Raw genomic sequence first — 565,026 nt, 5'->3', positions numbered from 1 at the left:
CTATCCGCCAACAACTTCTCATGTCTCCTCCTGGCTCTTCTGAGCTCTCTCTTTAGGTCTTTCCGGGCTACCTCGTAGCCCTCAAGTGCCCTAACTGAGCCTTCGCATCTCATCCTAATATAAGCCTTCTTCTTCCTCTTGACCAGAGATTCCACGTCCTTCGTAAACCATGGCTCCCGCACTCTACAGCTTCCTCCCTGCCTGACAGGTACATATTTATCTAGGACACACGGGAGCTTTTCCTTGAATAAGCTCCACATTTCTAATGTGCCCATCCCCTGCAGTTTCCTTCCCCATCCTATGCTCCCTAAATCTTGCCTAATCTCATTGTAATTGCCTTTCCCCCAGCTATAACTCTTGCCCAGTGGTATACACCTATCCCTTTCCATCACTAAAGTAAACATAACAGAATTGTGATCACTATCACCAAAGTGCTCACCTACTTCCAAATCTAACACCTGGCTGGGCTCAGTACCCAGTACCAAATCTAATGTGGCTTCGCCCCTTGTTGGCCTATCTACATACTGTGTCAGGAAGCCCTCCTGCACACTCTGGACAAAAACTGACCCATCTATAGTACTGGAACTATAGTGTTCCCAGTCAATATCTGGAAAGTTGAAGTCCCCCATGACAACTACCCCATCTCTCTCACGCCTATCGAGAATCATCTTTGCTATCCTTTCCTCTATATCTCTGGAACTATTCGGAGGCCTATAGAAAACTCCCAACAGGGTGACCTCTCCTTTCCTGTTTCTAATCTCAGCCCATACTACCTCAGTTGACAAGTCCCCAAACATCCTTTCTGCAACTGTAATACAGTCCTTGACCAACAATGCCACACCTCTGCCCCTTTTACCATCTTCTCTGTTCTTACTGAAACATCTAAATCCCGGAACCTGCAACAACCATTCCTGTCCCTGCTCTATCCATGTCTCTGAAATGGCCACAACATTGAAGTCCCAGGTACTAATCCATGCTGCAAGTTCACCCACCTTATTCCGGATACTCCTGGCATTGAAGTAGACACACTTCAAACCAACTTCTTGCTTGCCGGTGCCATCTTGCTTCCCTGAATCTTTATTTCAGACCACCCTACTCTCAACCTTTTCTACAGTCGAACTACAATTTTGGTGCCCATCCCCCTACTGAATTAGTTTAAACCCACCGGAACAGCCTTAGCAAATTTCCCCCCCCCCCCAGGATATCGGTACTCCTCTGGTTCAGGTGAAGACCATCTTCCTTGTAGAGGTCCCACCTACCCCAGAAAGAGTCCCAATTATCCAAGAATCCAAAACCCTCCCTCCTGCACCATCCCTGTAGCTACGTGTTCAACCCCTCTCTCTCCCCTATTCCTCGCCTCACTAGCACGTGGCTCGGGCAACAAACCAGAGACAACAACTCTGTTCATCCTAGCTCTCAGCTTCCATCCTAGCTCCCTGAATTTCTGCCTTAAATCTCCGTCTCTCTTCCTACCTATGTCGTTGGTGCCAATGTGGACCACGACTTGGGGCTGCTCCCCCTCCCCCTTAGGGATCCCAAAAACACGATCAGAGACATCACGCACCCTGGCACCTGGGAGGCAACACACCAACTGTGAGTCTCTCTCGACCCCACAGAACCTCCTATCTTTGCCCCTAACTATGGAGTCCCCAATGACTAATGCTCTGCTCCTCTTCCCCCTTCCCTGCTGAGCAGCAGGGACAGACTCTGTGCCAGAGACCTGTGCCCCACTGCTTTCCCCTGGAAAGTCATCCCCCCCAACAGTATCCAAAATGGTATACTTATTGTTGAGGGGAATGGCCACAGGGGATCCCTGGCCTGCCTGCCGGTTCCCTTTCCGTCCCCTGACCATAACCCATCTGCCTTTTTCCTGTACGAGGAGTGACTACCTCCCTGTAACTCCTCTCAATAACCCCCTCTGCCTCCCGAATGATCCGAAGCTCATCCAGCTCCAGCTCCAGTTCCCTAACGCGGTTTTCAAGGAGCTGGAGTTGGGTGCACTTCCTGCAGATGTAGTCAGCAGGGACACTAGTGGTGACCCTTACCTCCCACATTCTGCAGGAGGAACATTCAACTGCCCTGACCTCCGTTCCCATTATTCTAAATTCCCAAGGCTTAAGAAATAAAGAATAAAAAATAAACTTGTTACCTTACCAATCAGGCACTTTTGATGTTATCCTAAGTCATTGGCCAGAAAGCTGCTACTGATGAACCAATGTGGTGATCTAAAAGGACGCTATTACTGTCTTCCTTCCAGCATTTACTGAAAGTTGTTGAAAAACCTCACGCGAGTTGAATCACAATTCTCTCTTTGGATGTCTCCAGTCAAGTTCTCTTCCCAGCATTCCCAGCCAAAAATCATGGACCAGGGTCATGGCTCTATCTCCTGCTTTGGGTGTGGCCACTGTCTTCACTTTCCCTGGTTTCCAGGTGTGAAAATAAAGTGAGGTCGCCAACTGTCTGATCACTGTCCAGGGCATTTTTGTGAACTGCAAGTTCTTTTGTGATGCCCCACGTGGTCAAAGAGTCCAGGGCTCAAATAAGGAGAACTGGCTATTTCAGCAAGTTCATTGAGGGTGGCAACATGATCATTCCTAAAGCCAGGCACCAGTAGCGGTCAGGCAGGAAAAAAAAAACTGAGCTGGATGATTAGCAATGGTCATACCAAATGGCAGAACCAACCAAAAGGACCAAATGGTCTCCTACTTCTACTTTCAATATTTCAATCAAAGTACTTGTCTTTCTGATTTAATGGCTCCTAATAATGCAGAATTAGATAATAAAAGAAAACAAAACACTCAGCAATTTTGTTTCAGAAATAGTAGGAACTACAGATGCTGGAGAATCCAAGATAACAAGGTGTGGAGCTGGATGAACACAGCAGGAAAGCTGACGTTTTGGGCCTAGACCCTTCTTCAGAAATGGGGGAGGGGAAGGGGGTTCTGAAATAAATCAGGAGAGAGGGGGAGGTGGATCCACTGAGGTTATTAGCATCTGCAGTTCCTACTATCTCTGAAACAATTTTAACCCCACTACGAAGCCTCTAAGACTACCTACCCTGAAGAAGTTACCCTCTTCCCTCCAGAAAAACCTCAGTGGATCCACTGCCCCCTCGCTCCCTATTTATTTCAGAACCCCCTTCCCCTCCCCCATTTCTGAAGAAGGGTCGAGACCCAAAACATCAGCTTTCCTGCTCCTCTGATATTGCTTGGCCTGCTGTGTTCATCCAGCTCTACACCTTGTTATCAATCAATTTTGTGTTCTATTCCTCAATTACCATGTAGTCACCAAATTAACTAACTCATTTCACCTTATCTGATTGTTATATTGTCAATTGAGTCTTGTTACCTTTAGTGGTGCCTCCACACTGAGGATTTGGGATGCTTTGACTAGGGTTTTACCTGAGCTATAAAACAATACATTCAGCAGCTTCTCAAATTCCAGCTTGCAGACTAACGCATTCCAGTTTGGTCTAACCTACTATCTAATCCTCTAACCACAAAATAAATTTACTTTTCTCTATCCACATTGTCAGCAAGGTCCTAGTTAAATTTATCACAGTGATTGACTGATTACACTAAACCCAATCTGATGGGATTTGAGTGGCCCAGTTCTAACTAAAATACCCCAACGGTTTAACAGAGTCTAACACACTGTTTTTACTTTGCACTTCACATTTCCTGAACATGCCACCTCTTTCTATGAGGACAGTACCAACTGTCCAATGATTCTTTACCAGAGTTCCCATTATTGCCACAAAAACAGAGGTTGCTGGAAAAGCTCAGCAGGTCTGGCAGCATCTATGAAGAGTTTCGGGTCTAAAGAATGTTCCTCAGAACTCGTTTTGCCATCTCACTAGGTGATCTGATCAAAATAGGTGTCACAATTTGAGCTAAATTCCCCCTTTGTTAAAACAGGTACATCTTCATGCAAAGGTCATTAGTTCTCAATGGAGTGTGTGAACTCTGAATAATTTTGTTCTCTTCCTTGGATAGGTCAGCAAATTATAAAACTGATGCAGCTCAACATCAGCCGCTATTGTTCACTGAGGCAATATGCTTCAAATACTGTTGATTTCACTTTGCAACTGTAACCTTGTACACCACACTCTGTCTAAGCACCCTAATGTTGCCTGTCCTTGTTTGCTGTGATCTGCTTGTGCTGCTCACAAAACAATGTTTTTCTCTGTACTTGGGTACATGGGACAACAATAACTCTAATCAAAAGTACCTCCACGTGCCTGTTGTAGTTTTGGAGATATGGACAGTGATGGTAGACACTGCGATTATTCTTTTCATCTCATAACCTACGCAGAAATTTCTCCCACTCTGAGCTGTATACTGTTGGTATATGTTGATTAATTTGAAGGTTGATAATCAAGCTGTCTGGTTATTTTATAAATGCACTTCCCTTAGCCATCAAGTTCTGGAGTAGGACTTGAACTCGAGGCAGTGGCACAACCTATTACACCACGAGGAGATAGTAGGAACTGCAGATGCTGGAGTCTGAGATAACAAGGTGTACAGCTGGATGAACACAACAGGCCAGGCAGCATCAGAGGAGCAGGAAGTTGACATTTCAGGTCGGGACCCTTCTTCTGAAATGGGGGAGGGGAAGGGGTCTCTGAAATAAATAGAGGGGGAGGCGATGATGGAAGGTGGATCGAGGAGCAGATAGGTGGAGAAAAGACAGTCAGGCCAAGGAGGCAGGGGCAGAGCTAGGAAAGGTGAGTGTAGGTAGGGAGTTGGGATGGGGGTTGGTCAGTGAGGAGGGAGGGCTGGGTAGGTGGGAGGGAAGATGGACAAGTCAAGGAGGCGGGGATGAGGCTAATAGTTTGTCATGAACAGAGTGTAGGTGCTTCACAAAGCGGTCTCTGAGCCTCTGCTTGGTTTCTATTACACAACAAGACCTTTAGCAACATTAATCAAAGCCTTCAATATACGCAGACCTCACGGAAGCATCATCACAAATCTGGAGTGTCGGCCAAACATTTCTTTTTGTGGGCATTTAAAAAAGGAATGATAGATGAGAGACAAAGGGCTTTGCTTAAAATATTCAGAATGCAAGTGTAGCTGGCATTTACAGCCCATTCCTGGTTCCTCTTGAGATTATGATGGTGGCCTGCCTTTGTGTACTGTTGCAGCTAGTAATAAGTGTGAATTTAACTTTGCTTTTTAGGTAGGGGAGCTTCAGGATATTGATCCAATAATCGTGAATGAATGATACTTAAGAAGTACTAGTCAGGATGGATTATGACTTGAAGGGGCCCTTGGAGGTAGAAATGTTCCCATATACCCATTACCCTTGATGAAAGTCATGGTGATTTGCTTTGAGTGCATCTTCTCGATAATGCATACTGCAGCAATACTGCACTGTCATTGGGACAGACCAATTTTTCAGGCAGTGAATGGATTGCTGATCATGTGGAATGCTTTATCCTGAATGGGATGGAGAGGGAATTCTCGCCTGGGTGGTTGTAAACTCATTTATTACTCAAGACATTAGCAGGAAGGAAGGTCGGCTCACTTGGCTTGTTGTCCCACAAATTAGGGATGCAAAACTAGTTCTTGAAAGAAGCACATGTATGAGAACTTCAGCTCGGGATGAAGCCAGGATTCTTTGCTGACAGCCAGGGCTAATTGCTGTGTAGATAAAGGAATTATGGAGAAGCACCCCAGTGCCATTTACTCTCCTAGAGGGAATAGATAAAGACAAAAATCAAATGCACACGCAAAAAAACTAAATGTGCTTGTGTTGGTATTTTGAAGTGATCATAGTTTTTTTGACATGCCACAGAATACAGTTTTAAGCTGTTTGTCTGGATCAAAGTACCAGGGGGTGCAGGAGACACAATTATCTATGTAAACACTTTAATGTGCTTATTACTTACACATTAGGCCTGATTGCTGAGGTCTATACTTCACTGGATGCGACTTTAGAGTAATCACAATAGCAAGCTTTGATGAGAATTGAACTGAATGACTAATCATGAATGAAATATGTGAGCCTCCCTCCCCCTCCTGTGTATTGGTAAACTATTTCTGATAAGCACAAATAAATAATTAATAGTGACTGGCATCTGGAGCCAAATTACAAGTCAGTAAGTCGCTATCCTGTACACACTAACACTCTGCTACAGTTCTTATATCTGTAAACGTTCCATACATAGTCACTGGACGTTCTGCATGCAACTCTTAAATTGTCTTTGAAAATGTGTGGCTTCCGCGTTGCTTCGAATAGCAGTGTCTTAATTTGTAAAGTACATTGACAAGTCCAGTTGCTGGATGGTTTGTGATGCAGTGATCATATACTAGTGCAGGCTCAATTCCCTCACTGCCTGACGGACCAAACATGGAGGTCTTCATGTGACCATAAAAGCCCTGACTTCCCAACTTTGCCTCTCACCGGAGGCATAGTGACCCTCAGGTTAAACTCACCACCAGCCATCGCTCGAATGAGGGAACGGTCCTCTGGGACTTTGAGTCAGGCGCAATTCCAGTTCTTTGCAAGTAATGGGACAAGAGCTGAAAATTCCATCATTTGTAAGATTGAGGAGCTAAATCTTGGGCCATTTCATTAGCTTCCATATGGGAAACTACTGAGGAGTTTAGACATGGTAACAACTGGGCAGCTAATAGGAATGTACCTCAGCCACTGAAATTAAATATGTCCAGTCAATAAGCACAAAGGTTCTAGAGAAATATTTCAGGACTCTCAGTTGAATATTACAAAACAAAGGATATTTGACTGCCTGAAAATTATTATGTATTGCAAGAATCCTTCATACTCTTCCACAAAGTCCAGGAAACCTCCAACCCTCATTATTTAGTTTACCTCAGAAAAGGGCTGTGGCAATCAGATGTTGATAGGTAGACAGACTGTTGATGCCTGGTTACATTTAGTGTGAATGTGATAAACGTCACCAAGATCAAGACATTTGATGGAAACCATTGAGCCCATCTAGTTTATCCTTCCTTCAAACATGTAATACCTAACTGCTTTTTGATAAATTCAGTAACAAATATAAAGGAGGTTGGAGAAACTCAGCAGGCCTGGCAGCAGCTGAAAGAGAGACAAACAGAGTTAGCATTTTGAGTCCAGTGTGACTTTAGATTAGATTAGATTTCCTACACTGGAAACAGGCCCTTCAGCCCAACAAGTCCACACTGCCCCTTGAAGCATCCCACCCAGACCCATCCCCCTATAACCCACACACCCCTGAACACTACGGGCAATTTAGCATGGCTGATCCACCTAGCCTGCACATCTTTGGACTGTGGGTGGAAACCGGAGCACCCGGAGGGAAACCCACGCAGACACAGGGAGAATGTGCAAACTCCGCACAGACAGTCGCCAGAGGCTGGAATTGAACTTGGGTCCCTGGCACTGTGAGGCTGCAGTGCTAACCACTAAGCCACCGTGCCACCCCTTTAGTGTAATATAATTTTTTTTTAACCAGTTGTACATGTGTTCTTATCCTGTTAACTAGCTGAAAAAAGTCTTGCCAATATTCACCTCCTTTTACCAAACTCTTGAATTCATCACAAAGTGCCACAGGGTTGTTAAGGAAACAGATACTCTCACTTGTTGTACAGTCTGTTGGTATTTAACAGCATTCTGCACAACGGACATAGTACTTGAGGGGCAGCCAAAAGCTATCACAAAGCAAAGTATCATTTAACTATCACGAGCACAAGAAGTGACATCATGGGAATGATTCGCAACAAATGAACAAATGCTTTCACTACTGGCACTGAACAAATCCCCTTTGTAAAACTATACTGCACCTTCTATCATTCTAATTGGTTATTCCTAGCTTTCCTTCTCCAGTCTCTTACATCCTGAGCAGGTCAATTGGGAAATGGCTAAGGGATGTCCCACTCCCTTGATGAATTCTGTAATGTCACTGGAAGGAAAGTGACATGAATTGGGCTTCGTCTTCTAATTTTTCTTTCCTTCCTGCTTTGCATCTCACTCTGCATTTCTCTCTGGTTACGAGGTCTAGAGTGTGTCATCATTCCTCACCAATGTTTTCCTATCATTTTCAAAAGGCTTTTAACTTCTTGCTGGGCACATTTACACGGCACTGCCACTGTCTAATATCTTGCCTAGCAGGCCATTTGTTAACTGTGAACTTTGACATTGAATACTGGTGCCAACTATGAGAGATTTCACAACTGAGCCTGATCTTGTCTTTAATTGACATTCAGCCAAGATTTATCCAATAGAAATCAGGAACAGAAGTATGAGTGATATTCGCTTCCTGGAATGATATTCCAGTATGAATAATGGCCCTCCATCACAGTCAATTTTCACATATTCACAGACAATGCTGGAAACCAGTTAGGCAGTAACCTTTAAGTGGCTGTATTAATCAAAGTGTTGATTTGGTGAATCAGGTAGTGAATTTCTCACCTCGGTCTTCAGCAGTGAAGTGGTACTGCTGAATAGCAGCCCTTCAATGCTGCTTAACCATGTGTCTCAGTGGGTAGCACTCCTGCCTCTGAGTTGGAAAGTTATGGGTTCAATCCTTGCATGAGAGGTTTTGGGTGCCTACTGTGCACACTGTGTTGGACGTCCTGAGACCCATTCTGACTCCTCAGATGTGTGTAAATGATTCTAAAGCACAATTTTGAAGAAATACTGGGGAGTGCACCTCAGCATCTTGGACAAGGTTTTATTCCTTAATAAACATCTGCAATTAAATTATTTGCACATTATCTGTGCTGTTTGTGGGGACTTGCTCGGCACATATTTCCTACATGGCATCACTGAAAGCACTTTGAAAGTAATTCCTTGGCTATAACACACTTTGGAACAGCCTGAGATTGTGAAAGGAGCATAGCGATGTAAGATAGTCTTTCTATGTGCACTAAACAGATAAAGCTCATTTGGCTTGCCACTTGTTCAATTCAATTGCAGGGGAAGACCATCCTTTTTTTTAAGGCTATGATGTTGCCAACACAAACATGATGGCTGTTGCAGAGATAACACTTCTTACAATTCCAATGCCACAAGTATCCAAGTAAAAGCAACTGCAGAGGCATATGGAGTGCCTGTCAAGTGCTGCTTCATATACATTCATAGACACAAATAAACCTGTAAACTGCCCCAAACCCTCAAGGGACAGCAGTGTAAAACAGTGAATTTCTCACATCAATTGGCTAAATCTCAAGTTAAGAGCCTGGGGCTTGACGAAACCAAAATATTACGCAACGACAGCTAGAGAAAAGAGAAACCACAAAATTGCTGGCAACGTGGAGTCAAATGCAAACAGCAGTAAATGTGGAACAGGGCCTTTAGCACTCAGAAAAAAATGTGGATCATTCTCTTGCTCGCTCTCTCTCTATCTATCTCTCTCTGGCCAGGCCTTTATCTCTCAAGCAACGTTGCTTAAATAGATTCTACAAACATCCAAATTAAGAGCAGGGGATAGTATTTGGCTCCTCACGCCTGGTCCACCATGCAGTAAGACCTGATTGTGGCCAGACTGATGACCTGTGACCTCCGTGTTAGTCAAATTATCTATCATTATCATATTACTGCTTATGGGAGTTTGTTGTACACAAATTGGCTGACTAGTTTCCTATGTTATAACAGTAACTGTATTTTCAAAGTACTTCACTGACTCTAAAATTTCGTTTGTAAATGCTCCAGTCATGTATCATATCTGATCTTTCAAGTGCTTTTCAGAGACTGAATGATTGGCAGTATGACTCCAGCAGTATATTTCTGGATGCAGATTAACAGGAGACAAATTATACAGGGGCAACTGTTTAGTTTGTTAACCTGTCACAAAGATTTATCCAAAAAAAATACAATCCTGCACAGGAACAGATCTTTCAGCCCACCAAGCCTGCACCGATTCCTCATCCTTATTCAGACCTGCTACTTATTGCCCAGAGATAGTAGGAACTGCAGATGCTGGAGAATCTGAGATAACAAGGTGTAGAGCTGGATGAACACAGCAGGCCAAGCAGCATCAGAGGGGTAGGAAAGCTGATGTTTCGGGCCTAGACCCTTCTGAAGAAGGTTGTTTATCTCCTTGTTATCTCACTTATTGCCCATACACTGTTTCTACCCCTCTGTTCATCTTACATTCATGTGTCTATCAAGATGCGCCTTAAATGTTGCTAATGTACCAGATTCCACTACCTCCACTAGCAGTGCATCCCAGGCACACACCCCTCTCTGTCCGTGAAAAATTTTCCCTGCACTTCTCCGCTAAACTTTTCCCCCTCTCACCTTGAACCTGTCCCCTCCTGTAGTTTTCCTGCATATGTTAGGAGAAAGAGGGTAACAAGGGAAAGAATAGGCCCACTCAAGGATGAAGGAGGGAAGTTATATATAGAACCACAGGAAGTGGGGACGATCCTGAATGATTACTTTGTATCAGTTTTCACTAAGGAGAAGGACATGACTGATGTTGAGGTTAGGAATGAGTGTGTGACAATTCTAGAGAATGTCGACATATTGAAAGAGGAAGTTTTGGGTATCCTACATTGCATTAAGATGGACAAGTTCCCAGGACCAGATGGGATTTACCCCAGGTTGCTCTGAGAAGCAAGGGAGGAAATAGCTGAGGCGTTGGCAGATATCTTCACATCCTTGTTGACCACAGGTAAAGTTCCAATGGACTAGATATTAGCAAATGTTATTCCCTTGTTTAAGTAAGGATGCAGGGATAATCCAGGAAACTATAGGCCGGTGAACTTAAGGCTTACATAGAACATAGAACCTTACAGCACAGTACAGGCCCTTCGGCCCTCAATGTTGTGCCGACCTGTCATACCGATCTGAAGCCCATCTAACCTACACTATTCCATGTACGTCCATATGCTTGTCCAATGATGACTGAAATGTACTTAAAGTTGGCGAATCTACTACCGTTGCAGGCAAAGTGTTCCATTCCCTTACTACTCTGAGTAAAGAAACTACCTCTGACATCTGTCCTGTATCTTTCACACCTCAATTTAAAGCTATGCCCCCTCGTGCTTGCTGTCACCATCCTAGGAAAAAGGCTCTCCCTATCCAACCTATCTAACCCTCTGATATTTTATATGTCTCAATTAAGTCACTTCTCAACCTTCTTCTCTCTAAGGAAAAATAGCCTCAAGTCCCTCAGCCTTTCTTCGTAAGGCCTTCCCTCCATACCAAGCATCATCCTAGTAAGTCTCCTCTGCACCCTTTCCAAATCTTCCACATCCATTTGTGGTGGGGAAGTTCTTGGAGAAGATACTGAGGGACAAGATATATGTGCTTTTGGAAGAAAGTAGACTAGATATAGTGACATGTTTTGTCCAGGGAAGGTCATGTCTCACCAACATGATTGAAGTTTTTGAAGAGGTGACAAGGCTAATCGATGAGGGAAGCCTACACTCACCTCTACTAGCTTCATCCCTGTCTCTTTGACCTGTCTGTCTCTCTCCACCCATCTTCTCTAGCAAGCTTTTATCAGCCTCCCCCTCTCTCCCTATTTATTTCAGAACCCCCTTCCCCTCTCCCATTTCTGAAGAAGGGTCTAGGCCTGAAATGTCAACCTTCCTGCTCCTCTGATGCTGCTTAGCCTGCTGTGTTCATCCAGCAGACACAATATCCTTAATTAAGGCCAGCTATTGTCATCCATTGAAACATGTAAAGCATTTTTAACCCATGATTGCATAAGTAAATTAGCTTGTGCTGGTCTCCATAATCTTCTGCATCCATGTACATTTTGTTACGCTTCCGGCAGAGACTGATAACATTTTAAAAAGTGATCCCAGCCACTGGCTTAAAGGAATCACAGAGTCACACAGCTCAGAAACAGACTCTTTCATCCAACTTGTCCATGTTGGCCAGTTATCCCACTCTAGTCCCATTTGGGAGCATTTGGCCCATATCCCTCCAAACCCTTTCTGTTCATTAACCCATCCAGATGCCTTTTAAATATTGTAATTGTACCAGCCTTCACCATTTCCTCTGGCAACTTATTCTACACATGCACCACAAGATTTCAAGTTTCTAGACTTTTACCGTTGCAAACTAAAATCAACATTGACTAAATATTTCTTTGAAGGAAACTACTACACCAAACTTAGATTCTTAATGAGCTGGATGTGAGTTTGTTCACTGAGCCGGAAGGTCAGTTTTCAGACATTTTGTCACCATTCTAGGTAACATCAACAGTGAGCCTCCAACGAAACGCTGGTGTTATGTCCCACTTTCTATTTATCTGTTTAGGTTTCCTTGGGTTGCTGATGTCATTTCCTGCATTGGTGATGTCATTTCCTGTTCTTTTTCTCAGGGGATGGTAGATTGGCTCCAAATCAATGTGTTTGTTGATGGAGTTCCGGTTGGAATGCCATGCTTCTAGGAATTCTCGTGCGTGTCTCTGTTTGGCTTGTCCTAGGATGGATGTGTTGTCCCAATCACAGTCGTGTCCTTCCTCACCTGTATGTAAGGATACGAGTGATAGTGGGTCATGTCGTTTTGTGGCTAGTTGATGTTCATAGCCACAAAACGGCATGACCTACTATCACTCGTATCGTTACATACAGATGAGGAAGGACACCACTTTGATTGGGACAACACATCCATTCTCGGACAAGCCAAACAGAGACACGCACGAGAATTCCTAGAAGCATGGCATTCCAACCGGAACTCCATCAACAAACACATTGATTTGGAGCCAATCTACCATCCCCTGAGAAAAAGAACAGGAAATGACATCACCAATGCAGGAAATGACATCAGCAACCCAAGGAAACCTAAACAGATAAATAGAAAGCGGGACATAACACCAGCGTTTCGTTGGAGGCTCACTGTTGATGTTACCTAGAATGGTGACAAAACATCTGGGAACAAACTGTCCAGCTCAGTGAACTAGCTTACATCTGGAACAAAATAAAGACCCACTCTCTTGTGGACCGAGAGGAGGAGGGTGCTGTCTTGGAGGTGAAAGGAAGACGTCGGGTTGGCTGTGCACCCTTGCAACCAGTGGATCTTAATGCTGGCTTCGGCCTAATGCTGCTTCAGGGGAGCAGCCAACCTGCAACGATGGCTGCGGCAAGTGCGCGTGCCCCAGGTCAGGGGGTCTGGAACACCATCCGTGTTTCTGTAAAGAAGGTGGATGAAGGTGCACCTGTGGACCGCACCTTCTTCGTGAAGAGGGTCCTGTTGGACTGTTGTGGGTTTACTGCTGCGGACATTTACTGCCTGCAGGATTTCCCAGGAGGAGGTTTTTACGACGTGACCTTCAGGAGTGCCACGCTTTGCGAGTGCTTCCTGGAGGTTTTCAAGGAGAAAGGAGGTGAGGGCCCCCTCTCTGTACTGACTGCTGTCCCACTGTTTGTGATGCCAGCGCAGAGGAGCCGTATGGTGACTGTACACATGTACAACCCGCATGTGCCAGCAGTTGATGTCCTGACCTTCCTGGGAAGGTACGTGAAGGTGGAAGGGGACCTAACAGACATCGTGGACCCCTTTGGCATCTGGACCAGTCAGAGGCAGGTCAAGGTGACGCTGAGGATGGGTGCGGACGGGAACATTGTACACCCACCGTCCAGCTTTGCGATCGGTGGGAGCAAGGGCTACCTGACCTACGCAGGGCAACCTAAAGTCTGCCATGCCTGTGGTAGGTCAGGTCACGTGGCGGCCGACTGCAAAGCCACCATCTGCAGGAACTGCAGGGAGGAGGGACACCTTGCAAAGGATTGCCCACAAGAAAAAAGCTGCAACCTTTGCGGGGAAGCAGGCCACCTCTATAGGGCGTGCCCGTGGCGGGGGACCAACTACGCCCAAGTTGCCGGCAGGGGCAATGCGGGGCCAGCCCCCCCGGAGGAGAGGCAGGGCCCTGGTGCCTTCAAGGACCCCACTAATGTGCAGGAGGGCCAGGTCGTGCAGAAGGGCCCAGCCCTGCAGGATGGGCCCGAGACCAGGAAAGCGCCCCTCCAGGCTCTGCTCCCCCCTGACAACCCGGAGTCGATGGAGACGGTGACAGGTGACCCAGGGGAGTGGACGACGGTCCGGAAAGAGAGGAGGAAGGCACATCGGCGGGCCCAGGAACCGCAACCATCAGGCGGGAAGAGGCAGCTACAGGGGGGCTATAAGAGCTCCTCTGACAAGGGAGATTCAGAGAGGGCCCGCCCAAAGCAGAAGCTAAAGATCTCAAGGGAGAAGGAAAGCAGCACCCCACTTCCAGGTGACGGGAGGCATCCTGAGGCTCCCTCCGACACCCAGTCATGTGCCGCTGGGGCCCTGGAGGGCCACCCGGAACTTCCAGGCGGGAAGGCGGAGACAGTGCGTCCCCAGCCTGACCTAGAGCCGGACTCTCCTGCCTCCGTACCCCCGACAGGGGGATGCCACCCGGATGGCAGCACGGATGGTTTCCTGAGCCCAGAGAGCGTCCAGCAGTTAGCCCGGACAATGGGCATGAAGGGACAGATGGAGGGGCTGGACCTTGGACTTGGGGAGGGTACTGCGGTCACTGCCCACAATGGGGGTACGAGTTGCGAGCATTAATGTGCGCAGTGTCAAGTCCACCGCAAGATGTGTGTCCACGTTGGCCTACCTGACCAACGTCAAGGCGGATCTCCTGTTTCCGCAGGAGTGCGGGATACCGCACCTCAGCAGGTATGGGAAATGTTCCGGTGCCTGGACCTGTGGGCCTTCCATCTGGTCGGGGGGTAATGACTGTCGCTCCTCGGGCCTGGCTATTCTGCTGCGGGGGCGCAACTTCACCATCTCTCAAGTTCAGGAGGTGGTGGGGGGGCGCCTCCTAGTGGCTGATGTCACCTACAGGAATGCTTCCCTGTGGCTGATCAACGTGTACACCCCAGCGGTACGGAGTGAGCAGTTGGCCATCCTGCAGCGGCTTCCACCCCTGCTGGCTACGTCCAGGCCAGTCATCCTAGGCATAGACTTCAACTGCATCATTGATGCAGATGGAAGATCCGGCGTGGGGACAGCGGGTGGGGGGAGTCAACTGGACGTCACGTCCAGATTCCTGATGGGCACGGTGAAGGACGCCAAGCTGCTCGATGTCTTCAGCACCCCTGCAGACGGTGCGCAGCGGAGATGCACCTGGTCGCGGCCAGACGGGTCTGTTCGCTTAAGGACAGACTTCCTGTTTGTGTCACGGGCGTTCTCGGTCAGGTTCACCAGCATTGAGCCGGTGTTCTTCTTTGACCACTGCCTCCTGCTGGCCGACTGTCACTTACAGGACGACCAGCCGGCCGGCAAGGGGACGTGGAAGCTCAACACAACTCTGTTGACCCCAGAGAACGTCGAGGAGCTTAAGAGGGAGTACTCCGGTTGGAGAACCGTGAAACCCCTCTTTGAGTCTCCGGGCGACTGGTGGGAGACGGTGAAGGAGAACATCAAGAGGTTCTTTGTCCTCAAGGGTGTTCGGAAGGCGAGAGAGAGGTGGGGAAAGCTGTCGCGACTCCAGAAAAGGGTGCAGAACCTGCTCCTTCTGCAGTTGATGAGGGTCAATGTCATGGAGGACCTCCACAAGGTGAGGGGCCAGCAAGCCTTGCTCTTCGCCGCGGAGGCCTCCAGGATAATCTTCTGGTCCAGGGTCCGCTCCGTGGAGCAGGACAAGACGTGCTCGCGTTTCTTCTTTCAGAAGGTGCACAAAGAGAGCTCTGTGCTTAGCCGGCTGAAGGAGGACGACGGCTCGGCGACGCCGTCTTGGCCCGACATTTTGAGGATCAGCAGATCCTTCTATGCTGGACTGTATGACACGAAGGCCCACGGACAGCACGGCCTCCGAGACGTTCCTGTCGTCTATCACGGAGGTCTTAGACAACGGGACAAGGGAGTGGCTGGACTGGCCGATATCCCTGGATGAGCTGACCAGAGCCCTCAAGTCCTTGGAGAGGAATAAGACTCCCAGGAGTGACGGCTTACCGGTCGAGCTGTATTCTGCTCTGTGGGACCTGGGCGGCCAGGACCTGCTGGAGGTGTACGCTAGTGCGCTTCGGGCAGGGGAAATGTGCAAGTCCATGAGGAAGGGCATCATCACCCTCATTTACAAGAGGAAGGGGGAGAGGGAAGAAATTAAGAATTGGCGTCCCATTTCACTATTGAACGTGGACTACAAAATCCTGGCCAAGGTCATAGCCAACCAGATCAGGTCTGTCCTGGAGTCGGTGATTCACCCTGACCAAACCTGTGCAGTGCCGGGCAGGAAGATCGCTGAGAGCCTCGTGCTCATCAGGGATACAATCGCCTCCGTGCAAGACAGGCGGGTGGACACCTGCCTCGTCAGCCTGGACCAGGAGAAGGCCTTTGACAGGGTCTCTCATGCTTACATGAGAGACGTCCTCTCCAAATTGGGGTTTGGGGAGGGCATCCGCAATTGGATCCGGCTGCTCTACACCAACATCGTTAGTGCAGTCTCGATCAACAGGTGGGAATCGGACAGTTTTCCTGTTAGATCTGGAGTCAGGCATGGCTGCCCGCTCTCTCCTACCTAGTTCGTGTGCTGTGTGGAGCCCTTCGCCGCATCCATCAGGAAGGACGTGAGCCTGGAGGACATGACTATCCCAGGCAGTGGAGGCCTTCAGATCAAGACCTCCCTGTACATGGACGATGTCGCCGTCTTCTGCACCGATCGTCGGTCGGTGAGTAGGCTGTTGGACATCTGCGGCCAGTTTGAACTGGCCTCGGGTGCCAAAGTCAATAGGGGTAAGAGCGAGGTCATGTTCTTCGGGAACTGGGATGACCGCTCCTTCATCCCCTTCACCTGAAGGTGCTGGGTGTTTGGTTCGGTGGAGCTGGGGCATGCACTAAGACACTTGGGAGGAGCGTATCACCAAACTGAAGCAGAGGCTGGGCAGGTGGACGCTCCGGTCCCCCTCCATCGCAGGTAAGAACCTGGTTGTCAGGTGCGAGGGGCTTTCGGTACTGTTGTATGTGGCGCAGGCCTGGCCTATTCCCTGGACCTGCGCTGCTGCGGTCACCCAGGCCATCTTCCACTTCATTTGGGGGTCGAGGATGGACCGGGTCCACAGGGACACCATGTACAAAGACCTGGAAAATGGGGGAAAGGACATACCGAACGCCACCCTCACACTGACGGCTACCTTTGTGTGCGGCTGCATCAAGCTGCGCGTAGATCCTCAGTACGCAAACACCAAGTGTCACTACTTACTGAGGTTCTACCTGTCCCCGGTGTTGCGAAGGATGGGCCTGGCCTCGTTGCCGCGGAACGCTCCGAGTAGTTGGACCATCCCGTACCACCTGTCCTTCGTGGAGAAATTTTTGAAGGGAAACACCTTTGACCACAAGGCCGTCAGGCAGTGGTCAGCATGTAGTATCCTCGAGACCCTTTGGGAAAAGGAGAGGGTGGATCCCGTCGTGTGGTTCCCCACGCAGACTGCCAAAGTCATTTGGCAGAATGCCTCATCGCCAGAACTTTCAAACAAGCACAAGGACATTGCTTGGCTGGTGGTGAGTGGGGCTCTGCCAGTGAGATCCTTTATGCATGCCTGAGGCGGCTGTGGGGGGCGATGAGACTGTCGATCACCTCCTTCTGGAGTGTGCCTATGCGCAGGAGGTCTGGAGGGGGATGCAGTGGTATTTGTCGAGGTTTGCCCCGAGCAGCTCCGTGACGCGGGACTCCGTGCTGTATGGGCTGTTTCCCGGGACGCACACCGAGACCAACATCAACTGTGCCTGGAGGACCATCAATGCGGTGAAGGACGCTCTTTGGTCTGCCAGCTGAAAGAACTGACCCTGACCGAGTGTTGCAGACTGGCGCACTCCAAGGTCCAGGACTATGTGCTGAGGGACGCGCTAAAGCTTGGGGCAGCCGCCGCCAAGGCGCGGTGGGGAAAGACCACGGTATGAAACCCCTCGTCCAGAATAGAAAAAAGGGCTCTATCTGATAACTGGACCCAGCTGGCGCCTTCCCCAACTGGTCAGGGGGCCAACTGGGACTGTGCGGGGAGACGACTTTCGGGGTATTTTCTTTGCTTTGTTTTTTTTTCTTCTTTGTTTTTTTTCCCTTTAGTTGGTGTACATACCCCCTGGGTAACCCGGAGCGGCTTGCATGACTGGGTAGGTGTATAAATGTTTTATTTTTTGTACATCTTCTGAATAAAGTATATTTTTTCAAATAAAAAAAAGGTGACGAAATGTCTGAAAACTAACCTTCCAGCTCAGCGAGCAAACTCACATCCAGAACCTCAACCTGAGCTACAAATCTTCTCAAAACTTGCTCTTCTTAATGAGCATTAACACACTGAAAAAGCCCCATACCACATTTATATGTTATAACTTGCTCTCACAGTCTACAGGAATCAATCCAGAGTTATTTGCAGCTTCCGATCGGCTCACTTCTCTCTGTTCTGCCGAGTTGTAACTTCTAGTAACCATAGAAGGTCCTTCCCTCAATCTTCAGAAAATCCCCATCTTCACAAAATCCCTGTGTCATCTTGCAGGAACAAAGCTAATTCTGGTGATTAGCTGCTTGGCCTGCTGTGTTCATTCAGCCCCACACTTTGTTATCTCGTATTCTCCAGCATCTGCAGGTCCCATTATCTCTGAAAGAAAACAGCCTTTTTCATTTTGCTGACTGCAGCAGCTGCTGCACTGTCATTTTTTTACTAGAACTCACTCTTTGTCTATGCATCTCTGCCGTAGATCTTGGAGATGGGCTGTCAGTTCAGAGCTGGGCCAGTTTTTCTGCCTTTGTGCTCAAGTGTGAAAGTGAACACTTGGCTTTCAACAGAACTTGAACTCGGCCACCAGCCTCTCTGGTGACCGGCTCATTTTGACTTATCTTCAGGCAGAACTGGCAGGAGGTCATATGCATTTTCTTAAAATGAAAAAAAAACACACTTTTTTAAAATCACATCTGCCTTTCCTTTATACAGAGGATCCCAAGAATGCCATCTCTAGGTGGCACAAAGAACAAAAGGACAGCTGACAGTATTCTGAAGTGACGAGAAGCAGGCACCTATCTAAAGATGGTGCTGCAGGATATAAAGTGAAATAGCATGAGCAACAAAATAAAAGGAGCTTAGTTTAGTTTGAGCCAAAACACAAATTGCTGGAAAAGCTCAGTAGGTCTGGCAGCATCTGCAAACAGAAATCAGGGTTACTTTTTTCATGTTCAGTGACCCTTCAGGGCGACACAGTGGCTCAGTAGTTAGCCCTGCTGCCTCACAGCTCCAGGGACCTGGGTTTGATTCCACTTTTGGGCAACTGTCTGTGTGGAGTTTGCACATTCTCCCTGTGTCTGCATGGGTTTCCTCCGGGTGCTCCAGTTTCCGCCCACAGCTAGGTGAGTTGGCCATACTAAATTACCCATACTGTCCAGGGATGTGTAAGTTAAGTGGATTAGTTGTGGGAAGTGCAGGGTTACAGGGGCAGGATGAGATGCTCTTTGGCAAGTTGGTGTGGACTTGTTGGGCTGAATGGCCTGTTTCCCCACTATAGGGATTCTATGATTCTTCAGAACTGATGGTAGCTAGAAAGATGTCAGTTTATATGCAGAGAATTGGGGAGGGGGGTTGCAGAAGGGTGTAAGATGTAAAAGATAGGTGGAGATAGAACCCAAAGAGAGAGAAGAACAATTGGACAGACAAAGGAGTAAATAACACTAAGCCTAAGAAAATGAGTGGCTGCTAATGGGGACTATTAGTGGGGAACAATGTGTTGAGTGTAATAGCAGATTTTGTGATAACAATGTCTAATGTGTGCGGGTGGGGGTAATGACATGGGAGAAGGTGCCTCAAGCCTTAAAATTGTTGAACTTGATATTGTATCCAGAAGGCAGTAGAGTTCCCAAGTGGATAGTGAGATGCTGTTCTTCTAGCTTGTGCTGAGATTCATTGGAGCACTGCAGCAAGTCCGGGGCAGAGATGTTAGCCAAAAGCATGGCAGTGTGTTGAAGTGGTGGGAAATGGGAAGCTCAGGGTCTTTTTTTTTTGCAGACAAAACATCGGTGTTCTGCGGAGCAGCCTCCAAGTCTGTGTTTCATTTCCCCAAAGTAGAGGGGACCACACTGTGAGCAATGAATGCACTAGACTGGATAGAGTGGAGTGTAGATGAAGCGCTGCTTCACCTGGAAGGTGTGTTTGGGCCCTTGGGCAGTGAGGAGGACTGCCACTTCAATACACTACCTTGTGACTGGCCTTGTCATGGTCTGCTGCTATCGTAGGCAGTGCCTGTGCATGTGTTGTTGCCATTTTGGCGTTGGAGATCATCTCTCCATTTTTTTTCTACTGTGGATATGGTTGCTGTGATAACTCCTCTCCTTCCCCTCTACCCCCACTGCCCAGAAGGACAAACCAGTAAAACTAGCGAATGACCCACGCCAAGCTGATGTATTTTGCATACTTCAGAACAGTGCTCCACGATAACCAACATGTTCACTTTCAAGTATTAATGTTTTGTGACTGACTTTTCTATAGGAGGTTGGCTTTTCCAGGAGTGGGAATTACAGCCAAAATGATAAAACCAATTTCCAGAGCAATTGGACAATATAAATTCAATGAAAATTCATTAAATCTTTGCCTGTTTGGCATGGCATCAATGTAATGGAGCACAGTCAGGTCCCAATATTACCACATCAGATTACAGGGAAACAATCTTGGAAAGAAGAAAGGCAGTGTGAACAGCTTCTACAGCACCTCAAAACCTGTATTCCTGATGCTCTTTTCTTAACTATCAGGGACAGTATTTATGTGGGCATTCTGAATAGTTACAGATAACAAGAAGACAAAATAGTCTTGTCTTCTCTTCAGTTGACTTTACAGTTACTGTGGTAAACAAGGAACAAAATAACAAAAGCTTTTAATGTTTGTCGAGGTGTTTCTCTCTGCGCGCAACCCCCACCCCCCAACCCCACCCCCATCCCCAACATCCTGTTCTCCACAATGCTGCTGACATTGCTGTAGGTTACAGCCTGCAATAATTTCCCAAGTTTCAGTTCTCACAAACCCATCTCTAAAATGACAAGACTCTCCAAACCTTTACAAATTCTCAACATTTCAGTTATGGAAGATGTATAACAGTGCCTCCAAAAACTTGTTCAAAGTCATGTTTCGAACTCAGATTAAACTATATTGCTGTCATCATTTAATACAGAATTACACAGCTGGCCAAAGAATAATAGACTTAAGTCAGAGAATCATTAGTTGAGATGTTTAACATAGAATGATAGATTGTTTACATCCCGTGCTCAACGAGAGTAAGGAATGCAGTTTACTTCAGGCATTAAAGCCCTGGGGTCTATCTCCCTGGTGTCTATCCATGATGCACAAAAGAGACACATTCAGACTAAAACAATGAAAATACTGAAGCAGTTTTGAAAATTTGGACATTGCTTTTAAAGATGATAAACATGCAAGAAGACCAGTCAGTTAATATATTTAGGCTGCACCCACATGTGCAGCTTTGGTTTTAGCTAAAGCTTCGGCTAATTTCCTTGCATTCTGACAGTACTCTCCCTTACTGTTCAAATTTCCCAATCTTTTATTCTGTACCTTTCTGTCTGCTTGGATCACCCACACCTGGTACTGGTGTCAGATTTTGTTTGGCAATGATTCTGTGAAGCACTTTGCAATGATTTTCCACATTAAAGGACATATTTTAAAAAGACTAGTTGTTGGATGACCTGGAATTTTACTTTAGCTCAACGTTGATCACCAAAGCTATTGGCTTGACTGAAACATTTGGTGCTGATTTCCTCAGGTGCTCACTCTCACTGAACCTGTACCTTATTCTTTGGCAGCCTCCCATCCTGGGAGCTGGTTTGCTGCACACTGGTCAACTACCTGGGTCAATGAACTGGGTCTGGGGTCATAGCAGATTTTGTTTAATAAAGGATATCAAGTGAATCACAAATGATGATAATTTCATTGTTACCATCATGAAGACTACATTTGTATGCCAGCTGGAAAATGGGATTAAAATGAATGGATGTTTAATGACCAAGACATAAATGACAGGCCAAAGGACCTCTTTCTGTGTTGATTAAAAGCTCTATGATTCTAACTTTCTGGTTATTTTTAATATTTTCAGTGCCTGAGATTCTGTACATTGATCTTTAATTTTCCTTTATTTTTCCTCTTATCCTCCCAAGATATGCTATGGATATGTGCATATCATAGTGTGATAAGGAACTAAAAAAGTGGAGAAAGTAGAACAGCATTCTTCACCCAGAGAGTTGTGAGCGCATGGAATAGTTTACCAGTGGTAGCCATGGAAGCGGAGTCATTAGTGACATTTAAGCGACTGCTGGACATGTACATGGACAGCAGTGAATTGAGGGGAATGTAGGTTTGGTTATTTTATTTTTGGATTTGGATTATTCCACGGCACACCATCGTGGGCCGAAGGGCCTGCACTGGGCTGTAGTTTTCTATGTTCTATGTTCTATAAAAACATATCTTGCCAATTGAGCCATCCTAAATGTTCCATTGTATACACTGAATGCTGATCATAGGCCCACATCTGATCAGGCTGACCAGCCAGCAAGACATGGGAGCATCTGGTATTTGTTACTGGACAGAGATCAGAACAGGACCCCTAGCTTATCTCCTTTCCTTCTCTAACTGGGAGCCAAAGAACACCCCTCAAACCCAGGCTAAACTACTAGTATCTTAGTATGATGTCAAGTGGGATGCTTATGCAATAAGCAGCTAGATGAGCTCTCAGGTCAGAATCATTTAGAAAGTTTTTGTGATCACTCCTGCACCATGATAATTCCAATGGAAACAATCACAGTCAGGTAACACGTTTAATGTGGCAAACCTTCCTGAGGTACTTCACAGGAACATAAGATCAGGAGTAGTCCCTTTGGCCCTCCAAGCCTGCGCTAATTGAGATCCTCTGTCTAAGCCTATCATCTATTTTCTAAGGGTCTGTATCCTTTTGCTCCCCGCCCATCCATGTACCTGTCCAGATACATCTTAAAAGGCGCTAACGTGTCTGCGTCTACCACCTCTGCTGGCAACCCGTTCCAGGCGCCCACCACACTCTGTGTAAAGAACTTTCCACGCATATCTCCCTTAAACTTTCCTCCTCTCACTTTGAACTCATGACCCCTAGTAATTGAGTCCCCCACTCTGGGGGAAAAAGCTTTTTACTATCCACCCTGTCTATACCCCTCATGATTTTGTAGACCTCAATCAGGTCCCCCCTCAATCTCCATCTTTCTAATGAAAATAATCCTAATCTATTCAACCTTTCTTCATAGCTAGCACCCTCCATACCAGGCAACATCCTGGTGAACTTCCTCTGCACACTCTGCACCCATATGGAGATCATGGCTTATCTCCATATATACCTACCTTTGGCCCATACTTCTTAATACCTTTGCTTAACAAAACTTTATCTATCTCAGATTAAAATTAATAACTGATCCAGGTTCCACTGTCATTTATGGAAGAGAGTTCCAAACATCTACATCTTTAATGTGTAGAAGTGCTTTCAAAGGAATAAGGACAAACTTGGTGACAGTTGTATTCAAGAGATAACAAGGTGTAGAGCTGGATGCACACAGCAGGCCAAGTAGCATCAGAGGAGCAGGAAGGCTGACATTTCAGGCCTAGACCCTTCTTCAGAAAATCAGTTGTAATTAAACCTATTTTTCTAGCCCTTATATAGGCTCTCAACTGATAACAACTCTATGCATCTCGCATTCAAAATGATATTTGTTTTTATTTGACATGGTAGGATTCACTTCCAGGTGAGATGCAGTGGCAGTGATCCTACTTATTTTTTATTATTCATTTTAGAGAACGAGGTCATCTCTGGCTAGACGGCATATGTTACCCACACCTAATTGCCCAGAGGGCAGGTAAGAGTCAACAACATTGCTTTTGGTCTGGAGTGACACATAGGCCAGACCAGGTAAGGATGGAAGATAACAAAGTGTGAAGCTGGATGAACACAACAGGCCAAGCAGCATCTCAGGAGCACAAAAGCTGACATTTCGGACGTTTCCTTTTGTAAAGGACACTAATGAATCGCATGGTTTTTTTTCCTGACAGTGGATTCATGGCCATCATTAGACTCTTAATTCCAGGACTGAATTCAAATTCCACTATCTGCCATGATGCCACGTCCCCGAAAATTACCAGAGTCTCTGGATTAATGGTCCTGCATTCGTACCATGAGGCCGTTACCTCCTCTGAGCTGGGAGGCCCAGGTTCAAGTCCTACCTGCTTCAAAGACGTGTCTCAATATGAACAAGTTTAATTAAAATAGCAAAATCTCTGGCTGGCCAGGACTTGAACCCTGATCTTCCAGCTCTAAGGTAAGGGACATGTACCTCAAGCCCCTTTGGATTTTAGCTTGCAGTCAATTGCACAATGCTGAATCAGATTCTTGAACCGCCAGCAGATGTAAAACGCTACCTTTATACACACTTGTATACAAAAGCAGTGAGGTTAAATAGAAGCGAAAACTCAGAGTAGGGGAGGTACGGATCTCCATTCAATAAGAGGCACTTTGGGAATGTTCAGGGAAAGCTGACAGATGATAACAGGTACAACTAAAATAAATAAATGAAGTGGTTTTCAAAAAATCTTCGACTGATGGCTAGGTTGAGATAACTATGTATGTCATGACTCCCAGCAGAACGTGCCAGAAAGATTTTGTACTCTTTTAGTTGTTCTCAACTACTGGAACCATGCAATGTAGAGTCATAGAGTCATAAAGCACGGAAACAGATCCTTCGGTCCAACTCATCCATGCTGACTAACTTTTCCAAACTAAACTAGTCCCATTTGCCTGCATTTGACCCATATCCCTTTAAATCTTTTGTATCATGTACCTGTCCAAGTGTCTTTTAGATACTGTAACTGGATCTGCATCTACCACTTCCTCTGGCAGGTCATTCCAGATACAAACCACCCTGTGTGCAAAAAGGCTACCCCACAGGTCCCTTTTAAATCTTTCTCCTCTCATTTTAAGAATATACCCCCTTTGTCTTGATATCCCTCACCCGAGGGAATATACACCTGACATTCACATGTTCCATACCCCTCATCATTTTACAAACCTCTATAAGGTCAATCCTCAACCTCCTACGCTCCAGTGAAAGAAGTTCCAGCCTATCCAGCCTCTCCTTATAATGCAAACCCTCCAGTCCCAGCAACATCCTGGTAAACCTGCTTTGAGCACTCTCCAATTTAATAATATCCTTCCTATACAACAGTGACCAGAACTCCACACGGTCTTCCAAAAGTGGCCTCACAAATGTCCTGTACAACCTCAATATGATGTCCTAACTCCTCTGAGGGTGGCACGGTGGCTCAGTGGTTAGCACTGCTGCCTCACAGCACCAGGGATCCATGTTCGATTCCAACTTCAGGTGACCGTGTGTGTAGAGCTTGCACATTCTTCCCTTGTCTGTGTAGGTTTCCTCCAGGTGCTCCAGTTTCCTCCCACAGTCCAAAGATGTGTGGGCTAAGTGGATTGGCCATGCTAAATTGCCCGTAGTGTCCAGGGGTGTGTGGGTTAGGTGCATTAGCCACAGAAAATGCACTGTTACAGGGATAGGGTTGGCGAATGGGCCTGGATGGGATGCCCTTCAGAGGGTCGTTGTGGAGTGAGAGATAATGGGAACTGCAGATGCTGGAGAATACCAAGATAATAAAATGTGAGGCTGGATGAACACAGCAGGCCAAGCAGCATCTCAGGAGCACAAAAGCTGACGTTTCGGGCCGAGACCCTTCATCAGAGAGGGGGATGGGGAGAGGGAACTGGAATAAATAGGGAGAGAGGGGGAGGCGGGCCGAAGATGGAGAGTAAAGAAGATAGGTGGAGAGAGTATAGGTGGGGAGGTAGGGAGGGGATAGGTCAGTCCAGGGAAGACGGGCAGGTCAAGGAGGTGGGATGAGGTTAGTAGGTAGCTGGGGGTGCGGCTTGGGGTGGGAGGAAGGGATGGGTGAGAGGAAGAACCGGTTAGGGAGGCAGAGACAGGTTGGACTGGTTTTGGGATGCAGTGGGTGGGGGGGAACAGCTGGGCTGATTGTGTGGTGCAGTGGGGGGAGGGGACAAACTAGGCTGGTTTAGGGATGCAGTGGGGGAAGGGGAGATTTTGAAACTGGTGAAGTCCACATTGATACCATATGGCTGCAGGGTTCCCAGGCGGAATATGAGTTGCTGTTCCTGCAACCTTCGGGTGGCATCATTGTGGCAGTGCAGGAGGCCCATGATGGACATGTCATCTAGAGAATGGGAGGGGGAGTGGAAATGGTTTGCAACTGGGAGGTGCAGTTGTTTGTTGCGAACTGAGCGGAGGTGTTCTGCAAAGCGGTCCCCAAGCCTCCGCTTGGTTTCCCCAATGTGGAGGAAGCCGCACCGGGTACAGTGGATGCAGTATACCACATTGGCAGATGTACAGGTGAACCTCTGCTTAATGTGGAATGTCATCTTGGGGCCTGGGATAGGGGTGAGGGAGGAGGTGTGGGGACAAGTGTAGCATTTCCTGCGGTTGCAGGGGAAGGTGCCGGGTGTGGTGGGGTTGGAGGGCAGTGTGGAGCGAACAAGGGAGTCACGGAGAGAGTGGTCTCTCCGGAAAGCAGACAGGGGAGGGGATGGAAAAATGTCTTGGGTGGTGGGGTGGGATTGTAAATGGCGGAGGTGTCGGAGGATGAAACTTCTCTTTTGACTCCTCCCACTTCCTACAGACTAAGGGGGTGGCCATGGGCACCCGCATGGGCCCCAGCTATGCCTGCCTCTTTGTAGGTTACGTGGAACAGTCCCTCTTCCGCACCTACACAGGCCCCAAACCCCACCTCTTCCTCCGGTACATTGATGACTGTATCGGCGCCGCCTCTTGCTCCCCAGAGGAGCTCGAACAGTTCATCCACTTCACCAACACCTTCCACCCCAACCTTCAGTTCACCTGGGCCATCTCCAGCACATCCCTCACCTTCCTGGACCTCTCAGTCTCCATCTCAGGCAACCAGCTTGTAACTGATGTCCATTTCAAGCCCACCGACTCCCACAGCTACCCAGAATACACCTCCTCCCACCCATCCTCCTGCAAAAATTCCATCCCCTATTCCCAATTCCTCCGCCTCCGCCGCATCTGCTCCCACGATCAGACATTCCACTCCCGCACATCCCAGATGTCCAAGTTCTTTAAGGACCGCAACTTTCCCCCCACAGTGATCGAGAACGCCCTTGACCGCATCTCCCGTATTTCCCGCAACACATCCCTCACACCCCGCCCCCGCCACAACCGCCCTAAGAGGATCCCCCTCGTTCTCACACACCACGCCACCAACCTCTGGATACAACGCATCATCCTCCGACACTTCCGCCATTTACAATCCGACCCCACCACCCAAGACATTTTTCCATCCCCTCCCCTGTCTGCTTTCCGGAGAGACCACTCTCTCCGTGACTCCCTTGTTCGCTCCACACTGCCCTCCAACCCCACCACACCCGGCACCTTCCCCTGCAACCGCAGGAAATGCTACACTTGTCTCCACACCTCCTCCCTCACCCCTATCCCAGGCCCCAAGATGACATTCCACATTAAGCAGAGGTTCACCTGCACATCTGCCAATGTGGTATACTGCATCCATTGTACCCGGTGTGACTCACTCTACATTGGGGAAACCAAGCGGAGGCTTGGAGACTGCTTTGCAGAACACCTCCGCTCAGTTCGCAACAAACAACTGCACCTCCCAGTGGCAAACCATTTCCACTCCCCCTCCCATTCTCTAGATGACATGTCCATCATGGGCCTCCTGCACTGCCACAATGATGCCACCCGAAGGTTGCAGGAACAGCAACTCATATTCCGCCTGGGAACCCTGCAGCCATATGGTATCAATGTGGACTTCACCAGTTTCAAAATCTCCCCTTCCCCTACTGCATCCCTAAACCAGCCTAGTTCGTCCCCTCCCCCCACTGCACCACACAACCAGCCCAGCTCTTTCCCCCCACCCACTGCATCCCAAAACCAGTCCAACCTGTCTCTGCCTCCCTAACCGGCTCTTCCTCTCACCCATCCCTTCCTCCCACCCCAAGCCGCACCCCCAGCTACCTACTAACCTCATCCCACCTCCTTGACCTGCCCGTCTTCCCTGGACTGACCTATCCCCTCCCTACCTCCCCACCTATACTCTCTCCACCTATCTTCTTTCCTCTCCATCTTCGGTCCGCCTCCCCCTCTCTCCCTATTTATTCCAGTTCCCTCTCCCCATCCCCCTCTCTGATGAAGGGTCTAGGCCCGAAACGTCAGCTTTTGTGCTCCTGAGATGCTGCTTGGCCTGCTGTGTTCATCCAGCCTCACATTTTATTATCGTTGTGGAGTTGTTGTTCTGAATGTTTCCGCACTATGGGGATCCCACAATACTCAACGGTCTCAGCAGTGAAGACAAGCATGCCAAACTTCTCCTTAACCACCCTGTCTACCTGTGACATAACTGCTACTCTCAGGAAGGTGCTGTCACTTGGAGGGGAAGGTGTTGAAAAGAAATCAGCCTGGGATCCTGCTACTGATTATTTTTGATTCACTTACAAACATGAGTGTTGCTGACTAGGCCAGTGTTGTTGAGGATAGAGGTCCAGGCCTTTTAAACCCAAGATGTCATCAAGATAAGGCTCAGACAAAAATGTTCTCTGTGTTTGAATTACTGACACTCAATGTCCAAGTTCACACTTCTAAAATGGCAAATTTGGTGATATGTCAGTGAATGCTCAGTGCTTTCCGTGGACTGTTGGAGTAGAATGCAAATTAATAATGCAACAACTGAATGTTTTCGCAGTTTTGCTTCCACAACCATTTGCAACTCCATTCATATCTGGAGAATTAACACTTGCAAATCTTTGCAATACCAGGCAGGTAGAATTCACACCATTTTTCCTCAAATTAATGCAAATTTTGTGCCAGCTGATCAGCAATATCCATTAGGAGAGCAATTCTGACCACATCTGCCAGATATCAGGATGCAGACATGACAGTGCGCCAATTAGTATTTTTCCCAATTATGTTGAATATGCAGGACAACACTTGATGCAGGGATTTACTGATGATGTTGTACTACTTTCAAATTACATAAAAAAATACACTTTTATAACAAGTCAACTTTCAATTGTTTGCTCTCCTCAATGAAGAGAGCAATTTTAGACTTTTTTTAAAACTGTTTTTGATAAGCTCTCTTTATCAAAGAACTCAGAGATGTCTGTTCAAAGCCTTGATGTTTATTCGAGGGAATTGAGCAAGATATGACAATTGGTTGCACTTTGATATCGCACCCAAGAAGCCAGTGTTAGCCTTGGCAATGAACACTGGCAAACTCTCTGTCCAATGCCTTTGCATTATTTTGCTTTGACCTGACATCCACTCAGATGAATATTCAGCAGTTGGTCTCTGAATGAAATTTTCCTCCTTTTAACATCAGGCACTGAAGCAGTTGTAAATTCTCCAGTGCCACAGTGGCAGGTTGAACACAGAACCAGCAGTGAAAACAACATTTTTCCAGCTCAGATTATTTTCTCCCAAAAAACCTAATTTTCTCTCCAATCGTTTTCAGCCTGAGGGTGGAAAATCTGTGGAATTCATTGCCATAGAGGTTTGTGGAAGCCAAGTCACTTTGTCTTGAACATGCTCAGATAGATTGGTTCTTGAATGGATTGGTAAAGGAATTATAGGTTACAAGGAGATGGCAGGAGAATGGGGTTGAGAAAATATTAGCTATGGTGGAATGGTAGAGGAGACTCAATGGGTTGAATGGCCTAATTCTGCTCCTATATTTTATGGTCTACTTTCCCACATTACCTGATCTCCCTGAAGACATCAACTGGTCTCCAACTGCCGTCGAGACATTAACCGCCTCAACCTCTCCACCCCTCTCACCCACTCCAACCTCTCCCCCGCAGAACGGGCAGCCCTCCGCTCCCTCCGCTCCAACCCCAACCTCACCATCAAACCCGCAGACAAGGGTGGCGCAGTGGTAGTATGGCGCACTGACCTCTACATCGCCGAGGCCAGACGCCAACTCTCCGACACCACCTCCTACCGCCTCCTCGATCATGACCCCACACCCGAGCACCAAACCATCATCTCCAACACCATTCACGACCTCATTACCTCAGGGGACCTCCCACCCACAGCCTCCAACCTCATTGTTCCCCAACCCCGCACGGCCCGTTTCTATCTCCTTCCCAAAATCCACAAACCTGCCTGCCCTGGTCGACCCATCGTCTCAGCCTGCTCCTGCCCCACCGAACTCATCTCCACCTATCTGGACTCCATTTTCTCCACTTTGGTCCAGGAACTCCCCACCTATGTCCGTGACACCACCCACGCCCTCCACCTCCTCCAGGACTTCCAATTCCCTGGCCCCCAACACCTCATATTCACCATGGACGTCCAGTCCCTGTACACCTGCATTCCGCATGGAGATGGCCTCAAGGCCCTCCGCTTCTTCCTGTCCCGCAGGCCCGACCAGGCCCCCTCCACCGACACTCTCATCCGCCTAGCTGAACTCGTCCTCACACTCAACAACTTCTCTTTTGACTCCTCCCACTTCCTACAGACTAAGGGGGTGGCCATGGGCACCCGCATGGGCCCCAGCTATGCCTGCCTCTTTGTAGGTTACGTGGAACAGTCCCTCTTCCGCACCTACACAGGCCCCAAACCCCACCTCTTCCTCCGGTACATTGATGACTGTATCGGCGCCGCCTCTTGCTCCCCAGAGGAGCTCGAACAGTTCATCCACTTCACCAACACCTTCCACCCCAACCTTCAGTTCACCTGGGCCATCTCCAGCACATCCCTCACCTTCCTGGACCTCTCAGTCTCCATCTCAGGCAACCAGCTTGTAACTGATGTCCATTTCAAGCCCACCGACTCCCACAGCTACCTAGAATACACCTCCTCCCACCCACCCTCCTGCAAAAATTCCATCCCCTATTCCCAATTCCTCCGCCTCCGCCGCATCTGCTCCCACGATAAGACATTCCACTCCCGCACATCCCAGATGTCCAAGTTCTTCAAGGACCGCAACTTTCCCCCCACGGTGATCGAGAACGCCCTTGACCGCGTCTCCCGCATTTCCCGCGACACATCCCTCACACCCCGCCCCCGCCACAACCGCCCCAAGAGGATCCCCCTCGTTCTCACACACCACCCTACCAACCTCCGGATACAACACATTATCCTCCGACACTTCCGCCATTTACAATCCGACCCCACCACCCAAGACATTTTTCCATCCCCTCCCCTGTCTGCTTTCCGGAGAGACCACTCTCTCCGTGACTCCCTTGTTCGCTCCACACTGCCCTCCAACCCCACCACACCCGGCACCTTCACCTGCAACCGCAGGAAATGCTACACTTGTCCACACACCTCCTCCCTCACCCCCATCCCAGGCCCCAAGATGACATTCCACATTAAGCAGAGGTTCACCTGCACATCTGCCAATGTGGTATACTGCATCCACTGTACCCGGTGCGGCTTCCTCTACATTGGGGAAACCAAGCGGAGGCTTGGGGACCGCTTTGCAGAACACCTCCGCTCAGTTCGCAACAAACAACTGCACCTCCCAGTCGCAAACCATTTCCACGCCCCCTCCCATTCTCTTGATGACATGTCCATCATGGGCCTCCTGCACTGCCACAATGATGCCACCCGAAGGTTGCAGGAACAGCAACTCATATTCCGCCTGGGAACCCTGCAGCCATATGGTATCAATGTGGACTTCACCAGTTTCAAAATCTCCCCTTCCCCTACTGCATCCCTAAACCAGCCCAGTTCATCCCCTCCCCCCACTGCACCACACAACCAGCCCAGCTCTTCCCCCCCACCCACTGCATCCCAAAACCAGTCCAACCTGTCTCTGCCTCCCTAACCGGTTCTTCCTCTCACCCATCCTTCCTCCCACCCCAAGCCGCACCCCCATCTACCTACTAACCTCATCCCACCTCCTTGACCTGTCCGTCTTCCCTGGACTGACCTATCCCCTCCCTACCTCCCCACCTACACTCTCTCCACCTATCGTCTTCACTCTCCATCTTCGGTCCGCCTCCCCCTCTCTCCCTATTTATTCCAGTTCCCTCCCCCCATCCCCCTCTCTGATGAAGGGTCTCGGCCCGAAACGTCAGCTTTTGTGCTCCTGAGATGCTGCTTGGCCTGCTGTGTTCATCCAGCCTCACATTTTATTATCTTGGAATTCTCCAGCATCTGCAGTTCCCATTATCTCTTGGAGGTGATGGTTTGACAGCAAAAGCAATTTCTCTTATAGGCCTTGATGGACAGATTCAATTGGTTTGAACTTAGAAACTGGAAGTAACTGGTTACACTTAATCCTTTCCAAATCTCTCCCCACTTGGTATAGCAATGCTTTAGAACAGGAACACAGAAATCACCTTATGTCATTTGCTACTGCATTGTAAATGACACATTTCAAATGTGCACTCCAATTTGAACAGATCTATCAAACACCCAATATCACAATGGGGAAGTTCTGAATTTGATTATGGCAGGAGCAGATATCCATAATACACAAGAGCAGACACAGGCCATCAAGTCAGCTCTGCTATTCAATCAGAATAGCTGGATAAACTTTTTAACCCAAATTTATCCATTACCCACTCCCCCCAATCCACTTGCACTCAAGTTCAAGTAATAAAGTTACTCAGTCCACCCATTCTCTAATATTCCTCCATATTTACCACAAGTTGAGCAGACATCCCATCTGGGATCAGTTCTTAATTCTAATGCATTGCCCTTTTTCCAATGTTAAACATCAAGGAAATACTGTGCATGCATCAAAAATCAAAAGGAACTACACACCAACGCTCTTAATTCATGTCTCAGAACATGTCTGCCTTTCGTTCACTTTCAGGTAGAGATATGTATCTTCTGAGTGACAGGTTTTCCTTTCATTGTGCTGTGCTCTGCCAGTCCCAAGTGGAAAGCCAATGGACAAAAGACAACATCTTTCATATCTCTGATATAACAAAGTGTGGAGCTGGATGAACACAGCTGGCCAAGCAGCATCTCAGGAGCACAAAAGTTTTGGGATGCAGTTGGGGGAGGGGACGAGCTGGTCTGGTTTTGTGATGCAGTGGGGGGAGGAGGGGAAGAACTGGGCTAGTTTTGGGATGCAGTGGGGGAAGGGTAGATTTTGAAGCTTGTGAAGTCCACATTGATGCCATTGGGCTGCAGGGTTCCCAAGCGGAATATGAGTTGCTGTTCCTGCAACCTTCGGGTGGCATCATTGTGGCAGTGCAGGAGGCCCATGATGGACATGTCTTCTAAAGAATGGGAGGGGGAGTTGAAATGGTTCGTGACTGGGAGGTGCAGTTGTTTGTTGCGAACCGAGCGGAGGTGTTCTGCAAAGCGGTCCCCAAGCCTCCGCTTGGTTTCCCCAATGTAGAGGAGCCACGCCAGGTACAATAGATACAATATACCACATTGGCAGATGTGCAGGTGAACATCTGCTTGATATGGAAGGTCATCTTGGGGCCTGGGATAGGGGTGAGGGAGGAGGTGTGGGGGCAAGTGTAGCACTTCCTGCGGTTGCAGGGGAAGATGCCGGGTGTGGTGGGGTTGGAGGGGAGTGTGGAGCAGACAAGGGAGTTGCGGAGAGAGTGGTCTCTCCGGAAGGCAGACAAGGGTGGGGATGGAAAAATAGCTTGGGTGGTGGGGTCGGATTGTAGATGGCGGAAGTGTCAGAGGATGATACGTTGTATCCGGAGGTTGGTAGGGTGGTGTGTGAGAATGAGGGGGATCCTCTGGGGGCGGTTGTGGCGGGGGCAGAGTGTGAGGGATGTGTTGCGGGAAATGCAGGAGACGCAGTCAAGGGCGTTCTCGGCCACTGCGGGGGGAAAGTTGTGGTCCTTGAAGAACATGGACATCTGGGATGTGCGGGAGTGGAATGTCTTATCGTGGGAGCAGATGCAGCGGAGGCGGAGGAATTGGGTATAGGGGATGGAATTTTTGCAGGAGGGTGGTGGGAAGAGGTGTATTCTAGGTAGCTGTGGGAGTCAGTGGGCTTGAAATGGACATCAGTTTCTAGCTGGCTACCTGAGATGGAGACTGAGAGGTCCAGGAAGGTGAGGGATGTGCTGGAGATGGCCCAGGTGAACTTGAGGTTGGGGTGGAAGGTGTTGGTGAAGTGGATGAACTGTTCGAGCTCCTCTGGCGAGCAAGAGGCGGCGCCAATGCAGTCATCAATGTAACAGAGCAAGAGGTGGGGTTTGGTGCCTGTGTAGGTGCGGAAGAGAGACTGTTCCACGTAACCTACAAAGAGGCAGGCATAGCTGGGGCCCATGCGGGTGCCCATGGACACCCCCTTAGACTGTAGGAAGTGGGAGGAATCGAAAGAGAAGTTGTTGAGGATGAGGACGAGTTCGGCTAGGCGGATGAGGGTGTCGGTGGAGGGGGATTGGTCGGGCCTGCGGGACAGGAAGAAGCGGAGGGCCTTGAGGCCATCTGCACCTTCAGTTCACCTGGGCCATCTACAATCCGACCCCACCACCCAAGCTATTTTTCCATCTCCACCCTTGTCTGCCTTCCGGAGAGACCACTCTCTCCGCAACTCCCTTGTCCGCTCCACGCTCCCCTCCAACCCCACCACGCCCGGCACCTTCCCCTGCAACCGCAGGAAGTGCTACACTTCCCCCCACACCTCTTCCCTCACCCCCATCCCAGGCCCCAAGATGACCTTCCATATCAAGCAGATGTTCACCTGCACATCTGCCAATGTGGTATATTGTATCCATTGCACCTGGTGTGGCTTCCTCTACATTGGGGAAACCAAGCGGAGGCTTGGGGATCGCTTTGCAGAACACCTCCGCTTGGTTCACAATAAACAACTGCACCTCCCAGTCGTGAACCATTTCAACTCCCCCTCCCATTTCTCAGACGACATGTCCATCATGGGCCTCCTGCAGTGCCACAATGATGCCACCCGAAGGTTGCAGGAACAGCAACTCATATTCCGCTTGGGAACCCTGCAGCCCAATGGCATCAAAGTGGACTTCACAAGCTTCAAAATCTCCTCTTCCCCCACTGCATCACAAAACCAGCCCAGTTCGTCCCCTCCCCCCACTGCATCCCAAAACCAGCCCAGCCTGTCTCTGCCTCCCTAACCTTTTCTTCCTCTCACCCATCCCTTCCTCCCACCTCAAGCCGCACCTCCATTTCCTACCTACTACCTCATCCCACCTCCTTGACCTGTCCATCTTCCTGGACTGACCTATCCCCTCCCTACCTCCTCACCTATACTCTCCTCTCTACCTGTCTTGTTTTCGCTCTATCTTCGGTCTGCCTCTCCCTCTCTCCCTATTTATTCCAGTTCCCTCTCCCCATGCCCCTGTCTGATGAAGGGTCTAGGCCCAAAACGTCAGCTTTTGTGCTCCTGAGATGCTGCTTGGCCTGCTGTGTTCATCCAGCCCCACACTTTGTTATCTTGGATTCTCCAGCATCTGCAGTCCCCATTATCTCATCTTTCATATCTCTACCTGCTATCAATGTTGCTGGCTCTTCTTAATGGAATCAAAATTAGATCCTCTCTTTGAAAAGAGCTGACTGAGCACCAATGTTCTTATATTTTATTTCTTCCTGTTTATAGTTAGAAAAGGATGAAAGATGTTGCCACCTTCCAATGTATGTGAGGTGTTGACTGATCGCTGCTGAGACATGTTAACAAATTAGTTATCACTTACTGTCTGTGAGAAATAACTTCTGTTATCGACAATCTGTCATCTCAGTGACATTTTTCCTAGCTTGTGAGAATACTTAGCTGAAAAAAATTAAAGTCACTGTTCTACAAAATCGTTCCAAGCACAAGTGCAGAAAAATGTTGGTGCACTGTTTTATTAACAGATCACCAGAGTATAGATCTGACCTGCAGCCCAGTTGCTGCAGTGAATGGAATTGTTGTATATTAAATTCGGGTGGGAGCTGTCGGCTGGAAGTCAGCTGGTCCCTTAAGAGCAATACAACGCCAACTTCAACCTAGTAAAACATTTACAAATTTCTTCATAGGAGTGATTATAAAAAGAAATTTCATACCAAGCCACATAAGGAGGTATTCGGGATGGCAGTCAAATGTTTCGGCAAAGACATAAATTATAAACACCATCTTAAAGGAAGCAAATGAAGTCGAAATTGGAAGAGATTTAGGGTGGGAATTCAAGCATTTAGAGAATTGACATTCAAGGCTGAGACAGACAAATTTTTAATCAGTAAGAGATTTAAAGGTTATGGGAAAGGAGGAAAGTAGAATTAAGGATTACCAGATCAGCCATGAATAGCAGAGCAGGCCTGATGGGCTGAATGGCCTATATTTGCTTCTGTGTCTTATGATTATCTGAAAGTTAGGCCTATCAACAAAGGAGTAATTAAGATCAGGGCAAGATTTGGAAGTGTGCAGAAACTTTTGAATAGTGTAAGATTGAAGGAGAGTATAGAATCAAGGCCAAGACACAGTCAACGCTAGAGGGAAAACATAACCCCACAGCAAAATGTATGTTCAATTTCATTTTTTCAGCTCATGGACCTCCAGGAAAACAGTGAGTTGCCAAAGCCCAAGGCAACAATTCAACAATATGGATGTAAGTAGAACCAGCACAAGTGACCAGGATTTATCTCATTGTGACTCAGTGGGACAGTCCAACATCCCAAACAAGATCTGTGTGTCCAAATCTGCCCAAACTTTGAACTCCTGACACTGTCCCAATCCTCATTAGGCAAAACAATGCCCCCACCCCTAATAGTAGCTCTGTACTCAGCAACGGGCTCACAGTTTCAATCCAACGCTCACGACAAGCATTTTGAGGAAAAGGTTTGAACTGTAGTCAGAACTGCATTAGCAGATATCTTAAATTTCCCGCTATTTCTCTGGGAGATATGGTGACCGATATTCCCTCACAGTACAGCGGGTGTGAAATCCCACAGCTCTACTGTGTACACTCAAGTCTGGCACTGCCTGAGATTTTCCTGCTCTTCCCACAGCAAAGGATATGTGTCATCTGGAGCTTGATCAGGCTTTGGAAGAGCCTTGGCGTATTTATGAGCTTCCCGCGCGCTCTCATTGTTCGGAGGACCATATGATACTTAAGTAGCATGTTCATACTTTCTCACTTACCATCACCAAACAAATGGATTCTCTCCCTGCTTCCCTCTCATCAACCTTTCTTTATTCGCCCACCCATTCATCCTTGGTCGGTCACAACGAGATAAGTTTAAAAGGGATCCATTCCCTTTGTGGATAACTTACTCCCAGATCCAGATGAACTTATGTTTTAAAAGGAACCAGTGCAACCAGGCTTTCTTGGATGAACAAATAGAGTGAGTTTATTAATTACTACAAGTAAGAAATACCAATGTGACATACTTGCGCCTGGACCAGAAGTAAGAAGTGAGTCCAAAGCAGTCAAAGTTAACAAAGTTATAAAAATCTATCCATGAAATGTTGGCAAAGAGTGGATGGTGGAACATTGCAGTAGTGTTGCTATGGTCATTGAAGTTAGTTTCTCTATCCTTAGACTGGCAGATTGGTTGAGATTTTGGATTACTGATCCCTTTCAACAATAACTGAATTTCGGCATTCTGGATGAGAGAGACTTTTTTGTTAACCTGTTTCCTTTTGTCTGATTTGCAGCAGTTGGAGTGATATAGATTTGTTACCTACAGCACGGGGATAACCAGGGGCTAGTTCTTTGACTGTGGGCTTTACAGTATGCTAACATTTGAACCCAGGCAGGTACACACATGAGTTTACAGTCCCACTAGTCCACTCCAGTACAGTTGAAACTGGCTTTTTAACCCCTATTTTTGTGTATTCTTCAACAGGAAAAGAAATGTAAAATGTGTCTGAAGTTTGGGACATAATCCAAAGGGGAATGGTTTGCTGTTGAACTGGAGGTCATCAGCTCCCCACTTTCTTTCTAATCACAAGAGTTCACAGTGCAGTCTATTTGAAGTTTTGTGACCCCCTTTATATTCAGACCCTATCAGTCCCACACTGAATCTAGTTTATACCTGCAAGGGTTATTTTGGCTGTGTAGCAGCCCTCTTTTAAAAACCACATTATGGAATCTGAGCTAAAAATACCTGTAGTATTTTAGGATTCTGACCCATCATTGTAACATTTAGAACCTAAGATAGTTTTTCCATAAACTAATGTGCCAGACATACATAAATACACAATACATGTCAGATAATGTAGTGTGGAATAGATGAATGGTAGTATAATATTGCAACAATTACAGAAATGTGGCTTAAAAATATTGAGGACTGTCTGACCATGAGACTATAAAATATGGGAGCGAATTAGTCCATTTGGCCCATTGAGACTGCTCATGGCTGATATGTTTTGCAAATTCATTCCTCTGCCTGATCTCCATAAACCTTGATCCCCTTACTAATCACAAAACTGTCTATCTCTGTCATTAATACACTCAATGACTTGTCCTCCATGACCTTTTGCAGCAATGAGTTTCATAGATTAACTACCTTCTGGCTGAAGAAATTCCTCCTCATCTCAGTTCTAAAGAGTCATGCCTTCACCCTGAGGTTGTGCCTTTGGGTCCTAGTCTCTCCTACTAGTTCTCCAGGTCCATTCTTTCCAGGCCTCTCAGTATTCTAGAACATAGAACATAGAACATAGAACAGTACTGCACAGAACAGGCCCTTCAGCCCACGATATTGTGCCGACCATTGATCCTCATGTATGCACCCTCAAATTTCTGTGACCATATGCATGTCCAGCAGTCTCTTAAATGACCCCAATGACCTTGCTTCCACAACTGCTGCTGGCAACGCATTCCATGCTCTCACAACTCTGTGTAAAGAACCCGCCTCTGACATCCCCTCTATACTTTCCTCCAACCAGCTTAAAACTATGACCCCTCGTGTTAGCCATTTCTGCCCTGGGAAATAGTCTCTGGCTATCAACTCTATCTATGCCTCTCATTATCTTGTATACCTCAAATAGGTCCCCTCTCCTCCTCCTTTTCTCCAATGAAAAAAGTCTGAGCTCAGTCAACCTCTCTTCATAAGATAAGCCCTCCAGTTCAGGCAGCATCCTGGTAAACCTCCACTGAACCCTCTCCAAAGCATCCACATCTTTCCTATAATAGGGCGACCAGAACTGGACGCAGTATTTCAAGTGCGGTCTAACCAAAGTTTTATAGAGCTGCAACAAGATCTCACGACTCTTAAACTCAATCCCCCTGTTAATGAAAGCCAAAACACCATATGCTTTCTTAACAACCCTGTCCACTTGGGTGGCCATTTTAAGGGATCTATGTATCTGCACACCAAGATCCCTCCGTTCCTCCACACTGCCAAGAATCCTATCCTTAATCCTGTACTCAGCTTTCAAATTCGACCTTCCAAAATGCATCACCTCACATTTATCCAGGTTGAACTCCATCTGCCACCTCTCAGCCCATCTCTGCATCCTGTCAATGTCCCGCTGCAGCCTACAACAGCCCTCTATACTATCAATGACACCTCCGACCTTCGTGTCGTCTGCAAACTTGCTGACCCATCCTTCAATCCCCTCATCCAAGTCATTAATAAAAATTACAAACAGTAGAGGCCCAAGGTCAGAGCCCTGTGGAACCCCACTCACCACTGACTTGCAGGCAGAATATTTTCCTTCTACTACCACTCGCTGCCTTCTGTTGGCCAGCCAATTCTGTATCCAGACAGCTAAGTTCCCCTGTATCCCATTCCTCCTGACCTTCTGAATGAGCCTACCATGGGGAACCTTATCAAATGCCTTACTGAAGTCCATATACACCACATCCACAGCTTGACCCTCATCAACTTTTCTAGTCACATCCTCAAAGAATGGTATGTTTCAATGAGATATCTCTTTGTCCTTCAAAACTTCGCCCACATCATTAAGGTATAATGTGAGTAGTTATGGTCCCAACACAGACCCTTGTGGAATTCCTATAGTCAATGGCTGCCATTCTCAAAAAGGCCCCTTTATCTCCACTCTCTGCCTTGTGTCAGTCAGCAAATCCTCTATCCAGGCCAGTACCTTGCCCCTAACACCATGAGCTCCTACCTTATTTAGCAGCCACCTGTATGGCACCTTGTCAAAGGCCTTCTGGAAATCCAGATAGATCATGACCACTGGCAGTCCTTTAGTCTAACTTGCTCATTACTTCCTCAAAGAACTCTAACAGATTTGTCAGACATGAACTTAACAAAGCCATGCTGACTCAACTCTATTTTACTGTGCATTTCCAAGTACTCTGCAATCTCATCCTTAATAATGGACTCTTAATTGAACCTGCAATTAAATTAAGTCCTATAGGCGTGAAAGAGAAAGGAATTTTGTGTGAGTACTGTAAAGGAGTACGTTTGGGATGAAAGGGGCTGTGTTTATTGGGTGTTCCTCAATCTTTAAACTTGTGATATATGTTGAGGTTGGATGGCTTGCCGAGCTGTTTTGTTGTTCTGCAGATGTTTCACTACCTTGCTGGGTAACATCTTCAGTGCAGCCTCTGAAGAAGTGTCAGTGTGTTTTTCCTGCCTGGTTTTTAAACTCTGGAGTCCATTGCGCTGGATTGCCTCACTTCTGGTTTTCCTTTGTAGTGGAGTGAATGTGGGGTCAGGTTCTATGTGTTTATTGATGGCTTTCTTCGTGGAGTACCAGGCTTCTAGGAATTCCTGTGCCTGTCTCTGCTTAGCTTGTCCCAGGATTTTGGTGTTGTCCCAGTCGAATTGGTGGTTCTCCTTATCCATGTGGATAGAGATGAGAGAGAGTATTGGTTGTGTCTTTGTGATATATGTAAATTGCTTGATTTATTCTATTTCATTCCATTTCTTTTGCATATTACACTTCTGTTTCATTTCTAAAACTAAATCTGCAGCATTGCTGTTTGTAGTTCACTGAAGATCACCCTGCTAAAACCAAAAACAAAGAAACATGATCTAATAAGCCAGATTTCAGTCTGGGTTCCGGCTTGTACAGTAGTAACTTCAGCTGGATCATTATATAAATTGTATTCCTTTCGTGGGATGCGGGCTTCACTGGCAAGACTGTCTTTTGTTGGACATCCCTGGTGATCCTCAAACTGTCTGGCTTACTAGCTCATTAGTGGCTGGAGGACCAAGGGTAATGGACGAACTGAAGGGTATTTATATTAGGCAGGAAATGGTGTTGGATAGACTGCTAGGTCTGAAGGCTGATAAGTCCCTGGGACCTGATGGTCTGCATCCCAGGGTACTTAAGGAGGTGGCTGTAGAAATTGTGGATGCATTGGTAATTATTTTCCAAGATTCTATAGACTCAGGATCAGTTCCTGCGGATTGGAGGGTGGCAAATGTTGTCCCACTTTTCAAGAAAGGAGGGAGAGAGAAAACAGGAAATTACAGACCGGTTAGCCTGACGTCAGTGGTGGGAAAGATGCTGGAGTCAATTATAAAAGATGAAATTACGACTCATTAGGATAGCAGTAACAGAATAGGTCAGAGCCAGCATGGATTTATGAAGGGGAAATCGTGCTTGACTAATCTTCTGGAATTTTTTGAGGATGTACCTATGAAGATGGATAAGGGAGAGCCAGCGGATGTAGTGTACCTGGACTTTCAGAAAGCCTTTGATAAAGTCCCGCCTAGGAGATTGGTGAACAAAATTAGGGCACATGGTATTGGGGGCAAAATACTGAGATGGATTGAAAATTGGCTGGTTGACAGGAAGCAAAGAGTAGTGATAAACGGGTCCCTTTCGGAATGGCAGGCAGTGACCAGTAGGATACCAGAAGGTTTGGTGCTGGGACCGCAGCTGTTTACAATATATATTAATGATATAGACAAAGGCATTAGAACTAATATTAGCAAATTTGCTGATGAGACAAAGTTGGGTGGCAGTGTGAAAAGTGAGGAGGATGTTATTAGAATACAGGGTGACTTGGACAAGCTAGGTGAGTGGACGGATGCATGGCAGATGCAATTTAATGTGGATAAATGTCTGGTTATTCACTTTGGTGGCAAGAACAGGAAGGCAGATTACTATCTCAATGGAGTCAAGTTAGGTAAAGGGGAAGCACAACGAGATCTAGGTGTTCTTGTACATTAGTCAATGAAAGCAAGCATGCAGGTACGGCAGGTAGTGAAGAAAGCCAATAGCATGCTGGCCTTCATCACAAGAGGAATTGAGTATAGGAGCAAAGAGGTCCTTCTGCAGCTGTACAGGGCCCTGGTGAGACCACACCTGGAGTATTGTGTGCAGTTTTGGTCTCCCAATTTGAGGAAGGATATTCTTGCTATTGAGGGAGTGCAGCGTAGGTTCACAAGGTCAATTCCCGGAATGGCGGGACTATCATATGTTGAAAGATTGGAGCGACTGGGCTTGTATACTCTTGAGTTTAGAAGGATGAGAGGGGATCTGATTGAGACGTTTAAGATTATTAAGGGATTGGACACTGTGGAGGCAGGAAGCAAGTTTCCGCTGATGGGTGAGTCCAGGACCAGAGGACACAGTTTAAAAATAAGGGGTAGGCCATTTAGAACAGAGTTGAGGAGAAACCTCTTCAGCCAGAGAGTGGTGGATATATGGAATGCTCTGCCCCAGAAGGCAGTGGAGGCCAACTCTCTGGATGCTTTTAAGAAAGAGATAGACAGAGCTCTTAAAGATAGTGGAATCAAGGGTTGTGGGGATAAGGCAGGAACAGGATACTGATTGTGGATGATCAGCCATGATCATAATGAATGGTGGTGCTGGCTCGAAGGGCTGAATGGCCTACTCCAGCACCTATTGTCTATTGTCTATTTCAAAGGCCTGCATTGCTGTGGCCTGGAGTCACATGTAAGCCAAGCCAGGTGAGGTTAACAGATTTCCTTCTCTGAAGGACAATGGTGACCCACTTGGGTCTACAACAATCAACGAATTGTCACGGTCACCATTACTGAGTCAAGCTCTTCGCTCCACAATGATTAATTTCATTTGAATTCCACCAGATGAGTGAGCTGGGAATCAAACCCATATCCTTGGAGTATTAATCTGGGCTGCTGGTGAATCAATACAGTGAGAACCGCTGTCATCACCATCTCCCCTTCTTGACATTCTATCTGTGAGATCTTGCTGTCTGCAGTAACTACATTGGTATTTCATTCACTTTTAAGCGCTTAAAGGCTTTCTGAGGATGTGAAAGACGCTAAAGAAATGCACATTCTTTACTTCTTTGTGCCTTCAATGCCACACAGCTGAACACCTAGTGAACAGAGTCACCAGCTGACCACCAAGAGTGGAAAGCCTCGTCCTTCATGAACCCTCAGGAGCATGTCACATTGGTGCCCTACCACAGTCCCAAGCTCAAGTCAGGGGTACGCGCATGGGCAACTGACCTGGATCTCCTGGGCAAGCCACTGTCAGAAGGACTGTCTTTACATTTTCCAAAGAGCCTCTGCACCATCCACACCAAAGCCTAAAAGGCAATTTCGCTGCTCAAAACCATTCTGCCCCCTGAAAGTCTAACAGCTACTCAATCTAACCAAAGCAGGCAGTCTGCTCACCATCCGCTACCCACACAGAACTACGGCGCATTCAGTAAAAGGGGTAGCAATTCTGTGAAAAGGTTTTCACTCTGAACTCATCACACTGTAAAAGAGAACTCAAGCTCTACAATAGCTTTGTAAAAGCACCTTAACTCACACGGCATCATTCCATTCCACCACATTTAAAGGAGAACTCATAAACAATGCACTAATCATTGACATTCCTGCAGACTTACCAGTATGCAGCTGTGTAGTATTGCAGGTAGCAGGAAAATGGGCACTTGCAGTTTAACATCCGTTTCCTTCAGTCCTGGCCTGAACACACTGAGACCTGGCGAACTGCAGTTACATTCTCATGTTGTTGTACAGACTGGTACATCGGAGAGAAAGCATCCTCAACCCCTACGGCTCTACAGACAAGGCACACCTTGAAGCTGCCTTATCATGGCAACATCTCACCAGCAGCTGATTCATTGCAATCATTCCTCTAACCCAGGTGATTTTATCAAAACTTCCAAGACTTTTCAGAGGAATATTGCAAGCTGTTCCAGAGTAGGGCTTTGCATTCCTTTCGTACTAACTGAGGAAAACATTGCCATGCAGCTGGACGGAGTGCTGCAGCCAGCAAAGAGTGAGTTACAAATTGTAAACAACACCACTGCCATCTCCTGAGGCCATCAGTATGTGAGCCTTCCTGGCATTATCAACACACCATTCAATCCAATACACTCGAGAAATAATACAACCATCTGTCTTGTAATTGCAGCTCCCTATATCCAAATCTAGACTCTTCCCTCAATATCCTCTTATGTTTATTCATTCATGGATGTGGGTGTTGCTGGCCATGCCAGTAATTTATTGCCCACTTTTATTTGCCGTGGATATGGTACAACTGAGTGTCTTGCTGGGCCGTTTCAAAGGGCAGTTAAGAGCCAACAAATTGCTGTGGATCTCAAGTCACATAGGGGCTAGACGAGAGAAAGATGACAGATTTCCTTCCCTAAACGACATTTGTGAAGCAGATGGGTTTTAACAGCAATCAGCAATGGTTACATGGCCACCATTTTAATTCTAGACTTCACTGAATTCAAACTCCACTATTTGCCAGAGTGGGATTGGAATCCACGTTCCCAAAACATGAACTTGGGATCAGGATTTATAGTCCAGTGACTTGACTAGCACATTACACCATCATACCACCTCAGACTCCTCCCTCAACAGTAGTCTGCCCACAACATCTTCAACTTGCACTTATATCACATTTATCACACGGCAAAATTTTTCAAGCTGCTTTGCAACACCATATACTAAGCTATGAATTCAGAGAGGCTTCAAGCAGCATCTGAAAGGTGGAAAGTGGGATAAGCTGCTGAATAGTTTAAGGAAGTAGAATTAGTGAATTCCAGAATGTGGGACCCAGGAGACTGAGGGCACGGCAGCCTGTGGTAGAATGATTAAAATTGTGGGTCACATTTGAAAGAGTGGAGAGATTGTGAAAGAGTAGAGGGTTGGATTTGAAAAAGATATTAGAGTTTAAAATTATGTCTTATTGGCCTGGGAGCCAACCTAACCTCAATTCAGGCTGATACACCGATGCTCGTTTATCCCCTCCCACTACAGGCTCCTCCACCAATCCTCATTGAGAATTTTCTATTCCTTCAGTGTCCTCACCACATCTGCTCATGTTGGAGCATTGACTCATCACTACAAACTGGTGCCTTGACCATAAACCATCCCAACGCTCTTTGTGACTGTCCTCCTTCCCACCAAAACATATCAGCTCACACTTTCCTCTGCATTGAATTTCGTCTGCCACCTATCCACCCTCTCCACCAATTTGTCTATGTCCTTTTGACATTCCACACACCATTCCCACTGTTCACAATGCTTCCAAGCTTTAGAACACAGAACATAGAACAGTACATCACAGTACAGGCCCTTCAGCCCACAATGTTGTGGCGAACTTTTACCCTAATCCTAAGATCTATCTAACCTCCACCCCTACCTTATACTATCATCCATATGCCTATCTAATAACCGCTTAAATGCCCCAATGAGGCTGACTCCACTACCTTCTCCAGCAATGCATTCCACACCCCGATCACAGTCTTAGTAAAAATATGCATCATTGTATCATTTGTGAACTTTGGAACTGCCCCTTGCACACCAAGATCTCAGACCATCAATAGATATCATGATAAGCTAGAAACCCAATATCAACCCCTATGGAACTCCCCCACAAATCTTCCTCCAGCTTGAAAGTATTTATTGCTTCCTGTATCCTCTCATTCAGCCAATTTTGTATCCATTTTGCTACTATCCCTTTTATTCCATGAACTATAACTTTTCTCACAAGCATATTATGTGACGCTATACCTGAGCAAGTCCAGGTAAACTACATCAACAGCATTACCTTCATCAACTCCTTCAGTTACCTATTCAAACAACTCCAAGTTCATTAAACACAATTTCCCCTTCCAAAATTCAGCTGGCTGATCCTAGTCAGCCCACTTTTTTTCCATTTGCTACTCCAAATAAGTGTTTCTAGAAGCTCCCCACCACTGAAGTTGCACTGACTGGTCTATAATTATCATTGCAACCACTTTTTGAATAAGTGCATGGTATTTGAAATTCTCCAGTCTTCTGGCACTTGTCAAGACTGCATTTTTAAATTTTCTTGACTGTTTTAAAAACCAAAGATTGTTGAAGGGTTTGCTGTAATTTGTCAGCACTTATTGTTGTACTGTTTAACTGTTGCTTGCATACGGAGTGGGGGCACGCTTGCTGCAGCCAGGCTGGCATCAAGGGTTATGTATGAAGAGAGATTCAGCCAACAACAAATAATTGATTGTTTTACGAAGTTATGGCTAGCTGTCCATGACAAATGTCTTCTGTTTGCCAACAACATAATGGCTGGTTTCCAAGTAGCTGAACAGCTTATGGGTGGGAATGATGTGGCCAGAAGCCTCTGGAATTCAGTAAAAAAAACCAAAAGCCTGAAGAAAGTCAGATTACTCCCCTTCACAAGTTGCGACAAACTGTAGCGTTGGATCAGCAGGTAAGAGACTTTACAATTTTTGAACCAATTGCTCTGTGCCACCTGCAAAGAATTGAAAAGTACTGGTGAGGACAGATCAATGAACAGCAAATCCTAACAAGCAAAAGGATCATCTCAGTAAATTTTGTGGATAGGGGGCTATTGAACTGCCTATCCAGTTTTCCCTTCTAACCATAGCACTAATTTCTTTTTTTTTTCTGTAAGTGTGTGCAGAGGTTTAGAGTGTAAATGCATAGAATTATATGTCAACAGCACATACCTACAAGTAGATTCTCTTTACTCCTAATAAATAGCAACTCTTGTTTAGCACAGAAACCTGGTGTCATTTTTTTGTTTTCTCTTCTGTTTCTGGTTTTCTGTTATTCTGGGTGTAAATGGGTAAATTGGGGTATTTTGCCTATTTTGATAAAATCTTTAACTTCTGTGATGGCTCCAAAATAGGGTGTTTTATTTCCAGTGCAAGATCAGCCAGTGCTCCTATAATTTTTACCTGATTTTATTCAGTATCCTCAGATGAGTCTCCTTTAGTCCTAGTACATTGTCAATGTTAAGTACCAACATTCGATAAAACTTTTCCTCCACATCCATTGTAGGTACTTATAGTGACTGAGTTTACTCCTCTATCGCCATGGCCTCGGGAGCACCTCGTTCTTTGGTAAAGACAGGTACAATGTATTAATTCAATACCTCAGCCAAGCCCTTGCCTCTGTGTGTAAATCACATTTTTGGTCCCTAACCAATGAATCTCTCTCACTATTGCTCTTCATTTCTTTTTCCTTCCCTCCTGTACAGCAAACTGCTTGTGACATCAGAAATGTGCCTCTGACCACACTCCCTCAAGGAACTAGTGCCGTTGCCAGCTTCGAAAGCAACTCACTTCTGCTGCACAAAAGGCAGCTGCATAAGATAAAGGTGCACAGCGTTACAGGTAATGTATTTGCATGGATAGAAGATTGGTTAACTAATAGAAAGCAAAGAATGGGAATAAATGGGTATTTTTCGGGTTGGCAATAAGAAGCTAGTGGTGTGCCTCAGGGATCGGTGTTGGGACTGCAATTGTTTACAATTTGCATAGATTATTTGGAGTTGGGAACCAAGTGTAGTGTGTCAAAATTCATAGATGACACTAAGATGAGTGGTAGATCAAAGTGTGCAGAGGACGCTGAAAGTCTACAGAGGGATAAAGATAGGTGAAGAGAGTGGGCAAAGTATGACAGATGGAGTGCAATGTTGGTAAATGTGAGGTCACCCATTATGGTCGGAGTAACAGCAAAAAGGACTGTTATTTAAAAGGTGAAAAATTGCAGCATATTGTTGTGTAGAGAGACCTAGGTGTCCTTGTGCATGAATCACAAAAAGTTGATTTGTAGGTGTGCAGGTAATTAAGAAGGCAAATGGAATGTTGTCTTTCATTATTAGAGGGATGGAGTTTAAAAACAGGGAGGTTATGCTGCAGCCGAATAGGGTGTTGGTGAGGCCACACCCAGAGTACTCTGTACAGTTTTGGTCTCCTTGCTAGAGAAAGGATGTACTGGCACTGGAGGGGGTGCACAGGAGGTTTACTAGGTTGATTCAAGAGTTGACCAGTTTGGCTTATAAAGAGAGATTGAAAAGACTGGGACCATATTTATTGGAATTTAGAAGATTAAGGGCGGATCTTGTAGAAACATAAAAAATTATGAATAATACATATGATTGAACAGGGAAGTTATTTCCACGGACAGGTGAAACTAGAACTGGGGCGCACAGCCTCTAGATAAGGGGGAGCAGATTCAGGACTGATTTTGGGAAGAACTTCTTCACCCAAAGAGTTCTGAATTTGTGGATTTCCCTGCCCAATGAAGCAGTTGAGGCTACCTCATTGAAGTTTTCAAGCATAGATAGATAGATTTGTGGGCAGTAAAGGCCGTGAGGGTTATGGTGGATGGACGTTTAAATGGAGCTGAGTCCATGAAAAGATCAGCCATGATCTTATAGAATGGTGGAGCAGGCTTGATGGGCCAAATGGCCGACTCCTGCTCCTATTTCTTATATTGTCACATTTTTCTTATTTAAAGGGTAAGTCTAGGGTGTTGCATTGTAAATGCAATACAATACAATTAGTCAAACTACCAGTTTTGAAGCAAAACACACTTTATTCATACACTATAATTAAAATATAATAAAAGAAAGAATTGGAATAATAACTCTATTGGAAAACTTAACAGAATAATAGATTAGTTAACTGCTGAACAGTACTGTTCCAACATAGTGCCATCCCATAAACACACCCTTGGCAAAGGCAAATTCAGTAAAGTGGATTGTCTGATATGTAATTCTAACAGTAGGAAGAGAACTTCATCTTTTAGCTGTAACACAGAGGAAAAACAGCTTCCATGCTTCAGTAGCTCAGCAACAACTGCTACTGAAAGCTAAGACTAAAAATCCTGGTTAGGAGCTTGACTCCACCCATTCAGGCTGCTTTTGTTGTTCCAACTTTTTGAAAAAAAACCAAAGGCCTCACAAGCTGTTTGTTTTATTGGCTTTGGAGCAGACCACACACTACCTCTCTCTTAACTTTTCTTTGTGAAAAACCGGGACAAAATACATTTCTTAAAGCCATAGAGTTGTCATACCCCAGCACAACCAGTTTGTTTCTCTTTGGCTGCCTAGGCCCAGAATTTGTGCTCCTGATTGATATTCTGCCAGCACATCAGAGTGCATGCTGGTAGGAAAGGCAGAATCATTTTCAGCTTTGATCCCCTTTTTAAGCAGAATGCTGAGGTAGTAAAATTGGAATAATTTCAGGTGGAAGAAGATCTTTGATCCATTTAGCCCACTGCACTCCATTTCGTATACCCTTTTGTTGACTCCCAATTCTCTACTGAGATCTTCAGGTTTTCGTGGCTGATAATCTGTCCTTTCAGTATTAAATAGCATTTAAAGAGGCTGTTTGGACCACTGTGTATACCGGTAGGGCCACCCAGTTAGCCCCACTCCCTTGTTTTCTCCCCATTGCCCTGTAAAGTATTGAAGTTCTGAAGAAGGGTCACTGAACCCAAAATGTTAACTCTGATTTCTCTCCACAGATGCTGCCAGACCTGATGAGCTTTTCCAGCACACTGTGTTTGTTCCTGCAAAGTATTTCCCTTTATGCATTTTTGCAACTCCCTTTTTGAAAGTTAAGTATTGCACTGGTTTCTAGACACTGTTAAGCAGAAGAATTGGGATTCAGACAAATTTCTACCTAAAAGGTGTTTCCCCATGTCTCGTTTTAGTTTGTTTACTAATTACCTTAAATTCATGTATCTGTTTAAACATCACCCTACTACTGAAAATAGTTTCTCCTTAATTATTCTACCAAAATTGTTGAAAGATGTTGAAAACTGCAATTAAATCTCTTCTCATTCCTTCCCTTCTCCTTAAGAAGTTCAACATGTTTACTGTAAGTAAAATTACCATAAGGCTGCCTCATTTATTAAGGAGAGATGATGGTTTAACCTCAGGGTCACCATGTCTCAAAGGGAGAGATTGAGAAGGAGATTGCTTCAGGGTAATCTCAGCCAACCTGGGGATTGAACCCACAAAGTTGGCATCATTCTGCATCACAAACCAGCCATCCGCACTAACTTCTTTCTGAAGAAGAGTCGCATTCGGCTCAAAGTATTAACTTCCTTTCTCTTCCTGTTGATGCTGCAGACCTGCTGAGTTTCTCCAGCACTTTCTGTTTTTACCCCACTTAGTTACCACTCTTTTCGTAAAAATATTTTTCCTGTATTTTCAATTTTCATTTGATCTTCTTAATTGTAAATAAAGTGTTGTCCTTGGTTTAGTGATAGCACTTGCACCTCTAATTTAGAAGGTTGTGGAGTAAGGCCCCCATTCCTTAAACATCAAATCTAGGCTTGACCCCTCAGTTACAGTACAATAATGATGGAATTCTGAAGGTGCTGTCTTTCAAAAGAGATGTTAACCTGGGGCCCCAGTTGCTCTCTCATGTACAAAGCTACACGAAAAAGAGAAGGGAGTTAACCCACACACACAGTCACTGGAAAAGCTCAGCAGGTCTGGCAGCATCTGTGAAGCAAAAAGCAGAGTTAACATTTCAGGACCGGCGACAGAACATGCCCTGTGGAAGGGTCACTGGACCGGAAATGTTAACTCTGCTGTTTGCTTCACAGATGCTGCCAGACTTGCTGAGCTTTTCCAGCAATTTCTGTTTTTGTTCCTGATTTACAGCATCCGCAGTTCTTTTGGTTTTTACTAAGGGAGTTAACTGATGTTTGCTCCATGTTTATCTCTTGATCTACATAACCGACTACCTGTCGCTTGTGAGACATGGCTGTGTGCAAATTGCAGCATTCGTCATTATTAGAAGTGGTTACACTTCAAAACTGCTGCATTATTTTTATACTGGTTTGTGACAGCGTGTGCTTAAGAAAAATGCAAGTTCTTTCTTGTTAATATGACTCTTCAGCTTGAATCCTGTTCAGAGCAGAAACATGCATTTGGGTCCAATTTATCTTCTTAAATGCAAACAGAATTGCTGATGTTTATTCAAGGCTTCCAAATGAATAAAGAACGCTGTGTAAGTACAACCTTGAGGGAATCCACAGTTTCACAAGAGGAAGGAGGGAAATTTAAGCAAAGTGTGAGCACCAGCACAGTCTTGCTGGACTTAATGGTTTATTCCAGGGTTGTATCTTATGGCTGTTTGGACGAAGCTTGTTGTGTGCATATTGCCTACAGTGCTTCATATATATTATAAATATGACTAATGTCTAAAAATAAGTCATTAGTTATAAAATGTTTTGGAATGTCCTGAAGTTGTAACAAACAAAATAGAATTGCAAGTCCTTGATTTTCTAAGGATCCTGTGTTGAATATGCAACATTTGTGCATGTACTTTTTGACTCTAAATGTCACAAAGACATTGAATCATTCGTGTCACAGCCCATCAAGTTCCATATCGGCTTTCCAATGGAGCAAGACACTCATCCCCATTCCGCTGCTCTATTCCTGCAGCCCTGCAAGTTTATCTTCTTTAAGCCTCCATCCAATTTCCTTTTGAAATCACTGACCATCTCTGCTTCTACCACCTTCGTGAGATCATTATCGCTTGCTGCATATAAATGTTCTTCCTGACATTTCTCAGCCAGGACCTTAAATCTAGGCCCCCTCATCCTCACACCATTAAAAATGAGAACACCTCTTCCACGTCCAACTCTGCCAATCCTGCCATAACTTTGTACACCTCTAACAAACCCTCCCCTCGATTTCCTTAGCCCCAAGGACAGCAGACCCTATTTCTCCAATTTAACCTCACAGCAAAAATCTTTCGTCCTGGAAAACTGTTCCGGGAATAAAATCGTACAGTATAAAAGAGGCCCTTCTGCTCATCCAGGGTAGATCTCCTCTGCATCCTCTCAAAAATCATCAGCTCCTTCCCCAGGTGGGGTGCCCAGATCTGGATACAATATTTTAGCTGTGACCTAACAGAGCATCCTAAAGGCTCAGTATAACTTTCGCATTCTGTACTCAGTGCCTTTGATTTATTGAAGCTCAAAATGCTTTAGTAACTATGTTTGTCTCTGTGTGTGTGTGTGCGTGTGTGTGTGGTGGGGGTGCGGGGTAGGGGAACATGGGGAAGGGAAAGTCTTATCAACAGAGAAAATTTTCCAGAGCCTTCCTCTCATTTTGCTGCTATCTTCAGTGACCTCAGCCATCTGGGTATCGTGTCCATTGCCCTACTTACCAGTGAGGTAGACACACAAAACTATGCTGTGCACAATTGCCATCAGCACAATTCTGACAGATCTTAATACCTTCCCAAGAGCAGCTCCTTTCCTGACACCGTCTAACTGAGGTTTAGCCGTCTGCCCCAGTTTCACAGCCCTGCTAGTTCCCCAGGCAAGCCTCAGTGAGGAGGGAATATGCACAGTTTCAGCAGAAACTGCGAGTTTGTCACAGTCTAAGCAAACACCCTCTCATTTACATTGCATTACTTCCATCCTGTATGTAGTGCTTCCAATTCTGGGATGCAAAAGTACGGCAACAATTGCATTTATGTAGCGCCTTTGAGAAAGGCATGCGATAAGAAACTGAAACTTCTGCTCTGTAACTGGAATTGATGGCTACCTGGTTCCAGTTTGCATTTTGGTGACTTCACCCGCTGTGAGGGGATAGACTCGGTGCCCCGGAGAAGAATGGCACTGCTGCTATGCTCCTGCAGGTCAGGTGTTTTGTTTTTGTCTGTTTTGTATCCTGTTCACACTCTGACTCCTGCTCCAACTGTTTCTCTGCTACTGTTTGCTCGTTGCTGTCCTGTTTTTTACGTTAGACTGGAATAATCACACATCCCATATTATTACAACTGGCAGGCATTAGGCGGATTGCGTTTGTTGGGAGGGTTGCTAAACAAATATTTTTGTTTTGGCTTGCCTTTCATTTTTTATTTTGTTAGCCTGTGGCTTTGTGCAAGTGCTGTTTCCCTGCAGATAGCTCACGGGGTTTTGGTGGTAGGGTTCGCCATTCCTCTGATAGTATCCTTCAGGGCCTTGATAATGAAATGTGAGGCTGGATGAATACAGCAGGCCCAGCAGCATCTCAGGAGCACAGAAACTGACGTTTCAGGCCTAGACCCTTCATCAGAGAGGGGGATGGGGTGAGGGTTCTGGAATAAATAGGGAGAGAGGGGGAGGTGGACCGAAGATGGAGAGAAAAGAAGATAGGTGGAGAGCGAATAGGTGGGGAGGTAGGGAGGGGATAGGTCAGTCCAGGGAAGACGGACAGGTCAAGGAGGTGGGATGAGGTTAGTAGGTAGGAGATGGAGGTGCGGCTTGGGGTGGGAGGAAGGGATGGGTGAGAGGAAGAACAGGTTAGGGAGGCAGAGACAGGTTGGACTGGTTTGGGAATGCAGTGGGTGGAGGGGAAGAGCTGGGCTGGTTGTGTGGTGCAGTGGGGGGAGGGGACGAACTGGGCTGGTTTAGGGATGCAGTAGGGGAAGGGGAGATTTTGAAACTGGTGAAGTCCACATTGATACAATTAGGCTGCAGGGTTCCCAGGCGGAATATGAGTTGCTGTTCCTGCAACCTTCGGGTGGCATCATTGTGGCACTGCAGGAGGCCCATGATGGACATGTCATCTAAAGAATGGGAGGGGGAGTGGAAATGGTTTGCGACTGGGAGGTGCAGTTGTTTGTTGCGAACTGAGCGGAGGTGTTCTGCAAAGCGGTCCCCAAGCCTCCGCTTGGTTTCCCCAATGTAGAGTGAGCCACACCGGGTACAGTGGATGCAGTATACCACATTGGCAGATGTGCAGGTGAACCTCTGCTTAATGTGGAATGTGTCATCTTGGGGCCTGAGATAGGGGTGAGAGAGGAGGAGTGGGGGCAAGTGTAGCATTTCCTGCGGTTGCAGGGGAAGGTGCCGGGTGTGGTGGGGTTGGAGGGGAGTGTGGAGCAAACAAGGGAGTCACGGAGAGAGTGGTCTCTCTGGAAAGCAGACAGGGGTGGGGATGGAAAAATGTCTTGGGTGGTGGGGTCGGATTGTAGATGGCGGAAGTGTCGGAGGATGATGCGTTGTATCCGGAGGTTGGTGGGGTGGTGTGTGAGAACAAGGGGGAACCTCTTTGGGCGGTTGTGGCAGGGGCAGGGTGTGAGGGATGTGTTGCGGGAAATACGGGAGACGCGGTCAAGGGCGTTCTCGATCACTGTGGGGGGAATGTTGCGGTTCTTGAAGAACTTGGACATCTGGGATGTGCGGGAGTGGAATGTCTTATCGTGAGAGCAGATGCGGCGGAGGCAGAGGAATTGGGAATAGGGGATGGAATTTTTGCAGGAGGGTGGGTGGGAGGAGGTGCATTCTAGGTAGCTGTGGGAGTCGGTGGGCTTGAAATGGACATCAGTTACAAGCTGGTTGCCTGAGATGGAGACTGAGAGGTCCAGGAAGGTGAGGGATGTGCTGGAGATGGCCCAGGTGAACTGATGGTTGGGGTGGAAGGTGTTGGTGAAGTGGATGAACTGTTCGAGCTCCTCTGGGGAGCAAGAGGCGGTGCCGTTACAGTCATCAATGTACCGGAGGAAGAGGTGGGGTTTGGGGCCTGTGTAGGTGCGGAAGAGGGACTGTTCCACGTAACCTACAAAGAGGCAGGCATAGCTGGGGCCCATGCGGGTGCCCAAGGCCACCCCCTTAGACTGTAGGAAGTGGGAGGAGTCAAAAGAGAAGTTGTTGAGGGTGAGGACGAGTTCGGCTAGGCGGAGGAGGGTGTCAGTGGAAGGGGACTGGTCGGGCCTGCGGGACAGGAAGAGGCGGAGGGCCTTGAGGCCATCTGCATGCGGAATGCAGGCGTATAGGGACTGGACGTCCATGGTGAAGATGAGGTGTTGGGGGCCAGGGAATTGGAAGTCCTGGAGGAGGTGGAGGGCGTGGGTGGTGTCACGGACGTAGGTAGGGAGTTCCTGGACCAAAGGGGAGAAAATGGAGTCCAGATAGGTGGAGATGAGTTCGGTGGGGCAGGAGCAGGCTGTGACGATGGGTCGACCAGGGCAGGCAGGTTTGTGGATTTTGGGAAGGAGATAGAAACGGGCCGTGTGGGGTTGGGGAACAATGAGGTTGGAGGCTGTGGGTGGGAGGTCCCCTGAGGTGATGAGGTCATGAATGGTGTTGGAGATGATGGTTTGGTGCTCGGGTGTGGGGTCATGATCGAGGGGGCGGTAGGAGGTGGTGTCGGAGAGTTGGCGTCTGGCCTCGGCGATGTAGAGGTCAGTGCACCATACTACCACTGCGCCACCCTTGTCTGCGGGTTTGATGATGAGGTTGGGGTTGGAGCGGAGGGCTGCCCGTTCTGCAGGGGAGAGGTTGGAGTGGGTGAGAGGGGTGGAGAGGTTGAGGCGGTTAATGTCTTGACGGCAGTTGGAGATGAAGAGGTCGAGGGATGGTAGGAGGCCTGGGGGTGGTGTCCAGGAGGAGGACTTGTGTTGGAAGCGGGTGAAGGGGTCAGTGGAGGGAGGGTTAGGCTCCCGGTTGAAGAAGTAGGCATGGAGGCGAAGAGGGCGGAAAAACTGCTCTATGTACAATCGTGACTGGTATTCGTTGATGTGTGGTTGTAGGGGTACAAAGGTGAGCCCCTTACTAAGGACTGACCGTTCGTCCTCAGTTAGTGGGAGGTCTGGGGGGATGGTGAAGATGCGGCAGGGTTCAGTGTGACTGTCTCCTCTGGGGTTGCTGGCTGTGGAGGTTGTGGGCGGAGCAATGAGGTCGTCGGCAGTGGGCGGGGTTCCGTCGGCAGTTGGAGGATGCATCCCAAAATCAGTCCAGCCTGTCTCTGCCTCCCTAACCTGTTCTTCCTCTCACCCATCCCCTCCTCCCACCCCAAGCCGCACCTCCATCTCCTACCTACTAACCTCATCCCACCTCCTTGACCTGTCTGGACTGACCTATCCCCTCCCTACCTCCCCACCTATACTCTCCTCTCCACCTATCTTCTTTTCTCTCCATCTTCGGTCCGCCTCCCCCTCTCTCCCTATTTATTCCAGAACCCTCACACCATCCCCCTCTCTGATGAAGGGTCTAGGCCCTTTTGTGCTCCTGAGATGCTGCTGGGCCTGCTGTGTTCATCCAGCCTCACGTTTTATTATCTTGGATTCTCCAGCATCTGCAGTTCCCATTATCACTCCTTCAGGGCCTTGCCTGGTTTTCAACCACAGGGCATTGCCAAGCTCTCGACAGTCAAGGAAATACTTCTGAAGTGCAGAAAATACTGTGCCCAAAGTGACAGCAAGATCCCACATAGGGCAGCGCAACAATATTTTCAAAATCTGACCCTTTTTCATTGATGTCGGTTCTGTTAAATATTGACAACAATTCAGACAACTCTTAGAATTAGATTCAGATTTATAGTCACATGTCGCTTACAGCACCATCGAGGATCTTAGGAATCAATTCGAAAAATAATGAAATAAAGAAGTTCAGCATTACAGTCCTTCAAGCAGATTGTGCCCTCCTTGGGCCCTCACCTACAAGCCACACCATGTCTCATATTTAAACCGCACTGAACTTCTCTCTGAGATCTTACCAGCCCTGACTTCTGGACTGCACAGGGCCGTGACCTCCAGGACGCTCAGGGCCCTGACCTCCTGGTTGCACAGGGCTCTCGTCTCCAGGCCGCTCAGGGCCCTGACCTCCAGGTTACACAGGGCTCTCGTCTCCAGGCCGCTCAGGGCCCTGACCTCCAGGTTACACAGGGCTCTCGTCTCCAGGCCGCTCAGGGCCCTGACCTCCAGGTTACACAGGGCTCTCGTCTCCAGACCGCACAGGGCCCTCACATGTTGGGCCTACTTCCCCATGATAGTTTGACTCCACCACACCGGGCGCACTGTCCTTCACACCATACAAACCCGCTCTGCACAGAAAATAGGTAGATTAAAGTAAGAAAATAAAACAGTGAAAGAAGTCAAAACTGGAAAAAGCGGACCAAGCAGATGAGCTCCAAGTGGGAGCCCACGTAGTGCACTGCTACTCTGCTGCCATCTTGGATCTAATACACGTGCTGTTCACAGACATTTTATGCACAACTTGAAAACACAGAAGAGGACATGGTCTTTTTTGTCTCATTTGAGAGGCTGGCCACTTGCAGTGTAGGTGGGAAAGGAATGGCACTCCTCAGAGTTTAGACTCAAACTCGACCCTCACACCATCTATATCCATTTGTTGGCAAAATCTCCACATTGTTCCAAAGGTTTCTCAAAGTGCATTAAACAACAATTGGGGGACACTGGGGAGTGTTGGTAGAGGGGGTGGCTGTGAGTGGGGTATCTCAGGCGGTGGTGGGGGGCTGTGAGGGGAATGCGAGTGCAGCAATGAGGGCAGAGTTAATACTCAACAGTGCAACCCAAGTTTAACGACATTAGGCTGTCATGAAAGTGTGTTGCAGCAAGATGTGGCTTAGAATGGATTGTAAGTGGAATGTCTAAAAATTGGCAACGAGCCATGCTAATTTGGAAGAGCATTTTGAGATTGAGTGATAGGAATTTTCACTAAGCACAGCAGCTGACTGATGTTCCCCACTGAGTACTCCAGAACAACTAATGTGATGTTTTTGTTTCTCCTGTATGACCTCAGTTTGGTCGGCCCGATACGTCAGCTTTTGTGCTCCTGAGATGCTGCTTGGCCTGCTGTGTTCATCCAGCTCCACACTTTATTATCTTGACCTCAGTTTGTTAAAGGGCACAGCCAGCAATGCAGAGACATCGTCAGAGGCACAGGAGAGTCGACATTTCGGTCCCTAGATCCTTCATCAGGATGGGAGAGGGGGAAGGGAGCTGGGAAATACATAGAGAGAGAGGAAGGGTGGGCCTCTGGGAAGGCAGGTGGGGTGGTAATAGGTAGATGCAGGTAGGGAGCGGTGGGGATTGGTCAGTGGGAAGGATGGGGTGGATAGGCGGGGACGAAGATGGACAGGTCATGTCAGGTCAAGGAGGCGAGAGTGAGGAGGGGTGGGGTTGTGGAAAGGTAGGTGGGATGGGACCAAACCCCATCCCTCCCTACCTGCATCCAACTATTACCACCCCACCTTCCTTCCCCAGTCCCACCACTCTTCCCTCTATTTATTCCGCAGCTCCCGTCCCCCTGCCGAGTCCTGATGAAGGATCCCAACGCGAAATGTTGAATTGCCTACCCCTCCGATGCTGCCTAGCCTGCTGTGTTCCTCCAGCTCCACGCTGTGTTGACTCCGACTCCAGCATCTGCAATTCTTGCTATCTCTCTCGGAAATATCGTCTCAATGCCAGGAGAAACAGGATGCCACCTCTCAGATTGCCGTTGCCTCTGATTATAATCAGCAATCCACTTGGACCCAGTGAAATGTCAGTGAAACCACATTCCCTGTGATTTCTTGGAGTTTACTTTTAGCTGCGTACACAGAACAGGAAGCAGGAAACTAGCGAAACTTTGCAGGAGTCCCAGCCTGTCTTTGTAGCTTGTATTTGTAATAACTCTCTGAATCAAGGTGGGACAGGGACTCTCATAGTGGGTGAGTCACAACTGACCACTGCTCAAAACCTGGACATCAGAGATAGCAAGAACTGCCGATGCTGGAGTCAGAGATAACACAGTGTGGAGCTGGAGGAGCCCAGCAGGCCAGGCAGCATCAGAGGAGCAGGAAAGCTAATGTCTCAGGTTGGAAACCGTCTTCATGTCCTTACACTCCCCTTTCTTCAATCCAGTGAGAGGACTTGCAGATCCCAGTTATCACTGTCTTCCAAATAGTAGTTCTCCAAATCCTGGGCTCAAACAGTCATTTCTGGGAGGTAATTCTGCCATGGAGTGTATAATCAAGCTGCTTTAAAGTGTGCAAAATATTAAGTCGGTAGATGCAAATGAACTATTTTCTCTAGTGGAGGAATCCAAAGGAAAGGGATATAGTGTTTGAATTAGGGCTAGGACCCTGGGACTAAAATTAGCACACACATTTTCACACAAAGGGCAGTGGAAATCTACGATTCTGTCCTGCAAAAAGTATAGATTCCAGATCAATTGGAGTTCTCAAGGCAGGAAGCTTTCTCTTAGTGAGGACATGAATGTGGGGAGTGGATTTGATTGGCAGATCAGCTATGATTTTTGGAGCTTGCTCAAAGTGCGAAATGGCTTTACTCCTGTTTTTACTTTCAATTGTTACCAAAAACCACACACTTTCTGAAAATTGGAGAGGATTCAGAAGTGGAAAATCTGACTGATTTTCCTTCATAGGACTCCTATAGTGTGGAAGCTGGCCATTCAGTCCATCACGTTCACATTAGCCCTCCGAAGAGCATTTCACCCAGACCCATCCCCTTTCCCTATCCCTGCGTTTCCCATGGCTAATCCACCCAGCCCGGACACTATGGGTCAATTTAGCATGGTTAATCGACCTAACCTGCACATCTTTGGACTGTGGGAGGAATCTGGAGCACCCGGAGGAAACCCGCGCAGACACGGGGAGAATGTGCAAACTTCACACAGACAGTCACCTGAGGGTGGAATCGAACCCAGGTCCCTAGCGCAGTGAGGCATAACCACTGAGCAACCATACTGCCCCAAAAACCCTTGTGCTGTTAAAACCAACCACCTGCTGAGACCAAGCAAACTTAACATAAGGACAAAAACAAAGTTGCTGGAAAAACCCAGCAGGTCTGGCAGCAGCTGTGAAGGAGAGAGCAGAGTTAATGTTTAGGGTCCGGTGACCCTTTCTCAGAACACAAGTCAGGAGATACATAAGGGACTTTCTGGCCTTGCGTGGCTCAACTTCACACCAGGCTTTGTGTCACCAAAGAATTTATGGAATTGTCAAAGGCTTTCTTGTTAATTGAAAGTTAGACTCACTTCACACATAAACATACAGGTCAGCAATGTGTGTATTGCAAAAAATAACGTGACATCCAACCACAGAACTTAAGGAGGCAGCTGACGCCATTATGTTGGCAGCTGCAAGTAATTTATGTGCCAAAGTATTCCACAACAACAACCTGTGTATAGGGTATCTCAGAGCCTGGGTTCTTCTAACGCATGGATGTGCTGTTGATTGTCATCTCTCAATAGTGAACAGAACTGAATGCAAATGAACAACCGGAATAAGGAGAGATCAGAGACAATGGGAACTGCAGATGCTGGAGAATCCGAGATAACAAAGTGTGAGGCTGGATGAACACAGCAGGCCAAGCAGCATCTCAGGAGCACAAAAGCTGATGTTTCGGGCCTAGACCCTTCATCAGAAATGGAGAGGGGGAGAGGGTTCTGGAATAAATAGGGAGCGAGGGGGTGGCGGATCGAAGATGGATAGAGGAGAAGATAGGTGGAGAAGAGAGTATAAGTGGGGGGGGGGGGGGGGTTTAGGGAGGGGATAGGCCAGTCCGGGGAGGACGGACAGGACAAGGGGGCGGGATGAGGTACCCTGCAGCCCAATGGTATCAATGTAGATTTCACAAGCTTCAAAATCTCCCCACCCTCCACTGCATCCCAAAACCAGCCCAGCTCGTCCCTGTCTCCCTAACCTGTTCTTCCTCTCACCTATCCCCTCCCGCACCTCCATTTCCTACCTACGAACCTCATCCCTCTCCCTTGACCTGTCCGTCCTCCCCGGACTGACCTATCCCCTCCCTACCTCCCCACCTATACTCTCCTCTCCACCTATCTTCTCCTCTATCTATCTTTGATCCGCTTCCCCCTCTCTCCCTATTTATTTCAGAACCCTCTCCCCATTCCCCTTTTCTGATGAAGGGTCTAGGCCCAAAACGTCAGCTTTTGAGCTCCTAAGATGCTGCTTGGCCTGCTGTGTTCATCTGGCCCCACACTTTGTTAACTGGAATAAGGAACTGGGGTTCGAGAATGGCTGGAAGAGAATTAAACTTAATGGCTTGAGGCACAAAAGGTGCACAGTATGGAGTAACATGTTAGAGAATTGAGGGCAAAAAGGTTAATTCCCAAGCCACCAGGTGACAACATAAAGACTAAGGTAATAAATCATTCCAACTGTAAACTAGTGATCGTAAATTCTTGAAATTAGATTCCAGTAGAAGTTAAGTGAAATAGACTGAGGCACATAGAGAAATGAGCATAAAATGAATTTTCTTTATGTATCACCCGCAAATAGAGACCTACAATTTAGTAATAACATTGTCTAGCACTAACCCATTGTCACACGTGGCCACCTCCAGCAGAAACTGGTCTATGACAGCCCTTGCCAGTCACACTAAGTTACTAAATACCGTAATTAATGTGATTACTCATGGCCTGTCTCCAGGTATTTTCTAATCAACCAGTTCAGTGATGTTCTTACATGTCTCTGGTTCAGGTGGGACTTCAACTCAGGCTTCTTGGCTCAGCAAAGGGGACACTGCCACTAAGCCACAAAGGCCGTTTAGCTCCTTACTATAACTTCATTGCCACGTCTCCCAGTTGATAACTTGAAATACGTTTGATAATAATGGGTAGTTACTCAGATCAAACTGAACTTGGGCAATTGTTCTGAAAAGGTGCGCCTGACATAAAGCTTGGGCTACTAACCCCTCTAGGATGACTCTGGAGTCTCCAGAAATTGAAGATTAATCCACTGAATAGTGGTGCAAGCAACCCATAAAAAACACCATTGAGACATTAAAAGCATTCTGTGCTTCTTATTCTAATTTTCTTCAAACATTTTCATATTATTGCATCAATGCTGCAGATGGGGAAATGATGTTCTAACTGATCCAGCTGTTTGAAGGCTCAAGTTCATGTGATAAAACTTGCAACTACAGTTTTCAACTCTACTTGAGGCAACAATGAAACTCATGCGTACACAGTTGCTTTGCACTTTTATTAATATAGGCAGTGCAAAGCATACAATACCCATTCATATGAATGGGCTGAGAGGTCGGAAGCAGGAGGCATGCCCAAATTGAATACAGGTATATATGTGGAGCAGAACTTTCCCAGGCCCTAATTGACAAAAGCAATTCTAAGACAGTTTGAAAAATACAATGAGAATGGAAGGCTTGGATTCTCAGTGTCAAGAAAGACACCAGAAATGATGTGCAAGAATGAAAGCAACTGTGTGGAAGTGCCTGTCAATGTTTTATATGGTTAGCTTTCCAAGTGTAGTAGCCCGACAGCCATCAAACCAGAAACATAATGGGAAGCTTATGCATCTGCATTAAAAAAAACCCCTGATTACGGTTTTACAAAACTTGTGCTTACACTTAAGGTCACAGGGTGAGATTAAAATCCTCGGTCCAAGTAACATGAGAAATAGTGAAAATGAAATGACACAGCGTTGTCTGTAAGGTTCATTGTTGCCATGTCAGATGCACAGAAATCTCAGTAAATGCACTGTGTCAAAACACTTCACCATACCTTATCATTATGCTAATTTTCAAGGATGAATTTTGTAGTAACTACTTGTCTGGGGGAAAGGTGGAGAATTCCTCTGACTGCAATGTATAAATTTGTTTGTGAACATTTTATTTTCTGTGTGGTGCCTGGAATAGTAAATTTATTATTCAGCAAATGTATCCAAGGCTTTCGATGACATCATAAATGAAATTGTGTGCTATGGAGAGGGAACTGTGGGTGTACAGCTTAAACCCATGGCCCCATTAATATGTGCTTACTCCAATTTGTTAATACAAATGGACCTCTGCATTTGACTTTAGCATTAACAAACCAATCAGGCAATAAACTGCTACTTTTTCCGATCCCTGCGTCCAAGGAGTTCAAACAAGACAAAACTATGTGTTAGAAATGCAAGCACAAATAAGATCCCTATTGTCTGCAGCAGCTTAGGTCAGAATGCCAGGGCTTGTGAGTGACACTTGACCTCCAGATTGCAGTTTAGAGCAAATTAACAATTTTATTAGAATCACAGAGCAGAAGAAAGCTGCACAAAATACATTCACAGTAACAAAGGAATTCCCACCCTCTGCTGGCGGCCTTTGTCATTCAGCCCACATCATTAGGAACGATTCCAGATAGAACTGACCATTGATAGAACACTTTGGAAACACTAGGAATAAATTAACCACCTTCTATCAAAAAGTGAAGTCAGACACTGTGTGGTTTTTAAGATTAAGATTTTAGGTTTCATGTTTACCTCCCTGAGAAAAATGATAAAATAATCCATAAGTGGGAAAACTTTGGTGGTCAAAACTAAATCTCCCTATACTCAGGCATTTATATCACACTCAATTTTCAAGGAGTGCATTTTCTGCAGTGATCTCTGAGGAGAAGCCTTTTAGCGAAGAGTTATGCATTTTTTATTCAATCATGGAATGACGGTGTCGCTGAGCGTTTATTGCTTTTGTGCTCCTGAGACGCTGCTTGGCCTGCTGTGTTCATCCAGCTCCACACTTTGTTATCTCGGATTCTCCAGCATCTGCAGTTCCCATCATCGCTAGCATTTATTGCTGATTTCTAATTGCCCAGAGAGCAGTTCAGTCACTTGCAGGCCAGACCAGGTAAGGATGGCAGTTTCCTTCCCTAAAGGACATCGGTGAACCAGATGGGGTTTTCCCCAACAATTGACAACAATTGTCATTAGACTCTTAATTTTTTATTTTTATTGGATTCAAATTCCAACAGCTACCATGGCAGGATTCAAACCTAGGTCCCAGAACATTAAATAAAAACAAAAAGAACTGCAGATGCTGTAAGCCTGAAACAAAAACAGAAATTGTCCGGAAAGTTCAACGGGTCTGGCAGCATGGTGGAGAGAAATCAGAGTTAATGCTTCAGGTCGAGCGACTCCTTAGACATTCTCAGTTCTGAGGAAGGGTCACTCAACCTGAAATGCTAACTCTGATTTCTGTCCACCGATGCTGCCAGACCTGCTGAGTTTTTCTGGTAATTTCTGTTTTTGTCTCCAGAGCATTACCTGTGTCTCTGGAATAACAGTCCAGTGATAATACCACAGCACAATCTCTCCCTTTCATGAAATGCCCAGCAAGGTCTTTGACTCTCTGATGTAGCTCAAGGATAGATTTCTCATTTCAGAAACAGATTAAGGCATTAATCTATTCCTTTGTTTCCAGGCACTACTATCTCTATTGTCTTCTCCAGCCCACAACTCTTTGAGATATCTCTTTCTGATTCCTTAAGGATCCCTGGCCATTTTTTTGCAGAAATATGCTTGGTTCATAAGATATCTACAAATGCATTCCAAAGATTTGCAAATCGGACACTAAGGAAAATGAGATCAAATACAATTTTTCTTCAGTTAGCGTGTTGCTCTCTTAGGTGCCTCAATCCAATTGCAATACATTAGACCTTTACTGTGTGAATTCAGTGATTCAGTGTATACAGTCTGAAGCATCCTATAAGTCACCAAATCCCTTAATAAAGTGTAACTAAAAGACATTAGACAATGATATTTCCTACTGCATTCCCAATTTTATTTTTCTTTTCAAAGATATACTTCATTCATAAAATTTGTAAAATAAATTGCAAAGATATTTCAACTTTCGCCTTAATTGAATTTGCAATAACGATCAACTTGCCCTCTCTTGGGCTGCGCCCCTTATGAAGAATGTACAGTGTAAAACAGGAATATCGAAAACATATTTTGAGGTAAATCAGAGTGTAGCATGGTGTAATCTAATGTCTAACTTGAATTGTGTTCACCCACAGGCTGTGTACTAGACGTGGAATGCAATTCGTAAATTTTAGTATTTCTGATTTAAATCACTCCCAACTATTGGTAGGTGTGCCCATAGCTACAAAGACATTTAGTCCTGGATTTCCCTCCCAGGCCCACTCTCTTTGCTCCCCCAAGATGTTCCTTGAAACGTTCCTCTTTGATCTAGCTTTTGGCTCTCTGCTCTAATATCTTCCTATTTAGGCTACAACCACTCTAGCACCTACCCTATCAAGTCTCCTAAGAACCTTTATGTTTCAATAAGACTCATTTGTCTCATTTTTCTATATTTCAGTGAGCATAGGCACAATCCAGTGATATTACCACTCACGCCATCAGTGGAGTCCTGTACGGGACAATATTCAGATCAGAAAGACCGAATTAACCTTCTTAGCATCCATTGTAGAGAGAGTAGGCTTAATTTTAACTTGTTGATACCAATGTCCTTCTCCCTCTTGGGCAGTCCGTCAGGATCAAGGATGGTGACTTACCTCCGATCCGAACCGATCCGATGGGTTGGCTGCTAAGGACAATACATGACCCACAGTCGCTGCAACATGTAGAGCAGATGGTGCTTGAAATGTTGAGTAGATAGGTTGTTTGGAGTTTTGTTCCCTCCCTCTGAGGCCTCGACTTTGCCTCTGTATATTCCTGATAAAGTCCCTCGAGGTGCTTGGTACCTTTGCAAGAGAATGTTCTCCATTGCAATTGGCCGCATAAAAGGGTCTCCTGGGTGGCATCAAAATGGAACGCACAGACCTATGGCACCATTAGCACCTCATCAATCTTGGGCCAGCCTCGACTTGCCAAGCTGCCTTAGGATGCATGTGCTATCACACGTAGAATGTTGTGGCATGGAAGGAGGCTTGTCAGCCCATCAAATCCATTCTGGCTCTCTGCATGAATGTCTTTACTGGACCCTTTCCTGCCTTTTCTCTGTGGCCTTAGTGACCTCACTCGGCTCATAAACTCAATGATGCATGTGCAGGAAGGATAGGTGGACAGAGATAATGGGAACTGCAGATGCTGGAGAATCCAAGATAATAAAGTGTGAAGCTGGATGAACACAGCAGGCCCAGCAGCATCTCAGGAGCACAAAAGCTGACGTTTCGGGCCTAGACCCTTCATCAGAGGTACACCCAGCCTTGCAATGAGCTTCTTCATTCCCAGAATGAATTCACTGCTGATTGTCGCCATCAGTCAGTGGCCTGACAGTTACAGTTCGCTGCAGGAACTCTGCATTGCATGCGTTACGTCACAACCTTGGTTGTGCACAGGTTTTTTTTTACATTATGTTGTGGGATCATGCCTCAGTCTCCTAGGTTAAACATTAATCAAGTGCTTCTGGCTTCCTAAATTTACTTTGCATTTTCTCTCTCTCATTGGATATCCTTCCTTTTATACATGTGCACACATACACACATACTCTTTCTCTGGACAATAAGTGGGCAAGCCCGCTTCTGAGGCTAAAAAGCAAAGTGAAAGTCCACTCTCTCTCAACCTGACAGTCACCCTGCCTCAGGCAAGGTTAAGAAGGCAGAGCCTTCAGACTAGCCTCATCCAGATTAGGAACAGAACCTACACTATTAGTATTACATACCAGCCATCCAGCTAACTGAGCTATCCAAGTCAGTACAGTGAGGGATAGCAAGAACTACAAATGCAGGAGTTGAAGTCAATACATTATGGAGCTGGAGGAACACAGCAGGTCAGGCAGCTTCACAGGAGCAGGAAAATTGATGTTTCAGGTCAGGACTGTTCTTCACAAAATTTTCTGATGAGAGGTCTCGACCTGAAACGTCAACTTTCCTGCTCCTCTGATGCTGCCTGACCTGCTGTGTTCCTCCAGCTTCATGCTATATATTCTCTGACTCCAGCATCTGCAGTTCTTGCTATCCCCTAACTGAGCTAACCAACAAGGCGCTATGTTAGCAGCAAAATAAAAATAAAGAATTACAGATGTGGCGAATCTGAGCCATCACGGCAAGTGTTGGAGAAGCTCAGCAGGTCTGGCAGCATCTGTGGAAAGAGAAACACAGGTAATGTTTCAAGTCCAATGTGACTCTTCTCTGGAATTAACTGATTCACTTTCCATTACAGGAAGCAACAGGATTTGACGCACTATGTGAGGCAATCATTCACCTGTGCCACTGTGGGGAGACTCCAGGCATTTCATACCGGGATGAAGCCAATGAGGAGATTCTAACCTGGTCTATTTGCCTCCCAGCAGTATGAAGGAATATTAGAGTGAGGGCAGCTGCGGGCCTGACCACTTTTTCTTCCTCACTCCTCTCCCAATTTGTGAGACATTGTGCCTGGCAGATGGGATAGCAAATAAAGGTTTATTTAAACAAATAAATCCGTCACTTTGCTGGGAAACACTGGCAATGATTTTTTTTCATTATTCATTGGACAGGGATGTATTTATTGCCCATTAAGTAGTTGAGAGTCAACAACGTTGCTGTGGGTCTGGGTTCACATGATGGTAGATTTCCTCCAGTGAATTAGTTTTACCCCTAACAGAATCATTGCAGTCATTAGACATTAGACTTTTATTGAATGTCCACTCTCTGCTTTGGATGGTTTAGAACCTGGCACCCAGAACATTACCTGGGTCTCTGGATTAATAGTCTAGTGATATTACCAATAAACCATCACCTCCCCTGAGAAATTACTGCTGAGACATGCAAATCTGGTGCAACAATAGTGTTTCCTCCAATGGGACGTATACTTACCATGTGGAGATCAACAAAACACATTTGTTTAACCAATGGGGGCCTTTGCCTTGCTTTTATTGTGCCGCTGTCCCTTCATTCAAATGGTTAGCAGTATTCTTACATCCAATCATTGGGAAGAGACTTCCAGCTGCCTCAGTATTTTACGCAGAGTGCTAAGGCCAGTGTATTATTGTAGTTTTCCAGGACTAGCCTGCAGGTCTGGTTTGTGGATGGATAGAGGAGAAGATAGCTGGAGAAGAGACCACAAGAGAGTTGCAGTGGGAGAGAGATCCCCTAAGGTTGGTCCAGAGGGAGGAGGGTGACTTCTTCAGGTCAGGCATCCTGTTCCCATTATCTCTGATCACAATTTTAACCTCACTGCGAAGCCTCTTCCAGAATGCCTAACCTGAAGAAGTTACCCTCCTCCTTCTGGACCAATATCAGGGAATCTACTCTCCCACTGCAACTCTCTTGTGGTCTCTTCTCCACCTATCTTCTCCTCCATCCATCTTCAGTCCATCTCCCCCCTCTCCCTATCTATTTCAGAATCCTCTCCCCATCCCTCTTTTCTGATGAAGGGTCTGGGCCCAAAACGTCATCTTTTGTGCTCCTAAGACGCTGCTTGGCCTTCTGTGTTCATCCAGCCCCACACTTTGTTATCTGTTTTGTGGAACATTTCCAGGTTAATACCTGCCGAGGACAGGATGGTGACTATGGTGTGGGGGAGGGCAGTTAACATTGCATTGATGAGGAATGTTTCACAAGCCTTTTCATCATGAGATCGCTATCATTTGGACTTATTAAACTTCGCATTCAGTAGTGGGAAATTCCTGGAAAGACCGTCATCAAGAGCAAGGCTGAGTAAATCTAACTGCTTCCAACTCACTCCACAAAAATGTTCAGAGCCACATTTCTCAAAAATCTCCAGTCAAACTCTTCAGTTTGAAATACTGAATGGGCAGGACTGGAATGTTTACGCCTCATTTGGCTAACCCAGATTCAAATAGCACAAGGCAAACTTAAATATCGGTTTTATTGTGAAGACGGTGAGGAGGACGCTTGTGACTCGCTGGTAATGTCTGTACCTCTGAGCCAGGAGGCCTGGGTCTAACCACACACCCCACGGGCTCCAGAGTTATGTAATAACATCTCCGAACAGATCGATGAGGAAATGTATAAAGAGAGCAAGTGTGGTGTGCAGATACTGAGATCATCCCAAAAGCCAAGTATATGCTTCATCCATGGAGATTTGGCTTTGGATATTCTTTGTGTTACTGCTATCAGCGTTTAGTCAGAGTTTTGAGTGGGCTGTGAACGGTGTATAAATAAATGCCAAAATGTTTCGAAAGTGTCATTAAAAGCTTCTCTTGCTTTTTCCACCTGAACCAATGGCAAGGTAAGCTGGTCTCATTTTTCAAATAAAAACCAAAAGAACTCCAGATGCAGTAAATCAAGAACAAGACCAGAAATTGCTGGAAAAGCTCAGCAGGTCTGGCAGCATTTGTGAAGGAAAAAAAATCAGAGTTAACGTTTCGGGTCCGCTGACCCTACCTCAGAATTTGACCCGCCTGAAACGTTAACTCTGATTACTTCTCTTCACAGATGCTGCCAAGCCTGTTGAGTTTTTCCAGCAACTTCTGGATCCGAAACGTAGGCCTTCCTGCTCCTCCGACGCTGCCTAGCCTGCTGTGTTCATCCAGCTTTACATCTTGTTATCTCAGAAGATAAAGGAAGGGTCCAGGCCCAAAACGTCAGCTTTCGTGCTCCTCTGATGCTGCTTGGCCTGCTGTGTTCATCCAGCTCTACACCTAGTTATCTCAGATTCTCCAGCATCTGCTGTTCCTACTATCTCTACACCAGGTTTGAACCTGTGGTTCTGAATGCAGACCACCCAGAAAATCATTTGCTACATTAAAATGAATTACATTCAAAATACTCAGAATATGAAGCACCAACATTTACTTGATATACTCATCAATCAAACCCTCTGAATGCAGTAACACAAACATTCTGAATACTTTGTAATTACCCATACACTCCTCCTTCTACAGAATAGTTCATTGTCCTCTAAAATAAAGCGTTGTGGTGCTTTAAGCCACTAAAATCGCTCTCACACTAATAAACTCGGCAATAATCTGGGATTTACGAGTCACATAAATGCATTTGCTGCGAAATGATTACAATACAATTTGATACCAAATTTACAACCAAGAACCTCATCATCTCCTGACACTTAGAAATACCAAATGCATTTTGAACTATCAGTAAAAATTGAGAGCTAGAGATTCCCATTCTTCCGAGAGATTGAAGTGATATTTCAACTGCAAGGCTCTTTGGAGGGCAGAGGGGTGGAGTGAATAGTGCCATCAACACTTACTATTCCCCCCCATACCGACCCCAGATTAAGAAAAGAAATTCAAATGAGTATGGAGTCAGGTGCAGGCTGGATCAGGTAAGGGCATCAGATTTCCTTCCTGAAGGCTATTTGTGAACCAGATGGGTTTTCACAAAAACTGTCAATGGTTACATTTGGTAGAATCTTAGAACGGCCTGAATGGTGAGAGCTATAGCACTATTTTTGGCAGAATTAGGTGAGACGTCGGGCAGGCATATCTCAATACCAGGGCCATCTTATAGCTCTTATTGATTTGCCAAGCAGCGAGGTGAGTTTCTCACCAGGCAGCAGAAAGTTTCATTGAAAAGCTGCTGCAGGAGCATTTTGCACAGAGGTACAGGGACCCAACTCTCAGATTGGACTGGGCTACATCTCAGGGCTAACTCACTGGCTCTCTGAGCACTCACTCACCTGCATCCTCATGGCATCCTCCCTAGTCTTGTCGTGACATGCTAATTAGTGCAGTCACATGACCAGGCAGCTTACCTTGCTGATCAGCAGTCCTTGGTCAATGGAGCATACACTTTGCTGTATGGCAGTGTGTTATGCCAATCTCCACGCTTCTTAGAGTCCTACAGCAACAGAGATATACAGATCGCAAAAAAACCCTTCATTCCAAATCGTCCATGCCGACCAGATAGACTAAATAAATTTAGTCCCATTTGCCAGAAATTGGCTCAATCCCTCTAAACCCTTCCTATTCATATACCCATCCAGATGCCTTTTAAATGTTGTCATTGTACCAGCCTCCACCACTTCCTCTGGCAGCTCATTCCATACACACACCTTGCTCTCTGTGAAAAAGTTGCCCCTTAGGTCCCTTTTAGATCTTTTCCCTCTCACCTTAAACCCATGCTCTTTAGTTTCGGACTTGCCCATCCCCAAGGGAAAGACCTGTCTATTCACCCTATCCATGCTCCTCATGATTTTATAAACCTCTATAAGGTCAACACTCAGTCTCCAGTGCTCCAGGGAAAGTAGCCCCAGCTTCAGCCTTCAGCCTCTCCCTACATCTCAAAACCTCCAACCATGGCAACATCCTTGTAAATCTTTTCTGGTCCTTTTTAAGTTTCACAACATCTTTTCTAAAGCAGGGACACAAGAATTGCATGTAGTATTCCAAAAGTGGCCTGACCAGTATCCTGTACAGCCGCAACCTAACTCCGATACACGATGCACTGACATGTAAAGGCAAGCATACCAAAAGCTGCCTTCACTATCCTGTCTACCTGTGACTCCACTTTCATGGAGCTATGAACCTGCACCCCAAGGTCTCTTTGTTCAGCCACACCTGCCATTAAGTGTATAAATACTGCCCTGATTTGCCTTTCCAAAATGCAGTAGCACACATTTATCTAAATTAAACTCCATCTGCCACTCCTCAGCCCATTGGCCCATCTCATCGAGGTCCTGTTATACTCTGAAGTAACCTTCTTCGCTGTCTACTATATATCCAATTTTAATGTCATCTGCAAGTATTGGCCATATCTCCTGTGTTCACATCCAAATCACTAATGCAAGTGACGAAACGCAGTGGATCCAGCAGCAATCCTTGTGGCACACCACTGGTTACAGGCTTCCAGTCTGAAAACTAACCCTCTACCACTGCCCTCTGTCTTCTACCTTCGAGCTAATTCTGTATCCAAATAGCTAGTTCTCTCTTTTATACAGCAAACACACTGCGCATGCAGCAAGCCAGCAGCGATGTATCAAAGTTCTCAGCGAAGCCCAGGGAAGTTGTTGTAAATAATGGGGTTCTGGTGCAGTAAGTCAAAGGCAGCCTCCCATACCAGAGCATTGGCCACAGTCAGTCATCAGGTAGGGTCATTTCAGTCACGGGGGTCTGCATCAGTGTAGTTAGAGGAGTGAGTCACAGACAGACCTCTGACTCTATAGAAGGTGGCTTGGGCTAATACCGCTGGGGAGATATACAGCCGTCAGTCAGAGGTCTGGGCAATTCTCAGTGAACTGTCCAGTTAGGTTGCTCAAGGGGGTGGATATTGTTTGTTGGGTTTGTCCATTGAAACAAAGAGGAAGCGGGGTTAGGCATGGGCAGGGGGGAAGTGGTGGGAAAGAGGGCCACTGTTCCAATAAACCATCTCATGAACCTATTCAGAGATAGTAGGAACTGCAGATGCTGGAGAATCCAAGAAAACAAGGCATAGAGCTGGATGAACACAGCAGACCAAGGAGCAGCAGAGGAGCAGGAAGGCTGACGTTTCAGGCCTCAACCCTTCTTCAGAAATGGGGGAGAGGAAGGGGGATCCGAAATAAAAAGGGAGAGAGGGGGAGGCAGGTAGAAGATGGATAGAGGAGAAGATAGGTGGAGAGAAGACAGATAAGTCAAAGAGGCGGGGATGGAGCCAGTAAAGGTGAGTGTAGGTGGGGAGTTAGGGAGGAGATAGGTCAGTCCAGGAAGGACAGACAGGTCAAGGGGGCAAGATGAGGTTAGTAGGTGGGGGATGGGAGTGGGGCTTGAGGTTGGGAGGAGGGGATAGGTGGGAGGATAGACAGGTTAGGGAGGCGGGGACGAGCTGGGCTTGTTTTGGGATGTGGAAGGGGGATAGGGTTAGGGTTAGGGTTAGGGTTCGTCCCCACCTCCCTAACCTGTCCTTCCTCCCACCTATCCCCTCCTCCCACCTCAGGCCCCACCCCCACCTCCTACCTACTAAACTCATCTCGCCCCCTTGACCTGTCCGTCCTCCCAGGACTGACCTATCCCTTCCCTACCTACACTCACCTTTACTGGCTCCATCCCTGCTTCTTCGACCGGTCTGTGTCCTCTCCACCTGTCTTCTCCTCTATCCATCTTCTAGCCACCTTCCCCCTCACCCTATTTATTTCAGATCCCTCTTCCCCTCCCCCATTTCTGAAGAATGGTTGATGCCCAAAACATCAGCCTTACTGCTCCTCTGATGTTGCTTGGCCTGCTGTGTTCATCCAGCTCTACACCTTGTTATCTCAAGCGCCTATTCTTTGGAGACTGCAGGCATGGGGGTTGACAATTGTGAAGGTGGTGTTAGTATCTGTAAGTATAGATGGGATGAGAAATCATGTAGGAGCGGGGTTTGTCCACTGTCAGGAGTACCCTGGTTTTAAGCAGGATGACAGTGTATCAGCAAACCTGCCATTGTCTCCCTGTGCCAGGCACTGGACTGGCATGGGGAAGATATGCAGGCTCATGTAGACAGGTTGTATGGGGACCTGGGGAGCTGCGAGGTCAGTGGGGTATATGGGGAGGACTCTCAGGAAAGCAATCTGGTTGGTCTGGCTCTCAGTGACATGCAGAGTGGAGGCTGGACGTTACTGGCTGAAGGGGGCAATATCATTGTCGCCATCCATCTTGGTGGAAATCGAAAGCACGGAATGGGAAGGAAAATCATCAATCAACAATTCATCGAATCCCTACAGTGTGGAAACAGGCCCTGCAGCCCAACAAGTCCACACCAAACCTGAGAAAATCCCACTCAGACCCATCCCCCCTATAACCCACCCAATCTACATGCCCCTGAATACTACAGGCATTTAGCACGGCCAATCCACCTAACCTGCTCATCTTTGGACTGTGGGAGGAAACCGGAGCACCTGGAGGAAACGCACGCAGACACGGGGAGAACGTGCAAACTCCACACAGGCAGTCACCTGAGGGTGGAATCAAACCTGGGTCCCTGGCACTGTGTGGCAGCAGAGCAAACCTCTGAGGCACTGTGCTACCACCCAGAGGGCGCAGGGTAAGGGTCTCAACCTCTGAGGGATGGGGCTTCCAGATCCACCAATGTGAGACCCTTTACAGGGAAACAGCATCACACTGAGACCCACGCACTGGACAGGACATAGACAAGCAGACTCCCTGATCTCTGACTAACCTAAAGCCTTGGCCAGCTGCACAGTTGTCACAGTAAGGTGCTCACCAGAAGGTGCTCCCAGACGTTGTATAGTGAGTGTTCCCACTGGTGTGCCAGTATCTGGCCTCGGAGGGAGGGAGTTAGGATGCCTGTGTCAGCCTTGCTTCTGCTTCACCTGTAGTACTCATGTCCTCAGAGATCAAGAATGTAGCTCTGATATAGCAGGTCATTGCATCATAGTACAGGGGCGGCACGGTGGCTCAGTGGTTAGCACTGCAGCCTCACAGTGCCAGGCACCCAGGTTCGATTCCAGCCTCGGGTAACTGTCTGTGTGGAGTTTGCACATTCTCCCCATGTCTGTGCAGGTTTCCTCCAGGTGCTCCAGTTTCCTTCCACAGTCCAAAGATGTGCAGGCTAGGTGCATCGGCCATGCTAAATTGCCTGTAGTGTTCAGGGGTGTGTGGGTTATAGGGGGATGGGTGTGGGTGGGACGGTCCAAGGGGCAGTGTGGACTTGTTGGGCCAAAGGGCCTGTTTCCACACTGTCGGGAATCTAATCTCATGCAAGTCTAAAAAGACAGGAGATATCATGGCCAGTAATTAGAAATGGTGCACGATGAATAGCATTGGCAGATGGTTACTGTGAGAGTTGCATTGCGGTATTAACTCAATTGGTGAGACATGCCTGCAGGAGACTGGAATAGTGTGGGAGCTACTGACTTAAGTCCCTACCTCAATAGGGAACCCCTGGTGCAACAGTTTTCCTTTCCACACCGAGCCACTATAGTACAGTGATCTCTACTTGCTAGGAATTAGGAATTAGAGCAAAACTACTGAAACCTCTTTCCCATTTGGCAGCTTTATATTTACATAAGGGCCAGAAGAGAGGAGCCCTTGACTGAGCACTGAGGACGTAATGAATGAAATCCATTAGAATGCTGAATGCTTTAAGGGACAGGTTAGCACCTTGGGATATGAAAAATCTTGCCGATATCGATAACAACATTATGATTTAGTTTGCTATTGTTTATTTGACTTATTGGAATCCAATTGGAGTAATCTAGGCCTTTTGGCCTGGTAAAAACATGTCCATGGAGTGATATTATATTCATATATCTGCAGTGCTTGAGAAAGGAGCATTTGTCTTATTGATTCATGAGATGTGGGCAACATTGGTAGGGCTATCATTGATTGCCCATCCTTCTTGCTCTGGAGAAGTTGGTGGTGAGTTGCCTTCTTGAACCATTACACCATTCACATAGAGACACCCACACTGATAATGAAGAAATGGTGATGTAGTTCCAAGTCAGCATGGTGTGTGACTCAGATAGTGGCGTTCCTGTGAATCTACTGCCCCGTTGTTCAACTTTGTAAAAGTCATGGATTGAAGGTCCTTCTGAAGGGAGCCTGTTGAGGACGGCAGTACATCCTGTTGGAGGTTCACATTGCTGATGCTGCTGTACCTCAGTTGTGAAAGGAGTGAATATCCAGGGATGTGGTTGCCAATCAACCAGACTGTTTTGTCTTGGATGGCAGTCACTGTCTTTAATATTGTAGGAGCTGCACTCATCCGGGCAGTCTTGTGACTTTGAAACAATAAAATTATTGGTCCATCTAAATTGCTCAGGAGTGTAGTGTTCAAATATTGTTCTGCTGTTCATAAGAAATCAAAGCTGTATTTATCTTCCTTCTTGTCTCCATTCAAATTAAACTCCATTGCGTATATAAACTCATTCCCTCTGAATATCTTGTTCAGGTGTTTTATGACACACCACTACAGCACGTGGGACTTGCGGGTCAGAGGTAGGGACACTACCACTACGCCACAAGCGATCTTAATATCTGCTTGGATGCCCACTGAAACTGCTGAAATGTGATAACAATCCACTTTTGTCATGATCCATTAAGGCATAACTTTTATTACCTTTTGGGTGCGCACACCAACACACGATGTCCTCTCTTTGGTTCAATTACTCTCATTCCTCCACTAATTTCAAACTCTGATGGGTAAAAAATAGAAATACTCACATTTTTACAACACCTTTCTGAAACTCAGCACTTCCCAAAGCTCTCTGCAGGTAGTGAAGCATTTTTGAAAGATAGTCACTGTTGTAATGTGGTAGGCAATTTTGTAGACAGAAAGTTTCTACAAACAGCAATATGAAAATGGCCAAGACATCTTTTTCTTTGTGGTGTTGATTGAGGGATGAATATTAGCCAGGGCTTAGAGATGAAATCGTATCTTGGGATTTATTGTATCCAACTCAAATGATCTGGGTTTAACATTTCAGTTGAAAGGTGCGAGTTACAACAATGGAGCATTTTCATTATTGCAATGGAGTGTTAGCCTAGATTGTTGTTCACAACTGGGGTCTTAAACTCACAACTGTCTGACTCAGAGGTGGAGATGCTACCAACTGAGCCACTGCTTCCTAATTGTATATTAATTGTCTTTCATTGTATGGAAATTGCAGGCACTGACTGGAGATTCACTTTATGTTCTCATAAATAGATACGGTCTGAAACTGCGCTTACTGGTGAGAAGGTTTATTTCTGTAATATCTATTTAAATGCTTACAACTGTGTAAAGATCAGCTGCAGGTCTATCCATCATACTTTGGCTTTCTGAAGCACAATGCAGGTTGGCACTTAAGTTTAACTAAATAAACAATGATTGTTCTAAGACATAAATTGTAAAGCAATCCTTCCATTACAAACTTGTCAGTAATCTTGAAAAATGGCAACCTGCAATAAATCAAATCCTTCTATTTAGTCTATCAAGTATACAGTTAAGTGTCTTATTTTCCACTCTGTAGCCCTGAAAATCTGAGGTAAGTTGGACTGTCTCTGTGCTGTGGTGTTTAGCTGTGTGATGCATGCATGGAAGAGTGCTCTGTTACAGGTCGAAAGTACCATCTTTGCCTCTAGATCAGGGCGGTAAGATGAACCCAGCCTAGGCCCTAGGCATGGTCATCATCAAAGAATGCTTTCTGATGTGAAAGTATCAATTCTTCTTTGGTCACATATTTCAGCAGTTATCAGGTTTACAGATCCCACCTATAGTGACTTCATCTTACAATGTTACAGTCAGCTAAAGAAGCATTTCTGATAAATGATGTCTCCTCACATTCTATAGCCTGCTCCAAATGGGAGGAATGACCTCAGAAGGACCGGTTTATATTTCAGTAATTACAATCGGTATTCATTCACACAGTGAAGTTTTTCTTCGATACTAACATCAAACTAGTTTGAGACAAATTGAAAGGTTTGCCTCAACTTGTTTCTATATCCAATATGCTCTTTCATAACAAAATGAACTATTAGCTTGCATGAAGATTGTGCCTGAATTTAGATGAAGTGCTTGAATACTGAGGAAAGAAAGGAGATGGTGCTTTCGACCTGTAACAGAGCACTCTTCCATGCATGCATTACACAGCTAAACACCACAGCACAGAGACAGTCCAACTTACCTCAGATTTTCAGGGCTACAGAGTGGAAAATAAGACACTTAACTGTATACTTGATAGACTAAATAGAAGGATTTGATTTATTGCAGGTTGCCATTTTTCAAGATTACTGACAAGTTTGTAATGGAAGGATTGCTTTACAATTTATGTCTTAAAACAATCATAGTTTATTTAGTTAAACTTAAGTGCCAACCTGCATTGTGCTTCAGAAAGCCAAACTGTGCTGGATAGACTCGCAGCTAATCCTTACACAGTTGTAAGCATTTAAATAGATATTACAGAAATAAACCTTCTCACCAATAAGCGCAGTTCCAGACCGTATCTATTTATGAGAACATAAAGTGAATCTCCAGTTAGTGCCTGCAATTTCCATACAATGAAAGACAATTAATATACAATTAGGAAGCAGTGGCTCAGTTGGTAGCATCTCCACCTCTGAGTCAGACAGTTGTGAGTTTAAGACCCCAGTTGTGAACAACAATCTAGGCTAACACTCCATTGCAATAATGAAAATGCTCCATTGTTGTAACTCGCACCTTTCAACTGAAATGTTAAACCCAGATCATTTGAGTTGGATACAATAAATCCCAAGATACGATTTCATCTCTAAGCCCTGGCTAATATTCATCCCTCAATCAACACCACAAAGAAAAAGATGTCTTGGCCATTTTCATATTGCTGTTTGTAGAAACTTTCTGTCTACAAAATTGCCTACCACATTACAACAGTGACTATATTTCAAAAATGCTTCACTACCTGCAGAGAGCCTCGGGAAGACCAAAAAAGAACTGATACTTTCACATCAGAAAGCATTCTTCGATGATGACCATGCCTAGGGGCAAGGCTGGGTTCATCTAAAAGCCCTGATCTAGAGGCAAAGTAATCGTGTTGTTACAACCAAAATATTTGTTTCCTTTCCAATTCAGCTCCAAGTTAGCTTCACATAAATACTTACAATTCCCTGCCACTTGCAAACATGTTGAAATAATCCTAATGTATTTGAATCTCATACTTGTTATAAATCCAGTGATTGTAAACATTTGAATGTATGTGAATTTCTTAGGATTAATAAATAAAATAAATGTCATACAAGTTAAATTGTTTCAAGAACATTTCTTGGTAGATATATTTCATTCTTGTAAATACAGTTAATCCACTTATATATTATATATACAGGTATGAACATTCCACTTCCTCTTAGCATACACACATGTATACATGTACAAAGCATATCTGCATATACATATTGGCAAACCAGTGTATAGATGGGCTGATTAATGTGATTCTTTTGTCAGTTGTGGCTCAGTTTGTAGTACTGCAGTCTCCGAGACTTGTGGGTAAAATTCTCACACCAGAACTGAGTGTCAAAATCCAAGCTGACATCACTGTGGATGTACAACTATACAATCTTTCGGACAAGGTGTTAAAGTGTTAAATCTTGGCCACCCTCTAAGATAAGTGCAAATATTCTCATGGTATGTATTATCCTCTATGCAATTCTTTAGAATTATAGAATCCTTACAGTGTGGAGACAGGCCCTTTGACACAACAAGTCCACACCAACCTTCAGAGCATTCCACCCAGACCCGTTCCCCTATTCTACACATCCCTGATTCCTATGGACAATTTGACATGGCCAATCCAACTTGCCTACACATCTTTGGACTGTGTAAGGAAACCTGTGTAGACATGGGGAGAATGTGCAAACTCCACACAGTCGCCTGAGGGTGGAATCGAACCCAAGACTCCTGGTGCTGTGAGGCAGCAGTGCTAGCCACTGTGCCATCCCTATGTATTACAGCTGAGATTGCACTTCATTGTTTGAGGCATCATGAGATTGTGAAAGGCATCATATAAATGCAAGTCTCTCTTGAGATTGCACGGCATTATCAAAATGGGTGCAGCTTAATGCATTTTTCAATGCTAACTCTTTTAGAACCACTACCATATACAATGGTTTTCATTAGTACAGTTAATTACAGCGGGTTCTCGATTTACAAACATTCGATTTACAACTGTTCATTGTCACAGATGCCACCCCGCATGGGGTGAAACTTTAAAGACCCAACTTACAAACAGCTGCTTTACGTTATTCCTGCATTGTGCTGTGAATTGTGTACAATTCAACTTACAAATGGACTCCAGAATGGAACAGCTGCCCGTATTGAGAAAAACAAGCAATCTCCTGTTGAAAAGGAGTTCATCCTTTTAAGAATAGGCGAATGGAATCAAAAGCAAACAAGAATTAATGTTCACACCAAATTCACTTAAAATAAATTGTGTAATTCCCTACTAACATATTGAAACATTTGTATGTTAACAGTGCAATTTTGTCCCATAAATTCTATTTGGTCAATTCAGCAGCTATTACTAAAGGCAAGTGAATCTGTATTACAGCACAAGTTATATGCAGAATATTACCAAGCAGTAGCGATCACTGTGTGATGGATGGATTGATATCAATTCAATATATCAGTCAAAGGAGACATATTGCCATCTACTGCTGGTTTCCCAACATAACTCATTTAAGTCTGTTAAAGTGCAGGGAACAGACGCTTACACTTAAAAGGATGTGTATCTTTAGTTTCAGACTCATTTTCAATAAACGCTCCAACAGAATTGAAAGATGGCTTGGATAGCTGACACAGGAATAGCACACCGCCTTGCATCTGACAATGTTATATCAATCCAGGCTGTCCCAGCCCTATTCACTGCTCAGTGTGAGTTCACTGATTTGAGCCTGGGCTGCTGTTTGCCTTTGTACCTGCCGTCTGTGGAACAGAAATGCATGAACAAGGAATGCCACCGGGGATACTGTCCAGTGAACCCTGCTGAAAAATACATGTCTGGGGAAGCTAGATCCACAAGGACCCTGTTCACAGCTGAATGGCCTGTCAACACCTACTGCTGGATTTTACAGATGAAATGGTGTCACTTGGATGACCCTTGGGCTACTGTGTCCCAATAGGCAGAACCTCTCGGAAAAAAATTCCAATGGCATTAGAAAAAAAACTTCTGAAGGGAGAGGCTGGGAAAGTTAAGTTTGTTTTCCTTGGAACAGAAGTGCTGAAATAATGTCTTTCAAGATGATAAGAGGCTTTAATTTAGTTTTCTGTGATTCCAGAATAAAAAGGATTAATGGTCATTACGGAACAAATTAAGTGGCAGACTTTATACATAATTTTATTTCTCCCCTCTTGAAAGCACTGCCTCATAAAAGAGAGATCTATGGTTTCCAGTAACACTCTTTGTGAAACCTGGAGAGTGAAGTTTATTGATGAGCTGACCATGAGAACTTTGCTTAGACAATGTTCTGCTCGCATTTCACCCGGCATGGAAACCATTGTCAGGAACCATCTCCATCACCTCTGAGAACTTGTCACACAAGGGCTGGCAGCAAAGTGCAGTCAAAGAAACTCGGGCAAATACACAGCTCGAGACAATCCCCTCAAAGCTCCAGGGAAGGATCGAGTTGAAAAGTTCATTGTTGCCTTTTCAGACATGGATCATATTTAATGGTGAAACATTTCTTTGCTACCTTAGAGATGGCGTCTCAGAATTAGTGTAAGATCCATCACTGTCTTATATACTGTCTATCCATCTCAGCTGAAGGACGCACTGGAAGGTCAGTCCCCAGATCCCAAGGGAGATCCATACAAGCTGATAAAAAGCTGGAATTCAAATAAAGCACTATTTAATATTGTCAACAAATTCTTTACCACATAGAAACTATTGTACTGTGCTTACTCCTTTGTGTGCCTTTAAAGCATGGTAAGGTCAACCCATTGTCTATTCTGTTGTTTTGCAGGGACTGTACACACTGAAATACCAGCACTGATTGTTATATTTAAGAGAAAAGATAATTAAACCCTATCGAATTTTCTGAACGCCTATTTCCAATGCTGCTTCACATCAATCACATTCTTTCCCTGAGCTTTAACCCCTCTCTATCCTCTGAAGGTATTAATTCCTTGTCTTAGTCAGGGAGATGAGGGCATTCCTACTAAGACTTGCAGCATTTTAATCCAGCAACGATAAAGGAATGATCACGTATACCCGCTTTGGGATACTATGTGACTTAGAAGGGTGCTTGGCATTGTTTCTTAAGCAAAAAGGGGTGAAAGAAATCGGAGGAATACACCATAAAGCTTCTTGAGGCTGCTCTGGAACTCAGTATGATCATAGATGATCCTGGGTCTCAGCTCCACTTTCCTGCCCAATTCCCATATCACTCAATTCCGTGAGAGACCACGAATCTGCCTGTCTCAGCCATAAATATACGCAATGATGGAGCACTCACAACCCTTTGGGGTTGAGAATTCCAAAAACTTGACAAGTCTCTGAAAGAAGAGGTCTTTCACATCTTAGTCATGATCAATACTTAACCTGAGACCAAGTTCTCATGTTCAAGATTCCCCAGCCAGGAGGAAATAGTGAGTCCAGTCAGCTGAATTATATTGAGCACCATGATCACCACGTCCCCTGCTAAAAAGTTTGAAAGGGAACCTGTCCAGGGGAAGAATGCCAAACAGTTTTTGTCCCCTTATCCAAGGAAAGATATATTGGCATTTCAGGTAATCCAGCGAAGATTTATTGGGTAAGCAGGGACTGTCTGATGAGGAGAGCTTGAGTAGATCGGGTGTGGGTCCACTGAGGTTTTGAAGGATGAGAGGTGACCTTATTGAAACATACAAGATTTTTAGGGAACTTGACAGGGTAGGTGCAGAAAGGCTGGTTCTTCTTGTGGAAGGGTCTAGGCTCAGAGGACACAATCACCCAGTCAGGACAGGGGTAATTTGGGATTTCTTCTCTCAGAGGGTAGCCAATCTGTGAAAATCTTTACCACAGAGAACTCTGAGGAAGGGTATTATGTGTACTCAAGACTGAGATAGACAGAATTATAATCAATAAGGGAATCAAGAGTTATGGGGAAAAGGCAGGAAAATGGAGTTAAGAATTATCAGATCAGCTATGCTGACACTGAATGGCAGATAAAAATCAATGGGCTAAACGACCTACAGCTACTCCTATATCTTGTGGTCTTATGGTCTACTAATCATTCTCCATGAAATTTATGGGGTATCCCCATTCATTCCCATGTTCAAGATTAATTCAACATCACACTTATGTCATGTGAGTCCTACATCCCACTTTATGATCGTGGCACTATAAGGCTGAGAGGGCAAACTTTGTCTGGATGATTTGATTGTGGAATTCAGGAAGTCCATCATGTATAAGGCACAAATCATCTGATGAAGGGTCCAGGCCTGAAATGCCAGCTTTCCTGCTCCCTGATGCTATTTGGCCTGCTGTATTCATCCAGCTCTACACCTTATCATCTCAGATTCTCCAGCATCTGCAGTTCCTATTATCTCAGGACAAAGCAGCCCGTTTGATTGGCACAGCATCTGCAAACATCCATTCCTTCCACTGGTGACAGTCATCAGCAGCAGTGTGTGTTATCTACAAGATATGGGCTTCAGATCGGTATGACAGGTCGGCACAACATCGAGGGCCGAAGGGCCTGTACTGTGCTGTAATGTTCTATATTCTATGTTCTACAAGATGCAGAAATTCACCAAAGATCCTCAGACAGCACCTTCCAAACCCATAACCACTTTCATCTAGAAGGACAAGGGCAGCAGATACATCGAAACCCCATCAACTACTAGTGTCTCATCAAACCAATCACCATTCTGATGTGGAAATATGTTCCCATTCCTTCACTGTTGTTGGGTAAAAATCCAGGAATTCCTTCCCTGAGGACATTGTGGATCAACCTACAGTAGGTGGACTGCAGCAGTTCAAGAAGGCAGCTCACCACCACCTTCTCAAAGGGCAACTACAGGCAAGCAATAAACACTGCCCAGGCAGTAACACCCGCGTTCCAAAGCAAATAATAATAAAAAATGTACTCAATGAAGCTCAATAGTTTCTGTTTATCTTTTTTTTAAACTATCCAGCTCTAATCTCCATAACAACTTGGCCAGAAAGTCATAGCCAGGAAATCAAATTACTTCCCCTTCTAGTAAATGATACAAAACCAGCAATTTTTTCATTTAAAGGCAGAACACCAGGGAATACTGGAAGTCTGAAACAAACACAGAGTATAACAAAGTGTGAAGCTGGACGAACACAGCAGGCCAAACAACATCTTAGGGGCACAAAAGCTGACGTTTCGGGCCTAGACCCTTTATCAGAAATGTCTCGGCCTGAAACATCAGCTTTTGTGACCCTAAGATGCTGCTTGGCCTGCTGTGTTCATCCAGCTCCACACTTTGTTATCTCGGATTCTCCAGCATCTGCAGTTCCTACTATCTCTCAAACACAGTGTATGTTGGAGAAATTCGGCAGGTCTGGCAGCATCTGTGGAGAGATAAACAGTCAAAGTTTCAAGTCTGGTATAATTCTTCAAAGCGCCAAAAAAATTATTCATTCATCCGTTTCATTTTGGTTGAAAGTGTTGACTCACAAATATTAGGTTCATCACAACATATAGACCGACAGGGATGTCTCAGTGCTACAGTCGCTGTTGTTGTGTCTGTTTTACAACCAGAACACGGGTACAATAATGTTAAACTTCTATCCTAGACTGTGCAAGAAGTAAACTATGTAACTGAGCGTTCACATAGGCAGATTGTGCAGCATGTAAAAGTAGATGATGTTTAGTTAAAGGGATTTCATTAACTTGATTTAGAATAAAAGTCACTCAATTAGCAGCAATGAAGACATGGACAGAAAGGTTTGCAGCATTGATTCAAATTCACTGTTTAGGTAGCAAACATCAGCCCTTCTTCAAAAACCCTGCCTTGACCTCAGGCCTCGAATCAGCTCAGCACCACTCTCTCACATTCCCTTCCTATCCCTCAATTATCTTGCTAGCCTCTTCAAAAGAAAACCCTCAAAACCACTCTTTTAGAGCCAGCCTTTAGTAACTTCAAACCTCACCCTTCCTGATTCCACAACTATCTTTTTTGTGGATATTGGTGCTTTGGGGTGTTCTCGACCTGAAAGGTGCTCTGAAAATGCAAGTTATCGTTGAGTCTGGAAATTATGGTTAAAGAAAGAATTTCTATAATGTTGGACCCTTCCAAACACTATAAGGAGTAGTTTTAGTAACTACTTGGTGGTGCAGGCCAAGATTATCTTCTGCTGTTTTGGCATATTGCAAATTCAGTGTGGCAGAAATCTATTCAGCTGTCCATGAGAATCAAGGGGTTCAGAGATAACGGGAACTGCAGATGCTGGAGAATCCGAGATAACAAAGTGTGGAGCTAGATGAACACAGCAGGCCAAGCTGCACCTTACGAGATCAAAAGCTGACATTTCGGGCCTAGACCCTTCATGGGCACCCGCATGGGCCCAAGCTATGCCTGCCTTTTTACAGGATACGTGGAACAGTCCCTTTTCCACTGTTACACTAGCACTATCCCCCACCTCTTCCTCTGCTACATCAATTACTGCATCAGCGCTGCCTCGGGCTCCCATGAGGAGCTTGAACATTTGATCAACATCACTAACACCTTTCACCCCCAACCTCAAGTTCACCTGGACCATCTCCGATACCTCTCTCTCCTTCTGGACCTCTCTGTCTCCTTCTCTGGTAACCACCTCAAAACGTCTATTTCAAGCCCACCGACTCCCACAGCTACCTGGACTACACCTACTCTCACCCACCTTCCTGCAAGAATGTAACCCCCTGCTCCCAATTCCTCCACCTCCGTCGCATCTGCTCCCAAAATGAGGCATTTCACTTTCAGACATCCTAGATGTCGTCATTTTTCAAGGACTGAAATGCCTTTGACCACATCTCTCGCGTTTTCTGCAACTCATCCCTCACGCCCTCTCCCCGCAATAACAACCAAAACAGAATCCCCCTCGTCCTCACGTACCACCCCACCAATCTCCAGATCCAATACATCATCCTGCGACACTTCCGCCATCTGCAATCCGACCCCACCACCAAAGATATTTTTCCATCCCCACCCTTGTCTGCTTTCTGGAGAGACCACTCTCTCCGTGACTCCCTTGTCCACTCCACACTCCCCACCAGCCCACCATGCCCGGCACTTTCCCCTGCAACCGCAGGAAGTGCTACACCTGCCCCCACACCTCCTCCCTCACCCCTATCCCAGGCCCAAGAAGACTTTCAACATGCAGATGTTCACCTGCACATCTGCTAATGTGGTATACTGCATCCATTGTACCCAATGTGGCCTCCTCTATACCGGGGAAGCCATTTGTAGATCACTTTGTACAGCACCTGCGCTCAGTTCGTGACAAACGACAGCACCTCCCAGCCGCGAACCACTTCAACTCCCCCTCCCTCTCCTCAGATGACATGTCCATCCTGGGCCTCCTGCAGTGCCACAACCATGCTACCCGAAGGTTGCAGGAACAGCAACTCATATTCCGCTTGGGAACCCTGCAGCCCAATGGTATCAATGTGGACTTCACAAGCTTCAAAATCTCCCCTTCCCCCACTGCATCCCCAAACCAGCCCAGCTCGTCCCCTCCCCCCACTGCATCACACAACCAGCCCAGCTCATCCCCTCCCCCCACTGCATCCCAAACCAGCCCAGCTTGTCTCCACCTTCCAACCTGATGCCCTTTCTCCCACCTATCCCCTCCTCCCACCTCAACACTCACCCCCACCTCCTACCTATCAGCCTCTTCCCCACCTCCTTGACCTGTCTGTCTTCCCTGGACTGACCTATCCCCACCCACACTCACCTTTACTGGCTCTATCCCCGCCTCTTTGACCTGTCCGTCTCCTCTCCACCTATCTACTCCTTTATCCATCTTTCATCCGCCTCCCCCCCCTCTCTCTATTCATTTCAGAATCCCCTTCCCCTCCCCTACTTCTGAAGAAGGGTCCAGATTCAAATGTCAGCTTTTCTGCTCCTCTAATGCTGCTTGGCCTGCTGTGTTCCTCCAGCTCCACACTTTGTTATCGCAGATTGTCTAGCATTGGCTACTATCGCTTCCATGTTTGTGAACCCTGATATGTACTCCATCTGATGGGAATGAAAAGGTGTAACATGAATCTACTCTGTAGACAGATTATCAGTGGCACTATACTCGTACATATTACAGGGATTTATGCCTTTCTGTCTGTCTTGTTCGGAGATCTTGGTATGTCTGTGGTTTACTTAGTGAGGGGATAATCTCATTCTTGTCAGTTGTCTAATTATTAATCGGAACATATACCACTATCCCCAAGGGTGGAAGGACATTAAATAAGTTATCTTATTTGGATTGATGTGATATGTGTGATAATGGAAACCCAGATGTAAATTCCATTCAGAGACAGAAGTAGCAACTGGATATCAGAGCCAGATAAATCTGCAGAAATCCCTCACACTGTAAAAGACTGACTGGGCTACCACTTGAACTAGGAGTTTTTTGTACTTTGCTCCAGGTAACTCTACAAATCTTTGGAATAATATGTTCGTGTTAGACAAACTACAGAGCACTGTGTTGGCAAGCATTTTGGCTCGAACATTTCACACCTGTAGGGGCTTTTAGACCTTCACATTTGTGGTCTACATCTTTCTACACTGAGCTGTGGTAATTAGACTGCCCTTCTATGGGGAGACAGCACAGATGGTTTCCCTGCCAAAAGTAGACTTTCATTATAATTGTAAATAGTACTTTACAATACATTTCAACTTGAATATTACAAAATTTGCAAAAGTTCAGCTATAGAGATTGGAACAAGGGCCGGCTGGATCTGATTGGTGCAGGTTAACAATCCCAATCAGTCAATCAGGGAACCCTGGCTGACAGACATAAACAGGAGATTTACAGAGCCTCATTCTAGGGACTGGCTCTGAACTGGGTGGTCAGAGCCCATGTGCTGTGCTCATGCAAACTCAGGGATGATGATTGTGAAGCTGTGAGCATTGTTCACAATACATGGACTCCTGGAAGTATTGGTCACGGACAATGGGACATCATTTCCCATTAGGGATTTTGAGTATTTCCTAAAGTCGAATGGCATTCGGCATGTTCAGACAGCTCCATACCATCCATCGTCCAATGGTGTAGGGGAAAGAGCCGTCCAAACATTGCAGGCAGGCTTAAAGAAGCAGCCTACAGCTTCAATCGATAGCAAACTGACCTGGTTCCTGTTTGATTATAGGACCATCCCTCAGGGGACAACAGGGATGGCTCCAGCAAAGTTGCTGATGAGGAGAAGTATGTAGTTTTATTAAGGCTCACACCCTGAGGTTTGCAATTCCTGGGAGTACTGTGGCTGAAAGGCCTTAGTCAGCAACTGTGGCCACTTCCCTCAGCACATCCTCCTGTACCTTGAAATGTACTGGACTGCATTACTCAATTGAGAACAACTCCTTGTGTTTTGGGCAAACCAAGAAGCAACTTTCACTGAGTGGATGGCCTTCCAGAAACTTTCTGATCAAATTTGGAGTTGGGTAGGACTGCTCTCCCTCTCCAGAGAGAGTGTACACATATCAATTCAAAAGGAACTCTATCTGTGTGGATTTCTCAGTTGCTTGATTCAGAGAAAGTCAAACTCTTACTTGCCAGAAACTTCTTAAAGCCTACTTATTAGGTCTAGGGCTGATCATGTGTCCTGTAGAGATTCATCTCTAATTTATGTTTCATAACACTACTGTGAAGTGCCTTGGGCTGTTGTACCACATTAAAGGTGATTTTTAAATGCAAGTTCTTGTTGATAACCACGATGATGGCTATAATGATCATCAGCCACTCTGCCCACATACAACTAACATTGGAGTCAGTGCTTATTTTGTGAGCTGAATCGAGCTAGCATCAGCACGAGAATTGGTTCATTTGTAAAGATATATTCAAACAGTTCACACTGTGCTGTGATTAGATAGTAGTGCCTGGAACATGACCTCTGCAGCAGTGATTGTCAATTTTATTTAGTTGATATTAATCCTTCTCAAATGCTTTAATAAACATGGACTCCTGAACTAAATCAGGATACTATATAATACTCATCACACGAATGTGCTGCACTTAAAGAATGGTTTCATAACACATTTGAGGAAACAGGAATGGTTACAAATATCAGTGAGATGGGGCTTGTTGCTTAGAATCCCTATAGTGCGGAAGCAGGCCATTCAACCCATACCAATCCTCCAAAGAGCATCCCAACCAGATCCACCCCATCCCTGTAATCCCAAATATACCATGGTCAATCCACCTAATCTGTATCAGAGATAATGGGAACTGCAGATGCTGGAGAATCCAAGAGAACAAAGTGTGGAGCTGGATGAACACAGCAGGCCCAGCAGCATCTTAGGAGCACAAAAGCTGACGTTTCGGGCGTAGACCCTTCTTTGAACTGTTAGAGAAAACTCACACAGACACAGGGAGAGCATGCAAACTCCACACAGACAGTCACCTAAGGGTGGATTCAAACCCAGGCCCCTGGTACTGTGAGGTAGCAGTGCTAACCACTGAGCTACCACACCATCCAGCTTGCTACTTGCGACTGTCAGTCTCTCCCTGGACACCATCCCCCCCTTCTTTGGTGAGGAACCCAGTCCCTTCTACACCCTGCTCCCAGCTCCAAGTTCACATTTCCTATTTCTTTGCAGACCCTTTGAAAAATGTGTAAGAAGGCCAGGGAGCTGCAGATCCAAGTTTTAGAAGTACTTGTGGGAATGTCATTTGCTGATTTCATTGAATCAATTTTACAGCTTGCGACTGGAAATGCTGAAGCAATTTTCAATCCATCTTTTTTGTAAGTGTGTTGTGTTGTTGCTGAACTGGCACACAATCCCAAACTAGTAAGTGGTACCCACAGATCTGAAAGGACACTTTGGAATGTGTTACACTTTCTACCTCCTATTCATGGTGTTGTGATGAATATTCTGAGAGGAACTCTAACCTGTCTAGGGCAGATTGTGCCAGGGTCCAGGGGGGCTTAAAACATCAAAAAAATGCCAGTGTGGCAGGGAGCCCCCAACCACGACATTTAACTGGGGCAAACTCAAAACAGGCTGGAGAAACTTCAGCAGATGTGCCTGCATTTGTGGAGAGAGGAAAACAGTTAACGGTTCCAGTCCAGTACAATCCTTCCTCAGAGCTGAAGAACTGTTCTTTTGGACTCAAAACATTAACTCTGTTTCACCCTCCACAAACGCTGCCAGACCTACTGAGTTCCTCCAGCCTTCTCTCTGTTTCACATTTCCAGCACCTGCAGTATTTTGCTTTTACTTAGTTATTTCTAAACACGTGATAAACCGCTGTGCGATAAGTAATTTAAATCTCCAAAAACAATCCCAAACGATTCACGATTTTAATCCTGCGGTTAATCTAGCCAACCTGTTCAGGCGTGTTCCAAAACACTGCACACGCCAGGCGGGATTTGACCCCAGACTGGCTAGCCTTGTGGGCGGGACACTGCCGCCGTATGTAACCCTGCACTTCGGCTTTAAGTGGCGTTTTGCAGGTCTCCTGGAAGTCTGAAACTTGCCAGACTCAACAAGGCGAGAGTACGGTGGCAGAGCTGTAAAGCTGAATCCTTTAAATACTGAACTATAGCATTTGCTTCTTTTTCCTGGATGAAGCGTTGTTAGCTCACAATGTTTGGTCTGCCGATGTGCTTTCACTGCTCTAGAGGTGATTTCTAAAACTTTGGGTGGTCCATTTGTCTGTTCACCTTGAGCGTTTTGTGGTCGCTTTGATGCTGCTGTCAGCCTTCCCAGCGCCAAGGAGACCAATTTTACCCCGGACCTCTAGCGAAGAACATGATTGACATCATTCAGCTATCTGAAGGGACACACCTCAATCACTTGCCGCTCTAAAGGACAGAGGGAGAGCGAGTAATGCCCCAGCTCACAAAGTGCCCCGCAGAGGAGGTTTAGCAGCTCGTTGCTGCCATCTGCAGCCTTGTGGGGTGAAATGCAGTGAGGATAAAACATGGACAGTCAACCCATTGTCTCTGCCTGCTCCTGCCCCACTGAGTTCTTCTCCTCCTACTTCAACTCCATTCTTTCCCACTTTGGTCCAGAAACTCCCCATCTATGTTCAGAATACAACCCACATCCTCCACCTTTTCCAAAGCTTTCCATTCCCCAATTTCATCTTCACCATGGGCATTCAGTCCCTATATACCTGTATCCGTCACAAGGATATCCTAAAAACCATCTGCTTCTTCCTCTCCCATAAGCCCACCCAGTCCCCTTCCACTGACACTCTCATTCATTTGGCAGAGCTGGTATTCACCCTCAACAATTTTTCCTTTGATTCTTCCCACTTTCTACAAACCAAAGGGGAGGCTACAGTTACCCACGTGGCCCCAAGCTATGCCTGCCTCTTTGTAGGATTTATAGAACAGTCCCTCTTCTACAAATACACCGGACCACCCCTCATCTTTTTCTCTGCTACATTGGTGACTGCATCGGTGCTGCGTCGTGCCCCCGCAAGGAGCTCAAACTATTCATCAAATTCGCCAACACCTTCCACCCCACCTTCAAATTCACCTGGACCATTTCCAACATCTCCATCCCCTTCCTGGACTTCTCAATCTCCATCTCTGGTAACGGACATCCACTGACTCCTGCAATTATCTTGACTACCCATCCTCTCACCCACCATCCTGTGAAAATTCCCATACAATTCCTCTGCCTCCGCTGCATCCAATCCCAGGATGAGGCATTCTGTTCCCAGGACTTCCCACTTTAGAGACCGTAGTTTTCCCTCCTCTGTTAGTAAGGATTCCCTCAACCGTATCTCCCCCATTTGCCGTGCTTCTTCCCTCAAGTCCTTTCCCCACAACAACAATAAGGATAAGAGTTCTCATACCACTCCATCAACATCCAATACAATGCATCATCCTCTGACATTTCCACCTCCTACAATGAAATCCTTTACTCCAGATGCAGTCTCCTGTATATTGGGGAGACCAAATGTAGACTCGGGGACCAGTTTGCAGAGGGTCTACGCTGTGCACACACCAACCAACCCAACCTTACGGTTACCATCCACTTTAACTCGCCCTCCTGCTCCCCTGGCAACATGTCCACCCTTGGCCTCCTCCACTGTCAGAGTGAGGCCAAACGTAAACTGGAGGAACAACACCTGATATTTCACCTTGGGAGCTTACAGCCCAATGGTCTGAATATTAACTTTACCAGCTTCAAAATCTCTCCTCCCCAACCTGTCCATCTTCTTATTCATTTATCTGCTCCACCCTTCCCACTGACCAACCACAATTACCCCCTCCCTGCATCCACCTACTTCCATCTCGCCTCCCCTCCCCCAGCCCCACCTCACTCCTATTTATTTCTGGGCTCCCCTTCCCCTCCCCAGTCCTGACGAAGGGTTTCAACTTGTAATATTGTCTTTCCTGCTCCTTGGATGCCGTCTGACCTGCTGTGCTTTTTTAGCTTCACATTTATTGACTCAAAACATGACCATGTTTTCTGGCCGACATCTCTGTCTCAGGCTTGCTGCGGTGTTCCAGTGAAGCTCAGTGCAAGCTGGAAGAACAGGAACTCATTTTCCGCTGGGGAACTCTACAGCCTTTTGAACTCAATTTTGAATTCAACAATTTCAGGGCTTCAGCACCTTTCCCCATGCTTTCTCTACCCTCTTGCTTACCTTTTGGCTATGCTAAATCTTTTAATTCTGCCTTTTGTAACCAAGTGGACACCAGTGAAGGGTCTAGGCCCGAAACGTCAGCTTTTGTGCTCCTGAGATGCTGCTTGGCCTGCTGTGTTCATCCAGCTCCACACTTTGTTATCTCGGACACCAGTGAACAGTCACTTTGTGCACTTTTCACTGTACTTATCTATTCTTATACTTAGTACATGTAACGAATAAATAAATCTAAAAATCCAAGTCTTTACCCATCAATTACTCCATTTTGTGTCATTTTGTTGTTAAGAGCGCAATATTATCGTACATTTTTATAGTTATATTGCTTTTTCTCTCTCACATGCTTACTAAATTCCTTTAAAGATTCATTACTTTGATCCCTGAGATCGTATAATGAAGAGAGGTTAAGTAGCTTGGGCCTATAAGTCATGAAAATAACAAGAATGAGAAGTGATTTTATTGAAACTTATATAAAGCTTTCACTGAGGATGTTTCCCTTGCAGGTCAATCTAGGGGAAACAATTTCACAATAAGGTGTTTCCCATACAAGACCAAGGTGAGGAGAGATTGCTTACCTCAAGCAGTCATTAGTCTTTGGAAATTTCTTCAACATTGAGCAGTGGATTCTGGAGGCTGGGACACAAATATTGAGAGCTGAGTCAGATAGATTTGATTTATTGAGAGGCGAAGCAGACTCAATGGATCAAATTCATTTTTAAAAATTCTTTCATGGAGATGTGAGTGTTTCAGACAAGGCCAGCATTTGTCACCCAGCCATAACTGCAGGCCTGGAGTCATATGTGGCCAGACCATGTGAAAATGGTAGATTTCCTTCCCTAAAAGGTCATTAGTGAACTATATAGGCTTTTAACAACAATCAATTAATTGTAGTTTATTACAAATGGTAATCAGTATTTTAAATTCCCAACTCTAACTCAGTGATATTACCACTACCTGTGCTCTTACGTCTCATGGCCAGCATCATTTAATAGTAAAACAAACTATTTTTCTCATCAAATCCATTTAATTTGTGCAATCCTGTAATTTGTGGTATTTTACTGACTCCACCTCTGTAAGTAAAACTAAAATAGTAAATCAAATATCAACTTTACGTGCCAAATTGCATGAACAGCACTTCTATTTTTGAATGAGGTGGTAATGAGTTCATGTCCTACTTTGGGAGGTGTGAGTACAAAACATAAGCTGATACAGGTAAGGGGTTGTGCTGTGCACTGCTGGAGGTGCTGTCCTTTGGTGGAGATGTGAAACTGATGTGCTGCCTGCCATCCCAGGTGCATGTAAAATATTCCATGGCTTAATTTTGAAAATAAATAGCAGGGGAGAGCTCCCTGATATTTTAGCTACTGTCCCTGACCCAACATCACTCAAGACAATGTCAAATGTTGACTTCCCTGCTCCTCAGATGCTGTCTGACCCACTGTGCTTTTCCAGCTCCACATTTATTGACTCTAGCTTGCAGCATCTGCAGTCCTTACTGTCTCCAAATTACCCAAGACAGATTACCTGGTCACCGCTATTTCTGGAGCTTGGACAACAAAATGTGAGGCTGGATGAACACAGCAGGCCAAGCAGCATCTCAGGAGCACAAAAGCTGACGTTTCGGGCCTAGACCCTTCATCAGAGAGGGGGATGGGGTGAGGGTTCTGGAATAAATAGGGAGAGAGGGGGAGGTGGACCGAAGATGGAGAGAAAAGAAGATAGGTGGAGAGAGTATAGGTGGGGAGGTGGGGAGGGGATAGGTCAGTCCAGGGAAGACGGACAGGTCAAGGAGGTGGGATGAGGTTAGTAGGTAGATGGGGGTGTGGCTTGGGGTGGGAGGAAGGGATGGGTGAGAGGAAGAACAGGTTAGGGAGGCAGAGACAGGTTGGATTGGTTTTGGGATGCAGTGGGTGGAGGGGAAGAGCTGGGCTGGTTGTGTGGTGCAGTGGGGGGAGGGGACGAACTGGGCTGGTTTAGGGATGCAGTAGGGGAAGGGGAGATTTTGAAACTGGTGAAGTCCACATTGATACCATTAGGCTGCAGGGTTCCCAGGCGGAATATGAGTTGCTGTTCCTGCAACCTTCGGGTGGCATCATTGTGGCACTGCAGGAGGCCCATGATGGACATGTCATCTAAAGAATGGGAGGGGGAGTGGAAATGGTTTGCGACTAGGAGGTGCAGTAGTTTGTTGCGAACTGAGCAGAGGTGTTCTGCAAAGCGGTCTCCAAGCCTCTGCTTGGTTTCCCCAATGTAGAGTGAGTCACACCGGGTACAATGGATGCAGTATACCACATTGGCAGATGTGCAGGTGAACCTCTGCTTAATGTGGAATGCCATCTTGGGGCCTGGGATAGGGGTGAGGGGGGAGGTGTGGGGGCACGTGTAGCATTTCCTGCGGTTGCAGGGGAAGGTGCCGGGTGTGGTGGGGTTGGAGGGCAGTGTGGAGCGAACAAGGGAGTCACGGAGAGAGTGGTCTCTCTGGAAAGCAGACAGGGGTGGGGATGGAAAAATGTCTTGGGTGGTGGGGTCGGATTGTAAATGGCGGAAGTGTCGGAGGATGATGCGTTGTATCCAGAGGTTGGTGGGGTGGTGTGTGAGAACGAGGGGGATCCTCTTAGGGCGGTTGTGGCGGGGGCGGGGTGTGAGGGACGTGTTGCGGGAAATTCGGGAGACGCGGTCGAGGGCGTTCTCGATCACTGTGGGGGGAAAGTTGCGGTCCTTGAAGAACTTGGACATCTGGGATGTGCGGGAGTGGAATGTCTTGTCGTGGGAGCAGATGCGGCGGAGGCGGAGGAATTGGGAATAGGGGATGGAATTTTTGCAGGAGGGTGGGTGGGAGGAGGTGTATTCTAGGTAGCTGTGGGAGTCGGTGGGCTTGAAATGGACATCAGTTACAAGCTGGTTGCCTGAGATGGAGACTGAGAGGTCCAGGAAGGTGAGGGATGTGCTGGAGATGGCCCAGGTGAACTGAAGGTTGGGGTGGAAGGTGTTGGTGAAGTGGATGAACTGTTCGAGCTCCTCTGGGGAGCAAGAGGCGGCGCCGATACAGTCATCAATGTACCGGAGGAAGAGGTGGGGTTTGGGGCCTGTATAGGTGCGGAAGAGGGACTGTTCCACGTAACCTACAAAGAGGCAGGCATAGCTGGGGCCCATTTCTGGAGCTTGTTGTGTGTAATTTGGCCAATGTGTTCCCATCTACAACAATGACAACTTGTCAACAAGTACTTGAGATTGTCTATAAAATGTTTTGGGATGTTATGAAAGGCATTATGTAAATGGAAATCTTAAAATTAATTATTTTCTCTATTTCCTAATGAATGTTATCTTTTATATCCTTCGCAACTCCTCTTGCTAGTGAATTGTTTGAACATATTAAGATGCTGGCCCCATCTTAGTCCGAGAAATACTCACTGTTACCAGGAGTCTTTTTATTTGTTTGAAATGGAAGAAAGACCCCCTTAGATTTAAGATAATAAAATGTGAGGCTGGATGAACACAGCAGGCCAAGCAGCATCTCAGGAGTCAACAGAAGATAAAGGACAGCAGGATATTTATGGTGACAAGAGACTTCAGAAATTTTCTCCCTCCAGATCCTGAGAGGGGTGACTGAATACAGAATGAAGAAGTATTATAGTAAGAAGGTAAACAAAAGCAGATTTGTTAGTACAGAACATAAACATTGCTAAACATACACATAAAGAAAGAGAGTAGGCCACTTGGCCTTTTGAGCCTGTCACACCCTTCAATAAGATCATGGCTGATTTGGTTTTAACATCAACTCTACATTCCTGCTTATTCCTTCCATAGAATCCCTACAGTATGGAAACAGGCCATTCAGCCCAAAAAGTCCACTCTGACCCTCCAAACAGTCATAGAGTAATACAATGTGGAAACAAGCCCTTCAGCCCAAACTGGTCCATGTTGACTATGGTGCCCACTCAGCTAGTTCCAATTGCCTCCATTTAGTCCATATTCCTCTAAACCCTTCTCATTCATGTACCTAACCACTCACTGCCTCACCCACTTTCTCTGACAGCCCATTTCATATATGCACCACTCTCTTCTTGAAGAAGTTGCCCCTCAGATCATTCTTAATACTTTCCCCTATCACCTTAAACCTAGGGTCTCTAGTTTAAAACTCTGCATCCCTGGAAAAAAGACTATATGCATTCATCCTATCCATGCTCCTCATGATTTTATACATTTCAATAAGGTCACCCCTCATTCTCCTACATTCTAAGGAATAAAGTCCTATCCTGGCCAATGTCTCCCTACAACTCAGGCCTTCTAGTCCTGGTAACATCCTTGCAAATCTTCTTTGCACACTTTCCTGCTTAACTATGTCTTTCCTATATTCCTCAGATCCTATAACAGGGTTACCAAAACTATACACAATACTCAAAGTGCAGCCTCACCAATGGCTTATATAACTGTTACATAACATCCCAAATCCTATACTGAATGCCTCAACCGATGAAGGCCATCATGCTAAATGACTTCTTAACCACCCTGTCTACCTGTGACACCACTTTCACAAACTAGGTACCTGTACTCCTAGCTCCCTCAGTTCCACAATACTCCCCATGACCTTACAATTATTGTATCAGTCATACCTTGGATTGACTTTCCAAAATCCAACACCTCACACTTATCTGTATTGAATTGCATTTGCTGATCCTCAGCCCACTTCCCCAATCTGATCAAAATCCCTCTGTAATTTTTGATAACCTTCTACACTATCAAAGATACCTCCTAATTTTGTATCATTCACAAATTTACTAATCATGCCTTGTACATTCACATCCAGATCATTTATGTAAATAACAAATAGCAAAGGTCCCAGTACCGAACCCTGTGGCACACCACTAGTCACAGGCCTCCAGTCCAAGAAACAACCTTCAACCATCACTCTCTGCTTCCTAGCATTGAGCCGATTTTGAATCCAATTAGCTCGCTCTCCGTGGATGCCATGCGACCTAACCTTCATGACTAGACTGCTATGCGCGACCTTGTCAAAGGCCTTACTAAAGTCCATATAGACAATGTCCACTGATCTATCCTCCTCTTGATTATCTCTTTGAGAAACTGTAGAAGATTTGTCAGACATGACTTCCTCCCAGCCCCACCCACCCACACTCTATCCCTGTATTTCCTACGGCTAATGCACCCAACCCTCACCTCCCTGAACACTGTGGGTAATATAGTGTCCAATCCACCCAGCTTGCACATCATCGGACTGTGGGAGGAAACCAGAGCACCTGGCAGAAACGCACACAAGCAGTTGCCCAAGAGTGGAATCAAACGCTGTTCCTGTGAGGCAGCAGTGCTCACCACTAAACAACCCCGATGATCTTTTCCTAACAACAATCAATCTACCCCTGCCTTAAAATAAATTAATAAGTTCCAGAGGATACAGGCCTAGATCGTCTAGCCTTTCCTCATAAGGCAATCTGATCATTCCAAGTATTAATCCAGTAAAATCCAGTCTGGTCTAGACTAATCCAGTTCTGAAGAAGAGTCACCAGACTCAAACTGCTAACTTTGCTTTCTCCCTACTGATGTTGCCAGACCTGCTGAATTTTTCCAGCAATTTCTGTTTTTGGATTAGTAAACCTTGTCAGAACTGCTTCCAATGCTTTAACATCTTTCCATAAATACAGTAACCACTACAGTACACAGTACAGTATGCAGTCTCACCAGTGTTCTGTGTCACTGACCCATTACCTTCTTCCTCTTGCATTTAATTCTGTTTGCAATAAACCATATAATTACGTCAGCTTTCCTGATTTGTGCTTCAAGGTTTGATTTGTAATAACACAGAGTGGAGCTGGATGAACACAGCAGGCCAGGCAGCATCAGAGGAGCATGAAAGCTGATGTTTCAGTTTGGGACCCTTCTTCAGAAATTGATTTGTAATACTCTCTTCTAACCTCTTCTGTCAGGCAGACAAACACACCAATAGGTTGAAGAGCAGCTTCAGAAATTACTGGAAAAGTTCTGTAGATCCAGCAGCACCTGTGAAGAGAAATCAGAGTTAACGTTTCAGAACTGGTGATCTTCCTCAGTTCTGCTTTTGCAGCAACTTTCTGTTTTTGTTTCTGATTTACAGCATCTACGGTTCTTTTAGTTTTCAACAGCTTCTTCCCTGTTGTTATTAGACTACGGAATAGACCTCTAATTTCAATCTAATGTTGACCCTACTTCTGCGCATGTGCTGTGCAGTTGTAATCTTGTTTACCCTGGTCTGTCTCAGCACCCTTTGTCCCTTGTTTGTTACATCTCCCTCTACTGCTCGCAAAACAGAACTTTTCACTGTATTTAGGTAAGTGTGACAACAATAAATCAAATCAGATCAAAATCTTGATTCAAGGGGTAGTTCTCTAATGCAGACTATCAGTGTGATTGCAATTCCAACCAGCCTTTTGCTTCTCTTTCCCCTAACTTTCTGAGCTAAAGCTGTAGAGAGAGAAAGGGACTTAAATGAAATGCAACTCCTGGCGTCACTGACTGTACCACGTTGCAAAGTAAATCGAACAGTGATACAGTCAGAATGTTACAACGTATCGTGGTATCACATTGAAACTGTAGAGAACGAAACTTCGCTGCAGTTTGGTGGCACATTGAGCTTCGGGACCAATCCAACAGGCGGCTCCGTGGCGCAATGGATAGCGCATTGGACTTCTAGTTTAAAAAGCTTGTGAGGCATTCAAAGGTTCCGGGTTCGAGTCCCGGCGGAGTCGTCCCTTCAGTTTTAAAACCGCCGGGGGAGAAAAAAACTTTGCTTCCACTTACACTAGAAACCGAGAGTCGCTTTGGTATTCCCTGAAAGTTATTGCTTGGTACGGATCCGAAGGCAAACGGCAGCCCGAAAGTTGGATCGTGTGAAAAAGACGTGCGAAGAAACAGGAACAAAATAAAACAGCCCTTCGCCCCGTTTAAAATGAGGGGAGTGAGCGGAATCTTCGTTGCCCTTCCTTTTGGAGACGCTAACCGTTTTCAGTCGTCACTAAGCGGATCCTAAACTTGCTACTTTGCCTTGTGACTTTGTAAAACAAAAAAAACCTCTTTTACAAGTTTTACTCTCGCCAGTATTGCAATAAATCTGTACAATGTGGATATTTCACGTGTTTGCACTGCACGTTGTAAATCTTGCTTCGCTGCGGATCCATCACCTACTTTGATGCACATGCCCTTCGTAAACAAATAATGATTTCTCTCCAGAGCCAGAAATTGGACTGTATCCAAATTCCACTTCCGGGACTGGTGACCCAGTTTATTCCGCTCATCTCATCCCATGAAGTGAATCTCCATTAAATATCCTATTGCTTCTCGGAGAAGGAACACTTCAGCTGCAAGTCTTGCGAACACTGTGTATTGGACAGGTCGGTTTGTTGAAATTACACTGACGCACCACATTGGAACATGGTGGAAACAGTGAAGTTTTATTTCCCTTGCACTTTCAGTAATTTCCAATTTGAACTGTTTCGCCCTCAGGGTGTATTCCTTAACTGGATAGATTCATAGATTCATATGGCGCAGAAACAGGCCTTTTGGCCCAGAGTCTACTCCCACATAACTGCTTCTAGATGTGCGCTAATCGCCAATTTTGTGCACTTGTCTCATATCCTTGAATGTTAGGATATTTCAAGTGTTCATCCAAATTTTTTTTTAAAGTTTCCAGCCTCCGCTGAGGTTGCGTTCCCAAATCTCCTCTAAATCTGCTGCCCCTTACCCTAAAACTATGCCCACTTGTGATTGAACCCTCAACCAAGGGAAATAGCTGCTCTCGATCCAACCTGTCCACACCTTTCATAATCTTATTCACCTCAATCATGTATTCCCCTCGGTCTTCTTTGCTCTAAAGAAAACAATCCAAAACTTCCTAAGTCACTCCTTAAAGTTCAATTTCTCTATCCCAGACACATCCTGGTGAACTGCCTCTGTACCCCCACATCCTTCCTGTAGTGAGGGGACTAGAACTGCACACAGCACTCCACTTGGTCACAGCCTGATAAACTGTATAACTCCAACATTACCTCGTTGCTCTTATACTCTATGAAAGCAAGTGTCCCATATGCCTTCTAAACCATCCTATTCATGTGCACTGCTGACTTCAGGAATCTGTGAATAATTACCCCAAGATCTCTCTGTTTCTCTAAGCTACCCAATGTCCTGTCATTCAGTAAATACCCCCTCATCTTGTTTCTTCTTCCAAAGTGCATCACCTCACACTTATCAAGGATAAATACCATCTGCCACTGGTCTGCCCATATGACCAACCCATCTATATCTTACAGTATTCCATAACCATTTTATTCACTATTAATGGCCCTAATAATCTTGGTTTCATCTGCAAATTTGCTTAACATTGCCCTCCACATTTTCATCTGTATCATTTATGTATATAACAAACAATAAAGGTCCCAGTACTGATCCCTGTGGCACACCATTGGACACTGGACTCCAGGCACTCAATCAGCCTTCTACCACTACGCTTTGTGTCCTATTCCTAAACCTGTTTCTGATCCATCTCACCAAATTTCCATCAATTCCACTGTCTCAATCACTTTTCCATGTGGGACCTTGTCAAAAGCTTTGCTAAAGTCCATATGAACTATATCAACTGAACTTCCCTCATTCACACACTTGATCACATTTTTGAAAATTTCTAACAAATTTGCCATAACCTCCCTCTGATAAAGCCATGCTGACTATCCCTAATTAACCCATACCTTTCAAAGTGGGTATAAATACTCGCCTTCAGAATTTTCTCCAATAGTTTCCCACCACTTACTGTTTTTTATATTGAAGCACATAGGATTCTGTAAGGAGACAAGTTTAATTTTATTGTACATTCTGTAAATTTCAAGTGGAAATGTTTTGTACTGGACTTTTAAAATACATATGAATAAAGTATTTTTTTGGAGAGAATTCGCTCTATTATTGTCAATGCCATGACTTTTCCTGGAAGTTAATTTTGTTTTAAAGAAGGATTTATTTATATTAATTTGAAATGTACTCTTCATCAGCTTGGCTGTGTGTTTTCTTGTCCTACCCTTACAGTTTAAGTAATATTCACCCAACCCATCTCTTAACCATGTTGTAAATTGCGTCTCAGATGTCTCCATTCTGAGCCAAAAAACCAAAGTTTATCCCATCTTCCCTCAAAGCTTAGACAGCAGAAATCATCCTTATGATACGTGTCTGCAACACTTCCAGTGTTTAAATAACTCCCACAAGCCAGCCTGAACTAATAGGGGACACAAGATTCAGTTATATATTCTTCCAGTTTTTTTTGTCTGAGGCCTGATCAATTTAATGTGCTTTCCTTTTAAATAAGGTGCCAAACATGCAGGCTATCTTAACTACTTATTTTATTGTATTAGGTTATCTTGCCTGAATCAAGATAACTGGCCAGTGGCTGACACAACCTGGCTCTACTATGTTCCTCCCTTCTACTAGCTTACATGACTAAAATTTCTGTTAATGGATGTGAGTTTGCTCGCTGAGCTGGAAGGTTAGTTTTCAGACGTTTCGTCACCATTCTAGGTAACATCATCAGTGAGCCTGTACATCACCAACCCAAGGAAACCTAACCAGATAAATAGAAAGCGGGACATAACACCAGTGCTTCGTCGGAGGCTCACTGATGATGTTACCTAGAATGGTGACGAAACGTCTGAAAACTAACCTTCCAGCTCAGCAAGCAAACTCACATCCAGAACCTCAACCTGAGCTACAAATCTTCTCAAAACTCACTATTTCCGTTAATACTCCCCTCACCCCACCCTAGCTCACATCTTTCTTTAGTTTTGATTCTATCACCTCTCATAGCCACATTGAGTTCAACTTGCTTATGAAATTCCCCTCCTGTTACCTTGTTCCTGTTCCCACTGAACTGCTAATTACCCAATTTCCCTTCCTGACTCCCATGTTATATTGTGAATGGTTTTCTCCCTTCAGGGTTGTCCCTAATGACCCTCTTTCCTTTAAATCACTTCCATCAGTTGTCACTTCACAAAGCAACCATTGACCTGCACGTCCATGCAAACCACCATCCCATAACCCTGTGGGCCGAAGGGCCTGTTTCTATGCTGCATGGGTCAAACAGACCCTTTGGTCCAACCAGTCCATGCTGAACATAATCCCAAACTAAACTAGTCCCATCTACATGCTCCTGGTCCATATGCCTCAAAACCTTTACTATTCATGTAGTTACCCAAATGTCTTTTAAATGTTGTAATTGTACACACATCCACCACTTCTCACGATGTGAAGAAAATCAAAGTTAGTGGTTTGGGTTCAGTGACCCTTCCTCAGAAACATTAACTCTGATTTTTCTCCACAGATGCTGCCAGACCTGCTGAGCTTTTCCAGGAACTTCTGCTTTTGTTCCTGATTTACAGCATCCGCAGTTCTTTCGGTTTTTCCTTGCAAATAATGTGTTGGGCTCTTCCGTTATTGAGGAAGGAGACATTTGTGCAGCATAAAATGATGAAGTTTAAGCTGAGAACAACTGAATGACAAGTGATTGCAGTGCAAGCTGTGTGTCACACTCTCAATATTTGCCTGATGAAATACCTACCTGCTGTATTCAGCTATCTGCCAACATCGACTCAGAAACCGCAACTAGCAGGAAGGGGTAACTGTAACACAACAACATGTTAAGATGGCAAGCAAGAGACTGTTTTTAATTCTGTAAACAAGATTTCAAACCATTGATAAACTGGACCATAAAGGAAAACTGCATACCACAATCTCCTCAGCAAAGAGCACTATGACAAACTTTGAGTTGACTGAGATAATCAACTCTGCTACTTGTGGAGGAAGTGCTGAAACTGAAAGCAGATTTTTCCTTGCCTTACTGCAGCCTCCCTCTCTCTAGCAGTGCATCAGGTAATCCATATCCCTGACCAGCACATTAATTCTTTGCTTCAAATCTTGGTATAGTTAGTTCCTATTGCTGAAGATTGAGTGTGAGAAAGTGTATTTATATTTAAAAAAAACTTCAGGTTTGGTATTCTCCAAACACAGTTATTTACATGGTGTCTAAAATACGTGTTGTGATTTGCTTTAAACATGTTGGATGGTCTGCGGAAAGTGATAGTCAAGGGGAGTCTGTTAGGAATATGACACATGAATGTGATGAGAGGAATGGGATCTTCAAAAATAACAAGAAACTAATACAGTCAAACCTCGATACAAGCATGTTCGAGTCTGGGACTGCCTGAGAAAACCTCTGGTGACAAGGACAGGAAAGGCATAGAAGCATTCTTACAGTGGATATGTTCAAAAAGGCGATTGCAGCCGTGTGAAATAGTTGGAATTTAGAAATTAGACTAGCTAAAAGGATAGAAACAGCACAAACATTATAAATCAATTTATACTGGTTTTTTTGAAATAGCAGAATAAAATTATCAACTTAAATAGGTAATGTCTGCGATTTCTAATGTAGCAAATCACAACCCTGCTACAATGAATAACCTGATAAATCAATTTATACTCCTGATCCTAGGAGGTCCATAATGGTGAGGTGCAACTGTAGAGTCATACAGAATAGAAACAGACCTTTTGGCCCACCATGTCTATAACAACCAAAATCAAACTAATCTAATCCCATTTGCATGCACTTAGTCAATAGCCTACTTTGCCTTGGCATTCTAAGTACTCACTCAGAGGCTTTTTGAATGTTGCTTGAGTACTTGCCTCTACCAACCTCTCAGGCAGCACCTTCCATATATTTACCATCTGGGTGATTTTTTGCTCAGATCTCCTCTAAACCACTTACTCCTCACCTTAAACTAATGCTCTCTGGTCTTGGGGAAGTGATTCGCACGATCTACTGTCTCTACCTCTCATAATTTTGTAAACCTCAATCAGTATCCTCTGCTCCAAGGAAAACAAAGCCAGCCTGTTCCGGTCTCTCCTCCTAACTGAGACTTTTCATCCCAGGCAATATCCTGGTGAATCCCCTCTGCAATGGTAGTCAGAATTGCAACAGTATTCCATCTGTGCCCTAACCAATATTTTATGAAGTTGTAACAAGATTTTCTTGCTCCTATATTCTACGGTCTGGTCAATGAAGGCAGTGGAGGCAAAAGGCATCTTCACCACCCTATCGACCTGTGTTATCACCTTGAGAGCATGAAGTGGGCATCTGTGGACTGGTACGCTAAGGTCCCTTAGGTCCTCATTATTCCCCCAGGACCTACCAATCATTGTGTATATCCTTCCCTTATTAGAACTCCCAAAATGCATAGTCTTGCACTTAACAGGATTAAACTCCATCTGCCATTGCCCTACCCAATTTATTAACTGATCAATATCAGACTGTAACGTGAGACCATTCTCCTCACTATCAACAACACCATCAATTTTTGTGTCAGCTGCAAACTTAACAATCAAACCTACATTCACGTCCTCATCATTAATGTACATATGAAAAAGCAAGGGTCACAACATCGATCCCTGCAGTGCACCATTGGTCACAGGCTTCCAATTACACAAACAACCCTCCACCATCACTGTTTTGTTTCCTATTTGTAGGCCAATTTTAGATCCACTTTTCAAAGTTGGACTTGGCTCCCACGTGCTCTTACCTTCTGGATCACTCTTCCATGTGGGACGTTGACAAAGGCCTTACCGATGCCCAGGAAAACTGCACTACCTTCAATACATTTAGTCACCTTTTCAAGAAACTCAATTAGACATATGAGATATCCCTTTTACAAATCCATGCTGACTATCCCTGCCTTTCCAAGCATTGATCTGTCATCTCCAAACTTTGTTTCCAATAATTTCCCTAACCACTGACGTCAGACTAATTGGCCTGTAATTACATGGTCTATCCCTGCTGCCTTGCTTCAATAAGGGAACCACATCTTCCATCTCCAGTCATCTGGCACTTCACCTGTGGCCAGTGAAGTATTAAATATATCTCCGCCAGGACTCTAACAATCTCCTCCCCTCATTTCATAGCAGCCTGGGGTACACCTCATCAGGCCCTGGGGATTTATGCAACTGTATGCTTGTTAAAACAGTTTATATCTCCTCTTTAAGAGCTAACAAGGAGTGGAGCTGGATGAACACAGCAGGCCAAGCAGCACCTTAGGAGCAGGGAAGCTGACGTTTCGGGCCTAGACCCATTTCTGATGAAGGGTCTAGGCCTGAAACATCAGCTTTCCTGCTCAGCATACTGTGTTCATCCAGCTCCACACCTTGTTATCTTGCAACCTCCACCATCTGCAGTTCCTATTATCTCTATATCTCCTCTTTACTAATTTAGCTTATTCTAGAACCTCACCATGCCAGCTGACATCCCTGGCTACAGTGTCTTTCTCTTTTGTGAATATAGATGAGAAGTATTCACTTATTCTCACCCACATCCACTGCCTCCAAGCACAGATTCCCTCTACTGTCTTTAATAGGTCCCACTCTTTCCCTAATAATCCTCTTACCCTTAATATATTTATAAAAAGCCTTGGAGTTTTCCTTGATCCCACTCTTCAAAGAAATTTTGTGGCCTCTCTTTACCCTCCTAATTTTCTTTGTTAGCAACTTTTGAAGGGCCTCCCATTTTTAATGCACTGCACCTGACATATATTTCCTTCTTTTTCTTTACCAAACTCTCAATATCCCTTTGCATCCAGGGTTCCTATGACTTTCTGCCCTTGCCCTTCATCCTTTAGAGGAAAACGCTGGCCCTGAATTCTCACTATTCTACTTTTTAAAAAAGACTCCCACTTACCAAACGTAGACTTGCCTGTAAGTAGCTGCTACCAGGATTGCTTGCCAGATCCTGACTAATGATATGGAAAATTGGCCTTGCCCCAGTTTTTATACTCAACTTCTGTGCTATCCTTATCCCTTTCCATATGATTTTGCAACTTGTAGAGTTATGGTTTACTATCCCCAAAATGGTTACCTACTTGAAACTTTGACCACTTAACTAGCTTCGATCTAGGATTAGGTTTCGTGCTGCCCCATCATGGTACATATTGATACCAAAAAACATGGGTTAAAAAACATCTCAACTTTGCTTGGAGATTGTTAGAGTCCTGGCGGAGATATATTTAACACTTCACTGGCCACAGGTGAAGTGCCAGATGACTGGAGATGGCAGATGTGGTTCCCTTGTTGAAGAAAGGCAGCAGAGATAGACCATGTAATTTCATCTCTATTCACAAAACAGAAAGGCACTGTAGCCAGGGATGTCAACTGGCATGGTGAGGTTCTAGAATAAGCTAAATTAGTAAAGAGGAGATATAGCGGGACTATGTGCCGGCACAAAAAAAAACTCACCTGGATGCATTTCAAAAATTCGACCCCATCTAATCCTTTCACACTAAGATGATCCCAGTTAATATTAGCAAAGTTGAAATCTCCGACAAATATAACCATTTCTCACACCTTTCTATGATTTGCCAACTTATCTGCTCCTCTATCTGCCTGACTGTGGCATAATCCTGACAAGATAATCTCCCCATTGTTATTTCTAAGTGCTACTAAGAATGCCTCATTTGAAGACTCTTCTAGGATGTCCTCCCTCTGCAGTGATGATTTCCTTTATCATTAATGCAGAGCCCCCACCTACCCCAACGATTGTGCCCAAAACTTCTATACCTTATATTGAGGAGCCGGTCCTATCCTTGCTTCAACCTTGATCGCGATTGCAACAATATCATATTCCCACATGCCGATCATTGCTATAAATTTATCTGCCTTGCCACAAATTCCTTGCATTAAAATAGGTACAATTTAGCTTTTTAGGCCTCTTATCCTGCCCATGTTTTCTCTGTCTACTTGTCTGACATTCCTGATATATCTGATTGGAGCTTGCTCTCGACTTAACATTCTACTATCTGCCCCAACCCCCTGCCAGATCAGTTTAATACCTCCCCAGTAGCATGAACCCATCCCAGCAAGGATATTGGACCTATTCTGGTTCAGGTGCTGGTACATGTCACATCTCCCCAGAAACCGTTCCAATGTGAACTGTGGCAGCACGGTGGTACAGTGGTTAGCACTGCAGCCTCATGGCACCAGGGACCCAGATTCAATTTCAGCCTTGGGCAACTGTCTGTGTGCAGTTTGCACATTCTCCCTGTGCCTGCGTGGGTTTCCTCCGGGTGCTCCGGTTTCCTAACACAGTCCAAAGATGTGCAGGCTAGGTGGATTGACCATGCTAAATTGCCTGTAGTGTTCAGGGGTGTGTGGGTTATAGTGGGATGGGTCTGGGTGGGATGCTGCAAGGGGCGGTGTGGACTTGTTGAGCCAAAGGGCCTGTTTCCACACTGTAGGGATTCTAATCTAATCTAATGATCCAAGCATCCAAAGCCCTCCTTCCTGCACCATTCCTTTGGTCACACATTCATCTGACCTATCTTCCTAGACAGATATTCAGTTGCGTGTGGCACTGAAAGTAATCTGGAGATTACAAATATAGTAGTCTTTTCACTTTAGGGAATCATAGGGATTCTGTGATTTTAATCAACTACCCAACTCTCTAAATTCCTGTTGTAGGACCTCATTTCGTTTTTTTAACTGATGTTTTTTGGCATCAATATGTACCATGAATGCTGGCTGCTCACTCTCCCTTTAAGATTTCCTTGCAGCTGCTCTGGGACATCCTTGACTCTGGCACTGGGGAGGCAACATAACATTCAAGACTCTCGCTTGCTGTCATAGAACTGCCTGATAGTTCCCCTTACAAATGGAGTTCTCTATTAGTAAAGCTTTCCCAGTCTTTTTCCTCCACTGCTGTGCAGTAGAGCCACCACGATGCCACAAACACGGTTATTGCTGCTTTTCCGTGAGGCCAACCCCGCCCACCGACCCATAACACTATCCAAAATGGTACATCTGTTCGAGGGGATTGGCCACAAGAGATCCCTGTAGTTTGAAGCCTTTAAAAAGAACGTATTTTCTGAAATACAATGCTCCTCTGTGACAAAGGAATGTTTGCAAAATCAAGTATTCCTATTCAGTCTAACTTTATTGATGTCACTATTTTCATGTCTGTACCATAAACATCTTTGTGTTTTTCAAAATGGATTTTCACTGCTAGAAAGTGGATAAATCTGACCACAGAAAGGAATGGGTCATCAAATTTCATTTGTATATATCAAGCTTATGATATTGTACTGAAAAAAAAACTTACAAAACATTTTTTAAAATCCCTAATGTTCTATATTCTTAAACAAATCTGGTTTACTCTAGTGAACTTGATAGATTATGCTCAAAAAGAATGAAATAATCCAGTAGGATGAATGAAGTAATGTTAATAAATCAAAAGACTAATTAAACAAGAAATTACAAGTCTATAACTTTGAATTGAGTAAATTGAAGACAACATGAATTTTCATTTCTCAAAGACTGCAACTTGATAGTATTCTGACATTTTTATTTTGCTTGTATAACACAAGTACAAGAGAAAGAAATCAAAACCTTTTTGCATGAATGATCAGAGAAATTGAGAGCCCACTTCATGAAACTTGTTGGTACATTATTTCTTCTAGTCGGTGAATTCTCAATTAGTTAAAACTAGACATAATTCAATACATAAAATTAGGAAGTATTTTCCATTATAACCCTAGAACATCACATTTAACCTTTATGAATTTTAGAGGGTGCATCATATAATAAATAACTTTCAATTCAAGCCCAATTCTGTAAGAAATTCCTTCTAGGCAAAAAAACCGCAATTGCCTGTCACACAGACAAAGCCCAGGGTAAGTCTGTAAATATTGCAAAGAATCCTATTCTTGCTTTCAGTACCTATTGAACACAAACGTACGTTTGTTACTTTTATGAACTTATAAATAACTGATTTGATTTTAAAAAACTGCTTAAATACACTGGCTTATTGAAGATGAAATATCTTTCATAGTACTTATCTCAGCACAGCTGAACAGTTCTTTTATCTCCGAAACTGAATTTAGCTGAATAAGCTAGCTTGCATCTATGAATCTGGGTGGATAAGGAAGTTGGTAACACTTCTATCACTTCTTAAATACATTAGCTGTGACTCTGGGGAACGACTTAAGGAGATGGACAAGAGAAGCAGGAAAGACATGAAAAAGAATTATTTTAAGCAGAGAGTATTTCTGACTGAGAACTCTATGCTTATGGGTTGTGGAAGTACAGATTAAGAATGATTTCAATGGGAAATGGGCAGGCTGAAGGAAATAGATTTTCTTCACCATGAGAATAAACCAGGAGCTGACTGGATTGCTCAAAGTATTGCCTCAATGACTTCTTCTGTGGTGTAACAATTTGAGACTGGAAGATTATCCAGTACAAGGCATTTGTTCAGTCTTGCTTCAGAATTTAGTTCTTAAACTTTTTCTTCTTGCGATTCTTTTTGCCTGCTGCAAGAGCTGCTTTTTCTGCAATGATCTGCTGATACTTTTTCTTGTTATACCTGAAATAAGACAAGCACACAATTTGCAAACATTTTTACTGATAATATATTTGATTAAAATTCATGATAACACATTTGTAAGTAAGCCGGGTCTCCAGCTATGTAAAACTTATTAAAGCATTATAAATACAAATAGTAATATAATGTTGTATATTTTATAAAGTATGCTAATTTGACAGTTTAGATAATATAAAGCATATACCAATTGCAGCTGGGAGTTGCACGACAATTCAAAAATAAGACTGGCATTTATCTCAATAGCAACCAAAACATTTTAAATTTGACTCCTCTTTGGACAACATAATGGGTATTTAAAGTGACATCTATACTTTAAACACAAATGCAGGACACTGGAAGAAACACCAACATGGATTAACAGCATAATTAACCGTGTCTTATAGCTAATTTATCAGAAGTTTAACATAGTAGCCATTTCAAATTTAATCAGTACACTGCTGTAAAACCCCAATTTACAACCAGAATTGCCTAGGAATGACTCCGAGAAGCAACTACTACAAACAGAATTCTCAGCTCAAGGGAAAGGCTTGCAGTAGCAAACAACCTAGGAGCCCAGAACTGAAAGAGTCCAAACAATCTACAAGTACCACTAGCTGGGACTATGGCCAGGAAGCATGTCTCCCAATCACAACTTGCCAGTAAGAACACGCCCTGATCCTGAGTCACCGGGTAGCACGACCCCTGAACTGTTTCTCGCCCGAAAACGTGATCAGATTTTTAATTCTTTGGGAAATACAATCAGGATTGAGACACTCAGACAACTAGTTTCAGACAAATGACAACAAATGAGAATGAGACAAACAGTCTGTACAGGAAAACAGGTAGGTGAATGGGCAGGAACTTGGCAGGTGGAATATGATGTGGCATATGAGGTTATTCATTCTGGTTAGAAGAATAGAGGAGTTGAATCTAACTGAAATGGAGAAAGATTGCAGAAAGCTACAGAACAGTGGGATTTTGGAGTCCTCGTGTCTAAATCAAACAAAGTTGGCATGCAAGATCAGCGGGTAATAGGGAAGGTAAATGGATGGTTGGCCTTTATTTCAAATTGAACAGAATAGAAAAGTAGGGACGCTTTGCTAAAATTATACAAGGCACCAGTCAGACCACAACTGGAATACCGTGAACGATTTTGGGAAAAATATTTCAGCATTGCAGGCAGGCCAGAAAAAGGTTTACTAGACTGATACCACGCATACAGGAACAGTCTTATGAGAAGAGGTTGTGTCTTTACTCATTGGAGGTTAGAAGAATCTGAGACAACCTCATTAAAATATTCAAGATCATTAGGGACTTGACAGGGTAGATGCTGGGAGGTTGTTTCCCTTGTGGTAGAGTCCAAAAATGGAGGGTATAATTTCATAATAACCTTCACCTAGTAAGACCAAATGAGGAGGAATTTCCTCTCTCAGATGGCAGCAAACCTGTGAAATTCTTTACTATAGAGGGCTGTTGAGGCTAGGTCATTAATCATATTCAAGCAGAGATAGACAGAGTTTTAATCAGCAAAAGCACCAAGGACTTATGGGAAAAAGGCAAGGAAGTAGAGTTGAGGGTCAAAATTATTGTCAAAACTGGCTAACACCTCACTAACCTAGTCAATTTACCTCAAATGTCACTAACATGCTAAGGATTTACCTATATTTAGAAAAACAGAAATTGCTGGAAAAGCTCAGCACATCTGCCAGCATCTAAGGAGAGAAATCAGAGATAACATTTCAGGTCCAGTGACTCTTCCTCAGAACTCTTCTGGAAGAGGATAACTGGACCTAAAACATTAACTCTGCTTTCTCTCCACAGATGCTGCCTGACTTGCTTTGCTTTTCCAGCAATTTCTCTTTTCATTTCTGATTTCCAGCATCCACAGTTTTCATCTACATGTAGATGCTGTCCATACAAACTTCCTGAAGGCAGTTGATTAGGTTCCACATAAAAAAAATTTGTAAAAATGGGAGTGAGAGTAACCTTGTGATACGGATTTGTAATTCGTTGGAAGCTCAGAGACAGCAAGAAAAGCTCTCCAATAAGTGGGGTGTTACAAATGTTGATCCCCAGGGATCTGTAAAAGCACGGCCGAGTAGAGGCTCGTATGTCCAATCTTGCCAATGACTCTGATTTAGGAGGCACTTTAAATATGTACATATTGGAACAGAAACTTAGAAAGGAACATAATTCTGTCCACTCATTTAGTACTGTGTCATGGAATTCAATGTGGGGAAGGATGATGTCATGAGCTATGGATCGAAAAAGCTACATTTTGGTAAAAGGAAATTGGTATATTTTCTTTACAATTAATATTATTGGTATAATAATCCTAATAATTTGGTGAAGCAGAGGGATTGAAATGTCCACACAAGGAAACACAAAGGCTAGTAAGTAATGAAGGTTTATTGAATGTTGGCCTTTTATCACAAGGGGATTTGAATTTGAAAGTGAGGAAGTACCACATTCTGATGAAAGGTCATCAACATGACACATTAACCCTGTTCCTACAGCCAACAATGCCGCTTGACTTGGTTAGTATTCTCGCATTTTTGGTCTTTATACCAGAATTCCTAACATTACTCAAGGAAGATGGCAGAGAAACCAGATCATTTGTCTCAAGTCATTAATGCTGGTGTTTATCTTTCCTTATTTAAACTTATCTTTATAACCCTTTATTCCCATCTCATTCATAAGCTTGTCTAGCTTCCCTCTAAATTACTCATTTTAACCATATCCTCTTACAGCAACTTCCACATTCTCACCACCACAGTCTGAGTAAAGAGCTTATTTCTGGATTCCCTATTGTGACAGTTTGATGGCTATCTTGGGTCATATTAATATTAATCATGCTTTTACCATAAGAAATATTCTCTCCATATCCACTCCATCAGAACCATACTCAATTTCAAAGACTTCTACTGGGCACTTTTTTTCCCAAGACAGAAGACCGAATGACCGCTGGTCCTGTGTAAACAAAAAAAAGCATACCGTCGGAATTCAGCATCTGCCAGAAGCTCCTCCACCATTGTTCGTTTTCTTTCTTTCTTCGGAATACGAGAATGATAGAAGTCTACTGGATTGTCCAGAACTGTACCAACCTGCAAAAGAAAGATGGATGAGAGTAATAATACACTGGAAACTATGTTTAAAAAATTTACTCTGTTGGAGCAAAAATGAATCCTGCATGAATTAACAGCATCTAGAAATATGCTTGAACTCTTTAATGAAAATATCAACACCAGATTGCATGTATTCATGTTACATTTTTTCTAAATTAAAATTTGTTTTGATTGAACTCAGCAACTTCTATCATTTGAGAAGGGGGGGGGGCGCAGGGAATAAAGGAATCATCTCTGATATTGCTGTCCACAAGTAGCAGCACAGGTAGAAACTGGACAGAAACAACAGGTTAATTTGCATCGTTTTGTGTTAATTTGTTACTTTCTGAAGAAGGGTCCTGACCCAAAACATCAGCTTTCCTGTTCCTGATGCTGCCTGGCCTGTTGTGTTCTTCCAGCTCCACACTGTGTTGGCTGTGACATCTGCAGTTCTTGCTATCTCAGGTTAATTTGTGTGTTGGTCACATTGAGGATTTGATCAGGGAAACTACTACCTCTAGTTCAGGAGCCTTCCATTTAAAATGGGGAGGATACAGTAAGTTCTAGAAAATCTCTTCTTACAGATATTTTTGGAGTTTGAAATGCTTTGTCACAGAAGAAGCTTGAGACAGAGATCACCGAAAAGCCAGATAAAAACTATGAAAGTATTCCTACCAATTCTGGCATATCTACATATCCATGTAAACTTTTTCAGGATAGTCACTGGCTAATTACCAGACACAGGAACCATGACTAACTTGCCCCTCCCCTCTAGCCCAGGAATTCTGATGGCAAATATAATGTTGACACTGTGCTAAAATTAGACCTTTTTACCTAATAAGGATCCTTGCTCACATGTGCCTGGTGTCTATGGCTCAGCTCCAGTATCTGGAGGTGACTTTACCCCAAGGCAGCACGATATCAAATTTGAAACCTTGATTTTAATTTCCTATATTATAGCTAATATTGTAATTGCAGCCCTTATTTTCAGCATAATCAATTGCTTCTCAACTGTGTGGAACACTTCAGTGCTCAGCATTAATGTCTACATTGTGGTGCACCATAGGTAATCTTAGGCTCAATGTCCAACATCATGGTACACACTGTTCCTCTCTGTATTCCACACTTATAGATAGTTCAGCATTGAAGAGATCACTTATCCACAACTAATTTTGCCTATACCAGTGTAGTGTCTTGTCAAACTGAGTCAGTGGGTAGAATGATAATAATGTGTAGCTGTAGAGCTTCCACATAGACTTCTAAACCAATTGGCAAACTACTTTGACATACTGTGCAAAAGCAACTTTAATTATTGCCACATATTACAACCTGGCTATATTGATAAAGCCAGAAGTACCAAATGAATCGCACTATATAGCTGTGCTTATCTGCTAATACATACCTGGAAATATTTAGGGAAGCCTTCACGATCATTTTTCTTGTAGAAACGCTTGGGGTTGATTGCAGCCCTCATTTTTAGTGCCTTCAGGTCATTCTTCAACTCATCAGTTAGGTCAGGTGCTTTCATGTTGTACCAGCCATCGCCCGCGGTCTGCGCACGCTCTTTCTAAATGAGCAAAATAAAGATGGAAATAAAGGCAGGCTATTAAAGGCATAACATGGGGAGGTGATGGCCGAATGCTAATATCATTGAAGACACAGATAACATTTTGAGGACACAGGGTCAAATCCTGCCACAGCTGACGGTGAAATTTGAACTCAATAAAATATTGGGAATTAGTAATTTAAGGATGACCATGAATCCATTGTCGATTGTCAGAAAAACCCATCTGGTTCACTAATGTCCTTTAGGGAAGGACACTGCCATCCTTACGTAGTCTGGCCAAAGTGTGACTCCAGACCCACAGCAATGTGGTTGACTCTGAACTACTCTCTAGGCAATAAATGCTGGCCTAGCCACCAATACCCTCATCCCTTGTACGAATTTTTTTAAAAAATCTACAGAGGACATGTTTGCATTAATTTGAGATTTGGATTTTTATTCTCATCACCCTGGTCAGAGATGCCACTGCACACTGCTGGTAGTGTGCACATAGGACTTGAACCTGGACCTCCTGGTTGAGATAGGAACATTATCACATCACCACAACAGCTCTTTAGATGTTTAAGCTTGTTCCTAAATGCAATATTATCAGAGAGAGACAGAATGAACAAATGATGGCTACATATTAATCACTAATGCAACAGTTGCCTTACTTACCCTGCGTTTTTTCTTCAGATGACGAATAGACTCTTTTAAAGGTGGAACACGATCCAGTTTTTCAAATTCTGGTGTCAGGATGGTATTTGCCAACAGCTAAGGAAGAGAAACATCAATTTATTAAACTATTCATCCAGAAAATGCTATTATTTATTTGACCATCAAACACAAAATGGCATTATTTAGCTCTAATTGCTACTCCAGCCAAAAGCTGGTATGATCCCTAGTTCATACCTTAATGTCCAGTTTAGACAGATACAGAGCATTAAAAAGAAAAGTAACAGGTTTTGTCTTTAACCAACTTAGCCGTGTTGCCACATCTTCAGAAATCGTTGTGTCTCAGACACCTTTCCTCCTCTATCAAACCTGCCAACATCACTCTCCACTTTAAAATGTCCAACCTTGGTCACCTGATCCACAGCAACAACTGATCTACTTTGAACTTTTGTTCCCTTAGGTGCTGTAAAATATAGGCCAAAAACCCTAAATGTGTTCCCTAGTCTTTGTACCATATTACATAAATATTTAAGAAGAAGCAAATTGAACACACAGAAGGGAAGAGAACAAGTTGTGTTGGTACAATGAGTTAAATAGGGTGGGAAGATGCTCGAAGAGTAAAAACATTAGCATAGGCTTATTCGGCAGAATGGTCTGTTTCTATGCGAGATGCTTAATTGTAATTTTCAAGGATTTGGACTTCTGACCTCAAATTCTGCACCCACCCCTCTCCCTGCTTGAAAATCTTTTACCTTACATTCACAAACGGAAAATAAGATGCATTTCAACCAACATGTTTACATCCAACAGATGTTCTTCCAGTGTAATTACCTAAATCGCCAGTTCATATTGCTCTAAGCAGTGACAAGACTGGAAACCATCAAAATACTTCTTAACTGTGTTTCACAGGCCAAAGGGCTCTCTCTGGACACAGATCTTGATCAAAAAGAGAGCGTATGCAAAAATACATTGCCCCTCCTTGCCTAGTTTGACACAGCAAAAATGAAAAAAAAAATTTGACTTGCTGTCGCTGCACTGCCAACAGTAAGTTAATATTAAACCGAAGATTGGATACAGCTCTAAAAGTATCCAGCATCTTACCTCATCACTTTCCTTTTGCTCCTTTAATTTTTTAAAGGCTTTTGAATTAGGGCCTTGTTTGTCAGGATCGAAGCTTATGTACAGGCCACCTAGTTCTGTCAGATTAAGTCCCGGATCAATTTTGCTTGATAATTTGATTCTGGAATATAAAAGAAATCATATCAATTAACCAAGTTATCCATTAGAAGTTCAGCTGTGAAAATTAAATCATTCCAACACAGTTTTTAGCCATTAATGCTGAATATAGTGGATTAATATTAAAGAATAAGGTAAGCTATCGCCTGAAGAAGGAGCAACACTTCAAAAGCTTGTGATTTCAGATAAACCTATTGGACAATAACCTAGTGTCGTGTGAGTTCTGACTTTGTCCACCCCAGTCCAACAACAACACCTCCACATCTTGAATATACTTAACCAACACAGGACTATACCCATTTGCAGTAAAGGATTCCACAGATTCGCAAACTTCAGAAGAAATTCCTCCACTTCTGATTTAGATGGATGACTGCTTGATCTGAGATTATAACCTCTGGTCCTGGACTCACCCGCAAGTCTAAACCATGACAGCTAACAGCAGCAGTAGGCCATTTGGCTGACTGAGTTGGCTCTGCCATTCAATAAGGTCATGGCTGATCTGATAATCCTCAGCCATTAATCAAGAGACCCGGATAATGTTCTGGGAACCTGCTTTCAAATCCCACCATGGCAGATTTGAATTCAATAAGAATCTAGAAATAGGAGTCTAATTGTGATACTGATGTTGATTATTCAGAAAAATAAAATCACCATCTGCTTCACTACTGTCCTTTAGGAAGGAAACTGCTGTGCTTACTTTGTCTAGCCTACATGACTCTAGAACTACAACAATGTGATTAACACTTAACTGTCCCCGGGCATTTACAGATGGGCATTAAATGCTAGCTTAACCAGTGACACACATTTTGTGAATGAATTTTTAAAAATCACCATGATCTTTGATCTCCTTACTGTATATTCAAGGCAGAGGTTTTTATTCAAAATCTCAGCATTTAATCTGCCAAGCTTCCTAAGAATCTAATGTTTCAATAAAGCTACTTCTCATTCGGGATGCATTCAGGACTGTGATGGAATTCTTTACTCTTACCTAGATGAGTGGATACACAGATATTGAAGCAGCTTTACACCATTTAGGGAAAAGCAACCTGTTTGATAGGCAGCTTGGACATTTACTTCCTCCAGCACCAACACATCTGTACCTCCAGAAGGACCAGGGCAGCAGAGGCATTGCAGCACCATCAGCTGCAGGCTCTCCTCCGAGTCACTCACCATCCTCACGTGGAATTATAATGCTGTTCCTTCAATACTGTACAACCAAAATTCCAGAACTCCCAAAAGAACTGTGAAGGTACTCTGTGCCAGGGAGACATCAGTGATTCAAGATGGCAGCTAATCATCAGCACCTCTCGGGTAATTTGAGATGGACTACACATGTTGCAGCAGTGCTCATATCCCATGAAAGAACTTTCAAAAATGTTAAAGAATGTAGAGGTGGTGCTCCTTCAATACCACTGAGCATTTAGTATCAATCACTCATATTTTCTCTGGCTACGGCACCTACGTCACCTTTTCCCCTTACAGTCAATTGTTTTGTCATGTAACAAAAGCAGAAATTGCTGGAAAAACTCAGCAGGTCTGGCAGCATCGGAGGAGAGAAATCAGGTCCAGTTCTGAAGAGACATCACTGGACCTGAAACATTAACTCTGCTTTCTCTCCACAGATGTTGCCAGACCTGCTGAATTTTTCCAGCCATTTTGCTTTTTTGCCCCAATTTCCAACATCCACAATTCTTCCAAGTGTTTTTCTCAGCATGTGATGTGTTTCCTTCATATCTGCCAGTAAATTGACCAGAGGAAATAACATCCAAAGAAACATGAATAGTTTCTTGTCATTGACTAGGGTATTGAAGGGAAAACTGCATTCACGTTATGAATGTCACCTTTGTGTTCAAAGCCAGAACTTTCAGGCCTTGATAGATGTGTTTGCAGAAACTAAAGAGTACTTGGTTTGAAAAAATACTAAACAATTGTGTTGTTTTCCAAATTGTCAGCAGGAACACTACAAGTAACCAGCTGGTTATGCAGAAGGCAAACAGAGTTCATATTTCTCATCCCATAAATGGACAAAGAATGAGGATAGGATTCAGTGTGGCTGTGTTTACTTCCACCCTCTCTCAAAGACCATTGTCTAGTGCACTCAGAGGCATGTAACTGGTATTTGGTTGTCAGTGCCTGACCCACTATAACCCATGCTGGTGGGTAAAATCACCAAGTTCACTCTCAGCCTGAAGAAAATTGTTGAAAAGAGAGGAAAATAATGGACGAAATAGCTCTACAACCTCAATGGGGAGGTGTGAGTAACTATTGACATTGAGGCCACATTTGACCAAAGTGCAGCATTAAGTGGCCCCAGTAACTGCGAAGTCAATGCGAATAAGGGAAAAACTCTCTGCCGCTTAGGGTCATATTCAGTACAAAAGAAGATGGCTGTGATCGCTGGAATTCAGTCATCTCAGCCCCAGGACATATCTGCAGGAGTTCTCAGGGTGGTGTCGTAGGACCAAATATTTTCAGCTCTCTTATCAGTGACCTTCTTTCTATCACTGGGTCATAAGTGGGAATGTTCGCTGAAGACTTGGGATGTTTACTGATAACTGTGCAATGTTGAGCATCATTTGAGACACCTTAGATACTGAAGCAGTCCAGGTCCAAATGCAGCAAGACCTGAACATCAGTGATAATGGGAACTGCAGATGCTGGAGAATCCAAGATAATAAAATGTGAGGCTGAATGAACACAGCAGGCCCAGCAGCATCTCAAGTGCACAAAAGCTGGCGTTTCGGGCCTAGACCCTTCCCGAAACATCAGCTTTTGTGCTCCTGAGATGCTGCTGAGCCTGCTGTGTTCATCCAGCCTCACATTTTATTATCTATAGACCTGAACATCATCCCAGTTTGGGCTGCCAAATGGCAAGTAAGGTTCACTTCACTGAAATGTCAATCAATATTTATCTCTAACAGAAGAGAATCTCAGCATCACCCCATGATATTCAATGGAATCAACACAAATGAATCACCTGTTGTCAATGTATTAGGGTTACCATTAACAAGAAACTGAAATGGACTAACCAAACAAATACTGAGGTTACAAGAACGGGTAAAAGTCTAGGACTCCTGCAGCAGAGTCTGTCCACTATCTGCAAGGTGCAAGTCAGGAGTTTGATGGAATTTTGCCTGGATGTCCGCAGCTCCAACAACACTCGAGAAGCTTGACATCATTCAGGACAAAGAAGAGTGCTTGCTGGTACCAACATTCTCTCCAAGCTGTGTGGCTTAATGCACAGCACTTTGACATTCAGCACATGGAAATCAGTGTGCCAATGTGGATTACAGCACTGACTTCAGGTTCCTGTAGTCACTGCTGAGCATGGACCAGAAAGGTCCCGGGAGAGAACAAAAAAAGAGAATTGCTGATTGATACCACAACCACAAACAAACATTCATTCCCTCCATAACCAACGCACTGCAACATAGTTTGTACCATCTACAAGATGTGCTGCGGAAATCAATCAAGGTTCCTCAAACAGCACCTTCCATACAAATGACCACCATCAACTTGAAGGACAAAAGCAGCAGTTATGTTGAAACACTGCTCCCTGCAAATTCCCCTTGAAGTCACTCACCATCAACTTGGAAATGTGTTGTCTTTCCAGTCACTCTTGTTGGGTCAAAATTCTGGAACTCCCTCCTTCCCTCCCTAACGGTGTGGTAGATGTTCCTATTACCAAATTGACTGCAGCTGTTGAAGAGAGAAACTCAGCACCACCTTCTCAATTTCAACTAAGGATGGGCAATAATTGTTGGTCCAGTCACTGAAGCCTACATCCTCTGGGAGAATAAAAGAAAACTGAACTATTGACTTATCTCCCCAGACGGTAACTGATCTGCTGAGTATGTCCAGCATGGATTGTTTTCAAAACATACTCTATAAACGAGTTTGCAAAACCACTGCTTTACTTACAAATTAGGTTTCTTCTTCAAAGCATCGCCGTGTTCATCTTCATCAAAAAAGTCATCGTCGTCTTCCTCTGACTTTTCGTCTCTCTCACCAGCATCATCTCCACTTTCACCACTCTCCTCCTTTTCTTCTTCACTTTTATCACTCTCCTCCTTTTCACTCAAGTCTAAATAATATTGTTTATCCTGATCTGCTCCTGGTCGTTTGTCAATCACAAACAGGTTGTTACCCTTTGCCAAAGGGCTTCCTGCTGTGTCACAAGTAATGGCAGAGGTTTCAGAGAAAAGAATAGGTCTGTATGTAACATTTATACTGGATTTTTCCAAAAATGTGTCACTGCCACCATCCTCCAAGACATCCTTGTCTTCATCACTGCTAAGCTGCAAACTGATAATGGGTGGAGTTGCACTTTGGGTTTTATTATTTAAATTTTTCTCCCTATCCTCTTGTTCCTCAACGCTCGTCTCTTCATCAGCTATTGCAATCAGATTAATGTCTGTTCTGCTTAGCTTTTCCTCTTCTGTTTCAGCAGTATTTTCTCCAACAGCCCTTTCTGAACATTGGTCATTTACATCCAACTTATCACACTGTTCTATTGGCTGCTCTGGACAAGGCTGCAATGTAGTTTCGATGATCTGTTTCGCTCCAACATTTTCTGGTCCTTCAGGTTGAGATTCTGTAACCTCTTGCAGAGGTTCAACTCTGCTGCTCCTTGTCTTTCTTTGACTAACTGGTGTTCTTAGTCCAGGTTCTGCCTCCTAAATAAAAAAAAAACAGGCATAAGTGTGTTTATTGACTTTTACAGTAAAGCTGAAAGTTGATTTATTATAAACATGCTTCAGTAATAATTTTCATGTGCACTATTTCTGGAACTTTTCTTCATTATAAACATTTTTGTATCTTGCCAGAGACACCATTTTCATGTGATTGAGTGAATAATGAGTCTTGCTTTTAAAGCTGAAAGTGTAACTGCTGAAACTGTTACTGTTAGGTTGAGTGAGCCAGATCATCGATCAGAAAACTGAATAGCAACGAACGAAACCAACAAAATGATTACTCCTTTCAGAATGAAATGACCAAAAAGCTGTTTTCAGAACAAGAATATCACGCCATTCACATCAAGGATTGGTGCCTTTGCGGCAGTGAGTCAATGAGCACTTGGGGAAAACAAACAAGGCAGGGGAAAACATTAAAAAATAATGGGACAATGAGAAGTGTAGATACAGGGCAACTTGGCTTGCTTCCACATATCCCTGAAGGAAGCAGGTCAGGTAGAAAACCGGATTAAAGAGGCGTAATGGGATACCTGCATTTATTAACCACAACATGGAATATAAGAGTGGGAACAATAAACTAGATTGCATAAAATATTAATTAACATGCTGCTAGAATACAGTTCTGATCACATTATAGGAAGGATGTAATCACGCAGAATGACACATTGGAGGTTTACAAGAATGCTGCCAGGATTGGAAAGTCTTTAGCAAAGAGGGAAAACCAGTTGTTTTCTTGGGAATACAGGAGGTTGAGGGAAAATTTGATTGAGTTGTATAAAATTAGGAGGAGGAGACCGAACAGACTAAACAGGAAGAAACAAAAACAAAGTTGTTGGAAAAGCTCAGCAGGTCTGGCAGCATCTGTGAAGGAGAAAATACAGTTAATATTTCGGGTCCGGCGACCCTTCCCCAGAACCCAGTTAGTTTTCTCCTTCACAGATGCTGCCAGATGTGTTGAGCTTTTCCAGCAGAGATAGTAGGAAAAAGGGTCTAGACCTGAAACAACAGCTTTCCTGCTCCTCTCATGCTGCTTGGTCTGCTATGTTCATCCAGCTCTACACCTTGTTATCTCAGATTCTCCAGCACCTTTGTTTTTGTTCATGATCTACAGCATCTGCAGTTCTTTTGGTTTTTATTCTGAATAGGAACGATCTGTGTTCCAGAAAGGTCAACAATCAGGGCGTATTAGTTTAAAGTGGCCAGTGTCTTCCCTCACTAAAGAAAGAAATTAATTATCAAAAGTGTAACTCTTCTTCAATTCATGATCCTTGCTTTGAGCAGCAATTGATTTAATGTTTGTTGGGGTTGTTACCGTACAAGGTTATACACCTGTGAATTGACCATTGGGTAGTCAGATTCTGAAACAATTATTGCAACATTAGGTACAGAGTGTAAATGTTCTTCATCTGCTGTTTAAGGAAAAGATACAGGTGTGCAATAGTGAGGGTTTCGTTAAAAGGAGCTGTGGAAAAATATGGGTAAGTAAAATCAAGGAAGACCGGAGGTGTTTTTTTAAAATATAAATACATAAACAGTAAATGTTAACTGGAGGAAGAGTCCAACCTATTGCAGACCCAAAGGGTGATTAGATGGAAAGAACTGAGTGGGTTCTTAAAGAATACCTTGCATCACTTTTCACAAAGAAGTGTGAAATATTAGGCAGAGTTGACTTAGTGAGAAACGAAGTAATAAAGGATTTAAAAATCTGAAAATGAATAGACACCTATGCCCAGACAACACGCTGCCTGGATTAAGGCCATAAGGAGTTGGAAAGGAGTAGGCGATTTAGCCTCTCGAGGTTGTTAAGGGAATTAAAAGAAATAAAAGAAACTGTCCATCATTTTCCAGCCCTTCTCTGGCTCCAGGTGCCAAAACACTAAGTTGACAGATGTCCATCTGTTGTTTAAAGAGTGATAGACTAAGTATAAGTTAGTTAGCCTAACCATTTTGGGAAAATTACTGGAAAAGATTGAGGGATAAGATTAATCCATGTATTTCTAAACGGAGATTAGTTAGTCAGCTGTCATTTGCAAATGGGAAAGTCATGATTAACAAGCATGCCTGAACTTTTCAAGGAGATAACAAGGAGTGTCAATGAATTAATGAATTTGATGTAGTCTATATGAATTTTGACAAAGCTTTTAGGTCTGACATGACAGGTCAGTTCTGAAAGTAAAAGCCCACGGAATGTGAAACAAAGCAGCAAGTTGAATCTAAAATTGGCTCCGACACTGGAATCAAACAGTAATGGTCGACAGATGTTTATGAGTCAAAAGGTGTTTGCAGTGGTGTTCTGCAGGACTCTTAGGACCAGGTTCCTTGCATTTTGTGGTATATGCCAACAACTTGGACTTGAATGAAGGAATTATGATTAACAAGTTTGTGAATGATACAGATTGACCATGTGGTTGATAAGAAGAAGAAAGATGTAGACTGCTGGAAGTTTTCAATCGATTCAGTTCCTTCCTTCTTAGACAGTCCTTCAGGAAAGAGGGTTTTTTCCATCCACTCAGGTGGAGAGATGCCTCAGGTCACTAAACAATCCAATGCTGGATCTTCCCATCCTGCCACTAATGAGGCAGGTGGTATACAAAGCGGTGTGGGAGTGGATGGAATGCTTAGATTTTCTCAAACTCCTACTGTTTGTGGTTGACCTCCAGCTGGGCTTGTGAAAGAAAGCCAAAATGGTTGGTTCCTTAACAGATGTTTCTTCTGTAACTGGGCAGTTTTGGGGTAAATGATTCCCATGAGTTGGCAGGATAATTACTTTTTAAAAAAGCGAGTCTTTGAGTATATCCTTACAGTTTTCTCCTACCTTACTTGTACCTGCTTGCCACTGCGAAGTTCAGATTAGATAGCATGTTTTTGGTAGTCCTGTGTTAGTCATCTAGATAATATTGCCAGCCCAACTCAGTAACCAGTGCCTCGATACTGGAGTTGTTGGCCTGAGATAGGTCACTAACATTGCAGTTTCTATCCTGCCAGTGAGTTTGCAGCATTCTGCAGATATATTGCTGGTAATATTTCTCAAGGAATTTGACACGTCTGCTGTACTTGCCTATCTCTGATGCATAAAGGAGGCCTGGTAACTCTACTGCTCTGTAGACCATGAGTTTCTCATCAGCTTGTCACCAAACACTCAAGTTACTCAGATGGTCAAAAGTTACATACAGGAGACAATCTGAAATTTCAACAGTTTCTGTCCTCACTGAGAGAAGGATCCAAAGGTCTGAGAATTAATACATATTGTCTAGTGGTCTGGCTAGATCTTGTTAGCTGTGGAGCAGTGTTGCATCGTGGAAACACGTTGGTAGAAGACTTTTGTCTTCAGGATATTTAATCTAAGGCCCTTTTCTCACGTGTCTGAGACTGGCTGTTTGATGGTTTGGAGTTTGATCTGTGTGCACACACCTGCAAGTGCTGCCTGCACACCACAGCTTGACATCAGCACGTTCTTGGTTCTGGACTCCTGTGACACAGGCTGAACAGTATCTTGTTTGCCCTGCAGATTAGCCGCACACCAATGGGAAGCTTCAGGAATATACAGTAGTGTTGTGGCAACAAATGTAGAAAACGGCCTTGCCTGATCCCAGTTACTGGACATGGCTATGAGCAGGATAGAGGCAAATGGAGTTCAATCTGAACAAAGTATGACATGATAATAAAGAGAATAGACAGTGAATAACTGGGTACTAAGGAGAAATCAGAAACAGAGGGATCTTGGAGTGTATATTCAGAAAGTGGATGGGCAGGAAGAATAAAGGTGATAAAGAAAGTGTATGCCATACTTGCCTTTATTAGCAAAAGTACAGAATAAGAGCTGGGAGGTTTTATTAGAACTGAATAAACTATTGTTTAGACCACAACTGGAGCAGTGCCTGCACTTATAATCACTGGATTAGAGGAAAACGACTGTACAGAATTCACAAACATATTGCCTGAACTACAGTTTTATTTACAAGGAAAGACTAGATAAACGCAGGTTGATTCCTTAGAAACAGAGATGACAACAGAATATGTCACGGAGGTGTACTATACTGGAGACCCTGGAGAGTTATAAAAGTAATCAGAGATAATGGGAACTGCAGATGTTGGAGAATCCGAGATAACAAAGTGTGGAGCTGGATGAACACAGCAGGCCAAGCAGCATCTCAGGAGCACAAAAGCTGACGTTTCGGGCCTAGACTCTTCATCAGAAAAGATGAAGGGTCTAGGCCCGAAACGTCAGCTTTTGTGCTCCTAAGATGCCGCTTGGCCTGCTGTGTTCATCCAGCTCCACACTTTGTTATCTCAAGTTATAAGTGTAGTTGTGAATGAGATGGAGGTGTGCACCAGCAGAAAAGTTAAGATAGGTAGGAAAGTGTGTAGCGAAGAAGATACAAGGAGATTGAGGATACATACAGCAGATTGAGTGAGTGGACAAAAATCTGGGACATGCAACATAATGTTAAAAAATATGAAGTTGGTCATTTTGGCAGGAAGAATAACAGAGCAATGTATTACTTAAACAGAGAACAACGGCAAAATTATAAGGTGTTGAGGGTTACAGGTATTCTAATGCACAAGACACAAAATGTTATTATACAAATACAGCAAGATATACAAGATTCTCAACAGTGCTGACAAGGTGGACGTGAAGGGCTGTTACCTCTTTTGGATGAGTCCAAAACTAAAGGACATTGTTTAAATATTAGGGGGTGTCCTTTCAGAACAGAGACCAGGAGATTTTTTTTCCTCTCTCACTGGATTATATGACTTTGAAGCAAACAAAAGGCAGGGTCATTAAGTGTTTTTAAGGCAGAGCTAGATGGGATCTTGTTAGACAAGGGATCAAAGGTTGTAGACAGAAAGGTGGTAGTCAGAAATGCGGAAATCAAAACACAAATAAAATCAACGAGAGATAATGGGAACTGCAGATGCTGGAGAATCCAAGTTAATAAAGTGTGAAGCTGGATGAACACAGCAGGACAAGCAGCATCTCAGGAGCACAAAAGCTGACGTTTCGGGCCTAGACCCTTCATCAGAGAGGGGGATGGGGAGAGGGTTCTGGAATAAATAGGGAGAGGGGGGGAGGGGGACCGAAGATGGAGAGAAAAGAAGATAGGTGGAGAGGAGAGTATAGGTGGGGAGGTAGGGAGGGGATAGGTCAGTCCAGGGAAGACGGACAGGTCAAGGAGGTGGGATGAGGTTCGTAGGTAGGAAATGGAGGTGCGGCTTGGGGTGGGAGGAAGGGATGGGTGAGAGGAAGAACAGGTTAGAGAGGCAGAGACAGGCTGGGCTGGTTTTGGGATGCAGTGGGGGGAGATGAGCTGGGCTGGTTGTGTGATGCAGTGGGGGGAGGGGACGAACTGGGCTGGTTTTGGGATGCAGTGAGGGAAGCGGAGATTTTGAAGCTGGTGAAGTCCACATTGATACCATTGGGCTGCAGGGTTCCCAAGCGGAATATGAGTTGCTGTTCCTGCAACCTTCAGGTGGCATCATTGTGGCACTGCAGGAGGCCCATGATGGACATGTCATCTAAAGAATGGGAGGGGGATTGAAATTTGTTCGCGACTGAGAGGTGCAGTTGTTTATTGCGAACAGAGCGGATGTGTTCTGTAAAGCGCTCCCCAAGCCTCCGCTTGGTTTCCCCAACGTAGTGGAAGCCACACTGGGTACGATGGATACAGTATACCACATTGGTAGATGTGTAGGTGAACCTCTGCTTAACAGAGGAAGAGGTGGGGTTTGAGGCCTGTGTAGGTGCGGAAGAGGGACTGTTCCACGTAACCTACAAAGAGGCAGGCATGTTTGTACCCAGTGTGGCTTCCTCTACATTGGGGAAACCAAGCGGAGGCTTGGGGACCGCTTTGCAGAACACCTCTGCTCGGTTCGCAATAAACAACTGCACCTCCCAGTCGCGCACAAATTTCCACTCCCCCTCCCATTCTTTAGATGACATGTCCATCATGGGCCTCCTGCAGTGCCACAATGATGCCACCCAAAGGTTGCAGGAACAGCAACATATATTCCGCTTGGGAACCCTGCAGCCCAATGGTATCAATGTCGACTTCACCAGCTTCAAAATCTCCCCTTCCCCCACCGCATCCCAAAACCAGCCCAGCTCGTCCCCTCCCCCCACTGCATCCCAAAACCAGCCCAGCCTGTCTCTGCCTCCCTGACCTGTTCTTCCTCTCATCCATCCCTTCCTCCCACGCCAAGCCGCACCTCCATCTCCTACCTACTAACCTCATCCCACCTCCTTGACCTGTCCGTCTTCCCTGGACTGACCTATCCCCTCCCTACCTCCTCACCTATGCTCTCCTCTCCACCTATCTTCTTTTCTCTCCATCTTCGGTCCGCCTCCCCCTCTCTCCCTATTTATTCCAGAACCCTCACCCCATCCCCCTCTCTGATGAAGGGTCTAGGCCCGAAACGTCAGCTTTTGTGCTCCTGAGATGCTGCTTGTCCTGCTGTGTTCATCCAGCTTCACATTTTATTATCACAAATAAAATCAACCATTGTTTAACTGAACAGCACACTAGGTCAAATGGCCAACTACTGCTCCTAATTCATATGTTCATGCCAGCTCTGGCTCTCCTCTCCACTGGGTCACATATCTCTCGATGTGTCCTACTCCTCTCGTCCTGATGGTTTCCCCTTGCTTCCATCCCTCTCAGCCCCTTCCTTTAAAATTCTCTGACAAAGCGTTCCGCCCTTTTCCTCCTTTAGCCTCTGCATCGCACAACTTATCCCATAGTGATTTCAATCTGTGTTTCCCATTCCCCTGAACTCTCTCATCATTACTCTGCCCCTCAGCCCCAGAGTGAGGGCCTCTCGCCTCAGTCACTGACCAGATTCTCTCCCCCCGAGCTTCTCCACGTGTCCCAGGAAAGAGGCGCTTTAACACCTGCGCCCCCGCCCCAGACCCGTATCCATCGTCCCCCTCCTTTTCCTCTCCCCTCGTCAGACACTCCTTGCCCGCTGGCCTCTCCCCGCCCCGCCCCGGGGATGTTATACCTTCTCGGTATGGGTCCGCCGTCCGCTCCTGGTCTGCACCATCCCGCCGGCCCGGCACGCACCACTTCCGCCTGGTGCTCCACCGAGACTTCCCGCCAGACACTTCCGCCCGGTGTTGCCTCGAACCTGCCCACACCACCTTCGCATCGTGTCCGCTTCGTACCGAGTTCAAACAGTCCGCAGTGCCTCAGCAGAGCAGCCCCCGGGAAGGATGAGTAGCGTTCACAGCTGTAAATTATACATAATCTTGACGTTGGTCACTCGGGTTAATAAACGTGCTTCAAACCCTTCCACTTAATATTGCAGCATTCTCCAGGCCACACTGCGGCTCTCTGTATGGATATTGACTTCATCCTCTGCAAAGAGGTGGCACAAAGGTAGACTGGCGCTTCTCTTCTGCAGGCGGATTGGTTTGACACAGTCTCCTTCCTATTTTTGTTCTTGGATCAGATTTGTAACAATTTGATTTTTAATTAGCAAAAAAAATGTAACAGTAATAATCTGGGTGACGTTTCAGAACGGAGAATTAACGGGTCGGTCAAGTTTAGGTCTGCTGATTAAATCTACCTTTGTTGCACATGGACTAGACATTCATTAGGTGGGGTTATGTAAAGAAATGGCACAGGAGTTAATATTTTGCATCGGTTTTTTAAAAACCGTGAACAACCCATTAATATTAGAAGTACCAATGACCATCATTAAAAGTAGTATGAGAAAAACGAACGAGGCTAAAAGGGGGCAGCTACAGAGATTGTAGATCCATTGGTTGTAATTTGCCAAACATCCTTTGATTACAAAACTATTATGACACACCTAAAGATAGGCACTTATAGTTTACCTATTCATTGCCTAACGTCTATTGTTGGAACAGTATTGGAATCGATTTTCAAAGTAGTAATAGCAGAACATTTGGCAGCTCAACTTACTCAAGTAGTGGCAGCATGCCTCATGAAAGAGAAATAACATCTGACATTGAGTTTTTTGAAGAAGTCTCAACCAAAGCAAATAGAGGGGAACCAGTTAATGTGTTGTATTTGGACTTCTGGTAGCTGTTCAAACATACCTCACAAAATGAGATAACACTGAAGCTGGATGAACACACCAGGCCAAGCAGCAGAGGAGCAGGAAAGTTTGACATTTTGGGTCATTTTCTGAAGAAGGGTCTTGATCCGAAACGTCAAACTTTCCTGCTCCTCTGCTGCTTGGCCTGGTGTGTTCATCCAGCTTCACACTATGTTATCTCAGATTCTCCAGCATTGGCAGTTCCTACTATCCCTGTAACAATTTAGACTTCAAAATTTCATAAGGTATGACCCGCCCCCACCCCCACAATGTTTGAGCTACGTTATTGGCAGCTCATGGGCAGGAAACAGCAAGTAGAGAATAAGGGGTTTGTTTTCAGGTTGGCAACCTGTAATCAGTGGGGTTCCACAGGGATCAGTGCTGGAACCACAATTATTTACAATATATGTTGATGACTTGGAGGAAGTGAACTTACTCTAGCCAAAATTGCAGAGGACAGTGAAAGAGGTGGAAAGGCAGTTTGCAAGAGGGATACAAACAATTGAAAGAGATATTGATAGATTAATTAAGTTGGCAAAACATTGGTAAATGAAATATATAATGTAGGAAAGGGAGAAAGTACAAATAGATTATTTAAAATGGAGAAAGACTGCAGAAAGCTGCAGGACAATGGGACTTGGGGGTACTTGTGCATGAAACAAATCTAGCACACAGGTACAGCAGGTAATCAGGAAGGAATAAATGTTAGCCCTTATTTCAAGAGGTTTGGAATATAAGCACAGTTCTTTCTGACATCTTCACAAAACTTTTTTGACAATTTTAATCCTTTGTGAAGAATCTTGGGCATACTTTGAAGTTCTGTATTTATTTGTTTCTATCAGGTCACATCTTGGTGGATTTACTGACCCAAAGATGTGCATTTAGATTTCAAACATGAATCTTTACTAGTTCTAACTCCTGTTGCTTTTAATTGCAAGTGCTGTGTATTACGGTTATCAGAATACCCAAATTTCAATTTGCCATCATACCTATAACTGTATAGAACTTTGCCTATGAACAAATGGGGAAAAGCAATTTATGTTTTAAATCCCATCAAGATACCTTATGCCACGTGACAGACTGCCATTTTGTCTCTGCAATATATTTTGTAAAGTTCAGGTGGCTAAAGTACTGATGATTAAGTATATCTAATTGTAAAGCCTGTTCCACAATCTCCAGATCAGATAAGTGAAAACCCCACTTGTTGTTAATCAGTCACATGAAAAACATGGTAAAATCCTTAACATCAGCAGCTCGCATACTAAGGTTCCTTTAAAAACGTCAGCTTCTGAACATAACGCAAAACATAGAATCAGAGGCATTTAGTTCACACTTTTAATGTGCAAATCACCTCAAATCCATTACACAGCCAAGTAAACAAAATATAACATTTTATCATAAATTCACTATTTCCAGATGTGTAATTTCATTAGAACTACTATACATTCAAGCTTATACAGTACTTCAGCCTAAACATGTTAAGCACAAAGTTGATACTTAAAAAACAATAAGTTATAGCCAAAAGGGGCTCCAAGTTACAATTTCAAATCAACATTTGCAAAGGATGATGGTCCAGAGTGGCAACCCCATGATTTATGGTCAAGACTTCTTTCAAAAACAGCCAGCAGATGAAGATGTATGTTGAATGTTATTTCGTGGTTGAATTGAATGATTTTCTTCAAAGCTCCTGCTCCCCAAATCACATTCTCTCATGCATACAGAATGACAACACATTATACTGTCACCATCCCACCAAAAACAAGTGGACAGCAATGCTGCACTTAACCTAAAAAGGAGCCTTTAGTGGATCCCCTGCTGTAACTGTTCTATCCTACTTAGTATATCATTTGATAACCAACTTTGTACTTTTCTACACTGCTTCATTCTGTTCACCTCAACCAGCCTAGAAAATGCACTCAGCAACTATCAAATGACTGCTACATGGCAGGGAATGTTTTAGGATGGCATGTTCCCACATATTATACAAATACAATGTCTTATCTACAAATTAAATAACATTAGTAATCCAGTGACATATTAAATACACAGAGTTGATGATTTGCCAAAAACCAAAAAGACTGTGCTGCTGTTATTCTGTGGGCTTATTTCACCTGAGTCCATTTGTCTATTCTTTACAAGCCACTGAAATTCAACATTCAAACACATTCTACATAGCTGTTCTGAGGAGAGTGGAAAATGACAGGTTGGTGGGAGAGTTGGAAATGTTTCAGTCCATCACAAATACCAGTAAACTGTACATCAAGTTTTTTTTTTGATACACAGCAGCAAATTTTCAAAAAAACTTTCTTAAATGTTACTATAACCTTAAATTTCATAATGTTAGACACCATAGCATGGTGTCAGTAGTTGGGAGAATTACTTCAATGAAAACTACTTGCTAACGGAAAAGGTTTAGCTGCATAAGAAATGACTGACATTTGCTAAGTGCATGTAACTTAACAAGGATTCAGCCAAAGGCTTGTCCAGGTAAGTTATGGACCACAAACATGCACCCATCTAGGGTTATTATTTGTTAGTGTCTTTTGAACAAGTATGCATATCTTGTTCCCCCCCACCGAAAAAAAACTACAAAAAAAGTGAATGCAAATCTTCAATATATATATTTTTAAACCAAAAATACTTAAAAAGAAAAGAAAAGGAATTTAACAACTGCCAGTTAAATCAACAGGTGGAAACAGTGCAGTACACAAAACACAATCTGGTTTTACAATGCAAACTTTTCAAATCAGAACTTATTCCTTTCTGAAATTCATCTTGGACCCAGTAATAAATCATCAAAAAGGATCAAAAGGCATTTGGTCAATAGTGCAGCTTCTAAGATTTCTTTCTTTTGCATATCATACATAAATTGTGTAATAAAAGTGCATTTCCAATCAGCTGGTCTCTCAAAGATGATCCTAATAACGAATTCTTTTAGCATATACCAGGTAGCCTTTGGACTTAATAATTCCTCTGCTTTTAACAATTACTGAATAGCGCAGAACCCATTTCGTTATCCATTCATATGCCAGATTGTCTTGAATGCTGGCTATCACAGCTTCTTGGAAACTTAACATGGGTATCAGTTCTTGAAGAAGACAGAAATGGGACATTTAGTACAAAATTTTTAAAAAATTAAAAACAATGCAAGCTGCTTGATTTACAAATAATTAAATCACTACATTTCAGAGTAACATGGTGGCTGTTGCTGTTAACAGGACTAGCACTCATGTAACAATCACCCTTGAAAAGAGGTGGTGAGCCTGTTATTGTGCACAGCAGTATTCCATCAACAGGATGCAGTAAATGATGTCGAAATGCGAGGCTGGACGAACACAGCAGGCCCAGCAGCATCTCAGGAGCACAAAAGCTGATGTTTCGGGCCTAGACCCTTCATCAGAGAGATGAAGGGTCTAGGCCCGAAACGTCAGCTTTTGTGCTCCTGAGATGCTGCTGGGCCTGCTGTGTTCATCCAGCCTCACATTTCGTTATCTTGGATTCTCCAGCATCTGCAGTTCCCATTATCACTGCAGTAAATGATGTGTTTGTTTTTGTGGCTTTCGCTGGGACATCAGGAAAACTGAATTCTTTCTTTGCAGCATGCATTTTAAAATGCACCTGAAGCATGAGAATGTGCAGTCCAACACACAGAATATTCTGACAGGATTCCTGCTTTATACATTTCAGTGCCTGCTACAAAAAGGTCTGGGCTCAGCTGTGATGCTCCTGATACTCAGTGCTCCATTGAGACAATACAATGCTCACACATGATCATTTAGCCAAGTCTAGAGGATACCAGAAGAAATACATCCCTCTAGTATTAACAATCTCAGAACAGAAGAAACAGCAGTGAAGACAGAAACTATCCAGCAGAACTCCACACCTCAAGGTTAAGCTACAGCCAGTCCCCATTTCTCACACAATTTAAAACAAAGATTCTTGTATGCCATCTCACCTTTAGGATCACTGTGAGTCAGTAACTGGATGTCATATTCTTTAGCGAAGGCAGTAAGCTCTGGTGGCATCACACAACAAGAAGCTAAATTTACCTGGTTGCTGCTAGGTTTCACCTATACATGGAGGAAAACAAGATGAACACTAAACACACAAAGTTACATTTCAGTGCACTAAACTGTTCTCCATTGAGTTGCACTGGCTATAATTATAATCAAAATACAGCAATAAAGATCAGAAAACAAGAGTATAAGTACAACATTCATAAAAAACACAAACAGGTAGCATTTTTGTACATCAATCTCTACTCTCCCCTTTCTGAAAGGTGAAACAATTCCAAACCATTTCTTGTTAGGAACTGTCATTCTCTTTCATTGGGCTCATGCTGGAGAAGTTTTCCATTTGGACAAATCATGAACATGTTTGATCTTATCCATGAAGACATTTTCCAGCACAAAGGACTGCATGGCTATCCTGAGCAGGAACGAATCTTGACCACTTTTTCCTCCTGTTGTATGGAGTTGGGACACTGAGGTCAGTGGCAGCTCATTCACCAGTACCCCAATTGAAATCAATATGCCCACTTAGATTAAGGCTTAAATCTGGGAGAATTGAGACAAGCTGATTCTATCATTGATCAGGATTTATGTGGATACTTCCAGCAGGGATCACTGGACAGGAAACAAGAATGATGAAACATGACCAGTTTCCCTAATTCAATACAGTGTATTCACTTTGTACAATTTTAATGTCAAGCACAGTCATAAAAGCAGGAAGAACATAGCCAGAGGGTTGTTTCTAAAAATAAAAAGCAATACAATTTAAAAAACCAGCAGATTTATTAGCTTTCATACATGCATATATATGAATGAAGATAGGCCATTCAGGCCCTTGAACCAGCTCAATCATTTGATATTCTGTCATTCACATCTGTACACAGAACCAATATTCACTCCAATTTTTCCTTGTTGTGCACGGCCTGTTTATTGCACAGTGCAGCACATTCCACATTACTGTATGGCTACACATCCAATCAGTGTAAAGGAAACACTGGATAGAACTTTATCTGAGAATATCTCAACCTATTACCTGAGCCCACTGATAGAGTTGCTCTAAAAGTACTTTATCCAAATCAGATGTACCAATTGCTACAATGCTCTGACTTTGAACAAGAGTTTCCAGCTCCTCCCAATATGGCTGCAGGTGCGAGAGAGAAAGGCTAGCGCCATCTTCAAGTGGAGGTGGAGCAATAATCACAGAGTCCAGCTGTGACACTGCAAGTGCTGAACAAGCTGCATTAAATACAAAATTCAGGTTATTTCTTGGGCATGATTTAAATCTTTGATGTTAATTAGTACTTTTTGTCCTACTCAAAAGCTGATCACTTCACTTAAAAAAAAGTAACATTTGAGAAATCTTTTCAGTAGAATAAACTTGCGAGAAAGTGTGCTTTATTTATAAGTAAATTTACATTAGCACTGATCTCTGCAGATGGAATAAGATCCCCAGGTAAAGATGCTGGAAGTATTGACTATGAACAGAAGTTAACTGGGGGCTAACTTCAAAACAAGAAAGGAGTGCAAACCCCTAGAAACCAAGAAAATCGCAGTCAAGCCGTTCAAAAAAAGATAGCTATGACAAGTAAATATTACAGGAACAAGCAAATAAACCATTTATAAATACACAGAAATTGATAAGTACTAGAACTTGATTGCCTTGTCCTTGTAATCTGCTGAAATTATACATTAGGAATCAATATTGTTTCCTGAAGGTGGCAACTTAGGTCAATAGGGTGGTCAAGTAGGCATGCTTTCCTTCATCGGACGGGGTATTGAGTACAAGAGTTGGCAGGTCATGTTGCAGTTGGAGAGGACTTTGGTTCGGCCCCATTTGGAGTACTGTGTACAGTTCTGGTTGCCACATTACCAAAAGGATGTGAATGCTTTGGAGAGGGTGCTGAAGAGGTTCACCAGGATGTTGCCTGGTATGGAGGGTGCTAACTATGAAGAAAGGTTGAGTAGATTAGGATTATTTTCATTAGAAAGACGGATGTTGGAGGGAGGACCTGATTGAGGTCTACAAAATCATGAGGGATAATGACAAGGTGGATAGCAAGAAGCTTCCCCCCCCCGCCCAGAGTGGGGGACTCAAATACTAGGGGTCATTAGTTCAGAGTGAGAGGAGGCAAGTTTAAGGGAGATGTGTATGGTAAGTTCTTTACGCAGAGGATGGTGGGTGCCTGGAACGCATTGCCAGCGGAGGTGGTAGATGCAGACACGTTAGTGTCTTTTAAGATGTATCTGGACAGGTACATGGATGGGCGGGGAGCAAAGGGATACAGACCCTTAGAAAATAGATGATAGGCTTAGACAGAGGATCTCGATCGGCGCAGGCTTGGAGGGTTGAAGGGCCTGTTCCTGTGCTGTAATTTTCTTTGTTCTTAATATCTGTTATAATGTTAGCTAGTAGCAGTGTCTCTCTCCTAAAAGAATTGTGTCCTTCAGTATAAATGTTTTCAAAAGATCCTGTATTTGAGATAACTCCTCAATTACATAAATGGTTTATATTTACCCCCAGTTATACTACGAAATTGTTATTTACAGAAAACGGTCTCAGAGTGGGCAGTGATTGTGACAAGATCAACCAGGTGGACCTCAAAATACGAGTTCCCAGACCAGATGAACAGCTCAAGTCAGGGACCCCGGCTAACTGATATAAATAGAAATGTCAGAGGTTCTGTTCCCTCAGAGCTGGTTCTGCAGAAGCCAGACCAGTGTCAAGTACTATGTACAAGTAAATAAAGGGTGACTTGGTGTTAGAATACCAGCCTCTGTGGACTTATTTCAGACTATATTAATTTAATAATTTAAGGAAACCAGAAAACATCATTTGGAATGACCTCAGCATCAACACAACCATTTGGGAATTGAATATTCCTGTGCTAGATTTAGTGGCTGTGTCAAACACAAACATCTGTATTTGCAATAGGTAACTGTACAGCGTTAGTACAGAATAATACTACAGACCACAATTTAAAAGCTGAATATACAAAATGTATATACTGATGAACCCAGAAAAGAACAAATACTACAAGTGCTGGAAATCTGAAATAAAACTGAAAATGCTGGAAATACTCAGCAGATCTGCCAACATCTCTACTTCTCTTTCTAATACCAATGTATCATCAATGTTTACTTCATTCAACTTCTTCCTTCCACCCTGTCAGGTTTCAATAAACAAGCAAATTCACTTAAATTACACATAGTCCATGAGAAATCAAAATTGGCATGTAAAATCCCACCCTGAGATTAAAATCTGTGCGGAGGCTGGCTGTTACTGCAATCTTGGGGGCGGGACGGTGGCTCAGTGGTTAGTACTGTAGCCTCACATTACCAAGGACCTGGGTTCAATTCCAGCCTCGGGCACCTGTCTGTGTGGAGTTTGCACATTCTCCCTGTGTCTGCGTGGGTTTCCTCCGGGTGCTCCGGTTTCCTTCCACAGTCCTAAGATGTGCAGGTTAGGTGGATTGGCCGTGCTAAAATTGCCCGTAGTGTTCAGGGGTGTGTGGGTTATAGGGGGATGGGTCTGGGTGGGATGCTTCAAGGGGCAGTGTGGACTTGTTGGGTCGAAGGGCCTGTTTCCACACTGTAGGGAATCTAATCTCAAATCGCATCTCTTATGCTCACTTCTCCACTGACTCCACCTCCAGAGACAGAATCTATGAATAGGGGAATAGTAAGGTCAGGAGGGAGAGAACCTATAATTGGAAATCAAAGGGCAGCTATTCTGGCTGGTGCCATGCAGGTCACTTTCAGTTGCACTGTCATCAATTTCTGGGATGGCGAGAGTCGCCGCTGGGAACACAGTAACAAGTATGTTTTCATGGTTTCACATGTATCTCCATGCATGTTTTTCTACTTTGAAAACTACCTTTGTTCTAGTATCCCAGGATACTATGTGAGGCTGGATGAACACAGCAGCCAAGCAGCATCTCAGGAGCACAAAAGCTGACGTTTCGGGCCTAGACCCTTCATCAGAGAGGGGGATGGGGTGAGGGTTCTGGAATAAATAGGGAGAGAGGGGGAGGCGGACTGAAGATGGAGAGAAAAGAAGATAGGTGGAGAGAGTATAGGTGGGGAGGTAGGGAGGGGATAGGTCAGTCCAGGGAAGACGGACAGGTCAAGGAGGTGGGATGAGGTTAGTAGGTAGATGGGGGTGCGAGGAAGGGATGGGTGGGAGGAAGAACAGGTTAGGGAGGCAGAGACAGGTTGGACTGGTTTTGGGATGCAGTGGGTGGAGGGGAGGAGCTGGGCTGGTTGTGTGGTGCAGTGGGGGGAGGGGACGAACTGGGCTGGTTTAGGGATGCAGTTGGGGAAGGGAAGATTTTGAAACTGGTGAAGTCCACATTGATACCATTAGGCTACAGGGTTCCCAGGCGGAATATGAGTTGCTGTTCCTGCAACCTTCGGGTGGCATCAATGTGGCACTGCAGGAGGCCCACGATGGACATGTCATCTAAAGAATGGGAGGGGGAGTGGAAATGGTTTGCGACTGGGAGGTGCAGTTGTTTGTTGCGAACTGAGCGGAGGTGTTCTGCAAAGCAGTTTCCAAGCCTCCGCTTGGTTTCCCCAATGTAGAGGAAGCCACACCGGGTACAGTGGATGCAGTATACCACATTGACAGATGTGCAGTAAACCTCTGCTTAATGTGGAATGTCATCTTGGGGCCTGGGATGGGGGTGAGGGAGGAGGTGTGGGGGCAAGTGTAGCATTTCCTGCGGTTACAGGGGAAGGTGCCGGGTGTGGTGGGGTTGGAGGGCAGTGTGGAGCGAACAAGGGAGTCACGGAGAGAGTGGTCTCTCCGGAAAGCAGACAGGGGTGGGGATGGAAAAATGTCTTGGGTGGTGGGGTCGGATTGTAGATGGCGAAAGTGTCGGAGGATGATGCGTTGTATCCGGAGGTTGGTGGGGTGGTGTGTGAGAACGAGGGGGATCCTCTTAGGGCGGTCGTGGCGGGGGCGGGGTGTGAGGGATGTGTTGTGGGAAATACGGGAGACACGGTCAAGGGCGTTCTCGATCACTGTGGGGGGAATGTTGCGGTCCTTGAAGAACTTGGACATCTGGGATGTGCGGGAGTGGAATGTCTTATCGTGGAAGCAGATGCGGCGGAGGCGGAGGAATTGGGACTAGAGGATGGAATTTTTGCAGGAGGGTCGGTGGGAGGAGGTGTATTCTAGGTAGCTGTGGGAGTCGGTGGGCTTGAAATGGACATCAGTTACAAGCTGGTTGCCCGAGATGGAAGCTGAGAGGTCCAGGAAGGTGAGGGATGTGCTGGAGATGGCCCAGGTGAACTGAAGGTTGGGGTGGAAGGTGTTGGTGAAGTGGATGAACTGTTCGAGCTCCTCTGGGGAGCAAGAGGTGGCGCCGATACAGTCATCAATGTACCGGAGGAAGAGGTGGGGTTTGGGGCCTGTGTAGGTGCGGAAGAGGGACTGTTCCACGTAACCTACAAAGAGGCAGGCATAGCTGGGGCCCATGCGGGTGCCCATGGCCACCCCCTTAGTCTGTAGGAAGTGGGAGTCAAAAGAGAAGTTGTTGAGGGTGAGGACGAGTTCAGCTAGGCGGATGAGGGTGTCGGTGGAGGGGGATTGGTCTGGCCTGCGGGACAGGAAGAAGCGGAGGGCCTTGAGGCCATCTGCATGCGGAATGCAGGTGTATAGGGACTGGACGTCCATGGTGAAGATGAGGTGTTGGGGGCCAAGGAATTGGAAGTCCTGGAGGAGGTGGAGGGCGTGGGTGGTGTCACGGACGTAGGTGGGGAGTTCCTGGACCAAAAGGGAGAAAATGGAGTCCAGATAGGTGGAGATGAGTTCGGTGGGGCAGGAGCAGGCTGAGACGATGGGTCGACCAGGGCAGGCAGGTTTGTGGATCGAGAACGCCCTTGACCGCGTCTCCTGTATTTCCCGCAACACATCCCTCACACCCCGCCCCCGCCACGACCGCCCAAAGAGGATCCCCTTCGTTCTCACACACCACCCCACCAACCTCCGGATACAACGCATCATCCTCCGACACTTCCGCCATCTACAATCCGACCCCACCACCCAAGACATTTTTCCATCCCCACCACTGTCTGCTTTCCGGAGAGACCACTGTCTCCATGACTCCCTTGTTCGCTCCACATTGCCCTCCAACCCCACCACACCTGGCACCTTCCCCTGCAACCGCAGGAAATGCTACACTTGCCCCCACACCTCCTCCCTCACCCCTATCCAGGCCCCAAGATGACATTCCACATTAAGCAGAGGTTCACCTGCACATCTGCCAATGTAGTATACTGCATCCACTGCACCCGGTGTGGCTTCCTCTACATTGGGGAAACCAAGCGGAGGCTTGGAGACCGCTTTGCGGAACACCTCCGCTCAGTTTGCAACAAACAACTGCACCTCCCAGTCGCAAAGCATTTCCACTCCCCCTCCCATTCTTTAGATGACATGTCCATCATGGGCCTCCTGCACTGCCACAATGATGCCACCCAAAGGTTGCAGGAACAGCAACTCATATTCCGCCTGGGAACCCTGCAGCCTAATGGTATCAATGTGGACTTCACCAGTTTCAAAATCTCCCCTTCCCCAACTGCATCCCTAAACCAGCCCATTTCGTCCCCTCCCCCCACTGCACCACACAACCAGCCCAGCTCCTCCCCTCCACCCACTGCATCCCAAAGCCAGTCCAACCTGCCTCTGCCTCCCTAACCTGTTCTTCCTCTCACTCATCCCTTCCTCCCACCCCAAGCCGCACCCCCATCTACCTACTAACCTCATCCCACCTCCTTGACTGTCCGTCTTCCCTGGACTGACCTATCCCCTCCCTACTTCCCCACCTATCTTCTTTTCTCTCCATCTTCGGTCCGCCTCCCCCTCTCTCCCTATTTATTCCAGAACCCTCACCCCATCCCTCTCTCTGATGAAGGGTCTAGGCCCGAAACGTCAGCTTTTGTGCTCCTGAGACGCTGCTTGGCCTGCTGTGTTCATCCAACCTCACATTTTATTATCCTGGAATTCTCCAGCATCTGCAGTTCCCACTATCTTTGTTCTAGTATCTCCAATTTTGATGGAAAGCAGTCAATGTGTTAAATTGTACACAGGTTATCAAGGCCAAGTGCAGCATACTTTGACATGAGAGAATCAGTGAAAATGAAATTTTATTGCCTCATTGCTGGGGCAGAAACTAAATGTTGGGGGAAGCTGGAACTGGCAGCTTTAGCCTTCAAATTTTATTTTTTGCGGGAAGGGGTTGCTGTATTGTTGCGTCATGTATTCAAAAGGGCTGTGTCCGATGGCATAGGATTAAATTCTCTTCTCACTGCTAGTTGAATAACTCCCTCAACAGCAGCAGCTTTGATCTTTGGAAGCTGGAGGACAGAGGCAAACGTTAAATGAAGAAAGTCTTAAGCTCCTGGGAAGCTATGCAGCGAAGATGCTGCAGGTTGTCTTAGATGTTACAACACAGGTGTTGCCAGAGATGTTACTTCAATTACTTCTGAAATACTCATTTCACTTTCACAGCATTTTTCTGATACTTAGTTGAATAGGCACTAAAAAACAGTTCTGCATGTTGTTAATGCTTTCAACGGCCATAGAAACCTTGTGCAAGGTTAAAGAAGAATTACACGAAGAGGAAACAAATGTTATTTTTGCTGATTTGGGGACGCACTATTCCGAATAAAATGACTAACAATTGACACATCATGACCCTTCCATTTTGTGCAGCTGTCAAACCGAGGTTGACGATCTGCAGATATGCTTGTACATCTGATGTGCCCCTAGCTCAATGAGAAGTGGGTTTAAGGCTATCAAAATATTGTTGAATGTAGTGGTGTTCCAGCTAATGGAGTATGGAAGAAAAAAGGTGTCCCTTATCAAACTCATCCTACATTTATGCCTAGTCTCAGCTGAAAGCGCAGTGGCATGATCAAACACCAGCAAATCTATTCCCCCTTCATTTCTGTTGGGGGTGCAACATCACAAAAATAGAATATCTGGCCAATTTCAGTTCATTGAAAAGCTCCTATCATAAATTGGCAAACAGAAAATGGAGCTCCTGAAAACCATAAAGCTGCACTCAAAAATAAAAAGATTCAGGCTAAGCAGCTTTTTTTAAAAAATCCCTCCCAAGAGCACTTATAAAATTACTCAGCTCAAAAATACATCTTCTCTTGTTCTTTTCCTCATCTTTCACTTATTACGCATTCGCTTAAACCCTACTACATCTCTAAATTTTCCCAGTCCTATTTGAAAGGTTGTATTCTGGAAAGATTTTTTCTCCCCACAGACGCTGTCATGCCTGCTAAGTAGTTACAGCATTTTTTTTCAAATTCACAGAGGGAAGAGGCTGAATTAAAAATGTACAACAAATGAAGAGGCACATTTGAATGAGAAATTCCATTTATATAAGCACCTTTAAAGTCACTGTTGATGCACCATAATTAACGCACGTACTGATGATCCACTTTGTGGAATATTACTGAATGATTACACAGGAAATTACTCTCAAGTGACTTGCACATTATTTTAACCTCTCCCATAACAATAATTCTAATTTTAAAAAATTACCAATACATGGTTAACACCATTTTTAGAAAATATTGGTGTAGGTGCTCCCCGGACTTCCTTCCAACATCAAACTCAAACAAACAACGAATGGAGCAAACCACAACACAAGTGACAAAGTTTCTCCAACATCTCTTTTAATTTGGTTCACTTATCATTCAGTGCTTAAAATTTAAAAAGCATATCACTATGCAAACTGATGGTAGGCCAAATGGCCATTCAGAAGTTTGTACGTTATTCAAAAAGATATTCCTTCACGGCAATAAACTTAGGGCACAGAATACGCTTGCATTGTGTAATTAATTGTTTACATTGAAATCGCCATGGTAAGTTTTCAAATTTCTTTGTAAGTGAAATTCAATCTGGATATTAGCCAATAGAACAGGGAAAGCTGCTCTCAGCTCACACGCACATGAGCAGTCCCATCTACAGCAAAGAGCCCACAAATATTGCCTAAAAACATAACTAATAGCATCGACCATGGTATTTGAATAAATACTCAGTAATATTGTAGCTCATTAGATTGTTTCTGAATTACTGAATATAAGTTTAAAATGAATGCAAATATAAAGGATGCTGAAGAGCAAAACAAAAAAATCTGTTTTAGCATTTACCTTTCTTCACAGCATCCTTGATACCCGAGGAGTCAGGGTCACTGAGAAAAAGCTTTGCTGTATACAAAAAATATTGAGAGAGATTGACTGATGTGACAAATAAGTTTTCTGATAGACTTAAACAAGTTATAAAAGGTTGGAGATAACAAAAGTACTAAAGATACTTAGAATGAACACATCAGCAACAAAACTGTAAAGAACTGGATTTAAAATACGTAATTGCAAAAAGATATAGGCTACAGCTTTGCAAAGCATCTGCTGAACATGTAATACTTAGTTTTTCATGTTCTATTTCTGTATTAGGTGAAACAGTCTGTGTTTATTTTACTATGTGGGACAGTGGAAGTCAGAATCTATTATTAATTGCAACTTGGGACAAGCAAACTACATTTTCAATGCAAGGGTATCAGAATGTTAAATTTTATTGAAGATCACAATCAATGCAAATATACCCATGGTATTAAAAACCTAAACGAAATGAACACAAATTCAAGGATGTAGATGCTACTGAAAGCTGTAAATCATGAAATAGAAAAGAGTACTGAATCAGAGATATTGAGTTTTAAAGCAATGATGAATCCATTGGTTTATTGGGTTGGGCACTGTAGTAATCAGTTCATAGAAACAGATTCACTAGATAAACAAAATATAGACACATAATGATGCTTGAAAAAATACTAGAACTGCATTACTTGGCTGAGGGAAGACGAGGGGAAATCAAAATCAAGAGTTAAAAAAAATTACTACAAGGCTTGAGAGTAAATTTTCAAATGAAAAGTTGCTACCAGTCAGCAAATTAGTAATGAGGAACGTAAGTTTAGGATTAACACTGGAAGGGTAATATGTGTTTCTGCCTCTCAGCCAGATGTTCCCACCTCACAGCTCATTTGGCACCAAAGAACCCAGTGAATGACGTAGACAAGCCTGAATGTATCTATGCCAGTCCCCAGCCTGTACATTAAATGGGAAGGGTTAGGAAGAGGTAGGGCAGTCAGCTGTAAAATCATCCCACCAAAGCCAGAAAAAAAAAGTTGATATGAAGGATGACCAACCAGACTTGCAGTGACCACAAGTAACATAAGGAAAGCCAGGCAGTGAAAGAAAGCTCTGAGACGTAAGTATCATGTATTTCTTTCAAATTGCACAGATCATACCATTCTATTCAGCAGCAATGTGTTCGTGTTTATGTTCCACACACGTCTCATTCCACCACATCTGTCAGTACCTCTTACTGTTCATTTCACCCTCATGTGAAAATCTAGCTTCCCTTCTAATGCATTGAATAGTATCAGAATAGGAATAGATCACAGTTGGAATAAATACAGTCACTGCTGAAGTTCTTACCTCAATAACTACTTATGTTATTTAAGGAATCTGGCAGGCTCATCTGTGCCTTTTTTTTTAAGATGGAACAGTCTATTGAAAGAAAATAGAGAGAACCAAGGAAGGTAGAGAGACGGGGTGAGAAAAAGAGCATGCGAGAAACACACAAGGCAAGGAGGGAATGAAATAGAATTAATTGGTAAAGAAAATGATGCAACCTGACCCATCCTATCACGAACATGCTCAATTCCAGTTTAACCGCAATGGCTCTGAGTAACTTGTTCTGGACAGGTGTTGTAATTTTAATATGCAAATAAGGCTACAATTCTTTCATCAATATAGAAATCAAATCTATTGACAATGGATTTAATTTCCCAGGACCCAAGATATCTAAAGGCAGAATGCAGCTGCCAGAACAAGTAAATAAAGGCTTTCTCAGAAATGATCAGAATTCATGAGGACTGTTCGCCCACCCTCCAGACTCCCAAAAAAGTGCACCATTTCCCAACACTCCTACAATCTCTCCTTCAGTACAAGCACGGCCCACTGATTCTCATTCTTCTTGTGCTGGGGTTTGTTGTTGTTGTTGATTTATATTGCAGACTTGACCACCTGGCAGCCTCTTAATCTGGTTGGCTGTGACAAAGGAAACGGAATTTTTAAAAATTCACACGTTGAATTCAGCAGGATCTCGGCATTCTGAGCCACTGATCTGTGCTTCTCAAACCTCCCTTATATATTAGGCTCCACTTCATTACCTGACACTTTTAATTCCTCTCTCTCCTCGGGGCTTATGGAGTCCACGTCCTGAGTTATGGTACATTCCAGAGTAGCAGGCGGTTCCTGCAACAAACCAAGAAGAGAGGAATTGAAATTGCGAAATTAAACACACCCAGGAATTAATATTATTGCTGATATAGACATGACCACTAAAGATGATAAACTGATTAAAGTCCTTGCAATCTTTTCTTCCTGGAACAGGTAAAGGACATACATTGCAGCTACTTACACAACGACATAGATATCTATATAAATATGCACATTTTCATCTCCATACTGCAATTCCTACAAAGTCAAGGGGAGCCATAGAATTCCAGGTAAGGTGTTAGAGAAGGGGTTATTCTGCACCATACTCTCACCATCTAAGCAACTCAGCAGACCCATCTCAGGTTCACAGTTCATCCTTGGATCAAAGATTCTGTTTTTTTAATGTAAACTGACAGGTCCTTCAGCACATAACAGATTTTTCTTTTTAAATTTTCACCTCAAAATGATGCAGCTAAACCAAGAAATTCAACTTAATTTAAGAAGCTGCATGCAGCAAGCAATACGCATTAAATTTTGCACAAACTGCCCACACTTTTTGAAAAATGAATAGAATGTATATATATAAACATGAAATCAATGCAGCGGTATTCTGCAATTGAATATATTCAATCTCAACTAGAGCAGTGGAATGAATGCCCAATACAAACTGGAGTTTCAAATTGAAACCTTGTCAGGTTCCATGATATGTATTTATGTGGGTGTGTCTGTTATACTTCTGTAGAATTTTCATTTCCTTGTAATATTTCCCGAGATCTGTTTTTTTTTACAAAAGCGCAACACTAAGGGGATTAAGATAGTGCCACAACCAGACACCTGGAAAAACATATATGCATTGGTACTTCAGTCTGAGCCACACTGACTCAACAAAGCTTGAAACAAATCCTGTTTCACACAGTCATTCGGTACATTACATCTCTGCAGAACTGTACAAAACAAAGAACACAATACTTTTGGCACTGCATCAAACACTGATTCACCACAGCAAAATGCATGTGCATGACAATATGCACCACAAAAGCTCACCAAGGATTATCCAAAAACATTTACTGACTAGAATGAGAGCAACAGGCACATGGGAACAGCACCATCAAAACATTCCCCTCCAATTTGCGCGTTGATGTGAACTGGAAATTTTTAGTATTGCTAGTATTTTGCCTTTTAGAAATATGAAGTAAGAACAGAAAATGCTATAAATGCTCTACAAACCTGGTAGTGTCTACATAGAGAAAAATCACAGTTAATGTTTCAGGTACGTGATCTTTCATCAGAAAAGTTCTATGGTCCATTTCTCTCTCCACATGTGCTAATAGCCTTATTTTTATTAGAATTTTATTCATGTTCTTTCATACTCATTGGGTCAAAACCCTGGAACATTTCCCCCACAGTACTCTGGATGGCTGTACATTCATCGCACAGACTGCAGTGGTTGAAGAACTTGTATTGGACAATTAAGGACTGACAATGAGTACTGGCCTTTCCAGCATACTAAAGAAATTCCTACAGCAAGTTGTCTTACTGGATATAAACTATATTCTCCCAGCTATATCATGCACATTTATAACTTCAAATCCATTTTGGCAACACAACAAATTTTACAAAGAATGTATCATTCACATCGAGTATGACCAGCGAAAGTAAAAAAGGAGAAAAAAAAGACAAAAGTGCTGAAAAAATACAACTGGTTTTAATGAGATTATAACTCACTTAACATCATTTCTCCAGCCAATTCACAAATATAGATGCCAAAACATGCAAGGCAATGGAAAATAATCCACAACTATTGCAATATTTGGAAATAAACACCAGTGATTAATTATTCATCGTACTGGTGTCCAAATTGGGATACAGCAGAACACACCAATCAGATGCTACTACATTCAGAATTAGCTAATTTCAGGCAGCTTGAGGCTGTGAATAAAAGGGGCTGCAGGGCCATACTAGAGGGGAAATAAAAAAAACAAAAAAAAAAATCAGGTTTCCTTTGCCAATCACTATTTGGTTTAAAAATCTGAATGGAATGAGAAAGATTAGGCTCTTTTGCAACAAGTGAACAGTTCCAAGACTTGTTTTTCAGGTTGCAACAAGCAGAGGATCCAGACAATTTGTTCAAATTTACAAACCTACCTCTCCTGCCGCCTGAATGTCACAGACAAGAATTTGAAAGTAATGGCACCTCACAGGGGAGATTAACTGTACATCAGAACACTAAGACTTCAAAAAGCTTTTAACTTGACATCACTTCCAACTTTCTCAGTACCATACTAGAACGTCAGCCTTGATTTGGAGTGAAACTTTTGAGAACCTTCTGACAGAAGCAGGTGCTACCAACCTAGTCACAGCTGACAATTCAGGAACCACATCTTCGGCTAGTTTACTAAAGCCACAGTCTCCAACACAATTATTATGATTGACTGGTTGATTGCAGGCAGCTGATCTCACTGTATGCCTGTCTTTCCATCCAATGCACATATCAATCACCACACTGCTGCATAACTTCCACTCCCAGAAGCCCCAAAGCTCTTGTCAGACTTTAAATCATTGGTTCAGATGGACTATCACTGCAGAATAAAGTAAGTTTTGCTGTGGCACTAAAAACAAACAAATATGAAATATTCTACAAACTCATGTACAAAACCAGTATATTACAGATTAGACACACAAGCGACTATTCAACCTATTGCATCCACGTGGACTTGCTGCAAAAACATGTCAGCAAGTCCATTCCACTCTAGATTTTTAGGTTGTTCTCTTCAGTTGCTAATCTAATAGGTCCACACAGGACAAGGAAAAGTTACAGGTAATGCTGCTGAGCTCCACATCCAATATCTGAGTAAAGAAAGCCAAAACAACCTGGGAAACAAATTGTGACAGCAGAGTGACCTCCCTTGCCTCCACAATTGAGAGCAGCCAGCAACATTCTGGATGTTCCAGAGGCATGGGTCCAGACTGATGCTGCAACAATCATGTTTGGCACATTAGCAGGTTTTGGTGAACTGGTCCTGAATTTCCCTCTTTTGTCAATTACCACAGCATAATTTTTCAGCTTGCATTAGTGAGTGAATTTTTGGATCTCTCATGTAATCTCTCATTTAAGACGGTAAACTTGATTCAGGCCAGAGCCCTTCAGCACTCTATTTAAATCCTCAATAAACAGTGAATTAACCTCACATCAATACAGCGAATCAAGTCAAGAGAAGATCCTGCAAAGATTGTTAAATCTGATGCCTAAAATTATCACTGTTCTTAAAATATGGAATGAAGTTAAGTGAGCTGACAGACAATGTTGCTCAACTTTGGATTTCTTACATCAAAAATGAATGAACTGAACTGTAAACAACAGAGAAAGGATCAACTGAGCACATATGCTCAGTACTAACTGAAATTGTGTGGTCCTCCAAATCAAACTAAGCAAATACTCCAACTTTGAGTCTGTGGAGAGTACTGATTTTTTGTTTCTAGACAATAGAATGGCTCTATCCAGAAAACAGCCGCGCATGCCTGAGCAAGTTTACTGGGGAATTAGATGTGATGAAACAAATAGTCATGTTTGCCTCATATCTATTCCTTCAAGTAGATATTAGTTGGTTGGCTGGCTGCAAAATTTATTTAGCAATTGATCTATAAAGTAGTGGAGTTGGTAAGGACGAGATAATTAGTATGCAAAATTACATTGAACCAAAAGTCAGATTGTGGCATACTCAAACAGAAAAATATCTATTCCTATACTGTGCTTTTAAAGAAAGCTTACTTTGACTTCAAGTTCCTCTTGAAACAATATTCTCTCAGATGAAGTCAACAAAGATGACACATAACACCTGTCTCTTGGATACCCATTTGATGAACTACACATGTCTCAAACTTTAAAGAACAGGCAGATAATGTGCAGTCACAGGTGTCACTCAACTTTGTTGAGTTGAGGACAAAATGAATAACTCTATATGCTTGGTTTTAGATTTATATAAGCTATATAAAAGTATACACTTTGTTTTATGTCTTCTTTGCTGTGATTTTGAGTTGCACTTAAATTCAAAAAGTAATCGTGTTTAAGAGAGGTTGGAAACCACTGACCTGACGAATCCCAAGTGTAACCTCTTCGAAATAGGTACGTACACCTGAGTTAAATGACCATGAGTGGATCTAACTGGATTGTCCTTTCAAAAGGACAATCAACAAGATACAACGCGAAGCTGGAGGAACATAGCAGGTCAGGCAGCATCAGAGGAGCAGGAAAGTCGACGTTGTGTCAGGACCCTTCATCTACAAGAGGATACAATAGCTTCCTTTCGTGCTGGATCACGTTCTACAAGGAGCTATTTCAGTGACCACCTCTTTTCAGAAGCAGGTCAGAACATTTAGTATAGGCATTGGGACATCATGTTGCAGCTGTACAGGACATTAGTGAGGCCACTTTTGGAATATTGCACACAGTTCTGGTTATCCTTCTATAGGTTAGATATTAAACTTGAGAGGGAGCAGAAAAAACCTACAAAGATGTTGCTGGTACTGGAGGATTTGAACTATAGGGAGATGCTGATTAGGCTGGGACGTCTTTCCCTGAAAGATCAGAGGCTGAGGGGTGGCCTTACAGAGATAGGTTTATGGATGATAGTACAAGGTAGCAGTAATGGTTAGATATACCTTAGATTTTGGGTAAACGTTTGGCACAACATCATGGACCAAAGGGCCTGTGCTGTGCTATACTGTTCTATGAAAACACGAGGGATATGAATAGGATAAAGAGACAAGGTCTTTTCCCCAGAGTTTGGGGGGGGGGGGGGGGGAGTCGAAAACTAGAGGGTGCAGGTTTAAGGAGTGAGGCAAGATTTAAAAAGGACCTAAAAGGTGCAACTTTTTACTGTAGAGGGTGATGCATGTATGGAATGAGCAGCCAGAGGAACTGGAGGAGTCTAGTACAACTACATTTAAAAGGCATCTGGATAGGAACCTGAATAGGAAAGGTTTAGAGGGATTTAGGCTAAATACTGGTCGGTGGGGACGAATTGGATCTAAGGGTCCGTTTGCGTGCTGTATGATTCGGTACTGGCTATTATAAACTCTAGGCTCACTCACCTTCAGTAGCTCGGGGCTGACTTGAGAGCACCATTTCTCCAGAGTCTCCCGAATACAATCCTGTAACTGCAAATGACAGAGACAGTGAGTGCTAGGAACAAAAACGGAGGCTGCTGGAAGAGCTCAGCAGGTCTGGGAGCAGCTGTGAAGAGAATAAATCATGTTTTACGTTTCAGGTCTAGTGGCTCTTCCTCCGAGCGAGTGCCAGGTTAAAGTTCGGGCCAGGGCCTGCGAGGAGCTGACAGCAGCATAGACCAGACTAGACCAGACAGGCATACCCCCCCGTGATCTAAGGTACCTCACCTCCTCGCTCGGCGATGTTGGGCATTTCTTCTTTAGCCGGCTCCAGTTGACGATATTCCCGGTGTGAATGGAGACAGCTGAAGCCTGAGCGAATAGCTGCTTGCCGCCCTCCATCTGCATTCCACAGTCCGACATGGCTGACACGACGCTCACGACCGGCACGAACCGCCTCAACAGACCAGAGCCACGCCCCTCCCCAAACGTCACACAACTCTAGATACACCCCCTTCTCCAACGTCACACCACCTGGGTCCGCCGACGTCACACGCCCCTGAGCCGAGCTTTGCCCAATTTCGCCCCCTTCCTAAAGTTGTCTTCCTGGATCGCCACACCTTCCCACAAAGTTACCCTCCGGGTCCGCCCCCGTTCCTGGAAACGCCCCCTCCCTTAGAGACACCCGACGTGCGTCCAGCCCTTTCCCCAATGTCACACCCCGGGTCCGCCCCCTCCCGCAAAACCTTTCCTTTGGTCCGCCAACTCTCCCCTAACGTCAACCATTGGCTCCGCCTCCTTCCCTAACGTCTGAATCCCCAGACTGACGGCAATCCGAAGGATAGCCCCGGGAGACGCCCCCTTCCCGAGCCCCACCCCTTTCCTCAGCCCCGCCCCTGTAAGTGGCTGCTCATCAGAGGTGACCCTGACAACACAGCACGGAGCTGGAGGAACATGGCGGGCCAGATGGTGTCAGAGGAGGCGTTTCGGGTCGGAGCCCTTCTTCAGAAATGGGGGTGAAGGAAAGGGATTTGGGAAATAAATAGGAGGGGTGGGGCTGGGGAAAGGTAGGTGAGTGCAGGTAGGCAGTGGGACTTTCCATCTTGGAAGCAGGGGAGCTCGTTTGGGCAGAAAGGTGGGCGAGAGGTGGTGTAGTCTAGATAGCTATGGGAGTCAGTGGGCTTCAAAAAGACAGTGGTTTTGAGTCAGTCACGGGAGATGGAAGGGTCCAGGAAGGAGAGGGAGGTATCAAAGATCATCCAGATGAATTTGAGATCGGATTGAAAGGTGTTAATAAAACTGATGAACTGTGCAAGCTCCTCGTGGGAGCGCGAGGCAGTGTGGATACAGTCATTGGTGTAGTTGAGGAAGAAGTGGGGGATAATGCCTGTCTAATAGTAGAAAAGGGACTGTTCCATGTATCCTTCGAAGTGGCAGGCATAGCATAGACCCAGAGATAATGAGAACTGCAGATGCTGGAGAATCCAAAATAACAAAGTGTGAAGCTGGATGAACACAGCAGGTAAAGCAGCATCTCAGGAGCACAAAAGCTGATGTTTTGGGCCTAGACCCTTCATCAGAAAAGGGGATGGGGAGAGGAATCTGCCCATGTGGGTGCCTGTGGCCACCCTCATATAATCTGTGGAAAGTAGGAGGAGTTAAAAGAGTTGTTCAGGGTAATGAGATGAGAGTGTCGGTGAAGGGGGACTGGTTGGGCTTGCAGGAGAGGAAGAAGCGGAGGGCTTTTAGGCTTCTGCATGGGAGATACAAGTGCACAGGAATTGAATGTCCATAGTGAAAATGAAATGTCAGGGAATTGGAAGTCTTGGAGGAGATGGAGGGTGTGAGTGGTGTGCTGGACGTAGAGGGGGAGTTCCTGGACTGGGGAAGGAACAACAGAGTCAAGGTAAGCAGAAATGAGTTCCATGGGGCGAGAGCAGGGTTGGCTAGGGCAGTCAGGCTTGTGGATTTTGGGAAGGAGATAGAAATGTGGGGTTGGAGAACAATGAGGTTGGAGGCTGTGGGTGAGAGGCAACCTGAGGTGCAAAGTTATGAATGATCTGAAAGATGATGGTTTGGTGGTCAGGAGTGGGGTCATAATCTCTCCTACTTGTCTGCCCTTCCCATTCCCATTGACCTGCCTACACACACTTATCCCATCATACCTATCTTCCCCAGCCCCACCCATATTCTCTCTATTTACTTCCCGGTTCCCTTGGCCCTCCCCATTTCTAAAGAAAGGGTTCCGACTCGAAACATCAACTTTTTTGCACCTTTGATGCTGCCTGGCCTGCTGTTTTCCTCCAGCTCCACACTGTTGTCTCTGACTCTAGCATGTTCAATTCTTATGATCTCTCATTACTGTGACCCTGGCCCAAGCATGATCTTTCAGTTTTTGTTATTTCCACCTTACTTGCCACAACACCTCACCCCCTATTCATGAAGCTTTCTACTGGTCTGTAGGTTTGCACCACTTTGAGTCCAGAACCAAGGCCCCCTACTGAACCTCAGTCCATTTAGCGACAATATTTTGAAGACACTTGCATGTGCACATACTCAGAGGCCCAGCTCCAAACCATTGTTGATGCATTCACAAAGGCATATAAGAGAATATGCACCTTATACTAAATATCCAGAAGACCCTAGCATTTATGCAAACATTTAAGGGGAGCCAACGGCCTGGTGGTATTATCACTAACTGACCTAATGTTCTGGGTTCAAATCCTGCCAAGACAAATGGTGGATAACAAAGTGTGGAGCTGGATGAACACAGCAGGCCAAGCAGCATCTCAGGAGCACAAAAGCTGACGTTTCGGGCCTAGACCCTTCATCAGAGGACCCTCTGATGAAGGGTCTCGGCCTGAAACGTCAGCTTTTGTGCTCCTGAGATGCTGCTTGGCCTGCTGTGTTCATCCAGCCCCACACTTTGTTATCTTGGATTCTCCAGCATCTGCAGTTCCCATTATCACTAAGACAATTGGTGGAATCTGAATTCAACAAAAAAGAATATCTGGGATTAAAAATCTACTGTTGATTGTCAGGACAAACCTATCTGGCTCACTAATGTCATTTAAGGAAGGAAATTGTCATCTTTACCTGGTCTGGCTTACATGTGACTCCAGACCCTCAGCAATGTGGTTGACTCTCAATTGCCCACTGGGCAGTTAGGGATGGGCAATGAATGCTGGCCCAGCCAGCAACACCCTCCTCCTGTGAATGAATAAGAAAAACACTGAAGACTCACTAACCCTAAGTCCCTCTAATCAGCCTGCTCCAAAACATACTTCAGGAGCTTTCTGTCAATGAAGGTAGACATCAACAATAAAATTTAATTGCGCCTTCAGTGTGCCAGGAAAAAAAACAACTGAGAGACAAACCTAACACCAAACTCATGGTCTACAAGTCAGCAGTGTTACCAGCCCCCTCGGGGACATGGCCAATGTGCAGCAAACAGTGGTAGGAACTTGAAAGCACCCAAGAAGCAACAAACTCACCTGTTGCATCGAACATCATCTGCCCCATCTGTAGCAAGGTGTGTTGAACCAGCATTAGAATGCTCTGTCAACCTCTGGTTGCACAACTCCAGAATGAACGTACATCATGCTTGATCTCAGAGACTGGTACGTTAGTGTCGAGCTGATCCTTCATTAACACAGCTAATTTCCTACCCTAGTGACAGTTTAATATCCCTGTTTCTGGTTTTGGAGAACACTTCATGTGATCTGCAGCATTTGTAGTCACCTTCCAAAAGCATCCTGGCAGATTGTTAGGTCATTAAAGAGCAGCTTAAACGTAACATAAGATTTCACAGAATTCTTGGACATGTTGGTAGAAATAGCAGAGCAGGGGTTGCTCCAAAATACTGATAGAATAACTTCTCTGTGCAGATTAATCTACTGTGCCATAAATCATGCTGTCAGCTTGATGACATTTACATGGTTATGTTTCATGATATCGTGCAACACAACTGAAGGCAGCTTATGTCCAACTTGGTAACTAACCTTGGCTCTGTTCATGCTAAATGACTTTGAAGTGACCTGAAACATTAACACTCAAATGAAATCCAAAATATCCAGGGACGAAACAATCCAACAAATTACGAAGAATTGTTTCATTATTTGTTTTTGTGGTGTAAGGAGATGAGTGCTAAAGAGAAAGAGGTTGGAAGACCTCTGAATTTGGCCCTTTTTATGGTCTTGTTAAAACTTGAAAGAAGATAAACATCTGTTGTTTTACAGCCAAATATTCATCTTTTATGATGTGTAAATACATCATATTTTACAAAACAACTACATATTTTACTGCTGCAATCATATTCATTCAAGTCACAAATGAGAATCTGTGTAGCCTATTTTCTCTTTTGTGCCGGTGACACACTCTACCTTCCTCCAGGTGCTAGTTGCTGCTGCAGAAACCCGTAACCATGACTTTGTTACCTCTGGACTGGGCTATTCCAATGCATTTCTGGCAGGATCCCACATTTTTCCCTTCATGTGTTTAATACCATGCAAACTCCACTATCATCCAAATACGCACAATGTCCTGTTCACCCATAACCTATTCTTGATCCTCTATTCATTAACAGGATGAGAGTGTCACTGGCTAGGCAGCATTTATTGCCCATCCTTAATTGCCCAGAGGGCAGTTCAGAGTCAACCACATTGCTGTGGGTCTGGAGTCATATGTAGGCCAGACCAGGTAAGGTGGCAGTTTTCTCTTCTAAAAGACATTAGTGAACCAAATGGGTTTTTCCGACAATTGACAATGGTTTCATGGACATAGATTCTTAACTCCAGCTATTTTATTGAATTAAATTCCACCATCTGCTGTGGCAGGATTTGAACCCTGGTCCCCAGAATGTTTTCTGTGTCTCTGGATTAACAGTCCACCGATAATACCACTAGGTCATCACCTCCCTTGAATGACTTACTGGGAATCCTACTTAATTAAAATATTGATTTTAAAATTCTCATGCTTTTTTTCAATCCCTTGATGGCCCCATTCTTCCCTAGTTCTGTATTCCCCAAACAACCTCAATCCACCATGATATCTGGACTTCTCCAATTCGGATTTCTTCATTCTTAATTCTAATCCTTCTACCACTACATTCTGTGCCAACAGTTGCCAAATCCCTAGTTTCTGGAATTCCCTCCCCAAATATCTTCACTTCTCTACCTCATTTCCTCCTTTTATCGTCTCTTTAGAACTTGCATCTTCAACCACCTTGAGGCCATCTATCCTATTATAACTTCATGTAGTTTGGTGTCGAGGAACACCATCACCTTCAAGTTCCCCTCCAAGCCACTCACCGTTCTGACTTGGAAATATATCGCTGTTCCTTCACTGTCACTGGGTCAAAATCCTGGAATTCCCTCCCTAATAGCATTGTGGTTTAACCCACAGCAGGAGGACTGCAGCTGTTCAAGAAGGCAGCTCACCACCATCTTGTCAAGGGCAACTAGGTATGCTGGCCGGCCAGTGATGCCCACATCTCACGAATGAATAGAAAAAAATCTTTTGTTTGACAACTCTATTGTGAAATCCCTTGGGGTGTCTCACCTTCTTAAAGATGCATTTTGAATACAATAAGTTATTATCATTTGTTGATTACACAACTACAGCCCCGATTCAATTCTAATGTTATAAAGTAAACTCGCACTTGAGAAGTAGGTCAATTATCGGCATTACTGACATTAATATAAGCTGACATTTGCATGTTCTCATTAGAGAATTTCCTATACATCATCATTTGAATGGACCCTTGAGGAAGAATGTTTAGTTATTATTTTGTGTTTGTAATATATGGCGTGATCTAAATATATCACTCAGGATAACACCTTTTTTTACAGTCTTCTATACTTTTAAAAGGAGGTCCATAAGACCATAACATATGGCAGATGTAGGCCATGCTGCCCAACAAGTCATCTCCACCATTTAATGAAATCATTGCTGATTCTCAATTCCACTTTCTTGCATTATCCTCAATACACTTGATTCCCTTAATGATTAGAAATCTGTCTCTCTCAGCCTTGAAATACATCAGAACCCAGCCATATGGTGCCGTGGCCTTGCCTTGGAATAGAAGTTCAAGTCCCATCCCACAGTTTGATTGCCAAGAAAGGCGTGTTCATAGCATAACCAATTGATATAAAATTGCAAATCCTTCCAACTCACAACAGTAGCAGGCAATGAAAGTGGGTGCGATTGATGGACAACTATGAGTTGGAGTGAAAATCGGAGGCAACCATCACTGTTGTAGCTCCACACTATAATCTGCATGTTGCCACAGTAACTTAGACTCTGTGAGTTATTTATTACACACCATCACAGTTTTAAAAATATAATAATGTAATTGTATTATTTGAAAATAATTCAGTTTATTTCATTTGATAAACAAATGCTCAAATGAAATTATGCAAAATACCGCAATAAAATTTAATAAATCTGTATGTTGCAGTTTCATGAAAATTAATTGTTGTGCTGTCATAACTTGGTTAGTTACTTCCTTTCGCACATTGGATCAGTTTCTATTTGTTGTCATGCGTGGAGCAGAGGATGTGTGCAGGTGCAGAGGGAAGTGATGACCTAGTGGTATTATTACTGGACTGTTAACCCAGAGACCTAGATGATGTTCTGGGGACGTGGGTTTGAATCCTGATATGGCAGATGGTAGAATTTGAATTCAATAAATATCTGGAATTAAGAATCTAATGATGACCATGAATCCATTATCAATTGTTGAGGAAAAACCCATCTGGGTCACGAATGTCCTTTGGCGGAGGAAACTGCCATCCTTACCTGGTCTGGCTTTCATGTGACTCCAGATCCACAGAAATGTGGTTGACTCTGAACTGCCCTCTTGGGCAATGAGGGATCAGCAATAAATACTGCCTGGCCAGCAATGCCCACATCCCATAAATGAATTTTAAAAAAATTCCAGACGCTTCCAAAGTTATTCACAATTAAAATTATTGGATGGAATAAGGAAGCATCAACTGTAAACATTCAACCTGTCATGATTAACTCACACAAATGTACAATGATTTCAATACAACAAAGCGTCAGGGGAGACGGTGGGGGGGTTAAATCCTTTTAACAACAGATTTATTAAATTTTATTGCAGTATTTTGCATAATTTCATTTAAGCATTTGTCTGTTTATCAAATGGAATAAACTGAATTATCTTCAAATAATACAATTACATTATTATATTTTTAAACTGTGATGCTGTGTAATAAATAACTCAGAGTTCTAAGTTACTGTGGCAACATGCAGATTGTAGTGTGGAGCTACAACAGTGATGGTTGCCTCCAATTTTCTCTCCATCGGGTGTGGTGGTAATGTCATTGGATGGGATCCATGAAATATCAGGCTAGTGTTCCAACCCACAGCATATGTACTGTCGGGGTTCAAGAAGCAGTTCATCACCACCTTCCCAAGGGCAACAAAGACAGGCAATTAAATCTGCCCAGCCAGCGATACCCATGTCCCATGAGTGAATAAAATAAACATTAATATTGGAACCATTGTTAATGTAAAGATCAGTCTCAAAGTAGGAGTATGAGCTAACTACTGTCCCATATTTATATCCCTATTGTGCAGATACATTGTAAAGTGGCTGCATTGTAAAAGGAAGAGGAACGGGAACTATTCCACTTCTCCACAGTTCAATAGTGACCTTTTATATATGGCACATGTTTGGGCTGATAATTTCATGAATGTGCATAATACTGTCACTGTTGTTAAAATAGTATCAGAGATAATGGGAACTGCAGATGCTGGAGAATTCCAAGATAATAAAATGTGAGGCTGGATGAACACAGCAGGCCAAGCAGCATCTCAGGAGCACAAAAGCTTTTGTGCTCCTGAGATGCTGCTTGGCCTGCTGTGTTCATCCAGCCTCACATTTTATTATACTGTCACTGTAGTAGTTTAAACACATGATGATATTAACAAATGGCACCTGGCAGCACATTTACCAACCACATGAAGACCCAGTTAAAAACATATATTTTTCTGTCTCCCTAAACAAACAGCAGTCTGATTTTAATGTGTATTGTATCGCCTGCAGCTGAAAAGGGAGACAAAGGAAAAAAGGATGAAAGAAAGAGAGAAATAAAGGAGAAAAAGAAAGAGAGAAAAACAGCAAGAGAGGGAGAAAGAAGGAAAGAAAGACTTATAATTGTGATCAGAGATAATGGGAACTGCAGATGCTGGAGAATCCAAGATAACAAAGTGTGGAGCTGGATGAACACTGCAGGCCAAGCAGCATCTTAGGAGCACAAAAGCTGTGTTCATCCAGCTACACACTTTGTTATCTAAGAAAGACTTATAAAGTGTTTTTCATGAGCATCATATACCTTTTAGTGTATTAAGCCAAATGAGTCTTTAAAAGTATTGCTGAAACAAACAATTTGTTAAAGCTTTTGGTCTTACCCTCATTGGGATAATTCACAAGAAACCCCAAAGTAAAGGAAAAATAACGTTGATCTTGACTGTGAACAATGAACAAGAGAATGGTCATCACTTATTTTGTAATTGAAACAGGTGGTAGTGTTCACTTCTCAAAGCAATGCCATGGTTGATCAGAAGCATTGATCTCCCTCTCTTGTTGTTCTTCTCTCTTTCTTTTACTCCTTCTTTATCTCCTTTATTTCTCTCTTTCTTTCATCCTTTTTTCCTTTGTCTCCCTTTTCAGCTGCAGGCGATACAATACACATTAAAATCAGACTGCTGTTTGTTCAGGGAGACAGAAGAATATATGTTTTTAACTGGGTCTTCGTGTGGTCGGTAAATGTGCTGCCAGGTGCCATTTGCTAATATCATCATGTGTTTAAACTACTACAGTGACAGTATTATGCACATTCATGAATTTATCAGCCCAAACATGTGCCATATATAAAAGGTCACTATTGAACTGTGGAGAAGTGGAATAGTTTCCGTTCCTCTTCCTTTTACAGTGCAGCCACTTTACAATGTATCTGCCTTATTTAAAATTTAAACAAAGCTTGACAGTTTTCTGCCAGTCATCATTAACTGGTGCATTTTCCATGGTAACACCTGAATGAATCAGAGTCCATCTGCCAACCAATCAGCACTCTCCTCTTGGCAGTATGAATGTCATTTTCCCTTTACTTTGGTATTTGCAATGAATTGTAATGATGATTGTAATGAAAATATTTTCAGTAGTACTCAAGTTCTTTACTATCAAAAGATTAGTTTTGAAGTGAAGTAATTATTGTAATGCAGGAAGTACGCCAGCTCATATCTAAGGAGGTGATGGCCTTGTGAGATTAGTACTGGAGTGTTAATCTAGAGACACAGCTAATGTTCTGGGATCTGGGTTCAAATCTTGCCATGGTAAATGATGGAATTTAAATTAAATTTTAAAAAATGTGAAATTATGAGTCTAATGATGACTGTGAATCTATTGCTGATTGTCAGGAAAAACCTATTTAGTTTATTAACGTTCTTCAGGGAAGGAAATTTGTTGCCCTTATCTGGCCTGGCCAACTTGTGGCTCCACATCCACAGCAATGTGCTTGATGCTTAACTGCCCTCTGGGCAATTAGGGATGGCACTAAATGCTGGCCTAGCTAGTGATGCCCACGTCCCATGAATGAATAAAAAAATGCATGCAGCAAAGACCCATAAGCTTCAATGTGATAATGACCAAATAATCTGTTTTTGCAATGTTGCTTGAGGGTCAAAGTTAGTCTGGAGACTGGGAACAACTGAGATCACAAGATGTAGAGCTGGATGAACACAGCAGGCCAAGCAGCATCTTAAGAACAGGAAGGCTGACATTTCGGGCCTAGACCCTTCATCAGAAATGGAGGAGGGGGAGAGGGTTCTGAAATAAATAGGGAGAGAGGGGGAGGCGGATTGAAGATGGATAGAGGAGAAGATAGGTGGAGAGGAGACAGACAAGTTAAAGAAGTGGGGATGGAGACAGTAGAGGTGAGTAGAGGTGGGGAGGGGCTAGGTCAGTCCGGGGAGGACAGACAGGTCAAGGGGGTGGGATTAGGTTAGTAGGTAGGAAATGGGGGTGGGGCTTGAGGTGGGAGGAGGGGATAGGTAAGAGGAAGAACATGTTAGGGAGGTGGGGACGAGCTGGGATGGTTTTGGGATGCAGTAGGGGGAGGGGAGATTTTGAAGCTTGTGAAATCTACATTGGTACCATTGGGCTGCAGGATTCCTAAGCGGAATATGAGTTGCTGTTTCTGCAACCTTCGGGTGGCATCATTGTGGCACTGCAGGAGGCCCATGATGGACAGCATTTGCAGTTCCTATTATCACTGGGAACAACTGCTCTGCTCAACTTAAAAATATTGCCATGGGTTCTTTGACATCTACCTGAGCTAGCAGAAAGGAATATCCTTCAATATCTCACCTAAAATGATGACATCTTCACCAAAGCAGCATTCCTTCAGTACTGCACAGGAGTGTCACCCTTGATCTTTGTGCTCGAGCACTTTTACATTCAGAAACTTTCATAAGAACTGAGGTTTGAAGCCAGTAAAAGGAGTATGAATAGCATAAGAGCAAATGGGAGGGTCCAGTTATGGTGGGTGATAGGACAGATTAAATGACAAAGGAGCTGGTGGTGCAAGACCAAGCCTTGTTTTAATTTTCTGGATGGCAGTTGTTCACCTGCTGCTAGTCACACCTCCTGTAGACCAATGTTGACAAACAGACTCACCATTCATTGCATTGCCAGTTGGCTACAGACATGTGATGAATTGATGCTGTTCATTTTTTTGAGCAGCGATAAAGTTACAGAAGTGGTTGAGAGTATGGGCGCGCCTAGTTAGAAGGATATTTCCCATCTGACTTCAATTGAGCAAGGAGGAATTAACCATCTTGCTGTTAGTACTACGAAAGTACTGTCTCCAACAACATAACAATGTAACCATTGCACCTTGACACTCAAGGACGTTACCGTCACTCAATCCACCCAGTGGTGTTACCGTAAATCAGTATCCACTGTGATGGAACATTCCTTACTTGCCTGTATGACTGTGGCTCCAATGATACTCTAGAAGCTTAACAAGACTAGGACAAAGTGGCTTGCCTGATTGGGTGTGGATGTGGTGCCATTCACTTACTTTACCCAGATGCTCAGTAGCAGCAGAGTGTACCACCCACGAGATGTACTGCAGAATTCCACAAAGGCTCCCTAGACAGCACCTTCCAAGCCGATGACCATTTCCACCCAGAAGGACAAGGGCAGCAAATGTATGGGAACGCCACCACCTGCAAGACACTTACCATCCTGACTTGGAAATACATTGTCATTCCTTCAATGTTCCTCAGGCAAAATCCTGAAACTCCGTCCCCAGTGGTATTGAGGGTGAACATATCCTAAATGGAGTGCAGCAGCCCAAGAAGGCAGCTCACCACCACCTTCTCAAGAGCAACTAGAAATGGGAAACAAATTTGGCCTAGCTGGCGATGCCCACATCCCATGAATATATAAAAAGACACGATTAAATCATAAATCAGTTCCACTGCAATTGTTATACCATAGTTTAGTTATTGGTTTCTAGTGACTGAAACCCTTTGAGGTGCCATTTGCTCAGTAAAACAAGAAAATGTTTGTTTTAGTTGAATAAAAATCTTGCTGTTTGTGATCTTCTGTGTTTCTATGTTCCTTGGGTGTCGCTAAATAATGGTATCAATGGGGAACTAGCCGCTGTGAGCTCACACAATTTTGGGAAATCCAGAACAATGAGGAATTTAGCTGCTCAACTTAAAAATATTGCCATGGGCGTGGATTACAAACCCTCATGAAAGCTGATCTCTCCTGGCTCTGGCAGTGGGTGTGTTGGGGGCTTGGTTAGCTCAGTTAGTTGATCTGTGACTCAAGTAATACCAACAGTGTGGGTTCAATTCCTGCATCAGTTGAAGTAGCCATAAAGGACTTCCTTTCCGCTCTATCCCCTCACCTGAGGCATGGCAACCCTCAGGTTAAACAACAGCCAGTCATGACTCTGTAATGAGAGAGCGAGCCTAGTCCTCGCACTGATGTGAGAACTAGGGCCACGGCAATTTTAACTGTATTGAGTGTAGAAGATTGAAAACATCAAAACTAATGTTAAAATATTTCACATTGATTTCTCTAATCTTGCCTTTCTGTCTCAGATGGTGAATACCACACCAGTTATAATCTCTTCCAACCTGTTCTGCCAAGTGGAAGCTACAAAAGCTGAAACACACTTACCAACCACCAGGTTCAAGAACAGCTTCTCCCTCACGGTTATTAAACACCTGAACAGACCTCTCAAATTTCAAATCTAAAGTTGATCTTGTTTAATGTGCACTTTCTTTGCAGACATAACTATGCATTCCTCCTCTGATTGCGTATTGTCTTTGTATGGTTCGGTCTGCCTATACTGTGTGCAAAACAAAACTTTTCACTGTCCCTAGGTACATGTGACAATAATAAGTCAAATTAGAATCAAAAAGGTGACTGAATCTTCAGAAATTTAGAAAGCATTGGTCAATATCGCCACTGCAGACTTATCAGCTGTCTCTTACACAATTCCAGTTGGCATAATAGTACCAACCTTTTGTCATTTATTCTCTCGGGATCACAAGAACTTCCCTTTGGCTCTTCAACCTCTCAATCTCCCACTTTTCACTTCAAGCTTGTTACAAACTCTAACCTTAACCATGTTCTGAGGAAGAGTCCCAAACCAGGCACATGGTTTCTCCGTGATAACAAAATGTGAGGCTGGATGAACACAGCAGGCCAAGCAGCATCTCAGGAGCACAAAAGCTGACGTTTCGGGCCTAGACCCTTCATCAGAGAGAGGGGGATGGGGGGAGGGAACTGGAATAAATAGGGAGAGAGGGGGAGGCGGACCGAAGATGGAGAGTAAAGAAGATAGGTGGAGAGGGTGTAAGTGGGGAGGTAGGGAGGGGATAGGTCAGTCCAGGGAAGACGGACAGGTCAAGGAGTTTCTCCGTCCAGTGATGCTGCCAGACCTGCTGAGTATCTGCAGTACGTTCAGCTCCTTTGCTCTAGTTGCAGAACACGGCGGTTTGAGAACGAAGGTTCCCCCTGGGAGAAAAACGACGAGGTGAATTTTGAACTTTCAACACGATCCTGTGAAATGTCACTCGAATACAATCGAGTGGTGACCGCTCGGATCCCAGTAAGGGATAAGTTTCCCGTGCAAACGCCACTATCCAGAGACAGGACGGGTTGGAATGGAGAGCAAATCGACCCCTTGGAGCTACACAGCTGCTGTTCGAACTCACCAGTGGCAACAACCGTGCGAATCGCTTGTCCCTGGGTGTGGAGCAATGGGAATCGAAGACCGGCGCTAAATTCCCGTGGAGTCATTGAGACCGTGGTGTGTGTGTATGTGGGATGGGGGGAGGTGCTCCCATTCTTGGTCACATTTCATTCTTAGCTCCACCCTTGGATAGAGTTTCCCAGAGCCCAAAGGGGAGATGGCTGAGCGTCCGTTTCGCTGCCAAACAGGTCTAGCTTTGCTGATCCTCTGAGCTGCTCCTGAGATCTGCACAGCGTGCACTCGGAGGGGAGTCCGGGTGTTTACCCTCGGTATGAGTCCTGCAGCCATGAGCCGGGCCACTTTCTTCGAGGTAACAGGGTTAACCGCTAAGGTAGTAAGAGACCTGCACCAGAGAATCTTTGCTTAGAACCATTTAAACATCTATTGCTGAGGAATCGGTCTTCACTGTGTAGTTGAAAGTAATGTACGTCTTGGTGCTCAACCAGACCCAAGTTAGAATTGTTTGCTGCTATATTGAATGACAAAGGCGTGCGAAAAGTCAAAATAAAGTGAGCCACAGCATTTTATATCTGTTTGGAGCGTGCTCAATGTTGTGCTCATTCAGAAAGTGCAATTGCTCGTGTTATTAATTGGTGTCAATATTTGTGTAAGTGTGGATGCAGTAATTCTGGTTCTTCCGCAGTTACCCATCGTGAATTGCACTGAAAACTGTTGTGATGTGAAAGGGGCTGTTACTTCGGACGGTGGGTTTTAGGTTGTGTTGTTAACTGGAGTGATGCACTCGTGGCCGATGTGCAGACATACTCGCTCACGCCAAGGGCATTCATTGGTTTTTCTTTGCACCATGAGATTCCCAGAAAATTGGATTTGGGGCGAGGGAAGCAGCATTACAGCGAAAGAATTGGGAGCAGGAGATAGGCATTCGCCCCCCCCCCGCCTCTTCGTCATTCAATAAGATCATGGTTCGACTAATTATAACCTCAAATCCCCTTTCCTGCCATTCTCCAAGAATCATGGTTCGACTAATTATAACCTCAAATCCCCTTTCCTGCCATTCTCCAAGAATCATGGTTCGACTAATTATAACCTCAAATCCCCTTTCCTGCCATTCTCCAAGGCCTTCCACTCCCCTGTAGCTCCAAAGTCTGCTAACTTATCCTTAAATATATTCATTGAATGGGTTTCATATTCAGCAACTTCCATTGCTTTTTAGGGGTAGAGAATTCCAAAATATCATCACCTTCTGAGTGAAATCTGAAGTAGATGTACCCCTATTTTCTGCAAGTTCCTCAATTTTCCCTTGGTCCTAGATTCCCCATGAGGGGTAATATCCCCTTAACATATATTCTGTCAAACCCCATCAGAACCTTCTTTGGTCCTGTTGAATTGAATCATAAAACGGTTTCAGCAGAGTAGGAGGCCATTTGACTCATCACATGTGTCATCACTCTGGAAGTGCAATTCACCCATTGCACCTCCTTCATGGCACTGTACATTCCTTCACTTTGAATAACAATCCACATTGGCAGGTAGTGCATCCCAAATCCTAATCACTTGCTGCTTAAGGTACTTAGAATCGTAGTCGTAGAAGTCTACAACACAGAGAAAGTCCCATTGTGTCCGTACCTGTCTAAAACAACCACCTAATTATTCTAATCTTGGCCCATAAACTCATATATTCCTTGGTATTGCACATCTCGGTACTTCTGAAATGTTATGGAGATTTCTGCCTTGACTGCCCTTGTAGGCAGCGAGTTCGAGATTCCCACCACTGTCTGGATGAAAACGTTTTCCCTAGCATCCCGTCTAAACGTTCTGCTCCTCTTGTTCCTCAAGTTGCCTTTGGTTCTTTTGCCATTCGCTCTAAATTGGTTCATGACCCTTCTATGAGGAAGAAGTTTCTCCCCATCAGCTCTGTCCAGACCCCACATGATTTTGAAATTCTCCAGCAAATTTTCTCTGCTCCAATTTCTTTAGGAGGACAACAACCCAAACTTCCCAATCCATCTTGTAGCTGAGGTTCCTCATTCCTGGAGCCATCTCCTGGATCTTTTTTGTATCTATTGACTGCTTTCACATCTTTCCATGTCAAAGTGTGATGCTTAGAACTGGTCACAATACATAAGTTCAGGCTGACCCAGGATTTTAAACAGGCTTATCACTCTTCTTTATTTTTGGACTCTAAACCATTATTTGTGCAGCCCAGGATTCTGTTTATTTCATCAACTGACTTATGCACATATCATCACAGGGGTCTCTGCCCAACACCTCCTTTAGAATTGTATCTTCTATCAAAATGAATCATTTCAGCTATCACTACTCATTTTTCTAAATTCCATTGATTATAGGCCCAACTTCTTCAATTTTAACTCAAGACAATCCATTCATTCCACGAATCTGTGAAAGTTCTATGAACTGCCACCAATGCAAATGAAACCCCCCCTTTAAAGAAGGAGACCAAAATTGTACTCAGGATTGCATTTTAACTGTCAGCAAAACATTCAAGATTGAATTACAGTGTATGACTCTCATTTGGACTTTAGACAAAATATAAAATTAATTCCAATTGCTATCTCGCATATCCTAATTTTACAAGTTAAATTTGTATGTTTTTGTAAAATATACTGATGGGTGTGCATTTTTGGGAGTTACATAAGTTGGGAGGGGATGGCTCAGTGGCATTATCACTAAACCTATTAATCCAGAGACCCAGAAAATGTTCTGGATGCCTGGGTTCAAATCTTGCCCTGGAAGATAGTGGAATTTAAACTCAACTAAAATCTGGATGATCACGAAAATGATTGATTAAATATGGGGTAAAATCCTGTCATCAGTTCACTAATGTCCTTTTAGGGAAGGAAACTGTCATTCCTACCTCGCCTGGCCTATATGAGACACAAGAATCTCTGGGCAATGAATGCTGGCCTTACCAGCAATACCCACACCCTGTGAATACACTTTAAAAAAGACATTTAATGACACTGGTGGATTGTAGAATTGATAGCTTATAAGTTTATAATAATTCACTTGGTGAACAAATCTAAAACTGTCTCAAGTTGGATTTTGAGTCTTTTTCTTCACAACATGTAAAATGTTTAACACCTTTGTCCTAAAACAAACAATTTGTCATAGATAAGTGAAAACAAAAAAAATTGAAAATCATAGCATGTCAGGCAGTACCCGTGGAGAGACAGCAAACTAACTTTTCAAATCCAGATGACTCTTCATTAGATCAATTAGATAATCTATATTCTTCCATAATTTATGAAAACATCAATGAAATCACTCCTTAACCTACCAAGCAAGCAGACCAGGAATATAAATGTTTCTTCTTGTACTTTAACATTACAAAATGAATCCAAGAATCATTCTTTTCTTTTTAGGCCAAAGCAGGTGAACTGACATTTTCCTAAATTAAAATTCACAATATAGAGATATTTTCTTTTTTATTTCATGGGATTTGGACATCACTGACATAGACCCTATTTACTGCCCAATCCTAAGTTCCCTTGAACTGGTGACTTGCTAGGCTATTTCAGTGGGCAGTTAAGAATCAATGATATTCCTGTGGATCTGGAGTCACATGTAGGCCAGAATAGATGAGATGGCAGTTTTCCTTCCCTGAAGGGATTGCAGTAATGATGACTGTGAAACTAGCTTTCAATTCCAGATTTTATCCATTAATGTAAACCCCAAAAGTTGGCGTGGTGGAATTTGAACCCATGTCTTCAGAACTTTAACCCAGGCCTCTGGATTATTAGTCCAGTAAAATTTCTATCAGGCCATTATCTTCCCTACTGAGCTGTCTCTATATTGCCTTCTAAAGTAGGCACAGCATCTGCCCCATCCCTGGTCTCCATTCTGGCTGCTCCAATGATGGAGAGAACTGTCTCCTGTATTGGTGTGAGGACATACAACCATGCCTGGCCCTTCAGGTGTTGCTGCCTCCGGTTTTATAGGACATTTTTCTGTTTGAGTGAGGCAGAGAAAAGTCTGCCAATCAGTTTGCAATGTGCTTGGATGATGTATCTAACATAAAGGAATATATATCACTGTGGACAAACTAAAACACGTGAGTTGCAGCTGTACTGAGTGCATGAGGATGACGTGATGCTGCAACTGAGAGGTGTGAGTTATGCTTGATAGAGAACGTCAGTAAATGAGTGAAGGGGGTATTCTGAATGGAACATTGCATGAGGATAATAATTCATTCACTAACCTTAACCACTCATGAGTCATTAAACTTTTTCCTGTGGTGTGCTCAGGTTCTTGGCACCAGAATACTGGCATTGAATGCAACAGCAAGCCGCTCTCACTGTCTTCTCAGTGTCTGTCAGGACAGTTTTCCTTGTTCCTTGAGGAAGAGGGCCTCGCCTGTGCAAAAGTCTCTATGACTGTGTTGCAAAACCTTGGAGCATGGTTTCCACTGTGTTCCCCCATTTAGAACATTGAACAAAAGAGCCCTTCAGCCCACTATGTCTGTGCTGATCATGATATCATTCTATGCTAATCCCATCTTCCTGCACGTGGTCCACATCGCCCTACTCTCTGCCTGTGTCTGTCTAAATGCCTCTTAAATGTTGCTAACGTATCTGCTTCTATCACCTCCCCAGCAACACATTCTAGGCAGCTACCACTCTGTGTGTAAAAATGTTTTCCTTGCACATCTCCTGTAAATGTCTCCCCTCTTCCTGGTATTTGACATTTCCACTCTAGGAAAAAGACCTTGACTATCCTCGTTATCCATGCCTCTCATGATTTTACGTACTTCTGTCAAGTTACTCCTCAGCCTCCAATGTGGTAGCCAAAACAATCCAAGTCTGTCCGACCTCTCTTTATAGCTAATACATTCCAACTAAAGCTCCACCTTTCTCTCGAGAGGACTGGTGTATGAACAGCCATAGGACGTTGGTGAGACCCCATCTGGATGATATAAGAACACATGCACAGAGGTGCGCCATTCAGTCTATTGAGTGTTTTCCCCATTCAATACAATCATAGCTGAATATAAGCACCTGTTACCCACAAAATCCTCATAACCCTTACATTATTGATGATCACAAATTTATCAACCTTGACCATAAATGTATTCTTGAGTTTTAACAGCCCTCTGAAGTAGACTATTCCAAATGAGTCACCTTCTCAGTAAAATCAGTAATTCTCCTCATTTTGGCTCTAAATGGCTTCCCTATTATTTTGAAATTGTGGTCCCTGGTTCTAAAAGACTCCCCAAACAGGGGAATATCTTAATTGCATTTGCCCTGTTTTTCCCTTTGATTATTTTATAGGTTTCAATGAGATCACCTCTCATTCTTCAAAACTCTAGAGAACCAGACTCCGATTAGCCAATCTCTCCTCTGAGGACAATAGCACCACCCTGAGAACCAGCCTGGCGAATGTGCATTTCACTCTCCATGGCAATAATGAGCCAGCTTTTCCAGGCAGTCCTTACTCCAACAGAGATGAAAATTCTGCACGAAGACCCTGCAGAATCCTCATTGTAGCACACTCTGAAGGAAAGTGTGGGAAATTCCTGGGCAATTCCTCAATGCCTGGAACCCTCTTAAAAAAATCTCCCTAAAAGTCAGAAACTTTGAAAGGTTCAGATGAAATGAAGTAAAATAGTTACTCAGAAACAATAAGCTTGTTAATTACAAAACTAGAGCGTATAATTTTAAGGTGAGAGGATACAGATTTAAACAGGAACTAAGGGGCAGCTTTTTCACACAATTGGTTGTTCGAATGTGGAATGAACTGCCAGAGGAAGTGGGAAATGCTGATGCAGTTACAACATTGAAAAGATATTTGAACAGGTACCTGACTAAGTAAGGTTTATAAGGATGTGGGCCAAATGCAGGCAAATGGGCCTAGTTTAGTTTGGGAAACTTGGCTGGCATGGATGAGTTGGACTGAAGAGTCAGTTCTGTTCTGTGTGACTCCATGGCTCTACGTAGCTTAACTGCTGATGACCTATTTAAGAGACTCCATACTTATCTCACACCCCTCCCTAGACCCTTAACACATCCCCCCACTCCTAACCCTAACCCAAATTGGATCCTGACACCTGTATTCCCCAGCAACAAACTCAGGGACCTTAACAACCCCTGCCCTCCCCCACTCCATCACCAAAATCAGGGAACCCAATAAACTCATGTGGACCCTGATAACCCCACCAACCCTGGATCCAACACTTGCCACTTCAGGACCTGATGCCTCTCCCCAGTTCCCAACACAGTTCCTCTCCCCACTCCTTTACTAGACTCCACTTTCCCCAACCCCTGCCACTGTGGTTCGAGCTGACCTTGCGTCAACCCTCTCCCCACCTGGCACCACATCCACTTGGCACTACACCCTGCCAGCACCCTAACATCACCATGACATTGCGGCTGACAGGACCTTTAAATTTCAGACTGTGGCTGTTGACTGCTGAGAAAAGGAGATGTGGTTTACTACCCCTGTGCTACAAAAAGAATCGTCACAAAGGAAAGATTCTTCCACATTTCTGGAATCTCCTCTCGGAAATGCAGGACTCCCTTTTCTCATTTAAATAAGGGCAGAGTGTTGTCACTCTCCAAAAATCTGGCCTAAGTATATCAAATGATTTGTTTATTTTGGTCATGTTGGATAGGATTTGGGATGGAGAGAAGGGATGAAAGGATATAGAGGCTAGGGCTGGGAATGGCCTTCAGTGGCAGCACCCTTGACCCTGAAGGTCCCCAGATTGGAACAAATGAAGCTCTCTCCACAACCCAGTGGTTGAGTTGAGCCAGTTTTCCAGGTGGGTGACCAGTCACTTGCCTCACCTGTCAGGAAGATAGATTACTGGCCAGACAGTGAGTGGATCCCATCAAAATGGCTGTAAATTGAGCATTTTTGGGCCATAATTGGTAGCAATTTAAGAGGGTCTCCATGGACTTCTCATCCAGAACTTAATTATTGAGGAAGCAAGAAGGGGTCAAGTTTCTCCCTGAGGCCAACTCCCTTAAATTATTTCCTCTTCTCACCAGCATGCTCACTAACTCCAAGAGTGGAGTGCAGATTTACAAGAATGATTCTGTTGCTTAAAAAGTGTTAAATTTTGCAAACTATTAATACAAGTTTGTATTCCTTTGAGTGTGTCAGACTAAACGATGACTCACTGAAGGATTAGTGATGAATGGATTTATAGAGTAGATGAGGAGAAGCTACTTTCTTTGGGTAGGACAGTCAAGAACAAGGAGGCATAAGCTTCACATTAGACCCCCACTGTTCAGGGGTGGTGTCAGAAAGCACTTCTTGATCCAAAATGTGATGGAAATGGTCAGGAATCTAATTTAAGGCACAGCAGATATAGGGGCAACTATGAGAAGGAGGCAGTCAATATAGGACTGTGGGTGTTGTACTTAAATGAACACAATATAGGAAACAAGGTAAGTGAGCTTGTAGACCACATTGAAATTGGCAGAAACAATGTTGTGGGTATCACAGAGACATGGCTGCATGGGGATCAGGGCTAGGAACTAAGTATCCAAGGATACACAGGCAGATGGGCAGAGGGGTGGTGTTACCTTGTTAGGAAGAAATGAAATCACATCTCTAGAAAGAAGTGGCATGGAGTTAGAAGGTGTAGAATCTGTGTGGATAGAGTTGAGGGAACCACAAATAAAGAAAGACCTGATGAGAGTTGTGTACAGGCCTCCTAGCAGCAGTCAAGATGTGGGGAAGAAATAAATCAGGAGACAGAAAACACACTATTACAGACTTCAATGTGCAGGTGGATTGGGTAAATTGGGTTGGTAGTGGATGTCAAGAAAAAGAATTTGTGTAAAGTCTATGACGTTTGGTTTTGGAGCATCTTCTGGAAGAGCTCACTAAGGAGCAGCAATTCTAGATTTGGTGATGTGTAATGAAGCAGACATGATTAGGGTACTTAAGGTGAAGGAACTCATGGGGATAGTGACCATAATATGGTAGAATTCACCCTGCAGTTTGAGAAGGAGAAGTTTGAATCAGATATAACAGTACTACAATTGGGTAAAGGTAATTGTATAGACCTGACAAAGGAGCTGGTCAGAGTTGCCTGGAAGGGGAGCCTAGCAGGAAAGATGGTGGAACAGCAATGACAGGAATTTCTGGGGCTAATTTGGGTAGCACAGCAGAAATTCACCTTAAGGAGAAAGAAACTTACTAAGGGGAAATGAGACAACTGTGGCTGTCAAGGGAAGTCAGGGATAGCATCAAAGCAAAACAATAGCATACAATAAAACCAAAGGACAACCAAATAAAGCAATGAGAGGGAGAAGATAAAATTTGAAAGTAAGCCAACTAATAATATAGAACAACAGTACAAGAGTTTTTTTTAGTTATAGAAAAGGATGAGAGGGAGGCAAGAGTGAACATTAGACTACTGGGAAATGAGGTTGGAGGAATAGTAATGGGGAAACAATGAAATGGCAGAGGAACTGAATATGCACATTGCATTGGTTTTCACCGTAGAAGACTCCAGCAGCATACCAGAACTTCAAAAAAGTCAGAGGACAGAGTAAGTGTAATGGTCGTCATTAAGGGGACAGTTCTGGGAAGCTGAAAGCTCTGAAGGCTGATAAATTACCTGGACCAGATGGGTTATACAGCAGAGTTCTGAAGGAGACCACTGCGGGGATTGTGGAGGCATTGGTGGTAATCTTTCAGGAATCACTGGATTCAGGGAGGGTGCCAGGGAACTGGAAAATGGCTAATGGAACACCCTTGTTTAAGAAGGGAGGGAGGCAGAGGACAGTAAACTGTAGGCCAGTTAGCCTGACCTTGGTTATTGGTAAGATTTTAGAGACCATTATTAAGGATGAGGACTTGGGAGTGCATGATAAAATAGGGCTGAGACAGCATGGCTTTGTCAAGGAGTGGTCGTGCCTGACAGATGTGTTAGAATTCTTTACGTAATTAATGCACAAGTTTGACAAAGGACGGTTAGTGGACATGAACGATTTGGATTTTGAAGGCTTTTGACAAGGTGCTGCACAGGAGTCTGTTAAATAACATAGGACCCGTGGTGTTAATGGCAAAATATTGGCCTGGATAGAGGATTGGCTGACTGGCAGAAAGCAGAATAGACATAAAGGGGTCTTTTTCAGAAATGCAGCTGGTGACTAGTGGAGTTCTATTCATGTTTTACATTAACAATGCAAACAAAGGAAATTAGGGGATTGGTGTTGAGTTTGTAGATGATGCAAAGATAGGTGGAGGGGCAGGAAGCGTTGAGGAAGTGGGGTGGTTGCAGAAGGACTTGGACAGGGTAGGAGAGTGGGCAAAGAAGTGACAGATGGAATAAAATGTGGGAAAGTTTGAGATTATGCATTTTGTTAGGAAAAATAGAAGCGTAGACATTTTTATAAATGGGGAAAGACTTTGGAAATCTGAAGCACAAATGGACGTGGGAATCCTACTTCAGGATTCTCTTAAGGTTAACATATGCGTTCAGTTCATAGATAGGAAGGCAAGAGCAATGTTAGCATTCATTTCAAGAGGGCTAGAATACAAGAACAAAAATGTACTGCTGAGGCTGTATTAGGCTCTGGTCAGACCGCACCTGAAATATAGTGAGCAGTTTTGGGCCCTGTATCAAAGAAAAGGCATGCTGGTGTTGGAAGGGTCCAGAGGAGGTTTATATGAATGGGGATGAAACGAAGACTTCTCATATGAGGAGCAGTTGAAGACTCTGGGTCTGCACTGGATGAAGTTTTGAAGGATGGGGTGTCAATCTGATTGAAACTTGCACAATACTGAGAGGCTTGGATAGAACGGACTTGGAGAAGATGTTTGCCATAGTTGGAGAGACCTAGGATGCAATGGCACAGCCTCAGTGAAGGGATGACCATTTAGAGGTGAGATGAGGAGAAATTTCCTCAGCCAAACGGTATTGAGTCTGTGGAAATCATTGCCGCAGAAGGTTCTGGAGGCAAAGTCATTTGAGTGTATTTAAGACAGAGATGGGTAGTTTCTGATTAGTAAGAGGATCAAGGGTTACTGGAGAGGGCAGGAGATTGGAGTTGAGAAACACATCAGTTATGATCGAATGACAAAGCAGTCTGGATTGGCTGAATGGCCTAATACTGCTGCTATATCTACTGTCTAAATTTGGAAGTCTGTGTCAAAATGCTGTTGAATCTGGGAATCAATACCAATGACTGATAACAATAGTGTTTATCAGGCCACTGATGTGAATGTGCACCTTTTATACACTGATTTTAGTAACAACTGTGGCTCAGTGGATAGCAATCTCTCCTTCCAAGCTGGGGAGTAACAGGGTCATGTCCTATTTCGGAGACTTGGGGCTGATATCTATCTCTTTACCTATTTAGTGCCTAGGTTAAAAATATTTAACAAATAACATATGCTCAACAAACGCACTTCCAAATGTTAGATCATCTGTTACAATTGAAAAAGTTGACAAATTGTTCTGCACCAGAGCAAAAGACCTTTTCATGGAGAAGATATAACGAGCAAAGATATATAAAATGCGATTAGTGCAAAGAATACCGTATGCAATAGAATAAGGAAATTCAAAATCAAAGTGATTTTTAATAGAGATAACAAGGTGTAGAGCTGGATGAACACAGCAGGTGAAGGAGCATCAGAGGAGCAGGAAGGCTGTCGTTTGGGGCCTAGACCCTTATAGACTTGCTGACCCATGTTTCAGCCGAATATTCTTCCATACCATTAACTACTTCAAAGAACCAGTACTTGTATGGCTGGTGTGCATTGGGTATATGGTTTTATGGTTGGTCACACGACCACAGTAGTTTGAGTTTAATTGAGAGCTGTGTCAATATATAAACCATTGATAAGACACAGCAACTAATAAAGCTTGGAGAGCTTCAAAAAGCTGACATAGTCCTCAAAGACCTGATAACTCCATGAAATGACATACAACTGAAAAAAAATGCCCACGAACAAAGGCTGTAACCAAGGCCACCAATTCAAGGTAACACAGTAAGTGCCATTAAATTTTATTAAATCAGGCTTCAAGCTGTTTGTATTAGTGTTTTGGGATCATAGACTTGTTTTGTTGGGCCGAAGGGCCTGTTTCCACACTGTAGGGATTCTATGATCTATGCTGTACAATTCAGCCTGTTTCCCTATGACACCCATTGGCCCTGAGAATGGCCTATGAAAAATATTGTGGTTGTGACCTTGACACACATGGAACTGTAGCTGTTCCCGTTATTCCATCTGTCACACCGCAGTGAAAAAACAGAGGTAAGTGTTGCAGTAAATTGAGACTTGCATTGTATGAGAATTAAGGAATGAGATTCCGCACAAATATATTTTCTGGAGGGCCTTGTGTGGAGGTAAAGTATGTTCTCTGTGGTTTCATTTTGCTTTCTTTTTACCATTTTCACAACTCATTTCTACTTTGTTTGCTCTGCTGTTGAAATTCAGCCCAATGCTGTCTTGCAGCCATGTGTCATACAGCTATTTGTCTCACTGCATTGTTTAGATCACCAGTAATACCATAGGACTTGAATGAGTTAAATTAGAAAATGTAACATAAGCTGAAAGGAGTGTGATTGAAATCAAACAAATCAACACAGGAGATATGATGTACTGCAAGATATTTAGAAGGACGATACCATTAAACAAACACCTAGTCATTGTCAATTTGAGTTTGACTTAGCTTGAAATTATAACACAGGAGAGTTATACAGAATGATGGAGATCACCTTCACCGAATATTTATTGATTCTCAACTTTGTGGATGAAAAAATGTTGCCATTAGTTTACATTGACCGTAGTGTTTAGGTGGAGGTGAAAAATAGAGACAGGACAAAGTTACAATTGGAATGTGTCACTTAAAAGTAACAGCTCTCACTGAAGACTAATTCAAGGAGATAAGCTCTTTTATGCGTATGAAGGCAATCATAATGGGAATCTTATTACTCTTTTCTGTTCATTGCTGACTAAAGTAAGACAGCTCTAAGTAAAATAAAACTGCTTTTATTCATTCATGGGAATTTAACTTTGCTGGCTGGGGCTGGTGGGGGCTGAGGGGGCAGGGGAGAGGTTAACCAGGGAAGGTGGGGTGTGGGAGGGGTGTAGGGAGGGTGGGATCAAGGAGGGGTGAGGGTGAGGCAGAGTGGGGAGGCTGAGGTGAGGGAGTCAGGTAGGCTTCTTTATCCATTCACAGGATGAGGGCATTGCTGGCTAGCAGCATTTATTGTCCATCCCTAATTGCCCCAGAGGGCATTCAAGAGTCAACCACATTGCCGTGGGTCTGGAGCCACACGTAGGCCAGACCATGTAAGGATGGCAGTTTCCTTCCCGAAAGGGCATTAGTGAAACAGATGGGTTTTTCTTCAACACTTGACAATGGATTCATGGTTGTCGTTAGATTCTTACTTCCAGATATTTATTGAATTCAAATTCCACTGTCTGCTGTGGCAGGTTTCGAACCCAGGTCCCCAGAACATTGTCTGGGACTCTGGGTTAAGAACCCAGTGATATTACCACTAGGCCACCTTTGACAGGTGGGGGAGTGGGAAGGGGGTTTGGTGATGTTCATGGTGAGTTTAGACTGGGGGAAGCGGAGTTTGCTTTTCCAGGGTGACCACTTCTCTACCACTTCGCTGCCCAGCTATCACTGGCAATGGTGGAGGGCAGTGCGCTGGCACAATGCGAGTGCTGGTAATTTGATGGACAATGGCTTGCTTGTCAGATTGGAGTTGGGATGCCATGTTGAAACTGTACAGAACATTGAGGCTGCTTTTAGAGTACGACATGCAATTCTGGTCGCCCTTCTTTAGGAAGGATGTCATTAAACGTGAGAGAGTGCTGAAAAGATTTACAAGGATGTTATTGGGACTGGAAGGTTTGAGCTATAGGGAGAGGCTGAATAGGCTCAGCTTTTCTCCCGGGATCATTGGAGGCTGAGGGGTGACTTTATAGAGGTTTATAAAATCATGAGGGGCATAGGTAGGGTAAATAGACAAGGCCTTTTCCTTGGGGTGGGGAAGTGCAAAACTAGAGGGCACAGTTTAAGGTGAGAGGAGAAATTTTTTTTAAAAATGACCTAAGGGGCAACTTTTTCATGCAGAGGTTGGTGCATGTATGGAATAAACTGCCAGAGGAGGTGGTGGAGGTGGGTACAGTTAAAACATTTAAAGGGACTTGGATGGTTTTATGAATAGGAAGTGTTTAGAGGGATGTGGGTGAAATGCTGGCAAATGGAACTAGATCATATTGGGATGCCTGACTGGCGTGGATGGGTTGGACCGAAGGGTCTGTTTCAGTGCTATATGACTGTATCCACTGTGATCTAGTTGGAGGGACAGAGGGAGGAGTTGTTCCAGGTGGCCCTGGAAACACAGACCCAGATGCAGGCTTTGGACAATAACCTTAACCTTAAACTGAAAACACAGATGAGGTTCCTGGGAGCTGCTGTTTTATCGCTTTGCAGTGGTGGGGCATTGCAACCCTGTGTTTCTGCTCATGATTCAACACTGCACCACAAAGTGGTGGCAATCCCAGTAAATGCAGCCCATTATAAATGCATTTTTTTTTGTTTCTTAGACAAATCCTGCCTTATTACTCTTTTGTGCAGGATGATGTATTTAATTCTGACAAAGGCTTACATTAATATGTCTATGATTTGCAAATACAAATTGAGTATTTGCAGCAGGTTCTGTTCTTTTTCATGGAATCAAAACTTGACTCAGTGATGGCCAAATTTTGGCACTCTTGTCTCTGACATGATGTCTTTGTTGGATGATTATACTGGTGCAGAATGCACAAGGCACCATTTGGTAAAGGCCAAACAGAAGTATCCTGTACACCTGATAACAACGTGTGGAGCTGGATGAACACAGCAGGCCAAGCAGCATCTTAGGAGCACAAAAGCTGATGTTTTGGGCCTGGACCTTTCTCTAGGCCCGAAACGTCAGCTTTTGTGCTCCTGAGATGCTGCTTGGCCTGCTGCGTTCATCCAGCTCCACACTTTGTTATCTCGGATTCTCCAGCATCTGCAGTTCCCATTATCCTGTATCCCTGTCTGAAGCAGACAGTAGGCATTTAATATGTCTAGTTTTTCTCCCTATAACTTTGGCTCATGCCTGAGGTAAACTGTGTGAACACTATTGTTATCCCAAATACCAATACTAAGCAGCATGGGGTGAAAAGCAAGTCAGCATGTATTTAATCATCATTGATCCTGATTTTGAGGTCTTGGACCTCACTCGTAACACTGACCTGCAGGCAACTCCTGTGCAAACTCACCTCAGGCTGGTCCCAACCTGTAACCTGCTCCTGCCCCATCTAATCAAACTCAGAGATTGTCTCCCCAGCCCCTATAACATTGCAGCCACCCATGATGTTATTTCCCTAGCTCCTAGCAACAATCCAGGCTCCTCACCACTAATTTTACTCTGAAATGTAGCCTTTCCTCCTCCCCAGCCCCATGATTTGACTGAATCCCTTGCTTGGTGATCGTTATGAGGAAGACACAGTGACAGGAACAGGTTTGTGCACAACGCAGTCCAAGGACCAAAGTCCCATGCTCCTTTGATCTCCCCATTGAAATGGAGACTGCTGACACTCTTTGGGTGAGATACTCATGAGTACAGCTAAATTTCTAGCCACACAAAACAGAATTCATGGTTTGATTATTTTATTCAGGAAATACATTAATTTGACCCTGACTTTTACCTTGTGCTCATCACCTTTCATTGGTTGTTATCATGTACAAACTAATGAACACCCAGAAGAGAGACAATTTTCTTTGTTTGCTATTTATAGCAAAAGGAATAACCTTTTCCTTATATACACATCAATGGTGTTTCTATAACGAGCACACAAAAAGAAATCTTAGCCCTTTGTCATTATAGAACTTAATCCAATCATTCCTTACCAAGAAAAAGATTTGCGGTTTTAATATATTACATGGCTTAAAAATGATCAAAGTATCGAAAGATTACATAAACAGAGGAGCCAAGCTTGCACTTTGTGGAAACCATTTGAAACCAGAGATTGAATTACAGGTTGTAGCCGACTCCAACTCAACCGATACTCTATCATAATTAATGGCTGGATTATTTCTGTAGATGTAAATGGATGGTGTGCTTTGATTCTGTGTTGATTATAGAGTTAGTCGCTTGCTGTAACAATCTCTGATCACTTTACTCTGAAGCCTTTTTGTTAGGATGTACGATTACAGCAGAATGTCTGATGAAAGTTAAGGCTCTGGAATGTTGCAGTCACTGCATATTAATATATTTTAAAAATGTACCATAATGAAGCTACCTGAGATTTAGCTTTCCTTTCACTGTATTTAGTATAAAGGCTTTGAAAACCGATTTCGCTGAGAAAATTGCTCCACGGTATTCATTTGCAATAATTACTTGTTTCTCCAAAAAACGCCAGTGTTTGGCAGAGAGAAAAAACACTTCATTTTTCCTCTCAGGATAGCAGCTTAAATCTACCTGGTAGCTGTAAAGTATCTATCAGTCAGATTTTTGGCTCACAGAGCCTTCAAAGGAACTTGTTATCTGTCAGAAAGCTTGAGGGAAGAGCATTAGTCAAGGTTTGTGCTGCTGGTGGGTGAAGGAGAAAGCCACTGTCTGAAAATTAATGACAAGAAATGTAAATAATTCATTGATTCCATACAAACAAACTTGTCAAACTTAATCTCTGTAAACATGCCTATTGTGTGCTTCTTGTGTTTGCTTGCATTATCACTGTAAAATAAATTTGTTTATCTGTTAAAACTTAAAGCAAGTTATTCTTGCGCCTGTGAAAGACAAGAATCAAAGCTGATGACATAGGTGGGAAAAAAAACAAAAGTTGGGATAAAATTTCTCAGGCATGTTGGTATAAACATTGACTGAGATCTGTAATGTTAGCTAGAGCCTCCATTGCGAGCAAACACAGACAATAAGGAAAATGAATTCCAAATACATTATAGCTTCGACTTCAGTTTCAGCTGTTTCTCACCATCTCAAATAAAAGTATAGGCCCAGATTTTGCAGCGGTTATGATGGCAAAACTCGTAATTATAGGATGTGAGTTTGTTTGAATTGAATTAGCTTTGTTGTCGCAAACCCAAATGAATAATGTGGGATAATAAAATGTGAGGCTGGATGAACACAGCAGGCCAAGCAGCATCTCAGGAGCACAAAAGCTGACGTTTCGGGCCTAGACCCTTCATCAGAGAGGGGGATGGGGAGAGGGAACTGGAATAAATAGGGAGAGAGGGGGAGGCGGACCGAAGATGGAGAGTAAAGAAGATAGGTGGAGAGAGTATAGGTGGGGAGGTAGGGAGGGGATAGGTCAGTCCAGGGAAGACGGACAGGTCAAGGAGGTGGGATGAGGTTAGTAGGTAGATGGGGGTGCGGCTTGGGGTGGGAGGAAGGGATGGGTGAGAGGAAGAACCGGTTAGGGAGGCAGAGACAGGTTGGACTGGTTTTGGGATGCAGTGGGTGGAGGGGAAGAGCTGGGCTGGTTGTGTGGTGCAGTGGGGGGAGGGGACGAACTGGGCTGGTTTAGGGATGCAGTAGGGGAAGGGGAGATTTTGAAACTGGTGAAGTCCACATTGATACCATTAGGCTGCAGGGTTCCCAGGCGGAATATGAGTTGCTGTTCCTGCAACCTTTGGGTGGCATCATTGTGGCACTGCAGGAGGCCCATGATGGACATGTCATCTAAAGAATGGGAGGGGGAGTGAAATGGTTTGCAACTGGGAGGTGCAGTTGTTTGTTGCGAACTGAGCGGCGGTGTTCTGCAAAGCGGTCTCCAAGCCTCCACTTGGTTTCCCCAATGCAGAGGAAGCCACACCGGGTACAGTGGATGCAGTATACCACATTGGCAGATGTGCAGGTGAACCTCTGCTTAATGTGGAATGTCATCTTGGGGCCTGGGATAGGGGTGAGGGAGGAGGTGTGGGGGCAAGTGTAGCACTTCCTGCGGTTGCAGGGGAAGGTGCCGGGTGTGGTGGGGTTGGAGGGCAGTGTGGAGCGAACAAGGGAGTCACGGAGAAAGTGGTCTCTCCGGAAAGCAGACAGGGGTGGGGATGGAAAAATGTCTTGGGTGGTGGGGTCGGATTGTAAATGGCGGAAGTGTCGGAGGATGATGCGTTGTATCCGGAGGTTGGTAGGGTGGTGTGTGAGAACGAGGGGGATCCTCTTAGGGCGGTTGTTGCGGGGGCGGGGTGTGAGGGATGTGTTGCGGGAAATGCGAGAGACGCGGTCAAGGGCGTTCTCGATCACTGTGGGGGGAAAGTTGCGGTCCTTGAAGAACTTGGACATCTGGGATGTGCGGGAGTGGAATGTCTTAACGTGGGAGCAGATGCGGCGGAGGCGGAGGAATTGGGAATAGGGGATGGAAATTTTGCAGGAGGGTGGGTGGGAGGAGGTGTATTCTAGGTAGCTGTGGGAGTCGGTGGGCTTGAAATGGACATCAGTTACAAGCTGGTTGCCTGAGATGGAGACTGAGAGGTCCAGGAAGGTGAGGGATGTGCTGGAGATGGCCCAGGTGAACTGAAGGTTGGGGTGGAAGGTGTTGGTGAAGTGGATGAACTGTTCGAGCTCCTCTGGGGAGCAAGAGGCGGCGCCGATACAGTCATCAATGTACCGGAGGAAGAGGTGGGGTTTGGGGCCTGTGTAGGTGCTGAAGAGGGACTGTTCCACGTAACCTACAAAGAGGCAGGCATAGCTGGGGCCCATGCGGGTGCCCATGGCCACCCCCTTAGTCTGTAGGAAGTGGGAGGAGTCAAAAGAGAAGTTGTTGAGGGTGAAGACGAGTTCAGCTAGGCGGATGAGGGTGTCGGTGGAGGGGGACTGGTCGGGCCTGCGGGACTATAACCACACGTCAACGAATACCAGTCACGATTGGACATAGAGCAGTTTTTCCGCCGTCTTCGCCTCCATGCCTACTTCTTCAACTGGGAGCCCAACCCTCCCTCCACTGACCCCTTCACCCGCTTCCAACACAAGTCCTCCTCCTGGACACCACTCCCAGGCATCCTACCCTCCCTCGACCTCTTCATCTCCAACTGCCGTCGAGACATTAACCGCCTCAACCTCTCCACCCCTCTCACCCACTCCAACCTCTCCCCTGCAGAACGGGCAGCCCTCCGCTCCCTCCGCTCCAACCCCAACCTCACCATCAAACCCGCAGACAAGGGTGGCGCAGTGGTAGTATGGCGCACTGACCTCTACATCGCCGAGGCCAGACGCCAACTCTCCGACACCACCTCCTACCGCCCCCTCGATCATGACCCCACACCCGAGCACCAAACCATCATCTCCAACACCATTCATGACCTCATCACCTCAGGGGACCTCCCACCCACAGCCTCCAACCTCATTGTTCCCCAACCCCGCACGGTCCGTTTCTATCTCCTTCCCAAAATCCACAAACCAGCCTGCCCTGGTCGACCCATCGTCTCAGCCTGCTCCTGCCCCACCGAACTCATCTCCACCTATCTGGACTCTATTTTCCCCCCTTTGGTCCAGGAACTCCCCACCTACGTCCGTGACACCACCCACGCCCTCCACCTCCTCCAGGATTTCCAATTCCCTGGCCCCCAACACCTCATCATCACCATGGACGTCCAGTCCCTATACACCTGCATTCTGCATGCAGATGGCCTCAAGGCCCTCTGCTTCTTCCTGTCCCGCAGGCCCGACCAGTCCCCCTCCACCGACACCCTCATCTGCCTAGCTGAACTCGTCCTCACCCTCAACAACTTCTCTTTTGACTCCTCCCACTTCCTACAGACTAAGGGGGTGGCCATGGGCACCCACATGGGCCCCAGCTATGCCTGCCTCTTTGTAGGTTACCTGGAACCTTCCCTCTTCCGCACCTACACAGGCCCCAAACCCCACCTCTTCCTCCGGTACTTTGATGACTGTATCGGCGCCGCCTCTTGCTCCCCAGAGGAGCTCGAACAGTTCATCCACTTCACCAACACCTTCCACCCCAACCTTCAGTTCACCTGGGCCATCTCCAGCACATCCCTCAACTTCCTGGACCTCTCAGTCTCCATCTCAGGCAACCAGCTTGTAACTGATGTCCATTTCAAGCCCACCGACTCCCACAGCTACCTAGAATACACCTCCTCCCACCCACCCTCCTGCAAAAATTCCATCCCCTATTCCCAATTCCTCCGCCTCCGCCGCATCTGCTCCCACGATAAGACATTCCACTCCCGCACATCCCAGATGTCCAAGTTCTTCAAGGACCGCAACTTTCCCCCCACAGTGATCGAGAACGCCCTTGACCGCGTCTCCCGTATTTCCCGCAACACATCCCTCACACCCCGCCCCCGCAACAACCGCCCAAAGAGGATCCCCGTCGTTCTCACACACCACCCTACCAACCTCCGGATACAACGCATCATCCTCCGACACTTCCGCCATTTACAATCCGACCCCACCACCCAAGACATTTTTCCATCCCCACCCCTGTCTGCTTTCCGGAGAGACCACTTTCTCCGTGACTCCCTTGTTCGCTCCACACTGCCCTCCAACCCCACCACACCCGGCACCTTCCCCTGCAACCGCAGGAAATGCTACACTTGACCCACACCCCCTCCCTCACCCCTATCCCAGGCCCCAAGATGACATTCCACATTAAGCAGAGGCTCACCTGCACATCTGCCAATGTGGTATACTGCATCCACTGTACCCGGCGTGGCTTCCTCTACATTGGGGAAACCAAGCGGAGGCTTGGAGACCGCTTTGCAGAACACCTCCGCTCAGTTCGCAACAAACAACTGCACCTCCCAGTCGCAAACCATTTCCACTCCCCCTCCCATTCTCTTGATGACATGTCCATCATGGGCCTCCTGCAGTGCCACATTGATGCCACCCAAAGGTTGCAGGAACAGCAACTCATATTCCGCCTGGGAACCCTGCAGCCTAATGGTATCAATGTGGACTTCACCAGTTTCAAAATCTCCCCTTCCCCAACTGCATCCCTAAACCAGCCCAGTTTGTCCCCTCCCCCCACTGCACCACACAACCAGCCCAGCTCTTCCCCCCCACCCACTGCATCCCAAAACCAGTCCAACCTGTCACTGCCTCCCTAACCGGTTCTTCCTCTCACCCATCCCTTCCTCCCACCCCAAGCCGCACCCCCATCTACCTACTAACCTCATCCCACCTCCTTGACCTGTCCGTCTTCCCTGGACTGACCTATCCCCTCCCTACCTCCCCACCTATACTCTCTCCACCTATCTTCCCCTCTATCCATCTTCGGTCTGCCTCCCCCTCTCTCCCTATTTATTCCAGTTCCCTCTCCCCATCCCCCTCTCTGATGAAGGGTCTAGGCCTGAAACGTCAGCTTTTGTGCTCCTGAGATGCTGCTTGGCCTGCTGTGTGTTCATCCAGCCTCACATTTTATTATCGTTGATTTGCTGTAATGTAGTGTATGAGAAGTACACTATATAAAACACATGACACTATCCACTATTCACACTATAAACAAGTATGGGACAAGAAAACACTAATAGTGCTTAGAGCAACGGAATTAGTATACATATATATATATGTGTATATCAATTCCGTTGCTCTAAGCACTATTAGTGTTTTCTTGTCCCATCACCCTATAATCACTAACCTGCATTGGCACCAAGTTCAGAAACACCTCAACTTAAAATTCTATAAATTCTTCTCTTTCTATCCAACTCTTGCCTCGCTCTTTCTTCATTGGAAAATTTCCCTGGCCCTACAGTCCTCCAAGAACTCTGCACCTTCCAATTCCGGCCTCTTACACATCCACAATATTTTCCATATCATCACTGCTTCAGCTGCCTTGGCACTATCAGCAGAACTATAACATCTTTACGTGGCTCATGTCAAATTTTATTTGAAAACAGGGGAGTTGAGGGTTATGGAGGGCAGACAGGAAAATGGAGTATTGAGGCTAGTATTGGCCATGATTTTGTTCAATAATGGAACGTACTCACAGAGCTAAATTGCCTTTTCCTGCTTCTAATTCTTGAGTTCACATGGCGCTCCTGTAAAAGTACATTGGAACTTTTTCTATATTAAAAGTGCTATACCAATGGAGGATGCTGTTGCTAGTGCCTAGGCCCTATACTAAGGTGTTAACATCTCCATCACCTTACTTTATCCTCACATAAGCTGCTCCTTTCACCACAATCTTAGTCGCCTGTACTAACATCTCCTTGGGTGGTTTGGTGGCAAATGTTATTTGGTAATGCTCTTGTGAGATGCTTTGCCAAGTTGCACGGTGTCACCAGCTACAATACACTGTCGCTTACTGGTCAGTGCTAGCTTTAGAATCTGCGGGCTGAACTTCCCAACCCTTGAGCCGCATGAGCTTTGGTGAGTCAGTGAGATAATAGGGTGAGACGGGGAGAAATGAAATTCTCAATTTCGAGGAAAGAAAAACCCTGACTCTGCAACCAGGTGTTCTTTGGCAAAACAAGAATCTCACGAATATGTGAAGGGAAGCCTAAACATTAGTACTCCATTATTACAGAATATAGCCTCTTCATAGGAAGATTTCCATTCTCCCTGCTGCCAGACGGAAGATGCACAGTGACAATTTCCAACATGAAAGTCCGAGCTGGTGTACCTGTTTTTTTTTCCTTTATTCATTCACAGGATGAGGGTGTCACTGGCCAGGCAATATTTGTTTCACATCTGTAATTGCCTAGAGGACAGTTGTGAATCAATCACATTGCTTTTGATCTGGAGTCACATGTAGGCCAAACCAGGTAAGGATGACAGTTTCCTTCCCTAAATGACATTAGTGAACCAGTTGGAGGAACACAGAAGGCCAGGCAGCATCAGAGGAGCAGGAAAGTTGACATTTTAGAAGGGTCCTGACCTGAGCACAGCTCTATGCTGTGTTACCTCTGACTCCAGCATCTGCATTTCTTGCTGTCTCTGAGTGAACCAGCTGGGTTTTTCTAGCAATTGGTTTATGGTCATTATTAGATTCTTCATTCCAGATATTTTATTGAATTCAAATCTCACCACCTGCTGTGACAGGATTTGAACCCAGGTCCCCAGAATATTGTCTGGGTCACTGGATTAACAGTCCAGCGATAATACCACTAGGCCATTGACTCCCCGTGATGGCAGCTTATTGCTTGCTCTTTTGAATCTACATCTTGGACAGCAATCACCCGTATCTCAGGGCACCCTCCATGCTCAGCAACTGCCCACATACCCTATAAATTGATATTGGCATCTCACAGTAGTAGCCTCACTTCTGCATAGAATCCCTACAGATTGAAAGGAAGCCGTTCAGCTCATCACATCCACACCGACCCTCCAAAGAGCATCACCGCCCCCCCCCCCCCCCCCCCCCCCCGATCCATTCCCCTACCCTGTCCCTGTAACCTTACATTTCCTGTGGTCAATCCACCTCACCTGCACATCTTTGGACTGTGGGAGGAAAGCAGAGCACCCGGAGGGAACCCACACAGACGTGGGGAGAACACGCAACTCCACATAATCATCCAAGGCTGGAATTGAACCCAGGACACTGGCACTGTGAGGCAACAGTGCCAGCCACTGTACACCACATCTCCATCCGCATATCTCCAATCCACTCTGGAGTACTCTGGCACATTTCCTTGCAGTGCTGCTGCCAGGATACTCTTGTAAGCAGCAGCAGGCACTCATCTCACAGACTGGGCTTCTCAATTGCTCTCTTAGTCCTCACTCACTTTGTGCCTACCTGGATGCGCACAGCATTTCAGCCTTTCCTTGCTTTTGTTTTGCACTATGTCTCCTCACCCCTTAAAACAAAGATTGCAGTTGAATACAGCAAGCAGAGAGGGTAAGGTATTCCATGTCTTTATTTTCAGCTTACAATATTTTAAATGCATTTTCTCTAAAAATCTCTAGAAATGGAAGACTTTAATTTTTACAGCATTTCAAAGCACTTTTCAGCCATCAGAGCTGGAGCTGCAATGTGGGAAATATGGGAGTCAGTTAGCAAATAGCAATGTCCCTCAGTCAACAATGTGCTAATGAACAGGCAGTCTGTCTTAATGATTGAAATTGAGCTGACAATTATGAGCAAGTCAGGAAGCATCTGTAGAGAGCAAAATGGTTAATGACCTCTCATCTGTGTTAGTGATGAAGGATAAATATTGGCCAGGCCACTGGGAGATCTTCTCTCTCCTTCAAAATAGTCCAGCACTAAATTACTGCATAGGCTGAACTCACTACATTACCTTCATATTCAAAAGTGATAACATTACAGTTAAATTGATGACATAAGGAATGGCTAGAGAATAAAAAGGAACAATATTGAATTATGCGGTGAACAGGTGTGAAAAATTGTGTTTTAAATGTTTAATCCTTGAATTAGTTTGACCCTATATTTGTTGCTGTTTTCAGTGATTGTGTGTAAGCTGAAAAATGAGTCATCCCAGGAGATGGGAATTTCCTCAAACCTTCTAACAGAGCATCGAAGAGTTAACGAACTTGTGAAAATGAAACATACCATATGAGGAAGGCTGGGATATAGCTTTACCAAATGTAAACAACATGAGCAGCTGGGATGGGGGAGGGGCAGTAGCACAGAATACCTCCGCAGTTGATTTTAAAAAGGTCATCATTGATGATTCAAGGGGCCAGTGTACTCACTTACTGTACTTATGCAACTGTGGCACTGAGAGTGTGTGTGGTTGGCTCCTTCAGTCTGTATTGGATCTGTTCGATGGAAACCTGTAGTTTATTTTGTTACACTCAGCAAAAGTGCTTGTTCGCTGTCTAATCGGTGAAGCTATGTATGTTTTGTTTTCAGCAGGTTTCAGACACGAGTGCAGCATTTCTGCAGACACCAGCAAAGTTCAGCTCTGTAGTACCGATGCTTTTGGTGCCATGGGAAACCAGTCAAATGGAAAAGAAATGGTAGGAGTGCGGTACTTCATCATAGCCACTGTTGTGTGTTCCTTCACCAATAGGAGCATAAGGGACCACCCCTTAACCAGCACAATCTAAAAGCGTCACCATGTGAAGTGCCTTTGCCTATCTGCTTGCTGTTGCAGAGTTAGCTGAAGTACTACGTTGTTGGTGTTGAGGGATGTTGTTTCAATCCAGAGAGAGTGGGCTTGGATGTTCAGATGGAGCGTTGTGCTTCCGAAAAGCCCCAGAAAACAACACTTGCTCCAGGTCATGGGAGCATTAGTAGCTGTTCGCTGTGGGTTGCAGCTTTAATGGGAGATGGAGTGGGTGTAGCAGAGGAGAGGACCTGCTTGTAGAAAGGGGAACAGGAAGAGAGAAAGGGTCCTCAAAGCACTTAAGACTCGTAGACATTTACAGCACAGGAAGAGGCTATTTGATCCATTGTGTCAGTCTGACCAACAAAGATCTGACCACGCCAATCCTATTCTCTGGCTTTTGGCCCATACTCCTAGAAAGTATGGCAATGCAAGTGAACATCAAATGCTGCTTAAATTTACAAAAGTTTCTGACTAAAGTACTCTTTCAAGCATTAGGTTCCAAACTCCAATCACACTCTGAATGGAAATAAATCTCAACTCTTCGCTTAGTCTTCTACCTCTTCCCTTAAATCTACGGTCCTTTTGGTTATTGACATCTCTGCTAATGGATAAAAATGCCTTTCCATCCATCATATTGCTGCCTCTCATAATTGATATTTCTTTGAACACAACCCTTAAGGCAGCACCAGTGTGCGTAGCATCTACATTTTACCGGCAACCTGTGTCACTGATTGGAGCTGTATTTACAGAGCTGGGCAAAGATGGCATGACCAGTGGCTGGAAAGATGGTCCTGGCCCACCATTTCCATGTCAGCTGGTACAGTGGCTTTGCCAACAGGGTGTGGTTTGCCTTGCATTTAGATTTGGGAGTTATGGAGTTGGGGGTATCGCAGGAGCAGGAACTTCATTGTCTTTCTAAACAGAGATACAAGAGGACCCTGCATTTTGCTTCAACACCAGGTTTCCAAATGATGCAGGAAGCCATCAAATGCACGCACACAGGGCTTCATGAGTGCAACATCTCAATTGGAAAATATACTGGAACCACAAGGGGCTCACTCAACATGCAGCTGGTGCATACTGTCTCCCAGAACATGCTGTACACCACCTTCTTATTCTGGGCAGCTATATTAATGCAACAGCCTGTTAATTCCTGGTGTCTTTGAGCCACCATGTCAAACGAGTGGGTGGATGCTTAATTACATGTTTATCCACTGTCCATCTAGTTACTGGACCTGCACCACACGAGGCTGGTAGTCATACAAGGACAGCCGTATAGCAATCAGGAATGCTGGTGAGCCATTCTGAAGCAGTGGTTCTGCTTCCTAGATCATTAGGAGCAGCTCTCTGGTTCTCACTGGAGTTTGTATCCAAGGTGGATTAGCCATGCTAAATTGCCCATTGTGTTCAGGGATCTGCAGGATAGGAGGGTTAGCCATGGGAAATGCAGGGTTACAAGGATAGGGTGGGATGGTGGGTTGCTCTTTGGAGGGTTGGTGTGGACTTAATGGGCTGAATGGCCTGCTTCCACACTGTAGGGATTCTGTAGAAAGGAACCTGGTAATGTGTTGTGTTTTGTCATCAGGGGAGTACAGGACTAGGTACAGGATTAAGCTGGCAACTCAGGAGGAGGAAACGGCCGGCACATTCACAAGCTGCAGATAAATCAGATTCCGATTCTCCTGAATGTTCCTATTGCTTCAAATTCCTTGCTTTAAACATCCTTTTGTTACAGACCGTCATTGTTTCTTCTTGAAAATCCTGAAATAAAGGCAATAATTCCAAACCAACATCTTCCACAACAGTCGATAAAAACAGAACTCACAATCTATTCTCATGCATCGCCATCATGCCATTGGTTGTCTCAGTGCTCCTGTGCAGTGCTATTTCTGTGAATGTAGCATTATTCGGAGATGGCTGCAGACTTTCAATGTCAGGGACTGTTGGTGGTCTTGGACGAAGCCTATCCAGCACATGTTAGTCTTGAAGAGACAAACTTTGGATGCCAACAACTTGATTGGTGTGAGGAAAGGGGAGAGTTCAGGGGAAAAGTGACAAATTCTCCAGTTGTGGGGGTGTGCACCATTTCCCGTGTGAGAATCTTGTCGGTTCCCTGCTGTTTTGCTGTTGCCACCAACTATTAATGGGCCACCTCATTCTGAAAAAGGGCAGCAAGTATGTCCGTGACTTCCGTAGTACCTGTTGGATTGGAATAGCTGGCAGTATTTACGAGCTGTGATATACAGGTGTGAGGTTTACAGCAGTGGTAAATGTAACTGTGTGAGGGGTGGATGAAATCTGTGAATGTTTGGCATGAGTCCTAATTGCTAGAAGTTGCTCAGAGACCGTCCAGATTGGTGATGCAATTGTTAGAGTATGGTACCTAAAAGTGTATTTGCTTATCTTGAACACCCGTGTAAACATATTGAAGTGTTTTCTGGTGTTATATCTAGTCAATGGGGCCACATAGACTTCCATGCTCCAATTTTCATGGCTGTGCCTGTCTAGTGGCCATCTTGAAGAGAGCTCTGTTCCATTCCCCTTTCAACCTCCAGTGCTAAGCTCTCCACTGCTGCATCACAGAACCTAAGTTCTCTCTCTCTCTTTCTCTCTCTCTCTTTCTTTCTCTCACTGTCTCTCTCTCTCTCTCTGCTGCACTGAGGGTTATTCCTGCTCATTCGTTTTCCAGGCTGTAGAATGAGCCAGAATGTATCTCCCCTTTTACAAGGGCTAGGCTGGCTTCAAGAAGCAGAGTGCAGATATGTTTTAATTGGTGTTGTCCTAGGTGACCCTTATTTACCAAAACCAAAAGCAAAAACAGAAATTGCTGGAAAAGCTCAGCAGGTCTGGCAGCATTTGTGGAGAGAAATCAGAATCCAGTGACCCTTCCTCAGAACTGACGGTAACTAGGAAAATATTGACTTTTATGCAGAATTAGGATGAGGGGAAGGGGAAAAGGAGTCAACGATAGGTAGAGAAAGAGCCCAAAGAGAGAGGAGGACAGTTGGACAGACAAAGGAGTGGATAACAGTCTGGCTACGAGGATGGATAGCTATTAATGCGGACTATTAGCAGCTAACAATGGGTTGTATGTAATAGTGGGCTATGTGCTAACAAAACCTGGAGTGTGGGGATTAGGGTAAGGACACAGGAGAAGCTCAAGCCCTGAAGTTTTTGAACTTGAGCTTGATATTGAGTCCAGAAGGCTGTCTAATTTCAGTTTTTCCAAAAATCAAAACTGGAGCAGATAGAAAAGCCATGAGAAGGCAGGGCTGTCTGATGTTTAACATTTTGGATGAACAATGGCAGGAACCTTGGGGAGGAGCAGATGGAGTGGTGAAGTCATGCAGTGACATTTTTTGGTCAAATAGAAAGGGTGAAATCCGGAATATTTGTTGGAAAAGTATGGCCATCTCAGGAGAGCTGTAACATATGACCTGTGGACCCCTCCTGAAAGCCCAGCTGGGCTGTACACCAAACTGCACAACAAGATGAGCAGGAAATGAGCCAGCAGCAGGAAATCTGAGTGCTGCCTGCATTCGTTTCAAATGTGCATTACAATTACTCTGTCCGTTATTATGCCTTTGTGAATTTTTAGCTCTGTGGCTTCAACAAAGTGGCATGAAGAAATTGTTGATCAGCAACTGGGAGACATGCAATAAAACTTGTTCAGACTTTTGCTAAGTGCAGCAAAAAGCCTTTACTAAGCATTTTCAGCGCTGGCGAGAGGCAGGCTCAAATCATTGAGACTAGTCTCAGTCCCAAGCTGGAGCGTAGATTCAGCATTGTGTGTCAGCCAAATGGTTCAATGATCCAACGTTAATCATTTCAACACGCTGACAAAGAGTGTTAGGCTATTGTACAAACACAGACTGCACTCTTCTCAAATTTCTCTTCCTCCAGCTGAGGAGTTGCCTGGCTATTTTAAACAGATTACTGTCAATTCTAACAACAGAGAGAAGTCGCCTCCCAGGAAATCAAAATACTGCACAGTGAAACCAGCAACGGTGATTTCTCCTCTTGTATATTCATGCAAAGTGTCTTCTGCGCAATAAAAATTGCACCCTGAGTGTGTTGTGATGTGGTGGAAGTGTCCCTGTCTCTGGGCCAGAATGTCCAGGCTCAAGTCCTATCGAACACAGAGGTGTGCATCACAACGTGTCTGATTTTAGAATAAATAAGAGCTGAGTTCTTTCCAAGTGGGGTTTTGGATTCTGGATGCAAAAGAATTTGGGGTAAAATGTGGAAACTTACGTTTGTACTTAAAAAAAAGTTGCAATTTCTGACTCCTTTGTAACATGTTTCAGATTGCCATGCAGTTTCTTTTCTTTATCTTCAAGATAACATGACTCCTCTATATTCAACACATTGCATCAGAACTATCAAGAGGGTGAATTTCCTCTGTGGTTTCTCTCATCCATAACATCAGCAAGAGAGCCACAGGAAAAGGGGGAGAAACAGGGGGAATATGTTTAAATTGCTGGATTTCTGCTGTTTGTTGGCTGAATTGGCAGCACCGTTCTGAACACCTGCGTAGATTTTCTGTGTTACTAAATCTTCAGTTCGACTTTCAGCCCAACTTTGAATCAGAGCAAAATTCTAATTTCTTTGGCACATGGTTCTTAAAAGATAAAGTGGTCATAGTCTTACCAGGCCATTGGGCTGCGCGTCAGTATTAGAGAGAGAGAGACTACTGGTGATGGTTTAACCTGAGTGCCACATGCCTCAGACATGGGGAGAGGTTGAGAAGGAGAGTCCTTCATGAAACTTCAGCCAGTGCGGAAATTGAACTGTGTTTCTTTGCAGTGCAAAGCAGCCATGCAGCTAACTGACATCCATACATGGCTCTTACATCTTTTATTGAACCTTTTCGACCCCTGGGGGAGGTGATGTTACTTTGTTAATTGCTGAGGTGTGGAATGTGTTGAGCAGTGAGATAGAGCCTCTCAGTCCGCTGGCCTTATGGTGAGATTAATCACTAATTCACTCTGGGCACTTCCCTTCCCCCAGTCCAATTGAAGACCAGCGAGGTTCTTTAACAAGATGCACATCCCTGCACTGCATTTGAGAGAGAAAATCAATGAAATGTAATTAAACCTAGTGATCAGTCATGCAGCAGTTGATTCATTTTAATCGATTTCCAAAGAAATTGGCTCTCAACTGCTGGAGGTTAGCAATTTTAAAAAAAATTTAGCCAATATGCTTGTCTCAGCATTGTTTCAGCACTATCTATAGGTATGTGAACTCTCCAGGTCAATGTTTCTCAGAATGTCTTCTCTATGTGCTGAAAGCAACAAATGCTGGGAATCACAGTGGGTCAGGCAACATCTGTGTAGAGACAGCAATCTAGATTTGAGTCGATTTGTGTCCTCATCAGAACCATCTACTTCCATCATAAATATTACATTCATCCCACAAAGCAAGACTGACAGGAAATATAGAGAATAACTTGTATTTTTATATCATGTTGTTCAGAGACTTGGGATACTGCAAATCACTTTAAAGGGAGGCCCCTCAACATTGAGTGAATATATTTACTGATAACAGCAACTAGGGCCCATAGTTATAGACACGCTTATACAGTTGAGAAATTCATTCAGGACATGTGGTCAGAATAATAAATCTCATGAACCTTTGCTTGTATGCCTGTGTGCATGTGTGTGTGTGCCTGTGTTTGTATATGCGTGCATGTGTGTACCCGGAAATGTGTGCATGTGTGTGTGCCTGGAAATGTGTGCATGTGTGTGTGCCTGGAAGTGTGTGCGTGTGTCTGTGCGTATGTGTCTTTGTGCTTGAGCGTCTGTTGGTCAGTATGTCTGTCAGAGCAATGAATTTTCCCGGCTGTAAGGGGAAGCAATGTTTTGGAAGCAGTGGGACCAAGGAAATAGTGACAAATCTGTCGGTACGTATTCCTGGACACTGTCTCATCTCCGAGCTACTGCCCAGTAGTGGTCCATCTCAGGAATTGTCAGAGGTAGGTGAGCAATGAAGTAAATTAAGCCCTCACTTATTTAGACTCACTCATTTTTAGACTCAAAGGACATTTTCCAGGCATTGGAAGACCCAGCTGAGTCTGGTGGCCAACAGATACTAGGTGCCAGCCAGTACCAGGTCCAGAAAGCCCTCGGAGATGGATCGGGGGAGCTATTGACACTCCTTGCCTGGCCCTGGGAATACCCTTCAAACATTCACCAGTCACAGCCTGGCTGAAGCCATCCCTGTTGAGGAACTTTCTCTTCCACAGTGATGGCTTTAACATTTTATTTTTAAAATTTCAGTTGGTCTGATAATCTTCAACTCAATCCTGAATGGCAGAGGCATCAGTCAAAGACAGGTGAGTAATTTTGGGAGAAGCTAGGGCTTGGGAGAAAACAGGATGAGCAATCTGCGTTATAGGATGGACTGAGGGTCTATGGAACACTAATTTAGATAATGTGATAGAAAGCATATACCCCAATATGCTGATGAAACGATGATAGCTGCCATGAAAAAGCAATGTGGATGTCAGCATAAAGTTAAAAAGAATTATTAATGAATTAATTGAAAATGCAAATCTCTGCCAAATGAGTTGTCAAAGGTAAGGCTCGTATCTTAAAAAGGGCAGACCAGATTCTAGCTAGAAAGAGCAGAGGTACAAAGAGACTTGGGGGTCCAGATACAGAAATGTCTTTGTCAAGTACAGAAAAAGGCTGCCCTTGATATCTTGAGGAATCAAGTATAATCCAAATCCCTGGTTAATCTAGATCTGTGGTTCAGTTCTGGGCATCACACCTTGAAAAGAGAGTAGTGTAGATACTAGATCGAAACAGGCTCTCAAGGGAAGTGATTACCCAAACTCCGGTTGTATTGTGTACAATTTAGAAGGTTAAGGGATGATTTGATTCATATTTTCAGACGAACAGATAAGGTAGATTGTTTGTAAATCTAGGACAAGGGCACCTCGTCTAAAAATTAGAGTCAAACCTTTCAAGAATGATATTTACAAAATAAGTGTATTTACAAAATAAATTGGATTCTGGAGATCTGAAATAAAAACAGTATGTGCTGGAGAAATTTAGTAGGTCTGGCAGCATCTGTGAAGAGAGAAATGTTTCAGGTCGCTTTAAGGTCTTCTTCAAAACAGGAAAGTACATATGATATTTAGATACACTTAAGGGATAAGGATCAAAGGTGAGGGCATGGAGTTAGTTTGTAGATCAGCTATGATCTTACTGAATGCTGAATCAGGGTCCAGGGTTAAAAAGGGAACTGTAAGACCATAAGATGCAGGAATGGAAGTAGGCCATTCAGCCCATTGAGACTGCTAGTCACGTAAATTAAGTTGTGACGACTGCTCACGCCTAAGTCATCAGAATTCATCACAAGAGCCATGGAAGTGGTTGGAGGTGGGGGGAGAATATAAAACTGATAAGGTGGATCAGATGGAGTCAAGTCAAGAACAAATTAGTACAGAGGCTAGGAGAAGGTTAATAAAATCTTTTTGACAAGACTGTCCTGTTTGTGTCACTGAATTTAGTCAGAACATGTCCCTAGTTTTTGACTTCATCATTCCCAGGTAAAGAGTGTTGCCCAGGGAATATGTGCATTTGGGGAACAGTGTGTTTGGAGAAAAAGTGCAGAAAGAAAAGCGCAGCATCATATCTAGCTTGAACTTTTAATGACCTGCCTGTCTGGGAACTGAAGCCATTGCGATAACAAAAGGAAAATTGTATAAAATCAAAAAGTGTGAAAGGGGCTGGCATTAGGAAAATCCCGAGAAGGGTGACATTGGGAGAGAAATTCAGTGAAAACATTCACAAGAAAATATATCCAAATAGGAAAAGAATTAAACAGCAAAGTTGAAAAGGAGAAAGTTAGAGGGCTGCGGAGATTGGGCTGGAGAGTGGGTCTAGCTGTGTAGCTCCTTCAGAAGCCGGTACTGCCACGATGGATCGAATGGCCTCCTCCTGTCCTGTAAAATTCTATGGCTCTATGAGACACACTTGCCTGACCAATTTTGTACAATTCAATGTAGACTCCAGTCTGACCAGTACATTCATTTCCAAGCATTATTCATTCTTCCCCCTGGGAATGGATGCTGCCATTGAAGGTTTGTTTGAATTTCATTGTCTTGCCGTTTTAACATTAAAAATGTTTCAGGGGTATCAGCTATGCTGCAGGGTCATGTGGAACGGTTATGGTGTTGATTTAGTGGAGTGTGATTAAGAGTGGTGGCATATGATGGAAGGGGGCTGATTACATGAACTACACGGAGAGGCAGTCAGAAGAGTATTCAATATCACAAAGGTACCGACCTTCATTGCTGTCTCTGAGAAGATAAAGGGGAAAATGCTAACTGGAATCCGTTGGCGTGAGTCACTGTTGGAAGCAGGTGCAGGGGAAAAGAGATACAGCTGTAGAAGGTCTCGGCAAAAACACAAGAGATAAACAAAAAGGCAAAAAGCTAACAAAGATGTTGAGCACAGCAACAGAGAATAAAGGATAATATTGATGGTGAGCAGAGGTATAGAGCTCAACTGCATCAGAGCTACACTTGTCCACAACTGAAAATAGATAGCTGGAACTTGGTGGAAAAAGAGAAAATGATGAAAATTTGCAGCAGGACTGTGAAGGAAAAGGTCAGCTATAACCTTATAGGGTGTGGGTTAGAAGATTAAAAAGATAGCAAGCATTGCTGTTCTGATTCACACTGATCCTTCAATAAGCCTGACATTCTTGAATATCAAAGAATATTTTTTGCTTTTGTGCCCGCTGTTTCTGTGTTCACATTATCTAGGTTTCTGTCCTCTGAGCCCAGCCCCTGCCTAGGCCCAATGTTGCAGATCGAATCTAAAATTTGTTTTGAGTAAAATAATGCCGGAACTGGGATAATTTCACACATCTGTTACACAAGTTCTTCATGAATTTCTGATTTGACGTATTTTGTCTGGTGGCACTCCCATGAAGTTTCCTGCAGATACTTTAACGCACCGTAGGATTTTTAAAAATGAGATGTGAGCGTCACAAGCAAGGCCAGCATTTATGGGAGACGATGGTGGTGAACTGCCTTCTTGAAACATTGCCGTCACTGTGGTGAATTGGCACACGAACAGTGTTGTTAAGAAGGGAGTTCCAGCATTCTGACACAACCACAAAGAAGGAATAATCTTATTGTTCAAAATCAGGACGGTGTGAGGCTTGGAGGGGTATGAGCAGAAGGCAGTATCCAATGCATATGCAGCCTTTGTCCTCCATGATGATTTTGGGTGGGCATTTGGAAGACGCAGTCGAAGTAACCTTGGCAAATTTGCAGTAGGATGTTTTGTAAATGGTACGGTATTAGATGGCTGTAATACAACATAGTTTATAACTATAGATAACAAGGTGTAGACCTGGATGAACACAGCAGGCCAAGCAGCATCAGAGGAGCAGGAAAGCTGACGTTTTGGGTTGAGCCCCTTCAACATTTCTCAGGTTCTCTAGCATCGGCAGTTCCTACTATCTCTAACAATTTTAACCCCGTGGCAAAGCCTCTTCTAAGGATGCCTAGCATTTCTGAAGAAGGGTCTCGACCTGAAACATCAGCTTTCCTGCTCCTCTGATGCTGCTTGGCCTGCTGTGTTCATCCAGCTCTACACCTTGTCATCTCAGATTCTCCAGCATCGGCAGTTCCTACTGTCATTGTAATAGTTTATATCTATGTTCTGAGGAAGGATCACTCGACCTGAGAGGGTAACTCTGATTCCTGTCCACAGATGCTCCTGGACCTGCTGAGCTTTTCCAGCAATCTCTATTTTTGTATGCCATTTCAAATTGTGACTGTGGTAGCGGTAGCAGAGGGAGTATATGTTTTTAAGGTGTTGTATAGGATACCAGTCAAATAGGCTACGTTATCCTGGATGGTATTTTGCTAGTTAAGTGTCATTGGAATTGCGCTCATCCAAGAAGTGACGAATATTCTAGCACACTCCTGATGAATGCCTTCTAGGTAGTCCTGTATAAATGCAGATTGTTGTTGTTGACATGTAAAGGAAGTGGTAATACAAGAAACTGCCATGATAGGTAGAAAATCCATTACAGTGGCTCAGTACACTAGGAATGAATGAATTATTAATTCACTATTATTTGAACCTGATTTTTTCAGTACCATGGGCCTCAACACCAAATATTGCCAATGGTATGACTATAAATAATATTACAGCAATATTACAGCATTAAATTGTCACAATTTAAGAGCATTGCACAATAAATACAATGCTATTGCCCCACTGCAAGGTTATAAATTCAGTAACAAATTAAGCACAATTTAGTCATTTATTCCCCCAAATATAGTTACAATACAGTTACCTAGTTATAGTACAATTTTGAAGTCCTGTGTGTTGAACGTTTGTGTGAAAGGATAAATTTTTAAATGACAACCTCTCCAGCTGTGCACAGACCTGATGCACATAGACACTGAAACCAAGCCACAATCTGAAGTAACAAGTGCTAAGACTACCATTTAATACTGTAATGTAATCATACAAGAAGAGAGCAGTACAACAATACGTTGCCTTAGGTGCCTGATTTAACAGATATCAGCGGACTCTGAGCTTCAATTTTTATTCCTTTTTAATCTCTCAAGGGACTGAGACAATTTATTGTCCTTGAACAGAATGATTGGCTTGCTGTATTAAGGGACTGGTAAGAATGAGTCATATTAGCCCAGATCTGGAGTCAGAAACTAACGGCAGATTCCCTTCTCTAAAAGCCGTTAATGAACCAGACAGGTTTTAGAATCCTTACAATGTGGAAGCAGGCCATTCAACCCATCAAATCCATACTGAGCTTCTGAAGAGCATCTGACCCAGACCTATTCCCCTGCCCTGTACCTGTAACCCTGCTTATCCTATGCCTAATTCACCTAACCTACATATCCCTGGACACTATGGCAATTTATCAGGGCCAATCCACCTAACCTGCAAACCTGTGGACTGTGGGAGGAAACCAGAGCACCGGGAAGGGACCCACATAGACACAGGGAGAATGGGCAAACTCTACACAGACAATTACCCGAGGGTGGAATTGAATCTAAGTCCCTGCACTGTGAGGCAGCAGTGCTAATCACTGAGCCACTCCATGTATCCCATGGCCTGGTGGGAAAGATGGATGTGATTAATGGTTTCTTCTATTGTGGTTATGTATGGTCCTTATCTGACAACACATAGAAGATGTCAGAACTGATTTAGTAGATCTTGGCCACCATACTGAAGCTGGAGCTCTAGTTTTACATTTAGTAGTGCCTAGGTGTCCTCAATTGCTTTACAATGATCGACAGTGATCTCATTGTACCATGACTGAGATTAGCTTTATATTCCAGATTTATTCATTGAATTCAAATTCTATCAGAAGTCGTGATGCAATTTGAACCCATAACAAGAAACAAAGACAGAAAGAATAGAATCCTTACAGTGTGGAAACAGGCCCTTCAGCCCAACAAGTCAACACTGACCCTTGTGTCATGTCCTCTAGCAAGACCCATCAAATACTTCCACAGTCATGGTGAGCCTTCCCTGGGGTTGAAGGTATGGCAAGGGGGGCTGAAATGCCACACTGTGAGAACTGTCGGCCATTCAGCGTCCAGCGGCTGTCTTGCTCACTAGCGCCATGAGGTGGTAGCTATGGGCATGACCATGATGGGAGGCTCCAGATCGAAAGTAAAGTCATGGTTGGAGAGGTTTCACAGGGTGGGGGTCACAGTAAGGGACTTGGAGGGGAGATGCGTTGGTCCCAGCAGGCCCCTCCCATCCTTCTTGATGCCCTGTCACTTGATTGGACACTGGCTGCCTTGAACGAGGGATCCTGATTCTCCAGAGAGAGCCTAATAGTCCCATCCACCTCTGCAGCTGGGTCGACAATCTGAGTAGTGAGACAAATCTGTTAATTATCATTATTTAGCTGGTTGGGAAGCCTGACCATGGGTCTTCCTGTCTGCACATAACCTTCGAGGAGATGGGGAGTTGATGAACTGCTCACATGCCAGCCTAATGCCTGATTAAACAGCCTGCCTGCTTCCAAATATTTTATACAGACCAGAAAATAACCCCCTCAATGTTTCAGGTCACCTTTACCTGAGGAATGGCACCTTACCTTTCAGCTCAACTCTTCCCATCTATCTACTCAACACTGAGCTCAACAACGTTAGATTCCGACTCCAGTCTTGTTCTGTGTTTTCATTTCCTTAAAAAAATATTTTGCTGGGTCAGTCTCCATTTTGTTTCTTTTCTTTACATTTTTAGGTTATATCCAAATGGTTTTGTGTAGCCATTTGCGTCTCATTTTGACATAACCCTGCTTTGTTTATTCTAGCTGTTACCGCTCTCTTTGGCTATAATATCATAAAATCTTTTATTATTTAATTTCTCCTTCCCCCGACCCTTTCTTTGTGTTCTTTCTGGTCTCCGCCAACTAATTTATACAGTCTTAAAATACACTTATTTTTAAAATTTTTCTTCAGTTATGATGAGAAGGCCACTCAACCTGAAAGGGTAACCCTGCTTCTGTTTTCAGAGCCCTAGTTTTTGCATCATTTGTTTTGCTTTTCATTAGCATGTTTATGACTGTGGTGCCAATGTGTATATGGGTGCATATTATAGTCTGGTTTGTGGCGGAATTGCAATCAAAACTGGGCTGTAAATAATGCTGCAGTTAGAATTGTGTTGACAGTTGTTTAGCAACATTTTTGTGTGCAGTCAGTTTTCTCGTTGTTTGCTACTTGTGTGTTTATGTGGGCTTGGTATTTAATATGGAACAAAGCCTGTGCAGTACATTCCAAGCTGCACATGCAATGTATTTTGTTCAGAACATTATTGCTACGATATGTTATTATCATTTGCAGTTGTTTAGGCTACAGTTAGGCTGTGTTTTGTACAAATTTATCGCCATAATGATTAACCATCAAATTGAAGAGAAGCTATAGAGGTAAGGAGGCCATTCACCCTGGCCTGTTCATTCTGGCTATATTGTAGAGGTAATTCAGCTCATCCTGCTCCCCTGCCATTTCCCTGTGGTCCTGCAAACAGCTTCTGTTCAGATAATTATCTGATTTCCTTTCGAAAGTAACTAACCTCCACCACACACTCGGGCAGTGCAATGCCTTACCATTCACCGTGAGGAGCAGATATTCCCCATGCCACCTCTGGTTCACTCACCAATCAATTAAATCCTTAAATCGGTGCTGTTTGGCTGTTGATCCTTCCACCAATGGAACTGTTTCTCCTCATCTACTCCACACTCCTTATGATTTAGACACCTCTAACAATATGCATTTCAATGCATATAAAGAGAGCAGGCCCCCATTTCTTCAATTCTGAAGAAGGGTCACTGCACCCAGAAGGTTAACTCTGGTTCCTCTCCACAGATGTGGTCAGACCTGCTTGAGTACCTCCAGCAATTTCTGTTTTTGTTTCAGATTTCCATCATTTGCAGTTATTTGGTTCTTCTCTTATCTTCTCATGTAGTTTGGTATCATATTTTGCATGTTAATGCTTCTGTGAAGTGATGCGGTACTTTTTACTGCTCTCAAGGTGCTATTGAAATCCAAGTTGTTTGTGCTAAATATATCACTGTTGTAAAACAGGATTGACACTGGGCCTGTTTCTTACACTGGACGAGGGTGCATTCCTTCTACACATATTTCACATTCATGTTTCTGTGGATCACAGCAGGATCCCTTCAGAAAATGGCTTTCAAAAAATGACGAGCATAAGAATTAGCTATTTCCCTTCCAGGGGTACAGGTAATTTTTTTAAAAAAATGCTTACAAATATAATATTCCTTTATTTTAATAGATGTCAATTCACCCTCAATCCCAGATTCTTTACAACCTAACTCATGATCATTTTGTGAAGGGACAATTCACAAACCTGACCTGGTTTGTTTGTGCGATGCACTGAAAAATGTGTTGCTATGTCCGTACAATGTGCATCCAGGCACACACTCGCCCACAATGTGGGATATTTTGAAATGAATGGTATGCTGGTCCTGTTACACAGCTTTGCTTCCTCATGTGGCACTTTGAACTCACACTTATTTGACATTCAAAACTGTTTGTCAGATCACTTTTTTTTCGTTGGTGTCCTAATTTTTAAAAAATACCTATTGCAAGCTATTAGATCGAAGGATCGGTTTTCAGGCAGTGAAACAGCTGGATTAAAATATTGGGAGCTGCTGCATTATATCTGACTCTTGATAAGAGTATTCTTCCTGGCGTATCCAGTTACAAGCCCCTTTCCATCAGTTGGGTTGTTCTATCATACTGCTGTCACAATGCCCCTTCGCACTGCTACTGTGCGGAAATGTCAGGGACATATGTGCTTGCCACTTCTCATTTGTACTGATAGGTGCCTGCTGAATTCTCTGTGCAACAAGCAATGGCACCAATGCAGACGATAGACTTAACAACTATATTTACTGCAACCAGTTTAAAAAAGAAAGCGGTAACGACTACCATCACACAACAAGCGCGAGAATCCACAACCACAACTAAAAAAGCAAAATCATTTGTTTTCTTTGAGGTGGAAATCCTTGATGCCAAGACCAAGGAGCAGCTCTGCTTCCTCGACAAGGTGAGAATGTAAACCTTATTCCCAGCATGTATTAATTATAGCATTGGTTCTGTGACTGTAAATATTTAATGTAGTTTGCTTTTGATCTATGGGTTCTTTCACAGAACTCACTGAATACAAAGGTATCCCAGCCTTTGTACTGAGTAGGAAGGTGCTCCAACCTTCTGTCTACTCTTACACCATATATATTGATTAATTAATTTGGAGGGCAGTGTTGAAGTGACTTTGTGAGCTAATTAAATGTGTACCAACAAAGACTGAAGACTAGATTGAAGGCTTTTGGAGAAAGAAAAATCTGTCTTTGTTGCAGGGCAGTGGAATTTATTCCAACCACCACCTGTCTCCCTTAGCATCTGAATGTCACAGTAATGAATGGCGGTGTCCTTGGTTCAGCATATTTTAAGACTTTTTTATTGTCTTGAAATCTGCATTTCAATGTATGAGACTCCCTTTCTGCTTCAAGTTGAAGGGTACTACTGACCGCATTTTATCATCTTATTTAGGTGGAGCCAAATGCCACAGTTGGAGAAATTAAATCTATGTTCCATAAGTCATGTAAGTAAAAACATCTGAGCAAACTTTGTAGAATCCCAGTGACAGCATCCTTGTCATGTTTTTGAATTCATTTGTCTATTTTTGTTTTCAGTTTGTCCATTCCTTTACTTTCTTTCTCCCTTCCTTCTGTCAAAATTCAGTCGATGTCACTATTTTTAGTCCAGAAATTTCAATCCTCTGCTGCGTGGAGTTGAAGTGGTTTGTAGAGCAAAATCCCATTGAGGTTATAAATCATTAGCTACAAATCCTTTTGGACGGGTTGTCGATTCCTGGATTTTAGTCTATTTATTCCTCTCTCCACCAGCTGCCCATGGGGATAAATTTAATAATAGTTAATATGAGGAAGAAATTTGATAGCTAGAAAGCAGAAAGAAACAAATAGACTTAAGGCAGTATGGGAGAAATAGCAGCTTTTTTCGGGAGGTAGATTGGACGCAGACTTGATGTGTTTTTACGTGGTGGGGTGGGGAAGAAGGATATCCGTAGTTAGAGCTCTCTTACATAGAAACTAGGAACAGGAATACACCATTAGCCCTTTGAGCCTGCTTCACCATTCAGTGTAATTGTGGCTGATCCTCCATCTCAAGGCCATAATCCCATTTGCTCCCCACACCCCTTGATGCCTTTAAAATATAAAAATCTAACTATCTCTTTCTTGGATACATTCAGTGATCTGGCCTCCACATCCTTCTTTGACTGGGAATTCCATAGTTTCATTACCCTTTGAGTGAAAAAAAGTTTCCTCATCTCATTCCTAAAAAAAAAATCCAAAATCATTCCTACTCTACATCTGACACTCTGTCCGCTTGTTCTAGAGTCCCCAGTCAGGGAAAACATCTCCCTGCATCTGCCTAGCCCCATTGGAATTTTATACATTTCAATCAGATCACTTTTTGCTCTTGTTATGGACCAGACCAAACCCCCTCAAAATATATTAAGAAGATAGCCTGGACCTTAACATTTTCTTATTTTAGAGGAAAGGCAAGCGAAAGGCTTTGCATTCCAGATGCAAATTGATTGGTCAAACTACCAGATTTGAAGCAAAGCAGACTTTATTGAAACACTGTAGGTAAAATACAACAAAAGAAAAATAAAAGAATTGGCTTAGCTGTAGCTCTACTGAAATGTTTGACAAAAATAATAGATACAGTAACTATTACTAATTTACCTGAGCTAATATAGCAACATCATATAACCGCACCCTTGACAAAGGCAAATAAAAAAAAGTTTGTCTCACATACAACTCCAGAAAAGGAAGAGAACCCCAGCTTTTAGTTGTAACTTAGAGAAGGAGAATAAACTATAGCTTCCACCTCTTCAGGACCCAAGCAGCGACTGCTACTGAAAAACTAAAAATTCTGATTCTGTGAGATCTTGACCACACCCATTCAGCCTGCTTCTATTGTTACAACTTTGAAAAAAATACCTAAGGCTTCACAAACTGTTTACTGTAGTGGCTGTGTGTCGACTGCTTTGTACTTCTGCCTTAAAACCTTTTTTCAAAGGAAAATACAAAATACACCTCTTAAAGCGATATTCTTCTTGAACACAGGCCCAGTTGAATTAATCTAGCCTCACAGGACAGTCCTACCATCCCACTATCAGCCTAGTTAGTCTCTGCTCACTCCCTCTGTGCCAACAATATCCTTCCTTAAGTAGGGAGACCAAGACTGGCCCCATGCTCCGGGTGTGATTTCATCAATCCCCTGTGTAACTGAAGGAAGACATCCTTTGGGGTTTCAGGAAAGCCCTATTTAACTCCTGGAAGAATCCCAATATTCCTGGTTTACTCAAAAGACAAATGGGAGCCTCTTTCCATATTTGATTGGATTTTGCAAATGTTCCTGGCCCTGGAAAATCAGAAATGAGTGTGGACAGGCAGATGTCAGATTGTACCACAGTTTTGATAAGATTTGTGTTCCAACTGGAAATCTGGATTTCTTGTAATGATTTTTGCAGCTCCTTGCGCAGGCTTTTGAGGGAGGGGCCTCAAAAATTTAGTGGGTTGCCAATGCCCACCTTCCGCTCACCTCTGACCTGTCCCCAAGAGACAGCCAGTCTGCTTGCCTTAAGCCCATTGAGGTCCTTAAGTAGGCAATTAGCAGCTACTGAAAGCCCTCATGCCCCATCCTGTGTCATTTTTCTGTCTGTAGGGGAAGACAGAAGGACAGCTCAGCAACTTTCACTGCAGGGCATGCTGGTGAAGGAATGCATCCTCCTGAGGGTCCTCACCCTGACCCCCCTCCTCTCCAACCTGACACTCAGCAGCCCCCTTTCACCCCCTGAGGTTAACCAGCCACATCCACCCAAACTCCCTGGAACCCTGGTCCCCACCCTATTTTCTGGAGGACAGCCTGCAGGTCTAGCAGAATCAAAAAATCCTTGCAGTGCACAGAGAGACCATTGAATCTGTTGTGCTTACACTGGCTCTTCAAATGAGCATCGTGTACTAGTGCCAACCCCCCAATTTATCCCCATAACTCTGACAACTATTTCTGTTCGAACAATTGCCCAATGCCCTCTCGAATGCCATCGTTGAGCCAGTCTCCACCTAATTTCTCGGCAGTGCGTTCCATACCCTAACTACTCGTTGAGTGAAAAGATTTCTTTCCTTGCCTCACCCCTGCTTACGCAAGTCACTTTAAACCTATTCCCTATAATTTCTTCTTTCTCTTACATCCTCCCCATCTACTGTATCCAGATCACTCCTGACTTTGAAAATCACGATGAAATCTTCTTTCAGCTCCCTTCTCCCTAATCAGGGCAGTCCCAACTTCCTCAATCCATCTGTATCACTGAACTTTCTCATTCCTTTCCATAAATCACATCTAAAATTGTATACAATACTTCAGCTGACATCTGACAAGTATCTTGTACAAGTTTAACAGAATCTGTTTGCTTTTGTACTCTATGTCCGTATTAATGAAGCTGGGAAATATTGTACGCTTTATTAACTATGCTCTCCACTTGCCCTGCAACCTTTAATGATCTGTGTACATATACACTGAGGCCCTTCTGCTCCTGCACCCTGTTTAGAATTATACCCCCTACTTTCTATTGTCATTCATTGTTCTTTCTATCAAAGTTCATGCCCGTCCCTTCTCTGTGTTAAATTTTAACTGTCACCAATCCACCTGCTCCACTAATTTGTCAATTTCTTTTGGATTTCCACACTGTCCTCTTCATAGTTTACAATTATTCCAAATTCTTCTTCTTCTGCAGAATTGTTCCCTGCATACCAAGATCCAGGTCATTAATATACATCAGGAAAGCCCAGGATCTCAATACTGACTCCTGGGCGACGAAATGTTCTACTAAATGACAAATGCCATTCACCGTTACTCTCTGTTGTCCATCATTAAGCCAATTTTATATCCACATTGACACTGTCTCTTTTATGCCAAACCTTTAACAAGTCTTTTGTGTGGCACTACATTAAACACCTTCTGTGTGACTACCAATTCCATCATTTTCTGTATAGAAAAATAAAGATATAAGCAAAGAAACAGACCTTTTGATCCAACTTGTCCGTGTCAACCAGATATCCGATATAAATCAGGTCCCATTTGCCAGCATTTGGCCCATATCCCTCTAAAGCCTTCCTATTCATATACCCATTTAGATACCTTTTAAATATTGCAATGAAATATACCAGCATCCACCAATTCCTTTGGGAGCCCATTCCATGTATGCTCCACCCTCTGCCACACTGTGAAAAAGTTGTCCCATAGGTCCCTTTTATATTTCTGCTCTTACCTTAAACCTATGCCTTCTAGTTTTGGACTCCCTCACCCTGGGGAAAAGACCTTGTCTATTTACCCCATCCACGCCCCTCATGATTTTATAAACTTCTATAAGGTTACCCCCTTAGATTCCGATGCTCCAGGGTAAGTGACCCCAGACTGTTCAGCCTCTCTCTGTAGCTCACATCTTTCAACCCTGGCAATATCCTTGTCATTCTTTTTTGAACGCTTTCAAGTTTCACAACATTCTTCCTATAGCAGGGACACCAGAATTGCACACAGTTTTCCAAAAGTGATGTAACTAATATCCTGTACAGTTGCAACATGACCTCCCAACTCCTATACTCAATGCACTGACCAATGATGGTAAGCATACCAAATACCTCCTTCACTATCCCGTCTACCTGCAATTCCACTTTCAAGGAACTATGAACCTACATCCCAAGGTCTCTTTGTTCAGCCACACTCCTCAGGACCTTACCATTAAGTGGATAAGCCCTGCCCTGATTTGCCTTTCCAAATTGTAGCACCTCATATTTATCTAAATTAAACTCCATCTGCCATTCCTTGCCCATTGGCCCATCTGGTCGAGATCCTATTGTACTCCGAGGTAACCTTCTTCACCATCCACTACACCTTCAATTTCAGTGTCATCTACAAACTTCCTAACCGTACCTCCTAAGTTCATATCCAAACCATTTATATGAATGACAAAAAGCAGGAAATCCACCACCATTCCTTGTGGTACACCGCTGGTTACAGGCCTCCAGTCTGAATAAACAATCCTCCACCACCATCCTCTATCTTCTACCTTTGAGCCAGTTCTGTATCCAAATAACTAGTACTCCCTGTATTAGTGTGATCTAACCTTGCTAACCAGCCTACCATGAGGAACCTTGCCAAATGCCTTACTGAGGTCCATATAGATCACATCCACCACTCTGCCCTCAATAATCTTCTTTGTTACTTCAAAAAACTCAATCAAGTTAGTGAGACACAATTTCCCTAATTAGTACTTGCTTTTCCAAATACCTGTAAATCCTGTCACTCAGGGTTCCCTCCAACAACTTGCCCACCACCGATGTCAGGCTCACTGGTCTATAGTTCCTTGGCTTTTCCTCACCACCTTTCTTAAATAGTGCTACCATGTTGGCCAATCTACCGTCTTCTGGCACCTTACCTGCGGCTATCAGTGGTACAAATATCTCAGCCAGGGGCCCATCAATCACTTCCCTAGCTTCCCATGGAGTTCTAGGATGCACCTGATCAGGTCCTGGGGATTTAACCACGTTTATGCATTCTAAGACGTTCAGCACCCCCTCTTCTGTAATGTGAACATTTTTCAAGATGTCGCTATCTGTTTCCCAAAGTTCTGTATCTTCCATATTCCTTTAGTATCTCCTCTATCTCCTGTAGTTCTACACATAGGTGGCCTTGATGATCTTTAAGGGGCCCTATTTTCTCAAAGGACATTAAGGATAAAAGGGCAACTAGGGCAGAAATAGGGCAGAAAAACCTGTCTAAGCCTCTGACTAGGCAGTCCCCTATCACAATCGATTGCTTGGAACCTTGCATACCCCTTATTAGAGCCAGTCTTGGTACCAGAAACCTGTCTATCAGTGTTATATTCACCTGAGAGTCCATCACCCCTCTACATGTTACAAAACAGCATACTTGCTTGACATGGGGATAGCCACAGGAGACTTCTGCATTCCCTGCCTATCCCTCCTACCTTTCCTGGAGGTCACCCTGACTGTATCTGCAGTTTATCTCCCTGTAACTGCCAACCATCACACACCCTGGTTGCTGTAAATTTCTTGTTTTCTTTAACTTCCACTCCATACGATCCATGCAATCTGATAGGATTTGCAACTAAACAGACTTCCTGCAGACATAATCATCAGTAAACATGGAAACTCTCTCCCTAATCTTCCACTTCTGACAGGAAGAGCATATCACTCTACTAAAGGCCTTCTTTGTATGTTAACGATCCACAGACCCAGACATAGCCCATGTTACTGCTGTAAGAGCACTGCTCCAGCCTAACTTAATGCCTATGTTTCATATTTTTAAAGTTTAATTAAGAGACAGATCTCAATAAAACATATAATCAAAAAGAACTCATATACTCACTATTACAGATTTACGAAAAAAACTAGCCAATTAGCTGCTGAACTACTCTGATCTCCCCACACAGGTTTCTCCAAGGTAAGCTGCGAATTTCGCTGTTTGTTTATTTTTCTTAGGTGAACTCCATGTCCAGAGGTACTTGAAATTAAACAGCAGAGGCAGTAGCTGTGAAGGTTCACTGCTGGGTCACACAGCAGTGTAAGTTTCTCTCTTCATTGATTCACTTCCCACCATGTGGTCACTGCCTTTGTCTCCCTTCCTCCTTTTTTTAAAAAAGTGCCGCTGTTTTGATCTCTTTTCCCAAAGTTCCAAAACAATGCTACAGCTTATAAAACTGCAATTACTGCTCTTGGAATTTGAGGAAATCAGCTGCAACACTGAAAATCCCTCAAAAAAAGGAGCAGCTCTTACAGATTCAAATATTTCCGGTCCTCCATCTTGGTTTGCCCTGACCCAAATAATTAATTCTACAACTTTCCCGCCGCTGAGAGTTACCAATTAACGATGGATATTTAGCTCGGGAGCAGGATCCATACCTTTTTTTAATCAGCCCCTTGGTTTAGAATTATTCTACTCCCAAAACCATTACATTTGTGATAAGAGAGAAATCTTAATTTTTGCGTTTCTTTTTCAGACCCTCAGTGGTATCCAGCGAGACAGTCCATCAGATTAGACCCCAGTAAGTATGGTTTTGCTCTGTACAAACTTAGGTAACTTTTTTTTACAAGATTTGCAATGTTAAATTAGAAATAGATAATAAACTAACAAAAAGGCACGTAAACAAAAGCATTAATAAGAGTTATTCACTCTAAACAAAGTGACATGCTGACCGTTTGAACAGAGAAACATCATTAAAATTCAAATTAAATTTCAAAAAAACAAATTTCCTCAACACTTTTCCTTTATTTTTGCCCATCATTTGGGCTGTTTCATGTAAATTGCACAGAATGTTTGTTTGTTTTTTCACAGTGCCTTGACTGATTTCATATAAACTTGAGGCAAGAGAATGACAGGCCTGGATTCATATAACAACCTCCATTTCCCCTGCTGATAGAGTCACCGAGATGTACACCCTTCGGCATGTCAGGAACTGTACATCCAATCCAGGTTCTTTTGCTTTGGGTGCCCAAAGCATCTGTGACAACCAATTTGCAAACAGCAAGGTCCCTCAGGTAGCTAATGACTGGAGATTCCATATTCTTTTATATTCATGTTCTTTTACAACAAAACTCTCCAAAGGAGATTTGCTTCACGGGACTCAGGAAAGGCTTGGAATGAGAGTTCACATTGAAGGGATATAAGCACTCAGCCAGTGAACCTTTCACTTCACTATGCATTGGTCTAAGACTAGAACTGTTACTTGTGCTCTCCAGCTATTTACTCCATTCGAGTTTAGTAGAATGTTCAACAGTAACTTTCAAAAAGGGACTAGAATATCTGGCTGAAAAAGGGGAAGAAAATATCACGGCTATGGGGAGAGTGCAGGAACATAGAATACAGAGCATAGAACATAGAACAGTACAGCACAGAACAGGCCCTTCAGGCCACGATGTTGTGCCGACTATTGATCCTCATGTATGCACCCTCAAATTTCTGTGACCATATGCATGTCCAGCAGTCTCTTAAATGTCCCCAATGACCTTGCTTCCACAACTGCTGCTGGCAATGCATTCCATGCTCTCACAACTCTCTGTGTAAAGAACCCGCCTCTGACATCCCCTCTATACTTTCCTCCAACCAGCTTAAAACTATGACCCCTCGTGTTAGCCATTTCTGCCCTGGGAAATAGTCTCTGGCTATCAACTCTATCTATGCCTCTCATTATCTTGTATACTTCAATTAGGTCCCCTCTCCTCCTCCTTTTCTCCAATGAAAAGAGTCCTAGCTCAGTCAACCTCTCTTCATAAGATAAGCCCTCCAGTCCAGGCAGCATCCTGGTAAACCTCCTCTGAGCCCTCTCCAAAGCATCCACATCTTTCCTATAATAGGGCGACCAGAACTGGACGCAGTATTCCAAGTGCGGTCTAACCAAAGTTTTATAGAGTTGCAACAAGATCTCACGACTCTTAAACTCAATCCCCCTGTTAATGAAAGCCAAAACACCATATGCTTTCTTAACAACCCTGTCCACTTGGGTGGCCATTTTAAGGGATCTATGTATCTGCACACCAAGATCCCTCTGTTCCTCCACACTGCCAAGAATCCTATCCTTAATCCTGTACTCAGCTTTCAAATTCGACCTTCCAAAATGCATCACCTCGCATTTATCCAGGTTGAACTCCATCTGCCACCTCTCAGCCCATCTGTGCATCCTGTCAACATCCCGCTGCAGCCTACAACAGCCCTCTATACTGTCAACGACACCTCCAACCTTCGTGTTGTCTGCAAACTTGCTGACCCATCCTTCAATTCCCTCATCCAAGTCATTAATAAAAATTACAAACAGTAGAGGCCCAAGGACAGATCCCTGTGGAACACCACTCTCCACTGACTTCCAGGCAGAATATTTTCCTTCTACTACCACTCGCTGTCTTCTGTTGGCCAGCCAATTCTGTATCCAAGCAGCTAAGTTCCCCTGTATCCCATTCCTCCTGACCTTCTGAATGAGCCTACCATGGGGAACCTTATCAAATGCCTTGCTGAAGTCCATATGCACCACATCCACAGCTCGACCCTCGTCAACTTTTCTAGTCACATCCTCAAAGAACTCGATAAGGTTTGTGAGGCATGACCTGCCCCTCTCAAAGCCGTGTTGACTGCATTTAATCAAGCCATGCTCTTCCAGATGGTCATAAGTCCTATCCCTCAGAATCCTTTCTAACACCTTGCAGACGACAGACGTGAGACTTATTGGTCTGTAATTGCCAGGGATTTCCCTATTTCCTTTCTTGAAGAGAGGAATTACATTTGCCTCTCTCCAGTCCTCAGGTACGACTCCAGTGGAGAGCGAGGATGCAAAGATCCTCGCAAGTGGCGAAGCAATTGCATTTCTCGCTTCCCAAAGCAGCCGAGGACAAGTCTGGTCCGGGCCTGGCGACTTGTCGATCTTAATGTTTGACAAAATTTTCAGCACATCAGCTTCCTCTATCTCTATCCATTCCAGCATGCACACCTGCTCTTCAAAGGTTTCATTCACTACAAAGTTCGTTTCTTTTGTAAAGACAGAAGCAAAGAACTCATTTAGGGCTTCCCCTACCCCCTCAGACTCCACACACAAGTTTCCTATGCTATCCCTGATCGGCCCTACTCTTTCTTTGACCATTCTCTTATTCCTCACGTAAGTGTAAAATGCCTTTGTGTTCTCCCTAATCCGTTCTGCCAAGCTTTTCTCGTGCCTCCTCCTGGCTCGCCTCAGACCATTTTTGATCTCCTTCCTTGCCTGCCTGTAATCCTCTCTAGCTGAACTTGACCCTAGCTTCCTCCACCTTATGTAAGCTACCTTCTTCCTTTTGACGAGAAGCTCCACCGCTCTCATCATCCAAGGTTCCTTTATCTTAACCCTTCTTGCCTGTCTCAGAGGGACATATTTATTCATAACTCGCAACAACTGTTCCTTAAACAGTCTCCACATGTCTACAGTGCCTTTACCATGGAACAATTGCTCCCAGTCCATGCTTCCTAACTCATGTCTAATCGCATCATAGTTTCCTCTTCCCCAATTAAATATCCTCCCATTTTGCCTAATCCTCTCCTTCTCCATAGCTATGTAGAATGTGAGGCAGTTATGGTCACTATCACCAAAATGCTCTCCTACCACAAGATCTGATACCTGCCCTGGCTTGTTTCCGAGCACCAAGTCTAGAATGGCCTCTCCCCTCGTCGGGCTGTCAACGTACTGCGTTAGGAAACCCTCCTGAACACACCTTACAAAAACAGCTCCATTCAAATCTTCTGCTCGAAGGAGGTTCCAATCAATATTAGGAAAGTTAAAGTCACCCATTACAACAACCCTACTACGTCCACACTTTTCCAAAATCTGCCGACCTATGCTTTCTTCAATCTCCCTGCTGCTATTGGGGGGCCTGTAGTAAACCCCTAACGAGGTGACTACTCCCTTGCTGTTCCTAATTTCCACCCATACTGACTCAGTAGGCAGATCTTCCTCGACAAAGGAAGCTTCTGTAGCTGTGATACCCTCTCTGATTAGTAGTGCTACACCCCCTCCTCTTTTTCCCCCCTCCCTATTCTTTTTAAATGTTCTAAACCCTGGAACATGCAGCAACCATTCCTGCCCATGAGAAACCCATGTCTCTGTTATGGCCACAACATCATAGCACCAGGTACTGATCCATGCTCTAAGTTCATCACTTTTATTCCTGATACTCCTTGCGTTAAAGCAAACACACTTTAACTGATCCCTTGGTTCCTTCCCAGGAAAATCCTTCCCACTAGCTGGTCTACGTCTTGCTACTGCCTCACCTGCATCAACTCTCACCTCCGGTATACAGCTCAGGTTCCCACCCCCCTGCCATACTAGTTTAAACCCTCTCGAACTACTCGAGCAAACCTTCCACCCAGGACATTGGCCCCCTTCCAGTTCAGATGCAACCCGTCCTTCTTGTACAGGTCCCACCTTCCACAGAAGGCATCCCAATTGTCTACATATCTGAAGCCCTCCCTCCTACACCAGCTGCGCAGACACGTGTTAAGCTGCGCCCGCTCCCTGTTCCTCGCCTCGCTATCTCGTGGCACCGGTAGTAAACTAGAGAACACTACTCTGTTCGTCCTGCTTTGCAGCTTCCGTCCTAACTCCCCGAAATCACTTTTTATATCCTCAATCCTTTTTCTGGCTATATCATTAGTGCCAATATGTAACACGTGGGGCTTTTTTTTACGAAGTGCTGATAGAACACAATGGACTGGATGGTCTGTTCCTGCACTGTGTAATTGTACATGCATCACCCTTAATGATACCGATTGCAGGAGACTTTGGCTTCGGTTCCATCTCTAAAGGGTTAATTTAGTCAATGTACAAACATGAAACATACAAACACTTATCAAGAGCAGGAGTAGGTTATTTAGCATCTTAAGACCGCTCTCCCATTGAATAAGATCAGGGCTGTTCTGATTGTAACTTCAAATCCACATTAGTATAGTTCTAAATGTACAATCCCCTGATTTTTAAACAGTGACTCTTAGTTCTCGATTTTTCCATAAGAGAAAACATCCTTTAATACTTCTACTCTATCAAGACCTTTAGAGCAGCACGGTGGCACAGTGGTTAGCAGTACTGCCTCACAGTCTCAGGGGCCCAGGTTCGATCCCAGCCTTGGGTGACTGTCTGTGTGGAGTTTGCACGTTCTCCCCGTGTCTGCATGAGCCTTCCCTGGTTTCTTCCCACAGCCCAAAGATGTGCAGGTTAGGTGGAATGGCTATGCTAAAGTGCCCAGGGATGTTTAGGGTAGGTGGGTTAGACATGGGGAAATCAGGGGTTGGGGAATGGGCCTGGGTGAGATGCTCTTCAGAGGGGTGGTGTGGACTTGTTGAGCCAAATGGCCTGCTCCCACACTGTAGGGATTCTATGATTGAAGATATCTCAGGATTTTGTACATTTCCAACAGGTTTCCTCTTTCTTTTGTAAACATCAATGGATATAAGCCTGTCTAACCTTTCCATATAAAACAATCAATTTATTCCAGCTCTTGTTCTGTAAAGAATAATCAAAATTGCTGGAGAAACTCAGCAGGTCTGGCAACATCTATTGAGAGAAAAATAGTTCCTGTTGCAGGTCCGGCAACATCTATTGAGAGAAAAATAGTTCCTGTTGCAGGTCCAGGGACCCTTTTTCAGAATCTTTTTCTTTTTTCTTAGTATTAGTTTGTAAATATTCCCTGAACTGCCTGCGATGTATTTACACATCTTTCCCTAAGTAAACTGACCAATCCTGTACGCAATACCCTGGCTGTATTCTCGCAAGTGCCGTATGTATAATTGAAACATGACCTCTTACTTTTGTTTCAATTCCCCTCCCCTCCCAATAAATAATAACGATACAGTATATAATACAATACAGTACAGCACAGGAAGAGGCCCTTTGGCCCACCAAGCCTGCACTGATTCCTAGTCCTTATTTAGGCCCGCTTCTTATTGCCTATGCGTGGTTTCTGTCCCTCTGTTTGCCTACCATTTATGTGTCCAACAGTCTTCCTAATTATTTGCAGTACCTTCACACAAACCTTTTACATTGTTATTAGTATTTTATATGGGGACTTAAGAAATGGAAGCAGGAAGTAGGCCATTCAGCCCCGACTATGCTCCGTTTGTCATTAATATCGTGGCTGGTCTGATTGTAGCCCTGACCCTATTTTCCTGCCTGACCCCCAAAAGCTCGTGACCACCAACCCCTCGTAGATCAAAAATCGATCAATCTGTTTCTTGCAGGAGCAGCTTCAGTGGGCTGCAGAATTGTACAGATTAATGACCCTCTGAATGAGACCCTCCACGTTTGAATTGTTGCAGTTACAGACACAACTTGAACAAAGAGATCTTTACGTAACTCACCTCTTGCATTAATGATTAAATTTTCTTTTAACAATTCGCAGAGCGTGAAGGGATTGAATGCAGCCCTCTACTGACTCACAAATACCACACACTGTTTATCTACCTTAATAGTCTTGGAATTTCTGGAATGCTTCCTGCTGAAAGATTCCACTGGCAGCGGCACGTGAGGTGCCTGGTGAATGTGACACTGAGGTCCTGGTCACTGTCCTGAAATGAATACGAATTCAGTTGCACCACAATTGACCACCTACTTTGATCAAACTGTGTGCATCACAGATACCACAGCAGTGAAATACTAGCCCCGCAAACTCTGCAGGGCTCAGGCTGGAGCCTGCAGATCACTGGCGCTCCTCATGCCCTCTCCTGGAAGAGCATGTTTAAATGCCTGTTCATGTGCATGTCTTAACATAGAACGGTAAAGCACAGTACAGGCCCTTCAGCCCACGATGTTGTGAGTGACAGCAGCATATTTGGCTAAAGGAACGTCGTAGTTGTCCTCACGTAAAAGTAGTGTTATGTGTATAACACATGCATGTGTGCATAAATATAAATGTACTTGCGTTATGCTTCCACCAGGAGGCATTGGTCTAGCGGTTTTATCGCTAGACTATTCATTCAGGAACTCCAGTAATATTGTGGGGGCTTGGGTTCAAATCCCAGGTCGTGAAGTTGAATTCAGGAAAAATTCTGGAATTTAAGAGTCTAATGATGACTGTGAAGTTATTGTTGATTGTTAAGAAAAACTCATCTGGACTTCAGCAAGGCATTTGATAAGGTTCTCCATGGCAGGCTCATTCATAAAGTCAGGAGGTATGGGATACAGGGTGATTTGGCCGTCTGGATTCAGAATTGGTTGGCAGAGTGTGGTTGTATTCTGCCTGGAGGTCAGTGCTGAGCGGTGTCCCGCAGGGCTCTGTTCTTGAGCCTCTGCTCTTTGTAGTTTTTATAAATGACTTGGATGAGGAGGTTGAGGGGTGGGTTAGTATGTTTGCTGATGACACAAAGGTTGGAGGTGCCGTTGATAGTATCGAGGGCTATTGCAGGCTTCAGCGAGACATTGACAGAATGCAGAGCTGGGCTGAGAAATGGCAGATGGAGTGCAACCTGGATAAATGTGAAGTGATGCATTTTGGAAGGTCAAACTTAAATGCTGAATATAGGATTAAAGGCAGGATTCTCGGCAGTGTGGAGGAACAGCAGGATCTTGGTGTTCAAGTGCATAGCTCCCTCAAAGTTGCCACCCAAGTGGATAAGGTTGTTAAGAAAGCATATGGCGTTTTGGCTTTCATTAACATGGGGATCGAGTTTAAGAGCCGTGAGGTTTTGCTGCAGCTCTACAAAGCCCTGGTGAGACCACACTTGGAATAATGTGCCCAGTTCTGGTCGCCCTATTATAGGAAAAATGTGGAGGCTTTGGAGAGGGTGCAAAGGAGGTTTACCAGGATGCTGCCTGGGCTGGAGGGCTTGTCTTACCAGGAGAGGTTGACTGAGCTCAGACTTTTCTCTCTGGAGAGAAGGAGGAAGAGAGGTGACCTGATCGAGGTGTACAAGGTAATGAGACGCATGGATAGAGTCGATAGCCAGAGACTTTTCCCCAGGGCAGGATTGACTGCCACAAGGGGTCGTAGTTTTAAGGTGTTAGGAGGAAGGTATAGAGGAGACGCCAGAGAGTTGTGAGCGCATGGAATAGTTTACCAGTGGTAGTGGTGGAAGCGGAGTCATTAGTGACATTTAAGCGACTGCTGGACATGCACATGGACAGCAGTGAATTGAGGGGAATGTAGGCTAGGTTATTTTATTTTTGGATTAGGAATATTCCACGGCACACCATCGTGGGCCGAAGGGCCTGTACTGTGCTGTACTTTTCTATGTTCTATGTTCTATGTTCACTAAAGTCCTCAGGAAAGGAAACTGATGTCCTTACCTGGCCTGGCCTGCATGTGACTCCAGGCACACAGTAATGTAGTTGACTCTCAAGTGCCCTCAGGGTAATTAGGGATGGGCAATAAATGCTGGCCTGGTCGGTGACTCCCATATGGCCGTGAGTGAATATAAAAAGAAATTTGCTCCTCATGACTCAGGGACTCTGATCCCAATTGTAATGTTCTGACTACAGGGATGCAGGTCAGGAATTGGAGCCTGTGCTGTCCTTGTTCTGAATGGCTGAGTGGGACACAGAGACATCAGGATGACTGAGTGAATTTGGTTAGTTGTTGCTGCCTCATATTGTTTTGGAAAGGAACCGTCTGGTTCGAGAGCAGCCGAGGAGGAATCTCAGCTCATTGAGGGCAGGCCAAATCCCTGAAAGAAATGTAGAATGTAAGAATCGTATCTATCTTGTGCGTTTTTCACACTGACTCAAAGTGCTTTGCAGCCAATGATTTATTTCTAGTCCTTTAACAATATAGGAAAGGCAGCTGGTATTGTGGACAGCACGATCCCACAAATGGCAAGGTAGTGATGATCAGATAAATTGTCTGATGTTTGTGGAGAGACAAATATTGACTGAAACAATGGAGAGAGTGAGATTTTAATATCCACTGCATCAGGGACCACAGTTTAATTTTTCATCAGCATAAGGAACACTTGTGACAGTGCAGACTCGTTACCAGACTGGATTATACACTTGGCCACGCAAGTAGATGTGGTAAAGAAGGCAAATGGTATGCTTGCCTTTATTGGTCAGGGAATTGCATACAGGAGTCAGGATGCAGTGTTGCAGCTTTCTAAGACTTTGGTTAGACAACAGTTCTGGTCACCACATTACTGGAGGGATGTGGAGGCTTTGGAGAGGGTGCAGGAGAGATTTACCAGGATGCTGCCTGGATTAGAGGGTAGGAGCAGAGGCTGAGAGGAGACTTAATATAAGTTTATAAAATTTTTGTGCTGCATTGAAAAGGTTCAGGGTCAGAATCGTTTTCCCAGAGTTGAAATGCCGAATACTAGGGGACAGGATTTTTATGCAGAGAGTGGTAGGAGCTTCGAGTGCACAGCCATGGGTGATGGTGGAGGCAGGTATGACAGGGACATTTAAGGGACTTTTAGATAAGCACACGAATATACAAGGAGTGGAGGGATATTGACCAAGGGCAGGCAGAAGGGATTATTTTCATTTGGTGTCATTTTTGGCACAATGTCATGGGCCAAGGAGCCCATTCCTGTGCTGTACAGTTCTACATCCGATGTTCCATTAGGCCTCTGAGCAGCTTATGTGATTATACCTTTAAGATAATGTCATCACCATATCATGACCTGATCTAATGGTGTGGAACTCTCTGTCTCCACCTTACTGAGTCCATTTGTACATGGCACATTGAAGGAAATATACTACAGTACATCTGGATTGCTTAACTTCAGCTCGGACCCACTCATGCCTGTGATCATAGTCTCCTCATGTACAGATACCATGAACATAAGCATTCATTGAATTCCGCAGTATTAACATGACCCACATCTTATTCACAAAATCTTAATAGGTAACATAGGTTTCTCAACATATTATTTGAAGATCATCAGCTATCACATCAATACAGAAGTACTTGGGCTTGAAACTGCAGCTTTCTGACTGGGAGGCAAGGGAGCCCATATCCGAGCCATTGCTGACGCAACAGCCACACAGTATACATTTAATACCACATTCTCCTGGCTCATTTCCAAATGCTTTTTGTTGCTTTCCTCTTTTTTTTTCAAATATTTATTCACTAGCCACTTAAAAGTCTCTCTGCCTGTATCACACTCTTTGTATCACTTCTTGTGCTGTGCTGATCTTCAGAAGAAATGTGGGTGCCTCACAAAATCTGGGTCAGCTGGCTTCGAGAGTGGTTGAATGGGTTAACACCAGACACCATTGTTTGGTATAGCCCAGAAGACACAGGGTTTACAACTCACCTCAAGTGGGTTTCTGTGGCTTGGCTGAGTAAGGCTTAGGAAGGAGGAAGGTTTGAAGGCTTTGGTCAGTTGGTCATGTTGGGTGGCCCATTTCCTATTGAGTGCCACGGGTGGTCCAAAAGAGAAATGCACTCCCTTTTAAATCAGACTGTCTTTCCTTCCCCATGAATTGTGTTTTTGTCATGTTGCTGCTGTGTGAAGATTGGGAGTTCAGCCTTGGTATGCTGCAGTGTTCTGACAAGCTGGATTGGGGCCTAATGGCTACTTTAAGTATGAGCTTTTACAGTGATTGCTGACAGCCAAGCCCACCATGAGGAGGAAATTGATCCTGTCTTTGACCAAAGTCCAAATGCACAGCTCCTGATAAATTGTGAGCCTGAGTGGGAATGATAGGCCTTTCCTTAACCTGAGCATTGAGATCGGAGAACTTTACACAGACCAGACCTAGCCCCCCAGCTCCTGTGACACTGTTCATCAGGGGATAAACTTAGGGTGGAGCTCAAAGACATTTTAAATTTCTTTACTGATCAGTGGTCCCAAGTGTACATTAAATTTTACCCTCCTGTACTGCCTAGTAGTGTCGCAGAGTCATACAGTGCAGAAACAGACCCTTCAATCCAACCAGCCCATTGCCAACCCTGTTCCCAAACTAAATGTAGCACAAATATCAGCTCAGCCAGTCTTATTTTGATGTTCAGACAAAGCAGGACCAACACAGTGAAGTGAGTTTGAACACCACACTGTAGAACATGGGCTCAGATCCAGCCAGCTTGGTGCAGGTGACCATTCAGAATGGCTTCAGGTTGAGGATTTATCCCCACACAAAGACTGAACAACTCTTCCTGATATCATTTCATTCCCCAGAGGGAAAGTGTGTACGCGATGAAGAAATTCTACAGATGCTCCCTGTAGGCACTACTGCTACCTTTTACTTCAAAGATTTGGGCCCACAAGTAGGATGGACCACAGTGAGTATTCCTATCGGTTGATGCGACAGGCGTGGGGTGGGAGGGGGTAGGGAGCAGGACAATGGGAAAGGTAGTGATATCAGGGAGTGGGGATGGGAGCGACTGACAGAGGCAGGCAGGAGCAGCAACGAGAAGTACACAATGCCACAGATGACCATCTGGCTGAGATCAACAAGTTAAGTGGCAGGAGTAGACAGTGTGCGTGATAAGAAAGGCGGTCTTGCTAAAACTATGCAGGGCAGTAGTCAGTTCTGAGGAAGGGTCACCAGACCCGAAATGTTAACGTCTGTTTTCTCCTCCACAGATGCTGCCAGACCTGCTGAGCTTTTCCAGCAACTTTGTTTTTGTAGTCAGACCGCAGCTGGAATACAGATTTGGGCTCCTTAATCTGAGGAAAGATATCCTGACATTGGAGTTAGCCTCGAGAAGGCTCACTGAGCTAAAACAAGGTACAGAGGGAGTGTCTTTTGAGGAGAGTGTAAATAGATTGGACCTGTAATTGGTGGGACTTGGAAGAATGGGAGGTAAAATTACTGAAACACATAGGATTTTTCTGGGTTTGTCAGGGTGGAGAGGTTGTTTGTGACAGAGACCTGGACCAGAGCACATAATCTCAGAATGGGGGAGTTGCATATTTAAGACAGAGATGGGGAGGTATTTCTCCTCTCAGAGGGTAATGAATCTATGAAATGCATTACCGCACTGCGCTGTCAAGGCTGTGTTATTAAGTATTTTCAGGGTTGAGATGGACAGGATTTTATGCAGTAAGATAACCAAGGGTAGTAGGGAAAAGGCAGGAAAGTGGTTTTGAGGGTGATCAGATCATCCATGATATAAGTAGAGCAGACTCGATGGGCTGAATGGCCTGTTGTCATCTTAAAAGCTTCGGTTCCTAACCAACAGGGACTGGAGCAGTATCTTTCCCCACCGACAAGAATCATGGATTTGGAGAAAATAAAAAAAGTCTTTGGCTTAAGCTCCAGAAAAGGTGCAAGATGGTTCTATAAACCATTTTAAAAAGGCTGTGTGCATGGGCAATGCCACCACCAGGTGGAGCATCACAGCTCTGAGTGTGAAAGGTGAGCGACTGAGGAGACAGTGGAAATGCCGCGAGGCTAATAATCCCTCCCATCGACCAACTAGGAAGTACCTACCACCAGTGTCCACCTATCTCCACATTCTACCTCCACCCCTCCCCCTGCCACTTTTATCTGCAGCTCCCCCTACCCCCACATCCAGCCCTAAAGAATGGCTATATCTGAAATGTTGACAGCTCCTTGACTCCAGCTGCTGCCTGGCCTGCTGTTTTCTTCCAACCTCCTGTTTATCTACCTAATAATCCTGAACCTCAGGCTAATGTTCTGAGAACAAATGTTTGAATTCCGACGTGGAAGGCAAATTTAAATTTAAATTTGAAATCAATAATAAGCTAGTCTAATGATGACGGATAGACTAACTTATTATTGAGTTATTATTGAACAACAATTGTTCATTAATAAGGAAGTACATTTGTCCTTACCTGGTCTGATCTATATGTGACTCCAGACCCGTAGCAACGTGTTTAACTCGAACTCTGAACTGCGCTCTAGGCAATCAGGGATGGGCAACTAATGCTGGCCCAGCACACATCTTGTAAATGCAAAGGTTGTACCTGGTTGAATCTGGCAAAAATGGCCGTGTTGAAATACATTCCAATTGGGGAAAATATCTTTTTTATATTAACTTTTAAACCGGTTGTGATATCCGGGAAAATACAGCAACATTTCTACAATTCTTTGCATTTGGTGCTGCTAGTGACCGTTAACTAGCCTGGTCTCCATACAAGTGCAGTGCCTGACAATTAATTTGAACTGCCCTTTAAGCAATTAGGGATGGACAATGAATGCTGATCCAGCCAGCAATACCCATTGTCCTATGAATGAGTTTCAAAAAAAGTCCTCTATTCATTGAAACCATTGAAATTCCAGCCAATAAAATCTACAGACTGATTATAATGGCTTCTGTGCTTTCCTGCCTTATATGAGTTTAACATTTAGTGCCAGACTAGACAATAGACAATAGGTGTAGGAGTAGGCCATTCGGCCCTTCGAGCCAGCACCAATATTCATTGTGATCATGGCTGATCATCCACACCTCAGGAAGGACATACTAGCCCTGGAGTGTGTCCAGCGGAGATTCACATGGATGATCCCTCGAATGGTAGGTTTAACGTATGATGAACAGCTAAGGATCCTGGGATTGTACTCATTAGAGTTTGGAAGGTTGAGGGGAGATCTAATAGAAACTTATAAGATAATGTACGGTTTAGAAGGGGTGGACGCTAGGAAGTTGTTTCTGTTAGGCGGGGAGACTAGGACCCGTGGGCACAGCTTTAAAATTAGAGGGGGTAAACTTAAAACTGAAATGAGACGACATTTCTTCAGCCAGAGAGTGGTGGGCTTGTGGAATTCATTGCCGCAGAGTGCAGGGGAGGCTGGGACATTGGATGCCTTCAAGGCAGAGATCGACAAATTCTCGATCTCAAAAGGAATCAAGGGCTATGGGGAAGAGTGCAGGGAAGTGGTGTTGAAATGCCCATCAGCCATGATTTAAATGCTGGAGTGGACTTGATGGGCCGAATGGCCTTACTTCCACTCCTATGTCTTATGGTCTTATGGTCTAATTAGTATCCCGTTCCTGCCTTATCCCCATAACCCTTGATTCCACTAGTGTGATGTCACGGGGACAATGCTGGTGGATCGTAGCAGCCATCTTTTTAGAACCGACACTCTCTTGTGGAGGAGGGAGTCAGTTAAGTCGCAGGGAATGATGGACCTGCAAAATCATGAACAGAAAGGGGGCTAGAGGAGGGGAGGGGAAAAGATATGGAAAAGGACTGAATTGCAGAAGAAGATAGAAAGTGGTGTGAAGGGAGAAAGGGGAGAGAAAGAAGTGGTGAACAGGGGAAGAAAAGGATGCAAAGTGGGGAAGGATGAAGGGGTAGAGGGAGGAAGGGAGAGGTGAATAGTGGGCTGGAAAAGCTTCCTGTCATGAGAATTCTCAGTGTCTCAGTAGCAGGAATAATGGGATTATTTCTTCTTTTAAAAGTCTTGTCATTGGAGCTGAAATGCACTACTTGAGCGTGATGTAGCTCTGAATTAAAGTAATGCTGCATCACATGAAATGCTAATAAAATAATAATCTTGAATACAAATGTGGGGCAAGCCAGACAACTGGGAAAATGGCTGAAAATAAATGTTGGAGATGAAATGCACTGGTGAGTGAAATGACAAAAGTTTAGGTTTACATTAACATGTTACAGTCTAAATATTAGGAGTTAAGCACTTTTTAATGCTAACAATTATGAAAAAAATCTAATATGGTGGAGTGAGAGCTGCGACGAGCAACATTGTGGTCTGGAGTTCCACCCAGTGGCCAGACTCGACAATGACGAACAAACCCCCGATTGTTCCTAAAATATTGCCTTTGTTCCCAGAGTGTTCCACTAGACCACACTGATTACAATGTTTGTTTCTGTAAGGGGTTAAGTACTTGAAGACTTTTCAAACATCGTATTAATGTTTAATTCCTTCAAGTACTAAATGCAAATAAGGCCAATGACAGCTAGATACATAGGTGCCATAGAGATCCTCACTATGATCTTGACAATCCCAGAAGCAGTCAAGATCCACTAATTTTGTAAAGCAGTCAGCCTGAGGGCTATCAACATTCAGCTCAAGAAATTGCATATGCAGATTTTTGCGTTTGAAACATAGAGCCAAACATTTCTTACAAAACATAAAGTACACAAGATTTACCCAGAGAGTGGTGATGGTCTAGAATGCACGGCCTGGGAGAGCGGTAGAGGCATATTGCCTCACATACTTGTAAAAGGTACCTGGCTAAGGCTCTTGGCATTGTCATAACATTCAAGGCTATGGGCCAAGTGCCGGTAAATGGGATTAGCTTGAAGGTCAGAGTTTTTTCTAATGTCAGCACAGACTTAATAGGCTGGAATGCCTCTTCTGCACTATATGATTTCATGATTTAAATACCTTAACAGTTTGATGATTCAGTATTATCTGCTCCAGCTTTCGTGAGCATTTATGTTTCCACCGCAAAGTTAGAGAACTCACACTGCTGGCGAAGGCTATTCCTGGAGTAAGAATCAGATCTACCTTATAGAATCACAGGAATGGTACATTCACCCAATCGTGTCTGTCTCCAAATGAGCACTATTACCTAGTATCATTCTCTCGCTTTTTGCCCATATCCTCACATGTTGTATCTATTTACATAATTATCCAGTACCCTCTTGAATTCTTCAACTGAATCAGCCTCCACTTCCAGACAGTGCATTCCAGCTCCAAACCACTCAATGTGTGAAAAGAGTTTTTTCTCACTTTGGTTTTCCGACTTGGCAAATCACTTTAATTCTATGCCCTCTTGCTCTTGATCCTTGTACAAATGGGAACAGCTCCCCCCGACCAAATCTATGCAGTTCCTCATGAATTTGAAAACTTATATCCGAGCTCAGCTTGGTCTATGTCTGTCCAAAGGAAAAAGTCTAAACTCTTCAATCGATCCTCACCACTGAGGTTTATCATCCCTCAAACTATTTTGTAAAACCTCTTTTACATTCTTGCCAATGCTCTCCTATCCTTCCCGTAAAGTAACTCCAGAACTGTACACAATACTCCACCTGAGGTCTAACAAGTGCCTTATACAAGGCAGTATCTCCTTGTTCTTGTACATTAATATTAATAAAGCCCAGGATACTCCATGCTTTATTACGGCTCTGTCTACCTGTCCTACCACCTTCAATAATCTGTGCACGCATACGCCAGGACCCTCTGCTCCTGCAACCCCTTCAGAACTATACATCTTATTTTCTGCTCACTGCCCATATTCTTTCTACCAGAATACATCACTTCACACTTTTCTGTGTGAATTTTGTCTGCCACCAGCCCACCTACTAAACCGAGTCCACACCTTTTTTGAAGTTCCGCACTGTGTCCTCACTTATTCTGTGCTCTGAGCTTATAAATGGCCCACCTAAGGGACAGGTTGCCTTCAGTTTTGCTTTGTGCCCCATCGCCGAAATGGAAACTGCCAGAAAAGTGTTGGGACTTCCAGTTCCAAGTTCTGCCTGCTGTTTGTAAATGTGCTCAGAGTGTCACCAACTCCAGGTATATCCAGCCCTAAGTCAGCGATTAGCCATGATGCATTGAATGACAGGAAGGAGGCAAGTAGGGAACCTGGGATCCTGAAATGTGGAGGGAGGTGGGGAATGGGACCAGGATTGTGAATGTATTGGAGGTAAGTGGGAGGAGCAGGAAATGAACTGAGTATTTGGGGGAGATGGTTTGAGAGAGGTGTATGGAGTTTGTTGAGAATATTGAGAGCTCAGAGTCACCCAGTCTCGAATTAGTATCCAATGAAATGAGGGGTCCGTCAGTTTGGGAGGATTCTGACTTCACTCAGTCTCTGATCCTTGGTCTGTGAGAGGAAGATTCATCACCAAGAGGAATGGTAGTAGTTGAGGTGCAGATATTCAGTAAAGGTTACAGTAACAGGCTGCAGTAGGCCCGAAACGTCAGCTTTCCTGCTCCTCTGATGCTGCTTGGCCTGCTGTGTTCATCCAGCTCAACATCTTGTTACCTGCAGTCCATGTTGACTGGATTATCCAAAGCCTTTCTCACATGTATTTATTTCTGTTCTTCATATGGCCTAACCCAGGGCACTGCCTCAGTGCTATCTGACCAAGATCTTAAAACACAGAAGCAGAAGTGGGCCATTCAGCCCATCAAGCCTGCTCTGCTGAGGAAAGGGGGATAATATTCTCTGAGATTACACTCCTGATGTTTAGAGTGGTTAGGATTGGCTGCTGTATTGCCAACAGGTTGGATAACGCCCTCAAACTGGTTTCTCTCTTTATCAAGAATAGCACAAGGCAAGTATCAGAGGATTAAAAAGGTGCATTTACTTTGTGTTTAATTTGATGGTCATGTTAAGCTGCCACATGTAAGTGTTTGTGCATTGATCTTTGACTGTAGGTGTTCCTGACAGAGTATGCAGGCCCACTGTTTATCTACCTGCTCTTCTATTCTCGCCTGCCTTTTATTTATGAAGAAGAGGATGAATTTACCACTAGCCCGCACACTGTGGTGCAGTAAGTAAGCACGCGTTGGATGCTTGGTGGTAACTTAATTCTGGCTTCGTGGAGGTTGACAATCTGAGTTGGTCTTTGGCTTTAATAGAGGATGCATGCTGACCTTGCACCACCACAGAGAAGACTGTGCCTTCGGTTGCTTAGGCCCCTAAGCTCTAGAATTCCCTCCCTAACCTTCTCCATCACTCTTTCCATCCTGAAGACATTCCTGAAAATAAATGTCTTTGCCTGGGTTTTTGTCTTTAATCTACCTCTTTCTTGTTCAACGTCTGTTGTTGCCTGTTGATGCTCTTGCAAGGTGTCCTGGGATGTTTTACCACAGGTAAAGAGCAATATCATTGCACATTCTTGTGTGGTATGGAGTGATACATACTCCAGTTGTTGTCATTCAGGACTGAATGTGGTAGGTTGAGACCCAGACCATATATTAAGCTCATAATCTAAACTGGCATTCCAGTAACAATACCCTGAGCGTGCCCCTTTGCTTAAGATGCTAATCTTCGGATGTAATGGTGAACTGCAATCCTTTCTATTTGTTCTGCTGCTTCAGGACTTTAAAGATCCTGAACGGTAGATTCAAAGAACAGTACATTCTCCCCATGTCCTAGCCAACTCCGTTAGCTTTAGTCAACTCCACAGCAACAGTAATTCTATGCACTCTACCTGTGTAAATGATTTAGTTGTAAATTAGAGGGGTAATTGTGTAAATTTGTTCCTGAAACCTTTGCATCACTGGCTAGGCCAGCATTATTGCCCATCCCTAAATGACCTAATTGCCTCCTGGGAGCAGATTGGTTACCTGGCAGTGGAGGATTTTTAAAATGTTAACAGCCCTCGCCCAAAACCCACCATGTTTTTGGGGAGTTAAAATTTCCCCGTAGTTTATTTTGTCAGAGCCGATAATAGGTCATTCTCTCGTACACCTATTTGAAGGAACCGACTGTGAGTGTGGGATTTTTCAGTCAGCTGCTATTCAGCTTTTCTGTTTTACCTTTTCTCCAGCCTGGCAGGATTTTGTCACTCTTTCCATTATGTCAAAAGGCTGATTGAAACGCTGTTTGTGCATCGGTTTTCTCATGGTACAATGCCTCTTCGTAACACTGTTAAGGTAAGTGCCTCCAGCTGTTGTCCTGAGCTGACCTGTTATCACAATGCAAACTCAGACCATTGTTCTGTGAATCTATTTTTAATTCTGTTATAAGTTTATTTCTTGGGACTGAAGGAACCAAAGGGTATGGGAAGAAAGCAGTAGTAGGGTACTTGATTGGATGATCAGCTCAATTTGTATTGAAGGCAGAACAGGCTTGATGGCCGAATGGCCTATTCCTGTTCCTAATTTCTGTGGTTCTACATATACATGCATTTAGAAATATGACATACTGAAATTGAATTGGATGGGAACAATATTTTAAAGAATTAGAGTATTGTGCATAAATACATTTGATTTAAGGGATACAAGATGTGAATTCTGATTACATGCAAGCTGACCACCAAGTAAGTTTGAACTTTGGTTCTGGTGGGCAATGTTAGGAATACAGGATGCACACAACAGTCTGTGAGAACCTGGTCTGTTCTGCATCCCACCTGGTCACATGGAGGCTTGTCAGAATCAGGAAAGAATCTCACCCGCTGAGAGACAGATTCTGTTTCTCTAGGGCTGGATCTGCTACTGGAACTGTAGTTGACCCAGGTTCTCGGAGACTGTTATGTGTGTCCTATCTTCCTAATGTTGACTGCTGTTACCAAAGTTCAAACTTACTTGGTGACCAGCCTAACTGCGCACTGTTGTTGGGCTCCTGGCAGTGAGCTATTGGACCCTCCCAACACCTCCAGTATCTATAAATATATCTCTTGTATAAGTAAGAAATGCCTTGGGTTGGTTTGTTCTGCATATGTAAAGACTGCCCAGAATTGAACTGCTCTAGTGATTATGTATAGAAAGATTTTTAAGAATAAAGTTATGTTGTTGAAATTAAAAAAAAATTAAGCATAATAACCTCCCCCAATGAAGCTGGAGAGTGGAATGGGCTGACTCAGGATTTCCAGCCGGCATTGGGCCCACGATCCCAGAGCCCATCACAACTGTAGTGGTGGTCTAGGGATAACTGGAGGATGAAAGGCCATCTAGCTAAATTGGTTGGGTTTGCCAGTGGTCTCCAGGATGCATCCCTCACGCACAGGCACTCCAAATCAAACTGAGGGACCTAGCATCAGGCAGGGGTCTGGCTGCTGGCACCACTTACCCCCCCAATCACTTTCTCCCACAATCTTCAACCATCCCACCTTCACTCACTTGTGCCCTGGGGTTTCTATGTGGATCCAGGGCTTTGAAAGAATGCAGTTCCTCTAGCTACCACCATCCCCACTTGTGGCAGCACTGAGCTGCTGGCCTCTGATTGGACAACAGCTCTCAGCAGGTGAGCCCTCCTTGACTGGGAGTCTTGATGGTGGAGAATACTGAGTGTTGGCTGCAATAACTCCACAAAGGCTGGTATCCAGTCACCAAGTCACTCTTTATTTACATGTACCGTATGTGACATTATTTTTGTGCTTGAAGCACACTCTACTCTTTTAAACTGAAAGTAAAACTCCCTCTAATCCTTTTTAAACTGAAAATAAAGCTCTCTCCAAACTGTCCTTATTAAATTCTCCCAGGACAGTTACAGGACAGTGTTAAATACTAGGAAGTTCCCTCTAGTCATTTAAACTAAAAGAAAACTTGAATTGCGGACTCTGAGGGGAAACCTGATAGATGTTTACAAAATTCAGAGGCATAGATAGACTGGATCATCAGAGTCTTTCTCACAGTGTAGGAATGTCAATTACTAGGGCATTGATTTTAGGTAGAAGGATAAATCTAAAGGAGATGTCAAAGGCAAGTTTTTTTTTGAAAAGAGGGTGGATAAGTGCCTGGGATAACAGTGTGGAGCTGGATGAACACAGCAGGCCAAGCAGCATCTTAGGAGCACAAAAGCTGACGTTTCGGGCTTAGACCCTTCATCAGAAAAGGGGGAGGGGGAGAGTGTTCTCCACTACTTCAGGTTAGGCATCCCCTCACTCTGAAACCTCTTCCAGGGATGCCTAACCTGAACAAGTTCAGAACCCTCTTCCCCTCCCCCTTTTCTGATGAAGGGTCTAAGCCTGAAACATCTGCTTTTGTGCTCCTCTGATGCTGCATGGCCTGCTGTGTTCATCCAGCTCCACACCTTGTTATCTCAGATTCTCCAGCATCTGCTGTTCCCATTATGTCTGGATAAGTGCCTCGATTGTGTTGTCAGAGGAGTTGCTGGAAGTGGATACAATAGCAACATTCAAGAGGCATCTGAACAGATACCTGAACACAGAGGGCATAGAGGGAAATGGACCTTGTAGAAGAAAAAGGTGCTAGCGAGTTTTGAGAAGATTTGTAGCTCAGGTTGAGGTTCTGGATGTGAGTTTGCTCGCTGAGGTGGAAGGTTAGAGTCCAGACGTTTCGTCACTTTTTTTTTATTTGAAAAAATATACTTTATTCATAAGATGTACAAAAAACAAAACATATTTATACACCTACCCAGTCATGCAAGCCGCTCCGGGTTACCCAGGGGGTACGTACACCAACTAAAGGCAAAAAGACAAACAAAGAAGAAAAAAAAAGCAAAGCAAAGAAAACGCCCCGGCAGTCGTCACCCCGCACAGTCCCCGCTGGCCCCCTGACCAGTTGGGGAAGGCGCCAGCTGGGTCCAGTTACCAGATAGAGCCCGTTTTTCTATTCTGGACGAGGGGTTTCATACCGTGGTCTTTCCCCACCGCGCCTTGGCGGCGGCTGTCCCAAGCTTTAGCGCGTCCCTCAGCACGTAGTCCTGGACCTTGGAGTGCGCCACTCTGCAACACTCAGTCGGGGTCAGTTCTTTCAGCTGGCAGACCAGCAAGTTGCGGGCAGACCAAAGAGCGTCTTTCACCGCATTGATGGTCCTCCAGGCGCAGTTGATGTTGGTCTCGGTGTCCGTCCCGGGAAACAGCCCGTAGAGCACGGAGTCCCACATCACGGAGCTGCTCGGGACGAACCTCGACAAATACCACTGCATCCCCCTCCAGACCTCCTACGCATAGGCACACTCCAGAAGGAGGTGATCGACAGTCTCGTCCCCCCCCGCAGCCGCCTTGAGGGCAGTGTGCGGTGGCGCAGAGATTCCGGGCATGCATAAAGGATCTCACTGGCAGAGCCCCTCTCACCGCCAGCCAAGCAATGTCCTTGTGCTTGTTTGAAAGTTCTGGCGATGAAGCATTCTGCCAAACAACTTTGGCAGTCTGCGTGGGGAACCACACAACGGGATCCACCCTCTCCTTTTCCCGAAGGGTGGAGGATACTACGTGCTGACCACTGCCTGACGGCCTTGCGGTCAAAGGTGTTTCCTTTCAAAAATTTCTCCACGAAGGACAGGTGGTACGGGACAGTCCAACTACTCGGAGCGTTCTGCGGCAACGAGGCCAGGCCCGTCCTTCGCAACACCGGGGGCAGGTAGAACCTCAGTAAGTAGTGACACTTGGTGTTTGCGTACTGAGGATCTACGCACAGCTTGATGCAGCCGCACACAAAGGTAGCCATCAGGGCGAGGGTGGCGTTCGGTACGCCCTTTCTCCCATTTTCCAGGTCTTTGTACATGGTGTCCCTGCGGACCCGGTCCATCCTCGACCCCCAAATGAAGTGGAAGATGGCCCGGGTGACCGCAGCGGCACGGGTCCAGGGAATAGGCCAGGCCTGCGCCACATACAACAGTACCGAAAGCCCCTCGCACCTGACAACCAGGTTCTTACCCGCGATGGAGAGGGACTGGAGCATCCACCTGCCCAGCTTCTGCTTCAGTTTGGTGATACGCTCATCCCAAGTCTTAGTGCACGCCCCAGCTCCACCAAACCAAACACCCAGCACTTTCAGGTAGTCTGTCCTGACGGTGAAGGGGATGAAGGAGCAGGCGTCCCAGTTCCCAAAGAACATGACCTCGCTCTTACCCCTAAAGACTTTGGCACCCGAGGCCAGTTCAAACTGGCCGCAGATGTCCAACAGTCTACTCACCGACCGAAGATCGGTGCAGAAGACGGCGACATCGTCCATGTACAGGCAGGTCTTGACCTGAAGGCCTCCGCTGCCTGGGATAGTCACGCCCTTCAGGCTCACGTCCTTCCTGATGGATGCGGCAAAGGGCTCCCCACAGCACACGAACAAGGCAGGAGAGAGCGGGCAGCCCTGCCTGACTCCAGATCTAACAGGAAAACTGTCCGATTCCCACCCGTTGATCGAGACTGCACTAATGATGTTGGTGCAGAGCAGCCGGATCCAATTGCGGATGCCCTCCCCGAACCCCAATTTGGAGAGGACGTCCCTCATGTAAGCATGAGAGACCCTGTCGAAGGCCTTCTCCTGGTCCAGGCTGACGAGGCAGGCGTCCACCCTCCTGTCCTGTACGTAGGCAATCATATCCCTGATGAGCACGAGGCTCTCAGTGATCTTCCTGCCCGGCACTGCACAGGTTTGGTCAGGGTGAATCACCGACTCCAGGACAGACCTGACCCGGTTGGCTATGACCTTGGCCAGGATTTTGTAGTCTACGTTCAATAGTGAAATGGGACGCCAATTCTTAATTTCTTCCCTCTCCCCCTTCCTCTTGTAAATGAGGGTGATATTGCCCTTCCTCATGGACTTGCACATTTCCCCTGCCCGAAGCGCACTGTTGTACACCTCCAGCAGGTCCTGGCCGACCGGGTCCCACAGAGCGGAATACAGCTCGACCGGTAAGCCGTCGCTCCCGGGAGTCTTATTCCTCTCCAAGGACTTGAGGGCTCTGGTCAGCTCGTCCAGGGATATCGGCCGGTCCAGCCACTCCCTCGTGCCGTCGTCTAAGACCTCCGTGATAGACAACAGGAACGAGTTGGAGGCCGTGCTGTCCTTGGGCTTCGTGTCGTACAGTCCGGCATAGAAGGATCTGCTGATCCTCAAAATGTCGGGCCGAGACGATGTCACCGAGCCGTTGTCCTCCTTCAGCCGGCTAAGCACAGAGCTCTCTTTGTGCACCTTCTGAAAGAAGAAACGCGAGCACGTCTTGTCCTGCTCCACAGAGCGGACCCTGGACCGGAAGATCATCCTGGAGGCTTCTGCGGCGAAGAGCGAGGCTTGCTGGCCCCTCACCTCACGGAGGTCCTCCGTGACATCGACCCCCATCAACTGCAGAAGGAGAAGGTTCTGCACCCTTTCCTGGAGTCGCGACAGCTTTCCCCGCCTCTCTCTTGCCTTCCGAACACCCTTGAGGACAAAGAACCTCTTGATGTTCTCCTTCACCGTCTCCCACCAGTCGCCTGGAGACTCAAAGAGGGGTTTCCCGGTTCTCCAACCGGCGTACTCCCTCCTAAGCTCCTCGACGTTCTCTGGGGTCAACAGAGTCGAGTTGAGCTTCCACGTCCCCTTGATGGCCAGCTGGTCGTCCTGTATGTGACAGTTGGCCAGCAGGAGGCAGTGGTCAGAGAAGAACACCGGCTTGACGCCGGTGGACCTGACCGAGAACGCCCATGACACAAACAGGAAGTCTGTCCTTGAGCGAATAGACCCGTCTGGCCGCGACCAGGTGTATCTCCGCTGCACTCCGTCTGCAGGTGCTGAAGGCGTCGAGCAGCTTGACATCCCTCACCGTGCCCATCAGGAATCTGTACGTGACATCCAGTTGACTCCCCACACCCGCTGTCCCCACGCCGGATCTTCCATCTGTATCGATGATGCAGTTGAAGTCTACGCCTAGGATGACCGGCCTGGACGTAGCCAGCAGGGGTGGAAGCCGCTGCAGGACGGCCAACCGCTCACTCCGTACCGCTGGGGCGTACACGTTGATCAGCCTCAGGGGAGCATTCCTGTAGGTGATGTCAGCCACTAGGAGGGGCCCCCCCCACCACCTCCTGAACTTGAGAGATGGTGAAGTTGCGCCCCCGCAGCAGAATAGTCAGGCTCGAGGAGCGACAGTCGTTACCTGCCGACCAGATCGAAGGCCCACAGGTCCAGGCGCTGGACCATTTCCCATACCTGCTGAGGTGCAGTATCCCGCACTCCTGCAGAAACAGGAGGTCCGCCTTGACGGTGGTCAGGTAGGCCAACGTAGACACACATCTTGCGGTGGACTTGACACTGCGCACATTAATGCTCGCAACTCGTACCCCCATTGTGGGCAGTGACCGCAGTACCCTCCCCAAGTCCAAGGTCCAGCCCCTCTATCTGTCCCTTCATGCCCATTGCCCGGGCTAACTGCTGGACGCTCTCCGGGCTCAGGAAACCGTCTGTGCTGCCTCCCGGGTGGCATACCTCCGTTCGGGGTATGGAGGCAGGAGAGTCCGGCTCTGGGTCAGGCTGGGGACGAACTGTTTCCTCCTTCCCACCTGGAAGTTCCGGGGGGCCCTCCAGTGCCCCAGCGGCACGTGACTGGGTGTCGGAGGGAGCCTCAGGATGCCTCCCGTCACCTGGAAGCATGGTGCTGCTTTCCTTCTCCCTTGAGATCTTTAACTTCTGCTTCGGGCGGGCCCTCTCCAAATCCCCCTCATCAGAGGAGCTCTTATAGCCCCCCTGTAGGTGCCTCTCCCCGCTTGATGGTTGTGGTTCCTGGGCCCGCCGACGCACCTTCCTCCTCGCTTTCTGGAACGTCGTTCACTCCCCTGGGTTGCCTGTCGCTGCCTCCATCAACTCTGGGTTGTCGGGGCGGGGGGGGAGCGGAGACTGCAGGGGTGCTTTGCTGGCTTCGGGCCCATCCTGCGGGGCTGGGCCCTCCTGCATGACCTGGCCCTCCTGCACATTAGTGGGGTCCTTGCTGGGCCCTGGTGCCTTCCTCTCCTCCGGGGGGGCTGGCCCCGCATTGCCCCTGCCGGCGACCTGGGTGTAGTTGGTCCCCCGCTGCGGGCATGCTCTATAGAAGTGGCCCGCTTCCCCGCAAAGGTTGCAGCTTTTCTCTTGTGGGCAATCCTTTGCAAGGTGTCCCTCCTCCCTGCAGTTCCTGCAGATGGTGGCTTTGCAGTCGGCCGCCACGTGACCTGTCCTACCACAGGCATGGCAGACTTTAGGTTGCCCTGCTTAGGTCAGGTAGCTCTTGCTCCTGCCGATCGCGAAGCTGGACGGTGGGTGTACGACATTCCCGTCCACGCCCATCCTCAGCGTCACCTTGACCTGCCTCTTACTGGTCCAGATGCCAAAGGGGTCCATGATGTCTGTTAGGTCCCCTTCCACCTTCACGTACCTTCCGAGGAAGGTCAGGACATCAACTGCTGGCACATGCGGGTTGTACATGTGTACAGTCACCATACGGCTCCTCTGCGCTGGCATCACAAACAGCGGGACAGCGGTCAATACAGAGAGGGGGCCCTCACCTCCTTTCTCCTTGAAAACCTCCAGGAAGTGCTCGCAAAGCTTGGCACTCCTGAAGGTCACGTCGTAAAAACCTCCTCCGGGGAAATCCTGCAGGCAGTAAATGTCCGCAGCAGCGAACCCGCAACAGTCCAACAGGACCCTCTTCACGAAGAAGGTGCGGTCCACAGGTGCACCTTCATCCACCTTCTTTACGGCAGCACGGATGGTGTTCCGGACCCCCGACCCGGGGCACGAGCACTCGCCGCAGCCATCGTTGCAGGTTGGCTGCTCCCCTGAAGCAGCGTTAGGCCGAAGCCAGCATTAAGATCCACCGGTTGCAAGGGTGCAGAGCCAACCCGACTCTTCCTTCCACCTCCAACACGGCATTCTCCTCCTCTCGGTCCGCAGAAGAGTGGGACTTTATTTTGTTCCAGATGTAAGCTGGTTCACTGAGCTGGAAGGTTTGTTCCCAGATGTTTCACCACCATTCTAGGTAATATCATCAGTGAGCCTCCGACAAAGCACTGGTGTTATGTCGCGCTCTCTATTTATCTGGTTAGGTTTCCTTGGGTTGGTGATGTCATTTCCTGCTTTGGTGGTGTCATTTCCTGTTCTTTTTCTCAGGGAATGGCAGATTGATTTGGAGCCAATGTGTTTGTTGATGGAGTTCTGGTTGGAATGCCATGCTTCTAGGAAAACAGAGACACACTGTTACAGACAACAAGTTACAGACAACAAGCAAAACAAACGTCGTCTACAAAATACCTTGCAAGAACTGTGACAAACACTACATTGGACAAACAGGCAGAAAGCTAGCTACCAGGATACGTGAACATCAACTAGCCACAAAACGACATGACCCACTATCACTCGTATCCTTACATACAGATGAGGAAGGACACCACTTTGATTGGGACAACACATCCATCCTAGGACAAGCCAAACAAAGACACGCACGAGAATTCCTAGAAGCATGGCATTCCAACCGGAACTCCATCAACAAACACATTGATTTGGAGCCAATCTACCATCCTCTGAGAAAAAGAACAGGAAATGACATCACCAACACAGGAAATGACATCACCAACCCAAGGAAACCTAACCAGATAAATAGAAAGCAGGACCTAACACCAGCGCTTTGTCGGAGGCTCACTAATGATGTTGCCTAGAATGGTGACGAAACATCTGGGAACAAACCTTCAAGCTCAGTGAACCAGCTTACATCTGGAACAAAATAAAGACCCACTCTCTTGTGGACCGAGAGGAGGAGAATGCTGTCTTGGAGGTGAAAGGAGGACGTCGGGTTGGCTGTGCACCCTTGCAACCAGTGGATCTTAATGCTGGCTTCGGCCTAATGCTGCTTCAGGGGAGCAGCCAACCTGCAACAATGGCTGCGGCAAGTGCTTGTGCCCCAGGTCAGGGGGTCCGGAACACTATCCGTGTTTCTGTAAAGAAGGTGGATGAAGGTGCACCTGTGGACCGCACCTTCATCGTGAAGAGGGTCCTGTTGGACTGTTGTGGGTTCGCTGCTGCGGACATTTACTGCCTGCAGGATTTCCCCGGAGGAGGTTTTTACGACGTGACCTTCAGGAGTGCCACGCTTTGCGAGCGCTTCCTGGAGGTTTTCAAGGAGAAAGGAGGTGAGGGCCCCCTCTCTGTATTGACCGCTGTCCCGCTGTTCGTGATGCCAGCGCAGAGGAGCCGTATGGTGACTCTGCACATGTACAACCCGCATGTGCCAGCAGTTGATGTCCTCACCTTCCTGGGAAGGTACGTGAAGGTGGAAGGGGACCTAACAGACATCATGGACCCCTTTGGCATCTGGATCAGTAAGAGGCAGGTCAAGGTGACGCTGAGGATGGGCGTGGACGGGAACATCGTACACCCACCGTCCAGCTTTGCGATCGGCGGGAGCAAGGGCTACCTGACCTACACAGGGCAACCTAAAGTCTGCCATGCCTGTGGTAGGACAGGTCACGTGGCGGCCGACTGCAAAGCCACCATCTGCAGGGAGGAGGGACACCTTGCAAAGGATTGCCCACAAGAGAAAAGCTGCAACCTTTGTGGGGAAGCGGGCCACCTCTATAGGGCATGCCCGCGGCGGGGGACCACCTACGCCCTGGTCGCCGGCAGGTGCAATGTGGGGACAGTCCCCCCGGAGGAGAGGAAGGCACCAGGGCCCTGCAAGGACCCCACTAATGTGCAGGAGGGCCAGGTCGTGCAGGAGGGCCCAGCCCTGCAGGATGGGCCTGAGGCCAGCGAAGCGCCCCTCCAGGCTCCGCTTCCCGCCGACAACCCGGAGTCGATGGAGGCGGCGACAGGCGACCCAGGGGAGTGGATGACGTTCCGGAAAGCGAGGAGGAAGGCGCGTCAGCAGGCCCAGGAACCGCAACCATCAGGTGGGAAGAGGCAGCTACACGGGGGCTATAAGAGCTCCTCTGACGAGGGAGATTCGGAGAGGGCCTGCCCAAAGCAGAAGCTAAAGATCTCAAGGGAGAAGGAAAGCAGCACCCCGCTTCCAGGTGATGGGAGGCGTCCTGAGGCTCCCTCCGACACCCAGTCACGTGCCGCTGGGGCACTGGAGGGCCCCTGCAACTTTCAGGCAGGAAGGAGGAAGCAGCGTGTCCCCAGACTGACCCAGAGCCGGACTCTCCTGCCTCAGTACCCCCGATGGGGGGATGCCACCCAGAAGGCAGCACAGACGGTTTCCTGAGCCCGGAGAGTGTCCACCAGTTAGCCCAGGCAATGGGCATGAAGGGACAGATGGAGGGGCTGGACCTTGGACTCGGGGAGGGTACTGCGGTCACTGCCCACAATGGGGGTACGAGTTGTGAGCATTAATGTGCGCAGTGTCAAGTCCACCGCAAGATGTGTGTCCACGTTGGCCTACCTGACCACCGTCAAGGCGGACCTCCTGTTTCCGCAGGAGTGCGGGATACCGCACCTCAGCAGGTATGGGAAATGGTCCGGCGCCTGGGCCTGTGGGCCTTCGATCTGGTCGGCGGGTAACAACTGTCGCTCCTCAGGCCAGGCTATTCTGCTGCGTGGGCGCAACTTCACCATCTCTCAAGTTCAGGAGGTAGTGGGTGGGGCGCCTCCTAGTGGCTGACATCACCTACAGGAACGCTCCCCTGAGGCTGATCAACGTGTACGCTCCAGCGGTACGGAGTGAGCGGTTGGCCGTCCTGCAGCGGCTTCCACCCCTGCTGGCTACGTCCAGGCCGGTCATCCTAGGCATAGACTTCAACTGCATCATCGATGCAGATGGAAGCTCCGGCGTGGGGACAGCGGGTGGGGGGAGTCAACTGGACGTCACGTCCAGATTCCTGATGGGCACGGTGAAGGACGCCAAGCTGCTCACGCCTTCAGCACCCTTGCAGACGGAGTGCAGCGGAGGTACACCTGGTCGCGGCCAGACGGGTCTATTCGCTCAAGGATAGACTTCCTGTTTGTGTCACGGGCGTTCTCGGTCAGGTCCACCGGCGTCGAGCCGGTGTTCTTCTCTGACCACCGCCTCCTGCTGGCCGACTGTCACGTACAGGACAACCAGCCGGCCGGCAAGGGGACGTGGAAGCTCAACACGACTCTGTTGACCCCAGAGAACGTCGAGGAGCTTAAGAAGGAGTACGCCGGTTGGAGAACCGTGAAACCCCTCTTTGTGTCTCCGGGCGACTGGTGGGAGACGGTGAAGGAGAACATCAAGAGGTTCTTTGTCCTCACGGGTGTTCGGAAGGTGAGGGAGAGGCGGGGAAAGCTGTCGCGACTCCAGGAAAGGGTGCAGAACCTGCTCCTTCTGCAGTTGATGGCGGTCGATGTCACGGAGGACCTCCGCGATGTGAGGGGCCAGCAAGCCTCGTTCTTCGCCGCGGAGGCCTCCAGGATAACCTTCCGTTCCAGGGTCCGCTCCGTGGAGCAGGACGAGACGTGCTCACGTTTCTTCTTTCAGAAGGTGCACAAAGAGAGCTCTGTGCTTAGCCGGCTGAAGGAGGACAACGGCTCGGTGACGTCGTCTCGGCCCGACATTTTGAGGATCAGCAGATCCTTCTACGCCGGACTGTACGACACGAAGCCCAAGGACAGCACGGCCTCCGAATTGTTCCTGTCGTCTATCACGGAGGTCTTAGATGACAGCACGAGGGAGTAGCTGGACCGGCCGATATCCCTGGACGAGCTGACCAGAGCCCTCAAGTCCTTGGAGAGGAATAAGACTCCCGGGAGCGACGGCTTACCGGTCGAGCTGTATTCCGCTCTGTGGGACCTGGTCGGCCAGGACCTGCTGGAGGTGTACAATAGTGCACTTCGGGCAGGGGAAATGTGCAAGTCCATGAGGAAGGGCAACATCACCCTCATTTACAAGAGGAAGGGGGAGAGGGAAGAAATTAAGAATTGGCGTCCCATTTCACTATTGAACGTGGACTACAAAATCCTGGCCAAGGTCATTGCCAACCGGGTCAGGTCTGTCCTGGAGTCGGTGATTCACCCTGACCAAACCTGTGCTGTGCCGGGCAGGAAGATCGCTGAGAGCCTCGCGCTCATCAGGGATACGATCGCCTACATACAGGACAGGCGGGTGGACGCCTGCCTCGTCAGCCTGGACCAGTAAAAGTCCTACCACAGGGTCTCTCATGCTTACATGAGGGACGTCCTCTCCAAATTGGGGTTCGGGGAGGGCATCCGCAATTGGATCCGGCTGCTCTACGCCAACATCGTTAGCGCAGTCTCGATCAACGGGTGGGAATCAGACAGTTTTCCTGTTAGATCTGGAGTCAGGCAGGGCTGCCAGCTCTCTCCTGCCTTGTTCGTGTGCTGTGTGGAGCCCTTTGCCGCATCCATCAGGAAGGACGTGAGCCTGAAGGGCGTGACTATCCCAGGCAGCGGAGGCCTTCAGGTCAAGACCTGCCTGTACATGGACGATGTCACCGTCTTCTGCACTGATCATCGGTCGGTGAGTAGACTGTTGGACATCTGCGGCCAGTTTGAACTGGCCTTGGGTGCCAAAGTCAATAGGGGTAAGAGCGAGGTCATGTTCTTCGAGAACTGGGACGACCGCTCCTTCATCCCCTTCACCGTCAGGACAGACTACCTGAAGGTGCTGGGTGTTTGGTTCGGTGGAGCTGGGGCGTGCACTAAGACTTGGGAGGAGCGTATCACCAAACTGAAGCAGAAGCTGGGCAGGTGGACGCTCTGGTCCCTCTCCATCGCGGGTAAGGACCTGGTTGTCAGGTGCGAGGGGCTTTCGGTACTGTTGTATGTGGTGCAGGCCTGGCCTATTCCCTGGACCTGTGCCGCTGCGGTCACCTGGGCCATCTTCCACTTCATTTGGGGGTCGAGGATGGACCGGGTCCGCAGGGACACCATGTACAAAGACCTGGGAAATGGGGGAAAGGGCGTACCGAACGCCACCCTCGCCCTGACGGCTACCTTTGTGTGCGGCTGCATCAAGCTGTGCGTAGATCCTCAGTACACAAACACCAAGTGTCACTACTTACTGAGGTTCTACCTGCCCCCGGCGTTGCGAAGGATGGGCCTGGCCTCGTTGCCGCGGAACGCTCTGAGTAGTTGGACCGTTCCGTACCACCTGTCCTTCGTGGAGAAATTTTTGAAGGGAAACACCTTTGACCACAAGGCAGTCAGGATGTAGTATCCTCGAGGCCCTTCGGGAAAAGGAGAGGGTGGATCTCGTCGTGCGGTTCCCCACGCAGACTGCCAAAGTTGTTTGGCAGAATGCCTCATCGCCAGATCTTTCAAACAAGCACAAGGACATTGCTTGGCTGGCGGTGAGAGGGGCTCTGCCAGTGAGATCCTTTTATGCATGCCCGGAATCTCTGCGCCACCGCACGCTGCCCTCGAGGCGGCTGCGGGGGGGACGAGACCGTCGATCACCTCCTTCTGGAGTGTGCCTATGCGCAGGAGGTCTGGAGGGGGATGCAGTGGTATTTGTCGAGGTTCGTCCCGAGCAGCTCCGTGATGGGGGACTCCGTGCACTACGGGCTGTTTCCCAGGACGCACACCGAGACCAACATCAACTGCGCCTGGAGGACCATCATTGCAGTGAAAGACACTCTTTGGTCTGCCCACAACTTGCTGGTCTGCCAGCTGAAAGAACTGACCCCGACCGAGTGTTGCAGACTGGCGCACTCCAAGGTCCAGGACTACGTGCTGAGGGATGCGCTAAAGCTTGGGGCATCTGCCACCAAGGCGCGGTGGGGAAAGACCACGGTATGAAACCCCTTGTCCAGAATAGAAAAAAGGGCCCTATCTGGTAACTGGGCCCAACTGGTCAGGGGGCCAACTGGGACAGTGCGGGGTGACGACTGCCGCGGTATTTTCTTTGCTCTGTTTTTTTTTCTTCTTTGTATTTTTTTCCTTTAGTTGGTGTATGTACCCCCTGGGTAGCCCGGAGCGGCTTGCATGACTGGGTAGGTGTATAAATATGTTTTATTTTTTGTACATCTTCTGAATAAAGTATATTTTTTCAAATTTAAAAAAAAAGTGACGAAATGTCTGAAAACTAACCTTCCAGCTCAGCGAGCAAACTCACATCCAAGCGAAAGGTCTTTAGTTTAGAAAGGCTTCATGTGTTGGTACAGGCTTGGTGGGCCAAAGGGCCTGTTCCTGTGCTGTTCTGTTCTTCTTTTTTAAAGCTGCATCTATACTGTTCCCATCAAACACACTCAGGACAGTTACAGCCTAGGGACAGGAAAAGAGTACAGTTTCCTTTAATCTTTTCAAATTAAAGATCCCTCAACACTGTCTGCATCAAACAGCCAGAGGACAGGGACAGCACAGGATTAGACAAAGAATAAAACTTCCTCTACTCCTTTTAAACCAAGTACAATGCTCCCTGAACAGCTTTGATTGTAGCTGAAGCACATTCTGTGATTTACAAATTTACACAATTTACCAAATTTACCTTTTCCTTTCTTAAAAAGAATTGAACCTTTAACGCTGCTTTCTCTCCACAGGTGCTGGCAGACCTGCTGACCTTCTCCAGCATGTTCACTTTTACTTCAGATTTCCAGCTTCCGCAGTATTTTGCTTTTATAAAAATCCCAGTCTTCACTCAGTGAATGAAATTGAAACCGGGCTTTCTGACATAGTTAAGATGATTAAAGGAATTGATTTGCGATATAAAGAGAAGTATTTACCCTGTTGGTGGAATCATCACAGGGTGTGGGAATCGGGGGGAGCATCGTCATAAAATTAAAAGCCAGACTATTGAGAGGTGAGGTCAACCAAATCCTCCTCTCACAACTGGTGTTGAAAATCTGAAATAATCACCCTCCCAGAAGTGTGGAGGGTGGGGTGTGTGGCGGGGGTGCGGGGCAGGAGTAGTTGCTACAGTCAAGTGAAAAATGTCAAAGCTGTTATTGATGGCATGTTATTACATGAGTTTATGAACGGCAGTGGGACTGAAATAGATGGATAGACTTGAGATACAGATTGGCTAAAATTGAATGGAATGCTGGAATAGGCTCAAAAGGGTGAATGACCTCTTCCTGCTCTCAAGTGATTCGAAACAAAGTTACAGCTGAATATTTGAGTGGATCAACAATTCCAGGCCATTCAGTTATGACATAATTAGTTATGTTTAACAAAATATAATGTGGATTATGTCGCACTTTTCACAACTGCCGCCTCCTCAGTTTGTTTTACATCCAATGGTGAACCTCTGGAAGTGTGGTCACTGCTATAATGCTGTTATATAACTGCTATAATTTGTGATCAGCAAGCTACCTTGTTATCGTGACATTGTTTGAGGGGTAACTATTAACCCAGACATGGCAGATAACTTTTCTACTGTCCTGGGATCAGGCAGGACCTCAATTTAAAACCCTGCGTAGCCCAATGCAACGCTATCACCTTGAACTGCAACCACTTACATCTTAGGTAAAGCAAGACAAAGACGATTGGAAACAGACTAATTCTGTTCACGTTTGAATAATAGACTGGAATAACTGCTATAATAAGTGACAGTCAAAACACAAATCCACATTCATGTTCATAGTCTTACCTTCTCAGAGCTGACTAAAGGGACTGTGTGGCCACTTCAAATAGAGCACAGCAAAGTCTGTACAGAAATAATAATTTTTGCTGGTTGTTCTTAACTAAGGATTAAACCTCACTGTCCAAGAGCCTAAACAATCTTCACCCGTACCCCGTCCAATCTTGTGTATTATATTTGCTGCACCCAGTGTGGCCCACTCTGCATTGGAGAAACCGAACACAGACTGGGTGACCGCTTTACAGAACAGTTCCAGTCTGTGCGCAAGCATGGCCCTGACCTTGCTGTAGCCGGTGACTTTAACACCGCGCCCTGCTCTCATGTCCGGTTTTCTGTCCTTAGCATACTGCAATGCTCCAGCAAATCACAGCGCAAACTGAAGGAACAACTTCTCATCTTCAGACTAGGCGCTTTGCAGCCTTCTGGTCTTAATATTGAGTTCAGTGCTTTCAGATTATGAACCCACTTACATTCCTTCTCTTAGTTTTCCTCGTTGCATTCTCTGTCACCATGTCTTCTCTCTCCCCTCCCCCCTACTCCAATGGGACTGACTGTGCTTTCCAGTCTGGCTGTTAGACACACCATTGCCCTGCTAGTCTCACACTCCAATCACTTAATCTGCACCATCAACATCCTTTCTCCCCCAGCACTCCAATTCCCTACGATTACATAAGTGCTACTCCCTCCACACTTCAGCTCAGGCCTGATGAAGAGGCACGTAGACTTAAAACATCACCAAAAGGATGTGGACGCTTTGGAGAGGGTGCAGGGGAGGTTCACCAGGATGTTGCCTGGTATGGAGGGTGCTAGCTATGAAGAGAGGTTGAGTAGATTAGGATTATTTTCATTAGAAAGACGGAGGTTAGGGGGGGACCTGACTGAGGTCCACAAAACCATGAGAGGTATAGACAGGGTGGATAGCAAGAAGGTTTTTCCCAGAGTGGGGGACTCAATTACTAGGGATCACGATTTCAGGGTGAGAGGGGAAAAATTTAAGGGAGATGTGTGTGGAAAGTTCTTTATGCAGAGGGTGGTGGGCGCCTGGGATGCGTTGCCAGTGGAGGTGGCAGAGGTGGGCATGATAGTGTCATTTAAGATGTATCTAGACAGATACACAAATGGGCAGGGAGCAGAGGGATTCAGATCCTTGGAAAATAGGCGACAGGGTTAGATAGAGGATCTGGATCGGTGCAGGCTTGGAGGGCCGAAGGGCCTGTTCCTGTGCTGCAATTTTCTTTGTTCTTTTAGCTTGCTTTTTGTCCATGGATACTGCCTGACCTGCTTTGATTGCCAGCATTTCTTGTTTTCATTACAGATTCCAGCATCTGCAGCAATTTTCTCTGTTATTAGTACTTAGCAAGGTTATTTGAGATCTTTCCAATGACAGTTTTTCACACGTTAAGTGAAGTTACTTCTTTTCCCCCTTTTATTCCTTAACGGGATGAGGGTGTCGCTGACTAGGCCAGCATTGATTACCTATCGAGCAGGTCAGAGTCAACCACATTGCCGTGGGTCTGGAGTCACATGTATGCCAGACCAGGTAAGATGGCAGTTTCCTTCCCTAAAGGACATTGTCAGGGGGAATGCCCATCTAATCGACATCATTAGATTCTTAATTCCAGATATTTTTTATTGAATTCAGGATTGGAACCTGGGTCTCCAGAACGTTATCTGGATGTCTGGATTAACAGTCCAGCAATAATACCACGAGGCCATCACTTCCCCCCTTAATTTTGATTCAGTTCAACTGAGAGTAAAAACACTCTCAGACGCTCAGCAACTGCAACCTGAATGACATTGTAATCGAGTTGATCTTAATGAGAAGGATGATCTCTAATGTTTACCATTGCCTTCACAGAACTGCTTCTATTACTGGGGTTTTACTGCGTGGCTGGCTTATTTCATCAACCATCCACTTTACACACCTCCCTGTAAGTGACATGTTATTCTTGCTGCATTTCAACTCATGAGCTGACTGTAATCCATTTTGATTATTGCCTTGTAATTGTCTTATTGTGATTTTGTTTTCTCGCTTTTACAGTATATGGCGACCAACAGGTCCATCTGGCTCTTTATACCTTCCTGGTAGGTTATAGCATCAAAATTTTACCCTGTCCACATCCTCATATGTTTCATTTCAGATGTATCATACTAACAATAAAACTGAACAATCCGTATCTTAATGAGATCTTACGATCTACTGTTTACTATCTATTTTAAGCACAACGGAGACCAGTGTTAATTATATTGATGCAGATCAACTAATGATATTAAAACAGACACATTAGATCTTCACCCAGTGGGTATAAAAATGTAGAAGAAGGTATCTGTTTCTCAGTATGAGGCATGTTTTCTTCACACTCCGTTTTACTGTACTAATGGAAATCTTCCCCATTGTGAGCAGTGATCAAATTTAGGATTTGCTTTCCTCTTGCCATTACTTGTTGGAGAGTGGGATACCCGAGGGATTTTTTGCACTTTCTGCTGGTGTTTTTTGACACTCACTCAGTCTTTATCTTCATATTTTTAAAATACAGGTGACCACATCTATAAACATGTGGCCCACAAAGCTCTTAACCTCACTGATGCACTACAGCGAGACCAACTGCTTTCCTCAAGCTTAATTTTTCCTACTCAACCGTTCAGGGATGTTAACACACACCTCTGGCGCAGATGGAACTTGAACCCAGGGTTACTCTGCCCAGGGGCAGGGGACATTAATACTGCACCACAAAGGGTGCTCTGCTGCAGCGAATATCAGTTCCTACACATATGGTTATCCAGGACATGAGGAGCATCTGGGAGTTCCCACGTGGAACAGGGTCCACAGTTCATGGGTCTCAGCTGCACTGCCATGCCAGTATTTATCAGATGAATTAAATTGCTACTTAAAGACACACTTATTATATGTGGAGCTTCATTATACCTGAAGTAGAGAAAACGTCTATGTAGTCTATTATATGTATGACTGTTGTTTCAGGGAAATGTGCGCCTGTTTTGCTTTGAACAATGAGCTGCAGAATGAAAAGTTCACTTGCACTTGCTGATGTACACTTGACAGCTGACTGCAGATGTCTGCCAGGTACAAGCCATTAGATTAGCCAGGATGTTAAAAGCCAGGCTTGAAGAAGTGTTATGTCAGACTCGAAACATGAACTCTGCTTCTCTCTTTATGGATGTGCCGGACCTGCTAAGTTTCTCCAACCCTTTCTGTTTTTATTGTGTGACAGCTAATTTGATTTACAAGTGGTCAGAACATCAATAGCTATATGAAACCTGGTTAAAAAAAAAGTGAATGGCATTCCATTGGATTATTCTGGACAATTAATGGATCAACAGGCCTGATTGACAATTTCCTTTACAGAGATGTGTTGATTTGTGGACTAGGTATAGCAACAAGGAATCAATAGGGAATCTACCTCTCAAACATCAGCCAGATCATTATACTGTGTAGGAAATACGTTATAAAGAAGATATTTGAATCGTTATGGATCCAGTGTTATTTATAACCATTGGCACTCTTAGTGTCTTGCTGTAGTTTTGAGCTTTTTGTGTAATCATATTTTTAATGAATTGGACAAGTAGTTTTAGCCTGAATGCAATGCCCTGACAGTATTTATCAAATTTAGAAATTTTAAAAGAGTTCAAATTCCAGACTAGACTGTGAAGCTGTCACTCTAGGTATGGTTAGTGTGCTGCTATAGAATCTTAAAGTGTATATTCTGGGGACTATGAACAGTTGATAACTATATTGTGGTGATTTATGTAGGTATGTGAAATTGGAAATTTCTCAATCCATATAGCCCTGAGGAACCTGCGCTCTGAAGGTAAGCACCATTCTACTCTCCTGTTGGTGATCTCTATCCAACAATGTGTTTCTGTCAGGAGATTAACTTAGAAAACGTCACTGTTTGAAACTGACTTGAATCCACTCCACCTCACTCTACAAGTAACTTGTCTTCATAATATTATTCTTCTGTTAGGAATTGGTTGGTGGTTTCAATGCTGGAAGAATGGGAACAGAAAAGTAACAGAATGATTAGGATGAACTGATGTTAATGCTTGCAGTGCCTTTCGATTCCTCAGAATCTTCCATTGTGTTTAACATTAATCACTGCTATAAATACCAAGATTTTGGTAATATTCACGCAGTAACAGGCCACACATGGTAATGTGAAATGAGATAAATCATCAGTTTCTGGTGGTGGTTGAAGAACAAATGTTGGTCAGGATATTCAGCCAACTTCCTTAGCTTTTTTGGAATACCACTTGCTCAACCCCTTTGGTTTACCGAAACAGGCAGATGTGGCCCTGGTTTATCACTCACTCAAAATGGAACTCTGATGAGCTCAAAGCTCATGTGCTCTGAACCTAATTTTTGGACCATGCCCCCTGGTTGTAGAATCCCCAACCAGTAGAAATGGTTTATCTTTATCTAAACTGTCTTCTGCTATTGATATCTTGAAGACATTGATGATATCTCCCCCTAACCTTCTAAGTTCTGGAGGAAACAAGTATACTTTGTGTAATGTTTCCTCATAACTCCTACAGTGCAGGCACCATTCTCGGAAGGTGACATTATACTGTCCCTGAGGTCAGTATATCCTTCCTAAGGTGTGGTGCCCAGATTTGCTCACAATACTCCAAGTGGAGTCTGAGCAGGGTTTTGTATAACTGCAGCATAACTTTCACATCCTTCTACTCCGGTCCTTTACATTTAAAGGCCAGCATTTCATTAGCCTTCTGTCTCTTAATTGAGCCTGATGTCAGATTCAAATTCAAAGGGAATTGTCGCATCTAGAACTGTACTTTTCTGTACCCCCTATTTAATGTGTTTCTTACAATATCAACAGCAGAGAGACCATATAAACCAACCTCCATTGTGCACCTTCCTCAGAAAGTCATTCAGTGAGTACTTTACATTTTATAACAGAATGTTGTAAGAATCAACTGGCAAGTATAGAACGATCCCAGAAATAAAACCTCACCTCTGTAAGCTGCTGTTAACTTGTCGTGTTGCCTTCTTTCTGGCTCTGTTAGCTCTTTTGCCTGTTCTTAAATTTTTTTACAGTCAACCTATTAGGACACACCTCCTGAGCAAGTAAGCCTCAAGCCTAGGTCTTCTGCATTAGAGATTGCACCAAAAGCAACCCACCCCCCAACCCCATTCTGTGTTTTTTTTAGCTTCAGACAATCTCTATCTCCTTTCTGCTGTAAATCTCACTGCAGGGTAATAGGCAGCTTATCATCTTAAGCCTACATCATGCAGGAAGCTAGTTCAACCTCTCTGTCAGAAGACAACCTTTATTCCACGTGGAAATGAGGGTACAGCAGGCATTTATTGCCCACATTACTGTGGGTCTGGAGTCACATGTAGACCAGGATGGGATGGGATGGGACTTTCCCTCCCCCCCTGACAATTGGAAATGATTCACAGTTATCAGTAGACTCTTAGCTTTAGATTTTTATTGAATTCAAATTCTACCATACCCCATGGCAGGATTTGAACACAGGTCCCCAGAACGTTAGCTGGGTTGCTGGATTAACACTATTCAGTGATAACACCACTAGGCCATTGCCTCCCCTTCAATTGCTTATGTTATTGTTCATTTATGATGACTAATGCTTATTATTTCTCCCCCACAGGATCCAAGACACGTAAGATTCCTTACCCAACAAAGAACCCTTTCACTTGGCTCTTTTTTTTTGTGTCCTGCCCCAATTACACCTACGAGGTATGTTGACAGTGGGGAGTGCTCACCCATTCATCACCAGTGCAGAAGTTGTGTCAAACCAAAAGGCATCTCACTGAGAAAGTAGAAGGTTCTGCATTAGATTGCATTGCTGCAGTGTTTGGAGACATTGCCTAATGTCAAACTCAACCAGAGACAGAGCAGAGCACGAACACTGCCACAGATGATGTCAGAAACTGTGCTTGTTTCTACTAACATCGCACCTTTCAACCTGCCTTTGGAAAGTGGCAAACAAAGAAACCTCAAAGCTGTAGTTTTGTTTTAAAATGCCTTGATGCCAAGGGCTTGTTTCAGATATAAAGCAGGTGAACGTTGCATGGCTTTGGAAGAGTGTGGTTGAGAAACTAGGGTTGGGGATATTTGGGGTGCTGAACACCCCAGACTCCTATTGGAACAGGCTTCCTTTGGGGTTTTGACAGGGTGCCCCTGAATTGCTATTGAGACAGGCTTTCTATCTGATTTACAGAGTTCAGACAGGGTGGGTGGAGGGTCAGCCTGAAGACCTGCAGCTTCAACGGCTGTAGTAGAGGTGAGATGGTGGGCTCTCAAACCCGTGGTTTAATTAAAAACATACAACGGTGAAGAAATTCGCTTGACAGGCTTGCTTTAGGTATAGGCCCAGGCATGTCGAGACATACTGTCATGATGTGACCTGTCTAGGTAGTTGTACAATCTACTCCCATCACCCTTCAACCCCATCACATTGGGGAACAGGAGAAGCCCACCCACTTTTCATTTTCATTATCAGAGTCAGCCAAATTAATCTAATTGTCTGCTGTCCTGTTGGACCTCCAGTAATGTGGCCTGTACTGGGAGCAGATAGAATCACAGAAATGTACAGCATGGAAACAGACCTTTCAGTCCAACTCATCCATGACGACCTGATATTCTAAATTAATCCAGTCCCATTTGCCAGCATTAGGCCCATATCCCTCTAAACCCTTCCCGTTCATGTACCCATCCAGATGCCATTTAAATGTTGTAATTGTACTAGCCTCTTCCACCGGCAATTCATTCCATACATTCGCTACCCTCTGTATGAAAAGGCCATCCCTTAGTTTCCTTCTAAATTTTTTCCCTCTCACCTTAAACCTATGCCCTCTTAGTTTTGGACTCCCCTACCTTGGCGAAAGGACTTTGACTATTCACCCTATCCATGCCCCTCATAATTTTACAAACTTCTATAAGGTCACCACCCATCCTCTGACACTCCAGAGAAAATAGCCCATCCTATTCAGCCTCTCTCTATAGCCCAAATCCTGGTAACATCCTTGTAAGTCTTTTCTGAGCCCTTTCAAGTTTCACAACATCCTTCCTAAAGCAGGGTGACCACAACTGCGCACAGTATTCCAAAAGTGGCCCAAACAATATCCAGTGCAATATGACCTCCCAACTCCTATATTCAATGCACACACTCAGATAGTACTGTCTGCTTCTGTTTCTGATCGTGACTGTGTTCGAAAATCCTGCTGCCAAACCTGGTTAGCTTCTCTGATATCCATATATCTTACTGAGACTAAATGTGGTGAACAGGGGTGCAACATTATATTTGTAAAGTACATTTCAAACTGTGCAACATGCTACATTTCACTTAAAAACAGGGGCCTACACTGGCCAGTAGCCTTGAGTCAAACCATCTCATCTGTTTGCTTGTTGATCTGTAGGTAGGATCCTGGATTGGTTTTACTATAATGACGCAGTGTCTTCCAGGTAGGAAAATATATTGCAGTGTCTTAGATTTCCTATTTAAAACACTTCAATGCAAGCGTAGAAAAACATGTTTCCAATTGTCATTTAACCTTTTTCTTCATTTTGCTTTTCAGTCGGTCTCTTTACCCTGATTGGTTTCTTCCAAATGACTGTTTGGGCGAAGGGCAAGCATCATATGTATCTGAAGGAGTTTAAAGATTATCCCACCCTCCGCATGCCGATTATTCCTTTCCTGTTGTAATGTAGCACAGTTCTGAGGCACCAAAAAGGTCAAAGCCTCCTTGGGAGAAATCCTCACCCTTTTCCACACCCTGACAATTAAACCAGGGCCTTCAGTGCATGTCAACCTTCAGCATGGGACTGCCAACTTGAAATGCTCATATCTGTATAACTGACTCAGATCACTGCATTTGCCCAACTCATTGTAGGTTGATTTATTTTATTATTCCTCATGGTTTACATTAGAAACCATATCAGTCCTTCCTCAGCGCCTTACATTAACTTTGCCTTAATGCAAAGCTTGAATGTTTAATCACTTCTCAAACTACACAACCACAGCCATTAATACTGTACTGTCTGCTAAGCATGCTTGCTGTTGGTTTAAGTGTATTGGGGAGTGATCCACTGTTTTCAAGGCTTTGTTTTGAAATATTTAGATGCTGACAACAAAGAGTGGCCCGCGTGTGTTATTTTGCAGATCCTTTGCTTGTACTGTCTGTTGCCAAATAAAAATAATTTAGTTGAAATGCTTTCTTTTCAAAGAAAATAAATACTAAATAAAGGGTGAAATGAGTGATGTTCTAGGGGAAGCTCCTCTTGGGTGATGGCCCGTGTCACTGACAGAATTTACATGTTCTCGTACAGCCAGTATGATCGGTATGGTTTGTGATGAAAGAGGTGTGCTTTTTCTTACCGTGGATATTTATTCCCCAAATAAAATCCAGCAGCAAGCTTTTGTGAGTTTGTAAATAAAGCTTTTATTCTCTCACACGCTCTTGACATGTATACTCATGCACACAAAACCTAGCCACAGTCAAAGGTCGTACACTGATAAATTATGGTTAACTCATTCTTTAGCTGATCATCTTTGTTTATCTTGTGGCAGTTTTCTCAGACAGTTTCAATGCTTTAAAATTGAGGTAAGTCTTGTTAAAGTGGATGATTTCAATAGACCATAAGGCTCCCTGTAGTTTAATTTCTAAGAGATTTCAATCTGATGATAATACTGTTTGAATAGTTTTCAGGAAAGGGCACTGATTCACACCATTCTGGAATGTTACTTTTGTTCTTCCGTGAGATTGAGGAGTGCTGTCAATCTACAAAAGAAATCAGCTGTCTGAGAATGACCATCTGTCCAGTATTAAAATGTATCAGTAATGTCTGATGAAGGGTCTAGGCCTGAAACGTCAGCCTTCCTGCCCCTAAGGTGCTGCTTGGCCTTCTGTGTTCATCCAGCTCCACACCTTGTTATCTATGACTGAAAGTCTGTTGCATACAGGGACATGACACCTGGTAATATACAGAAGCAGAAGTTGCTGGAAAAGCTCAGCAGGTCTGAAGGCAAATCAGAGTTAACATTTTGGGTTCGGTGACCCTTCCTCAGAACAGGTCCCAGACCTGAAATGTTAACTCTGATTTGCCTTCACAGATGCTGCCCGACTTGCTGAGCTTTTCCAGCAACTTCTGTTTTAGTTCCAAGTTTCCAGCATCTGCAATTCATATGTTTTTTATACCAGGTAATGTAAGTGTTGTAAATGCCACCCAGATAAACAGATATAAAAATGAATTGCATTTAAGTAGTGCCTGTAAGAACTACTTGACTTTACAACTACAGTCAACTACTCGGCAATGCAATCACTATCGCAGTGAAGGAAATCTAACAGTCAACTTTGAGACATAAAATTCTCAGCAACAGCGATTTGCTAACAGCCATATACCTGCTTATGTGTGAGTGATAATGGGAACTGCAGATGCTGGAGAATCCAAGATAATAAAATGTGAGGCTGGATGAACACAGCAGAGATACCTGCTTAGACTTGGTTTTGGAAAAGGCTTTGTGTAAGAGGCAGAGAGCTTCAGATCTTGCTCAAAACCATTCATCTGAGAGGGCAGGCACTGCCTTGGTAAACTATCTCAAAGGTTGGCCATTGATAATGTTTCACTGTTGGACTGAGTGTGCTAATTCTAAGTAATTTGGAATTTGTGACCTGAAACATTGTGCACATCATGTTTTTCTGGTCTGAAGGCCAGAAAACAGGCTAGTTGAGTGATTTATTTTATTAAAGATAAAAAGGTTCCCTTATAGGGCGACCCCAGTGATTAATGTTATTTGTCCATTGAAGAAACTTTGTTGGAGCGGAGCAAGAGAGGTACTTAACTCTATGATACATGAGGCGTGTTTTGCAGCTATTTGCAAAGGGACGTATTGAATGTTGAGATTGAACCCTAGAAATTTCACTCAAGACCATATGACCCTATTAAGAAATAAGAATGGGAGTAGGCCCTTTGGCTCCTCAGGCCTTCTCTGCCATTCAGTGGGATCATGGCTGACCTGACTTTCGTCACATCCACTTTCCTGCCCTTTCTTAATAATTCTTGATCCCCTGACTGATCAAGAATCTATCTATCTCAGCTGTAAACATGCACAATGACATTGCCCCTCAGCTATCTGTGGCAAGGAGCTCCAAAGATCTCTGCCCTTTGAGAGAAGAAATTCCTCATCTCATTCTTAAATTGATGCCCCTTAATCCTGAGATTACGCCCTCTGGTTTCCTCTGAGGGGAAACATTCTTGCAGCACTTACCCTGACAAGTCTGTGTATGTTTCAACGAGACCACCTCACATTTTTCTGAACTCCAGCAAGTGGGGTCCCAACCAATTTTAACCCTTTTCTGACATGACACTCCCACTGTACTGGTGACTGGGAGTAATGCAAACCTTCCACGTCAACCACCTTTTGGATTTGGGAGGTGGTTTCTCTTACTTTTTACTCTCTGCATTTATCTGGCTTGGGACTGGCTCTGATACACACCACACATTAACCAGTGTGTATCAGATGATGTCAGCAACTGTGCATGCGTTGTGACCAGTTCAGATATGGCAAAACCACAAACTGTTCAATGTATATAGTGGGAGTATATAGTGCAGACTGTAGAGGATACATAATGCTATTTTTTAAGGAGTATTCGGTACAGATGCTGGCGAGTGTGCAGTGCAGACTGGAGAGCAGATAGTGCAGTTGGTGGGGACTGTACAGTGCAGACTTTGGGAGTGTATGGTGCAGGTGCATTGAAAAGACATTTCGATAGGTACATGAATAGGAAAGGTGGGGAGAGTGCAGTGCAGTGGAAGAGTATACAGTGCAGATGGTGAGGGATATATGCTGCCAAACTCCCTGATGTATACAGAGCAGATGGCAAGGGATATATGCTGACAAACTCCCTGATGTATACAGTGCAGACTGTCAAGTGCATATAGTGCATACTTCTAGGTGTATATTGCTGACTGTGCAATGTAGACAGGCCAGATTGTTAAGTGTTTATAATAAAGACCGTTGGGTGTATACAGTATATCTTGCACTATAAACCTTCCGCAATCTGTGAAAGCCATGCAGTGCATTTGTAGTATGTACTTTGGACTATGGGGAGGATAAAATGCAGACTGTCAGGTGAATGTACTCCACATTGTGAAGAATTTATGATGAAGACTGTCAGGTGCATACAGTACAGATTGTGGGAAGTTTATAATGCAGACTAATGTGTATTGTGCAGACTGTCAGGTGCATGTTGCACAGGCCTGAATACCATTCATCTAAAGGAATATTCCCAGGCAGTGAGGACCCTTTGGGCATTTAGCACAGAAACAGACCATTGGATCCAACTTGATCATGCTGACCACTTGCCTGTGTTCGGCCCATTTCCTAACAAACATTTTCTGTTCATGTACTTATCCAAATGCCTTTTTATTGTTGTAACTGTATCTGCATCTACCATTTCCTCTGGCAGTTCAATCCACATACAAACCATTCTCTGTATAAAAACATTTCCCCTCGGGTCCATTTTAAATTTTTCTCCACTCGTCTTAAGAGTACGCCCCCTAGTTTTGAATTCCCACCCTAGAGAAAAGACATTTGGTGTTCACATTATCTATGCCTGTTATGATTTTATAAACCTATATAAGGTGACCCGTCAATCTCCTACTCTCAGTCCCAGCCTGTCCTTAATCACTCTCATTCTGTACCCAGCAATTACGTGGTAAATCTTTTCTGAGCCTTGTCCAATTTAATAATATTTGTTGAGGAATCGTCATTCAGAAATTATAGTCATTCAAGCTTTTAGTTGTGAGCACTAATGGTATAAAGTAAAAGAAACAATACGCTGATGTAAACTACTTGTTGAGATAATTGTATTTACCTTCATGTAGTGGTTAATAAAAGGATTAGATCAGCTGGTATTTTCCCTGCCAGTGCTGGAACTGTATCCGCTGAAAATAGCAGTTCAGTCACAGTCTGGTTTCATATCACACAGCCCTGTCAATAGAAAACTGCAGTCTGCACAGTGTGGTCAGCATTTTATGATGAGTTTATGAACTGAATGCATATGAACTTTTTCACTGGGGTTTAAACATGCTGAACGTCAAGCCATATTTGTCATCATAATAAACAGTCAATTTTGCTGATTGTGATGGAAATTTCTGATCACGTCAGCATTTCTTGGCTGGCAATGATAAAAGCTCCAAATTCACAATTTCAGATGCTCGGGTATGTAATAACTCTGATAATTTATTCTTTGCTGTTCTCTTTTGCCAAAGGCATATCATCGACAGTTATCAACTTGATGGTTGGGTGTGTCACAGAGTGCATGCAGTCTATACAACATTTCTCCAGATTTCTCCGCTTTTATTGTTTCATGAGTCCTGATAAGTCTTTCAAAGTGAAAAATGTTGTATTGAGAGCTGAACCTTCAAAAAAATAAAAATGTGTTTGGGTGTGTTTCTGTTGGAGAGAGAAAGGAAGGTTTGAAACAGGAGCAGAGGTCTTTGTAGCTGACAGTCTGGTGATCATTATTAAATGTGACTGGATGTAAAGCTTCAGTTATTTTGTTGTTTTAAAACTAATGTTTTGACGCATTCCAAGCATTTGACATTCTAAATGCATTTTAAAATGCATTTCTTTCTAATGGGTGATGAGGATCATGCTGGTGCTCCTATATCTCAGGCCACTATTAGTTAGAATCTTATCATAATGTGAAGTTCAGAACACTGGCTAAACATTATGTGCAGGAGACACTGTTTGCTTTTACATCCATTCACAATGTGTGGGAGTGAGCTTTTCACACCTATTTCATGAGAACTTGTATCAAAACAGAATTGTTGGGTACAATTTCGCCTGTCTTAGCTGTAGTAACATTAGAAACCTCTTATTTATGAAAGTAAACAGCCCATGGCAGAAATCCTTCCCCTTGTTTCTTTATTTAAGTCTAGAAAATGTCATACTGTCATTACAGGTTTCCAGCTGCATTTTACTTTAAATTCATACAGAAACCCACATTTGAAGATGTTGTATAACAATGAATGGAGGAAACAGGGATTTGGTACATAAACGTTTGATTTCTATATATACAAACATATGTGTGCATGCTGCAGTTTAGGGGGAATGTGCAACATTAATATGAATTTCTCTGCAGGCTTCTAAGTTACAACTGAGAGATGGTCTCAGCCATGCTCAACTTATAGCTACTCGATGACAATGGATTTTCCTTTAGAGTTAGATGTGCGATCTCAGCCGGGATTAGGGCTGCTCCATAATCAGCATGTCTCAAATTGATCTTGCAGTTTGCTGTAATTGTAGCGACATTGTTACACATTGACTTGTCCGACATATGGGGGTCAGTGTTATTGTAACCACCGTGAGGAGAGGTGTCACAGTCAGAACATTTGTGATTTGTCCATGTAGTGCAGTCTGTTTATTGTTGGCACTTCCTCAGGATTTCTTCTCATTATTTAACTCAGTTTTGGAAGTGCTGGTAGCGTTCGGTTGAATGGGTTCCACTTTGGCTGGGGATACCTTTACTTCCCTCCTGGCCCCAGCAGCACGTGGGTGGAGAGCAAGATTGTCATCTTCAGCTGTCTGTTGTTTGGCAAAGTTCACAAATACCTACACAAAGGTAAGCTGAGCATTAACTCTGGTAACTTGACAACAGCATCAAGCCAACCGCATATAAACATTGAGATAACAAGGTGCAGAGCTGGATGAACACAGCCGGCCAAGCAGCATCAGAGGAGCAGGAAGGCTGACGTTTTGGGCCTAGACCCTTCCACAGAAAATTTTTTTTCTGAAGAAGGGTCGAGGCCCGAAATGTCAGCTTCCCTGCTCCTTTGATGCTGCTTGGCCGGCTGTGTTCATCCAGCTCTGCACCTTGTTATCTCAAATTCTCCAGCATCTGCAGTTCCTGCTACCTCTGCATATAACATTTGAGTCTATGGTTAAGTGGTACAACTCAATTGGTTAACCTTTGTTTTTTTTATTAACTTAATGTTTATTAACATAGAGTATCTTTAATGCAGAAAAAAATGACCCATGGTACATCATGGAGCATGCGGGAAATGTAAATCATGCCCTGGAGTGAGAGATTAAAGTGGCAATTTGGGGTGTATTTGTGATAGTGAGGAATGGGACTGGAAATTCAGCTCCAGACAAAAAGAATGTTGAGAATGTACAAAATCTGGTTCAGCCTGTAACAATGTCTGATGGTGGGCACAGAGTTGTGGTGAGAGGCTGTAGTTCGTGTTGAGGGTTGTTGGTGTCAGATTTGCTCATCCTAATGTTGACTGACAGAATTTAGAGATTATCCAGGGCTGAATATCAGGCAAATAATGTTAGAGGTTAGAGGAAGCAAAGAGATGGGGAAATATAGTGGAGGATAACAGCTGGAGGTTGCTGTAGTGCATGCTCCTGGATAGTGGCAGCAAGATGCAGGTTTGGAACACAGCAAAAGAGAAGTCAAGGATGGATCTTTAGGGAACTCTGGAATACCAAAATTGTATTACACTAATTTAACACCTTTGACAACCAAAGGTATCTTAATGAGCTTCACAGCCAATGAAATATATTTGAAGTGCAGCCATTGCTGTAATTTCAGAAACATAGCTATCAGGTTAAATATGGCAAACTCTCATCAGTTTCAACGTGATAGTGATCAGGTAATGTGTTTTACTGTGAGTGATTGAAGGATAAATATTGTCCAGTCAGAAAGGAGAATGGTAAAAGATGTGTAGTCTTCGAATATTGTGAATATTTGCTGATACACAAATAATTGGGCATCAATTTATCTCTAATCAGTGAATTAGCATGTGGTTGGCTATGAGAACAATTTACATGAGTTACTGACTTACAGTAAGATTGGCATCCCATGCGGATAGCCAAAATGGGAGAGAATGAGAAGTCCAATCAAAGAAACCACAAAAGAATTGCAGCTGAATTGCAGACCCGAGGGTTCTATGTGCACCACTTCCAGTGCAGACCTGAGGGTTCTATGTGCACCACTTCCAGTGCAGACCCGAGGGCTCTACGTGCACCACTTCCAGTGCAGACCCGAGGGCTCTACGTGCACCACTTCCAGTGCAGACCCAAGGGCTCTACGTGCACCACTTCCAGTGCAGATCCGAGGGTTCTACGTGCACCACTTCCAGTGCAGACCCGAGGGTTCTACGTGCACCACTTCCAGTGCAGACCCGAGGGCTCTACGTGAACCACTTCCAGTGCAGACCTGAGGGTTCTACGTGCACCACTTCCAGTGTGCTTCATAGTGCAACAAACGCAGATTCAAGAACTGACAGTATCACGAATCAATGCCAATACAAGACAACAATCCTGTTGTTGGGATATGGGAATTAGTTTTAATTGTGGGCACATGGGTTGCCAGTTATATGTTTGATCTGTGTTGACTTAAACAAATTCCCTTTGCTCTGTTCATTTACGTAAAAGGGAAACACAAAGTAACTATGGAAACTGTCCTCCTGTTCCAGTCAGCAGTGTATGTATGTATATGTACAGCTTTCCCAAAACAGAATGTAGTGCTTAATGGAAGCAACTTTTCTGGTATTTCCTGCGATAACAAGGAATTCTTGGATGTTGGTAATGAATTGGGAACTTTCCACTTGATCTCCTTAAAAGGAAGGTAGCTCAATCAGAAATATCACGACAGTGAAAGCTTGAAAGAACACAAAGACATTGTGTTTTGATGGGGTTATATGCAACACTTGATGTATTCTTTCCGTTACCTGGTCTAAAGTTGTTTGTGAGACTGAGTATTCATCTATCTTTAACTGCTCTTTGTTGGAGATGAGTAACTGGAAGATTTTGGATAATGATGATGAAGACAGCTGATACTGTATCATGTTGTGATGTTTCTCGATTTGCAAACTGTCAGGGAAGTTGCTTTTGAAGAATTCCTCAGCTGGATTCAGGTCAGGTGAAGCTCCAGGCTGAGTGCCTTTAATCTTCAAAGTCACCACATAGCCATCACCAAACCTAATGAACAAGAGATGAATCAACAGTTGAGAAAGCGCTTTCCTACAATATGATATTCATTAAATCAATGAGTGACATGCAACTCAGAAAGGAAAACAAACAAAAACAAAGTTGCTGGAAAAGCTGGTCTAGGAGCATCTGTGAAGAAAAAAAGCAGAGTTAACGTTTTGGGTCCGGTGAACCTTCCTCAGAACTTAGACTCGAAACGTTAACTCTGTTATTTCCTTCACAGCTGCTGCCAGTCCGACTGAGCTTTTCCAGCAATTTTGTTTTGTTCCTGATTTACAGCATCTGCAGTTCTTTTCGTGTTCATTAAAGGAAAAGACCTGGTCTAAGAATTTATAACGAGCTAATCGTCCCAACTCAAAATTAATGCAGAGGAGTTAGGAAGGACAGAATGACCTTCCTCAATTGTACTTATCTGGCAGTGTTTTGAAACAGAACAAGTGTGCATTAGATTATAATGGCATTACTGTAACATTATTCACTCTCTTCTAAAAATAATTACAAGAACTGAAGCACATGCACAGATTGCTTTCTGGTAGCTGCCAAAAATACAGATTTGAAAAACATTCATTGCTTAAAGTCATGGGTGGGTTTCCCTCCCTAGGGCTAGGATTAAAGGGTTCGCCAATGTCCATTTCACAGGCACAAGCTGCATGTGATTTTCTACCCATTAAAATAAACAGAAGGAAAATTGGAGATAATGGGAACTGCAGCTGCTGGAGAATTCCAAGATAATAAAATGTGAGGCTGGATGAACACAGCAGGCCAAGCAGCATCTCAGGAGCACAAAAGCTGACGTTTCGGGCCTAGACCCTTCATCAGAGAGGGGGATGGGGAGAGGGAACTGGAATAAATAGGGAGAGAGGGGGAGGCGGACCGAAGATGGAGAGTAAAGAAGGTAGGTGGAGAGAGTATAGGTGGGGAGGTAGGGAGGGGATAGGTCAGTCCAGGGAAGACGGACAGGTCAAGGAGGTGGGATGAGGTTAGTAGGTACATGGGGGTGCGGCTTGGGGTGGGAGGAAGGGATGGGTGAGAGGAAGAACCGGTTAGGGAGGCAGAGATAGGTTGGACTGGTTTTGGGATGCAGTGGGTGGGGGGCAAGAGCTGGGCTGGTTGTGTGGTGCAGTGGGGGGAGGGGATGAACTGGGCTGGTTTAGGGATGCAGTAGGGGAAGGGGAGATTTTGAAACTGGTGAAGTCCACATTGATACCATATGGCTGCAGGGTTCCCAGGCAGAATATGAGTTGCTGTTCCTGCAACCTTCGGGTGGCATCATTGTGGCAGTGCAGGAGGCCCATGATGGACATGTCATCTAGAGAATGAGAGGGGGAGTGGAAATGGTTTGCGACTGGGAGGTGCAGTTGTTTGTTGCGAACCGAGCGGAGGTGTTCTGCAAAGCGGTCTCCAAGCCTCCGCTTGGTTTCCCCAATGTAGAGGAAGCCACACCGGGTACAGTGGATGCAGTATACCACATTGGCAGATGTGCAGGTGAACCTCTGCTTAATGTGGAATGTCATCTTGGGGCCTGGGATAGGGGTGAGGGAGGAGGTGTGGGGGCAAGTGTAGCACTTCCTGTGGTTGCAGGGGAAGGTGCCGGGTGTGGTGGGGTTGGAGGGCAGTGTGGAGCGAACAAGGGAGTCATGGAGAGAGTGGTCTCTCCGGAAAGCAGACAGGGGTGGGGATGGAAAAATGTCTTGGGTGGTGGGGTCGGATTGTAAATGGCGGAAGTGTCGGAAGATGATGCGTTGTATCTGGAGGTTGGTAGGGTGGTGTGTGAGAACGAGGGGGATCCTCTTGGGGCGGTTGTGGCGGGGGCGGGGTGTGAGGGATGTGTTGCGGGAAATACGGGAGATGCGGTCAAGGGCGTTCTTGATCACTGTGGGGGGAAAGTTGCGGTCCTTGAAGATCACTGTGGGGGGAAAGTTGCGGTCCTTGAAGGAAAATTGGAAGCAGTTTCAGCGCAAGTTTTTCCTGGAACTTAAAGCTTGTTGAAACCCATCCTTTTAACATGTATACTCTGAGAGGTGGCAGCACAGCTGGGAAATGCTGGCAATAAACTTGAACCTACTTGTACTTGAGGTGCTGTATGGTACCCAGGCACTTGAACTGTCCATTCACCATGATGGCCAGTCTTGTGCAGAGAGCTTCACATTCTTCCATGCTGTAAAGTGAGCAGAAGAAAATGGTTACTTCTGGACACCTAGTGCAAGCAATTTATTTAAGTTTAAAAAGAGACTGTAAAACTGTTCACTCACCTGTGTGAGGTCAACACGACAGCTCTTCCTTCTCGGATAACACTGAGGAGACAGTTCCAGAGGAACCGGCGAGATTTTGGATCCATGCCTGTGGTTGGTTCATCCTAAAGAACATATTAAACACCTTAGAAACATTACTATTAACCATGCTACGCTAATGGCTCATAATTCAAATGTCATCTGATAAGCTTTCCCCGTACCGATTATGCTCTGTATAAAACTTTCCTCCCATATCTCTTTTAACTTATTCCCCCTTTCCTTAAACCTATGCTAGTGTTTGACAGTTCCATCCTGGGAAAAAAGACTCCAACTATCCATGCTTCTCATAATTTTATATACTTAGTTTGCCCTTCGGCCTCCCAGGCTTTCATGAAAGCAATCTAAGTTTGTCCAACCTCTCCTTATAGCTAATACACGCCAATCCAGGTAACATCCTAGTAAATCTCTTTGGCATCTTCTCCAAAGCCTCCATACCATTCCTGTTGTGTGGTGACTGGGTGTCCAGGCTGCAGTTTTATACAACTGCAACATGGCTTATCAACTTTTATAATCAATGCTCTAACTGATGAAGGCAAGCATGCTGTACACTTTTTTTTATTACTTTATTCATTTTCGTTGCCACTTTCAGGGAGCTATGGACTTGCACCCTAAGATTAGGCCCAATCAAGGATAGTAGTGGTAAGTTGTGTGTGGAGTCAGATGCGATAGGGGAAGCACTAAATGAATATTGTTCAACAGTATTCACTCTAGAAAACGACAATGTTGTCGAGGAGAATACTGAGATACAGGCTACTAGACTAGGTGGGATTGAGGTTCACAAGGAAGAGGTATTAGAAATCCTACAGAGGGTGAAGATAGATAAGTCTTCTGGGCCGGATGGGATTTATCCTCGGATCCTCTGGGAAGCCAGGGAGGAGATTGCCGAGCCTTTGGCATTGATCTTTAACTCGTCATTATCTACAGGAATAGTGCCAGATGACTGGAGGATAGCAAATGTGGTTCCCCTGTTCAAGAAGGGGAGTAGAGACAACCCTGGTAATTATAGACCAGTCAGCCCTACCTCAGTTGTTGGTAAAGTGTTGGAAAAGGTTATAAGGGATAGGATTTATAATCATCTAGGAAAGAATAAATTGATTAGGGATAGTCAGCATAGTTTTGTGAAGGGAAGGTCGTGCCTCACAAACCTCATTGAGTTCTTTGAGAAGGTGACCAAACAGGTAAATGAGAGTAAACCGGTTGATGTGGTGTATATGGATTTCAGCAAGGCGTTCGATAAAGTTCCCCACAATAGGCTATTGTACAAAATGCAGAGGAATGGAATTGTGGGAGATATAGCAGTTTGGATCGGAAATTGGCTTGCTGAAAGAAGACAGAGGGTGGTAGTTGATGGGAAATGTTCATCCTCGAGAGCAGTTACTAGTGGTGTACTGCAAGGGTCGGTGTTGGGTCCACTGCTGTTTGTCATTTTTATAAATGACCTGGGTGAGGGCGTAGAAGGATGTGTTAGTAAATTTGCAGATGACACTAAGGTCGGTGGAGTTGTGGATAGTGACGAAGGATGCTGTAGGTTGCAGAGAGACATAGATAAGCTGTAGAGCTGGGCTGAGAGGTGGCAAATGGAGTTTAATGCAGACAAGTGTGAGGTGATGCACTTTGGTAGGAGTAACCGGAAGGCAAAGTACAGGGCTAATGGTAAGATTCTTAGCAGTGTAGATGAGCAGAGAGATCTCGGTGTCCATGTACACAGATCCTTGAAAGTTGCCACCCAGGTTGACAGGGCTGTTAAGAAGGCATACAGTGTTTTAGCTTTTATTAATAGAGGGATCGAGTTCCGGAACCAAGAGGTTATGGTGAAGCTGTACAAAACTCTGGTGCGGCCGCACTTGGAGTATTGTGTACAGTTCTGGTCACCGCATTATAAGAAGGATGTGGAAGCTTTGGAAAGGGTGCAGAGGAGATTTACTAGAATGTTGCCTGGTATGGAGGGAAGGTCTTACGAGGAAAGGCTGAGGGACTTGAGGCTGTTTTCATTAGAGAGAAGAAGGTTGAGAGGTGACTTAATTGAAACATATGAAATAATCAGAGGGTTAGACAGGGTGGATAGGGAGAGCCTTTTTCCTAGGATGGTGACGGCGAGCACGAGGGGGCATAGCTTTAAATTGAGGGGTGAAAGATATAGGACAGATGTCAGAGGTAGTTTCTTTACTCAGAGAGTAGTAAGGGAATGGAAGGCTTTGCCTGCAACGGTAGTAGATTCGCCAACTTTAGGTACATTTAAGTCGTCATTGGATAAGCATATGGATGTACATGGAATAGTGTAGGTTAGATGGGCTTGAGATCGGTATGAAAGGTCGGCACAACATCGAGGGCCGAAGGGCCTGTACTGTGCTGTAATGTTCTATGTTCTAAATCCCTATGTATATCAACGCTCCTAAGGGTTGTACCATTTACTGTATACTTTCCTCTTGCATTTGACCTCCCATAATGCATCACATCAACATGTCCACATTGAACTCCATCTGCCATTTCTTTGTGCAATGTTCCAACTGATCTATATCCTCATGTGGATCCTTTGACAACCTTCCTCACTATTCACAACTCCACCAATGTTTGTGTCATCTGCACTGATCCTCATGATATACTACTGGTCACAGACTTCCAGTTAGAAAAAAAACCCTTAACAGCTATCCAATATGATCAAGATAATTTTTTTTCTAACTAACCAACCTATGGTGGATCCCATGTGACTCAATGTTCTGGACGAGCTGATCATGAAGGAATTTGTAAAATGCTTTAGTAAAGTCCAGGATCTGCTGGGTTTTATCAAATGTCGAGTGTGGGCTTGGCCATCAATGTGGTGGTCCAGAATTTCAAAGGATATTGTAAAAATGATTTCTAATTGCCAAATGTATGCAGTATGTTGACCATTTCCTTTTGAAAACTAAAGCTGAATCTGGTGTGACCACTTTCTCAGTAAACATATCTCAGATCACAAGAAGACTCTGAATAAAAATTCTCTTCTTCTCCCTTCTGGCTCCTTTGCTAATCATGTGAAGTCTAGCTCCTGTTAATGGAAAACAGCTTCTCCCCATATAATCTCCCAAATCCCTCACATCAGTTAGTGAACTGGTGCTATGCGATTTCATTTCTTTGACATGGGCATCCTGACATCATGCAATAGTTTATTATTCCTCCTGAACATTCAGGCACGGTGACATTCTTGAGGCAGTTCAGATATGCTGCTGGGACAGGATTCGAGGAGGATGAGGAAATCTACCAGCAAGACCACAGGAGGGCAGCCGACGAGGGCGATGGCTGTGGAGAGTTTACGCTTGTTCCCTCCGCTGTACGTGCCAGCTGTCTGATCAGCATACTCTGCCAGATCCAGCTTTTCAATGCCCCAGTTGGCAACCTGCAAATGGGAATTAAAAGAAATTTAGCACCAAAGTACCAGCTACTTATTTCTGGAGAACACCATTTGAGTCACAGACATCAATATTTTGTGATGGGAAGGTCACATTCAATTTGTGTTCTGGGCAGTGAATGCTTGGGCTTCCCTGATCCAACTCTTGTTCCAGGTGAAGCAGCGAATTATCCATACTTTCCTGCAATTTACTCAAGTATATTCACTGCCCAGAATATGGTCTCCTCTACACTGGGATGACCAAATGTAGCATGGGTGACCACTTTACAGAATGCCTCCATTCAGAGTGCTAGCATGACCTGAAGTTTCTGGTTTCACTTCAACTCTCGATGTTATTCTCATGTTGACAGCTCTGTCCTCGGTCTGCTGCAGTAATCAGTGAAACGTAATGCAAGCAGAGGAACAGAACCTCATTCTTTGACTGGACTATTTACTGGACTCAGTATAAGGTCTCTCCAGCAATTTCTGTTTGTGTGATTAAAAAAATTAAAAGACTGGAAATATTCAGCCAGTTAAGTAGCATCTGTGAAGAGAGAGAAATAGTTAACATTCAGCTGTGTGACCTCTCATCAGAACTGGGAAAATTATTTTGTTTTTGGCAGTGGTGTTACAATAAGGCCTGAAAAAGAATGCAAGACTGATGTCCATTAATTCTCCAATGCTGAGCATATGGAATAAAGCTTTGGAAGTATCTAAAGAACCAGAGCTGTGAAATCCTCTTTTACGTAATTCTCAAAAACGCACACATTTTACAAAATATTTTGCTTGTAGCCGTTACTTTGACACATCCTTTGTTTAAAGATTATACTAGGAACAAGGTGGTTTATGAATTAAGGCAGCTTTTGTATAGTTGGTTCCTGGCAACTAATGAGGCATTGAGACTTCAAATGTGGCCCTACTAATGTCTTTTACAGGTGTAACATCTCCCAACTCCTGTACTCAGTACACTGACTGATGAAGGCAAGTGTGCCAAATACCTTCTTCCGTACCCTGTCTACATATGATGGCACCTTTAAGGAGGCTGAGGGGTGACCTTATAGACGTTTATAAAACATCGTGAGGACCATACATAAGTTGAATAGCCAAGGTCTTTTCTCCAGGGTAGGGGAGTCCAAAACTAGAGGGCATAAGTTTAAGGTGAGAAGGGAAAGATTTAAAAGGGACTGGAGGGTCAAGTTTTCCACACAAGAAGTGGTGCATATATGGAATGAGCTGCCAGAGAAAAAGTACAAATACAACATTTGGACACACACATGGGTAGATAAGGTTTACAGGGATAAGGGAAAAATGCAGGCAAATGGGATTAGTTCAATTTAGGATAACTAGTCAGCGTGGACAAGTTGGGCTGAAGGGTCTATTTCTGCACTTGTATGAGTCTGAGTCTATGACTGAGGGAGTGTGGGGGAGAGGAAGAGCATGCAGACAGGAAGTGATGTCCCAAATGATAAAGCTGAATATCCTACAGTGAAGAAATAATTTCTGCAGTCCTTAGACTTAAAGTAATTTTCAATTTAAGGTCCCAAGGAAGAATTTTGAACATTGTAAAATTTAGTAAAGGCAAAATTCTGCAGATGCTGGAAATCTGTAAAAATCACAAAAAGTGCTGGAGAAACTCAGCAGGTCTAGCAGCATCTTTGGAGAGGGAGACAGAGTTAATATTTTGAATCTGGTAGAACTCTTTTTCAGAACTGAAGGGATTAGAAAATGGTCTTTTTTAAACTTTTGACAGAAGTCGAGGACGAGCAAAGGGGACAGATGTGCAGCTCAATGTAAAAGAGGTTACTGATTGATGTGAAGGAGAACTAGTGATGTAAATGTGTGTAAATTAAGGTGTGTAACAGTGAAAAATGGCCCTTAGTTTGAATACAGTGAATTTCTACATAAAACCCTTGCAGTTTAACAGCTTAGAATCAATGCTAGGACTGAAATCTAAGACGAGAGATGATGGGAACTGCAGATGCTGAAATCTAAGATTTGCTTTGTCTTTATTTTGTGCTGTATTTGTTCAGTTCACACCATACTCTGTTAGCACAGGTGATTTGAAAGAATTTTGAAGTTCTTCACAATTAATTTAACGTGAAACTGCTGGATTTGATCAAAATCATTTAAGCAGCATTTTGTTTGCTTAATGGCATTTAACCCTGAGAAGCGTGAGGTGATTCATTTTGGAAGGACAGATTTGAAAGCAGAATACAGGGTTAGTGGAAAGACTCTTGGCTGTGTGGAGAAGCAGAGGGATCGTGGGGTTCATGTCGACAGATCCCTGAAAGCTGCCACGCAGGTGGATAGAGTTGTTAAGAAGGCGGATGGTGTGTTAACTTTCACTAATAGAGGGATTGAGTTCAAGAACCGAGAAGTTATGCTCCAGCTGTACAAATGCCTGGTTCGGCCACATCTGGAGTATTGCATCCAGTTCTGGTCGCTTCATTACAGGAAATATGTGGAAGCACTGGAAAAGGTGCAGAGGAGATTTACCAGGATGTTGCCTGGAATGGAGAGAAGGTCTTACAAGGAAAGGATCAGAGAGCTAGGGCTTTTCTCTTTAGAATGACGAAGGATGAGAGGTGACTTGATAGAGGTGCACAAAATAATCAGAGGTATAGGTAGAGTAGACACCCAGAGACTTTTTCCTAGGGTAGAGGTAGCTATTATGAGGGGGCATAGTTTTAAAGTGAGTGGAGGTAGATATCAGGGAGAAGTCAGATAGGTTCTTTACTCAGAGAGTGGTTGGGGCGTGGAATGCATTGCCAGAGAGGGCAGTGGAGTCGGCCTCATTAGGGCATTTAAGCCGCTATTATATAGGCATATGGGTGATAGCGTAAGGTAAGGGTGGCGATTAGATAGACCTTAGGTTTAGGGTAAAAGTTTGGCACAACATCGTGGGCCTAAGGGCCTGTACTGTGCTGTACAGTTCTATGTTCTATGTTTATATTACCTCATTTAAAACTTGATCCAGCACTTCAAGTCTCTTCACTGTGCTGCAAATACTCCTCCCTGTGACCTCCTGCTGCCCCACAACTGAAGGAAATATCGGCACTGCCTCATACCTGAACTCTGGAAAGCCCTCTGTCTGAACTCTCTGCTTCTTTGCTTCTTTCTTTCCTTTTAAAACTCTCCTTAAAATATGTCTCTGACTAAGTTTTGGTTATCTGTCCAGACAACCCTCCTTACGTGTCCCTGTATCAGTTTTGTGAGATAATATTCCAGCAGAGCACTTTGATATGCTTTATTATGGTAAAAGCATTCTTTGAAGAATGTATCCCCGTCTTTATATAAATGAATGAATACTAAAGAGGCAGTCAATAAATTATATTTGTGTCATCCAATAAAGTGCTTGACTGCTTCCGTACTTTATATTGTTTCTGTCTGGCAGTCTTTTCAGCACAACATGGAACATTTACCTGAGATCTTTATTTGTCTTCAGTAGTTAGCAATTGAGGATTTTTAATTCACTGAAACATTATTGCAAACCCTCTCTTCTCGATGTGCTGCTTTCAATTCTAGCTGTGACACAAGTTGCGGAAGGTAACTCATTGGCTGACCTACCTGCTCAATCTCATCCTCTGGAACACCGCGCAGCCTTGCGTACAGTAAAAGGTGTTCACGGCCTGTCAGCAAATCATCGATAGCATCAAACTGAGGGCAGTATCCCATGTTCTGGTGGACATCGTCAATATGGGTGAAAATGCTGGGAAGATTCACAAAACAAAACAGCTGAGTTTTAAGAGAAAGCTGCATTATCAAAGACGGTGCAAAGATTCTAAAAAGGGGCCTTTTGTTTTTGCTGAAATTTATTAAGAAATATCAAAATTGACTTTATAATGGTGCCAGTGAGTGTGTGGCTTAGCTAACACTGCAGTATACCTGTAGCCTGCTACTGAAGCTTCACCTGAGGTCGGATCTATATCACCTGTCAGCATTTTGAATGTAGTTGTCTTTCCAGCACCATTGACACCCAACAGCCCAAAGCACTAAAGTACAGAAGAAAAATACAGGTTTAGGCTTTGTTCTCCTGTTTAATGAACTGAGAAAGCCAATGTAGATCTATGGCTGCTAACAAATGTCTTTGAAGAATAAAGCATACCTCTCCTGGGCGCACACCAACACTGATTCTATCCACAGCTGGCCTGTTCCTCCCTGAATAATACTGTAGGAACAAAATTCTGCATGAGTTCAAACTGTTGACCTGTCTCACCGAAATCTGCATTAATAGGCTGCCTGGATTCCACTCACTTTGGTCAGTTCCTTTATTTTCAGAATGTCGTGCTTGCCTGTACCCCGAATTCTTTCACGTTCCTTAGCTACATCATCATCCTCTTCAATGGCAGGTAAGTTGCTGAGGATTGGTGGCCTGTAACAAGTAGGAAGATATTCAGCATAGGTGCTGCTACATTGTTTAAGAGACTGATTAAAAGCGTTGAATGGACCCGATTACTGTTATGTGTGACTGACAGGTGAAACATGGGTTATCAGTGTGTAATAGCAAGATGAGCCGCATTGTTTGAAGTTTCCATTAAATGCTGGATGCATTTGTCAGTGAAAAAATAGTAGAAGATATCAACTTTTCAACAGAATATTAGCTGTCAAGTTAGTGAAGTTACACAGATATTGAAAAACTACAATTAAAATTAAATCATGCACTAAGGGACTGATTGTAAAAACAACAGATTTATGGTTAATTGACAACAACTTTGCAATGTACCAGAAACTGAAGCCTGTTGATGTTGCAGGTATAGGCCAATTTTACCCTAAAAGCTTCCAGATCTAATCCTGCACCATTTTCACCCATCCATTACTCCTATCTTTGCCGAACTGTTGTCGCTTTCTTCCCCTGCAACTCCAATGTAAATATTTTTAGCTCTTATAATTAAATCCCTCCATGGCCTATTCTCTCCTTATTTCTATAACGTCCTCTAAACTACAACTATCCAGTTCATCCTGCTGTAGTCTCTCAGGCATCCTTCAATTTTTTTCACTCCATCATCGGTGTACGTGACTTCAACTACCTCAGTTCTAGGATTTCTATCCTTATCACAACTGCTTTTCACTTCCTCCTCCTCCTCCTTTATGAGTGTTCTTAAAAATTGCCCCTCCCAATCTTACCTCACTCAGTTCAGTGCTCATTTTCTTTCTGATTCTGTTGATGTAGAACTCTAAGAGGTTGTTTCATGCACATTTGTAATGTTAAAGGATTACAACGTTCCCCCCTGCTTTGGTGCTGGTGCAGTGCAGTTCACTCAGGGAGTCCAGGGTACTGTGGGACACTTTTACAAGTCTGTACTCACAGGCAGCGACAATAAAGGGCTCAATTTATGGCTGATCAAGAATTAGTCTCACACTTACTGTTGCCATTAGCAAATGTCAGAAGGATTTGCAAGTCAATGATCCATCTGTCTGGTTGCATTATGATTGCACCTTCCCTGGCCATAGGTTTCTGGTGTAGAATTTGATCTGGACCGAGATTCTGGCTTAGAGGCAGGGGCTTTACACTCTGTGTCACAAGTCCTTCCCTGTACTGCTTTAAAACCGCCGAATTAATATCCTCCAGTTTCCATAACCTCAAAGCAGCACTTAAAATACACAAGGAAATCCATTCCTGAAAGCCCCTAGAATACTCAGAAAAATTAACTCGTTGGGGAGGTGATGGCCTAGTAGCATTATCACTAGAGTATTAATCCAGAGACCCCGATGACATTCTGGCCCCAAATTCAAACCCCGCAATGGCAGATGGTGGAATGTGAATTCAATAAAATATCTGGAATTAAAAATCCAAAGATGACCATGAATCCTTGTCAACTGTCAGAAAAACCCATCTGGTTTACTGAAGTCAGCGATAATGGGAACTGCAGATGCTGGAGAATCCGGGATAACAAAGTGTGAAGCTGGATGAACACAGCAGGCCAAGCAGCATCTTAGGAGCACAAAAGCCAGGGAAGGTGCAATCATAATGCAACCAGACAGATGGATCATTGACTTGCAAATCCTTCTGACATATGCTTTGAGGCCTAGACCCTTCTTTAGGCAAGGGAAGTGCCATCCTCTTATCTGGTCTGGCCTACATGTAACTCCAGACCCACAGCAATGTGGTTGACTCTCAAGTGCAACTGAGTGCAATTGCCCAAATGAAACTGCTCTCTGTGCAATTAGCGATAGGCAATAAATGCTGCTTAGCCAGCGATGCTCTCATCCCATTAATGAATAAAGACCAATCAAAGCAAAGTTGTCTCTATACATAGAAATATCAGCTGGACCAGTCTGTACATTTGCAGGTACCACATTACAGAAGAGATGTGAATGCATTGGTGCAAGTGCAGAAGTGATTTACCAGAATGATTCCGGGTTTGAGAAACTTCGTTTGTGAAGACAGGTTGGAGAATTTGGACTGCTGGCCCTGGGCAGAAAAGGCAAAGATTGAGGTTTTCAAATAGGGCTGAGTAGAGTAGATGGGGAGAAGCTGTGCCCCCTCATAAAAGAAATAAGAATGAGAGGGCATAGATTTAAAGTGGTGTACAAACAAAGCAAGGGTGATGTGAGAAAAAATCTGTTTCATACTACCATTGTTTAGGGTCTGGCATGTACTACTGGAAAAGTGCTGGAAGCAGGTACAATTGAAGCATTCAAGACAGCACTGGATTTTTTTGTATAGTAATGGTGCAGGGATTTGGACTAAAAGCAGGAGATTGGTACTAGTTTATAGAGCTGGACTAGACAATAGACAAGGTGCAGGCAAGATGGGCTGAAGGGTCTCCTTCTGGTCCATAACTCCTTCTGTGATTCTGTGAGGAGCAGTTCTTCCACTCACAGGCTGGTTCCCAGTTCTCTGCTGAGAAACTGATAGTGAGCATTGATGTGCACACAACCATTTGCTGAGGGGGTGAAAAGGAAGCACCCAAATAGGTGGGGTGTGGTAGAGTGCTCAAAGAAAGGTGCAAGAAAGGGGGCTATAAGAGGGGAGCCAGACGAGAGCGTTGCTTCAAGTGGGGATGGAGAAGGAGGCTGCAAAGAAGACAAAACAGTTTTATATCTCTCAACAAAACAACATTCAGCTAACTAGGTGCCAGGGATACTTTAAAAATCAGAGCTAATTAAATCCTTGCAAATTAACGTGGAATTTCTGGTTTATTGTTGCAATATGGGGAAAGAATGTAATAGATGCTATTGTACTGAATGCTGTCAGTTGTTAAAGTTAAATTTAAGATTGAGATTCATAATGAAGTGAAAAGGGTGATAATTGGTTAAAATCCTCTGGCTTTGTGCATATGCTGGACCTCACCAGTTTGTGTAAAGTAAGTTTAGGGTGATTTTTGTTTTTGTGCAGACATTTGTCAATTACTTTGAGAAAACATTTTATTGCTAACCTATATCCATTGACTAGTGCCAATATAGATACTTTAATGACTGAAAATTAACGTTTTCCTTGTGTTATGACTTTAAGTTTAATCGATGGGCAATAATCATTAACCATCTTTTGTGTAAAACCAACTAGCGTTGTGGGTCACCTCAGAGCTGGTGGACTGTAACGGTTTAAGGAGGCAGTTCACTACCACTTACTCAAGGGCACCTAGGGACAGGCAATAAATGCTGGCCGGCCAGTAACACCCACATCCCACAAGTAAATATAAGAAAAAAACAGCCAATATGTCAATGCGAATAAAGATAATGTTATCAAATGACTCCATCACCTAGCATAAATGTGATAATGAGAAAGGGACCCCTGAAAATCACAATATAGTTCTCAAGAAAACTTCAAGATGGCTGCTTGAAAAAAGTGTTCATTTTGATGTATAAGCCCTGGCAGGAAGGATTTAGACAAGTTGTAAAGCTACAGCATTAGTTGTTTGGAATGCCTGATGAATGAGTTGTTCGAATAATGACACAGGCCTTGCAAAATTAAAATTTTTCACATTAGTGTTGTGAAATTTAGGGAGTGATGTGGGAGACATTTTTATCATGATAAATCATTCTGGTTAAGTACAGGAAGATGGCAAAAGGGGCACAAATCGAAGACAATTACAAATGTTTTCTGGAGAGTGATTAGAATGTGAGATCTACAACTCCAAATTGTTGCTGGAAGAGTCATAGAGATTTACAGTATGGAAACATACCCTTTGGTCCAACTTGTCCATGATATTCTAAATTAATCTTGTCCCATTTGTTCGTAAGATATAAGGGTAGAATTAGGCCACTCTGCCATTCGATCATGGTGCATGTTCCTCAACTCAATTTTCCTGCCTTCTCCCCATAACCCTTCAACCCACTACCAACTAAAAATCTGTCTAAATCCTCCTTAAATTCATTCACTGTCCCAGTATTCACCGGATTTTGGAGTAGTGAATCCACAGATTCACCACCCTTGGAGAAAAGTAATTTCTCCTCAACTCTGTTTTAAATTTGCTATTCCCCTATCCTAAGACTATAAGCTCTCATCCTAGAATGCCCCACAACAGGAAACATTTGCTCCACGTTTATTTTATCTGTCCCTTTTATCATCTTTAATGTCTCAATTTGATCTCCCCTCATTCTTCTACATTCCAGAAAATATAGGCCTGAACTGTTCAATCTCTCTTCATATGACAAGCCCCCCATCTCTGGGATCAATCTAGAGAACCTCCTCTGAACTGCCTCCAATGTCACTACATCTTTCCCCAAATAGGGGGACCAAATCTGTGCACAATTCTCCGGGTGCGATCTCACTATACCTTGTATAGTTGCAACAATACTCCCTTACATTTATACTCTATTCCTTTAGCTATAAAAGCCAACATTCCATTCCCTTTCTTTATTAACTGCTGTACCTGCATGCTAGTCTTCTGTGACTCATGAATGAGTACATCCTAATCCCTCTACACCACAGCACCCCAGATTCTCTCCCCATTTAGATATTTTTCCAACTAAAATGCATGACCTTGCACTTATCCACATTAAACTCCATCTGCTACATTTTGGCCCACTCTCCTAACCTACCTATACCCATTTGTAAGGTTCTTATTTCCTCATTGCAATTTACTGTAATGCCTATTTTTGGGTTGTTCACAAATTTGGCTACAGAGCCTCCTATCCCTGTATTCACGTCATTAATGCAGATGGTAAATGGCTGGGGTCCAAGATGGAACCCTGTGGCAGCCATCTAGTTACTTCTTGCCATCCAGAAAAAAACCATTTATCCCGATCTTCTGTCTTCGGACCATCAGCCAGTCACTTATTCAAGATCATAAATGACCCCTAATCCCACATGGTCCAAACTTGTGAATTAACCCATTGTGCGGCACCTAATGCAACTCCACATATATTACATCTATAGCATCCCTGTTATCTACTTTGCTTGTTACATCTTTGAAGAACTCTAGCAAATTAGTCAAACCTGATTTGCCCTTCATAAAACCATGCTGTCTCAAGTGGATAGCGTTTTGACTTTCGCAATGTCCTGATATTTGCTTCCTTGATCATTCATCCTAATACTTTGCCAACAACAGATGTTAAACTAACTGGGTTGTGACGTCTCACATGTTGCCTCCCTCTCTTTTTGAATAAGGGCGTCATATTAGCATTTTTCCAATCCAATGGAACCTTTCCCATGTCCGGGGAATTTTGGAATATTGTAACCCTCCACTGCCACTTCCTTTAATACCCTAGGATGCAGGCCATTAGGCCTGGGAGACTTGTCTGCCCTCAATCCTTAGTTTGCTGAGTACCTTTACCCTGTCAATGTTGATTGTTCTAAATTTTACCCTTTCAATTGCCTCTGACTTGCCTGTTCTAATAGGAATGGTGCTAATGTCCTCCACTGTGAAAGCTGAGGCAAAATATTGTTGATTTAGCATCTCTGCCATTTCAGTGTTCCCATCTATTAACTCTCCAGTTTAATCTTCCAAGGGACCAACATTTACCTTAGTGACTCTCTTCCCTTTTATATTCCTATCGAAGCCTTTGCTCTCCTTTTTGATATTTTGTGCTAGTTTTCCTTTGTAATTTACCTTGGCTGTTTTTGTTAATTTTTTTAGAATCCCTTTGTTTATGTTTGAAACTTTCTCAATCCTCCAGCCTCCCACTGGCCTTTGTAAATGATATATCTTACTTTTTGACTTTATTTTGTCCTTGACCTCCTTGTTTAGCCATGAATGCTTTTTACCCCCAACCCCCTTACCACCTTGCTTCCTATTCATATACCCATCCAGATGCCTTTTAAATGTTGTGATTATACCAGCCTCCACCACTTCTTCTGGCAGCTCATTCCATACACGCACCACCCTCTGTGTGAAAAGTTGTCCCTTAGGTCCCTTTTAAATCTGTCCCCTTTCACCTTAAACCTATGCCCCTCTAGTTTTGGACTCCCCTGTCTTGGAGAAAAGACATTGATTCACTCTATCCATGCCCGTCATGATTTTATAAACCTCTATAAGGTGTAAAAACCTCAGCCTCTGATGGTCCTGGGAAAATAGCCCCAGTCTATTCAGCCTCTCCCTGTAACTCAAAGCCTCCAAACCTGGCAACATCACTGAATCTTTCCAGAGCAAATATGCTGCTTGAAAAGCAGGAAAAGCAAAAGATATGGAGAGTGAGCCTGGGTAAAAATACAACAAAAATAAATGTTGGCCATAATAAGACACAGCGAAAGGATGCATTAAAAGCTGGAGAAAAGTGTGTACATACATGTTGGTGAGGAAGAAGCGGTGTTGGATAATGAGATTTAAAACAAAGTAGACGACTCCCTCCACTGCCATGGCTGTCAGGTTCTTGCCAACAAATTCCCAATGGAATGGACTAAAATAAAAGTCTTCACCTGCAAAGCAATATTCAGCACATTATCAATAAGCGCACATGTGTTTAACTGATGAGAGCAATTCTGACTTCCTATCAGGATCAGAACTGCATATGCTCTTAAAACATAAATGCCTTAACTTCCCTCCCAGACTCTGTCTGCATGTACGTGGTGAACAAAGTACACACCACTATTTTCAATCCAGTACAGAGGGCATTCTAACCATTTGAAGTGTGGTCCTTACCCATATCCCTGCTATTCTTCTCCCCTTCAATAACTTATCTAATTCCCTTTAGAAGGTTGCTATTGAATATATAGGCATGATGGGCTGAGTTTCCCTTTACATCATGCCCCTAATGTGCACAAAAGTCAGACGATAAAGGGGTAAATGTCACAGACTAAGTTTCCCCAACTTTTCATTTTGCAACAATGTCCTGGGTCAGGTAGTCATGTAGTGGCAATGCTACTGGACTAGTAATCCAGAAACTCAGGCTAATGTTTTGGGAATGTGGGTTCAAATCCCACTGTAGCAAGATGGTGAAATCATCTTTTTTTAATTCATTCACGGAATGACGGCATCGCTGGCCAGGCAGCATTTTTTGCCCATCCCTAATTACCCAGAGGGCAGTTAAGAGCCAAGCACATTGATGTGGGTCTGGAGTCACATCTAGCCCAGAGAAGGTAAGGATGGTGGTTTCCTTCCCTAAAGGACATTAGTGAATCAAATGGGTTTTCCCCTGATAATCAACAATGGATTCATGGTTATCATTAGACCCTTTAATTCCGGATATTTATTGAATTCAAATTCCACCATCTGCCATTTGAATCTGGTGCACCAGAATGTTATCTGGGTCTCTGGATTAACAGTCCAGCCATAATACCACTAGGCCAATGCCTCTCCCCATGAATCTGAATTCAGTAAAACACTGAACCAAAAAGCTAGCTGATCTGTGACCATGTGACCACTGATGATAATTACTAAAAATCCATCTGATTCACTAACATCCTTTGGGGATGGAAATCTGCCATCCTTACCTGGTCTGACTTGTAGGTGACTCCAAGCCTACAGAAACATTGTTGATGGACAATAAATGTTGCCCCAACCAGTGATGCTCACATTCCAGGAATGAATCGTAATAAAACAAATTGCTGGGGGTATCCTTCAAATGTCATGGGTCCTGTCTACAAATTCGTAGAATCCCTACAGTACAGAAGCAGGCCATTTGGCCCATCAAGTCCACAGTAACCCTCTGAAGAGCATCCCACCCAGCCCACCTCTCTACCCTATCCCTGTAACACTGCATTCCTTATGGCTAACATGTACATCCCTGGGAACATTAGCATGGCCAAATCACCTAACCTGCACATCTTTGGACTATGGGAGGAACTAGAGTACTCAGAGAAAACACACACAGGCAGGGGAGAATGTGCAAATTCCACATACAGTTGCCTCAGGGTGGGATTGAACCCAGGTCCCCCGACACTGTAAGGTAGTAGTGCTAACCACTGAGCCACTATGCCAACCTATATTTGATGGCATAATTGTGGAACATTGGATGTGGGCTCTCTGACTCTCAGCACAGCCAAAATCACCACTGAGGAAGTATAAAAATACGGATGTCCCTTCCTCCAATCTGATAGAGGCAATGATTACTGACTGATCAAGATAATAACATCAGTAGAACTCAACAAACAGAAAGGATTCGTCATGTTGGGTGTTCAGAAAGTAGAGATGCTGAAGCGGTGGGGGCGGGGGGGAGGAGGAGGAATTTTTAGTTATTTCTGATAGTTTTGTCTTCAGAGCGTGGTCAGTTCAGAAAGTGGTCACATTGTGGAGTGGGTGAGACAAAACAAAACATTGATGCATTTGAGACAAATTTGAATGAGCACATGAGAGAGAAAGGAGTGGAAGGGTATACTGTTAACGTTGCAGGCCATAAACACCATCCAGAGTACTGAGGGTGAAAGGACTGTTTCAATACTTTATGGTCACTGTAACAAGGGCAATGTAACATTCACGGACAAACCCTGGTTGGTCCAAGCTGGCAGTGGTGAGTCTTCTTCAGTTTCTTCAAGCCTTTGGGGTCATGTCACTCCCAAAATAATAAATTGAACCCAGCTCTATTTCTATCTAAGGATAATCTTAAGTAGGAAGTATATTGTCTGGTCTTGCAGGATGAGAAACCAGCTTCCTGGTTTGGACATGAAATGGGGAGTGAAGCCTCCAATATGGTGTGTGGTGACCACGGGCTCTGTCTGTGTCAATAGGACAATGCATGCTATGGTGGTTAACGTCTCGAGGAACATGCTGTCTGCAGTATACTACAGTTGCCCATAGCAGGCAAACTGTTGGCTTATAACTAACAGCTGGAGGCTGCCAATAAGCAAAGCAAAGGACAACATTTTATAATTAACCTGTCCAACAAACTAGGATGACCACATGGTCCCAATTGTTTCATCCATCTCATGACTTATCTACTGCCCAGAGCAGACAGGACTAAGCGGTCCACTTGAATGGCACCACATCCCCAAACACTCACTCCCTCCACTACCAATGCTCAGTAGTAGCAGTGTGTACAAGATGCACTGCAGAAATTCACCCAAAGCTCCACAGGCAGTCAGTGACACCCACATCTAATGAACATACAAGAAAAAGTTCAAACCACATTAGAACTTGGACATCAAAATACTCTTCATCTGTACACTGAAGACTTACCAAACCTAGCATATACATCAGTCACGGCTTGATTCATGGCCATATCGATCAAACCTCTTCCCAGACAAAAGTGTGGAAATATGATTAGAATATTTTTCAACATTTTATTAAACATTTGCAATGCCTGAAACAGAGTAGAAACATGGCTGTTAGCAATAGACACAGGTTACAGACCAAACACTACTGAAAAAAAAAATACAAGGCTACTGAGTATTACTGTGTCATTTATTGCTGTGTATCTGTGCCAACTATCCATTAACCGGTATCACTGCCAACTATTCAACATATTACATGACTGCCAATCACATTACTCATACTGATCACTACCAGCATCCATTACGTTGTACTTCTGTCAGCCACTAAACACCATTTACCAGTAAGCATCTCTTGCACTTTATCATTGCGATCCATCTGTTCAGTTGTCCCCCTGCCAATGGCCTATTGGCCAATGTTGCAGCAGCTCATCTATTATCCACAGTTGTCTATCTATGGCCCTGTTTCACTTTCGAACTTTGACAGAACAACAGAATTGTAATTGGCTTTAAAAATTGTTTAAGAGTGAGACATTTTCAAGGATTTGTTAATTGACCCAGTAAAGTGTTCACATTCGATGGAACTAGTGCACATTTAAATACGATTGGCAAAATATCTACAAATGAAATGCAGCGAGTGGCTAGGATCTGGAATGCACTGCCTGAGAGTGTGCTGGAGGCAGATTCAATTATAGATTTCCGATAGGAATTGGATGGTTATTGGGAGATAAAAGGTTTACAGGGCTTTGTGGGTGACGGAGGCGTGGGATTCTGGAGGACTAACTCAGTTGTCCTTGTGATTGGACAGTGATTTGATTTTTGATTTGATTTATTGTTGTCACATGTACTGAAGTACAGTGAAAAGTTGGTTTTGCGAGCAGTGCGGGCAAATCATAAATACAAAGACAGACAGACCATAGGGTGTCCCACAGAGCAAAGCATTTAAGCTTATGGCTGCAGAGGAGGTGCAGTAAAGGAAGATCAATATTAGATTTGAAATTAGGGAGGACCATTCAGCAGTCACCTGGGTTGAATGGTCTTCACTACTGCACCCACGCTATGGTTTCATGGTAAGACCCTATTCAGCATTTACTTCTTTGTCAGATCAACAAATATCTTCACCAGATAGATCATCAAAGCTCTTCCTTGTTTTGGTGAAAATTGCAAAACTAGTGCATGATTCAGAGACAAATGAAAACCAAAGAGAACCCACCCTATTGTTTTCAAACAGCTCAAGAATGAAAGTGGCTGCACTGCCATTGATACCAATGAAGAGATTGATGCAGGACAGAGCCACGTAGGCTGTGCTAGGAACACTGAAGACAAAAGATGCTGGGTACATCATGGGAGTCACCGCCCATCTGGTTAAAAAGAGAGAGACAGGAGTCACACTGCTGGCCTCAACATTGAAAGACAAAAACTGAGAAAGCAAAAGTAGCAGAAACAAATGAGGCAGGCTGCTGAGAATGGTCTTACCCATAGAACAGCAACAAAGCAATGAATGCAGGCAGGTTTTGAGGGGAAGTGTAAGCTTTCTTATTGAAGCCAATAAAGATCAAGACTACCATCACTGTGGTTACTGAATAGTTACACTGAGAAACAAAAAGACATTCAGGTTTCAGTTTCAAGACAGTGTTGCAAATGCTGCCAGATAACATAACTCACAAAAACATTTGCGTTCATAGTCCTCTCACTTTGAGATCCGTTGTTCTACCTTAGTATTCTGAGCAAAGTTCAGTGTCTCCAGAAGGATTGAAAGAATGACATATAACACACACCTACTTTGCAATCCTTTTGTTACCATTTCTTCTAAATCTGTCAGAATGTACCTTCAAATGCCACAGCATATCATTGCTCCTGTGCACTAGCATCGGAACTGAGAGAAGCATCAAATTCAAACTGGGCATGCCAGAGCAAATAAATTGGCAGAGAATGTTAGCGCTCCAATTATTTAATCAATTTTTGTTTATTTGTCCACAGGATGTGAGCATCGCTGGCTGGGCCAGCCTTTAATACCCATCCCCAAGTGGGCAGTTAATAGTCGACCACATTGCTGTGGATCTTGAGTGACATTGAGGCCAAGCTAGATAAGGACAGTAGATTTCTTTCCCTTAAGGGAGCTGGATGGGTTTTTATGACAATCAACTGCAGTCACTGTAGACTAGCTTTTCATTGAATTAAAATTTCACCATCTGCCATAGTGAGATTGGAACCCATGTTTTCTGGGCATTAACCTGGGAGCCTGGACTGCTTGCTTAGTGACATTACCAATATACCACTCCCCCACTCACATCAAATGGGCTACTTCACAGGGTCAGCATTCTGTTCCTAACTTACTTTATAATCCATCCAGAATTCAAAAGATATTCACAGTCTATTTAGTTCACTGACCCAGTGTGTGGCAATTTATTATTTTGCAGGCAAACAAATTTCACAAAAGTTGGTTGAAAAGGATTTTCACTCAGTAGTTTAGAGATTTAGAGCTTGAATATTGCTGAAAAGAGAGTCAGGTGCTGAAATCTTTCAGCCTGCTCCAATCAGGACAAATGCAAGAATTCTAAATTTCAAACAATCACGCCAATTCATGTGGGTTGGTTGACAAGTCGACTCTGAGTGTCCAAGGCATTTTCAGGAAGGAAGCAACAGGGATAGATGTTCCACACTCCCTGTTGCATAAGTTGTTGAGACGATTCAAAATTTTGTATTCTTGCATTTGTTCTGATGAATCCACGATGAAAACTTCAGCAATGCCTTTTTTCCCATAAATATTGATCATTATATGCTCTTTTCCTCAGGATTATAGGGTCATTGGACACTATAAGCTCATCTAAAAATTATAAACTTTTGTATAAATGTTTGGACCTCATAGATTTCCAATTGTGTCGTGTTAATGAATTGTGTTACAATTTTAGACTAAAACTATAATACTGAACATCTCAAGATGGATAACATGTTATCAGTTATTGTTAACAACATTTATTGTCTGCAAATTCTGGTTAACTACAAATTCAGTTGGAAGTCAAGTTGTAACATACCATATCCCAGAGAAAATTAGACACCCAGTAAGTAGTAGGGCTCATTCCGCTGACAAATTGAAGATGCTTAGCATTTGAAACTCTCTCCTGAATGAGGTAAAGCACAAAGCTGGCTGGGACAAACGACATGGCGAAGACAACACTGATTGAAATCACTGCATCCACCGAGGTAGTAAGACTGAAAGGTAGAAACATCCGTAAATAGGACAAAACTCTAATGAGAGAGGCTAATATGTAACTAATATAATTGTCACAGCATACTGTCAGAGATTACTTTCCTAAGATTGCAAATAATAAAACGTGTCACAATTATTTGTAGATTTGAATGGAGCTGTTTTTGTAAGGTGTGTTCAGGAGGGTTTCCTAACGCAGTACGTTGACAGGCCGACGAGGGGAGAGGCCATTCTAGACTTGGTGCTCAGAAACGAGCCGGGGCAGGTATCAGATCTTGTGGTGGGAGAGCATTTTGGTGATAGTGACCATAACTGGCTCACATTCTACATAGCTATGGAGAAGGAGAGGATTAGGCAAAATGGGAGGATATTTAATTGGGGAAGAGGAAACTATGATGCGATTAGACATGAGTTAGGAAGCATGGACTGGGAGCAGTTGTTCCATGGTAAAGGCACTGTAGACATGTGGAGACTGTTTAAGGAACAGTTGTTGGGAGTGATGAGTAAATATGTCCCTCTGAGACAGGCAAGAAGGGGTAAGATAAAGGAACCTTGGATGACGAGAGCGGTGGAGCTTCTTGTGAAAAGGAAGAAGGTAGCTTACATAAGGTGGAGGAAGCTAGGGTCAAGTTCAGCTAGAGAGGATTACATGCAGGCAAGGAAGGAGCTCAAAAATGGTCTGAGGAGAGCCAGGAGGGGGCACGAGAAAGGCTTGGCAGAAGGAATCCGGGAAAACACAAAGGCATTTTACACTTATGTGAGGAATAAGAGAATGGTCAAAGAAAGAGTAGGGCCGATCAGGGATAGCATAGGGAACTTGTGTGTGGAGCCTGAGGAGGTAGGGGAAGCCCTAAATAAGTTTTTTGCTTCTGTCTTTACGAAAGAAACCAACTTTGTAGTGAATGAAACCTTTGAAGAGCAGGTGTGCATGCTGGAATGGATAGAAATAGAGGAAGCTGATGTGCTGAAAATTTTGTCAAACATTAAGATTGACAAGTCGCCAGACCCGGACCAGATTTGTCCTCGGCTGCTTTGGGAAGCGAGAAATGCAATTGCTTCGCCACTTGCGAAGATCTTTGCATCCTCGCTCTCCACTGGAGTCGTACCTGAGGACTGGAGAGAGGCAAATGTAATTCCTCTCTTCAAGAAAGGAAATGGGGAAATCCCCGGCAATTATAGACCGGTAAGTCTCACGTCTGTCGTCTGCAAGGTGTTAGAAAGGATTCTGAGGGATAAGATTTATGACCATCTGGAAGAGCATGGCTTGATCAAATACAGTCAACACGGCTTTGTGAGGGGTAGGTCATGCCTTACAAACCTTATCGAGTTTTTTGAGGATGTGACTAGAAAAGTTGATGAGGGTCGAGCTGTGGATGTGGTGTATATGGACTTCAGTAAGGCATTTGATAAGGTTCCCCATGGTAGGCTCATTCAGAAGGTCAGGAGGAATGGGATACAGGGGAACTTAGCTGCTTGGATACAGAATTGGCTGGCCAACAGAAGACAGCGAGTGGTAGTAGAAGGAAAATATTCTGCCTGGAAGTCAGTGGTGAGTGGGGTTCCACAGGGATCTGTCCTTGGGCCTCTACTGTTTGTAATTTTTATTAATGACTTGGATGAGGGGATTGAAGGATGGGTCAGCAAGTTTGCAGACGACACAAAGGTCGGAGGTGTCGTTGACAGTGTAGAGGGCTGTTGTAGGCTGCAGCGGGACATTGACAGGATGCAGAGATGGGCTGAGAGGTGGCAGATGGAGTTCAACCTGGATAAATGCGAGGTGATGCATTTTGGAAGGTCGAATTTGAAAGCTGAGTACAGGATTAAGGATAGGATTCTTGGCAGCGTGGAGGAACAGAGGGATCTTGGTGTGCAGATACATAGATCCCTTAAAATGGCCGCCCAAGTGGACAGGGTTGTTAAGAAAGCATATGGTGTTTTGGCTTTCATTTCATACCTAATTGAGGTATACAAGATAATGAGAGGCATAGATAGAGTGGATAGCCAGAGACTATTTCCCAGGGCAGAAATGGCTAGCACGAGGGGTCATAGTTTTAAGCTGGTTGGTGGAAAGTATAGAGGGGATGTCAGAGGCAGGTTTTTTACGCAGAGAGTAGTGAGAGCATGGAATGCGTTGCCAGCAGCAGTTGTGGAAGCAAGGTCATTGGGGTCATTTAAGAGACTGCTGGACATGTATATGGTCACAGAAATTTGAGGGTGCATACATGAGGATCAATGGTCGGCACAACATTGTGGGCTGAAGGGCCTGTTCTGTGCTGTACTGTTCTATGTTCTATGTTCTATGTTCTAATTATAAACTGCCAATTGTTAAATGTGCCAAAAGCTCTGATGAACTTACACAGTAACTTCTGAAAGCTGCTCCTTTGTGAGGTTGAGTGGATGGTTTATAACAGTTATGCCGTAGTCTTCTGCGTAATGATGTTCGGGTAGGTTTGCTCGCAGAATTGCATTGTTGGCAACATTCATAAATGCCACTATGGCATGCCAGCCTTTGTTGTTGAACCACACCTGGAACAATGCATTACAATGAAACATTGAGAGAGATGGGGGATCCTTCGATACAAATCTGGCACCAGATCCTATGGTTCGAGAGTTTGAGAACAAGATGGCTTTTGAGACCACATTTACACATTAGTTCATCATCGACCCAGCTGACATCATATCCTGATTCATTAAAGCAGATTTAAAAAGTACAGCATAAGTTGGTGTGCCACAGTAAGGGCCACAAGTCATAGTTTAACTTCTCCACTCCATTGGGCTGTATGTTCAATCTTGATTCATCAAGATGAATGCGATGTAAAGAATAGCTGCTTCCAAACACTGTAACCACAGGAGCACTTAAAGACCAAAGTGGCACATTTCCTAGCAATGGGCCACAGAGTAATGCTGGCAAGCTGATTTAAAAATCCCATATGATAATATCCCAGAAGTCTTTGACATACTCTGTGAAGAAGGGGCCTCCCTCTGTCTAAATACCATACCCTTTTATTTTAGTCAAATTTCACTTGGGGTAAATGTTGCTGTATAATGAATCAGCTCAATCAGAGCTGATGTGACAGAAAAGGAAGCCATCGTCTTCCCTAGTCCATGCCAGTTCAGTTGTCTCAAATTAATGTACTGCACCATTCAAGTCATTTCTTGGCTTAAATAATTTAGTTATTCATTTATTTTGAAAAGAATTAAATTGCAGTGGCCTGAGTTTTGAATTCACAGAGATGAAGAACATTAATATTGGGGAATATAACATTATTTCTAAATTTGTCAAGCAATTAAATGATTTTTTAATGGATTATACTAGTGGCAGGTACTATATCCAGGGTGTCTGTTAAAAATTCTATTCAGTGCTGATCATAGCTCATCTCTTCATCATCAGCCAACTGCAGGGCATTGGTGAGACCACATCTGGACAGAACTGGTGACCTTATTTTAGAAAGGATGGAAATCTGTTGAAGGCAGTCACTAAATTATGAAGGATTACATTTTTGAAGCCTCAAGGATTCTGGGTGATGACCTCCCCCTGGAACTATATGTGCACAAAGAGCAGGAGTAGGCCATTCAGCCCTTTGAGCCTGCTTCACCACTTAATAAGATCTGACTGTAACCTCAACCCCACATTCCTGCAAACCCCTGATAATCTTTCAACCATTTGCTTAACAAGAATCTATCCACCTCTGCGTTAAAAAATTCAAAGACTCTCCTTCGTCTGCCTTTCCAAGAAGAGAGTTCCAAAGATCATGATCTTCTGTGAGATTAAAACCCACCACATCTCTGTTTTAAATGGGCGACCCCTGATATTTAGGCAGTGACCCCTAGTTCTAGATTCACCCAGAAGAAGAAGTATCCTCTGGACGTTTACCCTGTCCAGGAAATCTCCAGAATTGTGGTTCACTTAAGTCAGCTCTTATTATTGTAAGCTTCAGTGGATACAAGCTTTCCTCATAAGACATTCCTGCCCTTGGTCTGATGATTAATAAGTGAAAAAATAATTACCACATGTAAAAAAAAAGTCCAAGTACACACATATATATGTATTAAAACTCCATCTAAGAAATTTAAATACTCCTGAAATAACAATGTTAGATGTTACATCTGGTGTCTTCATGTGCTCTGGCTTTAAGGCTCAGTTAAATCTTTTCAATAATTTATCTTTCCTGGAGGATGTCCGACTGCAGAAACTGACCTTGACATTATCTTCAGTCTCCAAATGCTTCAGGAAAACATTCAGACTTCTAAACGTCATCTGTGTATTGTTGCCCTATTATGCAAAATAAACAAGTTAAACATACAGACAGTCACTGGGAATAGTGTGTCGGGAATGTTGTAAAAGTAATGTACAGGTAATGAAAGGAGTTTTCTGCCACTAGAGGGAGCCGTGAACATAGCCTGCCAATTTGATATGGTACCTTTACAATCTGCTCATGTGTATTTAGAAGTTTAACACTGAATTAGTCATAAAGACATAAAAATGTACAACACAGAAACAGACCCTTCCATCCAACTTGCTGATGTCATATCGGCCAGATATCCTAAATAAATGTAGTCCCATTTGCCAGCATTTGGCCCATATCCCTCTAAACCCTCCCTGTTCATATATCCATCCAGATGCCTTTTAAATGTTGTAATTACACCAGCCTCCACCACTTCCACTGGCAGCTCATTCCACACACGCACCAACCGCTGCACAAAAAGTTGTATCTGAGGTTGCTTTTAAACCTTTCCTTTCTTACCTTAAACCTATGGTGTGGAGGTGCTGGTGTTGGGCTTGGGTGGACAAAGTCAAAAATCACATGACACCAGGTTATAGCCCAACAGATTTTGGGCTGTTGGGTCATAACCTGGTGTCATGTGATATTAGACCTACGCCCTCTAATTTTGGATTTCCCCACCCCAGGGAAAAGACCGTGTCTAATTACCCTATCCATGCCCCTCATGATTTTATTAACCTCTATAAGGTCACCTCTCAGCTTCCGACGCTCCAGTGAAATTAGCCCCAGCCTATTCAGCCTCTCCCTATACCCGCCAAGCTGGTAACATTCTTCTTGAGGTGGGAGGAAGTGATAGGTGAGAGGAAGAACAGGTTAGGGAGGCGGGGACAAGCTGGGCTGGTTTTGGGGATGCAATGGGGCAGGGGACAACCCCACCACCCCCAGCACTATTTCCTGCAACCGCAGGCAGTGCTACACCTCCTCCCTCACCCCCATCTCAGGCCCCAAGAAGACTTTCCACATCAAGAAGATGTTCACCTGCACATCTGCCAATGTGGTATACTGCATCCGCTGTACCCGGTGTGGCTTCCTCTACATTGGGGAAACCAAGCGGAGGCTTGGGGCCCGCTTTGCAGAACACCTCCGCTCGGTTTGCAACAAACAACTGCACCTCCCAGTCGCAAACCATTTCCACTCCCCCTCCCATTCTTTAGATGACATGTCCATCATGGGCCTCCTGCAGTGCCACAATGATGCCATCCGAAGGTTGCAGGAACAGCAACTCCTATTCTGCTTGGGAACCTTGCAGCCCAATGGTATAAATGTGGATTTCACCAGCTTCAAAATTTCCCCTTGCCCCACTGCATCCCAAAACCAGCCCAGTTCGTCCCCGCCTTCCTAATCTGTTCTTCCTCTCACCTATCCCATCCTCTCACCTCAAGCCACACCTCCATTTCCTACCTACGAGCCTCATCCTGCACCCTTGACCAGTCCATCCTCCCTAGACTGGTCTATCTCCTCCCTTCATCCCACCTACATTCACCTTCACTGGCTCCATCCCCACCTCTTTCACTTGTCTGTCTCCTCTCCACCTATCTTCTCCTCTATCCATCTTCGATCTGCCTTCCCCTCCCTCCCTATTTATTTCAGAACCCTCTCCCCCTCCCCCATTTCTGATGAAGGATCTAGACTTGAAACATCAGCTTTCCTGCTCCTCTGATGCTAGTTGGCCTGCTGTGTTTATCCAGCTCCACACATTGTTATCTCGGATTCTCCAGCATCTGCAGTTCCTACTGTCTCTGATACAACATCCGTCCCTAATCAACTTTTGAAAGATCTTGCCTGTCACCGTAAAAATTGTACTTCCTCCAGTTTAGACCTTTAACTTTTAGATCCAGTCTATCCTTTTCCATGACAACAAAATGTGGGGCTGGATGAACACAGCAGGCCAAGCAGCATCCCAGGAGAATTATGGTCATTGGCCCCAAAGTGCTCCCCCACTGACACCTCAGTCACCTGGCCTGCCTTATTTCCCGAGAGTAGGTCAAACTTTGCACCTTCTCCAGTAGGTACATCCGCAAACTGAATCTGAAAATTTTCTTGTGCACACTTAACAAATTCCTCTCCATTCAAGCCCTTAACACTATGGCAATGCAAGGCTATGTATGGAAATTTAAAGTCCCCTACCATTACTACCCTATTATTCTTATAGATAACTGAGATCTCCTTGCAAAATTGTTTCTCAATGTCCTTCTGATTATTGGGAGGGTCTATAACACAATAAGGTGATCATCCCTTTCTTATTTCTCAGTTCTACCCAAATAAATTCCCTGGATGTATTCCTCAGTACAGCAATAATGTTATCCCTAATCAAAAACACCACTTCCCGTACTCTCTTGTTCCCTTTTCTATCCTTCCTGTAGTATCTATACCCTGGAACATAAAGCTGCCAGTCCTGTCCATACCTGAGAGACGTCTCTGTAAATGCTATGATATCCCATTCCCATGTTCCCAACCATGCCCTGAGTTCATCTGCCTTACCTGTCAGGCCTCTTGCATTGAAATAAATGCTGTTTAATTTATCAGTTCTACCTCGTTCGCCCCTGCCCTGACTGTTTGACTTACTCCTTTTCCCAACTATACCTGCCTTAGACTGATCTCTTCCCTCACTGTCTCCCTGGGTCCCACCCCCTTACTAGTTTAAATCCTCCCGAGCAGCTCTAGCAAATCTCTCCGCCAATACGTTATTCCCCTTTCGATTCATGTGCAATCCATGCTTCTCATACAAGTCACTTCTACCCCAGAAGAGATCCCACTGATCAAAAAATGTGAATCCTTTCCCCCTGTATCAGCTCCTCAGCCACGCATTCATCTGCTCTATTCCCCTATTCCTACCCTCACTATCTCGTGGCACGGGGAGTATCTAGATGTTGCCATCCTTGAAGACCTCCTTTATGAATTCTTGCCTAACTTCCTACATTCTCTCCTCAGAATCTCATCCTTTTCTCCTCCGATGTCATTAGTTCCAATGTGTATAACAACCTCCGGCTGGTCCCTCTCCCCCTTTGAGAATATTCTGCAGCCCCTCTGAGATATCCTTGATCCTGGCACCAGGAAGGCATCACATCATTCTGATGTCTCATTTCTGGCTGCAGAAAGGTCTGTCTGTGCCTCTGACTAGAAAGGCCACTATCACAATTGGTCGTTTGGAACCTAACATACCCTTCATTATATTAGAGCCAGTCTCAGAACCTGAAACATAGAAGCCCTCCATAGAACAGGCCCTTTGCCCCAGCAAGACCATACCCACTCTCTGAAGAGCATCCCACCACTATCCCATCCCTGCATTTCCCATGGCTAATCCGCCTAATTTTACATATCTCCGGACACTCTGGGCAATTTAGCATGGCCAATCCACCTAACCTGCCCATCTTTGGACTGTGGGGTGAAGCCAGAGTACCCAGAGGAAACTCATGCAGACATGGGGAGAATATACCAACTCCACACAGACAGCCACCCGCGGCTGGAATTGAGCCCAGGTCCCTGGCACTGTGAGGCAGCAGCACTAACCACCAAAACCTGGCTGTTAATGCTACAGTCCCCTGAGAGTCCATTACCCCCTACATTTTCAAAAACAGCATACTTATTTGAGATGGGATTAGCCACAGGAGACTCCTGCATTGCCTGCCTATCCCTCCTACCTTTCCTGGAGATAGCCTGATCTTCCTCCCTACAACTGTAATCCATCACACACCCTAGCTCCTGTAAATTCGTCATTGATTCTAACTGCTGCTCTAAACAATCCATTCAGTCCAATAGGATTCACAACTAAACAGACCTCCTGCAGACATAATCAACAGTAAACATGGAAACTCTCCCTAATCTTCCACATCTGACAGAAGAGCACATCACTCTACCAAAGGCCATCCTTACACCTTAACAATCTATAGACCCTGAAAATAACACAGCGTTGCTGCTCTAAAAAACTCTCCTCTGGGCTAATTTATTATATTATTATTTCTTTTATATTTTTAATGTTTAATCAAGAGACGGATCTCAATAAAAGTTGTCAGTGTTTTGCCTGTTCTTTTTTATATAATCGACACTGACAAATATTTATATTGCTTGTATTTAAGAATGCTATTTCTCTGCCTGACAGAAGAAATTTCAACAGATTTTGAAGTTAAAAATACCACAGACTCATTTCTTATTAGGGAGAGACAAGTCAGATGGTAGCTTAACCTGACGGTCACCATGTCTCAGGTGAAAGGAGGTGGATAATTTTCCTGGTAACCTTAGCTGGGTGTGAGAAATGAACTCATGCTGTTAGCATCACTCAGCATTGCAGACCAGACATCCAGCCAACTGAGCTAACTTAGGGAAGGGAACTGCCACCCTCACCTGATCTGGGCTACATGTGACTCTAGGCCCACAGCAATGTGACCGACTCTTAACTGCCCTCTGGGTATCTTGGGATGAACAACAAATGTTGGCCTGGCCAGCTTGTGAATGAATGAAAAAAACCCTATCCCTCCTTCCAACCCCGATGCTCAGTGGCAGCAGCATGTGCCACCTACAAGATACACTGCAATGACTAACCAAGCGTCATTAGACAGCACCTTCAAACCCCATAACCTCAACCATCTCGAAGGACAAGGGCAGCACATACTTGACAGCACCACAACCTGCAACTTCCCTTCCAAGCAACACACTGTTCCGACTTGGAATTATATTGCTGTTCCTTCCTGGAACTCCCTTCCAACAGCATTGTTAATGTGGATCACCATTACCTTTTCCAGGGCAGTTAGGGCTGGGCATTAAATGCTGGCCTAACAAGTGATGCCCAAATAATGTGAATGAATAAAACAAAGTCAAAAGAGAGACAGCCGACACAGGGACTAGAGAACACATACTGCATGGGAACTGACTACTACCAGCACAAAGCACAAGGGAACAGAGGAGGAGTAGGACCAGCTCTGCCCCAATCATTCTGAGGGCTGAGATTGCACAAGATTGAAGAGTCATGTCGGTAAGCCCCAGGATCACTGGCAAAATGCTGACGCACACTTTAACATAGAACATAGAACATTACAGCACAGTACAGGCCCTTCAGCCCTCGATGTTGTGCCGACCTGTCATACCGATCTGAAGCCCATCTAACCTACACTATTCCATGTACGTCCATTTGCTTGTCCAATGATGACTTAAATGTACCTAAAGTTGGTGAATCTACTACCGTTGCAGGCAAAGCGTTCCATTCCCTTACTGCGGCCGCACCAGAGTTTTGTACAGCTTCACCATAACCTTTTGGTTCCGGAACTCGATCCCTCTATTAATAAAAGCTAAAACACTGTATGCCTCCTTAACAGCCCTGTCAACCTGGGTGGCAACTTTCAAGGATCTGTGTACATGGACACCGAGATCTCTCTGCTCATGTACACTGCTAAGAATCTTACCATTAGCCCTGTACTTTGCCTTCCGGTTACTCCTACCAAAGTGCATCACCTCACACTTGTCTGCATTAAACTCCATTTGCCACCTCTCAGCCCAGCTCTGCAGCTTATCTATGTCTCTCTGCAACCTACAGCATTCTTCGTCACTATCCACGACTCCACCGACCTTAGTGTCATCTGCAAATTTACTAACCCATCCTTCTACGCCCTCATCCAGGTCATTTATAAAAACGACAAACAGCAGTGGACCCAACACCGACCCTTGCGGTACACCACTAGTAACTGCTCTCCAGGATGAACATTTCCCATCAACTACCACCCTCTGTCTTCTTTCATCAAGCCAATTTCCGATCCAAACTGCTATATCTCCCACAATTCCATTCCTCTGCATTTTGTACAATAGCCTATTGTGGGGAACTTTATCGAACGCCTTGCTGAAATCCATATACACCACATCAACCGGTTTACTCTCATAACATGGTTGATGGGCTTACCATTTAAAACTGTTGACTTGTCAGCTGCACAGAAGTTGCAACTTAGACCCCTTTTAAATCTTTCCTCTCTCACCTTAAATCTACAACATGGAGGTGCTGGCGTTGGGCTCAGGTGGACAAAGTCAAAAATCACATGACACCAGGTTATAGCCCAACAGGGTTATTTGAATTTTTGGCTGTTCACTGTACTTACATACACGTGACAGTAAATGAAATCAGTCTGCTTTTTACTAGTTTTGAAGAAAGTATGTGGAGTGTAGAAGGAAGGAAGGGAGGGAAGAGGATAGAATTCTCGAACTAATTCAAAATGGCTCTGGTAAATGAGCCAGCAAACATGATGGGCCAAATGGTGTCATTCTATGCCATTCACTATTAGTAACAGCTTCTTTGTTTCAGTAAATGCCACCAAGTGAAATAAGACGCAATAAAATAATCACAGCAGCCTAAAAGGAAATGTAGTTGGCAATGGTCGAAATAAGTGCATATGTGACCTACCCCAGTGACATTGAACATACGACCCAAACTGGTAAAAAAGACATCGATCTGTTTATGGTCAATGTGTAAAACTGGAAGCTTTCCCCCGATTGAAATCCCACCGTACCTAGAATGTTAAAACAACACAACATCGAGATCGCAATTCGTGTCCCTCATTCTCTAAAATATCAGCAATTACACAAAATGTTTTCAAACCATTTCTGTCTCTGTACCAAAACATAAACTCTCTTATTATTGGAATCCAATAACAGAACAGGACAATGTCCTTTGCTAATTGTGAGACCACCTCTGCCATTCAATTTGGGATGGTGAGGTCAATGGTTGGATTCCTGAGGCCCAGTCAGAGTTCCCAAAGATCAAGACAGAGGTGGACATTGCTGAAGCAGGTTGGTTAGAGCGAGGGCACCTTGAACCGGAGGCACTCCCTGCAACATTCTGGAACTTTAACATGATGGGCAGGAGGTAAGAGCTCTAGCTGCAACTCACTGCAGTGGGTCTAGGCTGCAGGAGTCAAGAGGAGATATTGGTGGCCCTTGGTCTACCACCAGGATGCATGCTCCAGTTACCTGTTGAACTTCAGTCTCAAATGGGTTCCCATTCGACGAGCAATGTCATCAACTTTCCCCCAGTGGCCCCTTAATGGACGCAGTTGGCTAACTGTCACTGTCATGTTGGCACCACTTCTGGCAAGATGGCTCTAATGTGGGAACATATTGGGTGCCAAGACATTATTTTCCAATAAAAGCTAAAAAATACTATGGATGCTGTAAATCAGGTAAAAAAAAACAGAAGTTGCTGGAAACGCTCAGTAGTTCTGGCAGCATCTGTGAAGAGAAATCAGAATTCATGTTTCAGGTCCAGTGACCCTTTCTCAGTTCTGAATTTTCTCCATATTACTTTCTAGGTTTATTCCTGCTCCACCTCAACGCCTATCTCTGAAGGCCTGGGAGTATTTCATCCTGTGTTGTAATATGTAATACCAGAAGACGCAATGCAACAAATTGCCAAGGCTTCCCTGGCAACACTATCCTACCTCAGAGCAGAAGGAACGCTAAAGAAACTACAAGTTAGCCTCGATGTCACACACCAGGCAGAGGTGGAAATGATTCTTCATCTTGTACTGAGTAAATGCCCTGGAATTTTCTCTCTAAGTGCGCCATGGAAGGACTTTGACCACCTTGGTTCAAGAGGCGGGTCACCAGCACATTATTAAGTACAACTAGACCAGACAACAAATGAGTTTAAAAATGCCCAAGTGCTTCGTATCTCTCCACTTTAACAACTCAAGGCACATGGCTCGATTGACCCATGACATTCGGGGTCATTTCTATAAGCGTCAATGGGAATGGGGGGACAGTGAGGTTATGACAAGGAGATAGAGGGTTAGGCACAATCAAGTTGAATAGTAGAGCAGTGTTGATGGGCTGAATGGCCTGCTGCTGTGCCTGTTTTCTATGTTTCTAACTGATTACGAATATATTTATCACAAATCCAGAAATTGCTGGATGCACTCTAGAATGCGATACAATGTGTGGACAGCACCAATTGTTTGATGCTTTGGATGTAGATTAGTGTTTCCTCAATTGTTTCTCATTGTGTATTCATTTCGGTGCTTGAAGGTTACTGAGACTCAAGGACTATGAGATCAGAAAGGAGGTGAGTGAGACAGAGGGTCGGGGCGTACTGAGGGATGGTGTGTTTAATCCAATATTATTTAAGTATTTAAGTAAAAAGCACCTCGTTCCTCATTAGGTTTTTAAGGACAGATATTCAGGCCTACAAAATCAGGCAGCCAGGCTATCTCTACTATTATATATGTATGATTTAAAGGCGCCTCACAGCTATTAGCACTTGGTTGGAGCTCTACAACAGACACTGCTACACCAGAGCCCATACTCCAAATTTTGAACTGGCGACCCCAGTGGACATCATATCTCACAGTTTGGGTCTAGCTGCATTGTTAACTCCTGTGTCCATCTGCAGGTGATTACTGCTGAGGGTCTTCAGCATTTTCTGTTTTTGTCTCGTGCTTCCAGGTTCTGCTGTGCTTTTATTTAGCTTTCTGAATTCACCACTGACTGCTTTACAGATGTAATTTGGAAGCTATGCACGGAAACTATGCTGAACGATAAAAATAAGTAGATGAATAACTATTAAAATAGCAAATAAATTTGATCTGAACATTTTAAATGTTCAGATGTTATCGCACAGTGTAACTTTCAGGCTGTAGTCATGAAGCTTCAAACAGGTAACCCATATAGTGTGTAATATATTCACACTGAGGTCCACTTCTACCCATTTAAGTCAAGAATCAATCTGACAGCTGTGATTTACAAATTGCGAAGAAAACAATTCTATACCTTTGTTCATTGACCCAGTACTTGCTCTTCATGCTGAAATTATAGAAGAAAGTGAGAAAGGTTAATCTTCACAAACTTTTAGAGCCTTTTCCAAAGTCAATTGTAAGATGACGACCAGGTAATTTCATTCTAATGGCCCAGGGGGTTTGGTATTTATATTGACTGCTCAGCTGCCAGAGTTCACAGCTATGAAAATGGGAGGAGCCTCAGGTGCCTGTCAATCTGGGTTTGCAGGCAGAAATCCCAGAGAATGTCCTCCACATGACACACTGGTAAGTCCCAGCAGATGGCAATTTTAAGAAATCAGGTGAACCTTTCCTTTTAGGCTACCATATTTCGCAAAGAAAAACAGATCCTGGAAAATTATCCCTTGCTGAATTGAAGCGAAACTGGGATTGTAATGGCAACAGTGTCATAACTATTTATAAGCAATCTCTCTAGCCCTGACAATCCACTTTGCACAACGTCTAATTTCCATGTTATGATAGAACAACTACATTTCTAGTGTAGCAGTTTTTGTTAAGTTTATTTATGCCTTAGCTTCTACTTTATTCCTTTGTATTGGTCTCAAACTTCTTCCCACTATCTTTAAAATTTATGACCGTGTGAATGATAATCATTTTAATTCCGGAGTCGCTGTCCTGAGAATCTTTCAATGTGATTAACTGCTTAGCCTGCTTGATGACATCACTGATTTGGATGTCCGACTTGGCAAAACCCATAAGGCAATGATTGTTAATTCCAAGGTTAGTGGCAGACATGACCACTGATCACAAACTTCTGTCTCCCTCCATTAAGTTGCTGAGATGCAAAAATTTCTGTTTGTGAATTTTAGCGACGGAATGATTTGGAGACATGTACAGAATGGCTCATACCTGTTTTTTATTAGTTTCGGGTATGTTTTGACCAGGAAGTCTGATATATTTCTTTGGGTGAGATTTTGCAGGATGTCAGTTGTATGCTGGACTCTCTGTAATGGAGAAAGCAACTCATTTAGTGACAAGAGGTACAATTGGTTTTAGGTTTTATACATTAAACTGCATTTAATAGAGAAAAGAGAAACAAAACAAAGTGCTGGAAATGCTACAAAAACAGAAGTTGCTGGAAAAGCTCAGCAGGTCCTGGCAGCATCTGTGAAGAAAAAAAAATCAGAATTAATGTTTCGGGTCCTGTGACCTTTCCTCGGATGTACTGGCAGTGTTTCTGCGGAAAGTGAAACAGAGTTAAACTTTTAAGTTTTCTGATTAGAATGGACGTTAGATCTGATGCAAGGTTATCTTGAATATTAACACTCTTTCATTCCTCACAGATGCTACCTGTCCTGCGGCGTATTTCCACCACAGTTTTGGCTTTTTATTTCAGATTCTCGGCAACTACAGTATTTTGCATTTAAATTGTGCAATACAAAGTTGGACTTGCGCAAAATTCTCTTCTTTCATTTTCTTTAGTAGCCGAGATAATATTGAACAGTATTTCACCAAGATGTTGTGATGCTACTGCCCTTATCATCTCTCTCTCTGCAAAAACACACAACACACACACACACACACACACACACACACACACACACACACACACACACACACACACACACAGGAATACCTGTGCTGGAGGAAGACCACCAGCTGCTGCAGGGCACTCTGGGAGCATAATCAATCGATTTCCTGTGCTGCACTGGCAGGATGGTGAAGGGTTGCTGTTGGAATAGAATGGGGACTGCAGCATGTTGACAATCGTGGGGTCACTTCTTGGAATCTTCCAATCAGAGGATTGATTACTGCAGGGATAACCTCTGTATGAAAACATATACAAAGCAATAGTGTGAGATGCATGCAGGATCTTGAAGCTGGGTTTCTTACATTAAAATATACTTAGCTTGCTCTTAAGAACAGCATATGGGCTAGAATTTTCCAGGTCTTTTGGCAATCAGCTGGCATATAGGAAAGTTGGCACATTTTGGCCGCCCATGAGATTGCTGATTGAGCCACTGAATTGACCACAAGAGGCCATGTTCCTTGTCATTTTGACCATGCCATGGAAATCTCGCAGCTATGTGGAGAAATCAGCCTCTGAAACCTGGGGGCTTCCAAGCAGTTTCAGGAGGGAACACCTTTCTGTATGGGCACTTCTATTGCCCAGGGAGAGATAGCCTGTTGGCAAGGTCTGTCCCTATGGAAACAGCATTACTGATGTTAGATCATAAGACATAGGAGTGGAAGTAAGGCCATTTGGCCCATCAAGTCCACTCCAGCATTTAAATCATGGCTGATGGGCATTTCACCTCCACCTCCCTGCACTCTCCCTGTAGCCCTTGATTCCTTCTGAGGTCAAGAATTTGTTGATCTCTGCCTTGAAGGCATCCACTGTCCCGGCCTCCACTGCACTCTGTGGCAATGAATTCCACAAGCCCACCACTCCCTGGCTGGAGAAATGTCTCCTCATTTCCGTTTTAAATTTACCCCCTCTAATTCTAAGGCTGTGCCCACGGGTCTTAGTCTCCCCGCCTAATCGAAACAACTTCCTAGTGTCCACCCCTTCTAAACCAGACATTAACGTGTAAGTTTCTATTAGATCTCCCCTCAACCTTCTAAATTCCAATGAATACAATCCCAGGATCCTTAGCCGTTCATCATACATTAAACCTACCATTCCAGGGTTCATCCGTGTGAATCTCCGCTGGACACGCTCCAGGGCTAGTGTGTCCTTCCTGAGGTGTGGGGCCCAAAATTGGACACAGTATTCTAAATGGGGCCTAACTAGAGCTTTATAAAGCCTCAGATGCACATCGCTGCTTTTATATTCCAACCCTCTTGAGATAAATGACAACATTACATTCGCTTTCTTAATCATGGACTCTACCTGCAAGTTAACCTTTAGAGAATCCTGGACCGACACTCCCAGATCCCTTTGTACTTCTGCTTTACGAATTTTCTCACCATTTAGAAAATAGTCCATGCCTGTATTCTTTTTTCCAAAGTGTAAAACCTCACATTTACTCACATTGAATTTCATCAGCCATTTCTTGGACCACTCTCCTAAACTGTCTAAATCTTTCTGCAGCCTCCCCACCTCCTCAGTACAGCCTGCCTGTCCACCTATCTTCGTATCATCGGCAAACTTCACCAGAATGCCCCCGGTCCCTTCATCCAGATCATTAACATACAAGGTGAACAGCTGCGGCCCCAACACTGAACCCTGTGGGACACCACTTGTCACTGGTTGCCATTCTGAAAAAGAGCTTTTTATCCCAACTCTCTGCCTTCTGTCAGACAGCCAATCCTCAATCCAAGCCAGTAGCTCACCTCGAACACCAGGGGCCCTCACCTTGCTCAGCAGCCTCCCGTGAGGCACTGTTTCAAAGGCCTTTTGGAAGTCTAGATAGATAACATCTACTGGGTTTCCCTGGTCTAAGATACTTGTTACCTCTTCAAAGAATTCTAACGGATTTGTCAGGCATGACCTCCCCTTACTAAGTCCATGCTGACTTGTTCTAATCTGACCCTGCAGTTCCAGGAATTTAGAAATCTCATCCTTGACAATGGATTCAAGAATTTTACCAACTACCGAGGTTAGGCTAATCGGCCTATAATTTTCCATCTTTTGCCTTGATCCTTTCTTAAACAAGGGGGTTACAACAGCAATTTTCCAATCATCTGGGACTTTCCCTGACTCCAGTGACTTTTGAAAAATCACGACCAAAGCCTCCGCTATTTCCTCAGCCTCCTCCCTCTGAAATCTAGGATGTCGCCCATCGGGGCCAGGAGATTTATCAATTTTTAGACCTTTTTGCTTTTCTAGCACCTTCTCCTTTCTAATGCCTACCGTACTCAACTCTGCCCCCTGACTCCCCCTAATTGTTGGCATACTACTCGTGTCTTCCACTGTGAAGACTGACGCAAAATACTTATTAAGTTCTTCAGCTATTTTCTTATCTCCCATCACTAGCCTTCCAGCATTAATTAGGAGTGGCCCAATATCTACTTTTGCCTCTCGTTTGTTTCTTATGTATTGAAAGAAGCTTTTACTCTCATTTCTAATATTACTAGCTAGCGTACCTTCATATTTGATCCTCTCCTTCCTTATTGCTCTCTTTGTTATCCACTGTTTGTTTTTGTAGCCTTCCCAATCTTCTGATTTCCCAGTGCTCTTGGCCACTTTATAGGCTGTTTCTTTTTCTTTGATATTTCCTGACTTCCTTTGTCAGCCATGGCTGTCTAATCCCACCCCGGATAATCTTTCTTTTCTTTGGGATGAACCTTTGTATTGTGTCCTCAGTTACACCCAGAAACTCCTGCCATTGCTGGTCTACTGTCTTGCCCGCTAGGCTCTGCTTCCAGTCGATTTTTGTCAATTCCTCTCTCATGCCCCTGTAATTACCTTTATTTAACTGTAACACCATCACATCCGATTTTGCCTTCTCTCTTTCAAACTGCAGACTGAACTCTACCATATTATGATCGCTGCCTCCTAAGTATTCTCTTACTGTAAGACCTTTTATAAAGTCCGGCTCATTACAAAACACTAAGTCCAGAATAACCTGCTCCCTTGTGGGCTCCATCACAAGCTGTTCCAAAAAGCCATCCTGCAAACATTCCATGAATTCTCTTTCTTTGGATCCACCGGCAACATTATTCACCCAAACCACCTGCATATTGAAGTCCCCCATGATCACCGTGACCTTGCCTTTCTGACATGCCCGATCTATTTCTCGGTGCATCTTGCGTCCCTGGTCCTGATCACTGTTAGGAGGTCTGTACATAACTCCCATTATAGTTTTTTTGCCTTAGAGGTTCTGCAACTCCACCCACACAGACTCCCATCCTCTGAGCCTATGTCATTCAGATTTAATTTCATTCTTAACAACAAGGCAACCCCACCTCCTCTGCCCACCTCCCTGTCTTTTCGATATGTTGTGAATCCTTGGATGTGTAACTGCCAGTCCTGATCTCCCTTCAACCATGTCTCTGTGATGCCTACCACATCATGGTCATTCAAGAGGATTTGTGCTGTTAATTCATCTACTTTGTTGCGAATACTATGAGCATTTAGATAAAGTGCCTTAATGCTAACTTTCTTATCATTATTAGAGAGATTGGAAATCCTAAGATATCTTAAGCTATCCTTCCTTTTTGCTGTATTGCTAGTTTGCCTCGAGCTTAAACCCACCTGTACACATGTTATCCTGTTGATTATCTTTCCATTTAACTCCATACTCCCTGTCTCTTTCACTTTCCCTTCCCCCCGACTCAGAAGTTTAAAGTCCTACTGACCACCCTATTTATCCTTTTCGCTAGAACACTGGTTCCAGATCAGTTCAGGTGGAGACCGTCTCAATGGTACAGATCCCCCCCGGTTGCAAAACTGATGCCAATGCCCCATGAAATGGAATCCCTCTTTCCCACATCAATCCCTTAGCCACGTGTTTAATTCCCTAACTTTCTTTTCCCTATGCCAATTGGCACGTGGCTCAGGCAGTAATCCGGAGCTTATGACCCTTGAGGACCTGTACTTCAATTTCTTTCCTAGTGCTTCATAATCCCTGAACAGGTCCTCTACCCTCGCTTTGCCCATGTTGTTAGTCCCAATGTGGACCACAACAACCGGATCTTCCCCCTCCTGCTCCAATATCCTTTCAACCCGGTCGGAGATGTCCCGCACCCTGGCACCAGACAGGCAACACACCATGCAGGACTCCTGATCCAGCTTGCATAGGATACTATCTGTCCCTCTAATTATAGAATCCCCTATAACAACTACCTGTCTTTTTGCTCCCCCCTCTTGAATGGCCTTCTGCACCATGGTGCCGTGGTCAGCTGGCTCATCCTGTCCACAGTCCTTTTCCTCATCATGTTCCTTAACATCAAACCATATCTGAATCCCAGGGCCTGGGTACCAGGTACTAGTTTCCTCAATTCTACCCTAACTCTATTCAAGTAGCTTCTCTATCAAAGCTGCATTCTGATGAATAATGAATTATTAATTTAATGTCACATATATTTTGAAGTTACAGTGAAAAGTATTTTGCCACCAGAATCTGGCACTTTATTGTGGTACAATAAGGATAAAAAGAAATGACTTAAATAAAAGTTCATCTTCTGTCCAAAGTGCGGTCTCAAACATGACTTCAGGGCTTCAAGAGGTCCTGCCCTGGAACTTCAATGATGACACTGACCCCCTAGCTCTGCTGCAACAGCCTCCAGGAGCCCAGGCTCCGGGCATACCACCTCTGGAGGTCCAGGCTCCAGTCCTACTACCGCTGTGGGTTCAGGCTCCAGGCCTACCACTGCTGGGAGTCCAGGCTCCAGTCTTACTACCGCTATGGGTCCAGGCTCTAGGCTTACCACCGCTGGGAGAGCAGGCTCCGGGCCTACTACTGCTGGGAGTCCAGGCTCCGGGCTTTCTTCCCTAGGAGTCCAGGCTCCAGGCCTACTACTGCTGGGGCTCCAGGCTCCAGGCCTACTACCCTTAGGAGTGCAGGCTCTGGGCCTACCACACCAGGAATCCCCATCCAGGCCGTAGTCACTGCCCAGCTGACAGCACTCAGCCTCTTACAAAGGATGTCAGTAATCTCAGCAACAGCCAGCACTAGGAGTGGAACAATTGAAGCACAGCCCTTTTGATGAACTGGAATGCCTTGGTTATAGATTGCCATCTTTAACTGGATGCCAGCCCCTCAGATTTGGCTGCCACAAGAAATTTGCTGCTCCAGGTTGCCTCCTACTGCCAAAGCCCAGGTTGTGGAATGTCACACCCCTCATGAACATTTAATCCATGATTTTAGAAAAGGAAGTGACAACATGAATATAAAACAGTATCAACTGTCTTACACAATGGGATTCTCCCTCATGCATCGAGTCCCAAATCCAGGCTTATTCACCAGCGCCTCTGTCAACTGATCCATCTTCTTATTCCATGGACGTTCGTTGCTAAGAAAAAAAGGAGAACAAACATATTATAGAACAAATGCACGCAATGAAAATTAAGACTAACAGGTTTCTCCTTGACCATTTTTCCAAAGTCAAATGATTTAAAGTAACATAGCCTTGTTTGACATAGATCTAAGGCTTAAGTGAGGGGGTATCCCCATTAGTGTACACAGTTTGTACTTATTTCTTAGGTGTTAGATTGTCTGTCTGAATTTTCTGGGGCTCGTACCTTATAAAGCATGCTGTCAAATAAACACTAAAGCCGATCACCACGCTATACTGATGTGAACAATCTGAGATAAATGCACCAGTGGGAATATGATTTAAATTTTATATGCTCCCTCCGTTTAAATTTAAACAGCCCACAAAAACAAAAATCTTTACATTGCTGCAAATTACACATAATGCTGTACCTGCATCATTTTCAAAAGCAATAAAAATAATTACCACAAATGTGTACAAATATGAATTTAAACATCACATGTTAATGATGAAAAGTGTTAATTTTTTCAATTCTTACTTTTTTTAATGTTTCATATTTAAATGATGTGAAATTGCATTAATACAACTGACAGTTTCAAATGATGCTAAAAATGGTTTAAAATCAGAGTGCACTGAAGGACTTTGGATGCTGTAAGTCAAAGATCTGCATTCATAAGTCACGGCCTCAAGAAACTGGAAAGTGCTTTGCAGTCAATGAATGGCAGCTGGTGTTGTTCCTGTGTGCTACAGTCATTGTGTGCAGGCAGCAAGGGGGTGAATGACCAGTTAATTTGCTTCAGAGACAGGGATGAGTGGTGGCTGGGAGACTTTAAAAGGGTTACCCTGATTTCCTTTGAAAAAGAATGCCATGGGGTCTTTAATCCCCATTTGTAAAAACCGAAGCAACGTATTGCCCTTTCTGAAAGACAGCACATTTGACAATACAACTCATCTTCAAGTTTCTCAAACCTCTATCTAATGCAAGAGCATTGAATGTTTGAACTTAAATTATGCTTTCACATCAGAAATTTCTGACTTGGCTAGGGGATGCTCCCACTCAACCAAGACGTTACGGATGTGATATTTAGTATAATTTTCTTGTCTACAAATTAAGTTGTTCTAAGATGAGAGTGGAGAGATACAAAAGGGTTCAGACGGGCAATTTCTTCACACAGCGGGTGGTGGGTGTCTGGAATTGGGCTGCCAAAGATAGTGTGGAAGTGAGTACAATTTTGTTATTTAAGAAGCATTTGAACAGGTACGTGGACGGGGATATGGACCAAATGCAGACAAATGCGACAAGATTAATTGTGAAAACTGGACAAGCTAGGCCAAAGGGCCTTTTTCCATGCTGTAGACATATATGGCTCTATGACTTAATCTTAAAACACTTGAAATTGTTGGAAAGAGTTTGAATAATCCTACCTGAAGAAAGTGTACTGTTTGCCATACATCCACGGGTGAATGGTTAAACTTTGATACTCCCCAAATGGTGGGATTATGAGTGAGAAGATCAAAGCTAACAGCACAAAGTTCGCTGGCAGGAGAAACTGTGGAAAGAAGAAATTTAAGTTCAACTTGGTGCTGAATCAATTACAAATCTGTACAGTCAGTAAAACACAGTAAATGTTTCACAACAGCAAATGTGGCTGTCTTCACCTTACAGAATTATAGCTGGTTGTACCCACTACGATACGTAATATAAAACATATATACTTGGAAAGCTTTCAGAGTAAAACAAAACACTTCACAGCTAATGAGTGTAATAATGACAAAAGCCTGCATTTATATAATGCCTTCAACATAGTTAAACATCCCAAGTTTCTTCACTGTAAGGTTATCAAACAACAGTTGACATTGAGCCACAGGAAAGTTTAGCTATGCAAGAGGCAAATGGCATTCAATGATGAAAAGTGTGAGATGATGCATTTTTTATCTCAGAGAAATAATATAAAACAAGAGGCACAATGCTCAAGGGGATGTAGGAGCAGAGGGACCTGGGTGTATATATGCATATATTTCACTGAGGGTGGCAGAACAGTTAGGGATAGCAGTTAATAATGCATGCAATATCTTGGGCTTTTTTTAACAGGGGCATAGAGTACAACAGCAAGGAGGTTATGCTGAATTCATACAAGACATTTATTAGGCCTGAGCCTGATGATTATACACAGTTTAGGACACCAACACCAGAGGAAAGATGTGACTGCATTGGAGAGAGTGCTAAAGAGGTTTACGAGAATACTTCCGGGGAGTAAGTACTTCATTGTGAAGATAGATTGGAGAGTTTGGAATTGTTCTCCTTGGAGCGAAGGCAGCTAATGGGAGATCTGATAAAAGATTTCAAAATCGTCAGAGTCTGGATAGAGAAGATAACCTGTTCTCACTTGCAAAAGGATCAAGATTAAGAGGGAATGATTAAAAATGATTTGCAAATGTTGCAGATGTGATGAGAGAAAACCTTTTCCATATGATGTGTGGTTCGGGTTTGGAAGTGTGGTGGAGGCATTGAAGAGGAAACTGGATGATCCTGTGAATAAAAGCAAAGTGAAAGGGTGAGTGGAGGAGAATGGCATCAAGTTGGGCAGATGTTAGAGATCTGATGGGCCAAATGTCCTCCCTCTACTCTGTAATTATCCTGTGATGTACTGTCCCTGGAGGGACACTGAAAGGTTGCATGGATTATATAAAGGGGCGGGAGGATAGAAGGTGGACAACATGTCACCTTCCCAACTGTCCCCAATTACACCCAGGGAGGCAAGGGTCAAGGATGGCTTCCCAGCCAGAGGCTAGTGTATCAGTGATCCTGAAGTGATGACAGCTATCACTCCTTGTCATGCTGATGATACTGGAGAGCTCCCAATGTTTAATTCTTTGGGACATACTATCCGAAGATACCAAACACCCCGTTGTCAACCAGGTAAGTGTGTGAATGCCATTAAAGAAGGTCCCAAGGCCTGGAACAGGCCCATTCATGCATCCATTAAATCCTATCTAGAGTGTTTTGAATTGTCTATAACCTTTAAAAAATATTTGGATGGACACTTGAAATGTCGTAATATTCAAAGCTATGGGCCTACTGTGGGAAAACAGGACTAGTGTAAGTAGTGGTGGCACAGACTTGATGGGCCAAAGGGCCTCTTCTGTCCTGTGTGATTCAATGGGAATTCCAGAGTTCGAGGCCTAAGCAACCACAGGCAATAGTGCCAATGGTGGAGTGACTACCCAAGAGTCCAGGGCTGAAAGGTTACATGGTGGCATATCAGCTCCAGTGAGTGCTTTCAGGAGGGGAAGGGCCCTGTGGTGCACTGAGGGCACAAATGGCTGGCAGAAAAAATGGATTAAATGTATTTAAGTAACAGTTTGTGTATTTGGAAGCTACTACAGTTTCCAGTTGTCCAATTGAAAAGCAATTGCAGCTGAAGTCAAAGCACATGTTGGGCACAGCTCAGATGAGTAAGGCCTGATACTGTAGATTGTACCTGGGCCAAGAAATCCTTCTGACTGCGAATAGCGTGGTTGAATCTCTTGATAAACAATGCTTTGAATTGCTGGATGACCAGGTCTGAACCTTGGATCTGCCTGGAGCCTTTGCCATCATATCCACCTGGTTGGGGGTTGGTGGTAGTGGGGGCAGGAGACCCTGCAGTAGCTGGATCTGTACCTTCTGTCACCGCATCCCCGTTTGGTTTCACCTCAGAGGCTGATGCTTTTCTTTCAACACTTTGGCCTTTCTCTGTTGCCTGTCCATTCTGAGAAGCCTCTTTAGATGCTAAATAGATTTAAAATGGTCCCAATTATTACAATTTTCAACAACATATTGCCTTTACTTATGAAACTTCATCTTATTATTTGATAAATTAAACAATATAAATTTGGAATGAATATGGAATGCAGAAGATCTGTCTCCTGTCCTGCACTACGTTACACATTTTCCCAAAACACTACAATTTGCATTGGCTCCTCCTTGCTCAGTTCATTGATTTCAAACCTTGGTTCCAATCCATAAATTATTTCAGAGATAATGGGAACTGCAGATGCTGGAGAATCCAAGATAATAAAGTGTGAAGCTGGATGAACACAGCAGGCCAAGCAGCATCTCAGGAGCACAAAAGCTGACATTTCGGGCCTAGACCCTTCATCAGAGAGGGGGATGGGGTGAGGGTTCTGGAATAAATAGGGAGAGAGGGGGAGGCGGACCGAAGATGGAGAGAAAAGAAGATAGGTGGAGAGGAGAGTATAGGTGGGAAGGTGGGGAGGGGATAGGTCAGTCCAGGGAAGACGAACAAGTCAAGGAGGTGGGATGAGGTTAGTAGGTAGGAGATGGAGGTGCGGCTTGGAGTGGGAGGAAGGGATGGGTGAGAGGAAGAACAGGTTAGAGAGGCAGAGACAGGCTGGACTGGTTTTGGGATGCAGTGGAAGGAGGGGAAGAGCTGGGCTGGTTGTGTGATGCAGTGGGGGGAGGGGACGAACTGGGCTGGTTTTGGGATGTGGTGGGGGAAGGGGAGATTTTGAAGCTGGTGAAGTCCACATTGATACCATTGGGCTGCAGGGTTCCCAAGCGGAATATGAGTTGCTGTTCCTGCAACCTTCGGGTGGAATCATTGTGGCACTGCAGGAGGCCCATGATGGACATGTCATCTAAAGAATGGGAGGGGGATTGGAAATGGTTTGCGACTGGGAGGTGCAGTTGATTATTGCGAACCGAGCAGAGGTGTTCTGCAAAGCGACCCCCAAGCCTCCGCTTGGTATCCCCAATGTAGAGGAAGCCACACCGGGTACAATGGATGCAGTATACCACATTGGCAGATGTGCAGGTGAACATCTGCTTAATATGGAAAGTCATCTTGGGGCCTGGGATGGGTTGAGGGAGGAGGTGTGGGGGCAAGTCTAGCATTTCCTGCGATTGCAGGGGAAGGTACTGGGTGTGGTGGGGTCGGAGGGCAGTGTGGAGCGAACAAGGGAGTCACGGAGAGAGTGGTATCTCCGGAAAGCAGACAAGGGTGGGGATGGATAAATGCCTTGGGTGGTGGGGTTGGATTCTAGATGGCAGAAGTGTTGGAGGATGATGCGTTGTATCCGGAGGTTGGTGGGGTGGTGTGTGAGAACGAGGGGGATCCTCTTTGGGCAGTTGTGGTGGGGGTGGGGTGTGAGGGATGTGTTGCGGAAAATGCGGGAGACGCGGTCAAGGGCGTTCTCGACAACTGTGGGGGGCAAGTTGCGGTCCTTGAAGAACTTGGACATCTGGGATGTGTGGGAGTGGAATGCCTCATCGTGGGAGCCGATGTGGCGGAGGCGGAGGAATTGGGAATAGGGGATGGAATTTTTGCAGGAGGGTGGGTGGGAGGTATACTGCATCCATTGTAGCCGGCTTCCTCTACATTGGGGATACCAAGCGGAGGCTTGGGGTGGGTGGGAGGTATACTGCATCCATTGTACCCGGCTTCCTCTACATTGGGGATACCAAGCGGAGGCTTGGGGACTGCTTTGCAGAACACCTCCACTCGGTTTGCAATAAACAACTGCACCTCCCAGTCGCAAACCATTTCCACTCCCCCTCCTATTCTTTAGATGACATGTCCATCATGGGCCTCCTGCAGTGCCACAATGATGTCACCCGAAGGTTGCAGGAACAGCAACTCATATTCTGCTTGGGAACTCTGAAGCCCAATGGTATCAATGTGGACTTCACCAGCTTCAAAATCTCCCCTTCCCCCACCGCATCCCAAAACCAGCTCAGTTCGTCCCCTCCCCCCACTGCATCACACAACCAGCCCAGCTCTTCCCCTCCTTCCACTGCATCCCAAAACCAGTCCAGCCTGTCTCTGCCTCCCTAACCTGTTCTTCCTCTCACCCATCCCTTCCTCCCACCCCAAGCCGCACCTCCATCTCCTACCTACGAACCTCATCCCACCTCCTTGACCTGTCCGTCTTCCCTGGACTGACCTATCCCCTCCCCACCTCCCCACCTATACTCTCCTCTCCACCTATCTTCTTTTCTCTCCATCTTCGCTCCGCCTCCCCCCCTCTCCCTATTTATTCCAGAACCCTCTCCCCATCCCCCTCTCTGATGAAGGGTCTAGGCCCGAAATGTCAGCTTTTGTGCTCCTGAGATGCTGCTTGGTCTGCTGTGTTCATCCAGCTTCACACTTTATTATCATAAATTATTTCAATTCTTTTCACAGCCTCTTCCATTGTTCTGCACTTCCCTGAGTCCTTCACTCCTTCAATCCTGGGCCCCCATGCACCCCTCACTCCTGCTCTCCCATTCATCTCCTGGTAGCCAACATTTTCACTATTTTACCCCAATGCATTGGAAACCCTCCCCTCTTATCCTTTACTTCATTTCCTCTCTTCTCTCCGATTGAACAGATTGTGAAAACATATTCTCCTGGCTCGAAACCAGATTTTCCAGATATCCCCCTCGATAGATTCTCTTGGAATAACAAAGTATTTGACAGATCCTAGTAATCCTTTTTGATTGTAGGTGAGGACATTTCAACAACTCACATTTATATACCGTTCTCTAAAGTGATGGAACAACTTGGGGCACTTCGTAGCTGCATAGGCCACAAAACATGACACTGAGCTATCTCAACTGTTGGTTTGTAACAGGACAGGCCATCAAGAATCTACGTATGAGTTAGGAATGAGAGTACCCTCAAGTATCAAGCCTGCTCTGTCAAAGAGGTTTGTTCAAAAGCTGACTCTTAAAGTTGGAAAGAGACCGAGAAATGTAGGGATGTCATTCAAGGGCCCAATTACCTGATGGCTCAGGGAAAGAAATTGAGAATATCCAGAAGTGTAGCAATGTAGAATTAGAATTAACTTTATTATCACAAGTGCTCCCATGGGTACAGTGAAAAGTGTTCAAAATTGCTGCTTATGGCGTCACCTTAAGTACAAAGGTATCTTGGATCAGACCCTTAGGATTAAGTTAGACAATTAAAGAAATAAAAAGTCCACCATTGGTGGAGATTGCAATATAAAAATGGAGAAGCTTAGGCTGAGATTTTTGGCTTCCTAAGTATTCTGTTTTTTGTCTACCTTTAGGAGAATATAGTGAGGGCCAAATAAATCTCACAGACAATGATATCCTTGATTGGGGTTGTTAACCTGGGCCAATCAAGGAGCGGTGGCTGACAGATCTAAACAGGAGATTCAGAGACCCTTTTCATTCTAGAGACTGGCTCTGATCTGGCTGGTCAGAGCCCATTGTCTGTCGGGATGTAAATAAAGGGTGAATTGGAGATGTGATACCTGCCTCATTGGAGTTATTTCAGACAGGTTGTGTGCAACCAGAATGCTCACTGAATGAGGACATCAGATGATAACTTATTTAGGGTCTTGCTAGGACATGATAGCTCAGTGGACTGTGTATAGCACTACCTGCTATGAACAACCCTAGGAAACACTTAAAGCCTACATTACCTAAAATGTGTTGAAATGAATCCATACAAAATGCTCACTTAAAGCCATAAGAATTAACGCTAAAACCTAGAAATGAATGGGAATTTATTTGAAAGCAAATGTTACTATTTCAGGGAAGTTGCTTTTAATTCAAATTAAAAACATGGGATGCAGAACCTCAGTGGAAAGTGGTGAAGTATCCAGAAGAAATAGTAAATAGAAGGGTGAAAACAATATTCACTGAGATATGAAGAAAATCTGGAAAATGTTGTCTTTGAAACTGTGGTGTCTGAAATGTACGTTAGATGGCAAATAAAAGACTGAGAACTGAATCTTATGTTTTTGACTAAATCCGAATCGCACTGAAATTTTTTGGAGCATATTTTGCTGTGAGGCCCTATCAAGTTCTATTTTTGCAAATTTGCCTCATTAATTGCCTGCCCGTGTGGCCTCTCTTATGTTCAAATTCTGACCCATCTTGCCACATGCTGATCCTGGAACAACACAGCACTCAGTGGATATCCAGCAAAACACTCACAGCAGTAGGTAGCACGGTGGCTCTGTGGTTAGCACTGCTGCCTCACAGCATCAGGGACCCAGGTTCGATTCCACCCTTGGGTGACTGTCTGTGTGGAGTTTGCATATTCTTTCTGTGTGGATTTCCTCTGAGTGCTCCAGTTTCTTCTGTCAGTCCAAAGATGTGCAAGCTAGGTGCATCGGTCATGATAAAATTGCCCGTATTGTTCAGGGATGTGCAGTTTAGGTGGGTTATTTGAGGCGGGTTTGGGTGGGATGCTGTTAGGGTTGGTGTGGACTTGTTGGGCTGAAGGGCCTGTTTCCACACTTTAGGGATTCTAAGATCCTAAGCACTTGCATCCAAACCACTTTAAAAGCCTGGGTGGATACTGGTACTCTGAATACCCTGCTTGTTCAAGGAAAGAGTCTGAAGAGAATATGGTGCCACAAATCTCTGATAGTTCCATGGCCAACTAAATTGTATCTTTACCCAGAGCCTGTAGTCCAAGTCCTGAAAGCTAAAGGACTGAGTCTCAGCGCCACTGCAGTGGTCAAAATCTGACCTCCCATTCATTATGCCCTTAGTTTCTGAGAATGGGCTCATTGTCTGTGGTGCATCCCCTTGACTGACATGACTGGTTAGCCCAGGAGAAGACATGCCCAACCCACTGACTGCTCCCCGACTGCAACAGCCCTACCCCTGGGCTGGCCGTTACAGCATCAATGGAGTCCTAACTGAGAAACCACGTTCCTCACAACAGGACACCTGACTGTAGCCAATCTCTTGGTCTGGTATTGGAGGCTGCCCCTGACTTACTCCACCAGGATCTTCTGATTGATGGGCACCGCCATGATTTGCACTGAGAACTACTGTTTGCTTGCCTCATGTGCACTGTGTTGGCCATGCAAGTTGCTAGCAGACGATGGAGGAGTGAGATTGAACAGCAGGTGCTACATCTACAAGATGTGCAGGCTCTGGACTGAGGGCTGATCAGCAGCAAAGCAAGCTGCCTTCTGGTGTGACTGCACTAAGTGTCGAGGGAGGCAAGGCAGGGCAGAGAAGCTGTGCGCATGCAGGTTGGTGAGCAAGTGCTATGAGAGAAAGTGATCTAGCCTGAGCTACAACCAGGTCCAATCTGAGAGCCTGTCCACTTCCACAAAGTGTCATCACTATAGATATTCAATTTTAGTCACTGTCACACACTGTGATGCAAGTCTGTGCTCCCACTGCATGCTACCCATGAATGAACAGTCAAAGTGCAAGGATAGTTGTGATGGGTTGGCAGATGCCACATGTATGGATGAGGGGTGAGTGCACCTGATGTCTATGATTGTGCCCTGCACTGTAGTTTAGCCACAGGTATCATGGAAATTGATTGGAGCAAGCCACCATCTGAGTCTGCACACTCTGGTACCACTTGGGATGGCACAGTGGCTCAGTGGTTAGCACTGCAGCCTCACAGCACTAGGGACTCAGGTTCGATTCCAGCCTCGGGTGACTGTCTGTGTGGAGTTTGCACATTCTCTTTGCGTCTGCATGGGTGACTTCCAGGTGCTCTGGTTCACTCCCACAGTCCAAAGATGTGCAGGTTAGGTGGTTGGCCATGGGAAATGCAGGGTTACAGGTATGGGGTAGATCTGGGTGGGATGCTGTTCGGAGGGTCAGTGTGAACTTGATGGGCTGAATGGCCTGCTTTCAAACTGTAAGGATTCTGTGGTTTCTTTGTCAAATTTTCCCATCACTGAGCTTGTTTGGTGAATTGTGGGGGCAGGAAGATGAGTTGGGAGGCTGGATATTAATAAGGTGAGCTGAGCTGTATACAAGCTTTAATCTCCATCTCCCCATCAACTGGCATCTCACTGGGCAATAGTGAGAATCTCGCCACACTGCTTGTGAAAAGTAGAAAAGATGGAACAACATGATCTCCACTTTGAGATGGGCCCCACTCGTCAAAATCTACCATGTATCTCGCCACCGATCACACCACTCTGAGCCCAACACAATTCCACCCAGAAGTTATGAGAGGAAAGTTCAATTGGAAAAGGGTTAATTGGAGATTAACACCAGAATTGAGAGGGTGGTGAGACTGAACATGATGGAAACATTCAGATACTGTAATGGGGGAGACAGTACTTTCTAGCTGTTTGAGCTAATAGCCTTCTTGATCCATATTTGCTCGTGAATTAATAACAGCATTGGAGCAGGCCACGTGATAAAGGTCATCAATAACAGAATGAAGTTGACAGCGGATGTTACTGAATCAAGGTACGTATTGTCAAGGTCTTTCATCCTGCAGTTACCAGGAAAAACACAAGAATGCCACATCTCGAACAGGCACAGTCATTCATACAACAGGGAAGAAGGATGCCAATTGATTATACTTTAACAGCATGGCATCTTTTCAGCAATATTTAATTTCTGCACTACCGAGTGAAAGTAGACAATTTAGCATTAAGTGGTAAAATGTTTTGTACCAAAAGAATTCCTTCCCCTCTAACTAGCAGATTAAAGTTGTGAACTTACATTTCAATGTAATTACATTTGCAGGCTACCAAAAATGCTATTTTGTGATTCCATGAAAGTACGCATCTGGCAGCCTAATAATTAAATGCAAATATAATTATGCAACTTCACATCAATGAGACATCACAGTTCCACAACCCTTTTGTTCTTCTGTTTAACTTGACTATAATTTAAAAGCATCTTCTGCACCAGACATTTTAAAATGAATGTTTTCTGGATGATGATGATGAGAGGGTATTCTTGTTGTGGTATCGAGTTGTGGATAGTGATTAAAGAGCAGTCACCCCCGCCTAGCGGCTCAGCAGGTTTATTCAGGGAGAAACTGAGGCAAAAACACTAGCAAAGGATGATGCCCACACTGCGCTGAAGTAGGTCATCTGATCGAAAGTGGCAATACCCTCAACACCACAAGAGATTTTGGATTACGGAGGAGAAAAATAAAAAGCAGCCCTCAGCATTATTGAATTAACCCCTGCTAGAAGTGCCCAAGCCTGGTCAATAGTCTGATGAGCCTTGATCAAATATTCACTGCAAAGAATCAAAACATGAATATTGTCCTCTTGGGCAAAACTATTGGATTCCTGGGCCTTAGTGAAGCTAGGATGCATTACAAGTTTCAGTAGAAGAGCAGTTGGAACCCTTTACTGTAGTTATAGACCAGAAGGAACACTGGCATCGTGGTATTACCTCTTCAGCTACAGAGTTCATGTTGGGGCTCATACTGTGGATTGAATTTTCTCATGGGTTCTGGAGTTCTGTTGTCAGAATTCAGTGGGGGCTCTGAGACCCACAAACAGGTAGTGCACTCTTCCTAATTGGCGACCTCCATGTTTGCCAGCTCCCATCACAAGGCTCAATTGACGGCAGCTCTGCAATTTCAACAGCTATAGCTAAGACAGGTACTACTGAGGTGCAGACATAAATAGAAAAACAATCAGGACAGAAACTGCCGGGATCTTTGAGAGTAGAGGTGAAATTCTCTGAGGAAGGTAATGGGGGCCGTGAGTGGGGCCTTTCTGTCAATGGGGCATGGAGTCTCAACCTCTGTCAGATCACCTCCAACTGGCAGGAAGAATACAGGAGCTGAATATTATTTAAATGGAGAAAGACTGCAGAAAGCTATGGAACAGAAGGGTTTGGGAGTATTTGTGCATGAATCAGAAAAAGCCAGGATTCAAGTTCAGGCAGGTAATAGCGAAGTGGAATGTTGGCCTTTATTTCAAAGGGATTAGAGAGTAAAAGCAGAGAGGCTAAGTAAAACAATGCAAGCCCGTTAGACAGACAACAGTTGGAATACTGTGAACAGTTGTGAGCACCTCATCTAAGAATTAGAGGCATTAGAGGCAGTGAACAGAAGGTTCAGTAGATTTTTCCTGGGCATTAAGAGTCTGTCTGTCTTATTAGGAGACCTTTAGTCGATTGAACCTGTATTTGGTAGAATTTAGAAGAATGAAAAGTGACCTTATTGAAACAGACAAGATTCTTAGGGAACTTGACAGGGCAGATGCAGAAAGATTGTTTCCCCAGTTCTGTCTATCTCTTTCTTGAAAGCATCCAGAGAGTTGGCCTCCACTGCCTTCTGGGGCAGAGCATTCCATATATCCACCACTCTCTGGGTGAAGAGGTTTCTCCTCAACTCTGTTCTAAATGGCCTACCCCTTATTTTAAAACTGTGTCCTCTGGTCCTGGACTCACCCATCAGTGGAAACATGCTTCCTGCCTCCACAGTGTCTAATCCCTTAATAATCTTATACATCTCAATCAGATCCCCTCTCATCCTTCTAAACTCAAGAGTATACAAGCCCAGTCGCTCCAATCTTTCAACATAGGATAGTCCCGCCATTCTGGGAATTGACCTTGTGAACCTACGCTGCACTCCCTCGAAAGCAAGAATGTCCTTCCTCAAATTGGGAGACCAAAACTGCACACAATACTCCAGGTGCGGTCTCACCAGGGCCCTGTACAGCTGCAGAAGGACCTCTTTGCTCCTATACTCAATTGGTCTTGTGATGAAGGCCAGCATGCTATTAGCTTTCTTCACTACCTGCTGTACCTGCATGCTTGCTTTCAGAATATGGGGCTGCACATGTAAGACATTTAAGATATGGGGAGGAAATTCTTCTCTAAGAGGGTTGTGAATCTGTGGAATTCTTTACCACAAGGGTTATGGAGGTTGGTTCATTATGTATATTCAAGCCTGAGACAGACAGACTTTTAATCAGAAAAGGAATCAAGGGTTATGAGGAAAAGGCAGGAACGTGGAGTTGAGGGCTATCAGCTTGGTCATGATCTCAGTGAGTGAAGGAGCAGGCATGATGGGCTGAATGGCCTACTGCTCTGTTATGCCTTATCAGGTGGCTTTGTCGATGTGGCTGCAAGGTGACTGGAATTGGATCTGAACCATGTGAATCGGCTGCCGGCTTCCACCGAGCCGGTGTTACTGGGAAACATCCTGGTGTTGGAAATGAGTTAGAACGCTGGCCTGATGTGGTGCCCCACTCCAAGCCTACTGCCACAAAGCCCGGAAAATGTAGACCCGTGTATTTACAGAACAGTGGCCGCTGTATCAGACAGGGTGGGAGGGCAGCGCGCAGCAACACAACTGCACATACAACCAGTTATTAAGTAGGAGAAGACTTGTTTACCTAGTGATTTTGTAAGTTTTTAGAACTCATGCTATTGATGTTTGAATTAGTATCTTTTACCACTTAGATAATTGTGCCTTTCCTTTACAATACTGATGTACTGAAAGTCATGTATAAAGACTGCAACAAATGGTCCGCCTTTAGGTATTTTGTCCTTTGAAGTAGACTTTGAGGGTTTTCTTTTAAGCTTTCAGACCAAACTCCAATGAAGTAGAGATTAGCTGTCGCATTATAAATGTGGAAGTTATTAAAGTTAATGCCCCTTAATTATTCTTTTAAAATTTGGTCAGCAGTTTCAAAGAACCTTTACTGTAGTGGTGAAATGGAAGGGGGAGGTGGAAAAATCACATTCTTAATGGGTTTCATTACGAAGAGATTGGTTTATTTTGTCGTCGGGCCAGAGATATGGGAACGGCAGGGTTTGTATACATGTTGCAATGACTTTTGAACTGGCGCCCTGGTTTCTGTCAGAGATAGTGTCAGGAATTCAGTTCAAAGGGCGAAAGCAGATACGTCAACAACTAAAATGGGAACTTAAAAAAAAAGTCAATCTGCGTGTTGAATCAGGAATGCGATTTCTTATTTATGGTTTGTTTGCAAAATGGTAATTGAGTATGCAATTACTGTAGCTATATAAACAACTGTGGGTGGGAATAATTTGATCAGACCCACGAAAAGTGGTATCTTATGACAGATGAATGCTCAATTAAATAAATAAACCAGAAAAAAAATCAATGTTTGCAAAGTACAGAAATAGACTATAAAAGGACAAAGGATGTTAATATATAGATTTGTATCATGGAATGATTGCAGTGCAGAAAGTGGCCATTCAGCCCATTGTAAGCCCATTGTTAAATTAGAAATGAAGTAAGATTATTGCTCAGAACTCATCTTTCCTGAACATCTACAGACGTTTGCAGTCTGCAATTAAAATTGGATATTGAAAGAAGGGATCATTCAAGATAAATATTTTTGGACAATGTTAGTGTTATGTTCTCACCAAACCATGGGTGTGGAATCGTATGTCCTATTGTAGAATTAAGAGATTGAATGATTAGAATGTTCTTTTATGCTCACTGTTGTTAGGGTCAATGCTGACAACTGTTGCCTTGTGTTCATCATTAAGGCCTGCTTCTGACTTTCTTAGCAGCACACAGCCTTTGCAAACAGCATGATTAACAAAGAAAAGAACAGTGACATATGAAGTTACTGGTCACTTGAACGAACCTTGAATTATGGTCAAGTTTATGCATTAGGGCAGCTGGAGAAACTATCTTGTGAAATCCCCATAGTTGGACATATTAAGTCAGTTTAAAATCAGTGTAAACCACTGGGCATAGTGACAAGGGAAATGGGGCATCAGAATCTGGATGTATTTTCTTCTTCAATGACATTGAAGGATTAATAAAACGATGGTAGTTACCGTAGTCCCAGAGGACCATAGGGCTGCTCTATCATTAGAGCGGCAGCTAGTGTTGATATTAACCTGAGGGCTACCATGGCTCAGATGAGTTTGAGAAGTCAGGACCTTCATAGTAACCTCAACCAGTGTGGGAAATGAACCCGTGCTGTTGAAGTCACTCTGAATTGCAAACCAGCCATCCAGCCAACTGACCTCCATGTACAGAAATAACTTAGAAGCAGAACTGCTTAGATACACACTAAATTCAAGGAAGCAAGGAAGAGATCAAAAGAAGGATTGAACTAAAAAAAGGGAAAGCAACAAGCAATTGATTTTTAATGCTCCATTTCCAAGTTTTGTAATTTGTCTTAATTAAGGAGACTCCATAAGTTGTTTTTTCCAAGTTCTGAGGCAAAGAAGTTGCTTGGCACTGCAGTAACTATTACCATGTCACTAAAAAGTACCTACGCTGCCAATTAGCAGAGTTAACTTGCTGGGATGAGCTCAATGAGTAATTAACGTGCAAAACCAGAAAATTGCTGAAAGAAACAGTGAGGCTAAGGGTGGGATGTTATTTGTGCAAAGCAAACAGACCGCCCATATAAATCAATCAGCAAGCTTCTCTTAACCTTCCCAATTTAATGGTTGATTTGTACCCTAAAAGTGCTCTGTTATAAGTTCAGCTTGTTGTGAATAATATCCAGAACTATTGATGGTTAGAACTGATTCAAAGACATGTATTAAACTGTAGATTTCAGTTATGTTTACTATCCTGTAATCACCTGGGAAACAATTAACGTCATAGAACATTATCAAAAGGAAAACCATAGCGTGTTCCTAACTATTTCCTGTGCAAAACATAAATAGTGTCCAAATAGCTTTGGGATCATGCAGAGCCTTTATTTCATTAATTAGAGCCTAATTAACAGTGAAAAAGAATGCCTATTTTCTACCTGTGTGAAATTGTAAGATTGCCTCACTAGGACTTGACCATATTGAATAAGTCGAAGATCTTGTGGCACAGTGGGTTATGTCTCTGCCAGAAACTCTGGATTCAACTCTCCAGGATTGGTGGCCAAATTGGGTATGTCATAACACAGCCAAAGAGGCTGGGTTTCAACTTGTCAATCCTTCCAACATAAGCACAGGAGATCAACCATGTCCTGGAAATAAATTACAGGCTCTACCATCATTAGCTCCAGGCTACAATGGTCAAATAAAAGTGCATGTTTCCACATCGATTCAGAGTCCTTTGGGTGAGTGTTGGTTGGCTCCATTGGCTCAGACTGGTGCCAACAGCACAGGGTTTGATCCCCATTTCAGCTGCAGTGGATTCAGGACCCTGTGATGGAGATTGTAGTGTCTTGGGTTGGACCTGCCTTCAGGCAAAGAACTCAAGAGTACTGAATATATCTGTAAGTTTGAGCCTCACTGTCAAAGGAGAATATACAATCAGCATACGGTTATTATAATCACAGCAAGGTATTGGACCTGACCCACTCTCACACTGAAGATAAAGGTAAAGGGTTCAAGTCGCATTCCAGGGGCTTGAGCACATTTTTTGCAGAAACTTTGATACAATGCTGAAGGAGTACTGCATTGTCAGAGGTACCTTATTTCAGGTTAAACATTAAATCCAAACTGCTTGCTCTCTCGTGTGGACAAAAGTGACTTCATGATTCTGTTTGAAGAAGAGCATGGAATGGGCTGGCTGGCATTTACTTAACGCATTTCCCTGATAATTGCTTGGTCTTTTTGTTTTGCTTTTCCAATTTTGCAACAATGAATACTCTTCAAAAGTGCATAACTGTGAAGCACTTAGGAGGCCCTTAGCAGTGTTATCTCTGATAACCCTTAAAGGTTTGCATGTGATTTTTTTTTGAAAGTGTATGGACCCATTTACATTTTCTTTGCATCGGCTTGCATGCAGCCTGCAAGGGAACATTAGAGTTTCTGCACAGTCACACCTTTAGAAGGAATATTGGTCCTGAGGTTGTGAAAACTGCTCTGTAAATGCAAGTTTGTTCATTATTTATCAGCACGTCAATTTTACCAAAAGCACATGCCCTACCCCAAAATGTTTCATATGACCCACAGGTTTCCGAGTTTTCAGATTTGCTTGTTTACCTGTTCCAGGCACGGGATCTTCAGTTGCCTTTAGAAATATCTAGAAATGAGCAAAGGACAGAATTGAGTTACAAGCGGCTGACGCCCCTCAGACTTTTCACCCAGGAAAATTTTTTGCTGATACTAGATTAAAGGAAGACGCTCATCAGCAATGTCACAGCAAGGAATGCAGGCAGGTATCCAGTACATTTGGACATTCAGTTTCTAGTTATTGTGGATTCTTACCTTTAAGGTCATTGCAGAATATGCCATTACATGCTTGCTGCACACTACTGATCATGCCGATACAGAATTCCCTTCTCCACTGTACTCACAGAGACAATAATCAGTTTACTGTTAACAAAGTAACCTCCTTGTTAAAACCACACAGAATGGGGTTTACACAGATGTGTGATATGTTTGTGGGCCATACACTGACTGGAATTCTACAAACCCAACCGAGGTAGGTTGGCACATGAGGGGTAGGGGAAGGTGGTGTAAAATAGGATGCCAAGACAGCTGTGCCTATGTAGCCTACCTGCTGCCACAGTCAACTTACCCTTGTGCCATTGGAGACCCCTAATTGGCCAACTAATGGCCCAAAAGCATGCAGTCTTGTGGCCAGGATGGTTGGAGGTGTTTGGTTCAGGTACCCCTGTACTCCCTCGATCCCGAAACCCCAGCATTTCTACCAAAGCCCTGACGAATCTGGCACCATCCCCCTTGGCCCCCCAGCCCCTTTGCTGATGCCTGTCAGCCTGATGCTGGCTAAAGCCTGGGACTTGCCTTCAAGCCCAGGTCCATGGCTTCTCTTCTTTGAGAACTGAAACCCTGCAATTCCAGCCATGGCCAGCACTCCTGGTGGGACTGCTGATCAGTCAAATAGAAGTCCCACCTCAAACTAATTAATGCTGACCATTGTAAGTGGAGAAGTGGTCAAGGGGAGGCTGGCTCGGAACCACAGCCTTCATGTAAAGTTCTGGCAATGTGGTGTGGAGTCTCTATGTAAATAACATACTTAACAAGTGACCATATTTCTTGACTGTAAAATGTGAGGCTGGATGAACACAGCAGGCCAAGCAGCATCTCAGGAGCACAAAAGCTGACGTTTCGGGCCTAGACCCTTCATCAGAGAGCTCTCTGATGAAGGGTCTAGGCCCGAAACGTCAGCTTTTGTGCTCCTGAGATGCTGCTTGGCCTGCTGTGTTCATCCAGCCTCACATTTTATTATCTTGGAATTCTCCAGCATCTGCAGTTCCCATTATCTCTGATATTTCTTGACTGTCATATTTTGTTACTTCTAATGAAAAATTCCAAGGAATTGATAAAAAGGGCAGTCCTTATTATAAGTAATTGTCAGTCTTACCTCCTCCAGTGAAGTGTCAGACACCCCAAAGCTGCTGAGGCCTAAATCTTGCAGAGTCTCCTCGATTTCCCGGAACAAGCTAGCGTAGGCCCTATGTTTGAAATCTTTACTGGGCAGCAGATAGTAAAGCTCTTGACCAACATTTTCCATCAACTTGGCATCAGGAACATGATGTTTGATGAGATTTGTCAAAGTATCTACATCACCTGCATGAGAGAGGATCACAAAGACCCCTGTGAAAGGCCATTCTTTACAAGTTTACTACAATCTTTATACAAACAGGGCAATCCATTCTCATGATCAATTCAGATTGAAAGCACATCAGTATCTCATATAGTCATGGGTATGGCATATAATGCTTTCAGCAAGAATCATAATATATATGCAACAATAATATACAAATGGTTTCAGCTATGGCTCAGTAAGCCATCTCAGTCCTGAGTCAGAAAGATCAGAGTTCTAGTCCCACTCCAGTGCTTTAGCACAAAAATCCAGTTTGACACTCCAATACGGTACTGGGAGAGTTCCGCACTGTCAGAGGAGCTGCCTTCGGGATGAGATGTAAAACTGTCAACCCTTCTGCTACCATTTGAATAAATCCTTCCAAACCCACAGTCATTTCCACATGGAAGGACAAGGGCATCAGATACATGGGAACACTGCCCCCTGAAAGTTCCTCTCCAAGTCACTCACCATCTTGACTTGGAAATATACAGCTGTTCCTTCAGTGTCACTGTGTCAAAATTCTGGAATTCCTTTCCTAATAGCACAGTGGAGGTGTCTTCACAGTGCATGGTCTGCAGCGGTTCAAGAAAGCAGCTTACCACCATCTTCTCAAGGTCAAGTAAGGATGGGTAATGAATCCTCATCCAGCCAATGACACCCACATCCCATGAGTGAGTAACCAAATAAAGAAGGCTGAGGAGTGAGTTTTGCAAAAGTTCTTATTCTTACAAAATGATAAACATGCTCAAATAAGATTTCATAAAGATTACAATTTTAGCACAAGTGTTTATCCTTTTCTCATGAATGAGTTAAAATAGCAGACAACAAACAACATAGGCATCCAATTCGTATTAAGCTTTTGGAAGTAATATTGAAAAGATGTATTTCTGGACTATCCTTGTTATAATAGAATCAACAACAAAAAACGGGAGCTGATGTTCAGTAAACAACACTTTAGTAATGTGAACTCCCACTGAGTCAGAACTTCATTGAAACTGTTGAGCTGCATTTGCTAACCCAAGCATGCTTCCTGCTGGCTGACTCTGTGGATCTAACCTTTTGAACGTTGTTAAACAGCTTTTCTTCCTGTCAACACAGAAGAGAAAGCCTGTAATGAGGGTTAGGAAATAACAAGGATGAAGGTAGGAAAGATTAGAACAAGTGACGTAACAGAAATGCCATTACATGCTTGCTGCATGCCATAATTACTTGACCAGTGCCATTTCTTGGGAGTCGAGGCAATAGAAATACTTCAGAACGTTTTCGTGTTAGCCAGCAGTTCGGATTTATCCAGTTTTAGATTGAGAGCAGCTGAGACGAGTTGAGATGCTGAGCAATGAGGCTCAAAATGAGCCCAAAGTTCAGCTGTAATACAAGCAGGGAGGAAAGATTGGACCAAAGTTCTTATGGTTGAACAGTACTCGAGCAACACTGATAAAAGCGAGGCAGAAAATGCAAACCTCACCGTCTATTTCCTCTTCTGGTAGGGTTTCATCAATAGGAGAACAGTTGGAGCAGGAACAGCAACACCCTGTTCCACAGGTGCATGTTGGCTGTGGTAGATTTGTGAGTAAAAGAAAAACAGAGATCAGATGAAATGCTAGCCACCACAAACAGCAAATAAAAAGCTTTCTAACTACACGAGCAGATCTAGAAGATGGGTTTAATTTGCACAGAAGAGACCTTTGATCTTTTTTTAAAAATTCTGCTTCCCTAAGCTGTATTGTTTCTGCAGAAATGCTTCCTCTGAGTACGCTTTTTGTGTAATTTCCTGCTTCATTCGTGCAATGCTGTTTAAAGCAACACTGTTCATGCAACAAGTCGGCAGTGGGTGATGATATTATAGTCCATGCAGTCAGTTCTAGCTGCTGCGACAACGTGTACTTATATATAAAGTTATATTCTGGGCTATGGACTCTTGCCAAAATGTGGCTGACTAGGATACTTCTCTCACTCTTACTAACTACAATTTGCATGTGGCTCAAGCTAGTACTTAACCTGCTGGGCACATCATTAACACACCTTCTCAGGCTTGCTCATCGGCTCCTGGAGTGGGCCTTGAACCCAGGATGATATTCACCATTCCACAACAGTTCATGGATAGTGTATGCCTTGCTTATACTTACTAGCCAAGGAAACTGAATTCCGCGGCAAGTACATCAAAGATGAAGGCAGATTTTCAACAATTTGTTCACAAATAAAGCCTTTGATCTGATTTTACAGCCGAAGAATCTGTCAGGTGGCTTCTACGCAAACACAGAGCACCTGGTCCCTCCTGTCCGTGCACAGTAAGATGCAGATGCATTAACCTTACCATAGCACCTTGTTTCCTTCGCTGTGCCTTCTTCATCCTGCGAACCAGGGTCAGATAGAAACCAGAACCAAAACAATTCTTCAGGAACAAAGAGGAGCCACAACACTGCAGCTTTCCCTGAGAAATGATTGCGATCCGGTCACCAAGAAGATCTGCTTCATCCATGTGGTGAGTGGAGAGAATGATGGTTCTTCCTAAGTGTGAGAACATAGACGTTTATCTTAGTCTATCATTAATCAATACTGTCCACTAGAGGGAGCCTTCAGCCAATGTTTCATCGAACGAGAATCAATTTTGATAACGTTTTGCCTGTAACACCACATTAGTTCATGCTTGGAATGAATTACATGTTTCGTTTGATCGTCTCAAAGCCAAAATAAATGCCTGTAACACGATGCTTGAGACCGTGTCAAGCTAAGGAAGATTTGAGAGAAGTATAATCTCTATCAGACTGGATGTGCAACACATTTGCTGGACTCAGGCCTTCTAAAGCTTTGGGCTGTCATTATCCTGTATGATGAAAAGTGTTTAATTACTCTTTGTTTACTGGTGTAGGTATGTGCACATGTTGCCAAAAGTAAAGGTGGGTTGGAAGGTCTCGTATCAGCATGTTCTGCCCTGAGGTTCTTTTGGTGGTGATTTGGTTCCAAGTGTCCTTACACATTAAGTTACGAATCACTGCAGAGAAATCTGTGTTATAGAACATAGAACATAGAACAGTACAGCACAGAACAGGCCCTTCAGCCCACAATGTTGTGCCGACCATTGATCCTCATGGATGCACCCTCAAATTTCTGTGACCATATGCATGTCCAGCAGTCTCTTAAATGACCCCAATGACCTTGCTTCCACAACTGCTGCTGGCAACGCATTCCATGCTCTCACAACTCTCTGCGTAAAGAACCTGCCTCTGACATCCCCTCTATACTTTCCACCAACCAGCTTAAAACTATGACCCCTCGTGCTAGCCATTTCTGCCCTGGGAAATAGTCTCTGGCTATCGACTCTATCTATGCCTCTCATTATCTTGTATACCTCAATTAGGTCCCCTCTCCTCCTCCTTTTCTCCAATGAAAAGAGACCGAGCTCAGTCAACCTCTCTTCATAAGATAAGCCCTCCAGTCCAGGCAGCATCCTGGTAAACCTCCTCTGAACCCTCTCCAAAGCATCCACATCTTTCCTATAATAGGGCGCCCAGAACTGGACGCAGTATTCCAAGTGCGGTCTAACCAAAGTTTTATAGAGCTGCAACAAGATCTCACGACTCTTAAACTCAATCCCCCTGTTAATGAAAGCCAAAACACCATATGCTTTCTTAACAACCCTGTCCACTTGGGTGGCCATTTTAAGGGATCTATGTATCTGCACACCAAGATCCCTCTGTTCCTCCACGCTGCCAAGAATCCTATCCTTAATCCTGTACTCAGCTTTCAAATTCGACCTTCCAAAATGCATCACCTCGCATTTATCCAGGTTGAACTCCATCTGCCACCTCTCAGCCCATCTCTGCATCCTGTCAATGTCCCGCTGCAGCCTACAACAGCCCTCTACACTGTCAACGACACCTCCGACCTTTGTGTCGTCTGCAAACTTGCTGACCCATCCTTCAATTCCCTCGTCCAAGTCATTAATAAAAATTACAAACAGTAGAGGCCCAAGGACAGAGCCCTGTGGAACCCCACTCACCACTGACTTCCAGGCAGAATATTTTCCTTCTACTACCACTCGCTGTCTTCTGTTGGCCAGCCAATTCTGTATCCAAGCAGCTAAGTTCCCCTGTATCCCATTCCTCCTGACCTTCTGAATGAGCCTTCCATGGGGAACCTTATCAAATGCCTTACTGAAGTCCATATACACCACATCCACAGCTTGACCCTCATCAACATGGCTGAGAGGTTACATGGTCCCTGAGTCTGCATGCACATTTTAGCCCAAGACTGGTATGCAAAGCAGCAGCAAGCTGTGGAAGAAACACCCTCAGGATTCCTCTCAATTTGTAAGATATAATGTTGGCAATACAAGCATCTCCTCTCTGGAAGGCAGCATTTTTTTTCACAGACCTTTCTAGCAGGGATCGCAACAAAAAATTCCTCCGCACTCCTACCAACCTTGCCCCACCCCTAGTCAAGGCTTCCTTACTAAGAGCAAACCTCAGCCAATCTAGCATATGCATAAAGACTTTAGGTCAAACCTAACTGGCTCACACAGGTTTTAACTATCAGCAGCATTACTGCATTCTTAGCTCTGTGCGATGTGAACATTAACCTGGAACTTTCCTTGGATCACATCACAGTACAGTTCAATGAGTGAGGTGACACTATTGAAACATTATGTTCCAGCTCTTGTTTTATTCATTTACTGAGTCTCATTACTGCATATGCTCAGAACTACAGGAGGACACAACTTCTCTTTGTTATTTCTTACATTCCTGGACTGCAAGAGACTGACAGTCTGCTGGTAACTAGCATACAGTGAAATTGAAAACCATTTGCTGGAATATTGAGGTTCTTAAAAAAAAATCATCAAAAATTGCTGCCATACTCAATGAGAGCTACTGACCGAAGCTGGGTTTCAACTTCAGAATCAAGATTTTGAAATGCCTCCCAGGATGGCTTTTAAAAAACAAAAATCCGCAATTAAATGTTGCACCAGATCAACATCTGCACTTGCCAGTGCAATAAAACTCTAACCTAAAACAATGAAACCGCAGCACAACAGTTTACGTTATTACTGGTGTGTTGCCCAACTTCCTCCAGAGCCAACAGGCAGCAGAATCTGAGAGGAGGCTTTAACCAGAAAGAACATGGTTAAAATTCTTTGGCCAGCCAATAGTCTGTCTTAAAAGGGATAGGTTCCATTGAGAACCCGCAAAAGCAGCAACTGTTTATGATTCATTGAAACCTCAAATATAAGATGGAGAAAATACCTTTTCAAGCCTAACTGGTAGGAATGATTTTATACAAATTTACATATTAGAAACAGGAATTCAAACCCCTTGCAACTGATTCATTTTAATGGAAGTTAAATCATGCTGGCAATGTGAACAGTACTTTGTTGTTTTTTTCCATGTGTGTGCTGTGGAGGTGTGAAGTTACCTATCTCAAGGGTAAGCTGGTAGAATTCCATCTTCAGATGTTTGTAGCATGTCCCCAGTTTTCACAGCTTCGCTGCTGGTAATTGTATTTTCAATTGCCTTGGTGCTAAACTCTGGAATGTCAATCTCAAACATCCGTGCATCTGTCTGTCTCTGTCTTTTCCAAACTCAACCCTCTTTGATTTAGATTTTTGACACCTGTTTCACCATTTCACTTTCCGGCTGGGTATCAAGTTTCATTTGCTATTGCACCTATGAAATTTCCTGGCAAATTTTAGTATGTTAGAAGCGGTGTATGAATGCATGCTGTAGCAGAATCCAAGAGTTCAGATGCAGTCTTTTTAACCACAGTCTGACTGGTTTCCCAGATCGCTGTAACCTCACAAGTAAGAGGAAGTTAAGAATGGTTGAATCCATGAGATATGTGTTTTCATAGCATTGCTTGTGGCCAAGGACAAGGAATGTTTCCTTCAGGCTTATTAATAAATACATCACACCACTGTGATGTGTCTGCTCCCTGACCCACTTCCTTCAGTATGATAGGGTTTCCCTGACTGACATCTATCCCCCTCTGCCCCAATCACCATTTCTGCCCACATTACCACTGGGCTCAGACTACTATCTCAAACCCTCCCACAACAGATCCATTCCAATCAGCCCATCTGGTCTATCGCAGTGCCTCCATCATCTCCCTTGCTGTATCTACCTGCTGGCATTGACTGTGGCCAGGTACTACAGGTGGCTGCACCCAGGAGGTAGCTAAACCTATCACTCACAGTGGCTGTAGATGTGAAATGGACCGGATGAAGTTCAGCCACCGGCTCTGGTCTTGAATACTGCTCAACACCTACACAGAGATGAGCTAAGATGATAACATAGAACATTACAGCACAGTACAGGCCCTTTGGCCCTCGATGTTGTGCCGACCTGTCATACCGATCTCAAGCCCGTCTAACCTACACTATTCCATGTACGTCCATATGCTTATCCAATGACGACTTAAATGTGCCTAAAGTTGGTGAATCTACTACCGTTGCAGGCAAAGCGTTCCATTCCCTTACTACTCTCTGAGTAAAGAAACTACCTCTGACATCTGTCCTATATCTTTCACCCCTCAATTTAAAGCTATGCCCCCTCGTGCTCGCCGTCACCATCCTAGGAAAAAGGCTCTCTCTATCCACCCTATCTAACCCTCTGATTATTTTATATGTTTCAATTAAGTCACCTCTCAACCTTCTTCTCTCTAATGAAAACAGCTTCAAGTCCCTCAGCCTTTCCTCGTAAGACCTTCTCTCCATACCAGGCAACATTCTAGTAAATCTCCTCTGCACCCTTTCCAAAGCTTCCACATCCTTCTTACAATGCGGTGACCAGAACTGTACACAATACTCCAAGTGCGGCCGCACCAGAGTTTTGTACAGCTTCACCATAACCTCTTGGTTCCAGAACTCGATCCCTCTATTTATAAAAGCTAAAACACTGTATGCCTTCTTAACAGCCCTGTCAACCTGGGTGGCAACTTTCAAGGATCTGTGTACATAGACATCGAGATCTCTCTGCTCATCTACACTACCAAGAATCTTACCATTAGCCCAGTACTTTGCCTTCCGGTTACTCCTACCAAAGTGCATCACCTCACACTTGTCTGTATTAAACTCCATTTGCCACCTCTCAGCCCACCTCTGCAGCTTAGCTATAATCTCTCTGCAACCTACAGCATCCTTCGTCACTATCCACAACTCCACCGACCTTAGTCGTCTGCAAATTTACTAACCCATCCTTCTACACCCTCATCCAGGTCATTTATAAAAATGACAAACAGCAGTGGACCCAACACCGACCCTTGCGGTACACCACTAGTAACTGGTCTCCAGGATGAACATTTCCCATCAACTACCGCCCTCTGTCTTCTTTCAGCAAGCCAATTTCCGATCCAAACTGCTATATCTCCCACAATTCCATTCCTCCACATTTTGTACAATAGCCTATTGTGGGGAACCTTATCGAACGCCTTGCTGAAATCCATATACACCACATCAACCGGTTTACTCTCATCTACCTGTTTGGTCACCTTCTCAAAGAACTCAATGAGGTTTGTGAGGCATGACCTTCCCTTCACAAAACCGTGCTGACTATCCCTAATCAATTTATACTTTTCTAGGTGATTATAAATCCTATCCCTTATAACATTTTCCAACACTTTACCAACAACTGAGGTAAGGCTCACTGGTCTATAATTACCAGGGTTGTCTCTACTCCCTTTCTTGAATAGGAGAACCACATTTGCTATCCTCCAGTCATCTGGCACTATTCCTGTAGATAATGACGAGTTAAAGATCAATGCCAAAGGCTCGGCAATCTCCTCCCTGGCTTCCCAGAGGATCCGAGGATAAATCCCATCCGGCCCAGGGGACTTATCTATCTTCACCCTCTGAAGGATTTCTAATACCTCTTCCTTGTGAACCTCAATCCCACCTAGTCTAGTAGCCTGTATCTCAGTAATAATATATGGCGGCCATTCCTGACTCTATGGATGTATCTGTACCAGAACGACCTGACCTTACTGTATAATTGAGATTAGCTCAATAACATAATTCAAGGATATTCCCAATGCAGAAAGCCCAGTGAGGCTGCTGTCTGATTTGAATCGGTCTTTTATTGTCATTGTGCTGTGTTGACTTATTCAGAAGGATAGCACTCCCTCAGTTTCCTTTGTTTGATGGCCACCATCACTTGGGGGGCTTCTCACATTAGCAACGAAAGCTAATCCAGGACAATCTCTTACTTCGGTACTGAGCAAGTACTGCTTATTGCAGGGGTGATGCTGACAGAGTGATAGGGGATGGTGAATGGTGCAGGCACTGAGAGATGGGACTGCTGCCTGCTTGAAGCCTTGGGCCTCAGTGAAATGAATGTGTGGCTCCTGAGCACAGCTGATGTGAACAAACAGCACTGGCCGATTACTGTGCAAACAACACAGGGTAACATGGGAAGTTAAACACCAATGCATTGGGCACTATCTTAGTAACTCTCCTATCTATGTCTGGTTCAGTAAAATCCCAGATAAACCCCTGCAGTTTCTCATTCAAAACCTAGACAACAATGCCACATTTTGGACTCCATTAAAACAAAATTGCTCTGAATTCTGGAAATCTAAAATAAAAGCTGTAATTGACCTGAAACATTTTAATTCTGTTTCTCTTTCCACAGATGCTGCCTGATCTGCTAACTGTTTCTGAGCTTTTGTTGTTTAATTTCTGAACCCCACTGCACAATGTTCCTCAGTGTTCTCCTGTTGGTAAAATGATATTATGGCTGTGATCACAGCCACATCTGAATAAGCAGCAAGATCAGACTCACTGGATTAGTATGAGAAATGATAACTTGGCACAGCTGCTTCAGCTCCAGATTTCAATCATTCATCGAGTCCCAATCTCCAGAAACATAATGTGAGTGGGAGTCAGATTGTGTCAGATTTTCAGTTGTCAGTGACGAGCACCTTCACTCTGTTTAAGCATCCTTGTAGCTGCCAGCTATGAACTGATCATATAAATTCATGCATTGTGAAACAGTCAGGGCAGTAGCCTGACACTCAGCTTGTGAGCATTGCCATCAACAGGCTATCAGACCCAACATTAACGTCAAATCTGGTTAACAGTCTATTTCAAAAAGATGTAATTCTAATACAGTTATGTCTTTAGCCAGTATTATCAATCTTTCCTTCCAAGTTCCTTCTGTCTTTTGTATTTCTGAAGGTGATAATTTTGTGCTGTGTAGTGTCTGTATGGCATCCAGAACTTTATCTAAACCATTCAAGTGAATATTTCGCTGCGGGGAATGTCATGTCAAGTCTGATTCTGTCTAACTCCTGATGCCAATGCAGCATTGTGCATTTTTCTGCTGTTGATTAGCAGCTGAGTTTTTACCTTCCCAGTTCTGAGGTCTTATGGCTAATGTAATCTGAAATCACCCACCTCAACACAGATTTAAGATAATTTGAGACTTTCCTACAAGGGGCTGGTGCATTTGCTTGATTGATAGATCAATTTATTGTTGTCATATACACCGAGATACAGTGAAAATGTCTTGCATGCTATACAGGCAGATCGTACCATACAAAGTGCATCAGGGTAGCAGAACAGAGTGCAGAAGACAGTGTTACAGTGCAGAGAGTGGGAGATCAGAATTAACATTTGAGACGTTCATTCAGTCGTCTGATAAAAGCAGGGAAGAAGCTGTTCTCGAATCTATTCCTACGTGTTTTCAAACTTTTATATCTTCTGCCAGTTTTCTTATTGGTTCAGTTAGTCCTGTTATGTCAAATTCATTTCAAATATCACTTGCCTTACATGCACAAATGCACTGGAATTTGATAAACACAGCAGGAGTTGAGACTATTGGTTGCTCATGTGATTATAGAATGTCTTACTTTAATACATTTGTTGGCTGCCAACTTTTAGAAAGATTAATTCTCATACTTCAGGATACAGAGTGGACAGACATTACTAGTAATTTAGTCACATGCATTAGACTTTTATTATTGGAATGAATCTGGGAAGCACAGTATACCTGCACGGTACTTCAGTAAGAGATCCCAGATGGATCGTCTGGAATAGGGATCTACTCCAGATGTTGGCTCATCCAGAACGATTACTTTAGCTGCTCCGATGAATGCTAAGGCTACTGATAGTTTGCGCTGCATCCCACCTGTTCAGGAACAGAGAGAAATCATTTAACATGTCAACAACTTCATGTTTTTATAATATTAATACCTTGAGTAACACATGCAAAGAGTACACGTAGAGTCATTGATTCATTATAAAGTTATTATCACAGAATGGTTGCAACATCAAAAGTGCCATGCATCCTGTCAAGGATGCATTGGCTCTCTGCAAGAACAGTGCAGCTAATCTAATTACCCTGCCCTTTCCCTATAGCCCTGAAATATTTCCCCTTCAGATGCTTGTCTAGTTAGAATCATAGAATCCCTACAGTGTGGAAACAGGCCATTTGGCCCATGAAGTCCACACCACTCCTCTGAAGATCATCCCACCCAAACCTATTCCGCTACCCCTGCATTTCTAACCTAAGACACCCCTGGGCACTATGGACAATTTAGAATGGCCAATGCATCTACCCTGCACACCTTTGGACTGTGGAAGGAAACCAGAGCACCCGGAAGAAACCCACACACAAGCAGGGAGAATGTGCAAACTCCATGCAGATGGTTGCCCAAGGCTGGAGTTGAACCCAGGTCCCTGGTGCTCTGAGGCAACGAGCCACCATGCCACCCCAGATCACCTTTTGAAATAATCTGTTGCTGTAACTATTGCAGGCAGCGTAATGTGGAGTTTGTTTACTCGCTGTAAACATAGTTTTATTAATGATAATATTCTCAATGTAGCATGTAATGCAATCAAACACCTCAAAGATGTCGATGCACATAATGCCACCATTATACACTTGCATCATGACATGTCAGGATTTGCTCAGATTTTTGAATGTGACTGAAATACATTGAAAAGAACATTTTGGAACAAAGTCAGGAATCACTTTTTCTTGGAAAAAATCTTTGGAAATTTGGAACTCTTGTCCTTAAAAATGTGCTTGTTGGAGAAAATTATGTTTTCAAGACAAAACTCAGCAAAAGGTATCAAGGGACATAGAGCAACAATGGGTAATTAAAGTCAGCATAGATTAGCCATGATCTAAAAGGAAAGACTTGCATTTCAACAGCACCTCAGTGTCCTGCAGCACTTTACACGAATGAAGAACTTTTTGAAATGAAATCATTGTTGTAATTAAGGATATATCTCAGTTAATTTTACATACAGTAGGACTGAGATAATGAGCAGATAGTCTGTTTGTGATTGAATTAAATGGCAGAACGGGGCTAAATGGGATACTCCATCTTCTGAAATGGTTCCTGTCTACTTGAGCATGCTTTTGATCATTCTTGAAATTACCGGATAAATTTTGAGCCAGCTCATCTCTCTTGTGAGGAAGTCCAATCTCATCCAACATTACTTCTGTCTGCTTTGCTGCCTCTTCCACTGTATGGCCTTTCAGTTGAGTGTAGAATAAAATATGCTCCGCCACCGTTAGGCTACAGCAAAGATAAAGATAAGATCCGATTACTCTGCTCACAGTTCCCTTCAAACATTACACTGAAGATCAATGTTCCAAACTTATTCGGGAAAGACACAACCTTCCCCAGGTCAGCATTCCAGGGATTCCCCGATCAGTTCACAGGCTCACACTGACGGTCAACCAGATTCTCAGGCTGATACAATGAGCTTATCTTGATATAAGCTGAAACTCTGGCTCAGGCAGAATCCTTCTCCAGAATCATCCTACAGGCCCTGGGCAGTGTAGCAGACCTTGTAGGCAGCAACAACATTAACTACATCCCTGGACAGATACCAGGCCTGTAGAAAGCCCTTGCATTCCACAAAGTACCACTTGTTTTTTTTTCCCTCTGGCACGCTAATCGAGGTTTACCTTATGGAGAAGGACCAATATCTACCTCCCAGAAATAAAAGCACGTTGTGGCCTAATCCAAACACATTGGTCAATTTCACTTGGCTTTGTCTAATGATCCTTAGCCCCAGTGTCAGCTGTAACATGTCACTTTACAAAGGAAAAAATCCTTTCACACCGATCAAAGTGTTTAATAAAGGTGCAACATGCTGTTTATCAACATCTACTCAGTGAAGCATTTTACTTACACTCATTCATTGCCTAGCTCTATTTGTAACCGAATACTCATCAGAGTTGGAAGTGAACTGCAGCTAGTTTATGTACATCATTTTTATCATTTGTATCAACACACAAAGCAGAAAACATTAGAGGAAATGTTGGCACAGTTTGTTCAGAATAATGCAAACTTAGGAATTTTGTTTAGTTTTTAGGAATAGTAGGGCCATGCCACGTGGATCCAAAATACTAACATGTTTTGTTTGATCATAACCAACCATCTCATCACTTGCATCAATTCCCTCTTTTCTCAGACACTTAAGTAATCTCCTCTATTGTTTATTGCCAGAATCATCAGAAGGGATGCTTAAAAATGAGGAACATTGGAACATAAGAATGGGAATAGGCCACGTAGCCCGACAAGCCTGTTCCACCATTCAGTGATGAAAACAGAAATTGCTAGAAAAACTCAGCAGATCTGGCAGCATCTGAGGAGACAAAGCAGAGTTGGCATTTCGTGCCCAAAGACCCTTCTTCAGAACTGATAGTAGCTGGGAATAGGTTGGTATTTGTGGGGGAGTGGGGGGAGTAAATGATAAGTGGAGATGAAGCCCAGAAAGAGAGAAAAACAGTCATATAGATGACGGAATGAGTAAAGGTCAACCTGGGAGAATCAGTAGCTGCTAATGGGGACCATTATTGGCTGGCAATGGATTGTTTGTGGTAGCAGCCCATGTGATGACAAGGCCTCGGGGCTGCGTGGGAGCTGGAGCAAAGACATGGGAGTAATAATGAAAGCCCTAAAATTGTTGAACTCAACATTGAGTCCAGAAGGTTGCAGGGTCCCCAGAAGGAAAATGAGGTGCTGCTCTTCTAGCTTGCGATGAGCTTTGTTGCAGCACTGCAGCATGTCTGAGACATTGGCCAGGGAACAGGGTGATGTGTTGAAGTGGCAGGCAACTGGAAGTTCAGGGTCTTTTTAGCTGACAGAACGTAGATGTTCTGCAAAATGGTCACACAGTCTATGCTTTGTTTCCCCAGTGTGGAGGAGACCACATTGTGAGCAGCGTGTACAGTAGACTAGATTGAGTGAAGTGCAGTTAAAATGCTGCTTCACTGGGAAGCTACATTTGGCCCCTTGGATAGTGAGGAGGGAGGAAGTAAATGTTACACCTTCTGAAATTGCAGAGGAAGGCGCTTTGGGGCCATGGTAGGCTGTTGGGAGTGAAGGGCAAGTGGACCAGGGTGTCCCAGAGGGAACTGTCCTTGCAGAAGGCTGACAAAGGAGGGGAGAGGAATATGTGTCCTGCTGGAGGTAGTGCAAATGGCAAGCGAATGATCCTATGGATATAGATGCTGGTGAGATGGCAGGTGAGAACAAGGGGGCACCCAATGCTGTTGTGAGAGGGAAGAGGAGGGGTGAGTGCTGAAGTACATGAGGTGGGTCAGACCTCTCTGAGGGCTCTGTCAACCACAGTGCTGAGAAATCCTCAGTTGATGAAGAAGGTGGACATTTCAGAGACCACCTTTAGATATTTGTGACATTTCACAGGCCCACCATTCAATGAGATCATAGTTAATCATTGCCTAACTCCACATACCTCCATTTGGCCCATATTCCTTAATATCTTTGCTTAACAAACATTTATCTACCTCAGATTTAAAATTAGCAACTGATCCAGCATACATTGCCATTTGTGGAAGAGAGTTCCAAACATCTGCCACTATTTCAATATAGAAATGCTTCCTTACTTCTGAAAGGTCTGGTCCCAATTCTTAGACTATACCCCCTGGTTCTAGAATCCCCAACCAGTGGAAGTAGCTCATCATTATTTACCCTATCTTTTCCTGTTAATATCTTAAAGACTTTGATCAGATGGATCATACTTACTTGTTGAATAAAATATTGTGCTGGGGGCATACACCAATTTCCTGTCGAATTGCATCAATATCTGTGCGGATATCTTTGCCGTTAATGACTGCAGTCCCTGATGTAGGTGGAAATAAGCCTATCAGCATTGACCTATTGGATACAAAGGGAAGACCAGTGAGAGTAAACACTGGAGATTGCACATGACCTACAAACTCAGGTTAGTATTTGAACATTGAAAACTCTTGCACATCTTTAAGAGAAGATAATTACACAGTTTTGATCAAAATCATTTGTTATCAAAGGGAACCTAAATCTTACAGCAGATGATTATATCCTGATGGATGACTTACTAACACAGTCAGCTAACAGGTAAGCAAAGCTTCTTGCTTCTTTGTGCGGGAATTAAGTTTGCAGCATTATTATTCAAAATATTTTCTTATCTCCTGAGTGTGCTGACTCCTTACACTAGCAGTGAGTCTTCTGTATGAACTCCTCCTGTCCCTACGTTTCTGGACATTAGTGCAAAGTTTAATAGTTACTTTAATATGATTTTAAGGAAAATCGTGCATTTATCTTTCCATGTAACTGTTTTTCTGCTAGTCTCCCTGTCTCTGATTCTTTCTGTCTCCCTGTCTCTTTCTTTTTATTTATGCAGCACCATTGTTCAGTGGTTAATGTTGCTGCCTCATAGCAGCAGAGACCCAGGTTCAAATCCAACTTTGGGCGACTGTATGGAGTTTGCACATTCTCCCTGTGTCTGCGTGGGTTTTCAACAGGTGCTCCAGTTTCCTCCCAGGGCTTGTTAGGTGGATCGGCCATAGGAAACTCTGGGTTACAGGGATGGGGTGAGTCTGGGCAGGATGCCATTTGGAGGGTGTGTGTAGACTTGACAGGCTGAAAGGTCTGCTTCCACACGGTAGTGATTCTATGATTCTTACCCAGTGAACAATCACGCACTCTTACTGGGCGTTTATGATGTTACAACTGCGCTTACACTACAAGTATTTCAGTGGCTCCAAATTGCTTTGGGATGTTTGGAGGTTGTGAAAGGCATTATATAAATGCAAAGTCTTAATTTCTGCTTGCTTTACTTATGGCAATGTATGTTTCTGTGTATTTGTTGGGATTTGGAGCTGACCTATTCCTGTGAAGAATCTATTTGTTATAACACTGAAGGTTACTTCAATGATCGCAAGGTCAAAGATGTACCAAGTGCAGCACAGAATTCTAGTTAATATTTATCTCATTATAGTCTTTCACCCAGGTTTATTGGAAAAAAGGAAATACTTCACAATGGACAATCCGCAGCTTGTGATCGTATCTCAACTTTCTCAAGTTTGCTTTCTTTGTTATCTTTTGATACAGAGTCCAATCTGGCATATGTGCTGGTAAGAAATTGAGGAAATTGCGAATTTTCTGCTGCTGGTTTCTGAGGAAGAAAGCGTTTGCTTCCGGACTGAACAGTTTCACATTGATTGGAGTTGGTGCTGGTTTTTGATGTTTGTTGGGTTTATAAAAGCGAGAATGGCCAGCAACAGCAACACTGTGTGTTTCCAAGGATCTGCACTATGGTCTGATTAACAGCAGCTATTATTCTCGTTCAGTGAACTTCCACGTGTGTAATGCTTAACTTTCCGCAGTTCACATAACAATCATGTGATTCTGGATGTGAGTTTGCTCGCTGAGCTGAAAGGTTAGTTTTCAAACGTTTCGTCACCATTCTAGGTAACATCATCAGTGAGCCTCCGACGAAGCGCTGGTGTTATGTCCCGCTTTCTATTTATCTGGTTAGGTTTCCTTGGGTTGGTGATGTCATTTCCTGTTCTTTTTCTCAGGGGATGGTAGATTGGCTCCAAGTCAATGTGTTTGTTGATGGAGTTCCGGTTGGAATGCCATGCTTCTAGGAATTCTCGTGCATGTCTCTGCTTGGCTTGTCCTAGGATGGATGTGTTGTCCCAATCAAAGTGGTGTCCTTCCTTATCTGTATGTAAGGATACGATACAAATACTGAACTACAGGAGCAACCATCCCAACACCCACAACCGAAGCTGCATTAGAACATTATTCCAACAAGCCACCACACACTGCAGCACAGAGGAACTACGCAGAGCAGAGGAAAATCACCTATACAGCGTATTCAAAAAGAACGGGTACCCTATGAACACAGTCCGCTGATTTCTCAGCAACAAACCCAAACAAACAGACAAAACGGGCTCAGAAACCGTAACCATGCTCCCCTACATCAAAGACATTTCCGAAATGACTGCCAGACTACTTGGACCCCTTGGCATCGGGGTAGCCCACAAACCCACCAACACACTAAAACAGCAGCTAATGAACTTAAAAGACCCTATACAGACAACAAATAAAACAAACGTCATCTACAAAATACCTTGCAAGAACTGTGACAAACACTACATTGGACAAACTGGCAGGAAGCTAGCCACCAGGATACATGAACATCAACTAGCCACAAAACGACATGACCCACTATCACTTGTATCCTTACATACAGATAAGGAAGGACACCACTTTGATTGGGACAACACATCCATCCTAGGACAAGCCAAGCAGAGACATGCACGAGAATTCCTAGAAGCATGGCATTCCAACCGGAACTCCATCAACCAACACATTGATTAGGAGCCAATCTACCATCCCCTGAGAAAAAGAACAGGAAATGACTTCACCAACCCAAGGAAACCTAAACAGATAAATAGAAAGCAGGACATAACACCAGCGCTTCGTCGGAGGCTCACTGATGATGTTACCTAGAATGGTGACGAAACGTCTGAAAACTAACCTTCCAGCTCAGCGAGCAAACTCACATCCAGAACCTCAGCCTGAGCTACAAATCTTCTCAAAATCATGTGATTATGGTTACGTAACAAATAGATGCATGAAGTCTTCAGCAGAGGGTGCTGACAACTGAGGCACTTGGTACAAATGAACAAAATAAAATCCCTTCCAATAAGCCACAAAATAAACATTCACCTCCAACAGCAAAAATTAACTTTCTTTCACTTTTCTTTATGCATTTCATCTGACTTGCTCTCTTACTCCTCTGTTTATAATCATAAGAAACAGGAATAGAAGAGTAGGCCATCCAGCCTCTCAAGCTTGCTCCACCATTCAATAGGATCACGGCTGACCCAACATTGCTCATGTCCATTTTCCTGTCCTTTCCCTGTAACCCTTGATGCCCTGACTGATCAGGAAATCTATCTCAGCCTTAAATACACACAAGGTCTTTGCCACCATAGCTCTCTGTGGCAAGAAATTCCAAAGACTCAATTTACCTTTCTGTTCCCTATCTCCCTTTATTTTAGTTTGCAGTGATTTGGATGAAACATACATATGGTCACCAGGAAACTGTACTCTAAGCCGAGAAACCTGTTAATTATTTCCAAAATACAGGTAGCCACCATCCATGTTGTTCTTGCCACCTTCAACATGGGAAGGAGCCGAAAAGAACTTCATGAATGTAGCTTGTTCTTACGGCTGACAATTATTTTGTGGTAGCAAAGGAACGTCATCTCTTACATTGTTGTTGTCTTTCCAGCTCCATTGTGACCCAAAAAGGAAGTGATCTGGCCTTCAAAGAAGTTAATGTTCAGTCCATCCACAGCTGGCTTCTGCCCCTCTGTGAAAACCTTCACTAGGTTCTGAATAGAGACTCCCAGAGACAGATTTGATGGCTCCTTCTCATAAAAGGGATTTCCTGCCATTGCTGCTGTCACTGCCAATAGATAACAAGAAATGGACATAGCATTTGCTTCAGTATCTGGAAAAGAGAATTAGGAATGAGGAAAACATGAGTCCAACTGAAGATGTTACTTTTAAGATCGAAACATTACCCGGGTTGAGCTTTTCGCTTTCTTGTTTCTCTTTCTCTTTCTTTTCTTTCTCCTGTTTTTCCTTCTCCAACCTCTCCTTTTCTTGTTTCTCTTTCTCCAGCCTCTCCTTTTCTTGTTTCTCTTTCTCCAGCCTCTCTTTTTTCTGTTTCTCTTTCTCCAGCCTCTCCTTCTCTTGCATTTCCTTCTCCTTCAGTTTACACATTTTTTTGTTGTCCTTTGGTTTGTCATCAGCTATCGGCTGTTTTACTGATTTCTCCGCATCTTCTTCTGTTGGTTTGCTTGCTTGTTCTCCTGGTTGTTCTGCTGCTTTCTCTTTTGGTTTGTCTCCTGTTTCCTCACTAGATTTGTCTGCTTTCTCCTCCTTCATTTTCTCATCTTTTGCACTGTCTTTGACTTCCTTTTTGTCTTATCAATAAAAAAAAGAGTAAAACATGATTAATGCTTATTTTGGATCTTGAGTATGAGAAGATGGCATACAATCAAAGGGCTTATATCCCTTATTTAGCAGCAGTTAAAAAGAGCATTCTTCATTTAATATATGTCCATGGACAATTATTTCACACTGAATGGATGGAGAATGTTGATCACATAGTCAAATTTATGTAGGTTTTTCCCAATTTCTCCCGACCTAGTTTGAATACATGGTAGCACACATTGAATGGTTGATCATTTAACAACACAAAGCATTTATCATTATCAACACAGGACCACTGGATTACTAAGGGGACTAGGAATCTGTAGGTTTTTTTGTACTTTGTATCCTTGGTCGGATAATTCAAACATGACTATAATCAAGAGAACAAAAACAATTTAGCTGGAGGTGTGTAATGGCAGGCTATATGATAACAAGGCCTGGTGTGTGGGGTAGGGGGCTAGGACATGCGAGAGTTTAGGCCCTGAAATTATGGAACTCACTATTGAGTCAGTAGGTCTGTAGGGTCCCCAAGCGGAAAATAAGGTGTTGTTCCTCCAGCTTGCTTTGCTAGAACATTGCAGCAAGCCAGAGACAGAGATGTTGGCCAGGGAGCGAAAACATGACTATAATCAAGAGAAACTTTGGTTGCGTACATGCTCTCTCATGTACCAATTAATCCATATCCTTGATAATAGTTAATTACAATGTTTTGGAATGCCTTCACCCAAAGTGCACTATTATATAACCATCCATCAGGATTTGGCAGTTTGCCATTGAAGAGAAATCGTCTGAAAGATGATCTTATAGCATTAAAGCTGTACATTGCTTGCAGTATGAATGTAATCAGTGGTCAGACAACTTTCAGCACTTCAGACTAAATTTATCATGAATCGAGACAGTTTGCCTCACCTTCTTTAAGTCTCTAATAGTCATGGGAAAAAGCTGACTACCTCGTTACTGTTAAACAGACACTGCTGGGGCAGCATTTAAGTGCTGAAGTCTGCTTTCACCAGCTCAGCGGTGAAGTGAGCTGGCAGTATAATCGCTGGTTTCCAATTCTGAGTGTACAGAGACGCTCCTGTAAACTGTGCCAGCTTAATTAGAGCACACTGGAATCAGTAAGGCAGGGAAGCTCGACAATATCAAAATCTGATTCTGTTCGCTTAGTTCCCTGGTTTAGAAATGAACTCACCGTCTGTGGCAGGTTGCGATTTTTCAGCGCCAAACCAGGACAAGGACTGCAGTGGAAAATACCATGGAGATGGTATTCCGTGTTGGCCTATATAAATGCGAAAGAACAACACAATAAACTACAGTTAGTGGGGTGACGAAGCTTCACCAGCAAATAGCCTGACACCTACAATCTAGACTGGCGCCTGCTATTTTAAATTCATCCATGGGATGAGTGTGTTGCTGGCGAGGCCAACATTTATTGCCCATCCCTAATTGCTCAGAGGGCAATTATGAGTGAGCCACACTGTTGTGAGGTCATATGTACGACGCACCAAGTAAGAATGGCGGTTTCCTTCCCTGAAAAGGACATCAGTGAACATAGAACAATACAGCACAGTATAGGCCCTTCGTCCGTCTACGTTACGCCGACATGTGAAACGGATCTGAAGCCCATCTAACCTACACTATTCCATTATCATCCATATGTTTATTCAATGACCATTTAAATGCCCTTAAATTTGGAAAGTCTACTACTGTTGCAGACAGGGGATTCCACGCTCTGACTACTCTCGGAGTAAAGAATCTACCTCTGACATCTGTCCAATATCTATCACCCCTCAATTTAAAGCTATGTCCCCTCGTGCTAGCCATCACCATCCCAGGAAAAAGGCTCTCACTGTCCACCCTATCTAATCTTCTGATCATCTTGTATATTTCTAATAAGCCGCCTCTTAACCTTCTTCTCTCTACAGAAAACAGTCTCAAGTCCCTCAGCCTTTCCTCATAAGACCTTCCCTCCAAAACAGGTAACATCCTGGTAAATCTCCTCTGCTCCCTTTCCAATGCTTCCACATCCTTTCTGTAATAGAACATAGAACATAGAACAGTACAGCACAGAACAGGCCCTTCAGCCCACAATGTTGTGCCGACCATTGATCCTCATGTATGCACCCTCAAATTTCTGTGACCATATACATGTCCAGCAGTCTCTTAAATGACCCCAATGACCTTGCTTCCACAACTGCTGCTGGCAACGCATTCCATGCTCTCACAACTCTCTGCGTAAAGAACCTGCCTCTGACATCCCCTCTATACTTTCCACCAACCAGCTTAAAACTATGACCCCTCGTGCTAGCTATTTCTGCCCTGGGAAATAGTCTCTGGCTATCAACTCTATCTATGCCTCTCATTATCTTGTATACCTCAATTAGGTCCCCTCTCCTCCTCCTTTTCTCCAATGAAAAGAGACCGAGCTCAGTCAACCTCTCTTCATAAGATAAGCCCTCCAGTCCAGGCAGCATCCTGGTAAACCTCCTCTGAACCCTCTCCAAAGCATCCACATCTTTCCTATAATAGGGCGCCCAGAACTGGACGCAGTATTCCAAGTGCGGTCTAACCAAAGTTTTATAGAGCTGCAACAAGATCTCACGACTCTTAAACTCAATCCCCCTGTTAATGAAAGCCAAAACACCATATGCTTTCTTAACAACCCTGTCCACTTGGGTGGCCATTTTAAGGGATCTATGTATCTGCACACCAAGATCCCTCTGTTCCTCCACGCTGCCAAGAATCCTATCCTTAATCCTGTACTCAGCTTTCAAATTCGACCTTCCAAAATGCATCACCTCGCATTTATCCAGGTTGAACTCCATCTGCCACCTCTCAGCCCATCTCTGCATCCTGTCAATGTCCCGCTGCAGCCTACAACAGCCCTCTACACTGTCAACGACACCTCCGACCTTTGTGTCGTCTGCAAACTTGCTGACCCATCCTTCAATTCCCTCGTCCAAGTCATTAATAAAAATTACAAACAGTAGAGGCCCAAGGACAGAGCCCTGTGGAACTCCACTCACCACTGACTTCCAGGCAGAATATTTTCCTTCTACTACCACTCGCTGTCTTCTGTTGGCCAGCCAATTCTGTATCCAAGCAGCTAAGTTCCCCTGTATCCCATTCCTCCTGACCTTCTGAATGAGCCTACCATGGGGAACCTTATCAAATGCCTTACTGAAGTCCATATACACCACATCCACAGCTCGACCCTCATCAACCTTTCTAGTCACATCCTCAAAAAACTCGATAAGGTTTGTAAGGCATGACCTACCCCTCACAAAGCCGTGTTGACTGTATTTGATCAAGCCATGCTCTTCCAGATGGTCATAAATCTTATCCCTCAGAATCCTTTCTAACACCTTGCAGACGACAGACGTGAGACTTACCGGTCTATAATTGCCGGGGATTTCCCTATTTCCTTTCTTGAAGAGAGGAATTACATTTGCCTCTCTCCAGTCCTCAGGTACGACTCCAGTGGAGAGCGAGGATGCAAAGATCTTCGCAAGTGGCGAAGCAATTGCATTTCTCGCTTCCCAAAGCAGCCGAGGACAAATCTGGTCCGGGCCTGGCGACTTGTCAATCTTAATGTTTGACAAAATTTTCAGCACATCGGCTTCGTCTATCTCTATCCATTCCAGCATGCACACCTGCTCTTCAAAGGTTTCATTCACTACAAAGTTGGTTTCTTTCGTAAAGACAGAAGCAAAAAACTCATTTAGGGCTTCCCCTACCTCCTCAGGCTCCACACACAAGTTCCCTATGCTATCCCTGATCGGCCCTACTCTTTTTTTGACCATTCTCTTATTCCTCACGTAAGTGTAAAATGCCTTTGTGTTTTCCCGGATTCCTTCTGCCAAGCCTTTCTCGTGCCCCCTCCTGGCTCTCCTCAGATGCGGTGACCAGAAGTGTACACAATACTCCAAGTGCGGCCGCACCAGAGTTTTGTACAGCTGCAACGTGACCTCATGGCTCCGAAACTCAATCCCTCTGCCAATAAAACCTAACATACCGTACGCCTTCTTAACAACCCTATCAACCTGGGTGGTAACTTTCAGGGATCTATGCACATGGACACCGAGACCCCTCTGCTCGTCCACTCTACCAAGAATCTTACCAATAGCCCAGTACTCTGTATTCCTGTTACTCCTTCCAAAGTAAATCACCTCACATTTTTCCGCATTAGACTCCATTTGCCACCTCTCATCGCAGCTCTGCAGCTTATCTATGTCCCTCTGTAACCTACAACATTCTTCCGCACTATCCACAACTCCACCAACTCTAGTGTCAACCACAAATTTACTAACCCATCCTTCTACACCCTAATCCAGATCATTTATAAAAATGATGAACAGCCGTGGCCCTAAAACAGATCCCTGCAGTACACCACTAGTAACTGAACTCCAGGATGAACATTTCCCGTCAACCACCACCCTCTGTCTTCCTACAGCTATCCAATTTCTGATCCAAACTGCTAAATCACCCTCAATCCCATACCTCTGTATTTTCTGCAATACCCTACTGTGGGGAAACTTATCAAACACTTTACTGAAATCCATATATACCACATCAACTGCTTTACCTTCATCCACCTGTTTGGTCACCTTCTCAAAGAACTCAATAATGTTTGTGAGGCACAACCTGCCCTTCACAAAACCATGTTGACTATCCCTAATCAAATTATTCCTTTCTAGATGATTATAAATCCTATCTCTTATAATCCTGTCCAACACTTTACCCACAACCGAAGTAAGATTCACTGGTCTATAATTACCAGGGTTGTCTCTACTCCCCTTCTTGAACAAAGGGACAACATTTGCTGTCCTCCAATCTTCTGGCACTATTTGTCTATTCCTGTAGAGGATGATGACATAAAGATCAAAGCAAAAGGCTCTGCAATCTCCTCCCCAGCATCCCAGAGAATCCTAGGATAAATCCCATCCAGCCCAGGGGACTTATCTATTTTCACACTCTCTAGAATTGCTAACACCTCCTCCTTATGAACCTCAATCCCATCTAATCTAATAGACTGTATCTCAGTATTCTACTCAAAAACATTGTCTTTTTCCTATGTGATTACTGACGAAAACGATTCATTTAGTGGCTCTCCTATCTCTACGGACTCCACGCACAACTTCCTACTACTGTCCTTTATTGGCCCTAATCTTACTCTCATCATTCTTTTATTCCTGACATACCTATAGAAAGCTTTAGGGTTTTCCTTGATTCTATCTGCCAAAGACTTCTCATGTCCCCTTCTGGCTCTTCTTAGCTCTCTCTTTAGATCCTTCCTAGCTAACTTGTAACTCTCAAGTACCCTAAGTGAGCCTTCACGCCTCATCTTTACATAAGCCTCCTTCTTCCTCTTGACAAGAGATTCAACTTCTTTAGTAAACCACTGTTCCCTCGCTCGACCACTTCCTCCCTGCCTGACAGGTACATACTTATCAAGGACACGCAGTAGCTGTTCCTTGAACAAGCTCCACATTTCAATTGTGCCCAGCCTCTGCAGTTTCCTTCCCCATGCTATGCATCCTAAGTCTTGCCTAATCGCCTCATTATTGCCTTTCCTCCAGCTATAACTCTTGCCCTGCAGTACATACCTATCCCTTTCCATTGCTGAAGTAAATGTAACCGAATTGTGGTCACTATCACCAAAGTGTTCACCAACTTCCAAATCTAACACCTGGCCTGGTTCATTACCCAGTACCAAATCCAATGTGGCCTCGCCTCTTGTTGGCCTATCGACATACTGTATCAGGAAACCCTCCTGCACACAGTGGACAAAAACTAATCCATCTAAAGCACTCGAACTATAGCATTTCCAGTCAATATTTGGAAAGTTAAAGTCCCCCATAACAACTACCCTGTTACTTTTGCTCCTATCCAGAATCATCCTAGCAATCCTTTCCTCCACATCTCTGGAATTTTTTGGAGGCCTATAGAAAACTCCCAACAAGGTGACCTCTCCTTTCCTGTTTCTAACCTCAGCCCATACCACCTCAGTAAACGAGTCCTCATCAAACATCCTTTCTGCCACTGTAATACTGTCCTTGACTAACAATGCCACACCATCTCACCCCCATTCCCACCTTCCCTGATCTTATTGAAACATCTAAACCCCGGAACCTGCAACAACCATTCCTGCCCCTGCTCTATCCATGTCTCCGAAATGGCCACAACATTGAAGTCCCAGGTACCAACCCAAGCTGCAAGTTCTCCCACCTTATTCTGGATGCTCCTGGCGTTGAAGTAGACACACTTCAAACCACCTTCCTGCTGCTGGTACACTCCTGTGACCTTGAAACCTTAATCATGACCTCACTACTCTCAACCTCCTGTACACTGGAGCTACAATTCAGGTTCCCGTCCCCGTGCTGAATTAGTTTAAACCCTCCTGAAGAGCATTAGCAAATTTCCACAACCCCACCCCCCAGGATATTGGTACCCCTCTGGTTCAGGTGTAGACCATCCCATTTGTAGAGGTCCCACCTACCCCAGAACGAGCCCCAATTATCCAGGTATCTGAATCGCTCCCTCCTGCACCATCCCTGTAGCCACGTGGTCAACTGCTCTCTCTCCCTATTTCTCACCTCGCTAGCACGTGGCGTGGGTAACAAACCAGAGATAACAACTGTTTGTTCTAGCTCTAAGCTTCTACCCTAACTCCTTGAATTTCTTCCTTCCTACTGGTGTCGTTGGTGCCTGTGTGGACCACGACTTAGGGCTGCTACCCCTCCCCCTTAAGGATCCCGAAAACACAATCCAAGACATCACAGACCCTGGCACCTGGGAGGCACCGCACCATCCGCGAGTCTCTCTCATTCCCACAGAATCTCCTATCTGTCCCCCTAACTATGGAGTCCCCAGTAACTAATGCTCTCCTCCTCTCCCCCTTCCCTTCTGAACAACAGGGACAGACTCTGTACCAGAGACCTGTACCCCATGACTTACCCCTCATAAGTCGTCCGCCTCAAAAGTATCCAAAGCGGTATACTTGTTACTGAGGGGAATGGCCACAGGGAATCCCTGGTCTATCTGCCTGTTCCCCTTCCGTCCGCTGACTGTAACCCACCTACCTTTTTCCTGTACCTGAGGTGTGACTACCTCCCTGTAACTCCTCTCAATTACCCCCTCAGCCTCCTGAATGTTCCGAAGTTCATCCAAAGTTCATCCAGCTCCAGCTCCAGCTCCCTAACGCGGTTTCCGAGGAGCTGGAGTTGGGTGCACTTCTCGCAGATGAAGTCAGTGGGGACACTAATGGTGATCCTTACCTCCCACATTCTACAGAAGGAGCATGCAACTGCCCTAACACCCATTCCCACTATTCTGAATTCCCAAGCAGATAATTGAAAAAAACTAGTAACCTTACCAAATCGGCTCTCGGAACCCTTTTTTTTGGTTAGAGGAGGAGGATGGATGGGAGATACTACCTAAGTAGTTTTTCGGGTAAAACAACCTGTATTCCCCATGCAGATGGCCTAAAGGCTCTCCGCTTCTTCCTGTCCCAAATACGCGACCAGTCCCCCTCCACCGACACCCTCATCCGCCTAGCCAAACTCGTCCTCACCCTCAACAACTTCTCTTTCGATTCCTTCCACTTCCTACAGACTAAGGGGTGGCCATGGGTACCCGCATGGGCCCAAGCTATGCCTGCCTCTTTGTAGGTTACGTGGAACAGTCCCTCTTCTGCACCTACACAGGCCCTAAACCCCACCTCTTCCTCCATTACATTGATGACTATATCGGCACCGCCTCATGCTCCCAAGAGGAGTTTGAACAGTTTATCCATTTCACCATCACCTTCCACCCCAACCTTAAGTTCACCTGGACCATCTCCAACACATTGCTCACCTTCCTGGACCTCTCTGTCTCCATCTCAGGCAACCACCTACAAACCGATATCCATTTCAAGCCCACCAACTCCCACAGCTACCTGGAATACACCTGCTCCCACCCACCTTCCTGCAAAAATTCCATCCCCTTTTCCTAATTCTTTCGCCTCTGCCGCATGGGAAAGAGTGACTTCTAAAGGTTCTTAAAATTGAAGGTGTTTTTCTGCTTGTGAAGTCTGAGGAGCCCTAAATGAGTTTTTTGCTTCTGTCTTTACGAAAGAATCGAACTGTGTAGTGAATGAAACCTTTGAAGAGCAGGTGTGCATGCTGGAATGGATAGAGATAGAGGAAGGCATTTGATAAGGTTCCCCATGGAAGGCTCATTCAGAAGGTCAGGAGGAATGGGATACAGGGGAACTTAGCTGCTTGGATACAGAATTGGCTGGCCAACAGAAGACAGCGTGTGGTAGTAGAAGGAAAATATTCTGCCTGGAAGTCAGTGGTGAGTGGGGTTCCACAGGGCTCTGTCCTTGGGCCTCTACTGTTTGTAATTTTTATTAATGACTTGGACGAGGGAATTGAAGGATGGGTCAGCAAGTTTGCAGACGACACAAAGGTCGGAGGTGTCGTTGACAGTGTAGAGGGCTGTTGTAGGCTGCAGCGGGACATTGACAGGATGCAGAGATGGGCTGAGAGGTGGCAGATGGAGTTCAACCTGGATAAATGCGAGGTGATGCATTTTGGAAGGTCGAATTTGAAAGCTGAGTACAGGATTAAGGATAGGATTCTTGGCAGCGTGGAGGAACAGAGGGATCTTGGTGTGCAGATACATAGATCCCTTAAAATGGCCACCCAAGTGGACAGGGTTGTTAAGAAAGCATATGGTGTTTTGGCTTTCATTAACAGGGGGATTGAGTTTAAGAGTCGTGAGATCTTGTTGCAGCTCTATAAAACTTTGGTTAGACCGCACTTGGAATACTGCGTCCAGTTCTGGGCGCCCTATTATAGGAAAGATGTGGATGCTTTGGAGAGGGTTCAGAGGAGGTTTACCAGGATGCTGCCTGGACTGGAGGGCTTATCTTATGAAGAGAGGTTGACTGAGCTCGGTCTCTTTTCATTGGAGAAAAGGAGGAGGAGAGGGGACCTAATTGAGGTATACAAGATAATGAGAGGCATAGATAGAGTCGATAGCCAGAGACTATTTCCCAGGGCAGAAATGGCTAGCACGAGGGGTCATAGTTTTAAGCTGGTTGGTGGAAAGTATAGAGGGGATGTCAGAGGCAGGTTCTTTACGCAGAGAGTTGTGAGAGCATGGAATGCGTTGCCAGCAGCAGTTGTGGAAGCAAGGTCATTGGGGTCATTTAAGAGACTGCTGGACATGCATATGGTCACAGAAATTTGAGGGTGCATCCATGAGGATCAATGGTCGGCACAACATTGTGGGCTGAAGGGCCTGTTCTGTGCTGTACTGTTCTATGTTCTATGTTCTATGTTCTATGTTCTGTTAGAACTCTAATGTCCCTAACGTAGTGACCCTGAGGAAATCTTCATCCTTGGGCTGCCAATCCTCAGAGCATGAAGATTGAAGGAAGAAAATGTTCATCTTTCGCAATTTACTTCGCCATTGACTTTAATCAGCCCATTTAATCTCTCAGTAAACAGTTCCACACTTTCTTCCCCTGCAGAGGTAAGTGAAACTCTAATTATAAATCCAGTCTTCCATTTTTTATGATACTTCTTTCACTGATTTCCCTGTTTACCATGTGTGGCTCAAAAACCATCATGTTCCACAGAGTGAGATAATGGGAACTGCAGATGCTGGAGAACCCAAGGTAACAAAGCGTGAAGCTGGATGAACACAGCAGGCCAAGCAGCACCACAGGAGCTCAAAAGCTGATGTTTTGGGCCTAGACCCCTCTCTGATGAAGGGTTTAGGCCCAAAACGTCAGCTTTTGTGCTCCTGAGATGCTGCTTGGCCTGCTGTGTTCATCCAGCTTCACACTTTGTTATCTATGTTCCACAGACTGATAGATCAATTCCATCTGCAATTATCCTAACAAGTGTCAATCCCATTCTGAACAAAACTTTCATCTGGGTTATTTTCTACATGTCAATTAACATGGGATTACCTTCTTTGTAGAAGGAATCTACTCCACAAATCCTTTTGATTGTCAAGGGAAAGAGTGACTTCTAAAGGTTCTTAAAATTGAAGGTGTTTTTCTGCTTGTGAAGTCTGAACACACAATTTTCCTTCTGAGGGCTAAATGCCATCCATAAATGAGCTGAAGCATTGTGCATCCATTATATCATTGATCCAGATCTATAAATGTTGCATTGGATCAAGGAAACCAATTTCTGTAAAGCCACTGCAGGGAGTTAGTGCCCCATGGTGTATAAGGTGTAAGAGTGTGAAATGGTTAACATTGATGACTGCACTAAATCAGTATGATGCCATTAAATGGATTCAGGCAGGAGGACATCTTTGGGTCTTGAAGGACCATGACTTAACATTGAAGTAACCCTCACAATCTTAGTAACGATGCCTATCACATAGATGTAACATGTATCTTCTGGCTAACATGCAATAAACTCCTAAAAATAAAACAATGGTGGCTACCAGATGCACCTTACAGCATGATGAGCTGTGGTGTGGATTCATCTTACAACACCCGGGTAATATGCATGGGTGGCACAGTGGTTAACACTGCCTTTTCACAGCTTCAGGGACCTGGTTTAATTCCAAACTTGAGTGACTGTCAGGGTGGAGTTTGTACGTTCCCCCTGTGTCTGCATGGGCTTCCTCCAGGTGGCCTGGTTTCTTCCCACAGTCCAAAGATGTGTAGCTTAGGTGGATTGGCCGTGCTAAATTGCCCATAGTGTGCAGGGATGTGGACGCAGGTGATTAGTCACAGGAATTGCATGATTACAGGGGCAGGATAGGGGATGGGTCTGGGTGGGATGCTCTTTGGAGGGTCAGTATGGACTCAATGGGTCGAGTGGCCTATTTCCACATTGTAGGGATTCTATGATCGGCGTGGGCTTGTTCTTTATGATTCTAAAAGAGATCATTTCTTGGTTCAAAGTGTTAAAAAGTCGATGGGTCAATTCATCTAAAACAGAATCTTGAAAAATAAGAATTAGGAGCTGGAGTAGGTCACTTAGCTCTCAATCTTTGTCCTTAATGCCACTTCCTGAACTATTCCCATTTCCATTCATTCTCTTATTGCCTAAAAATCAATCCACCTCTGTTTTGATTTTTTTCCATTCATTCATAAGACATGGACATCACTTGCTAAGCCAACATTTACTGTCCCTCAACCACAATGCTGTTGTCTGGAGTCAGATGAAGGTGAGGCCATGTCAGGATGGCAGATTTCCTTCCCTAAAGGACTTCAGTAAACCAGATGGGTCTTTACAACAGATCAACAGTTACCTTTATACATGGTTCCTATTAGACTAGCTTTTGTTTAATTCCAGATATATTCATTAAAACCCAGTGGTGAACAGTAGAAACACTGATCAATACTGGAGGCATATTCTCCAAGGAAGTGAATAAAGTAACTTTGGGTCAATAAACATTCCCCATCAATGTAATCAAGCTGCTGTGAATGTCATTCCATGTGTGATCTAAATTTTCTTATGTTTTGCTGAGAAAGTTGCAAAGTCCATTGGGTAATTTTTGTTCTAGACCTTCACTGTAACAAAAATTTAAGGTTTATAGGAAAGGAAATCTCCTTCTAAGGATACTTTCCATAGTTAATTCATTGTCAGCATACCTGGAAACACAGCATCAAGATACCAGGCAAGAACTCCATACAAAATGGCATCAAACAGCATCATCTTGATCGATAGCAGAAGATTGTACTCATCTCCTTCAACAGGGCTGGCACGGATATTATCCCACTGAAGTCCACGACCCTGCTCCTCATAACGGGATAGGTACTCTGTGCCAAAGCCAAATGCCACTGGAGATAACAAACTCTGAAATTTTAAAAAGGAACTGGATGATTCAGTATTGGTCCCAACACAATTCACATGAATATTCAATAAAGTTACAAACTGGACGGGGAGAAGGCCTTTATTATTCTGTTTCCTGTCTGATAAATCAATGGTACAGAATGGTTTTTAAGTGCAATTGCTCGTTCCTCTGATTATCCAGCAGTGAGGAAAGTTTCAAGCTGCTACCAGTGGCACATTTTCAGATCCTCACACCAACATTATCTGAATGCCAAAAGCTGTGGCTATCCTCAGTGAGAAAGTAAATGGATTTATGTTAGACCTTAGATGACTTCTGGATGTCCCAAAGCATTTCACAGTCAATAAATTACATCTGGATTGTAGTTCCTGTCATAACAGTAAGGTCCCATATCTATAAATGTGCTAATATCCAAATCCCCCATTTCTTTGGCTTGTTGATAGATAAATGTTGGCCAGGCCTTTGAAATAGTGCCATGCAAACCTATACATCCAGCTGCAAGTGACAGGGATATTGGTTTCATGTTTCAGAAGAGATTGCACTTCCAACAGAGCACTCTGTTAGCCCTGTATTAGAGCGTTAGCGTGGGCTTTATCCTCTGGAGTATGACTTGAGCCCATAACCTTTTGTCTTGGAAACTGCCATTGCCGCAGGAACAAACTGCACTTATCATAGCACCTTTAATACAGTAAAATATCCCAACTGACATTGCACAAATAGACAAATATTTGACACCAATTCACAAAGGAGATATTGGGAGAGGTGACCAAAAGCTTGGACAAGGAGGTATACATAAAGAATTGTCTTCTTCAGAAGTAAAACGAAATAGAGAGTGATTGTCAGAAGGGATTCCAGAGCTCAAGGGCTTGGCAGGTGAAGACATGTCTGCCAATGGCAGAGCAATTGGAAATGGACTCAAGGCCGGAAAGGAAGTGTGCAGAGATCTGGATGCCTTGAACAATTTAAGGAGGCTACAGAGATAGTAGGGGGCAAGGTCTTGCTGGGAATTGAAGATACAGATGAGAATTTTAAAACCAAGACATTGCTAGATCAGAAGCCAATGTTGGTCACCAGGAGTGATGGATAAATGGGACATGGTGTCGGTTTGAACATCAGCAGTAGAGTTTTAGGTGACCTTGGAGGTATCTAATGGAAATGATAGGAGGTTGGCTAGACATGTGTTTGAGTGGTAAGGTCCAGAGATAACAAAGACATGGATAAAGGTTACAGCAGCAGATTCAGCTGCATTACAAGTGGAGTGAGGTAATATAATTGAGATAGAAGTAGGTAATTTTGGTAATAGGGTGGATGTGTGTTCAGAATTTTATCACGGAATTAAGTAACACTAAAATTGTGAACCATCTGGTTTCGCCCCAGATAGTTGTCATGGAGAGGGTTGGAGTCAGTAGCTATGGGTAGAGTCAGTTGTGTTGACTGAAGATAATGGTTTCAATCTTTCCAATATTTAGCTGTAGGAAATTTCTGTTCATCCATGACCAGGTGTCGATGCAGAGTGTGACAAATTAAAGTTGGTTGAGGGGCTGAATGGGGTGGCATCGGTGGTGAGGAGGATCTGGGGGTCATCGCCATACAAAGGAAGGCTGACTTGTTAATGAGGATGTCACCCAAGGGACAATATGTAGATGAGAAATAGGATGGAGTGAAGACTAGATCATTGGGGACAGTAGAGGTAACAATGTGAGATCAGAAACAGAATCCTTGCAAGTGATTCTCTGCACACCACTGTAGGGCGAAGGATACTAGCAAGTAGAAACATCTTATAATCATAACATACTTTATTTAGTAATGGTAGTGCTGGGATTAGTTAGGACAGCACCTCTGGGTTATTTTCCAGATGTATAACACACCTTCACCACCTCAGTTGGTTTAAAATTGTGCTCTCCGGAACATCTTCCATGGTAGGTGGCCAATATCTTCATAACAATGGAAGACACCTTCACGAGGGCGAAAATGGCAGAAGTGGCTAGAAATCAGAAAATGCTGTTTTCTATTTCTTTCAGAGATAATGGGAACTGCAGATGCTGGAGAATCCAAGATAACAAAGTGTGAAGCTGGATGAACACAGCTGGCCAAGCAGCATCTTAGAAGCAGGAAAGCTGATGTTTTGGGCCTGGACCCTTCCAAAACATCAGCTTTTGTGGTCCTAAGATGCTGCTTGGCCTGCTGTGTTCATCCAGCTTCATACTTTGTTTTCTATTTCTTTGTGGGCCGGGAATGGCATTAGATTAAGGGCATGTCTAAAATCTGTAGATCAATTTAGATAGGTAGTATGCAGCTTTAAAGAGGTGGGTACAGCCCTTGGACATCTTGGGGTGTGGGTGTGGTCATGTATCTTTTGGGGGATTCAACTACCCTTGAGGGAGGCCTGCACCTTTGTCACTTTTAAAAAAGTATAGATGAATTTGACCTAAAAGTGTACTAAACCCATTTGAACTTTCAAGCTGTCAAACACCTGTTAAAGCTTTCAAAGACCTGTCCAACTTTCTGGGCCAGCTCTACTCAGGTTGGATTTGCAGAGCTCCAAAATGTCCCATCTCTGCACTCCCCTCAAAATTGGAGCCATTCCTTGAAAATTTCTGTTTGTGGGCCAATGAAATGTTCAAAGGGTTAATCATTTGAATCCATTAAACTTACCGCTGCCAATTTCATATTTTTGGTCATACGGTCCTGCCAAGCATAGCAGAGAAGGTGAGGCAGATAGAGGGTGAAGTAAATGATCCCACTGCAAGCAGCTGCTAAATTGGCCTTGGAGAAGAAAACACTCATCAGAAAGCACTGCATAATTGTAGCCACGGTGAACACCAGGAGAAACACAAAAAGAAGGAAAGAATTGCTGTAGTAAAGCACGTTTCCTCTCTGTAATAGAGAAAAGACAAATTCCTATCAGGTTATAATTGTAATCATCATAAAATTTACATAAAGTTTCCATCAGTAAACATTCAGAAGTTGGCCAATGCCAAGTACCCTGATAATAGTACATATTACATAGCCTGATTTTCAGACACTTTAGAAAAGTACACAAAGGATAAATGATGAAATAAAGTTGAGATTAATGAAGATCATTAAAATCAGGAGGAACAATACACTTTTAATTGTAGGGTTGAGGTTAGTTTAATTGGCTAGATGACTAGGTTGTAATGTGGAGTGACATCAACTGTGCAGGTTCGATTCCTACAACAGCCAAGTTTATCAAGAAAGACTCTCCTCTTCTATGTCTCCACTGACCTGAAATGTGATGACCGTCAGGTTAAACCACCATCTGTTGTCACTCTCTAATGGGAGAGCAGTCATATGGCCTGCTTAGACAATAGTGACTTCAACTTTTAATAAGAAGCTAATCAATTTCTGTAGTCAATAATACGATGGCAATTTTCTAACTTATTAATTTAGGGGTTGACAACAGAAGCTATAATGATATGCCTATCATTTTATTCAGCTGTCACCTATTATATCTATTACCAAAGGGTCCTTATTGTCGATGAACCCAGGTTTTCAGAGGCGAAGGACAATGAAATACTTGAATATTTAAACTTTCCTATGCCATGCAGTCCCATGAAATGCTCCAACCAGGGTTCATGACGGCAGCACTTTAACTCAGCAAGTTATCTCTGCCCTCAGTTACCGCCTCTGTTCAATGTTCACTCTGCCCTTGAGTGTCTGAGGATTTTTTTTATTCATTAACGGGATGAGAACGTTGCTGACGAGGCAGCATTAATTGCCCATCCCTAATTGCCCAGAGGCAGCTCAGAGTCAACCACATTGCTGTAGGTCTGGTGTCACATGTAGGCGAGACCAGGTAAGGAACATTAATGAAACATTTCCCTAAAGAACATGAGTGAAATAGATTGGTTTTTCCTGACAATCGACAATGGGTTCATGGTCATCATTAGATTCTTAACTTTAGATACTTAATTGGATTCAAATTCCACCATCTACTGTGGCGGGATTTGAACCCAGGTCCCCAGAATGTTAGAGATAACAAGGTGTACAGCTGGATGAACACAGCAGGCCAAACAGCATCAGAGGAGCAGGAAAACTGACGTTTTGGGCCTCGAAGGGTCTAGGCCCAAAACGTCAGCTTTCCTGCTCCTCTGACACTGCTTGGCCTGCTGTGTTCATCCAGCTGTACACCTTGTTATCTCAGATTCTCCAGCATCTGCAGTTCCTACTATCTCTGAAACAATTTTAACCTCAGAATTTTATCTGGGTCTCTGGATTAACAATCCAGCGATAATACCACTCGGCCATTACCTCCCCATTGATGAATGCTAAGTGTTTGGATTGTGTGTAGCTCTGGATTCTTACCATAATCACTATGGTTGCCAGCACTGTACTGGCTGCCATCATGGCGAAGCTGTCGATGAACCATGCGACCCAATGCACCCAGTTACTGACTCCCATGATTTTCAGGGTTTCTTTCAACCTCAGCTCCTTCTCAAGCACAATACTTTTCACAATCATGGAGACGGAATAGATCCAGGAGAGCACCATAAAAATTGGGAAGCAGCGGGTTAACGCTAGCATGAACCTAGGATGAGAATTAGCAGGCATGTTGAGGCAATGGGAAGGACAGGTGCAACAGGAAAAATTGCAGCAGGAAAACATATTTAGTGAAAAATATTTCAAAAAAGAAAATAATATTTAGTATTTAATGGCAGCATCTAGGTTTTCTACGTTGTTCATTTCCATGTTTTCTTTGCCCTCTTCTTTTGAAATCCTCATACATCACGTCAGGAATTAATTTCTTAGATGCTGTTCTTATCAGCTTTCACACAATTTGCTGAATTCAGATTCCATTATCCCTCACTATAAGGGCCATGAGACCCAGCTTTGTAGATTTATTCTGCCCTAGTTCATTTTACTTCCATTTTATTGAACAACGACATATATTTTTATGATAAATTCAAATTAAATTGCTTGTGAATTTGTTTTCAGACAACACTACACATTCTGAAACAGAAACAAAAATTGCTCGAAATGCTAAGCAGTTTGAGAGTATCTGTGGAGGCAGAAACTGTGTGATTGAATTGTAGAATCATAAAATCCCTACAGCGTAGGTAAGAGGCCATTTGGCCCAGCAAGTCTGCATTGATCGTCCGAGAGCATCCTTCCCTGACCCAATGCCCCACCCTATCTCTGTAGCCTCTCATTTCCCATGGCTAACCCACCTAGCTTGCACATCCCTTGACACTACAAGGTAATTTAGCATGGCCAATCCATCCAACCTGCACATCTTTAGACTTAATATTCCTAATGTGGAACGCAACCTCTGGTCAGGAATGGGAAGCCCATGCTGCTTCAGTCGGGAATATCCCAATAATAGTCATTTCCTAGAAGGCTGGGCGAGGCAATCTCAGCCCCAGGAGCTGTCAGCCAATCCGAGGCAGCACCTGGTGGCTGGTGCCTGTGCTACACTGAGGCCTTCAATGAAGATCATAGTGGGAGTGAGGGATGTGGAGTGGGTGGGGTGTGGGGGGGGGGGTGGTCACTGGTGGGTGTGGCAGAGGGGTATTAGGCAAAAGGAGTACTCTCATCTGGTAATCATTCCCCCCAGCACCCCCATCCCTACTTCCTGTTGCTGGATCCCTCCAGTGGCACAAAATGCTTTTGAAAGAGGGCCCCAAAGGAATAGCCTTCAGGAGAAACCCATGTGGCTTTGGGAGAATTCGGATGCCACAGCTAAATCTAGATGCATTCAGGGATAATGAATGTTCAGTGACTCAATATAAATCTGTCCAGCCAGGGAGCACATTCCCCACAATGACCCACCCCTGCCACTGATTTATTGCAGTCAGTTTATCCAACATGAGTGGGACTGTAATATTTGATCTCTTCTACGATCTTAGGGGCCTACACACCAATATAGTTCACTCTGGTGAGCCGCATTAAATCCTCACCAATGTTACAGATGAATGATCTTTTACCAAAATGCAGAGGTCACAGACTTGAAGCATTAACTCCGTTCTTCTCTTCACAGATGCTGCCAGATCGGCTGAGTATTTCCAGCAATTTTTCTTTTTAATTTCAGACTTCCGCTATCAGCGTTTGATTTAATACAACATTTACTAAGCTGTAAGAACAGGCTAGATTGTGCCCAAACTGTGAAGTAGCAGCATGAAGGGCAGATCACGGTGTGTTGCAGAACACGGATGACCTAACATAGCCACCGTACAGAACATGTAGCATCGACATTTAATCTCTAATCCTACTTACAACAGACCAACTTCATTTAGAGCAGTATGTACAGACTAACTTCCTGCTTTAGCTCTTCCAGGGTGAGCCACCAGTTGAAGACTCAGGCCAGAAAATGTCACCTGGATCCCCAGGATATGTTGTCACTGGATGAGGCTTGTAGCCTTTCAAAGTTTTGAAGTTACGGCAATTTTCAAAAACAATGAGGAAACCTTTACTGAATACACCAAATATGACGTGACTCACATGTCATCCACAAAGCAGGGATACGGCATCTGTTGGACATAAATTCCCGATGGCATGTCAATGTTGGTGTGAGTCCTGATAATTCCGTGTTCAATCATGTCTTGTAAATAAGCAAAACCGCCCCAGATGTAGCGCATATCCTCTATTGGGTCAGCTCGGGGACCTGGGTCCCAATACCTGAGGCACAAACATTGATTGAAACTACATGACACATAGATTAATTGGTGGGGCAGTCTGTAGTCCCACCAATGGCCATTGTATCAGAGTGGCACTGCTGAGACTACAGATCAGCCAGTCATCTGGTTAGCTAGCAACTCTCAGGGGTGAATTTTCTTCTCAGAAAGTGTTGGCAGTCCTTTCTTAAAGTAATTGACACATCTGTCTGTGTTGACCGGAGGGATCCAAATTATACTTGGATTGTACTAGAGCTTCATTTGGTGGAATGGAAGAGGGAGCAGACTAGTATGTGTCAGTACACGTTTTGCTGGCTTTTCCTCCTGAGAAATTGCTGAAGGGCAGCTCTTATGACTGTGGGTGGACCTGCCCTGACCACTCCCTGACCCTGCGCCCTGCCCAGTGGAGATGATCCATAAAGTTCAGGCCTGTATCACTGTCTGCTGCCTGTCCACTCTCACCAACATTCACTTGTCTTTATAGAGGGTCTTCAAATGGAAAAGAAGTGACAGCTGCTGAGCTACTGTGAGCAAGGAGTCCAACACCTGACAAGCTTTTCCTAGATAGGTGGATCTTAAAAACACTTTGAAAGATAAGGTGAGTACGAGAGGGATATGTGGATTTACTGAGAATCAAAGATTGTTTGTTTGAGATGCCTAAAGATGCTGCCACGAGTGGGAAGAACAGAAAGAAAGGGCCACAGGACCAGACAGCATGGGAAAATACATGAATGGTGAAATTTTCAGAAGTGGAGTGAACGAAGTTGTGGTCAGAGATAATGGGAACTGTAGAAGCTGGAGAATCCAAAATAACAAAGAGTGGAGCTGGATGAACACAGCAGGCCAAGCAGCATCTCAAGAGCACAAAAGCTGATGTTTCGGGCCTAGACCCTCTGAAGAAGGGTTGGGTCATGTCTTGTAAATAAGCAAAACCGCTCCAGATGTAGCGCATATCCTCTATTGGGTCAGCTCGGGGACCTGGGTTGGGTTTTTGGGATGGATACAAAAGGTGGGCTTAACAAGGCTATCCATGGAAAAGGAGGAAGATAAAATGGCCAATCAGGCCAGTTTATGGGAAAGCTGGTGACATGATGGTAATGTCACTGTACTGGCCATCCAAATGTTCAGGCTAACCTGGGGGTTAAAGTTCCACTGTGGCAGCTGGAATTGAGAGCTAGTCTCAGTGAAGATGGCCATGAAACGGTCATTGCTGTAGTTAAAAAAACCATCTCGTTCACTAATTTCCTTGAGAAAAGGAAATCCGATCTAGTCTATGTGACTCCAGATCCATGGCAATGTGATTGGTCATTAACTCCCTTCTATGATGGCGTAACAAAGACACGCTGTTCCAGGACAGGAAGGGATGGCTAACAAATATTGCCCTTGTCAGTGCCACCAACATTATAACAAAAGGATAGGGCACACATGAAGGGTGTTGACAACATTTTCTCCTCCAAATGGAGCGTGTCAGTCTATTGCCATCAGTATTTCACCAGATTCTGCACACCTGGGCCCAAACATTACTGTCAAATTAAATGGCTGCAGGGATAATGCACCTTAGTCAATTCCAGCCTACGCCAACCACATTTCCTGAAAGAAGTCAGTGGACTGTAATTGGAGTGGGTATCACTGGTATTTTTTCCGTCTCCATCTCTGAAAATGCAGAGTGATCGCACTATTCAGCTGTTTCAGGTAACTGTACAGACTAGGCATCAAGCTTGAAGAACTTCCTGATTTGTATGGCCCAAGTCCTCACCATTAAACTATCACAACAACTGCAAATGAGGCTTTTCGTCCAAGCTGGTGTTCTGATTTATCCGCAGTGGCTCATAATAATAGCAGAAATCCCACTTTTGGCACTAATGCATTCTCACGCTAGTGAAAAGATCAGATTACACAGTCCAACTTTGTTTTGTATTACTGTTTATTTGAGAGAGCAAGCCATGCTGTATTCTGTTCCCTATACAGCCAGCAGTGCGACTGGGGCTAGAGACTCCAGGAATGGAGACTATACTGGGGACTGAGGTGTGAGTGAGTGGTATGCTTCATTATAAGAGAAAATGGAACACTGGGAGGTAGATTTATTCAATGAAATGCAATGAAAATCACATTAGTTCTTTAAAACAGTGGGTGATCCACACTACCAGAATACTGCCCAGTTGTTAGAGATAAAAATATTTTGTGTTTAGCCATGTACAACCCTGAACTAGGGTTTGGTGGGGATAAAGAAATACAAAATGTCATGAAACAAAGAAGAATGATGGAGAAAGCTGCACCAAACCTCAATGGACTCAGCAGCCATGGGGATCATTCAAAAGATTGTACTTTGATTCATTGTATGAAACAACCATCCATTGTATAAGAGTTACAATTCAAGGAGGGAATATGTTTGCTTCAAGAATTTTGTTTCAATGCCTCGGATTCTAACAATGGCACCTCTTGGCTCTGCCAATGGACATGACAGTTATTGTATTGTTTAACCCATCATAAACACCAGTACAGCAAAGGCTTTGATTTCTTCTAAACGAGTTAGTACTTAAAAATATTGCACAGGATAGGATGAGTGAAGCAGAGCCAGAGAAGCTATTAAATTTTTTTTGTTCCCCGTCTTTAGTTTAAGGGGCGTTTACTTGTTACTCTCCTCGATGTTTACTGTTGGAAGAGCCCAATAATGTTATGGGCCAAAAATTCCAAATATTTTCAAAACTTTGGATTAGCTCCATCCAATCTTTGCAGCCTTCTATTGGATCTTATATCCTATCACTCACTCATAGCATTCCCGTTGCAAGTCACCTCCAACACACATTCCCTGTTCCTCACTCCTGATTTCTGATGAAAGGTAACTGACATAAGAGATTCGAGATAGTGGGAAGTGCAGATGCTGGAGAATCCAAGATAACAAAGTGTGGAGCTGGATGAACACAGCAGGCCAAGCAGCATCTTAGGAGCACAAAAGCTGACGTTTCAGGCCTAGACCCACTCTGATGAAGGGTCTAGGCCCAAAACGTCAGCTTTTGTGCTTCTGAGATGCTGCTTGGCCGGCTGTGTTCATCCAGCTTCACACTTTGTTATCTGACATAAGAGATTCTTTCTCTTCAGAGGCTGCCAGGCTTGCTAAGGACTGTCAGCATTGTCTGTGCTTTAGGTTTAGGCTCCTGGAATGGAGACTATATCGGGGACTGAGGTGTGAGTGAGTGGTATGCTTCATTATAAGAGAAAATGGAACACTGGGAGGTGTAACATTTTGCAACTACGTACAGTACAGACAGAGATGGGCAGGGATTAAGCAGATCACTCAACCTGCCCTGTCAATACCCTACACTTCTCTGGGAAATTTGCAGGCAGCGTTGAGGGTTAAATTGACCCTATGACATTGGAAATAACACTCATACTTTGCTTCTTCTTCAATCATTGATCACATTCTAAACTAATGTGTTGTCCAAATCCAGGGAAGGCTAGAGAGAAGCAGGTTATTGCAGTCAGTGTGTCAGATGAACAGGGCTTGCAGGTGGTGCAGTGCCTGCAGATTACATCTCTGTCTCCAGAATGAGACTTTTCCATATGGCATTTTATGAATTTGTTGATGGTTTGTAGTTGTTAGTGCATTTCAATGACTGGAATTCTGTACACACACAAAAATGAAACGAACCTGTCTTTTATTTTGTTTGTTCGTTCCACTGCGTCAATGTCCATTCGGATTTTGTACTTCACATGAGTTGGAAGCTTGTTCGACCAGGGGTATAAGTCCGTAAACACAATCCCAGCCCAAAACCTGTTTTCCTCCAACAAGTAAAGTGCCCGGTGGGTGAGCTGCCCTTCGTCAGGAAGGCCTTCAAATTTATCCAGGTTTAAACACTGCAAATAACAAAAGAGGTTATGACCTTAAATGCACAGTCTAGCAAATGACAGAGTGAGAAGATAACAGCTAATGGTGCCTCTAACTATTTGCTTAAAATGTAAACCAGTAATTAACCTACGTGACCCCTTCAGTGTCTCTAAACTATCAGACTTTTTGACTTTTGCATTTATGTTGCACTTTTAATGTAATAAAGACATTTCACAGGATTGTTCCAAAATGTTGTATCCTACCTGTCAATCAAATACTTGCTCTGAATGGTTTTAAGGAGCAAATTATGACATGAAAGCCTAGAGGTAAATAGCATTGGATTGTCCAAAACTCTGTACCCACAAATTCTCGTCCCCAGCCATGTGGCTTTCAAAGATAGAATAGAAAACCCAATCTGGAAAACTATTTAAACCTAAATTTTGACTGTCTGACAAAGGGACACAGGTTGCAAACTGGAGGATAAATAGAGGATTGGCATCAGGAAATTTCTCTTGTAAAAAGTGATCAACAAATGAAGGTTCACTTTTGAACAGAGGACTGGAGGCCTTAATCTTGGAATTTTTTTTAAGAAACAGATAGATTCCAAGATAGCAACAACTGCAGATTGTTTCAGGTGTATAAACAAATGTCATCCGAATGGCTTTTCTCACTTATATCTATTTTGTGATCTTTACAAAAATCAATTGAATAGGAGCTTCTCCAGGCACATTTGTTTTTCAAGAGTTAAAGCCACAAAGGGATAATGAATGGTGTATTCCTACAGTATAGAAAAGATCCAGATTAAATGGATACATTTCACTTAGTTGTCATGTGTTACAGAGTTGGGAGTTAGATAACAGCTTTGATCTTTTTTTCTGAGTGTGCTATTAGGAGACATTAACCCTCAATTACTTTACCTTAAAGGTTTGATATGGCTTTTTATCCTAAACTGTTGTCGCAATGTCAAGACACATTATCTATTGATTGGATGGTCAGTGAGGTAAATGTAGTTGCTAGGGAATGAAGTTAAGATTATCTAAATACCCAGTGTAATTCTCAATTTTCAAACGGATATGAGCAAAATGTGTTGGCACAATTAGTTTGGTTTTATTAACATTAAAGATAAGATGACAAGAAGCTGAGAGCACTGCAGTAATCTTGGAGTGAAGTGCAACAGAAACACAGCATTCGAGTGAAGTGCGACAGAAACACAGCATTCCACTGAAGATCCAGCTTCTCAACCAAAGAATGTTGATCCTCATCTGAAATGAGCCATGAGAAAAAGACCTCTAGAATAAATTGAAACAAACCGACAGCACCGCAACAACTACATGCATTTACAGAGGACCTTTGATGTTCAAAATGCTTCATGATAGTCAAACACTGACATTGAGTCAAAAGTAGGTGACGTTAACATGTGGCTGCAGGTTTAGTCAAAGTGGTGTGTTTAAACTAATATCTTAAAGTAGAGAGTAGTGAGGCAAAGGGTTTGCACAGGAATTCCAAAACAAGGCTAAGGGAACAGGAGCCAATGGTGGAAGTGGGGTCAGAATTTGAAGAACACAGTTCTCAGAGGACTGTAGTGTAGGATAAGGTTTCAGAGATACGGAGGTTACAGATATTGACCTAGGGGGATTGTGAGCATGAGAATGAGAACTTTTAAACTGAGGTGGATCTGCAGCCATTACAGGCAGTGAGCACAAGGGATGGTGAATGGAACTGGGTTAGGATATAGGCAGCTGAGTTTTGGAGGGACATGCTAATGGAGATTAAAAGGTCAAAGATATGACAGTAAAGAAGGTCAACTGCTACATGGGAACACCATTACTGGGAACACCATATAGCTGTTAATTCATTGGCTTTGGGTCAAAATATTGTGCTCAATTCTGGTCTACCAGAAGGATGTGGTGGCATTGGAGAGGGTGCAGAAAAGATTGACTGGGATGTTGCCTGGTATGGAGGGCATTAGCTGTAAGGAGAGGTTGAGAAAACTTGGGTTGTTCTCACTGGAATAATGGAAGTTGAGGAGTGACCCGATAGAAGTCTTCAAGATTATGGAGGGCATGGACAGAGTTGACAGTCAGAGGCTTATTCCCAAGGGGGAAGAGACAGCTATTAGGGGGCCATAGGTTTAAGGTGTGAGGGGCAAGGTTTAAAGGTGATGTACAAGGCAAGTTTTTTACACAGAGGATGGTGGGTTCCTGGAACTGGCTGCTGGGGGAAGTAGTGGAAGCAGATACTTATCAATGTTTAAAGGGCATCTTGACAAATACATGAATAGGACGGGAATAGAGGGATACAGTCCCCAGAAAGGTGGGGGTTTTAGTTGTGACATGCAGCATGTTGGTACAGGCTTGGAGGGCCGAAGGGCCTGTTCCTGTGCTGTAATTTTTCTTTGTTCTTTGTAAAATCATGGAACTCCCTTCCTATCAGCATGGTGGGAGAATCCTTCCCATGGACTCCAGTGCATCATTATCATTCTCTTAAGGGCTGTTATGGCCAACAAATGCTGACCTTTCCAGTTTTGTCTAAAACCCTTGAATCAATTAATTGTTTTTGTTTTATAAAGTTTATATTGTCGTATGTGAAGATGAGTTGTTTGTCAGTGTTTAACGCTCTCTTGGTTGTACTTAGCTAAGATATGCAGTCAAAACAACATAAAATCGTTAGCATTTGCAGCACAATCCAGTTCCAATTAAACCTGACTGTTTTCTTACCTCCATGTAATTATTGAATATACTTAAGAGTTGATCTGTTACATTAAAAATATTTTGCCAGCTAAAGTTTGGAATGTCTTCTGCTTGTTCGATAGATTGTCTATTGTGTAAGAAGTTTACAATGTCATTAGCAGTCAGGTCTATGTCTTCCAGTTGCCTGTTTATGAAAAATGATACAGTGGGGTTTTTTATTGAGTCCTGTGGGAAATAAAGAGCAACAAATAGATCAAAAATAGGTCATAGTCATACAACTCAGAAACAGACCCTTTGATCTAACCAGTCCATGTTGAATATGATCCCAAACCAAAATAATCCCACCAGTCTGTTCCTAGACCTATCCTATTCATGTACTAAGTGTTTTTTAAATGTTGGAACTGTGTCCGCATTTACCACTTCCTCAAGAAGTTCATTCCACATGTGAATCACCTTTTATGTAAAAAATTTGCCCCGCATATCTTTTTAAAATCTTTCTCTTCTCACTTTACATGACACCAGGTCCAACAAATTTACTTGAAATCACAAGCTTTTGGAGCGGACCCCCTTTGTCAGGTGAAGTGAGAGTGAAGCACACAAAATACAGAATTTATGGACAGAAAGATCAAGGGCAGACTGATAACTAGCAACTCGACATCCTGGCTACCATCGACACCACAAACTGCCAGTAGACATTTCGGGATTTTCTCTGCTTTCTTATTTTTCTACAGACTTTTGATATCTCTGTTGATATGTGCAATCTTCATGAAAAACCAACTTTAAGTACATTTAAGTCATCATTGGACAAGCATATGGATGTACATGGAATAGTGTAGGTTAGATGGGCTTCAGATCAGTATGACAGGTCGGCACAACATCGAGGGCCGAAGGGCTGGCACTGTGCTGTCATGTTCTATGTTCTATTAAAACCTTTCCACTTTGAGCTGTAACACTTTCCAAGGCCCTGCCATAATTGTATAAGTGCTGCCCTGTTTGTTGTACCAAAATTCATTTATCCAAATTGAACATCATCTGCCATTTTTCAGCCCATTGACCTGTTTAGTAAAGATCCCTTGGTAATCTTAGAAAACCCATCTGTAATGCCACAAATTTTGGTGTTCTCTGCAAACTTACTAGCCATATCATCTATATTATCAGCCAAATTATTTATACAAATGACAAACAAAATAGGACCCAGAACTGATCCCAGGTGACAGGTGTCCAGTCTGAAAAGCAACCTTCCACCACCGCTCTTTGTCTCCTATCATTAGGTTATTTTCAAAGAGAAAATCTGTTGGAGAAGTTGTGTCTATGAAGACTCATTTGGATGCTGGGAATTGAACATATTCCATTTTAGATTCCCTTCAAGCATGACTATGCTAAGTATAGAATAGTTATGTGGAGTGCAAAACTCTCCATCTTTTTTTATCCCAACAACACATCAAAGCTCCAACATGAGAAAAACACTGCTCACAGCAACAGTTCAGCATTTCTCATTTCCCAGAACAGATGGCACCTCAGCCTGAGAGTGACAATTAGTACTAAATTAGGGGCTGCATTGTGGTGTCGGCACATTCTCTCATGGAACTGGATTAAGGTTACCCAGTCTCCATTCATTCTAATAACAATCTAAATAAAACCCGTCAACATAAACCCACATTCATGTTGTCCATTAAGATGATAGTTAATCTTTTATAAATAATTAGATATTATAGAATGTTTCAATATAGACAATTCATTCTTAAAGTAGCCATCTATGATAGTCTTACCCGTCACTATTTATGATCATGATTGATATAGTGAGGATATGTAAAGGACAGACTCAATACAAACAGGCCATAAAAGACCAGTTAGAGCAAACAATGAAAGTAGGAAGATGTTAAACATCTTTAATCTTCTGTTATCTCTATCACAGTCAACTAATCATTCAAAACAAACATGGTAACAGAAGCTAAAGAGCTAAATGGTAGCTGGTTGGCAGCTAAGGTCACACTTTGTCCTGGTGACGCATACTTACACGTATTATGTTCATTTGTACACTGTTTTGGAAGAAGTTCCACAGCTGAGGCTTCACCTCATCCCAAATCTTTCCAATCCTTTTAAGTTTATGTAGCTCCTCAAAAGTGACATTAGCCTATGAAGAAAATTCCATCAACTTTCATCATTATGTGCTGCATTTAATTATTTAATGGTCAAAAATAGGTAACAAAGGCCTGAATAACTTCTGCTTCTGTGAAAACACAGGTTCATCTGAACTGCTACTGCCTTGGGTCAGCAAGGTTAAAACTTGTAAATGTGCTTCTGAGAAAAATTGAGTCAGTAACATAAACTGGCATGTATAATAAAGATCAGATGTAAAAATCCATATGTGTCAGATTGGAAATCAGAGATTTTGGAGTGTGTGTGACTATTTGCCAGCGTCTCCTCATCTGAGCAAGGACATAATTTCAAAATTCTAACAAAACACAATAGCACAAGGAATATGTCTATGATTCAACAGACAAAATGGCTTTTTACATAGACCATAGAAAACAAACAATAAAATGGTTATCTAACAAGTATTTGGTAGTTAGCAGGACATCTAGACATGTAGTCCACCCATTTTCTGAATGCATAAACTTTTAACATTTTCATATCTGGTCTCAGAAATAGGCCTAACAATAGAAATTGCAGATAACCTAAGTTTCTGCTCTCAGCAGACTTTTTTTTATCATCAAGTCAGTAGAATGGCATATAGCTTAAAATATTATCAGATTACATTCTTATTTGTATGAAGTTTGCATCCACATTATTAGGACAATGAAAAATAACCCGCTCTAATGTCTGCACCTTTACATGGTGTTAAAATTCGTAATCTTAACCATCATTGACATTCTGTATTGAACAAACGTTTGAAGAGGTTAGGATTTCACAGTGCATAGATACTATTTAGATACAGTGTGGTGAAAACTGAAACTACCAAAATTAGTCATCCAAACAAAGTAAAAAATCACATGTTCTTACATTTTTTATCAGCTGTTGGGTTGCAGGGGAATCTGGGGCGAAGAGAATCTTTCCCATCAGTAGTGGTTTCATCACATTCCACACAATCTTGGTTGTAGGGTTGGACTCCATGTTTTGATTTAGTGCATTACAGAACGGAGCTACAATGAGCAAATATTTTTACCATCACAGTCTGATGTTAGATTCCAGTAGAGCATAGTTACATAAAATCCTGCATGTACTCATGTTTGACCTTCACTCTGTCACAATCAAAACTCTTCTTTCTGCAGGTGGTAACATCTATTAGGTTAAGAGTTAGGCAAAGGCCACTCAGAAGCTCAGGAATCACTGCTACAAAATGCCACATGGCCCTCTTCAATTGGCCTCAATGAGCTCTTAATGAGCTTCCTGGTTACACATGGGTGGTCCTGGCGGGATTCAGCGAACCTGCACAGTAGTCAATGAGGCCATTCTTAAACTTTTACCTGACTGCATTTCTAGCTCCAGGAAGAGCTCAAAATCATGTTGTGGTTGGGAGTTTTTGGTTAAGAGTTTTACATCCAGATCCTGAAGATTGGTGGTCATGCAGGTGGCCATGTTATTTAGCTTTTCCAATCAGATGGGATGCCGTTCCTGAACACACACCTTCAAACCCAAGGCAATCCAAGGTGTTGAGACACCTGAATCAACCTGATGGTGGTTACTAGAGCCCAACAAAATATGAACTTCAAAAGGTGCACATTGTAGTCCTTCAGAATCCAACATTTTCATCCCAATCTAAAATTGCTCAAGAAAAGGTAGTGTATTACAGAAAAAGACTTACTGGTTGTGTAATCGTAAGCATACTTTGACTCTTTCTTTGTGTTGTTGATTCCAAGAAAAGCCTTGTAGTTGTTGTCTTCATACCAGTTAAAAGAGAAAACACGAGCGCCTCCATTTTCAGGATACCCACAGAACAGATTTGATAATAATTCCATCAACTGACTGAATGTGGCTGGTCCATCTTCAGTAAAGAATGGGTAAATGACTTGGAGTAAATCTTGAACGCTGTCCTTTGTGATAAACTAAATGGAGAACAATTAACAAAAAAAAGTCTTGAGAGTTGATCACCCTCATACTTGCTTTGCATAAATATATAAATGCATCAATGAAAAGAAAAGAATTTGCGAACGCTGGAAACAAAAACAAAATGGAAATTCATGAAAACATGAAACTGATTGGACAATGTCAGAAAGAGAAATGACAATATGTCAGGGGGGACCTTTGATGAATGGCATGGAATGGCACTGCTCTTCATTCCTGTTGCTAACGTTCTGTAGAGTTCAAACACAACATTTCTGATGTAATGGTGGTATTGCATTCAGTAAAACATTCAATAGGGCATATAGGGAAAAACTCTTTCCTCTAATGAGCAAAGTTTGAAACAAAAATAATCCTGCAATCTCCAAGAATCAAATAACCAAATTGCCAGGACATGACTGCATATAGCCTGAGAGACAAATCACAGGTATTAAGATATTTTTCCCATCCTTTTCAAACACATTCAATGATGACTTAAGGAAATGCTGCTGCTTCACAGTGCCAGGGACCCAGGTTTGAGTCCACCCTTAGGTGACTGTATGTGTGGAGTTTGCATGTTTTCCCCATGTCTGCGTGTGTTTCCTCTGGGTGCTCTGGTTCCTCCCACAGTCCAAAGAAGTGCAGGCTAGGTGGACTGGTCATGCTAAATTACCCATAGTGTACAAGGGTGAGCACACTGGGTGGATTAGCCATGGGAAATTTAGGGTACAGGGATATGGGTCTGAGTGAGATGCTCTCTAGAGGGTTGGTGTGGGTTCAATGGGCCAAAAGGCCTGCTTCCACAATGTAGGAATTCTATGATGCTGATTCTAAAACAAAACATGAGGTGAGAAGGATCACATTCATGTCATCACATGAAGATTTTAGATACTTATCAACTGGGGTAGGAAGATACTGATATGTCAGGAGAAACAGATTAAAGAAATAACATGGGAATGTGGTGTGAGGGGTTAGGGTGTAGATGAGGGAAGGAGCCTGAACAGATCTAACCAGTATTGGCAATGCTGATGTAATCTCTTAGGTTAGTCTTGATTGCTCCTTGCATGGAATGCATCACATAGCACATTGCCAGAAGAATTTTAAGCTAATAGGAAGTCCAAGTACTAACTTTGTTTACCAGTTTTAAATTTCATGTGGGTGTGGATCCACCCCATATAATTCAGGACAAAACTAACTCAAGTTCATCGATGAAACTAATTTACAGCTTTTGGTACTGTTTCAGTAACAGTATTAGTGTGCATGAGAAAGCTTTATACAGGTGTCCTTAAACATGTGTACAGAATGTATGCTAATTTCCTTACCTCCTCTAATATGGGTGATGCATCATTCATAATTGTCACCCAAAAATGCAGATCTATTCCTTCTGAATAATGGTTTAGTACTCTTGGAAGCTGAAAAGAAGGCACAGTATGTTTATACACTTTCATCTTTGCTTTGGGAGTTCTAAGTCACGTAGAATACTATATGTGCAACAGTCTGGTTAAGTCTCAGCCCACTTCTGTAAGATCACCCAGTCCTACAACTAACCCTCATCCAATTTCCTTCCCTCTCATATCTCCATCCTTCAGAGTCTGGCTTCTTGTAGATTTTGCCTTCCTTTCAGCTAATGATTTTTAGAATCCATAGAATCCCTATGGTGTGGAAACAGGCCCTTCGGCCCAACAAGGCCACAGCGACACTCAGTGCATCCCACCCAACCCCATCCCTTATAACCCACCTAATCTACACATCCCTGAACACTACAGGCAATTTAGCATGGCCAATCCACCTAACCTGCACACCTTTAGACTGTGGGAGGAAACCAGAGCACCCAGACGAAACCCACGCAGACGTGGGGAGAATGTGCAAACTCCGCGCAGACAGTCGCCTGATGTTGGAATTGAACCCAAGTCCTTGTGGCTGTGAGGCAGCAGTGCTAACTACTGAGCCACCACGTTGCCCTCTGAAACTAGAAATTCACTTGTAGGACAGAGACGATGCATTTATTGCCCATTCTTAGTTGCCCATGATTAGGAGATAATGAACAGCCTTCTTGAACTGCTGCAATCTATTTGGTGTAGGTTCCCACATGAGGAAGGGTGTTCCCAGATTAAGGAGGGAATTCCCAGATTTTAACCCACTGAAAAAAAATTGGTATTTTCCAAGTCTAGATGGTGCTTGGTTCGGCAGGGAAAATGCAGGAGATGGTGTTTCCATGTATCTGTTGCCCTTGCCCTTTGGGATGGAAGTGGAGAGAGATAATGGGAACTGCAGATGCTGGAGAATCCAAGATAATAAAGTGTGAAGCTGGATGAACACAGCAGGCCAAGCAGCATCTCAGGATGGAAGTGGACGTGAGTTTGGAAGGTGCTGCTTAAGGAGCCTTGGTGAAATTCTGCAATGTATCTGGTACATGGTACACATTGTTGCTACTAAGCATTGGTGATGAAGGGAGTGAATGTTTGTGCCAAGAATGCAGGTGCCTTTGTCCTGGACAGTGTCAAGCTTTTTGAGTGTTATTGGAGCTGCACTCATATAACAAGTGGACAGTGTTCCATCACACTCCTGACTTGTGCCTTGTAGATACGGGGCAGGCCATCAATATCTAGATTACATAATCTGGGTGAAACCCTCTCCAGTATCCATTTTTGTCTAATTAAATGAAACACATTGTTGATTTATCATGCCTCGAAACCACAATGGATATTGGGAAAGAGACTACAAGACCTTAGGAACTAGGAACAGGAGTAGACCATTTGGCCCCTCCAGACTGTTCTGTGATCAATAGGATCATGGCTGATCTGACATTCCTCATGTCCATTTTCCTGCCCTTTCCCCATAACCCTTGATTCCCCAACTGATCAAGTACCTATCTATCTCAGTCTTTAACTATACACAAGAATTCTTCCCCCACAGCTCGCAGCGCCAAGGAGTTCCAAAAACTTGCAACCCTCTGAGAAAAGAAATTCTTCCTAATTTGAGTCTTAAATTGGCTGTTTATTCTGAGACTACGCCTCTTGGTCCTAGACTCTCCCTTCAGAGGAAACATCCTCTCAGCATTTACCCTGTAAAGCCCATTAAGAATCCCATGTATTCCGATGAGATTACTTCACATGCTTCGAAATTCTTGAGGCTTTGCTTATAGGAACATTATTAGACCCTGCCACACTGCATTTGTCTGCCTGTTACTAATTGGATTATATCTGATATAGGGTGCTCAGAAAATGTAGGAAAGGAAATAATAAGCAGTGGATGTTGAATAACTAATTTCACCTTGAAAGCAGATATTCAGTCAGGCTACTCTTCACAATGCGACTTACTCATGAATGTCAATGGGGATTATTTATATTGGTCAAAAATGCCAGTTATAAATGTAGCTCGAAACTGGTTACATACTTTCCCACAGTAGTAAATGGGCAAAATAATAAACCTACCATTTTGAAGAGTTTAAAAAAATCCACGTTTGCATAAAGTGCATCTTCCATTCTCTGGAGCCGTTGTTGGGAAAGCACACAAATTCCATTAAGGACAGTACGCAGTCCTCGGTGACTCAAGAAGATGAGGAAACGATCCAGCAGAAATTGGCTGCATGCTATGTCCTTGAGGGCTATGTCTGGAACTCCATTCGCAAACTGGAAGCAAGAACATTTGCAAGCACCATTACATTTAGCTAACAATTCCCAAATAGCTTATAGTATTCATTTCAAAACAAATCATAAATGCGCTTGCACTGTCAAAGGTTATATAATAAAAACAGTAAAAATATATACTTTTACAGACACAAATAATTATATTCTCCTAGGTCTAAAATACTTTCCCTATAATGTGCTCAGGTTTTAGTATTTCAGTTTCACTTGTTCTTGTGTGCAAATGGAAACTATGATCTCTTGACTGGCTTCCTAACTTTTAGTAAATTTGAGCTCATCCAAATTTTGCTGCTTGTAACCAAATACTGTGCACCCATTAAGCTGTGCTTGCTGACCCAAATAGGCTTGGCAAAAACTTAAACTTTAAAATTTTCACCCTGTTGTAACTATATCCACTCTATTCATCCCCTTCAAGATCTTTGCATTCCAAATCTGGCATTTTGTATGTAGAGTCACAGAGTCATACAGAACAGAAACAGACCCTTTGGTCCAACCAATCCATGCCAACCATAATCGCAAACTAAACTAGTCCCACGTGCCTGCTCCTCACTCATAACCCTCCAAACCTTTCCTATTCATGTTCTTATCCAAAGGCCTTTTAAACATTGTAATTGTACCCACGTCCACCATTTCGTCAGTTCATTCCACATGCAAACCACCCTTCGTGTAAAGTATTTGCCCCCATGTCTTTTTAAAATCTCTCTCCATTCACCTTAAAAATTTAGTCTTGAAATCCCCCATTCTAGGGAAAAGACAACTACGATTAATGTCTATACCCCTCATTATTTTGTAAACTTCTATAAGGTCTCCTCTCAACCTCCTTCACTCCAGTGAAAAATGTCCCAGCCTAACCAGCCTTTCTTTATAACTCAAACCTCCCATACCCAGCAACATTTTGGTAAATCTCTCCTGAACACTCCCCACCTTAATAATATCCTTCCTATAACTTGGGTGACCAGAACTGGACACAATATTTCAGAAGAGGCTTCACCAATATTCTGTACAACCTCAATATGACTTCCCAACTCCTACACTCAAAGGATTGAGCAACGAAGGCAAACATGCCAAATGCTTTTTTAACCATGCGATCTATTTAAACTTCAAAGAATTATGTATCTGCATCCCAGGTCCTATGTTCTACAACACTACTGAAGGCCCTACCACTAACTGTGTGGGCTGTACCCTTGTTTGTAGTACTGATTCATTATTTTTTGCTGTGTTTTCTGAGCTGAGGATTCTGTGCTGAATGATTTTGTCTCCAAACCTCTGAATCTCTCAACTTCCTTCCTTTAAGTTGCTCTCTTAGACCAAACTTTTGGTGACTTGTTTTAATATTTTACAGTGTGGATTGGTATCAAATTTTGTCTTATAATGTTCCTCTCATGCACCTTGAATTAAGTTACTGTATATCTAGTTTAACTGTTACAGAAATGCAAGTTATTGTTGATTTCTGCTTTGATGCAACCACCTTCTTTAAACAAATTCAATCAAGTCTCTGAATATTTATAGCCCAAAATGTCTGATCAGCTGGATGGGGATATGATGATTCCAGTTGATGATAAAGCAACCCTTTATGCAACACCTCTTCCATGTAAGAAATTCTGTGCAGCTTATTTATCATTAAATAAGCAGAGTTGAGCAGGGAAGAAAAATAGGATCAAACAATGAAAAGGGGCTCACCACATAATTCTATCAATTTTGTTTTATCCCATACTAAAGTATTGCTAATCAATTGCCCTTCTGAAATATCCCTCAATGCCTTGTGGGAACATTCAAATTGAGATCAGTACGTCAAACTGCAAATGCCAACTGAAATATTCAAGTGTTTTACCCCACTGTGATGATCTGCCACTATCTCATCCATAACTTTTCCATCGATCTTGATCAATTAGATGGCATGTCTCTCGCAGAATTGCTTGCATTGGACAAAAGCAACTCATGAAAGCTCACAATTCCTGAAGTTGACAAATTCTTGGTAACCAAGCAACTGACATCAGAAGCTAGTTGATGCAATTGGATTAGCCAGAGAATCAAGGTTAACTTTGCAAATTTTCAATATATCACGCCTCAACCTCCTAAAAGCACAGAATGTGGCGGTCTTATTAATTTACTGAAGTATAATCATCCCACTGTGCATTTCAGCTCAACAAATATTTTCGCCCTGATCATACTTCATTGTCTGGGTCATCGCAATGCTGATGCATCAAAAGATTAATTACGCGCATGTCTTCAACAGACTGTTCAAATATTTCAAGATGTTAAAAAGACAAGATGTTAAGAGCTATGATTTTAGATGTTGAAATTGAGCCAGCATATTTTGTTATGAATCTTTCTTGGCTTATTGGAAAGCATTTCCTCCTTTCCCCCTCCCTTCCAGCTGAAAGCAGATGATCAGAACCACAGCTCCTCTGGGAGGGTTTTCATCAGTCTAACAGCTGCTATGGAGCATACACCCACCTAAAGGGAGATGTGGTTTATGTGGTTACCGCCCTGTTTTTCCTGGGTACCCAGCCAACATCACAGTAATGTTATACTAAACTCCCCAGGCTCATTTCAATGTTGATTTCCCAAGCACTCCAATATGACCTGTTACTTCTCTTAAACCAATGATGCCAAGTGTTACATTTCCTGTTTTGGTAAACTGCCCTCTGCTATGCCCCAGTTATGATACCTATGATACCACAGTTCAAAGGAACTTAGAGATTGCAAAATATCTGAACACACATATGAATTAGGAGCAGATATAGGCTGCTAGATTCTTCGAGCCTGTCCTGCCATTCATTAAGATAATGGGTAATCTGATTTTACCATTAATTCCACATTGCTGCCTAACCCAGGAACCTTCCATCGTTTGCTTGTCAAGAATCTATCTACCTCTGCCTCAAAAGTACTCAGATTCTGTCTCTACTACCTTTTAGACCTTCAGATACAGGAGCTGAATTAGGCCATTCAGCCCGTTGAGTCTGCTTCACCTTTTGATTATGGCTGATATGTTTATCAATGCCATTCTTCTCCGGCCCTCCTGGCTCCTACCCAGAACCTTGAATTCCCTTACCAGTCACGAACCTGTCTCTGGCTTAAATACATTCAATGACTTGGCCTCCCTAACTTTCTGCAGCAATGAGCTCCACAGATTCACCACCCTGTGACTGAAGAAATTTCTCTTCATTTCAATCCTAAAGGGTCAGCTCCTCACTCTGAGGCTGTGCCCTCAGGTCTTAATCTCTCTTACAAATGGAAACATGTTCTCCATGTCCAGTCTATACAAGCCTCTCAGTATTCTGTAACTTTTAATGAGATCCTCCCTCATCCTTCCAAACTCCATCAAGCGCAACCCCGAGTCCTCAATCACTCCTCATATGACAAGATCTTCATTCCCAGGATCATTCTTGTAAACTTCCTATGGACCTGCTCCAAGGTCAACATATTTTTCCTAAGGTATAGGGCCAAAACTGCTCACAATATTCCAAATGTGATCTGATCAGAGTTTTGTACAGGCTCAGCAATACACCCATCCTCTTGAAATCTAGCCCTTTCAAAATGAATGCTAACATTCCATTTGCCGTCCTAAGTGGCAACTGGACCTGCATATTAACCTTAAGAAAATCCAGAACTAGGACTCTCAAGTCTCTTTGTGCTTCAGCTTTCTGAAGCCTTTCACCATTTAACAAATAATCTACACCCATATTCTTTGGTGCACAAACTCACAAGTCTCTACATTGTATCCCATCTGCCATTTCTTTGCCCAATCTCCTACCCTGTCTAAGTCCCTCTGCAGAATTCTCACTTCCTCAACGCTACCTGTCCTCCACGTATCTTTGTGCTACCTTAACCACAATATCCTCTGTTCCTTCATCCAGATCATTAAGGGACAATGTGAATAGTTGTGGATCCAACACGGAAGCCTGCAGAAATCCACCAGGCATCAGCTACCATCCTGAGAAAGACCCCTTTAACCCCACTCTCTACCTTTTGCCAGCGAGCCAATCCTCTGTCCCTGCTAGTACTGTTGTACTACGGGCTCTTAACTTAAATAGCAGTTTCCTATGTGGTACCTTGTCAAATGTCTTTTGGAAATCAAAATAGATCACATCCACTGGCTCTCCTTTATCTAACTTGTTCATTACCTTCTCAAAGAACTCTACAGATTTGTCAGGTCTGACCTACCCTTGATGAAGCCATGCTTTTAGTTATTCTTTTAGTTAAGTCTTTTAGTTATTCTTTGCTGTTTTTTCATATTCTTCCCAATCTTCTTATCAGCCATCCAACTTTGCACAATGATATGCTTACCAGAAAAGCTGGTCTTATCTTTGGTGATTTAGTAGAATCAGGAATGTTAATAGCTGACTGTCTATAAAGTATTTTGAGTGATCTGGGAACCTGCAACTGTAGCTGCAAAGATGGAGATAAATGTCAGGCTAAAACCATAACACAAGTATGGTCTCAATATCCACAACTGTTTTCTATTAGAGGTGCAGGCAAAAGGAATAAGTGGTAGCTCATCAGATTCTGATTCTGGGAATATTAAATAATTTCAAGAAACTAGAAAATATATAAATGTTGTAAACAATAAGGAGAATACTGTTAGTCTTTAGGTGAGCCTAGACTGGTGAAATGTACAGAGAAATGGCAGGTGATAAGTAAATCAGCCGCGAGCAAAAGATAATGAACCAAGAATATGTTACTTTTAATTGTTACTTTGGGAATAATGGCCAAACCAAAAGTCCAGTGAGTTGACCATGATCACATGCTTTGAGCACCAACGGCATGGGAAGCTTCAGAATACAGGGCGGCTCAGAAGTTAGCAATGTGCCTTACAGCACTAGGGACACAGATTCGATTCCAGCCTCAGGTGACTGTCTGTGTGGAGTTTGCACATTGTCTCTGTGTCAGTGGGTTTCCTCCCACAGTCCCAAGATGTGCAGGTTAAGTGGATCGACCAGGCTAAATTGACCCTATAGTGCCCAGGGATGCACAGGTTAGGTGGTTTAGCCATGAGAAACACAGGGATAGGGCAGTGGGAGTGGAGAGGGGAGGGGTGGTCAATCTTGGTGGGATGATCTTTGGAGAGTTGGTGTGGACTGGTTGGGCATAATGGCTTGTTTCCACACTGTAGGGATTCTATGGATGATTATTATCCTAGTTTCTGCTCAGGAAGATGTCTTGAAAAGGATTCATTGGCACCACTCAGTCACAATCACTGCTCAGCCAACAATGTAGTAGCCAGGGACCTCAACAGAGATTAGAGACCTTTGAACTTAATGTTAAATCTGTGACTACACAATACTGGAAACTACAAAACAGTCTTATCATGAAGAAAACTCAGATGACAGAAACCAAAGTTTGTGAGACCATGTAGATGAGGAGAAAAGGAATGCACAGTACAATCCATTTGAAGCCGCTGACAAATCTATAATTATAGGGTCATAGAGAAACAAAGCACAGAAACAGACCCTTCATTCCAACTTAGCCATATTGAACGGATATGCTATATAAATCTAAAACTATTTGCCAGCATTTGGCCCAAATCCTTCCCGTTTATGTACCCATCCAGATGCCTTTTAAATGTTGTAATTGTACCGGCCTCCACCACTTCCTCTGGCAGCTCATTCAAAATGTGCACCACCCTCTGCGTGAAAATGTTGCCCCTTATATCTTCCCCCTCTCACCTTAAACCTATGCCCTCTAGTTTTGGACACCGCCACCTCAAGGAAGAGAGTTTGCCTATTTACCCTATCAATGCACCCCATGATTTTATAAACAGCTGTAAGGTCACCCCTCAGCTTCTGACATTCCAGGGAAAATAGTCCCAGCCTATTCAGCCTCTCCCTCCATCTCAAACTTTCTAACCCCGGCAACATTCTTGTAAATCTTTTCTTAACCCTTTTTAGTTTCACAACATCTTTCCTGTAGGAGGGAGACCAAAGTGTACGCAGCACTCCAAAAGTGGCCAAACTAATGTTCTGTACAACCTCAACATGACCCCCCAACTGCTGTATTCAATGCACTGACCAAGAAAAGCAAGCATACCTAGTGCTTTCTTCGCTATCCTGTCTACTTGCAATTTCACTTTCATTCAGCAAAATAGTTTGATGAACAGATTGAGACTGCAAAAAAACCCCCAGAGAACTGCAAATGCCAGTTCCCAGAGAACTGCAAATGCCAGTTCTGAAGGGGGGGCTACTAGACCCAAAATGTTAATCCTGATTTCTCTCCACAGATGCTGCAGATTTGACTTTGGCTCAGATGGCGAGGCAACATGAGTTCAGCAGCAACATTTCAACCCGTTGTCCTTCAAAGCAGAATAATCAATTCCTGTGACAGAGATACTGCAGCAATCTTCCAGTAACATGCCAGGATGCAAAAATGTCTGGTTCATGAGAAAAGCATCCAGAGAGGGTGCATGAAGGCAAAAAACTCCTCCAGAAGTTGAAGTAAAGTGCTTACACCCTTCAAAAGCAGGCTGAGAATGAATGTTTGCTTGCACAATGTACTGCTCCTGTAGTGGTAACATTACTAGTTGCAGCATATCTCACGTACACTAACTACAGCTCAGAACAGTATTGCTCTTTAGGCATTGCAACCATAAGTCTACTATGAAGATAACAAGACTTTCATCAACAGAACAAGATATAAATACATTATGGCCTTTGGTTGCACAGGACACACAGACGTCTCATCTCTTTGAAAGAGCTAAATTGAATAGAAATTCATCCAGGTAACTTCAATATTTGAAAAGTATCTTTCAATTTAATCATCTGATCAATAATACTTGACACAAATCCAAAAACAGTGTCCAACAGAAAACAAATCAAACCTTTGTGAGCCTCTGTAAATCATTTGACATTCCTAGTTACGTGTGGGATGTGAAGATATTGTACTATTTGTTGGCTAGATTACTATTCTGGACTTATCCATGTGTCATAACCACAAACACCCAGAAATACATTGTGGTCAAAGAAGCCTGTCACTAAAGTATTGACAGCTCCTTAGGAATTCTCCGGCTCAAAGCTTTTTAAAAAGGTTAAGGTGGTTGACGTCTGGATAATTTTGAATCACAGGCGTACGTTGATTTTTCTCATTATTTTATTATTTGCATATGAAAAGGCTCTTTAGAGTTGTGTTTCAATTTTGTTATTATCCCGGCACTGTCAGTCAGTGCTGCTTCCCACACTGGTGCATTCCATCTGTTAAAGAATTTGAGGCCACACACCATTACCAAAGGGAACATTCTGATGCAGATTGTAATTACTTCAACACTCAGACATTCAGTGAGTGAAGGGCTGCACTGTGTCTAAAACTTTTGGTTAAGGGCAGTGGACTTGTGAATAAATCCCTTCTAACAGATTCGCATTTGTTCATTTTAATTTTTTTTTGAGAAGTCTGCACAGGTTGGATTATGTTTTCAATTATATAGTAGGATGAAATAGCATGCAGTAATGTTGATATGTTTGATCAGGTGCCTGTGCCACACCTCAGAGCAATTTATAGCATAAAAGACACCATATAAACCTAAGTAAAAACAAAAGATGCTGAAGAAACATATAATGTCTGGCAGCAGCTGTGGAGACAGCAACAGAGTTAATGTTTTGACTCTTGTTCAGAATGCTGTCACAGTCATATCAGAAGCATTAACTCTGTTTCTGTCGTCCAAGATACTGCGAGACCTGCTGAATTTCTCCTGTACTTTGTTTTTATTTCAGATTTCCAGCAAGCATAGGATTATGATTTTATCTCAATACCAGTTATTTCTTTTCACTTCTTTATGGGATGTGGGCAGCCCTCGAAGAGCCAAAATCTATTGGACATCTCCAGTTGTTCTTGAGAAGGTGGCTGTGAACCTTGAACTGATACTGTCTATGTGGTGCCAGGGTGGACACACTGCTGTTCCGGAGGGAGTTTGAGGATTTTGGCAACAATGAAAGAACAGTAATATCGCTCCCGGTCAGGATGGTGTTTGTTTGGTGGGGAGCCTGCAGATGATAGTGTTCCCATGTGTCTGCTTTCCTTGCCCTTCCAGTGGGCAGAGGCTAATGGGACACTAATGTTGCATAAACCCCTTGTCGACAGCTTTCACTCTTCTAGGTGCATATAACATTTGCAAATGAAGCTCGGTGAGCTGATAGCAGGACACTCCATTGCTCCCTCTGTGCCAGGTTTCTGGTGGGACATGTTCCAAGGGTGATTACCCTGATTCATCTACATTAGAAGCAGGTCGTACCAACTTAGTCCAGTTGAATGAGAGATTTCTTGGAACATGGCTTAATCAATCTCCATGGCAATGAACTTACTCCCCTGCACAGTAAATTTCTATTAAATAATCAACATCCCTAAATGTTATGGAGCTCAGACACCAGATGATGCTATGAGCCAGAATAAAGCAGTGATATTAATTAATATAATGCTTCTTCGCAATAAGTATTCTGGAGCTTCTAATACCTTTAAAAAGGAACTGGGGGTCAAATTCTGTTGAGAAATGAATTCCAAATAAAGGGGTATTGATAATTTGATTCACATGGGCTTCATGGAGCTTGAAGACAAAATAAATAATTCTAGAAAAGAAAACTGAACAGGTCAGATAACATTGGTGGAGAGAGCCACAGCTTTAATAGGCTTGATTTCAATTCTGTCTGAATGGATAAGTTTCGAATGAGTTAATATGGCTAATGTTTCAGGTCAATGACATTTCATTAGAAATGGCATTACAGAATTGTTGGCAGGGCCTTTGTTGAATGAGCGTTTCTCTGAGGTAGCCGTCCCTAGAAAGTGGCAAAAGTGAGTTTGATTGTCAGAGTGGCCATTACCAGTTCCTGACAGGCTTATGTTATTACACGAGTAACAGAACCAAAGCGAAGCTCAGATAACAAGGTGTGGAGTTGGATGAACACAGCAGGCCAAGCAGCATCAGAGGAGCAGGAAGGCTGACTTTTCGGGCATCAGCTTTCCTGCTCCTCTGATGCTGTTTGGCCTGCTGTGTTCATCTAGCTCTACACCTTGTTATCTCAGATTCTCCAGCATCTGCAGTTCCTACTATCTCTAAAGAAAAGCTCACCTGTTCAGGCCGCACTTGGGCATTGATCAACTGATAAACGACAGAGTCTGAGAGTTCAATTTCCTTGAGTAAAAAGGAGGTCAGGACTTCATCATCCTTCAGAATATCCCTGATCCGAATACCTCTTCCTTCAAATAGAATAGGAGTGCCATGAAAATAGGAATTAGGGAAAGATAGGTTTCCTTGAGCTATCAACTTTTTGTTTGTTTTATCTTGTTCCTTTAATCAGAATGTCAGATTGCAGATCTCAGATGTTATATTTCTAATTGCTAGTTTGTGAAGGATTAAGTCAGTCTACACTTGTGATAGATTTATTCACAGAATAAATATTACAGGTGCGTATCGCATGACCCCACTCAGCTCTTCTGTTGTTAAGTATCATTTTAGATATGGTCAGAGAGGTGTGAGATGCCTGGAGGCATAGGTACATAGATCTTCGAAGGCGTTGGCACAACTTGGGAGATTATTTGGCAGGCTTCATAAATAAGAAATGTCTTTGGTATAAAGCAGTAAGGTTTTGCTGAACCTCTGGTTAGACCATCACAAGAGTACTAGTCAGTAAATCTTAGGAAAGATCTAAGTGTCTTTGAGTAGGTGAACTGAGATGATTTTGGCGATAAGATTAATTTGTTCAGGATGGGTTGTTCACCTTGAAGCAAAGGAGATTGTGGGGAGGTGTGCATGATCTCTTGGACAAGATAGGTAAGGAAAATATGTTTTCATTCACTGATGGTGAAATCCAGGATTTAAGGTTTTGGGTAATAGATGCAGGTGGGAATGTGAGGAAGAGCCTTCATATGTGTGAGTACTGAAAGCTCCATATGTTATTACAGAGGACCCTGTAATTTACAGACAGAAAGAACATGTACATGCCTATTTCAACTGAACCAATTACTCTCTGATTCAATTCTCAGGGCAATGCCTTGACGTTAGAGTTCTCCCACCTAGTTTAAAATCTAATGAGGCCTGGCAAACTGCCAAAAGCCATTAACTGGTGCATTCTTGATGATAACACTTATACCAATCAGATTCCACTTGCCAACCAATCAGCACCATCCTATCATTCAGTAGAAATGTTGGTTTTCCCCTTATATTGTATTCTTGTAAATTGTCCTGATGGATGCAAGACAAATAGCATTGACAAAATGTTTACTTTTTAGCATTATTCAAGATTCTTTTTATGCAGTGAGTGACGATGACCTGGAACTTGCTGCCCATGGGTCTGGTGGATACGATTTCAAAAGGAAATTAGATGGCCACTCGAAGGAAATAAATTTACTAAAAGGTGACAGAGAAAGTGTCGGGGCAGGGGTACAGAATGTTTTGCTCTTCAGTAAGCCAGCATGGACTGAATGGACTCCTTCTATGCCATGAATAACTTGTTGACGACAGTGATTACATTTCAAAGTGACTTTGTTGGCTTCAATTTCCTTCAATGTCTATGCTTTTAAATGGTGACATGAATAGGAAGGGTTTAGAGGGACATAGACCAAATGCTGGCAAATGGGACTTGTTCAGTTTAGGAAAACTGGGTCAACATGGATACGTTGGACCGAAGGGTCTGTTTCCATGTTGTACAACTCAATGACTCTATGTGCTGGGGTCATGAAAGGAAGTATATAAATGTGAATCTTTCTTATAGTTAAAGGTAACTGTAGAGCCTCTTCTTGCCTGCAACTTTTCTAGGATTAGTTCTGAGTACATCCATGAAGTCTGACAGAAAACACACATCATCCCAGATCTTCCTTAGTTTATAGATTTCAGGCTTATCAAACAGCAGCTCCTGAACATCTGCATATACTCGAGCAAGTCTGAAACAAAGTACAAGAGAATACAAAACTGTTAGCTTTCACATCATGTGATCCAAACCTTTAGCTGCTACCTTTTAACAATGTACATGGACAAATATAAGTATTGAAGTGGAGCTATAGGTTTTCTGTTAGGTCTCTCAGCTGCACTGAGCCAGCTTATCAGAACCAAGGTAGATGTTGTGTAGCCACAACTTACCTCAGAGAGGTAAATAGAAACTAGAAGGGGAGAGGAATAGCTTTCAGATTCCACGATCAGAGTGCAAGAATGAGTGTGAGGTAGTCCTGAAAACAAAACTCAGAAACTTAAATGTGGAGTCTTTTAAAATGAGGAGGTTGCTTGTTCTGCATCAATGTACCGATCAGCCTCACAAGAAAACTCTCCCAATCTAGCTGCTTGCTGTAGATGCATTGGAAGGATTTACCGATCAATAGTTAACTTAATTGCTTGCATTATGAACACCTGAGGGGGCACTGGAATTTGGAGCCTCTGGTGCAGCAGTAGCGATGTTACAAATGATGCTACCACTGATGGTCCACCCTTAGAGACATTACCCTGTATCATTGTGGCAAAATATGCTTGTTTTGATAGCAGGTAAGGACAAGGATTGGCCTCAGCCATAATCTCTTTACCGTTACCTGCTCACCATCATTCGCTGGTTTATGCATGAGGGATAACCACTTTAGTGAGGATGTAGGGGTTGTTAGTCTCTTGGGAACTATACACTTGCAAAAGTCAGTGCACTTAGAAAAGGATGAGGAGAAAACATTGGGTAACAGCTCCCCTTCCATAAACACACGCATAAAAGTGCAGTAGATAGAACGTACAATGGACTGAATGCAGCCCTCAACACAATCATTTTTATTAAGCTTCCAAATACAGGGTGCCTTATTGTATCTTAATAATAATTAAACATGAACTATGTTAAATTAACTAACACATTTGATTAGATTCAAAGAAGACATACAAATCTCAGCTTTCATGGTGCATTTCCAAGATCAGACTGCTTAGGGAACCCAGTAACATTAATGCACTTTGCTATGAGTCAGGGGCCAAATATTTGATCTCGGCCACTATTGACATTACAACCAAGCTCAGTCTGGTCATCCACTGCAATAACAAAACATGCTGGGTCAGTGGTAGGAGGTAAACTAATCAGACCAAAGGTGTTTGACACACAGCATGCCTTCATCTCCCAAACTTCACTTTCAAGCCCCTATTGAGGAAAGATCAATATGGGATGGAATCACACACTGGCCAGTCACAACATTGAGAGAAGTACAGGAGCAAAGAAAAGATGAAAACATATTAAGGGATAACTTGAACATCAGTAACATTTACAATTACATCATTTAGGGTTTTCTCAAAGTTTTAAAACTACTTTTACATTTTCTGAAGAATGGAGGAGGGAGCTACCTCTAATTAATTGTCCGTTGATACTCAACAACAACTTACACTTATATAGAACCTTTAACAGAATTAAACATCTCACAGCACTTTATAGGTGTGTGACATTGATTCATAAAGTAAGATATGAAGTCAGATGATCAAAAATTTTGTCAAAGTGGTAGATCTTAAGGAGTATCTAAAGGAAGTAGGTGAGGAAGAGAGGTAGAGAGGGTATTCTAAGCTTAGGGTCAACTGAAGGCTTAGGGTCAATATCAGCTTTCCTGCTCCTAAGATGCTGCTTGGCCTGCTGTGTTCACCCAGCTTCACACTTTGTTATCTCAGATTCTGAACAGGTTGGTTTAAACTCAGAATATTAACAGAGAGAAGGACAGAGCCAGTTGCTAGGAAATGGATTTTGGAGGGAGGACCGAGATTAACGGCTTCAGTCTTCCCCCAGTAATTAATTGGGGATTATTTCTTCTTGTCTAGTATTGGATAAGGACAAACAGTTTGATAATTAAGCTACGGTAGTAACATTCAGAGAGGTGGTGGTGAGATAGAGCTGGGTGCCAACAGGCTGATGTGAAAGCTAACATTGTGCCAATGGATGGTGTTGCTGACGGACTGTCGTAGGAGGAGGGTGTAATGGGTTAGTCCCTCGGGAACCCCAAAGGTAACTGTGTGGTAGCACAAAGAGAAGCCATTACAAGTCATTCTCTGGCTATGATCAAATTGATAAGAAAGGAACCAAGTGACACCAATTCTGCCTGCCTGAGTGATAATACAGAGGCAATGGAGGAGACATTGAGGTGGCAGTGGAGGGGGCACTGGAGGAGTGGTCAACTATATCAGAGGCTGCAGACAATTTTAGAAGGATAAGGAGGGAACATTTACCTTTGTCATAGTTATAGTCACATTGAATGGCATTTTTGTCTTTGAAAAGAACCTTTTAGATACTGTGAACGGGGAAGAAATCTGATCGGTTAGATTCAAACATGGAGTTTCAGGAAAGAAGGGAAAGTATTTGGGAGGTGGCAACAAGTTCAAGGTCTTTAGATAGATACAGGAGGTCAGAGATGGGACTGAAGTTTGCAAGGACAAAGGAGTTTTTGTTTGAAGGACAGAGTGATGATAGAAGATTAAAAGTTGGGAGAAACAACAACTGAAATAGAGAGATCCAATTACCATGTTGACTAACATGGAAGGCAGGAAGAGAAGTTGGAGATCAGCAGTTTAGTGGGAATAGGAACAAAGGGTTGGAGGTGGGTTTGGTGGCCAAGGTGAGCTCAGAGATGGAACGAGGGGAGGTAGGAGAGGAACATGTGAGTTCAGGGGTAAAGCAAGGAGAAGCATTAAGAAGAGTTTGGCCAGGCAGGTTGGGGGCAGGAAGGGACATAACAGAGGCAGCTGATCAGATGGTCATAATCCTAGTGACAAAAATGCTCCATCAACTCCTCACAGACATTGTCGGGGGTGAAGCAGAAGGATAGGGCAATGGTGTTTAAGAAGTCAATCTGCAGTCAAGAAAAGAAGTCTTAGGCAATCTTTGCATTCCAGCATGGTCCTGAAATTTAATAGACAAGAGTAGGACTCAGCAGTTTTTTTTTTAAGAAGTGATCCAACCAGATCTGGTGATGGAACTAATGGATCTCCATATCTTTTCAAATCTGGGTTGCTTGGAGCTAATTGAGCTGAGCTGAGGGTTGTACCAGGAAGGTTGGCCAGGGTAACTAACTGTTTCACTGTAGCTTAGGGCATCAAAGTTGGAGGTGAGAGAACCTAACGTGAAATAGTCACCCATCCAGCTTGTTAATATTGTCGCTAACCTCACTGCTGCCAGCATTTATTCTCTAACCACTGGATTTTGGGTTGTTACAAACACATTATAAGTAAATGTTTATTCCAGTCTGTAATCCCAAAACTATACTTACATGGAGTTGTTGTAGTTTGAAACCAAACCAGGAGACTCTCCATGTGTAGGGTAGCGGAAGCAGGGATTGTTCAGATTACAGAAAATTCCCTGTAACCATGGCAACGTCCCTGCAGAGGGCATCGCTTTATTCGGAAAATGGCCTAAGTAGGGAAAACATGCAAAGAAGTTTCAAAATATGTTGTCTGCAAGCTTATTCTTCTTAGAATCTTATTTAAATTCTTTTAAAACAAAGCTGCTGTTTCCCAAGAAAGGATCTCTGTTTCTCATTTTGTTTCTTCTGATTGTATTAATACTTCAACTGAAGCAAGTGTCCTTGGAACTGTATCAACTATTCAGTTTCTGCCCAAGCACCAGAAAGCTTCTCCATGCCGTAGCTCTGTTGCTGCCATTCTCTGTCCATGAAATATGCATCTCTTGGGGAAAGAGATTGATGAATGAGGGCAGCTTGTGGCATGCAGTTATTATTCAGACCATAAACAGACGGGGAGTCCTGCCAACATTATCCACTTGTAAAATCTTACACTCAGCAGCTCCTCGTGACTTAATGCTGTGCTCGGTTTTGAGCTGATACTACTGGAGTTTCAAAGTGATGACTGGTCTTTTCGGCATCGAGGTACAGGGAAGCAATTTAGAAATAACAAGAAATGTTAAAGCTTTTGCTCTTACTCACATTCATGTTGTTGGTAGAGCGGGTTTGATTTCCGTAGCCAAACCAAAACAAAGAACAGTGAGAGGGGCCAGACGAGTTCCACAAGAAAACGGAGCTGGTAAAAATGACAAAATTGAGATTAGCTTAAGAATAGTGTTACAAAGCAATAGGTTCATGATGGGAGAAATAGTTCACTAAGTTGTTGTGAATTTAGGTTACCTCCATTCCACCCTAGTCAAATTCAATTTTGTCTCAATTATTTTCCATTATCTCTACTAGCTAGATGAATAGATTAATAACTCCTGTCAGTATATTTGAAGTTGGAAATGTTGATAATAGATGTTATGTTTTACTGGTATTGCAAGTCTAACATAACACATATTTGAAGAAAATTCAGGGTGCAGGCCCCTGCCCCAATGTGTTGTAACTAATTTACACCACACTAAAATAAGTTTTGTTGCATTTCAGGAGTGATGTGTAAACTAAGTTCATGGTTACTAGGAGCTGTGTCCCCACATAAATATGCCTAGAAGCAAACCATATTGGCACTGATCAGTCTGATCAGTTTAGCATTCAGAAAAAAAATCATGTCAGCAATATCTTTGACCGACAAATGACATGCTCCGGAGAAAGGATCAGGAACAAATCACGCTTCTTATCTTAATAGTCTTAAGGAAAGCTTTCACTACTTTGAGCACAGTACTAGACTTGCCAAGCATAGGTGACATGAAAGTGATAATGCAGCTGGTTAATGGAAAGAAGATACGCCATCAAACTAGTATTTATTCGTCCAAATCAATCACTGATATATCCCTTACAGTTTTTTACTGGATAGTTCGTATGCCTAATATGTCCAACAGAAGCAGCAGTGTAGTGGTAATGTCACCAATAAGCATTCAGAACCCAAAGGTCTGGTTTCAAGTCTCACCATGGCTGGAATAGGGAGCTGGCCTAATGGTCATCATTGAACTATTGTTGTTTAAAAACACACCTAGTTCACTAATATCCTTTTAGGGAAGGAAATCTGCCAACTTCAACTACTCTGGGTCACATGCGACTCCAGATTCACAGCATTGTAGTTGACGCTCAATTGCCCTCTAGGCAATTACAAGCAATAAATGCCGACCTAGTTAATATCCCATGACTGAATTTAAAAAGTCATAATTATTGGGAACAACATATTAAAGATACAGCATGGTCTGAGAATTCCTCTGTATGTAGGTGTCGAGGATGATGTGTTATGCCTCAGTTCATTGAGAATTAAAAATGGCCGTAAAGGTACATGGGCAAAACTCAGATCATTAGCAATAAGATTCTAATGGGTGGAATTTTTTACTGTCACTGGTGGTGGGGGTTTTGGAGATAGGAAGGGTATTTTATTAGCTGCATTAGTGTTGTAGCTGAACCACACTGCCGTCCAGCCTATGCTGGAATGTGGTTCTGTGAGAGAAGGCCTTTCCATCTCACTGCCAATTGAGCCACTTCAGTGGCCAAATAATGCCCACTTCAGGGTCTCAATTCACCCTCATTGAGATAAACTCAGCTGCAGGAGGATCTGTCGCCATGCAGCCAGTTCCTGAGAGAGAAATGATGTTCCTCATTCGAGAATATTCCATGTTTGCTGGGCATCAGGATGTGGTATCTGCCGAGAGCCATTTCCCTGCCCTTGCTACCAGGCCATCTGTCCATCTCACCGCACCCTTGGCCCTCACCTCCACATAACCTACCTGTGACCTGAGCCAGTCAGTAATCCTAAGACTTGGGTGGGTGCATTTCCCTTAGAATGCCTGCTGCTGAACACAAGAGCTGTTGGCCGATCAGTACCCAGCAGCTCTCAGTCAGTATGTAACTTTCTGATTGTAGCACAACTGCTTACAACTCTCTGCAGCACTGTCCATGTATTATTACTTAACAGAGGAGACTGGAAACATCAGCCTCTACATAGCCTAAAGTAGCTATCTATTCCAATAAACTAGGCTTTTGATTATAACAAGCCCCATACCAGCTTAGTAAATCACTGTATAAGTGCACCAAACAATCACCTTAACTGTTCTTATATTAAATAACTCGCAGCTTTCTTCCATGGCATTGGAAATTATATAAATCTAAATAGCCAATGACTTAATTATTAAGTTAACTTGTTGCAACTAACTTATCTTCTTATCCAGCTTCTATTTCATCTAAAACCCAGCTGTATTTAGTTTGCTTTGTAGAGATATTGCCTGTGGTAATGATGGCAATCTTGTCAGTAAATTTTAGGAACATCCACCTGCGCAGAATAATGTGGAAAGTGAGGAGTGAATCTACCGCCTTGTTAGTTGCACTGAGGGGGCTCCCACGGACTGAACTGTTCACTGTGCACAAACTGAGGGTAAAATCCATTTCTATGCTGTTAGATTTGCTGTCAACATCTTTAAAAAGTTGCATCTTGTTGGGTGAGGTGTAACTAGATTTTTAATAATGCATTAATTTCAAAATTACTACAGTACCTGTGGAAGATCAAATCTCTCCATAATATGAAAAAATTAGCATGCTTTTAATATTTTTCTGCTTTATTAAAGGAATTTTTGCTTTTAATTTAGTCTAATCTGAGATAATTCATAAACATTTATGCCATTATTTGAAAATATCAATTGTAAAAAAGGATAAGTCAATATTTTTAACTGCCCGTTGGTTGTGTGTGAACTCTATGATACCATTAGTTTTAATCTGTTTGCACCCATAACTGCTGCTGCATTCCAAGGCACCTCTTTGAATTTGACACTAGATTTAAACAGCAACAGGCAAGGGGGAGAAAAAGTGCCTCTCTGATCGCTAAATATTTGTGGGCAATCTGTTCTGATGTCCTTTGCCTACTTGCTGATTGTAAAATCCAGTCAGAAGTCACACACACCAGGTTATAGTCCAACAGGTTTATTTGAAACCGCAAGCTTTCAGAGTACTGCTCCTTTGTCAGGTGAAAACTTCTGATTTCAAATAAACCTGTTGGACTATAATCTGGTGTCGTGTGACTTCTGACTTTGTCCGCTCCAGTCCAACACTGGCATCCCTACACCATGTAAAATCTAGACCACTATTGCAGTAAACATTTTCACAGCATTCATCACGATTGTTGGACAATGAATGTGGTTTGAGGAATAATTACAATTTCTAAATAATCCCATTTCTGAGATTGTGTCTCCATCTCGGGCAACCACCTAAAAACTGATATCTACTTCAAGGCCACCGACTCCAACAGCTACCGAGAATACACCTCCTCCCATCCACCTTCCTGCAAAAATGCTGTCCCCTATTCCTAATTCCTAATTCCTTTGCCTCTGCCGCATCTGCTCCCAGGATGAAGCATTCCACTCCCGTACATCTCAGATGTCCTCGATTTTCAAGGGCTACAACATTCCCCCCGGCAATGATCAAGACTGTGTTTCCCACATTTCCTGCAACTCATCCCTCACACCCCCGTCCCCACAATAACAACCTAAAGAGAATCCCCCTTGTCCTCACGTACCACCCCACCAACCTCCGGATCCAACGCATCATCCTCCGACACTTCCGCCATCTGCAATCCAAACTCACCACCAAAGACATTTTTCCAACCCCACCCTTGTCTGCTTTCTAAAGGGACCATTCTCTCCATGACTCCCTTGTCTGCTCCACACTCCCCTCCAGCCCTACCACACCCGGCACTTTCCCCTGCAACTGCAAAAACTGCTACACCTGCCCCCACACCTCCTCCCTCACCCCCATCCCAGGCCCCAAGAAGACTTTCTACATCAAGCAGAGGTTCACTTGCACATCTACTAATGTGGTATACTGCATCCGCTGTAGCTGTTGTGGCCTCCTCTACCGCGGGGAAACCAAGTGGAGGCTTGGGGACCGCTTTGCAGAACACCTACACTCGGTTCACAATAAACAGCTGCACTTCCCAGTTGCGAACTATTTCAACTCGCCCTCGCATTCCTCAGATCCATCCTGGGCCTCCTGCAGTGTCACAACGATGCCACCCAAAGGTTGCAGGAACAGCAACTCATATTCCGCTTGGGAATCCTGCAGCCCAATGATATCAATGTGGATTTCACAAGCTTCAAAATCTCCCCTCCCCTTACCGATCCCAAAAGCAGCCAAACTCGTCCCCACCTCCCTAACCTGTTCTTCCTCTCACCTATCCCCTCCTCCCACCTCAAGCCGCACCTCCATTTCCTGCCTACTAACCTTATTCTGTCCCATTGACCTGTCCGTCCTCCCTGGACTGACCTATCCTCTTCCCACCTACACTCACCTCTACAGGCTCCATCCCCACCTCTTTGACCTGTCTGTCTCCTCTCCACCTATCTTCTCCTCTATCCATCTTCAATCCGCCTCCCCCTCTCTCCCTATTTATTTCAGAACGCTCTTCCTGTCCCCCATTTGTGATGAAGGGTCTCGGCCCGAAACGTTAGCCTTCCTGCTCCTCTGATGCTGCTTGGCCTGCTGTGTCCATCCAGCTCCACACCTTGGTATCTCTCATGCTCGCTGAGTCAGTCTGTTTGGTTGCAAGCATTTTGTCACTCTGCTAGGTAACATCGTCAGTGCACCTCTGGTGAAGTATTGGTGTGTGTTCTGTCCCACTTGTTATTTATGTCCCCCGGTTTGCTGGGCTGGTTGGTATTATTTCTGGTTTTGTTTTTCAGTGGTTTGTACACAGGGTCTAGTTCAATGTGTTTGTTTGTGGAGTTCCAGTTGGAATGCCAGGCTTCCAGGAATTCCCCTCTGTGTCTCTGTTTGATTTGTGTGATTATTGATGTCACGTCTCAGTCAAATTTGTGTCCTTCATTGTCTGTGTGTAGTGAGATAAATGAGAATTGGTCATGTCTCTTGGTGGCTAGTTGGTGTTTGTGTATCCGTACAGATAATTTTCTCCCGGTTTAACCAATGTCGCCTTTCTCACAGCCCTTACATGGTATTTTGTCCACTACTCCAGTTTTGCTAGTTTTTGGCATGGGATCCTTTGTGTTCTTCAGTAGCTGTCATAGGGTGTTTGTTGATTTGTGGGCTACTCTTGGACAACCACCCTACAACAGCTACAGACGAACGTAAATGAACACAAACTGAGGCATGTAAGTAACAAGCGGGACAGAACACCGCCGCTTCACCGGAGGCGCACTGACCATGTTACCTAGCAGGGCAACCAAACCCACTAGCTTCGCAAGCATGTCTACAACTTCATCCACAACCCGAGTTAGCAATCTTCTTGAAAACTTTTCAGTTCCATTTCTAAATAAGAGAGCATTGTTGAATCCCCATATTGGTTTCTGATGCTGGCTGCCAGAAGATAAAATAGAGGCCAAATAGAGGAGAGAATTACCACCTGTGTGCAATTCCAGAATTTCATTCAGCTTCTCACCTGGTAATTGACTCTAAGCCAGATATAAACAAAACAAAATCCAAGTCATCCTGTTGAATACAATGCTCATCTGTCTGTATCACAAAAAGTCCCGTTCACCTTTTTTTGCTGGTGCTCACTGACTCACCTTAGCGCCTGGCTAAACAATATCTTGATTTTAAAATCCTCATCCTAGTTTTCAAGTCACATTGTTTGGCCTTGCCTATTCCTATCAACCCCATAGCTCTCTAAGATATCAATACTCTTTCAATCCTGGCTACTTGAGCATCCCTACTTTAAATCATTCCAACTTTAACGACTGGGCTGAAATATCAGAAATTCTCTTCCTAAAACTTTCCACCTCTTTTTTTCCATGTAGAGTTATCCTTAAACCCACCTCTTTGACAAAATATTTAGTTATATGTGTATGTGGTTTGACATCAAATTTCATTTGATTATATTCCTGTGTAATGCCTTTGAATGTGTGTTGAGGGTGCTATATAAATGCATATTGCTGTTGTCAAAGTAAAAATAGCTAACTGATCTCATTGACAATCTGCTAGTCCAATGTCTGGACTTGTTTACACAACATTTGATCCCATATTAATGGTCTCTTTATTTCACTTCCTTTCTCCTGTTAAGTGATGTGGGAATGAATGCAAGCCTTTGTTCAGGCACTGACCTTTTGTCTCTTCCTGAGCGTCCAGTTCTTCCAAAGCAGCAGAGAGATCTGATTGGAGAAGCTCATTCTCTTGCCTCTCTCCCACTACAGTCATTTAGTGTGTGCAATTCTATAAAATAAACAGCAACCGCGTGAGACACCAGCTTTACAATTGACCGAAAGAATTGAATTATTTTTAAAAGCAGGAAGGAGGTGCAGTTCAAGAGATGCTACTGCTGGACTCAGACATCCTTAAACTTCCATAAATAGCTGGTTAAACCAGTGATTAGCTGAAATACACAGAGCGGATGAGTTGCAGAATGTTTAGCAGAATTAGTCACTAGAGAAGCAGAGGTGCTGAAAGCTTAAGCAAAATAAATCAGAAATGAAACCACAAATCAAAAAAGTAATTTTTGGTGGTAGCTGTCATTCCTCAGAGTCATTAGGTTCTGGATTCTAGTCCCAAGCTGCTGGTCTTGAGCATAAAAATCAAACCTTTCAGTGCAGTCCTGAGGGAGTGCTGCATTGTAGGAAGTGGCATGCTATGCATAAGATATGAAATGTTGGCTCTTATTGCCTGCTTGAGTGGCTGTAAAGGATCGCATGGCATTATTTTAAAGGGCTGGGTGAATCTCTAGTGCCATTGCTAAATCCTCCAAATTCAGTGGCAAGAAGTGGGAAGTGAGGGAGTTTGGGGAGTGGGGGGTGCTGCTGGTGGTGGCAGGGTCCAACAGCACCATCCCATCTCCTCATAAGCCAAAATGCCCAGCATCAAAGTACTAGTACTCTAACTCAGCTCCCCTTGGCAGAACTGGTTATTTATATGCTTGACACAATACCCCTGAAGCAACTATTGGCACAGTGGCTCAGTGGTTAGCACTGCTACCTCACAGAACCAGGGTCCTGGGTTTGATTGAAGTCTCGGGTGGCTGGCAGCGTGGAGTCTGCACATTCTCCCTATGTCTGCGATGGTGTCCACCAGGTGCTCTGGCTTCCTACTACAGTCCAAAGATTGCAGGTTGGGTGGATTGGCCACACTAATTGTCCGTAGGGATATGTAGGGTTAGGTGGATTAGCCATGGGGAATGCAGGATTACAGAGATAGGGTACTGGGGTTGGACTGGGTGGGGTGCCCTTCAGACGGCTGATGCACACTTGATGGACCAGATGGCCTGCTTCCACACTGTAAGGACTCTATGAACTGCTAGTACCAGAACTCAGTCACAACAGGAGACTCCCATGAAGATGGTTGGTGCAGACTTGATGGGCCAAATGACCTGCTTCCACAATGTAAGGATGATATGGACTGCTCTACCTAGAACTCAATTACAACAGAAGATTCCCATGAGGATGGTGAAAGTGCCTGAGGGATGTCCTTCAAGTATCTTGGAAAAAATCATCAAGAACTCATGGGACTTGTTGACCGACCAAGAGTTCATTCAGGACAGCACTGGAAATATTGACAAGCTTCATCAGGACCATGCAGGTGGGAAGTGAAGGTGTTGTGCACAGCACTCGTCCCCAAACAATTCATACCTGACAATCCAAGCACCATCTGACCCCTGACATGGCAGAGTCTGCAGATCATGCATTGACCTGTCAGCCATTTCAGAACCCTTTGAACCAGAATGGAAGCAAATCACCCAAAATCCCAAAGGAAGAAGGATGTTTGTGGAAGTTTGCTTTGAGCAATTTGGCAGCTCTATCTGCTACATGACAACAATGAATGTACTTCCAAAGTGCTTAATTGGCTGTCACATCCTTTGAGATGCCTGGTGAGAGGGATTATTTTATATAAATATATTATGTTGTTTTAAGGAAATACATAGCAGTGTTACTTAAAGAGAAATGGCAAGTTGATACATCAGATATTCATCGTTCATCAAATGATTTTTCTCTGCGATCTCGAAAAAAGTCATTTTCCTTTACAAATGCTGTTTGATCTGCTGTCTGTTTCTAGTGTTTTGCATTTTTATTGGTTGTATAGGGGAGAAATGAGCAGTGACCATAGCATTTCTATGAATTCCAGCAAATTGCCTATGATATGCTCCAATGGTATAACAGCTCTCTGACATTCACTGTCCACCTGACAAATAACCATGTGGCTAAGGGACTGACGCTTGTGGTCACCTGCAGAACCACAGAACAGTGTGACTCTAGCAACCAAAGGAGAGACGAAGAACTAGCACAGACCTGAAAAGGAACCTGAAAGCATTGGGGGCTCCATTTTTATTTCAGGAACATAAGAATCTGCAAACAACTCTTGACATTGCATTTCAAGCTGAAACTAATTCCTAGAATACAATTGGCAATGTTCTCTCTCAGACAGCATCGTCCTTGGAGTTTTATTCTTAGAAATTCCAGTACAGAAAGGAGCCACTGTGTCAGTATTGGTACAGGATTATTTTGGAGCTGTGAAACTTTTCTGCTTTAAGCTTTTTCATAGATTCATAGAATAATACAGCACAGGAGGAGGCCATTCAGCCCACTGTATCTGTGCCTGCTCTTCTGTGCTGGTATCCGATTAATATTACCTGCTGAGCCTTTAGAATAGCACTGGAACCCCTTTTTGATCTTTCAAGTATTTATCCAACGCTCTTTTGAATGCAATTGCTTCCACTTTCCTTTCAGGCAGTACAACCCTGATCTCAGCAATATAAAAAATTCCTTTTTTTGACAATTAATCATTTTAAATCTGCACCCTTTGCCACTTTGACAATTCTGGACTGAAAGCAATCTTCTGTTATTTATTTTATGAAAACATTGGTTGATTTTGAATACTTCCAACAACTCTCCTCTTAACCTTCCCTGTTCTAAAGAGAACAACTCTAGCTCTCGAGTTGCTCCACATAACTAAAGGCCCCATTTTAATAGCATTTTTCTGCGTTCTCGCTAAGGCATCGACATTTTTCATAATACTGGAATTGGACATGCTGCTGCAGCTGAGGTCTAACCAGTGTTTATAAAGTCTTAGCAAAACATCCTGTTCTCCATGCCTCTATTTATAAAGCCAAATGCCTTTTTCACAGCCTTCTCAACTTACCCTGCTACCATTAAAGACTTATACCCTAGGTCTCTGTTCCTGTACCTTCTTTAAAATTTATGTCACATTCCTTTCCCTTATTCTTCTCACAAAAATGGATCACTTCAGAGATGCATGAAGAGAAATGGACTGGTGAAGGCAAGTGTGGGTCCCTTGCAGTTAGAATCAAATAAATTCATAATGGACAACAGTTATAATGGCAGACCAGTTGAACAAACACTTTGGATCCGTGATAACAAAGTGTGGAGCTGGATGAACACAGCAGGCCAAGCAGCATCGCAGGAGCACAAAAGCTGACATTTCGGGCCTAGACCCTTCATCAGAGAGGGGGATGGGGAGAGGGTTCCGGAATAAATAGGGAGAGAGGGGGAGGCGGACCGAACATGGAGAGAAAAGAAGACAGGTGGAGAGGAGAGTATAGGTGGGGAGGTAGGGAGGGGATAGGTCAGTTCAGGGAAGACGGACAGGTCAAGGAGCTGGGATGAGGTTAGTAGGTAGGACATGGAGGTGCGGCTTGAGATGGGAGGAAGGGATGGGTGAGAGGAAGAACAGGTTAGGGAGGCAGAGACAGGCTGGACTGGTTTTGGGATGCAGTGGGGGGATTGGATGAGCTGGGCTGGTTGTGTGATGCAGTGGGGGGAGGGGACGAACTGGGCTGGTTTTGGGATGCAGTGGGGGAAGGAGAGATTTTGAAGCTGGTGAAGTCCTTGGATAGTACTTTGGATCTGTCTTCACTAGGGAGGGCATAAGTAATCTTCAGGAAATGTTAGGGGACAGAGGGTCAAGCATGGAGAAGGAACTGAAGGAAATCCTTATTAGTCAGGAAATGGTATTGGGAAATTGATCGGATTAAAATCCAGTAAGACCCCAGGGCCTGATTCTCTGCATCCCAGAGTACTTAAGGAAGTGGCCTTAGAAATAGTGGATACATTGGTGATAGTTTTCTAGCATTCTGTTAGACTCTGGAAGAGTTCCAATGGGCTGGACGGTAGCTAATGTAACACCACTCTTTTATAAAAGAAGTGGGAGAGAAAATGGGGAATTATTGGCAAGTTAGCCTGGCCAGTGATGGGGAAAGTGCTGGAGTCAATCATTAAGGATGTAATAACAGAGCATTTGGAAAGTGGTGACAGAACTGGTCCACGTCAGCATGGATTCATTAAGGGGAAATCATGCTTGATAAATCTTCCGGAATTTTTTGAGGCTGTGACCTCAAAAGAGTGGGCAAGGGTAAATCAGTAAAAGTTGTGTATCTGGACTTTCAAAAGGCTCTTGATAAGGTTCCACACAAGAGATCAGTAAGGAAAATTAAAGCTCATGGTATCGGAGGTAATGTATTGACATGACTAGAGAATTGGTTGGCAGACCGAAAACAGAGTTAAAATAAATGGGTCCTTTTCAGAGTGGCAGGCAGTGACAGGTGGGGTGCCATAGGGTTTGGTGCTGGGACCTTAGCTGTTCACAATATACACTAACAATTTGGGCAAAGCAATTGAGTGCGATATCTCCAAATTTGCCGACAACACTAAGCTAGGTGACAGTGTGTGCTGTGAGGAGGATACTAAGAGGCTGCAGCGTGACTTGGACGGACTGTTTGAGTGGGTAAATAATCAGAAAATGCCATATAGTGCAGGTAAATGTGAGATTTTCTACTTTGGCCGCAACAGCTGGGAGGCAGATTATTATTTGAATGGTGGCAGTTTAGAGAAAAGTGTGGTGCAATGAGGAACAGTTGCTGAAGCCTGGCAGGCAAGTGTCACAGGCAGTGAGGAAAGCTACTGGCATTCTGGCCTTCACAGTGAGCGGATTTGAGTATCGGAGTAAGGATGTCTTGCTGCAGTTATACAGGGCATTGGTGAGTCCACAACTTTGGACTGAATGCGGTTTTGGTCTCCTAGTCTGAGGAAGGACATTCATGCTATTGCGAGAGTCTATCAAAGGTTCATCAGACTGGTTCCTGGGAAGGAAGAACTGACATATGAGGAAAGACTAGATCAACTGGGCTTGTATTTGCTGGAATTTAGAAGAATGAGAGGAGACCTCATAGAAACATATACAATCCTGATGGGACTGGATAGGCTAGATGCAAGGAGAATGTTCCTAGTGTTGGGAAAGTCCAGAAATAGGGGTCTCAATCTAAGAATAAGGATAAATCATTCTGGACAGAGATGAGGAAGAATTTCTTCAATCAGAGAGTTATGAACCAGTGGAACTCTCTCCCACACAAGGTTGGGACCAGTTCATGAGATATATTCAAGAGGAAGCTGGACATGGCCACTGAGGCTAAAGGGATTAAGGGGGATGTGGAGAGGATGGGAATGGATCACTGAGATAGCATGATCAGCCATGATCATATTGAATGGTGGTGCAGGCTCAAAGGACCGAATGATCTAGTCCTACACCTATTTTCTAAGTTTCTATCTCCTTTATATTTCATCTGCCATGTGTGTCCAGACTAATCCATAACTGCCGGGTCTATCCGCCTCTTTTCGTCTGAACAGAGGTGAAACCTTTACAATCCATGAGTTTCCTAATACTACACCCAAATCGGAGGAGGTTTGGAATATTGTGGTCAAAGTCTACTAATTTCTTCCATTGCATTCATCCACAACCCTGGGATAAATGGATCTTTTTCTGGTCAGCAGTCTGCAACCAGTGAGGTGTCACAGAGCTTGGTGCTTATGGGACAATTGTTTACTGTCTGTAACCATGCCGACCAACTAGTCAAGATGCTATTGAGATGTATGACCAGAGTGCAGGGATAGAAACTGGTCTTGCCAAATTTGGAGTCAACGCCAAAATAGATGAGCAAATAAGTTGCAATGAAGAAATAAGAATTGTACAAATGGATATGGATAGGTTAGCTGAATGGGCTAAGTTGTGTCATTAATGTTGATAAGTGTGAGGTTATCCGGTTCGGTCGGATGAATACAAAAGCACCTTATTATCTAACTGGAGAGAAACTTCAGAGTGCTTCAGTGCAGAGGGATCTGGGAGTCCTCATGAATGAATTGTGGAAAACTAGAATGCAGGTACCACGGGTAATATGGAAGGCAAAGGGAATTTTAGCATTTATTACTAATGGAATATGTAAGTAGGTAAATGTTGCTGTAACTGTACAAGGCATTAGTGAGACCATACCGGAGTATTCCATACAATTTTTGTTCCCTTACTTGAGAAGGGATGTAATTTTGTTGGACACAGCTCAGAGGAAGCTCACTAGATTGATTCCAGTCTTATGAAGACAGACCGAGCTGTGTAGGCCCACACTCTCTGGTGTTTAGAAAATTGAGAGGAGACCTATTTAAGGCATATAAATTGCTAAAGGGAGTCAACAAAGTAGACATAGAAAGGATGATTCTTCATGTAACGTAATCTAGAATGAGAGGTCGTGGATTTAGAATAAGGGTAGTAGATTTAAAACAGAGATGAAAAGAAATTGCTTCTCTCAAGCGGTTATGAATCTGTGTCATTCACTGCCTCTGTAGTGCGGTGGCCGCCGTGATGTTGAGTAAATTTAAGGAGGAGATAGGCATATTTTTAATTAGAAATGGGTTGAAGGGCTATAGAGTTTTCAGGATTTGAGGCTGAGATGAGATCAGCCATTGAATGTGTTAAATGGCTCAAGGGGCTGAATTGTCTTCTCCCACTCCTAGTGCTTATATTCTTATGTTCTAACCTCTGCTCACAACCTAAGACAAAACCCATATGAACTGAGTGGCTGTTCTAATTTAAAGATTGTGAAACTTTAACATGCATCCTCTGCATTTATTGTCATCTTATCCAATGTTGTCACTTCCAACTCCCCCACTGCTTCATTGAGAGTATCCCAGGGTGGAAATGACTATTACGAGGGGGCATCAATGTAAGGTGATTGGAAGACAGTGTAGGGAAGATGTCAGAGATAGGTTCTTCACACAGAGCGGTGGGTGTGCGGAATGCGCCACCAGCAGTGGTGGTGGAGTCAGAAACTTTAGAGACTTTTAAGCAACTCTTGGAGAGGCACATGGAGGATAGTAAAATGTGGGGTATGCAGGGTAGATTGATCTTAGTAAGTTAATAGGTCGGCACAACATTATGGGCCATAGGGCCTGTACTATGCTGTACTGTTCTGTGTTCTATGCTCTTTGTTCTATCCTGTTCTGGAGTGAATTTAGGTATAGAGTATGCTCATTCATGCTCAACTTCATTAAAAACATTGCCTTTTCTGTAACTAAATAAACCCTAACCTTCCATTTGGTATTTATCAGCAATCCTTTCAGTATTTATCTTTCATAACTGGATTTTGAGTTCTCTTTTCTGATTGCTACTGATGCATTCTTGTAATTTCTCTTTGCCTATCTAATTCTCTTTTATTAGATGACTGCTTTACATGTCAGGATGCGTTGACAGAATAGTCTAAAAAAAGCACTGATATCCTGGGCTTTATGAACAAGGGCATTGGTTAGAAGTGCACGGAAGTTACATTAAACCTGTGCAAGAAATCACCATAGTCCCAGACGGCTGCTCTCTCATTAGAGAGATAACCGGCGGAGAGTCACTAAACCTCAGATGGGGGGCAAGGTTGAGAAGGCAGGAACTTCTTGGTGACCTTAGCTGGTGCATGAAGTGAACCCCTGCTGTTAGCATCACTCTGCTTCACAAACCAGTTTCCCAGGCAACCAAGCTAACTGATCCCCATTATAGGCAAAAGAAACAATGGCAACAAGCTTTTTCAGGCATTGACTGGCTAGGATCTGGAATGCACTGCATGACAGTGTGGTGGAGGCAGGCTCAATCGAGGTATTGAAATGGAATTGGACTATTATCTGAAAAGGAAAAATGTGCAGAGCTCCAGGAAGAAACAGGGGAGAAACTCTAAGGTGAATTGTTCTTTTGGACAGCCAGAATAAACACAGTGCCCTGACTGGTTACAGCACAGAAGAAGACCATATGATGATTCCAAGATCGATTTATATTCATATAACAAGCTGTAGAGCTGGATGAACACAGCAGGCCAAGCAGCGTCAGAGGAGCAGGAAGGCTGATGTTTCGGGTCTAGGCTCTTCTTCAGAAATGGGGGAGGGGAGGGAAAGGGGATTCTGAAATAAATAGGGAGAGAGGGGGAGGCGAATAGAAGATGGGTAGAGGAGAAGATAGGGTGAGAGGAGACAGACAGGTCAAAGAGGTGGGGGTGGAGCCAGGAAAGGTGAGTGTAGGTGGGGAGTTAGGGAGGAGATAGGTCAGTCCAGGGAGGATGGACAGGTCAAGGAGGCGGGATGAGGTTGGTAGGTAGGAGATGGGGGTGGGGCTTGAGGTAGAAGGAGGGGATAGGTGGGAGGACAGGTTAGGGAGGCGGGGACGAGCTGGGCTGGTTTTGGGATGCGGTCGGGGTGGGATAGCGGATACATTCTACCATATTAGCAGATGTGCAGGTGAACATCTGTTTGATATGGAAGGTCTCCTTGGGTCCTGGGATGGAGGTGAGGGGGGAGGTGTAGGGGCAGGTGTAGCACTTCCTGGGGTTGCAGGGAAAAGTGTCAGGGGTGGTGGGGCTCGTGGGGAGTGTGGAGCAGAAAAGGGAGTCAGAGAGAGAGTGGACCATTTGGAAACCAGATAAGGGTGGGAAGGGAAAAATGTTTTTGGTGGTGGGGTCAGACTGCAGATGACTGAAGTGCTGGAGGATGATGCGTTGAATCCGCAGGTTGGTGGGTGGTACATAAGGATGAGGGGGATTCTAGTTTGGTTGTTATTGCGGGGAGGGTGTGTGAGGGATGAGTTGCAGGAAATGCGAGAGACATGGTTAAGGGTGTTTTCGACCGCTGTGGAGGGGAAGTTGTGGTCCTTGAAAGACGAGGACATCTGGGATGTACGGGAGTGGAATGCCTCATCTTGGGAGCAGATGCGGTGGAGGCAAAGGAATTGGGAATAGGGGACAGCATTTTTGCAGGAAGTTGGGTGAGAGGAGGTGTATTCTAGGTAGCTGTGGGAGTCGGTAGGCTTGAAATGGATATCGGTTTCCAGGTGGTTGCCAGAGATGGAAACAGAGAGGTCCAGGGAGGAGAGAGAGGTATCAGAGATGGTCCAGGTGAACTTAAGGTTGGGGTGGAAGGTGTTAGTAAATTGGATGAGCTGTTCGAGCTCCTCGTGGGAACATGAGGCAGCGCCGATACAATCATCAATGTAATGGAGGAAGAGGTGGGGATGGGGCCTGTGTAGCTATGAAAGAGGGATTGTTCCACGTAACCTATAAAGAGGCAGGCATAGCTTGGGCCCGTGCGGGTACCCATGGCCATCGCTTTTGTCTGCAGGAAGTGAGAGGAATTGAAAGAGAAGTTGTTAAGGTGAGGATGAGTTCAGCTAAGTGGATGAGGGCCTCAGTAGAGAGGGATTGGTCAGGCCTGCAGGACAGGAAGAAGTTGAGGGCCTTTAGGCCATCTGCATGGGGAATGCATGTGTATAGGGATTGGATGTCCATGGTAAAGATGAAGTGTTGGGGACCAGGGAATCAGAAGTTTTGGAAGAGGTGGAGAGAGTGGGTGGTATTGCGGATGTAGGGTAGGGAGTTCCTGTACCAAGGCGGAGAAAATGGAGTTGAGGTAAGTGGATATAGGTTTGGTGGGGCAGGAGCAGGCAGAGACAATGGGTCGACTAGGGCAGTCACGTTTGTGGATTTTGGGAAGGAGATAGAAGCGGGCAGTGTGGGGTTAGGGAACAATGAGGTTGGAGGCTGTGGGTGGGAGGTACCTGAGGTGATGAGGTTGTGGATGGGTTGGGAGATGATGGTTTGGTGGTCGGGGATGGGATCATGACAAAGGGGGCGGTAGGAGGAGGTGTCAGAGAGTTGGCACCTGGCCGCAGCGATGTAGAGGTCGGTGCACCATACTTCAACTGCACCTCCCTTGTCCGTGGGTTTTATGGTGAGGTTGGGATTGGAGCGGAGGGAGTGGAGTGCTGCACGTTCCGTGGGGGACAGGTTAGAGTGGGTGAGAGGGATGGAGAGTTTGAGGTGATTGATGTCTCGATGGCAGTTGGAGATGAAGAGGTCAAGGGAGGGTAGGAGGCTGCTTCATCTCCAACTGCCGTCAAGACATCAATCGCCTCAACCTCTCCACCCCTCTCACCCACTCTAACCTCTCTAACTTACCATTGTTTCTTCTGTCTTATTCTATATCCTTAGCCACCAGGAAGCTCTAGCTCTGAATGTGCTTACATTATACACCATTTTCTCCTTTGAAGGCCTCCCATTATTCAATTAAAACCTTCTCTATCATTTTTAATTCTGATCTACCAAAATAAGATGACCTATGAGCTCACTGAATTTCATCCTGTTCGAGTTAAGAATCTTACAGTTGTATTCTAAAGGTGACATTTTAATCACTGTTCCTCAAATATTCTTCCACTGAATTATCCTCTACTCAGCTCATTCTTAAAACTAGATATACCATCACTTCATTCCTCAATGGGCTAGAAAGACATTATCAATGAAGCTCTGTTGCACATATGCTGAGAATTCCTCCATTTCCTTGCTCTTGAGATTGTTGCTGTCCTAGTCTATATTAGGGCAATTATCCCTCATCATCACTGCATTATTTTTGTACCTTTCTGAAATTTGCTTGCAAATTTGCTCAGCCAACTTCTTCCCATTTTTTGGTGTACACCCAATTACATTAAAGCTCCTCTGTTCTGCCTTAATTGTGACCCAAATAGATACTATCTTTAATCCTTTACCAAAATCATCTCGCATCAGGGCTATAATAACTTCCTGGATCAATACAGTCATCCCTTCTTTATTCCATTCTCTTTTCTGTTGTTGCCACAAATGTTGAGTTTCTAGCCTTCCCCATTTATCTTCTAATATTCTTTTTTTTCTAAGCTAACTTCCTCTCAAAGGCTGTGACAGTCTCAACTTCAATGGCCACTTGACATAATATCCAAGTGTATAAGAAGACTACTTTAACAGAATTCTTTTAACCACACACGTTTTATTTCTAAATTTATACCAACCTTATTACCAATTCATATATCAGGAGTAATAATCTCCCACCTTTTGCATGCCAAATGTATTCAAAACATTGAATACTACAATAACACTTCTCTGCTCTAATGAATTCAGCTCTAGATTTTGTTTTAACAAAACTACATTCTCCTCATCCTCATAAATGTAAATTGTCTCACATTTCTTCATTGCCTTACAGAGATTCATTACCATCTTCTGGATTTTATATCATTTGTCACGTCTATAATAAATACATTTATTTATGTCCATTTTAGATTTAATCTGACTTTTAAAGATCAGAATAAAGTCTTCCTTGACCCAACAGTTCAGCACATATCACCACACTCCTCACTTCTCCTCAACTTCTTCTCTGGCTTAGGTTGATCACTCTTCTCCATCTCCTCCCTCAGTCACCCATTCCTCTTCCACTCCTGGATAATAAGGTGTAGATCTAAATGAACACAGCAGGCCAAGCAGCATCAGAGGAGCAGAAAGGCTGACGTTTTGGGCCTAGACCCTTCTTCAGGGTCTGTTTAAGTCTCTTGCCACTGCATCTTTCCATCTCCTCTTAGATCTTCCTCTTCTCCCTTTCCTTGGCTGCCCCACCTCCATCCTTCATCCCATCACATTTCCTCTGCATCTCCACAACAGATGACCATGCCTTTTCAATCTTTTTTCCAGCTATTTTCTTCGATGCTTCCATAATTTTCACTGACCCTCTGAAGTACTGATTTCTGATACTCTCCTTTCTCCTTATGGCACACATCCACCTCAGCAAGCTCTTCATTTTCGAAATCAATTCACATTTATCTACAACATGTAAGCTGCCTGACCAACCATGCATTAGACCCAATCTTTACAATAAATTTCTGATGGGACGTTCTCAATTTCTTTGGAACCTGCATTCCATTTGTTTATGCTTGATCATTAAAAATAGGCTATATAGGTAAATAGTTCAATAAATTACTTCAGGTCCCATTTTCTATGTGTACACTAATACTAATCCTCAATTTGGTCTGGCATAGTCTTTTTTATGAGTACTCAAATATAGTACTCACTGAAATGTACTGAGACTGGCTTTATGGAGCTATACAACAAAGGGTTTTGAATGTAAAGTTTGGCAACTCGGGAGGAATTCTTTAGACTCTTCATGCTTCACGGTTGTTTCCAATGACACTTAGGCTGGCATAGCATTGGCCCTTCATTCTCCACAATACTTCAAAAGCTGTTGACTAGCTCAAACATGCCCTCAAGTCCATTGTTGATGCTGTCTCCGGAAAATCTTCAGTATTCCTCACTAAATTGTTTATTGGACACTTTCCCTGTATTTGCAAACTCAAATCTAAGAGGGGCAAACTTTAATGTCCCTAATGCAATGTTCGTACACTTTCCATGACCTTATCTGCCTTGACCACTTTTAAGAAACAGAGAATCTAGGAAGAATAGGCCATTCTGACCTTCAGGCCAACTTCATCATTCAATATAATCACGGCTAATCATCGAACTCGGTGCCATATTCCGACTTACACCCTATATTCATAGAACATAGAACATTACAGCACAGTACAGGCCCTTCAGCCCTCGATGTTGTGCCGACCTGTCATACCGATCTGAAGCCCATCTAACCTACACTATTCCATGTACGTCCACATGCTTATCCAATGACGACTTAAATGGACCTAAAGTTGGCGAATCTACTACTGTTGCAGGCAAAGCATTCCATTCCCTTACTACTCTCTGAGTAAAGAAACTACCTCTGACATCTGTCCTATATCTTTCACCCCTCAATTTAAAACTATGCCCCCTTGTGCTCGCCATGCACATCCTAGGAAAAAGGCTCTCCCTATCCACCCTATCTAACACTCTGATTATTTTATATGTTTCAATTAAGTCACCTCTCAACCTTCTCTCTAACGAAAACAGCCTCAAGCCCCTCAGCCTTTCCTCGTAAGACCTTCCCTCCATACCAGGCAACATCCTAGTAAATCTCCTCTGCACCCTTTCCAATGCTTCCACATCCTTCTTATAATGCGGTGACCAGAACTGTACGCAAATCTCCAAGTGCGGCCGCACCAGAGTTTTGTACAGCTTCACCATAACTTCTTGGTTCCGGAGCTCGATCCCTCTATTAATAAAAGCTAAAACACTGTATGCCTTCTTAACAGCCCTGTCAACCTGGGTGGCAACTTTCAAGGATTTGTGTACATGGACACCGAGATGTCTCTGCTCATCTACACTACCAAGAATCTTACCATTAGCCCAGTACTTTGCCTTCCAGTTACTCCTACCAAAGTGCATCACCTCACACTTGTCTGCATTAAACTCCATTTGCCACCTCTCAGCCCAGCTCTGCAGCTTATCTATGTCTCTCTGCAACCTACAGCATCCTTCGTCACTGTCCACAACTCCACCGACCTTAGTGTCGTCTGCAAATTTACTAACCTATCCTTCTACGCCCTCATCCAGGTCATTTATAAAAATGACAAACAGCAGTGGACCCAACACCGACCCTTGCGGTACACCACTAGTAACTGCTCTCCAGGATGAACATTTCTCATCAACTATCACCCTCTGCCTTCTTTCAGCAAACCAATTTCCGATCCAAACTGCTATATCTCCCACAATCCCATTCCTCCGCATTTTGTACAATAACCTACTTTGGGGAACCTTATCGAACGCCTTGCTGAAATCCATATACACCACGTCAACCGGTTTACTCTCATCTACCTGTTTGGTCACCTTCTCAAAGAACTCAATAAGGTTTGTGAGGCACGACCTTTCCTTCACAAAACCATGCTGACTTTCCCTAATCAATTAATTCTTTTCTAGATGATTATAAATCCTATCCCTTATAAACATTTCCAACACATTACCAACAACTGAGGTAAGGCTGACTGGTCTATAATTACCAGGGTTGTCTCTACTCCCCTTCTTGAACAGGGAAACCACATTTGCTATCCTCCATCATGTGGCACTATTCCTGTAGACAATGATGAGTTAAAGATCAATGCCAAAGGCTTGTCAATCTCCTCCCTAGCTTCTCAGAGGATCCTAGGATAAATCCCATCTGGCCCAGGAGACTTATCTATCTTCACCCTCTGTAGGATTTCTAATACCTCTTCCTTGTGAACCGCAATAATACCTCTTCCTTGTGAACCTCAATATACCTCTTCCTTGTGAACCTCAATGTACCTCTTCCTTGTGAACCTCAATAATACCTCTTCCTTGTGAACCTCAATAATTCCTTGATTCCCTTAGAATCTTAAAATTTATCTTGAATATATCCAGTGACCTGCCATCCACAGCCTCTGGTTTATAGAATTCCATTGGTTCACTACCCTTTTAGTGAAGTATTTGTCCTTCTCTCACTCCTAATTGGTCTACTCAATATCCTGAATCTCTTACCCCTGGTTCTAGACTTTAGGAAAAACATAATCCTTCAAATTTGTCCTCTGACTAGATGCTGCTTGGCCTGCTGTGTTCACCCAGCTCTACACCTTGTTATCTCAGGTTCTCCAGCATTGGCAGTTCCCATTATCTCTGTTAGAATTATATGTGTTTGAATCAAATCCCTTCCCTTCCTTCTAAAGTCTAGCCAATATGGGCTCAGTCAAACCAATCTCTCCTCCTGCCATCCTGGTAACAGCCTAGTGAACCTCTGATGCACTCCCTCTATTGCAAGTATATGCTTTCTTGGATAGGGAGACCAAAACTGCAGAATATATGCCAGATGTGATCTCACCAAGGCTCTGTATAATTGCAGTGAGGCATCGCTACTTCTGAACTCAAGTCCTCTTACAATGTAGGGTCAATATATCCTCTCCCAATGTGCAGTCTCACTAATTGCTTGCTGCATCTGCCTGTCTACTTTCATTGACTGGTGTTCAAGGACACCCAGCTCCCTTTGTATAATCCACATTCCCCAATATATCACCATTTAAGTCATGCTCTTCCTTTCTGTTTTTCACACCAAAGAACGTAATTGACATTCAGTCACATTGCATTGCACCTGCCATGTGTTTGCCCACTCACTCAGCTTGTCTAAATCACCATGAAGCCTCCTTGCATTCTCCTCGCATTTCACAGTCCCACCTAGTTTTGTATCATCAGAAAACTTGAAAATACGGCATTTGATTTCCTCATCCAGGTCATTATATATACGCACATATATGGTCCTTGCGGTCCCCTATTTGTTGCTGTCTGCCACTTAGAAGAAAGGTCTAATTAGTCCCATTCTCTATTTTCTGTTTGACAACCAATTCCCAATCCATGTTAACATTTACCCCAATCCCATGTGTTTTAACTTTGTCCACCAACTTCTTATGAGGAACCCTATCATCCAAGAAATTCCGAGTAAACCACATCCATTGGTTCTCTCTTATCTACTCTGATAGTTATATCCTCAAAAAAAGACAAAACCCTCTCAAAATATACTAAGAAAATAGCCTAGACTCCAAGTTTTTCTTATGTTAACTGGAAGTATAGGGTGATGTTCTCTGGAAGCAATTGAATTAGTCAAACTACCAGGCTTGAAGCAAAACACACTTTATTCTTATACAATACATAAAATGCAAACAGAAGAAAGAAGATTTGGAATAACCTAATTCACTGGAAAACTTAACAGAATAATAGATTATTTAATTACTATGCAACAACTATTCCAATATAGTAACATCCCAGAAACACACCCTTGGCAAAGGCAAATTCAGTAAAATATATTGTCTCACATGCAATCCTAGCAGCAGGCAGAGTACCCCACCATTTATCTGTAACAGAGAGAGGAAAAGGAGCTTCCACATCCAGGTTTAAGACTCCAACAGCTACTGAAAGCTAAACTAAAATCCTGATTCTTTGGGAGCTTGACTCCACCTATTCACGCTGCTTTATTGTTCTAACCATAAAATAAAAACCAAGGCCTCACAATCTGATTATTGGCTTGGAACAGACCGGTCAGCACTTCTGCCTCAACTTCACTTCATAAAAGAAATAAGGACAAAATATACCTCCTAAAGCCATAGTATTGTCACAAAGTCTATAGAGTTCTGGAAGATGACCAGACCACTAATCTATACAAAATATCCAGGGTCGCTTCCTTCAGTAGAAGTTGCTGGAAAAGCTCAGCAGGCCTGACAGCACCTGTGGAGAGAAATCAGAGTAAATGCTTTGGGCCTAGTAATACTTCCTCAAAACTCACTGGACCCAAAATGTTAATTCTGATTTCTCTTCACAGATGCTGCCAAACTGCTGAGCTTTTCCAGCAACTTTGTTTTTGTTCCTGATTTACAGCATCCACAGTTCTTTCTGCTTTTGCACTTCCTTCAGTACTCTGGAATGCATGTTATCAGTGGCTGGTGATTTGTTAGCCTTGAACACTTCTAATATGCCCAGAACCATTTTCTTACTAATACTCATTTCCTTCAGATCTGTCCTCTCTCTTGGTTCTCTAATATTTCTGGGAGGTTATCTGTGCCCTCTTTTGTGAAGAGCCAAAGTATTTGACTCTACCAGGCCTTGGCCTCAATTCTAGAAGCACCCTGAAGGGCAAAGACAGTCACCATTCTCAGACACTAACCAATCCTTTGAATTTGCAGCCTAAATATCTCCATTAATACGCACAGAAGAAGCTATTATACTGCTTCATCATCAAGACAGAGTCCATCTATTCTGTGACCTGTTTTTCTTTTCTGCTTTGACATTATCCACAAAGCCATACATTACCTCTCAGATGTCCCCCAACTCTATCCCGGAATTCCTCTCTCTTTCTCTCACTCTAGTTTTTCTTCTATCATTTTTATGGTCCCTCCAAGCACATCTCATACATAAAACCAATTCTGGTCCCCTCAATAATACTACATTTATCATCACCTAACTTTCCTTCTTGGTTGATAGTATTGATAATTTGGTCTTGCCTCTTTCTTATGTGATTGGTTCCCACAACTTATGGCCAGTAAGGCCAGCATTTAATGGCCATCCTTCAGTAACATTGAGACTGTGATCGTGAGCTGCCTTCTTGAATCACTGACACTGTTGTGCTGCAGGCACATGCACACTGCTGTTAGAGCAACAATTCTAGGATTTTGATTCAATGATGACAAAGGAAAGATGACGTATTTCCAAGTTAAAGTGGGGCATGTCTTGGAGGGGACTTTGCAGGCACAGGTCTTCCCACACACTTTCCGCTCTTGTCCTTCTAGAAGGTATAATGTTTGGAAGATGCTGCAGAGGGAGCCTCTGCATTTTTCTGCGCTGCTGGTACAAAATGCTGCCTCTGTGTGTGGTGGTGTGGAGGGAGTGAACATTTAAGGTGTAAGGATACCAATCAAGCGGGCTGCTTTGACATGGACCATGTTGAGATTCATGAGTGTTAGTGAAGTTGCACTCATCCATGATGCTGCGCCTTTTTGATAATAGGCAGGCTTCATGGAGTCAGGATGTGATTACCTGTTGGAGAATTCTCATCCCTGACCTGCGGTTATGCTCACAGAATCTATTTGGTGGTCTAGTTAAGTTTCTGTCTGTTACAGACCCCAAGATATTGCTAGTGATGGGAATGTCATTAAATGTTAAGAGATGATTAAATTCCGACTTGTTGGAGATGATAATTATGGGGCCTGAATGTCGTTTAAGTCTTCATGCTAGGCTTGGTTTGCATTGGCATCTGAGGAGTTACGTATCCAGTGTGGAACCTTAGTGTTTTTACACAGATTTGATTGTGAAGGACTAATGTTGAAAATTATAGTCTTCAATTTATAAATGTACACTATTTCCACATGTTTATTATTTCTACTTTATGTTATCAGAGGTAATTTCAATTTAGCAAGGAATTCAGGAGGCTATTAGATAATTATTTAAATAGAAACGATGCACAAGTGTGTGTAGAAAAGGCAGAATGTCACTAAGTCATAATGATCATTTGGAGAGTTGGTGATCATGGGACAAAGGGTCTCCTACACTGTGGCACTTCTGTGGAGCAGAAAATAGGAACTTAGCCACAGGAGTAGGTCATTCAGCCCTTCAAGCTATTCTGCCATTCAATGAGATCATGGCTGATCTGTGCTCTAACTTTCCTTTGGTCCATTATCCTTAACATCTTTGCTTAACAACAATTTATCTATCTCAGATTTAAAATTAATAACTGATCCAACATCTACAACTGTTTGTGAAAGAGATTTCCAAACATCCATCATCTTTTGTGTGTAGAAGTGCTTCCTAACATCTCTCTAAAATGGTCTGACACCAATTCTCAGACTAAGCCCCCTAGTTCTAGAATTTCCATATAGAATAAATAGCTTATCATTATCTACCCTGTCTTTTCCTGTTAATATCTTAGACTCTTCAATCAGAACTCCTCTTAACCTTTCTCATTTCTAGAGAAAACAGGCCTAATTTGTGTAATCTCTCCTCATAACTTAACCCCTGAAATTCAGGTATTGTTCTCGTAAAGCTGCATTGTCATCCCTCCAAGGCCAATGTATCCTCCCTAAGATGAGGTGCCCCAATCTGCTCACAGTACTCAAGATGGTGTCTAACTAGCTTAATTTCTGAATCTTTATACTCCAGTCCTCCAGATATAAAGGTCAGTGCTCTACTAACTTTCTTGATTAGAAGTCGATCATTCAGGCTATTGAATCTGTTCCACCATTTGTTGAGATCACAGCTGATTTTATAATCCTCAATTCCACTTTCCTGTCTTTTCGCCATAACCCTCAGTTCCTTTATTGATTAAAAATCTCCCTAACTCAACTTTGAGTATATTTAATGACTCAGTCTTGATTACTTGCTGCATAGAATTCCACAGATTCACAACCCCCTGAGAATAGAAATTCTTCCTCAGGTTTGTCAGGTGATCCCTATTCCGAGGTTGTGCCCTTTGGTCTTAGGTTCTTCTTCAAGGGGAAATAAACTCTCCCCATTTACCCTGTTAAGCTCCCTAATAATATTATATGTTTCACTATGGCCACTTTTCATTCTTCTAATTCTGCAGGGTCTACATTTTTAAAAGCTGAAATGATGTTTCAGTGCTTAAAAGGCTATAGCACTGATTTTCTTTCGTAAAGGAATTTAATGCAGTTCACAATTTTATTATTAGGCAAGTATACATTTATTATCCAAGAACATTTCTATACAAAGTCATTTATACCTATAGACGTATATATAATTCATAGTTCTATTACAACGTGTATATTTGTCAATAACAGTATAAAGTTCACCAAAACTACAACTAATATCTAACATTAAACTCTTTGTCATAACTTACATGCTCTAATCTAAATCTTATTAACTGTTCAGAATTGAGAAGGATTATTAACATATGCATTCTGAGGCTCACACATGTGGGACCATCATATTCATAATGCTAGTGCATTCGTGTTTTGTTGTTGCTCCTTGTTAATACTTAATCCAATTACAACAAATTCTTATCATGGAAAAGGATTTTATTTTGCTGACATATCCAGAAATGTGGACTAGGAGATTTCAGCCCCTTGTACAAAACTGTACTAAAACCTCAAGCTTGCCATGAAGGCAAAAAAAACAATATTTGATATATTCAAATCTATTTCATATATTGATTTCTTCGCACGTTACTTTATAAATTAATACAAAAGATACATATGGGTCAATATATGTAAGTGACATTGTAAAAGGTTTTATTGCAACACAACTTGTACTTTAATTAACACAGATCTATTCAACAATTTCCTTCTGTATTTATTACCAACTGAACCTTGCTAGAGAACTACAGGCTTTTAAATTATACTTATGACCAAACTAATTTAAAATGTACATGCTGAGATCATAACTTGGGAATGCATCGCTTCACCATGGGCATTTCTCACAATCACAAGATTGCCATTTTATACTTAATAATTCTTATGCAATTATTTTTAGTTTGAAGCATACAAAAGCCTCCCCAAATTACAAAAAAAGGCTTAGAAATTGAATCATGATGTATTCACCATTTTTTGGCATTGTTAGGGTGACATACATGTTTCTTAATTGACACCTACTTAGGAGATGTTCTGGGCAGGCACCTGAAACGGACATTAGTCACCCCAGTTTCACATGTATTGAATATAATGCTTTTTCTAGGTCCCTGTGTCAAATGCATTCTGAATAAGCACAGCAGCTGCTCAGCAGCCACCCTTAAAGGGCCAGCAGGAAGCTGCCACCTTATAAGTAAATTTCTAGCATTTTGTTTACCTTGTTGTGGAGGTAGGAGGATGTGCTTCTTCTGGTGCCACATTAAAACTGCTGTCTACTGTTCGTCCCTTACTCTCATTTCAGAACACTTGTTTCAACTTCCAAACAGCTGATTTTGTTGTCCCTGCAACTGTTGAGTTGTTTCCGGGGTCTGTGAAAGGTTCCTCTGCAATTTGCTCATACTATTCTAAAGACGCTGCTAGACTGATTAACTGTGGCCCTATCACTGCATGCACTGGCACCTGTATCATCCACTGCATCTGAATAACACTTCAAATTCTGCACTATTTAGTTTCTATACAAACATTCTGAAATTTGCATACCCTTTGCACATAGTCTGAAAGATGAAGAATTAACTTTAGATATGAATATTTAATTTGGAACATTATCCTTCTGACTGTCAGCACTTCAGGATTGTGCAAGCATTTTATATTATTAGTCCACAAAATAGGGTTTCAATGTATGATCGCAAAGATTAAAAAAACTTTATTGCCGTGTATATCTCCAAAAATTCTACATTCCAATAGTTATTAAACATGGTTTGTACTATCATCCAGATTTAGTAGTTCAGCCTGCATCAGATTAACAAGAACCTATCGTAAAGGCAGAGTACTGATCAAATCCAGAATTACTTGTTGAATGTAAAGAAAAGGAATTGATCCTTTATCTTACCTCAGGTTGAAAACTGACATTTGAATGTAATATCCAAGGGCAACAAATTCTTCTTACGAGAATACATTTCTAAGCAAGTTCCTTATGATGTACATCTCAACAGGAGCTGCTTCAAACTACACAGCTCAAATGTAATCTGATTATTTTAATCCTGTCCTCAAAATGGAGCATCTATAGGAGAGCAGTGCCAGAAGAAAATATAGTTAATGCTAATTCATTTTCTGCATTGCTTTGCTGAAAAGAAAATCATTTGGAAAAGTTACATATTTCACTGACTTTTGATTGAAACATTTGAAACAAGTCAATTCACAATAGGATGCTTTGTTAATACGTGACCTACATTTTCATGGCACTTTATGATGCCATCCTTATTAAAATTTAGCAAATCATATGCAAGGCTGTCATTATGAATTAGTCTAAATAGATACTGTGTGGTGAAATCCTCTACAGGCTCAGTAACAGCTCATCTTGCTCACAAATAACAATATTCCTCAGCTAACTGGCAAAACAAAACCTGACTGTTCAGCCGTGCCTGCATTTATTTTTACTAGTTATAGAGCTCAATATATTTTAATGCCACAATAATACCTGGATGTTTAATGTAAAAATTATGGTAGTAATGATTTGAATTTTACATATATTCCATTTACTGATTTTGCTACTCTGAATCACAAACTAAGTTACAGGTTGAGTTTAAGTGTTCAATGAGGTTGCTAAATATAATTATCATAGCTTTCTCATACATTAAAACATATACTATTCTTGTAATGACAATATGTGACAACTGATACACTTTTGCAATACCCTCATTTTATAAGTGGTTTACCCTGGCTGTCAGGAGTGCTTACATTGTTTCTTATGTCCTTGTAATGCTCCTTAACCTGGTCAGTCTTATGGAATACCTGGAAGGACCAGCAATAAAAAGTGAAGATTCAAATAACGACTATGATTATTAGTACATATATTAGATTTATACGATATTTATGTTAAAGATTTTGATTATTAATACATATACCTGTACTTTAGTACTTATTAGTTGTTCGTACTGCTAAACAATCAATCTGAATTGGATTTCATAGAATCTCTACAGTGTAGAAACAGACCATTTGGCCCATTTAGTTCACACCGACCTTAGAGTTCATGCTCTATCCCTCTAACGCTGCATTTTCCATCTCTAATTCCTGGATACACATCCCTGGATATTCTGGGCAACTTCCCATGGCTAACCCACCTAACTTGCACGTCTTCGGAATGTGGGAGGAAAACAGAGCAAACCCATACAGATACAGGGAGAATACGCAAACTTCACACAGTCACTTGAGGCCAAAATTGAACCAGGGTCTCAGGTGCTGTGAGGCAGCCACTGACCCGCCAGGCAACCCAAACTGTGCCAAAATGACTGCCAAATATGTTTTATTGTTTGGAATCTGGGTTAAATTAAGTTTTCTTGTGCAAATATTTCAAATAATTAAGAACAACTTCTATTTATTTTGCACTTTTAATGCAATGGAATGTCCCAACACACTTCACAAAGCACTTAAAATAAAATGACACTGCAGTTGTTCATTAGCTTGTCAAGCTGGTTGTTTTGTGATGTGCAGATGTTCATTAGCCTTCTAGTCAACATCATCAGTGCAAATGTCTGCACACCACAGAACAACTCGCTCGGCGAGCTAATGAACAACTGCATCCACACCCCAAGCCACAAATTTTTGCTGAGACCTTAAAAATGATACTGTGTTACATAAGGAGGTATTAAGTCAGCTGACCAAATGTCTGGTAAAGAAGTAGGTTTTAAGAAACTCCTTCAGGAGGATATTGAGTTAGAGAAGCGGGAGAATGTGTGAAGGTATTCCAGAGCCTGGGTTCAAAGGCACAGCTGCCAATGGTGGAGAGATTATTAAGGATATTATGGAAGCCACAATTAGAGAACTCTGACATCTCAGGGCTTTGTGGGGCTGGGGGAGATAACAAAGGTAGAGAGGGCAAGGCCATGGAAAGATCCAAAAACAAGGATGAAAGTTATAAAATCAAAGTATTGCTTGACTGGGAGTCAATGTAGGCCAATGAGCAGATGGATTAAATGGGGCATGCTGCAAACCCTGAAGCAATGGAGTTTTAGATGACGTTAAGTAGAATGTGACACATCATCTAGGGGTGGGCTAGAATAATTGAGCCTAGAGATAAAAATAAAGATGTTAGTGACTATTTTAGCAGCAGATGAACTGAGACCGGTCAAAGCCACAGCACTTGTTTTCCCTTTCTTCTTTCTTGGGAGGTGGGTAGTACAAGCAAGGCCAGTAAGTGCTGTCAATCTCTATGCCTTGAACTGAATGGCTTGTTTGACCATTTCAGAAGGCAGTAAGAATCAGTCACTTTGCTGTGGGTCAGATCAGGTAAGGATGGCAGATTTCCTTCCCTAAGGGTCATCAGTGAACCAAATGGTTCTTAATAAAAATCAATGATAGCTTCATATTCATCATTACTGAGACTAGCTTTATGTTTCAGATTGTTTCAGTTGAATTTAAATACCAACTATTGTCAGCGTGGGAATAGAACACATATCCCCAGAGCATTAGCCTAGCCTTCTAGATTACTAGCCCACTGAAATTACCAACATGGCATGAGGTTAAAAAGATGGAAGTAGGTAGCCTTAATTATGGCACAAATATGAGGCATGGGATCAAATTAATTTTGCAACAAATTTATTACAAATGTAGATAGGCTCCACGCAAGGTTTCGTAAATTTCATATATAATGTTGATATAACTTGTAAAAAGCAAATCAAGCCCATTCCTGCCTTGAAATTCAGATTGTTGAATATTCATACTTGCATGGAAAGACATTTTGGAGATGTCCACGGGACTGCACAGCTACCTACTTGGGTAATAACTGTCAGCAAAAGATTAAAATTTCAGCGAAAATGGTGGCAAAAGGAATTTTTTTTATTCATTGGATGAGAGTATCACTGGCTAGGCAGAATTTATTGTCCCTCCCTCATTACCCAAAGGGCAGTTCAGAGCCAACCACACTGCTGGGGGTCTGGAGGCACATGTAGACCAGCCCAGGTAAAGATGGCAGTTTCCTTCCCTTAAGGACATTAGTGAACCAGATGGGTTTTTACCTTGACAATTGACTCATAGTCATCATTAGACTGTTAATTCCAGATTTTTTAATTAAATTCAACTTCCATCATTTGCAGTGGTGGGATTTGAACCCAGGTCCCCAGAATATTATGTGGGTCTCCAGATTAACAGTCCAGCGATAATACCACGAGGCCATCACCTCCCCCTTTCAGTGCTAATAAGTGAATTGTGTTTTTTAAAAATATTCGCATTCGTTGCCTGAAATGCATAGATTTTACAAATTTCTGTACTAGATTTTACTATCCAATTCTTCAGCGTGCTGTATGATCAGCAATCTATCCTGACTGCTCAATATCAAGTACTGAGATAATGTGAAGCAAGGCTACACCAATAAATGGGGTGGTATGTTGGCTCAGTGGTTAGTGCTGCTGCCTCACCAGCTCTAGGAACCTGGGTTTGATTTCAGCCACAGACTGTACGTGTGAAGTTTATGCATAATCCCTGTGGGTTTCCTCCGGGTGATCTGGTTTCCTCCCACGGTCCAAAGATGTGCAGGTTAGCTGGGTTGGCCATACTAAATTGCCCAGAGTGTCCAGGGATGTGTAGGTGGATTAGCAATGGAAAACACAGGGTTACAGAGAAAGACAAGGGAATAGGTCTGGGTGATATGATCTTTGGAAGGTTGGCATGGACTCGATGGGCCAAGTAACCTGCTTCCACAGTGTAAGGGCTTCTATGATTCTGTAAAACCCTTGTGTTATGTGCTGTGGGTGCTGTAATCTGTGCATTTCTTCAATCACATTAGAGAGGAACTAATGAAAATACTTATGAGATAAGACGAATGAAAAATGATGGATAGAATTGAATGCGTTCTTCCAGGTGAGCTGGGAGGTGGCACCGTGAATTGGGTGGGACCCTGTTGTCTTCCTGCCTATGTCCTAATTACATTCAGGGTGGGAAGGCTTGAGGATGGCCACTAACAGTTCACTTGCCATGCAAGGTGCATGGTAGCAGCTGTGTGTGAGGAGTGGGGTCAGATTCTCTTACTCTAAGAGGCTCAACATTGAGCTACACTTCTGCGCTTTATTTTGACTCCCATGCTCCCCTCTCACTCATGAACTTCTCCCTGTAACGTCATCCCACTCTCATTAGCTTTTGGTCTGGCATCCTTTGAAAATCTTAGGCCTCTGCTGAATCCATTGCCCTCAGTTGCCATAATTCCCTCTGGTTGACTGGGACCGGAGGTTGGGGGTAGGATTCCAGCCACTGGGCACTTGATACCCTGTCTAGTCCTGCTAGCATTTTTAAGGTTCCAATAGACTTCCACCTTATTCTTCTAAACCTCAGTCAATATAGCCCTAATTGATCCTGTCTCTCTCTGCATGTCAATGTGTTGCATCCCAGGAATCAGCCTGGTAAACCTCTCCATAGCCAGAACATAATTTCTCAATTAAAGAGACCATACTCCAGATGTGGTCTCACCAAGGCCCTGTACAATTGCAACAAGTTATGCCTGTTCCTGAATCTCGAATTCTCTCATTGTGAAAAACTAATATTCTATTTGTTTTCTTCACTGCCTGCTGTACCTGCATGCTTACTTTCAGCAGGTGATGTACAAGGACATCCAAATCTCATTCCACCCCTGCCTCTCCCAATTTTTGCCATTCAGAAAATAATCTGCCTTCCTGCTTTTGCTTCCAAGTGGACAACCTCACATTTGTTTACATTTTACTTCATCTGCCAGACATCTGCCATTATGAGGTGGAGGTTAGGTAGACCTTAGGATTAGGATAAAGTTTGGCACAACGTCACGGGCCGAAGGGCCTGTACTGTGCTGTACTGTTCTATGATCTATGGGCCCATTCATCCAATTTGTCTGAATCACAGTGAAGGGCCTCTTCTTATTATAAAGACCTCCTTACAGTTCAACCTCCCACTTAGGTTTATATCCTCTGACAATGGCAATATTACATTTAGTTCTCTCAGCTAATTCAGTAATTAAGGTTGTGAATAGCTGGGGTCCTAGTAGCCGACGTGTGAATGCCTGCAAGTTGGAAAATGACCCGTTTCACATTTATCACTATCCACCACTGCTTGGCTGCCTTTGTTCCAAACTGAACAGTTTTTCTTTCAACTCCACTCGCTATAAACATAAGTGTTATTGTAGGTATCTGTAGGGATCCTACCTATATGTGGGCCAAATGGAATGTTCATTGTTCCTATCTAATTCTGGGCCCATTCACCCATTTCTCCTGTATAATGGTATTCCATGCCATATCCTGCTTTCTTCCTGAAATGGAATATTTCATTGAATTTTCATCCGACTTCCACCCTCATCCTGCCTTCACATAGTCTATATCTGATCCTTGTTTCCTCTTTGATGACTTCTTTGGACAGGATTTTCATCTGTAAGTGGATTTGCTTTGCAAATGGTCACTTTTCAATTTTTTTGATGAAACCTGATTTTTTTTTTAGATTCCATACAGTGTGGAAACAGGCCCTTTGGCCCAACAAGTCCACACCGCCCCTTGAAGCATCCCAACCAGACCCATCTCCCGATAACCCACACACCCCTGAGCACTATGGGCAATTTAGCACGGCCAATCCAGCTGACCTGCACATCTTTGGACTGTGGGAGGAAACCGGAGCACCCAGAGGAAACCCATGCAGACACGTGGAGAATATGCAAACTCCACACAGAAGGTTGCCCGAGGCAGGAATTGAACCCTGGTCCCTGGCGCAGTGAGGCAGCAGTGCTAGCCACTGAGCCACTGTGCCACCACATTCCTGACCAGCAATAGTTTGGAACAAAATACGTAACGTGTAAACTCAGTCTTAATGGCACACAAAATGTTTAAGTTGGTGAAGAAAATGAAAAGCCTATCAAGGGGTTTAGCACATTCTGAAAATAAATGTAAATCGTTTTGTCATCTTCAATGTCACTATTAAGTGCTGTGTTGTAGAAATATGCTGGTAGAGCAGTGATTATTATAGGGATCTTTCTTGCAAAGGTGTGTTGACTGTATAGTGGTCACTAATATGTAATTATTCACGGATATTAACATAACATTAAGATGCCTCTTGCTATCCTGATTTTATTAGAATGGCAGAACTGATATTTTAAAATCCTGCTTCTGAAGGCTGACAAAATGGGTGTGCTCCTGCTCCCCACTCCATTGGTTGTCAGGCATCTTGCTTTCAATGAAATTAATTTGAAGAAACGGAACTGAAAGAAAATTCTAACTCTCCTTTAACCTCTATTCTCATTATCCAGGACCTCAAACATTCCTCTCGAGTGAATTAGTGATTTGATTGCACTTTTTTTGATGATTTTGTGGCTCCCACTGTGGCGTCTATTTTGGAGAGGCCAAATACTGACCAAGTGAACACCTCCACTCAGTCTGCGCACATGACCTGAAGTTTCTGGCCATCTGATGTTTTAATTTTTCACCTTGCTTCCATTGGAACTTTCTGTACTTGGGCTGCTGCAATGTTTCGATGGAACTCAATGCAAAAGTGAGAAACAGCACCCCACCGGGGCTACTCAAAGTCTTCTAGAGCTCAAGAACAAGAGCTCAACAAATTTTATGTTTAATCTCTATCCATGTTTTGTTTTGCTTTTTTAAATGCCATTTGCTTTATGCTGCATTTAGCTTGCCATTTACATCTCCTCTGGACTGATCTTGTTTCATTATTTGTCCCTTAGCATTTACTTTGGACTTGCACCATGAAAATTTATTTAATCACTCCTGCCCTCCACCCTATAAAGAGAAACTCACATTTAAGCAGGCTGGAGTTAGTAGGAACTGCAGAAGCTGGAGAATCTGAGATAACAAGGTGTCGAGCTGGATGAACACAGCAGGCCAAGCAGCATCAGAGGAGCAGGAAAGCTGACGTTTCAGGCCTAGACCCTTCTTCAGAAATGTTTGACCAGTGTCAATGAGGGCAATGCTGTTGATACAGTATTCAAGAACTTCCAAAGGTAGGTGAAACAGTGCCATACAACAGACTTGTGTGTAAAGTTAGGGCTCATCGAATAACAGGGATATGGCAACATCGGCAATGACAAGTACCAAAGTAACGGTTAATGAATATTTTGCAGGCTGGGGCATGTATTGTAATGGGGTTCCACAGGGATCAGTGTTGAGGCTCTTGCTTTCCCTGATACATAGAAATAATCCAAACCATACTGTTTAATTCACAGAGGACATAAAACTTCTAAGCTTTGTAAATGAGGAAGAGAACAGTGCATAACTCCAAAAGGGCATAGACAAGTTGGTTGAAAGGTGTGTTGGTGGTAGATGAAGCTCAACTCAGAGAGGGAGGTGAAACATTTTGGTACAAAAGACATGGAGACAATATAAAAACCCAAATCTAAAGGGAGTCTAGGAGCAGCGGGATCTCGGTGCACAGGTCAGACAGGTTCAGACAGCAATTTTGAAAGTGTACAGTAACATAGGCTCTGTCTATAGGGCGTATACTACAAGGGCAAGGAAATAAATTGAAAGGCACTGGAGTATTGTGTCCAATTGAAAGCTATATTTTAGAAAGAACGTGATAGTATTAGACTAACTGCAGAAGAGGTTTATGAGAATCTTATTTTTTAAAAGTTCATTCATGGGGTACGCATGTCACTGGCTTGGCTAGCATTCATTGTCCATCCCTAATGGCTGCCTTCTTTGTTAGATCCCAAAGAACACTGGCTCTGCTTATTGGCTTATACAGAGAGGAGAAGAGTCAATTGTCATAACTTCACAAATTACTTTATTAAAGTCTTCCACAAGACACGTGTTGCTTATACATTTTCTTATAAACTAGACCATTCTTTCTCACAAACTGAACTAGAACCTATTTATATACCCACAAAAGTCTCCGACACCTGTGAATAGTCACAGAACATAAAAGCTAATACCTGATCAGGATAGCTGCTACTGCTGCTAATGAGGGTTGACACTGGCCAGATGCTGCTCTAGGTGTCATCACCACGTCCTTAACATTAGGTCTGCTTCTGCGATGGTTGGTCTCTGGAGTTTTCACCGGCTGCACACCTGAGAATCTTCTTATCCTTCTCTCCTATCCCTCTCAAGTTGTGTTGCCTCTTTCCTGTTGGCTAAGGCTAATTCACTTATTGCATGCCTTTACCTTATTGGCCCTGGCCCAGAGATTTAGGCAGCATTGCTTTATTATTTCTCATCCAAATAAGGCTTTTACGTTAGTTCAATATTTTTTGCAAAACTTAGTTATTCCAAACTGGTTTAAATTGGCTCAAACTAATGCTTGGGCTCAGGTCATTTTGTTTACAAGCTGCTTCTCAATTTGTGTTAACACCTTTGCATTCAGTACCTCCTGTTAGCGATGTCGGTGGCTGGTACTCCTCTCTCTATCTTTCTGCAGCCTCTGGCCAACATCTCCCAGGCAGTGATGTCAGCAGCTTGTACCTCTATCTTTCTCTCTGCAGCCTCTGGCTAACATCTTGAATGATTCAAGTCCTGGGGTACATGTCAGCGAGTGCTTTTTGTAAAGGACTCATATTTATTGCATCCTCAATTGTCCTAGAGGAGGTTGCCTTCTGGAATTGCTGCAATTATTGGGATATAGCAGTGATGTTGGAAGAGAATTGCAGGATTTTGATCCAGTGACAGCATAGGAATGGGTCTTACAGTTCCAAATCAGGATAGAGTGGGAGAGAAACTTGCATGTAATGGCTTCCCATGATCTTCAAGGTGATAGATGTAGACTGTTTGGATGGCTCTGTTCAAATAGGCTTGGAGAGTTACTGCAGTACACCTTGCAGATGTTACATACATCTGCTATGGTGTAGAGGTGGTGAAGCATGAATATTGAAGGTGGTAGATCAGGTGTCAATCCAGCAAGCTGTTTTGTCTTAAATGGTATCAATCTCAAGTATTATTAGAGCAGCACTCACTCAAGCCAGTGGAAAGCATCTCAATATACTGCTGATCTAGGCCTTGTTATTGGTGGATAGGTATTTAGGAGACAGGACAAGAATTATTCACTACAGAGTTCCAAACTTCTGATCTGCTCTTGTAGCCACAATATTTATACAGCTGGTCCAGTTCAGTTGTTGGTTAAGGCTAACTCCCAGGATGCTGGTAGTAGGGATTTCACAGATGGTAATGTCATTGAATGTCAATGGTTAGATTTTGTCTCCTGTTGGAAATGGTTCAAGGTGGCAATGGAGTAACATTTTAGTGACAGCAACGAGAGCTCCATGCTTTCTAAGTTTGGCATGGAAAAAGACAAAGATAGAGTGGAAAAAAAAAGGTACTGGTGTGAGGGAAGGCAGGTTTTATGGAACTAAGGCAGGATCTGGCCAAAGTAGACCAGGAGCGGCTACATAAGAATAAATTTAATAGCAGATCAGTGGGAGGTGTTCAAAAAGGTATCGGGGATAATACATGCCCAGCATGTTTCCTTCAGGCTGAAATATCAGAACAACAAGCCCAGAGAACCCTGGATGTGTAAGAATATTTAGAAATTGATAAAAAGGAAAGAAGAGACGCATAACTGGTGCAAAAGAAGCAAACCAATGGAGGCCCTAGAAGAGTACACAAATCTTAAATAAGCAATTAAGAGTGCAAAAAGGGGGCATAAAAAAATAACTGATGGACAAGATTAGCAGTGTGAAATAGAGAACGAGGATTTAATGGATTTTTGGCAGGTTTAAAAGTGGCCATCCCCAGGTGTGGATGAGTTGTGTCTCAGGGTGCTATGGGAGACAAGGGAGGAAATCACAGGGGCCCTGACTCAAATTTTAGATTCCCCTCTGGTTTCAGAGGACTGAAGGACAGCTCACGTGGTTGCACTTTTAAAGAAGGATTGTAGATATATAGTAATAGGGGATTCAATTGTAAGGGGAATAAATAGGAGAGAAAAACATTCTTTCTGTGTGAATCCAGGATGGTTTGTTATCACCCTGGTGCAAGGGTCAAAGTTGTCTCAGAGCGGCTGTAGGACATTCTGGGGAAAGACGGTGAATAGCCAGGTGTCATGGTGCATACAGGCAACAACGATTTAGGTAAAAAAACAATTCCAGATGAGGTCCTACAAGCTGAATTTATGGAGTTAGGAGTCAAACTAAAAAGTAGGATCTCAAAGGTAGTAATCCTGGGATTGCTACCAGTGCCATGCGCTAGTCAGAGTAGGGATGGCAGGATAGTTAAGATGAGTACATGTCTTGAAGAATGGTGCAAGAGGGAGGGTTTCAACTTCCTGGGACATTGGAATTGGTTCTGGGGAGGTGGGACCAGTACAAACCAGATGTTCTGCACCTTGACAGGACTGGAACCAATGTCCTTGGGGGAGTGTTTACTAGTACTGTTAGGAAGGGTTTAAACTAAAATGGCAGGGGGATGGGAACCAATGCAGGAGGTGTATGGTGGGGACTGAAACAAAAGGCAGTAGGGGCAAAAGTGAAAATTGAAGACAGAGAAACCAAAGACAAAAAACAAAAATGGCTACATTTCACAATGATTCTGCAAAGGCAATAAACATCAAAAAAATGAGCCTGAGGCTTTGTGTCTAAATGCAAAGAATATTTGTAATAACGCAGATGAATTAACTGCACAAACAGTTATTAATGGTTATATAATTGGGGTCACAGAGACTTGGCTCCATGCTGACCAGGGATAGGAACTCAATATCCAGGAATATTCAATTTTTAGGAAAGACAGACAGAAAGGAAGGGGAAGGGGGAGTAGCGTTGCTGGTTAACGAGGAGGTTACCACAATAATAAGGGAGGACATTAGCCTGGGCAATGTGGAAACTGTATGGGTAGAGCTGCAGAACACCAAAGGGAAATAGACATTATTAGAAGTTGTGTACAGACCGCCAAACAGTATGATGTTGGGGGCTGTATCAAACAGGAAAGTTTGCAGTAAGGGTACAGCAATTTTTATGAGTGACTTCAATCTACATGTTGATTGGACTACCCAAACTGGTAGCAATGTGACAGAGGAGGATTTCCTGGAATGTATGAGGGATTGTTTCTTTGACTAATACATTGAAAAACCTACTACAGAGCAAGACATCCGAGACTGGGTATTGTGTAATGAGAGAGGATTAATTAGCAACATTGTGGTGCAAGATCCTTTTGGGAAGAGTCAGCATAATATGGTAGAATCCTTTATTGAGATGGAGGGTAGCACTACTACATCTGAAACTTGGGCCCTGAGCTTAAAGAAAGCTAACTTTGATGGTATGAGGCATTGGCTAGCATAAACTGGCCGAGGATATTTGAGGAGTTGACAGTGGATAGGCAATGGCAGACATTTAAAGGACACATGGATGAATTTCAACAATTGTATATCTCTGTGTGGCATAAACCAGAGAAGGGGGCTCAAACATAGCCAGCAGGGGAAATCAGGAACAGTCTTAAAATCAAGCAGGAGGCATATAAATTGGCCAGAAAACCCAAAGACTGGAAGAAACTTAAAATTCATCAGAGGAGGACAAAGTGTTTTATTTGGAAAGGGAAAATAGAATATGAAAGTAAGCTTGTGGAAAACATAAAAACTGACAGCAAGAGCTCTTATAGATATGTGAAGAGAAAAAGGCTGGAGAAGACAGCTGTGGGTCCCTTGCAGTTAGAATCAAATAAATTCATAACGGACAACAAAGAGATGGCAGACCAGTTGAACAAATACTTTGTTCTGTCTTCACTAGAGAGGGCACAAATAATCTTCAGGAAATGCTCAGAGACAGAGGGTTAAGCATGAAGGAGGAGCCAAAGGAAATCCTTATTAGTCAGGAAATGGTTTTGGGGAAATTGATGGGATTAAAGGCCATAAGACCATAAGACATAGGAGCAGAAATTAGGCCATTCGGCCCACTGAATCTGCTCCGCCATTCAATCATGGCTGATTAGTTCCTCAACCCTATTCTCTCTCTTTCTCCCTGTAACCCTTGATCCACTTGATAATCAAGAGCCTATCTCTCTTGGTCTTAAATGTACTCAATGACCAGGCTTCTACGGCCTTCTGTGGCAGTGAATTCATAGATTCACCACTCGCTGGCTGAAGTAGTTTCTCCTTATCTCTGTTCTAAAAGGAATTCCCTTTACTCTAAGGCTGTGCCCTCAGGTCCTAGAGTGTCCTAACAATGGAAGCATCTTCCCAACATCCACTTTGTCCGGGCCATTCAGTATTCTGAAAGTTTTAATTAGATCCCCCCTCATCTGTCTAATCTCCAATGAGTATAGTCCCAGAGTCCTCAAACGGTCCTCACATGTTAAGCTTTCCATTCCTGGGACCATTCTTGCAAACCTCCGCTGAACCCGCTCCAGGGCCAATATATGCTTCCTGAGATATGGGGCCCAAAGCCGCACACAATACTCCAAATGTGGCCTGACAGAGCCTTATAAAGTCTCAGCAGTACAGCCCTACTTTTATATTCAAGCCCTCTCAAAACAAATGCCAACATTGCATTTGTCTTCCTGACTACTGACTCAACCTGCAAGTTTTCCTTGATAGAATCCTGAACTAGAACTCCCAAGTCTCTTTGCACTTCAGATATCTGAATTTTCTCCCCATTTAGAAAATAGCCCATGCTTTTATTCTTTTTACTAAAGTTAATGACCTCACACTTTCCCATGTAGTACACTATCGGCCACTTCTCTGCCCATTCTCCTAACCTGTCCAAATTCTTCTGCAGCCTCACCACCTCCTCAATGCTACCTGTCCATCCACCTATCTTTGTAATATCTGCAAACCTAACCAGAATGCCCACAGTTCCTTCATCTAGATCATTAATGTACAAAGTGAAAAGTTATGGTCCTAACACTGACCCTTGTGGAGTATCACTTGTCACTGGCTGCCTGAGAAAGACCCCATTATCCCTACTCTCTGCTTTCTGCCAGGCGGCCAATCTTCTATCCATGCTAGCACCTTGCCTCCAACACTTTGGGCCCTTATCTTACTCAGCAGCCTCCTGTGTGGCACATTATTCAAGGCCTTCTTGAAGTCCAGATAGATAACATCCATTGACTCTCCTTCGTCTACCCTGCTCATTACTTCCACAAAGAATTCTAGCAGATTTGTCAGGCATGACCTCCCCTTGAAGAAACCTTGCTGACTTTGCCCTATTTTACAATACACTTCCAAATATTCAGCAATCTCATCCTCTATAATGGACTCCAAAACCTTACCCACGACCGAGGCTAATTGGCCTGTAATTTTCCATCTTTTGCCTTACACACTTTTTAAACAGGGGTGTAATGTTAGCGATTTTCCAGCCCTCTGGAGCCCTCCCTGACTAGTGATTCCTGAATGATCACAACTAATGCTCCCACTATCTCTTCAGCTATCTCCTTTAGAACTCTGGGGTGTAGTCCATCTGGTCCAGGTGGTTTGTCCACCTTCAGGCCAATCAGTTTTACTAGCACCTTTTCCTTGATGATGGCCACCATACTCAGCTCTGACCCTCTTGAATTTTTCAGATATTACTCGTGTCTTCCACCATGAAGGCTGACATGAAGTAATTATTGAGTTCCTCAGCCATTTCCTTGTTCCCCACTACTATCATTTTCCAGCCGTCCAATGTCCACTTTTGCTTCTCTTTTGCCCTTTATATACCTAAAGAAACTCTTAGGGTCTTCATGTATATTACTGGTTAGCTTACCTCGTATTTAATCTTCTTCCTTCTTATTTCTTTTTTTTTGTAGCCCTCTGTTGGTCTTTGAAAGCTTCCCAGTTCTCTGGTTTTGCACTGCCCTTCGCCACATTATACGCTTTCTCTTTTGCTTTTATGCTGTCCTTGACTTCCTTTGTCAGCCATGGTTGCCTCATCCTCCCTGTACTATGCTTCTTTTTCCTAGGAATGAACTTTTGCTGCATCTCCTGAATTACTCCCTGAATCTCCAGCCATTCCTGTTCCACTGTCTTTCCTGCTAGGCTCCTCTTCCAGTCAATTCTGCCCAGCTCCTCCCTCATATCGCTGTAGTCGCCTTTATTCAGCTGTAATACCATTACCTCTGATTCTATCTTCACCCTCTCAAATTTCAGAGTAAATTCTATCATCTTATGATCACTGCCTCCTAAGGGTTCCTTTACCTTAAGCTCTGTTATCAAGTCTGCTTGAGACCCAATAAAGACCCCAGGGCCTGATGTTCTGCATCCCTGAGTACTTAAGGAAGTGGCCCTAGAAATAGTGGGGATATGTTGGTGATCATTTTCCAGCATTCTGTAGAGTTCCAATGGACTGGAGGGGACCTCATGTAACACCACTCTCTTAAAAAAGTGGGAGAGAAAATGGGGAATTATAGACTGGTTTCCCAGGCCAGTGGTGGGAAAAATGTTGGAGTCAATCATTGAGGAATAACTGAGCATTTGGAAAGTGGTGACAGAATCAGACAAATCTGCTGGAATTTTTTTGAGCATGTGACAAGAAGAGTAGACAGTGGTGAATGAGTGACAAGATTTCACACAAAGAGATTAGTAAGGAAAATTAAAGCTCATGGTATTGGAAGCAATGTAGTGACATGGATAGAAAACCAGTTGACAGACAGGAAGCAGAGTTAGAAATGAGTCCTTTTCAGACAGTGACAAGTGGGGTGCCATAGGGTTTGGTGCTGGGACCTCAGCTGTTCACAATATACATTAACATTTTGGATGAAAGGAATTGAATGCAGTATCTCCAAATTTGCAGATGACACTAAACTGGGTGACAGCATGTGCTGTTAGGAGGATGCTAAGAGGCTACAGTGTAATTTGGACAGGCTGAGTAGGCAAATACTTGGTAAATGCAACACAACGTGGATAAATGCGAGGTTTTCCACTTTAGTCACAAAAACAAAAGGCAGATTATTATCTGAATGGTGGCAGTTTAGGAAAAAGTGAGGTGCAATGAGACCTGGGTGTCATGGTGGAACAGTCGCTGAAGGTTTGCAGACAGTGAGGAAGCTAATGGTATGCTGGTCATCATAGTGAGAGGATTTGAGTTTTGGAGTAGGGATGTCTTGCTGCAGTTATACAGGGCCTTGATGAGGCCACACCTTGAGTACTGATAATCAAGAACCTATCTATCTCAGCCTCAAATGTACTGAATGACCTGGCCTCCACAGCCTTCTGTGGCAGTGAATTCCATAGATTCACCACTCTCTGGCTGAAGAAGTTTCTCCTCATCTCTGTTCTAAACGATCTTCTCTTTACTCTAAGGCTGTGCCCTCAGGTTCTAGAGTCTCCTACCAATGGAAGCATCTTCCCAATATCCACTTTGTCCAGTTTTGGTCTTCTAGTCTGAGGAAGGACAATCTTGCTATTGAGGGAGTGCAGCAAAGGTTCACCAGACTGATTTCTGAGATGACATGACTGACATTACAGGAAAGACTAGATCGGCTGAACTTGTGTTTGCTGGAATTTGGAAATACATTGAAACATATAAAATCCTGATGGGATTGACAAGCTCGATGCAGGAAGAATGTTCCCAATGTTGGGGAAATCCAGACCTAGGAGTCATGGTCTAAGAATACGAGGTAAGCGATTCACAACTGATATGAGGAAGAATTCCTTCATTCAGAGTTACGAAGCTGTGGAATTCTCTCCCACAGGAAGCTATTGAGGCCAGTTCTTAGATATATTCAAGAGGGAGCTGGATGTGGCCATTGTAGCTAAAGGGAACAAGAGGTATGGGGAGAGGGCTGGAATAGGATACGGAGATTGGATGACCAGACATGATCAGTTTGATTGGAGATGCAGACTTGAAGGGGCAAATGGCCCACTCTTAAATTTATTTTCTATGTTTCTATGCACACCAGGATCTACATAATATCGCGCCTCACATTAGTGATAAGGAAACTATCAGGAAAAATTCTGAAGGAGAGAATTAATCTCCCATTGGCAAGGCAAAGTTGGAGCATCATGCCTAACAGATCTATCTGAACATTTCAAGGAAGTGACAAAGTGTGCAGATCAGGGAAGTATGGTTGTCGTAGTTTATATGGATTTCAGTAAGGCCTTTGACAAGGTCTCACATGGGGCACTGATAAAGGAGGTAAAGGCAGATTTGATCTACAATTAACTTCATGGCAGGACAGAGAGGTTGCTACAGCTGGCAGTGTGAAAGACTGGGGGCAACACACACACACACATAGAGGTGCATATCAAACATTAAGGGGCCCAGCTATATATTTACATATATGCTTGTATATATGTAGATGACTGTTTGGGGTTGATGATAATTAAGTTTGCCATTGAGATGAACCATATCCTGTGGTTGACAGTGAGAAAAAAGCTCTTAGGGTACAGAGTTGAGAGGGAAATTGTTAGATTGGTCAGATAGGCAAATGGAATTTAACCCTAATGAGTGTTACTTTCAAAGTGCGCAAGAAATGAGAGTAGACAATAAATGGCAGGACATGAGGAAGCTCAGAGGAAAGAGAGATTGTCACCGATTGCTGATGGCTGCAGGGCAGGTTAATAGCTTGGTTGAAAAGTCATGAGATACTTGCTTTTAATCAATTGAGGCAAAGATTCTAAAGAGCAGAGAGGCCCATCGCTATGGTCGATCCTGGGCGTCCATAAAGAGGGAGCACACAGAATCCACAAACACTCCTGATGCTTTCAGAGGGAGATGGACACCAACTTCATTTTGAGCTGGTTCCTCCACCTCTTAACTTTTGATAGTTTGCATTGCCCTTCATGGTCTTTGCACATAAATTATTTAATTGGAAGCACATGATGGTGATTTATAGATGGAAAAATACTATGGATGACTGGAGGGAAAAATAGTTATGCGTAAGACCACTTATTAAAAAAAAACAGTAGGGAGTTACATTGGAGCAATACAGGACTTTGGTCAGGCCACAACCAGAGCGCCGCATGCAGTTCTAGGGAAGGAGGGCACTGGAGGAGGTAAAGACAAAATTCACCAGGATATTGCCTGGGATGGAGCACCTTAGCCATAAAGAAAGGCTAGATAAGCTCAGGTTACTTTCTTTCGAACAGAATTTGAGGACCACCTGATAGTGGTGTAATTACAAGGGACGTGTACAGCTCAGACAGAAAACAGTTTAAAAGGAATAACAAAAGGACATACTTTTTTTGGTGAAAGGCAGGAGATTTCGAAGGCATTGGGGGGTGATAATAGTCTGAAATGCACTGCCTTAGAAGGTAAGTGAGGCAGGAAACCTCATGATTTTTAGAAAAGGACTCACATGAGCACTTGAAGTGTCATAATATAGAAAATGTTGGGAAAGGTCAGCTGAACTAGCAGCGTTAGTGAGAAAGAGTAGTACAGGTCTTTTAGAGTATGGACAGATTGCTTCATATCTGAGGAGTTGTGGATAATGCTGCAGTGACTTCCCAACCTCTGACCCAAGGGAGAAAGCTCAATAACAAAGCAGCTGAAGATGGTTGATTCTGGGGTACTATATTGAAGAACTCAAGCACTCAGGTCCAACAACCAAATGCATCTTCTGGATTGTTAATTATATTCAAAACTGAATATAGACAGATAAACAGAATTGATGCATTAAATGATCTAATTGTACTCCTACATTGTATTGCTGGGTTTGACTCCAACAAGGTTTGAGGACTAATGAATTTCAGTTATGAAGACAGACTAAAGACCGCTACGTGATGGATAAAGGAGATCTGACTGAAGTATTCAGAGACATGAATGGTCTGGATGGATGCATTCTCTGTGGTAATACATCTGGCAAAATCCACTTGTCAAAATCCAAAATGCTGGAGGAACTCCGCAATATTAGCAAGCCCCGATCATGTTGAAGAGCAGAGGAGACTTGACGGGATGACTCGCCTACTCCTGCTCTTATGTTTTACAGCATATGAATCACAAAAAGCTAATGAGTGATTAGGAACACAAATAGAATATTGCCACTTATTGTAAAATGGAAAGGACTATTAAAGTAAGGAGCTGTTACTACAGCTGTTCAGGACCTTAGTAAGGCCACAGCTGGAGTACTGTGTAAACGTTTTTACACAGAACATAACAGCACAGTACAGGCCCTTCGGCCCTCGATGTTGTGCCGACCTGTCATACCGATCTCAAGCCCATCTAACCTACACTATTCCATGTACGTCCATATGCTTATCCAATGACGACTTAAACGGACCTAAAGTTGGCGAATCTACTACCATTGCAGGCAAAGCATTCCATTCCCTTACTACTCTGAGTAAAGAAACCACCTCTGACATCTGTCCTATATCTTTCACCCCTCAATTTAAAACTATGCCCCCTCGTGCTCGCCCTCACCATCCTAGGAAAAAGGCTCTCCCTATCCACCCCTTCAAACCCTCTGATTATTTTATATGTCTCAATTAACTCACCTCTCAACCTTCTTCTCTCTAATGAAAACATCCTCAAGTCCCTCAGTCTTTCCTCATAAGACCTTCCCTCCATACCAGGCAACATTCTAGTAAATCTGCTCTGCACCCTTTCCAAAGCTTCCACATCCTTCTTATAATGAGGTGACCAGAACTGTACACAATACTCCAGAGTTTTGTACAGCTGCAGCATAACCTCTTGGTTCCAGAACTCAATCCCTCTATTAATAAAAGCTAAAACACTGTATGCCTTCTTAACAGCCGTCAACCTGGGTGGCAACTTTCAAGGATCTGTGTACATGGACACCGAGATCTCTCTGCTCATCTACACTAAGAATCTTACCATTAGCCTTGTACTTTGCCTTCTGGTTACTCCCAAAGTGCATCACCTCACACTTATCTGCATTAAACTCCATTTGCCACCTCTCAGCCCAGCTCTGCAGCTTATCTATGTCTCTCTGCAACCTACAGCATCCTTCGTCACTATCCACAACTCCACCGACCTTAGTGTCATCTTCAAATTTACTAACCCATCCTTCTACGCTCTCATCCAGGTCACTTATTAAAATGACAAACAGCAGTGGACCCAACACCAACCCTTGCGGTACACCACTAGTAACTGGTCTCCAGGATGAACATTTCCCATCAACTACCACCCTCTGTCTTCTTTCAGCGAGCCAATTTCCGATCCAAACTGCTATATCTCCCACAATCTCATTCCTCCGCATTTTGTACAATAGCCTACTGTGGGGAACCTTATCGAACGCCTTGCTGAAATCCATATACACCACATCAACCGGTTTACTCTCATCTACCTGTTTGGTCACCTTCTTAAAAAGGAAGGATATAATTAAAATAGAAGTAGTTTTGACAAGTTTCACTTAGTCTATTTCTGAGATAGAGTAATCTTGTAAGGACAGATTGAATGGAACTTAGAAGAACCAAAAAAGTGATATTATGAAAATATATCATTCTGACATCTTAACTGGGTGGATGCTGGAATGTTCACTGTGTGGACTTTGGAACTAGGGGACAGAATTCAAAATTAAGTGGACTCTCAAAAGACAGAAATGAGGATGAATTTTTTTCTTTTAGAGGGTCATTAGATTTTGGAATTTTCCTTCTCCTAAAATTCAAGAGCAGGGATTAGCACTGAGCCTGCATATGGGTCTGGTCGGACTGCATTTGGAATATTGAGGATAATTTTGGATCCTGCTTCTAATCAAGGATGTGCTGGCATTGGAGGGAGTCCAGAGGAGGTTTACAAGAACGATCCTTGGGATGAAGGGCTTGTTATATGACGAACAGTTGAGGATTTTGGGTCTGTATTCAATATAGTTTAGAAGGATGAGGGGAATCTGACTGAAACAGAATATGAAAAGCCTGGATAGAGTGGACATGGAGAAGATGCCTTCCCTAGGAGAGATCAGAGCCCAAGGACATAGCCTCAGACAGAAAGGACAACCCTTTAGAACCGTGATGAGGGAAATTTCTTCAGCCAGGGAGTGGTGGATCTGTGGAAATCGCTGTCGCAAAAGGCCATGGAGGTCAAGTCATTGTGTGTATTTAAGGCAGGGATAGATAGTTTTAAAAAGGGATCAGGGTTATGGGAAGAAGGCAGGAGAATGGGCTGAGAAGTATACCAACCATGATTGAACAGCATAGCAAATTCTAAGGGCTGATTGACCTAATTCTACTCCTATATCTTATGGAAATTGAGTTATGAAGTGGGGCAGATGGGAAAAATGGATTTTAAGGCCACAATCAGATCAGCTATGATTTAAAACCATTATAAAAGCAAGCTTGAGGGGCTGAATGGTCTACTTCTGTTTCTATGTCTTATGAACATCTGTAGAATGAGAAACAGGGCTAACATATTGCCTCTGATATGACGTTTCTTCAGAATAAGCCACTTGCCAACCTTTGAGTACTCTCCTCTCCTGCAATATAACTGCTGATTTTGCCCTTGAATTCATCATCTTGCAACATGTACAGATCAATGCAAGATAAAAACCCTTCACAAAATGCAGTGGTAAATGTTTTGGCTGTCCATCGAGGGTCTATACGTACATTACTCAACTCCTAATTTATGGTCATACACTGAAGGAGGTGTTAGAACTAAAAAAAATAAAAAAAACATTTTCATGATTATAAATGTCTCACAATATTTTACAAGCTGTGAAAGTATAGTCACTGCTGCATTGCAGGAAATGTAACAGCTATAACTACTACACCTTTTTTCATTTTAAAAACGGTGACTGAAGGGCAAATACTGGCAAGGAAACTGGTAACAACATTCCCGTTCTTCTTCAAAATTGTGTCATGTTGCTGGCATCCAACTTAATTGGTTTTTCCTGTTGGGATGTGTGGTAGATACACCATTGAATGCATATGACAATCTCTATATTATTGAGCTTGGTTTTCACCAATAAACATTTCAGGAAATAAAAACAATGTTTATTATGATCTAGTGCCACAGAAAAAGAGGCAACAGTCCAGAATTTCCAATACTGTATAATGGTATAATATATGGCAGAATGTTTAAGACAGAAAAAAAAGTGACCCGACTTTATTCTGAAAGTACTGCCAGCATTTTCACTGCCCAAAAATTGCTTATGTCAACTGTAAAATGTAGGACACTAACAAATATACCATACCAAAATGTTCACATAATGTCTTAAGTAACCATGTTTCACCTGTGTTTCTTTTGAGATCATCACAAAATTAAAAATCTCTCACTTGAAAGAATACGGAGAACAGTGCATCAATGGCAAAAAACTTCCTATAAAACACTGCAACATACAAATGCAAAGCAGAAACGTTGAGACATTCTTGGATGTCAATACAAACATTGATGTGAAACAACGCTGATTTACACCATGACATTTCCTTAGGCTTAAGTCAGCCAAATAAAAGCATGACTAGTACAATAACAAAAAACCCCAGAAGTTCATAATTGTCTTAAATGATTGTGTCCAGTTAGTTTACATATATGTAACAATTTAAAAATAGACATACAGTATATAAAACCTAGATTTTAATAAATTACATAAGGCAATTTTCCAAAGGTTAAGACTTTTTCAATGCAATACACTTAATATACAAGAATTAATATGTTTGCTTTAACTAAACTTAGTGTCTTGTGTAAAAGGTAATGTAAACAAAAATATATATGCAAAATGAATATTTAAATAATAGACTGAAGCACAAATTAAAAAAGGTAATATTGTTCCAATTCACATTTTAAGACAGTCCCTAATGAGAACATCATTCTGGTCACTGACTAGACTACATGTAGTCTTCACTCTGTATTGATACAAGTTTTGCACTTTGAAAGTCTCTGTTTATCATATACAGACAAAACATTAATATGGAAACATTCCAACATTTTGTACATTAGGGAACATACTTTGTGGCTTGTTTGTGCAGTTCTTAAGGCTTGCTATACTAAGTTTTGATTGCACAATTAAGAATGGCAGCAGAGGGTGCAAAGCTTGTAAGACTTTGGACGATTACAGAAAAAGATCTATAAAACTATCATTTATTGTTGCCATCAAGTATGGCTGCATATTATAATATGCTATGTATTTTAGCAATTATCTAATTTTACTGAGTAAATATACATTTTTACTTGTATATTACTTTAGAATTTAAAAATCATCTATTTAAAACTCAATATCAATACCTCAGACTAACTGCTTCAGCTTTTGTTAGAAAGCTAGGGTAGTTTTAGAAATATTTTAAAAATTGCAAGAAACATGTTGATATACAGCTACCTAGAGCAGGGTCATTCAATATTTTCACATGTTGTTGGTGGTGGAGGAGGCACAGTCTCTGACCTGGGGACGATTGGTGAAGAAGTTTCAGAATAAGCCTCAGGATACGAGAACAGTAAAAAAAAATTTCAGAGAACAAATGAGTAATAAAGTGACCATTTAAAAGAGTAACTAATAAAAAAGGACCACCAAAATGTGCCATACTGCAGGGCTGACTAATAAAACCTTTTGTCTGCTTTTTCAGTTAAGCAAAGCCAGAGAGAGAGAGAGAGGAAAAAGAACATGCCCCAAGTTCTGGTCAATGGATGGGGACAAGGGGCTGGATTTAACTAACATTGACCCTTGTACACCTCTGGTGGAGTACATATGAAGTTGACCAAGGAATCTTTATGAAATTGATTGCAGATTGCTGCTTTGAAGATAGATTTTTGTAAGCCGTGTTCAGGTCAATCTCAACTACCAATCTGAACAGCACACTCAATTACCCAACACCCCCATAATTCTACTGCACTCATTCTTCCCTGACAGCCTGCTCACTCTCAAACCCATCCTCGCTCCCTCAACAATAGACACTTTCATTGTCCCTAACTTCTGGCAGCTCCTCTGGCTCTTATCCTAAACTACCCACCCACTCTCATCTCTAAGCCAGCACCTCCCTGCAAACTTCTTGAGCCTAAACCCCATGAAGTCACCAGGCCTAGAGTTGAAGGAAACTGATTACGTTGCACAGCTCCTCCAAACAGATGACTTATGCTCATTGACTCACCACTGAATCAGTTAACAGCAAACACGGAGAGAACCAGACTTTGAATGGAGCAACGACTCCTTGCAAAATCTTCCAGTTAAATTTCCCTGAGCAGCTTGGTGAATAGGGCCTCTCAGTGGGCTGCACTGTGGCCCGTAGGCCATGTGTTGGACAAGCTTGACCTCAAGGAACTTAGGTTGCACCTTGAGGTGAAGTTTAATGGGTCAAAGTTGTGTTTCTGAGTTGTATCATGGCATTCTTCCCTCAATTTAGAAAAATAAAACATTTTTCAATATGTGAAAAGGTAACTTGGTAGATTAACACCAGAATTTCAGGCAATTGGTCTTTACACAAAATAGGCCTCTCTATTTTCAAAGTCTGGCGGAATGCGTTTTGATCGTAATCTTTGAAATGTCAGTTTCTTTTCTCCTTGGCTTTCTTTGGCTGGGCTTGATGGATTTGCCATTTTCTTTGCTGAATCATTTACATTATCTTCTATAGGGTTAAGTGTTCCATTCCCTCCTTTTGCAGAATCAGAAGAATCAATTAATGCTGCAATAGGTGTGCGCAAGGAGTCTCCAGCATGCCTGATCGTATTAGGAGGTTTGTAAAAAGTGTCAGGAGGTGGTTGCAAGGTTCTTGGAGGACGAAATACATAAATGGCAGGAGACTCTAATGAATTCCCATCAGTCTTAGTGGTCCTTAATGGCTTCGCAGTCACTGCATATGGCTTATTAGGGAGTAAACTACCTGCAAAGCTATTGCCAGTACTATGGTTAAGGGGTGGTGAGAAAAAATTGTCATTGGTTTTGTTCTCTGGAGCAACGTTTGCCATAATCATAGCTGTCTTCTGAGTTACATCGTAAAATTTGTACTGTTTGTCCCATGTTCTACGTAATGATTGAGTATCATAGTACGAATGCCTGCAGCATGGAGGTGGGCGAGATGGAATTTTCATCTCTGATATTTCCTCAATAATGGAATCCTTTTCACTGTTTATATTGTTGCATTCTTTCGAAGTTTTGTTATTCAGAGAGTAAGAAATCATAGCTTCAGGAACAGGCAAACTTGCAGGTCTTGGAATAACTGGTTTCAATCTGTGAGGTCGCATATTGACTTTAATAGGTTGTTGACTAGGTTTCTCAAACGATATCAACTTGTTGAACTTGTGCACATCTGCTTTTTGTGGATTTTGTAGGCTTTTCTGCAATTCAACAGGATCTTCTGCATTAAGAGACATTAATACCACAACTGTTATATCATTTTGACAGTACAAGCATTCATAGCAGTGATTTAGTAGAAGCTTAAGCTAAATAAGTATGTGCATGATTTTAATGATTAACAATCATGAATCAGTCAACTTTTTTAAAATGACAAGTTAAAAGTTGTTCCTTTGTTACAGTGCTAGGTGGATCAAAAATGCTCAGGTCTCACAAAGGGAGCTTGAAGCTACAATGTTACTGCGTTAAAGCCTGACACACATTTCACATCTGGCTTTTTCAAAGTATTGCATAATTGTGAAACAATCTTCTCACAAGCATGACAGCAGCATTACTGCAGTTTGCTGTTACTGTTCTCGATTTAGAATTTTTTCAATAATCAAATTAATTTGACAATACTGGAGTTGCAATACCTACTTAACTGCGAATATCTTAAAAGCAGTCTCCATGCTTTTACGCATGAACAATAAATTATGCTCAGCATTTCCAATATTTTCTAGCATCTTCAATATTTTGCTTTTGCACAACGTTTAAAAATACATGTCAAACTACAAACCTGATTCACTGCATTTTCTGTTGCATTTTCGATCCTTCTCATTTAGAATATCACTGGAAGCTATTGTTTCTGAAGACTCCTTTTTATTTCCTGTTAATCCAAAACCCTGCCAAAAAAATATATTATTCTTACTTCTGCAAATTAGTGTGGTATTATTAATTAAAACGAAAACTGCATCTGGTGGGCATGCACGCCAAGAGGGACCTTGGCAAGCATGCCCACCAGCATCTTAAGGTAGCAGGATCAAAAACCAAGTTGTTGGCAAAGCTCAGCAGATCTGGCAGCATCTGTGAAGGGAAAAGCAGAAATAACCTGTTCTGGGGAAGGGTCACCAGACCTGAAATATTATCTTTATTTTTAGCTTCACAGATGCTACCAGACCTGCTGAGCTTTTCCAGCAACTTTGTTTTTGTTCCTGATTTACAGCATCTGCCGTTCTTTTGGTTCTTCTTAAGGTAGCAAGACAAGTAGATGAAATGTTTAAGGTGGCATATGGGATAGTTACCTTTATTGGCCAAGGGCATAGAGTTTCAAAGCAGTGAAGTGCTGGAGCTGTATAAGCATTGACTAGGCCACAGTGAGTGTACTGTGGTGGTTCTGGACTCCAAATCATACAGAGGGATGCAATTGCACTGGAGAGGGTGCAGAGAAATTTGCCAGGATGTTGTCTGGGCTGTAGAGTTTTAGTTATGAAGAAAGTTTGGATAGACTGTAGGTTTCCTTGCAGCAGAGGAGGCGGAGGTATTTGTGGGGTGGGGTGTGGTATGAGATTGAGATGTATATATTCAATGATTATGGGGCAGAGATTTAAGGTAAGGGCAGTGGTTTAGAGGGACATGAGGAAAAATGTTTTCACTCAGAGGGTGACAGGAATCTGGAACTCACTTCCTGTAAGGGTGATACAGACAGCAATCCTCATACCATTTGATAAGTATCTAGCTAGATAATTGTGAATGAGGCTATGGGTCAAGTGCTGGAAAATGGGATTGCAATAGTTAGGTGTTTGTGACCGGCAAAGATGCAATGGGACAAGGGACCTTTTTATATGCTGTAGACCTCAATAAAGATCTCAATTTCTTCTTAATTTTGTACGAATATTCAGTTAAAAAAAGTTCGAAACATTTTCAGTCCATCAAATCTGCTACAACATTCAAATGATTCAATGACATCATGATTGATCTGAATCATCAACTCCACTTTCCTACCTTTTACTCATAACCTTCAGTTTCCTTACCGATTAAAAATGTGACTGTCCATTTAAGTCTTGAATATACTTAAATGAACCAGTCTCTACAGCCCTCTGTGCTGAAGAATTCCACAAGTTCACTATGCTCAGAGAAGAAATTCCTTCTAATCTGTCTTAAATGTGACCCCTTACTCTGAGATTATCACCAGAGGAAATGACGTAGAACAGGAAGGACAGCAATTTGGCGATACTGGAAGAGTCTGCACAGATTTTACCAAGGCTTTTGGAAGGTGTCAATGGTAGATCAGTCATAAAATTAAGAAACCAGGGTATCCCAGGGCCAACTGTATCCAAAATTGATTCAGTGGTATGAAGTAATGAATATTTATCAATAGCTGCTCTTTGTGAGATTGCAAAATTCCCCAAAACTCAGTATCAGATCCCTTGTTTTTTTATGGTAATACAGAGCAATAATTTAGACTTACAGGTAGGAGCGTGATTAAGAAGTTTGAAGATCATACAAAAATTGGTTGTGCGTTTGATATTGGAGAAGGCTGATAAGCAGCAAGAGATCAATGGACTAGTCAGGTCGGCTGAAATGTGGCCAATGGAATTCAGTCAGGAGGCATGTGAAGTCACTTATTTGGGAACCATTAACAAAGCAAGAGAATACAAAATAAATGGTAGGATATTAAGATGTCTAAAGGAACAGAAGGATCTTGGAGCATATATGCATAGTTCCCTTAAGTTAGCAGGACAGGTATATAAAGCGGTCAAGGAGGCAAACAAGATATTTTCTTTCATTGCCCAAGGCCTAGAGCATAAGAGCAAGTACATATAGAACACAGAACATTACAGCACAGTACAGGCCCTTCGGCCCTCAATGTTGTGCCGACCTGTCATACCGATTAGAAGCCCATCTAACCTATACTATTCCATATACGTCCATGCGCTTGTCCAATGACGACTTAAATGTACTTAAAGTTGGCGAATCTACTACCAATGCAGGCAAAGCGTTCCATTCCCTTACTACTCTCTGAGTAAAGAAACTACGTCTGACATCTGTCCTATATCTTTCACCTCTCAATTTAAAGCTATGCCCCCTCGTGCTCACCGTCACCATCCTAGGAAAAAGGCTCTCCCTATCCAACCTATCTAACCCTCTGATTATTTTAGGTTATGCTAGATCCATGTAAACCACTAGTTAGGCCACAGCTAGCGTAATGTATAGAGTTTGATCACCATTAAGAATGATGTGATTTAATAGAGAGGTTTACAGGGATGTGGCCAGGAATGCAGAATTTTAGCTGTAACATCACATTGACAGTGCCCATTTTCTTTAGAACGGAAAAAGCTCGAGAGATTTAAGTGAAGCAAAAAACCATGACAGGTCTAAATATAGTGGATAGGTAGGAGGCTGAACAGCTTCTTCTATACTGTACAATTCAAGGAACCATTTCCTTCACTTAACGATCAGTAACCATATAAAAATGTTTCCAAACCAAAGTAACTGCAGAAAGGTAGAAGGTGGGTGTGTGTCTGGAACTCACCTGCAGGGGCGTTAAAGACAGAAGCACTCAATGCATCTAAAAAAATGTTGGCTATGCACCTGGAATGCTGTAATCTCATAGGGCTGTGCACTGAGAGTGGCAAGTGGGATTAGAAGATTCTTTTGCTTTGGCTGGTGTGAACACAACAGGTCAAACGACATCTTACAGCACAAATTTTCTACATTTCAATTTCAATCATTTTTCTGTTAACCAGAACATACCTCTTTTTTAGTTATTGGATAATCTTTGTTTTCTGTGAGACCATCTTCCTGTGACAAAGACATAATCTTGTCTTTCTCATTAATTAATAAAGTTTCAGTTCCTGATGGCAATTGAGTCAATGAGGAAACAAATATTTTTTCATAGTGGGTTATGAATAGCTCCACCATTTGAGCTTGATATGGATAATCAACAAGAGAAGATAATGATGCAGTGGCATCAGTTTGCCTTGGTCGTATAAGAGTAGGCCCAAAAATAATTCCCAGGTTGCTCGCTGACATTTTATTTTCTTCTTCTTTCTCTGCCACCCTGTTGAGCAAAAATGCAAATGCACTGTTAGAGACCACTTACCCATTCTATGATTAACAAACAAAACACATTACTTTTGTTAACTTAATTTACAAGCTGTCCCTAGTAAGCCACAGAATTGTCTTAGCAATTCTTGATTATTTTTGTAACAGGTGGGAGATTGAGGATGATTAAAAAAAAAGTCAGCCAGCCAGCTTAATTTATTCATTTAGGAAATTTAGCCTTGAAGTGGCACTGGTGAGTTGGCTTCTTGAACCAGCACCATCCATTTGGTGTAGGTACACTCATGTTATTTGGGAGATTAAGGATTTTGACCCAGTGGCACTGAAGGAATGTCACTGTATTTCCAAGTCAGAATGAAAAATGACTTGGAAGTGAAAATGCAGGTGGTCATGTTCCTATGTATCTGTTGCCTTTAACCTTCTAGGTGGTAGTGATTGTGGATTTGGAAAGTGTTGTCTAACAAGCCTTGGTGAATTTCTGCAGTGCAACTTGTGGATGGGCACATATTGCTGCTGCAATGCAGCAGCAGAGGGAGTGAATGTTTGTAGATGTGGTGCTAACCCAACGGGCTGCTCTCCACGAATTGGTTAAACTTATAGGAAGCTGCTGCAGCTGCATTAGCCCAGACAGTGGGACATATTTCACCATACTCCTGACTAACATCTTATAAAAATCATGGATAGGCTTCAGGGAGTCTGGTGACAAGTTATTTGCTGTAGGATTCTTAGCCTCTGACCTGCTCTTATAGCCATAGTTTATACATGGCTGGTCCAGTTCAGTCTCTGGCCAATGGTAACTCCAGTTTGCTGGCAATGGGGGGGGTACAGCAATGGTCTGGCATTGAATGTCTAGGAGTTGATGGTCAGACTCTCTCTCTCTTGTTGGAGATGGTCACTTCTGGCTTAATACACAAGTAACTTATTTCCTACAACTTCAAGGTGAACCCACAGTTGTTTTCAATTAAATATTTTTATTCACTGCATGCTGCGCCAACTAAGGGAGTATACATAGGTTCTTTTTGGTTGAAGAAAATCATATTTTTAGTGACTGTTATACTGTGTGTGCCTGAAGTTGGACAGAGGTTGTATTCAGGTTCAAGAATGTTCCTAAATTCAGCCTGAAAAATTACCTGCCTGACAAACTGTGGAAACAGTGGATGCAAACTACCAGCAGTCAGCTGTAGTTAAACATACAACATTATGTTGACAATATTTGAAGATATTATGCAAAAATAAAGACTTTGGCTTGTATTTAAACAGTGAAAAGATTGCAGTTCCAACAAATGAGGCAGAAGATAGAAATGGAGGCATAATAAAGTACCATGTAGATGAAGCCCAGAATATCAAGAAAAGCTCATTGGGAGCATTTTTAATTTCACATACCCAGTTGACTGAACACAACAGCTTCTAATGCAGCCTTGGTTGACAGAAAAATAATCAAGCAGGGTCTCCAGAGTCAATTAGTTAAAAATCAAATCACTGAAGGTAAACACTACATTACAATAGAATCTGAAACAGATTGAAGTTAGCAGGTCTGTTCGGATCATTTTAACTTTGTGTCAATCTCCTGCCTTTTCCCAGTGACTCTGCACATTATATCTGGCTGCACCTTTAGGAAGAGGTCATCGGAAACCTTTGAAGACCCTCCAAGCAAACAAAAGGCAATGAAATTAACCCCCAGATCTGCAGTAATGAGATAATCACTCATTATGAATCATCAAGAGACTTACACTAATTGTTGCTGGCACAACAACTGAAATATCCCATAAAACTGAAAAATATGCAGTAGGTATCAGGAAATTCCTCCAAGACCATAAGTAATTAAGTATTCAAGTGATTTTTGGAAGTAAAGCAGCATGGTAACACAATTGTGCATGAGTGCTCAGCTCGGTGGAATTGAAAAATCAATATCTAGATCCCTCATTATAAACTTAACCTGCAATGTATTCACAGTTGGATAAATACGTGTAGATTTAAGTCTCACGTTTATTTTCTGTTTGGCACTGTTTTTAGCAAGAGATATCATCTCCATGCTCTAAGAGAAATCATAGCCTTGCTTACAGCTGATTACAGAGTTCAAAAGAAAAATGGGAGGTGATTATACACCTGTCATTTAAAAGCATGATTTTAAGTCAGTTCATTGAATGAAAAATTGAAGAGGTTCAAAAGGTCTCAGTTATTTCAGTTGTTAAATGCCCAAATATATATATTCTTCCATACCTGCAAAGATGGGTCATGAGGTACTGCAAAGTGTTGTAGTTGGCTTGAGGCAACTGACAGAGTAGATCCTTGACCTTAAGAAGAATTTTCTTCATTCCTATGTTGGTTGACTCTTTTTTGTCTGCATTCAGAATGATTGGTTTTCCATCATCCTCATCACTAATATTATGGCTTTCCTTGGCCAAGCCAACAAATTCATTGTAAAGATGGAATGGTATCAGAGGCTCTGGGAGCTATTGGATAATAATGTGATTATAATCAGATTTGAAAGGATTCGTTTTTAAATGATTGCTTTGAAGAGTTTTATATGGTACATGGGTTTACCTGGCGGAGGAACAGTTTTAGCACATTGCTGATATCATGAGCATACAAATCTGAAAGTTCCACTAAATCCTTTCCATTTTCAAAAGCTTGACACAACTTTTCAACTCGTGATTTTGCTCCATTCACTCGATAAATACCCTTGAACAGATAACAAACTTAAGTGAATTAACATTTTCATTAATCTCACATACATAGCAAGTGAAACTGAACTAGAATATAGGCACTACATTACTAATGCAAAATATTAGAAAATAATCTTAAGTAATACACAGTCATACAGTACGGAAACAGGCTCTTCAGTCCAAATCATCTGCATCGACCAAACATCCCAAATGTGGCTTAGTCCCATTTGGCTAAACGCTTCTTATTCATATGTCCATCCAGGTGCAGCATGATGGCTCAGTGGTTAGCACTGTTGCTTCACAGTGCCAGGGCCCCGGGTTTGATTTCAGCCACAGGCACCTATCTGTATGGAGTCTGCAGATTCTCTCAGTGTTTGCTTGGGTTTCCTCCAGGTGCTCCAGTCTTTTCCCACACAGTCCAAAGATGTGCAGGTTAAGTGGATTGGCCATGTTAAGTTGCCCATATTGTTGAGGAATGTGCAGGCTAGGCAGATTAGCCACGGAAAATGTATGGTTATAGGGATAGGTTGGCCGGGGGGGGGGGGGGGGCGGGGGTCTGGGTGGATGTTCTTTGGATGGTCATTGTGAACTTGATAGATTGAAGGGCCTGCTTCCACACCATAGGGATATAATGTTAAAAGGCACAGCTAAACATTGCAATTGTACTTGCCTCCACCTCTGTCCAGATACGTATCACCCTCTACGTGAACAAGTTACGCCTCAGGTGCTTTTTAAAATTTTTCCCCTCTCACCTTAAAACCTTTGTCCTCTAATTTTGGACTCCGTCACCCTAGGACAGAGACCTTAGCTATTCACCCTATTCACGCCCCTCAAATTTTATAAACCTCTATGAGGTCACCCCTCAGTCTCAGCAAATAAACACCCCAGCCTATTCAGCCTCTCCCTATTGCTCAAACCCTCCTGTCCCAGCAATATCTTTGTAAATATTTTCCTCACCCTATTAAGTTTCAAAATATCCTTCCTAAAGAAGGGTGACCAGAATTATATGCAGGATTCCAAAAACGTCCTCACCAATGTCCTGTGTAGCTGCAACATGACACCTCAACTCCTATGCTCAATTTTTTTTGAGCAATGAAGGCAAGCATGCTGAATTCCTTCTTCACCATCCTGTCTACTTCAGATTCGACTTTCAAGGAACTTTGCACATGCATCCCTTGGTCCCTTTGTTTGGCAACACTCTGCAGGACCCCACCAATAAGTATACAAGTCCTGGCCTGGTTTACGTTATCAAAATGCAACACCTCACATTTATCTAAATTAAACTCAAACTGCTAGTCCTCAGCCAGTTGGCCCATTTGATCAATGTTCCCTTACACTTTGAGATAATCTTCTTCAGTGTCTACTTTGGTGTCACATAGCACTTTTAGCAAGCCAGATTTGAGCGATCAGCTCTGCCATGGAAATTTGTTAGTGTAATTCAATACAAAGGATTATTTGTAGATTTGAAAAGAGGTGTCAAGGAAGTGGATCAGAGCAGTAAAAACATACTAGTTTATTAGTATGCGAAGAAGGGAATTCAACATATTTGACATAATACAATACTAAACGGGAAGAGCAATCACTCTGATAATTCATCAGCTGAACACAGCTGTAAAAGATATAATGTTACAACTCCTGAAAGAAAAATCTTGCCAAAGCTTGACATTGTTTTCTGCTACGTAAACCGTTGCAAGGGTTTAAACTGTGATTTATTGTATTTATCCTGACGATTGCAACATGAAATGGTGCTGAATGATTGGCAAGTCAACTCAGAACGATTGAGACATTGTCATGGAGAAAGTGAAAGAGACTGTAGGTTCCCCACTCTACTAGGTAATTAACAAAGGCACCAGGCTTAAATGTATTTCTTTTACTTAGACAAAATGGTTGCCTGTTTGTGAATGTATATCACTTCTAGCAATCTTAAATGAGCCACATTACAGACTCGACTGATCACCTGCAATTGGTTGGTGGGTGTAGCTATTAGCACATTCAGTGCAATCATAGATCACATCTAACAGAGGATGATGGGTTTTTGGTTTTGCAAGTTTTAGTTGGTTGAATTAAGTTCTGCATTCTGCTCATTATTCAATCAGCTACTTGTTGGGATATTGCAGTGTATGTATCTGGTATCATTTCAGCAACTAAATTCATGGACAAAAATTCCTCTAATGTTTAGGAGGTCAAAGTCTGTACGGATTTATGGCTGCATTCTATTAATTGAAAGTAAAGCTTTCATCACCAATGCATACAAGTTGTATGAAACCGCTTGCTTACCTGGTGGTTTATATTTGAGATCATTTGCCTTTCCAAGATAATTTGAAGTAGACCAGACACCTTTTCTGGTTGCGAAAGTGGCAGCCTTTGGCCCCTTTACAAGTTTCATTAATACACAGCAAACAATATGATGAGGACAGCCATTGTCCTCCAGGATAACTCTAATGCGCTCTATTTCTGCAGAGAGCTGGCAAGGTGAACAAATAACCAAGGCCCTATATATAAGGTTTTTAATATATGTCAATTCTTTTACAGTGCATGAAGCTACATGAATCCTAATCTATAATCTGACCTAACCAGGTTGACATTGACAATAGGGGAAATGGACACTAAATGTGAACTTACTCGTGACACACATATCTGTGAATAGACTAATACAATATCAGAGAATCTGACAGCAATCTTGCGATATAGTATGTCCACGCAAATGAGAAAACAATGTAAAGTGACAACAAATTAATATAACATGGGCAATTGATGCACCATATGCAACAAACAGAAGTTATGCTGGTAATAGGTAAGTACATGTAGTACTAAAAATTATTAACATTCCACACCATTATAAAATTGAATACTATTTTTAATAAATTTATGATATATAGTCAGTGAGTTTTGAGAAGATTTGTAGCTCAGGTTGAGTTTCTGGATGTGAGTTTGCTCGCTGAGCTGCAAGGTTAGTTTTCAGACGTTTTGTCACCATCGCTTCATCGGAGGCTCACTGACGATGTTACCTAGAATGGTGATGAAACGTCTGAAACTAACGTTCCAGCTCAGCGAGCAAACTCACATCCAAATATAGTCAGTAGATACTGACATAGCATACAGTATTTTAATTAACAGTAATGTTTAATGAAAACAATTAAACTAAAACATTTGACTGAAATTTATAAAAGCTTTTATCAAATTAAAAATACAAACACTTTCAACAGCAATAATCTGCGCAAAGAAAAGATACGCTATTGAACAAATACAACTACACATGCAGGACATTTTAAAATTTATTAAAAATCTTACCTTTACATTTAAAGCTCTGCATTCAATCTCAGATGTACATTTTTTGATAATGAAGGGAATTCCATCAGAACTATTTTTTACAGTTTGATTGAAATCCACCCCGAACAAGTGCAGTCGTCCTTGAAGTTTCTTGTGGCCACACTGTATGGCCAGAGTCTCAAGGCATTTTTTGTGGCATGCCAAAGTACACTGTCAAATGAAATGAAATGCAATTATAAGCTCAAAATGTTAATATCAATTCAAGATCGATACAAAGACTTGAGCACATAGTAAACAAGAGACAATGCAATCTGGGAACAACTGGCCAGATCAGCCAGGAATTTGTAAAAGTTATCCCCAAAACTACTCAGGTTAGTATTTTCTGTGACATTTCATGCAGGTACTGATTTACCTTGTGTGACAAGACTAGCCATGACTATTCAAAATCATGAATCCACTGATTTGGGAACATTTGTCCAACCGTACTAATTTTCTTAGATTCACAGGCACTATTAAACAAAATATTCCATGATATAAAGATATTTTTAAAACATGCACACTAGTCAGGTTTTTAAATTAGACAATCAATGAAAATAGTAAATAGAACAGTTCTCCCCCCACTCATTTTCAGTGACTTTAAATCAGGTTACTTAAAGTTGGAGGAATGGGAATTAATCAAAATTGTTAAGAAAAAAAAAAATTGATGTTTTAGGTCCAGGGAGCCTTCCTCAGATCGGAGTTCTGAGGAAGGGTCACCAGACCCGAAGCATTAACTCTTTCTCCTTCACAGTTGCTGCCAGACCTGTTGAGGTTCTCCAGTAACTTAGTTTTTGTTCCTGATTTACAACATCCATAGTTCTTTCGGTTTTTAATTAAAAATGCTTTTTTTTGGTGGTAACCCCATTTTCCTCTATGATCCAATTGACACGGTTAATGAATTTGCGATAATTACGTTGCAAGGAAGAGTTGTTAACGCTTCAACAATAGCTGTGTGTTTTTCTGGCCAGACTTGTTTTAAGCAAGCTTTAATGCATCATGACAAATACACAGATAATAAAATGTGAGGCTGGATGAACACAGCAGGCCAAGCAGCATCTCAGGAGCACAAAAGCTGATGTTTCGGGCCTAGACCCTTCATCAGAGAGGGGGATGGGGTGAGGGTTCTGGAATAAATAAATAGGGAGAGAGGGGGAGGTGGACCGAAGATGGAGAGAAAAGAAGATGGGTGGAGAGAGTATAGGTGGGGAGGTAGGGAGGGGATAGGTCAGTCCAGGGAAGACGGACAGGTTAAGGAGGTGGGATGAGGTTAGTAGGTAGATGGGTGTGCGGCTTGGGGTGGGAGGAAGGGATGGGTGAGAGGAAGAGCAGGTTAGGGAGACAGAGACAGGTTGGACTGGTTTTGGGATGCAGTGGGTGGAGGGAAAGAGCTGGGCTGGTTGTGTGGTGCAGTGGGGGGAGGGGACGAACTGGGCTGGTTTAGGGATGCAGTTGGGGAAGGGGAGATTTTGAAACTGGTGAAGTCCACATTGATACCATTAGGCTGCAGCGTTCCCAGGTGGAATGAGTTGCTGTTCCTGCAACGTACGGGTGGCATCATTGTGGCACTGCAGGAGGTCCATGATGGACATGCCATCTAAAGAATGGGAGGGGGAGTGGAAATGGTTTGCGACTGGGAGGTGCAGTTGTTTGTTGCGAACTGAGCGGAGGTGTTCTGCAAAGCGGTCTCCAAGCCTCCGCTTGGTTTCCCCAATGTAGAGGAAGCCACACCGGGTACAGTGGACGCAGTATACCACATTGGCAGATGTGCAGGTGAACCTCTGCTTAATGTGGAATGTCATCTTGGGGCCTGGGATAGGGGTGAGGGAGGAGGTGTGGGGGCAAGTGTAGCATTTCCTGCGGTTGCAGGGGAAGGTGCCGGGTGTGGCGGGGTTGGAGGGCAGTGTGGAGCGAACAAGGGAGTCACGGAGAGAGTGGTCTCTCCGGAAAGCAGACAGGGGTGGGGATGGAAAAATGTCTTGGGTGGTGGGGTCGGATTGTAGATGGCGGAAGTGTCGGAGGATGATGCGTTGTATCCGGAGGTTGGTGGGGTGGTGTGTGAGAACGAGGGGGATCCTCTTTGGGTGGTTGTGGTGGGGGCGGGGTGTGAGGGATGTGTTGCGGGAAATGCGGGAGACGCGTGACATTGATGACTGTATCGGCGCCGCCTCTTGCTCCCCAGAGGAGCTCGAACAGTTCATCCAATTCACCAACACCTTCCACCCCAACCTTCAGTTCACCTGGGCCATCTCCAGCACATCCCTCACCTTCCTGGACCTCTCAGTCTCCATCTCAGGCAACCAGCTTGTAACTGATGTCCATTTCAAGCCCACCGACTCCCACAGCTACCTAGAATACACCTCCTCCCACCCACCCTCCTGCAAAAATTCCATCCCCTATTCCCAATTCCTCCGCCTCCGCCGCATCTGCTCCCACGATAAGACATTCCACTCCCGCACATCCCAGATGTCCAAGTTCTTCAAGGACCGCAACTTTCCCCCCACAGTGATCGAGAACTCCCTTGACCGCGTCTCCCGCATTTCGCACAACACGTCCCTCACACCCCGCCCCCGCCACAACCGCCCAAAGAGGATCCCCCTCGTTCTCACACACCACCCCACCAAACTCCGGATACAACGCATCATCCTCCGACACTTCCGCCATCTACAATCCGACCCCACCACCCAAGACATTTTTCCATCCCCACCCCTGTCTGCTTTCCGGAGAGACCACTCTCTCCGTGACTCCCTTGTTCGCTCCACACTGCCCTCCAACCCCACCACACCCGGCACCTTCCCCTGCAACCGCAGGAAATGCTACACTTGCCCCCACACCTCCTCCCTCACCCCTATCCCAGGCCCCAAGATGACATTCCACATTAAGCAGAGGTTCACCTGCACATCTGCCAATGTGGTATACTGCATCCACTGTGGCTTCCTCTACATTGGGGAAACCAAGCGGAGGCTTGGAGACCGCTTTGCAGAACACCTCCGCTCAGTTCGCAACAAACAACTGCACCTCCCAGTCGCAAACCATTTCCACTCCCCCTCCCATTCTTTAGATGACATGTCCATCATGGACCTCCTGCAGTGCCACAATGATGCCACCCGTACGTTGCAGGAACAGCAACTCATTCCACCTGGGAACGCTGCAGCCTAATAGTATCAATGTGGACTTCACCAGTTTCAAAATCTCCCCTTCCCCAACTGCATCCCTAAACCAGCCCAGTTCGTCTCCTCCCCCCACTGCATCCCAAAACCAGTCCAACCTGTCTCTGCCTCCCTAACCTGTTCTTCCTCTCACCCATCCCTTCCTCCCACCCCTAGCCGCACCCCCATCTACCTACTAACCTCATCCCACCTCCTTGACCTGTCAGTCTTCCCTGGACTGACCTATCCCCTCCCTACCTATACTCTTTCCACCTTCGGTCCGCCTCCCCCTCTCTCCCTATTTATTCCAGAACCCTCACCCCATCCCCCTCTATGAAGGGTCTAGGCCCGAAACGTCAGCTTTTGTGCTCCCGAGATGCTGCTTGGCCTGCTGTGTTCATCCAGCCTCACATTTTATTATCTTGGATTCTCCAGCATCTGCAGTTCCCGTTATCTCCATTACCCATGACAAATACACGTTTTGTTTTTCCATAACTGTCCTACAGTATTCCATTAAATGATAAGTAATCAGTACACCTTGTTTTCTCCACAAATTTCAAGATCAGATTTGAAATTTGTGATTTGTCATTAAGGAAAATAAACTTTCAATTATCCTGAAAACTCCAACTACTGATAACAAGCCCTATAATTATAGCCAAGAAGCCAATGGCCTCTTCCCTAAATGCATTACGTTATCATCATCTGGTGTCTGGAAATGTCTGGATGGCACTTCGTAATTTGCAAGCTCAACTCATATGACAAATTCATTTTAACTTACTGTACACTGACAAAGTTTGATGGGAAAATTGTTTACTAGTACTGGACAACGTGCTATACCATGTGAAGGAAATTTAGTGGAAACCTGAATTATTTTCCCTGTCCTTACAATAAAAGGCCTAGAAATCACCCAAAAATAATTGAAAATCAAAAGACAATAGGGAAGGACGAACTCAAAAAAAAAACAGTCAACTTGTCCCCAGAATTGGTTGACCTCCACCCTAGGGCCTTTAAAAACAAAGTGGTGGCATTGTTAATGAATGTTATTAGTTAGAATATTCCAAAAATTCCTTTTGTTCTGTCGGGTCCCAATGGATTTGAATATTGCAAATGGAATACAATTACTTAATAGTGGAGGGAGGCAGAAAGTAGGAAAATAGACCAGTCAGCCCAGTAAAGGGAAAGCGCAAGAATTCGTTATCAAGGACGGTGTAACAGATACTTTGAAAATCACATGTGATCAGGCAGACCCACTATGGCTTTGCAAAAGGGATATTATTATAGTAATCTATTCCAATTTCTGACAAAGTAATATTCATGGTGGATGAGGTAAACCAGTGAATGAGCTGCACTTGAACTTCCAAAAGATATTTTTATAAAAGTGACAAATCAAAGCTTGCTTTACAAGAGAGGGTACAAGGTGTAGGGAGTAACATATTAGCTTCTAAAAAAGGGTTGGTCAGCTAACAAGAAACAGAAAATTATGGATAAATGGGTGGGTCATTTTCAGACTGGGAAGCTGCAATTACCAGAGTGTCACAAGACCTCAACTAATTACAACCTTTATCAATCATCTGAAGGAGGGGACCAAATGCATGGGAGCTAAATTTGCCAATAACACCAGATAGGCAAGGAATATAAAAGATGTCATAAAGAGGTAGGGAGTCTGCTAACAGATATAGACAAGTTAATAAATCTGGAATTAAAAGTTGTTCTAAATGGCATCTATGAAATAATTGTTGAATGTTATTAAAAGCAGCTCTGGCTCATTAATGTTATTTAGGGAAGTAAATTCACCTGTTTGGCCTACAGACGACTCCAGATCACCAGCAAAAGGGATGGCTGTTAGCTGCCCTTTGAAATGGCCTAGCAAGCCACTCAGTTTTATTTAAGCACTACAAAGTTTCATGAAAGGAAATAAATGATGACCTGACAACAGCGCAACATCACAATCCCTAGAGAACCACACATTACAGGCAATGTCCTAGGAATCACCATTAACATCCTTGTCCCATATCCTGAGGATACACCCTGGGTCAAAGAAGAGTGTAGGAAGGCATGCCATGACTTGTCCCATCAACTGATTAGACCCAGAAGAGATGGTGACACAGTGCTATCCAGTACGGAAGGAGTTGCCTTCGAAGTACTCAGCATTGACTCTGGACCCGATAAACACTCATCACATCAGGTCAAACATGTGCAAGAAAATTTCCTGCTGATTATCACTCATTATCCCTTCAGTCAATGATTCAGCAGTCCATCCACGACAAACACCATCTGTAGCTAGCTGGAGGGTGGCAACGAGTCAAAATGTACTCTGGGTGGGGGACCTCACTATCAAGAGGAGTAGTTCAATAGCACACCTATTGACTGACCTGGCCTATAAAACACAATTGCTCGAGTGGGCTTTGTAAGGATCGCTGTGGGAACCAACAAGAGGGAATAAACAGACCCGACCTCATCCTCTTGAATCTCTGTAGCAGCTGCATCTATCCCTTTGTTCATTCATTTGTGGGATGTAGGCATTGCTGGGAAGCCAGCATTCATTGCCTGGAAATGATGATGGTAGGCTGCCTTCTTGAACTGCTGCAATCCACCCATTGTAGGTTAATCTGCAATGGCATTTGTAAGAGAATTCCAGGGTTTTGACTCAGCAACAGTGAAGGAACAGTGATATACTTCTGACGCTGGTGATTTGCTTGGAGAGCAACTTGCAGGTGGTGGTGTTCCCATGTGCCTGCTGGCCTTGACCTTCTAGATGGACGTGGTCTTAGGTTTGGAAGGTGCTGTCTGAGGATCTTTGGCAGAATTTCTGCCAATAGTACACTTTGCTGCTACTGAGCATCAGTGTTGGAGGAAGCAGATTTTTGTGGATATGGTGCCAGCCAATCAAGTGGGCAGCCTCTTGAGTATTGTTGGAGGTGCACTCATCTAGGCAAGTATTTCATCACACTCCTGACTTGTACCTTGTAGATGATGGGCATACTTGAGAAGCCAGGAGGGGAGTTACTCACCACAGTATTCCTAGCATCTGACCTGTTCTTGCAGCCATTGTGTTTATGTTGAGTCCAGTGAGTTTCTGGTCAATGCTAACCCCTAGGATGTTGATAGTGGAGGTTCGGTAATGGTAACACCATTGACTGTCAAGAGGTGGTGGTTAGATTGTCACCTTCAAGAGACAGTCAAAACTTGGCATTTCTGTGGCACAAATGTTACTTGCCACTTGTTAGTCCAAGCCTGGATATTGGTGAGATCTTGTTGCAATTACACATTTATTGCTTCAGTATCTGACGAATTGCGAATAGTACTGAACATTGTGCAATTACCAGTGTACATCCCTACTTCTGACTTTTTGATTGCTGGAAGGTCATTAACAAAGCAGCTAAAAATGATTGGACCTAGGACACTACCCTGAGAAACTCAGATGTCTTGGAACTGTGGTGACTGACCTCCACAATCACAACCACCTTCCTACGTGATGACCCTAACCAAAGAAGAGATTGCCTCCTGATATCCACTGATTCCAGTTTTGCTAGGGTCCATTGATGCCACTCGGTCAAATGCAGGCTTGATGTCAAGGGCTGTCACATCACCTATGGCATTCACGTCTTTAGTTCATGTTTAAACAAAGGCTGTAATGAGGACAGGGGCTGAACTGCCCTTGTGGAACCCAAACTGAGTGTCACTGAGCAGATTATTACTGAGCAGGTGCTATTTAATAGCACTGCTGATACCTTCCATTTACGGATGATTGAGAGTAGACTAATGGGGCGGTAATTATTTGGGTTGGATTCCTCCTGCTTTTTTTTTTTTTACGTGCAGTACATAGTGGGACAATTTTTTATATTTCCATGACAGTACTGGTATGAGGGACCACTACACAGTCCTTGTAGATCTGAAGTCTCAGTTTCACAATGAGGATACTCTCCAAGGTGTTGTTTGGCACCATCATGTTAAAATATTTAGACTTTGAACAGATCTGGCAACTAAAGATTGGGCCCAACCATTTTCAATCATGCCCAGTGATAATGGAAACTGCAGATGCTGGAGAATCCAAGATAATAAAAAGTGTGAAGCTGGATGAACACAACAGGCCAAGCAGCATCTCAGGAGCACAAAAGCTGACGTTTCGGGCCTAGACCCTTCATCAGAGAGGGGGATGGGGTGAGGGTTCTGGAATAAATAGGGAGAGAGGGGGAAGCGGGCTGAAGATGGAGAGAAAAGAAGATAGGTGGAGAGGAGAGTATAGGTGGGGAGGTAGGGAGGGGATAGGTCAGTCCAGGGAAGACGGGCAGGTCAAGGAGGTGGGATGAGGTTAGTAGGTAGGAGATGGAGATGCGGCTTGGGGTGGGAGGAAGGGATGGGTGGGAGGAAGAACAGGTTAGGGAGGCAGAGACAGGTTGAACTGGTTTTGGGATGCAGTGGGGGGAGGGGACGAACTGGGCTGGTTTTGGGATGCGGTGGGGGAAGGGGAAATTTTGAAGCTGGTGAAGTCCACATTGATACCATTGGGCTGCAGGGTTCCCAAGCGGAATAGGAGTTGCTGTTCCAGCAACCTTCGGGTGGCATCATTGTGGCAGTGCAGGAGGCCCATGATGGACATGTCATCTAAAGAAATAAACAACTGCACCTCCCAGTCGCAAACCATTTCCACTCCCCCTCCCATTCTTTAGATGACATGTCCATCATGGGCCTCCTGCAGTGCCACAATGATGCCACCCGTACGTTGCAGGAACAGCAACTCATATTCCGCTTGGGAACCCTGCAGCCCAATGGTATCAATGTGGGCTTCACCAGCTTCAAAATCTCCCCTTCCCCCACTGCATCCCAAAACCAGCCCAGTTCGTTCCCTCCCCCCACTGCACCACACAACCAGCCCAGCTCTCGCCCTCTACCCACTGCATCCCAAAACCAGACCAACCTGTCTCTGCCTCCCTAACCTGTTCTTCCTTTCACCCATCCCTTCCTTCCACCCCAAGCCGCACCTCCATCTCCTACCTACTAACCTCATCCCACCTCCTTGACCTGTCAGTCTTCTCTGGGCTGACCTATCCCCTCCCTACCTCCCCACCTATACACTCCTCTCCACCTATCTTCTTTTCTCTCCATCTTCGGTCCGCCTCCCCCTCTCTCCCTATTTATTCCAGAGCCCTCACCCCATCCCCCTCTCTGAAGGAGGGTCTAGGCCCGAAACGTCAGCTTTTGTCCTCCTGAGATGCTGCTGGGCCTGCTGGGTTCATCCAGCCTCACATTTTATTATCTTCAATCATGCCCAACTGCTTTTTGTAGCTTAATTTAGTGACCACCTTGGAAGTATCTTGGTTTACATGACTATGCCAAGGAATATAAAGATGATGCTCCAACAGTACATTAGTGACTCCCACTCCAGCTCCAGCTCGTGATAAAAAGAAAGAGGTAGGCTGTTTGCTGATGATTGTGCAATGTTGAGTGTCATTTGCAACAACTCTGATTGTTTCAGTTGTACTATGTCTAAATGCAGCAAGACATGGACAAGGTTTGAGTTGGGCCCATAAATGTGAAGAAATATTCACATATACAAGTACCAGGTAATGGCCATCTCCAAGAAGAGAGTATTGAATTATCTCCATTTGGTTTCTCACAAGAAGCGTCAGATTACGTGCTTTTAAAAACTGCAGTAATCCTTCAACAATTTTTGGTTTTTTAAACATTTTTTCTATTTCAGTCCAAAATTTGAAACAGTAAAATACAAAGCCACTATTTTTTATGATGTTAATGTGACAAATGAAAAAAGATTATTCATGGGATGAACGTGTCGCTGGCAAAGCCGGCAATTTTTTGTTAATCCCAATTCACCCTCAGGAATGGTGGTAGCAAGCCACATTCTTAACTGCTGTAGTCCATGTGGCATCACTACAGAGTGCTGTATGGAATGTAGTTCCAGAATTTTGAAGCAGCGACATTGAAAGGAATGATATGGCTCCATGTCAGAGTAGCACGTGGCTTGGAGGGAAACTTTCAGATATTGGTCTTCCCGGACATCTAACTCTGTCTCTTGTTCTAATAGTAGAAGTCAAAGGTATAGACGGTGCAGTTTAATAAGGCTTGGTGAATTACTGCAAAGCACGTTGCATTTGTACAACCTATTGCCATTTTATGTCAGAGACAGAAGAAGTGAATGTTGAAGATAGTGGAGGGTTTGCTGATTATGAAGATTATTTTGCTTCGATGGTTATCGTCTGCAACGTTCTTGGAGCCACACTAATCCAGGCAAATGCCCATCACATGTGACTTGTGCCTGGTAGACATGAGATTTGTGGAGCTGGAGATCAAGTTATTCACTGCAGAATTCCCAGCCTCAAGTGATGGAAATGCCATTGGATATTAAAAGGAGGTGGCACCTGTGTGGCCTAAATATAACTTGCCACTTAAGAAACCAAGCCGGAATGTTGTCAAGTCGTGCTGAATGTGAGCCCAGGCTGTTTCCATTATGAGGAGTTGCAAATAGTACTAAACGCTGCATTCAACAGTGAGCATATTTGTTTATTAGCTAATGACAGTCTAAAAATAAATTAATTATACAGCTAAAGATTGCCAAACTTAAGGCACTGTTCTAAGAAAACCCTTTAGCTATGGCTTAGAACTCAAATAATTGGCTTCCAACAATATGCACTGTTCGTTATGCTAAATACGACTCTAACTGTTAAAGATTTTCTGGAATCCCATTGACTTTAAATTTGCGAAGGACCCTTGATACTGCTGTCCTGTGCTAAATGCTATCTTAGTACCACTCTCACCTCACGTTTGGAATTCAGTTCTTTTTCCATGTTTTGATCACAACTGTAATGTGGAATTGAGTGACGTGTAGTTATGGGACATCATTTTGCCACTAGTCACATTGCAGACAACTATCTGGATATGGACCTCATGAAAGCACTCACTTGCTTGATGTTTAAGTGTAGAGGCACAGGGGGTCACTTTCATGGTTTCAATTTGTTGCCAGGGCCCCTGGTGGTCTTGTGTTGCTTGGGTCTACTTAGCAATTTTCCACATTTTAGGGCAGATTCCAGTCTTGTAGCTTCAGTTGAAAAACTGGAACAGAGTTTCTTTATCATAAATCTTCAGCACTACAACTGAGATGTGTTCAGGGCTCATTTTCTTTAATATAGCTAGTTCCTACAGCTATTGCTCATTATTATGTAAAGTGAAGAGGAGGCAATGGCATAGTGGTATTATCATTAAGCTGTAAATCCAGAGACCTTGATAACATTCTGGGGACCAGAGTTCAAATCTCACCATTGTAGATGGTGGAATTTGAATCAAATGAAAATATCTGGCATCAAGAATCTAATGATGACCATGAATCCACTGTCAATTGTCAGGAAAAACTCACCTGGTTCACTTGTGTCCTTTAGGGAAAGAAACTGCCACACTTACCTGGTCTGGCCACATGTAACTTCAGACCCACGGTAATGTGGTTGACTCTGAACTGTCCTCTGGGCAATTAGAGGTGGGCATTAAATATTGCCTAGCCAGTAATGTGCTCATCCCATTAATGAATAAAAAGAACTGACTTGGCTGGAGAGAGACAGTGATGTTGGGGGCCTCGGGAGGAGCGGAAGAAGAATTCTGCCCGAGAGTAGTTTATGTCAATGGAGCGTTATTTTCCTTCTAGTTGTTTTATCAACTATTATAATTCACAACTAGATGCCAAAAGGGCCCAGTGGCTGTACAATCACAGGCTGCTTTCATATTTATGCAGTCCTTGGTAGCTTCAGTAGGTTGTTGCATATATTAACATTTCCATTTTTTAATCCACTTTCTCAGATCAAAAGAATACTCAGAGTCTCAGGTTCTCCATTTAACAAGTAGGAAGGCAAAAGCCTACATTTTAAATAGTTCATTTTCTAAAATGCAAAGCCAAGAATGAATTCTTACAGATACACTAAAACATGTATGCCAATTTTCACAGGAAGAGTTTTTTCCTTCATCCAGCATAAATATAAACCTTTGTCAATTTAGCATGTCAAAGTGGAAAATAGCTCCCACTTTGGTAAAAGGACATGTACCTCTTCACATTCAGCTCCATGAAACACAACAAGGCTATCACATTCTCTGCATTTTGACGGGGCTCGCAACTTTCGTAGCTTGTGTGTTTGTGCTGCCTTTGACATAACAGTATTGCGGAAAGGACCTGGAGAACTTGTCATCTCTGCCACAATCTCATTTAAACCTATGTCACAAGGACAAAAGCAGAGCACAAATTAGTTTATAGCAATCTTTCAATATTCGTAATTTGTGATATACAATTCAAGTTTCTTAGGTTGCACAGTTTTAGATCATCTATGCACTTGAATGATGAGGAGACTTCAGTATTGAGCTTTAAACCTCATTAATATGAAGGCTGTGTGATGAGAAAACTGTCAGATTAGCTGTGGCTGGTACAGCAGCTACCCTGAAAGCCAGGGTGCAGGGAATTAGGACATCAAAGCCTCAAGGATGGAAGAGATGAGGCATCAGACAGACAGATTACAGTGGTCCTTCGATGGGATAGCAGGAGTTTAATTTTCTTTTCATATGAGGCAAGAAAAGCTATCATTCAAGCTCAACATTCACACATTCCTGTTAGACAGCACCTTATTATCTTGTTTGAGGTTAGCAAATATGAGTGAGTGAGTGCTGGGGCATTTGAAAAATCAGATATGCATTCTGCATGACCAATGATGGACCTAATGTTCATACTCATTGGCACAAGTGTGTATGTCTTAACACAAGTATCTGGTCAGAGCAGTTTTTGAAAAATTCATTTACTGGATGTGAGCATTGCTAGCTAAGCCAGCATATGCTGGCCACCCATAATTGTCTGTGGTGGTGAGCTGCTTTCTTGAGTGATTGCATTCCTTGGAGTGCAAGAACAGCCCTAGGGTTGAAAGAAAGGTTAGAAGCAAATTAAAAAGTAGTAAGAAAAGGTGAGAGAACAAAGAGAGGGCTGTTGGGAAGTGAGTTCCAGGATTTTGAACTAGGGACACTGAAGGAGCAGTGATATACTTCCAAGCCAGGATAACATGAGATTTGAAAGGAAACTTGTACATGGTTGACATCATGGATTTGGAAGTTACTGTCAGAGGAGCCTTGGTGAGTTACTGCACTGCATCTTCTAGATGGTACACATTACTGCTATTATACATCAGTAGTGAAGAGAATGAATGTCATGGAAAGCAGCAAATTCCAGGTGTGAGTGGAGAATGACAGCCCTTGATATCAAGGTAGTACATGATTGATCATGGCATCAATAAGTCAAAGCAATCATAGGAATCAGGAGAAAAAAAATCTCCACGGGCTGCAGTCAAACTTAGCAAAAAGGAAGATGGTTGTGGTTGTTGGCAGTCAGTCAGTCAGTCAACTCAGATTCGACACATCACTGCAGGAGTTGCTCAGGGTAGAATACGAGGCAGAATATTACCATTTTCTCAGGAGTAATTAGGGGCCAGCATTTATTGTTGGCCAGCCAGCAATGCCCACAATCCACAAATGAATATTTTCATAAAGTGGAAGGTGGTGGATGGACTGCCAATCAAATGGGCTTTGTCAGGAATGGTGACCTCTTCTTAAGTGGCACCCATCCAGAGAAAAGAGTATTCCATCACACTCCTGACTTGCCTTGCAAATGTCAAAATAAATATTGGAGGGCAGGAGGAGTTAGCGAGTTTTGAAAAGATTTGTAGCTCAGGTTGAGGTTCTGGATGTGAGTTTGCTGGCTGAGCTGGAAGGTTGGTTTTTAGACGTTTCATCACCATTCTAGGTAACGTCATCAGTGATCCTCTGGTGAAGCGCTGGTGTTATGTCCTGCTTTCTATTTATCGGTTTAAGTTTCCTTGGGTTGGTGATGTCATTTCCTGCACTGGTGATACCATTTCCTGTTCTTTTTCTCAGAGGATGGTAGATAGGCTCCAAATCAATGTGTTTGTTGATGGAGTTCCGGTTGGAATGCCATGCTTCTAGGAATTCTTGTGCGTGTCGCTGTTTGGCTTGTCCTAGGATGGATGTGTTGTCCCAATCAAAGTGGTGTCCTTCCTTATCTGTATGTAAGGATACTAGCGATAGTGGATCATGTCTTTTTGTGGCTAGTTGATGTTCATGTATCCTGGTGGCTAGCTTTCTGCCTGTTTGTCCAATGTAGTGTTTGTCACAGTTCTTGCAAAGTATTTTGTAAATGATGTTCGTTTTGCTTGTCGTCTGTATAGGGTCTTTTAAGTTTTAAGGAGAAGAGTTATTCACCACAGCTTCCTAGCCTCTGATTTGGGTTTGTAGCCATAGCATTCAAGTCAGTTTCTGGTCAATGATAATCTCAAGATGTTAATAGTGGGGCAATTCAACCACAGTAACACCATTCAACCTCAAATAGGGATTGTACGTACAAACACATTTGTCACTGCAGTCAAAGCCTAGATGCTGTACCAGGTCTTACTGTATATGAATATGAGCTGCTTCAGTGTAGGAGGAGTCAGGTACTGCTGAACAGTGTCTAATTATCAGCAAACATCCCCACTTTTAACATTACAATGGAGGAAGGGTCATTGATGGAAGCAGCTGAAGATAGTGCAGCCTAGGACACTCCCTTAAAAGACCTGCTGCAATAATATTTTGGAACCAAGAGGATTGGCCTCCAACAACCACAATTCTCTTCCTCTGTGCAAGGTACAACTCTGACCAATGGAAGGTTCTCCTCAGATTCACAGGAACTCCTGCTCTTCGGTTTCTTGATGCCATGTCTGACAAAGGCAGCCTTGATGACCAGAGCACTCATACTCACCTCATCTCAGATGATCAACTCTTGTCCATCTCTAGACCAAGGCTGTAATGAGGTGTGGAGTTGAGTGGCAATAAACAGGTTATTGCTGCATAATTGTCACTTGATAGTACAAAAAAAAATAGTGTTTCCCCCCTCCCTCCCCCAACACTTTCCTTCACTTTGTTCATCAAAAGTAGACTAATAAAGGCAAAAACTGACCAGAGTGGACTGGTCCTGCTTTGTGTGGAGATCTCCACAAGGTCATGTAGATGCCAGTGTTATAGTTGTACTAGAATAGTTTGATTGTGGTGTGTTAGTTTTGGAGCACTTGACTTCATGCCCTTTCTAGAATGGTATCAGTCCACACAGCCTTTGCAGTATCCAAAGCCTTCAGTCATTTCTTGATACCACTTGAAGTGAACGGAACTTGAAGATCGTTATCCACAATGTTGGGGCCCTCACTTGGGACCAAGAGAGTCATCCACTTGGCACTCCTGACTGAAGATGGATGAGATTGCATCAGCTTCATTTTTTTCCCCACTGAGGAGCTGGGCTCCCATCATTGAGAGTGGGGATATTTGTGAAGTCTCTCTTTCTTATAAACTGTGTTACCACTATACATGCCTGGGTGGGTCAGGGCTGCAGAGCTTAGATTTGATCCATTGTTAAGCAGTCTATTCAATTATACTTTGGTTGTTTGGCAGACATGCACATTTTATATTCACTATATTGGACTTAGGAAGCTGAGAAATAAGAACTGGACGGCTGAATTTCTGGACCAACATAGCAAGGAAACTACCTGTTGTGTTTTTTTTGTGCTAACAGTTCGAGGGGTGGGAGTTGGCAGGAAAATAATGCAGAACCAGACAGCCTGCTAGTCATTTTATATAATCTGCTAAGACAAATGTAAGTAGTCTGTTTTGCTAATCTGTAAGACATGGTAGGATGTATGTAAAACTCAATTTGCAGTATATATGTTTCCAATACATTTTAAACTGACAGGCATAACTGAAAAAATGTGCTGTTTAGAAAATAAACATTGGTATAAAGCAGAATCTCATAACATCTACTGTTTGATTAAAATGCAAGAATCCAGCATGTAAACGTGGTAACTTGGAAATGAAATTAAAAATGTAATTACGTTATTGCTGATCACATTCTTCAATTCACCTGAAAAGAAAATTACAATATGCTTATAAATGAAAGACTGCTGCCAACCTAATGACGTGGAAAATGGCCAGAAAATTTAAGATAATCTGGATACACAAAATCAGACCAGACAAGTGTACATAGATCTCTCCCAAAGGATTATTTTGAAAACAGTTTTCTTTAAAACTGTACTGGTACAATAAGCATTAAAAACATGGAATTTTATGACACAAGGAGACCACTTGACACATTGTGCCTGTGTTTAGACTTTGAATCTGTCCAAATTCCATGCCCAACCTTTTCATCAGAATTCTGCAAATTAATCCTCAAGTGAATTTCCACTTGCCTTTGCAAATTACCACAAAATCTGATTCCATAATAATTTCAGATAGTGGTTTCCAGATCATAGTAACACTGTGTAGAGATAAGCTGTAGAACTGGTTGAACACAGCAGGCCAAGCAGCATCAGAGGAGCAGGAAAGCTGACATTTCGGGTCTAGATCCTTCTTCAGAAATGGGGGAGAGGAAGGGGATTCTGAAATAAATAGGGAGAGAGGGGGCGGTAAAGAGAAGATGGATAAAGGAGAAGATACGTGGAGAGGAGACAGACAAGTCAAAGAGGCGGGGTTGCAGCCAGTAAAAGGTGAGTGTCGGTGGGGAGTTACGGAGGGAGTCCAGGGAGGATGGACAGGTTAAGGAAGTGGGATAAGGCTATAGGTAGGAGATGGGGGTAGGGCTTGAGGCAGGAGGAGTGGATAGGTGGGAGGAAGGACAGGTTAGGGAGGTGGGGGACAAGCTGAGCTGGTTTTTGGATGCGGTCGGGGGCAGGGAGATTTTGAAGCTTGTGAAGTCCACATACTATTGGGGTGCAAGCGAAATAGGAGGTGCTGATCTTGCAACCTTCAGGTGGCATCATTGTGGCACTGGAGGCGGCCCACGATGGACATATTGTCCAAGGAGTGGCAGGGGAAGTTGAAATGGTTCCCGACTAGGAGGTGCAGTCGTTTGTCGCGAACCGATTGTAGGTGCTCCACAAAGCAGTCCCCAAGCCTCTGCTTGGTTTCCCCGATGTAGTGGAGGCTACATCAGGAACAGCAGGTACAGTATACCATATTAACAGATGTGCAGGTCAACATCTGTTTGATGTGGAAGGTGTTCTTGGGGCCTGGGATGGGGGTGAGAGGGGAGGTGTAGGGGCAGGTGTGGCACTTCCTGCGGTAGCAGGGAAAAGTGTCAGGGGTGGTAGGGCTAGTAGGGAGTGTGGAGCGAACAAGGAGTCACAAAGAGAGCGTGTTCCCTCTGGAAGGCAGATAAGGGTGGGGAGGGAAAATTGTCTTTGGTAGTGGGGTCATATTGCAGATGGCAGAAGTGCCGGAGGATGATATATTGAATCTGGAGGTTGGTGGGGTCGTACATGAGGATGAGGGGGATTCTGTTTTTGTTGTTATTGCGGGGAGATGGTGTGAGGGATGAGTTGTGGAAAATGTGAGAGACATGGTAGAGGGAGTTTTCAACCACTGTGGAGAGGAAATTGCAATCCTTGAAAAACAAGGGCATCTGGGTTGTTTGGGAGTGGAATGCCTCATCCTGGGAGCAGATGTGGCTGAGTTGGAGGAATTGGGAAAAGGGATGGCATTTTTGCAGGAAGGTGGGTTAGAGGAAGTGTATTCTAGGTAGCTGTGGGTGTTTGTAGGCTTGAAATGGATATCGGTTTCCAGGTGGTTGCTAGAATTGGATACAGAGGTTCAGGGATGAGAGAGGTATCAGAGATGGTCCAGGATGAACTTAAGGTTGGGGTGGAAGGTGTTGGTGAAATGGATGAACTGTTCAAGCCCCTCGTGGGAGCACGAGGTGGTGCCGATTCAGTCATGTAGCAGAGGAAGAGGTGGGGGATGGGGCCAGTGTAGCTTTGGAAGAGGGATTGTTCCACGTATCCTACAAAAAGGCAGGCATAGCTTGGGCCCATGAGAGTACCCATGGCCACCTATCTTGTCTGTAGGAAGTGGGAGGAATTGAAAAAGAAGTTGTCGAGGGTGAGGACGAGTTCAGCTAAGCAGATGAGGATGTCAGTGAAGGAGGACTAGTTGGGCCTGCAGGACAGGAAGAATCAGGGGGCCTTTAGGCCATCTGCATGGGGAATGCAGGTGTGTAGGGACTGAACGTCCATGGTAAAAATAAGGTGTTGGGGACCAGGGAATCGGAAGTTGCGGAGGTGGAGGCTGTGGGTGGTGTCATGGACATAGGTGGGGAGTTCCTGGACCAAGGGGGAGAAAATGGAGCCGAGATAATTGGAGTTAAGTTCGATGGGACAGGATTAGGCAGAGGCAAATGGGTCAACCAGGGTAGTCAGGTTTGTGGATTGTGGGAAGGAGATAGAAACGGGCAGTGCGGTGTTGGGGAGCAATGAGGTTGGTCCTACTATCTCACTTCCAATGTAGCTCCTTATAGATTTAAAAATCTATAACTTCTCATTGCTGACCCATTTATCAGAAGAAATAGCTTATTCTATTTACTCCAACAAACTTCTAATTTGGACAATTCTATTAGATCTTGTCAGCTTTGAAGCTTTAAGAAAAAGCCAGCTGCTCCAAAAGCACAATGCTAGGATACCAAAGAAAAGTCACATTGGACTCTCTCCAGATGTTCTATCAGACCTGCTGAGTTTCTCCATTACTTTGTTGCAATCCCAGTTTCTTAAATCACTAAGTAAAATCAACTCCTTAATCCCTGATGGCATCCTGGTAAACCTCTTTGTATGCTCGCCATTGAAAATATTTCTACAAAACATGGCCCACATAGTTCTCCACAGTGTTCCAGGTGATAGGAGCATGTAAAATAGCATGAGCGTGGTGGAACTAGATTATTAAGGAAGTTAGGGGAAGGAGAGAAAGAGGTGCTCCTTTGCTTTTGCTTTTCACAACCTTCAGCCTCCAGAAATTGATTCTTACTCTGCTAGAAGCAGCTATTTGGTGAGTATTTGCAACGTCACTAATGTTTATTCCACTTTTAAGGTTCACATGCAGATGGACATTAGCACCTCCTAGTAAAAGTTTAAAAATATCAAAACATAAGCAAATATAATGGAATTAAACAGTTGAGTTGTTAAATTAGAACTCTAAGAATAGCAGGACAGATGCTGTAACAGTTGCAGCATGACAGTGTTCCTACATACTTGTGTGATCCAAAGGGCTCTTGCACCGCCGTGGTAGTGTCCCCACCTCTCAGCCAAGAGACCTAGTTTCAAGTTGCACTCGCTTCAGAGGTGTGTAATGACATTTTTTAAACAGGTTGATTCAAAAAATTAATTGCTACACCATTGTGATCCAGATCAAACATGTTCACACTAAATGTTTGAAATCTGTGCTGCTTTAGCTCAAAGCTATGAATTGGAGATTGATCTGTAGACAAAGTGATGTACAAGGGAGGTGGTGTGATACTTGCATTCTTTGTATCAGGACACAATCACACCTCTTAGGATTGGTAAATGTTATGGGACAGTAAGGACAGGAGTCCAATTAAGGCAGATAAAGCAATACAGGGGCATCAGCCTTTACAACTGTCCAAGAAATGAAGAGCTTTCAACCTTAGGAAATAGAATAAACATTAGATGCAAGAGTGGGGGCTGAAGGGCAGATCAGCTAGCTGACTGTCTCAAGGAGACATTAAAGTGGAGATGGTAAGGAGAGAGATGGAAAGTTATAAGCCTAATTAGTATGTCCAGTCAATTGGTGTTGCCTGCCAGATGTCAGAATTCAGGACATCTGTTCAGAGAGAGAAAGGAACTTGCAGTAGAAGTGGAACGATCTAATTGCCATGGTCCATATATGGACCAACAGCATAGGCATGAAAAGGAGGTGGTTGTGCATCACCAGTATGAGGAATGAGGAGCCAAATTAAGAATTAAGAAGCTAAACCTCAAAAAAGTAGTAATTTCCGTATTACCACATGAATAAGTGCAATTCAGGTTTACTACCCTGAATAAATACAGCCACTGCTCTTCTCATCACTTTTGATCACAGAAGTTGCTCAGGTAAACTAGTTGTTGGGATGATATTCAGCTCATCCACTTCATAAAAAGCAGGCATAGTGCAAATCGGAGCAGAGAGATGAATGTCTAGAGAAGCTTCTGAAGATCAGAGGATCGGATAAGATATCAGATATTGTTCACTTGAGCTAACTTACCAAGCATTCTGAGCAAATGGAGATAGTCACAACAGAGTTGGACTACTCATTTAGCTGGAATGGATGACACTCTCTTAGCAAAGTATATTTTCTGCAGACAGCCTGTGTGCACACTCACACCAGTCAAACAAAGTCTACAATTTCACTCTGAAGACTTTGTTATAAATTTTGATATCAACTACTTCTGTGGGAGAAGTTTCCTACGGTCACTGCACCAGGCATAACCACATGAAAAGAAAAATTCTTGAAAGTAAGCATCGCAAGAGTGAGGAGAAAATGAGAAGACAGGAAATCCTGATTCAGTAATTCAATTACCTACAGTATTCTGTCTGATTTGCAGCAGAGGTTTCAGAATGCAGATCAATCTTAACAATCACCTTTGCTTCCTCTGAAACCGTATTAAACACTCCAGAAGAAGAAACTGTCAACCTCACTTTGAAGGACCAAGATGAATAGCACACCACCTTGGAAATGTAATTACTACCCTGAATAAATACAGCCACTGCTCTTCTCATCACTTTTGATCACAGAAGTTGCTCAGGTAAACTAGTTGTTGGGATGATATTCAGCTCATCCACTTCATAAAAAGCAGGCACTTACTAATGACAAAGATGGAGAATTTTATGAACTAGGAAACACTTCAGCATATTTTGAACGTTGCCTGAGTTGGTGGGCTTTTTCAGCATTCTTAAATTAAAACTTTTGTCTTTGTTTAACCTATCTCAGGATGACTATTTTTATGTAAGCTTGTGAAATATTATCCTTTATAAATAGATCTCAAAACATTAGAATGAAATAATGCCAATACAGAGCAACTTTATACATACCATTGTCTAATGGTGATGGTGGTTCCCTTTCATCTAAGTCATCTGCTGAAGACATGGTGCCTGTTGAGGGTGTTCGGGGTAGCCTTCGCTTGAAATCACCTGCATCAGTTAAAAACAACCATATTTATGCTTATTACAAAACTGGATCAAAATCAAACATAATTGTTTTAAGATGCAACTCATGTGAGCTTGAGCAGATGTATCAAAATGAGGTTTGAGAACCAACTTCATACATAGTAGGCTAATCTAACTGCAATCTAAGAACGGTGGTACAACAATCTATAGAAGCACCTAGAAAAGATAGTAAGAATTTATTTTTGTGTATTTTTTTTAAAAACATTAATCTAGATATTACACTTGTATTACCATTTCACTTCCAAGAACACCACCGCACACAGATCTAATTGTGGACATATTTGAGACAACCATTGTTGGAATAGTGGCTAAATTCCAACATTAAATTGCATAATAGTCAGGTTGAGTTTTGAGGCTTAACTTGCTTACTTGAGGCATCTTATTTTGGTTGCTAAGTGCAATTAAAGTTTAAATTATTGTTTCACTGCTTGATTACATGTAATTTCTTAATAAGTAGCCAAATTAAAGGTAACTTGTGGCGATTTACCCACAATATCCTGCAGCTCCTCATAACTGAATCGCCAAAGCTACACTAAATCTACACTAGTCCTGCTTTCGAATAATAGCCTTGCTTGTTCATCCATTTTAAAAATTGAGATTATCCACTTCAAATATCCGCCCAGACAGTGTATCCCACAGCCCCACCATCAAGAGCAAAAAAAAAGTTTTCCACAAAACCTCCTGCCTTTCACCTTAACATTATGCCCCCCGTGTTAGTGACACTCTGGCTAAGGGGAACAGCTGCTTTCTATTCATTCTGTTCATCCCTATCAAGCACCCTCTGAAGCTTCTCTGCTCCAATGAAAATAACCCTAGTTTATCCAACCTGTCTTCAAAACTGAAAAAAAATTTCAATTCTTGTCAACATCTTGCTAAATCTCCTCTGCAGCCCCTCTACAGCATTCACAACCTTCCTCTCGTGCAGAGACCAGAACTGCAAAGAGTACTTCAGCTGTGGCCTAACCAAATTCCTGAACAGCGACAGCATGGCCTCCTTGCCCTTATAATCTTTGCCTTGACTGATAAGGGCAAGCATTCCATATATCTTTTTAACTACCCTATTAACCTGCCCAAACACTCAGGGATTTGTGCACAAGCGTCCCAAGACTCTTCTGCTCCTGTGAGCTTCTTATTGACCTGCCATCCATTGTGTATGCATTTTGATAATTTTTCCAAAATACATCACCTCATATTTATCAGGGTTATGTTCCATCTACCACTGATCTGTCCAATCCATTTATATCCTCCTGCTGCCCAAGACCTTTTCCTCACTGTCAACGACCCAGCTAATCCGTGTAATTTCCAAACTTACTTATCGTCCCAAGCACGACTCATCTAGCACCAATCCCTGCGGTACGCTGATAGACATTGGCCTCCAGTTACATAAACAGCCTTTTATCACCACCTTTTGTCTCCTACCGCTTGGCCAAATTTCGCTGGATCCAACATTCTTTTGCCTTCATTATCAGTTTCTCATGTAGCATTTTGTCAAAGGCTTTGCTGAAATCCATATAAGCAACATTAACTGCACTGTTCTCATCTACAACGCTTGGTCACCTCTGAAAAATTTAACCAGATTTGGTAGACATGACCTCCTCCTGACAAAGCCATGTTGACTACTCCCTGATCAAACCTTTCTTCTCTAAAATGGAAATTAATTCTCTCCTTCAGAGTTTTATCCAATAGTTTTCCTACCATTGAATGCACATGTTAGCATGGATAGAGGACTGGTTAACCAATAGAAGACAGCAAATTAGGAGAAAAGGATCATTTTCTGTGAAGTGCCACAGGGATCAGTGGTGGGGCCACAATTATTTACAATATACATCAATGACTTAAGATTCTAGAAGTGAAGGTACTATCGCCAAGCTTGCAGGTGTCAAAACTAAGTTGTAAGGATGTCACAAATTGTCAACTGAGCGATACAGACAGGTTAAGGGAATGGACAAAAACTTGACAGGTGAAATGTAATGTGTAAAAGAGTAATGTATTACAATTTGACAAAAGGAAAGTTAAGTAGACTATTATTTAAATCGAGAAAGTCTACAGAAAGCTACAGAGGGATTTATGGGTCCTCGTGAATGGATCACAAATACCTGGCATGCAAATTCAGTAGTTAAAAAGGAAGGCAAATGACTTGTTGCCTTTATTTGAAAGGAATGGAGTATAAAAAAATAGGGAGGTCTTGCTAAAACTATAGAAGGCACTAATCATACCTCATCCAAATTCCACAACAGCTTTAGTCCCTTTAGCTAAGGAAAGTTATACTATCATTTGAGACAGTTCAGAAAAGGTTCACTGGGTTATTTCTGGGCATGGAGGGATTGTCAAATATTTTTGACTTCTAATCATTTGAGTTTAGAAGAATGAGAGAAGACATAGAACACACAGTGTTACAGCAGAGGAACAGACTCTTTGGCCCAAGATATTTGCATCAACCATGATGCCATTCTAAACTAATTCCATCTGCTTGCACATGGTCCATATACTTCCATTCCCTGCTTGTTCATATCTGTTCAAGTTCCTCTTAAACATTGGTATTGAGTTTACTTCTACCATCTCCCCCGGCAGCATGTTGTGAAAATGAGTGAAAACTTGTTTCACATCTCCTTTTGATTAGATTATATTCCCTATAGCGTCGAAACAGGTCCTTCGGCCCAACAAGTCCACACCGCCCCTTGAAGCATCCTACCCAGATCCATCCCCCTATAACACACAAACCCCTGAACACTGCGGGCAATTTAGCATGGCAAATCCACGTAGCTTGCACATCTTTGGACTGTGGGAAGAAACTGGAGCACCGGGAGGAGCAGACACAGGGAGAATGTGCAAACTCCACACAGATAGTCGCCTGAGGCTGGAATCAAACCCGGTCCCTGGCGCTGTGAGGCTGCAGTGCTAACCACTGAGCCACTGTGCCACTCCACACTAAGTACTGATGACAGTAACTGGTATGCTGGTTTCATTACAAAGTGATTCAAATGCAAGTGTAACTGTAACTGTAGAGTCTTGGTGAGACTGCATCTAGGGTTTGGTGCACAGATTTGATCTCGAGGGAGTCTGGAACAAGGGTCATATTCTCAGAAGTGGGCTCCCATTTAGGACAGAGGTGAGAAAGAACGTTCTTATGTGGTGGCCAGGATGAGCAATTCTTCATTGCAGAGGACTGTTGAGTCTGCTTAAGGATATTATATATACTTAAGCAGACTCAACAGTCCTCTGCAGTGAAGAATTGCTCATCCTAGCCACCACATAAGAATGAACATTTTCTCACCTCTGTCCTAAATGGGAGCCCTCTTCTTCTGAGAATATGACCTAAACGTTGATTCCTTGATCCAAAGTCTATGGGGATAACATACGAGAGTAGACTTGAGGATTTTCATATCAACTATGATCGTATTGAATGGTACAGCTTACTTGTTGGGCCCAAAGTCCCACTTCTACTCCTGCACCTTATGGTCGTTTAACATTCAAGAAGCTTGTCGCCTTCCAGAACAAATTAGCCCTGGATTTTGACCCAATCCACTGTCTTAGCCAAGGTGCACTGCACCACCTCCCATACGCATGAACTTTAGCACCCAGCAGGAGTATGGAATCACAATCATTTCTTCAACTCTCACACTGTCCGAATATGGAAATAATTGCCATCCCTTCTTCACCCTGGAGTCAAAACCACTCCGCTCCCTACAGGACAGCACTGTCACCATTTTGACTGTGTTTTGTTAAGGTAATGGCTCATCACCACTTAATAGGGTGAACAGGGATTGAAATAGCATGGGAGGGAGGGCATACAAGAGGAAGTGAGAAAACATGGAGAACTGATGTTGGAGAGAAAGGAACAGAAGAACAGAACATGAAGTCTCAGTTTTGTCCAATCCTAATTCTTGTATTTCATTTTAATTTAGTGATCACATGCAGAATACTACACTGACTTTATAAAGTATCTCTTCCCCAAAATACTTGAATGCCAAGGTGATCTGTTAGTGCTTGTTATTGATTGAGCACAGAAGGCAAATTAACCCTAACACTCATCTATTCAGCGTACTCATTAAATGAAAACAGAGGAAAACTTTCATCACAGATTTTCTGTTTTAGCATTATTTCTCAATACTGTTAGCAACTAAAGAAGTAGCCCTTTTATTCATTAATTTTTGTAACATCCAACTTCGAAGACTTTTTAGAATTTAAAACAGATTGACAAAATCCAAGTTAAAAAATAGCACAATGTCTCCGCTAGCAAATAGGCAATAAAAGTAAGTCACCATAGTCCTACCAGACAATAGGGTTGGTCTTTCATTACAGACAGATAACTGGTGGTGGTTTAACTGGAGGGTCGCTATGCCTCAGGTGAGGGAACAGATTGAAAAGGAGAATCCTTAATGGTATCCTTAGTGTGGGAAGTGAACTCATGCTGTTGGCATCACCCTGCATTGCAAACTAGCCAACTGAGCTAACCGAAGCCCAAATAGATAATACTAACTGATTGAGATAAAAGTGCGCTCAAAAAAAATCTAAAACCAACAAACTCAAGATCACCTAGAATGTAATATTTGCAATAAAAGCTCTTGGTTACACACCTGGACTAGCAGAGGGTGAATCCATAGATCGTGATTCGCTGCTTCCTCCTCCACTTTCTGAATCACTGTACATTCCACTCCCCTGAGTGCCTGAGGACCAAGCTCTAAATGGCGCATGATTCCGGACTGTTGCAAAAAAAAAAAGCAACTTTGGCAATGGTATACAACTAATAATATTACCTAATTCAGTCATATCCATGACACAACAGATCATTCCATAAACCAAAAGAAAAGCTAAACCCATGGTAATATTGAAACTGAAAGAAATGTAGTAACTTTGAACTACAGAATTCGGTGGCATAAAAGATGATGGACAATTGATATTTTACTCCATGAAACCTAATCGAATGCTGGCTGTTGATCAGACCTTGAGTGAAAAAAAGGGACAAAAATCTGACACAGATTCCATGTGGAGCGCTTACTTTTAGTGACTAATGAAAATAGTGCTCATAGTAACATGAGACTAATTCAGATCTTGGATACTTCAGTAGAAGAGGTCTGAGCCCAAAAGCGACAAGGGGATAATTTAGGCAGCAAGATTACAAAACAGGACTGGTCATACGGGTCTGGTTATAACAGTTTTATTTTTACAAACTGAATTATAATTAAATAGGTTAAATCAGGTAATTTAGAAGAAATGTGTTGGTATATATTTATATTTTAAGATACTGCACCAAGGAAGTTTACATTAATGGGAACAATTTTCATTATCCAGTAACCAATCACTGGTAACATTGAGATAGAGTTAATAACCTGCACATTACACACAAATGGGAGTCTGCATGCAACTCACTGGCTCCAAACAAGTGACCTAAATGACTTTGACACGGGAAATGCAGGTTGGAGTCCTGAGCTGGAGGAGCCCAGATATTCCTGTGAAGGTGAAAGCAGGTCTTCTTATGCTCCTCTTTATAATATTAACATTCAGGGTTTCAGGTCTCTTCAGTCGGATTACATATTAAGCAAACTATGCTGCTATATGAAAACTACATCTAAAATCTTCACTAGAGTGTTAAATCTTCAAGCCTCTAAATTAAGACGTCTAAAAAAGTTCAAATTGCAATACTCAACAATCAGGGCCAAAATTATGCTAAAACCAAGCTTACAAAAAAGCATTTGAGATAGTAGGAACTACAGACTCCCTTGTCTGTTCCACACTCCCCTCCAACCCCACCACGCCTGCCACTTTTCCCTGTAACTGCAGGAAGTGCTACACCTGCCCCCACACCTCCTCCCTCACTCCTATCCCAGGCCCCAAGAAGACTTTCCACATCAAGCAGATGTTCACCTGCACATCTGCTAATGTGGTATACTGTATCCGCTGTTCCGTTGTGGCCTCCTCTACTTTGGGGAAACCAAGCGGAGGCTTGGGGACCGCTTTGCAGAACACCTGCACTTGGTTCACTCTAAACAACTGCACCTCCCAGTTGTGGACCACTTCAACTCCCTCTCCCACTCCTCAGACAACGTATCCATCCTGGGCCTCCTGCAGTGCCACAACGACACTACCCGAAGGTTGCAAGAATAGCAACTGATATTCCATCTGGGAACCCTGCAGCCCAATGTGGACTTCACAAGCTCCAAAATCTCCCCTCCCCCTACCTCATACCAAAACCAGCTCAGCTCATCCCCACCTCCCTAATCTGTCCTTCCACCTATCCCCTCCTCCCACCTCAAGCTCCATCCTCATCTCCTACCTACTACCCTCATCCCGCCCCCTTGACCTGTCCATCCTCCCTGGACTGACCCATCTCCTCCCTACTTCCACACCTACACTCACCTTTACTGGCTCCATCCCTACGTCTTTGACTTGTCTGTCTCCTCTCCAACTATCTTCTCCTCTATCCATCTCTCCCCATTTATTTCAGATTCTCCTCCCCCTTCCACGTTTCTGAAGGTGGTCTAGGCCCGAAACGTCAGCTTTCCTGCTCCTGTGATGCTGCTTGGCCTGCTGTGTTCATCCAGCCCTACAACTTGTTATTTCAAAAAAGCATGCCTTATTAGCAAAGCACCCCTTCATCCAAATACTTTCCTGAATATTTAAAATTAACCCAATGAAGACGTCATTGCTGAAAAAAAGGATCATTTTCTGCAAACGTCTAAGGCATCTCACCAACGTTGAATACCTAATAATGCATCACTGGACAGATAACTAAATCTAAGTCTGAATGTGAAGCAATTATACATAAAGCATTGAACATATTACATGTAAAACAAGAGTTCAAGTACCTTGTAGATCAGAAGCATGATCTGACTGCTTCTCTCCAAGATTAATTGATCTAATATGATGAGGACTTTCAACATCAGGAGACTGAACAGTAAGATCACCTGAGGTTCCTGAAGTCTGTGACAAATTTCCTTGTGATGAATGAGGGCTATTTGTTGCTCTTTTAAGAATTGGAAGCCTACAGAGAGAGGGGAAAAAAAAAGAAAGATTGCTGTAAGGAAATAGTTCTCAGTTCTGTTGAAATCATGGCAGCACAGTGGCTCAGTGGTTAGCACTGCAGCCTCACAACACCAGGGACCCGGGTTCGATTCCAGCCTCGGGCGACTGTCTGTACGGAGTTTGCACGTTCTCCCTGTGTCTGCGTGGGTTTCCTCTGGGTGCTCTGGTTCCCTCCCACAGTCCACAGATGTGCAGGTTAGGTGGACTGGCCATGCTAAATTGCCCGTAGTGTTCATGGTTATGTGGGTTCTCGGGGGATGGGTCTGGGTGGGATGCTCCGAGGGGCAGTGTGGACTTGTTGGGCCGAAGGGCCTGTTTCCACAATGTAGGGAATCTAATCTAATCTGATCTATTTGTTACCAAGTTTAGAAGAGAAGGGAACTGAGGGAAGAATTGCATTGGAAGATAGCCTCACTTCATCCTGAGCAAACAAAACAGATATCAGCAGAATTAAAAAAAAAGGTGAAGCCCAGATCTGGATGTCCTTCTTACCACTATTTCCAAGGAATTTAATTTTTGCCAGTAGTGCAAAGAAGGTAAGAGTGATTCACATGAAGGAGGCCCAACTCAGCACTAACTTCAAACAGTATTTTTTTTGCTGCAATAAGAGCCTTAGCTTGCTGTGTAGGCGTCACAAATTTATGGAGATGTAAATGCTCATGAAGGTGGTTTTAGTGTGCAGAACTGTCTAGCCTCTACATTGTTTTTGGAGGAAATATAAGTCTGCCTGTTGAGAATTCAAAAAATCCATTTTGGACAACTACAACAGCGTTTGTTGACATTACTGGTTGGCTATTTTCCACAACCCAAAGTTAACTCAGCAGGGTAGCTGTGTGTTCACAGTTTAACGGACAGCTGAAGGTGGTTATTAAGAAGATTGGTAATCTTTGCGGCAGTTTCTATTTTGGCAAGGGATTAAGTACTTTAGGGGCCTTTAAATCTATGAATGAGCTTCCATGAACAGAAAAATTGTTTATTACAGACAGGTCTGTAGCAAATATTTAGATCGCAAACTAGTTCCCGAGATCGACTAATGCTGGCTACTGGCTGAATGGGCATGTAGAATATCAGCTTTAAAAGTATGATGCTTGAGTGAAAGAGAAAAAAAGTGAGTTGTGCATTTTCAAAATTTAACCGATTCAGTTTCATATGTAACGTAATATTTAGCACATTGTGCTGCTAGCAATTTGATAATTAAAAATATTAAATGATTCTTCCATCATTCTGAGGTGCAGAATGGTGTGTAGTAGAGATCACGGATGGGGTAATGACATATGAGAAGGACTAGGTGCCTTATATGAGCAAAAGGAACTGAGAACAAGTCTTAGAAAAGAGATGGGCCATTTGTATTCAGCAACCCTTCAGATCATGTGCCTTATCTGCATTTAGGCGGCAGGCCTTACTATATTCTGTAACTTTACCTCAAATTCCTCAGAATGTAAATCATGCATTTCCCAAGGCAGGGGAGTCAAATTGAGAAATTTCCCCAATTCAAACAGCCTGCATCATGAGTGAAAGTTCAGTCCAAAAAGAGTTCAGTGAGCAGTTAGGGTAATAATAAAAAATAGAGTTGGAGATCACAAGTAAAAACATCCATATTACAATCACTGGCACAATAGGTTGACTAACATAGTACATGAATCTTCTGAGGGTCACTGTCACACTCTTGCAGATAAATTCTTTCTCCAAATAATTTTGAAACCAGCAGCCAATGCACTTTAATATATGTACTCTGCAATAGGATTTGGACAGCAGTATTTGTTACACATCCCCAACTGCCATTGAATTGAGTAGCTTACCACACAATTTCAGGGGGCAGTTGACAGCCATTACTTACCCAGCATTTGATGAAACTGAATATTGAAATAAGTATGGCTCCATTGAACCTTCCTCCTTTGGCAAACTTTTGACAAATTCTGAATATTGTTGTCCTGGTTCATATAGCTTGGTATTTTCACAAAGAGATTGACAGTTAACAGGAAGTGAGACTACTTGGGCGTGCTGCATCTGAAACAAGTTGACTGTCACCTGAAAGAGGCAGTTATTTTATTGAAATACTTTCTGCAAAAGGTAGTAGTACTGCAACTTAAATGACAATGTTTTTAAGTAGTAAGAAGATTTATGTGAAGTTCACAAACGTATTCTTTCTATAAAAAAGATAACCGCACAAGCATTATTTGCAAAACACAAGCTTACCGATTTTAATGTGAGATCACATTGATAGACTAATTCACGTAACTGTGTAAGAATATCACTCTTGATGTTTTCCATATTGCTTCGTTTTTCATTGGCATCTAATATAGAAGCTTTGAAATGTTCTTCAGCTTCTTCAGCCTGCAAAAGTTTTAAATGATCAATTTTGCATGGATCCAATTTTCATTGTCACAAATATTCGAAGTAACAGAATATTTAAAGGCAGGGTTTCCCAAGTTCTAAAGCAGAAATGACTGTCAACAAACTCAGGCCACTCTGACAGCTGTGCAGCCTCTGAAAAAAGAAATTGTTTTTCTTGGACAACATATCTGATCAACTTCTCAGAGATCCCACTCCTGCTGCGTGAGAGCCTCTGTGAAAAGACAAGTTCATTCTGCCCACCCTTACGTCCATTGTTCTGAGGGAGGTGGGAGATGGCAATATAGAAAGTGAAGGGAATGCAAGATGAGCGTGAAAATGGGCTTACACCAGATACAAGTTTGGGGTGCACAGATTTAAAGGAAAAATAACTGTCCAGACAACTTTAACCTTTGATCTCCGTGAGGCTTTAAATGGATTATTTGAATGAAATCTTCATTCTGCACCTCAGAATGATGGAAGGATCAATTAATATTGTTAATTATCAAATTTCTGGCAACACAATGTGGCAAATATATGATTCTACGTATGAAACTGAATCAATTAAATTCTGAAAATAGACATTCCCAAAGATGACAGATCAACAAAAACTGTAGCAGTTTATAATAGTTAAAAAAAATTACTTTTTGTAAGGCATCTTCTTCCAGTTTTCTTTTCTTTTCAAGATATCTGTTGTAATTTCCAGTTAGTCCACTACTGAAACTCAGATGTTCCTCTTCTGCTCGAATTGTAGAAGACCTGGCCTTCTCATATTCTTCCTGGCGTTGAAGGTACAATAGATTTGCTTTCCTGTGGGATGTTTCTGCTTCATGCTGACAAGTACATAAAATTAACAATGTTTAGAGAATAGGCAGTTCTTTTAAAAACAATTAATGAGGAGCACATCAGAAATTTGGTTAAATTTAAAAATTGCATTATAGAAAAACTGAGACACAACTTGAGAATATAAAACATAGTACCATTTTTCTTTGTTCTCGCTGCCACTGCTCTTTAATTTCTTTACGTTGCTTATCCAGTTCATTTCTTCGCAACAGAAGTGGCTGCAAAAACACAGAGAAACAAAGGTGCTGTTTTAGAACAACATTTAACAACTTTGAGTTTTAAAAAAATTGTAAAAATCATGGGTTCAGACAATCATATTTCAAGAGTTAAACTACAATTTTCAGGTGTTGATAACTGTTTGAAATAATCCCACATTCAAGATTATGGCAATATGAGCTAACTTCACATGCTCAAAAAACACAAACTGGGAATAAGTTACCTGGATGAGGTGCTAAACAGAAAGGAGGAGAAAAATAAACTCTTCATTTCCCATACTATTACTGTACATCTTTTAGCAGATCACTTGCTTATCTACTTAAGGATAGTCTTATGGAGACCAAAAGTGATAGAAAATGAGACAAAGAAATGAAAATCATATTTTGAAAATTATGAAGAAGCTGCAATGGTTTGATAAGCCTTGGAAGAACCAATAAATCAATTAGGAAATAAACTCGAAACAAAAGTCAAGTTAGTATTTGGTGCATACAAACTTCACTAATTAGATTAGATTAGATTAGATTAGATTCCCTACAGTGTGGGAACAGGCCCTTCGGCCCAACAGGTCCACACTGCCCCTTGAAGCATCCCACCCAGACCCATCCCCCTATAACCCACACACCCCTGAACACTACGGGTAATTTAACCTGGCCGATCCACCTAGCACGCACATCTTTGGACTGTGGGAGGAAACCGGAGCACTCGGAGGAAACTCACGCAGACACGGGGAGAATGTGCAAACTCCACACAGACAGTTGCCAGAGGCTGGAATCGAACCTGTGTCCCTGGCGCTGTGAGGCTGCAGTGCTAACCACTAAGCCACCGTGCTGCCCCAAATATTAGTATTTCAACAGGAAACTGGTATAATGAAATACCAGTAAATATGAATTTATAATAACGAAACATACCCATTCGTTGAAACAAGAACTTTCCTCTGCAAAATAAAGTTAAACCAAGCAAATATCCCACCTGAATAAATTTATTTGATTGGAGGCCTGCTCCAGTTTGAAGAACAGTCTGACAGTACTCCACATCATAGTCAAAAGCGGACATGTACACTGATTGAAATGGCATGTGTTCCTGTTTAAAAATAAAATAAAAATATATGATCCAAGTTAATAGAAAGATGTTTACACAGACATTAAAATCAAGTTTCAACTTCATTTCCAACACTAAGTTAGAGATTCAAGTTTGAAAAAATTATATTCCTAAATCAAAGATGAGTTTATGCTCAAGTAACTCTTCCCAGTTTCTCTTTCTTGAACGATACAGACAATGTTACAATTCAAGTTTGATCGCATAAACACGTCATAATTCTGACGGCCTAAATTTTTCAAATTCTAACACCATTAAAATGTCTAACCCAAACTCTATTTGCTTGGAAACTTCACAAACTAGGGAAGGCAGTGCTGCTGCAGTGACTGGGTGCCCCTGAACTGAACAAACTCCTGCTGTGAAAGAAAGTGAAACTTGCTTCTGAACGAAACTCTCGATGCTTCATAACTGAACTTTGAATTCTCTGCTTTGAAGGCAAAGCAAAGCTAACGGCTTAATTCTTTTCTACATTATCTGTCACAAACCCAAGTACAAACATCTTATTCTACTGATACTCCAGGGATTCTCCCAAGCCCTTGTTTGCAGTCACATTTCCTTTTGGAACTGGCACATTTAGGTCTTGAATGACTGTGACCTTTAGTTTATATATTTAAAAAAAACTTCACAGCATTAGCCCATATGCTTTACTTTTTAAAAACAATCCAAATACCAGAAAGTTAGGATCTGTAAAATGTATCATCTCATCACAAAAATGGTAATAGAGCACATTTATTTTAAAAAAAGTAGGAAACTACAAGACACAAAAACAGAAATTTGTGCAAAAGGTCAGATCTGGTAGCATCAATGGACAGAAATCAGAGTTAACATTTCGGATCTGATGACCCTTCTTCAGAAACCCTTCCTCAGAAGCCACAGGTCATGTTAGTTTAACATGGGAAATTATTAGAATCCATTACTAAGCAAGCAAAACACACTCCATCAGAGTCAACAAGGTTTTATGAAGGTAAATCATGTTCAACAACGTACTAATTTTTTGAAGATGTTGTAAACAATGAGGATAAAAGTGGTCCTGCAGATATAGTATACCTGGACTTCTGGAAGGCATTTAACTAGATGTCGCACAGCAAGTTAACATACAAGGTCAGGGTAATTCATTAGCTTGGAGAGAAAATTAGTTAAACAACAGAAGACAGAGCTGGGATAAATGGGTCTTTTTCTGGTTGGCAAGATATAACTAGTGGGGTGCCAAAGGGTTTGGTCCTTGGGCCCTAACTGTTTACAATCTGCGCTAATGAACGGGATGTAGGGATTGAAAGACTGAAGGGTTATGGACAGAGGTAGAAAGTGGAATTAAGGCCGAGACAAAAATCAACCATGATCACATCAACTGGTACAGCAGACTCGAAGAGTTGAATTGCCTACTCCTAGTCCTAATGCTTTTGCTCTTTGATCAAATTTTGATCAGAAGACTTTTAGCTCATCTATCCTACCAAACCGATCATCCTTTATCCCTTACTGGAGGCAGCCTTATCAATTATAAGCTTTAATAACTATTACTCTGAATGAATTACCCTTTTGACACTTCCTAAAAAAATCTGTGCCTGATTTACTACTGCAGGAATTTTGCACATGTATGCAATGCCCAATCACTCCTAAACATGAGTGAATCATATGAATTGCTCACTTACTAAATCCCAAATCTATAAACTTTTTCTTGATTTTGTTCATGGGATGTGGAAGTTAATGGTAGGCCAACATTTATTGCCATCCCCAATTGTGTAGATGGAAGTTAAGGGTTAACTATACTGGAATCTGGAGTTACATGAAGGCCATATCAGGTAAGGATGGCAATTGGTAACTTCACTAAAGGACAACAGTGAACCAGAGGGATTTTAATGATAATCCAACAGAGATTACATCGGTTCCATTAGGCCAGTTCTTTAAGAGAAAAAAAACAAATTTTACCATATATGACAGTGAATTTCTTACTCACGTCCCTGGAATATTAGCCTGGGAGTCTGGGTTACTAATTCAATGACATTACCACTATGCCATTTGTCTACAGGTCATGAAATTGCTTTGGGAAAAACAGAATGTTGAGAACTGAGCAGCACATTTTACAACAGTACTTGTATTCCCCAATGTTAGGTGATGTGATGATGTTTACCTGTTGCCCAATAAAGGTCTTAGCTGACTCTGCCAATTTTGAAAAGCTTCTTGCATATTCCATATCTGGGTGTTTAAATAAAAATAAAAAAAAGTTAGAAATAAAATTCATTTACAGGATGACAGTGTTGCAGCTAGGCAAGGATTTATTGACCAGCCCTCGTGGCCGAGAAGGCAACTCAGAGTCAAACATATACTGCTGTGGTTCTTCAGTCACATGTAGGCCAGGCAGGTAAAGGTGGAAGATTTCCTTCCTTAGAAAGGCATCAGTGAACCAGATGGGCTTCTCTGACAATGGTTTCATGGTCATCATCAGATACTAATTCCAGATTATTTTTTAAATTGAGTTCAAATTTCACCATTCACCATGGTGTGGGTCCCCAAAACATTACCCGAGAGTCTAAATTAATACTGTAGTGATAATACCATTAGGCCATTGCCTCCCCACCAGACAACGATACCAAAGCAAAGATGGGGTTGATAATAGGAACCAAAAATGTAATCCTCTTGAAGAGGCACACAGCATTCTTGAGGTACTAAATGTGTACTTTGCAAGGAAAGAATGCCAAAGCCAAAGCCAAAGGGTATCACAGCTACAGAAGCTTCCGTTGTCAAGGAAGATCTGCCTACTGAGTCAGTGTGGGTGGAAATTAGGAACAGCAAGGGAGTAGTCACCTCGTTAGGGGTTTACTACAGGCCCCCCAATAGCAGCAGGGAGATTGAAGAAAGCATAGGTCGACAGATTTTGGAAAAGTGTGGACGTAGTAGGGTGGTTGTAATGGATGACTTTAACTTTCCTAATATTGATTGGAACCTCCTTCGAGCAGAAGATTTGAATGGAGCTGTTTTTGTAAGGTGTGTTCAGGAGGGTTTCCTAACTCAGTACGTTGACAGCCCGACGAGGGGAGAGGCCATTCTAGACTTGGTGCTCGGAAACGAGCCGGGGCAGGTATCAGATCTTGTGGTGGGAGAGCATTTTGGTGATAGTGACCATAACTGGCTCACATTCTACATAGCTATGGAGAAGGAGAGGATTAGGCAAAATGGGAGATATTTAATTGGGGAAGAGGAAACTATGATGCGATTAGACATGAGTTAGGAAGCATGGACTGGGAGCAGTTGTTCCATGGTAAGGGCACTATAGACATGTGGAGACTGTTTAAGGAACAGTTGTTGCAAGTGATGAGTAAATATGTCCCTCTGAGACAGGCAAGAAGGGGTAAGATAAAGGAACCTTGGATGATGAGAGCGGTGGAGATTCTTGTGAAAAGGAAGAAGGTAGCTTACATAAGGTGGAGGAAGCTAGGGTCAAGTTCAGCTAGAGAGGATTACACGCAGGCAAGGAAGGAGCTCAAAAATGGTCTGAGGAGAGCCAGGAGGGGGTACGAGAAAGGCTTGGCAGAACGAATTAGGGAAAACACAAAAGGCATTTTACACTTACGTGAGGAATAAGAGAATGGTCAAAGAAAGAGTAGGGCCAAACAGGGATAGCATAGGGAACTTGTGTGTGGAGTCAGAGGAGGTAGGGGAAGCCCTAAAATGAGTTTTTGCTTCTGTCTTTACGAAAGAAATGAACTTTGTAGTGAATGAAACCTTTGAAAAGCAGGTGTGCATGCTGGAATGGATAGAGATAGAGGAAGCTGATGTGCTGAAAATTTTGTCAAACATTAAGATCGACAAGTCGCAGGCCCGGACCAGATTTGTCCTCGGCTGCTTTGGGAAGCGAGAAATGCAATTGCTTCGCCACTTGCGAGGATCTTTGCATCCTCGCTCTCCACTGGAGTCGTACCTGAGGACGGGAGAGAGGCAAATGTAATTCCTCTCTTCAAGAAAGGAAATAGGGAAATCCCCCGCAATTACAGATCTGTAAGTCTCACGTCTGTCGTCTACAAGGTGTTAGAAAGGATTCTGAGGGATAGGATTTGACGACCATCTGGAAGAGCATGGCTTGATCAAATACAGTCAACACAGCTTTGAGGGGGGCAGGTCAAGCCTCACAAACCTTATCAAGTTCTTCGAGGATGTGACTAGAAAAGTTGACGAGGGTCGAGCTGTCGATGTGGTGTATACGGACTTCAGTAGGGCATTTGATAAGGTTCCCCATGGTAGGCTCATTCAGAAGGTCAGGAGGAATGGGATACAGGGGAACGTAGCTGTCTGGATACAGAATTGGCTGGCCAACAGAAGACAGTGAGTGGTAGTAGAAGGAAAATATTCTGCCTGCAAGTCAGTGGTGACTGGTGTTCCACAGGGATCTGTCCTTGAGCCTCTACTGTTTGTAATTTTTATTAATGACTTGGAGGAGGGGATTGAAGGATGGGTCAGCAAGTTTGCAGACGGCACAAAGGTTGGAGGTGTCGTTGACAGTATAGAGGGCTGTTGTAGGCTGCTGCGGCACATGGACAGGATGCAGAGATGGGCTGAGAGGTGGCAGATGGAGTTCAACCTGGATAAATGCGAGGTGATGCATTTTGGAAGGTCGAATTTGAAAGCGGAGTACAGGATTAAGGATAGGATTCTTGGCAGTGTGGAGGAACAGAGGGATCTTGGTGTGCAGATACATAGATCCCTTAAAATGGCCACCCAAGTGGACAGGGTTGTTAAGAAAGCATATGGTGTTTTGGCTTTCATTAACAGGGGGATTGAGTTTAAGAGTCGTGAGATCTTGTTGCAGCTCTATAAAACTTTGGTTAGACCGCACTTGGAATACTGCGTCCAGTTCTGGTCACCCTATTATAGGAAAGATGTGGATGCTTTGGAGGGGGTTCAGGGGAGGTTTACCAGGATGCTGCCTGGACTGGAGGGCTTATCTTATGAAGAGAGGTTGACTGAGCTCGGAATTTTTTCATTGGAGAAAAAGAGGAGAGGGGATCTAATTGAGGTATACAAGATAATGAGAGGCATAGATAGTCTCTGGCTATCAACTCTATTTCCCAGGGCAGAAATGGCTAACACGAGGGGTCATAGTTTTAAGCTGGTTGGAGGAAAGTATACAGGGGATGTCAGAGGCAGGTTCTTTACACGGAGAGTTGAGAGAGCATGGAAAGCGTTGCCAGCAGCAGTTGTGGAAGCAAAGTCATTGGGGTCATTTAAGAGACTGCTGGACATGCATATGGTCACAGAAATTTGAGGGTGCATACATGAGGATCAATGGTTGGCACAACATCGTGGGCTGAAGGGCCTGTTCTGTGCTGTACTGTTCTATGTTCAAAGTTACAATAATGGGAAAGGCAGTATGGTTATTAGACAGGGTAGAAAAGTTAGTGGCAGGCTAAGTCTTCAAGTTATTCAAGCCCAGATGAAGTGTATCCTAAGTAGCAGAGAGAAACCTGCTTTGCAAATTGCGAAGATTCCAGTCAAAAATTTTCAATTCCCATTAGGTATGGCTGAGAACTGAAAGATTGCAAATATCACAAAAATATGCTTCAAATAAAAAAGGCACAGTTTATAGAGCTTTAGAAATAGACTATTTAGTCCAAACAATCCATGTTAGTGCTTATGCTCCACCGGAACTTCTTCTCGTATTTCAAAAGCGAACCATCAACATAAACCTCAGCTCCTTCCTCACTCACATTCTAAAGTCAGTCATATAGCACAGAAATAGACCCTTTGGTCCAACCAGTCCATGCCAACTGTAATTTCAAACTAAAAACTAGTCCCATCTGCCTGTGCTTGACCCATATCCCTCCAAACATTTCTTAATCATATACTTATCTAAATGTCTTTTAAATGTTGTAATTGTACCTGCCTCCACCACTTCTTCTGGCCGTTCATTCCACAGATGAACTGTAAAAGAACTGCCCTTCATGTTTTTTTTAAAAAACTTTCTCCTCGCACCTTAAAAAAAACCCCCACTCTCAAAATCCCGCACTCTAGTAAAGAGACGCTTGCCTTTAACTTTATCTATAGACTCCTGATTTTATAAACCTCCATAAGGTTACCATTCAACCTCCTACACTCATGTAAAAGTCCCAGCCTCTTCCTATAACTTAAACCCTCCATTGGGACAACATCCTGGCAAATCTCTTCTGAACTCTACTACTTAGTAATATCCTTCCTTAAACAGGGAGGCCAGAACTGTATACAGTACTCCAGAAAAGGCCTCACCAATGTCCCGTACAACTTCAACAAAATGTCCCAACTCCCATACTCAAAGGTCTAAACACTGAAGGCAAGCGTGCTAATCACCTTCTTAATCACTGTATCTCTTGATGATGCAAACTTCAAAGATTTACATACTTGAATCCAGAGGTGTCTGTTCTTCAACACCAACCAAGGCCCTCCTTTTAACCGTATAAGTCGTCTTTGTTTGATTTTACCAAAATGCAATTCCTATCCAGTCTCCCGTTAAATGCATCCATACAACTCAGTTCAATTATTTCCTATAGTAGCCAGTTTCACATTCCCTACACTAGATTTCTTCTAAATTCTCCATTTGATTTCATCATCTACCTCATCTTTGTAAGCCCCAGTTTAGCTCTTCCCATAAAGTAGATAGAGAATCTTTTCACTTAATCAAAAGCTTTCATAATTTTAAAGATTCCTATCATGTCACGTTTTATACTGTTAGAGAGAAAAGAAGTGCAGCTTTTTTATCCTCACCCAAAAAACATATCTTACATTTCGAGCATCATCTTTGCAAGTCACTTTTTTTGTACCCTTTCCGGGCGTCTATGATATATAATATATGGTATCCAGAATTGAAACATGAATGAATTGAACTGGGAATACAGAGGCATAATTTCAAAGGTGACAGATGATATGCACTAAACAGGAAGGAGAGGAGCAAGTGCGAACAAAGAGGACGGAGAGTGGGTTTCAATTCAATCACCACCTTCAACATAAAGGAACCTTCCAAGGTCCTCCACAGAAGCATTGTAAAAGCAATATATAACATCTCAAGAGGAGATTTACTCAAGTAGTATTGGGAAAGAAAGACTAATTGCATGGAGTGACTGGAAAAACTGAAGATGTGTACTTTAGAGCGGAGAAGTTGGAGGGAGCTTTGACATGGTGATTTTGAAAAATCACCAACAATTTTAATCAAGCACAACTGTTTCCAGAGGTAGAATAGCTGGTTAACAAGGAAGGAGACAACAGCTAGCATTTAACAAATCACACTTATATCATTCCTGTGAGGTGCTTTGTTAAAACAAACAGTGACTTTCATAAAAGATTTTAGGGCAGTTTTGGCCATATTTTTAGTCAAAAGTCATGTTAAAGAAAATCTTCCAGGGGAAAGTGAGGTAGAAGCTTGAGGGGTTTAGGGAAGGACTTCTTAATTGCGAGTCATTCAACTTAGGTCAGTGTGCATATGATGGCTGACTGAAAAATGGTGCAAATTAGAAAACAGTCAGAACTTTAGATGGGGTCAGCTTTAGGGAGGGTAGAAGGCAGGTTGATGGCCCACAATACATATGTATAGTCAAGTCTACAGGTAAAAAAGGCATGGAGGAGTGATTCAGCAGCAGATGAGTGAGGCGGGCAGAGACCTTAAATGATGGCATAGACATGTAACTGGAAGCTTATCAGAGAATCAAGTATGACACCAAAGATTGTTTCATCTCAATTTTCAGGGAGAGGGAGGAGTCGATATCCAACAAGCAGAGACTGTGGTGGAGACCAAAGACAATTAGGAAGTTTGAAGATATTATTAGTTGGAAGACGTTATCTGTTCTCGTACTAAATTGTTTGACAATTTAGAGGCATTGAAAATGTCAAGAGTAGATGGTAAGATAGAGCTGGTGGTGATATATTTGTGTAAACTGATCTTGTACTTTTGGGATGATGTGATTGAGGGAAAGGAAATGAGAAAAAGTGCCCAGAGATAGATCTCACAGGAGCGGGAAGAGAATCCATTGAAGGTGATTCATTGGCTACGAGTGGATAGATAATGGAAGCATCTGTCTGGACTAGTCAAGCAACAGCCTGACACTGTTAAATATGATTCTATGGCTACGACTTGGTCCTAGATAACGCCATCACAATTCTTATGCCACTAGCAGTAAAGGTGTAGCAGAGATTATGGCGTTGTGGTGTACAGTTTGGAGGGAGTTGCCTTGGAGGTCATCAGCATTTATTCCAAAGCCCATGAAGTCTTATAGCATCAAGTAAAACACGGTACGGAAAATTCCTCCTTATTATCACATTGAAACTGCTCACTCGCCAACCAAATGAAACCAATGAAACGAAACACCACTCAGAGAAAGCACTGATGGTGGCATTGCTATTAACCAAGCTGGTTGGGTTCTAGAAGGTCATAGTTGCTATTCTGGATCTACAGTAGGTAGTTTTAGGAAACGAGAAGGAAATATATAGTTGACCACCTCAGCCTCAGTAAACTTCCTGCTACATGTGGACCTGTCCATGAAAATTTAAACATCATACACTTGGTCCCCTCATCCAAGTAACTGACAGATTTTAAATAGTTGAAGCCATAACACAGTGAACAACTTACCAAGATTTAGCCGTTTTTCTAACCAGGCTAAAATATCTTTGGTATATTTTGACCAAGTTTTGGCATACATCAGAGCTGACTCTATCCCACTGTCATTTTTAAGCAACATGTTATCAACCTCTTCTGCTCGAAGAGCTCCTGAAAATAGGAAATGAAACACAACCGAATGAGAGATGAACCAAATTTTCAAGACATTGATGAGAACACATGAGGTAACTTTTCCTGATCTCCCCTATTTCTACTGGTCTTGGAATCTAGATTGGTGCTGAATATGATAAAATTAGAACTTGATTTTTTATCCCCAGGATTTAAATTTGCAAACATTTTTATACCAAAAAGGTGATCAGAATTTGGAACTTCTGCAAACAGGAATTGATGCTCAATCAATTGCTAAGTGGAAAACTGCTGTCTGATTTAAAATCAGGGGTATTAAGGATATCGGTCAAAGGTGGGAATTCTGAATTACATTATAGATCAGTCCTGATTTTGCTTAGCAGCAGAATGGGTCTGAGGGGGCGAAACAGTCAACTTCTGTTCCTATACGTCAGCAACAAGCTATGAAATATGGACTAAATAAATAGTCACTACAACCATTAAGTATACCTTAATACAAGTTGAAAATAATGTGCCACCACATACACATTGAAGTAAAACATTGGCAAAATAAATCACTGGCAGTGTAGATGTTTTAGTCATGGCTGGTCTGCAAGTCCTTGCAACAACAGACAGTAAAATTCCTAGATGGTCATCATTTCCTTACATAAAGTCTGCACACAACACAGACTAATTATAGATGTATAATAATAAAGTTAAACTGCTTTAAGCATTTAACACATCAACTGGAAAATTGGTTCCAAACATTACATACTCCATTGCTATACAAAGGTGCATTATTTGTAATAGTTTCATGGTAATCGGAGCTAATCAGCCTAGTATTTCAAGTTATCACAGGAATTCCTACGGTGTGGAAACAGGCCCTTGGGCCCAAAAGTCCACACTGACCCTCAGAGCATCCCACCCAGACCCATCCCCTATAACCCACCTAATCAACACATCCCTGAACATTACGGGCAATTTAGCATGGCCAATCCACCTAACCTGCACATCTTTGGACTGTGGGAGTAAACTGGAGCACCCGGAGAAAACCCACCAGATACGGGGAGAATGTGCAAACTCCACATAGATATCCCGTTTCTACAGACTAAGGGGATGGCCATGGGAACCTGCACGGGCCCAAGCTATGCCTGCCTCTTCGCAGGATACGTGGAACAGTCCCTCTTCTGCCGCTACACTGGCACTATCCCTCACCTCTTCCTCTGCATTGTCAATGACTATTGGTGCTACCTCGTGCTCCAAAGAGATTGAACAGTTCAACTTTACTAAAACCTGTCACCCCAACCTCAAGTTCACCTGAACCATCTCTGATACCTCTCTCTGTCTCCATCTCTGGTGACCACCTCGAAACGGAAACCTATTTCAAGCCCACCGACTCCCACAGCTACCCAGACTACACCTCTCATCCACTTTCCTGCAAGAACGTGATCCCCTACTCCCAATTTCTCCACCTCTGCCTCATCTGTTCCCAAGATGGGGCGTTCCACTCCCAAACATCCCAGCTGTCCTCTTATTTCAAGGACAACTTCCCCCTGCAGTGGTCAAAAATGCTCTCAACCGCCTCTCTTGCATTTCCCACACCTCAGCCCTCACACCCGCCTCCCGCAACAAAACCAGACAGAATCCCTCTTGTCCACACATCATCCCACTAACCTCTGAATTTAACATATCATTCTCTGCCACTTCTGCCACGTGCAATCTGACCTACTTAGAACATAGAACATTACAGCACAGTACAGGCCCTTTGGCCCTCGATGTTCTGCCGACCTGTGAAACCAATCTGAAGCCCATCTAACCTACACTATTCCATTATTATCCATATGTTTATCCAATGACCATTCAAATGCCCTTAAAGTTGGCAAGTCTACTACTGCAGGAAGGGCATTCCACGCCCTTACTACTCTGAGTAAAGAACCTATCTCCAACATCTGTCCTATATCTATCACCCCTCAATTTAAAGCTATGTCCCCTTGTGCTAGCCATCACGATCCAAGGAAAAAGTGTCTCACTATCCACATGCACTCACCTATCACCATCCCACCTACCTTCCCCAGCCCCACCCCCACTCCTCCTCTGTCTATTTATTTCAGAGCTCCCCTCCCCCATTGCTGAAGGGTCCCAACCTGTAACGTCAGCTTTTCTCCTCCTCTGATGCTGCCTGGCCTGTGTGTTCCTCCAGCTCCATACTGTGTTATCTCTGACTCCAGCATCGACAGTTATTACTATCTCCACACAGACAGACAGACAGAGTCTCCTGAGGGTGGAATTGAACCCAGGTCCCTGGTGCTGTGAGACAGCAGTGCTATCCACTTTAATCAAATCTATCTTGCAGACTCAAATCAATTGCTTTATGGGTAAATCGTCAATTAGGATATTACAGAATTGAATACTGGCTGGCACCTGATGGCAGAAGGAGGAAACCATTCTAATTAGTTATCAGCATGTCAGATAACTAAACACCACTGAATGAATAGTGTAGATTGGTCATTGAGATTTTTTATGAAAGGACTGGAATTTACATACCTTTCACAATTTCAGAATTTCCCCTACAGCCAGTGATGTACTTTTATGAAGTGTAATTACTTTTTAATGTAGGAAATACATCCAATTTGTATACAAAGTTACAGAAATAAATTACCAATCATTCTGTTCCAATGGAGGTGTTTAAGTATAACTGAAAGGCTATGAAACAGAGACATCCCCCCCTAACTCCCCGCAAGAATGGATGGACATGATTCCTCAGTGCGCTTTTAAAAGATCCCTCAGTATTTCAACCTTGTCACTCAGGTGACTGTGGCCTAACAGGCAATGCTGAATTCTACATTTCAAACATTACCCAGGTTGATTTCATTTTATTTCCTTTATACATTCACAGAATGTGGGTGTTTCTGGCTAGTCAGCATTTATGATACAAGCATTTATTACACATCCCTAATTGTGGTGAGGGCAGTTAAGAGTCAACCACATTGCTGTGGGTCTGCAGTCACATGTAGACCAGATGGCAGTAAAGATGGCAGTTTCCTTCCCTAAAGGACATTAGTGAACCAGATGGGATTTTCCTGACAATTGGTTCATGGTCATCATTAGATTCTGAATTCAGAAAAATATCAAGAATTAAAATTCCACCATCTGCTGTGGCAGGATTCAATCCCAGGTCCCCAGAATGTTATCTGGGTCTCTAGATTAACTGTCCAGCGACAATACCACTAGGTCATCACCTCCTCGGAGATAACGCACTGCTGGTTACATATAATTTGTAACATGCAGTGCATAATTTCTATTTCAGTATTTTGCACATTGACATGGAACTACCCACTTAGAGTCATACAGCATGGAAATAGACCCTTTGGACCATCTAGTCCACAGCAACCATGTTCCCAAAAAAAAAAAAACAAAACTAGTCCCACTTCCCTGCATTTGGTCCATATCCCTCCAAGCCTTTTCTATTTGTGTAATTATTTAAATATTGTATATACTGTAAATACTGTAACTGTACCTGCATCCACCACTTCCTTTGGCACTTCATTCCACACATGAACCACTGTGAAAAAATCTTGTCCCTCATGTCCTTTTCAAATCTTTCTCTTCTCACTTTAAAAACGTGTTCCCCAGTCTTGAAATTCTCCACCCCAGTGAAAAGACCTTGGCCAATCACCTCAATTTTATAAACCTCTAAGATCGCCCCTCAACCTCCGATGCTCCAGTGAAAAAAATCCCAGCCTATTCAGCCTCTCCTTATAAATTAAAAAGGATGTTGCATGGAATGGAGGGCTTAAATCTTTTCTGAACTCTGTCCAATTTAATAATATCCTTCCGATAGCAGGGCGACAACCACCGCATACAGTACTCCAGAAGAGGCTTCATCAATATCCTGTACAACCTCAACATGACATCCCAACTCCTATATTCAAAGGCTTGAGCAATAAAGGCAAGTGTACTAAGTGCCTTTTGAACCACCCTGTTTAATGCGATGCAAATTTCAAAGAATTTTCTACCTCAACCCCTAGTTGTCTATGTTTTACAATACTACCCAGGGCTCTACCATTAATTGTATGAATACTGCCATTGTGTTTTACCAAAATGCAATACCTTGCATTTATCCAAACTAAACTCCATCTGCCACTCCTCAGCCCATTGACTCAATTGATCACGATATCTTTGTAATCTTAGATAACCTTCTTCACTGTCTACTGTACTGCCAATTTTGGTGTCATCTGCCAAAATACTAACCATGCCCCCTATATTATCATCCAAATTAATTATACAAATGATAACCAAAAGTGGACCCAGTATCGATCCTCGTGGAACATCACTGGTCACAGGCCTCCAGTCTGAAAAACAATCCTCTACCAACAAACTCTGTTTGCTACTGTCAAACCAATTTTATATCCAATTGGCAAGCTCACCCTAACTAGCCTACCATGAGGAACCATGTCAAAGGCTTTACTAAAATCTGTGTAAACAATATCTATCACTCTGCCCTCATCATTCTTTTGGTTGCTTCCTCAAAAAAACTCAATCATGTTTGAGAGACATGATTTCCCTCACACTAAACCATGCTGACTGTCCCTAATCAATTTTTGCCTCTCCAAATATATGTAAATCCTATCTGTCAGAATCATCTCCAACAACTTAACCATCACTTATGTCACGCTCACAGCTGTTGTTCCCAGGCTTCTCCTTACAGCCTTTACTCAATAAATCAAGTGAAGATTATTTCTAAATGATTAGGCAGATAGTTTGGAATGGTGTACCAAAAGGAACACATCACAGGGGAAATAATTTAGCATGTTAGTGAAACAATTTCACAGCCTCAAACCAACTGAACAGAACTGGTAAATATTCAATTGTTTTGATATTTCAAGTTGAGATCACTAATTAGCCCCCAATTCCCCACTGCCAATTTGAGGAAAACTCAAAAGCAGTATTAAATGTATGTAAGGTTAATAATATGAATGACTTCCCTGACATTGGTTCTTGAACTACCATGGTACATGGATGCAATTCATTTTCATTAGACAATAATATATAGTACGTCTTTAAACAGTTGATCAGAAATATAGACTGCGCAAATTGGTTTGGATTGACTGTAAACAAATTAAATCCTTTGACTGGATAACAAACAGTTCACATGTAGAATAGTTAAAAAAATGTTATTGAGACCAAATATTGCTCAGCTTTTAATTGTTAATAAAGCACCCAGTAAGAAGAGCATATTTAATGTACTTCTATCTAAACCACAACAGGAGAAGGCAAAATGACCTATCCAAATTTTGCTCCAAATAACATGGTTCACATATTCTGGATTAGTTTATTTAAGAGTTGCAGTATCGTAAAATTTATAAGATTCGTAAAATTTGTTAGTACCTTGCAAGTCTTCCTTTTCATGAATTGATCCTCGAGAGCCCATAGACAGGTTTTCATAAGACTAAAAGTCAAAAAGAAAACTCATGAATTTTTCAGTGAGAACAAATATTAATTCAAAAGGAGCACTTCATCTTTCAACTCCAATCATATTTGAATTCCAAATCAGAACGCTGTCAGCTGGGAAATTTCAAATAAAGTTTGAGCTACAGTTCATTAAACAAGTATTTTTAAAAAAACTTGTAAACGCTATGTGACAGAAATAGTGTGAAAGGTAAAATCAAATCTAATTGTTAGGTTGATGCACAGAACGGACATGGCTCATCCTAATAAATGCTCAGGCTGGAATTGTATGCTCAGTACTCATGACACACACGTAGGCATCTTTTGAGTTGCCATAATAGTGCAATAAACACAGTCAATGTTTCTAATCATGCTTCAGTCTTAATTGCCTGAAGAAGCCAAAATTGTTCTCCTTTAGCACGTCACCCTATTGCTTGAATACAAGGGAAAAAAATTTCTGATGAAATTTTTCTAGGCCTGAAACGTCAGCTTTCCTGCTCGGCCTGCTGTGTTCATCCAGCTCCACACCTAGTTATCTCTGATTCTCCAGCATCTGCCATTCCTATTATCTCTAAAACTGATTCCAGTGGCAGGTTACCATGGACACAGGTACACAAGCTAATTGGCTAAGGAACTAGGAGATGAGAGGATGTGTTTTTAACAATGCATTGCCTAAATATAGAGAGGGGTGTAAAGAGATGACATAGTAATGCTCAAAAGAAAATTGGATGTATAACTGAAGGAGAAAAACATAGCAGGACAAAAACAAAGAAGTCAGATTAATTTGGTAAAAACCAAAAAAACTGGATGCTGTAAATCCAGAACGAAAGCATAGTTGGTGGAAAAGCTCAGCAGGTCTTGCAGCACCAGTTCTGAGGAAGGGTTAACTCTGTTTTCTCCTCCACAGATGCTGCCAAACCTGCTGAGCTTTTCCAGCAATTTTGTTTTTGTGTAAGACTAATTTGGTAGCTCTTTCAAATAAAGGCATGCAGGATCAAGTGGCCACCATTAATATATTAAGCCTCCATCATCCTATAATCACGTCAAAGTACTACTAGTGTAATTATTCTGTGAACTTACACGGCTTCGCCCATTCAATGGAAGTCCCAAAGATGAACCATAGTCTACATCTCCCATGAGGAAGTCTGAAATGCTACAAGACAAATTGTTTGATTAAAACATTTATATCTTTAGTTACACTCTCTACATTTCTTCAAACTGACATGCTAATTTTTTCGTTTTTTCTGAAAAACTCTATGAATGCAACTTGGTAAACAATACACCAATGCAGGTGGCTCAAAACTTCCATAGTCCTTTACATTTTTTACATAGCACCCTTACTACATCTGTATTCCTAGCTAAACTGTTCAGCATTAGTGCTACTTTCAAATGCGTAACGTGAGGCAAGAGTAACTGCCCTTGTCATCAAGGCAGCATTTGTCCAGGTGTGGTACCTAGGAGCTCTAACAAAACTGAAGTCATCTGAAATCAGGAGGGAAGACTCCACCGGTTGGAATCAATGCTGCAGGAGTTCTTCAGAAGTATCCTCCAGCTCAGCTTCAGAGGCATACAGATTCTTGATAAGCAAGTGGCAAAAGGTTATCAGGGTTGATGGGAATATGGAGTAACCAGATAGGTTATGATCTTACTGAAGAACTGAACAGGCTCAAAAGGACCAAGTGGCTTACTTCTCCTTCTAACTGACATGTTCAACAATGACATTCACCCCCATTGTAAGGTCAGAAAAAAGAAATTTGTGATAATTGCACAATCTTTTGTACCTTTTATGACCTGTCAGATACTCAAATAGTCCATCCATATAAAATACATGGACAACATTCTGACAACTAATAAAATGCAAGTACAATCATGCTGCATAAGTGCCTGTTAAAAGATCATGTCCAACAATATTCTAATGGTCTCCTTTTGATATTTAAAAGCATTACAATGGGTGAATTCACCCATTGAAAATCAGTGTTCACCATTGATCAGAAATATCAGAATTAGGATTCGGGCAGGCTATTCAACCTACGTAACCTGCTCTGCCATTCAAAAGATCATGGCTTGTCAGATTGTGGCTTTTGACTGATACGCTCTTCCCACTAATGGGAGAATCTTGAACTTGGGTCATTGTTACAGAATAATGGGACAAATCCTCCTAGAGGATACTGAATATCTGTAATTCTCTATCCCCAAGAATGACTTATGGAGTTTAGATCAGATCAGTGAAAGTATTTAGAGGACATAAATAGATTTTTTGAAACATCAAGTTGAGAGCTATGCTGAGCTGGGACATTTTAAATAAAGAGCTGAGACCTGGGGCAGATCAGCATGAGCTTACAGAATGATGGGGCAAGCTTGAGGTGCTGAATGGCCTACTCCCACACATATTTCTTATATTAAGTTCCACAAAGGATTCAAACAAATTTGTCTGGCATGACTGCTGCTTCATGAAGCCAAGCTGAATCTCCTGGATTAAACTGCATATTTCTAAATACGGTGCTATTACTTCCTTCACAGCGGACAGCAACATTTTTCCAGTGTTACATTTTACACCAACTGACCTATTGTTACCCTCCTTTCTTGAAAAAGTGCATTTCACAGGTATTTTGCCAATCCTTTGAGATTTATATAAGAATTTTTGGAAAATAGTGCCTGTAGTTACTTCTTTTGGTATGCTAGGATGGATTCTGTCGGGTCTGGGAGCCTATCAGACTCTAGCCCATTAGCTTCCCTAGCGTATTTTCTCTAGTGGCAGTTATTTGATTTGTTTCCTCTCCCACTTTGCTGCTCTATTATTTAGTGTTTTTAGAACGCTATTAATGTCTTTAGCCTAGAATCCTGATACAAGGCGTTTAATCAATTCCTCATTCATTTCCTTATTCCCCACTATTAGTTCTCCAGCCTCATTCTCAAAGTACTTGCAGAAAGAGTTAAAGTAAAGAAGAGGTATTTGCACGACGAACAAAATGTGCCAAAACACTGAACAAGATTCAAATTGAAGCATATTCAATGCGCTATCAAGGGAAGACAGATAACTGGTAGGTAGTTTTGTAAACAGTAAGAATAGCACAATATTAAGTCAAAAAAAATGACATTTACAGAATATCCCACCCCGGGTCCCCATAATCCTGCATTTTTCCCATTGCTAACCCATAATGGAATAGTGTAGGTTAGATGGGCTTCAGATTGGTTTCACAGGTCCAACATCGAGGGCCGGAGGGCCTGAACAGAGCTGTTAATGTTCTACGTTCTATTAACACACTACCTAAAAGGGGAACATTGACAGACCAGAGATTACTTTTGGAAACAGATATATCATTACCAAAACAGTATGCTTTTTTTCAGTAAATGGAAATTTAAAAAGTAGATTGTTTATGTTCTGACCACGTTAACCACAGCTTTAAGCTAGCAGAGGATTTGTTTCTTGAAGATGTTGAAAATTTTCAGGCATAAACAGGATATTGTAAATCAGCAACCTTAAATGGGCAGTAACAAAATGCATATTTAAATCAAGATGAAACACAGGATGTTCTTCGAGAAAAAAGCCTTTCCCCTTTGAATAATAAAACCAATGAACTTCTAAAGTGCAAATTGTGCTTTACATGAAAGACAAGAAATTCAAGATTTTTAATTGTTCTCATACTATAGCTCATAAATAGGTACCTGAAAGTACTAGTAACCCTACGAAAAAAGTATGCAAAAAATATAGAACATAGAACATTACAGCACAGTACACGCTCTTCGGCCCTCGATGTTGTGCCGACCTGTCATACCAATCTGAAGCCCAGCTAACCAACACTATTCCATGTACGTCCATATGCTTGTCCAATGATGGCAACATCCTAGTAAATCTCCTCTGCACCCTTACCAAAGCTTCCACATCCTTCTTACAATGCGGTGACCAGAACTGTACGCAATACTCCAAGTGCAGCTGCACCAGAGTTTTGTACAGCTGCAGTATAACCTCTTGGTTCCGGAACTCGATCCCTCTACTAATGAAAGCTAAAACACTATGCCTTCTTAACAGCCCTGTCAACCTGGGTGGCAGCTTTCAAGGATCTGTGTACACAGACACCGAGATTTCTCTGCTCATCTACACTACCAAGAATCTTACCATTAGCCCAGTACTTTGCCTTCTGGCTACTCCTACCAAAGTGCATCACCTCACACTTGTCTGCATTAAACTCCATTTGCCACCTCTCAGCCCAACTCTGCAGCTTATCTATGTCTCTCTGCAACCTACAGCATCCTTCGTCACTATCCACAACTAAAGTCGGTGGAGTTGTGGATAGTGACGAAGGACGCTGTAGGTTGCAGAGAGACATAGATAAGCTGCAGAGCTGGGCTGAGAGGTGGCAAATGGAGTTTAATGCAGACAAGTGTGAGGTGAACAATCTTTAACACTGGAGCAACAAGTTCACCTCATGGTCATTTGCCATTCCCAAGTCAAAATCCTCCTACAAAACAAATTAAAACAATAAATATATAAATGTAGCTGCTGTAAGAATGTACTAGAAAAAAAACATTAAAGACAGCTTTAATTCTAATAGGCCAGAAAGCTCCAGGTACATTTTGTAGTTGTGTTGAATTAATTTGAGACCTTAACCTCGGTAATTAGGCTAACACAATTGGCTAAAAACGATAGGATAAAAAAATTAGTTCATCTTTGCATTCCTGTCTGCTAACCAGTAACTAGCTGTTAAGTATGCTCATTTGCAGGTGTTGGATGAGAACCGGATGGGGCTTGGCTACAATAGTTGAACAGCCTGTTGAGATTGACAGAAGTTCATGTTATATTTTGGGAAGTACTGAAGGGCTGTTAATGTTGGTAGAACTACATCCTAGCACGAATTAGAATGAGAGAAGAGAAAAAAAGATGTTAATTGGGAGATAAGTGAAGGCAGAACATACAACTGTCAAGCACAAATTAGATGAGAAGACTGATACAATAATACTTTTTCTATGAATTAATTCTTTTTCAAAGCATACAGTGAGTGCTTCAGACATAACAATGAAACTAAATTAATGCAGGCAATAATATTTTAGCCTAAAAATACCAATAATTAGACATAAAGGCTACACAAGGAAAGTCAAACGCACATCAAAAGTTGTGTTACTTACACATTGCCAAATGTGAATGCCAAAGTGTCAATAGAAGCAAATACTTCATTAAAATGCTCTCTTTTGTCTTCGTGTATTTCATTGTAGTTTGCACCTGAAAGGAAATGTAGTTCATTATAGCAGTGCAAGGTGAATAGTAGCATTCACTCCATGAATATAAAAGGTTAAACAATCAACATTACTATAAATTGAACATACAACAATTAAAGCACTGTAATGTTTTCAACTTTAAACCATCAACAGAAGTGCTATAAGTTGTAGATGTCTGTGACGAACACAATCAAATGTCGAACTACTAAGTGGAACACACCAAAACAGTATAACAAAATCAGTGGATAAATGCACCAAAAAGTTTTCACCCAAGCACAAGTAAAATGCTAAGATTTACTTGGCCTTCTGTCATACTGAAATTATGACTGCATTCTTGTCAAGGCACCAGTTTCCTGTGTCACTGAACACACTAATGGGTGAACAGTAATGTAAATATGTGTAAGAAGTACTCTTTAATTAACTTCCTTTGAAGGATTATAATGCAATCTTCATAGTACAATTGTTCCAGAACAAAACAACGTTGATTTCAGATTCTACAAACTGACTTTTTTAAAAAAAAAAATCAGTTATAGAGACTTTGATTCTCAAGGAGCTGGTTAGTTCTTTCCTTCTACCAACCCCACAAGAACAAAGTAAGAAGTTTGGAATAAAACTCAAGTATGCCACAAATTACTTGAATATCCAGCTTAATAATCGATACTCTCAAATTACATAAGAAGCTAAACTGTTCAATGACATTTCATTACTGTGCAATGAGCCATTATAATTATTATAGAACTATGCTGGATCATAAAAGCGATTATCAAAATCCTCATTTAGCACCTCACTGACAAATTTTAATGCAAAAACTACACAGAATATGTAAACTTGGTGACTTTATCCGGTTGCAGGAAAGCTTCCGTTAGAAGGTTTGCATTTAGCACTTTGATCTCATCAAGTTTTGTTTTAAAGAAGCAAATTTCCTGCAATTTTTGTTCAGCTGTGTGCAATCAAACCTAAGAAATATATGAGTAACACATCTGAAAAACTGCAGTTTAAATTTTGGGAAAAATGGTAATTTGTAGTTAAATATTGTTGTGACATTTTTACAGCTGCCAGACATTTAGCAAACACATACAAGACTTCCAGCAACTTCCCCACAACTTCCTGAGTAGCAAAGAATCTTTAGCCAACTTCATAAACATAACCACACCCAATTTTACTTTAAATATATTTACAGTACAAAAGATTATCAATTGTTTATTGATTATCACAACTGTAACATGTTCCATCAAATATGCCCTATTCTAAATAAGCTTATTCTCATTTTGTTTTATTCTATTTTTTCTGGTGTAAATAGAGCCTGTCATAGGTGAAGGCAGAGCAGAAGACGTCGTCTACACGGACTTCAGGAGGGCTTCGATGAGGTTCCATAGGGGGACTGGTCAGTAAGGTTAGATCATGTGAGATCCAGGGAAGGCTAGACACTTGGATAAAAAAAAATTGGCTGGTGGTGGGGGACAGAGGGTAGTGGCACAGGGTTGTTCGTACCGAAGGCCTGTGACCAGTGGTGTGCCGCAAGGATCGGTGCTAGTCTCATTTTTGTTTGCCATTTATATAAATGATTTGGATGAGAATATACCAGGCATGATTAGTAAGGTCTGTGGATGAAACCAAAGTTGGTGGTACAGTGGACAATAAAAAAAGGTTACCTCAGAGTACCAAAGAATTATGATCAACTGGGCCAGTGGGAAGAGGAATGGTCAGATGGAGTTTAATTTAGATAAATACAAGGTGTTACAATTTGGCAAACTACTGGCAGGACTTACACAGTTAATAGTGACTTACACGGTCATTGATGAAGAAGCTGAAGATGGTTGGGCCTAAGACAGTACCAAGAGGAACTCCTGCAGAGATGTCCTGGAGCTGACATAACTGACCTCCGAAAACCACAACCATCTGCCCTTGTGCTGTGTACACTCATTGATTCCAGTTTTGCTCGCTGTCCTTAATGCCACACTCAGTTAAATGCAGCCTTTAAGTTAGGGGCTGTCACTCTCACCTCACCTCTGGAATTCAGCATTTCTGTCCATGTTTGAACCAAGGCTGTAATGAAGTCAGGGGCAGAATGGCCCTAGTGGAACCCAAACCGGGCCACACTGAGCACATTATTGCTGAGCAGGCGTTGCTTAAGAGTGCTACTGATTAAATATTCTGTCCCTTTACTAATGATGTTGGATTCGTCCTATTTTTTGTGTACAGAACATAACCTCGGCAGATACCAGTATTGTAACTGGACTGGAACAGCTGGGCTAGGGGAGTGCCAAGTTCTGGAGCATATGTCTTTAGTACTCTTACTGGACTCTTGCCAGGACTCATAGCATTTCCAGCATCCAGTGCCTCCAAACGTTTCTTGATATCATGTGGAGTCAATCAAATTGACTGAAGTTTGGTATCTGTAATGTTGGGGACAACTGGAGGAGGCTGAGAGGGATCATCCACTTGGCACTTTTGGCTGAAGATTGCTGCAAATGCTTCAGCCTTATCTTTAATATTGGTGTTGGGTTCTCCCATAATTGGAAACCAGATATTTGTGGAGTCTACTCCAGTGAGGATTTTTTAAAAAAAAACTGTCCACCATAGTTCATGACTGAACGTGGCAGGACTGAAGAGTTTAGACTGGACCTTTTGGTTGCCGGATCACTTAGCTTTGTCTGGCACTCGCTGTTTATGCTGTTTGGTAGCTTCACCAAAACACCTCATTTTTGCATATGCTTGATGCTGCTCCTAGTATGCCCTCTAGCACTGTCCATTGAACCAGAATTGATTCTCTGGCTTAATTGTAATAGTTGAGTGGGGGAATATGTGTGTCATGAGGTTGCAGATTGTGTTGGAGTACAGATCTGCTGCTGCTGATGGCCCACAGCACCTCATGGATGCCAAGTCTTGAGTTGCTAGTTCTGTTTGAAGCCTGTCCTACTTAGCACAGTGGTAGTGCCACATCACATGATGCAGAGTATTCTTAATGATGTGCTGGCAGGATTTTATATCCAGAAGCACTGTGCTGTGATCCTTCCTACCAATATGGTCGTGGACAGATGCATCCACAGCCAACAGATTGCTAAGAATGAGGTCCACTAAGTCTTTCCCTCTTGTTCATTCCCTCACCACCTGCCGCAAACCCAGTGTAGCGTCTACGTTCTTTAGGACCTGATCAGCTAGATCAGAAATGGAGCTGCCAAGCCACTTTTGGTGGTGGTTGTTGAAATTCCACTCCCTGACACTCGGAGTCTATTTTGCACCTTGGCCATCCTTGGTGCATGTAAATAAAGGCAATGTGAAGCACAAAGATTGGCATGGGTGGAATGACTTTCAGTTTGTGGGGCATTTGCACAAGATACTGGTTGGATGGGCTTCAATGAACTATGCTGGCCCTGCTGTGTTGGAGCAAATGATTCAGCCTGCAAACAGGACTTTAAATTATCTACAGGGAGACTTGCGAGAGGGGAAAATGTAGGCTTACACATGAAGAGGCTATGGCAGAATTATAGAATTCTCTACAATTGGGAGACCACGCCGTAGAACACCTACATTCTGCCTGTAAAAATTACCCTGTGTTTCCAGTTGTTTGTCACTTCAACACACCACCATGTTCCCATGTCAGCATTTCCAAATCAGGCCAGCTGTCGTGCTCCAGTGAGGTTCATAGCAAGCTGGAAGCATAACACCTCAGTCTGCCTGGGGGCTTTACAGCCTTCAGGATGCAACATCGAGTTGGATAATTTTAGAACATGAACAGCTCCTTATATTTCTATTATCCATCCCCACACCCAGGTCCCATCTTGACATTCAACACAGTAAACACATTGTCATTTACTCCTAGCCCCCATTATCACCTATCTAGCTTCTCCTCCTCCCCAGCTTACTATCAACAATCATTTTGTCTGCCTAACATTTTCCCCATCTCCTTCTCTCTGGGCTCTATCTCTACCAATCTGCTCACTTCCCACTCCTCCCCCAAGTTGGTTTCAGTTCTGAAGGGTCACTGGACACAAAACGATAATTGCTTTCTCTCTGCAGATGCAACCAGACTTGCTGAGTTTCTCCAGTAATTTCTGCTTTTGTTTGTTTCAGATCTCCAGCATCTGCAGTTATTTTTTTTTACATAAAATTACAGAGCATTATTTGGATAACGATAGCCAGAGTGTAAGAGGAAGGAACAAACAGAAAAACAACAGTGTGAGATGTCTAAAAAGAGAAATAATAGTAAAAATGTAAAATTAATTGCTCTTTGTTGGAGAGCAATTATTTGGAACAAAATAAATGAATTAACCGCACAAATACAGGTTAATGGGTCTAAATCATACAGATGTTACAGAGACATGGTACAAAGATGAAAAGTGGTAACTAAATATTCAGGGGTATGTGATCTTTTAAAAAGGTGAGATAGAAAGGAAAGGATGGTGGGGTTGCATCTTTGCTACAGGATGGGATAAGTACGACATCGAGAAATTATCTTGAATTGAAAAATATAGAATCCATATTGGTGGAGACGAGTTAAAAAGAGACAGATGTCACTGCTTGGAGTTGTTTATAGTCCCTTTAAACAGTAGCCATACGGTAGAACAGAGAATAAGTTAGGAAATAATCCAGGTATGTAACAAAGGCTATATATTAACCATAGGTGACTTTATTTTTTTGTGTAGATCTGGATAGTCAGATTGACAGACAAAGCCAGGGGGAAAAAAGATTCAGATTGTATTTGAACAGTTACCTAGAACAAATGTGTTGTGGATTCAACCAGGGATTAGGCTATTTTGAACTTGATAATATGCAATGAGGCAGGTTTAATAAATGATGTCAGAGTTAGTGATACCCTTGGAAACAGTGACCAGATAGTGATATAATTGAGCATTCAGTTTGAGAGGGAGGAACATGAGTTGGAAACAACAACGTTGAACTTATATGAGGGTAACTACATACGCATAAAGGCAAAGCTGACTGGAGTGAATTGGGGAAGGTGTTTAGCAGTAAAGACTGTTGAGGAACAATGGCAAAGTTAAAAAAAGTTTGTGGCTCACAGCAAAGTTATATTCCAGTGACAAAGGGGGCCTCCAGGAAATGAATATGTAACCTTGGAAGTTAAGCGTCAGATTGAGAAAAAAAATACAAAGTGCCAAATATTAGTGGAAAGCCAAAAGGATTGGGAACGTTTTTTAAAAAAAAGACAATCAAAAAATGATAAAGAGGCAGAAATTAAACTTTGAAGCAAACTTTTAAGTAATATCAAGACAGGCAGCAAGAGATTCTCTAAATATATAGAAGTGAAGGGAGAACCCAAGGTGAACAGAAGATCCCCAGAAAATGAGGCTGGGGAAATAATAATGTGGAACCAGGAATTGCAAAGGAATTGAATAAATATTACACAGTAGAAGATACTAATAGCATCCCAAAACTACTAAATATTCAAAAAGTGGAAAAGGAGATGCAAAACTAGCACTGGAGAAAACGTGCTGAGGAAACTAATTGGGTTCAAGGTCTATTCGGCCTGGACGTCTTAGGATACATCCTAGGGCACTGTAGGAAATAGCTACAGGGATAGCAGATGCACTGGAAATATTCTTTCAGGAATTCTTAGATCCTGAAAATGCTGCATAGGATTGGAAAACTGCCAATTAAACACTTCTATTTGAAAAAAGGAGAGAAATAACAGGTAACTATTGGCCAATGAGCTTGTTGTCTGTTGTTCAGAAATGTTCGAGCTTGTTATAAAGGATACCAGAGAATTTAAAAACACAAGCTTGGTCAGCATGGCTTCATGAAGGGGAAACCATGAATGGAAAATTTACTGTCACCTACAGATATAATCAGAATGGTGGCAAGAGGCTACGAAGACAGGGAGGCTGAGGAGAGGTCTGCTGACAGCAAGAAATGTCAAGTAACTCAAAAGGGATTTCAAAGATCAGTGAGCCCATTTGTTCATTCCATAAACAAAAAAAAAACAAAAACATCCTAGGGCAAGCCAAACAGAGACACACACACACACACGAGAATTCCTAGAAGCATGGCATTCCAACCAGAACTCCAACAAACACATTGATTTGGAGCCCATCTACCACCCTCTGAGAAAAAGACAGGAAATGACATCACCAATGCAGGAAGTGACATCACCAACCCCAGGAAACTTAAACACAAATAGAAAGCGGGACATAACATCAGTGCTTCACCAGAGGCTCACTGATGTTACCTAGAATGGTGACAAAATGTCTGAAAACTAACCTTCCAGCTCAGCGAGCAAACTCACATCCAGAACCTCAACCTGAGCCAAGAATCTTCTCAAAGCTCGCAAACAAACAAAAAAAAGGCAATTATTCTGACTTAAAGCAAAATAATATAGACATCACAGCAATTCCTGATCGAAGGGTCAAAACTGCCGAAAATTTGAAGCACAATATTTTTAAGTGGTTTAGTTACAGTGTTTTCATTGCAGCCTCAATTATCCATTTAAAAAGTGATTTTAAACAAACAGAATACTGGAGAAATTCAGCAAGTTCTGGCATCATCTATGGACTGATAAACACAGTTAACATTGAGTCCAGAACTTTCTCGCTCCACAGATACTGCAAGACCATAGTTTCTCCAGCATTGTGTTTCTTTTAGATTGTCAACATTTGTAGTATTTTGTTTTCATTTGAAAGCCATTTTTTTTTCAAAAATGAACAAGTGCATGTCCTTTTCAATTATCATTTTAACTTTGTATTTTCTCAACATTTATTACGCAAATTCCTTCAGCCCCTCATCAGTTATAGCTACAGTAATTCACAAATCCACTGGGTGGTGCTATTTTAGCTCTACTTTGCTTGCTAGCTAACTTCCTCAGCTGTAGTCCTTTTGACCACACACACATGCACAGGCACACACAACACTACGTTACAACATTAATAGAAACCATATCACCATTTGTCTAACCGAGTATGGAATATCATACATCTACTGGCACTTGGTGATTTTCATTTGAAAAATGTGACTTACATATAGAACTGTAGAGTAGAAATTTCCTGTACAACTTGTCAGATTACAAGAACAGCCATTTGCCAGTGTAGATGCTGCACATAAATTGTCTCTGTATACCAATGAGAACATTAAAAAATCATCTATGATTTAAGAATGGGCATCAAAATGTGAGTGGCTTGGTCTACCTGTGTCTCTCATAACAGTTCATCTGCAAACAAAGTCTTGAAGTGGCAAAAAATGAAGGGTGGTCAGATTGAAAGTCAGCAGTGTGGACGGGAGCAGGTGAGGGGAAGGAGCGTCTGTGTGAACAAGGTAAGTAGCGTGAGAGGACAGAATACAGAGCACAAAGTGAGGACTAAGAAGGAATGTAGTAGGCATATGCCATTCAATTAGATCATGTCTGATCATCTACCTCAGTAGTGATGCTTTCCTCACATGGTTCTCAAATCTAGCGATACATTAATGCCCAAAAAGTTAAATAGACGGAAGCTCAACTAGAATTTGCAGGAATATATATTAAGCTTTTAATTAAATCAACAATGCTGTACATACAAGGAATATTTTAAACATTTAACTCAAATCCAATGTAAAAGAATCTTCAACAGCTCAGTTAAATCATTTTATATATTACAACGTAACTAAAAAAACTGTTCAATATTACCTTTTACTTTAGAAATGACTGTTCCTGTTGCACTTAGAATGTCCACTGAATTTAAGGACTGATGCTTGTTAATTACAACCTTTAACACTCTTAACAGCTCTCCGAGACGTTCATGGGCCATTTGATGTAAACTTTTATTTTCTGAAAGAAAAAGATTTCACACTTCAACATTAGAGTTTGTTTTTTTTCAGAAAAAGACTTCTGCTCAATAAAGATTAATCAATAACACAATGTACTGAAAATAAATTTTTGGAAAACTCTAATTCCACAAAAATGCAACTCACTCTTAGGAGTATGAGAAAATCATATGGTGCCCCAAGTCTGCTCTGCCATTCAATACAATCACAGTTGATCATTCTCAATTCCACTTTTCCCATTCACATCACGTGACATGTTTCCACAAAAGCACAGGTGTCCCAGTCATGAATATAGATCTCCAAAATCTCTCAAAGACAATATTTCCAAAGATTCACAACTTGCAGAGTGTGAAATTTATTTTCCTTCTCAGCCCTAAACGATCAACCCCTTCCCTGAAACTGTGCTCTCGAGTTCTAGATTTCCCAGATGCTCTGCCATATGTCTATCCTGCGATGCCCCTCATATGATTCCATGCAATTACCTTCCATTTTTCTTAACTTCCAGAAAGTACAGCCCAACTAATGAGCCTCTTACCTTAAGGCACTATTTCATCTCACAATTTAATGAGCTTTTGCCATACCAACTTCAATACAGGTGTATCCTACTTCAGGTACAGGACCAAACAGCTCAGTAGTCTACGTGTGATCTCATAAAAGCCATGCGTATTGTTGCAAGACTTCTCTGTTGTATTCCCGTCCCCATGCAATAAAAGCCAACATGCCACTGGCCTTCCTAATTGTTTGCAACACCTTCAACCCAAACTTTGCATTCTTCATCTGACACTGTTTATCTGAGATTTTCTGAAAGATCAGAAGTTTTATGCCCTTCTTTAAAAAGACCTACCTTTCAATTCTTACCTCACATTTCTGCACGTTTTTCATTTACGACCTTGGAGCCAATTCAGTTAACCTGCTGTTATACCTCTCTGTAGCCCATGTCCTCCTCACTATGTGTCTTCCCATCTAGCGCTGTATTTTCAGAACACTTGGAAACTGCATACTACGCTCATACCAAGTTATGAAAAAATAAAAGTCATTTCTGAGCAGATTGTTAAAATATTAATACAGATTGTAACCAGGTCTTTGTACCCATCTGCCAGCTACTGCCTACCATAAATAAGTAGAAAAAAAGGTTAAAATTAAAGAATACTTATTCTCATTCTCAAGAAATAAACAAAATAAAACAATTCTACATACATATTCCAAGGCAGCAATAGGGGGTAGCCTCAGGTTCAGAAAAATGGAGCTACAATTTTATTTAGGCAAATAATATCTTTCACTTGGACCCACACCCCCAGGTGAAGTAAGTGCAGACCAAAAATGCCCGATCTCTACAAAGGACCTATGATGATACTTGGGTAACTTCAGCAAATAAGGAACTAAAGGTAAGAGAGACTGCAGCCATTTAAAATTACTTCCACTACAGCAGAAAATACCAATACAGGAGGTGTAGAAGGTTTTTTGACATTAAGAATTTTACGGACAGAGACTATTTTCTCGGCAAGGGATGCCCTTGTATTTTACAGTAACACAAACTTACCAATAGCTTACAATATTAAAACTTTTTATTTGGTTTTAAAAATATCATTTTTTGGATATTAGCATTATTATCAAGGCTGACTCTAGTAACCATTCCAAAGTAACCTTCCGTAAGCAATGATAAGTTCACTTTTTCAACTATTACAGTCCACCAAAAACTGTTAGTTGAGAGATCTAAGATCCAATGACTAACAGAACAATATTACAGAGATAATGGGAACTGCAGATGCTGGAGATTCCAAGATAATAAAATGTGAGGCTGGATGAACACAGCAGGCCAAGCAGCATCTCAGGAGCACAAAAGCTGACGTTTCGGGCCTAGACCCTTCATCAGAGAGGAACAATATTACACATTGTTTTTGTTCTTAAAGTTGCTGGAAAAGCTCAGCAGGTCTGGCAGCATCTGTGAAGGAAAAAAGAACAGATTTAACGTTTCGGTCCAGTGACCCTAATACTCCACGTTAGGATGGTGTGAAAGTTGCAAGGAACTTGGAAGGTTTCAGAGAGGTCATGTTTGAGACGATATGGTTTGAAATGGTAGGTCAAAGAAACCATAGCAAATTGCAACTTGCAGTAGTGCATCCTGTAGTTGATGATTACCATATGCACTGTGCGTCACTGGTGGAGGATGTGGTTGCTCAAAAAGGCGATGGATAAGCTGCTGTTCAAATGGACAGCTTTATTCTGGATGATATCAAGCTTAGCTGTTTCTGCAGCTACACTTATGTAAACAGATTGAATGCATTCCATCAAATTTAATTAATGCCTGATTGGTGCAGAAGCTCATTTACACCAGGCATTAATTATCAGTTACATTTGAATGTATTCTATGTTTTGCTGCACTTCACCTGATGCTGGGGCTACGGTCCAAAAGGTTATGATTTCAAATAAACTGTTGGACCTGGTGTCGTGTAACTTCTGATTCTGTTCCATTAAGCAGTGGAATTGCGACAATAGTACATCTCTCCAGGTCAAAATTAAGTGAAACAACTAGATGCAGTTTCAGCCAGAATATTACCCTCAAAAATGCCTTAAGTTCTGTGGTTGAGATCATTGGCTTCTAATAACAACCATCCTCCTTTGGTGTTAAATATAACAAACTGCTCAAGAGCTTCTCCTGACCGAACTGACTGGTTTTACAAGCCCTCCTTGTGCCAGACTATTGTCTGCTTCCCTTTCACATCAAGGCAGCATTCTCACTTCACTTCTGGCATGAAGTCCTTTTGTGAATGAATTCTGAAACAGTGTGGACCTGACAGAACACAAATGAGCAAAAGGCAGACTCAGTTAGAAAATGCTAACAGATAGCACTGCCAATGCCAACTTCTTTCATTTTGCCAACCACAGAAAGTAGACTGATAGAACTGATAAGTTGTATTTCATTTGTAGGATTTGTGGATTGTGGATTGGACATACCTGGGCAATTTCCAATTTATCAGGCAGCTGTAAATTTAACAGCTTCACTGGGAAAGCAGATATTTCTGGAATATAGGATTTCAGCATTACAACCAGGATATTAACAACATTTATAACTTTTACTGTATCTAGTTCACTCCATATCATATCAGGAAACTGAGTACATCATTTTAAAGACCTTGAATTCATTCAGGGATGTGCCCTTCTCTGGTTGGACGAGCATTTATTGTTCATCCCTTGTTCCCCTTCAGAAGGTGGCAATGAGCTTCCTTATTGAATGACTGCAATCCATTTGGTGCGAGTAGACTCACAATGCCATTAGGGAGGAGGTAAGGAGAACTGGCTACTATGAAGGCAGTATATATTTCCAAGTCAGGATGGTGAGTGGATTGACAGGAACTTGCAGATGATGGTGTTCCTATGTATCAGCAACCCTTGTCCTTCCAGATTGTAGGTGTTGCAATGCATCTTGTATACGGTATACACAGCTCTGACGAGTGGGAAACAGTGAATATTTATGGCTGTTGGTACCAATCAAGTAGACTGATGTGTCCTGAAGAGTATCAAGCTTCTTGAGTATTAATGAAACTGCAAATGTTCAGGCAAGTGGGGGTTACTTCATCACTGTCCTAGGTTGTGCTCTTTGTTTGGTAAATAGACTTTGGGCAGTCAGGAGAGTTACTTGTTGCAGGATTCCTAAATTCTGCCCTGTTTTTGTAGCTAGTATTCACATGGCTCATCCAGTTCAGCTTCTGGTCAATGGTAATCCCTAGGATGTTGATAGTAGGGTATTCGACAAAGGTAGCACCTGTGAATTTCAAGGGATGATGGTCAGATTGCCTCATTTTGATGACGACTGCCTGGCATTTGTGTGGCACAAATATACAAGGTTTCTGAAATTTCATAACCAGATGGGTGATCTACAATATTCTGGATTGAGATGGTTGCTAGCATCAGTCTCGTCTCTCACATACTGGGCTCCACTACCGTTAAGAATGTCACATCCATGGTATAACATCCACCATTGCCACGTTTAATTGTCCACTATTATTCATGGCTGGAGTAACTGGAACGAGTTCAGATACAGTGGAATACAATATTATTGCAAGATTTGCTTAGAATCTTCCTATTTCACAGTGGTGTTACACAAGGCATACTTTGTGCCTAGACAGGGCTTTGTCTCAAAAGACCTGTCCTGTGGTCACTTCAACCAGTTGCCATACACAGATGTACCTTCAGAAAAAAAAAAATTTAGTTTTTCTGGCCCTTTGCTCTTGAACTCTGGTTATGCCTGGTGTTGCATTAGTGTTCTTCAGACTTGAACAGTTCAATCAGTGGGTGCCCACTTCCTGGAATGGTTCACTGCTAAGGTACATTCCATGTCCTTGACATATTCAAAGATTCCAAGTGATCCTCAGCTAGGAGGAGTGTTGATTCATTACTTGACAGGGCCAAAAGGTGGTAAGTCAGCAGGAACTTTTCTAGCCCATGTTTGACATTATGTCCTGAGACTTTTGCAGGTCTGGCATCAGCATGGATTTCCAGAACCACATCCTTCCAAAAGTATAATATTCTGGTGCCACCTCTGTTGGGCTCATTGTGTTACTGAGACAGAGCACATCCTAGGATGAAGGAGGTTTCAGTGTTGACACGAAGTATAATTCAGAAAAATATCAGTACATTAGGCTAAAAATTGACTAGTCTGTGGGTAGCTCATAGATTTTGGCTGAAGACCTGAGACGTGGGAGAGGTGGTGGTGGTGGTGGGGAGGATTTTGTATACAATGTAATTCAATACAGCACAGGTTCAAGCCATTTGGCCCACCACTCCTGCACCAATTGTAATCCTTGTTTAGACCAACTAGTATTGTCCACATGGTGGTTTCTATCCCCCTGTTCACCTCCCATTCATGTGTCTATCAAGGTATGCCTTAAAACATTGCTAACATACTCAAATCCACCACCTCCACTGGCAGTGCATTCAAGCCACCCACCATCCTGCATGTGAAAAATCTCCCCCACCCCCCGCCCTAACCTTGAACCTGAGCCGTCTTGTCTTCCCTAGGAAAAAGCCTCTGACTATCCAACCTATCTATGCCTCTCATTATTTTGAGGAACTCTATCAGGTTGCCATCTCAGCCTCTTTTCACTGGAAAGACAATCTGGAGTTTATCCAATGTTTCCTCATAACTAGAGCTCTCCAGACCAGCCAATACCCTGGTAAACCTTCTCTGCATGCTCTCCAAATCATCCATGTCCTTCAAGTAGTGTGGCAAACAGAACTGCACACAATATTCCATATGTGGCCTAACTATCTAAAGTTTTATATAGCTCTACAGCCGGTGTGCCATGTGCTGAATTTATTCATGGGTTAATCCAGCTTTACTTCTATGCTAATTTTTGCAGCAGCTTTAGTACAAACAAGTTGCTTTCTAGACTATTTAAAGATGGCAACTAAATTCAAACACATTTTTAAATCAGCCTGAATTACAAAGGCCAGATCAAGTAAGGATGGCAAATTCATTTTCTTTGAAATGGACATTAGTGAATCAGACTTTTTTCTTTTTTTTGTTTGTGGGCTGTTTGTTGCTGGCTTCCCAGTATTTATTGCTTGTCCCTAGTCACCCTTGAAGTAGTGCTGGTGAGCTGCCTTCTTGAATTGCTGCAATCCATTGGTGTGGGTTGACCCACAATGTCATTAGGGAAGGAATTCTGGGATGTTGACCCAGCAACAGAGCAGGAACAACAATATATTTCCAAGTCAGGATAGTGAGTGGCTTGGAGGGAGACTTGAAGATGGTGGTGTTCTCATATCTACTGTCCTTATCCTTCAGGATGGAAATGGTCATGGATTTGGAAGATGCTGTCTGAGGATCTTTGGTGAGTTTGAGATGGATTTTAAATGACAGCCTGGTAGTTCTATGTGCACCACCACTGAAATCCGCTTTTAATTCTGAACTAAATTAATTCCCTGAATTGTATATGCTTCATCCATGGTGGGATTGGACTTCACCTTTCTGGTTCACTGGTACAGGTTAGGGGTTGCTACTCCAATTTACAAAACAAAAAAAAAAATCAGAGGATTATGGCATTGTTAGCTAGGCCAGCTCTTATTAATCATCTGTAACTGCTTTTGAGAGGTAAGCCACCTTCATAAACTGCTGCAATACATGGGAATTAGGAAGACAGTTCCAAAATAATCCCTATTCCACTGTACCTTTCTGTGCACAACACATTTTAAGTAAGTGAAAAGTAATTCAGTAAATAAATCGGTTGTGTAGAAGCACTGGCGGACTTGGATTCAATTTAAGCTTGCTACAGTAAACAAAGTTCACTAATGAACAGGTATGTGGTTTTCAGTTGCAGGCAATTTTAGCAAAACACTAAACTTGCTGCACATATCAGACACCATTTGAGGCAAAGCCACTACATTAACCTTCCTTTAAAACCTCAAAGCAGCATTATCTTTCTGCCGTCAACACATGCTGGGGTTTCCAATATTGCTTTAAAAGAGCAGCTAAATATGGTAATGGTTATTGAAGCAAAAAGTACTCTAACAGGAAGCCTTTAGTAATGAAGGATAGTAGCAAATGATTCATGAGAAACAACATTAGCCTTGAACCTCTGGGAAAGAGATTTTAATGCTTGTTGGCCTGCGCGCAGTGTAGATTAAGATGATACTGGGGATGAGGATTCTGAGTTACAAAGAAAAGATGACAGCAACTGGGGCGGCCATTATTCCTGCAAACTGATTGAAAGGAAGAGAGAATTTTGTAAATCTCTTCAAAATGATAAAAGTGATTGATAATGGTAAACAAAAAAAAATCAAAAAACTTTCATTGGTAGGTAAATTGAAGATATGGAGCGATGATATCAAGAAAATCAGTATGGAGAATTTTTTTGGACAATTATCAGAAAGTGAAATTGTTTCATCATAAGTGATCTCTCCTAATATAACAGCTTTCAGGAAGGTACTAAAAATTACTCTAATGTATAAGAGGGCAAGAGCAAAAACAAAATAAGAACCACACAAAAGCAACTTAATGTAACAAAAATTAACAGAGCAACTTTCCTCCATGTGAAAACATTCAATGTTTCTAAAAGCGTTATTTCTGTATCAGAACAGTCTGGTTGAAAAAAGGGAAATGATCTTAAGTTTATTATAAGTGCTTAGTTTAAAAAATAATTACTGGTTGTACAGAACACCAAAACAAAACAAACAACTGCAGATGCTGGAAATCAAACAAAACAATTTGCTTTAAAAATACTCAGCAGCTCTGGCAGCATCTGCTGAGAGAAAAAGAGTAAATATTTCAGGTCTAGTAACCCAAGGATCAATAGACAGTGCAGGAGGGCATGCCAGGAGCAGCACCAGCACTAAAAATGAGGTGTCAACCTGGTGAAGCTACCAAACAGGACTACCTGCATGCCAAACAGCATAAGTAAGTGATAACCAGAACTAAGTGATCCCACAACCAACAGATCAGATCTAAGCCCTGTAGTCCTGCCACATCAAGTCGTTAATGCTGGTGTTGAACAAACTCAGTGGAGGAGGCGGCTCCACAGTAGGTGGACTGCAGAGGTTCCAAAAAAGGTACCTCACCAACTCCTTCTCACGGGCAAATTGGGATGGGCAATAAATGCTGATTAGTCAGCGACACCCACATCTCACCAGTAAATTTTAAAAACCCTATACTAACTTTTATCCCCTACATTATAACTATGACTGTTTTCAAAATTACCTCATTTCAGATGTTGCGCTTGTGAATACACTACAAAGATTGCATTTTCTTTTCTTTCTGTCCACACGTTTATTCCATATCAATAGATGTTTTGCTCTTACAAATGCTAAACATGTATAAACCAGGTGTTCATTTCTACATTCTTCATATACTGCGCTCTTACCAAATTATATTGACAAAATATGGTAATGTATTTTGTAGGAGCAGCTATACTAGGTACACATCAGGCCATGTGGAGTGAGATGGTAACATCGTAAGTCTCCATCAGCGGCCAGTAAGAACAACGGATAAATAGTTACCTATTATTTTCCAATTAAGAAATTAAGATGGTTTTAAAAAAATGAACACGTGACAGAACTCACACCAAAAGCGGATAGTATTTTAAATTATGCTCTCTGTACTTGATAATTCAGAAATGTGCAGAGCTTCACCTAAAATGTCAAGTGCTTGTAAGGCTACACACCAGAAGAGTTAATTATGAAACAAGATTGAACACACAAACACACTGGCATTACTCAAGGATGTGCTGTTTTGCAATGATGGTATACATTATGTTCAAGACAAAATCTGCTTTCAGTGAAAAGATACCACGTAATGCACCAATGTATTATACACAAAGTGTATTGAGCTGTTGTGTGTACAAAATACTAATTATATAAAAAGATGGTCTTAAAAATTGTGTTTGACAACCAAAGAAGAAAGTGTGTACTGAGTGGGACGGTCATGAGGAAGAGAAATAGTGCTTTGGCTATGTTGGGGAAGTGACACCAGGAAGTCAGCAGTTCACTATTTATCAGTTTATTTCGGTATCTTGTACAGTTCACGTAATGCATGGTCAAGTTACATTCATAAAAACAAAAGTACAAAAGGTGATTAGTTACAAAATTGGGTATCCAGTAATGAGTTTTGTTCACCTACAATCCTAAAACTTGTGACCCATTGATCAACGACTACGTCTAAGTCATTTGCAAAATTTCTATTGGATCAAGTCAATCACCAAGTGCCATTAAGCAAAGGCAGCAAAATGCAGGGGCCAATAGATGCAAGTTTATATTGCACCACTCAGGCTCAGGGCTTCTTAAAGCATTTTGCAGACAATTATACACATTGTAGTTATTGTTTAATGTTAGGTATGGGGCAAGAGGAGTAACTGTATAAGAAGGGTTTAGAGAAATAAGAGCCAAACGCTAGTACATGGGACAACATTAAGTTGGGATATCTGGGTGACATGGATGAGTTGTAGCAAAGGGTTTGTTTCCATGCTGAACAGCTCTGTAACTCTATATAGTTATATAGAGTTATTGTTTAATGTTAGGTATGGGGTGAGTGGAGTAGCACAAGTGACAGAGCAGATCAGAACATGAGCAATTATTTAGCAATTCACACCATGGGTGGGTTAGAAATTTTTCCTTCTTATAATAGCAAAGCCATTCATTAACTTCAAACGAAAAATATGTAGGCCCTTTGTATGGTTAGCTTTTTGATTTATTACAGCATTTGGAAACTCAACATTACAACAGTTCTGATTGTACTTGCAATCCAATGTACAACTATTCTAAACGATGGTCAATTACCATACAAATAAATCAGGGCCAGGTTCATTGAATGCCATCTTAGAGTTTTTATTGCATATGCATGTAGCCACAATGAGAACAAAATTCTAAACCAAAACAAAAAGTTAGAAAGTCATAGAGCTGTTCAGCATGGAAACAAACCCTTTGCTACAACTCATCCATGTCACCCAGATATCCCAACTTAACATTGTCCCATGTACTAGCGTTTGGCTCTTATTTCTCTAAACCCTTCTTATTCATATACCTATACAGGCGCCTTTTAAATACTGTAACTGTACCAGCCTCTATCACTTCCTCTAGCAGCTCATTCCATAAACATAACACTTTCTGCATGAAGAAGTTGCCCCTTAGATTTAAAAGGGACCTATCTCCTCTCACCTTAAGCTTATGCACTGTAGTTTTGGACTCTGCAACCTGGGGAAAAGATCTTGGTTATTCATTCTTTCTGCCCCTCGTGATTTTATAAACGTCTATAAAGGTTACCCCTCAGCCTCCGAAGCTCGAGGGAAAGTAGCTCCAGCCAATTCAGTCGCTCCCAATAGTTCAAACCCTCCAAACCTGGAAAATCCTTGTAAACCTCCTCCCACCCAACTTCCTGCAAAAATTCCATCCCCTATTCCCAATTCCTTGACCTCCACTGCATCCACTCCCAGGAGGAGGCATTCCATTCCCATACATCCCAGATGTCCTCGTTCTTCAAGGACTGCAACGTACCCTCCCCACCCCCACTCCCCACAGTGGTTGAGAACGCCCTCAGCCACGTCTCCCGCATTTCCTGCTGCTCATCCCTCACGCCTCGCCCCCGCAACAAGCGCCAGAAGATCCCCCCAGTCCTCTCATACCGCCCCACCAACCTCCAGATACAACGCATCATCCTCTGACACTTCCGCCATCTACAATACGACCCCACCACTAAAGACATTTTTCCTTCCCCACCCTTGTCTGCCTTCCGGAGAGACTACTCTCTCCATGACTCCCTTGTCCGCTCCACAGTCCCCTCCAACCCCACCACACCCAGCACTTTCCCCTGCAATCGCAGGGAAGTGCTACACTTGCCCCCCACACCTTCTCCCTCACCCACATCCCAGGCCCCAAGATGACTTTCCACATCAAGCAGAGTTCACCTGCACATCTGCCAATGTGGTAGACTGTATTCGCTGTACCCGTTGTGGCCTCCTCTACCTCAGGGAAACCAAGCAGAGGCTTGGGGACCGCTTTGCAGAACACCTACACTCGGTTCACAATAAACAACAGCACCTCCCAGTCACAAACCATTTTAACTCCCCCTCTCATTCCTTAGATGAGATGTCCATCCCAGGCCTCCTGCAGTGCCACAACGATGCCACCCGAAGGTTGCAGGAACAGCAACTCATATTCCACTTTGATACCATTGGGCTGCATGGTTCCCATGTGGACTTCACAACCTTCAAAATCTCCCCTCCCCCCACTGCATCCCAAAACCAGCCCAGCTCGTGCCCACCTCCCTAACCTGTTCTTCCTCTCACCTATCCCCTCCTCCCACCTCAAGTCACACCTCCATTTCCTACTTACTAACCTCATCCCACCCCCTTGACCTGTCCATCCTCCTCAGACTGACCTATCCCCTCCCTACCTATAGTCTCCTCTGCTCTCCACCTGTCTTCTCCTCTGTCCATCTGTGGTTTACCTCCCCTTCTCTCCCTATTTATTTCAGAACCCTCTCTCCATCCCACTTTTCTGGAGGGGGGTCTGGGCCTGAAACATCAGCTTTTGTGCTCCTCTAAGATGCTGCTTGGCCTGCTGTGTTCATCCAGTTCCACACTTTGTTATATCTCAGATTCTTCAGCATCTGCAGTTCCCATTATCTCTCAACATCTTATAAGTCTTTTCTAAACCCTTTTAAGTTTCACAAACCCTTCCTATAGCAGGGAGACCAGAATTGAATGCAATATTCCAAAAAACGGCCTAGCAAACATCCTGTACAGACACATCATGACCTCCCAACTTCAATACTCAATGCAATGACCAATAAAAGCAAGCATTCCAACATCTTTTTCACCATCCAAATCAACCTGCGACTGCACTTTCAAGGAACTAGGAACCTGCACTGCAAGGTCTCTTTGTTCAGCAACACTCCCCAGGAACCTTCAGTGTATAAGTCCTGCCCCAATTTGCCTATCCAATATGCAGTACCGCACGTTTATCTAAATTAAACTCCATCTGCCACTCCTTGGCCCACCAGCCCATCTGATTAAGGTCCCATTGTACTCTGAGGTAACCTTCTTGGCTGTCCATTACACTAATTTTGGTGTCATCTACAAACATACTAACCATAACTTCTATGTTCACCGCCAAATCATTTATATAAATGGTGAAAAGCAGTGGACCCAACATCAATCCTTGTGGCACACCACTGGTCACAAGCCTCCAATCTGAAAAGCAACCCTCTGTCTTCTACCTTCCAGCCAGGTCTATTTCCAACTGGCTAGTTCTCCCTATTTCCCATGTGATCTAACCTTGCTCAAATCGGTCTACCATGCGGAACCTTGTCAAATGCCTTACTGGATTCCATACAGATCATGTCCACTGCTCTGCCCTCAAGCCTCATCATTACTTCTAAGTTAGTGAGATACAATTTCCCGAGCACAAAGCCATGTTGACTATCCTTAATCAGTCCTTGCCTTTCCAAATACATGTAAATCCTGTCTCTCAGGTTCCCCTCCAACAACTTGCCCACTACTGATGTCAGGATCACCATCCCTTTCACTGGCTTTTCCTTACCACCTTTCTTAAAAAAAAAAGAGTGGTGCCACATTAGCCACCCTCCAGTCTTCTGGCAGGTCTCCAGAGGCTATCGATGACACAAATATCTCAGCAAGAGGCCCAGCAATCACTTTCCTAGGTTCCCACAAAGTTCTAGGGTATAGCAGATCAGGTCCTGGGGATTTATCCACCTTTATGCATTAAGATATCCAGCACCACCTCCTCTGAAATATGTTCTGGAATCCTCCCAATCATGACATTTTTAGAAAGAAAAATACAATGTAAAACAACCATTTTGCTAAGTTATTTTGACACATACGGTCAATTCTGGAACTTACTTCAAACTTCATTTCTCCTCCCTCCAGATGCCATTCCTTAAAATCCCTCTCTGACCAAGTGTTTTGTTACTTGTTCTAATTTCTCGATGTGGCTTAGTTTCAAATTTGGTGATAGGTTGTTGGGGATAATGACATGAAGCTTTTCTTTAGGTCATTTTCCAGCACTCTGGAGTGGTAGGAAAAGTTGGAAATCATTCTTGAAAAGGATAATAAACAGGTTCAAAGAACTGAATACTTTATTCCTGTTCCTGTTTATGTTCATACAAGACAAAAAAATTCAATTCATCACTTAATATTGGTTGCAGCAGCAGCGACAATCTTGTGTTAAACATGCAGCTTATCTATATTTCCCAGACCGCGAACATTACCTTCAAGAAAAAATTCAAACTTGGAAGGACAAAACTGTATAATAATTATAAAAACCAAAAGATGGTGTAAATCAGGAACAAGAGAAAACAAGAGTTAACATTTCGGATCCGGGGACCCTTCCTCAGAACTGACGAGTTCCGAGTTCTGAAGACGGGTCACTGGACCCAAAACGTTAACTGTTTTCTCCTTCACGGATGCTGCCAGACCTGCTCAGCTTTTCCAGCAACTTTGTTTTTGTTCCTGCGTATAATTATTGTACTTGCTTTTTGTTTTAAAAACTGACTTTTATCCACAGCACAGTTCTTGAAGACCTAGTATGAACATGTTCCAAACTACTTTTACACCACCCTAATGAATATGAAAAATATAATGGTAGGTGTAGTGATTGAAATCAGGGCCAGATGGATCTCATTGACTCAGACTCTTCATTGGCCCAGAATAACAACCCCATTCAGGTATCCCTAGCTGATAAATCTAAACAGGAGATTCAGAAGGACTCCTCCGTGCTGGGACTGGCTGGTTGCAGCCCATGTACAGTGCACATGCAAATAAAGTATGGCATAATGACAGTATATTGGCTTCTGTGTAGTTACTTCAGTATCTAAATTATTTAAATTCACAATGCTAACTGAACATTTTCATCCAGTTTTAAATACTACTCGTATGCTAAATATTTAACATAATCTAGTTGCAATTCACTTTCCCTTAGTCCAGCAACTACATTTACTTGTTATTGTGGCAACAGTCTTGATGTCATGGAAGTATTTATGAACCTCTTTTCAATGTCTCCTGTATAGATATGTTCAAGGCTAAAATGGCTGTCCCTTCTCTATGCTGGCACCAACATTTCCAGTGTAGCTTTCAAGAAACTTGATACCTACACATTCTCTCCTTTAGTCATTTTAGAAAGAAACTTGGATTTGGGTCCATGCAGGAAGAATTTACCACTCCCTTAAATGTGGGGGTTGACACTTACATATGTGGCCTAGACTCTTACTATTACCTCTACTGACTGATTATTAGATGTGCAGCCAACATAGGATATGCCAACTACAAGAATAAAAATGATTTTGAACAGCAGGCCACACTCACTAATACAGAAAAAGTACCATATTCTGTTCATGAATTCATTTTTGGATTTAACCTGATTTCAGAGTGCTATTGTTCACTTTAGGGAAATTGCAATTTGTAGCCTCAGTTACAGAGATTGATTATTTCCACTGAATACGTCTTTTCTAAGTCTAAAAATCTCAACAGCAAAGTAACAGGGAATCTTTCTAAAAAAAACTGCATTGAAACTGCATAAATAGGAAAATACTGTTTTCATTTGGACATAAATGAATTGCAGACAAAGACGTACTTGACATTCTTGATCCACACAAGTATACAAATACATATCTACTGTAACTCACATCATATGCTGATATGAAAATAACCATGAGTGTTTGCAACATAATCTAATTTCCCCACTATGTGAATTTAGACTGGTCTTTCTTCAGTGTGGCATGGGGAGAGTGCAATTTGAAGCCAAAACAATCAATCATGTCTACCCATTAGAGGTCCATAATAACAGATCTATTTCAAAGTGACTGCTTGAATAACGCACACAAGATCTTGAGGGGCTTGTCAGGGTGGATGTGGAAAGGATGTTTCCTCTACTGGGAAAAAAAAAATCTAGAACTAGGGGGTAAGTACTCACAAAGAAGAAGTTGTACATTTAAGGCAGAGTTTTACCAAAAAAATGGCTATTTAGTCTCTTCACAACTCCTCCTTAAAGTGGTACTGGCAAAATCTGAATAGTCTTAAGGCAAGGATAGATAGGTTCTTTGATGTACAAAAGGCTGAAAGATAATTGGGATAGACAGAAATGTGGAGTTGATATTAAAAATCAGATTAACCATGAACTAATTGATTTGATTGGATGTATTATTATCACATGTACTGAGATACAGTGAACGATATTGTTTTGCTAACCAGACAATTCATAACTTACTTAAGTACAACAGGGTAACAGAAGAGAATGCAGATTATAGTGTTACAGCGACAGAGAAGGTGCCGAGAAAGATCAACTTTAAGATGTTGAGTTGTCCATAAGTCTGATAAACAGTGGGGAAGATGATGTTCTTAAAACTGTTGCTATGTGTTTTCAAACTTTTCTATCTTCTGCCTGATGGAAGAAAGTGGAAGACAGAATAACCAAGTGGAAGGGGTCTTTCATTATGTTGGCTGCTTTTCCTAGGCAGTAGGAAGTGTAAATGGAGTCAACGGAAGGAGGTTGGTATTCATGGGCTGGGCTATGTTCAAAATCTCTGTAGTTTCTTGCTGTCTTGGGGACAGCAGTGGCTACATCAAGCTGTGGTACACTCGGATAGGATGCTTTCAATAGTACATCTATAAAACGAGGTAAAAGACATCACAGACATGCAGAATTTTAGCTCTGAGCTCTCTTGGCTGTAGCGTCAACATGGGGGCAGCGGGTTAGATTGTTGGTGATATTTACTCCTAGGAAATTGAAGCTCTCAACCACCTCCACATCAGCACCATTAGACAGGAGCGTGTCCTCCACTCCACTTCCTTAAGTTAATGACCAGCTCTTTCATTTTGATGACATTGAAAGATTATTGTTTTTATACCGTAGAGCCATCAGTCTTTTCCCAGTATTCTGTCTCGTTGTTTGAGATCCAACCGAGTATGGTGGCGTCATCAGCAAATTTGTAAATGGAGTTACTGCTGAATTTGGTCACATGGTCAGGAGTGTACAGGAAGTATAGTGAGCAGCTGAGTATGTAGCCTGGCGGGGCACACATGTTGAGGATTATTGTGGAGGTGTTGTTGTCACCTATCCACTCAGGATTTGAATGCAAAGCTGGGGATTCCATCTGGGGGCCAGCCACTTTCTGCGGGTTTACCCTCAAGGTGGCTGATCTGATGTCTACAGGTGTGACTGTGGGTACAGGTCACCCAACGCTGTCACGGCAGGCGACATCATTTCACTGACCGTCTGTCCAAAACAAGCATTGAGCTCACCAGGGAGGGATGCACTGCTGTCAGCAATTCTACTCAACTTTGCTTTTAGTCTGTTAACGGTACAAACCTTGCCAAAGTCGACGTGTGTTTGTGTGGTCGGTTTGGGACTCTAGTCTGGTACTGACTTTTTGCGTCACTGATGGCTTTGTGAAGATTGAGTCTAGATTTCCTGTACGTATCAGATCAACTAACTTGAATGCTTCAAAGCTGGACCTCAGCAGGGAGTGAATCTTCTGGTTTATCTATGGTTTCCAGAAGGAGAACACATGGATTAACTTCTTTGGTACACAACCTTCTACACACTTACTGAAGAAGTTTATAACAATAGCGGCATACTGAATGGGGCAGCACATTTGAAGGGCTGAGCAGACTACACCTACTTCTGGATAAATAGAACAGAGGTATAGGAGTAGGCCATTTGGTCCCTTGAACCCACTCCGCCATTCTGTGTGATCATGGCTGATAATCCAAATGAGTACCTCATTCCCACTTTTTCCCCAAACCCCTTGACCTCTTTAGTCTGAAGAAGTATATCTACATCTTTCCTAAAATCTTCAGCATTTTGATCTGTGTCTTATGACGGAGAATTTCACCGACTCACGATTCTCCTGGTGAAGAAATTCATCCTTATTTGTATTCTGCTATAACCTCTAACGTGGCACCTCAAATGCCCCTGGAAGTCCTAGTTTTTAACATCTGAAAAAGTGTTATCACATACAACTATTTCTTTTTTCCCCCCAAAGCACAGTACGCCTAGATATTTTCAAAATCAACCTGCTCAGAGATATTACCATACACCTCTGGAGCAGGAGAGACTTGAACGCAGGTCTCCTGGCTCAGTGGTAGGGACACTACCACTGCATCACAGGAGTCCCTTAACTGGTTGATGAGAACAGCTAAATATGGTTAAAATGTGATTGCCTTAGATTTTCCTTAGGGCAGTCTGAGCCAGCATGGCTACATCCAAATGTACAGCTAGTATCTCTTAGATTATCAGAGATAATGCTTCCTGACCCCTCTACCTAATTGCTTTCCCCATGACAAATGTCAAGCTAATTAGGCAATAGTCTCCTGTTTGTGTCTCCCTCCCTTCATGAGTCGAGGCAATATATTAACTACTTTGCCATCCAATGGAACTTTTCTTAAACTTAAGGAACTTTGGAAAATGAAGACCTAACACATCTAGACCTCATTAGCACTGTCCAAGCACCGTACTATGCAGAAGTCCTGACCCCTCTAAGTTTCAACCTCCTAAGCAATTAGAGTCATATGGAAACAGACCCTTCAGTCTAACTCATCCATGTCATACAGATATTGTAACTCAATCTAGTCTCATTTGCCAGCATTTGGCCATATCCCTCTAAACACTTTCTATTCATTACCCATTTTAAGATCTTTCAAATGTTGTAATTATACCAGCCACCACCACTTCCTTTGGCAGCTCATTTGATGGGCAATTATCCAGCATATTGATTCCCAAAAAAAGTCTCCAATTTTAAGTTAGAATGAGACACATTGGAGTATTCCTGTTTATTTAGTTTTTTTTCCTATTACACACAAAAAAGTTAAAGATATTAATGGTTGCTCTGACAATTTGATAACTACTATACTATCCCCTTCTCTACCCTGATGCCATTCCCACTCAAACTTAATCCATGTACTACCTTTACGTGTTCTAGAACATAGAACAGTACAGCACAACATGGGCCCATTAGCCCACGATGTTGTGCTGACCTATTATCTTACTAAGATCAATCTATCCTGCAAACCCTACATTTTACTGTCCATGTGCCTATACAAGTTAAAAAAGTGTCTAAAATTATCTGACTCCATTACCACTGCCGGCAGCGCATTCCACATGCTCACCACTGTGAAAACAGCATACTTCTGACATCTCCCCTATACCTTCCTCCAATCACCTTAAGATTATGCCCCCCTTGTAATAGTCATTTCCACCCTGGCAAAATGTTTCAGAATATCCACTCTACCTATGCCTCTCATCATCTTGTACACCTCTACCAAGTCACCTCTCTTTGCCCCAATGTCCTCATAAGACCTGCCCTCCAGTCCAGGCAGCACTCTGGTAAATCTCCTCTGTACCCTCTCTAAAGCTTCCACATCCTTCCTCTAATGAGGTGACCAGAACTGAGCACAGTTCTCGTTCAAATGAAAAGCATAAAATAAAATTGAAATGTTATAAAGAAAAATCTCATTTGAACTATTCATAAACAAACATATTAAGTATAAAGTATTATTATTTTAGAGATTTAATCAATAAACACTAAATGTTTAAAAGAAAAAAAAACTAGGCAATAGCTAACAAAAATGCTACAGAATTTCATTACACTTACAATTACTAGTTTGATTCCAGAGTTGGGACGGTTGGCTTGGCTTTATGAGGAGGGATTGAGTGGACTGGCACTATACTCAAAGGAATTTAGAAGGATGAGGGTCTTATAATTTAAGAAGGGATTAGATATGATAGAAACAGATTGTTTTCACTGGCCAGTGAAACTCGAACTAAGGGGCATAGAACTGACTTGAGGAAGAACTTCTTCCCCCAAAGGCTTATGAATCTATGAAATTCCTTGCCCAGTGAAGCAGTTGTCTTAAAATCATTCAACTAGGTAGCTCAAAAGATAGAGGTATTAGGTATTAAAGAGTTATGGTGAGTGAGCAGTTAAATGGAGCAGAGTTAATGAAAAGATCAGCCACGATCTTATTGAACGACAGAGCAGGCTCGACGGGTCAGATGGCCTACTCCTGCTCCTTTTCTTATGTTCTTACCTTTCAGTGTAAGCGTGCTGTTGCCCTTAAGAGGCATTCCCAAAACGTCTTACATTGCTGGGGGAATTGACTTCACCTTCCTGCAGTGCACTGAACCTTAGACAACAGGCTACAATGGAGGCATCTGTGGAAGGCCAGCTTGGGAGTTTAGTCATAATAATGGAGTACTGAGTGTTAAGTGGGCATTTTAAAAGAAAAACCAGTTTTACCATCAGATAAGATCTGTTGCAATGGCAATGAGAAGTTCCAGGCCGGCATATCCTTTAGAGAAGGAAGTCTGTTACCCTTACCTGGTCTGGCAAACATACAACTCTAGGTTCACAGTAATGATTGATTCTCAGGAGTACTCTGAGAAAGCCTAGCAAGCCACTCAGGCATACAGAATTGTTTTAGAAAAGACAAAAACAAATGCAAAACAGACGAACTACCTGGCATCAAGAACCAGATCAAACAATTTCACAAAGTCCTCTGTCTAACATCTGGAGGCTTGTGCCAAAAATTGGGACAGCTGTCCTACGGACTCGTCAAGCAACAGTCTGGCATTGCCTGAGAAGCATGATTCCATAGATATGACTGCGTTCAATACGTCATCATCCCCATCCCAGAATATGCCCTTTTTCACCAGCAGGACAAATGCAGTAAAGTCAGCACAGTGGTATACGCAATAATCATGAAGACAGTAAGAGGGATAGCCTGTACCACAATGTTTCATTTTACTGGGTTCAGATTGCACAAGCATCTTTTGGTTGACCAAACACTACAATCATGCAGATGAGGTGAATGCCTGAAATTTAAATCTCTATAGGGCCTGGCATCACATGAATCATGCCCCCTGGGCATAAATGTTATGATAATCCAATTTTTAGTCCTAGTGGTCTGATATTTCAAATCATTAGTTTGATTCTCGACAGTTCCAGGCTACTGACACGACCAGCATTCAATTTCACACTGTAAAAAGGATGTGTAAACTGCCAGTTCAAGAAACTTAGATAATAAAATGTGAGGCTGGATGAACACAGCAGGCCAAGCAGCATCTCAGGAGCACAAAAGCTGACGTTTCGGGCCTAGACCCTTCATCAGAGAGGGGGATGGGGGGAGGGAACTGGAATAAATAGGGAGAGAGGGGGAGGCGGACCGAAGATGGAGAGTAAAGAAGATAGGTGGAGAGGGTGTAGGTGGGGAGGTAGGGAGGGGATAGGTCAGTCCAGGGAAGACGGACAGGTCAAGGAGGTGGGATGAGGTTAGTAGGTAGCTGGGGGTGCGGCTTGGGGTGGGAGGAAGGGATGGGTGAGAGGAAGAACCGGTTAGGGAGGCAGAGACAGGTTGAACTGGTTTTGGGATGCAGTGGGTGGGGGGGAAGAGCTGGGCTGGTTGTGTGGTGCAGTGGGGGGAGGGGATGAACTGGGCTGGTTTAGGGATGCAGTGGGGGAAGGGGAGATTTTGAAACTGGTGAAGTCCACATTGATACCATATGGCTGCAGGGTTCCCAGGCGGAATATGAGTTGCTGTTCCTGCAACCTTCGGGTGGCATCATTGTGGCAGTGCAGGAGGCCCATGATGGACATGTCATCAAGAGAATGGGAGGGGGAGTGGAAATGGTTTGCGACTGGGAGGTGCAGTTGTTTGTTGCGAACTGAGCGGAGGTGTTCTGCAAAGCGGTCCCCAAGCCTCCGCTTGGTTTCCCCAATGTAGAGAAAGCCGCACCGGGTACAGTGGATGCAGTATACCACATTGGCAGATGTGCAGGTGAACCTCTGCTTAATGTGGAATGTCATCTTGGGGCCTGGGATGGGGGTGAGGGAGGAGGTGTGGGGACAAGTGTAGCATTACCTGCGGTTGCAGGGGAAGGTGCCGGGTGTGGTGGGGTTGGAGGGCAGTGTGGAGCGAACAAGGGAGTCACGGAGAGAGTGGTCTCTCCGGAAAGCAGACAGGGGTGGGGATGGAAAAATGTCTTGGGTGGTGGGGTCGGATTGTAAATGGCGGAAGTGTCGGAGGATAATGCGTTGTATCCGGAGGTTGGTAGGGTGGTGTGTGAGAACGAGGGGGATCCTCTTGGGGCGGTTGTGGCGGGGGCGGGGTGTAAGGGATGTGTCGCGGGAAATGCGGGAGACGCGGTCAAGGGCGTTCTCAATCACCGTGGGGGGGAAGTTGCGGTCCTTAAAGAACTTGGACATCTGGGATGTGCGGGAGTGGAATGTCTTATCGTGGGAGCAGATGCGGCGGAGGCGGAGGAATTGGGAATAGGGGATGGAATTTTTGCAGGAGGGTGGGTGGGAGGAGGTGTATTCTAGGTAGCTGTGGGAGTCGGTGGGCTTGAAATGGACAGTTCAAGAAACTTCCTCACATTACTTACTGATGAGTCATTAGCTTCACTGACTTGGCCAGCATTCATTTTCCATCCCTAGCTCCCCATGAGAAGGTGCTAATAATTAGCCTTCTTGAACAGTTGCAGTACATGGTGCAACCACAGCGATGTTAAGGAGGCAGTTATAGCATTTTGACCGAATCACACTGAGGGAACAGAGATACATTCCAAGTCATGACAGTGAGTTGCTTGGGGAGGAACTCACAGATGGTGGTGTCGTCCCCGTCCATCATGGGCCGCCTGCAGTGCCACAATGATGCCACCCGAAGGTTGTAGGAACAGCAACTCATATTCCGCTTGGGAACCCTGCAGCCCAATGGTATCAATGTGGACTTCACAAATCTCCCCTACCCCCACCGCATCCCAAAACCAGCCCAGCTCGTCCCCTCCCCCCACTGCATCCCAAAACCAGTCCAACCTGTCTCTGCCTCCCTAACCGGTTCTTCCTCTCACCCATCCCTTCCTCCCACCCCAAGCCGCACCTCCATCTCCTACCTACTAACCTCATCCCACCTCCTTGACCTGTCCGCCTTCCCTAGACTGACTTATCCCCTCCCTACCTCCCCACCTATGCTCTCCTCTCCACCTATCTTCTTTTCTCTCCACCTTCGGTCCACCTCCCCCTCTCTCCCTATTTATTCCAGAGCCCTCCCCCCATCCCCCTCTCTGAAGAAGGGTCTAGGCCCGAAACGTCAGCTTTTGTGCTCCTGAGATGCTGCTGGGCCTGCTGTGTTCATCCAGCTTCACATTTTATCATCGTGGTGTCCCCATCTATCTGCTTATCTTTCTAAACAGTAGTGGTCATGTGTTCGGAAGATGAGACAGAGTCTTGGTGAATTTCTCACCATATCTCATCATACAAATGAAGGAAGAAAAGGAACAAAAAATTAGAACAGTAAGCTGATGGTAAACTCTATATTAAAGAATGAATTGCAACATAAAAAGATTTGCTATGTCAAATGACCTTGCTATTACACCACAACAGGAAGCTCTCCACAGAAAGAAAACAAGAACAGATGCTGCACAATTCACCACACCACACAATATTAATGTTGCCAAAAAAAGAGCTTAGACACTATTAAATATTAACACGGGAATCAACCGATTGTTACATGTTCAATATTCAACTGAATTCTGTACTCAAGTCATTTTATCATTAAAAAGTGCAACATTTCTTTTCCATGAAATGCAATTTGGAATCATTTGAGGCAGCTAATTTCACCTTTACTAGTAAAAGAAATTCTAGTAATGGAACAAAACATATGTCGCCTTGTAATTTCATGATAATTTATACAAAAATATATATTTGAACACATACTCAGCAATGGCAATCCCAAAGACAAATTTGTTCACTTTGAAGACCATTTAATATATTTGAATTATAGTATAGAAGTCCTGTTAAATTGCTTAACATTAGGAGTTGCATCTCTGAAGTGAAACAGAAGTTTAATCATCATATTGATGCTGAAATTAACTGTTCCATTAAACATTTACATTAGATAAAGATCAATCCACACTAAATTCTAACACAGAGCATCAAAAACTGCACAAAACTGCACAAAACAGGATATGATCTTTTCTTGTTAGAGAACTATGCAGTCTATTTCTAAAGGTTTAGACCATATGATTGCAATCCTTAAAAACACTTACTAAAAACTTTAAGATGTAGAAATTACAGCACAGAAGCAATCCATATTTCACAAGTTTCCTCACACCCCACATTATTTCCTTTCTGAATTGCATGCTATCTTCCAGTGACTTGTGTATGAGGATAGTTGAGTCCCTTTAGACACCATAGTTTGCCAATTTAATAAAGAAATTCACAGCTTTGCTTGTCCTACCAGAACAATCTTGCCCTTATTCGCATTATAGCAAAACTGCCATACTCTTGTCAATTTAGTGTAAGATTCCCTTTTGGTCTCCTTGCATTATTCATGTAACTCTTATCCCTTACAAATTTGTACTTGCGAATTGGGTAACTTTACAACTGGCCCTCACATCCAAACTACTGGTGATTGTAAACAGCTGGGACCCAAGCACTGATTATTGTAGCAGCTGACATACAGGCAGGTATATGGACAATCAAAATCTCACAGAGCCATTTCTGAATTGACTAATGCCCATTCAACCATGTTTATTTCAAAAACACGTATGAGCAGTTTGTCTGAGATTAAGTAACGTGGTCAACTGTCACATATTGGATACCCCACGTTGTGCAGTATTTTTCAACTATTTTGTTAATAGTTCTCATTCTAGTAGCATCTGTTCCATAAATTCTGACTAAATCTTTCCTGGGAATTACAAATGCTTATGCATGGGTCAGGGCTTTAAATAATGAATTCCCAAAGCCTTTTTCTAATGCCAACCCAAGCAAGTTTTTAAAAAGGTGTCAGCCTGCAGTTGCACAAAGTTAAATAGTACAGGATTTAAGATGTCTACAAAAAAAACTTAGAAACATCTCCAAAGATTACCACATGTATATAGGGGAAGTGTCATATGACTAAGTAGAGACCCACCCCATTCTACCCAATTCAACCTGCTATACTGAAGTCAGTTGGAAGGCAAAACATTTAAAACTGGTTTTGTGTTGGGTATAAAAATATAATCATTGACTTTCAGAACAGTTGCTGCTTTTCAAAGAAAAACATCTAAGAAATGTTTAAAAACAAAAAAGATGCTATTTAAACATATGGCTTTTTAGTTCATAAAAGGTACTTGCACATTTCACTCACGTGAAGAAAAACCAGAAACTGAACTCAATAAGAAATATTGAAGGTGATGCCATTGATGCTTTAGATAGGACTTAAAAGATGTTGAAAAATGCCACTTAATAGACTTGTCAGCAAAATTAAAGATCATAGGATTAAAAGATGTAGTGGCAGTGCAGATATAAAATTGGCTAAGAGTAACTAGACAAATAACAGTGAACAGATGTATTTAATTCTGGAAGAAAGCATTTTCCACAGCCCAGAATTATGTTATATTAATAATGATATATTAATAATCTGGATATACTTATGGGATAGGATTCTCACAGTGGGAGTCAGGATACCAAGAGGGGTTAACAGCTAACATTCTGGGGTCGCATGCTCAGAGACACCAGGATTGCAACAGTCTTCAAGTCTTGAAATGGGGTCACAGTGGGCAAACAGCTGAGACGTGCTAAAGTTAGCATAATTTCAAAGTGTATATATAGCATGTATAATAAATAATGAAGACATGAACAACTTGGTAAATTGGGTTGACATACAGTGGACTAAAAATTTGATGCAGCTATCAAAGAGAGATGCATTTTCAAAGGCAATACAATTTCAAAGGGATAGCGTAGAGAGAAAGTTGGAACGCATAAAGGAAAGTTCTTTGAATGTGATGAGGACATGGGTATATCTGTTAATACACATGGGATCCTTGATTTAAGCATATGGATACAGATGCAAAAGGAAATTTTCATGAATCCCAACTAGTGGTTAATCCAAAAGGGTGTGTGCAATTTAGAGCACCATGCTTTAAAGGAGAAAGTCAAGGCATTGAAAAGCCATGATGAAACATACTACAATACAACAAAGGATAAAAGGGATAATAGGAACTGCAGATGCAGGAGAATCAGAGATAGGATTGGAAAGGAATTGGGAATAGGGGATGGAATTTTTGCAGGAAGGTGGGTGGGAGGTGTATTCCAGGTAGCTGTGGGAGTTTGTGGGCTTGAAATAGGCATCGGTTTCTAGGTATCAGAGATAATGGGAACTGCAGATGCTGGAGATTCCAAGATAATAAAATGTGAGGCTGGATGAACACAGCAGGCCAAGCAGCATCTCAGGAGTACAAAAGCTGACGTTTCGGGCCTAGACCCTTCATCAGAGAGGGGGATGGGGGGGGGAGGGAACTGGAATAAATAGGGAGAGAGGGGGAGGCGGACCGAAGATGGAGAGTAAAGAAGATAGGTGGAGAGGGTGTAGGTGGGGATAGGTCAGTCCAGGGAAGACAGACAGGTCAAGGAGGTGGGATGAGGTTAGTAGGTAGGATATGAAGGGTCTAGGCCCGAAACGTCAGCTTTTGTGCTCCTGAGATGCTGTTTGGCCTGCTGTGTTCATCCAGCCTCACATTTTATTATCGGTTTCTAGGTAGTTGCCTAAGATGGAGACAGAGGGGTCCAGAAAGGTGAGGGATGTGTTGGAGATGGTCCAGGTGAACTTGAGGTTGGGGTGGAAGGTGTTGGTGAAATGGATGAACTGTTCGAGCACCTCTTGGGAGCACAAGGTGGCACTGATACAGTCAATGTAACGGAGGAAGAGGTGGAGTTTAAGGCCTGCATAGGTGTGGAAGAGGGACTGCTCCACGTAACCTACAAAGAGGCAGGTATCGCTTGGGGCCATGTGGGGACCCATGGCCACCCACTTTGTCGTTCGCCTCCGCTACATCTGCTCCCAGGATGAAGCATTCCGTTCCCGTACATCCCAGATGTCCTCATTCTTCAAGGACCGCAACTTCCCCTTCCGTGGTGGTCAAAAATGCCCTCGGCCATGTCTCCCACATTTCATGCAACTCATCCCTCACACCCCGCCCTCGCCATAACCGCAAAAAGGGAATCCCCTTAGTCCTCATATACCAGCCCACCAACCTCCAGATACAACGCATCATCTTCTGACACTTCCGCCATCTACAATACGACCCCACCACTAAAGACATTTTTCCATCCCCACCCTCATCTGCCTTCCGGAGAGACTACTCTCTCCAAGACTCCCTTGTCCGCTCCACACTCCCCTCCAACCCTACCACACCCAGCACTTTCCCCTGTAACCGCAGGGAAGTGCTACACTTGCCCCCACACCACCTCTCTCACCCACATTCCAGGCCCCAAGATGACCTTCCACATCAAGCAGAGTTCACCTGCACATCTGCCAGTGTGGTATACTGCATTCACTGTACCCGTTGTGGCCTCCTCTACCTCGGGGAAACCAAGCGGAGGCTTGGGGACTGCTTTGCAGAACACCTACACTTGGTTCGCAATAAACAACAGCACCTCCCAGTCGCGATCCATTTTAACTCCCCCTCCCATTCCTCAGACGCCATGTCCATCCTGGGCCTCCTGCAGTGCCATAATGATGCCACCTGTAGGTTGCAGGAACAGCAACTCATTTTCCGCTTTGGAACCATGCAGCCCAATGGTATCAATGTGAATTTCACCCGTTTCAAAATCTCCCCTCCCCCCACTGCATCCCAAAACCAGCCCAGCTCTTCCCCGCCTCCCTAACTGGTTCTTCCTCTCACCTATCCCCTCCTTCCACCTCAAGCCGCACCTCCATTTCCTATCTACTAACCTCATCCCGCCCCCTTGACCTGTCCATCATCCCCGGACTGACCCATCCCCTCCCTACCTATAATCTCCTCGATCCATCTTTCAGTCCGCCTCCCCTTCTCTCCCTATTTATTTCAGAATCCTCTCCCCCTCCCCTTTTTCTGATGAAGGGTCTAGGCCGGAAACATCAGCTTTTGTGCTCCCAAGATGCTGCTTGGCCTGCTGTGTCCATCCAGCTTCAAGCTTTGTTATCAAAGGATAAAGGGATTTTAGTTTTCTTGAAACTTGGATTGTTCATCTTTCAACAGTTTGCTTTAAGGGGCAAATCAATTGAAGCAAAAGAATACATAGCTTTGATAAAGTACATGTAGAAAATCTGTTTCCACTAGATACAGCTTCAGTAATTAGAAGATTATACTTCAAACAACTGAAGAATTAAAAAGGTAAAGCAATTAAGATGAGCTTGAATGCTCTGTCTGCAAGCGCTGAAAGCTGATCAAGTAGTAACATTTAAACAGAACTGGTTTTAACTCAGAAAAGAAAGAAAAGTTCTCAGAGGCAAAATAGCAAGACAGCAAGATTTTCTGGAGAAGGGTCTAGGCCTGAAATGTCAGCTTTCTTGCTCCTCTGATGCTGGTCAGCCTGCTGTGTTTATCCAGCTCTACACCTTGTAATCCGAGGGAGAGGGTATTTGTCTGATTGGATAGTACAATCAAAACAGCCAGCATAAGCTTAAAAGGCTGAATTTCTATCTACACTGTAAAATTCTATAAACGTAGCATTTATATAATGCAAAAGGTTTGCACATGAATCACATGTAAAAATTATTGGCTTTAATTATAGGACTATACTTAGAAATAGCTTTCCTAGTGTGATTACTGAGTTTTGGGCATCATATTTCCCTCGTTTCTTGCAACTGAAACCATTTTGCAGATGGATTTTGAATGGATTGAATTAACACTGTTATAAACAAAAACAGTACACACTTCTTGGGAAGAAAAATTGAGGTAAACACCAGAGGAAATAATTCAGCACCTAACAGTCTCAGCTTGGAATGTGTGCTAGAGCACCTAAATATATTTGCACCAGTGATATAACTAGAAGTGGCAGCGGCATTCCCAAATTGAATCATAAAAGCCAAATGAAAAGAGAATTGTCATCTTTGGTTGGTGAGACTGGTAAACTGCACCAAGCAAAGCCAAAACCAATTCATCACAATGTGAAAGCAACAACACAAACCAACAATGAACAATGCCTGCAGGGCCAGAACCTAGGTCTAACTAGTCCCAGAATTATAGTTTGATTCTGTCAAATTGTCAGCAAACACTAACTGCACACTAAACAGTGAACTTAATGTTCCGATATTCCTGTCAAAAAGAGGAAAACTGACATTTGCTGCTCAGCCCCCACAATGTGACTTTCTACTTCTGTTTTTCTAGTTGTCAACTTGAAAAAGCAAAAAATAAAAACACATAAAAACACAAAGGCATTTGGGAAAGTATTTCCTAGAAATGCAAAAGGTAGTTTGCACAGGTCAGGATATGATATGGTAGTCAATCATGGGACTAGTGGCAGCACTCCTGCTCTGGAATTGCAAGGTTCCGGGTTCAAGTCCCACAACTGAAAGATCATAGTTAACACTCCAGTACTGAACAGTCAGCACTGGCAGAGATGCCAACTTTTGAATGAAACATTATCCTCATCTGTCAATTTTGACAGATACAAGAGATTCTATGGCTTTATTTCAAAGGGAAGGAACATTAATTGCTGATAACCTGGCTACTCTCAATATGCAGACTATCTGGTCAATAACACATTGCTGTTTGTGGTGGCATGTTGTGCACATACTGGCTAGCACGTTTCTTCTTCGGCAGTCCCTCAAAAGTTGCAGTTGACTTGTTTCCACGTGCAGGTTGTGTTTTAAGGTGGCTATATAGTCTCATCCTGGAGACAAAGAGTCTGCTGCAGGTGGTGTTTGATGAGGTGGGTGCGTGGGACCCTTTGGATTGGGCACGGCCTCCATGTGCTCCACTCTATGACACTCAAAATGGTTGGCGCCTTCACAGATGTTTCTTCTCTAGTTTGAGCATTCTAGGATAAGAAACTGTCAAAGAGGATCCTTCATATGCGTGAGGAGGCTTTCAGAGTATCCTTCTACCATTTCTTCTGCCTTCCTAGTGATCGCTTACCAGGTGGAGCTTGGAGGACAGCAGTTATTTTGAAAGTCCTGTGTTCGGCATGTGGGCAATGGACCTGCTCATTGCATCTAGTGGTGTATAACAAGTGCCTCAATATGGGAGATATTGGCCTGGCAGAGGATGCTCAGGTCAGTACACCCTGCCAGTGGATTTGCAGGAGTTGACGAAGGCTGTGTGGGGTTAATCTTCCAGGGATTTGAGGGGGTCTGCTGTTCATGGTCCATATTTCTAAATCAGGCAGGGGGAGAACCACAGCTGCTCAGAGCTTGGTGCTGGGTTTGAGGTCTCAGTTTCCGCACTCTGCTCTTCAGACATCTGAAGGCCGCACCGGCACATTGACAGTGAAATCCAACACTGATTTCAATGTCTGCTCAGCAAGAGAAGACTCTCAAGGTATGGGGAAAGATCCACATAGTCAAAATCCTCAGCAAGCCCCTGGACAGTCAGGTGGGGGCGGGGGGAATGGTGGTGGTGGTGGAAATCAGTTTTGTCTGGTTGGAGTGGGTTAACAGTGAACTTTTCTTTTCTGAATGGGAAGTCTGAGGGCCATTGTCCCATATGCCTTGGTGAAAGCTTTGCTGGTTTGTAGCTTGGCTTCTTGAGGCTGTGTATGTGCAGGTGACATCTGCATTCTGCAGCTTATTGATATAAAATTTGGATGGTCTTGGCTCTGGCCTGGAGGCAAAGGGGTGAACAGTTTCCCACATCCTCTGGCAGGAAGCTTCATGGAGATGGGGTGGAGTGTTGTGGCAAGAAACAGAGAATTTGTGCAATGACAGACCTACTTGGCCCCAGTTTGGACTTGTAATGGGTCTGTGAGGATCACAGTTTCATCTCATCATGAAGCAGGCCGATTGGTGACAAGTTTCTGCAGGCAGTCGAATTGGAGAAGGACATTCTTAAAATACCTCATGGCTGACACAGTCAAAGACTTTTGTGAGATCAGAGAAGGCCAAGTACAGAATTTAGTACAGATCCCTGCGTTTTTCTTGGATTTATTGTGGACTGAAAATTGTGGATTATTGTATTGGCAAATGCATGCATTCTCTTTTTAGGAAAGGAATCCCAGTAATGCTAATACAATTAGACTGTTTTCAATATTCCAAACCATTCATAAATTCTTTTGTACAGCAGGAACCCATGCCTCGGATCCTGTTACTCATACTCCAGAAACATCGCTTTCCAAAAACAAAAATCGAATTTGTCGACGGACAAACAAAACTATGCGATATGTGAAGGTGCTCATGATTTAATTCTGAGAAAAAAATCTATTAGCCATATCTGATAACTCAGAAAGACACTTCACACTCAAGTGATGGAAAAATCTTTTGATGCCCATGTCAACAGAAAAGATCATTTTCAAAAATCACTGGACTAGACACAAAGCAAGTAGCAGTTTGCAGACAGGATGAACCACTTTTCTATGCAATAGAACAAAGCAATGACCAAGAGATATGATGCTGGAGTTGAGAAAAATGATCCATTAGAGGAGAATATTTTTAAATGCAATATAAAATGTCAGTATCCACCAGCTATTGTAATAACTGTATTATGTAATTCTAATCAATCCTTTTGTTGTGCTTCACTCAGTGGAACAAAAGCAAGTAGCAATGTGAATGAAACTTTATCACACTGACAAACTGAAGAAGTACACAAGACTAATAAACAGAAAGCTCAGTCAGAGCAGAAAGCTAATAGAAATTGCTGGACAAACTCAGCTGGTCTGGCAGCATTTGTGGAGAGAAAGCAGAGTCAACACTTCAGGTTCAGTGATGCTTCTTCAGAAGTTCAGTCATTTAATATGGCAGATTAACTGTGTTTTCTCTCCACAGATGCTGCAAGACCTGCTGAGGATCTCCAGCACTTTCTCTTTTTGATTTCCTGCATCCACAGTTTTCTGATTATTTTTGTTTAGTGTTAACACAACACAGATTCAATGTCTGAATTCTGAAAAAAATTTCATAACAGACTCAAAACGTTAACTTGGTTTCTTTCTTCACAGTTGCTACAGACCTGCTCAGTTGCTTTAGCATTCTATCTTTGAAACAAGGAACTGCAGATGCTGCAGAATCTGACTCTTTAGGCCTGAAACATCAGCCTCCCTGCTCCTGATGCTGCTTGTCCTGCTGTATTCATCGAGCTCTACACCTTGTTATCTCTGCTTTAGCATTCTGTTTGTTTCATCACCAACCCCTGCCTCCCCAACATTGAGTAAACCACAAACAGATTGGCAATTACATAATACAGTGCTTACAATGTCTGGATAGCACTGAAGAAGAAGAAGAACTGAAAGAAGGAATTCCAAAAACTATAAAAGGGAAACAAACAAATAAATCAGAAAAGAGGTAGTTTTAAAAAAAAGGGCAAATCAGTTTAATTGTAGTCCTTCAACTTAAATTGTTTATACATATTAAGTTGTTCAAGATTCAGGCAATAGAGGTGATAAAAACACAAAATACAAAGTAACTCTTTCAAGCTACACCATTTTGTCTTTATCCTCCTTCAAGCAGCTAACTAAAATCTTAAATTTTGACACAGTCACTGCTATTTTTGGCATAACATATTCCCCATATTCACATATGTCTTTTTGTCCTAAATGCCTCAACCAAAGATAATTTGTTTTCTCAACTCTTCAATTATCCAAAGCTCAGGTCTACATGAGCTTCTGAAGCAATTTTTAATAAGATACACATCTATAACTTAAACAGCACTTCTCTCTATAACAGTATGCTAATTTCATTATTTTGTGGCCTAAGATCAATCAATTAATCACTCTGTTGTTAGAGGGTTCCTAAGTTGAACACATTGAATATGATCATGAACTTTGATGAGAGTACAGGTAAGATTAAGAGGTGATCTGATGGGAGGTGTTCAAAATTATAAACAATTTTGACAGGGCAAAGAAAGTTATCCGGTTTCCTCCAGATAGTATGTCAATATCCAGGAGGTTACAATTTCAAGACTGTCAGCAAGACAGTTCTGAGTGAGTTGAGAAAAAAAAAGTCTTTTCTCAGGATTTGGGAATGTGCTGCTTGAGAGGGTGTTGGAGGTGGATTCCATAAGACTTCAAAAAAGACTGCTTGTATATTTGCAAGTGATTAATTTAGAAGGCTACAAAAATAGGGCTGGAGAATTAGGCCAGCTAGGTAGCTCTTTTTGGAGTCGGTACAGACCCAATGGGTCAAATGGCCTCCGTCTGTATTATTAAGTTCTTCTAATTCACAGATAACCGATTGGAAAAAGCAAAGCTGTAACCCAAAGATCACAACTTCCATCTTGGCAAATTGCGAAATTAAATTTTCCAGTAATATGCAAGCTAGTACAAGGGAGGAAAAAAGCCCACAAACCACTGTGTCCAATGTCCAAAGTGCAACAGTTTCTCACCTAATACCACTGCAATACTTGACAACCCAATATCCAGCTTCAGTTGGAAGAACAAGGGAAAGATGCAAGGTCACAGAGTCTTGTAGGATAGATGATGAGATCATTATATTACTGAACTACTTGGGTGCCATCTTAAATTTTTCTACTGTTTGAAGGAAGTGGCATTACTCAAGATCAAAAAATAAGCAAGTATATAAACTGTTGCTTTCAGCATTTTTGGCCATTGAGTCTCCTGTAATACATGAAGAACACATATCATCATCATTTAAAAGTCATTATGAAGCAGCTAAGTGCTCTGTCTGTCTGTGACCAGAAGAAATATGATTCCTCTTCCTGGTAGCAGAAAAGGACCCGTGGTGCAACTTCATTTACTTTACAATAGTGGCAGCACAGTATACTAAACCAGCTAACGAGATACGAATTTGGGTAGGCTGATTTTTTTTTGAAAGAAACCCACTTGGAGTCCACAGCATGTTGTTTCTCCTCTGCAAGTGATCGGAGGTTTTGTGTTTTAGAAAGCTTACTCACGTTACATGTAGTATAAAGTGGATACAGGATAATGTAAAAGAAATGGGGCCAGGAGCAGGCCACACAGCTTTTTGACCCTGCTTACCATTCGATTTTAAATCATGGTTGACTTTCAGCTCTACTTTCCTATCCTATACCCAAATATCTTGATTCCTTCCATATTCAAAAATCTATAGATTTTATTCTGAACATACTCAACAACTTAGCGTCCACAGGCCTTTGGGGTAGGGAGGTCAAAAAACTTCTGTTACTGCATACATTCCTATGTGCAAACTCCATATCTTGAGACTACCCACTAGTTAAGAGTCCATTTCACCGGCAGAGAGTTCCTTTGTATCTAGAAAGCCCACATGGAGGCTAAGTTACTCCAATGTTAACATTGAGAGGTCCTGAACTACTTATTTTTCCGTCGCTGAGCAAACAATTTGCAAAATTCAGTATGATTCTAAAGTCCTAAGCCACAAAAATAAGGATGCCATGCTTTATAATAAAGTTACAATTGAATGATTGAAGTGACAGCAAATTTGCTGTCACTTCATGTATATGAAAGTGTGTCTGACTAATTTATTTTTGAGGAAATCTCAACCAGAGTAGATACACTGGAATTAATACATGTTTTGTACTTTTAATTTCCTGAAGACACTTTACTAGATACCTCATAAAAAGTCATCACAAAAGCCCATAGATTTGGAGGATATAAATTGATGTAGATAGAGAATTGGCTAATGGGCAGGAAACAGCAAAGAGAGATAAGTTCCTGATGAAGGGTCCAGACCTGAAATATCAACTTTCCCGTACCTCTGGTGCTGCTTCGCTTGTTGCATTCCTCCAGCTCCACACTATATTGACTGACTCCAGCATCTTGCTATCTCCTAAAGGGTGCTTTTTCCAGGTTGGCTATCTGGAACCAGTGAGGCTCTAAAGGGTTCAGCGGTAAAATACTGAACTGTTTACAATATGTTAGTGACTTGGCGGAGAGAAGCAAATATACTGTAATCAGAGTTGCAGACAACACAAAAATAAGGGGAATGGCAAGTTGTGAAAAGGGATACAAACAGCTTACCGAGAGAAATATTGCTTTTTTAATTAAGTGGGCAAAAGTTGGTAAATGGAGTGTATTGTAGGAAAATGTGACATTGGGGGCAGCACACTGGCACAGTGGTTAGCATTGCTGCCTCACAGTGCCAGGCACTCAGGTTCGATTCCAGCCTTGGGTGACTATTTATGCGAGGTTGCATCTTCTTCCCATATCTGAATGGATTTCTTCAGGTGCTACGGTATCCTCTTGCAGTCCAAACATGTCAGATAGACTGGCTATGGTAAATTGTCCTACAGCGTTCAGGGATATGCAGGCTAAGTGGATTAGTCATAGTAAATGCAGAGTTACGGGGACTGGGTAAGTCCAAGTGAGAGGGTTGGTGCAGACTCAATGGACCAAATGTCTTCTTTCCGCACTACAGGGATCCTATGGTTCTAAATTTTGTGAGGGAGAATAAGAGAATACAATATTATTTAACTCTAGACAAAGTGCAGAAAGCTGCAATACAAAGGAGTTTGGGGGTACTTGTGCATGAAATACAACAAGCTAGCACCAAAGATGTCGCAGGCTCTCAGGACAGCTAAAGGAACATTTGCCTTTATTTCCACAAAGGTTGGAATCCAAGAGTAGGGAAATCTTACTTTGAATTGTACAACTTGCTGTTCAGACTAAATCTGGAGTACTGTGAGCAGTTTTTGCCCCCTTATTTAGGAAAAGAAAGATTTTGTTTTATTCATTTATGAGAATTGGGCATTGTTGGCTGGCCACCATTTATTGCCCATCTCTAGTTGCCCTTGAGAAGATGCTGGTGAGCTGCTTTCTTGAACAGCTGCAAACCACCTGCCATTAGGGAGGGAATTCCAGGATTTTGACCCAGCAGTGAAAAAACAGCAATATATTTCCAAGCCAGGACTCAGTGACTTGGGGGGTCAACTTGCAGGTGGTCATGTTCCTGTACATCTGCTGCCCTTGTCCTTCTAAATGGAAGCGGTTGTAGGTTTGGAAGGAGCTGTCTAAGGATTTTTGGTGAATTTCTGCAGTGCATCTTGTAGATAGTACACAGTGATGCTACTAAGTGTCAGAGGTAGAGTGGGTTGATGCTAATGACAGTGTCAATCAAGCAGGCTGTTTTGTCCTGAAATGGTGTCAAGCTTCTTGAGTGTTGTTGGGGCTGCATTCATCCAGGCAAGTGGGGTGTATTCTGACTTGTGCCTTGTAGATAGTGGACAGGCTTTGGGGGAAGTCAGGAGGTGAGTTACTTGCTGCAGTATTCCTAACTTCTGACCTGCTCTTGTAGCCACTGTGTTTAATGTGGCAAGTCCTGTTGGGTTTCTGGTCAATAATAAATTCCCAGGATGTTGATAGTGGGAGGATTCAGCAATGGTAGTACCATTGAACGCCATGAGGCAATGGTTAGATTGCCTCTTATTCATGATGGTCATAGCCTAGCATTTGTGTGACGTGAATGTTCGTTACCACTTGTCAGCCCAAGCCTGAAAGATCTTGCTGCATTTGAACACAGACTACTTCAGTATCTGAGGTGTCCCCACTTCTGAGCTTATGATCGAGGAAAGGTCATTGATGAAGCAGCTGACGTTGGTTGGGCTTCGGATACTACCCTGATGAGCTACTAGAGATGTCCTGGAGCTGAGATAACTGGCCTCCAAAACCATCTTCCTACGTGTCAGATATGATTTCAACCACCGGAGAGTTTGCCCCGATACTCATTAATTCCAGTTTTCCTTGGGTTCCTTGAAGCCACACTCGGTCAAATGCAGCCTTGATATCAAGGGCTGTTGCTCTCACTTCACCTAGAACATAGCCCTTTTGTCCATGTTTGGGCCAAGGTTGTAATGAGGTCAGGACCTCTGTGGCTCTGAAGGAAACCAAAGTGAGTGTCACTAAGCAGGTAATTGCTGAGCAGGTGCTGCTTGCTAGCATGGTTGATGATACCTTCCACTGCTTTACTGATGATCGAGAGATAACTGATGGGGTAGTAATTGGACAGGTTGGACCTCTCCTGCTTTTTATGTACAGAACATACTTGGGCAAGTCTCCACAATGGCAGGAAGATACCAATATTATAGCTAAGCTGTTCTAGCACAGTTCAGGAAGCAGCAAGTACTGGAACACAAGTCTTCAGTACTATTGCCGGAATGCTGTCAGGGCCCATAGCTTTTGTACTTTCTATCTCCATTTCTTGATATCATGTGGAGTGAATCAAATTGGCTGAAAACAGGTATCTGCACTGCTGGGAAGCACTGGAGGATTCAGAGATGGATTATCAACTTGACACTTCTGACTGAAGGTTGCTGCAAAAGCTTCAGCCTCATCTTTTGCAATGATGTTCTGGGCTCTTGCATCATTGGGATGGGGATATTTGTGGAGCCTCCTCCTCCAGACAGTCGTTGAATTGTCCATCACCATTCACAACTTGATGTGGCAGGACTGCAAAGCTTAGGTCTGATCTGTTGGTCATGGGATCACTTAGCTCTGTCTATCACCTGCTGCTTATACATTTTGGCGACTTCACCAGGTTGACAGATCATCTTCAGGTAGGCCTAGCATTGCTCCTGGCATGCTGTCCTGGCTTGATGGTAATGGCTGAGTGTGGGATATGTTGGGGGTATGCTGGTCATGAAGTTACAAGTTGTGTTGCAGTGCAATTCTGCTGCTGTTGATGGCCCACAGCATCTCATGGATGCCCAGTCTTGAGATGCTAGATCTGTTCAAATTCCGCCTCATTTAGCAGTGATAGTACCATAAAACACAACGGGCGTTATTCTCAGTGTGAAAGTGGGATTCATCTCCACGAGGACTGTGTGGTGGTCACTCTTACCAACACTGTCTTGGACAGATGCAACTGCAGCTGGCAGATTGGTCAGGCCAAATATGGTTTTCCCTCTCATTTCATTCGATGCAATTGACAGACAGCTTTTTGGGATGATTCCCAGTTTGCAGCAATTGTCTTATGAACAAAACCTGAACTGGTTGAGACTCTACTCATTGAAATTTAGAAGAATGAGAGGTGATCGAATTGGAACATATAGGCTTCTTAAAGGACTTGACAGGATAAATGTTAAAAGGATGTTTCCGCTGATGGGAGTGTCTAGAGCCAGAGGGTGACGCCTGCTGGACCTTCTTGGGCATTGAGTTTCTTTAGAGCGTCTTGGCAGAGAGCACTGTGGGGGCTGAATACTTTGTATATTTAAGGCTGAGATAGAGAGATTATTCATCAGTAGGGGAATCAAGGCTTATGGGGAAAAGAAAGAAAAAAAAACAGGATTCTGTAATATCAGATCCTTTTGAATGGCCAAACAGACAGAAGGGGCCAAACAGCCTACTCTTTTTTCTATTTTTTAAAAATGGTGTTATGTAATGGAACCAACAAGTCAAAAGACAAAATTACATTTCAGTTTCAAATCTCATCACTCCCATTCTTTTCATGTTACTGAATTGTTTGTACCAATGTGCATTTCTCTAGTATTGCGAAGTTGCATAGTCAAGGAGCAGAAAAACAAAACAACCGTTTAAGTTATTGCTTTGTAGATCTACCTTAGTTCAACAGTGAAATGAAATTTCCTTCATTCATAGCCTGTCTCTGCAAGATGAATTCTTACAACAAATCAGGAAATTTGAAGATATGCATCTATACTGAATAAAGCAGCCAGTAAAACTTAATTAGAGATAGTACAAACAGGGTCCAAACTTGGGGAAGAAGCAAGAGGTTTAGCTTCGAGAATGAACATTAACCTCAAAATCACTACATCAAATTCAACTTACAGAAGTTTATTTTTCACACAGTTCCAGGGCACGTACGCACTCATACACGGATGGTCACAAATCTACAACATATCAGTCACTCTCATCAACAGGCTGACTGGGATCTCAACAACTCACTTAAAGAAACAAGTATAAATTTCTTAAAATCATCAAATAATCCTGCAAAAATGTTTCAGAGTTCTCAACATTTGCTTTTACAATCTATCATCTGAATTGTTGAATTAAGAAACTCTCCATGGCTTCTTCAGAAAAGAGACAAACCCTTCCACTTTACTCAATTAGGGACAAAGATATTCAAGAATATAATAAACAATCTAGAGAGAGAGATAATAGGAACTGTCGATGCTGGAGAATCTGAAATAACAAGGTGTAGAGCTGGATGAACACAGCAGGCCAAGCAGGAAAGCTGACACTTCGGGTCTGGACCCTTCGTCAGAAAATGGACCCCTTCCAGATTTTCTGAAGAAGGGCCCAGACCCGAAGTGTCAGCTTTCCTGCTCTTCTGATGCTGCTAGGCCAGCTGTGTTCATCCAGCTCTACACTGGTTAGATCTACAATACAATGTATTTTTTTTTAAGGCACATATTATCCCGATGTGACATATATTAAGAAGAAAATGAACTTGTCTTCAATCCTACTGGAACTTTCCTCACAACAGCAATCATCACAGTGACAGTTGTTGATTAAGGCAGCCCAGCATCACCACCTCCAGGTGACAAGAAGCAAAAATATAAATTCAAGTCTTTTAAAAGTATCCACACCCCAAGAACGGAAGATAAACTTTGATTCTAAATATATTTAAGATTTGTAAGTAACTCGTCTACTGTTGATGGCTATTGCCAATGGGAGAAAGACAAAGGCACATTGTATAATAACACTAATTGTTGATACTTAACTAGAAAAGATACACTTTACAAGATAATATCAACTTAATGGCCCTCACCTTTTATTCAACTTTTTGGCTGATTCAAAGCATGCAAAAGTTTATCACTTACATTATTCTAATTTCAAGCTACAAATCAAGAAATTAAAGGAAATTAAGTAAATGACACACCTTCTGAATGAAAGGCTTCTTTCAAACGCTCTAGTACATCTGCAAACTTCCTTACATCATTCACCAATTGCATAATATATTCTGGATCCACAACTGGACTGTCATAACAATCAGAGTTGGAGCTGATGCTGCTGACTGAACCGCTTTTTGTACTTCGGCCCATACTCCAGTTTCCTGAGCTGGGCAAGGCAAAGAAGTTTGAATTGGACAAACGGGCAAAACCACGTTTATTACTTCCAACAGCCTGTCGCAACATCCCAGCTGCTGCCCTGCTTGCAAATTTTTTAGGGCAATCTGTAGTTGATGCTAAAAAACCATTTACAAAGTGGTTTAGGATGATGGATCCTGCAACAAAAAAGAGAATACAAAAGTTTCAGTCAGAAATGCAAGATAACTTCAATACTACCACTTAATAGAACATTAAAAACAATTCTTCCAACATTAATACAAATACAATACAGCACAGGATCAGGCCATGTGGCCCACTAAGCCTGCGCCAATTCCTAGTCCTTACTTAGACCTGCTACTTATTCCCCTTGCACAATTTCTATCCCTCTAGTCGCTTCCTGTTCCTGTGTATATCAAGATATGCCTTAAAAGTTGCTAATGTACCTGCTTCCATCACCTCCACTGGCAATTTTTCTAGGCAATTAGAAGAGTAATAACCATGTTTTAACAGGCATTGAAGAATAATCAGTTTTTCTCAGCCCACACTTCAGTTTTCCTTCATATGGGAAATATTATTCCAAATTTTCTTTTGGTTCTTTATTAAAATTCATTCACAGGATGACTAGGCCTACATGCATTGCTCACTTTAAGTGACCAAAGGGCAGTTGAGAGTCAACCACATTGCTGTGGGTCTGGAGTCACATATAGGTCAGACCAAGATGGCAGTTTCCCTCCATAAAATGGACGTTAGTGAACTAGATAACAAGGTGTAGAGCTGGATGAACACATCAGGCCAGGCAGCCTCAAAGGAGCAGGAAAACTGGTGTTTTGAGTCTGGACCCTTCAGAAAAATTAGTGAACTAGATGTGTTTTTCATGATAACCAGCTACATTTTGGAGGTCATTATTAGACATGAAAACAGCCAAAGATATAGTTTAGTTTATCACCATGTATGTTTGCCCCATTTGTATCAATTAGCACTACAATTTTACAGGAGTTTGTAATCGTTTGACCACTTGACATCTTACTTTCAAGTTCTGACGTTCCTAGACATTCTGGGATATGGATCAGCTGGCTCATTGTAAAAATACAATACAATACAATCTGTAATGTAAATGTTAATATGGGAATATATCTGAGCAACCTTCAGAGTGTTTTGGAATAGAGAACAAAACAATTATGCAGTATTTTCATTGTGACATTTTAAGCATGACTCTGCTACAAGTCTGTAAATGGAACTTGTGGAAAGTACCTCAATGCTAACAACTTCAGTCTGTTGCTGATATTAAAGTAGAGAAGACATCATGAAATTTTAAAGTCCAGATCTTTGCGGAGTTCAAATGCCACCATCTGTCCTGAGCGGATTCAAACCCAGGTGCCCAGAACATTACCTAGGTCTCTGGATTAATTATCTAGCGATTATACCACTAAATTGTTGCCACTCCTAAATGGTTCAATAGTTTTCTCAGCTACCAAGGCTCTACCATTTTTCTGTATTAATATCGGCAACGCACAAGGTACTTTCCTTGTATACTTTCCATTTATAGACGCTTCAAATGTCACAGAAAACAATGCATAGTAGTCTTGTTCTCGGTTCCAAAGCTCTTGAACATTGTCACTGAAGTCTGGTTACTCAGGTACATCATATTAACGAAATTTCTATAACCGATTATAAATAAAAATTACATTGCGATGAATCCACTCGTGCACTGCCCAGAGTGGATGGGAACATCATCAATACATGGAGGTGGGATGCGATGAGGTCAAAAAATTACGTATTCATCAAAACTGTAACACTAACTGGCACAAATGGGGCAAATATATACTCCGATGAGCTATATCTCTCGCCGTTTTTATTTTTCTAATCTGATAATCCATAACATCAATATCACAATAATAACATCAATGCCATAACTTGTGTCGTAAGAGACTATCCTGTTTACAACCGAGAACAGGAACACATTTCGGTGTCAGACTCCTCCACAATCACTTTTCTTAGTTATTTTACAGTTATTATTTTACAGTTATTTCACTACAAGTTTGATTACTGTACAGCAACGAGCAGTACAGATGGATAATAAAAGAAAAATCAACGCGGTTTCGCCGACATCGATCGATCCTCTCCGATAGAGGCACTTGAAAAAAAAAGTCGAAAAGCCACGCTCACTAACATCCGAAAAAAACATTGGTTTTTCAACACAGTACATGCGCTCACGCTCAGATGAAACCAATGAAGACGTGTTGATTGTGAAGCTGCTTCTTTTGAACATAAAGAAACAGATTCACTGCTGATAACCCTTGCGAGGTGCGGCTCTCTTATCTGGCACTGAATGTCTCGCATTCCTTTAAGTTAAACAGCTCCGCACCCACTCACCCACCGGTCCAGGCTCTCCCACCCAACCTCAGGGGCTGTTACTACACACGCCGCCGCTCTCATTTCACCCCATCAACCCTTCCCTCCAATTTAAGCCTCCCTAAATCTGAAACTTCCCCAAAGGATTTTTTTTTAAATGGAGTGAGAAATGTCTTCATCAAAGCAGTAACTTCGAACACGGGCAGCACAGGGCAACGTGGACCCGGTTTGCATTCAGGGGTGGTTGGGATGAAAGGGGGGGGTAGAAATCTGCAAAAAGGGGTGCAGGAGGTGGGGGTGGGTTTCTACTCATTGCGGGAGACCCCTAACAGTTTCAGGGGTGGGGTGGGGGGGGGGGGGGGAGGGCAGAAGGATTGGTGTGGGAAAGGAGGGGGAAACCCCCTCAGTTTGGGGTTGGGCAGGGGCGGTGGACGTATCAAAAGGCCGCCGCGAGCCTGACGTGAAGGGGTGCGCGCGCCACATATCGCAGGGCGAGCCCTGGAAAACCCGAGTAACGGTCACCGTTTAAACGGGGAGACAGGCACCCATCGGACAGAGTTCCCCGAACAGCTCGACAGAAATTGGAATCAATTTCAAATCAATGTCGATTCTGCGTTTTCTTTTGAGGGGGGGGGGGGTGGTTGGGAAACGTGCAGTCGCCTTTTACTGTTTCTGTTTTGAGGATGGAAAGTAAATATTTTCTCGTTTTTTTAAACCCGCAATCAAACGGCTCCAGCAATCGGGAGAAATTAGAGCGAACTTACCCGCCTTACGAAGGTATCTCCGGATTTCTTTAATCGCCTTACGATCATTGTGGTTATAATTTTGGAAACGCTTCGCCTGCCTGAGGCTGGCGGCGTGAAATGTAGAGTTTTAATGCTTCCCTCGGCCCACTCCTCCTCTGACGGCGGTCGGTATGAAAAGCCCATCCGTCACCCGTTTACCTTCACACTTGGCCGCTGCCCGCCCTCAAACCCACGTGGGCCGCAATGCCTGGTCGCCGATTGGCTGAGGGTTGACGGTGCCCTGCCCTCCACCCGCAGCCCCGCCCCGCCCTTTACCCCGCATACCTCCCGCCCTCCCCCGGCCCTTTACCCCTTCTTCCACCCCACCCCCTCTGGAATCTATAACAACAGGTGAAACTTCAGAAGGATTACGGGTCTGGTTGCAATGGTAGGGTCAGGGGCATGCTGGTGGTCGCATTTTGATTTTTAATCTTTCATTGCAACTTTTAAATGTTTCCACGTCTGCCAGGAGGTACTCGGACAAGCTGCGACCGTGTATAAAAACTACCCTGCAGACGAACAGTCTCTGTTGCAGTGCAATTAAATTGCTTGTTCTCTCTCTTCTCCCCCACCTTCCCTCCTTCAGTTCAACACCATGGATTTAACATTTACAAGTTAGAGGCGCAGTCGCGATCAAGGTTTGGCTGTTGGTTTCCATGAGGAACCAATAATATTGAGACTACTGTTACATGTCATCCCAAAGTTTTAATGCTAATGCTATTAATTAGAGTATTGGCTTTCTGTACCAAAAGGGCGATAATTTGTTATTAGATTCGATAATAAATGGCACATTGATATTATCATAGACTGAGGTATTTGGACTTGAAAACTGTCATGCTGTTTGTTGAAATTGAGAACAAGGGGTTAAACTAGACAAAATATTGCCTGTGTAGCTCTTGCAAACACACTGGCAGCTATTCAAGATTGGCTTTAAATGAAAGTCTGTTAAGTGCTGATGCCACTCTCTTGTCCTTAAGTGAAGCGTATCATGGGACAGACCGAAAAAAAACACGAACTGTAGACATCTTAGTACGAATTGTAAAACAGATCGTTTGAAAAATTCTGTTTCCCTGTTAGTCAATGATAAAACATTGCACGTAACGTGGGGATGGCTAACACTTTGTTTTTCCACGGCGTTTCTCTTTTCTGCTATCAGCCTGTTAGATTTCTGAAATGAATGATCAGCTTTTAACTCATTTCTTAAGCCATTGGAGCATTCCGTCTGTACTGAAATGTAAGATGAAATCTATGGGTAAACCGCATACCTAAGGTAGGCAATGCGCACAGACTACTGAACACTAAATTACTGTTCTGCAAGATGACAGGAATGTGAAGGCCCTTTGATACGTTTATGGTTTGAGGAGGAAGGAAAAGATGACGTTCTTAAAATATTTTCACACTTTTACAATAACGCCAATAGCTTATTCACATTATTTTGTTTACAAGATTCAGAAAATTCATGTCACTGCAAGATATTTTCCTCAAACCCACTCTCAGACAGTAATCTTGTAAATTGCAATGAATTATGACTTTAATTAGAAAAAAATTATTGCAAAATTAAACATCTAATAACCTGTTTATAATAAACATTTATAAAGGTTGAGTGTGTGTTGCAAGCCTGTAATATGACTAGAAAGCAGAGTAGAAGTCGCAAGGACAAATTTTAGTGTTCCACATCAAAATTCCTGTGTTGACTACACCTCCAAACATAGGATTTTAAGACAACACAGTATATAATGCTATTTAATTATGTTTATTTTTAGTTATTTTTTAAAAATCTTGCTTTGCAATTATCAGAATCATCTCATCTCCTTCTACTGTTGTAGCTCTCTAAATTCATCACTTTCAAACATATAAACCAGCTCTTTTAAAATCTCACATGGAATCTACCCCCACCAATCTCCCAAAGCATTCCAAATCATAATAATTGAATAAAAACATTTCTCTTTATTCCACTCCTAACCGTCCTGCTGACAATCTTGAAATTGTGATTCCCCCGTTACTGAAGCACATTTAGTAGAAACAGAACGTTGTTCTTTGCCCTGTCAAACTTGTTCATAATTTTGAACACTTCAATCAGTTCACCTCTTGATCTTCTCCAAGGAGAGGAAGCCCAATTTCTATAATCTTTCCTTGTATCCAAAATGCCTCATTCCTGGTATCATTCTAGTAAATTTTCTTTGCATTCTCTCCAGGGCTTAAAATTCTTCCTTAAATAAAGGTATTGAGAACTGAACACAATATCCCAAAAGTGGTATAACCAATGATTTGTATAGGTGAAACATCACTTCCTTGTTTTTATACTCTTTGCCTCTAATTATAAACCCAAGGATCCTGTAAGCTTTAACAACTGTTTCAACTTGCCTGGCCAGAGAATTATGCATGTGAACTCTGAGGTCTCTCTGTTCCTGTACTTCCCTCAAAGTTGTAACATTGAGCCGGTATTGTCTCTATGTGTTTTTTCAATCAAAATGCATTACCTCACATTTTTCTGTATTGAATTTCATCTGCCATGTGTTTGCCTATTTGGTCAACTTGTCAATGTTCCTCTGAAATCACTCAAAATCATCCTTACAATTCACTATTCTCCCTAGCTTAGTATCATCTGCAAAATTAGAGATTTTGTCCTCAATACTCATCTCCAAATGGCTTATAAAAATCAGAAAAAGCAAGTCCTGAAATCCGTGTCTTTAATGACTGTAAATTGTGAGAGGGGAGTGTGCCGCAGGACCTGGTTTCCTTGTGTGCCAATTGCTGAAGGTAAGCATGCAGGTGCAGCAGGCAGTAAAGAAGGAAAATTGTATGTTGGCCTTCCTTCCATAAGGTTTTGTATACAGGAACAGGGATCTGTGGTTGCAGTTGTGCAGGGCCTTGGTGAGACCACACCTGGAATATTCAGTGCAATTTTGGCATCCTTTTCTGAGAAAGGACGCTCTTACTCTTGAGGGAGTGCAGCCAAGATTTACCAGGTTGATTCTAAGGATGGTGTGTTTGACGTACGAGGAGAGGTTGATGAGGTTGGGGTTGTTTTTGTTAGGGTTCAGACGAATTGGGGAAGATCTCGAAATACTTAAAAAATTCAAACAGGATTGCACAGGGTAGATACAGGGAGGATGTTCCTGATGATGGATGTGTCCATAACCAGGGGTCACAGTAGTATGAAGATTTGGGGTGGATGATTTAGGACGGAGTTGGAGAGACATTTCTTCACCCAAAGAGTGGTGAGCCTGTGAAATTCATTAATCACAGGAAGTAGTTGATGCCAGAACATCGAATGTATTCAAGAGGCGATTAGATATAGCATTTGGAGCGAATGGGATCAACGATTATGGGGGGAGAGCAGGATTAAGCTATTAAATTGGATGATCAGCGATAATTATGAAGAATGGTGGAAGAGACTTAAATGGCCAAATGGCCTCCTCCTGGTCTATTCTTCTATGTTTCCATGTATCTGGGTAACACCACTTTCAACTCCAATCTAAAAGTGGCATGGTGGCCCAGCAGTTAGCACTGATGCCCCAAGGACCCAGGTTTGATTCTGTCCTTGGCCAACTGTGTGCATGGAGTTTGCACATTCTCCCGTGTCTGTGCAGTTTCCTCTGGGTGCTGTAGTTTTAATCATGATGCTACACCAGACTCATGCATGTGTCATCAGAACTAGGAAAGAATTTTACAAAGAAAAATGTATCGTGTATGATTGGTTCAATACTAGTGTTCTAGATATGGGAAATAAAAGTGGAAAATGCTGAATCTATACTGCAAGTTAGAAAGTTTGTGCATCTGTAATATTATCTCTGTCTCTCCATTTAGATTCTGTCTGACCAGTTGACATTCCAGCATTTTCTATTTTTCTTTCAGATTTTTAGCTTCTGCTGTATTTTGCTTTTGTCTGTATTTTAGGACTGGGATCAATTCTGGCTCACACAGATTACCTAGTTGGAATATGTGCAAATTCCGTTCATGTTGTCTCAATCTAGTCCCAATTAGGTTTCAGTTGAGAATGACCTCTATTGCAAAAAAAACCTGTAGGCGCCAAACTTAGAAAAATTGCACAGTGTAATACTTGGTGGTATTCTGAAGCTAAAACACATTGATGCAATAGAGGAAAGTAACCCTATGATAAATGAGCTGAACTGAGTGTGCTTTCTGCTGAAGCATGTATCTAAAGTGAGAAATGCTCCATCTCGTCATTAACATCCCTTGCCTTGATGAACACAAATTTTCTGTAACAAGAAACATATGTACTTCATTTTCCAGAATTGTTTACGATTCTACATACATTATATACAGATTATGGACTTAAAATTGTACAATCCATGTTTAATTTAAAATTGCAGTATTAAGCACTTAACCATATAGGTTTACTTATTATAAGATATTACATGACACAAGGGATAACTTGCATTCACGAATTACCATGTTATTCCAACTTATAACTTTGCAAAAAATGTATGCTTTCTGTATACTGAAAATCTTACATCTGCACGCAACCTGTGCACAAGCTCTTGTTTCTTGATGTCACAATTTTGTATCAGCTATTCCTTCTAAATTTCTGTGTGTCTGTTTAGAATGAAACTACTGATGTAAATCTATTGCATCATTCTTTCAGTGGTGACTCTGTAACACCCTAATTTTCCATCATTAAAATTCCTTACCTGGTATTGCAGAGAATACGTTTATAAAAAGATATTGTGGTGGAGGTAAACTTTGCAGAGGTGGTAAGTGAGATAAGGAATATGATAAAAATTATTGTAGAATTTATTTAAGCAAAAGGATATAAGATTGCCAATGACATATGAAAATCCTTAGGAATTATAGTTTGGATTTTATTTCAAGCTAACCTGTGTCAGAAGAAAGGTGGATGACCCTGTGGTATCCGTTTTCAAAAGGGACAGAGTTAACCTGTGTGATTATAAATCATCATTTAAAATTTAACACTAAGGGATATATTTTGAATCTTTTATAACAGATTAAATGCACATAAAAATATATTTAACAACGAAGAAAAACCAAGCACATGCATCCAACATGGAGATTCAGTAAGGAAGGGAATGCTTTCAAAAAATCTGATAGAGTTCTTTGGAAAATGCAGATTGGGTATGCAAATGCGGGTGTAAATAAACTAATGAGACTATGATAAAATATCCCAGGTGATTTGGAAAGATTAATGGGTATGGAATTTAATGGGGAAACTGTAATAAATATCAGCTGTTTCTTAGGGTGATTCAAAGTGAACATTGTTGTTTCCTGTAGTTTTGTTCTGAAATTATTTCTATTTGCTGTGCCTGTCAATAATTTGAATACAGAACTGGAGGAAACTTGACACGTATTTGCAGATGGTATAAAATAAAGGCTGTCAAAAGTCCTCTGAAGTGTCAAACGAAACATTTTTCTGAAGAAGGGTCTAGGCCCGAAACATCAGCTTTCCTGCTCCTCTGATGCTGCTTGGCCTGCTGTGTTCATCCAGCACTACACCTTGTTATCTCAGATTCTCCAGCATCTGTAGTTCCTACTATCTCTGAAGCATCAGGTGGTATTCACTGTCAGTCAATAAAGCACGGTATTTTGTTTTAGAACATAGAACATAGAACATAGAACAGTACAGCACAGAACAGGCCCTTCAGCCCACAATGTTGTGCCGACCATTGATCCTCATGTATGCACCCTCAAATTTCTGTGACCATGTACATGTCCAGCAGTCTCTTAAATGACCCCAATGACCTTGCTTCCACAACTGCTGCTGGCAACGCATTACATGCTCTCACAACTCTCTGCGTAAAGAACCTGCCTCTGACATCCTCTCTATACTTTCCACCAACCAGCTTAAAACTATGACCCCTCGTGCTAGTCATTTCTGCCCTGGGAAATAGTCTCTGGCTATCAACTCTATCTATGCCTCTCATTATCTTGTATACCTCAATTAGGTCCCCTCTCCTCCTCCTTTTCTCCAATGAAAAGAGACCGAGCTCAGTCAACCTCTCTTCATAAGATAAGCCCTCCAGTCCAGGCAGCATCCTGGTAAACCTCCTCTGAACCCTCTCCAAAGCATCCACATCTTTCCTATAATAGGGTGCCCAGAACTGGACGCAGTATTCCAAGTGCGGTCTAACCAAAGTTTTATAGAGCTGCAACAAGATCTCACGACTCTTAAACTCAATCCCCCTGTTAATGAAAGCCAAAACACCATATGCTTTCTTAACAACCCTGTCCACTTGGGTGGCCATTTTAAGGGATCTATGTATCTGCACACCAAGATCCCTCTGTTCCTCCACGCTGCCAAGAATCCTATCCTTAATCCTGTACTCAGCTTTCAAATTCGACCTTCCAAAATGCATCACCTCGCATTTATCCAGGTTGAACTCCATCTGCCACCTCTCAGCCCATCTCTGCATCCTGTCAATGTCCCGCTGCAGCCTACAACAGCCCTCTACACTGTCAACGACACCTCCGACCTTTGTGTCGTCTGCAAACTTGCTGACCCATCCTTCAATTCCCTCGTCCAAGTCATTAATAAAAATTACAAACAGTAGAGGCCCAAGGACAGAGCCCTGTGGAACTCCACTCACCACTGACTTCCAGGCAGAATATTTTCCTTCTACTACCACTCGCTGTCTTCTGTTGGCCAGCCAATTCTGTATCTTGTATTTAAAATACAAATAAAATTATATTGTGAAAGGAGAACATGTTGGATGATATCAAAGGGCAAAAAATTTAGGAATTCAGGTTTACAAGACAAGTAGTACCTTAAACGTCCACATTTAGAATGGAAGTTGCTGTGTAAAACTTGCCTGACCTTAATTGAAACAAAATGATAGTCACGTGCTGCAGCGCCATCATTTGTAAGGTAGTGTGATTACAGCTTGATATTTGGCACAGCCTTCATTCTTTAAATATCAACTTAAAGTAGGGCTGAAATATGTCTGCATTTACTATTCCCTTTGGAATGTAACGCTAAACTGCATCTTCTTTTCTCTATCACAAATGATAGACCCTTCTGCTTCTGCTCCTTCTGCTCCTTCACCCTCAACTGCAACAATAATTATAAAGAGCTGATGGGCTTCTTTGTCACTAAGATGAAAACAATTGATCAGCTATCCCTGCTTCAACCCTACTTTCTACAACATGACCTTGTCAAACTTCCTGTAAAGACTTCTGTAGTGATTGTAAGGAGGTCAGCCAGCTGGACATCATAGAATATGAGTACCCTGACAGGGTCTGTTAATCTTGCCCAAGTAGGGAATGCTGATTGGCAGATAAAAAGGGGGTATGTCGGAGACCAGGGACCCAGGTTCGATTTCAGCCTTGGGCAACTGTCTGTGTGAAGTTTGCACATTCTCCCTGGGTCTGTGGGGGTTTCCTCCGGGTGCTCTGGTTTCCTCCCACAGTCCAAAAATGTGCAGGTGAGGTGGATTGGCCATGCTAAATTGCCCGTAGTGTTCAGGGGTGTGTGGGCTATAGGGGGATGGGTGTGGGTGGGATGCTGCAAGGGGCGGTGTGGACTTGTTGGGCCGAAGGGCCTGTTTCCACACTGTAGAGGACAAAAAAAGAAGCTTTTGCTCTGAGAGATGATATTGAAAAGGCAGTACTAAAGTCAAGGACTGAAGGACTGTTCTTGTGTAAACAAAGGGTGACTTGGTGATGGGATACCCACGTCTGTGGAGTTATTTCATTTTCCTCTAACCTCTACCCTAGACCTGAAATTGCATCTTAACTTTCTTTCATCCTACACATTTGAAGTTGTGTTCATGAGATCCACCTCCTGCTTCGCTATCTTTTTTGATAAATTTCATCCACAACTTAACAATCTGTCCAAACATTTATCTGTGTTCAAATTATCAGACTCCAATTCTAAAAAAAATTGCTTTTTATCTGCTTTTATATGGCAATAGAACATGCTGAGGCCATATCTTGTTTTCTCTTTGGTAAAGAAATATCCCAGGTCTATATGATAATTTCATTTTTCCATTGGTCATAATGCTCATTTTTTGGAAAAAAGTGTACCCTGCAACATTATTATTTGACTCAACCATCCTGCCCTAACAATGTTTATACACAAGAAGAGAACTGAACTTGAACAGAGTCTGATTTAGTGAAAATTTTAGATGTTTACAGATGTTATGAAATACCTTTGGAACAGGCAATATTTGAATCTGGGTCCAGCGGTAGGGACAGTACCACTGCACCATCAAAGACCCTTAAATCAACTCCTTAACTGCCCATATTTATACAAGTAATGCACATCCAATTATCCCTTAATTAATGTATCACCTGTTCCTTCATTCCATTAGGTCTCAAGCATTCCATCAGACAATATTAGTTAATAACATACATGCCTCATATATATTGTGAACAGGCTTATTTCCTGTTTTTGCCAAGCAAAATTGTGCCTGTGAATGTAATTTCAACGTGGCTAGGGTATTAATGATAATTCATGACATAGTCATGTATTCAAAACAGGTTCACAACCAGAAATCCTGCCTCCCTGAAAAGCTCTGAGAACTTAATAGCAAATGTTTAACCTGCTGCCAAAGAAGTTGTTTTTTGCCTTGTGCCCAATTTTCTCATGCTTTCTGTTTAAAGTTTTGGGTGAGTCCCCAAATTTCTACCCAATTTTAATAGTAGTGCATGAGATTGACCATTTTGTCATAGAGCATGGAAACAGACCAGTCAGTCCAACTAACCCGTGCTGAACATAATCCCAACTAAACCAGTCCCACCTGCCTGATCCTGGCCCCATAGCCCTTGAAACCTTTCCTATTCATGTAGTTATTCAAATGCCTTTTAAACATTGTAATTGTACCCACATCCACTACTTCCTCAGGAAGTTTGTTCCACGTGCAAACCACCCTCTGTTTAAAAAAGATAGTCCTTCATGTCTTTTTTAAAATCTTTGTCCTCCTGCCTTAAAAATGTGTCCCCTAGTCTTGAAATCCCACATCCTAGGGAAAAGACAACTACCATTAACTCTATCTACACCCCTCACTTTATAAACCTCTAAAAGGTCGCCTCTCAATCTCCTACACTCCAATGAAAAATTTCCCAGCCTTTGTTTATAACTGAAACCTTCTGTTACTGGCAACATCCTGGTTAATCTCTTCTGAGTTCTCTCCAACATCCTTCCTACAAATGAGAGACTGGAACTGGGCACAGAATTCTAGTCAAGGCCTCACAACTGTCCTGTACAACCTGTACTCGAAGGATGGAGCAATGAAGGCAAGCATGCTATTGTCTACGTGTGGCGCAAACTTCAAAGAATTATTTACTTGCACTCCTAGGTACCTCTGTTCTACAACACGACTCAAGGCCCTATCATTAATTGTATAAGCCCTACCCTTGTTTGTTGTACCAAAATGCAATACCTCACATTTATCCAGATTGAATTCCATCTGCCATTTTTCAGCCCATTTACCCATTTGATCAAGATCTCTTTGTAATCTTAGAAAACCTTATTCACTGTTTGCTATGCCACTAAGTTTAGTGTCATCTGGAAACTTACTAACCATGCCTTCTATGTTCTCATCCAAATCATTTATATAATTGAAAAAAAGACCCAGAACTGATACCTGTGGAACACCATTGGTCACGGGCCTCCAGTCTGAAAAGCAACCCTCCACCATTACTCTCTATGTCCTGCTGTTAAGACAATTATGTATCCAATCGGCAAGCTCTACCTGAATCCCTTGACACCTAACTTTACTAATTTGTCTACCATGTGGAACCTTGTCAAAGTTTTTGCTAAAGTCCAAGTAAACAACATCCATTGCTCTGCCCTTATCAATCTTTTTGATAACTTCCACAAAAAATTCAATCAAGTTTGTGGGACACGATTTTCTTCATACGAAACTATGCTGGCTATCCCTAATCAATGTTTGCCTTTCTAAATGTCCATAAATCCTATCTCTTGTAATCACCTCCAAAAATTTGCCCCCAACTGAAGTCAGACACACAGGTCGATATTTCTCCAGTTTCTCCTTACAACCTTTCTTAAACAAAGGTACTACGTTAGCTACCCTGCAGTCATCAGGTACCTCACCCGTAGTTAGAGATGATGCAAATATTTCTGCAAGAAGTTTAGAGCTACTTAAATTTTGGAGGAGCAGATAAAGTTTGCCATTGACAATAATGCTTATTGTCTCTAAAATTAGAGTTTAAAATATCAACGCTATGTTAAGTGTAAGCCAAAGATCGTTGTACAATAATTATACCTATCCTAAGTGTTTCAAAAGTTAGAAGCAAATGTGTTATGATGCCAAAACCACAATATTTAAATGCCACACCATAATCATTACTATCATCTGTCTTTTTTTTACTTCTATTTCAGTTTTTGTTATAAACTTCATTTTATTTTTTCTTAGATCCTAATAATCATGTCTAACTTTCAACTACATGATAACATTGACCACACATGAAATACTTCTAATTTTCCTGGTTTCTCTTTGGAGAAGTATGATAACTTAGCTGGTACTTTCAGCTACTGCCAATCAAGCTACAGATTCACCAAAGGACTGGCACTATGATGAGTTAGGTACCGATCTTTCATGCAGCATCCTTTTGAAATAAAAACTAATACCTGAATCTGATAGTATCATCCAGCATATGCTGTGTTCTGCAGAGATGCATAAGGGATGTGTGATGTTGAAACAGTGAGTTTACATGCATTATTAGCTGGTGGATTAGCTGTGCTAAATTGTCCTGTAGGCTGGTGCAGGTTAAGTCAATTAGTCACGGGAAATGCAGGGTTACAAGGATGGGGTGGGATGCTGTTAAAAGGTTTAGTGTGATCTTGATGGGTTAAATGGCCTGCTTCTACACTGTACGGATCCTGTGGTCTATGATGATGATGCTTGGTTTTACTGAAAACCACATTTAATTTAAATCTATTTGTTATTTTAAAATTTGCACCAGGAGGTAGGTGGTGCAATCTAAGTAATATGTTAAGTAAATTTAGTGTTCAGAATGAAATATAATTAACAGCTATCAGTAAATGGGTCTATTGAAACGCAGTGTCTCTTTAACTGGTTTTCTCCAAATACTTTTATTGAAAGTATGTTCTGAATCATAAGTTACACTTGGCATTCAGGCTTTATGAAATTCTAGTAGATGAGCCATAATGATTTGCTTTCTAGATTTTGTAGTAGATTCAAATATTCTATGCTAATACAATCTAATCACAATCATATTGCTTGCTGTTCTTGTTGAGTGATATTCAGCCTAGGAACATTTAATGAGATTAACATTGTTTTGTCCTTGTACTTGCAGAAGTATTATTCAAAATTCTGTCATAATTAACAAATTGTTTCACATCCTTATCATTCTCCAGAAAGAAATGTGTGCTATTTGGTGGGAGTTATCATAGCATGTGTGTGGGGATGTTTTATGAGCAGTTATGAATTTGTTTGTATTTCGAAAGTTATTTTATGTTAAAACACTGAAATCCTAGTTAGTGGTATGCGAATAATTTAGTTGCTACATTCTAGACTTTCAAACTGTGTACTGAAAAAGTGATTTGGATGAGGCATTTGGTATGCAGGAATGTAACTTCGTGCTTTTGATACTGTGTTTCGTTTTGTTATCAGAAACTTAATGTACTGTTAATTTGAGGAATAAATAAAAATCTATTTTATTCTAAAATCTTACTCTTAAAGAACACTGAAGGTTTATTATTTGGAGCAGTTTCTGCCTTTGCTCTGAAAATCATTAGTTTTTTAAATACAAAATGTCTTTTTGATTCATTAAGGGATGAGGACATCACTGGCTGGGCCAGCATTTATTACTCATCCATATTTGCCATTGAGAAGTTGGTGGTGAGCTGCCTTTGTGAACTGCTGCAATCCATTTCATGTAGGTACACCCACAATGGCATCAGGGGGTGAGTTTCAGAATTTTGGGATATTTTCCAAGTCAGCATGGTTATGGGCTTGGAGGGGAGTGGTATTCAAATATATCTGCTCTCCGTGTCCGTGTAGATGGCAGTAGTTGTATGTTTTGTAGGTGCTGTCTAAGGACGCTTTGTGGATTTCTGCAATGCATCCGGAAAATGGTACACACTGCTGTATTGGAGTGGTGATGTAGTACCAATCAAGTGTTCTGCTTTGTCCGAGAGGGTGCTGAGTATTGGAAAGAGTACCTGAAAACACAGTGTGGAGCGAGAAGAACCTGTAGCTCCACGCTGTGTTATCTCTGACTCCAGCATCGGCAGTTCTTACTATCTCTGAAAACAGTACCCTTTTTTTTAAACAAGTCATGGAAAGGACAGTTGGACGCCTTTTCTTTCAAAATCACTTACTACAAGTCAGATGGTTAAGCAAACAAGTAAGCATGTGGAAATGCTGCTTTTATTGGAAGTTACATGATATCAGCTAACTAGGGTGGCACAGTGGTTAGGACTGTTGCCTCACAGTGCCAGGGACCTGGATTTGATTCTAGTATCGGGTGATTTTCTGTGTCCATTTCGTTTGAGTGCTCCAGTTTCCTCCCGCAGTTCAAAGATGTGCAGGTTAGGTGGATTAGCTATGCTAATTTGTCCTGTAGGCTGTGCAGGTTAAGTGAATTAGTCAAGGGAAATGCAGGGTTACAAGGATGGGGTGGGATGCTGTTGAAAGGTTTAGTGTAATCTTGATGGGTTAAATGGCCTGCTTCTACACTGTACGGATTCTGTGGTCTATGATGATGATGCTTGGTTTTACTGAAAACCACATACCTGCTCCGCCCACAGCCTCCACAGCCAGCAACCCCAGAGAAGACAACCACACTGAGCCCTGCCGAATCTTCACCATCCCCCCAGACCTCCCACTGACTGAGGACGAACGGTCAGTCCTAAGCAAGGGGCTCACCTTTGTCCCCCTCCACCCACACATCAATGAATATCAGTTTGGACATCGAGCAGTTTTTCCGCCGCCTTCGCCTCCATGCTTACTTCTTTAACCGGGAGCCTAATCCTCCCTCCACTGACCCTTTCACCACCTCTACCACAAGTCCTCCTCCTGGACACCACACTGGGGCCTCCTACCCTCCCTCGACCTCTTCATCTCCAACTGCTGTCGAGACATCAACCGCTTCAACCTCTCCACCCCTCTCACCCACTCGAACCTCTCCCCCACAAAATGGGCAGCCCTCTGCTCCAATCCCAACCTCAGCATCAAACCCGCTGACAAGGGAGACGCAGTGATAGTATGGCGTACTGACCTCTACATCGCCGAGGCCAAATGCCAACTCTCCGACACCACCACCTACCGCCCCCTTGATTATGACCCCACCCCCGAGCCCCAAACCATCATCTCCAATACCATCCACGACCTCATCACCTCAGGGGACTTCCCACCCACAGCCTCCAACTTTATTGTTCCCCAACTCCGCACAGCCCATTTCTATCTCCTTCCCAAAATCCACAAACCCGCCTGCCCTGGTCGACCTATTGTCTCAGCCTGTTCCTGCCCCACCGAACCCATCTCCACCTATCTGGACTCTATTTTCTCCCCTTTGGTCCAGGAATTTCCCACCTACATCCGTGACACCACCTACACCCTCCACCTCCTCCAGAACTTCCAATTCCCTGGCCCCCAACACCTCATTTTCACTATGGACGTCCAGTCCCGATACATCTGTACTCCACATGCAGATGGCCTCAAGGCCCTCCGCTTCTTCCTGTCCCACAGGCCTGACCAGTCACCCTCCACCAACACCCTCATCCGCCTTGCCGAACTCGTCCTCACCCTCAACAACTTCTCTTTCGCTTCCTCTCACTTCCTACAAAGGGGGTGGCCATGGGTACACGCATGGGCCCAAGCTATGCCTGCCTCTTTGTAGGTTACATGGAAAAGTCCCTCTTCCACACCTACACAGGCCCCAAACCCCACCTCTTCCTCTGTTTCATTGATGACTGTATCGGCGCCGCCTCTTGCTCCCAAGAGGAGCTCGAACATTTCATCCACTTACACCCCAACCACAAGTTCACCTGGGCCATCTCCAACACATCCCTCACCTTCCTGGACACCTCAGTCTCCATCTCAGGTAACCAGCTAGAAACTGATGTCCATTTCAAGCCCTCCGACTCCCACAGCTACCGAGAATACACCTCCTCCCACCCACCCTCCTGCAAAAGTTCCATCCCCTATTCCCAATTCCTCTTCCTCTGCCGCATCTGCTCCCAGGACAAGGCATTCCACTCCCGCACATCCCAGATGTCCACGTTCTTCAAGGACCGCAACTTTCCCCCCGCAGTGGTCGAGAACACCCTTGACTGCGTCTCCCGCATTTCCCGCAACACATCCCTCACCCCCCACCACTGCCATAACCGCCCTAAGAGAATCCCCCTCGTTCTCTCATACCACCCCACCAACCTCCAGATACAACGCATCATCCTCCGACACTTCCGCCATCTACAATCTGACCCCACCACCCAAGGCATTTTCCCATCTCCACCCTTGTCTGCCTTCCGGAGAGACCACTCTCTCCGTGACTCCCTTGTCTGCTCCACAGTCCCCACCAACTCCACCACACCTGGCACCTTCCCCTGCAACCGCAGGAAGTGCTACACTTGCCCCCATATCTCCACCCTCACCCCCACCCCAGGCCCCAAGATGACTTTCCATATTAAGCAGATGTTCACCTGCACATCTGCCAATGTGGTATACTGTATCCACTGTACCCGGTGTGGCTCCCTCTACATTGGGGAAACCAAGCGGAGGCTTGGGGACCACTTTGCAGAACACCTCCGCTCGGTTCGCAATAAACAACTGCACCTCCCAGTCGCGAACCATTTTAACTTCCCCTCCCATTCCTTAGACGACATGTCCATCATGGGCCTCCTGCAGTGCCACAATGATGCCACCCGAAGGTTGAAGGAACAGCAACTCATATTCCGCTTGGGAACCCTGCAGCCCAATGGTATCAATGTGGATTTCACAAGCTTCAAAATCTCACCACCCCCCACTGCATCCCAAAACCAGCCCAGCTCGTCCCCACCTCCCTGACCTGTTCTTCCTCTCACCTATCCCCTCCTCCCACCTCAAGCCGGACCTCCATTTCCTTCCTACTAACCTCATCCCACCTCCTTGACCTGTCCGTCTTCCCTGGACTGACCTATCCTCTCCCTACCTCCCCACCTATACTCTCCTCTCCACCTATCTTCTTTTCTCTCCATCTTCGGTCCGCCTCCCCCTCTCTCCCTATTTATTCCAGAACCCTCTCCCCATCCCCCTCTCTGATGAAGGGTCTAGGCCTGAAACGTCAGCCTTTGTGCTTCTGAGATGCTGCTCGGCCTGCTGCGTTCATCCAACTTCACACTTTGTTACCTGAATTTATGGCTGTGCTGAATTGTGGCTATTGGGATGGTGTTGGGAATTCAGTTGGGATGCAGCCAGATCATAATGAAAAGCTCCCCAGCTCATCCTGTGACTTTTGAGAAACCTTGTTCCATTTGAGACATGAAAAACTAATTCTGAAAAGACGAAGTTTTCAGTGATCTATGAATAAATTGCAACTGCAAAGGTCCATGTGGCAAATATCTGCATTTAGTGACACATACCTGTGTTTTCCAACTGAAAATTATCTTACACATATATATTTTATCAATTTGCTTTTCAAAACTAACAATATTAGACAAAATGTTATTTTCAAAAGTAATCTCTGCAGGAAGTATTTTTTTCTAATTGTTTTTGTTTGTTGGTGTAAGATGAAGGGTAAATATTTATACTTTGCTATTTCAAACTATGTTAATCAACTTTACATTTCTGCCAAACAAGACCGGTATTCATAAAAAATCAATAATTGTGCTTCTTCTTGAAATAAACCTGGTTGATGGATCTTTCTGTCCTAAATATAGTATACATAAAGCATATAGTAGTCCATTAGAGTAACTGGATAACACACTTTTTAAATGTAAATTTTGACCAGTGGAGTAATAGGACCAGAGGGAGATAGTGCACAACCCCCCAACCCTGTTTCTAGCAAATTGTACTTTATTTTGATGAGATCAAGTTTGAATCCAGTGTCATTTTTTACATTGAGATTATTTTTTCATGATGATTTATAATTTATGAAAACATCTATGGTATTTAATTTTCTCTCCTCCTCTCAAATTAAAAACTCATGTTAAGGAACCATTCCATCAACACCAGCCTGGTATGTTTTCATAATTTATTTGTGAGTTCAGTGAACGATTATTTGATCATGAATATGTTGTCACCTTACTTCCAATTTCATAAATCTGCTTCATGTTGAGTTTATTTTCTGTCCGACCCAGATGTCCGATATACTGTTATGATATTTGTTTTACTGACATGGTTGAGATCCTAGCATTCAACACAAACTACAGATGGATGACCATACTAGTAAGTGAACTAGCCATGTTTTAAGAGCGTAATCCATAAATGGTGAATTCAAACAAAAATCAACAGCAATTGGTAGGGTGGAGTTCTCATGGAATAGTTTGATATCCATCAAACAGCTGAGCTGGAGTGTCATTCCAAAATATTCAAGAAAGCACCTTCCTTCTAGCCTGCAACTCAACATAATTTTCTATTTTGACACTGCAATGTTAGTGCATTGCACACAATATAAATTAATCACAAAAATGTATAAATTAATAATAATTTTGTGTTTTCAAACATGCAGCACAAAGCTCATGCAAGGTTGTAAATAGGAGATGGATTCTGTTGATGTTTTCACTCTCTTTGATTAAAAGTTTTATTTTTGATAACTCACTTAATTATTTTTTCTCCCCTTGTACCATTTCCCAACTGAATGAGACTGTAATTAAATTTTTCTATATATAAAAAGGTAAAGTCACAATAATCACCAGGGGGCTGCCCTCTCATTAGGGAGAGATGACTGGTGGTGAGTTCAACCTGAGGGTCACCATGCCTCAAGCAAAGGGTGAGGTTGAGAAGGCCAGATCTCTATTGTGACCTCATCAGGTACACGAGATAATATGTGTAGAGCTCCAGGTGATTGACTAGTTAATATGTCAAACAGTTGCCGCTCTATGTTTTTCCAGTCAATCTTTTACATTATAAATTCCTATGTTCACTTTTATAGAAATTCTTTGAATACACCAACCCGCCCTAGAAACACTACAGTATTATCATTGGTGGGAAAGTGCTATTTTTGTTTATGTCATGCTATCTGGTTGATCCCACTCCCCTGTTCTTTCCCCCTTCACCCTCCAAATATTTTAAATTATTTTCCATTTCAATTTTGAAAAGTACTATTGAAACTGGTTCCAACACCAATTCAAGGAGTGCATTTAAATCACTGCAGCTAGCTATGTGAAATAAAATTTCCCACCTTCCTCTTGGTCCTTTTGCTAGTTATTCTTTGATCAATCCCATACCCAGAAGTGTGAGCACTGGGGTTGGTGCATGGTCTGTTTGAGTGCTCTGCCTTCAGAATGAGTGACTTCTCTGAGGAGTTGTCATTGTTGTCTTGCACCATCTCCTGCAGGACATTTGAAGGCTCTGTATGAGGTTAATGACATGAAAAGAGATGTAAAGGCAAGAGTGCTTTAAGTGAACGTTATGCTCATAACCATAGTTTACTAACTGCTGACATTAAGTCAATAAAATTGCTTTCTGCCTGGTCATTGTTGATATTTCATTCTGTTATTACGCTCGTAGGAAGCCCCCAGTTTCCCTTCACTGAAGGTAAGCACACTGACACTGCATTGATGCCTGGCTCCTGATCTTTGTTGAAATAACTGCAGTGAGGTCAGTATCCTGTCACCAAGATACCCTTTATTTACATGAGCACAGTACATGGGCTCTGACCAGCCAGCTCAGAGCCAATCCCTAGAAAGAGGAGACTTTCTGAATCTCCTGTTTATATCTGTCAGCTATGGCTCCCTGATTGGCCCAGGTTAACAACCCCAATCAAGGATCTCATAGTCAATGAGATCCATTTGGCCCTTGTTCCAATTACTACAGTGTTGTCAAAGTCTTTGCCTCACTTTATTGACACTTCCCTGGGTGTTATGCTGGGCAGTGTTCAGGCCCAAAGGAAAACATTGTTTTCTCCTGATAGGAGAAAGAAGCCTGCCAGTGAAACCAAGAAGCCTGGGGGTTACAGAGGAAGTCAGCAGCAGGACTGTGATGTCACACTCATAGATTTGATGCTGAAAGCATTTTAATGACCTAATCGTTAAAGATAAGTATATTGGCACATTCAGCAAGATACTTGTGTTCCATGCCAATGGCCTCACTCTATATTTTCAATACCACTTTGGCACATTAATCCTTACACCAATTTACTTTACAGTTGCACCTCATCTTTCTCTATTTAAGCAGTTTTTAAGTCCTTATTTGTCCATCCACCACTGAACCACAAATATCTTTATGCAATACCATGCCTTTCCTTCGTGGTTACCATCAACAAACATTCCCCATCCGTCCAGTCAACAATGCCTTTGCTTGCACTGAAAGCTATCTTCTTTCCTTCCTTACAGAAGACAATACAAAAACATGATGATGGAACTGGAGGTAACCCACCAACTATTAAGCTAGAGAAAGTTCAGTAGAGATTTACCAGGATGTTGCTAGGTATGGAAGGTTTGAGTTGTAAAGAAAGGCTGGATAAGATGGGAAATTTTTCACTAGAGCATAGGAGGTTGAGAAGTTACGTTATAGAGGTTTTTCTAAGTAATGAGGTGTTTAAATATGGGTAATGCTGGGTGTCTTTTTCCCTAGGATCTGAGATTTCAAAACTATGGGGAATATTTTTAAGGTGAGAGGATAGAGATTTAAAAAAGACATGATGGGCAATTTTCTTACACAGAGGGTGGTTCACGTATGGAATGAGTTTCTTGAGGAAGTGATGGATACGGGCACAGTTACAATGTTTAAAAGACACATATAAGTACATGACTAGGAACGGTTTGAAGGATTATAGGCCAGGAGCAGGCAGGTGGGACTAATTTAATTTGGGATTATGTTCACCATGGACTGAAAGGTCTGTTTCCATGGTGTATTACTCTATAACAATTTCATAATTGATAGCTGCAAAGATCAGGAGCCAGGCATCAATGCAGTGTCAGTGTGCTTACCTTCAGTGAAGGGAAACTGGGGGCTTCCTACGAGCGTAATAACAGAATGAAATATCAACAATGACCAGGCAGAAAGCAATTTTATTGACTTAATGTCAGCAGTTAGTAAACTATGGTTATGAGCATAACGTTCACTTAAAGCACTCTTGCCTTTACATCTCTTTTCATGTCATTAACCTCATACAGAGCCTTCAAATGTCCTGCAGGAGATGGTGCAAGACAACAATGACAACTCCTCAGAGAAGTCACTCATTCTGAAGGCAGAGCACTCAAACAGACCATGCACCAACCCCAGTGCTCACACTTCTGGGTATGGGATTGATCAAAGAATAGTGATGTTTCATCTGGTGACTCTTATTTGACTTATTGATTGATTGTCTGATTGATTTATTATCATATATACCGAAATACAGTGAAACACTTTGTTTAACACGGTATGGGCAAATCATTTTAAGCAAAGAATATACACATCGAAAAAGACATAGACAGAGGCAGAGATAGTAGGAACTGCCGATGCTGGAGAATCTGGGGGGGTGTAGAGCTGGATGAACACAGCAGGCCAAGCAGCATCAGAGGAGCAGGAAAGCTGACGTTTTGGGTGACCTGAAACGTCAGCTTTCCTGCTCCTCTGATGCTGCTTGGCCAACTTAGAGGCATACAGGTTACATTGCATAGGGTGTACACTAGGTGAGATCATTAACAAGATCAGCATTATTTGAGGCTGGAGAGTCCATTCATCAGTCTGATAATCGCTGAGAAGAAGCTGTTCCTGAACCTGCTTGTGGATATGTTCAGGCTTCTGTACCTTCTGTCTGACAGAAAAGGTTGTAGTACATCATTACCAGGGTGCGATGGGTCTTTGATGATGTTAGCAGATAGACCATTATAGTGCAGTACAGACCCTTCAGCACTTGATGTTTCGCCGACCTGTGAAACCAATCTGAAGCCCATCTAACCTACACTATTCCAGAGGGCCATGTAAATGAAGTCCATGGATGGAAGGTTGGCTTCTATGATGGTCTGGGCTGTGCACACCACCTTCTATAGTTTCTTACAGTCCCGGGCAGAGCAGCTGCCAGACCAGGCCGTTATGCACCCGGACTGTATGCTTTCAATCGTACATCTGTAGAAGTTGCTAAGGGGCCTTATGGACGTGACAAATTTAAGCTTTATTGTCATGTATATTCAAGTACGGAAGTTGAGATGGCAGATGGTGGTCATGGGTATTAGTGGAGTTTTGCATTGGAGGCCATAGGACTGTCCAAGCCGAACTCTGCTGGAGCTTGGCGACCATTACTGAATATTTGGTGGACTCCTCATGGCTAACATCGGCCATTCTTTAACTGGATATTTCTTGATTCCAGGCAGCCACTGGTAAATCTACTTTGAGGTGCAAAATGTTTTGGGTGGATCAACTGGTGAGAACATAGAATGACAATTTCCCAGAAATCTTGTGCATATTTGGATTAGCATTATGGGGCAAGAAAGAAGAGTGAGGTTTTAGCATCTATTGGGATACATTCCTGTCATGTCTTCAGCCTCCTTTGTTGTTGCTATGTGTCCATGAAATCCATTTACCCACAAATAAATTCTGTAAGCTATATTAAGTCTAATTGAATGCCTGCTCCCAAACCCATGAACACTTGCAAGTTAAAATTCACCTGATATGTGCAACATCAAGAATTTAAAATAAATGTTGCAACAGTTTCATTATTCCCATTCA

The 565,026-nt window shown here is 43.2% G+C and overlaps 5 protein-coding genes, 1 long non-coding RNA gene and 1 other non-coding gene across 16 annotated transcripts; 2 read left to right on the top strand and 5 right to left on the bottom strand.

Annotated features, from left to right (window-relative positions):
- Positions 1 to 83,308: 83,308 nt before the first annotated feature.
- On the bottom strand, positions 83,309 to 98,827 carry LOC125456658 (uncharacterized). Its single transcript, XR_009446100.1, has 4 exons — positions 98,427 to 98,827; positions 97,565 to 97,649; positions 92,210 to 92,267; positions 83,309 to 83,402 (listed from the first exon to the last, which is right to left on the bottom strand). It is a non-coding gene; the product is annotated as an uncharacterized LOC125456658 (long non-coding RNA).
- Positions 98,282 to 98,374, top strand: trnar-ucu (transfer RNA arginine (anticodon UCU)). Its single transcript has 2 exons — positions 98,282 to 98,318; positions 98,339 to 98,374. It is a non-coding gene; the product is annotated as a tRNA-Arg (tRNA).
- A 9,192-nt stretch (positions 98,828 to 108,019) lies between the features above and the next one.
- Positions 108,020 to 127,695, bottom strand: dnttip2 (deoxynucleotidyltransferase, terminal, interacting protein 2). The gene is made up of 7 exons (XM_048539262.2): positions 127,305 to 127,695; positions 119,533 to 120,287; positions 115,477 to 115,615; positions 114,379 to 114,474; positions 113,560 to 113,724; positions 112,048 to 112,157; positions 108,020 to 109,056 (listed from the first exon to the last, which is right to left on the bottom strand). The coding sequence occupies exons 1-7, from the start codon at positions 127,449 to 127,451 to the stop codon at positions 108,963 to 108,965; spliced, it is 1,506 nt and encodes a 501-aa protein (XP_048395219.2). The 5' UTR covers positions 127,452 to 127,695; the 3' UTR covers positions 108,020 to 108,962.
- A 1,992-nt stretch (positions 127,696 to 129,687) lies between these two features.
- On the bottom strand, positions 129,688 to 149,433 carry gclm (glutamate-cysteine ligase, modifier subunit). The gene is made up of 7 exons (XM_048539263.2): positions 149,069 to 149,433; positions 148,766 to 148,831; positions 143,626 to 143,710; positions 141,545 to 141,601; positions 133,410 to 133,612; positions 132,322 to 132,436; positions 129,688 to 131,454 (listed from the first exon to the last, which is right to left on the bottom strand). Exons 1-7 carry the CDS (start codon positions 149,201 to 149,203, stop codon positions 131,285 to 131,287), a joined length of 831 nt encoding a protein of 276 aa, XP_048395220.1. The 5' UTR covers positions 149,204 to 149,433; the 3' UTR covers positions 129,688 to 131,284.
- Positions 149,434 to 161,890: 12,457 nt separating this feature from the next.
- Positions 161,891 to 249,285, top strand: LOC125456041 (very-long-chain enoyl-CoA reductase-like). Of its 6 annotated transcripts, none has more exons than XM_048538680.2 (13): positions 161,891 to 162,141; positions 200,539 to 200,589; positions 201,093 to 201,144; positions 207,652 to 207,696; positions 218,271 to 218,374; positions 224,410 to 224,525; positions 225,528 to 225,633; positions 242,742 to 242,814; positions 242,925 to 242,968; positions 244,653 to 244,710; positions 246,530 to 246,618; positions 248,301 to 248,346; positions 248,460 to 249,285. In XM_048538680.2, the coding sequence occupies exons 1-13, from the start codon at positions 161,899 to 161,901 to the stop codon at positions 248,585 to 248,587; spliced, it is 1,155 nt and encodes a 384-aa protein (XP_048394637.2). In that variant the 5' UTR covers positions 161,891 to 161,898; the 3' UTR covers positions 248,588 to 249,285. The 6 variants fall into 6 exon arrangements, with proteins under 6 accessions (XP_048394637.2, XP_048394639.2, XP_048394641.2 ...); XM_048538682.2 differs by lacking the exon at positions 161,891 to 162,141 and adding an exon at positions 162,237 to 162,394; XM_048538684.2 differs by lacking the exon at positions 161,891 to 162,141 and adding an exon at positions 162,245 to 162,353.
- A 4,511-nt stretch (positions 249,286 to 253,796) lies between these two features.
- abca4b (ATP-binding cassette, sub-family A (ABC1), member 4b) lies at positions 253,797 to 410,202 on the bottom strand. Of its 4 annotated transcripts, none has more exons than XM_059648065.1 (50): positions 410,049 to 410,202; positions 389,176 to 389,284; positions 383,156 to 383,249; positions 382,484 to 382,625; positions 379,026 to 379,165; positions 377,355 to 377,482; positions 368,090 to 368,287; positions 365,978 to 366,067; positions 364,420 to 364,660; positions 363,618 to 363,757; positions 362,632 to 362,748; positions 360,642 to 360,839; positions 357,748 to 357,953; positions 353,926 to 354,102; positions 351,793 to 352,015; positions 350,122 to 350,343; positions 347,267 to 347,471; positions 336,845 to 336,931; positions 335,238 to 335,642; positions 334,924 to 335,119; positions 331,399 to 331,530; positions 328,778 to 328,917; positions 327,381 to 327,518; positions 319,718 to 319,911; positions 318,869 to 318,956; positions 317,179 to 317,384; positions 315,834 to 315,873; positions 302,692 to 302,981; positions 300,635 to 300,759; positions 299,129 to 299,227; positions 293,904 to 294,093; positions 293,177 to 293,271; positions 292,302 to 292,334; positions 289,942 to 290,047; positions 283,475 to 283,549; positions 281,633 to 281,802; positions 279,104 to 279,281; positions 277,545 to 277,660; positions 277,282 to 277,429; positions 276,037 to 276,160; positions 273,212 to 273,341; positions 266,795 to 266,912; positions 266,646 to 266,708; positions 266,426 to 266,532; positions 266,108 to 266,249; positions 262,415 to 262,549; positions 259,138 to 259,241; positions 258,951 to 259,043; positions 256,627 to 256,876; positions 253,797 to 254,500 (listed from the first exon to the last, which is right to left on the bottom strand). In XM_059648065.1, the coding sequence occupies exons 2-50, from the start codon at positions 389,239 to 389,241 to the stop codon at positions 254,327 to 254,329; spliced, it is 7,278 nt and encodes a 2,425-aa protein (XP_059504048.1). In that variant the 5' UTR covers positions 389,242 to 389,284; positions 410,049 to 410,202; the 3' UTR covers positions 253,797 to 254,326. The 4 variants fall into 4 exon arrangements, with proteins under 4 accessions (XP_059504048.1, XP_059504049.1, XP_059504050.1 ...); XM_059648066.1 differs by lacking the exon at positions 410,049 to 410,202 and adding an exon at positions 409,377 to 409,535; XM_059648067.1 differs by lacking the exon at positions 350,122 to 350,343.
- A 20,670-nt stretch (positions 410,203 to 430,872) lies between these two features.
- Positions 430,873 to 544,426, bottom strand: LOC125456155 (rho GTPase-activating protein 29-like). Of its 2 annotated transcripts, none has more exons than XM_048538943.2 (23): positions 544,247 to 544,426; positions 540,962 to 541,306; positions 502,645 to 502,785; positions 494,940 to 495,033; positions 490,896 to 490,968; positions 489,756 to 489,816; positions 484,275 to 484,412; positions 477,819 to 477,883; positions 475,565 to 475,675; positions 474,517 to 474,597; positions 474,181 to 474,369; positions 473,402 to 473,539; positions 473,043 to 473,233; positions 470,989 to 471,164; positions 468,760 to 468,885; positions 464,048 to 464,146; positions 455,167 to 455,330; positions 443,958 to 444,146; positions 440,545 to 440,682; positions 440,221 to 440,453; positions 437,692 to 437,998; positions 434,735 to 434,840; positions 430,873 to 434,182 (listed from the first exon to the last, which is right to left on the bottom strand). In XM_048538943.2, exons 2-23 carry the CDS (start codon positions 541,215 to 541,217, stop codon positions 433,305 to 433,307), a joined length of 3,954 nt encoding a protein of 1,317 aa, XP_048394900.2. In that variant the 5' UTR covers positions 541,218 to 541,306; positions 544,247 to 544,426; the 3' UTR covers positions 430,873 to 433,304. The 2 variants fall into 2 exon arrangements, with proteins under 2 accessions (XP_048394900.2, XP_059504047.1); XM_059648064.1 differs by lacking the exon at positions 544,247 to 544,426 and adding an exon at positions 543,335 to 543,350.
- Positions 544,427 to 565,026: the final 20,600 nt, after the last annotated feature.

This window comes from Stegostoma tigrinum, chromosome 8 (genome assembly GCF_030684315.1).
Source record: "Stegostoma tigrinum isolate sSteTig4 chromosome 8, sSteTig4.hap1, whole genome shotgun sequence".
NCBI lineage: Eukaryota > Metazoa > Chordata > Chondrichthyes > Orectolobiformes > Stegostomatidae > Stegostoma > Stegostoma tigrinum.
Note: the sequence above shows the minus strand (reverse complement) of the source record. Positions and strands in the feature narration are given on the sequence as shown.

What these genes read in the sequence shown, in the direction of transcription:
- gclm (XM_048539263.2), bottom strand. Translation starts at nt 149,203, where the DNA reads ATGTCGGACTGTGGAATGCAGATGGAGGGCGGCAAGCAGCTATTCGCT. An exon ending in TCAGCCCCGAGCTACTGAAG is followed by an intron (nt 143,711 to 148,765) that starts GTGAGTGAGCCT and finishes GGTTTGTTGCAG; the next exon opens with GAACCGCCTGCTACTCTGGA. An exon ending in AGAGGAATTAAAAGTGTCAG is followed by an intron (nt 141,602 to 143,625) that starts GTAATGAAGTGG and finishes TTTTGTATACAG; the next exon opens with CAAAGCTTTTTCTCAGTGAC.
- LOC125456155 (XM_048538943.2), bottom strand. Translation starts at nt 541,217, where the DNA reads ATGTTGCGACAGGCTGTTGGAAGTAATAAACGTGGTTTTGCCCGTTTG. An exon ending in ACCATCACCATTAGACAATG is followed by an intron (nt 455,331 to 464,047) that starts GTATGTATAAAG and finishes CTTGTGACATAG; the next exon opens with GTTTAAATGAGATTGTGGCA. An exon ending in ATCCAATAACTAAAAAAGAG is followed by an intron (nt 434,841 to 437,691) that starts GTATGTTCTGGT and finishes TTTTTTTGGCAG; the next exon opens with GGTTTTGGATTAACAGGAAA.
- abca4b (XM_059648065.1), bottom strand. Translation starts at nt 389,241, where the DNA reads ATGAGCTTCTCCAATCAGATCTCTCTGCTGCTTTGGAAGAACTGGACG. An exon ending in TATTCAATAATTACATGGAG is followed by an intron (nt 357,954 to 360,641) that starts GTAAGAAAACAG and finishes TGTTATTTGCAG; the next exon opens with TGTTTAAACCTGGATAAATT. An exon ending in GCTTTGTTGCTGTTCTATGG is followed by an intron (nt 277,430 to 277,544) that starts GTAAGACCATTC and finishes CTTTTTAACCAG; the next exon opens with ATGGGCGGTGACTCCCATGA.
- dnttip2 (XM_048539262.2), bottom strand. Translation starts at nt 127,451, where the DNA reads ATGCGAAGGTGGTGTGGGCAGGTTCGAGGCAACACCGGGCGGAAGTGT. An exon ending in GGCGGACCCATACCGAGAAG is followed by an intron (nt 120,288 to 127,304) that starts GTATAACATCCC and finishes TTTTTTATTTAG; the next exon opens with GAGGCAGAACCTGGACTAAG. An exon ending in GCTTCCCTAAATATTTCCAG is followed by an intron (nt 112,158 to 113,559) that starts GTATGTATTAGC and finishes TTTCTTTTGCAG; the next exon opens with GTTGGTACAGTTCTGGACAA.
- LOC125456041 (XM_048538680.2), top strand. Translation starts at nt 161,899, where the DNA reads ATGTCACTCGAATACAATCGAGTGGTGACCGCTCGGATCCCAGTAAGG. An exon ending in CTCTTCGTAACACTGTTAAG is followed by an intron (nt 225,634 to 242,741) that starts GTAAGTGCCTCC and finishes TTGCCTTCACAG; the next exon opens with AACTGCTTCTATTACTGGGG. An exon ending in GAGGAACCTGCGCTCTGAAG is followed by an intron (nt 244,711 to 246,529) that starts GTAAGCACCATT and finishes TCTCCCCCACAG; the next exon opens with GATCCAAGACACGTAAGATT.